The sequence below is a fragment of the Erithacus rubecula genome (assembly GCF_903797595.1).
Source record: "Erithacus rubecula genome assembly, chromosome: 1".
Classification (NCBI taxonomy): domain Eukaryota; kingdom Metazoa; phylum Chordata; class Aves; order Passeriformes; family Muscicapidae; genus Erithacus; species Erithacus rubecula.
The window spans coordinates 82,370,459-82,947,174 of record NC_136658.1 but is presented as its reverse complement, the minus strand read 5'-3'; the positions used below and the strand labels follow the sequence as shown (position 1 = coordinate 82,947,174).

The 576,716-nt window shown below is 40.6% G+C and overlaps 6 protein-coding genes and 1 long non-coding RNA gene across 17 annotated transcripts; 6 read left to right on the top strand and 1 right to left on the bottom strand.

The window, feature by feature from the left end:
* Positions 1 to 5,653: 5,653 nt before the first annotated feature.
* On the top strand, positions 5,654 to 22,938 carry CHST10 (carbohydrate sulfotransferase 10). Of its 2 annotated transcripts, none has more exons than XM_079299844.1 (6): positions 5,654 to 5,972; positions 10,701 to 10,835; positions 13,657 to 13,754; positions 16,440 to 16,674; positions 18,887 to 18,992; positions 20,854 to 22,938. In XM_079299844.1, exons 2-6 carry the CDS (start codon positions 10,736 to 10,738, stop codon positions 21,389 to 21,391), a joined length of 1,077 nt encoding a protein of 358 aa, XP_079155970.1. In that variant the 5' UTR covers positions 5,654 to 5,972; positions 10,701 to 10,735; the 3' UTR covers positions 21,392 to 22,938. The 2 variants fall into 2 exon arrangements, with proteins under 2 accessions (XP_079155970.1, XP_079155969.1); XM_079299843.1 differs by lacking the exon at positions 5,654 to 5,972 and adding an exon at positions 8,099 to 8,177.
* A 15,751-nt stretch (positions 22,939 to 38,689) lies between these two features.
* On the top strand, positions 38,690 to 40,314 carry LOC306807273. Its single transcript, XR_013775684.1, has 3 exons — positions 38,690 to 38,757; positions 39,162 to 39,340; positions 39,602 to 40,314. It is a non-coding gene; the product is annotated as an uncharacterized lncRNA (long non-coding RNA).
* Positions 40,315 to 44,859: 4,545 nt separating this feature from the next.
* Positions 44,860 to 79,709, top strand: LONRF2 (LON peptidase N-terminal domain and ring finger 2). Of its 2 annotated transcripts, XM_079299836.1 has the most exons (12): positions 44,922 to 45,900; positions 60,476 to 60,594; positions 63,492 to 63,614; positions 64,563 to 64,724; positions 65,168 to 65,393; positions 67,374 to 67,470; positions 67,824 to 67,938; positions 69,146 to 69,267; positions 70,092 to 70,250; positions 73,189 to 73,351; positions 75,330 to 75,479; positions 75,826 to 79,709. In XM_079299836.1, the coding sequence occupies exons 1-12, from the start codon at positions 45,138 to 45,140 to the stop codon at positions 75,982 to 75,984; spliced, it is 2,358 nt and encodes a 785-aa protein (XP_079155962.1). In that variant the 5' UTR covers positions 44,922 to 45,137; the 3' UTR covers positions 75,985 to 79,709. The 2 variants fall into 2 exon arrangements, 1 of the variants encoding a protein (XP_079155962.1); XR_013773546.1 differs by lacking the exon at positions 73,189 to 73,351 and having other exon boundaries at positions 44,860 to 45,900; positions 75,826 to 75,962.
* A 57,147-nt stretch (positions 79,710 to 136,856) lies between these two features.
* AFF3 (ALF transcription elongation factor 3) lies at positions 136,857 to 447,493 on the top strand. Of its 3 annotated transcripts, none has more exons than XM_079299766.1 (21): positions 136,857 to 137,148; positions 185,717 to 185,837; positions 191,069 to 191,923; positions 280,357 to 280,401; positions 319,941 to 320,027; positions 324,934 to 324,970; positions 330,581 to 330,632; positions 359,985 to 360,036; positions 374,713 to 374,753; positions 402,226 to 402,391; positions 409,390 to 410,439; positions 411,689 to 411,813; positions 415,384 to 415,585; positions 418,110 to 418,237; positions 430,966 to 431,029; positions 433,658 to 433,794; positions 435,863 to 435,934; positions 438,292 to 438,385; positions 442,266 to 442,315; positions 442,446 to 442,660; positions 443,971 to 447,493. In XM_079299766.1, the coding sequence occupies exons 1-21, from the start codon at positions 137,096 to 137,098 to the stop codon at positions 444,090 to 444,092; spliced, it is 3,768 nt and encodes a 1,255-aa protein (XP_079155892.1). In that variant the 5' UTR covers positions 136,857 to 137,095; the 3' UTR covers positions 444,093 to 447,493. The 3 variants fall into 3 exon arrangements, with proteins under 3 accessions (XP_079155892.1, XP_079155890.1, XP_079155891.1); XM_079299764.1 differs by having other exon boundaries at positions 136,953 to 137,148; positions 374,716 to 374,753; XM_079299765.1 differs by lacking the exon at positions 280,357 to 280,401 and having other exon boundaries at positions 136,953 to 137,148.
* A 23,904-nt stretch (positions 447,494 to 471,397) lies between these two features.
* REV1 (REV1 DNA directed polymerase) lies at positions 471,398 to 527,035 on the top strand. 4 transcript variants are annotated; one of them, XM_079299732.1, is made up of 23 exons: positions 471,398 to 471,683; positions 485,785 to 485,851; positions 486,610 to 486,742; positions 488,490 to 488,658; positions 494,249 to 494,398; positions 496,462 to 497,174; positions 498,965 to 499,072; positions 500,589 to 500,705; positions 505,322 to 505,445; positions 506,409 to 506,537; positions 507,188 to 507,342; positions 508,249 to 508,368; positions 509,778 to 509,998; positions 511,000 to 511,172; positions 514,563 to 514,665; positions 516,226 to 516,382; positions 516,745 to 516,947; positions 518,704 to 518,937; positions 522,489 to 522,597; positions 523,634 to 523,845; positions 524,012 to 524,171; positions 525,043 to 525,145; positions 526,613 to 527,035. In XM_079299732.1, exons 2-23 carry the CDS (start codon positions 485,795 to 485,797, stop codon positions 526,722 to 526,724), a joined length of 3,762 nt encoding a protein of 1,253 aa, XP_079155858.1. In that variant the 5' UTR covers positions 471,398 to 471,683; positions 485,785 to 485,794; the 3' UTR covers positions 526,725 to 527,035. The 4 variants fall into 4 exon arrangements, with proteins under 4 accessions (XP_079155858.1, XP_079155857.1, XP_079155859.1 ...); XM_079299731.1 differs by having other exon boundaries at positions 471,406 to 471,683; positions 505,319 to 505,445; XM_079299733.1 differs by lacking the exons at positions 471,398 to 471,683; positions 485,785 to 485,851; positions 486,610 to 486,742; ... (3 more) ...; positions 498,965 to 499,072; positions 500,589 to 500,705 and adding an exon at positions 503,622 to 503,799.
* A 2,459-nt stretch (positions 527,036 to 529,494) lies between these two features.
* Positions 529,495 to 564,506, bottom strand: EIF5B (eukaryotic translation initiation factor 5B). 3 transcript variants are annotated; one of them, XM_079299795.1, is made up of 24 exons: positions 564,369 to 564,505; positions 551,201 to 551,326; positions 551,023 to 551,110; positions 549,999 to 550,644; positions 549,308 to 549,528; positions 548,980 to 549,130; positions 547,348 to 547,443; positions 546,380 to 546,466; positions 544,889 to 544,978; positions 542,385 to 542,680; positions 541,637 to 541,744; positions 541,373 to 541,483; positions 540,459 to 540,526; positions 539,177 to 539,318; positions 537,517 to 537,648; positions 536,681 to 536,863; positions 536,409 to 536,570; positions 534,670 to 534,801; positions 533,233 to 533,364; positions 533,045 to 533,121; positions 532,781 to 532,945; positions 531,672 to 531,810; positions 530,980 to 531,141; positions 529,495 to 530,122 (listed from the first exon to the last, which is right to left on the bottom strand). In XM_079299795.1, the coding sequence occupies exons 1-24, from the start codon at positions 564,401 to 564,403 to the stop codon at positions 530,015 to 530,017; spliced, it is 3,657 nt and encodes a 1,218-aa protein (XP_079155921.1). In that variant the 5' UTR covers positions 564,404 to 564,505; the 3' UTR covers positions 529,495 to 530,014. The 3 variants fall into 3 exon arrangements, with proteins under 3 accessions (XP_079155921.1, XP_079155922.1, XP_079155923.1); XM_079299796.1 differs by lacking the exon at positions 530,980 to 531,141 and having other exon boundaries at positions 564,369 to 564,506; XM_079299797.1 differs by lacking the exons at positions 539,177 to 539,318; positions 540,459 to 540,526.
* Positions 564,507 to 566,179: 1,673 nt separating this feature from the next.
* On the top strand, positions 566,180 to 576,051 carry TXNDC9 (thioredoxin domain containing 9). Of its 2 annotated transcripts, none has more exons than XM_079299925.1 (5): positions 566,180 to 566,382; positions 567,847 to 568,063; positions 570,206 to 570,324; positions 572,209 to 572,463; positions 574,521 to 576,051. In XM_079299925.1, exons 2-5 carry the CDS (start codon positions 567,875 to 567,877, stop codon positions 574,636 to 574,638), a joined length of 681 nt encoding a protein of 226 aa, XP_079156051.1. In that variant the 5' UTR covers positions 566,180 to 566,382; positions 567,847 to 567,874; the 3' UTR covers positions 574,639 to 576,051. The 2 variants fall into 2 exon arrangements, with proteins under 2 accessions (XP_079156051.1, XP_079156050.1); XM_079299924.1 differs by having other exon boundaries at positions 566,233 to 566,497.
* The last annotated feature ends 665 nt before the right edge of the window (positions 576,052 to 576,716 follow it).

The following is a 576,716-nucleotide window of genomic DNA, read 5'->3' as shown; positions in this document are numbered from 1 at the left end:
CTGGAGATAAAACATAATGCATTTCATGGTTGATCTATCACGGTTGGTCCTGACATAAGGTTTGATGAATGACTGGTGGTCACACAATTCCAAAACATCAACTGCTCTATGGATGAGCTGAATAAATGGAGAGGGTAGTTGGCAACCATCAGTTTTACTTTGGGAGATATCAAAGATTTATATTAAATGTTGAAATCATCTTATACTCTCAAGCCTTTTCCTTGTAGTGAGGCTGAAAGCAATATCATGAAAACTTTCCAAATTTACCCTACCCCCCATATATTAAGGGCTCTTTTCGGTCATGGTTCCCATAAGTGATTAAAATACACATTTTAGAAATAGGCATTTTCAAATAGACAATCTCCCATGTGTTCTCACCTTAGTGAGAACAAGATTTTATTGTTGCAGTGCAAAACTGGCTGTGCCCTAATATCTTGGGAAACATTACGCTGAAGGAAATAAAATTTACCACAGAGAATTAAGGTAAAGTTAGGTCTTGTGGGCCTGATGTTTCTGTTTTTCAAGGGCAAGAACCTTCAACATAAATTTCAGTGACTAAAGAATTCATGTCACCTCAGGGTTGCAAATCCAAGGACCATGTTCTTCAGAGCAATCCAATTTCTCTTTCTTATTCTTCCTCCCATCCCTATTTCTGTCTACATGGTGACTGGGGAAGCTCCTTGTCCCTTTTTTTTCTTTTTAATATTGTAGCTTGTGGACATGCATGGTTCAAGGACACATGGTAACATAGTTAACAGCTCATTTTCAGAAAAGTGAAAAAAATCCCCTAAAAACACAAATAATTTTCAATCTGTGTTCCTGTTCTTTTTGGGGTTGAGGGTTTTTTTTTTTTTTCCTTTTTATTTGATTGTCTTAAATCACGGAAGCTATGGAGCAGGTTCCAGATTCTGTAGTTTCCACTGGAAAAAGTCCCACATAAGTGGCTCCAAAATGATTCTTGGATGAGGACCATGTCCCCAGAGGAGCACACACTGAGGTATGGCACAGGGGCCACAAGGTGCAGGAGGGTGCTGTGCCTTGGTCAGCAGGATGTGCTAAGGGCTGTGAAGTCCCACCTCTCACAGACGTGCCCTCCTGGGTATGGATTTAGGGAAATGCCTGTCATTTTAGGATAGCACTTTTAGACTTAAGTCTCCTAGAATTTCTGGCACAAACCCTTTTTTTCTTGCCTTCACAAGAGTGGTGCAGTTCCTAGTTAATTAATAAGCTATAAGGATATGGGAAACAAATGTTCAAATTCCTCCTGATGGATACCACATCTGCCACCTCCCAAGAGCCAGCCCTAAACAGCAAGTTATAAATTATTTGAAGTACTCAGTGTCCCTGTGAAAGTTGTTCCACTTAATGTAAAACATTCTAATCCTACATACATTCACTAGGAAATGGAACCCAGGTTCGGTGCCTGTCTCCACCTCTCTTTTTTTTAAAATCTCACATCCCCATGACCCAAGCCACCCCTCAGGCTCTCTCAGGTGTTTCTACTTACCCCAAAACTGGTCCATTTTCTAACGTGGGGATAATCAAGCAGAAGAAAACAGCTCTCCCAACCTTTGCTACAGCAGCACTACTGGTATCAGATACCAGTGCCTTCTGCTTAGCATGCTGTCCTTAGGTGTTTTTGCAATATTTTAGAGTGTAATCTCAAACATTGGTTAACAGAAGTATTGGTTCAGAGTAGCGCAGCTGCCTCCAGTCAATAATCCTTTTTGAGAAAAAATGACCAAAAAAACCCCACCTAAAAATCTGCCTTTCTTCTTTATCTGAGCCTAGAGCAGCTCTGGTGCTCTCTATCTGTGCAATGCCAATCTTGCAGCTCCTCTTGAGTCAAGGCACAGCACTGGCAGGTGCATTGGTACCTGCAGCTTGCCCACACTGGAGCCTAAGTCATAGATGCAACCACGAGCACCATACCTGCAGTGTCACAGCAACTTTGTCACCTGGAAATAGCCTAGAATAATTTGTCCCTTGGGGAAAGCAGCAGGTGAATTTAGCTGCTTGCCAGTTCGACTCTGCCAGCTGAATCCAGCTGTCTGATTTGGGCTGTGGGAAAAGGGGAGGGTTAAAAAAGGGTAGCAGGTCACTTTGCAATAGAGTAACTAGTTTTGAACACTAAGTGATTCAGTCAATTGTCTTAATTTCTCTACTTTGAAAAACACGCATAACCAGGACTTAAAAGTCAATTGTATTTCTGATTTTTATTTAAAGAATTGACTTATCTTGCTACATTGACATGATAATTTGCTGATTGGCAGCACTCATTTTATGACCCATATAATTAATTTTGAATCATTAGGTTCAATTTTAATTGACATTGATTTGATAATTAAATATAGTTCTTAGCTACTCTAGTCCAGTCCTAGCAGCACATTTGGTTCTTTGCTATTAATAAACTTCACAAATCTGTTTTCCTTTTTCAGACTACCAACTCAGACAAAATGTCTGAAGAATATAAGATAAATTAGATGGCTCAGCTAATGACCTACTTACCTCAATCTGAACTTTTTGTCTCCTTCTCAAAGGCCAATCAAATGGTGTAATGATATGCAAAGATTTAAGAATTCCAAGGCACTCATCATGAGGTAAAACTTGCTTCTAACCCAAAACAAAAAGTTAACTTAATCTTCAAATAAAGATTTGCTCTTCATTTGCTGCTTACAGATCTAATTTTAACCCTGATACAGGCAGTATGATTTTGCTGCAGATACTAGCCCTAAGTCCCCCCCAGTCCCTCCACAGACCTCAATCTTTCCTATGCAAGAGCTGTTTTTGATGTGCACTTTATGCTTAGTTAAAGTTACTTTATAAAAACAAAATAATGCAATAAACACATGCTACTTTAGATATATTTATGCTGTATTAGTAAATCCTCCATCTGTATGAGGCTGTACCTTCCTGATTTCATGGGCCTGCCCTTTTTTTATTATTATTTTATTTCCACAGTGACTCTAGAGGCCATAAAGTATTCTATGTATTCTATCTTGTATCAACCCAAATGACATTCAAATAAGCTCCCTAAAGTTCCAGACAGACAGAATCTGGTGGTGAAGATCACACCCTAATAAATGTATTACATACCAAAGGAGCCATGTCTGACCTGTAAATCTAGGCACTTGTACTCAAGAGATCTCTGGTGATCAGTCATGCCTCAGGAATGCAATCATGAAGCAGGTAGATGATTTCACTAATAATGGCACTGCACTAGGAAAAGCATGCTTTCCCGCTGATTTAAATAAGATTTATTTAAATCTTTGTGAGTACCTGATGCTGAGCAGGTGACTTGTCTTAAGGTCAGCTCTTATGGAAACAAAGTATGACTAAAAAGGGCTACCAAGACTAATCCCAGTAATTGACAGTGGATTAAAACCCAAAATAACAGCAAAAAGAAAAAAATTAACATAGCACAAGTTTAACAATATGGGCAAGCCTAGGCTTCTGCTAACAGGATGAGATTGGGAGATCAAGGAAAATGAAGGTTCTTTCAGTGTGATTAGGCTGGATGTGTTCAAATGTAAACTGCAGTATTGATGATTACTTATCTTGTCCAAGACAGAGACAAACATTTAAACATTTAAACGTTTTGGTATGCTTAAGTGCTATTTAGAATTAACTTATGCTAAGGGAAGTCAAGACAGCCTGCCACTGATGGATAACAACTTCTTAGAATTCTTGAAGGAGCCACACCTGGTCTCCTCTGACTGGCCAAGCTGCAAATGTGGATCTTTTGTAAGACCCTTCCAGGAGAAATGTCAAAACTGGAGTAAAGATACACAAGAGTTATTAGAGTATACACCCCCATTTTTTTTGTGGCATAAACATTGAACATGCTATTAAGAGGAAATTTTTAGCATTAGGCCCATGTCTTTAGAGAAAAAAATTTGGTACATCACTTCTGTTGGCTTTAGCATCATTTATCTGAGAAAGATACTCTAGGATATTCCAGAGAGAGCAGGGTGACTTTTCACCAGTTCAATTATCCTTTGCATTGCTCTGGCAATGCAAAAATCCTCTAGTATTAAAAAGAACTGAGACTCACACATTGATTTTACTGCCTATTTAAAGCACTAAACCCCACTTCAGCTTAGCATTAGTAGCAAGAATCCTGTTGGCCTGAACTAGCAACAGTATAATCCAGCAGTACAGTTGCCTATGCAACACATTCTTCAACTGCATCAGACACTTTCAGGCCCAATTACTGACAACAAAGCTTATTAACTGGGCTTAATTTGGAAAATTGGTGTCTTTTGTACTGGATTAGTTATTATATATGTCAGTAACGAAGTCCTTGAAAGGTTAAAATTCCTAGGTTAAGCCTGATAACCTGGCAGGAATTAGTTCCACAGCTGGAAATTTCTTAATAATAAATCCATGCATAGCTGCAACTGCAGTCATCACTAAAACCTGAAGAAAGGAGCAGCTTTCTAGCCTGTGCAAGACTCAGGCTGGTGACAGACACAGATTTCCAATGTGCTTTGCCAAAAAGGTAACTGTCACAATCATCATTTCTACTTCACAGGCAAAGAGGGAAGGATGCACAAGGACTTGGTGTCCCAAGGTACTGATACAAACAAACACAGAGCCAGGCAGAGCACTGAGTTTGTGACTACTGGCTTTTGGCCACTGCTCCCAGGGAGATCTGTATTTCTGCTGCCTCACTGGAGACCAGCAGTCATCAGTGTAGCACTGAACACAAGGTTGCTAACACATTTGCGTAAGCCTGTTCTACTCCACGGGCTGGTCATGGTATCTGTACCAATGACAGAAACCTTGCACTTCCTTGGTCAGGCTTCAGCACAGTGCACTACACTAGTCAAGTCTGAAAATGCATGGATCAGAGGGTCTAAATCCCTCTCTAAAAGGGAGGAGTGCACTGTAGGACTGTAATATGTCCTCAAGAGGACCTGTTTAAACAGATGTTAAAAAGAGACACATCACCAGCACCTGGCTTTGATGGAGTTTGTGGTGAATTGTTGCATTCCTGTCTGACCAAGGGCAACTTTCCTGCCTGATGGTGGGCTTCACAAAATGGAAGAAATAGTAAGAGGTCTTTGGAGAAACTTGAGGAAGAACCACATGGAAAGGGACCCTACTGATCTCTTCTAGCCCCATAACAGGAGGTTGTAGCCAGGCGAGGACCGATTTCATGTCCCAAGTAGCAGATGATGGGACTACAAGAAACAGCCTCAAGTTGCACTAAAGGACATCTAGGTCAGGGTTTTGGGAAAATTTCATGGAGACGTTGTCAAACATTGGCACAGGCTACCCAGGACAATGATGGAACCACCCTCCTGAAGCGTTCAAAAACCACAGGGATGTGACCCTCGGGGACACAGTTCAGTGGTGACCTTGGCAGCGCTGGGGGAGCAGTTGGACTCAAAGATCCTAGAGCTCTTTTCCAATATAAATTATCCTGTGACTTCCAGATGCATTTTATTTTTTAAAACACGAGCGTTAGTGGCCTACGAAAGATACTTTAACAGTTTAAAAACCCAAACGGAACAACGCAAACACAGGCACAGAAGCGCGCACACGCGAACCCAGCTGGAGCGCCGCGCTGGAGGGGAGGAAGGGAGGGAGGGAAGAGGCGGGCGAGGCAAGGAGGGGAGGGCAGAGCAGAGCGGCCCTGCCCGCCCTCTGTTCCTGCCTCTCTCCCTCCCGCCTTCGGGCGGCCGGGTGCGGCGCTGCGTCTTCCCGCAGCCCAACCGGGCCGTCCCCGCGGCGGCCTTCGCCTTCCTCCCCTCCCCGGCGGCGGGACTGGGGCCGGGGCTGGGCCTGCCGCGGCCCCGGGAGGACATGGAGGCGGCGGCGGCAGGGGCTGAGCGCGGCCGGGGAGGCGCCGCCGCCGCCCGCCGCCGGGCGGGAGGGATGCGCCGGCAGCCGGGGCCGCCCGAGCGGGCCGGCCGCGCCGCCGAGTGAGGCGGGACCCGCGCTGCGGGCAGCGGCGCCGCAGGCCGGTAAGCCGGGAAAGGGGCCGGTGAGCCGGGAAGGGGCCGGTAAGCCGGGAAAGGGGCCGGTGAGCCGGGGAGGGGCCGGGCAGGGCCACGGGGGGAGGCCTGGCGGCCGCCAGCCCCGAGAACAGGCTCCTCCGGCAGCCCGGGACGGGCGGGGAGCCAGCGGGTGCTGCGGGCATGTGGTGTCCATCTCTGCCGAGTGAGGGGAAGCCCGCCCAGCTTCGTCCTCCAGCTGCAGAACGGGAAAAGTTTATGTCTGTTCAACCAGGTCCTTGCGCCCGGAGCCGTCCCGTGCCGGTCAGAGCACGGCCCTGTCCGCTCTTCTTGGCGGGGCCGCTCTGGTCTTACGGGATGAACGGAGCACTCGTGAAGCCTGGGCGCAGGGGAGAGAGGATCCGCTGCTGTTCCCGGCTGTGAGGAGCTTGGGGAGTGGGAGCAGGTGTCAGACAGGGCAGGGCGGGCGGGAGGCGAGGCCGGGTCCCGGCGCTGCTGCCCCGGGCTCAGCGGGTCCCGCGGCCGGTACCGGCATTGATGCCCCGGGCCCGGTACCGGCAGCGATGGCCCGGGCTGGTCCCGCAGCTGGTACTGGCGGTGATGGCCCGGTCCTCGGTTCACAGCCCGCTGACAGGTGACCTGCGAGCGCAGGGAGCGCTCCGGGCCCCAGCAGGAGCTGGAAGAGCAGACACACAGGCCTGCTATGCCCTCACGGGGAAGAGAGCCTTGAGAAGGAATCAGCTGTTACCGTGTGTGTTACAACGTTTAGTGGCACCATGCACCTTGCGCCAAAGAGCGGCTGTGGTATGTTAGTCTGAAATTTTTTGAAGTATAACAAATTGGCCAGGTTTTCTTACCTGTAAGATAAAACAAAGGAAACATTGATGAAAATGGGTTAGGTTGTTCCAGTTAGCTGTTGCTTGTCCTTCCTTACTAGTTCCATTTCCAGTCACACCAGTCATCATGTGCTGATGGACAAGCAGCTGGGAATTGGAGCCTCCTGGTGTGTCACTGCCAGTGACAATGCCTGCAGGGGCTGTCCTGCCAAGGAGCCCTGTGCAAGCAGCATAAGCTGCAAAACAGACTGGGCATTGAGATTTAATGCTGCTTACATCTTTTGCACTTTGGACCATCATCCACTTGAAGACAGCAGTCTTCTATAAAGAATGAGTGTTTATTCAAGGTAGCAGGTTACTTGTGGGCCATGGATCAAACCTGCAGCTCTGTGTCTTGTTCTTTGGTTCATGTTTGTGTTGTGTGTTGGGGTGTGTTTGTGTTGGTCATCCCATATTTTCTCATGCAAAACCCTTGGTCTGGCTAATCTGAGGGTTATGTGACAGTTTGTGGTAGCCCTGAGAAGGAAGGACAGAGGAATGGGTGGGGACAGGAGTTTTGAGATCTTGGGCTCCTAAAAAGTTCAGAATTGCAATAAGAGGGAGAAAGTAACCTGAAAATCGTGTATTTCATTGTGAGAAAATGGACTAAGCCTTCAACATATTTCTTGCTTTTGTCTGCTTATGAAGAAAATCTGTGTTTTAGACAACCAGAAATAGAAAACTGTTTTGAAAGCTGAATGAGCCTTTTAGAGACAAAAAAACCAGAAGCTAGTACATGTATTTACTAGAAAATAAGTGCAGGAGAGGCAACAGAAATACATAAGGTTAGAGCTAAAATAGGAAATGCAATTGCCCTATTTGGAAACAATAGAAATATTAAAGTAGAGACAGAGAAACAACATAAACACATAATTAAAAAAAAAAATATTGTGTTAGTCATTGCTTTTAAGTGAGCATAATGGTTGAGGTACTCCTGTGTGTAACTTTGAATAGTTCTGCTTCTTGAGATCAGTGATGAGCTGCTGATACAGATGTACTTTAGGATGCTAGGAGTGAGTAATGGTGTAATAACATCATAATTACATTATGACAGAACCTCTGACAAGACTCTTGCATTCATGAGTATGTTTGCAGATTTCCTGTGCATATTAAAAGAAAAAAGAGTAAACAAAACTGTTTCATGTTTTCCTCTCAGTTTCCGTGTCTTGAAGGGTAAAAGTGGTGGTTCTCATGGATGTGGCTGCAATTCTGACTGTTCTCTAAGCCCTGTCTTTACTGTGATAACTGTAGTGCTTGTAGGTGACTGGCTGAAATGCTCTCCTGTCCCTACAGCACAGGACCTGGCAGCAGGGACCTCTCTCCACAAACTGCATTTCAGGTCAGAGCACACAGGAACTGCATTTCCCATGTGATTTAACACAATTTCTTAGAAATCCAATACATAAATTACATAAGGGAATATAGATCAATAGTCCTTACTGAATGGTGTGCATCCATCACTGTTATAGAAGTGAGCAGGCTAGCAGGGATGTAGAACAAATATACTGAGTTGGGCAGAGAGGTTTGGCCCAGACTTTTCATTATACCTCTGAAAAGCCTGTAGCTGATAGTTAGAAATTTTCCTCCTGCAGAGTGTTCTCTGCAAGTTTCTGTCAGTTTACTGCATTCAGTGTTTTAAATGTTGAATGGTTCTCATGGTTTTAGCAGAGCTACCTAAAGAGTAAAAAATGTCATTGCTGCAGTTCTGTGTCTTGAATCCGATCTGAATTTTTGTCTTCTGTGAGAGCTGGAAATGAATGCAATATCTGAAAATAAAGGGAACAAATCTCAATGCTTAAATGGAAGACAGTAGTAGACTGAAAAATGAGGGCTTTGAGACCTGGTGGTTTCAGCATGAATCTTAGGGCAGGTTTGTACTAGTACTGTGGTAGGATGGGAATAACTTTTGAACTACTTAACTGAAAAGAGGCCAGTCTGATGGAATTCCTATGATATTTGCCTTTCCTGGTCAACAGTTTTCCAGATCATGAAGAATAAACATGTTTTGGATGTTGCATGATCAGTTGTCAGCCAGGGTATTGTAGCAAAAGCCAGGAGATGACAAGCATTGTCCTAATGGAGGTCACAGCACCTGTAATTGTCCAAAAAACAGTTGATACCTAGGTGTGGTGGTTTTAGAAGTAATCAAAAATGAAAGAAGAGGGGGAAAGAAATGAACTTTCAGAAGCCAAGCTGAAAAATGCTGCACTGAGAAGATTAAAGTAGGCCTGAACACTGCTACTAGCTAATTTTTTTCCCCCTTTAACTGGAAATACTCAGTTCTTTTCCTCCTCTTACTCATTTTGTATACATCATTTGGGTCCCAAGTCTGTTTGGAACTGCTTGACTGCTTGCACAGGCTTTCAGCATATCCTGAAGATGGTTCACTGCTGTCAGCTGTGGTGAGAATTCTTCCTGGAAACATTTGCATTGCTGGAAGGCAAAAGCTAGTTGGAAAAGCAATTGGCACCTGTAGCAGTACTAGTGATGTTGCAGGTGGACAGGCTGGAACAACATCAAAATCAGGCTTACTTCTGTTACTGAAGCTTTGTGAGAATGAAGAAACTGGAATACTGGTATATGACTGAAAAACTTAATAAATACTTCCTTAGAAGTATTAACTGACATTTTTCTTTTTTTGGCATCATAACTGGGAATGAGGGCATTTATTGTATTCCTTGGCAGTTCACTTAAATGGCTATGTAGAAATTGTGATCACAAACCATGTAGATGTGACTTTCATTGAAGTTGCATGTAGCTACTTTAGGACTGACTCTGATCCTATTGGTAGCTATAGGATAGTTGTGAGGATGTCATTGTTTGAGATTTTTGTATTAGATCCTCTTTGGTTAAATGTTCAGATGTTGTGTTGCTTGTGTCCTCAAAAGGAAGCATTTGCTCTTTACAGCACCTGAGTTCAACCCCTCAGGTGTCTTATCTCTCCAGCAACAGTAGAGACAATAGTGCTGTATTTTTGTAGGTTTTGGATGTGGGTTGTTTTTTTTATTTGGAGTGGAGCTTTCATATCTGTCTGGTGTATACCCTTGTTAGTATTGCCTATCAGAAGTTGGAAATTCAGCTAAAGATACAGCTTAAAATTTTCCACTTCTCTTAGTGGTTGGGAACTTCAATCTTTTTGTATCATTGGTTTCCTTATATCTAATCTTACAGTCATAGAAAATAATTTCTTAAGATATCAGTTTCAAAAATCAGGGTAGAACTGTGTGTATTCAGTCAGTTCCTATGGGTGATTTCTTTGCTTATTAAAACTGCAGTTTGCACTGCTGCAAGGAAAGTGAAAAACATTTGGCCAGCTTAGGCTTAGTGTTCTAGCTTGGTAGCTTCCAGCCTGCAATTTCTGTAGCTGGACAGGGGAAGAGTCCATGTTATATGTCATAAGCTGCCTTGGGATAACTGAGTACACTGTTAATGTTCCATCTACCACTGAGAGCATTCTCTCTTTATTCTTCCTTCCTTTATTCTCTTTATTCTTCCTTTTTTTTCTACAATGGGCTGTCTTGCTAAGCTGAATCAAAAAATAAACTCTCCTTGAAAAACTTTGGGGTTTTTCATCTGTCTCCCCAAGCATTCAGACCAACAGTGCTATTCCCAGCACAGGCAGGAGGGGGGAATGTGTACTCAGGGGTGAAGGAGTGAAGCCTCCCATTGATAGCAGTAAGTGGTTATATTGCCTCAACCTAAGGTTAGTTAAAAATACAGCTGAAGGGACAAAAAGTAAAAAGTGAAATCTACTGCTCTGTTTTATGACATACATACATATTAAAGTCTTTTCTTTTTGGTTTTACAGTTTTTAAATTTTAACGAAAATAATTAATGTGTCAATCTTTTCTTTTTCAAACAGGAAGTGCCAGCTTTATATGGCTCACATCTGACAACATGCACCACCAGTGGCTGCTGCTAGCTGCATGCTTTTGGGTGATATTCATGTTCATGGTTGCTAGCAAGTTTATCACATTGACTTTTAAAGACCCAGATGGTAAGTTTAGCTTTAATGTTTGATGAGAAACAGAAAGTTGAATAGTGCTTCACAAAAATGCTCTTTTATATGAAAAGTGGTTCTTGGCATGTTATCACTTCTTCAGTAGGAATGAGAACAGAACAACTAAATTTCTGGAAGTGACAGTGCTGATATTCAGCTCCTTTTCTTCCTAGAAGTCTGCAAATCTGTATCACAGGAGATTTTTTTGGTGGTTAAGAACAGAAGGGATCATGTTTAGCAGTACTGTCTTGGTAGGTGTGCTTTTTCAAATACATTTAGTTTCAATATCGTGATCTACCTAGGGCAGAAGTTATGTGCAAAAACAACAAAGCACTATTACCTGTTTAAAGTCAGAAGAGACTCAGAAGGTACTGAGGAGTTCATTTCACATGATACTAGTTTCAGTCTTTTTGTCACTGATTGTCTTGTGGCTGAGGCATTATGTAAAACGTGTGGAAAGTTCTATTTCATTTGCAATGCACTTTGCCTAGCCACCTCTGGCCTGCTTCTTGCATTCATTCAGTTTTCTCCCCTGCTGTTTGACTTGTAAACAGCTTACAGGCTTTTGCTTAGCTTAAGTAGCTGAGATATTAAGATGATGAGGAATTTAAGCCATTTGATGACACTACACAGCATGTTAGTTTTGTGTCTGCTGAGGAGCTGCTCTTACAAAGCCATCCTACTGAGACTTCTGGGTGAAGGTGATGATACAACTTTGAGTCTTAGGAGAACTGTGTCTTTGCATCTTCCTAAGACATGCAAAAAATATGTAACTTTTGAAGCATTGCCACTTGTGCCATATTTTTCAATAACTTTATAATGGATAAATATAAAGATGTATGCATCTGTGTGAAGATTTATTCAGCAAGTCTTACAGAGGAGACCTGTAGACTAAACTAGCTTTCCTTGGACCCACCTGTTCTGTTCTGGTACATCTGCAAATCAGCTAATCTTACATTAGGTAGTTATATCTTCCAGTATTTCCCTCTATGCCAACTCTTGTTTTGCAGCTCAGGTATTCTTTGGGCGGTTCTTTTCATCAGAATTTGTCAGGGAAATTAAAATGTAATTTTTAAAAAATTGCTAGAACATAGCCTCTGTATTTACTTGCTGTTTGTTATCTTTGCTTTTTTTTCCTATGCTGAATCTTCCACTCCTTTTGAATGGTTCTCTGAGCAGATGATATATAAATTCTTAAGCTTATTCTGCATAAGTGTGACTATGGTTAAGTGTATATATGTGTTGTAGTGTTTGTAATAAAACTAATGAATGGAAATACTTTGAATATACCAACAGAATTTTGGAGGAAGTCCAAATAGAATGGCAAATCCTGGAGAAGCTCTTCTAGACTTAGTAAAATATGACTTGTCAGAAACTTTTCTTATTTGGATGTGTCTTCATAGCAGATAGAATAAAACCAGCAGATGCTTAGTGAATGAATGTTCTTCTGTTTAAGCCTTTTACTGATGTCTTGTGTGCTTGAGCAATAGGAACTTCTTAAGGAGCAATTTTCTGCCCATCATTTCTAGTAGCATCTACAGGCATGCTTTTACACAATGATAGTGAAAAATAGTTTAGCTGCTCTTTCACTGAATCAGATTACTTATATTTTACAGAACTCCATGAAGTAAGTCTCTGCACAGCAGTAATTACAGTTTCTGAATGCTTGAATGCTTACATTGCTTTAAGTTTTAACTTGCTTTTCCATGCATGCCCTTTGTTAAAATCCAGTGTAGGCAGAGTAGAGTACTCCCTGATGAAAAGGACATAGGCAGTGCACACATTTTCTCAACCATGAAACAGTAAGCCCCTGTGGATACAGATGAGGAAACATTCATAGAAGAATCTATATGAAGGGAAAAGTAATGCAGTATTGATGGAAAGAAATTTTCAGGGAGAAATCATGTTCTTTTTACTTTGTAGTTAGGGAAAGCTGCTTCAAATTATTTTTGATCTTTCTGCATTGTGTAGGCTAAAGCTATAATCTTATGGTTTTTGGTTTTTCTGTACCATACTAAATGCAAAACATGAAAAAGGTTCTTCCTTACATACTTTAATTTGGTCTTAAACTATTAGCTGCCCCAAAATCACTAAAAAAGAGCAAGAGTATTAGTTAAGTTTGTTGTTGTTGTGAGAATCTCTGAGGAAGGCCATTGGTCCAGTAGTAAAGGAAGAGGGGATCTTTATTTATTGTTGATTATAGGGGCTTACTTAGAGCACCACAGAAATAAAAGGGTGCCCATAATGACACTTTTCTTCTTGTACATTTAATAGTCTACAAAAGAAGAAACATTTTTACTGGTATAAGGGGAGAGAGGAACCTGATAGATTTAAGTTTTTTATTTGAACGTGCTTTGGCAAGTTCATTGAAAAATAAAAATCATCTCTGCACATGTCCATATAGCTATATAAATCATATATAACTATATATAGATATATATATATAGTTATATATAAATTATATAGTTATATAAATTGTCTATCAAGTGCTGTATTTGAATTCAGACTTTGATGTCTCTCTGCACACTTTCTAGAAAAAAGCAAAGCAAACAACCAAAAAAACCAAGTAATATATAATGGGTATGTTTCTTTGATAAAACTCAAATGAAGTTGCCTCCAAAATTCCCACAAAGTACATCCTTTAAAATATTCATAGTCTCTGTCTGTCTTGTCTAGTACCTTTCCATGTAGAAACAAATCCTAGTGTTTTGTAAGCTTAATACAGAAAGTAAAGTTTATGTGTTTTAGTTGTAAAGAAGAAATTGTTGCTTTCCCCTCCTCACCTTCTGTAATGCTGTTATCTCTCTCCCTTCTTTAGGCTATGGTGCCAAGCAAGAGCCATTGATGCTGACAGCTGTCACAAAAGTGGAGGAGGTACATGTGCCAGAGGAAAAACATTGGCCTGAGGAATTCCAGGTACATACTGTTGAGATAAGGGTTATGTGTATTAAAGAGTAAAAGAAAATAAAAGATTAAGGAAGGGCTTCCTGTTGTTAAGATGAATTGCTAGAGAGGAATTATTTATTCAGACTGTTTTATTTAGATAGAGCAGACAGAATTCATTTTAACTTCACAAAGGTGGTTTGTTATGGTAACCTGCTGTTTTGTTTCATCTGAATGATTCATCTTAATGTGTTTCCATTTCTTGGAGAAAATTGTTACAGTACTCCTTTATTAACTCAGGACAGTTGTTTTTGTTAGCCTTTTTAATATAATGGCCCAGTTTTGGATTACTTGTGTTCTGTCTTGCCATAGTGATCAGGTTTGTGGTTGTTGAGGGCAACCCTGTGTCTTCTCTATTCTCTTAGATTTCTGCCAATCTGTTTCTTTTTATCAGTGGCAATTTTTTTTCATGTTTTGTGTTCTTTGTGTTTCACATTTCAGCATTTTTCCAAAGTAGAACATGAACACAATAGTAGTCAATACCAGTTGATCTTTTAGATGCATGGTTCTGTACTTTCAGCAAATTGACAATGAAACTCTGAAAATCCTTTATACAAATGTAAATTTGAGACTGGTTGCAGAGTGGGCTTTTTTTCTTTTTTTTTTTTTCATTAGTACATAAGTTGTCTTATGTTTAAAGTATTTTTGTGATGCATCATGGAAGGTAAGCTAGCTCTATAAACGTGGCTTTTTTTGTTTTCGTTTTTCAAAACTGTGAAATTTAAGTTACCTTCAAAATACTTGAGAAAAACACTTTGTTCAGTGGAAGGCTGGCAGTTATGTATAGTGAGTTTTAATAGCTTTCTTTATTAGTATGGAAGAGGATAATAATGTTTCTGGATCTAAAGCAATTCCCTCTTGACTTCCTGACAGCATGAAATGTAGAATAACAACACTAATTTTGGTTGCATGCAGAAAGAATTGTTTGGACAGATAAAATAATCTGACAGACTTTTGAGATTACATTCTGAGCAGGGGGTATTGGAGAAAAGTAACAAACAGAAAAAGCAGAATTTTTATTTTCCTTATGGAAAAAAAGATTCCTTATGGAAGGTTGGGACAAAAAGTAAAATAATTCTTTTCTGATTAATAGCTTGGACACTGTACCTAAAATCATAGAATCACAAAATGGTTGGAGTTGGAAGGGAGCATTGAAGATCATCTAGTTCCACACCCTCTGCCATGGACAGGGACACCTTTCTTTAGCCTAGGTTGCTCAGACCCCCATCCAACCTGGCCTTGAACATTTCTGGGTGGGCCATTCACAGCTTCTCTGGGTAATATGTTCCAGTGCCTGACCACCCTCATAGGAAACAATTCTTTCCTAATGTCTAAACCTAATTTTTTTCGCTTGAAAACCATTGCCCCTTTCTTGTCACTACAGGCCCTTGTCTTTCTTAGAAACCCCTTGTGAGTATTGAAAGGCTGCAGTGTGGTTTTCCTGGAGCCTTTTCTTTGGGCTGAGCAGCCACAGCTGTCTCAGCCTGTCCTCATAAGAGAGGTGCTCCATCCCTGACCATCTTCATGGCCTCCTCTGGACCTTCCCTTAACAGGCCCATGTCTTTCCTGTGCTGGGCCCCAGGGCTGCATGCAGCACTCCAGGTGGCAGTAGAGCAGAGTACAGGGGAAGAACCACCTCCTTTGACCTGCTGGCAATAGGGTTTTTTTTTATGCAGCCCAGGGTGCAGTTGGCAAATTTCTGGGCTTCAAGTGCACACTGCCAGCACATATCCAATTTTTCACTCATCAGTATCCCCAAGTCCTTGGCAGGGTTGGTCTCAATCAGTTCATCCCCTAGTCTGTATTGATATCGGAGATTGCCATTCAAGTTAGTGGAAAGGTGAAAATTTGTCTGTAGAAATTTAAATTTACCCATCACCTCTTAATAAGAGAAGCTTCTTTTTTCTCTCACTTCACTAGTTGTGAGGCAAGAGGTGGTTGTGGTTCCTGTCTTAGTCTCAGAAAAATGAGACGTGAAACATTTTTGGGGAGAGTTATCCTGCTACTTCTTTTATTTGCTTATTGTTCATATTTGTATTCACCTGATTTTATTTCAACTTGGATAAATAGAAACACTGGATGCCCACAGGTGCTAGAAAACACCACAAGAACACTGAACTTTTATCCTAAATTTTTTCCCAGTCAGGTGGGTCACAAAATACTCTGAGTTGGAAGGGACCCACAAGGATCATAGAGTCCAACTTTTAGCCTGCACAGGACGGCCCCAAGAATCACACCATGGGTCAGCCCCATCTTCTCAAAGCTTAAAGTGTAATTTATGTTGAAATTCCTGTCCTAACACCTCAGAAGCTTTCTTACAGGTTGTTGAAACTCTGTGGGAGTTGCAGTATTTGATCAAGGCATGTTTTATCCACACAGATGAGACCCTGCTGCTATGCAGCAGACTTAAATTGTTGTATGGAAAAGCTCTTAGAGCTGATACCACCATGTAATGTCTTAAGAGTTGAATCAGTGTACAGCAGCAGCACAGGAAGCAAACTGTGGACTGTTCCTTCAGTTAATACATAGCAATGTTTTCATCATGAATCTGGGAGTCATTAGGGTGCATAGTTTGGGAATTTTTATACTTTAGAATTTGATCTGAAAACTAAAGTCTTTAACGCTTTTTTTTTTCTTTCTCCTCTGCATTTCATAAAGCCAACTGGAAAAGCTTTTTCAGGAAATCTGATCCATCAACCCCTTGTTCATATGGAAAGACTTGAGCTTCTCAGGAATGTCTGCAAAGACACTGCATTGAGAGATCTCTCTCACACCACAGTTTCCAAATTCGTCTTGGACCGAATATTTGTGTGTGACAAGCACAAGATCCTGTTTTGTCAGACGCCAAAAGTGGGCAACACTCAGTGGAAAAAAGTCTTGATTGTTTTAAATGGTATCTGCTTTTCTGTGGGTGTGTGGGTTTCTTTGAGGAGGAGGAAATGGAATTGCTCTAACTGGGGCAACTAAAATGGATTCTTTCTTCATTTCCGTACACTGATACTTAATTTCAGCTTTTCCTTTATCACAGTTGTTTCTAGTCCTTTCAAAAAACATCCTCTTAAAATGAGATATGTTCTTTCTGTAAAAATAAGTATTGTTAGTTGGCTCAAGAGTTATTTGGGTCATGACAGAGTATCCATGTGACTGTGGTAGGTAGGTTTCTTATCCTTGATGGGGGGTGCTAATTTATAAAATTTGAAAGTATGTGGCAAGTTATTTTAATTCCTAAGTAACAATGATATGAAATTTCTGGCTAAAAGCCAGTGACTTTTAACTAGGGATTTTAGCCATGAAGAAAGCCAGTTAAAACTTGGCAGCTGCTGTTGGTCTATATTGCTGAATCTTGTGTGTGTTCTATCAGTGGGCCATTGTAAGAATTAGGAAGATTCTGAGGTGCAATAGTTTGGTCACCAAAGATATGTTACAAACAATGGTGAAAGAAGGAATAAAGGGACTAGTGTGTTTGAAAAATTAGCAAATGAGTGTGTCCCTCAGCAAAACGTTTCTAGCAAGCAGTACTAACATTAAAAACTGTAATATTAATTTCATCCTTGATCTGTGGATGAAGCTAAAAATCTAGCAGAGATACACCCATACCTATGTATGTGCATGTTTCTTAGTAGCTGTGAAAGCCACACTCACAGTACTAAATATGGAACAGTATGAAGGCATTGGAAGTACCTGCTCTTACTACCATTTGAGAGATAACATGCAAAGAATGCCTCAGGATGGGCAGGGATGTATTGACTCTGCTGAGTGGAGGGTCACTCACATCTTAACAGCAGGGAGCTTTTCACTTGAGTTTCCTAATTCTGTCCTGTTGGATAATGATAGAAAATTGCTTTCACATAAACACTGGTCTCTTTTGCCTTAAGCTGCCAGTGCATTGGTATCTGTTGATGAAGGCTACTGCTGTGGTTGACCTAACTTTCTCCTCTTTGGGTAAGAGTCTGGTCTCAGAATCAGGGCTGATACTTGAGGAGGAATTTTGTGTCCAAATACCTAAGTGGTATTTAGAGTTTCAGGAGCTGTGGCAATGTGGGGAACTAACTGCTGCTGCTTGTACTATGTTCTCTGAATGAAGACAAGGTATCAGTTCCTGAGCCTGTCTAACCTGACATCTGTTGTCCACATATGATTCATGTATGGTGCCAAAAAATACAATTGAAAACCTGAAACTGATAAAATACAACCCTAGTCCTCACTTCTGCCCCACTCCAGGAAAAAAAAAAAATTGGAAAACTGAGCAGCTGAGTAGTGTATATAATTCATTGCAGTTCTGGAAACAAGAGGGCTGTAGAGGCTTTCACTTAACAGGCTTGTTTTGTAGCACCCTGTACTTGTTGCAGGTTGATATTATGAAATGCTGCTGAGTGAAAGGTTATGCCTAAAGCCCAAGGGATCACATGAGATGTTTCTCAAGGTCATAAAACCTTCCAGGATCAGGATACTAAAATGAATGGAGCAGAGTTAAGTGATGTTATTTTTCTTGTCAGCTTATGTGCTTACAGAAATGAATATCTGGAGACTTATGTTGTTAATTTTAGTGCCTTTTAATCTGTGGAGTATTCTCTGATTGGAATTTTTGTTTCAGCACAGCATACTTGTTAAAAAAAACTTTATGGATCCTGAAAGCAAAGTACTTTTGCATTGAAGCACTTCCAAAAGCAGCTCATAGCATTTATTTTTGTTGGTGGTTGAAACTCAGCCAAAAAGCTGATTCCTTCTTCTGAGATAATCCTGAAAGTCTTTCTCCATTTGTATGTGCAGGCAGAGGGAGAGAGAATGGGGACACTGACATGTGAGGAGTTACAGGCTTAGACATAATTGCTGATGAAATTTGCATAATGTTCTTTTCTGAGAATTTTGGGGCCATTTGGTCTCGGACTTTGATGTCACACACCCTAAAGAATTTTAACAGTTTTCAGCTTAGCAGTCAGAATCTCTCATAATTTAACAGTTTTAAACATAGTAACTTTAAATGGTAAAAATAAAGAAAAGAGAAAGACACAAAACTGTCAGCCAAAGGCACACATGCTTGCTTATACTCACTGGTTTTTTTTCCCTTGAATGAATCACTTTCTCTCTCGTTTTAATTTGTCTAGGAGCATTTTCTTCCATAGAAGAGATCCCAGAAAACATTGTACATGATCATGAGAAGAATGGCCTTCCACGCTTGTCCTCTTTCAGTGACTCTGAAATCAAAAAACGGTAAGTGGCCCTGCCAGTGAGTGTGGGAGGGGTTTGAGGTCAGTGGTGTTATGAGCAATCGAGGGTACATCTGAAGTCTGCATCTGAAACTAAGGCAGCAGGGTTTCTGCTCCACCACTTGTATTATGGCACTATTCTGTTATCCTCACAGATGTTGCTGTGTCTGCCTTCCTGCTGGCTTTGAAGGAGAACACCAGTGTAATTTGTAATGTAGTTAGGTGAGCCAACCAACTCCCTGGGATATAATGTTTCTGTAATTCAATGCATACCTAGTTGTTAGATAGTTCACCTTCAGAACAGAAGGTTTAATTGTACAGCCCATCCTGATGTCTCATTGTGAATCTTACTGCCTACAGGTAAGATTGTCATTGCAGTGGACTTACTTACTGGGACTGAACTGGTTAGAGTAAATTGTTAGTGCTTCTTAGTACCAGTATATTCTCCATTCAGCTGAAACACTTTGTCTTCCTGTTTAAGTACTTCTGGTTATTTTCAGAGCCAAAAAATACTCTGCAATAGAACTTCTGCATCACTTTGGCTAGATGTATTACTATGCCTGCTCTCATCTCTACTAGTGCCTATGCCATGTATAATCCCTGTAAGGGGTGGCAGCATGGAGAGGAACAGGGACATGGGATGACAGTGAACACTTGTAAGCATGTGCTTGCATGCATTCACCATTCTGAAAAGTCAGCCCTTTATACATGTGTCACACATCAGTAGAGCTCAGTGCAAGGTTTTTTGTTCCATGCAGTGGCACAAGGACTTTTATCACAGCTGTGCCTGTAGAATTGGGGTAACTAGTTTGTGTTGATATTGTGTGAAGGAAAATATTGTCACTGCATTCTTGAGAACATGGATCTGTTCTCCTCCCTGTGAGCAGCCCTGAAGAAAGGAACTGTTCACTTGAGGGTGAGCCCTAGTTAGGATATATGAAGTTGAATCCATTATTACTTGGGTTGCTGTATTCTGCTCAGCATGGAAGCTATGCTGGAGGTGTGTAACATGGGTTTGGTTAGGATCTGAAATTACCAGAGTTTTAGGTGTGGAAAGCAGGATGGTGTAGATCTGTTGATTTAGTTTGCAGACCTCTATCTAGTCCTGCCTGGCTAGGACTAAGTCAGGAGTATCTGAAATATGATTTAAGTGCTGTGCAGGCTGAAGAGTCCATCCACATCCAGTCCATCCATCCTCATTTCAGTGTGGACTGGGCTCTCAATCTCTTTTCTTAGCTATTTATTGAAATAAACTTTGTTTTAATTTATTCCTGCTACAGATAATCTGACTACAGAATATTACGTATATTACAGTATCACAGTAATACATGAAATTCTGTTGTAAATTGTGGTCTCATGTTTGTGGTGCTCTCAGCCATTATTGAAAGCTTGACAAAACATCAAAATAAAATACCATTCTTAATTTTTTTGTTTTTAAACAGAAATTTATCTAACAGACTGCCAGTGAAAAATGCAGCCTTCTGTATGCATTTAGCTGCACCAATGCACTTTCTCCCATGTCCTAAAGTATTTTGCTTTTTAAGCTTGATCACATGACATTACAAATATTTTTAACTTAGAGCTCTCAGTGTCTTTTGTCTCCTGTTTATTATGGATTGAGATAAGCTAAACTCCTCCAGTTTGAAAAAAAATGTGAAAACTTGGATAAACTATTTCTTCTCTGTCCTGTATGTAAAAACCGCTATTAAGAAGACAGAAATTGTATTTAGTCCTGGTGATTATTACATTGATGCAAGTGCTCTAAGATTCACATTTCTGTGTCTGTGGTCAGAGTTTATGTGCATTTCATAAGTATATGCCAAACACTTTGCTGAATTCTTTAATTCTTTTCTTCCTCTGTTTAGACTGAATTTATACTTCAAGTTTTTTATTGTTAGAGATCCATTTGAAAGACTTATTTCTGCGTTTAAAGACAAGTTTGTGCACAATCCTCGGTTTGAACCTTGGTACCGGCACGAAATTGCTCCCGGCATCATTCGTAAATACAGAAAGAATCGCACAGAGACCAAAGGGCTGCAGTTTGAGGATTTTGTGCGCTACCTGGGGGACCCTAATCACCGGTGGCTGGATGTGCAGTTTGGCGACCACATCATTCACTGGGTGACATACGTGGAACTCTGTGCTCCCTGTGAAATCACGTACAGTGTGATCGGACACCACGAAACGCTGGAGGACGATGCTCCGTATATCCTGAAGGCAGCTGGCATAGACCACCTGGTGTCATACCCCACAATCCCACCAGGCATAACCGTGTACAACAGAACAAAAGTGGAGCGGTACTTCTCTGGAATTAGCAAGAGAGACATAAGACGCCTCTATGCACGATTTGAAGGCGATTTTAAACTCTTTGGTTACCGTGAACCTGATTTCTTGCTTAACTGACACCTGGGATAAGATCTGAAAAAGTATCTCATGGATTAATCTAAACCTGTGTGAATACCAGCTGCAACACTGGCAGAGCTGAGAATGACCATTTGTTTCCTAGCTTTTAATGTTGCTCCACTTTTCAGTGAAATATTTGTCATATGAACAAGTAGGGGCTTAAAGTTGTTGTTTCCTTACCATGTTTTCAGTACATGACATTGCAATCTATTAGGAATTATATCTGTTATCTAAAATACAGAATTTGACTTCTCCCCTCTTCCCTTTAGGAAAAAAAGAGGGAGAACAAATGGGCTATGATCTTCCTCTCCTCTCAGACAGAGTGCCACTTTTGAAATGTTGTGAAGTATTTATAAAGATGGCAATTTCAGTGTAGGTTAACCCTGACACTTGGGTAAACATAATGATTCCTGCTCATGAGAAAGTCGTGTAGTCTCCCATGAGCTTTGTAAATGAGAGGCCAGTACAAGACTAGAAATTAATTAAATGCTTGACAAATATAACCATCTAGGTTCTGTCATGTGACTGCTACAATAGCGCTGATTTAATCCCATTCTTGTTTGTCAAAAAAATGAACCTAATTAGACAGAAGCTTTTAGAGATGTAAGAAAATGAACTGGTTCCACACCCCAGTTGTCTCTGTAATTTTGTCAAGTGTTTACTGTGTTTACTACTGATGTATTGAGCCTCATAATTCTACTTTTGTTTTTCAAGAGATTATTTAACTCCTGGCTATGTAAGTTATGTGAGAACACCAGCTGCAAGTGGAGCATAGAAGAAATATGAAGCTGTTAAGGAAAATTAATTTAAAGTATCAGTTGTATTTGTGGGAGCACATATAATAATCACAAGATGCTCTCACACAATTTAACTTGTCTTTTCTTCTAACAGTTAAGATTAATAAAGAAGTTACAAAAGCAAGATGTCATATTAAAGAGTTGCTTACTTGGATTAACAGTCCACTTTTTTCATATATTCAGCCTTGCTTAGTTCAGTACCTCAGAAGAAAGTTTATCCCCCTCTGAAAATTCATCTCCCTACTGCTGAAGGAGAGAAGGAGACAAGATGAATCTCTGATTTTTCCAGTGATTCACTGCCATGGTGTCCCAAGTGAAAAATGACTAACATTTATGTTACTGATGTGGTAAACTGGGTATTTGCCAAAAGTTTGAATGTCACCTGAATTTGTGTGCCCATTTTATGCATTAAAAAAAACAAAACTGAATTGAGTGGATGCAACCATCATATTTGATTGTACTTGTATTGTGTCTTATAAGGAGCAGTCTTTTATCTGAGTTTACCAGCAATAAAAATCAGTGTGCTGCCACTTCATCCTGCAGGCCATGGAAGAGAGATAGACCAAATATCTGAAATACAGGAATTGCTCTGTCGCAGTGAGCATGTGAGCTGTATTTTTTAAATCATAGTCCCAAAAAATTTATTTTCAGTTCAGCATAATGTTGCTGGCTAGAAATGCTAGTGACATTCAGTTCTATGGAATCTGCTTTTAAATCCAGACACTGTTATGTTTTTGATAGCTTTCTGTATTAACACAAGAAAGCATCTTGTGTAAAAGAAAAGCTGTGCCAAGCTGACGTGTGCTGCTGCCCACAAACAGGAAGCCCTGTTGTAGCTGGAAATTATTTCAGAAAGATCTCAACAGAGGGACTGAAATAAAGGAGAATCATTAACTGGGCATTGTTGGCAAGAAAATAATCCACGTTGGCAAAGTTGGAAGGTAGGATATTTTTCAGGTTGGTTTGTTTTGTTTTTTTTTAACAACAATTACAGTGCCCTAACTTGTTAGTTATTAGCCAATGATAAAAAGATGTTAACAGCTCCAGGTTTTTCTGTGGGTTTTTTTAATATGGAAACTTAGCAAAATGCACTGATAAATGCATTTTGAAGCTAATAACCTGATTTATTACCTTGCTGCCAATTTAAAATGTAACAGTGAATAATGTATTAGTACATTCAGGCCTAAAGTTTAATAAAGTAGAATTGTTTTCCTCTGAAAGTATAAGCTACTGATGACATAGAGGGCAATGTATGTTTTTCTTTTTATTGGTAAATTACTTAATGTATTGATTGCTTAAAAGTTGCCAGATGGAAAGTCCTACATAAATATTAATAATATTTTTTGATAACTTTCTCTGTATTGAGTTCTCTTAGCCATCTGTGAACAGAGCCATAGACTGACCTAGGCAGGGGTGTGTAATCCTCTCCCATTTCTGTGCTTTTCAGGCTGGAACTGGCGTGCACATTGTAATTTCTTCAATTCAAATATGAAGTTTCTCCTTTCAGTTACTGAGCTATGTTTTCTAGAAGACTGAGGTTTTATTTCCCTTACATGGCTGTAACAATGGTGCAATTTTGGCACATCTCTTGAGGAAACTTGTATACCATGGCAGTCCTTGGCAAGGTGTGGTAGGGTTCTCCTTGAACTGGTGCAGTGCAGGCAGGATGGTCAGAGTGTGCTGTGTTAGGACACCCTTGCCACGCTAGTTATGGTAAATTAAATGCTTGTGGTTTGTTTTAGCTTGGTTATACTCTGCACAAGGCTTTTACAAATGGAGTCTCAGTGGCATGCACAAACATAATTTGGCTATTCAGAAGTTATTTGCATACCACTCTAAACTGCAGATGATACTTACGTCATATTTTTGGAATTGCTGGCCCAGAATATTTTTTCTCCTTTCTTACTATTGTTACAGCTTCAGAAAACAAATTCACATTCTTACTTTGTGCATCTGTGTCTCTTTGTTGTCTTTCCTCAGCAGCTTTTGAATTCTTTTGAATTATTTTAAATTTAACCACCTTTTGCAAAGGAAAGTCAAGGGGTAGTGAGTTGAAGTAATTTTCTTGAAAACAGGAGAAAAAATACTCCTTGTACATTAGAGAGTCCACTCAGTGTTGGCTTTAGCAGAAGTATAGACAGGAAACATCTTTATCTGCTCGTATGGAGCTCCTACTTTCTAACAGACTGTCTTCCCCAGTGTCCCTGCAGTTTGGCCTCTTAGCTAACAAAGACAAAAATTAAATTAAAATGGATTCCATGGGTCTGTTATCTTCACATTCCTAATAACATTGAGCTGACTGGGTTTTTTGAGATCTTGGGAGTAAGAGGATTTGTCTTGTGAAAATGCATTCAGAATTCACTTGCTTGTGAAGCAATTTTATGGTAATGCCTATCCCCCTTCCTTTTAACTTCAGCACAGTGCATTGTGACTGCTGTGCTTTCTGATTGCTTGCCATGAAGATGTTTTTCTGTAGTTAAAAATACATGTGCATTTTTTTTTATTTTGGGAACTGTTCTGTCAAAGAAAATGTCTCAAAAATATGTATTCTTCCCAAAAAAAGCATGTTGTTTTCTGATTCATGCACAGATGCTGTCCTGTTTGTGCTGGGAGTAAGGCTCCCTGCTGCTCCATGTGTCTCCATCCTCAGATTAGGGAAGCCATCAGACAGCTCTGGCTTTTGTGCAACATCACTTTTTCCTTGAGGTGTTAATAACTTTTTTGGCTGAGAGAGCAGCCTTTGATCTTGTCTGTGCTCCAGAAAGTTTGCTGAGAAAAAGAGTGATTATATAGGGATTGCTTAAGCTTATTTTCTCAGATGAAAAAGGATGTCATGTCAGTGTATCTGCCTGTATCTGATATCTCTTAATTGACCCCCCTCTTTGATTCCCCCTTGAGAGGGGGAATGATCTTGCTGCTTAGTGGTCTTGTAGTGATTTATGCAAAGCCCCCATCCTATTTTTTGTTATAGCAACGTGAAGGGAGCTGGGAGGAGGTGTAAAGTCAACATGTGCTTATTTTAAATGTGAGGGTGCAAAGCAAAGTTGATGTGGGAGTTGATTGCTGGAGATTTATCACGTCCAATTACTTGTTACGTGTCATCTGCAGAGACTGGTGTGGATTCTTTGTGGCCTGTGCTTGAGAGGATTTATGCAAGGTAGAAAGAGGCTTGTGGGTGGTGGAAAATTCCCTTTCAGCCTAAGTTAGCTGTGCGTGTTCCTGGGCTGCTGCCACGGGGAATGTTTTAGAAGGAAATGATCCTATTAGCAGCAGAGCCTGCAGTGCTTGGGCTGGTGACCAGAGTGCCTCCCTCCTGGAGGAGGAGTGACTTTGGCTCACACTGATGTGTGCAGCCAGCTTTGGTGCTGCCTTGTATGAATCTCTATTTTTGTGCTTTTAATGCAGTTGTGTGCAGCTGAGCTGTCAGCTTGGTTTCCTGCGTGTGGCAGTAGCCTGGGGTGACTAATCTCTTTGCCACCAGAGCAAAGCAAAGGCTTTGAAAGGCCTGCAGCCTATTTTGCTGTGCAGCAGGAGACATTTCCCTTATGAAGAGAGCAGCATTAAGCCTACAGCCATGCAGCTGGTGGCAACTGGCTGGTGTAAGCAAGAAAATGGTGCCGTTTGGGGCTTCCTGCTGTAAAATCATCATTTTCCCTTTTAATCCAGGCAGGAGTGAAAGGGAACAAAGATGTGTGTTTGCTTTGAGTCACAAAAAGGAGCCATACTGTTAGAAATTCCAGACTGGCAAAGCCTGGGAAAGCAATGCTGAAAAAAGCCATGGGCAGTTTTTCTAAGGCCCCTGGAGATGCTGGATACGTTGAAGGAGAGTTGCTGAAGCTTCCTGGGAGGTGTCAGAGGAGCAAGCATATGCTCCCCATAGCTTGTGTCCATCCCTCTGTGCATGCCAGAGGAGCAGATGCTGATGGGACAGCATGCACATGGCAGGCTGAAAGTGTGAAACACCTACTGTGGGTATCAGTTTGAAATCACAGAAAGGAGGGGGAAAAAAAAAAGGTAGGAAGGAAGTAATGAAACAATAATCCTGAAGGCTGCACCCCTGGAAATGCAGTGCCCACTCTTGACTGCCAGAAACATGCCAGCTGCCCTGGATGTGTACAAATAATTTCTGAGCAGTTTGCAGGACTAAAGCAAATCTGCAGGTGGGAGGGTAAACCATGATCACAGGGCATCTGTACATGCTCTGAAAAGTGATTTGATACTGAGAAGCTAGCCAAGGCTCCCAGTTGTGCCTAAGTAAGTGGATCTCGTCTAGGAAAAATATATAGCTATAGTAGAAGCACACAAGTAAAAAAAGCTCTTGTGGGATAATTAGCTCTCTCTCAAGAACCAAGTGTTAGGCACCTGCTATGATTTAAGAAATAGGATCATTTTCTCGTGAACATCTTTTTTTCCTCTTCTCTGCAGCCTTTCTGCTTTATTCAGTTTTCTTTCCTGTATCCTGAGAGGTCTTTGGATGATACACTGCGGTAGGACACGTTCTTCTCTTGTCAGAAGGGTGGAAGAGGCTGTAGGAAATACAAAATGTTGTCCATAATTTTGAGAAAAATACAGGGAGGTTTTATGAATCATGAATGAACTTGTGGTGGCTGAAACATTAAGATTGCATGGGTTGTTTCTTAGATGTTTCGTTTGTTGGACAGAAATCCACTTAGGGAAAAATTACAGCTGTTCTGTATTTGGCATCTTTGCTCTTACATTTTGAATAACTCCCAGTAAGGTTTTACAGCAAGTAAAATTTGAAGTTTTCTATACCACAGAGTTTCACTTTGGATGCACTTATTTTGCTCTTATTCCCCTGTAAATATTTTGTAGAGTAAGAGTTGAGTCTCCTCTTACTCAGTTTCTTTGATTTGTCAGTTCTTTGCAATGCTGTAGGACTTGTACTTATGAAAAGGGGATGAGCAAGAAGCGTCAGCAAATACTCTGGAGAGATCAGGACTCCAAAGAAGACCTTTATTTGTATGCTGCTTCTATCTACAGCATCTGCTTTCCTTTCATTATCTTTTCAGTCCAGTTCTTTGGCTGTAAAACCCATTGGGGTGCATATATGGGGTTAAAGCTACAGATTTAGAAATGTGTAAGAGGAAAGGGATTAGGAACAGTGTTGCAGCAGGAAAGAAAGAAGCAGCATGAGGAAGGGGCTTCCACACTCCCTTTCACAGTTCCAAACCCTTTGCTCCATCTTGTATACTCTTGTTTGACAGCTTTTAGGGCCTTATGGGAAGCATGGTGTGTAGTGTAGCTGCATTTCTCAGAGTCTCAGTTGCATGCTTGCACACACTTGCTCATCTCTGATAGAATCAGGAAACATTCTCATAGGTGAGACCTTTGTTCCATCAAGTGTTACAGTACTGCGTAGCAAAGATGAAGCAAAGGTGTTATTTCCTCTTTCTGAGCAGTAACAGTGTGTTCCTTAATTCTCTTGACTACCAGAGAGTATAAACATGATTTCACTTTTCTGGAAGATGACCAGTGATAACAACAGTGTTTTTATCAGGTTTTAATCTTAGAACACTGTTTAAATGCATCTCTGTGTGACAGCAAGGTACTGCAGTAAATTGTAATTGGTTTTTGTGGGTTTAGAGTTGACTTAATAGATCCTTGGAAATGCCATTCTGATGGAAAACAACTTAGGAGCATTGCTTCTGTCTCCATGTAAGGATCTGTCATATGATTGCTTACCAGTCAGAGGAAAATAACTTCATTAGATAGCGGTGCTTTTTTATTGTAATCCTCTTACTTGTGGATTTGGGTCTTAAAAGACAGCATGGTAGATTTGTCTTGTGTACTCCTCTCCTGTTCTAAAGTAGCATTGGCAGAAATTTTGTAACTCTGTAACTTTGGGATCTTTTTCCTGCATCTTCAAGTTGAAACTGTTTCAATTTTAATCACTTTGCATTGGAAAGTGTGTAATTGGACTGTGGCTACTCCAAAAGGACAGTGTGAAGGATTTCATGAAGAGATACAAGCCAGCAGTGTAACATGGCTGTGAGAAAGCTACCTCCTGATTCTGCATGCATCCAGGTAAGTATTTCCAGTAGTGGCCAATAAATATGAGCATTGTGACTAAGGCCGTGGAGAGGCCTTGCCTTGAACCCATTCCTGTTCTCATCAGCTGTGACTCTGGGGAGCTGGCAAAGTTGCAGAGCTGCTGGTGTTTGAATGACCAGAACTTGTTCAGCCTAAGGAAGGAGAAGGGGTTTAATAGATGTTTAAACCTGGGACAAATGAAGTAGCAGGAGAATCTCACATCCAGAAAAGGAGGGGAGCCAGAAGACAATGCAGTCACAAAGACAAATCAATCTGAGTTGGCCAGGAGCCAGCTGAGGCTGGAAAATAGGAGGAGGTTTCCTACTCTGAGGCTGTGTGTTGTCATTTTGGTATATACAAAGGGAGCAAAATAATGACAAGGCTGCTGTGCCACTGCCTCTTCAAGCAACAGAAGCCTTGCCTTTGTAGACTTGTTTGGGTTGGAAAAGATCTTTAAGGTCATGGAGTCCAACCATTGACCTGACACTGCCAGGTCACCAGTAAACCACGTCTGAGTACCACAGCTACACAGCTTTTAGGATGGTGACTCTACTGCTTCCTTGGGCAGCCTGTTGCAGTGCTTGACAACCATTTCAGTGAAGATTTTCTTTTTCCTAAAATTGATTCTAAACCTCCTCTGTCACAACTTGAGGCCATTTTCTGTTATTCTGTCACTTGGGAGAAGAGACCACTGCCAGCTGCCTACAACCTCATTTCAGGTAGGTGTACAGAGCAAAATGGTCTCCTCTGACAGCCCCAGCTATCCTCTGGGTCCCATCTCTTCTCTCAGCCCAGTGAGCTGTGGCTGTGAGGACAGCAGAGCAGGGCTGATGCCTGAGTGGGATCTGACTGGGAGGAGAAGGATCCACAGAGGCAATGGGGCCAGTCTTGCACAGCCACATACATTCAGCTCAGTCTTCTATGCCATGGCATGAGTTATATATCTGGGGGGATGTTGCCATCTCCTGCCTTCTTCTTTAGCACTTCTTAATCACATTTGGAGATGGTGAAAAAAAATGTCAAATTTTGAAAGAAACCAAGAGTGTCAATTCCCTAACATTTTCTTTAGGGGAAAGCTTATGGCGTTTCCCCCGTCTCATGGAGTAAGTTCTTCATTTAAAGTTTTTGGGGAGAGGCTGGACAGCATGCTGCCAACTCCAGACTCCAAATCCAGATATCCCATCTCTAGCTGGCCAGACTGACTTGACTGTCAGTGTGGCAGAGTGCATACAGATGTCATTGCTCAGAAGGACCTCTGCAAGGCATCACTGCAGCAGGCTCTGCTGATCCCACTCAAACAGGTACCTGTCTCCTCTAGAAAATGAATCACGAATCTCCAATCCACCTTCTCTTTCCTATCCCTAAAGAGATTACAGAGCACTTTTCTGCAGCAGGAATCTGCCATTGTCAGACTTGAAGCTATCGCTGGGGGGCAGCACACCAAAAAAGCTTTATTGATGGCTGAGCCCTGTAAACAAAGCTTCTGCTATGAGGCAAAGTCCTGAAGGTATTTGTAACACGTTTAGAAAAGGTGAAAAGTTCCTGCAAGAGACAGAGCAAAACTAAAAGATTTATGGCTTTATTATCAGCAGATACCTGTAAAAGAGAATTGTAATCTCCAAGTTCAATCATGCAGAGTAAACTTAGCATGTAGGCTGTAGTGCTTACAGCTAGCACAGGGTACACAGAATACTGTCAAGAGCTTATTTTGAGGCATAATTTTAATTTTTACTGACACACAAATTATCAGAGATGTGTTTACAATCTGAAGCAACCTAATGCTCCAGACTGCAAGCAGCACTTTGATTTACCATCTGAAACTTTAACATATATCTGAAGGCTTTCTTTGTGAAGTGTTATTCTGAAACACACTAATTCTGCTTGGCATTTCACTTGAGCCAGAGGCACAGAAAGATCTAGTGCAGTCTGTGCTCCACCTGAGAGGGCAGAGTGTCAGGGAACCTGGACTTCCATGCAGTTATCTGAGTTTTGCTTTGTTTAACATCTGTTACTTGAGGTGAGTTTTGCATCCCCATCTTCAACTTGCAGGAGCTTACAAGCAGTTTAGGGCATTTGGCTGAGGTATTTATTTTTACAGGCTGTAGAGCTGATACTGCCAGGTGCAATTATGTTCCTAAATGCTTTCTTTATAAACCCCTGGCTCTGATTACCTCTAATTTTGCTGGCAGTATCTGAGACCTAAAGTGGTTATATGATTTCTGAGAATACCCTTAAGTAAAGTTGCATAGCTTGTGTTGTGCCTTTGATGGAAAAAAGATCTTGTGCTACACTGGTCTCTTGCAAGGGATGAAGGATTTAAAACTCAGTGAGAATGCACTCTGGTGTTTGGAATATCACCTTGCTATCTGTGGGACAGAACCACTGGGAAAATGACAAATTCTTGAAGAATGCAGGCCATGCAACCTGGTAAAATCCTAGAGCTTGATGGCTAAATCCTTTATAGAGGATATGTCCTGTCCTGAACATGGTCTTCCATCAATCACTGCTTCACATTTCAGCAGCCTACTGCAGTTTCAGGTGCTAGACCCACTGAGCCACTGGAGAGGCAAGGATAATTCAGGGGAATTCAGCCTATAGGCTTGAATAAGGAGACTGAACACTTAAGGAAGATTTTTGGAGGGAAGGATAATAGTAGTGAATTCCAACAAGGTGGGAGGTGGAATAAAAGCAAAGGACTGACTGTGCAAGAAGTCTTGCAATATAAGAACTTGGAAGGGATTCCTGAGGCTGATAGGACTTGCGTTGCTTTCCCTCTCCCTTTTTTTCTTTTGTTTTTTTTTTTTTTTTTTGAGCCAGTGTCTAGAAATTTGCATTCAGTCATTGCTGAGTTTGCAACAGGCTGGTACAGAAGACTGGGAAATACCAATATTAGAGACTTCCCCCCTGCTCTTCTCACCCACACTTCTTAGCATAGAAGTTATTCTCATTACATTGTCACATGCTGTTTTTTCCACAGAATTCATGTCTCATTCATTGTACTGGAGAAATGAGGCTCCTGGCTTGAGCAGGTCTTGAAGATGAGTAAAATGCCTGTGGTTCTTACCTCTTGCAAAAAACCAGAAGGAGAATACTGAGAGAGTGAAGAAGCATAAAGAAAAAGAATAATCTTGTAATCTTTGAGCAGTTGCCACAAAAGTTTTGCATAATGCCACTTACGTGACCAAACCATGAGTCTCACAAATGCTGTTACAGGTTCCTCATTCTTGAAGTGCAAACCTTCAGCTATGACCTGTACAAGCCATGTTTGTTCACAGTTGCAACTGAAGTCTAAAAAGGCTGGAGCCTGAATAGGATGTTTGGGTTTAGGTACCTCAGCTGACAGTCCAAAATTGATTTGTACTTTTTCTTTAGGCTGCTGTACAGTAGCTCTCCACTTACAAACCATCTCACAGGCTTACTTTTGAAGAAAGTAATTACTGGAGAGAAAAAGAAAATACAGGGAGTTTCTTAGTCTTTCTCTGGGCAGTGTCATATAAACATGCCCTGAAGGACATAACTAAGAAGAGAAAAGCAGCTCAGCCATGAAGGAGGAGAGCCAGGCACAACACAGAGACAAGTTAGGGAGCCAGGATTAGCAAGCACATTTCCCTAGAGACCAGGGTTTCTGATATTAACGTTGGCTATGAAATCATAGACTGTCCAGAGCATGCCTTTGTGGAAAGTTATGAGTGGAGGTGAAGAGCCTTTCTGTGAAATAAAGCTCTTACTGACCATTCCTTTGGTGCTGTTGTTCAAGTGTCTTGTTCATGTGGCATAAGAACTGGACTCCTCACATGAATGTGAGCACCTAACGAGTCCTGCTGAATAGAAACCCCTCAAATGTGGGTGCAGCATTCCCATTTAGCAATCCTATCTTCTGATACACTTTTTTGACCATCTGATTAACATTACTTTCTTCAACCCCTTGGCATGCAAGCAAGACACCTTGTAGAATTCCTTGCATTCCAAATCCCCTCTTTGAGGCACAAAGTTAGCTTGGCTGTACTCTTGACCTCCTTACCTTGTTTTCCACCAGCACCTTCGTACCCAGGCAATGTGATCTCCTGCTCACACGCTGTTTTCCAAGTAGCATAGCCTGGGTGTGACATGCTGGGCAGAGCACAAACAGCAATTTCACTTGTTGGGGAGTTCCTCTGGCTTGACAGCTCATGCTGTTGACTCACTGGGAGGCTTTTAACCTGGAGCACTATGACTGTGGGACCCAGTTTTAGTGGAGGGCAGTTCCCTCTGGCACACCTGAATGGCTCTGTGCGTGCACTGTGCCTTTCAAAGATACACAGTAAGTGTTTGGTGGCTGCTACACAATGCCTTGATTGAAGCCTGACACCCACATAGCAACTGGGATATTCAGTGTATGGTGGGAAAGGAAGCCACTGTTAGTAATCCCTCCACAGCTGCAGAAGCCATAAGATATTTGTGTGAAGGTAATGAAATGTATGTGCATGGAGAAAATCCTTGTACAGGGGTAATGATTATCTTATATCATTATTGCTTCTTTGGCCTATCATGAGGGATTTTGGTTGCTTTATGGTTTGGGAGGAGGCCAGGGTCAGACTTTAGAAACAGAGAATTTTTTGTTAATTAATAAAAATTATACTTGAGTTCTAAATTAAATCAGAATACCCTTAAGCTGCCCTGCTGTGAATGCTTCTACGCAGATCTTCTGGCACCAGCTCAAGCATTGTCACCACTTCTGTGCCTATTATTTGTTATTTAGGCGTGTACATGGGGATTTCTGGTGAAGACAGGGCAATATTAATGATGTTGTGCAAGCCCTGAGTGAAACATCATCCAAACATGGGCAAACAACTCCAAGAGAGACTTCTGAACTAAAATGAGTGCAGAGAAGCTTGGGAAAAGTTGTATTAGGGTTCTGTGGCCTAGACTGATTCATAGGTTGTACAGAGACTTTGTAGTCATCTTTTGTGATTTTCTATATTACACATTCATTAAACTGTACTCCTGAATGGACTCTGTTTTGACCACAGGTGCAAGTTTAGGAAATGGGAGGAGGAAGGAATCTGATGTGAATTTACAAAGGTTCATTAACGTAGAAGTCATCACAGCTCTTGGTAAAAGGTCTTAGTCTTTATTACCTTCACAGGTAATTACCTTCCATTATCATCACCATAGTTAAATGTTTACTATTCATTTCTACTCTAAACTTTCTTCAAGCTTTAAATGTTCAGACTTGGGATGCCTTAGTGTGCTGCAGCCAGGAGATTCGTTGTGATGTCTGTTCTGGCACAGATTCCAGTGGAGGATTCTGCACCTTACCAGAAGAATCATTAGAGCTAGGAAGAACTGGGACTGACTTGTAGCAGTGAGGTTTATAGCCTTGTATTCTCATGTATGTCACCACTGCAGTAACCCTCATGGAATAAGGCACTGCAGAAGCACAGTCAGCTTTTCAACTTCTTTGACCTTGTATGTCAGCCCCATGATACATAGGATCAAGAGAAATTTGCTTTAAGAATCAAATCAAGCTGACAGAGCCAGGAGTTACCAAGAGAGGCATTAGGCAATTAGGCATCATTTATTTCCTCTTGGTGTAAATCTAAACCCCTGGCATGGCATCCAGAAGACATTTAATTTGGTAGCTGCATAGCAGCAGTCTGTATCTTTCTGCAAATCACCTTCATCTATTCACACTTAACAGCACTGTTGTTTGCTCTCTTTGACCTGACAAACCAGAGATAAGAGGATTAGGTTTCCAGACACTGTGAGTCTTTTTATAAGTGACCAATTTGAATTTCAGGCTTAAGTGAGCCTGTTGACCGCCTGGTGAGATATGGCACACCTTGCAACTAATGAGCCTTGACTGTAGTTGTAATTCATCAGTGACACCTGCCTGTATTACTTTACCTGGTGAGCTGGCACTGACTCTGTGGTATGTGAAATCTGCTGACTTTGTTGAGGGATTGGGCAGGCTGCCCCACTTAGAAAACTAAAGATGCTGAAAGACACCATCTAAATAAGGTTTACAGAGGACCTAAGCCAAGCAGTCTGGAAAGAAGAGACTGCTGGAAGAGATCAGTGGTGTGTAGTCTCCTGATTATTAGTTTAATAAAGCCAGAAAATAGATGTGTGTATGTATGCAGGGAGAATTAAGGTACACTGTGTAGACTATGTACTGTGCACAGGTTGCTTGAGAGTAAGCTGGAAAAAGATTTATTCATGTAATAATCAGTAAACTAATGATCAGCTTTAGCAGTCAGCTGTGGCTATCCCTTAAAAGTACCTTGTAAGGAAGACCATTTAAAATAAACCTCCTTATAGATCTTTAAAGTAAGGACCATGTACTTCTGTGACTGAGAAACTACATGTTTTTTGTTTGTCACATGGATAGAAGAATGCTCTTTATGTATAAGCTTCACATGCATTTGAATGCCATATCTGGTTCTGAATTATTCTACTAGCAGTTCAGAGTACATTTCACTGGAAACCATAACAGCTTTCAGAGACCCCATTCTAAATATCTTGATGGAAGACATTCGTAAGGTGTTCTTACACATTCTAATCATGGCTGCTTTTATTAAAAAATATTTTGATTGAAAATGGCTACAAACTCCTTACACCTATTTTTGTAATCTTTCCATGTACAAAAAATTTTCTTGCATGCTAGCTAACACATTGCAATTGTAATTAATCACAGAAGTATTTTTCCTTTCTTGTCTTATTTCTTTCCAAATAATTAGTTTTAACTGGGGAGATGGTGATTACTACACAAGCACTCACTTTCCAGTGTTCTTTAGCTCCAGTGATTCACAAAATATCCACTTGTTTGTGATAGAGCCAATACCAACATGTTGCTTGTGCAGTTCTTTTGATAAACAAGATTGTGTTCAGATATTTCATTAAAGGGGCTGATCCTTTAAAGTTTTAATATTGGCTTCTTTAGATCTGGATCAGTCTTAAAACTAATCTGTTCTTAGCTGGATAACATCCAATGAATCTGGATGGTGTATAAAGCAACATAAAGAATATCTTTGTTGCAACTGAGACAACCTAAATGCACCTAACCTTATTTTTGGCTGGCAGCTCCTTTAAGTGATCTCATTTTCCTCAGTAATTAATGATGAATTCCATTGACATAGGTTAAAAAAAAATCTAAGCAAGCATTTTTTCTTTTCCTCCTCTACTTTTTTCCATCTTTCTAGTCCTGTGGCTGAATCCAGTCTTTTTTGCTCAAAATGTTCTCCACTTGGAACCTTGAACATTTCTTCAAGGCTAAAAGACATTTGAGAAGATATCCCAGCTTTTTGAAAGAGCCTGTTCTGTTTTATGGGCTTAGTGGATGTTTCATCCCCCTACCACAGCACTGCTGCTGTAGAAACTTAAAACTTTTTGCCTTCTTCAGCTTCTTCTTCCCTAGAGACTGAAGCCTCTCATCTCCTGCTTTCTCTTACCTTTTCTCGTGCTTCCCCTCAGTTCCTTAGCAGCCTATGTGGAAAACATCAGTTCTTGCAGCTGTCACACAACATAGTGCTGTCCTTACTGCCTGCCACCCTTCACCTCCAAACACCATCAATGTGCTACTCTAATTCTATTTTAGGTCACTCCAATATTTTTTGTGTCCTACCCAATGTATTTTTCAGTAACATCCTGTCTTGTGTGGAAACCTTGAAATCATTGCCTCCTGATTCTTTTTCTTTCAGACCTTAAGGCAGAAGAGTGCAGTCCCTAAGAGCTTTCCTCTCCCATGCCCCTCTGAGTGATGTGAGCCCCAAACACAGCTTCAGCTGTTAGCTCTGCTCTGCCCACAGCTAACTCCCCACAAACAGGATCCATGCTCCTTGGTGGGTACCTAGCCCTTGGTCACAATCATCAGTATCATTGTACTTTTGATAAATCAGACCTTAATCTTGGTTTCCTATGGTTAGATCCTAATGCTCTGGTTTTGTCTCAATGTTTTTATTCCTGCCTGCCCTGCATTTTCCAGACAAGATCTCATGTCTCTTCACACCCCTGTACTATTTTCCTGGTTTCAGCCACGCTGTTCCCATATGACTGAGTAGCCTGCTCTCCCTCCCTGGCCTCTTTTCAGACTATGCTCATTTATTAGTCAATTGTTCAAATCTCCTTCCCTTCCTGTTTGTTATTCTCTTATTTCTCCTTCAGGTTATCTTACTGCCTCACCTCCTCCTGAGAAAGAAACCCCCTCAGATTCCTCCATAACTATGGGACATGGTATCCAAAGGAGAAAAGAGAGCTGCAGATTCAGCTACCACCTGGACACTGCTCTGTGAGACTTAAAAGGAATGGGAAACAGAGCAGGAGGTGGAAGAAGAATCAAAATAAGGAATGGAAGTTAATTGAGAGCAACAGAAAAATTATGTTCAGCTTGAGAATGTGCCTGTCCCTGAAGTAGAGCCTGCTAGAAGTGCTCCTGTGTCCCCAAAAAGCTGAATTAAGAGCCAAGCTAAAATGTGTTAGCCCTACACAGCAGTTAGTTAAAATACTTTTACAAAAGCAACAAAGCTGAAAAAGGAACACTGAAGTAGTGACAGCAGCAAGATACAGGAAATGCTGGAAAAAGTAGTTCTATTGTTCAATGCAGTGTCTATTTGATGTTGAAACATGTATTTATGAATTGCAGCTCTTAATTTTTGGTCTTTAGTGGTATGTACTGTGCAAATCTGGGTAATGTATCAAGCTTAATTCACAAATGCATTTCAGAGCTAAAAGAGAATCCTTAGATTGATGTTCTATACTGATAAAGGCCATATTAAACCAAAGCAAACAAAAATACAAAGTTAACAATCAATGAGAATAGACTGAAGAATTAATTGAATTGAATTGGATGCAGTTGTTAGGCTACTGTAAACTTGCACTTTGAGTAATGAAATTGGAATAGACTGGTTATATGTAAAGAGAAACTTAAGTAATAAGATAAGACTCTTGGCTCTGAGGAAAGGTAAATATCCAATGAATTTAAAAGAACTCTATGATAATCTACAGTGTGCAGAGATATAAGTCTAATATAAGAACTTTCTGAAAGAAACAATCATAAAGCAAAGCTAGGCAAACTGCTTGAGATATTTGAGAACCAGGATTTGAAGCATATGTCCTTATTGTGATGTGTTAAGCAACTGTATAACTGTTAGTCTGAAGTGAAATATGTGAATATGTCCTTATTGTGAACAATTGTATAACTGTTAGCATGAGGTGAAATATGTGAATGTGTTGTAATGTCAATTTACCTTAATTAAATAAAAAAGGGGGAATTAGTGGGAAGCTGACTTGTAAGTACAGTGCAGAAGGCAATTTTTCCCAAATGATAACATCTGTACTGATTACCAAGAAGTGGAAACAGCCCAGTGAGGATGGGTGTTATAAAAGAGTGGGCTGCCTGGTAGAGAATTACAGTTGCAGTTGAAGATGGAGCTGTAGCTTGAGACCCAGAGTTTGCTGCAATTTGGGGTGCAGTCTGCTGGCTGTGCTGTGAGGAGGTAAGGGACATGTGGTTGTGCAAGGGACAGATTAAGAAGATGCCAGACAGGGTTAAGCAGCCAGGTAAGGGATAGCTTGGGGCTAGCCAGTCATGCAGAAGGAAGAAGGAAACTTGCAGAGAGGAGTGCAGGAGTCAGAGCTGTGTGGAGCTGCCTATGAGGAAAGGAGTCAGAGATACCTGAAAGAAGGCATGAAAAGTTTTTAATAAAAGATTGGTGTTGGTGCCAGTCATGTCTGTCTTGACAAAATTACTACACTATTTGTCTGGCTTTTTGGCTTCTGAAGCAGTCTGCTCTGCTATGGTGACCCAAAAGCAGCTTTTAATTAAAATATGAGAAACCACTATACTCTTCTTCCAATTCTTGCCTCTCTTTCCAAACAAGCAACCAAACAAATGAAAAGATAAACACTCACTGTTTAGGAGATAGAAACTTGCCTTGTCCTGTCTGCTCTTGGTTGGCAAAGAACAACAGACATTACAGTTTTACTCCCTCCAAATTTTACATCCAACCTGCCTATGGATTTTGTAGGCTGCCAGACTCCTAGTACAGGAATAGCATTGAGAGGTTTCTAGTGCTTGAGCTGATGAGAGTAATGTGGCTTAAGGTGATGGGTCCTCTATGAGGGATCCATGCTGAACCAGGAATCATCAATAGCTGCAGCAGGGACTTCCAGAGCATTCCATGAGTGGGAATGTGAAGACAGCAATTAGCAGTTTCCAGGGAAATCAAGATATGGTACTGCTCCCCACCTGTAAGAACATGATCTCTCCTCTGTCTTAACACTCAGGTCTTCACAATGTTTTTCCTATCTGACCCACATTTAATTTTGCTAGCACAGTGTCTGGGAGTTTTCATGAAAATGTGTCATAGGCTGACTCACAGTAAAGAAGCAATAAAAACAGGACAAGAAAATCTCTTTCAGAGATTTTCAGTATCTCATGTATGTATCTAACTGATGTTATTTTTTTCATGCTAGATTGCCACTGAACAATAATTTCAAAGTTGAGAAAAATTTGGAAAAGTTGGGAAACTGTGACCACAGGTAGGATGCTCAAATGCAACACCAGGATGTCCTCCAGTCCCCTAGAAAGCTCATTCCAGAGCACAGTCTCAGAGAAAATTTGCTGGCATGCAGTGTCACACCAACATTGTAAAACTATATGGGAATTGCTTATTAAATAGATTAAAAGTGCTTCATTTCAATATATAGTAACATAGTACCCAAAGAACAAGGTGGAAAAAATGCCATTTGAAAAGAGAGATGTAAGATTGTGTACTCAAAAGTCAAGTGTGACACAGATGAGAGACAACACCTGAGAACATAATGATGACCTAGCAGGACTGGGAGAGAAGCTTGAGCCCAACCTCATTTTTCTCCCTTGAGAAAAGCTTCTCCCCAACCACATTTCCAAGGCAGACCATCTCCCTGAAAAATGTTAGTTGCAGGACTGCAGAAATGGAAGTGGCCCCCAGATGCCAAGATGTCTCTTGTCCCCATGGAGGTGCCACCTGTGGTGCCCACCATCTGATGTGACCACCCTTGTGGATAGCTGGCACCAGAAGGGATTTGGGGTGCCATGAACTGCAACATGCTATCCTGCTTTTGAGAATGAGCTCAGTGCCAGGTGAGTCCCTTGCCAGGGTGTGTGTCATCTCACTGAACTCCAGGATGCCCTGGTGGTACATGAGGCAGGGTGACAGTGCTTTCCTCCCATGCAGGGTGAATGCACCTGGCTGCTGCCTTCCAGCCTTGGCCAGGTGCTGCTGCATTCAGCATCTGCAGCAGCCCAGAGGGAGTGTGAGATGTGCTTTGCTGAAGGCACAGCTCAAACAGGGATTGCAAACAAGTGTAACTTCACCCAATTTCACCATAGGTTTGTTTGCAGAATCCCCTCCCCTCAGTGGGCAAACTGACCCCAAGTGTCAGAAGTGGATGGAGATCAGTCATCATGAGGACATCCTGCTTCAGCTCTATGCCTGACAAAGGCCCTGATGGTGACAGCAACAGAGAGAAACACAGGTCTTGATATTTCTTCAGGTCTGTGAACCAGCACAGTGGAAAATATCTGTGTATTGTTCTGAAAATTCAAGCTGATATTTACCAAACAAGACCAAAAAGTTCCCTGATTCTATGCTGGGAGAAAGCAAAGCAACTGGGACTGGGCTGTCCTTTAGTTTTTTTTTTTTACTTAAGCATGAATAATACCACCTCATTAGATTACAATGTATAATGTGAGCTAATAGATAAATTGAAAAAGTTAAGACTTTCATTCTATAAAGACTGATTGTTATCATAGCTAGGGAAGGGGATTTTCTTGGCAGTGCTTATCTCAGAAGCTATTGGAAAGGAATCTGGCGGTACACTTTAATGGGCTACTTTTGCATCATAATGTTAATGTATGTTAATGATTTGTTGGACAATTATTAAGCTGTTTAATCTTCCCATCAGCCCATGCAGGATGTAGTTATAAATACCATATTTGGTATACAACACACGTGTGACTCTGGAAAGATGAGATCCATCTCCCTCTTTAGGATCGTGGAAAGAAACATGGGAATCTCCAGAAACAGTCTTGGCTCCTGCAATTCACAGCAGCTGGATTAACTTGTAAGGGGAGGACAAAGAAAAATCTTTGTTATAAATCTTTGTTTAACATCAGTAGATCTTAGCTAGCATCTTTTTCATCACTGGCACTACCCTACAACTTTCTTATGAAAATACTTCTGAAAGAAGGCTTTCTTTAAAAAAAATAGATTTACACTAATGCTATTTCAGTTGGGGAAAATTCATTAAACTGGCAAAGATTTTAGTAGTAATAATTATGCAGTGACCTTTTCTTTTGAAAGCTGGAAAGCTTGTAATAAATGAGTCAGTGATTAGGGAAGGAGAAAAGCAGCTGAGTGCTGGCTGGAAGAACTGCATTCAGCACTCTGCTGTGGGTTTTCTCTGTGCCAAAGTGTAAGGCATTTACATCAAGCCTTGGGAGGTGGTGGTGGTGCTAATTGTATAGCTCTTGTTTGCAGAGTGTTCTAGCTGAGGCTCAAACACAGTCAGCACCTCTGTCCAGCTGCAGCCCAAAGGAAGATGTAAAAAGTCATATTCTGAAATTTCATCTACTAAATCTGGACAGAGATAGTATGCTACTCTATCCCATACCAAACTCTTCTATCCCCAGTGCCTATCATGAAAGTGAGTCAAGGACTGGCATAAGGGTGAAATTGTTTCTCTTCACAGAAGAGCTCCTGCAAATCACAGCAGCTGATTTTAGCTAGCACCTTTTTCATCACTGGCCACTGAGGCCACTCTGAACTTACCTCAGTTTCTCAGCTCTCAGAGGGTGAACTATTATTCATTTTGACTCATACTCTTGTTGAAAATATAAATGTGTGCATATTTGTGAATATTCTAGTGCTGTACCCTGAATTTTATGGAAAAACACACAAGGAAATTTATAATTCTGCTACTGCAGGAAAGTATGACTAATACAAATTAAAAGGTGCAAGGGGAATTAGACAGTGACCAGGAAGAACATTTGGATGTTTGGATGCCTGTTAATTATCTTTATTCCTGTGACTAAACCAAGACAGGCATGCATTCTATAGAGAAAATAGTATGTCATTAATTAAAATCATATCAGGTTAATGCATGAAGGAGACATTAAATAAGCCTACACAGACTGAATTACACTGTATCCCAATTTTCATGTCTTTGACTTTACAACTTCTGTAATGTTCTAGCCTGGTATCTGTATGTGTGCCTGTGCATTGATTATATCCTAGTTAACTTATTCTGAAACAAAAGACTTCCTCCAAAAGAAAAATCATCAAAACAAACTGGAGTTTAATACTTCAAACTACCCTGGAACTGAAAATGTTATAGGAATTAAAAATGCCCTCCAAATATGTAAATGCTGTCACTTCAAAGTTACTTCATCTTCTCTTTTCCCCTTCAAGCTCCAAGTAAATTCTACCTTGGGGAAAACCCTGTGGAAGCTGGGTCTCAGGAAGAAGTTGAAAATTAGGCTATGAACTTAAAGAAAACCTTATGATAACTTTGAAGTGTGTAACAGTGACTCATTGGAATAAGTACCTGTAATTCTCCCCTTGGGAAGTGGATGGACTTCTACACGTTGCTTGAGAGTGCGTGATGAGGCCAGCCCTAAGGGGAAGCACAATATTAACAGGAAAAGAGTATTGCAAATGGAGAGAGCCTCTAACAGCCTTCCATGGAGTAGCCAATTTTGGGTGATAGGGCTATTTTTAAAATGATGAAGCCAGAAGCAGTTTTGCCATGCTTAGTGAGTACAAGAGGTAGTCCTTTATTTCCTGTGGTAGGCAACATTTCAATCCTATGCAGTAGTTACAGCTTTTCTTCAAACAAAAATTATAAATCAACTTGGTGTTTCTGTCAGCTTTCAGTTCCTTTATGGAAAATCCACTCTGTTTTGTGGCTGCTGCAATCAGTTGCTTGTAGTTTATCCTGCAAGAAGCCATAAACCACATGACCATGTCATGGGGCACCTGTTCCATTGGATTTCTTGGCAAGAGTCTCCATGTCACGTTTGCTGTGGTAGGCAGACTACTGATAATTTCAGTAAGAACCATGAGCTTCTTAAGTACACATTTTTAATAATTTTGCTTTTGTTTCTTTCCCCCTGGTTCTTGCTCTTTCTTAGTCTATCATTCTTTCCTGATAATTATTAATTCTTTGAGGTTGTTCAAGTGGTGAATCCACATTTTCATCGTCCCTCCAAGATCTGTAGCTCAGTGAATTCTTATGAATTTTGCAAAATGCAGTTGCATTAAAGTGGCTTTGTTGCTCAGATAAGGAAACAACAAGTACAAGTGCAGCCAGATGTACAAATGAACCATGTTCTGGAGCAAGGGGGCCTGTGAAAAAATACAGTCCCCAAAATAGGCATGGGGGAGAGGAGTGACACAGGTGTGCTCAACACAGGTGGCAAGCAATTCTGCTCTTGGGAAGCAGGGAAAAGATGGCACACTGTGCCAGTTTGAACAGCAGTGAGGTATTTTTTTTCCCTTGCAAATAGATGTCTTGGAAAAAAGTAGAGGCTGCGTGCCAAGAGGCTATTGATCACATTGCTAAATAAAGTAGTGGCCTTGCTTCACAGGAGGTTCTTCTAGAAGTGCCTGCACTGATGAAAAAAGGACTGGAGCCATCCCAGCACACCAGCCTGGCATGACACATGCACAGCAGCAAATGGGCTGTGTTGAACACCAGCCCCTGAGCCAGCACCTCCCAAATCACCACCCATCAGAAGGGACAGAGGGAGCTGAAGGGCCATCACACAGCAGTCCACAGACACGTGGGGAGAAGTGGCGTGACAGGATGGATTTGCCTGCTATCTCCTTCCGCAGGAAAGCAAGGAGGGCTGCCGGGGAGTTCCCAGCCAAAGAGCCTAATCACCAGATGAGTGGGATGGGAGCAGTCAGCAAAAATGCTGCTGCTCCTCATTGGGGTCATAGGAATGAGAGAATAATACTCTCTCATGCATGGCTCGAGCAGTGAGTCCACATTTTCATCATCTGTCCAAAATTCCCTGACTTGTCCTTGATACCACAGAATAGAATGAGCCATGATGTTTCTGTCCTCTATGTTATGTTATGTTATTCATAAATAACATCCCTAAGTGACTCAGATAAAATGGGAATGGGATGCCATCCCATCTTAGCTCTAAGTGAACATGTCAAGAAAGGGAACGATGGAATAGTAACAGGATGCCAAGGTCACCTTCTGGGCAGAAACCTTGAGCTAAGGAGGAATGGTACAATTGTTGGAGCAGTGAACCTCACTCAAAAATCAACTGTTAGGAACAGTGCAAAATGAGTAAGTCACGGAGCAACGTTGTGCAAACGTATTACTGTTCTGGAAACCAACAATACTCTACAGCCATCATCCACCTGCTTCTTTATTGATCTAGACACCCTGGAGTCGGTCTTGCTACAGTTTCTATCTATGATAAAAGGCAAGAGGAGGGTTTCAGGGGTGCAGGAGGAGCTAGGACGGCTGGGCTACCTTTGTAGTTGAGGGATATCCTCTATCTGTCATAAATGGCTTTGAGGAACGGAGAGACAAACGTCCTGTTCCTTGCTGTTAGCTGAGGTCCTTTGGTCATGCCTACTCCACCGTGAATACTGATGCTTACTTACGCCTGACTGTGCAGTGTATGACATCAAACACATACACCTAAAGAAAGTTAATACCATACTATTTAGAAAATCAATACGCTTTCATAGTATAAAGACTACTTGGTACAATAGTTAATGAATGAGATTTTCCTGATGTGGGCTGAAGCCATTAGTCAGGGGCCAGAGGCCGAGCAGGAGAGAGTCAAAGCCAAAAATACCCTCTGCTGTCCAGCTGCAGCCCAAAAAGCAGCTGGACGTGGGTATCTCCCCATTGGATTGACAGGCTTTCCGCTTCTCAGAGCGGTTTGTTTACAGCTGTGTCTAAAATAAACGTTGCCTAACTTTTTTTTTTTTTTTTTTTTTTTTTTTTTTTACCGCTCCTGTTATTCCTGCGGAGCAAGTTGGATTCCTCTCTGACTCACGCATGATTAACTAACTTCCAGCTGCATTATCTTTATTGTTGCTGCCGATGCACAAGCCAGCGCTCAGCACGACTCGTGGATCCCAAGCTGTGCCGGCGAGGCTGCCACTTACAGAAAGGATATTTTCCCTAACAGTTGTGGGGTTTGGGAAATGTCTTTTTTTTTTTTTTAATTTGTGTATTTATTTATTTAAGAGACAGCAAGTACCTGCTTCCTCGGGGACCAGAAAAACACAAACAAACAGCCGATAGCGCTGCCGGACGCAGCCGGTGCGGCGCTGCTGGCGGAGAGGCGCGGCGGCGGCGGGGCGGCACCGAGGGGGTCCCGCACAGCGGGGTCCGGCAGCCGCGGGCAGGAAGCGGTGAAGGCCGGCACCAGGAAACGGGAAGGAAGAGGCCGAGCGGGGCAGGAGCCGCACGGCGGAACCCCCCGGGCCCGCTCCCGCCGGGAGCACGTGCGGGCGCGGCGGCGCGGGGCACGTGCGGGGCGGGCACGTGCGGCACCGGCACCTGGCAGCGGCGGCCGGGCAGGGAGGGGCGGAGGGAGGGAAGAGGCGCTCCCGCCGCGCCAGCGCTGCCCCCGGGGAGGGCGGGCGGTCCGCCGGCCTCGGGCGGTTTTACCCAACCGCTCGCCCCTTACATAAGCCGGGAGCCGGTCCGCCCCCCATCCCCGCCGCCGTTCCCCCTTCCCCTTCCCGGGAGCCGCCCCCCTGCTGCAGAGATGTGACACGCCCCCTCTCCATCCCTCCCTCCCTTCCGTCGCCGTCCCCTCCCAGGAAGAAGCCGGAGTCGGCAGCGCCGCGGGCCCAGCATGGAGTAGGGCGGCCCGGGGCCGGCGGCGCCGCGCGGGCATGGAGCTGGGCCCGGGGCCCTGCGCGCTGCCGCCCGCCGCCGGGGCCGCGGCCAGGGCGGCGGCGGCGGGGGGACCCTGCGCCGAGATGCTGCAGGTGGCGGAGGAGGCCTTCCGCGGCGGCAACTTCGAGCTGGCGGCCGAGATCTACGGCTCGGAGCTGGCGGGGCTGCCGCAGCCCGAGCGGGGCCTGTGCCTCCGCCGCGCCGACGCGCTGGCCAGGGCCGGCCGCATGGCCGAGGCGCTGGACGCCTACGGCGCGGCGGCGCGGCTGGCGCGGCTGCGGCCCGAGGAGCTGCGGGAGCTGGCGGAGAGCGTCGCCCTCAGCATCCGCGACAAGGAGCTGCGCCTCCCGCCCTGGGGGAGCGGCGCGGCCGGCGGCGGCGGCGGGGCGGAGGGCGAGAGCCTGGGCGACCCGGCTTGCTGCCGGCCGCCCGAGCTGTTCGCCTGCCCGCTGTGCCGGCGGCTGCTGTGCGAGCCGGTGACCCTGCACTGCGGGCACACCCACTGCCGCCGCTGCGCCGAGCCCGGCGACTGCGGCCGCTGCCACCGCCCGCGCCGCCCCGCCGAGCCGAGCCCCGCCGCCGCCGCGCCGCCGCCGGCCGCCGGCCGCCCGCGGGTCAACGTGGTGCTGGGCAACCTGCTGCACAAGTGGTTCGGCGCCGAGAGCCGGGCGCGGCGGCTCCGCGCCGAGGGCGACGCGCTGCGGGAGCGCCAGGAGCTGCCGGCCGCCCTGGAGAAGTACAACCAGGCCCTGGAGATGGGTGAGTGGCGCCTGCGGGGAGGAGGAGGAGGAGGAGGGGGCGCGGCGGGGGCAGCGCTGCCCGCCGGCACCGGGCTGGCCCCGCAGCCGGGCGGGGAGGGGGTTTGCCGTGAATGGTGGGAGAGGGCACCTGGGGGAGGCTACGAGCGGGAATCCTGCCAGCGGGTCTCCTCACGCCCGCCCCCCGCTCCAGTGAATGGCTATTTTTGTTCCACTGGTATTTCTGTCCTTGCTCTGAAGGTGCCTGGCGTTTAGCTGTTCGCTGCCGATGACTCATTATGCAGTATTTCTAGAAAACCCGCTTTCCTATTTATGGGGAAGCCATCATTCAGTGTAGGATACGCAGTAGTGGTCGTGTTGAGCCCCGCCGCGGCTTCGCGGAAGAAATGAGTATGTGGGTCGGATTCATTCAGCTACGTGCAGCTGCACCTTCAGCAAGACAAAAGCTTTGAAAACACCTAATGAGATATCAGTAGGCGTAAAGGCTCATAAAATTGCCTTTATCTTGCATTGTGCAAAATACTTAAGATTAATCTACGTTTATCCTTGGAGAGATGGTGCGCCCGTGTTTTGAGCGTAGCCTCTTTGTTGACATTCAGGATTTCTGTGTGCAGGATGCTCTCTCTGAAGAGCTCGGCTTTAAATAAAAATGCCTGCCTTCCTTCTCTGCCAAACCGATGGCAGCCTTAGTTTATGCAGAGTAGCTTGTTTTCAGGCTCTGTGCCGAGTAGTAGGTGGCTCTGCTCTCGGTTGTAGCCGTGTAGTAGTGGATGTGTGCGTGCGTGCGCCCGGCTTGTTTGCCCTGCGAGCGGTGGGGGTGGAACAGCCGTGAGTGCGGGGAGGCGTGGAGAGCCCGAGCCGCGATCTCGGCAAATCCCCCGGGATCTGCCGCTCCGCCGCTCTCTGCGTGATGGATGTCCGGTTTAATCGAGGGGGAAGGGGGGAGAAAGCCTCCGTCGTTTTAACACTGACGAAATCCTGCGGGTAAATGTCTTTAAAAGACAAGTGTAGGGAAAACTGTGCCGCTTCTCTGTCCATGAGCTCCTTCCCTGCATTGACTAAAAATCATGTTCCTTGATCCTAGTTCTTACGTGCAGGGATAAATGGCTTTGATTTTTTTTTTTTTTTTTTTTTTTTTTTTTTTTTTTTTTTTTTTAAATTTTGCTGTGGAAGGAAACAATTTCACCGTTATGCCAGTCCTTGACTCACTTTCATTTCTTGCCACGCTTAGGAGATAGAAGAGTTTGGGATGGGATAGCATAGCATACTATCTCCTCACAGCTGATGCTGGCTGTGGAAACCATTACTTCTGCTAATTCTTCCACTTTTCCAGCTAGATGTGACAAGTTTTCAGTTCTAGATGAGTGTCCCTATAAAACTATTATGTGGTTTAGCTGTAGTAATCCCTATTAAAAGAGGGCAGGATGGAGCCCAAGAAGGAAGGTGAAGCGGAGGGAGAGGAGAGGCTTAATGTAGGTCACTGGTGGATACGGTGAGTTTTCAGTAGGCAAACCTCCAAATATTTTGGGTTCAGGGTCCTGCTGCTGGGGAAAATAGCATCTCATCAATGAAATTAATGTCTGAGGAGGTTTTTAGAGAGCCGTTTCTCACAGTGTCTGCTTCTTGCTGTGTGTGCATGAGGGTGAAAGGAGGGGGAGGACTGTGGTGTGCTGTTGGTGTTCTCACACAGCATGTGTCTTTCTCCTTCCTGTCCCTGGAGTACAATCTCCAGCCATGACTGTTGTGCATCAGGGTCTCAAGATAACTCCTTTGCAGTGTCCTTATTCCTGTTTCAGTGATTTCCCAAGGAGCCTGGGAATCTGTTCAGAAAATCCTCATCTGTCAGTGAAATTGAATTTTTTCTTTTTAAATAAACTGTAATTGGAAATAATAACAGCTATCTTGCTAGCTTTTGGAGTCCAAAAGCAATAGGTTTACATGTCCCTGTGGTGGATCCTGATTCCTGCTGATGAAGGGCAGCCCATGCCCCCAGCCCATCATCTTTTTGATGTTTTGTGTGTGATGGTGCTTTCTCACAAATTGAACTGCTGTGTATGAGACTCATGTTCTTAAATTCTTGCCACATGTTCATCAGGTACTGCTTTTCAGCATACAGGAGTTGCCTTCTTGTTTCCCAGCCAAGTATCATAGTAAATAAGGGGGGAAAAACCCCACAGCTCTTTTCTAACTGTTCAAAATTTAAGTGTTCGCATATGGGTGACTTCAATGCACAGCACAGCCCTAAGAGTCACACCTGAGAGCATTGTCCAAAAGCTTCCTGAACTCTCTCAGGCTTATGGCTATGACCATTTCCCTGGGTAGCAGGTTCCAATGCCCAGACACCTCTGGGTGAAAAATCTTCTCCTAAAATCCAACCTAAACCTCTCCAGACTCAGCTTCATGCTGTTTCCTCAGGTCCTCTCCCTGGTCACCAGAGAAAAGAGATCATCAGTGCCTGACCCTCCACTTACTTCCCCTTGTCAGGAAGTTGTGATGAGTTTCCCCTCAGTTTCCTCTACTCCCAGCTGAACACACTTCTAATGTGTGAGAAGATATATGATTTTTACCACCTCAAAATGCTTGTGTATTGCTGTTTCAAGGGCCTGAGTATCACTACAATTTCTTTGTGGCTTCTGAAGGCACATAAACACATTGATTGTACAATTGTGGTGTAAAGTTAGGTAAAATTCCAGGTTTCTTGGTAGTACACACACTTCAGTGGGATTTTTTCACTGGTTTATTTTATGGAGCACTTTCCTACTCCATTTGTTACAACTAGCTTTGTGTGATGCAATATTAAAGCAAGTTTTCCTATCAGTTTGCTCATTCTGATTGTGACCTTCTCCTTATTGACACTTCAGTTCTCAAGGTGCTTCAATTCTTGAATTACATTTCTGATGCAATCTGGAATGTCTTGTGCATATTTCAGGCATGGGAAGAGGTCTACATGCCTCCAAGTTGTCAGCTTTTTCCAGTTGAGCAGTTGTAGTCTTACAAACTCTACTCTTAAGTGAGTATGTTCATCTTTTGTCCTTAACTATCACATCTACAGCAACACTGCTGCTCCCATGTTCACTCCTGTAGTCTGCTATGGATTCAGGTGTGGTTGAGTGGGGCTTTTTATTCTTAAGAAAATCAGCTCTGCTATTTGATCTTTCCAGCTCTCTTGAGATGAGATCTCTGCTGTTTTATACAAAGTCACTGCCCTTATTTTTTTTTGCTGCTATAGACATTGTAATAGATCCTCCATTATTGTACAGTATCTAATTACCACAGCTTCAAAGCAAGCACATGTCAAGCTGCTTGAAAGAAAGCATTTGTTTCCAGATGGATCATTTTTGTGCCAAGCTTTATGCTGTTCAGCCATCATAATATCAAGTATTGTCCAAATGTTACTGTCATGGCATTACCCCAGATTTCTGAATTTCATTTGTGTGAGGATCAGAGGTGGGCTTCCTCTCTGACATCCCTTCTCTTCTAACTAGTCTTTTGATTGTCTGGACTCCTAGGTTAAATAAACTGAAATATATGTGTGCAGGATTACTTTTTTGTTTGTGGGGTTATTTTCTTTTGTTTATTTGGAGCCTTTTGGTGCAGTATGTGCTTTCTGCACCCTTTTTTTCTTTTACCTGCTGCTCTCTCTCTGATGGAGATACTCTCTGGAGAGACTGTGCTTGGGAGGAGTACAGTCATTTCCTTATTACCAGGCATAGGGATTCCTCAGGCTGTGTGCCTAAAGTTAAAGTAAGCTAGATTTTAGTGACAAATTAATGTGTTTTGAGGATGTGCTTTTGGGAGTGAGTTCTGGTGTTAATTTTTTTAAATTTTTAATTTCTCCAAAACAGTTCTAAGAGGCAGAAGCTAGCTGTTGCTTCATTGGGAAGATTGTGAATAGAGCTTTTTCCAAGTACAGCTTTTAAAGAGTTGAAGCTCTCGTTGGGATGAGGGTACATTCATTAGACATCATGCATGCAGAGCGTGAGAAGTTTGGGGTGGTCTTGGATGAATTTCTCTGTTCTCTTCTTTGTACTGAGACAGCCTGTTAACATCCTGTGCCTTTCCTGTAAATAAACCTGGAGGTATCTGCTCAGGGGTACAAAGCCCAGGGGTGTAGTTTTGTGGCATGGCTTTGTAGAGGTTTTGTTTCCTGGGCTGTGTCAGCAGTTGTAGATGCTGTGTGGTCTCTCAAGCCTGCCCACAGGGCTGTGGCTCTGCTGGGAAAGGCTGTGACCCTGCTGTGCCCACCTGAGAATGAGCTTCTTGGGGTGTGGAGGGGTGAGCCTGCCCTGGCTCCTGTGGTGGGATGGAGCAGCTGCTTGTTTGCTTGCTGTGTGCTGTGCAGCTGGGCTCCAGCCCTGGGGATGGCACACATCCTATCTGGACACTGGCATTCCAGGACACCCTGTTTCTACAGGGTGAGACATGTTGGCTGTGGTGTGTAGTTACCCACTGCTGCAAAGTTTATCAGGCCTGAGAAGATCATTGTTTCTGGAGAGCTGTAAGAGCTCAGCAAACACTCAAAGTCGTTGTGTTTATTCCTAGTGTGATGGACTCTTTCTGAGCAGAAATATGTTTGTCCTGGGGCAGGGGGAGATAGCTCTTGCATGCAGCCACTCACATTGCCTATGAATGTGATTCATGCTAACTAAATTGTAACTCTATTAGCAAAATTGTACTCGTATCAATAGAAAATAATTGTTACAAAGCAACAAAAAAAAAAAAAAAGGGAAATGGTGAGACAAAGCAGATGGAATCCTCCAGATGTTAGGTGGGAGTAGTGGAAGGATGTAGGTTTGATAAGCAGCATCTAGAAATAAAAAGTTTCGACCTTGGAATGGGCCAAATTGGGATGATTCCAGGCATGGAACTTGAATAAGGTTTTATTGTGGGAACATATGTTTAATTACATAACCCCAAGCTTAGTGCACTTGCGCTACCGCAAGGTTACCCAGCGGGCACGGTGAAGAGAAGGAGCCTTCATCAGAAATAAAACCCCAAAGGATGAGAGACCCCTGACTACTAGTGGGGCATGTGCAACACAACATAGTGGTGTAGATTTTAGGAACAAAACCTGGGAGGAGCTTGCCAGAAAATTCTGTATTGATATGTATTAGCATATAGTATATAAGTGGGATTTTTGGCTTGATTGTTTGGTATGTGAGGAAGGGTGGGCCCCTCCCCATATCTCCCATCGGTTTTGCTTATGCTTTATATTAACCTCCTTTATACTAAATTACTCACTGCCAAATTTTGTATGTACTCAAATATATGTATCTAATATACTTTGATTGTATTCATTTATATACAGTTGTTGCTATTTAAAAAATTGCTGCTAAATTTAATCTTGTTGTTTGATAAACAGAATGTCATTCATAACACCTAGGATTTTAGTTCCACCCCTAAAGGGTTCCAGAATGAGCATTTAGGAGATCAAGCTCAACTGTATCATAGAGTTTTCTAAACACAGTGGAAGACTGAGGACTTGGGAAGAAAAGGCTCCTTTGCACTTTCCATATGTCTGTGTTTGTTTCAAGTGGATGAAGGATGGTGTAGGAAAGGCCAAGGAGAGGAGGTGAGTTGGTACTGAGCCCAAAGTAGTGTCAGAGGTAGCAGTGTTTTGGGGCAAGCAAGGTAGATGCTGCTGAGTGGGTGCTGGGGGTGCTCTGTCTCCAGTCTCCAGAGTGGAGAGCTGCTCACTGACCTCTGGCCCACGGGGTGGTGGTTGTGGTGTTGCTAAAAGCAAAATGCAGAAGCTTTCCTGAGCTTTGGTGGCAAGAGGAGAATCTGCCCATCTTGGCCAGACCTTGGAGAACACTCCCCCTCATCCCAGTGAATGATCACCATTAATTGGTCTGATCTAAAAGAAAGCTTGTTGTGGTCACTCAACACTAATTACTTTTGTGTTCAAGCAATTAATGGAAATTTATCTGATGCCTTCCACATTCTCCCTTTGTAAGCATTGAATTAAAGGGGTGGGGCAGGCCAGGAGGCAGTAGAAAAAAGACACAGAGGAAGCTACAGACCTTCAGTGTGAGTTGATTGAAGAGCAACTGTTGTAGATTTTCCTGCTAGCTAAATGACAGATTGTGGGATTGCGCTCTTTCCTGGAGAGCATGGCACAGGTGAACTTCCAGCCAAGCATTCTTGGAGTCAGTCTGAGTGCTTACACGCTTCAGAGAGGTGTGGGCAAACGTTCTGCCATGCCCCAGAAACAATTTGCTTGGGCATTTTCCTTCTATGTCTGTGTATAAGTTGTTTCAGATAAAGCTGGGGAAGGATGGTCAGAATTTCTTGGTGGACTGGTGGAGCAGCCTTCAGCTGCTTTCCTACTGCACCCCTGACCAGTGATGGATTTCTCTCAGTCCTGGGTCAAGGGTCAGAACAAGCAGAGTCTCAAACTGTAATGGGAAGCTACTGAGCTCTCTTTAGAGAGAGCTGTGCTTAAATTTTTGTAGAGGTGGCTGATGCCATCGTTTGCATTTTTATTAATTCTGCCATTTTCTAACTTGTACCCTTATTAGTGGTGCACTTGCACTAAAGTCTTGTTCAAAGTAAACTGCTAGAGAGCATCCACTTGCACCTGTATGTGAATTACAACTATTAGAACACTTCAGTGGTCTCTTCTTTTGTACATATTTCTAGAAGGCTACTATTAAAAGATAAGGTAATTTGCCTTTCCCAGATAGGGTAGAAAAGATGTTGGCAAAATCTTCCTTCCTCACAGGGTCTTGGGTACACTTTCCTGTTTGCAGCAGTAAAGAAGCAAGTCTTTGATGGTGTACCAGCCATTTAGCAAAAACAACAAAAAAGCCATGGTAGACAGCTGTCATGACTCCTGCAACAGCAACTGCTTCAGTCATATTAATAATTTATCAGAAGAATATTTAATTTTGTAGCTCCTGAAGTAAGGTGACTTTAAGAGAAGAATGAGAGGTAGTGTTTCTGAAATTACCTGCTACAAAAAATAGTAGTTGCTTGCTGCTTAGAGGAGTTGTGCTAAAAAAAGGAACTGTCCCATCCATCTGTAAAATCGTGTCTTGGAATCTGCTTAAAATGTGTCTCCAAAACTCTTTCCTCTGTTCTACATGGACAGAAAAATGTGTAAAAGTAGAAGTCAAGTATACCTAGGGACTATTGCAGTAATCCCAGAGTTATTTTTAAACTTGAAATATTTTGCAGAGTTCTGCCCCTCAGTGCCTCCCCTGCCCCACCCTCCCCTCCCCCTGTTTTACTGTGAAGTAGTGCTTGAAAAATAGTAGTAAATACTTGATGTATGTCAGCACTGGAAACATGTCAAGTCATTTGGAGGAGAAGCTCATGTTACTCTTGGTTTGTACAGAGCTTGTGGTTGAGTGCTCAGGTCATGTAGTTGGATGTCTGAAGTTTTTCCCTGCTTGCAAAGGGTCTGCTGAAGGCAGAGACCAGAGCCAGGTTGGTCAGGAGGCTTATTCATCCCTGGCCAAGGGAAGGAGGCATCATGCTGTATGGTTGACAGTCTTGGTGTGGGTTTTTGTGTTTCTGTGGTTTTATTTTTTTTTTATTTTTAAAGTAATTAATATTGCTCATGTAATTTAACCCATCTTAAATGGTCCCCTCCCCCTTCATGTATGTAACCCAGATGTAATTTCCTATAAATAATTGAACTACTTCATGAATCCTTGAGAATTAACTATACCTGCTTATCAAAGTCTGAAGAATTTTTGAAGTCTTTTCAAGCAGCATACTCTTCTTTTTTTTCTTTGATAATGTATACCAAAATGTCTTTTGCTTTTGAAAGAAGACATTTATAGAACTGACTTGTGCTTCCTTATCTTAAAATTAGTAGGGTATTGCAGTACTCATTTCTTTTTTGCAAATGTAATAAATGATCAGCTCTATTTAAGGATAGGAGGAGTGAGGTATTAGTTGAGAAACAAGAGGGTCTTTCTTGCAAAAGTTAAATTTTTTTAAACAAGCTTTAAAGAAAAAGAGCTTATGAAGACCTAAAGAGTAACTTGTGAAATGTAGCTTATGTACTAATCATGCCAAAGAAGGCAACTAGGTTGTTACTGGTAAAGTAGTTTTATGATAGAAGATGTGGCTGTAAATTCATCTTACTAAACTGTGATTGCAGGAGACCTGCTTGGCTGGTCCCACCTGTCTGCAAAGTACAATGGTGTCTTTGGAGTCTCCTTGCAAGCTCAGGTTCTTTTGCACCTAGCATAGGTCCCTGTTTCTTTGGGAAGATCAGAACTTTTCCTTGGGTACTTTGGAGATCTGGTGGGGGGTTGACCCCCTGAGGTTTTTGGGTTTTTTTTCCATTTTGAATCTTGCTTGTTGTATCATACTTGAGTCCATAGATATCTTAACTTGAGGCAATTTCTTCACCTGCTGTTTGAGAGGATAATTCCATTCTGACTGAGGCTTTGGTAGGAAACCTTTCCCATTAACTAAATGCTGGGTGAATTAGCATTGGAAAATGAGTCATATTTGTGTATTTACTGCTTTTATTATACTAGTGCTGAGAGGCCATAGGTGGACTTGGGGTACATCACGTGAAGCAGCCCAACTGTCCAAAGGGTAGAGTGGGAACTGAAAATACAGGAAGGGTGTGTTATTTCATGCTATATTACCTGGAAAGACTAGCAGGCATCTAGCAGAGTGTTGAAAGATTAGGATTTGCATAGGAGGAAGCAATAATCTTTTTTATTACACTTAGCTCTGTGCTGGAGTGTTCTTGTATTCAGGACTTTTGCTGCTGCTGCAATTCACGACTTATGGGTTTGGAAATAAGGTTATCATTGACTTTGGAGTTGTGGACATGCAAACTAAATTGTGGGTTAATGTAATTGATAATACATTAATTTGTAATAATGTAATGTAATGTAATTGGCATGCTTCTGCCTCATGAGGCCAGAGCTACAGCACAAAAGCGAGGGTGCAAAGTTAGCTGCATCATCTGTAGCAGCTCCTCTGGGTAGTGTACAACTTCCTTTATGGTGTTTCTCCTTAGTAATGATGGGAATAGTGATTAGCTGTGCTTAGCAGTGATGACAGTCCAGCTTTAAATAACATATGGAGCTTCCTAGCTGAGGACTTACTGAGCCTGAAATAAAACTGCTGAGAATCTAAAGGGTTTTGTTCAGCACACTGCAAGAGCTGTGCTCTTGAACCTGGGCTTTTGAGCAGCAAGATACAGAGACCTGAGAGAAATTAGTATAAATCTTAAAATTACATCTTCCTGAAAATTGGTGGCACAGGCTCCAAGTGGAGGATGGTGATGTCCTCATCCTCACCACAGCCTATTTCAGGAGTCCCTAAGGTCATACACTGCTGTCTGCTCATGTTGGTCCCTTGGTCCCCCAGGGGAAATGGGTGTTCCATTTACCTACAGTCCTGTTCACAAGTTCCTGCCTTGTAAGTGCTGTGGTAGGGTGCTGGGTAGGCTTCTGCAGGAAGAGCCATCTTCTCTTGTGTTCTGTGTGCACTAAAAGCTCTTGCACATTTTCTCTGGGATCTCTGATTACTTCATTTTAGGAAGATGCCAGTGATGTAAATGCAAGGAGGAAAAGCCATGATATTCAGAAAAAATGGAAACTTCTTAAAGTCCAATTGTTAATCCGGTTAAGGTGGACTGATGATAGAGAAAACATGGGTTTGCTGATTCCAAGTATGTGGTCATGTTTGTTGTCCTCATTAATCAGGTTTGGGAAGCTGACCCTGGTTTTCATCTTTGCTGTGAAATGAAGTTTTATTTTAAAGTCCTGAATGTCTTTACTACTTCTGCCCAATTATTTTATCTAAACTGCACCTTTCTCTTTACTATCCCCTATTTCCCTACCAAACAACCTTGTGAATCCATTTTTTGTGGGTGGACTTGTTATGCTTACATGAAGTTGGAGGTGAAAAGCTAATTTGCTATTCAGTTAATTACTAAAACTTGCTAATTTCTCAATGAAATGAAAATATATGTTTCATATTATTTTTCAAGCTTACTAAAAGGTTTTCAATACTAATTGTTCAGAACTAAATGCATAATGTAGCAAAACAAGCCAAGTTTCTTTCTCCAGGGCAGAAATTTCTTTGAAACTGTGAGAGAAGTTTCTGCTGAAAAACTGCAGGCTGGCTCTTATAAGCAAGACTGAAAGGTGTTTGATTACACTATTTCAATTCTGCTCATGTCTTCAGGAAATATGCTTATATTGAAATAGGTGTGTATAAGATGCAATTTTCTAGGATTGTCAGATAAGGAGAGTTAGAGAGTTTTAGCAACTTTCAACTTGTTCTTTCTTTTCTGAGTTCCTGGAAGAAATCACAGTGTAGTTTATTACAGTAAAACTTCTGTCATCATCTATGGTCACTTGGGCAAATTCTCATAATTCCCCTAAATGCCTTCTAGGCACAAGGAGATTTTGGGGAGCCCTGTTCTCCTACCAGTCTCCTGAACTCAACAGAATAGTTTTTTAAAAACTTGAGTGTTTGGGCATATAGCAGAGTAATTTTGGGTGATAGCTTCTGCACAAGTAAAAGCACAAATGTGCAGATGAGCACAAACATGGTGTGAGAGGAAAATTAATGATTTTGAAGAAATCCAAGCTGACAGCCACACTCAGGGTAGGCAGTATTTGGTGGTCCAAAGGAGGGTCCAGGAGGCAAAGACCCAAACATGCCTTTGCTCTGGGCCCTGTATGGGCCAGGGTTTTGTCTGGTACAGTGGGATTATGGCTGGGGGGAAGGGAGATGCCTGGGAAGGCTTCCAGGGCTTGTGTCTTGGAGGAAGTCCCTGTGTCCCAGCTGCCCGGAGCTGCAGATCCTGGGAGCCTCAGTGCTGCATCCCCAATGCTGACAAGGACATAAATTTTACTGTGCAGCTGTAGATTCCCAAGAGGAGTTGGATTCACAAAATGCCATCTGCTGGTATTGTGGAAACAGTAAAATTTTCTATGCTTTTCTTTTTTAATTTGCCCTGAAATAGTAAATCATTTTACAAAAGAAATCTTTTTTCTCTGCTCTTTATCTCCAAAAGAGAGAAAGAGTGCATTATTTTAAAGCAAACTTTGGACTATTGTGCAGCTTTTTCTTTTAGGGTTATTTCTTTGGGTTTATTTTGTTTGGTTTTTTTAATTGCAAAAATAAACTTGACAGTTTTTATAGTGCAGAATCAAAATGTTAAGAGTTGGAAGGGACCTTAATGGTCATCCAGCCCCATGGGCTGGGGCACTTTCCACTAGACCACTGGATTGGGGTGCTCAAGGCATTGTTCAGCCATTGAACACTGGCATACTTGTATACTGGCATCCAGCAGCATTCACAAACTCTGTACATCCAAGCCCTCTCCTTCCACCTTCTGTGACTAATTATTTTCACCACATCACTTGCTGTGGCATGGAACAACTCAATATCATGGTGCTCGCAAGAAACCCAGTAGTTATTTAGGCTGCAGCTGGGTATACACTTTTTCATCCCACTTTTACATGAACTCAGAGTTGGAGTCAGTCAGCTGATACCTCAGTTCCACTGACAGAGAATGAGATTTCAGTCTATCCAGCTTTGGCCTGATGAGACAGACCCTCCTGGGACATTCCTGCTGATAGCAGGAGGCTATCAGGGAATCAGGGATGCATGGGCTGGGTGTAGAGCCAGCAAGATTTCAGGCTGAACTGCTTGCTCTGTGGGTGAGGTGAGCCTGAGTGGAGGTGGCTGGGCACCACTCTGCTAGGGCATCTAGTCTACGTGCTTCATCCCCCTATAGAAGACCTGTTACACTATGGCCTCATAAATACTGTTGTTCTTTAGCAAAGCTGTTTGATTTGTTAGCTTTTTTATCCTTTCTCTCAGTTAACTAAACATTCCTTGCCAGTTACTCATTAAAATGGGCCACACCTTATGCTTTTTGACTGAGACTTAGAATGAGAGGTACACACGTAGCTTTTTCTGGCTTGTATCCAGGTTGGTTTATTTTCTTTTCATGTTGTGGGATCCTTTGGACTGTGCTTCAGGAGGATCTTCAGCCTTTGCCACACTGTTGTGCTCTGCAATAGCTTTTTTTTTTGCTTGGAACTTTTGCAGTGAAGTCAAGTTCCTAAAAAAGAGCTGATGAACCTGTTCACTCTCTGGGTCTCTTGGGTGTGTGAACTGTTCTGAAGTGTGCTGGAAAGCATCAGTCTGGTCAAAATGTGCAGTAGTGAACAGAAGCAACAAGCTGACTTGCTTTGCCCTGTGTTTTCACACTGCATCCTTTCTCTATGGTGCCAGAAATACCCCACCCTGCACCCTGCTTTCCTGTGGAAGTGCCTAATTCTGCTTGCTACTTCTACCCTACTCAGCATACCCTGCATGGGTACCTTAGAGCAGGTACAAAGATGGAAATGCAAAGTATGAATTCCTTACCATTCAAATGTAGCTAAATTGAATAATTTCATATTTGAGCATCTGATAAAAAAAAACTGAACTTACTTGAAGATCTTAGGTTAATTGCTTTTCAGTTTTATTTAACTTGCAGTCTTTTTAAAAACTATCAGGTAGAAATGTGGATCACTGCATGCAGCAGTCTGCATGTGTAATATTTAAAAAAAATAAAAACTCACAACAAACGATGACAAAACCACAGAAACAAAAAACAGCACAGAGCCCCACCATGTGAGCTTTTGTGGAGCTCTTTAAGTGTATTCTCTAGCTGTCACTGCCTGAGAGCTGTGCAGAAGCATCAGCCCTGATATGCCATGCTGCAGTTAGTGTGTCTGGCATCTGTCCACACACCAGCCAAAAAAGGCAGCGCTCCTTGCTGCTTCTTTCCTTCTCATCCAGTGTCCTGGCACTCAAGTTTGTGTCTGTGCAGTGAACTAGTAGAGGGGAAACCGATCCTCTTAAAGCTTTCTATTTATTTGTTGCTATTGAATTAACTTCCAGTCAATTGATTCTTTGCTCTGGTTCTCGGTGCAATCACGCGAGCCTGCTGCACGAGCAGTAGCATCATCCCAAGAGAAGGGAGGGGGGTGTGATGTTGGGCCATTCCTCCTGGTAGGTCCTTGAACTTGGAGAGTGGTAGCACCTGCAGCAGTTGTGCTTGCTCTGTGCCCATGCACGTGTGTTTGTAAGTGGGCTGTGTATGGGCAGTGTCTTCTTACTGAGGGCTTACTTATTTAGGATGCTGGTGCTGAAGTGAGGTCCAAACAGTGAAGCCAAAGCAGGCTGAAGAGAGCAGGAGAAGCATGGAGACAGGAGCCCTGTGTGTGAACATGTATAAAGTCATACATGGTGGAAAAGTTTGGATGTGAAGTTTACAATTTGCAGAAACATGATACTTTCTTTTAGCACACCTTGGAGCCTTTGTAAAGTTTATTAGCAGTTCTGACAGTTTCAGCCAGCTCACATTTGGGAAAGGTTTGCTGTACTTAGCTGCCAGCAGCCAGCTTCTTGCCTTCCAGAGGCTTCTCCCAGTACATGAAAGTCAACAATGACCAAGACTAAATCTCTCATAAATCTCATCACCTGTGATGATGTAGCTGTTCTAGTGAACAAAACCAGAGCATTATTTGGGACTTAGTGTGTGTTTTGTAAGGATGCTGCCACAGCCTGCCTGCAGTGTCCTTGGCAAGCTCAGGATGTTGTGGCAGGGAGGTGGAGGATTGGTTGGACCATGGGGGATGAGGTGGTCACTAATTGCTTGAGACCTGCTGGGCAGATGGCTGCCAGTGGTGTTGTCCAGGTGTTGGTAATGGGGTTGACACAGTTCAGCACTTTATTATCAGCTTCCATCACAGGCCAGAGCATGCTGTCAGCAAGTTTGTCCCTGACACCAAACTGGGAGAGGAAGAATTGATTCATGTGCTGGAGGACAGGGCTGCCATTCAAACCAGCAACCTGGGGCATGGGCTACCCAGCCTTGCCTAGTCCTGCAGAGGAAGTACTGGGACACAGTAGCTGTGCAACAGGATGGGCTGGGATAGACAGCAGATCTGCAGAAAAGAGCTGGAGGTCCTGGTGGACTGCCTGAACACGGATCAGCCAGTGTTTCTGTGGTTCTGTGAAATTAAAATGTGTTCTAGAGACCTTAAGACAGGACAGAATAATAATGCTTGGGAAATTCATAAACCGTGTGAACTGAATGATTCATGAATTTGTGGAGGCAAGGTGTGTGGTCATGAGAGGTTTGCTTGCCCTAGGGAAGGCAAGTGGATATGAAGTGTAAAGGTTGCATGCATTTTTGTTATTTGATGGCTTCTGGGAATGTTTTAGCTGAAGTCTTGCACTGGTGATATCGTTTTCCACACTGGGGTTAGAAACACTCGTGGCTTTTTTCTTTTTGCTTCCTGAAGTGTCCTGTAAGCAAGATGGGGAAAAGAGCAGTGGTGTCCTGTTTATGGTTATGAAATATATCCTACTAGATAAAACACAGAGGTTGCTTCAGGGTGAGAAGAATATATTTTAAGTAGGAAAGAATGAAGGAATTGCCTTTTTTTTCCATTACAGGAAAATATAAATATAATGGCTGTGAAGTAGCGATTTTATTTTTTTTTTTTGTTATGGTGGCTGAATATGAGGTTACACTAATACTTCTTTTAATGAAGTTCCTTGCAACCGTTTTTGTTTTGCAGCTCCTTGCAAGTGTTCGCTCATAGCACAGCGGGCAGAGCTCTGTACGCTGATGAAGAACTATCAGCAAGCTCTTCACGACGCGGACATCCTGTGCCGGAGCAAACCCCACTGGCCCGCGGTACGCTGCTTGCCCCTCCTAGAGACCACACTGGAAACTCAGGATGGCCCTGCAGGTCCCTCTGGGATAATGTGTCCTCAGCTCTCTGGCCAATGTGTTTTTCTGAGGAGCCACCCAAACTGTGTTTCAGGATTATTTTCTTTCCTTCTTCAATCCTAAGATGTCGTATCTGTGGTGTCTACCTGTGTCATGGTGTTTCATAAAGGGTTGGGATTTTTTTTTGTAGCCAAAGGATGTGCTACAGGGAGCAATGGGCAGTTTGAAGCAAGTATCAGAAATGATATGAGGAGAGAGAAATGGAAATAGCACATGGTGCCCGTCATTACTACTGGTTGCCTGAGGCTGTACTTAGTGTCCAACAGTTCTCCTTACCTAGGATTACACCTGCAGTCAGTCTCTCTCCTATCAGTAGCAAACTGCAGCACAAGTTTGAGCAGATAAAGCCTCTGACTGCTGTCTGGAGAGACTGTAGCCTGGAGAATTGGGGAAGGATTTTAGGCAGACATTGTCTTCCTGTGGAGACTAAGGAGGTGTTGCATAAATGCCTTGGTCTCCTGCCTGAATGAGCAGGATTGTGCATCTAGTGTTCTATTCCCAGTCAGGGATGATGCAGAGCAGGCAGAGAGGTGCTGTCTGAAACACTAAGTTTAGGTAATTGTCTCTGAAAGCTGTCTGTCCTGTCACCCATTAAAATCTTTCATTCTGGAAGGCAGTTCATGATCTTTCCTTGCACCCAGTTTGCTTCTCCATCTCAGATAATTTTTCATCAAGTTGGGAATCCCATCTTGGGTGATGCTGGCTGTGTTTCTGTGCAGAGGGAGAAAAATTACTTAGGCACGTTCAGATGTTTTCTGGAACTGTCTTCTGTTTGCCTGAATCCATGGAAATGAGATGTGTGTCAGTCGTAGGCGGATAAAGGTTTCATTAATCACATCTCTGAGGAATGTTAATTGAAAATGAAATTTGTCATCATGGCATAACCAGCAGTGTCTCAGACGTGCTTCACTTGTGCTTTCATGTTTGTGAGGACATCTACCTAAGCTGTGCTGCCCCAGAATCCATGTTTTCCAGGAGTTCTGGGCATCTGCTTTGTTTTGTGTATTGCAGCATCTCATCCAGTGGCAGAGATTAGCTCAAACATTTGCTGTGTAGTTAAAGGAAACCAAACCCAACATAAAATTAAACTTAATTCTGGGAGTAGCTCCTGGATGCAAGTGTTCACCAACCTGTATCTTTTGACTTACTGATAACAGATGTAGTGGCTTGCTGAGTTACTGGTGAAACTCCTTAGTATGCTGTAGTCATTGGAGCTATAGATAAATTGGTTTCTTTTCAGTTGCTATGAAAACTGGGTTCTTGGACTCTGTAAGGCAAGAAGTTTCCAGCTGTGTTTTTATATGGAGGGTAGACAGAGGTGCCCTCCTTCCTGCTGCTCGTGATCTTTCTTGGATCCCCCCTTCAGTCTGATGTTTGTCAAGGGTATATGAAAATAGGAAAGGGAAGGTCACAGCAGCAGTCTCTGAAGTATAGGGGCCTCTAGTCCCTGGGCCTAACTCCTAGTGTTGGATCTTTAGGTATTTAGTGGACAGCCCAGCTCAGTCCTCCCTTGCAGGTCAGATAAGGACATTGCTCTTTTGGCCCTAAAGGACGATCCAAACAAGCTTGTAGGCTCTCCAGTGCAGTGCAGTAGTGCTGACAGTGATGGCAGGTGTGTAAAAGGTTACATGGAGGCTGTGCAAGCATCCAGGTAAGGAGGTCAGGGTCAGGCCTCACACTATCTCTCTTACTGCAGTGAGGAGAAGAAAAATGTATCTTGCCTGGAGAGAATCAATGTGTACTGAGACTTCTTGTACAGGTCACCAAATGATAATTGTGTTGATTAACCTGGCCTATTTACTTTTGGCACGAGCCTCCTTCTTCCAATTCCAGTGGAATGGTAAAGATCTTAACAGGTCTCAGCTTGGATGGCAGTATTGAAAGAATGAGGGAATTACCTGCTTAGGAAGATTATGGGATACTGCATCTTTCAGCATTATTATGAAGGAAGAAAAGTAAATCTGCTTATCTAGCCAGTCTTTTATGAATGAAGCTGTACTTTCAGTCCAGCCTAGAGATGTTCATGTGAGTCAGGGGTGGAGCACTCTCTCTTCTGTCTCATGAGCAAGGGGGAAATGTTTATATGCACACCTAGTTTCTTTTAATTGTAAAGGAAGTCATTTACTTGGTCAAATTAGAACTGTAGTTTGATATCTGCAGGTAAATTCAGAGGCAAGGCATTCCTCTCTTGCTATTAGTAACAAGAAAAATAGGATTTATTCCCAAGCTGGCTACCGACCTGTTTGCCACTGGGTTTGTTACTCCAGAACATGGGAGAGGTAGGGTGGGCTAAAATGCTTTGGGTCAACCATTGGTACTAAATTTGTGATGGTTTTGGACCGAATAAAACAGGTGAAAAACTATCTCTCTCCTAGTAAGACATACAGGAGAAGTGACTGCCATTTCCAGGTGCCCTGTGCCACTGCCTTTTCTGTGCAGGTGCATTGCTTTTTAAGTTTATCCTAGTATGTGAAACTGTTCTCTGGTGTATCCAAGCACAGTGGGATGTGTAGTAGAGTTTGTCCCTGGGGGGAAAAACACCCCTCCTTATTCCCAGCTCATCTTTCAGGAAATCAGCAATGCCTTTGGCAAGGGATGATGCAGCAGAGGGTTCCTGGGGAATTTTTTTTCACCAGATGGGACTGAATTTCTTTCAGTCACATATGTCAAAGAGGTTGTTGCCCCAAAAGCATCTTATTCTTCACCTGCAGAATGACTCGAACTTTCAGGTTTGTTTTCAGGTGTCTTGCAGCCACTTCAGAAATGATCTCTAGATTTGTACCTTTCCTTTGTGTGAACAGGGCCATTATGTGAAAGCAAAAGCTCTTTCTGGATTGGAAAGGACTGAGGAAGCATTGAAGGAGTTTCTTTATTGTGTTGCCTTAAATCCTGAATGGAGCTCAATGAAGAAAGAAGCCCAAAAGGTATAAAATGTATTTGCTGGCTACTTGGCCATCGTACTGCTTTTAATCTCACAGCCAAGTAAAATTCAGGTAAATTAAAAATTCAGTATTTCAGGTGACAGTAAACACCTACAGGTTAGTTTGATTCAGTAGATTCTCCAGTAAACCTTTTTAGCATTATTCTGTGTGAGGCACCTCTTGGGTTTGGTTGATGCCTCAGCCAGAAGGATTATATATTTGCAAATTCCACTGCGTAGGCTTGAGGCCACTAATTTTAGTACCCATCAGAAAGTGACTTTTATGTGGGAAGTGGCAGAGGATTGAGAAGAGGAAGCTGTGTGCTGCCCTGAACTGGAAAAATCCTGCAGTCTGTGTAGCATTTTGTTCCTTATGGGAAGTTAGACACATTAAGTGCTAACAGCCCATCATCAGGTTCTCTGTGACCATCCATACAGGCAGCTTTTTATAAAATGAGACAAGGATTTGGCAAGGTGCTTGGTGGGGACTTGTGAGAGGGGGAGCAGGCTCTACACAGCTTTAAGCTAGGGGTTAACTCTACTTGAGGATGGGGGAGATAGATGTAGAACACAAGGAATGTTTAAATACATCTCTGTTAACTGGTTTTGATGGGAAAGCATAGTCCGAAGACTTCTGGAGGCAGGGTCAAAATGGAGATGGGTAGGATCAGGAGAAGGATGCAACAAACTGCTGCCCTGGATGCTCTTGGGGAGCAGAAGCCTTTGGTAAGGGAGATGGGCAGCAGAAGAGCACCTTGGAATGTGACTGTGGTTGTGGTGGGCACTGCCATTCAGGTTTCCCATGGGCATTGGGAAATGCAGAGATGCCTTGGGTGTTGCAAGCTTCTTGGCATCTAGAAACTGTGAAGTTTTTGCATCTGTGTTCTCACAAACATAAATATCTATGTTGTAAATATTACTTTTTCTTTTTTTTTTCTCTCTAATTGACTAGATAATGTGTGAGATGTTTTTCCCAGCCTTTGAAAATGTGCATGATAGTCTAACAGCACCTTTCTCTAGTCGAACATCCCATACAAGATTGAAACCTGCATTTCTGAGTAGCATAAACACACAGTCAGCTGTGGAAGATAACTCTGTTGCTGGGTCCTCCAAGGTAAAGCATAAAGTGTTTCACATAAAAATACCAAAAATAGCACATGGATCTTTTTGATCTGTGTGACATTGTCTTTGTCTGCACCTTTGTAGGCACTTACTGGTAAGCTGTTCTTTCCATTGCTGTTAAATCTCTTACTGGGATGTACTTCCTCAGAAAAAAAAGAAAGTGAACCTTTTTCTTCAGAGAGCAATGTGGGGGGTCAGTTGTGTTTGTGTTTTTCCTACTGCAGATTTTAGTATGGCAGGGACATAATTTCTGGGGACAGGAGGTGTAGGAAGAGACATGGCCATACTTCATGCAGTTGGGAAGTGATCTTTGATACAGACTTTTCTCCATTGCTAGGCTCCTTGTGGGAACATTGATCTATTGCTGGTAAAACTAATAGGTAAAAGCAAACCAAAATTGTCTCATGCTGTATATAACTGTTCTTATTTTTTTAGGATACTATGTTCAGGTTAACAAAAACCCCGTCCCAAGAATCTGATGTATTCAGAAACACTGATTCTTCTGTTACCCACCATGTTCTGGATTTCTATTTTGATGACAACAAGAAGTCTTTGGGAGCTATTCTCTCCAGTTTACCTGGGGTTGGCTTAAAAAGAAAGCTGTCCAGTGATACAAGGGATTTGCAGAATTTGGATGTCCCCAATAAGATTCTTAAAAAAGGTTTGTGTTGTGGCTTAGAAGAGTGATTTCTCTTGCACACAATGAAAAACTGTAAACTTTTTTACTCCTCCCTTTTTATAGGGGTCAGTAAAGTATTCCCTACAGGAATTGAGATATTTTGTTTTCTGGTGTGTCTGTGTCTGCTCTAACAAGCTGCTTACCTTATTTCAGAGCAGTTTAAGTTCATTGACTGAAAACTGTATTTTTGCTTTCTCAGATGGGCCATTTCCAATGTAAGGTCTGTGTAATCCACTCACAATTTAGTCTTGATATTGGTAGTGCCATTTCCATTTTCTAGGTCTCAGCTATAGCTGAATTTCATTGTCTTTCTATATGGTTGAAAAATGAAGTAAGCCTGGAAACTAATCTTTAACCGGCATTAGAAACAGTCACATGCAACTTTACATGAAATTTTCCAAGCAAACAAAGAAACCTTTTAAAGGGTAATAAGCCCCCCACCCCCGAGTTTTCTGTTACTTGGTAGCTGTGCTTATGATTTGTGTGCTTCTCAAGCTTCTAACAAAGACCTCCAGAGTGGCTTTAGTACTCAGGGCTAAAAATGGTGAAGGCAATACTTCCCTGAGTAGTGTAATAATTGGTTAACATAGACTTTGAAAATGTTGCTGTTCTGGTGTGAATTTTTTCCCTTTAAAAAAAAAAACCAAAAAAAAAAAAACGCCCACACCTTAATGAATTTGAATTCTGCCTGAAAATGTTACAAGTCTTCAAGTACAGCTGTCTGTCTAACCTCTACAAAAGATCAATATATGGCCAGTTTCTGATCACGTTGTTGTGGAGGAAAAAACCCTCTATTTGCCTGTGAACTGCAGACTCAGTAAATAGATTGTGAAATCTGACCCACCTGTATCTCCACAGGGAAGGCCAGAGATTGTGTTTTACCCATAAGCACTAATTTCTGCTCTGTGCTGGGTCCCAGTGCCATGTTACTATTTGCAGAATTAACACAGCCAGGTCCCTGCAATTACTAAATGCTAACATATGAGATGTAGGTTAAAGATAGCACTGTTTTTCTTTGTAGGCCAAACGCCACCTATCCTGTCTGTGCTCAAGATAAACCAGATGCTGAGCATGAGTTACTCTTTAACAAAGCATCCTAGTGTTTTAACTTCACATAAAAAGCAGAGCTTTTTAATGGTCAAGAATTTGGTTAATAAAAAACATGTTGGAGGCAGCACTCATGGCTCTGTTGCAACTCATCACAAAGATGCAAATAGTAAAAGAAGTTGCAGAATTTGCTTGTGTAAATGTCAACAGAAGCTGGAGCTGATAGCTTTTGAGCCTAAATTATGCTGCTGTGAAATTTAAAGTGAGTTTAACCCAGAGATAGAAACCATCCCCAAAAATAAATCTGGGTAGAATTTTAAATGAAGTGTGTTGCCTCTGTGTTTGCAGATTGTTGAACCTAGTAAAAGCTGTGTTAGCTAATGCAGCTCCAGTAGCCTTTTAACATTTAAGCTGTCTGAAATTTGGGATTTCTACAACAACTTAGTCTAAAAAAATGTAAGCCTTTTTATATTTGTAAGAAAAATTACCCCTGCTGAGAAATCTATAATAAACAGTGATGAAATATTTTGACTGTGTGTAAACAAATTAAATTCTGGACTTAATGTACTTGAAAACATCTGGCCTGGCTGATGTGGGGGTGGTGGTGGGAAAGCAATAGCAGAATATTTTAAAAACTAGTCTAGAAAAACCCACAACACAATCATTTTTGGAGAAGCAAATAATGGATGTTCAGCTCTAAAGTGGAATCTCTGGCCACAGTCATCATCCTCTGCTCTCCAAAAGATCTCCTGCCAAAATATCTAAAAGTTAGATGGGAAGTTTGCTAGGAATGAATCTTCAGGAAAAAAAAAAGATGTGAATCAGGCTTTTTATGGAAAAGTCAACAGTGTAAAGAACATTGGAAAATGCAGTAATGATTACATCTTTACTATAATAATCTTCTTGACTATTTAGATGGAGATGTTTCACCTGAAAACACCAATGACACTTCAAGTGAAATACCAACAACTCTGGTGGATGCGTCGGACTTTGAGTGTTCCCTCTGTATGAGGTATGACTGTGTTGACCTGGCATTAACATAACTTTTTTCAGAAGAGGCTTTGTTATCTTGATGTAAGAAGAGAAACCTGCCAGAGAATGTCTAAATCATTACTCTGTTACTTTTTGCTGAACCTTGCATCTGGTGAATCTTTACAGATGTGGTTTTCTCCATTATGTATGTGGTTCTCCACTGTTTACCACTTGTGAAAATGAAAACCTTAGAATCCTTGGATAATACTGTCACCTGTGCTTTATACAAAAGCAGAAAAGAAAGAAAGAGCTAGGACTAGTCCCTCCTCTCCACACATTGGGAATTGATTTTGTTGGCAGCTTAGCTTTTCTGTTCCATGTTTTCATGTTAAGGTTGTTCTACGAACCTGTTACCACACCCTGTGGACACACCTTTTGCCTCAAATGCCTTGAGCGTTGCCTTGACCATAATCCACTTTGCCCACTCTGCAAGGAAAAGTTGTCAGAAGTAAGTATGTCCTTGCCCCAATTAACAAAACTGCACAAACGTGTTCTTCTGAAAACATCTGTGTGGAGATTTTCTGTGCTCTGCTTCTGAGCTGGATCCAAAGCAGTGTGGCCAGCAGGGTGAGGGAGGTGCTTCTCTCACTCCTCTAATTCTCTGGTGAGACCCCACCTGCAGTGTTGCATCCATCTCTGGAGTCCCTAGCACAGGGGAGCAAGTCCAGAGGAGGGCATGGACATGGTCTGGGGCTGGGGCACCTCTCCTTGGAGAGTTGTGGCTGTTCAGCCTGGTGAGGAAAAAGCTCTGGGAAGACCTGATCTCAGCCTTACAGTACTTCAAGGGGGTTTATAAAAAAGATAGGGACAGGCATTTTAATAGAGGGGAAAGGCTTTTAAAGTGAAAGAGAGTTGATTTGATGTAAGTAAGACATTTTTTTCCCATGAGGGTGATGAAACACTGGAACAGGTTTCCCAGGGAGTTTGCATATCCCTGGAAACACTAAAGGTCGTATTGGATGGAGGGCTCTGAGCAATCTGATCCATTTGAAGATGTCCCTGCTCACTGAAGGGGTTGCACTAGATGACATTTAAAGATCTCTTCCAACCCAAACCTCTGTGATTCCATGAAACTGGAGCAAGACGGTACTGACGGCATGAAGCTGTGCACAGACCTCATTTACTTGAGGATGTATTTGACATTCATTGGAATGCAAGTGTTTGTTGGTTCTTAAAGAAATGGAGGCTTCCTGTATCACATCAGGCTCATGCCTGGGGACCTCCAGCCACAGCCATGTTCATATCAAATTTCCAATTTGTGTGAAAGCTATGGTGTATGACCAAGGTGTACGCTCCTTGGCCAACACTTGCCAGCTGCAGACATGAGGAATCCCAGACACAGCACTGCTCGGCAGTAAGCTGACAGCTGTAGGTGAAAAAGATACATGTACCTTGGCAAACGTGGGGGATGGACTGCCTTTTCTTCCTGGCAGTACAACTTCTGCCAAAAAAGGGTATGAGGTTAGAGTTAAAAGGACGGTGGGATGAACCACATAGACTGAAGTGGAAGTTTTGGTACCTGCAGGCTGTAAAGGGTGAGAAATCTTTACAGTCATAACTAATGTGCACTTTGGCCTCAGGGAAGAATGGGCTGGGAGGAAGAGATGTTACTTGTCTTCTTGATACCAGACTTAAGAGTTGACTCTTCCTTGTAGTTTCTGGCAAGCAGAACTTACAAGAAGACCGTCCTTACAGAAGAGCTGATAGTCCATTACTTGCCAGAGGAATTATCTGAAAGGAAGAAAGTTTATGAGGAAGAAATGAAGGAATTGTCAAAGTAGGCTCTCTTTATACTACTGACAGCTGTTACAAAAATGTATTTTTCAATCTAAATTACTGAAGAAGATTAATTTGTTTATGAAAATGCACCAAAGGAATGAATTTGTAACACACTGCCAGATGTTTTTGTATATGTGACATGTATGTTGCAGATAAACAAGTAACAATGTGCTTGGATGGTGGAGGGGCAGAAGAATATTTTTAAAAGAAAGATAATTGCATATTCCTCTGAAACAACATAATAGTTTTAGAAGTTACAGTGGAGTTTTCTGGGAGTAGAATTCAAATTATGAATGGGTTATACTTCAGGTCAGAAGTTCAGGGATCCAGTTTTGTCAGTGACTTGTGAATATTGTGCTGTAACTCAGCTAAAAAGTAAAGCAAAACATGCAGTTAATCCCCCCAAAAATTATGTGGATTAATGGGTTTTGAAATCAAAGGGGTTTACTGAGGATTACTTGGGGATTCTCTGCCATCTTGCTTTGAACATGGCTGTTTCTCAAGTACTTTGTTACTGTGAAAAGTTGTCACCAAAATCTTGCCATGTGTATCTAAGATGTATCACTATGCATGTTTTTAGGAAACTGGCTATTTCTTGACTTTCTTCCTTTATGGAAATAGCTCAGAGTTTATTTAATGTATTAAGGAAAAGAGTCCTGAAATATTGTTTGTCTTGTAAAAATGCCAAGCCTCGAAGAGATATGCATTTACAAAGACTGACTCTCAGGAAGCTATTTGTCTGGTATTAAGGATATATGCGGAATATAGCAGCAACCAGAAAAAAAAAGGTGATTTTTTTTTTTTGTAACAATTTTCTTACAGTTTGAATAAAGATGTTCCCATCTTCGTATGTACCATGGCCTTTCCTACCATCCCTTGTCCACTCCATGTCTTTGAACCTCGTTATCGCCTAATGATAAGAAGATGCATGGAAACTGGTACCAAGCAGTTTGGCATGTGCTTAGCTGATGAATTAAAAGGGTAAGGAGATGAGCTGAGAATGTCCTGTTGTTGCACAGGCTGCTGTGAGCTAATGGAGTACTGCAGCACAGTATACTTGTCTCCCCAAACCACTATGGTTCCTTCCAGTCCTCTATGAATCAATACTAAAGTTGCTTACTTAGTTTTCAGCTTCAAATTTTCCTTTTTACACAAAGATGTACTTTTATTACTCCCCTGTTGGATAGTGGCAAGAATGCAACTCATCCTGCTACTACAGGCTCCAAAAATAGCATTTAATTGGCTGTGTGTTTGGAAAGCTTGCTGGCCTGTTTGTTCCAGTGAAAACTGTCTGAGTAAGGTTCCCCCTCTGTCTACTCAGTTAAAAAAAAATAAAACAAAACAAAAATAAGGCAAAACATCCAGACCTCCCATAGCCTTCCTGAAAGAGTGGTATCATTTTAATGAGACAAAGTATACCCTTGGCTGAGAAGTCTGTTTTGCTGCTGAGTGTTGAATTTGAATGTTTGTCTTTACTGCTGTGTTGCAATGTCTAAACTATCTGCAGTGAGTGGATTACATTGTCTTTCTATATGATCATACCTTTCATTCATTTTTGTGAATTCTGACACTGATGTGTTTCCAGCTCCCTATGCAGGGACTGACTAGATTAAAGGTCCCTTACAACACAAAACTATTCTCTGATTCTACAAAAGCCTCCAGGTTTAAGTATTTCACAGATAATGTGATTTCCATACTCATTGGAGAAGCATGAGCTGATCTTGGGAGGTCTGCCCTATGAGATGCAATAGTTGCTGACCCCAGAACTGGCAGGCTGTAGAATGGATGACAAACATGGGAATCTTTAAGAACACATTAGACAGGTATCCTCAGGAGCAGCATTTTTGTATGTGATCATCACTAGAGCTGAGAGGGGGGCAGTCATTACTGAGGTTTGGCAGCCTTTGCTTGTCCACTTCATGCTTCTTGTGGCGGGGGGGGGGGGGGGGCGGGGAAATTTTATTTTTCTCCCAGACTGGACAGTAAGGCAGCTGTAAGAATACAGGAGATGCTGCAGCTTCCAGTCAGCTGTGGCTGTGCTGCAATGCCATTTGGCATGCTGTCAGTACTGCACTCACTGGAGTTCAGGCTCCAGCAGCTGATGCTCCACAGTCCCTTTCAGGCCTATTACCAATTTTCTGAAAGTGAATACTTGTGAGAGTGAGGACAGAATTACCCTAGGACTTCAGTGATAACTCACCTTAAATCCCTGCAGGCTTGTGGAAGAGCCAAACTTATTTGGAATCAGACATAATAATACAAAGGGCCAAGGTGTTACAATCCCCAAAACACAGTAATTGATGTTAGATAACATCATGAAGTTAGATTCGGGATGGTTAGATTCCTATGTCGTGTCTGTTTTGAGTTACTAAAATAATTAAACTTTTTGAGCATGGTAACTTAAACACTGAAACACAGCAAACCTTCATCTGCAGACACCTGGCAGGCTGTTCCAGCTTCTTACACAAGTAAAGAAGTTCTTCTGTTTATTCAAAATTGCGAAATCAACTTGGGAGTACAAGAAGCAGGGAAACTTGTTTTGCCTCATCTACTGAGACATGGATACATACCTCCCTTGAAAAACACAGTGACAAAGCATGTTTAGTTCATTACCTTCCTCTGTTTTATTTCTCCATTTTAACTTATAATTGGTTAAAGAATATAAGCTCTTAATGTCAGCACATTTTATACCTGTTTCCAGGTGCTTGTCTCTCTGATTCAGGTGTCTGTCTACACAAAAGTAACTCCTCTAAGAACAAAAAAAAAATCATCACTTCTATATTAATTTCTAAATCCAGTATGAATGTCACTAAAATAATTAATTAAAAACAGTTTTTTTTGGTAGCTGTTAAAACAGTGTATAGTATAATATTGCTATAATAGACTACCAGACTTGTTGGTTTTTTTTTAATCAGTCCTACTGGTAGAGCACCAGGACTTAGCTGTGTTCAGCTCTGCTCCTCCTGCTCTTCCTGATTTTTTTCCTCTACACTGGCTGGGAGAGAGCAGTTGTTCACAGTGATGAGCTACCCCCCCCCCTCACCCCTCCCAAATCCATGATTTCTGGTGGAGCAGAAACAGGAGTCCTTCATCACTCCATTGTAAGAAATAGCCAAGCCCTAGTATAACAAGCATTTCCATGATAATGAATTTACCAGACTCTTCAGGGTATCTTGAGATGAGACTAGATACAGTGCTTTCTCCTACCTAACAGTAGGCTGAGGTGTAGACCTGCAAAAGTATTGTGGTGAAGAGTCATTGTGCAACCAGCCTCTCTAGTGAAATCACTGCACCACAAAGGTAGAGTTAAGTAAGCTTGATAAAGTAAAAGTTTGTGTGCTTGTTTCCAGGGTGTGATTAAAACCTGTGCCTACTCTAAATATAGAGTAGATATAAACGTGCTTTTGTGAAGAGGATATTTTGGGTTTGATTTGACTTTTTTTTTTTTTCTGAAGGAAACAAATGCAAGAAAATACTTATGTAGAAAGCCTTTTTCTTCTAAAGCCTGCAGTCTTCTACTTACACCTTGGAGTAGGGGGATAGCCCTCACAGCCATGCATTTGTTTCTCAGTTTCTGTACTTCTTATAGTATCTTTACCCATCTTGTTTTCTTTGCAAACCAGCAAATTTGCTACCAGCAGCTGGCAACTCCCAGCATGAAACATGCTTCATATAGTTTCCTGTCCCTTTCCAACCCTCCCACCCCACAACCCTACCCTGAAAATGCTGCTGCTCAGGTCCTCTGAGGGAAGGCAGAAAGGGTGGGGGTTGTGTGGCTTATGTGAATAAGCAGAAATGTATTGTCACCAAAGCAGAATCCTCTCTCAAATAAGAAATGGTGAATTAGGCCCAGTATTTGTCCTGATGTCTATAAACGCTTGTTGATGACTTCCACTTTTATGCCCTTCTGTCATTTCAGATTTGCAGATCATGGCTGTATATTAGAGATCAGGGACGTAAAGTTTTTTCCTGATGGACGCTCAGTTGTTGATACAGTTGGTGTCCGTCGTTTTAGGGTCTTAAGCCATGGCCAGCGAGATGGATATAACACAGCAAACATCGAGTATCTTGAAGATAAAAAGGTGATCTATGGTGCAAAGTTATTCATACCCATGTATTGCTGGATTCACTTAAATAGCCTTTCCTTGTTGCATTTCAAGCTAGCTGTGCATTATTTTTAAACCAGTATCATTACAAATACACTAAAGCTCTGTTTTAAAAACCATGGAACAAACTTTGTATCTTCTTTCTCTTTCTTCCTTTCTTCCCTTATAATTATCTCTGCCTAAAGTGTTACACTCCTTTCATGGATCTCAAAGTAGCTTCTAGGATGCTGAGGTCATGGTGTGTAGATGAGGTCAGAGTAACATTTTAAAACTGGTGCAGAATTTGAAGCCTTCTAAAAGCACATGGTCCTGTTGGTAGAGAACTGACTGTTCTCTTGCACTGAACAGACAGTTGGCACACTTCATATGTCCTCCAAGTTCTCATTTACAGAACAGGTCCTCAAATAAATGTGTGAGTCTGCTCTTAAAATGAGTTCTTAGAGACATGTAGTTAACCATGCCTTGCACAAGCATCCATTAGAGCTGACTGAGAGCAGAGAAATGCAGAGAGGGGAGTAGCTTTTAAAAACAAGTCCTCTTAGCAAACCTGCATCAAGGCAGGTGTTCATGATGGGTGTTGGCCAAAGGCTGAATTATTGGCCATGCTTTCTGGATCATCTTCAGACCATGTCTCTAAAACCTTGGTAGCTGTTAACATGAGTTTAGCAGTAATCTGCCAGTGGATGAAGTCAGTTTGGTCATACAGCTCTAATGCACTCTCAGAGTTGAAGTGAAAGTCTGTAAAGCCTTAGCAGTGTTTTTCTAACCTATGCAGGGGGGTGCAGTTGTTTGCCAGGGCACAAAAGGTTGAGCTCATGGAGGTGCCCTTGGCTGTGAAAGGCTGGAATAGGCAGTCTGCTCAGTGAGGGCTGTGCTCTCTTTAAATCCCTAGTGAAGAGTAGTGGAACTCAGGTGTACAGACATTGTTTATAGATGGCCAGAGATCCACCTCTTCATAATTACAGTGAGATTTACCTTGTCTCACGTTGGAGGCTGGTGTCTGTTCAGTGCCCTACATCCGTGATATGTCTGATGGTCAGAAATCTCAGTCCAAGGATATCTGTTTTATATGCTCTTAGATACTTACCTTAAGATGAGATTAATTGCTCTGTGTAGGACTGCTGCCCCTTGATTGTGAAAGGCATCCAGAGCAGCTAGATCAGATGTGTATCTGAGTGAATAGCATAGGTGAAATCACCTATGTGATGTACACGTTAACGGGGAAAAATCCCAAACAACCCCAAACAAAAATCCAGAATCAAAACCCCCACAAAAAAACCCCACAAATGACCAATTAGTAGTGGTTTTTGCTTATGTGGTTTGTTTTTTTTTTGGTTTTTTTTTTTTTTTTTCCGGATAGCTAATAGTAGGCCTGTGCAGCTAAAACACTCTGCTTCAATGAGGGTGTTTCTTCATGGCTATTTTTGGTATTGGGAAAGGATCACTTTCCCTGCTTCCTGCTCGGTTGTCTGCCCTCCTCCTTCTCCTTGCCTGTGCAGCCATGGCCTTAACACTTCTATAAAATAGGGCTGGTCTCTTTAGTGCTGTAGTCCCCTCCCATCTGTGCTCGGTGGCAGTAATGTTTGTTTTGTTTTGCCAGGTGATGTACCACTGTCCAGAGGTCATTCTGTGACAGGGACTCGAGATTGTGGGTTTGAGATGATAAATATGTCCCAGGACTAGAGAGTATATTCCTATAGTATGCCAGCATTTAGGAATGGATACTAGTGAGGCAGTTACTGCTCCAAGAAATACCAGACAGAACACCTAAGGGAGGGTAAAAAGACTCCAGCATCACAGGTTTGAAATATGAGACTTAGGCACAGTTGGTTTAGATAAGGAGATTTGAACAGCTGTAGTCACTGCATTATTTTGCTTCGTTTGCTCTGGAGAAGCATATGGACTCCATGATATCAAACCTGTTTTGTTCCATCTCCCTTCTTTTAACAATAAGGTTGAAGGACCAGAATATGAAGAACTTGTTCGCCTTCATGATTCAGTCTATGATCAAGCTGTTGCCTGGTTCACTTCTCTTAAAGACAATATGAAAGCGCAAATTCTCAATCATTTTGGATCTATGCCGGGAAAAGAACCAGAGCCACAGGTAATAAAACCTGCCTACTTATGCAGCCTTATTCTACACAGAATTTTAACATTAGACTGTTCTCTGACAGATTTTTGTTGTAGTTTTATACATTCTAGACTCTTATTTACCCAATTTTGGTGTGTTGGCATGAAGCATGGTAAACAATATACCTCTGTAATTTGGGAGCTGAAGAGATAAGTCTTAGTGGTGTATACAGATGAAGAGAACACCTGCAATTAAGTGTTCAGTTGTTGCTTGTTTTGTGGTGACTTCCTTAGCAAATAGAAGATGAGCAGGAATATTATGTTCTTCGTAGGGCTGGGCTGGTGAATACATAACTGCATGTTTTTCTATCCTTCTGCAGAGCAACCCCAGTGGTCCTGCCTGGTACTGGTGGCTCTTGGCAGTGTTGCCTCTGGAAAACAGAGCTCAGCTGGCTATATTGGCTATGACCTCCCTGAAAGATCGTCTAATTGCCATCAGGCGCGTGTTGATATTTGTGACTCGCAAAAGACCCAGATAACATGGACTGTGTTGTGAGTGGGCACCAAAAACATCTCATGACAGGTTGTTCTGGGGGAGGGCAAAGGGGAGGGGTTGTTTTTTGTATTTTTTTAAGATTCTTTCAAAAAGGAACAGCCCTTTCTGACTGCGTCCTGCATCCATCAATTGCATCGGTTTGTTATCTGGGTATTCACCAAACCTCGCACATTCTCCTGTTGTCCTGGTGAAAACTGAGCCTCTACAGAGCTGTGCTACATTCAGAATGTAGCTGATGGATGTGGATAATTGCTTCAGAGTACTTAGATAGACTTGATGTTTCTAGCCAAGAGAGTTAAGTACTAGAGTAGTGCCATTGGCCTGCATGTGATGTGGATTTTCACTCAGTAGGAAGAGGAAACTGGACAGTGGATTGAAGAGGTGTTTCTTAGACTTTCTTGAAGGTAGTGAACAGAAGAGGAGTTACACTGCCCAGCAGAAGTATGCACAAGGACTATAACCAACAGTACTCTCTGTTAGTGATTTGGAAGGCAGTGTGTCATACTCCCACATCTCCCTCTCTCTCTCTTCAGCAAACAACAGTCTGAGGAAAAAACAGGTTAAGCCGTTTGTAGTCAAAGCATCTGAGGATGTATATCAGAAAGAATAATAGCTACTGAATAAGCACACTATTTGGTAGCCTTAGGTAATCCCTCCTTTGTGATTTACATGTTGTAGCAAAATAGGTATATACAAAATGTTTGGAAATATGTACTTTGGTTTCTTTGAAGAGAAAACCCAAAGTAATCCTAGCCAGTCTTACTGTTAAATTCAAACCAAGCCGCTCACTAAAGTATGATAAACACTGCTGTGAAATAGTGATTTCACCCCGAGTACAAGGGAAGCATGCTGCAGTTTACTCTGAAAGCCTGCTCTATGAGTGCAGGCAGGAGGATGAAAGGTGGGGAGGTTTCCATCTCCCTCCTTCCTGCAGCATCATGCTGACCTTCCATTACGCTGGGGTGGTCTCTACTGAACGTGTTTCAAACCCGAAAGTATTGTAGTTTAGTACCAGTTGCTGTATGTGATGGAAATCAGTCCACAGTAACACCGTGAAAGGAGTCACAAACAGAACCTATAAAGGCAAGTCTCAATGCAAGCTTCAGTCAGGTGTTAACCTTCATTTGTCTCTTTGATTATTTTTTTATGTATTGTTTTGTTAATATCTAACTTTGATAGCTATTCAATTGATCGCTTCTCAGTCAAATGATCAATGTATGCTCAACTGCCAATGAAATAACTCAGTGTTAACAGTTCAATTGGCATGGTTTCCTGTAACTAGAACTGATACTACCAACAGGGAAAAAAGTTGACTTGAATCTCCATGTGCTGCAAGCATAGCAAGACCAATGTAAAGACTTGTTCATGTGCAGAAGTCTGGTAAGAAGAAATGGCTGCTTACCTAAATGGTCAAAGTGCCTGGTTTCTTTTTTAGTTCTTTTCTCCTTATTTGTCGATGAAGAGGTATTTAAACTTTTTTTTTTTCCACTTTGTACATGAATTCTGGAAGAAGACTGCATTAAAATGCAGTGATTGGGATATATTACCTGCTCTCTTTGGGTATTGTAGTTATAACCTCTGTGGTCTGGGAAACAAAAAATTCCGTTTTTTTTCCTTTTGGCAAATGGCTACCACAAATGGTTTCTGTAACATACCCTGAATGTACTGTAACTGCCTCTACCTTGAACACGCCTTTTCTATTTAAGTAGTCTGTAAGTATATTCTCTCAATTGTGAAGTGCATAACGTACAAGCAATGATGTCATAACCTCTACAGTAGCCTTCTACAAGTTCTGCTACCACCACCAAAAACTCAAAATTCAAGTTGAATGCATTTCCTCCAGGACTTGAAGATGATGAAGAGGAATTCACTGAAGTATAAAGGAATTGTTGTGTTTGTGGGGAGGAAATGTCAGAAGTCAGTAGGTCTTCAGCCGACTGTCAGCTGAGCTACTGAAGGGTGATTTCACAAACTAATTCTTGGACCAGAAGATGGACTGTGTTTGGATCTTGCAATCCTTTCTGTTCAGCTTCCTGTTCTTCTCGTTCCTTTCCATGCTGTGTATTTCTTCAAGACTCATTCATCTTGCTTGTTTGTGTGTCTGGCCTAGTTTTGAGTATTACTAGTTTAGCTGGAAGAGGATGCTGATGATACTTGTATATTGCTGGTCCCTGATCTTGTATGTGCTTAATTTTACAGATAGGAGTGCATTTAAGAAAAAAAAAATCAAGGTGCTAGTTAGTGTCTTCTTGGCTTTGCCTCAGTAAATGTTAATGTTAATATTCTTCTCTGCAAAAGTGATTTTTTCAAGATACCTACTTTTGAGGTACTTCTGACAGAAAACCCTATGAAATGAGAGGTTGTTTACTGCTGTTTTGTAATGTGTAAAGACATTCTACATGGGAAGTGACATTACTGTGTTCATGAAGGCCTGCATAGTTAACAGAGTGATTGTTATTGAAAAGAAAGCTGAACTGTAGAGGGATTTTTTTTTAGTCAAGGTTTAAAGCGGTTTGTGAATATTTCAGTGACTGATGTTTTGGACAAATGGTAACAACAAAAGGAATTGTCTGTGTATGGATGCAAATAAAAATATTAGCAGCCCAAAGCTGACATTTCTTCCAAAACATTGAATGCTGATCAAATAGCAAAGCTTTAATAAATAGATAAAATCACCACTGCCCTGTGGTACTTGCTTTTTAAGGGGAAGTACCTGTTTCATTTTTACCAAATCACCTCTGCCATAGAATATCTGCAGCATCCAGTAGTACCTCATGGGAAAAGCTGTCTCGTTGCTCTCTAGAGGAAATGTCCATGTTACACCAGTCTGTGCTTAGGTGTGTAACTTGTTGCCAAGGTACATGTGGAAGCATTGGAGCTGAGCTCCTGGAAGAGATAGACAGGATTTGTTGCCTTTCTAGCTCATTACACTTTTCTTGCTTGCTGTCCAAGCAAGGATGCTGGGATATATGATGAGTTTTTTCACTGTGGTGAATGTGGCCCTTCTTTATACATCGTAAAGAGGCCAAAAAGAAAAAAAAAATCCCTCTACCTCTACACCTGTTGTTCACCTGTAAAATTTCAAGCTACAAAATGATATATATATATATTTTAACCTTTTTTGTCTTTCAGAAGCATACTAATTGTTTGCCACTGAGGCCTTTTATCTACTGTATTTTAATATGTTCATTTGATAGTCATCAAGATCTCTTTGTACTTCTAACCTGTAGGACTTGTCATGTTTCTTACTGCTCCTTTTTCCTTGTTCTCCAGTCCACTTTTAAATTGATAAATAGAAAGCTGTACACTCTATTCCTGTTACATTTTACACTAGTGGAACTGGTATTTTGGTAGCGCCTTAATTTTGCAGTTGTGAAATGATTGTATCAACTCTTATCTGGGGCTTCTGACCAGATGTAAATGAGTATGTTTAATGTAGATAAACTTGAAACCATTTTTTACTGTTTTAAAGCTAGAAATGAAATGGAGTGTGTACATATGTATAAATATAAATTATTAATCTGCACCTTTTTGTATCTAGTAAATACGAGAGAAGTTCATGTTCTAACCACATTTGGCACTTCTTGTTGCATAAACAAAGCCAAAACTTTTTTTAAAAATTGCAGTGTTCATTTCATGTGTATTTGCAATATTCATGGGAAATGTGTTTAATTTATGTGATATTTGGAATAAACCAGGTTGAATTTATGAGAGTGTGAGTTCATGGGGAAAGCTTTATCACTGTGAGGACTAAGTGCTGGAGCTGAGGTGACTATGGTCTGAAAGAAACGAGACTGAAGAGGGGTGATATTTGATTTTCCTGACAGGAGCCCAGGGGCTGGGGATTGTCCTCATGAGGCTTTGAGAGGCAGAGGGCATCCAGAAGCAGTGGGTAGGTGTTGGGGCTCATAAGTTGCATGGCACCTGTTTCAGCCCCAGTGTGAGGAAGTGGGGGAGGCTGCTGGGGTTGTGCACAGTGGGGTTTGCTGGGCAGGCTGTGGCACTGGGTGAATGTCAGGGGTGGGTTTGAAGGAGGGTTGGAGGGCTTCAAAATAAGGGAGACTGGAGGAGTTGAGGAGCCCTCAGCAAGAGCTGGGATGGAGATAAACCTTCAGCTTTCTCAGGAGTGGGTTGGGACAAAGATGGGCTATGATCATGAAGTGGCTCTTCCTTTTGGAGCTTACTGGATTATTTTGTAGCTCTAAGCACGACCTGACTGGCTTGATAGACTAAGCTCTGAAAAATACATGGTTACAATGAAGAACAACAAATGCTTTGTTGTCTAAACCCAGTGAAATAAAATACCTTCAGGGTGCAGTGAGGGAGGCATTGTTCCAGAACAAGGCAAGTGGACATGGCAAGCACCAGTGTAACGGGGGATGGGACACTGGTCAGCAGCAAAGCTGATGATCCACATGAGTTCCTTCCAATTCAGGATATTCTCTTCTAAAACAAAGTTGTGTGAAGGCAAAAGCCAAGCCAGATTGTAGAAAGCAATTCTTCAGTTACATCTTCCTGCCAGCTAAGCTGTGGAGCAAAACTGCTGTGAAGGCATTTTTGAAAATACCAGCCTTTTTTGTTTTCCATTTGGTGTTGGATTGACTGACCTTTGTGTGTGTATTCACTGAACATCTGAGCATACAAACATCAGTCACAGGACTGCTCTTTTAGGTTGCAAGTGTGTGTGGGAGTGTCTGTAAATGCTGCTTGAGCTGCTTCAATACCCTGGACAACAGCTTTTTGAAACAACATTCCTTTCACCAAAGAAAGGAAGTTATCAAGGTTTCCTTTTTATTCCCACATCCTTGTGCTCCTTGAGAACAATAAAAGTAAAGTAACTGCATGAAGTTAGTAAATAGTTTTTTTCTCCATTATTCTGCATGTCCTTTGCTAGTAGATGGATACCAAGCCTTGGAAAGGCAGCATCTCAGACTGTGCCTGCTTCTCGAGTAATGCCATTAAGAGTGTGGAAACCTTAATGATCTGTTGTCCTGCATTGCTCTCATCAAGCCAGGAACCAAAAATAATGCTGCTTAATTCTGCCCAACAGCACTTGCTTGAAGCTGTTACCTGTTGAGTAATAGAATAAGGAAGAACAGAAGAAAATCTGAGAATATCAAGTGCAAAAAAGAATAAAAAGAAAGTGAATTCATGCCAGCACTTTCCTTAGTTCCTCTAATGACTGTGCCTGCTGCACTTGCAGCTAAAAGACAAGCATGTTTTCCATTGCATTTACATTACATGGTAGGAACAAGTTGTTTCTAAATTGAGATGAATATCACTTGCTGACAACTTTTATAGCTCTGTTCTGCCATATGTGGGGCTCTGCCTTCTCTGCTAAATTTGGGACTTAATGCATCCATGAAGAAATGTCTTCACTTGTAAATGTTTCTTACGTTTTTTCCTCATAAACATCTGCTGCTCTTTTTGTGCAACAGTTGTATTGGAGCCCTGCTCTGGGAGGACTTGGATTTTGAACATAGAAGCTTTTGTTGGGGTCAGGCTAGTTAACCTCACCACACACAAGGTTAGGGAGACAACTCTGATCCCCTTTTCCTTCCCCAGGTCTTGAATATCAAGAGGTGTAACAAAACTGTCAAGTTACATCTGCTTTTTGTCCCTTAGGTCCCTGTCACCAGAGCCTAAGCTGCATCAGGGGCTTTGCTCAAGGGTGGATTCATTCCTGATACCTTCATGCAGCTGCCTGGAGCCCTGCCCATACTTAGAGAAACACTGTGGAAGGGACACTGTTGTCTACAGGCACTCTGAGGTCAACTTTTAAAGTAATTCTGTGAAGCCTGTGTTGTAGACCCAAAGCTCATTTGCCACTGAAGACCAAGAATCAAATAGAGGTAAAGAAAACTGAAGTTACCCAGAACCAGAAATCAGTATGTAATTTCCCCCTTCTCCTGGTTCTTTCCTTGGTCTCTACTGGAAATGGAGGGCAGGAGGGCACATGAGGGAGACCACAGTAATTCCAGAGGAAAGGAGAATGCTGAGGTACCCAGCCTGCTTTGCTTAGGGTGCAGTATTTCCCACACATTTGTGGGAAAACTGTGTGGAAGATAGTAGTTACTTTAGAGCAAACTTTTATTCTCTGTTGTTATGAATCAAGACACTACCCCACACCAGGTTTACCTCAAGGTAAAGCTCATTTGCACCCAGGCAGAGTAAATCCTCCATAAGAATTGGATCACTTTCCAAGGAGTCTAATATTCTTTCTCAATATTGAATACTAGCAGATACTTGAAATGTACAAGAAATTCTTGAATGGGAAAAATGAAAAGAATCTGGCAAGATATTTCTCCCAAGTCCCTCAATTTGAGTCTTATATATATCCTGGAAAACTTTTCCAAATTTATGTATAGAATTTGAGGGAGGCTCTGAGTTTGAGCAAGTAATGTGCCATAATCACAACATTAATAAAAAAACAATCGATTCCTTCTATAATTCTGCAATATTGTGACCTCAGTACCACAGTGTATCAACACATTCCTCAGATTAATTGTGCATGAAGATACTCCATTTTTCTTCATTTTTGCATTGTTTTGTCTAGACTCAGAGCTTCTGTTATTTCTGGTATGCTTTGTGTTGTTTAGAGAGGCCCAAATCGATCACACTTTCCTAAATAAAGGAACTGTTTAAAAAAATGTGCCTCCCACTCTTCACACACTGAAGTGTTTTGTTTGCTGTGTAGACAGTTACAAGGTTGTGTTCAGAATTGTATCTGAATCACGAGCTTCTCCTTTCACAGAGGTACCTCCATACCAGATGGTGCTTTCAAGAATGTGATTTTCTTGTTTACTTTGCAGCAATTGACTCTGCCTGAGTGCTGGCTTTGGCCGGTTCTTTTCCAATATTTTCAGTATGTGCTGATTCTACAGTGCAGAGACTTCTTCATTTTATTGTTGAGAATAGAAGAGGTAATTCCCCTTGGAGAGTGAGTACTAAAGCATCAGTAAGAGTTGATGCTCTTCCAGTTGTAAGACAGCCTGGGTTTACATCCTTTTTTTAGCAGCAATATCTGTTCCCCTTTAGACAGCTGCTGACTGCAGTTTGCCTTTTACTCAGCACCCTGCTGGAAAATCTCTTGGCACAGAGGAGTTAAATATTTCTGAGCTCTTGCTTGAGTCATCTGTCCCCGGGTGGGGAGTGGGTTTGCTTGCAAGCACGTATTGGTTTGGAGCTGGTCCTGGGACAGGAGCGCAGGGCTCACGTCCTCGTGCTCTGCCTGGCAGGAACCAAGGCACAGGACTGCAAATCAAACCCCCAGCGAGCACAGGGGGCTCAGGATCAGCCAGTGGCACTCTCACTGTGCCTCCACTCATGCCAGGTGGAAGAAGGAACACAGGAAAGCAGGGATGTTTTTGGCTCTGCCTCTGTTCATAAGCTGCGTGTGAGATTGTTCTCTGGCACAGGCACTGCTTGGCACAGATGAGATGTGTGTGTCTGCAGTGGGAAATCCTCTTTCCCACCCAAAATATGCAGCTTCACACAAACTACCTGTTGGGAATGGTTCCTGAGTTCTACAAATTGGAGGAGCTGGGGAGCAAGAGGGTGTAACATTATCTGGGAAATACTAATACTTCATGTCTCAGCCTAAAGCTGAACAGACTTCCTAAGCCAGATGTGATGTCTGTGTGTTTCAGAGCCCTCAGTACATCTCACACCTTTATTTTTGATGGCACTGTTTTGAACCCACAGACTTTTTTGGCGAGGATGTCCACAGGTTAACTGGATTGTGTGTGAAGGACTGCTTTTCATTTTCGACTAGGATCTTACTAGCTTCCCTTTGCACCCCCTGGCTCTTGCATTGGAGGATTGGAGGTAAACAATAGGGACTTGGTCTCTGGGGGGTTCAGGTGGTGAGAATGGGCTTGTGAAGGCAGATTTTTTTTGAAGAATCCATGGGCAAGTGGCCTTAACATCTCATAATTTCTTCTAATAGAGGAAATTAAGGAGCACCAACAGGAGGTATCAGGAGCTGAACAAGGAAAGGGTTTGTTCCCTCAATCCAGTTATCTCTGTCTTCTTCTTTTTTTTTTTTTTCCACTTCTGCTGCTCTTCTAGGGCTTCATCTGACCAGAGAGTCCAGGCTTAGTCTCTCCCTAAGATCCCTTCTGTAATTTCTCAAGACCAGCCTTCACTGGCATAAGCCTGAATTGCTCAGCAGTATCAAGAGAATAGTCCTATGAGGGGCAGCTGAGGGGGCTGATGCTGTTTAGCCTGGAGAAAGGGAGGCTCAGAGGAGCCTCTTCAGCTCTACTCTCTCTCTGCAACTACTTGAAAAGAACTTGTGGTGAGGTGGGGGTTGGCATCTTCTCACGAGTAATAAGCAATAGCACAAGACAAAACAGCCTCAGTTTTACATCAAGGGAGGTTTATATTTGGAAAGATTTCTTCACCAAAAGAGTTGGCAAGCATTGAAACAGGCTGCTCAGGGAAGTGGTAGAGCTGCCATCCCTGGAGGTATTTGAAAGATCAGCAGATGTGGTACTTGGGGACATGGTTTAGTGGTAAACTTGGCAGTGTGGGATAAGAGTTAGACATGCTGACCCTAGGGGTAACCTCCAGCCTAAAAGATTCTATTATTCTATGGTTCATCAAATGCTTTCCTTCTGAAATCTTCTAAGTCTAGCAGTTCTTTTCTGAGTTTTCCTGTTCTTCTTTGACTAGACCTTTTCTGTCTTTTTTTTTTCCCCTGTACTGGGATACAAAGGAGCTCAAGAGTACAAAGGGGAGCAGGGGGAGCCTGAAAAGAAGCCAGAACTTGGGTGTTTTTGCAAAACCACCTAATTGACATCCCAGCCTGAGTCACTGCACTCCATCAGTCACTCCAGCCCCTCCTGGATGATGCAGGAGCCATGGAGTTGTGTGTAGCTGTTGTTATGGTGTGCTGGTTTTGGCTGGGATAGAGTTGGTTTTCTTTGCAGTGGCTCATTTGGGGCTGAGTTTTGTGTTATTGCTGGAAAGAGCATTGAAAACACAGATGTTTTAACTGTTACTGAGCTGTGCTTACACAGCCAAGTGTAAGCTCTTCTGCTCCCCACCCCACCAATGAACAGGCTGGGGGACACAAGGGGCTGGAAAGGGACACAGCCAGGACAGCTGACCCCAACTGGCCAAAGGGATTTCCTGCACCCTATGGGCTCAGGATATAAAGCTGTGGGAAGAAGCAGAAAGGGGGAAGTTCAGAGTGATGACATTTGTCTTCCCAAGTCACCATTATGTGTGATGGGGCCCTGCTTTTCTGGAGCTGACTGAACACCTGCTTGTCTGTGGGAAGGGGTGAATGAATTCCTTCCTTCACTTTGCTCATGTGCATGGCTTTTGCTTTACCTATTGACCTGTCTTTATCTGAACCCACAAGTTTTCCCATTTACCCTCCTGATCCCCACCCCATCCCACCAGGGAGAAGGCAGTGAGTGGCTGTGTGGTGCTTCATTGCTCTCTGGGGTTGAGCCACGTTTTACAGCATGCACACAAAACCTTTATTTTGGTTACCACTGGTTACCCAGCTCCCCTCATTGCATAACACCTGACAGGAGCACCAGGTGACTTGTCACCCTATCTCCTCTCACCTCTGCTCACCTCTTGGCTCTTGCTCAGGCAAAAAGGCAGTGCCTGTGCTGCCCTGAGCCAGCCCACGGGCTGCACCCTGGCCCTTACCTGGAGCCACTTCCAGGCACCACAGAGAAGGGCCCTACAGAAATCCTCTGTGCCATGCTGCCCCTCCAACTCTGGTCTTGACAATGACTTTATGCCTTCAGGCTGTACAGATACAAGAATTTTTTTTCTAGGCACATTTGTGCAGGTAGTTATTGCTTGTATGTTCTGCACCCCTCTGGGAGTTTTGCACTTCAGGAAAATTATCTTCACTCCTGGGAGCCAGGAGTTCCCTGCAAGTTCCCAGAAGGATCTTAGGAAGAGCCTTGTGAACCTGCCTGCATCTCAGCATCCTGCTCACAGAAACTTGGTTCCTGATTGCTTCTGGAAAGAAGTACTGAGACTCCTTCTAATGCCTCATTTGTCTTGCTACATTTTTAGCTAGAAAACCCTTCCTGGGCTCAAGGCTGTGCCTCTGTTGTCAGCCACACCAACACAGGATGACTGAAACCAGCTACCTCTCCCAGGAGCTGCTGGGAGGTAATTGCATTATCCTGGCCCTGCAGACTGCTGGGTCTGAACCATGACAACCACTGACAGTGTTATGTTGCAAACATTACTTATTCTTGTGGTTAAAATATACCCAGAGCATGTAAAACATGAAGTAATCCTTCCCATCTTTATAGAGGGCTCCAAGTGCTGCTGCCAGCTGGGACAGCAACAGTGGGACTCTGTAAGGTCTCATGGCTGGAGCAACAGTCCTTCCCTCCACAAAATTTTAAGCTGCTTGGTGATTTCAGCAAGATTTTCCAGCGAGAGAGAAGCCTCAGTTCTTGTAGGTTTAGTGAAAAGTGGCCACACAGAGGACAGAGACACTAATTCCAACTCCTGCTCCTGCTAAGGAAAAAACCTGCATTTTTAGAGATTACTGGTCAAGCAGAAGAAACTATATTGAGACAGTAAGATGGGTGATTCTGAGAGCCCTGGGAATGATTTGTTTCAGTATTAATCTGCTGTGTCTCCTTCCCTCAGTGCATGACTAATCCTGCAGCACGCTGCAAGGGTCTGGTCTGGCTGTTGCTCTGCTCCAGTGTGACCAGAGTTTGGCCTCTGGACTTGTGACTAGTTCAGGATTGCTTCTGTTTCTGTAGGTTTCCAGGCAGGAACCTGGTGATCCAGGATGCCATTGTACCCCTCCTGCCCCCTCACCCAGACTACCATGGGCTTGTCCTTTTGCTGTGCTGTGGGACAGGAGGTGCTCCCCTGACTGATGTGTGTTACCTGGGGTGCAGTGCCCCAGTGCTGGCTCTGTGCTGGCTCTGGTGGGGCACTTCAGCCCAGGAATCACAGGGATGCTGTGCTCAGCTTCAGCGAGAGCCCCAGTCTCAGACACTGCCCAGGAGGACAACTACATGACTGTAAATGGCCATGCACCACTTCAGAGAAAGGTAATCAAACATCTGAAGGCCAGAGACCTGGAGTAATGGCCGGAGAGCTCCATCAGAAGCCGTGGGGATGGTGCCACTGCCTAGGTGAAATGCTGACCCCTGGCTGTGCTGCTGCCATCTGCTGTTTCTGAAACTTGAGAAAGAGGTTTTGAGACCTATGCAAATTTGGAAATCATATTAAGTGATGAATCTTAAGAAGTAATTACAGAAAAAGAAAAACAAGCCAAATGAACAGTGTTTTTTTTTCCCTTCCTCCCCCATGTGAAATGGTAATGGAATATGGTTTCCTGGTGTGATGCTTTAAGTACAGTGTGTCCCAGTTTCACAGTGCTCAGTACAATGTGTACAAAAAATAATAGGAGTATCTTGTGGTTAGGCTGTTTATCAACTGTCTGCTTTACTAAGTATATATTTCTATAAAAGTGGTGTTTTCACAATGAATTAACTATATTAGTAAAGAAAATTTAAAAATTGTTACCAATAAATTAAATCTCACAGGATCCTGAAAAGAAGCTGCAGGGGACAATCACTGTCAAGAAGGTAATCTTCTGGGGGGACTTTTCCTTGCCTTTCTAAATTATGACCTAGTTTGAGGGGGTTTTTGGGGGGGGGGGGAGGGGTGGGGGAGGAGGGGATGATGTTATTTGTTTCAATAAATGGTTCCTGGATAAAGAAAGAAACTACAGTGTTACTTTGCAAAACTTGCTGTGTCTCCTATCCTTTGCTGTAAGTCCTCTGAATAAAGAGATTATTTTGTAAAGCTGGCATCACTCAGCCACCATTCTGTGCTAGTACCTGCAAGTGACAGCATGTTCCTAAAGTCCATTAACAAGCCCTGGTTAACATCTCTAATGACTTCTCATTCCAGCCAAGTGTGTGCTCCTTTTTATTTGCTCTTCATGGAACAGCTTGTTTTCTTACATAAATCTAAGTTTTTCCTATGTGTCTTCAATGATGTATATGGAAGGAGTGTTTATTGTTGCTTTTGCTACACGTCATTCTGGCTGTGGTCCTTTCAGGCTCCTCACATGGTGGTGGGACTTTCATCCTTCCCCTACAGCAGACACCAACTGGTCAAAGCAAAGACTCCAAAAGCATCTAGGCTCAGTTGTTGGTGTATGCTCTGCAGATTTCCTCTTCCATGTCCTCCAGCCCAACTGGAACTGTGCAGAATAATCCTAACTTTCTTCTCCTTTTGCTGGCATCTCCTTTTGCTGGCAGGAGCAGGATAGCTTCATCCTCTTTTCTGGGGGTCAAAGTAACCCATCTCTTCATTAGATAATCTTTCAAGTTCCTGTGTCCTTAATATACATGCCTAGAAATGCACACTGTATTATATTCCAGTATTTCCCCACTTGGATGGGACACATCCCTCTCAAGACTGAATCTTCCCCTTAATGGATCCCAGTGCCATTGATGGATTGTCATAAGCTCACTCTTTCTTTCTCTTTTCAGCATTTCCAGGTTTCCCTTCCTATCTTCCAGATAATTTTTGTTGCTACCTCCAAAATGTATTTTTGCATTATTGAGTTTAATTTTCATTCAGTTCGATCCTGTGGATGTTCAGGCACATTATCCTTTTCCTCCTCTGTGCCAATGTCTTTCAGCTTTCTAAAATCCTTCCATGGTTATGTAAACCTCAGGCATTGCTGAACAGGAAGCATTTCTCCCAAGACTAGTCCTTGAGAAAAAAACACTAGGTATTTTTTCACCATCTCCAGTCACATAATTCCTTTTTAATTTGAGGCATGGATCACCTCTCCTATGAGGAAAGGCTGAGGGAGTTGGGTTTGTTCAACCTGGAAAAGAAAAGAGTGACCTTTGGGGTGACCAAATTGCATCTTTCCAGTATCTGAAGGACCCTACAAGAGAGCTGGAGTGGGACTTTTTACAAGGGCATGCAGTGACAGGACAAGGGGGAATGGCTTCAAACTGACAGAGGGTGCATTCAGATTAGACATTCAGAAGAAATTCCTTCCTGCAAGGGTGGAGAGACACTGAAGCAGGTGGCCCAGAGAAGTGTTCCCCAGGCTGGATGGGATTCTGAGCAACCTGGTCTAGAGGGATGTGTTCCTGCCCACAGCAGGAGGTGGAACTAGATGATCTTTTTTGTGTCCAAAATCAAAAGAAAATTTGTTAGCCCAGGTGAAGTTACTACTGACTGGTTTTGCTCAAACAGATATAATATCTTTAATTAGAAATACCAAAATCTGTCCATGACTTCTGGTTACAGTAGCACACATGATTAGTAAACCTCAAGCCCATCCATTTATTTTTTAAACCAACTCTCTTCCTGTTCAGTATATTTTCCTTTCTAACTCAAAACACTGACATCAAGGATCTAGTAATAAACTTGGCCAAGGGAAAAATTGCTTCTTTTTTAATTGTTACAAATGCATTAGAAATGCCAAAAAAACCCCCCAGATCCAAAACCACGTACAGGTTAAAATAACTTGAATTAGAAACTATTTTAGAAATATCCACAAGAGGTCACTGTTACCATTAGCAATGGCTAAACAAAACTTCACACTTGAGAGCCGAGCATTCTTTCTCCCTTGGGGGAAACATAAGGTTGCTCAGAATAAATATTCCCCCAATAATATCTCTCATCTACCTTACAAAACAAAACCATTGACGTAACAGTTCATTATTCCTAAATTAGTCCTAAGAACCCTCGATTTTAAAGAAACAAAAACTATTCAACATTTTCCTTGTCAGAATGACCTTTGCAAATCAAGACATTTTAATTGGAAGGATTTACAGGGATGTGCACATGGTTTGATTTATGGTTTCCCAGGGTACTACAGCAGAAAATATAAATAAATAAGCCTCAAAATTTTGTCTTTCTTAGGGTGGTGGAGGATAGCAATCTTCCTTGGGAGACACAGCAGAGAAAGGCTGGAGTCTTATCTTAAAAGACATGCAGACTGAGGAAAATGTGTGAAAATGCTAGCAGAAATTAAAAACATCCATCTTTTAATCTTACAATGTAAAATCCATAAATTTCTTTAGGTTATGTGAAATAATAACCTGAAACACTGGCAGTTAAATTTGGTGCTAAATAAAAGGGGCAGTTTTGAACTGGGACCTCCAAAATGCCAAATTTTCAATCCCATAGAAATACAGGGGCTGCCTGTAAATTCCACCATGCCAAACACAAGGGGAGAGCAGGATGCACGTTATTTGAACATTCTCCTTTTTCAACAAAATTGCTTTCTGTTACCTTGAAAGGATCACTGAAAGGCATCATATTTGAATGATTACTATGCAGACAAAGGTGCCTTTCCTTTCTAGGTCCTCATATGAAATGGAAAAAGAAAGTAGGGAGGTCACCATAATGTGCTATAGACAGTAATTCATGGCAGCAGCGTTGCCTACTTAGTGTGATTGCTCCAAAGTGTTCTGCTGTCCAATGGAGGCAGTCATTCCTCACAGAAACAGCAGTCTGCTTCCTCAGAGGGAAACAAACAGGATGGAAAGGGCAGGGGGATATTACTTTAGGACAGATGCAGATCAAATGAAGCAGTGCTTTGACTCAGGCCTTCTGCCTAAATGACAGTGTAACTGCTGTGTTAATGGAAACCCTGGAGCTGGAATGAATATGGGCCTTTCTTTGGGCAGGCAGTCACTGGACCAGAGTAATTCTATACTGTGATTGAAGCACAGATAACAAGAGACAAAAATAGACTTTGCTTTTTTTTCAGTGTCAATTTTGAGCCTGCTTAAGTAAAATCATCCATTCTGCTCCTTGTTGCTCCTTAACCTCTGGGCAAGTTGGTCCAAGAGCATTTCTAGTAACACCTCTCCTGACCTTCTCAACCTGAGAAAATTTTCTATAATAACTGTTTCATCATGTCCCAATAGTTGCTTAGGAGTAGTTCTCAGTAGGTCATGCTAAATGAAAGTCACTGCATTTCCAGAGGGCAGTGATTATTAATGGGAAATGATATTTTTCAGGAAAGCAAAGCCACCTGGTGAGCTATTCTAGAGTATCTTTTGCTGTTTTGAAATAGCTATGCTGGTCTAAAAAGGCCAGAGGATTACCAGATAACCTGGTGTTCACACACACCCACGCCCTGCAGCTGGCTGGGTGTGTGCAGCTGTGCACCTCTCTACACAATTATGTGGATATATTTCATGGCCAGGCACTGAGAAGTCTCAGTGGTGTGTGACCCTTCTTGATCACAAAAGATGTGTTCTGTATGCAAGGGGAAATACTGGACAAATGTTGTAGTCTTTCATATCACAGAATCATAGAATTGGATGATAAGATTGGAAAAGACCTTCATGTTCATCAAATCAAACCGTAGCCCTTGCACCACCACATTCATGACTAAGCCATGTCCCTGAGTGCCATATCCACATGGGTTTTGAATGCTTCCAGAGATGATGATTCCACCACTTCCCTAGGCAGTCCATTCCAATGCCTGGCAACCATTTTGGTGAATAAATTTTTCCAAATATTCAATGTAAAACTTGACTGGCAGAACCTGAGGTTGCTTCCTCTTCCCCTGTTGCTTGTTACTTGGGAGAGGAGGTGAACCCCCACCCCAACACAAACTCTTTTCAGGTGATTGTAGAGAGTCTCCCCTGAGCCTCCTTTCCTCCAGGCTAAGCACCCCCAGCTTCCTCAGCGGCTCCTCACAGGACTTGGGCTTCACACCCTTCACCAGCTCCATTGCCCCTCTCTGGACGTGCTCCAGCCTCTCAATGTTCCTCCTGAACTGAGGGGCTCAGAACTGAGCACAGGATTTGAGGTGTGCCCTCACCAGTGCTGAGTGCAGGGGACAATCCCTGCCCTGCTCCTGCTGCCCACACTATTGCTGGTACAGGTCAGGTCACCATTGGCCTTCTTGGCACCTGGGCACACCCTGGCTCATGTTCAGCAGCAGCTGACAAATGCCTTCAGGTCTTTGTCTCCTGGGCAGCTTTCCAGCCATTCTGCCACCCAGCCTATAGTGCTTCCCAAGTTGTTGTGACCCAAATGCAGGACCTGGCAATATATGATCATCTCATGGCTAGAACTGGACCCTCTTAGCCTGGGATACAACACAGCCATGGCAGAGGGAGAAAACTAAATAGGTTGTTACCAGGCACTGCATTAAATATACCAAAATAATTCTCAGACAAGCTCTTTTCATATGATGGTGTCAAATAATTCAGGCAAAATCAATTGCATTATTGTTATTTCTCAACCCATGATGATTTGGCCCTTGGCTATAAAACATAAGTGATTGAGGTGGACAACTTCAGTTTGTCCTCAAGTATCTTAAAATATTTAAACCTCCCTTTGGACAAAGATCATTGGTACATCAGACTTTTTCCTTCCCATAAAGCACTATTACTAACTGTGTCTACCACTGTAATTACTTGACAGTGGCATGAATTGTGGCTGGTTTGTGGGCTTGCCCATGAACCACTTTTGCAGCTGATGGCAAGCACAGCAGCATCTGAGCCCAGGCATTGAAGAGGTAAATCCTGTGAGTGAGACAGAAGCAGGAATGGCAGCACAGCATAGAGCTGGAAACCCTTTTGTGGTGGTTTTCCTGTGGGAAGTGAAAAACATTCTTTGGAAACACAATTAAGTGAAAGGCAAATGCTAAAATTGGTGCTTTGAAAAATGAATGTAGATCTTTCTAGGCCATCTGTTTCCTAAATCTGGGAGGCAATCCAGTCTGGAAGCGCGTTCCTAAACACCTTTCATGATCAGCAAGGGGTTTCTCCCATCCAAAGCTGAAATTCTTTCCAGGAGTAGGTGCCCTGTAGTGTGCCTGAGATAATCATATTACCTTAGATGATAACTAAAGAACAGGAACTTGCCTTTTTTTTTTTCTGATTCAGCTATAGTTACTGTAAGGAAGGGTAATCTGTGGGGTGCACTCAGATATACCTTGTCATTGAAATCCACATCTGTGACACAGTTTGATTCACTCTCACTGAATATTAGAAAGGCAACATTCATGATAGTGATCAATACATGTGCTGCATGTAACAATGGCAGTTCAGGTAATTAGGAAGGATGCCTAGAATGAAGCTGGCATCTGAAACCTGCAGGTTTCCCTTCAGAGAAAGGCATAAAGGAGTAAAGCAGGAGGAATTAGCACATTTGGCTTTCAAGCCCTGTGGAAAAATTCTCTTTGCCAGTGGCAGAGGCTCTATCAATCAGAGGAGGAAAAGGATGCTGCCTTTGAACCTCTTTGCTTTCTTACCTCATAGAGCTTTGGATCATATCAAATGAGGGACGTTGGCAAGGATGTGTGTGCACACACAACAACAGCAGGTAAGGGCATTGTAGCCACCAGAAAGAAAGGTTTCTTCATCCAGACCTTGTAATCCTTGGGCAGAGCTTTATTTAGATGTTTCTAATTACCACAGTATGTTTAAATAGATACCCAGAGTAATCAGCAGGGAGCAACAGCTCTCCTCACTGCCTGGCAGGGCTGATGATGACAAGGGTCATGTAATGGCTTAATATGATGCCACTTAATATCCTACTTAAGCAGTGTAATTATGGGGTTTATTTGATAGATCAAAAAGGTTTATCTCCTGCAGAAGGCATGATATTGCCAGATGCAGGTGCTGCTGCATTGTAAGATTCATTTTTTTATTCTATATAGTTTTTACAGCCTTGTCCAGTTGGGTGATTTTCATTTCCTAAATCCAACACAGTCTCTCTCTTCAGTCTATCTCAGTGGTGCCCCTGTATAAATAAGCCACTTTTCTCTAGTAGTTGGCAGCTCTCATTGCAAATATTTTCTGCCAGCTGCTCTTGGAAGATTTCTTTATTTTAGCTTTTCACCACAAAATGGAGAACTCAGACACTCATCCCATGTTTTAACATAGTATGCCTCAAAGGAAGTGATTCAGTCTTTGTATACAGTCCTGGTCGACAGCAAAGTTTTCATGCAGAAACATAAAAAAGAGATTTATGTAACTAATATAACACTGAAAACAAACAAGCCCTCCAACCAAGTTCAAAGCACCAGGTTAACGTGTACCTTCTAAATAAATATGGTGCTTTCAAGTTCGTCTAGACCTCATGATCTAAATCTTGAGATGCTCAAAAGAACTGAGGGTGGGGGGGAGACTGTGCTGAAATTTCAGAGCCACTGGGGGTTTTCTGTAGGAATTCACAAATGGTGAGCTCTTGCCACATCTTCTGAAGGACTGTAACAGGAGAGGAGGGTGCCTGGCACTGAGGGCAAGGCCCTCTGGGGAAGTGTACCCCCATCAGTGCAACACTGGATCCTGCAAAAAAACACTGAAACAAATGATGTGACACCTGGGAGGGAGCAGGGAAGGAGTAGCTGCCAATGCAGGCTTGTCAAGCCAGCCTTATTTCTCTGTGTGACAGGGTGACAGATCTCACTGGCAGAAGCAAATGCGTGTCTGGTCACGGCGTCTCCCGCAGAGCGCTCCCAGGCAGGAGCAGCCACTGTGTGGTCTAGACAGATCTGCTGCGTGGTGGGCACAGAACAGCCTGGAAAACATTACTCAGAGAGCCACAGATTAACTCATTATCAGAATGGGAGTTTTGATCAAGAAGGGCTCAGTGGGAGGCTGCTGTGCCCTGTGATTGCTCAGTCTTGGGCAGTGCAGCCAGCGGTGCTGATGATGGACTCAGGAATGAGACTGGAGCATTTACAGACAGCAAGGAGTGAGCACCTCAGTGGGCTGGGGCAGGCTCCAAAAGGCTTGATGTACTTAAGATATGCCCTTGTAAAAAAAAGAAAAGTAAAGAAATTGCAATTTAATGCAATTTAAAAGGAAAATGTCCAAAGTCCAAATGCCAGAGAGGGATCAGCTCTGCAAATAAACAAATCCATTAAAAAATTTAATACTCTAATGATTTGGTTGTTGAAAGTGAGTCTACTGTGTCATGTTATAGTAGAAAAGATAAATCTCATGTTCCTACATGTACATAAGAATATGTAAAACAATATTTTAGCTCTGTTAAGCTCGGGCATGGTCTCAGCTGCAAGGCTATGTCAGGTTTGTGGAACTGCACTTGACAAAAGGTTTCCCAAGAGGAAACAATGCAGAAGAGAGCCCTGGAAAAGGCAGAGCCAAGAAAGCAGGATCTGTTTCCCAGGTCTGAAAGACATGGGTTTGATTTAGCATGAGGAGAGAAAGACATGGGTTTGATTTAGCATGAGGAGAGACAGCTAATCTGCCCTTCATGCCTGTCCTGGAGGAGACAACAGAACCAATGTCACAGCAAAGATGGTAAGGTCAGACCTTATACAAGCCTCCCTTGCTGAGGCAGGAGACATTGTCAGGCCTCATTACCAGTGGCTGAAGGAGAGCTGAGACAGGAGCTCTGAGCAGCAGCCCCCATGCAGCAGACACAGTGTCTGAGGGTGGTGGTGGGTGACCCTTCAAGGGGGACAGTCAGCTCTGCTGGGTGACCCAGCTGCTGCCAGCACATGCACATCCACAATTTCACTGAGACTGGTGGTCAAGGTGGTCACCCTTCTTCCAGCTCTTAAACTCTACTTGCTCCCTTTGCTAAATGATAAGAAAAATAATGGAAAATGCTGCTGAAAGGCATAAAGTTGTTCTTGGAACCCAGGCAGTATATACAAGTGACCTTGTGCTGCCTGCCTGGCATGTGCCTATATATGAATGCTTTGCCTTGAGGTCAGTGTGACAAAAACCTGTGTTTGGGTCAGCACACATCTTCATATTTCTGTTGGATTTATCTGCATGTTACTCAAATGGCACAGTTACAACGAGGCTTTATTTTACAAATGCTATTTATTGAAAGTATTGAGTCTTCTGGAGAAACCAGTGAGTTGTGGGCTGCATGAAATCTCATGGTTTGAAATTCTCGAAGATATGTAGGTATCTTGTGGTGAGCTGAAGTGCAGGGCACTAACATCTAACCTTTCTTTAAATAGGGAGTCTCTTGCTTTGCTTCCTGTCCTCCATCTAGTACAAGGGCATGGCACAGTCACCAGACATCTTAGGCTTTAAAAGAAAATTAAACGAAATGGAAATTAAAATGAAAATCAATGAAAAGAGCCTGCTACAATTCTTACACAAGAAGAAACAGCTTTTTGTCCCTGGGGAGAACACAGGTTTGTGACTAACTAAGGGGAAGGACATCCTGCTCTGCCTGCCAGCTTTTGAAAGCTGTATCATGCCCTCTCAGCTGGCACAGCCAAGGAACTGGCTCTCTTCACGTCCACGGGGAATTAGGGCTGGCTGAAGGAACGTAGGAAATCTGAAGTGATTCAGACAAGCATGACTCAGCCACCCTGTCACAGTAAGTTTATAATGCTGAGGAAGAAATTCACTCTTGAACATATTTTAATTGACACACCAGATAATATACACTGAAAGAATATCTTTCAAAATAAAAGATGACAGACTTTCAACATCTGGTCTACTTCCCTCCAACTATACTAGCAGATGCAAACTGTTATGAATTCCATTAGCAAATATCCTTTGTTTCCTTTTTCTAAGTATATGAATGCAGATGTATATATTTTTATTACAGCTATTATAATATATCTTAATTTTATATATTCATGCTTGAATTCTGGATTTAAGCAAAAACTGCTCATGGTGCACAAAATCCTGCTTGTCAGAATGGCGAGCAGTTTTGTTAATTGCTTATGTGAGGCTAAGATTTTGCTCAATGAGATTATTCATGTCTCAGGATTTTCCAGAAGCAGTATAAACTGTGAGTCTGAAGCTGAAATTGTGTTTATAGGCACCATAATTGCACCAGAAAAATTTTGGCTTTTTTTTTTTTGTTGTTGTTGAGCTTGTTTGCATTTTTTCTTCTGGAGCTGATTGAATAAGGACTGCTTATGAGCCCTTATTTTGGCTGTGTCGTGGTGACCAGAGAATGGCAGAGTGGAAGAGCTGTGCCAGGTCACTCACTGCACCCTGGCCCCTGATCCCTCAGGGAGGTTTAGCAGGGATCCAAGAGGAGCTCCCAAGGCAAGGCACTCACGGCAAGGAAAAAAATCTGTCAAATTGCTGGTTCAGATTTTAAATTTAATTTTAATTTCTATTTTTTTTCCTGCCTGCAGGAGCTCTTCACAAAGAAGATTCCCAGCTTTGGCTGCCCTTAGACCTGTCAGCTCTCTGTTCTGGTGCACACCACCTAACCTCTGTCAGTCCCAAAAGCTGACTTAGCACAGACCTGACATTTCTGGCTCATTTTCACATGGGTAGTTCAGCTGGTAAATTTGGGGGTAGCAACTACCAGCAAAGCTGTAGGGCAAGTAGCTGAGGCTGCTGACCATAGCCACTGGAGCAGAACCAGCTGGGACAGGATGTGTCCTGTGCCCCACTGCCCACTACAGCCAGGGTTAAAATCCCTGCTTTTATTGACCACACAGAATTGTTTTGGTAGGGCATTGCTCAAAGTGTCCAGCACAGCATCTTCCCAGACAAAGTGTGCTAATGGAATGGGAGGGGGAAGCCAGCCCCTGAAACAGCAGTAGGCTGTCAGCAGACACATCCTTGTGCTCATTCATCCAGCATCAGCCTCACCAAATATCTGAGTTACAAAGCAAGCTTTGAACCCAGCCTGGGAGGTAAAAATTGAAGGAGATGAGAAATTTGCATCTTCTTGTGCATTCAGTCAAAACTGCTCCTGCAAAAACACATAAAAGCCCCTAACCATTATGGATTTGTATATGTAGATTTAGTTCTTCAGCTGCTTTACAGGAAGACAGAGAAACCTGTCAGCAGAAGCACTGTCACTATGTTCCATTACCATGTATTTATTTACATGACTACCAGAGACCAGCCACTTAAATAAATCATTGTTAGGGAAGTGGTCTACTTAAAGAATGTGTAGACCATTCACCCATAAAACACTAATTATCACAGCAGCACCTCTCCAATGAATCACTGGTAATGAGACACCATTATGGAAAGTATCAATTTTCAGTGCAACTCAGCCACACTGTATATGGTCAAGTAATTGTACTGAAGTGCCTAACAAATAAAACTTTTCCATGCAAATACATTGCACTCTAAGCAAAATCATTTTCCAGGAGAGCTTAGCAGGTTTTTTGTTATTTGTATTAAGAGCAAATAACTCCTTGGTCCATGTGTTGCTTGTTGGTCTTAGAAAACCTGGATAGGTGATAACTTACAACAAAAGGAAATCTGTCAAAACCTGTCATCCTCAGGTATGAGGTCACATTTGTGCTTCCTACCAGGAGGGAAGAAGATTTACAAGGTCTTTAAACAGAATCTCAGAATCACAGAATCACAGAACCAAGAATCACAGGATGGGAAAGGTTGGAAGGGACCACAGTGGGACATGTGGTCCAACCTCCCTGCTCAAGCAGGGTCATCCCACAGCCCATGGCACAGGATTGCCTCAAATGATTCTTGAATATCTTCAGTGATGGCAAACTACACAACCTCTCTGGGCATTCTGTGGCACACAATAAAGAAGTTCTTCCTCATGTAATGTGATTTCATTACTTGGACATGCAATTGAAAATATGCTCTGTTTGATATTTCTGTCCAATTCTGGTAGCATCTACAGGCAGTGTATCTTTGTCATGAAGCAGACAAAAAAGGTTTTTCAGGTTTCCTGAATGTCTTCATAAGATTCCCCCAGGAACATATTTCCATACACTGAGGGGCAGAAGAGGCAGTTTCATACAGGTGTAAAATAGGGCAGGGCTTTGGTTCCTGGAAAAAGGAATAAAATCTGACTTCTCTGTAAAGTAGATATTTACCTCAGATGTTCTGTGAGTCAAGAGTCCCTTCTCTGAAGCAGGTGCTCTACATCTCTGCCCTGACAGCCCACATTACAGAGAATCAGGCCATTGCCAGAGCTCATCGTGACCTTCAGGCTCTTTTTAATGGAAGGAGATGCTGCAAAGTGTCCAGAGCAGCCAGAAGGAAATCTGCACAGTAACGTGCCTACCTGTCCTCCTTTGGAAGGAAAGCAGGGAGAGCACGAGTCGTGCCTGCACAGGGCTCAGGGGGTGGCAGCCTCAGGCAGTGACAAGCTCTCAGAGCAGGTGCCTTGGCAGGGTACAGGTAACCTCCACCACTGCTGGCAGAGCTGCCCAGGCCGTGCAAGGGGAAAGGCAGTGCTTGTGTAAAGCCAGGGAGCTTTTAGACTGTGTGAGGCCCCCGTGTCAGGATGCCCAAAGCTGGACAAAGACTGGTCTGCCAACAGGTTCCAAAGACTGGCTTCCTCCTGAGTACATCAGTGAGACAAAGCAGGTCCAGGCTGATAATCATGGTCAGCACTTACCATGAGGGCTCTAAACAAGAGAACAAACCATGGTTTTCTCATTCTTGATCTATGTGCACACTGGAGGCCTACTCTAAAAGCTATTCAATGATGAGAGCATGGCATCAGTCAATAGAAGGGATGAAATGCTTCCTCCTGCCTGCTCCAGCTGCAGTGCCCAGTTTAACCTTGGATGCACTCTTGCAGTATGGATGTGGGCTTCTCCTGCATCCTCTGAGGATCACAGCTGCACACTCACACGCATCACAGTTCTGTATGTTTCACTTATATAGACATATTGCCCTAAAAAAATCAATTTTCCAGGTTGGTCCCTGTGGGCTGTCACTAGCTAGACAATTTTGCTCATTTTTTGCATTTCCAGGAGCATCTCCTAGTGTCCATGGGATGCATTTACATAGCCATGCACTGCTTATATCTTACAATATCTACATGAAGTAGGTTATTTTGGAGGTTTGCCCTTGTGAGGGATTCACTGCTGCCTGGGATGTGGTTGGGAACAAGACAGCAGAGCATTTACATTCTTCTCTTTCCTTAAACAGATGTCTGTTCCTGACTCTCTTGTGTGAACTCAAATCTCCCAGCTCAGGTGTTCACTGCTAAGCATCTTTTTGTTTTCTTCTCTGACGTGACTGTGCCAAGGATCCACATGCATCATATGAGGATAGGTGTTTAGAATTTTCCATTTGGAATGGGCACTCAGTGGGCATGCTGCCTGCTTCATGCCAGAGCAGTGTAGATGTTATGGGGCCTGATTTATTACAGATTCATTTATCATGGATCCAAGCAGCAGGCATGAGGCTGGAGTGGTGGGTGCTTGTTCTCCTGTGCATGGGACTCTGTGGCTGCAGGAAAAGCAGACCCACAACTCTTGCCCAGGTCCTGTTTTCAGATGCTGCCCTTATTGTCTGCTTAATTGCTCCTGCCAATGTGTAATCCAAAACCACTGGTAGGAGCTCTGGTTTTGGCAGGAGAGGAGCTTCCTCTGATCCATGAAAGACTCCTGGCTGTTGACTCCACGCATCAGGTTTCTCCCTGCAGAAAGCTCAAGGCAGCAGGGGATGTGCACTTTGTGGGTTGGGATTTTTTGAACCTTCATTTCTCAAATATCTGCCCCTTGTCAAGCTTGGATCTGGTCCAGGGAACAAGACTTACCCCCACATTCTTAAAAAACGTTGTGTTTCTCTTTTTTGAATTATACACCCAAGTGAGCTATAAACAGAGAGTAACTGCCATCCACAAGAACAAAGGGTTTGCTAAGCAGTGATAAATAATAAATTGCCCGGGAAAAATGCGTCCTGTACCTTGGGTTTTATTTTGCTTTGGCTTAGCACAATTTCCACAAAATTTTTGCAATCATGCTGCCATTATCTTTTCATGATGGAGGCCCTAGGAACTTGTCCAGCCCACAGTGAGAGCCCTTTATGTACCTACTAATGTGTGGTTCACAGACAGACAGAGGAGGATGCTGATCTGAATAGCAATCAGATGCCAGCGTACACCGCCTCTCTGCAAGAACTGTGGACATTAATAATGTCTCTGGGGAGTGGCTGCAGCTGTAATAAAGAAAAGATATCTGCAGTGTTTGCACAGCTCTCTTCATTCATCCTGATATGTAGTGAAGTGTGATAATAAGGACTTTACAAAATCTGACTGTCACTCTTGGGGGGAGATTCATCATGGGGAGAAAAAGACAGAAGAAACATTTGTTTCTGCTAAGCATAGTTGAAACAGAGATATTCTTAGAAGTGAGTCTCTTCTATTTTGTGATTTTTGGTTTTTGGTTTCTTTTGGGAAGGCTGGTTATTTTTTGTACATAAAACAAAGGGCACAACACAGTAATTTCTGAGTATAACCCAAGAGGTTTTTATTTGGAGCTCTGACTCTGGAAAAATGTCACATCACAGGCCTGCACAAACATTTTAATTCTCCATCCACAGCAACAGTTGTGATTAAAGCAGTTCAGAAAAAAATAGTTGTTTTTCCTCTGAAAGTCCAGATACAACAACAGATCAGTTTACTGGTGAAAAACCAAAATTGGCTATCTGGTAGGCTTGAAAATATTGTAGACCAGTTCCTGTGAATGCAGCATGTCCTGAATCAGACCCTTTGTGCTTCCTCCAAGACATCAGGAGCTAAGTGTGAGTCAGTGTACACAGGATCAGCATGGGGGATTTGCACTGACTTGCACTTCCAGAGCTGCTCACCTTCACAGAGCAAAGCAATGCCTCAGGTGCCTTCCTGGGAATCCCAGGGCCTGAACTTGGATGCAGTCCCAGTGTTTCCCTCCCTGGGAAGCACCAGCAGATGCCCATGAGTCAGCTCAGAGCCAGGCTCCCTGTCTCAGAGTTCAATCACACCTCATCAGAGCTAAGAAACACAAGGGGCTAAGAAACACGAGGCACAGCAAGACTGACTTTGCATTATGTTTACAGTCTAACATTTTTCTTTTGGTAGCTTTAACTTAACATTTCACTTGTAATGTTGCAGCAGCATACAGTCATCTCCTTGCTCCAAAAATGAGGGAGAATTCAGAAACACCAAAAGTGTTGTGCCATCTTAGTGACTCACATCTCTGCTTGCACAGCAGGTCAGTCTGAGCCTCAGCAGAGAGGAGGAGGCACCTCACTGCAGTTGCTGTCAAATGAGACAGAGATTACAAGGGACCTCAAGGGGTTTGGAGCACAGTTTAAGGTGCTTCAACCCTGGTTTCAGTGAAAAATCACATTTCTACCAGCAATATCACTGGGAACCCTTAAGAGCCTGGAGCAACTCTGTGTTCTGTGCCACAGGAGTGGTTATGGTGACAGTAAAATCCAAGATGAGAAAGTACCTGTGGATGACAGAAGTGCCACCTAGATTAAATGCAAGAAAACTTACATAAATACAAATGTAAACAGGCACAGTGTCAAAAAATAGAAAATTTGATGTCTCATAGCAGTGTTGCCAGGTATTTTTACAAGCTTCTGGCTAATTGAGCTCTAAAAAAAAATCTCAGTTGCTGGAGTCATTTGATTGTGGAAGGATCTCATCTTCCACTTCAAATACCAGTTGGACTGCTAATCCTTTTGGCTGAGTATAAATACCCTGAAATCATGACTTAGGGACTCAGAAACTGAGACAAATAAAAAGAGCTCCACATTTATTAACTTTGAGACACTTTTGACTCCTAATTCAACTGACACTTTAAAGACCCACATTGCATTTTGTGAAGGCTTCAATTTTAGCTCATCTGAGCATCTTACACATGCTCAGTGTAAAATATTTCTCCACATAGCAAGTATATAACAGGCATTAAGGGTAGGAGTAATCCCACATGCATGTATTAATGCATTCCTATATTTTCTGAAGATATCAGGAATGTGAATGTCAAAAGGAAAGTCCCTAAATATAAAGATGTCAGTGGTTTCTTCTTGGGCTTGGTTGGTTGTTGTTTTTTTTTTTTAAGTTTATGACAAGCTAAAATGTAGTGCTGGGCACATCCTCAGCACAAGTTCCCACTCTGCCTTTATGCTGCCTCAGGGGAAGTTTGGAGCAAGAAGAGCCTCACAAAACCACTCTGAGACAAAAACTGATGCTCTCTCAAAACTGGGAGTGGCTCCACTGGCCAATGTTCCTGTCTGGATGGCAGCAGCACCCCACCACAAATGCTTTTCTTCACTGTCAATGGGTAATTCAGGGGAAAACCTGATCCCCTGTCTGCTGGCTCATGTTTGAGTTGGTTCCAGCCCCCAGTTATCCAGGCTTGGCTTAGCTCAGAAAGTGTGTCAGAAGCACTTCAACAGCAGCACCATTGGCAGTGAGAATTAATGAAAAGTGAGATACCAACCCATCCACCTGTGTTTCACATTTCCCATCTCTGGAGACAGTAACTGCTCCAGTGGCACGAAAGGCCTTGCAGGATGTATGGCAGAATGGTTGGAGTTTGATTACACTTATTTTTTTAGTAGGTGGAAGGGGACAATGAGAGGTTTCAGAGTCCCCCTAGTTCCACTTAAACCCAGTCAGATCACGGTGTCTGACTCCAACTAAATGTACCTGTGCCTGTGCAGGTCAGACAGTCACCTTTATGCTTCCACAGCAGAGCAGGCATCTGTCAATCCTCCAATATGTGCTTCAGGCCTGGCTTATATATGTCTAAGTGATTAATTAATCTCTGTGCAGCAACTGGAAAATGTAAAGTGCTACATATAAGATAAGTATTACTATTACCAAATCTGTATTCGACGAGTGTGACTTGACATAAAGTGGCAGGTTTTATCTTACTCATTGCCTCTATCTGAGAGAGGCCATGGACAGCACATTTCTGGGGGATAATTTATGGCACAGGCAGAGTGGGGAGGGTGCTGCGGGGAGCACAATCCCTGATGGGGTTTCACACATTGCTCCACTACCTGTGACTCAGGGGCCCAGGCACAGGGCATCAGATGGGCTCCCCTGGGGAATCTGGGCTATAAATCAGCTGTGGCATATGGCAGCAGAGCCCCCAGCCGGGAGGAGGGTGTGCAGAGCGAGGCTCTAATGGCAGAGGCGTGACTGCACAGCCTGGCACGGGGCTGGAGGGTGTGGGACAGCCTGGAAGGACATGGACAGCAGCTGACAGCCTGGCTGAGGCTGTGCTCAGCCCTCCCCACCTGGGCATTTCCTACAGAGCTCATTGGCTGCGTGGAGGCAGCAAGTGGGGTCAGGAAGGCAACCCAGCTGGTAAATACATATATGAACTTCTGTCTGGTGCACTTGTGGGGAGCCCAGTGCCCTGGGGAGTTGATTCTGGCTATTCCCTATGGGCCCTATGGTAACATAAATATTTAATATTAATGATGATAATAATAGTAAAGAGCTTTGAAAATGGAGAACCCTGTAGGCAGTTATTTTTATTAATAGTATAGGCTATTTGTGACTTAATGGCTGCCAAATACTTTCAATTGATTCGAGTCTGTGAAGACAACCTGAGCACATGATGGAGTCTAGCAGCTTAGTGTCTCACTTAATTTCTTTGAATTTGGTCTTCATTCAAGAAAAGTATGTGCTAGTGTTGCTGGCTTGATTTTTTTCTGACCTTTCAGGCCTGTTGATATCTTTTTGCAAAATAATGAAGGAACCAATCCTGATGCTTGTGCATGGAGAAACTACTCACCTGAGCACCTCTGCCTTTGGCCCTTGACCTGGCTGGCTCAGTCTCTGTGGCCACAGCCTCACAGCATGCACATGTTTGATGTAATGTGTGCTGGAGGGTGTAAATCCACCTGGTGAGTGGCTCCAACCTCACTCTCTTAGTAAGTCAGGTGATACAAAACTCTGCTTGGGATCAAGATCCCTCCAGTCTTTTGTTCCAGCCTTCATCCTAGAATTCCCTCTGGTCATTTCTGATTTCCCAAAGTTGTATAGGAACTGCCTCACTTTTAAAGAGGTTTAAGTTAAAAAATGACAAATACAGCCACTGTCAGGTAATGTGTCATGGCTTAAGGAAAAGAGAAAGGTCATAAGCAAACCTCAGACACAAAATATGTGGTTTCCTTGAAAAACCTCAAATACATCAGGAGAAATTTTTCTTCTTGTGCCAAACAAGGTTTCTGGACAAGTTCCCAAGCATCACTTTCTTATGGATCTCCTGCAAAGTCCCCAACCCTGCACTTAAAAAATTTAGCTGGCCTTTGAATTTGCAGGAGAAACAAAATTAAAGTAGCTGTAAGGAGAAGGTTTTTTTTTTAAAAAAAATTCTTGTTGAAAGCTACCAAGGATGTGAGGAAGTCCTTGCAAAAATGCAGTGAGGACAGAGAGAGTGCCAAATGGAGGCAAATGCAGGGGAAGCGTGAGGAAGAAACAAATCTGGGCTGCCAGCATCAAACTGGTATGCTACTTCTCACCATATTCCAACTTCTTTCCCTCGTATTAGCTTGTTTGGCTATCATCCTAGTTTTCAGCAGCAATCCCACACAAGCAGGCAAAGCTGGCTATACCAGGGAAAACTGTAAAGCAATTTTATGCAATCTAAAGTTAGCTGATGCACCAAAAAGCACGTGGTGGACATAGTTACCTGGAATCACTCTAGGACCTTCTGTGAAGACCACAGAAAATATGCTTAGTTTAACCTGGTGGAGGTCAAAACAAAACTGGTACCTTAAGCAGAATCAATTATCTGATTCTGCAAGATTTTGTACACAATCCTGAAGTTCATGACAGGATTTATACAAAACTCACTGACTGCATTTAGTTTTAGGTGAAACTTGTGCTATAAGTCTCTCATTCTCTTGGGAGATGTGGCTTCAAGTTTCTCAGCCACTGAGGTGGACTGTTGTCCCCAGGAGGAGATATGCTTGGCCAGGACACTTCTTTAGCAGGAGATGGGGTAAGGCAAAATGGAAATCAAGAATAGAAGCCTGAATGAAGAAGGGGTGGAGAAATTTGGGCAACTTATTTTGTTGGACGTCTGTTTTCAACTTTGGTGGCAAAATTCCAGTTTTGATCCCTTTCCCCTCCTATCTCCAACAGGTCCATTGTCCAGTGCTTGGATCAGGAGAGGTGATGGGCTGAGGGAGGTCACAGGGGTTTGCTGTCCTTGGCAGCCTCTTGCCTGTGCCCATGCCTGCAGCTCATTGCTGCCAGCACTGTCTCCTGGGATGGGGCAGGGGGAAAATGCTAAACTGCCTGCAAGCAGCTTACTTGTTCCACAGCCCTGCAACTTTGCATCTCTTCAGATGCTGCTCAGGTGTGCACACAGGGTGAAATTTTTTGCTGTCTCAGCATCCCAGATGTTTGGCCTGTGGGGTTTTTATTATTATTATTTCAGAAAGTTATTTTTCCACTTCTTATTTCATTGTTTTATAGCCAGTCTCTGCGAGTACATCACTAGCTCTCCATTTGCAATGGACTGTGGGTGCTGTAGAGTTATTTGATTGAGTATCAAACCACTCAATACAAAATTATTGAGCAGTCTTGTTATTGAAATAACCCTTTGGTGTCTCTTACATCCCAATTCTGGACCTCTTCCATTTATTTCTGTATAGTCCTGCATTTGGAAGTAATTTGGATCTTGGAACAGCAACCTGAAATTATTGGCTAGCCCTGTGTATAATGTAATGAGTGCTAGACATTTATAAGCTTAGCAAGTTTGTCAAGAGAATATCAGCTTCCGCTCCTCACCCTATTACCAAAGGTGTTCTGGCTGACCCTGCAGTTGCCCCAGAGTTTTAGTCATCTAGAAGTTTTGGCTTGAAAATCAATACAAGTTTCAATGATGTTCATATATTTTCAGCCATAGCAGAAAGCAGTGGTCTCTGCATCCATCTGATCCTGGAAGCAATGTTGTCTAATAACTGAGAGAGCAGACAGCAGCTGGGCTGTCTTGGGCATGCTCTGCTGAAATGGATTTTGAGACCTTGAATAAAGCACTCAGTTTTTGTGCTTCTTTTGTGGTCTGTAAATTGTGTGTGGGTGGGTGTGGGGTGTGTGAAGAGGATGGAGGAAGGAAGCAGGGAGAAAAATTACTTCTTGAAAAATTTCATTATTTTGCACAAAACTCTATGTAGAGTGTATTTGCATGCACAGCAAATAGATGCTGCTATAATAGACATTTGAAAGAGGGTCTGTCTAAAGGTGGAGCTTTGCACCACTCTTGGAGATTTTTCTGATGGTAGATGAGAGAGGCCAGAAACTGTTGTAGTACCTGCTGAATAGACATGCACAAATTCTTATTAGAAAGTTAAGAGAAGTTATGCCATGTGCTCAAATTCCCACTGAGGACCATGTAGCTGAAGGATTCAAGCAAGACATCTTGCTTTAGCTGAGCTGCCTCCGGTGATTTAGTGTGTATATGTTACTTGGACACCACTTATTAAAAAAAAAAAAAAAGAAAAGTAAACAAATGCATGAAAAATATGATAACTGGTTCACTTCTCTAGTGTGGTCTATTCAAACTAAACAGATGTGCCTCATTTTCCAGAGAAATCATTGCTCCTCATTTTCTCAGTTTGAAAGGTACTTTGAACATAGAGCCAAGCCACTTGATGCAGAAATGTTATCAGTGAAACAGACTGGACAGTGTTTTGTTACAATTCTCTAAACAAGCAGCAGTCATTGACCTGCAAGTACAACAACTACAGCCTCAGTAAGGTTTTGCAGCAGTGGATAAACTGCTGGGCTCTGTTTCATTTCTGGACAGATGATGGCATTGCAGCCCTGCTGTATTCTGCAAACCCAGCCAAGGCACTCCCAGAGCGAGATCTTGATTTGATTGTGCTATGCACGCTTTAGCAGCTTAAGATTTTGCCTTTTGCTTTTCATGTCTTCAGTGAAACAGATGAATGCTATAATAGCAGTACTTTCTAAAAGGAAGACATGAAATTCCTACATTTATAATAAAAAAGTGTTACCAACCTCATTGTAATTCAGACTTGAACTGTTCACCCTGTGCACGTCCAGAAACTCATTCTCTAATACTAGATGCAATGATCTCTGGAGGGAAGTTTTCCATCTGTTTCCTTATGATGTTAAGCTGTTAGTGCTGTTCATTATTTATTACATCTACTGGAGTATGTTAGCTATGATTTTCTTCTTGTCTGGTACTAAGGATTTGACTCGGTTAGTGTTAAAAAAAAAGCAAGCCCCAAGGATTTGCATATTAAACATTGATATTTAGTGTATTTGGGGGGGTGAGGGGGGAATATAGGGGGCTGTAATTGCTCCCAAGCTGCTTTTGTGCTAGCAGATAATTTATATTTAATTCATCAATACAGAGCTAAATTAACCACTTTAAATGGCGATAAATATAGATGTGCTATATATAGGTGGAATCTGCCACCCATACTCATGTTGAGGAACGTTATCTCTGCTTGACTTCAGCAGGACTACTGCAGGGTAAGATGCTTCTGATTATGAGCCAGGCAGGCAGAGTCAGGCCCATCATAAATACGTATGAGTATATATTTCACCTATATGAATGAACTTGAGAGAGTGGGATTTATAAAATATGAGCCCGCAGTTACCAATGTGCACATTAAGCAAAAGCTCACAGGAATATGGTCTGTTCTCTGTATTTTCACATCTTCTATTACGAGAAGGTGTGGCAGACTTTGGTTATTATGTTGTTCTATGCAGAATAAATGATACATAATAAGTTATTCTCTATTTGGGGTGAGGCATGGTTCAGCCTGATTCCTCATTTTTTTTTTTCATAGAAATTATTGCATATTTCTGCAGGTAGATTTCTCATTGAGTTTATCGTATTTTGTCACTGGTTCCATTAAATCCTAACAACAGTTTAGGTGTCCCAACATAGCCAGAAGGAATAGTGTTTGTGTTATTTATTATTTGTATCTTTAAATTCAGTGTTTTGCTCACAGAAATATCTTTGAAGATGTACAGAAATTAGATCAGTATCTTATTACACTGTAATTAAAGTTCAGGCTGTGAAACACTATCTAAATCAATCATTGAGGTTACTCTTAGCAATACTGGGGGGTTTTTTTTGGAATAAATGTATGTTTCCAAACTGCATAATGGGAAGTTTTTGCATACCATTCTCACATGTAGTGTCTTTTGATGTGATGGAGAATTGTAGATGAACTGAAATGTTCACTTTCCTGTCATGTAGCTGGTTCTTTATCATAATATAGATGTTATTAAGATAAAATCTGTCTCTCCATATTGTAGTATTATAAAACTCAGAATTAGAAATGCTTTATCATTTCTGAAGAACAAAGACTATCACTACAGTAAGCAATATGAAAGTCACTCTACCTTTATCAGGGGGGAGCATGAAGAAAAGCACCAATATTTGCAAAGCATAAGTTAATTCTTGTCAGACTTAATGAAGGATGTTTGCAATTACCAGGCAGAATAATCACCAAATGATAAAACAAATAAGCTTTCCTAGTGGTTTTTTTTTAAGTGGGAGCAGAAAACACCTACCTAGGAACAAGATTGCTTGATTATGCATCTGCTCTTTGGACTGCCAAGTCAGATTTTTATGTGGAGTAGATCAACTCTGCTTTGGCATGCCAGTGGAGCTATGCTGACCAACACCTCCTAGGGTGTATCTATAAGGTACTAAGTTGGTAAATATAAAGGTCCTATCAAGGTGTTCTGAGCTCTGGAAAAAATCTTGGATTTGCACCCATTGAAGATCACTTGTAGAATATCAAACCCATCAGAGCAACTGGAGAGAAAGTTTGCATGCAGTCATTGATAGATTGCAGTCTATCTTCTCTCAGTGACATCACCCAGCATTTTGTTTTTTTTAAAAGGCCCGGAAAAGTGTGGTTGATCACCATGCAGCCATAAGGCTTTCCTGTAGTCCTCAAAGCATCTCCCCTGATCTGGAGATCATCTTTGTAACATGTCTCTTACAGAGACCAGCTCCCCTCCCCACTTTCCAGACAGTTTTAAATGGAAGTTGTGCTGCTAAGTGAGCACTGTTGGTATTCCTCCTCACACATGTTATGGCCTTACTGCACTGTCATTCTGCAAGTAGCATGTTTGATGCACTGAGCCAGCTGGTTGTGCAGTTGTCTTGTTCAGGCATCCTTCTACCTATTTTGTCTCTAAGGTGGACACATTCTTTACTCCTGTCTGGCTATTACCACACCCTTTCAAGAGTTGACAGAGCACCAGTAGATGCTCTGAGGTTGTGTTTCTCCAGGCTGTCAGGGACTCTATCAATGCACAGTCACATGTGGTTATCTGGGCAATGCTCACAGGTGGTTCAGACATTCCCAAAGTCAAGGCACTCAGGAAACAGCAATATTCATATAATTTCAATCATGGCCAGTTTCTGGATGCCTTACAAAAAATCCTTTGTTTCAAAGGTAATCAGGTTCTAGTTTAAATTTTTTTTTTTTCAGTTTTGTTTTCTTTATATTTAGACAGCCAGTTAAATAGACAAATGTGAATGTTCTAAAATAATTAGAATAGCACAGATTTTACAGTATGGTTTGTAAGTTTCTCTTTTTTTCACAGAAGTTGAACCTCACTGAGTTTACCTGAAAACCTTATAGAATATTTTAAGTCAGGAAATGATGTGTAAAAGTGTGGAGTTTGCTTCCCTACTGCTAACACATTTATAAACTAACCTATGGCAATTGCTGCATGTTGTCCTGTATTAAAATGGATATGAAGCAATGCATACTAACCAGAAATCAAATAATTTTGATATTGGTTTGGAGGGATTTTTAACTATCGATATAGTTTTAAATCCCCTTTTTTACAGTTGGTTCTTCAGTATTTATAGTTGTTCAAAAACATTAGCTCCCAGAGTCATGGACTCTTATAAAAACCCACATGACAGTCAGAGAAAGAGAGAGGGAGAGAGAAAGAACAAGAGAGAGAATCCTAGCACTTACTATTTCAGGTGTAAGTTGAATGTATAATTCCAAAAGTTTCCAAACAAGTAGATGAAGTCCTTAATAGAGTCAAATCAAAATATGAGATTTTTGACTCTTAGAGCTTGCAATGCTGCAGGATATATCACTAGGGGACTACACCATTAGATTATTGGGGGACATACCATTTGGGATCAGGCCAGGGTGTAGCAAAAGCACATTCTGCTTAGCCAGCCTGCTCTCTTATGACCAGGTGACCCACCCAGTGGATGAGGGAAAGGCTGTGGATGGTGTCTACCCAGACTGCAGCAAAGCATTGACACTGTTCTGGAGAAGCTGGCCCATGGCCTGGACAGGTGTTCTCTATGCTGTGTTAAAAACTGGCTGGATGGCTGGGTTCAGAGCACAGGGGTGAATGGTGTTACATCCAGGGGGCATCTGGGGTTCCACTAGTGGGGTTCCCAAGGCTCATTATGGACAGTCCTGTTTAATATCTTTATTGATGATTTTGATGGTGGGAACAGCTCCACCCTCAGAGAGTTCACAAATGACAGTAAACTGGGCAGGACTGCTGCTCTCCTGAAGGACAGGAGCGCTCTGCTGAGGGATCTGGACAGGCTGGATCCATGGGCTGAGCCAGTTGTGTGAGGCTCAGTAAGGCAAAGTGATGGGTCTTGGTCTTGGGTCACAGCAACCCCAGGCAGTGCTGCAGGCTGGGGCAGAGTGTCTGAAAGCTGCCCAGTGCAAAAGGATCTGGGGTGCTGGTGGCAGCAGCTGAACATGAGCCAGGGTGTGCCCAGGTGGCCAAGAAGGACAATGGTGACCTGGCCTGTACCAGCAATAGTGTGGCCAGCAGGAGCAGGGCAGGGATTGTCCCCTGCACTTGGCACAGGTGAGGGCACACCTCAAATCCTGTGCTCAGTTCTGGTCTACTCACTACAAGAAAAACACTGAGAGGCTGAAGAGTGTCCAGAGAAGGACAGTGGAGCTGGGGAAGGGTCTGGAGCACAAGTCCTGTGAGGAGTGGATGAGGGAGATGGGGGTGTTTAGCCTGGAGAAAAGGAGGCTCAGATGGGACCTTATTGCTGTCTACAACCACCTGAAAGGAGGCTGTGGCCAGGTGGGGGTTGGTCTCTTCTCCCAGGCATTTATATTTCTTCAAAAAAGCATCTGGGAAGACACAGAAATGAAAAGCCTGAAAATTGAACCCCCCCAACCCACTCTTTTCTCCTTCTATCTTCTGGGCAGAGAGCATGGCAGAGCACAAACACCAGTTCTGATCAGGAACAAAGGTCTGATAATTCACAAAATTATGTGAGAAGCCTGAATGACCTCTGTGAGTACTCCAGAGCCTCCCAGAAAAGTACATTCTGAGAACTAATAGTAGTGGATTTGTCAACTATATATTCGTGCATATATGAAAAGATTTATTTATTTTATCCTGTTAAATAGGCTTTTAGTAGGTGGATTGCACAATCATAACAGTAATACTCTGAAACCACAACTAACATGGCACTTACATTCTAAATCCTTATTTTCAGTCACAACTTTCTGAGAAGAGTAGCTTTCACATTGATTTATCATTCTCCACCTGGGACCAGACACAATCATTTTGTCAACGAAAGGGAAGTTTTATTAACATCCATCCAGCCACTTAGCCAATTTGGAGTTGTCTGACTCAGAAAAAGCCTTTTCTTTTTTTTTTTTTCCACTTTTAAATCCAGCACATAAATTCTGAAGGCTGAGATAACTCCAGACTTCTTTGTTTTAAAAAAGCCACCAGCAAACTCAAACCAATTTCACCCTGGCTGGAGCAGAGTCTTCATCTGCCCCCTTTCTGAAGAAGAAATAACAAACTCAAAAATAACATAATAGCACTGTGTGTGTGTTCATCCTCACACATCTGTGTGTGTGCACATGGGAGTGAATGCATGGACCAATTCCAAAACCAAACTGCCACAGGCAAAATCTTCAACATGGGTCCCAGGTATTGAAAGGGTCAAAAACACATGCCAGTCTTTAATCTTATCCTCTAAACTGCCCACACACAGAAAGTGATTAAGTGTGTGCTAAACTGGAGTCCTGATAACTTAAAAGAAAGGAGATATTAATTATGGGGCTTGACAAATCTCCTTAGCTTTTTGACTGTTACCTGCACAGTGGTTGATAAAATGTTCAAGCTAATGGTATAAAGAAGTCAAATAATGATATTGCAGACTTAGAGGTTTATCCTGGGATTAATAAATTGCAGGAGTCCACAGTGAGTTGTGTTTGAAGGGATAGCAGCTGGATCCTTGAAAACAGATGGCCTTCCTTGTCAAAGTAGTCTTGATCTTGTCTAATCTTAAAAGCTAAGCAGGTTTGGGTCAGAAAGATCCACCAGAGAATATCTGATGCTCTAGGTTGTTACTGGTATAGCAGGAATTGCTGCTCATAATTTAATAAGAAATTTAATGATAATTTTACAAAAATAAATAAATAAATGCAAAAATTATAGCTTGATTTTATGGTTTTTGTATTATTCTCACTAGCATATTGCTAGAAATTTTCTGTGTTCTCAGCATGATAGGAATTTAATACAAGCTTCTTTTGCCTTAATATATGATGCTTCATTCAAATGGGAAAAGATTACCAGCCTGTTGCTGCGACTTGCACCATGAGCTTGACAAAAGATTTTTAATGAAATAGAGCAAACTGAAAATTTCTGAAAACCCTAGATCCCCTGTATTTACAGCATTGTTTCATGAGCATTTTCAGCTGCAACTTGGTTAGTTGGGTTTTAATTGCATTAAATATGATTTTTTTGCAGATTTTCCTAAAAATTGGTGCTGTTACCAAACTGCATGACCTCAGGGTACTACAGCATGACATTTCAATCTCTATCACTTGACTTCTGTGCATACAACAGTCCAGTTTGAAGTTACCTGTTGGCACCCTTGACAGAGCTGGGTGTGTCCCAGGAGACTGCAAGGCTCTGCAAAGCCCATTTTGTGCATGCCAAGGAAGCTGACAGGAGGGCAGGTTCCACCTCTGGCTCCCAAACCACTCCTGGGAGGAGTCTGCTGCCAGACAAAACGACACACTCTTCTTTAGGAACACAGCTGAATTTAGTGATTCAACTTCTGTGGAACAAATTCCCAGCTTACCACCTTGTGTTAGTTTCTGTGGGAAAGCAGCAGGCACTGAGCTGATGCTGCTTGATTTTCTAAAAGCTGGGATCAGTAAAGATTTTGCCTTTGGCTTTGGTGAGAGCAGCACAAAGCCCTGGGGCAACTGGGGAGCATTTATAGGTGACCACTGAAGCTGGCAAACACTGGTATTCAAGACTGATCAGATTAATTAGTCTGTCAGCATGGAAGGATCTGGTTTATAGCCACTTGACTATTTGTTATGGGGCTCTTTCTCTGAGCACTGTTAACCAAATATAAATGCTTGAAAATTGCACTATTCATGAATCAAGTGAACATGGAGAGAGTAATTGTCACCTTCTTAAAATGCAACGATTCAAAATGCTTCATATAAGCATCTAGGATTAGGAAAATGCTGTTCTTTTCTGGTAATTTGTTTTATATTGTACTGTATGATAGTCAGTGTGGTAAAGACCTATATCAATTATAGCATTTCATTACACAGTAGCACAAAACATAATGTTGTATAATAGTTTGCTTGCTCGAGAATAGGCAACTCTATCTCAGACAGTAAAACCCCCCTCAGAAACCCACAGTTAAATTACATCAAACATCTCATACTGTTGCAATCAAAAAGAGCATTTTTATAAAATCCAATTGAGCAAAATTAATTATTTCTACATAAGCCAGGTTTCAACAACAGAAAATTTTACAGCCGAGCTAAAATTTTGTGAGTGATTATTTTATGCATGTCATAGAATTTCTGATGACAAAAGGAAACCATTATCTTATAGTAGCTTCATACTGAACTCTTAAAAAAGACAGGCTTACAAGCAAGGATATTATACAAGTATTTGTATAAATGCAATTCCAGTCCTCCCAAATGCATAAGTGCAGAGAGGTGCTCATGCACAGCACACAACTATGTGTGATTGCTTTCCCATTGACTGCAGTGTGCCTCGTAACCCATTTGCCCCACAACATCAGTTTGAAAGTTTTCTAGGAATTGTGAGGCTCTGTAGATGGTGATGGCATTATTCTAGCTACTAGTCACTTGCAAGACCTCATACTTGACTTGCATGTACCTTTATTTTTGTATTTTTCTTGCTGTACCAGAGGCAGGTTTTGCTAAACATTGGTGTTCTTAAATATCATTGGATCCTGCTGCCTGAGGTAACATGGATTAATTTTGTATTTTGATATGATGAGATAAATGGGCAAACAATAAACTAGTAAAAACATGAAATACTCTCTAAGACAGAATACCTTAAAAGTATAGCTCATCTAGGTTTCCTTTATAGAAATGTTTTCACAAGTTTTAGAAAAACTACTAGATAAGAAAAATGAGTAAAGAAAACTGCACATTTAATGACATGGAAAAGTCATTACTGGAATATCAAAAGTATTCCTCAAAAATAAATATTTAGTGACTTTTTGAATTTTCATCCTTATGGCAATACTCAGTAATATGGGCCAGCTACAGTTATGACTAGGTACTAAATTTTCATCTGATTACATGGCCAATTTATAAAGAAAATGTTTAATAACAACATGTTAATGTCTTCTCTGTTGTAAAATATGACAACAGTCTTTGCAGGAGCCACAAGAAAAATCAAACCATAGCTGTGTGTTTTGCCTCAAAGCAGAAAGGCAGGTGACCCTGCTGCTTCTGAGAAGAGCCCTGGCTGCAGCACTTTGCATTTCTACAGTGCTCTTCACATCACAGTTTCAAGGGGGAAGTAAAAAAGAACTGCTTAATGTATCCTCCCATCGGGGGCTAAGTCTTGTTGTCCCTATTTATGCTTGAAGAAATTTTTGACAGCTTTTTGGGAAGATTAAACTCCTTTGTTTTTGGGGAACCAGCCCCTATGTTCCGAGGCATCGACTCCACCCCTTTCTACTCACGGGAAATGGCAAGTTAAGCACTTCTAAAATTTTGTTTTCATGAACAAAGATAAAACTAAGGAAAATTCCTCTCTAGTCAATTGCTAGAAACAACAAGTAGTGAAAAGAAATACACTGAATCCCCCATTTTAAATTAATTTTTGAGACTTTCTATCCAGTGCATCTTTAGTTCACTTTGGAGACTGGTGGAGAAGGATTTCAGAAAGTATTCCAGACATTTATTGGTCCATAAACTTTTTTTATGAGACCAGAACAAGTCCCAGCTCACTGAGGCAGCAGTGTCAAGTCTTATCAGAAGGACAAAGATGAGGAGAGGGTGAAAGGGAGGGGGAAATGAGAAGTCTGAGTGAGCAGGTAAGTTTATCAGCCTGAGCTGAGCTACCCAGAGGCTGCTACGAGCACTGTGTGCTACAGCATCAACTGCATTTGCTGCTTCCCCAAAGGCAGACCTTGATATATTTGTTTGTGTATTGGTGAAGAAGTCAAATATTAAAATTGACACACTGTAAGAGGGTTTTCTCAACTGTACTGAATAAAAGGGAAAAAAATCCCCCAAAGGTCTGTCAGGTTGAATAAACCACTAGGATAAAGGGAGCAAAGTGATAAAGACTGAGATCCAAGCTACAGAAACAAGCATGAAAACACTTTATTTTAATTTTTTTTTTTTTTTTTTTTTTTTTTAAGTAAATGGGGTGTTGGGTCAGTCAGCTAGTGTGTCTGAACTATGCTTTTGGATGAATGTGAGATCTTACAAAAATAGATTCCCTGGTGGGAAAACAGGAAAGAGCTGTTGCACTTTCTAATGCAAAACAACTTTGAATAGTAACACCAGTATTGGCATTTTTATTTGAACATAGTTCACTGCAGGGGCTTTTCCTTTTCTAAAAATAATTGATGTAAAATAGTATAATAAATGTTTTGAAAATCAGATCTGCACTTAAATAAGGATATTCCAAAATGTATGCAGCATTGGAAAAACATGCCTGAATTTGAATAATCATCTTATCAAATAGAATCTTGCTATTGTTTACTTACTTTAGAAGGGGAAACATATTTACATATAAATGTATATATATAGATATAGATATTTTAATTTGTCATTTATGCAACAAATCATCTGATATATATACATATATATACATACCATTTAAAAATGAAAAATATAAGAATTGTATTCTGCAATTTCACAAGAATTGTAACTGTCAAGATAAACTTCCAGGAATATCAGTGGAAAAGATGATTTCAATGGGAGAAAGTCAGTGCAATTTCCAAAAACCCAAAAAGTCCAAACCAAACAACAAACCCAAACCCTGAATACTTCAGAATCTTGCAAAATTTATAAGATTATTTTTCTTTAATGTTCATGGAATCATACTGTAGCTCTTTGAGATGTAAATTTGGCCTGATGACCCCTTCTCTGGTTAATTATCACTGGCTTCACTATGCTGCTTTAAGATTATAATTGGCTCAATTTCTACAATGAACTATTTTTTAAATTATTTGACTTCAAAAAAACTCTCAGTATATAGTATTGTTTTTCTTTGCTAAAGAGATTAATAAATTTAGGAATGTGTTCCAATGAAACATTTAAGTGAATTCACACCCTAGAATAGTTGAAGGGCCCCATGGGCTTCTCCTGTCGAGGTTATATTCATCACTCTGATATTTAAATGCCAAACAAATTTATTTCATCATTTTGCTTTCCCTTTCCATTCTTCCTACCCACCTTCCTCTCCTTCCCCTTGCACATAGAATGATAGAATCACTGAGGTTGGAAAAGACACCTAAGAGCACGTTCATAGTACTGTGTCTGTTCACAGTCTGCAGAACTGTCTATTAGCCAGCACAAAATCCAACACATTTGTAGATGATATTTTGGAGCCATGGCTTGGTTGGCTAGAGCTTCCTGTGCTTTAGCAGAGGCAGTCTCAACCAGTAGTGCATTTTGTTTGAAAAGCAGCTGAATTCATGTGGTAATCTTAGTGGAGACACTGCAGGTGTAGGTGTCCCATGCAAGGAATGTCCCAGGGAGAGTTGCTGCCTTTTACTGCACGTCTCAGATGTGGCTGGGGAAAGTGGCCAAGCTTCCAGTCTCTCTCAAGGCCCTTCTGCCCACCTTCGTCAGTGACAGCTCCCTGATCAACTGAGGGAAATCATTTTCTCTGTGAGCCCTGCATTAGTAGGATTTGAGGCTGTTCTGGTACCTCTGAACTCTGCCACTGAGATCTGGGCCAGGAGGGGTTTCAAATGCCTGCAATACTTTGAGCTGAGGTTAAGATGAGCCAGTTCTGTGACAGGACAGCCTCCTCTAAGCTTAGTTTTCCTTGTGGTACTCAAAGAAGCAGCAATAAAGAAGGAGATTTGACACATAATGTATCTCCAAAGGTGTTGAGGCACCTTTATATGATACTGCTTTCATAGTGTTCCCTGGAGCTATTATTGGTTCCACCTACACTAATTCACTCTCACAGAGCCTGACTCAGAAAAGAGTTAGTGCTTGTTTCATCTGACAATATCCTAAAAATTAACAAAAATGAGTGAAAAATAGCTGAAGGGGTTATTTTTTGATGTCTACTTTCAATAGGAAAAGGAAATTCCACTGTTTTTTTTTTCTTTTAACTACATATGGTGTTTTGTCAGGTGCAACTCTCAAACCTGTTCATTGAAAAAAAGGGTATATTTTTAAAAAAGAATACTGCAGCATCTGTGCACAAAATCTGCAGAGTGAAACAACCACATGCAGCAGTCTGTATTTGGTCTTGAAAGAAAGGTCCTCGTTAAAATGTCAGTAGGGTCATATTAAAAGAACCAATTGAAGGACTGGGTCAAGTTAAGGTATTTGGGCACCCACAAAATAGAACAGTACTCTAAAAGCTCAAAAAAGACTGTTGAAGCTTAACAACCAGCAAGATGTTGTGTAGGTGTGTTTGTGAAAGAGAGAAGCATGCAAGAAGGTGTCCAAGGAAGATGCTTGCCTGGAACTGGAAGCAGATTTAAAACCATGTGGGGCTGACAGACTCAGCAGGATCTCAGTAATCTTAATAAGCCTGGAAAAATACTTGCCTTGCTTATCAGGCCAAATTGACCCCCATTAACTCTTGGTTTCTCCTTGTGTACACTTACAGGATCTAAGTTTTTCACCCTCACTTCACTGTTAGGATGGAGACAGGGTTTATGACACTAAAAATTCTCAGCAGCAAGTACAGCACACTTCTTTTCTCTGGCTGCACAGCGTGGCCACAGCCTGGCTGCCTATCCACAATGGCTAAAGATAGATTATGTCTGCTGCAGCAAAATCAAATAAGGATCAAAGCAGTTTATTGGTTTATTAACAGCACCTAATTAACCAGCAATGAGTGAACAATCTTTAGGGATCAATAGCAGCACAACAACAGATAAACCACAGCACTAGACTCTCCCACATATGACATAGCCTTTACAGGACCTCAAACACACCAGCAGCACCTTTGAAACCAAGCCTATTGCTACATTAAGGCCACACAGATCTGCTTTTCCACTTGATTTGCTTTTAGCTCATGAAGGTGAATCAGTTTATGGAAGAGTTATAACCTTGTGCTAAGTCAATCCAGAATTATGAAGTTAATGCAGAGATGCTTAGAAGCGAACATTTTGGGTTGAATCTGGATATGGAAGCAAAATTTTTAGCACTGTGATCAGTTCTTCCTGAGAGAGAACTACAGTCCTGACCTGTAATTCCTCTGCCCACTTTCAGCCCATTCAAAATGTAGTGTGAGAAGCCAGCAAGGGTTGCTTTGTCAGAGAAGCTGGTACAGAAACTCCTTTTGCTATTTTTGGTTTCCATTGCAAGAGCAACCTTTCAAAGATACTGACCTGTAAAATTCCAAGTCCATGCCACTGGCAATTTTTCGGGGGCAAGGAATTTTTGTAGGGTTGGAGGTAGGATTTCTCTGGAAGTGACTTCTGCAGAGCAAAGGGTCAAGGGATGCAAACAGTATGGGGAAATTTTGATTGCATTTTCTTTCATCTTTTCCCCAAGAATACCACATGTAATTGAATGACACATCTTAATTTCTTTCAGTATTGGTGTTAAAACTCTTTACCCTTGCTTTTTGCAGTCACTTTCTTCTAGTGATGATGAATGTTGTACAAATAGCAAAAGCATAATAAATTGGTTCTTAATTTCCTTCTAGCTGATCTTGGATTTGGCTGGTGGCTATAAGTGAAGCAAATGTACTAGAAAATAAATGGTAGGTTTTGATTGTCATAGCCAAACAATCATTATAAGTGTTAATCACCAAAAGTGAATTCCAGTGTATACTTAACTGCACACCTGTCTGACATCTGGAAAATTGAACTAATCCATTTTCTGAAAGGAACTCCAACTTGGAAATCACATTTGCGTTTGGCAGTGTTACGCCTGCTATTGTTACAAATAGCCCTGAAGAAGATTAGAATGGAAGGAAATAAAGGCAATCTCTTTGTTTTGCAGGTTGTGTATTTTGTGGTTTTGACAGCACCGTGAGGGAGTGATTTGCTTTGTTTATCAGCACAGAGCTCACATGCAGCACCAAGAGTGCTCCTGCCCCAGGGTCTGCCAAGGAAGAGTTACACAGCAGAGATTTTAGGAAGGCAAAGCTGCAGGAGGATGGGCACCAGGGCTGGGGAGTTTGGGATGGAGGAGGGAACCCCATTGTTAGGTGTGTTTCTCCACCCCTTACAACTGCCCTGGTGAAAGCAGAGCAAACAAGGGAAGGTTTCATGCTGTGCCTTCCAAAAGTATTGAAAACTCCTTTGGAAGATTTACCAGATTAAAATAGCCAATTTGTTAGTGACACTGTTTCAAAATCTTCAGAATCATCAGGTGAGTTTGTTTCTCATGTGCAAAAAGGGGAGAACTACATCTCATACATCACCCACAGCTGCTCAGGACTCCTTAAGCCCACCAGAATCTAAAGACAGGTTTTGATAGCAAACCATAAAAGTGAGTGTCCAAGAATCAATGTACCAAAGATCAAATGAGCACATTTATCCTAATATAAATTAATTTTATATCAGCTACCTTTTAGTTTTTATAGCTTTTAATTAATCTACCTGTAAATAAAAGAGAATACCTTCTGAGAGTGACAGTTATTATACCATAATTTTATATTTTCTTCCTTAAAAATACAAAGAATCTTATTGGAAAATATATTTCTTCCATATGTCTTAGTTGTTTTGTCATAATAGCAATACCTAAAAAAAATAAAATTACACATTACAGAAAATGAATCAGGCAACTGATTTTAATTTTGGATTTTTTTAGTCCTCTCATAATGTGTGATTGAAAGTTTGTGAGGTGCTCAGTGTGGTTTATAAAACCCTGTCAAGCTTGTAACTTTGGCAAAGAAAGACTTCTTAATACACAGTTTTTAATGTGAAATTACCATATTCTCTCTTAGCAAGAGAGGTCTTTTTCAGCAGCTAAAATTAACTGTTGAAAAACGTTGGAAATGTGCATGGTAATGAGTTCATTCCTGTCAAAATGAAATCATTAATATTAATTTTTATCCTCCTCTGAGTGACTCCTGCACCATTTTTCAAGTTAGGAAAGAAGTTAGAAATTTTGCAAGACCATTTCCAGCAATACATTGGTAGCAGGTCTCCCACCATCATCTAAAGACTATTTTAATGTCTTGACTCCATCTTTGAAAACTTCTTATTTCACTGTTTACTTCTCCTCTGATTATTTACATGTTTACATATATAACTGTAAGACTGTTGACTTATAAAACACATAGGATGTGCAGACCTTGAGATTGCCATAAGATGGTCTTCCAAAAGGTTTTGGGGTGGTTTTTTCTTTAGCAGCTAAGTAGAGCATTACATCTCAGTTCAGACTGTTCCCAAAGGACCTGTTTTCACCAAAGTCAATGGAAAAATTCCCATTGATTTCAGCATGGCTGGATGAAGTCCAAAGTTCAGACACTTACGAGAGGTCTCTGAGTACAGTAAAAAAAAGGATTCACAGGCTCTTGATTCTTTGGAAGATTTGAGTAGGTATTTAATCTATGCTGCTTTTATTACACTTAAGCATAAAACTAAAATTCTAGTTTAGCATAAAACTAAAAATAAAATAAACATAAGCATGAGCTTAGATGTCTTTTAAAGAAAAGTTCAATTTATTTTTAAAAACCTCATGCCATATTACAGCTGTGCTTACCAAGCAGGCAGGTGACATGGAGTCTCAGTGACAATAGTTTTTAACAATAAAAAGGTTTCATTTCTGTGTTAAAATTACAATTTTCACTCCACAGTACATCATAAAACTTTTAAAAGATGGCACTAACAGCAGAATCTTTTCAATTTAAAGACGTCCTGGTATTTTTAGCTGGATGTACCTTGTTGGCTTTTGTTTTAATTTGGGGGGAAGGGGAAGTGATCAACTTTTATCCTCGTTTAATGCCAACTAAATATTCCTTAGCTACTGAAGTGACTTAATGACATGAGTATGTGGTCTTATCAAAGTCCCATTATTGTTCTGACAGTATCTCATTTGTATGCAAATCCACTTGCATGCAACTTATTCTTTGGCAAGCGGTGCTAGCAAGGCAGCGAGCGTCGTTTTAATTATGTGCATGTCTGTGCACAGTATATTTGTTACTGCACAGGAACATTATGCTGCTGTAACAGCTACAGCACCTTATATCAGGCTCATGAAGGATGCTGCAGACCATCCTGCAGCCTTTATTGTGAGTGATAGACATGCTCTGTCAGTCTCTGTCACCCAAGGGTAATCGCAATACATAAGGCAACCTTTTAGATAAAATATTAATGGGGCACTTTTTTTTTCTGTAGTCCTATCTTTTTCATAATGATGCCCACTGGATATCTGTTCAATTGGTGCCTTGCCTTCTCTTATTTTGCAAATTCTCTACAATTAAGAAAAATTAATCCTGTTAGACACAAATCAAGAGGGAGAGCCCTGTGCACTTGTATGGTAGAGAACAGATTCTGCTTAGCAGATTTGGTTAGTGCCAGAGGATGACTGGTGTCAGTAGATGTACAGAGGGGAGAGGGATGGGGTGTACATGTATACCTGAGAGGGGGTATCAACCCAAAAATCAGGGGAATCTGCCAGGTGATTTACAGGGCCCCTTTCTGACACCCCTGAGAAGGGCACCCTGGGAGATCTGGCCCTTCACCCTGTTCCTGCAACCTCTGGAAACACCATCCAGAGGAAGGTGGGGTGGGACACTCTCAGTCCTCAAGGCCTTATGGACAAATCCATCCTCCTCTGCACTTATCTGGCTTGCAAGATAAAGCTAACTCTGCATTGTGCCATGGAGCCAGCTCCTTTACTTGTGATACAATCCATACTAGGGGAATGCTCTAGGGGATGAATATCATCATGTTTGGAAAGATGACTTCAGAACTGCATGATTCTAGAAAAAAAGGACAGTATCAGTGTCCCAGCTTTGAGCTAGCAGAGTTTTATCATGAATTTTTGGAGGGAAAAAAGTGAATCTATCAGGAAAAGCATAATGATGCAAAATCAGTCAGCAGAAGCACAGAGACACAGAGAAAGTGCAACGTCCTCCTCTGAATGTAGCCTTAGCTTATATGGTTAAATGAAGGTGGATGTGATGGTACAACACATCTATGTGTGGTGCTGTGGTTTGATCTGTTTAGGAAGACAGGGCTGGAGGAGCTGTCTAGGTCATTATCTGCAGTGCTCTGCAATTGCATACACCCCTGTATATGTTTATGTACATCCCTGTGCACGGGAAGCTTAAAATCTGCACACCTGCAATGTAACCTGCATTTAGAGAAACATTTTCTGTCTGCTAGGAAAGAGATGCTCTACTCGAACCAGACAACAAAACTTCTGCATTTACTAATAAACCCGACAAACTGATTTATGGCTGTTTTCCTTGCTGTGATTTGTTGACAGATTGTTCTTTATGCAAAAATTACCAAGGTTTAAATCTGTATCATATGGCCTCTAATTCAACTGACAATATGTTACCAATTAAATTCCGCTTAAGCTATCATCAACTAGCAAACCACAGACTGTGTTAAAGAGAATGACAGTCAGATAGCCAGTAAAATAATTTGTGTCATTATTCTGAAGGCTGGCCTATAAAGGAGGGACATTAAGTAACTATATGAAAGATAAAAAGATTTTTTTTTGTAGTGAAAATGCTGCTTTTTTTTTTAAATTTAATGCATCTCCTGTTGGAGAAAAAGAGATAAGATTCCTGTCCTTGGCATCCCATGCTGTTCTCTCATGCAGAAGGAGAGTCACAGCAGGGTCAGTGGTTAGTGGGAGGAGTATTAATGCAACTTTACTACTTGCCCTTTAATTTGATCTTCATTTACTCTTTGGCTGAATTCTGGCCCTTGCTCTCCAATATTGTTGCCATCATTTTAGGAAGTGAATGTATTTACTACCAGCAAAAGTGTAGAATCTTGTGGCAAAAAAGAAGGTGTTCCTAAATGAGTTTAATTTCCTCAAGCAAATTTCTCCTTCACCAAGGTGAAAAAAGGACTCAGCACACAGAATGACTTTGAACATCATAAAGAAGAATACAGGTCCTCCCTCTCAATACTGATTTTGGCAGCACATGGAACTGGGTAGGTCACTGATAATCTTCCTTTGCAAATTCACTTAGGCAACCTTACCTGTGAAAGACATTTTAAATGTTGCTGTGAGATAAAAGCTGCTGCACATTAAAGTCTGTGGGAGCTAAAAAACAAAACCAAGCCAAAAGTGCTTTTCTGAGCAGCCATTAGCTGGATTTGTTCCAGGAGAGGTGAGAACTTCCTGAGAGCCAGAGCTGTGCAGGGATGAGGTTCGCTTGGGTGTGGAGGTGCCTGATTTGCTTTCTTGGCTTAAACACCATAGTGCCAAAACCCAGGGTTTAAACACTATGGTGGGAGCTTGTCTGTAAATGCTGCACTGTACAGAGCTTCCTGCTGTGAGTATTATCTACCTCCTTATCTCAGCTTTAATGTTGCAGTTGAGTATTAAGTGTATGTGTGCTCCAGAGAATGAGTAGTAATCTTTGTTTAGAAAATAGAGCCTATCACTATTAACCCTAGTGAATTGAAATTTTACTCCTTTCCCCACTATATCACATTGCAGTCATTATTTGCTTAAGAGCTTTTTAATGGTTTGCTGTCTTTACTGATGACTGCAGTGTCCTAGGCAGGGACTAGGATTTGGGGACTGTGATTTTGGGATCTCATTGTAAGGTATCTCTAATGAATGCTGAACTCCCATCCATTTCTGTATGTTGCAATATAATAACATGAGCCAAAAAACCCCACTGAGAAGCAACTAAAATCATAACACTTTAAAAAATAAAAACATCCCTCTTACTGAAGATTACAATGTAAATCAGGCATCTATTATTTCTGTGTCAGTATAATAATTTAAAAAGAATTTACACATGATAAGAGGCATCCTCTAAGGATGACAAATTAGGTATAATAAAACAGTTAGAAAAGAACATAAATAAGCAGGCATTTGGGGCAAATCCTCTTCTTCTCTGCAGTCATACAAATAAACAGTCTTGAGAATATACTTCTCTGCTTACAAAATGATAACCAGTCCCCAAAGCTCTTACAGATCTCATCAAGCTCCTTGTCCCAGCTGTCCTCCACAGAAAGGAAGGAGGGGAGAAGCAAAGTCTTTGGTCCTTGCCTTGCATCATGATTTAGTGGTCACAAATATAAAGATTACACTGCTATCTCACACCTCTCCATCGTGGACAGCTGTGCCTGCTCTAAGGTAGCTGAGATAGAAAGATCCAGGGCAGAGCAGGCCGCCCCTCTAGCCAGCACACCAATATAATGGTTACACATAAAACTAGATCTAGGTATCTGTAATGCCCCGTGCATATCAGTGAGGTCTTCACCAGCTCTTGTCCGTACAAGAAATGCAGGAATATTCTGGTGTAAACTTAATTGAACTGCTTAATGTGTGCCCTTACATGTCCTTCATTCTATCAGCATTGTCAGGATGTAATGGTTTTTCCTGGTTTTTTTTATTTCACCTGGGCATCTATGTGTGGTGCTGGAGAAAAAGGCAGCCCTGCAACAGCAGGGGAACCTCTTGCTGATAGCTCTGCTATGGTGCATTTGTCAGTGTTTTCTGCTGCTCTGCCATCTCGTTTGGATTTTTTCTGGCTTATTTTATAGCTTGCCCTGCAGACCATGTGGGCATGCAGAAAAAGATAGTCGTGAGGGATGTCACACCAGGACACTCTTCTCCATTTGCTCTTTGAGAAGATGACACTGCAGAAGCCCTGAGGTCTCTGCAGCTGTACTTTACCAAGTCTGGCAGACTGCATGCTGCCTCCAGATTTCTGCATCTGAACTGCTGGGTGTGCAGGAGTAAGATCCAGCACCCTACTGTTCAGATTCCTTCCCACCCTCCAATTTCCCCTCCTGCAGAGAAGCTCCACCTCATTTATAGCAGAGGAAAGAGGAAAAGTGGCCTCGCTTCAGTGCAGAGTATTTTATTATAACAAGAGGACAGGATGGAGAAGTCACAGACCATTTCCTCCAAAGAGCTGGGTGATCATGAGCAGCTGACGTAAGTCACAGTAGACTTTGCTGTAAATCAGCAGATCCTGGCCCTGGGATTATCCTTGATGGTCCTTCTGCTGACCTCTCCCAGCACAGCATAGGCCAGGCACAGCTCTGCACTCGGGCTCTGGGGAGGAATATGTGTTTTGTACTGCTGCTGCAGTGGGATATATGTCCCCAGTGGGAGCCTCCCTCCTTGGCTGCTGCACTCCCTGCAAGGGAGACTGCCATGGTTCTTCCTACTTCCTTCCATCTCTTTCACCAAGCAGATGGAAGAGCATAGCTTTTAACAAGCTGGGTTTGTAGTGGTCAGTATTATAATTCAATTTTAACATTTGGGAATACAAGACTGCCACCCCACGTCTCACTGTGATTATGGAGTAACAATATAAATTAGCAAAACTTCATTAATATCTTGCCGTCTTCCATTGTAGCTTTTTTTACTCCTTGCTTGATTTTTCAGATGAAACTAGATTTGTTCAGAGGCTGTCTGATAGTGAATGCATGTTTAAGTTAGCTGTAATGAAGAGCAGGCTGCATGACACTTTGCAAGATTTCCATTCCAGCTCTACCAGCAAACAACAGAGATAACTGCTGCCTCCCAGATTTCCATTCTCTGCTTCTTTCTGGGCCTGGTCCAACTTGTACTCAAGCTAGTTCAGAAATTTTCACTGATTTTCATGGACTTTGGTCTCATCCCTTTTAAGAAAAATAAGTCAATTTGTACCAGAAAGGCACACTTACCTGGTGGTATCTAAGATGCATGTGGACATAGGAAGGATATAGGGAAAAAAGACTGCACCATGGAACAGTGGCACCATCTAGTCCCCAGCTGCTGTGTTTGACACATTTCCTAATTTCTGCAGTGATTTAGCATTAGAGGGGGTCCAGCTCATTGAAGCAAATTTATATGCAGGAGCACTATTTTAATCTTAGACTTAAAATAATTTTAATTAGTAATAGCTTCCTTTTCCAGTCTGTCAACATACCTCCACCTCTTGGCTCTTTAAGAAATAAGGTAAATATAGAAATAAAAGTATTAAATTATAACCAGGCAACAAGAACAAGAAAAAAATCAGAACTGTCAAACCTAGAAATGTGAAAAATGACCTAGATTTTCCAATTCCGACCTGTCTCCTCAACACAACTCTACCTGGTTCCATCTTATTTAAGACTTGCTAATTTGACTAAATATTGAAATGAAATAATGAAAATACTATAATAGACCACCTCATCCTTTATTCTTTCAGTCACTCAGGTGCCAGGTTTCTTTCTCAACCTCCAACTGCTAACAAATATCACCTTTGTGACTTTGCCTGCGGTGTTTATCCTGCTGCTACTATAATTTTGCTTCCTCTTTGCAGGAGACAGCTGCTCTACACGGGTAACTCTTCTGCAGCACGGTGAGGCATTATTGAAAAGCTTATTGCTGATGCTAATGGAGCTGGTCTAGCTGCTGACACAGAACATATGGCTTTACTGGATTTCAGTTCCAAAGTGCTGACCCCCTCTTTCAGGAGGAAGGAGCATGGTGATCTGGAGGACGTGGCTCAGCCACCTTCTCACTGTAGGAGACTGAGAGATGTATGGGCTATTTCACCCCCCTTGGTTTGGAAGGGAAAGTTAGCATGCCTAGGCTTCCCTCACCCAATTTAAAGAAAAAAACCAAAAATGTTGCATTCAGAAACCATCATGCTGGTATCAGTAGGGTTAAAAGTTCTCTAGCAGTGTGCTTTTTGGAGGTTTGGATTTCTTTTTTTTATATTACTCAGATTAAAAAAAAAATAAAGATAAGGCATGCGTTTTTCTTTTTCTTAGGCTGTACTCATTTAATGGTTAAACTTAAAGGGGGATACTAGAAGCATCCTGAATACAGTTTAAAGGAGTTTAAAACTCCAAATGCTTATAGCTTATGAAAAAAGTGTCTTAAACCAAATGGTCTCAGTGGGGTGATGCATGGGCAAAATGTAAAATGATGCATAATGAAATAAAGTAATTTTATTTGCAAACCTGTTTGAAAGGCTGGTACAGAACGTAACAATCAAGCAGAAGCAGTCTGGCATTTCTCTTGGTGTACTTTTGCAGAATTATGTGACCCAAGAAAGAAAACATTAAGATGTTCTGATTTCACCCTATAGGACAGAGAAATACACTTTGGTTAATGCTTACCATAATTCTATCTACTTGGCTCAGACAGTTATATTTTTATGAATCTTACGTTACTTTCTGTCACCCTCTAGGCAACAATATAGAGTTATTACAGTATAAAGGAAAATGCTTCCTGTTGAGCTTATACTTGAACAAGTCTTAACCAAGTGGAAGCTCTTAATAAAAGGGTAAATATACTAAGGAATAAACAGGTAGAGTGAATAAAAAAGGAATGTAGGCTTTATGGATGCTCAGGTTGATGGCATAGACCAGCAAAACACAGAAAACTCCAAGGTAAAGCCAACGTGCTATAAGCTACATCGGAAATCTGAGGGGGTTAGAATTTTGTTAAGTGAATTTAGTGCTCATTAAGGGATTTGCGGTGTCAGCATTATAAAGCAAAGTCCTCTCTCGCCCTCAGAATTGGAACAGCACAGTGCAGCAATATTAATTCCACGGCCGTTCCCTTCTTGGCCTTGCCAATAGAATTATTACCCAGGGACCCAATTGTTCGGCGCAGCCTCGCGAGGAGCCGAGCTGAGATCGCCGGCTCCTTTAATGTGGCAGACAGATTGCAGCGCACTGTGCCATGCCGGGCCCCCAACACTGACAGCTTCTGCCTTTCGCTTAAAGGAAAATATTGTGAATTACTCTTGTTGTTTTCTGTGTCTCCCTGAAATACCCACACAAATTGTTTCCTTCTGCTTTATGTCTCTCACCATTTCCTCCTTTGTTCTCAGCCCAGCTATTTTGACTAGAAGTTTATTTTGCGCAGCATAGGAAATAGAGATCCACAAATACTAACCAGACATAGGAAAAAATACCAGTGTGTAGGTTTGGAAATCAGTTGTGTGGAGCAGAGATCTACTGGTGCAGAAAACACTGATGAGGTTGAAAACACTGTACTTACTCTCTCTGGTGGGTTTTTTGTGGTTTGTTTGATTTTTTTGGTTTTTTTTTTCTCTTAGCAGAAAGTCAGCTAGATACAGTTTTCATTCAATGGAAACTCCTCATAATGAGTATACATTTATATTGCAAACCCTGTGGCCCCATGTGGCTTTTTAAAACCAAATATAAGGCCCTCTTCAGCATTACCTTATCCCTTCGTCCAGACACCATTCAGAGCTACAGCTGATTTTCTAAATTACATCATAATGTAAGTAGATTTATTTTTCCTTTTCTGCAGATATAGTTTAATTTCCTTTTCCGATTTGCATGGGTGCACACTCATAAATTTTAAATATATTTAACCTCTTTTCAAAGAATCCTTTTAATTTCTCTAAGGTCCATGACCTTTAACTTTGATACACAACATTTTGTACATTAAGAACCCACAAAGACATCCAGAAATAATGCTTTAAACACCTTACTGCCTTTCCAAAGGTCCTCTTTTTCCCTCATGAAACAAAGCATTCCCCTGTACGATGCTCCTGGTAACCCAGAAACAAGGGCTTCAGCTGAAAGGCATCTGCTGGCATCATGTTGATCAAAGAGTTCATCAGGTATCTAATTAATGAGGGAAGATTGGATGGGCCACCCTGGACCCAAACAGGAATCTTGTAAACCCAGGAACTGACCAGCACCTCTGGCTGCTGGAGGGAGGCAGAGAACACATTTCCACATGGCAGTGATAGGTTGACGTGCACTCATGGCAAGTCCTTAATCACCTCCTGAGATGTTACTAGTGATGAAAGGATCCCACCTTAAACTGGGGGGTTTTCTATCTGCTATTTCTGAACAGTCACCTTGTCACCCAGGCAGACCATCACCACTGTCATCTCTTGTTCCTCACCATCAGATGTCCCTTTCTAAGAGTACTTTCCCTGGAAGTCCAGATCCACACCTGCCAGGTGATGAAGCTGGGCTGTTTCCTTGACTCTAATAAACCTTTGCTGTGAAAAGCAAGGAGCAGGAAGCAAAGGACCTGCCCCCAAAGCTAAGCACCTTTGCTTAGTTTTGGAGAAGAGTAAGCAGCAACCTCCAAGCCCAGTTTGGGTGACCTGTCTAGGACAGCAAGAAGGGACAGCCTGTTTCAGATGCCAGAGAAGATGATCAGGGTACCATAACCAGCCAGCACGGGAATGTCATACTGGCTGTAACTCCATTCCCAAATCATGCTTCATAGAAGGTCCTGGCTGCTGGTACATAACCTCAGCTCACAGCAGCACCTGAGATCCCCAGAAAGAACAAACAAATCTCTGGGATTATTCAGTGAGGATCACCTGCCTCCTCCTTGTTTTCGTTTCCAAATGCAATTATTCCAAATATATCTGTGTGTGCACACACACACACACACACACATGTATTTTTTATGTCACTGTAATCTTTCTCAGATTTCTCAGTACTGGCACTGCTCAGGGCTTGCCTGTGAGGTGCAGGCAGTGGAACAAGCACAGCCTCTGGCACAGTGTGGAGGCAGGCAGGGACTGTGCTGTGCACCACTGCCTTTTGTCTCCAGCTTGTCTCTGTTCAACGAAGGCTGCCAGGCAGCAACCTCGGTCACACAGAGGTTTTCTTCAGGGAGCCACTGCTCCAAGAGATACTCTGCAAAAATGCAGCCTTAAACTGGTGCAGTCACTGAGAATTGTAATTATGGCATTTATTAAAGCCGTTTAGAAGACACGAATATAAGACAAAAGGAAATAGGTAGTAATCGCTTAGCAGGATCTGACACCACTCACAAATTCAGAAATCTTTGGAGGAAAGATGAGGGATAGGTTAATAACCTTTCTCTTTTGGGTGCAAGGGGCATTGTGTGCTGCCAGCAGCGGTGACCAGCTTGAGTGTCCACCCGCTGATCCCTTGGCCACTTTGTGAGATGGCCCCTGCCATCTGTTGGGGGTGGCTGGCTGGCATGTGTAATTGGGAGCTGTCACTGGGGACACCCTCTTTGCTGCCCCCTGCCCCCTGTGCCTGACCCCAACCTGCAGAGCCCTGGAAGGGCTCTGGCTTGGAGGGTGGTGTGTACCTGCCGTGCTCATTGCCAGCAGGTCGTGCCCTCCCCATCACCACAAAGCCACCATCCAGCAAAAGGGCTTTGTTTGACCTGGACCCCAGGGAAAGCACTGGGCTCAGTCCTTTTGTTTCCAGGTTAAAAACTTGACCTTCTCCTCCCCTGAGCCTGAAACAGCCCTCACAGCACTTCTGTTCAGCAATTACATTTTCTTTTTAAATCTTTCTTTGGGGCTCAGGTGACAAAAAGACTTTGATAATATAAATAGGTTTCCAAACCTTTTGTGTGGGTAAAAATCTGTAGGAAAGAGAAAAACAAGAGGGAAAAAAATCTGTGTCTCTCTAATTGGCATAATTCCATCAGCCCTGGTTTATAATTTAAGATGGATCAATTCTGCAGCTGACATGATAGATGTTGTCATCAATACTTGGAAACAGCAATTTATATTTCTTTGTTTAGGGACACAGCCATCCACCTACATCCATGGGAGTATTATGTGTGAATCAAGAGCAATATGTGGCCAGTAGACTAAGACTTGAGTTAGACTTCCAGCCATGCACCTTATTAAAATAATAAATATTTTCATTATCCAGAGAATCCATTATAGTTCTCTGTTTTAGCTATTGTTAACTAATAATTTGGATTAATTGCCAAGTTAAATTGTTAAAAATTAAATCCATACATTTTGCTTCTTTAAAAGAGTGATAGCTTGCATCCATTTGTGTATTATGCATGTTAAGTGGGAGAGTGATGAAATATGTTGTGTTAACTTAACTTTGACAGCATCTGTATCCGTGCCATATTACACTCTGGTCTTATCAAATCTCAGAAGCTACACTATATAAATAGACTGTGATGATATTTACAGGAGAGAAATATTTCACAATATTTTGGCATCTTTTGTAGTGACTAGAGTAGAGCCACCTAACTAATACAATACACAGTAATGCAATAAAGGGGTGTGTAAGAGCACAGAATCAAGGAGCACTTACACCTGCTGAGTCAGTTAAGGTTAGGTATATTTTAGTGATCAGGCATAAACACAAGTTTCATCCTAAGGAATTTCAAAGCAGATTGCAGGTTTAAATAGATAGGGAAACACAATTCAGAGTTCATTTCTCTCTCTGCTGAAGCAACGCCAGCCATTGTGCTGGAACTTACCACTGATTTAATGAAACATTATCTGGTTGAAGACATATAGATACAGGGAGAAAGTAAAGCTATTTAGAGAGAAAAATCATGTCCAAATGTACATTTTATTATATTAAGAGTATTAAACTATGGACTGTGCAACTGCTCAAACTGCAAGTTACTGAGCTCAGTATGGGAAGAATAGTGACACTGGATAGGCTGTGGATATGCAGGTGGCTGGACTAGATAATCCAGTGGGTTTGCCTTTGTCATAAACAATGAGGTTATGAAAACCCTCTACTACACTGAGAACTCTTTACACTTAAGCATATAAGTACCTGCAGTAGAACACTGTATTTGAATTTAAATAGCAAACCTATTATAAAGTATACTCATTAGATCATTAAATTGCTTTAGAGACCCCTGGAAAAATAAAACACATCCTAAAGCACTGAGGGACTGATTCTGCAAAACTGGCTCTAATTTAAGATTCCTTGCCCCTGTGGACCTGGTGCCCAGCAGAAATAGAATGGTGAGATGCTAAAGCAAGACTAAATAATGCTTCTTGGCTTTTCATCTCATGGAAGAGATTGGAATCTAGGCATTATGTAAACACTCACTGAGGAGCTACATGTGTCCTGTCACAGCCTGTAGGCTCAGAGCAGTTACCAAAGCTGCCCTGGGAGCACTGCCTTGCAGTAAGAGGTGGAAGTGCATCCCACACCAAGAAACCTGTGACTGTGCTTGGTGCCCCTCCCTGCTAAGCAATGCAGCAGTCTGCCCTCTGAATTGGGCTGTTGGGACAAGAGCAGGCATGGGTTTACTGAAGAGATATGGTGAGGTGTAACAGCCTCCACTTTGTCCCTGAAACCACAAGATGTGACATGCACTGTCTAATTCTGGACCACACTGCACATACATGGCTGTGAGGCTGCCCCAGCAGCCACTGAAATTCACAGGCAAAGAAGAGCTTCTGCCTGTGTCCCACCACTCTGCATTGGTGTGTCACAAGTGGGGCAAGATGTAGAAATTCTTGTTCTTGAGACAAGCCATGCTAATGCAAAAGCAATTTCTACACTGGCCACCTCCAGAATTCCTGTTCTTCGAAAGCATTCAGCTAAGGTCTTGTGAATTTGCTGGGAATTATTTTCTTGCTGGGTACATGTTTTAAAGGTAGGTCATACCAAAGAGATACTATGGTGGTATTTTCCGTACAGGATGTTGACTAAGAATGTAGTATTTCTCACCTCCCCCTTATTTTATGTTACATTAAAATTATCTTTACTCTTCCTCAGGCAGTTGCTATGCCACACACTTAAGACAGAGTCTGAGAAGAGGGAAATGTCAACTTTTAAGTTGATGTTCAGCTTTCCTGTTACAGACAATCTTTATGTAAGGGATTTGAATTACATATTGTTCCTAGGCCTTCAGCTCTTCTTACAAAGTCTGCTTGACTGGGCACAGTTGCTTGCTTATCTTAATGAAGAGCTGTTAACAGAGGAAAAGAGCACAATGAAGGGGCAAGTAATGTCTGTATATGAATCATGAAAAATACATGTATAATGAGCAGGATTAGATAGCACATGGCATATTTTTATTTATATAATGCCATGCTTTCATAAAAAGGCAGGTTTCTTTCCCTACAGGAGTTAAAAATATGTTGACAAGTCACACAGCAAGGGATGACAGGGGATTGCTGGTGGCTGCAGGAAAGCTGTGGGTTGCAGCAGGCAGTGGGGAAGGACTTTCTTCAGTCACCATCCTGAAGTTCTTTTAAACAGTCTGTGTCAATTTACTGTATGTTATGGTTTCGATCATGGAACCCACTGGGGATGGATGGGACACTTCTAAGTAAGAAAGCAGCAGGAGAGTTTTTACTGTTCAGTGGCTGGAAGAAGGGAAGGATTTGAATGAATAAGACATGGAGCACAGAGGATGCTCCAGCCACAGGGACCAGCCAGTGTTACACTGAGGAGCCAGCAGAAGAGCCCAGCCAGGCACATCACAGAGGAAGCAAAATTAGGGGTGGAAGGTTAACCTGTGGGTGAGGTCTCACAGTTTCAAAAATGCTACCAGGGTCAGAGGAAACATTGAGCACCTGGCTGATAGCCAAAGCAGTTGGGATTTTGAATTGACATTAATTTCACTGCAATTAGTCTTGATGTTTTCTGCTCTGCGTGAGAAGAGAATCACGGCAATGATGGGAAAGAAAAGAATACCATGATAATGATACACATTCAAGAAATGTAAAAGAAAAATAATAATTTTTTTGTGTTAAAACATATTAAAAACATAAACCATACTGCCTATCATTATGTATTACTCTTTTGAATTTAATTCACTCAGGGCTGTTCACGCTGTTTGTTTATATTTTCTATTGATCTCAGTTTGGATGATGAATTTAGCCTATGGAATTTTGCTTCCAAGTTTCCACACTTTAGCTATCACTTCTGAGCACTGCAGTCCACCTTGCTCTTTACAGAATGACCTGGGGTAAATTCCAGCACTGGTGTAAAGGGGTCCCACTTCTACTGATTTAGTCCATAAAGGCAGCCTAAGCCTGCCCTGCTGTATGTACCATTTCAGAGGTGATTTAAGCACTTCTGCAAATCACTGTTTAAGCTGGGTCTCAGGGAAAGAATCGGGGTCATGCTGCAATGGGGGTTGCACAACCTCCCTTAAAATAAGAAGAGTGAGGCAGCACCGGCTGTGGCTTGCAAAGGTCAACATAAATATGCTGCCCTTCACTCCTTCACATATAAGTAATGTATTTGTTGAGAATGTTACCTGCTTTCCAGGCTCAGCCTTCTGTCCTGGCAAGTTTTTCCCCAGCTGACAGAAAACCTGTTTTCAGGTGTGTTTATGTGTCCATAAATACTGTACCAAGCCTGGAATCTGAATTGGTATGACTTTTTTTCATTTCCATCTTCATTTACTCTGGTTAGGCAGGAGGGCACCTTCCCAGCCGGGACACATCCTTCTCCATCCCCTGAGGAGACAAGTGTTCCAGGAGCCGGCTCCCGTGTACCAGTCCAGGCTGAAGATGTGCCATATCCAGAGGGTCGGGGGACTTCTGGCAGTAGGAGGCAGCACCACCTTGGCTGTGCAAAGGAACAGAAGCAGCTGTGGAGTGGCTTGGGACTTGCAGATGACTTGCTGAAAGTGGCGTGCAGACTGTAAGGGGCTTTCAGACCTTTCCCTTGGAGTGTGCCTACACTGCAGCCAAAGCTGCGGTCGCAGCCTGTGCAAGGTTACCAGCCCTAAATTAAATCAAGCTAACTCAGGACAATGAATATCATACAGTCACAAAAGCAGATGAGAAGCCTGCATAAATACTTGAGCCTGAGCACTGCTCTGGGCTGCCGGGGTATCATGCACGTCAGGGTGCTCTAGGCAGCTGCCAGCTGGGTTGGCTCAGTCCCCAAGAGCTGGGATCTCCCAGCGTGGGATCGCTCTGCAGATATTCGCGTTGGTGCTGTTGCATGAATAGTCCCCTCTTTTCGTCACGGATTTTGCACATTTCTTCTCCCTGTCTGCGATGACATGGCACTTCTCTGGCAGCTACTCACTGCTTAGCTGAAAAGCCCAGTATTCTGGAAAGTATTTAATGTGTGTTAACCTCTCTTAATGTGATTCAGCAACTACAAATCAGAAGCGCCTGCCTCCCCTGGCCAGCCAGGTATCACAGCCGGTGCCTCACACAGGCTGGATGGCAGTGCAAGGCGTCTTACTCGCTTTGGGTGGCAAGTGCTGATGATTGGTACTGTTATTTCTAACCGGAGATCACTCGTTTTCAAAGGCTTCGTGCAATCCAGGGACCTTGAATTGGCTGTGGAGGTCTAGGTGGACCTGTGTGGACATGAAGACTTGCACAGGTGCAGTTTATTACACACCTAAGGAGGAATTTGTGCAAAAAGGCCTTAACCCAGCCCAACCCCTGGACTGCGGAGAGAGCCCCTGGGAGCCCCGGGCTGCTGGCTCCAGCACAGAGACCCCACAGTAAATGTCACGGTTTCTCCCCAGTGTTTCTCTGCCAAACATCGTGGTGCTTACCACGAGTGAGGTGCTGGTGAGCCCGGGTACCGTGGCCCATCCCAGGGTACCTGGCCAGAAGGAGGAGGAGGAGGAAAGGGAAGAGTAGGAGGAAGAGGGGGGCAAAACCCACCCCAAACCCAACTTCGGCGGGCCCAACCCGCAGCGGGGTGCAAGTTGTCAGCGAGTGCCCCCCCCGCGGCTGCGCCCCCCCGCGCCGGGAGGCGCTGCGCGGACTCGGCCGCGGGCGCTGCGTGCGCGGGGCGGGCGGCGCCGCCTCGGCCGCGCTGCCGGCGGCGGGCGGGAGGCAGAGCGAGGGAGGAGGCAGAGCGGGGGAGCGGGGCGGGAGCGGAGCGCGGCGGCGGCCGAGCCGAGCCCAGCCGCGCCGCGCCGCTCGCACACGAGCGGTGGCACCGTCCGCTTTCTATTGCGGGCAGGGTGCTTGCTTCTTTCCTCGGGGGAGGCGGGAGGAAGGTGGCCGGGGGTCCGTCCCCTCCCGCGCGTGTGCGGAGGGCGGCCGGCTGCCGGCGGCGCCGGGGGTGCTCCGCGCCCTCGCCCTGCCCGCGGTGCAGTTACGATGCGCCCCGGACGCCGTGCGGCTGCAGCGCGGCGGCGCTGACATCGCTCACCATGGACAGCTTCGACTTAGCTCTCCTTCAGGAGTGGGACCTGGACTCTCTGTGGTGAGTGGTGCTTCCCCCAGGCGCGGGGACACAGGGGCTGCGGGGGATGTGCGGTGACTGGAGGGGGTGCGATAACTGGGGGATGTGCAGTAATTTGGAGTGGGTGTGCACTTACCTGGAGAGGTGCGGTAAATTTGGGGTGCAGTAAGGGGGGTGCATTGGCCCAAGGGTACAATAACTGGGGCAGCGGGTGCATAAGCAGAGGGTGCAGCCCAGAGAGGTGTCTCCTCTGCCACTTGCTCTCGCAGCGTTGCTGGCTCGGCAGTGGCAGAGGAACGGGTGCCCCCCTCCCCTGACCGCCAGGGTGGATCCGGGAGGTGAGTGTGGTGTTTGGCTGGAGGGGTCACCTGCACTCGTCCCTTACCCCAATAACACCTTGCGCTCACCCACCTCTGGTACCTCGGGTTGGACTCATCCCCCATCCCTCCTGCACGCCCCTTTCACTCCCACCCCCACCTTCGCTCCGCAACTCCCTCCCGGGCCGTCTTTATTGCGCCCCCTCCATCGCATGCCCTTGACCTCCCCCTGCGCACCCCCGTCCCTGCCCGCCCCGGCGGCGGGTGCGGGGCTGCCAGGGAGGAGGGGAAACAATTTCTAGAAATGTCATTAGCGGCTGGAGGTGGGAAGCGCTGCCCTCCCCCCTGCACCACCCTCCCCGAGCTGCTGTCTCTGCCAAGTCCCGGAGTTTGCTGCGGGAGTCACGCTGCCCCCGGGCGGCGCCGCTCTCCGCCTCCGGCCCCGGGGCGGCGGGCCCCCTTCGGGTCCAGCTGGGTCCGCGGGGTGGGGAGCAAGCTCGGCTCCCCGCCAGAACCCCCCGGTGTGCGGGGAGTGCTCCCGGGCCGCGCGGGGCGATGCCGCGATGGGAGCCCGCGGTGGGACGCGATCCCGGTCCCCCCGGTGGGATGCGAGTGCGGAGCCGCGGAGCCCCGGCTCGCAGCCCCCGGCTCGCAGCCCACGGCGGGGTGCACTCCATCTCGGGGTGCGCTCCATCGGGGATGCGCCCCATCGCGGGGTGCGCTCCATCGCGGGGTGCGCCCCATCGCGGGGTGCGCTCCATCGCGGGGCGTGCTCCACCACGGGTTGCGCTCCATCGGGGGTGCGTTCCATCGGGGATGCGCTCCATCGCGGGGTGCGCTCCATCGGGGATGCGCTCCATCGGGGGTGCGCTCCATCGGGGGTGCGCCCCATCGCGGGGTGCGCTCCATCGGGGGTGCGCTCCATCGCGGGGTGCGCCCCATCGCGGGTGCGCTCCGCGGAGCATCGGCGGCACTGCGCGCCCGCCCGCCGGGGATGGAGTGGGGGAGCTGAGCTTACTTTTGCCTGGAATGAGTTACGGTGCGCGTTTTGTTTTAAACCGTGTGAGGTGATCCATGGCTTCCGTCAGTAGGGAGCGCGTTCGGCAGCGCCGGTTCATCCCCTCGGTGGCAGGTGTAGCAGAGGAAGCTGGACCAGCGCGTCCCGTCAGTTGAGCCGCTTCTCACAAAAGACCTCTGGGTGATGAGAACAGCTTGTGCTGCATAATGTGGGTGCTTATAAATGCATACATTGATAACATCGAGCCCAATAAAACTTTTACATTGCTGTGGGAACTCTAAAGAGCACGTATAACACAAAATTAGTTATTACCCCATAAAAGTTTTTAATTATAGTGTTTCTGCCTGTGACACAAGTTAAGGTTATGTCCTCGTTTCAATTATAAATACCAATATTCAGTTTATGTCCAAACCATAACATTTATCTCTGGCCTGATTTTAAGTTTACAGTCCATATGCACAGTTTTACAATTAAATTGCGTTTTTTCTATTAAACAAGAGTGGGAGAAATAATACTTGTACACATTTGAATGCTTTTCCCTTTCTCCTTGAATGATGACAAACTTTGGGCCAATTTTCTTTTTCAGCAAAAGTGGGATGTCCATTACTCTGTTCTCTGAGCATCTATTTGAGTTAACAATGATTTGAAAAACTAACAATGTAACTCTGGGACACTAGGGGTCTAGGCTGTGTCTGGCTGTTCCTTCTCCTCAAAACCTTTTTAGCACACTTCTGTTGTGGAGCCACTTTCAAATGACTGTGGTTGCCGTAAGACCCCTGTATGGGTCCAGAAAGACATCAACTGTTTTCCAGCTAAATTACCTTTTTAAAAATATCTGTATTTGCGTTACTTGCAATCTTGTGGTTTCATAGCTCTTGTTATTTTTTTTCCTCCATGTCTGTTGCAGTTTAGAAGGTGAGTTCATCAGAAGGTCTCCAAAAAGCACATTAAAAGTCATTGCATAGTGGCAGGCCTGCATTCATTCCTAAACTTTCACCCCTTTGTAGGGGTTGAGCTCCACAAATGCCCAGCAGTGCCTAGTGAGGGGAGCAAGGGGGTTGCTGTTGTGTTTCCAAGTCTTTTTGGGGCACGAGGTTTTGCCACCAGCTTTAGCTTGGTGTATCAGATCATGGGCTGAAAGTTTATCATGAAGCAGCTGTTTGATAAATGGTTCAGAATAGTCAGTTTTGAAAAGTCATACAAACAGTATAAATAAAAGCTTGCTTTGGCTTAATGAAAGCTTCCAAAGCCTATTGTGAAAGGTCAGCAGTGCCTTGGGGCCCTGGGTCATCCTCCTGTTTGCAGGCAGGGTGGCTGTTGCATGCTGCCCTGCTGCTGTCCTGCCTGCTCCCCAGGGGACAAGTGATGGACATTCTCAAGAAACCTGGTGTGAATTCTGTACTAAACTGACCAAAACAAAGCTGGGAGGCTAATGGTCAGCTATGAAGACTTATGAGAATGCCTTCAAAGATGTGCAGTTGTTGCCAAAAAGGGAAATAAAGTACACCACAAAGATAGGAAGTACTTCATGGCAAAGAGCAACACTTAAAGAGACTTAATTTTCTTTGCAGCAAGAATAAATGTTGTCCTTTATTCTTTTGAATGTAGCCATAATGGCAATTTGTGCACTTAATTTATGACTGAAAATCCACTTTTTGAAGTATTTGGTGAACATTTTGCTTAGAAATGCAGTAATTAAATATTAATGTGCTGTTCTAAAGTGTTTTGGTTTTTTTATTTTTTTTATTTGAGATGTTCTTGGAAAATCAAAAGGGGTTTCCAGATGAACAGGGGCATGCTGATCAATTCTCATCGATTGTTGCTATTATACTATTAATGAATTTTCTTTCCAATTAATACATGCTTTGTCTTTTGCTTTGCTGTAACACAGAAGATGTAATCATATATCATATAGTGACTATAAGACAGTATTTAGCTAGTAAACTGCAATGGTAGAATATTGTAAGCTATTTTCTGCTAAACACTAGTTTTTCCAGGTTGTAATGATGCCAATAACACTTCTGCTTTCCAGAAAACTACTCTAATGCAAATACTGAAAGCTGAGCACGAACTCAAATAGGAATTTTAAGAAAACATACCAATATGTGGCATAAACAAGACTTGTGCCCATTTGGTAAGCTTTTTCTGGAACGTTTTAGAATGATCAGCCCAGCTTAACTCAAGGTGATGTTACTGCTGGCCAACAGAGTTATCCTGAGCACAGGACACTGATGACTTCAAACCACAGCCCTGACTCTTGTTTTTCTTTCTGTATGCATTTATGTGCTTCATGTGTAGTTCTACTTGTCTAGACTCAAGGATGTGGATTCTCCAGTTTGTTACAGGTTTGCATTTGTTTACACTGGACAAAAAGAGATGGAAAATCTCAGTTGGAGGTGTTTTATATGCCTGGTGTACATCAGTAAACATACTATATGTGATGGAAAGCAAATTAACAGACCAAGGGACCTAATCAGAGTGCCTGGACTAGTTCTGCATTACAGGCATTTGTTCTGTTATTTGCTTTATTTAACAAATCAAGATCAAAATTCAGCCAGGTCCTTAACTCTGTGCTTAGGTTTAGGCATAGCAGTAGCCCCAGTGAAGACCAGTCAGTAAAGGCTGTCCTCATATGCTGATGTAAGATATATGCATAGGCAGGGTTGTTCCTCATTCATTAAAAACAATTAGCAGATTTATTAAAGCCCTTACTGTGTTGTACCAAACAAGAAAATAATTTTGAATGTAAGATGTTTTTTTTAGCCACAAACAAAACCGTGTTTGTTTAGGTAAAAGAAGCCAAGTATGTAATTGGTTTATTTGGAAGTTACCTGATACTTCTGTGCATTTTGAGTTAACATCAGTTTTGTAAGGGCTGGATAGTCCTGTAAAAAATGTATAGCTGTATAGCTTCCAAGCTAAGATCAATATCAAATGCCACAGTATAAGATGGCCCAGTGTGTTTTACAGACCTTGTACTGAATTATTAGTTCATTTGCTATCTTTGGGTCTGTTCCCGCTCCATTTGAAGTCAATGAGAGTTTTGTTTGGAAGTTGATATTAACAAAAAGTGGTCAGACATCCAGCAGTCTTATAAATGAACCTTTTGTAACTTCTTGATTCCAGGTTGCCTGGCTTTCAGTCTCTACATTTTATATTTGTGTAAGGCAAGATATTTTTTCTTATATTGCATGGTGTTTACTGGGGACAGTTTTAGAAAGGTAATTCTAGACATATTTCTTCAGTCAAAGTAGAAGATCACAGTGTTTATTTTCAGATAACAGTAAGCAGCTACTTTGGGGTGAGAGGGGTCACTCTTTCAGTATGGTAACAGGCTGACCAGTATGGACCAGCTTGACCTTTTCACAGAAAATGCTCAGCAATAACACCTCCCTCTCACAAAAACAAAAACAAACAAACAAATAAACATTAAGTTAGTGCCTTACATCTCCTTTACAGTTCTACTCCAGCCTGTGTGTTTGACTTTGCCCCTTCTTTCTTTCTTTCTTTTAGCTCTTACTCCTTTTCAACCATCTTTGTCTCATCTTTGTCTCTTTTTTCTCTCTGTGTGGTGTTTCCTATTCTCCCTTCCTCCCAGTGTCAACTCACAGTTACCACCTGTCCCTCATTGAGATCCCATCTAAAAATTTGCTCTTTCTGTGATGATTATAAGTTGTGAGCAAACAATAGACAAGTAATAACTATGGATTGTTTCCTTCTCCTGTTTTCACAGCATGTTCCCTCTTCTTGATGCCTGTTTTTTAGGCTGGAAGCCCTTTGGGTCAGGAGCTGCTTTCATTGTTTGAGCTTTTTTTTCCTTAGAGCACTGAACAAATTGTATGCGCTAAAACACGATAAATAAAGAGAAGAGCAAGCTTTTCATGGTCAAAATACTTTATAAACATCAGCTGAATAATAATATTTTAAAAACACGTCTGTTGTGCTGTGTGAGTGCTCATTTGCTGGATGTAATATACCACATCCTCCTCATTTCAGTCTCCACTGAGTCCAGAGGCTCTGCCAGTTTACATCTGATGAGAATCTGGACTATTATCTCTAATTGATAGTACTTACTACTTTTTTTTCTTTTTTTTAAAGAATAATTAGTTTTTAAGCTTGTGATTTGTTTTTGTCTAATAAGTAAAATTCTGTTACAGCAGTAGGACAATGGATGTGCTTTCCTCTGTCTCCCTGAGGACTGTTTGAGTACCCATGCCCAATTGTGTGATGCAAGAGATGAACGCCCTTTGGGCTTTCATTCTGACACTCAGACCTGTAGATTTGTCCTCCTCTGGGAATCTATTCATCAGAAGTTGAGGCAAAACCCTTACTAGGTTATTGGAGAAGGGTTCAGAAAAAGGCATGAAATGCATGCAGCATTTCCCATTCTTTGTTAATAATTTGAGGAAAATACCAGATTTCTTAAAATTAGTGGACAAGAAATAAAACAAGGCATTAAAAAAAAAAATCAGCATTCCAAAAATGCTGGCTGTGGGAACATCTTGTCATCCATATATTAGCAATAATTTCATACTCAACTTCATGACACTGTCATTAAAGGAAGCACCTGTTTAATTACTGGTGTTACTAATTTCATATGACAAATTAATCCATTTGCTTCATATTTATAACAAGGAAATGAAAAAGCATGACTAAAAAGAGAGATATCTGACAGTCTGGTTATAACTTTTTTAACAATAGGAGTAATAGAGTAAAATCTGTAGAAATGAAGAAAACCTGACATTCCATACAGCTAGAAATCAGGGAGGTTAAGTTCTGTGTGACATGTGTCATCTGACAGACTAATTCCAGGGGAAAACCACAAGTTGTTTGGGAAAAACTGGAAGTAGGAAAAGGGAAAACTGCAATCAAACTTTGTTGGTTTTGAACAGAGCTAGCTCTTTGTAAATCCTGCCCTGCTGGGGAGTGGGAATTCCCATTTTGGTGCTGATGCTGCTGGGGACTGGTTTTGCTGTCTGACTGCTCCCAGGGAACCCACTGGTCCCTGCTCTGGCCAAATCCATTGGATTCACATAATTACCAGTAGGGCTGTTCTTCTGTCTCTTATAAACCAATATTAAGACACTGGTTATACTTGCTGGTTCTGCCTAAGGCCCCAGGAGACCAAATAATAGATATCTATAGTTGAATACTCAGGTAATACTCTACATAATTTCTGAATAATTTGTGGGTAACTATAAATTTATACTTAGGAGAAAGAATGAATGAACTGTAGTGACAGTTAAATGAACATAATGACAATTATTAATATTCTGTGCTAAACATTTTCTGTATCTTTTCAAAGGTAAAAATGCATAACTTGTGTTCCTCTCTTACATCTTTATAGCTTAACTTTCCTAGTACCTTAAGCAAACAAAAAGTAGTGTTAGTGACTTAAGAAGACTGCATTTTATCCTCTTAGGAAGATTTAAACCTGAATGCATGTACCAAGGACCTGGATACAAATGTATCTTGGGAAATATGACAGTAGGAATGCAATTTAAACTTAGCCTCAGAGACCCTTTATGTATTTCTTAAAAAATAAATTAGTTCCAATGCAGCAGTGGTGGTCTCAGTAGGCAGGAAACACTTAAAATTATGCAGAAGGGACCAGAAATCTTTGCTAAGAAGCTTTTTGTTGCTATGTTTTGTTTCTCAATAAAGATGATCCACAACTGTAAGTACTTAAAACTAAAAACAAGAGGGTTGTATCTGACAAAGCTGCACAACCTCTTAATGTAACCCAGTCTTTCTGTGTGGTTGTTTGCACATATTTTGGACCAGAGAAAGAGTCCTTTGTGGCTCAGCCTGGTTTGACTACATGGCTGGAGTGTACAAATAGAGGATGAAGGTGGTGTCTTCTTACACTGAGTATGTTTTGATTGCTTTGAGCTGTGGTCACTTCTTACTGCACATATAAATTTTGAAATCTGTTAGGGAAAAACTCCTGGCTTCCCTGGTTCATGCATTGCCATGATGGTGCAGTCTAGATGCCAGGTATTATGATGACCTGTGGTGATAAGAAAAATGCAAATATCACAGACAGATGGATCAGAAGGAAAAAGGTTTGATGCAGCATGCATTTGCAGAGTGCAGATTCAAAAGCCATCCCAGCAGTGGTCTCTCCAACCATGCATCTTCCTGTTTCTGTCCTTACCTTCTTTGTTTTGGTGACTGTGAGGGTTTTGGGGAGCCTGTTCTCATGCATTGGTGTTGGCAGATGTCCTAAACCTCCTCTGGGGGGATGTTAGCTTTTTTTGTGATGATGCTAAATGGTGTCTACATCCTAGTGATGCACCAAGAGAAAATTGATTCCTTCTGTCATTGACTGCTTTTGATTGATGAAAAGGGTTCATCTCTTAGGTCTGTCAATTTTTGGAGAGAATGTTGTAACTTTAATGTTTTTGTGCTCCTTTTGCCTTAGAACAGCAAGTGCAGTAGAGGGTTTGTACCTTAGCCTAGGAAAAAAATAACAGACTGAGTTGACAAAGACTCTGGAGAAGATAATTACATTGATATGCATCCACTAGAAGACACTTTTCTGACATAGGGAGGGAACTTGTCATGTCATCAACTGTTTTTAAAGGACAAAGTAACAATAAAAGTTAAGCATGCATTTGTTCATTTGTGTTTGGCAAAGAGAGTGTAGCATTTTCTCCAGGATGATGACCTTGAATTAATGAAATGTCACCAGTTGAAAGAGTAAATTAATGTCACAATGTGCTTTATTTGTGGTTAGGCCTGAAGACTGCCAGGAATTTCTTCATACAAAAGGTGTTTGTGCACTAGTCTGTTTACCAAGGCTCCCCACAAGGAAACCACCATGATCCTGACTGATCTGAATTTGTGTCACCACATTGCCTTGCCTGTTTGTGTAGACCAGCATGTTTGCAGCTTGTGGAGCTCAGCCTTTCAGAGTGTGTCATAGAATTACAGAATGGCCTGTATGGGGAGGTACATTAAAGATCACTTAGTGCCAAACCCCCTGCCAGGGAGGGACAGGGACAGGAAGGCAGGGACACCTTCCACTAGACCAGGATGCCCCATCCAACCTGGCCTTGAACACTTCCAGGACAGGGCATCCACAGCTTCTCTGGGCAACCTGTGCCAGTGTCTCAGCAGTGTCTTTACCTCAGAGTAAAGAATCTTTTCCTAATATCTAATCTAAACCCATCCTCTTTCTGTTTGAAGCTGTTCCTCCTTGTCCTATCACTACATGCCTTTGTAATAAGACTCTTCCCCAGCTTTCCTGTCAGCCCTCTTTTGGTCCTGGGAGGTGCTAAAAAGTCTTGCCCTAAACTTCTCGTTTGCTTTTTCTAAGGAGTGAATCCCATTCAGAACCCAGCCACTCTCTGGCAATAAATGGGCAAGGATTTTAGTTTGGTTTGGTTGTGCTTTTTGTTAACTCCCACTGGCTATGAAAATCTGTTCCAAATCCATAACATGGGTAGCAGAAATGTACATATTCCCAGTACCTGTGGTAATGTGTACCTGATAATGTATCCCTGGCCATTTAGTACAGATGATTCTGCAACATCTGAGGTCAAATGGTGTTGAGATAACCCCAACAAAGGAAAGCACAGATAAGTGCTTTTGCTGCCAGAGCTGAACTGCCTTTTGTAGATCCAAGCAAACTGTCTCTTTGTGGTGCTCTTCAAGGCTTCACACTTCACAAGACCTTGCCAACTTGGGTGCATGGCTGTGTGAACATGATTACATAGCAAGTGGTACAAATGCAACCCTTTTTTTTGTTGTTGTTCTTAGAAGTATATAAGTAGCAGTATCTTGAACTAATTACAGCTGATGTAAAGCACATTTAAGGAAACCCATTAGCAAAGAATTAGAACTAGAGCAGATTAGCTATTCTTTAATGGCCTTGACTGTAGATCTTTTGATGCCTTGGTAGCTTTTCTAACACTCATTGCTCATCTGTCTTTATTCAGTGACTGAGAAGCTTCTTTCAAGTCACAGTCTGGTTCTGATGTGAAAAAAATGCTGTTTTCTGCTGAAAAATTTATTACCTGGAAAAGTAAATTCTGTGGAGTTCTGTACTGTTTTTGTTGTTGAGATTTAAAGCATTTTGCTGCTCAATGTGTCTGTATAATAGAATGAACAATCCCTAATTCGCTTCCTTGGAGTTATTAATTATTTACTTTCTTGAAATACAGATCCTAGACAATTTTACATGACTTCCCTTTGTACAGACTTTCTTGTCTCTCTCTTTATTTTTGTGTGCTTTGCAAATGCCTATAAATTCATTTTCACTTAAAGGGGAAATAAGTAATTTAGATGATTGCAGCTGTTTCATAATTAATTAATTTCAATTTAAAATAATCAAGTAGTGCCCATCCATTGTTCTGTGTGCTTTTCTGAGGCATTAAGATTCACAATATCAAAATAAGTTCCAGATGGAAGTGCATACTTGATAATCAGAGAAAAAATAACTGGTTTTGTCAAAAACCTTAAGAGTTCTGCCCTGATCTAAACAGAAATTATTTTGCTTAAGCATATTTTTCAGGTTTTAAGCCATTGCTTTAGGAATTGCTTGAAATTCCCAATTTTAAAAGTTTTATAGGATAATAAACAGAACTACAGAGTAAGAGGAATAGTGATGTATGGCTATATATTAATTTGTTTTTCCAAATACTCCTGGCATCTGGTAAAATGTAACAAGTAACAAGGCTTAGCACATTTCCCCAATTTTGGTACTCTTTTATGATAAAGAGAAATAGTTGCAATGATAAATCATCTCTTTGCTAATAATCAATAAATAACACATTCTCCTGATAAAAACAAAAGGTAAAATGAAATAAAAATTTTGAGCAGAAGGAAAAATAGTTGAAATGGTGCACTAAGAAAGTCAGTATGTTCTTACACTTTAATAAATGCTAGGGTTAATGGAAGGACTTTTAATGTGACAGTTTGCAATAAGAATAAAAAATCTTTCTTGAACATGAAAGACTCTTATGTAAGAGGTTTACATTATGTAAATGTTAGTGTTATTGGCAATAGCCCATTATAAAGGAAAACTTCAAATCCAGAATAGCATTTGCAAATAATGGGATAGATGCAGCAATCTCTAGTCCTCACTTGGACAACTTTCTCTTTGAAGTCAATGGAAGTTTTGCCTGAATAAGGTGGAAGGAATTAGCCCATTCATTATTATCTGAATTACATCAAGAGCTGACTGCTAAACAATAAAATCATGATTCATAACATAACGGCTTCACTTAATTCTTTTGTAGTCTTAATATATCTCATTATATGGTACTTCTGTTCTTTCCTCTCTGTGCAGTATTCAAATTAATAACAACCACCTTTACATAACTGATGGTTCGACATGTTTTGCTGCCTTAGCAAGATCAAAGGATTTTATATACCCTTTTTGGATAGATATCAAGAATGGGGTGATCAATCTCTTCAGTAACCATTAAGCACATTGTAAATATCTCAAGGTACCCAATTAGACACAAGTGGTTTGCCAGATGCTGAGAGCATCACCAGTTGTCAGAAGATCCCCAAATCTGTGGGACAGTCCAGAATTTATTAGGGATTAGTGGAGGTTCGAGTTGTCACGCCGCTGATTTGTGGTCATTCAGCTGTGCCCTGCCATAGGCAGCCTTCATGATATGTGGAGATAAGTTCAAGTGACAATACTTTGTCTTGCCCCCCAGGCACCTTTGGGTGGGAAGAAGGCAGGGAGGGATGGATGGACACTGGTGTTTAGTTCCTCTCTTGTGACCAGAGAGGAATGTGAGTTATAGTAAGTGAAATAGCAAAATTGGGAGGGCGTAAGAGAAGCAGACTGAAGACAACAGCCCAAGAAAAGGGACCCCTAAAAAGGTTTATTGCAAAGCTGGAGTTAACCCATTAACCCCTCACCAGGAAGCCATCTGCAGCCTTCAGGGTTTAAGAATTCTTTTTATCTAGAAATGTAATTGACACAAGATGTGTAACAGCTGCGAGATGTCAGGTTTGTCAAAGTAACTAGAAAAATTAGTTCTATGACACACACAGAGCAAAGTAATGTATAGCTAAAAAAAGAAGAGGAATAAATTATCATAAGGGTTAAAAAGAGGAAGAAAAATAGTCAAATAATGAAAGTTGCAGGCAGTTCTGGAGCACTGATGATTAAACTACAACAAAGGTTTCAAAGAAGAGTCAACATCCTAACTATGCACTCCAGTAGAAATAATAGTGGAACTCCTCATGTGTCCATTATAACCATACTTCACAGAGGGGCTGGAATGGTCAGTGTTCTGCACTGACCCCAGAGTAGGGTGGCTGCTGGGTTATTTTACACATCTGCCTGCTGCTGTTGTTATTCAGGTGCTTTACCATTGCACTTTGCACCTGCATAGAGACACAGATTTGCTGTAATAAGAGCTGTTGAGACTTGGGACAAAAAGCCCGTCACAGTACCAGAAGCTTTGTAGACAAAGTGAAAAACAGAGGAAAATTAAGGATAAAAGGCAAAACTGGTCAGAAGGAAGAGACTGGAGTATTTTAATAATCCGAATAAACAGCAGTTGCAGCAAACCACCAGCCTGACAGCGTTGCCAAATCTGTGAGTGTGAGCATGATGGGAAAACTGAGAACTTTCTTTTTAAGAACCTCAGAAGGAACAATGAAATGATTTTGGGCATGTTTATGAGGACTCCTCCCTCATAAACATAAAAAGTATGAGTGGCAGCACAGGAATACCCTGAGGGGATTAGTTGGAAACTTGGAGAGCCTTAATGGCTGAAGAGAAGACTAGAAAGCCTTATTGTAATAACTTTAGTAATGACTTTTCATAATGATGGCGACAGGCCACAAAGGGCCTTCATGGTGAAGAAACTGGGAGCCAGTGAAGAGCTGTGAAGAAAAGGGGCTCATAGTCAAAGCACCCAGCCTGGGAAATGCTGTTTGCTGTGGCATCTCAGCTGGAGCTGGCCCTCATCTGTGAAATCCAGTCCTGCAAACTAAGGCAGTTGTAGCAGCAGAAAAATGCCCTTGCCCAAAGAAGTCAGTGGATGGCTCTTAGTAACATTTTATAGTTCAGAGCTCCCATAATCCCAATGTGTTAAAGTTCTGATACTGAAATACTGATAATTGTCAGGTGTTCTGTAAGGCACTTCAGCACCTCATCAGACTAGATGTGGCATCAATGGGAACTAATTAAATATACCTATTACGGTACTACTATGTACTACTACAGTACTACTGACCTGGATGCCAGTCAGATATACCTGATTCCCACTTTCTGGAATTACTTGAAAATGTACCTCTTATTGAAAGCCTTAAAGAAAATGGAATCCTGATTTTTTTTTAACAAATGTGTAGCTGGAGTGTTTTCCTTTGCTCAACTCACATTCACGTGCCAAAGCAACTAATAAAATTTCAGGCTTGCTTATGCTGTGATTTGGATGGTGGAAGAAAAGTCCTCTAATAAAGCTGCAGTCATCATAAGTCATTAGGTGCTAATGCATCTGCTGTGTGGTAGAGAAGCAGGCTGGCTCTGATGGAACTCTGGTAGTTCACCCTCATCCGCTCACAGCTGTCTCTGGAGGACTGGGAAGTATAAACAAGTTTTCTAACAAGGCAGACTAAGAGTGTGCTAAAGGAGCTGCATTTACTTTATCCCAGAAGTCTGTCTCTGTCTGCAGACAAGCACGGAACCAAAGCGAACGCAGAAGTTTGAGAATGGTTCCTGCATTTCCTCCTAGGTAGTCTCAGGAGAATAGGTGATTGTGTGTGCTCACAGATGTCCTGGATACGTGCAGTAAATCCAACATTTTCTGAACATGCTGCTGGCCTTGCTGCACCTGGTAATAAACCCTGGCAATAAATCAGGTGATCTGCACATGCATAATAAATCCGATGCACCTGAGTGCCGGCATACAGGATGGACATGCTGTGCACAAACTGGCTGTTTTCCAGGTCTTCTGGATGTCAGGTTTCCACTGTGACTGGCTTGCCTGGGAGTTCTGGCAAAACTGCTGACATTCTCTTTTTATTTCAGCGTTTCCAGGGCACGTCCAGGGGGAGGGGGACATATGGGGGTACTAAAGCTTGAGCATCGTTTTTCATTGTGCCTGTACTCATTCAAGCCACAATGCAAGCCTGAAAATATAAACAACCCCATGCCTGTAAAGGTACTCTTTCTGTCAACTTAGGCATTTTTAAAAAATAATACCCCAATTTCTTACAAGTTCAAATCTATTCTCCAATTTCTTTATATTGAGATTTTGTATGTATCAGGTGACTGTTCTTACTTAGCTTCAAGGCATCAGCATCCTGAGTACCCTCTCAGTATCCATCAAAAGATTTATTTTTGTACGAGAACTTTAAGAGCTGTCAGTGTGTGAGGACCTTCCTGAGGGCCATGGAGGTCAGAGCATCTCAAACAAGGAGAGATTGGAGCCTGTAGTTGTACACTATGATTGTGTATTGTTCTGTCACCTTGAAGAAGGTTCAAAAGTGGTAAACTTCAAGCCACAGATGGGAGACGGGTTGCTCCCTGTCCTGTAGGCCAACTGACTTGGCACAAAATACCTTAATGTGCTAGAAAATCATAAAATTCATCCCCACTTCTGCATTCATTTGGGAAATGAGGGGAAGGACCTCAGTGCTATGAGAGCAGGTGACTGATTTTGTAAAAATGAAATCATCTTGTTTTTTATGTTTTCTAGTAAATGAGCCTTCTTACCCAACATGATATGGGCTGCATAGAAATGAAGCAGGGGACTTTACTGGACTGTATGTCACTGTGCTGTGTTTAAATCAGGAATATATTCAGGGCAAAGATGCTAGCTAGATTTCAGTAAACCAGAAAGCATGTAAAATACTACTAGACCCTATTGAGTTACAGTATTGTGTCTCCTTCAGACTTTGTCATGGTAGTTTTCTGTGCGAATTTAGGACACTGCCTTTAAGCTAATTAGAAATTCTGGGCAAAGTTGGAGGGAATTTGTGTTTTTCTTCATCTGGATGACATGCTTATCAAGTCAGCTACCTCCAGTCTGATACAGTAGGCTGCCAACAGACTTGTCACAGCTTATGAAGAGGGTTGTGGTGGAGAAAGAAAGTATAATGAAAACCACATCCACCAATTAAACACCTACATTTCCTTTTAGACTCCAAACAATGGACGTCTTTCCTTTTGCAAAAAAGATTTCTCAAATCAAAGCAGTCCATAGAAGAAATATAAATTAGGAAGGAAGCTCTGAGTAGATCTTTAATGAGTGTCTGGCACAATGGCACAGTAAGGTGTGACACATTCATGAATATGATGTAATTGAAAAGATTTAGGTTTGCAAAGGTTTGCTCAGCAATCAGGAAAAATTAATGCAGCCGAATATGGGACATGTTCAGGTCAAGTTTTTGGTACCTGTAATACCAGGAAAAGAGTGCATTTGATGCTTTTATTAGTCTGTGATACGTAGTTTAACACTAGAAAAATAGCATTGGTTATATTTTTACTCAAGTGAACAGAAACTGACCTTCTTACAATAATGACAAGACATAGAGGAGGATCTTTGAAAATAACTGTGGACTAGTTAAGCAGAGGATGAGGGAGAGCCTGGATATGACATATTCAGCAATACTGTCGATAGAGAGGTAGGAGCAGGAGCTTGGGGAGCTATTTTCTCTGAAGAAAATCTCTGGTATAAAAAAATTTACTGCAAGGACCCAGAAGAGCAGAACGGATACTTCAGGGCAAGGGTGTAAAAATTAACACTCAATTATCATACAGTTGATATCGACCAGATGAGCTGAAAGATTCTGCAGAAGTATCCTGGGTGATGATAAAAATAAATTGCACGATTATTATTAACAGTGAGTTTGCATTTACCTGAAGTAATGCTTTGTGATACTTGGCACCAGTTGCATTGAGCATCACATCTGTAGATCTGTAAACAGTTCCATTGTGTTCATAGAGAAAAACATCTGTGTTGGTCAGATTTGTCCATGGTTGTTTTTCATCATGAGAAAAGAGTGACTGTTTTGGGCTCAGCATCATGCAGGTACATCTGTGGTGCTTCTAGAACAAATCTATAGGGCTGCATTGTGCTACATGTGAAAGCTCTCCTCTGGTCTCTGTTAGCTTGAGGATCTCTGCCTTGCTGTGCTGTGTACCTGTGCCCAAAGCTTCCCAGAGGGTGTGAGCCAGGTGAACCCTATCCTTGTGGGCATGAGTTCTTTAGAGGCTTAAAAAGAGAGAGGTGAGCCAGGCTTATTTGTGAGACTGTGTTTCCTAAGCATGTCAGCAGATTGCTCATTGTACAGAACTTCATACAGTGATGCATCTAAACCTGCAGGCTGTAATCTAAGGTATGTGATCATTGAGAAATTCAGTCAGTTCAGGCAAGAGACATTGCTTATGGGGAGTACAGGCTGAGGGAGCACAGAAGAACCTTAGGTCTTCATTGGAAATCAAAACAAGGCAGTTCTGGAAGGTCAAAGTACAGGAGTAATCCACAAAGGGTGCTTGTTAGCAGGCTGGAGACATACCTAGATTGGAAGCTGAATCCACTAAAGTGCTAGTGGCTTATGTATCCAAACCACTGAAAATCACTTTGATTTTATTTGTCATTTAATGTGCCTAGCAATTGCAGCATCAGCCAGAAATTTCTCTGGCTTATTTGGAGAATGGATTTTGATTTGTTCACTGAACCAGGCAGTGCAAGTTTATGTAAGGAGATTAATTTAGCTGATGATGTGCCACCAAAGCAGACCCTTACTTGAGTTTTACCACTTTTAGGGAAGGTGACACAGTGGTTTGTGCGCACAGTTTTGGCAGAATTAATATAGCAAACCCCATGACCCAGAAACTGGGCACTCAAGATGATGCTTTCTGGCAGAAGCACTTTTAGACTTAGCTCCAGTTTTGCTACTACACATCCTAGAAGCGATTTGGGGATTAGCAGACTCGTTAGCCCAGTACTTAAAGGCCAGGAGAAGTCCAAGATACGCTGTGGCCACACGCTGTCTGTGCTGCTTGCATGTCACATGCCATGTGTCTTTGGGATAATGCCACCCAGGGAAGTCAGCACTCCCCTTTTCTAGCTGAATGGTCCCTCCGCTTTACTCCTGGCCCCATGATCCCTCCATTCCCAGATAGCCTCCAGAGAGTGTGGTGAAGGGCTTTGAAGGTCATCCAGAACTAGCCTTTGACCTGTAAGTAGTTCATGTTCCTTGAGACTGGGTCTCTGGATGTGAAACTTCTGCTGGAGAGATACTTGGATCTGGGCTTCCCATTTTCTTATGCTGCTGCTTTAACCACTGTAATGTTAGCAAAACAGTGTGCTTACCTTGTCCTTTGGTCTTCTTTTCAAAGAGAGTTATGCCCCCCTTGTCTGACCTAAATACCCAAGAGGGCACAAAGGTGACACTCAAGCTGTGAGTTCTGCTTCCACTGGGAAGTCTAATCACAGCAAAGCCTGAAAGTTCTCTTTGATATTTTCCTTTAGCTAAGGTTTGGTTCCCAGTGTAGCCTCTGGGTGTTAAGAGCTGGCTTTTTGATGCTGGCTTCTCCCCATTTTCCCTATGGGGAGCTTGGGCACCCAGTGCAGCACACTGAGGTCCATTTTGAGAGTTGGGTGCCAGACTCTGCACACAGCTGTGCAGCTCATCCTTGTACACAAGTATTTTGGAAGAAGGTTTAGATTTTAATGTCATTACATTTATTAAGTTTATTGTTATCCCACCAGATTAACTGAAGCCAGCTGCTTCTCTCTAGCAAGAGGTGGTAAATGTTATTTCAGAGGAGACAGGAACATTTGTCCTATCTTTCAATTTTTCAGAGAAAACATGTTTGCCTGGAAAATATATCCAGTTTTTTGTTAATGCCAAGATGGTCTAAAAAGACAAAAGATAATTCTAATCTAATCTATTTAGAGCATTTCTGGAGAGCCCATTACTGGTGTCTGAGTGACAAATGAAGGTCTGGATTGCACCTGCCAGGTATGTGCCTGGGGAAAAGGCATGTGCAGTACATAAGGGTAAAGGCATGTGTGTCCTCATGCTCTCATGCAGGATTTATCCTCTATCCAGCATTTTATGGTGAGATGTGTAATAATTCCCAGTGGACAGCAGGTCAGATTTCTAAAAGAATATCAGTAACTATGGCCTTACCTGTATGTGAGCAAGCAAAATACATGAGGATTTAAACTGAGTAGCCTGCTCTGCAGTCTACAGGATGCAGGCATTGATATGTGGAAAATTGCACACATATGAGCAGTTACTTAACTGAATTTGCTTGTATAGATTTAAAATACAGCTAATGTAATGCCTGTACCAAATTCAGGGAGTTTCTTTTAAGAGTGAGAAGTACTACTGTAAGGTAGAACAGTCAAAATGATCAGCTTCTATCCAAATTTTGAAGATAGCCTCTACCTCTAATTGGCAACTTCTCTCATGCTCAGCCTGGTGCAGACACAAACACAATGCACAGATTTCAGCATTGGCAGTAGCAGATAATTTTCCTGAAGATAGAAAATGGGACAAATAAGCATCCTGTTCTGTCCCTGTCAGCAGGAACATTTCTGTCTGTTCCTGCTGCAGTTGCTCACTCCTTAGGGCCACTGACACCACTCAACACCGAGCAAACAGTGGGAGATTTCACACCTAAGGCTTCAGCTGTGCCTTTGCAACACTTCTGGGCTGTCTTACAGAAGTCACTGGCTGGTCCAGCATTCTGCTTCCTGTCTCTGTCTTTTACACGAGCTGCAATGACCACAGGGGACTGGGACCAGGCCTGGGACTGGGTTGTGCTGGTCAGGCATGGCCATAGGAGAAAGGATGATGCTGTGCACAGGAATGTGGCAGTGGGAAATGAGGGTTGCTTGAGGCCAGGCCACCACATAAGTGGCTCTGAGAGGCTGGCAGTCTGCCCTCCTTAAGGGAGATGCTGACAGCTTCTCACAGCAAATGAACTCAGCTCCTCTCCTGCTGTCCCTGACCACGCAGTAATGTCATGGTAGCAGAAAGGGGTTTATTCAGGGGAACGAGAAAGAGAAAAGGCTCCCCTTCAGGATGCTGGCAAGTATCACTTGTCTGACAACCAGAGAAAATGCGGGAGTTAAGGGGACTTCAGATTTCACACCTCATCTCTATTCCCTTCAGGCTTGAGAGGGGGAGAGGATGCTGCCTGCAGAAGGTTGGTTGCTTCTCGTGTCCCTCAGCTATTTGGTTCCACAAAAATGAGTTTCATGAGGATGATGGGAGCTCAGTGGAGGATCCTGCCCATTGCTGCTGTGCTGCAGTGGGGCCCTTGCCTCCCACCCCCAATATTCAGTATTTTCTCATCAGTGAGAAGCAGGTAGGGAGCTGGACAGCAGCAGAGCTTTGTGTCAGAGGGCTTCTTAGTTGGAGCAGTCCTTTTTTGCTGCTTGTGTCTGGCCTCTCCAAGTGCAAAGAAACAGGGAATCTGGCTGTTAGCATGTATCCTCCCTAGACCCCAGCCTGCATTCAGGGATGTGGGTTATTTCTGGAACTGGGTACAGTGCAACATGTATACATTAGCAAAATCAAGTCCTTATGCTGTTCAGGAAAATTTGGCTCTGAACTGAATAGCTAAAAAAGCTATCTGTCTGAGCTGCTTAGAATACTGCACAGCTTCTGCCAGCTGAATAAAACCAATAGCATTTCTATGAACAGAAAGCTTTTGACAACAACCTTTGAATTATGAGTGGCAAGAACCATTCTCTTCATTTTTAACTTCTAAGCCATGATGTATAGCATAGCCCTCATTTGAGGATAAGAGGTTACTATCTTATTGACTTGGCTTTAAATTGCATTTCATTGTATTAAAGAACATCTGTCTTTTCTTTTTTTCTTTTTTCTTCTTTTTTTTTCATTGAGTGAGATATACTATAATATATGAAGTATTTGACTTTCATGTAGCTGTAAGGCTAGACTTCCAAAAACATTCAGCCCCAAAACTAAGATGGTATTTAGTGGAAAACATCCCAGAAAATTATGATTTTACAATTACCTTATTGGTAGTTTGATTTTAATATAGTTTTGCTGATAGCTACCTTTCTACTTAAGGATTGTAAATTAATTAGACATACTGCTTCATCTACTCAGGAGGCAGGAGAAGAGCTGAGCTAATAGCTAGGGGAGTGCTGTACCAATTTGAGACTGAGGCTAAAATGACATGATAGAGGGAGAGGTTAGTCCTCTCCCAAGGTTGTCACTCCTGGTCACATTTTAATGTGAATTTATTGGATTGAAAGAGGTTAAAGAGGTAATTCTGAAAAGAAGAGAGAAATTTCTAACATAAAATGGAACTCATCAATAGTCCTGGTGTCTGTGGGGAGTTGTCAGATTCCATAATATTAACCATGTAATTAACAGGATATATAAAGTGATGAGCTTTCAAATAATTTATATTTCAGATGCCTTTCGATGTGCTAATAATACCTTTCTTTTTTTTCATTCAGTCTCTTGAAACCACTGCATTCCTTTTTTCCCTCTCATCTGTATAAAACCATTCGCATCTATCAGAGAGTTCTAACTAGTGCTTGTTCCCAAGGGTGACTTAATGGACACAGTATAGATAAATCCACATGACAAATCCACTTTACAATATGGCACAGCTGGCATTCCCTGCTCAAGTTCAGCTCACAAATAAACTTGCAGGGAGCTGCATTGATGCAGAGAGCAGGGCAGTGCCTGTTGCCTCACTCTGTCCTGGAAATGACCTCTCACAGGCGTGGTGGTGACACACCAAGTTTTGCATCTCCCTTTCAGACAAATTGGGGTGCAAGGGGTTGTGTGCACTGTACTTTGCAAGAGGTTGTGTGCTTTTGTTGGCATTTTTGTTGCTCTTCAAAACCTCATTTTTGTTTTCAGTGATTGGGTTTTGAATACCAGCTGACAGTTGCTAGGAGTCAGTAGTTATTCCTATTATTATTACTATTATTACTATTATTGCTACTACTGCTACTTCTAGTAGCAGTAGTAGTAATAATCATCTGGATAGGAGAAGAAAAAGCTTCCCTGAGCAGTGGCATTACCAAAACTACACCATAGTTTTGTGTCTTGTAATGCAGGAACCCCATTGTATAAACTCTTTGCCAGTGATGGCATCTTGCCTCGTGCTCCTCTCTGGTGACCTGGGGGGGAAACAGGTCTGGGGCAGTTTCAGAGCTGTGCTTGGACTCAGCAGGGCTCATTAGCTGATGGACAACTGGCTGCCATCAGCTGGCACAGATATAGACCAAATTATTAGCACTGTGTAAACTGCTGCTGATTTCTGTAGGACTTTTTGGAAATGTCTGCGATATTTTGCTGAAATCAACTAGCAGGTTCAAAATAATAGCTGTGGAAGAGGGACTAGGTGGCAGGGAGACACCACAGTCTAGATCCTTTGCTTTCCAAGGAAACCTTGTTGACCATGCTGTGCATGTTCAATTTGGGAAACAAACACGGGTTTGGGGGGAAAAAAAAAGAATTCCTTCTTGTTTCAAAACCATATATATTTATTGTTAGACGGAGGACAAAAAGTGCAGGTTGAATATCTGGTACAGAGCCCAAAAGACATAGTTGCAGGTAATTTCCTTATGGGGTAATGTAGGTCTTTCAGGAAAGATGGTGTGGGAGGCAGCTGGAGTCTGTGAAGGGCAGTCCCTGTCTCTGTGCTGGACCTAGGGCAGCAGCTTGAACCAGAAGAATCCTGTTCTCTGGTATTTACTGCTAAAATGATAAAAGCTGCAGAAAGCTGCAGGGAAAAGAAGGGTGAAACCTGGACCTGAGACTAACACAGGCCACATTTCCCAATGCTTATTGAGCAGCACAGTGGGAGCTGGAGTCTGCACCCTCAAACCCTGCAGGCCTGAGTGTCACATCCCAGGCTTGTAAGGTGACTGGGCTGCTGGGCAGTCTAATGATTGCCTTTTGCTCTGACTGAAAGTGAAAGTGCCTGGTCTACTTGCAGGATGTGGGCCTGAACACAGACCCATGTAAGAACATATGTGCATACAGAGTAGCTGAAGGGTGTCAAGCTAGTTTTCCCTGCTATGTATAAGCAACATATGGGAAAAATTCCATTTCCATACTCACTTATACCAGAAACATTTTTCTTTTGTATCCATAATACTTATAACTGATCAGCATAATTTAATGGCATTCTGGACATATTCTAGTGACTGTGTGTGTTTCTGTCAAGTGTTGGTAAAGAGCAATATTGTATACTAACATTAGAAGTGTATCAGAAAATGAAGCATTTTCTTTTGCTATGCCCTAGCCATACTATTGTGAAAGTTCACTCACACAACCACTTCCAGCAACTGAACAATAAACATTTCCAGTCACCCTGTGAGTTCATTTTACAGTAATTTAAAACTGCCCATTACAACCCATAACTGTGGTGCTGGAAACCAGTACAGCAGTTATAGAGTCCTGGCATACAACTTCTTATGGAAAGAAGTGGTTTTATCACAGCTGTGAACATGCAAGTGACCCAAGGCATAAAATTACTGCTCAAAAAGAAAGAGATCTTATCTCCAGAAAATGCTCAGATATCTACTTATGACAATTACAACAATGATGATTTCACATCTGTTAGGCAGACAGTTTTAATCTGCAAAAGGTTAAGTATTTGACAGTTACTTGTTCTTACATACAGATTAGCTGCTTGAAGGTTTAACCTTTAGATGTACTTAAGCAACTACTCTTTAAAATTTATTGTGTAAAACCACCCAAATAAACACTGTCTTATCACTTGTAACTCAGAAATACAGTATGTTCCTTAGGTTCAGGATATTTTCACCTTCATTGTTACCAAATTGCTTAGCTGGTTTTGTTTCTTCCTTTGTGCCTGAAAATATTTACAAGCAATGCTGCTTTAATTTGAACAGGCACTGCTGCATAATTAAAGGATAAAAGAGGGATTCTGGGATTAAATGTGTGGAATCAGTTATTTTGACTCGGTAAAGAAGGCTGCTGAAGAACATGATTATTCCTTCACATTGAATTGTCCTGAAAAGCTGGGTAGAGGGAGAGGGAAAGAGGGAATGAATCTTCATGTGGCCTTTGCACTTACCTAGGAGTAGAGGCAGAGGAATTATTTATGTAGTAGCAGACAGATTTCCAGATTTCTGTAGGCTTTTATTGATATTTCCTAAGCATCATAAAACATGGGATATTTTAAACCTCTTACAAGGAGACGAATTAAATTTAAAATTATCATATGGATCTCAGATTTCCTTTTTCTTTTCATTTACACAGCTACAGTGAGCCAGTGGGAAGGGCTTTCTCATTCACAGTAACAAAGCTTCCCAGATCTCATTTTTTCTTGAATAGGTGTATCAGACTATCAGTGCCCATATGGGTTGGGTGAGCATTCCATATGGGCAGCAGCTACAGTGGGCATCTGCTCATGGAGTGGGAGGAAGCCCCAGCACACACACTGGGCGGCAGATGTGTTCCTCCTCTCCTCTCCTCTCCTCTCCTCTCCTCTCCTCTCCTCTCCTCTCCTCTCCTCTCCTCTCCTCTCCTCTCCTCTCCTCTCCTCTCCTCTCCTTCCTCTCTCCTCTCCTCTCCTCATCTCTCCCTCTTCCTCTCCTCTCCTCGTCCCTCTCCCTCTCCTCTCCTCTCTCCTCTCCTCTCCGCTCCTCTCCTCTCCTCTCCTCTCCTCTCCTCCCTCTCTCCTCCTCCCTCCCTCTCCTCTCCTTCCTCTCCTCTCCTCTCTACACTTCTCCTCTCCTCCCGCCCTCCTCCATCCTCACCTCCTCTCCTCCTCACTCTTCCTCGTCCTCTGCTCCCTCTCCTCTCTCCTCGCCTCTCCGCTCCCCGCTCTCTCCTCTCCTCTCCTCTCCCTCTCCTCTCCCCCTCCTCTCCTCTCATCCTTCCTCTCCTCTCCTCTCTCTCCTCTCCTCTCCTCTCCGCGCCGCGCCCTCCCTCGCACTCCTCTCCGACTCCTCTCCTCTCCTCTCCCTCCTCTCCTCTCCTCTCCTCTCCTCCTCTCTCTCATCCTCTCCTCTCCTCTCCTCTCCTCTCCTCTCCTCTCCTCTCCTCTCCTCTCCTCTCCTCTCCTCTGGAACTGGAGGAAGTGGGGCTTTTTTTGTGTTTGCAGTGGCATTAACCATGGTGTTTTTATGCCCCACTTACCTTGCATTGTTGTAAATGGGGCTGCAGTAGCTCTGCCAGCCCTGTAATACTATGGACCATTTCAAACCCATTAAAGACTAATGGATAACTAGTGACAGAAAGTGTGCTGTGTGCCAATTAGAATATTTAAACTGTGCAATAAAAAGGAGTTAATAAAATCACCTTAGAAGTTGAAAATATGGTTGAAAGTAATGTGCTGTTTTTTCTTCAGATGTTTGAACAGTAAGGATGTTTTTGAAAGAAAATGTATGTGTCGTTTTTTAAAGGCCAAGGAACATGAGAAATTTGTCTTCTTTCCCTATTTTCTGTATTTTTTAATGTATATTTAGTAACCTAGAGTTTTTTCCCCTCCACATCGTACTGAACTCTTTCAAAACTGATAGCTGGTAGATTCATGTACTTAACCATAGGTTTCATTCCATATATAGAGCAAGGACTTCACTGAAGATACAGAATGCCAGTGGCATGAATATTTAATAATTGCAGTTTCAAAGTTTTTTCATCCCTTCTCTCTCTGGGATTGCCAAACCCATCTGTCTGGCCTCTAAACCTGTTTACAGGTATCTAAATTTAAAAATAAAAAAGCCCCTAAGTTGCAATTTCAGAATTTTGCAGTGAACATGGGGCATGCTCACCTTATTTGTGAACTGCAGAATAAATAGAGCAGGGTTTTTTTGGTTGGGTTTTTTTTTTTCATTTTGTGTTTCTGGTGATGTGCAGTATGTTATATTTAAATTCACTTAATGGGGAGTTACAGGTCAGACACACAATGATATAAATCGATAGAGCTACAATGACTTCCATGGAATTAGACCAGTTGGCTGATGGTAGCTATGGCTGTGGCCATCAGAAATCATGAAATTCCTATATTAGCTGTAGCTGTCATGTGTGGAAGCTATTATTTAGGTTAATAGAATTAATTAAAATAAATATTTATGTTTAAAGCAAAACAGTTTATGTTCTAATAAGATAACAGACACATTTTACGCATCCTTTTCTTTGCTGGATTTTCTTCCCTTCTGATAATGATCTTTCAATCTCTGTTCCATAAATATGCATGTCATGTTCAGGTTTCTATTCAATGCATGTATGAGTAAGTGCCACTGAATTTGATTAACTTCATTAACGATAAATAATGAAGAACACTATTTTAACTATTTTAGGACAAACAGTCACCTGGATAATGTTACTTGCTTGAGTAACCTTCTTTATCCTAATGGGATTGCACACAAGGGTAAAGTTACTCAGATATGTATGTGTAGGTTCAGTCTTTTATTATGTAGCAACCTTTAGAGCTTTTACTATCTGGCAAGCAATCATTTATATCCTTTTTAAAAAATATTTATGGCTTCCTTGACTAATTGCTTCTTACATGACTTAGAGCCTTTTGCATTGGTATCATTTGTTAAAACACATCCAGAAGCAGGCAGAGCAGAATCATTTTTCAACTTTTTAGTGTCATTTTTATAGACAAATAACACTTGTAAATGATGGATAATAGCCAGCAGAATGCTGTGTTGTATAAAATGAGCATGAGTTATATTTGCTGGGAGATAGAAGGTTAACTTGGCTATGAACTAATTGAGGAGCCTCATGGTAAATGCAAAGTGGTGCGTGCACACTATAAACAAGACTTGAACTAGCTAAAAGGAGGATTGAGGTTAATTCAGTATTTCATTTATTTTTTTGCACACTAGCTGGTATTTTCTTAAAGCAAATAAGCTTCAAAAGCCATATTGAGTCCTAACGAGCTTGTAAAAAGTCCAGAAGGAGAGACACAGACAGCATGTTTGAAAAGATGAGACGTTAACCTGTCAGAGTATTGGGCTGGGTCTTGTGCTCCTTCAAGTCCAGTGCAGGCATGGTCACTTCCATTTGCAGTTTTGACTTGAACATTTGTTTCTCGTCTCATAAAATCCTGCTTACTTGGCCAGTATTTGAAAAAGTCATTACATTTTTTTGTGTTCTGCAGTTCGTAGTTTACACTCACGCTGTATTTTATGGCAGAATTCAAAATAACTGCCTTTTCTTTACCCGAGAAATATGTGCAGTTGCATATTACAAATGTGTGCAACTGAATAACTTTTTTATAGGAGAGTACTTGACAGATGCTAGTTAACGTCAAGGGATACAAATGCTCACTGCCAAGTGACAGCAGGATATACAAATCAACCTGGTACCAAATTTTTTTTTGCTGCATAAACATCACAAGGCTGTGACCTAAATGGACCCTGTGCAAATGTTCAACTTGATGCACAGGAGGAGTTGCAGTGATTTAAATGGAATTATTCAAGTATTTTAGATGTGTGTGCTTATGTACTCACAAAATGGGGGCTGCATGAATTAAAATCAGAGTTTGAGCTTTCGGGTTCTGTAGAGCCCTGTGTAAATGTTCTTCCACTCACCCTGAAATTCCAAATAGGATCACTTTATTTTGTATTAGAGGGGCTGGATCCAATTTGTCAGAGCTACCTGACACTTTTGGGGGCATTGCTGCAGAGCAGATGAGGTCAGCCTTTCGTCTGTTCACTGATCAGATACTCTTCAGTTGCTTTGGGTTTTTTTTGCACCTCGTTTCTGGCAGGCTGTGTGCCTGCCTGACTGCATTGGCTTCTTAGGCTGTGAGAACTGAGAGAGCTGTAGACCATGTAAACTGTTCTGGTGGTCTGTCTCAGGGGTGGTCAGCATCTCCTCCCTGATACCATCAGATCCAACACGCCTCCAGCATGGCCAAAACAAAGGCATTGTTCTTGCTGGGCACCCGTGCCAGCCCCTGTGCAGCTCAGCTTTCCTGCTCTGAGCACAGAGGGGTGAGGATCATTGTGTGATGGGGTCAGCCCTGTGCCCACTGCCTGGTGGGACACCAGGGTAGAGTCCTCCTGCTCCCACCCTGGCTGCAGGCAGGCACCACTTCTATAAACTCAGCCATCACAAGCCTTTCCTCAGGGACTCCAAGTGTGCTCTGAAGCCCAGCTCAAACAGGGAGTCTGGGATGACCTTTTTAATTTGTGTTCCCAGAGGTTTTTCCAGTACTTTAGAAGGGCTAGTTTGCCCTTGTGGGTCATTGTAAATACTTAACATTGTATTTACTCATCCTGTCTTTAATTTTTGCAATGGTTTCAATTTGACTTTTAAATAAATATTTAGGGTGGGGACAGAAATTAAACAGTTGAACTCTTGCCAGCATCCCTTTTTTTGTCCTTTTTCAAAGGCACTCATGAGACTCAGATGTAAAACTCTGGATAATATCCTTCCAGTTATGGCATCTGGCTTCTTGGCAGTCTCTTTGAGAAGTTGGCAGGCTTGGTGTTGCCTTTAAATCCAAAACTAGCTCTCTTGTAATTTTTAAAAGATGCTTTCTCCTTCTGCTTGTCATTTTTGCTTGCTTTACCTTTGATTCAGATGAATTCTTGCTTTATTAATCAGTTCATTCTACCATGCTTGCCCAGTTTTCCATCTAGCCGGAATCTCATGGTAAAAAGAGATTTTTAAAATGGTTTTAAGAGGGGTTCATATATTTGTTTTAAAGGGACCTCCATCTGTGTGCAAGAATCTGGTTTTGCATTTTTGGGTGGGGTGGCAGGTTGAGTGAATCAGGAATAAAGGTAATCTTAACCCTACTGGACTGGGTAGCCAAAATGCTGTGTTTGAGCAGCTTCTTTATTGCTACAGCAGCACTCAGGTCCATGTTTCTGAAGTGCTAGCTCTTTAGAAGGCAATTTAACAGCTTTAGTAAAAAAGAGTTTGTGTAGGGAACATTTGAATTCAGTCACTTTTCAGATATTCTCTCCTACCTTTTTTTTTCCTTGCAATTTCCTTTGGTTTTCAGGATGCATGTGAAACCTGAGTATATCTTTCAGTCTCTTGTACCTTCCAGTTTGCTGTGTTTTTCCCCACGTTGTATGTAAGGTGCAGCTGCCTGTGTGTGAGTGGATGTGTGTGTGAGCATGAGTGGGAAGCAGCACTGCCTCAAGGTAGCTGGCAGTTCTGCAGAGGGGAGCTTGCTTGGGCACACACTGCTGCTCCCTGCATTGCAAATAGTCAAGAAATTGATTTCTTTGTTTTAGTTAGTGTCACAGTGCTGCTCCATGATACTCCAGGTGGATAGCTTCAGCCCAGTCTCAGAGAGAAGGGCACTGAGTCTGTGATGCTTCTTTGTCACTCAGGGATAAATATTCCATGCTGAAGTCAGTACTAATTGAAGCCTTTTTCACAACAGCCACAGGAGTGGGCACCAGACAGGCTCCATGGGAAGCAGCCTTGCCTTTTAGATAGTGTCAGATCACAGGCATGGCTTAATGCTTATCCATCAGAGGATGGGTGCCTTCTCCCTGTGCTCCCCATGTCTGGGACATCATGTTAAAATAGTGTTGCTTTCTACTAGGAGTGATAAAGAACATATGACTTGTGTTGTGTGCTGTCTGACTGCTCTGGTAGGTTTCCACTGGATGCAGTATCTTTGGATCATCCTCTTTTGGAGAAGGCTGAAATGCCTCACTGTTTGTTTGAGGGGCAGGAGGAGAAGGACAGGAGGAGTGTAAATGCTGTGTTCTGCACCAGCAAGGCAGAGTCCCCTTGGCTGGCCAGGCAGAGCTGAGGCTGCTGTGCTCCTTCACACTCAGTGGGCTTAATGCTGGTGGATGTGGGCTAAAAGTAATCAAAAAGCTCTGAGGTGCCTCAGCATTGAAGAAAATACCAGGTTTCTCTATTTTGTTGTTGTTGTTGTTGTTGTTGTTTTGGTTTGGTATTTTCTGTGTCAGAATAGGCTGTGGTGGAGCAAAAAGAATTAGATCAAACTGAATACTTGGTCAGAAAAGCATGTATCATTGCTTTTGGTCAATTGTTGAAAATAACCCCTTTTGGGGGTTGGAGGGTGAATTCTGAACAAGCGTAAAAAGAGCCAGCCTATGGTTACAAGAATGCATATGTCACTAGAAAAATATGAGAGTAAATCAATATATTTCTTTTATAAACTCATATTCTTCTGAAGTATGCTCAACATAACAACTACAGGCCTCTTTTTAAAAGGTGTGCACCTGCTTTGCATGTATATATCCTAAACCTTTAGAACTCAATTCATTACAGCTGTTTGTACCATAGAAATACATGTATTTCTGACTTCAATGAAATAGCACTTTCACCTTCATTTCAGCTTTAATTGCTCGTGCCAGAAGTTGCTTGTGTACTGGCTTAATTTTGTTACAAAACACAGATTTCTCAATTTTAATTACGAAATTTAAAATAAAAACACCAATTAGAAATTTTTACTCATTACATTAATTTTCAATACCCATTTATTTGTTGGACTAGGTTTGTTATCCTACACTTCATTATTAAAGACAGTTAGCTATTAGAAATTTCCAGTGCACTTTGTATAACCTCCTGTCCCCGTGCCCCCTATGTAAATAAAAGAGAAGATGCTATTAGTGTAAGGTCAGAGATGGGGTGCATTGAGTCAGCCTTTGCTACCAGTGACCACACAGGATGGATAAAGGTGACACCAGAGCAGAGCAGGCACTAAATGCTTGGAGTAAGCTTGTATGTATTAGTGTGTTAAACCCCTGCATGAAGATGCTTGGTGTATCCTCAAAGGGATCTTACATCAGTGCAGTTGATCCCTGCTCCCCTTGGAGGAAGGATAAGCTGCCATAATATATGTGCATCTGGCTGGGAACTGACTTCATTCCCTCACTTGATTTGCGTTGACTTTCCTGAGAACCCCTGTGAAGATGAATCTTCAATTGCAGCAGTATCTCTCTCCTCTTAACCTACAAAATAATTGCCTCAGCTGAGATATGTCTCTGTTAGCTTTTTTAAAATGCTGACTTTTTAATAGCAGCTTTTTCTGAATTACATCAGGCTTTCTATTTAGGCACTGTTTTCTTTTCAGTGGCAGTGGGTTAGGAGAAGGGAGGTCTGTGATCTTTGGCCACATAAGATAATGGCTTAATTCTTATTAGAAGTTTAGATTTTCATCATTTTTTTATGCCTTGTATGTTAAAGAGAAATTTAACTATAAAAAAATTCCCTTTGTGAGAGAGGTATCAAATGAAACATGATGATCTAGATTTGTGCATTGATCATTATAGGTAGCACTGCTGATAGGCAGAATTGTTGCCTCGTTCCACAGGCAACCACTGCCCCTGTTTGGGGAGTTGTAGCCCTGTTGAAGCCACTTTGACAGCACAATTATATCTGCAGTTTTATTTTTCAGAGTGCTGAATTTTGTTGTAAGTTCTGAAATAATGTTATTTGAAAGCAACAGTATGTCATACTACCTGCCAATATAATTTGCATAGAATAGGAGCAGCAGCTATCAATTAGAAACATAATTCCTTTTTTGATCCTCACTTCAAGTTTAAAACATAATGTTAGGAATGAGCTTCAGGGAGGTAATTTGTAAAGAATTTTTGTGACTATCTTCCTTTTTAATCTGTGTAAGTAGATAGATAATGCAACTTTCACTGGAAAAGCTCAAAGAATCATATTTGTAAAGGATAAAGACATTAACTTTTTGTTCCCAAGAAGTTTAAATTGCACTCGATTTGCAAATTTATAAAGCACTTTGTAATACATAAGACTAACTCCAGGTATCAGTGGATGAATATCTATAGTAGTTTCACAGTGTTGGATATCTGAATGAGCTGAGGGCTTATCTTCCATTGATCCTGAGTTTATGAATGCTAAGGATGGTTCACCATGCCAGTGGTCTAAGATCTTTGATTAAAGCAGTTGTGCTTGTTGTTTGAACAGAATGTCATTCTGGTAATCTGCAATTACTGAACACACATTAGCAAAAATCAGAGAAAGCAGTGAGGTCACATAGAAAGTGATACCCAGTCTCCATATGTATTTATTAGTGTCACATGTGAAATTTATGGGACAAAGTAGTGCTGGAAGAATTTGCTGTCTCTCCAAGCAATACTCATTTGAGGAATTGCCTATGATAAATGGGTTTGGCTAATTGAATCATACACTTTCATAGTGTGCTACATATAAAAGTAGACTAGGAAATAAATATAATTAAAGTAAACATGCCCTTCTAATTAGTAATTGTTTCTGCTGTTTTAAGCAAATTTCAGTGGCACAAAGTAGCTGTTCCAGTGCAAACCTAATAATGAAGGCTGTAATAATAGGTGTAAATTAACACAATGGAAAACATTTACAGTGTAACATTCTAAATTAAAAATGACATTAACAAGCCCGATTTTTAAAAAGCTGTATAATTAACATTTATTCAACCCCTGACAAATTAGTGCAATACAAATACTAGATGATTTTATTTATAGCTTATAACATTTTTTCATTTTATTTTTGTTGAGCAGTAAATGGAGAAAATGTGATTCATTTTTTTTCCGAGAACATGTCATATAAGGGCACTGTCAAAGGAAAGGCAAAGGAAAAGAGAAAGCAAAGATATTTACCCAAAGGCATTTTTTTGGTAAGTGATGTGCAGGAATTGTTTGAATACTTAATATTACCCAGTCAGTGTTCTTGGTTATGTATGCTCAGAAATAAAATGTTGCAAATGGTTTAAGTTTGGAGAAATGCAAGTACAAACAGAATAATATCTACTGTGCAATAAAATACTTCTATTCCCCCAAGTGCATCTTCAAAAAAACATAACATACTGCTAAGTGCTCAGCATTGATGTCTGTCTCTGCAAGAAAATATCACCAACAGTATTTTCTTTTTATGATGGACGTAATAGAATGCCATGAATAGGCAAGAAAAAATACCCAAACTAGTTAAAAAAAGAAGGCTTTACTTCAGTTTGTGACAAAACATGCCATATTTTTTACGTTATATAAAAAATTGAATCAGACCCCAAAATAGAGTATAATATATCTGCACCATACAGACAACCTCTTCTCTTCTTTATTTTTTTGCTAAACTTGTAAGAGTAGAAAAATAGTTTTCTGGCAGGATTAGGGGCATTTGTAATATTTTTTCACCTTGCCTATCATTAGAAAAGCATCATTGTTTAATTTAATTTCTTTTACAATGTCTTCTTGGTATGTCATAAATTACAACACATGGTAGGCAAATTCAAATATCATGACTTCTGATTCCCAAAGTGAATTTGTTAGACTGTATTTACTCACAGTTACAAATCCTGAGAGAAAGGGAAAGTGTAGTTCTTGTAGTGTACATTGAACTTAAGCTCTGGGGCTTAGCTTGCTAGCCATGATTTTCTACCCCATTTTGTGGATGTTCCCAAAGCCCATACTGATGAGAATCTTCCTGAGCTGGTTCTGGTGCTTAGTGTTTGGCTTTACATGTGTACTATTGGGCATATTTAAGATGTCAGGGATTTGTGTTTGGTCACAAAATCAACTTGCTTGTCCCTTGCCTTTCCTGTTTTTATAAAATGGGATTCAGATCTTTTGTGCACCAGAGTTCTAGGAATGAAAAACAAATTTCTGATAGCAAATACAAGCTGCCCTGAGTAGAACCCCTTCTGGAATTTTTAGTGTCAGAGATAATTTTAAGTTCTTCATAACCAAGATATTTTCAAAAACCTCTTGCTTGTTTTTTGCATGTCGCCTCTTGCATGCCTTGCATGTCTCTGTGACAGCTGAGCATGGTTGATTTGGAGGTGGTTGAAAAGATGTTCCTACTCTCACATCTTATAGATCAGTTTCTGAATTCAGCTACTGAAAAAAGGAAAATGTCTCTGTCCTTTAACCCATATATTTAAAAAAAAAAAAAAAGTATAAATTATTAAAAAAAAAAAAATTATTCGTATGCTGAGCTGCATAGAACCTTTATTCCACCCCCTGGCTCTAAGGCAGGAGAAGTGCCCTAGGCCAGCCTGACAGATGAGAATCTAACCTTTATAGTGCCTATGAGTCCCTCAGGATTGTGGAGTAGCCACATAGGGACTTCTGTAGGTCCTTACTCCAGAAATAATCTTTTTGATGTGTGTTTCTCCCAGAAGAGTGTCTTCATTGCTTGGGAGAACAAGTCTTACTTTGGTAAATGATAACAGGTATTTATGAAGGAGAAGCATCCCTGCAATAAATGTCAGAGGGCAGTTTTGCTCATCTGGGAGGAAGATAGGATGTTGTGTTGTTCAGTGGATAAAGATTTCCCACTCTTGTTTATTTTGTGTATTAAACCTGTCTAAGAAGGAACAATCTTAACAATAACTGTCTGCTGGTGAGGACAGGGTTGTGAGAACTGAGATAAAGAAGCCAAGGAGGCTGTGGAGTTGATAGCCAGCCTCTTCCAGCCCTTCCTTTAAAGTTAGATAGCATTTCTGAAATCATATCTAAATCTCCTCTTCTGCAAATTAAGTTGCATGACTTAACAGACAGAGAGCACAATTCATCATTGTCTGCTCTGCAACAAGTTTTTATAGGTGGGTAGATCATTATCATGTGTCTCCCAGTCTTCTCTTTTCTAAACCAGACAAGCTCAATTTGTCCTTTTTCATACCTCACTCCTTTATCCATCTGTCTCTTTTCTGGGCTACATCATGTCTTTCCTACAGCAGAGGTCCTCAGCCAGTGTGTGATTTTCTCAGTGGCCAGTTTTGGGTGAATCACAGAATCACAGAATGGGTGAGTTTGGAAGGGACCACAATGGGTCATCTGGTCTGGCCTCCCTGCTCAACCAGGGGTCACCCTAGGGCAAATTGCACATGAAGTTTGTTATCTTAGCTTTAAATATTACCTTCAGCTTGATACTCAGGTCTTCCCAACTATTAAATTATTTTTAATTTAGTGGAACACACCAGGAACAGCAAAATATTCTCTAGAACTATGTAAAAAGCTCTGAAATTTTTATGGAGTTACTAAGATACTGTCTTGGTTCACAGCAAAATAGATCCATATGTATTGCAGTTATTTAATAGTTTTTTCAAGAAACAGTCCCAAATATAAACTTGAACAAATTCATTGAGCTTATTTTCTTCTGCTTGTATTAAAAAACACCCAAATGGATTATCCTAAGATTTTTGTTTTCCATAACTAGAAGAAAGTAATTCTCTGCCATTCCCTTTGTCACTGAGAAACTGTCAGCATTGCTGCTCAGGAAATTTTAAGGAAGGCTAAATGTAGTAGCAGTTTCCTGCTTAACATGGTATGTTAGCAACAAAATATTCTCTTGTTAATAACAGCTTCTGTTTATTTTTTGCACTGGGATATTCCAGTTACCAAGTGTGAATTTTACCAAGTGAAAAATCAAGTTCACTGGTGATGGTCTAGTTTTGTGCTCTCTCTCACCCTCACCTCTGTCATTTTTTCCTCACTGTGGGCCCATCCATTAGGGTTAGGAAGGAACATCAAGCAGGTCCCTCATCTTTCTGTTCACTGCTGCTCCAGGTTTCTGCAAGCAAGTGACACTTTGGAATTCTGCCACTGTTCACTTGTCTTACAGCCCACTCCAGGAACTGGCTTTTAGAGGGGAAAAATTTGTTCTATTAGGTCTACCAGAGTCACTCTATCAGTGTCTTTAAAATGTTAAAGCACCTTCCACGAAGTTCAAATGTTATTCTTTCAAAAGATTTTGGGTATCTACTGAGGGGGTTTTGAATGTCATCACTTTTAAGTCTAGACATCCTGAGAGCATGTGGGCAGCTAAACCCAAACTGTGTGATTACCCTTATTGTAAGTGCTGGATTTTTAGCGTGGTGAACATGAGTTAGAGTGAACTGAAACTGGTTAGGGATCAGGGCAAAGCTTGCCTTGTTTTCAGAATCCTTTCTATTTCAGTCCTGTCCCATCCCCAGAGAATTGTGGGATCCTGGGTAATAATCTGCCAATACAAAGAGGGAGGATGGGTTCCTCCTGTGTGGAATGTTTTTTTTTAACACTGCAGATCTCCTGTCTTCAGCATCAGCATTTTGTTGGCTTTTCTGAAATGGAAAGTCAGGAGAATTTCCTTCAGCCTTGTTTCCTGGTTGTATTTAATTCCTTTTGGTTATATTCTGTTATCCTAGTGAAACAGGACAAGAATTAAATTCTTGCCCTTTTTTAATGCACCACCTGTCAAAAAATTATTTCAGTCTTTCTAAGCTGTTCCCATGAAACCAGCTTCAGTGGGGCTTACTGACAGGTCACACAAATTTGATATTCTTGAGCACTGTAGTGAGAGAAAGACAAACTGAAGTCAAATGTTTTGAAACATTTAAAAAATTGTAGACAAAATTACCTGAAGATTTCTAAGCTTCCTAACACAATACAAGGGAATCTTTGCTATAGAAGATTCAAATAGAAATGTTATAGACCTCTCCCAGATACATGTTTTTAGAATAATACGTACAATTTAAATCCTTCCTCATGTTTTTGCAGCTACATATAGAATTTAGATACCTCTTAGCACTTTCAAAATGAAACACTGAATAATTTTGCACCTTATATTATACAGGTAAATAATATCCTTATAATTTACTGCGACACAAATATACATTTATGAACTCAGGCTTTGAGTAGAGTATGCAGTAAAAATAAAACATTGCTGTTCTTGCTAAAGCTAAAATTTGCTGAGAAAAAGTAGTCAGGGCAAAGCAGCTGTTAGAGAGTGAGGGATCCAACTTCATCAGGTCACTGGCTTCCCTGCTTTGGGCTGGAACCAGGCTGATTCCCCCAGCAGACAGCATCTGCCTCTGGCACCATCCCTGGGCATCTCTGGCTTCTGCATCTATCACAACAATTGAAGCTGCTGGGTGATTTTTTGTCATTTTTATGTCATTTCCTTCAGATTGGGAAATATTTAGATGCATTTTAACCTACTTGAAAGTGAGGCACTTGAACAGTCACGCTATTCCTGCAAGTTAAAATATAGATTTTTTTGCACTTATATTTTGTTTAGCCTTTTGTATTTCTGACATATTTTAGCTTTGGTTTGGATTTGTGGAATGGCCATTCTGCTTAAGCAGAAGTAGAGTGTTAAGGGAGGCACAAACTGAAATTTTGATTCAAATGCTGGGGTTTTTTTCTATAATGAGAGATAAAATACCTCATTTCCCATTTCATGTCACTTCAGGGAGAAGGACATGGATGCTTCTCTGTGCAGCTCTGAAGGTGAGCATGAGTTATGTGATACAGTCATCTTTGTAGTCAGAATGCATTGGAACTAGCCTGCGTAAGATTTTTATTACACCAGTCCCAGAGCATAAAAGTTTTAACTTTTTCATCATTTTAACATGTATGCATCTTTATTCATGCATGGACGTAAATTATTCTTTTATTCATGGGTATGCTGGTTTTGACTAACTTCTCTTCCTAATTTTGATTGCACAGCCCTTGGGGCTAGTGTGTCAAAATATGACAGAACAAGCAGGATATAATGAATAAGATACTAAAAAAGTCACATGGTATTTGTGGCAGGCAGTTTTCTTAGACAGGTTCCAAGAATATGTGGTGATACTATTATTTGGTGAGGCATAAACCTCAGGTCCAGTTTACATTGTCCATTTTCACAGGAATGAACCAGGAAGGAATTTGCATTTTTTTTAGTTTAAATGTATACAATGTCTTCTAGAGAAGTCAGTTAGCTTTATGACACAGTGCAATATGTTTGGCTACTACTAGTGTCTTGTGAGAGGAGAGTGAAACATCCTCTATGTAAGTTTTTTTTTTACTGTTTATAACTTAAAGTTATATATAAGCTACAACCTTCTTAGGTTCTTGAACCCAGATTTATTACAGTGGTCCTTTCAGTTCTGTGAAAGCAAGCTGCCCACATAGGTTCTAGAGAGATAGATTTAGGTATAAATTTATATGTAGCTATCTTTGTAAATAAATATAGGTACCTCATTCCACTTTCTCTTGAAATGTTTTCAGTTGTGCAGAATGAAGATGGAATTTCATAATTCCCCATAATTAGATTTTATGCTTACAGACACTGATACAAGCAAGCGATTGCTAAAAAAAAAATCATGGTTTCTTCTGATAGTTCATATAAGTAAAAGTACAGATTTTAGTGGATTTATTATGTGGGTATTTACAGAGGTTGATTTTTTAAAAATCTCTATGATTAGCATAGGGTTTAATTTCTTTGGTTGCTTTGTCTGCATGTGCAGTTATTAACACCATCCAAAAACATAAACCAAATTTATTTTTATCATGCAGATATGCTAGCACAGATCTGTTTAAAATTTAGTTCAACTTTACCTGTATGGAGTGATGGTTTCTCTGCAATATATAAAATGCTGTAATAAGATCTGCATTTATCTATAAAATCTGAAGGAAAGATAAATTAAAACAAGGCGTCTCAAAACATATTGGCTCTGTTTTTACAGAAAGGAAACTCAGTGCCTGTCCGCTGAAGATCCTAAGAAGTGATTTTCTGTGAATGCATAAAATCAGATGACTTATGCACTGACTTGTTAATAACTTTTTTTTTTCCACAATGGGGCTGTTGTGTGGTTTCCATAATGCTGTAAATCATGATTAAACACATAAAAAAGATTGTCGCTCAAGATCCATTTTAAGCCAAGTGAAACATAATGCAGTATAAAATTTACATCATTTTCTTGATTAACCCTGATGAACCTTCAGTCATTATCCATTGTGGTAAAAGTAAATTGGAAATGTTGCTTTGTTAATAAAACATGTATAGACATTTTCATGAGTCATAGATTTGATGGTTATTAACAGCTGACACATTCATAATGAAATACTGTGCTTTGGCTTTCCATGAAAGTATAATACTGTGTAAGGCTGCAATCCTGTGTGCTGTAGTTCAGGACCATGCTTTGCTATGCTTTAGACATCAGATAATTTTGAATGTTGGTCTAAAACTGGAATATAAATACAGGAAAGGGTTTTCAGAATCTGTACATTGAGATGCTGAATTTGTGTATCTTTCACTCCTGTTTCATAGGGATTCTTAGCAGCACCAAAATAATTTAGCAACTTAAAGCTACTCATCTTTGTCATCCTGTGAAGTATTACTGCTTTTGCTTGTATGTCAAGAATGTTTCCTAATACACACTCTGCTACCTCTGTATTGGCGAAGTGCTCTTAGATCTGGCTTAATGATTTAAACTAGTTTTGAAGTGGGAAGGGGATACAATCAGGCTCGGTGGAGATGGGCCTCGAGCAGCATGCCAGCGTTGGTGTGGAATGAATAGCGCAGCTGGAGTGCAGCTGCAGCAGTGCAGCAGTGTGGGGAGCAAACCCAGGAGCTGGAAGCCATCTGCACCAGGAAAACCAGGACACAGTCACTGTCACAGAGGGGTGCTGGGATGGCTCGCATCACTGGGGTGCTGCCACAAGCATTTCAGAAGGGACAGGCAGGGAAGGAGAGGTGGTGGGGTAGCTCTGTACATTTGGGAGTGTTTTGCCTGTAGGGAACTCAAGAGCAGTGATGATAAGGTTGAGTGCCTGTGGGTGAGAAAAGGGGGAAGGCTAACAAGGCAGACATCCTGGTGGGAGCCTGTTACACCCAACCAGGATGAAAAGGCAGATGAAAGCTTCTATGAGTGGCTGGTTGACATGTCATGACCTCTACCCTCTGTTCTTGTGGGAGACTTTAACTTGCAGGATGTCTGCTGGAAACACAACACAGCAGAGAGGAGGCAGTCCAGGAGGTTCCTGGGGTGTGTGGAAGGTAACTTCTGACACAGCTGGTAAGCAACTACCAGGGCAGTGCCCCTCTGCACTGCTACTGTGAGATGGGCTGGTGGGAGATGTGCTGATCAGAGGCCATCTTGCATAGTAATCACAAAATTATATTGTTTGCAAATCTTGGTGAAGTAAGGAAGGTGGCCAACAAAACCTCTGCCCTGGACTTTCTGAGGACAGACTTCAGCCAGTTCAGGACACTGTTCATAGAGTCCCTTGGGAAACAGCCCTTAAAAACAAAGGAAGGCTGGGCATATGCTGACAAAAATCTTAAAAGGCACAGAAGCAGGCCATCCCAATGTGCTGAAAGACAGGCTGGCAGGGAAGAAAAATGGCCTGGATGAATAGGCAACTTCTGCTGGAGCTCAGGGAAAGAATGAGAGTATGACCTTTGGAAGAAGGGGCAGGCAACTCAAAAGGAGTACAAGGATGTCTTTAGGTCATGTAGAGAGAAAATTAGAAAGGCGAAAGCTCAGCTAGGATTCAGTCTGACCACCACTGTGAAAGATAATAAAACATGTTTTTTTTAAATACATTAACAAAATAAAAGAGGGCTGAGAAAACTCTCTGTCCTTTACTGGGAACACTATAACCACAGATGAGGAAAAGGCTGAGGTACTGTTGCACAGGGCTTAGTCTTGGGACCAGCCTGGTTTAGTATCTTAGGCAGTCTGGGCAAGAGGATTGAATACACCCTCAGTCAGTTGCAAACAATCCCAAGTTGGAAGGAGTGTTGAGGGAGGGAGAGCAGGAGGGCTCTGCAGAGAGATCTGGACATGATGGATCAATGGGCTGAGACCAGTTGTATGAGATTCACTAAAGCAAAGTGCCAGGTCCTACCCTTGGGTCACAACAACCCCAGGCAGTGCTACAGGCTGGGGCAGAGTGTCTGGAAAACTGCTCAGTGGTAAAGGACCTGGAAGTGCTGGCTGACAGTGGCTGAACATGAGCCAGGGTGTGCCCAGGTGGGCAAGAAGGCCAATGGCATCCAGGCCTGTATCAGCAATAGTGTGGCCAGCAGGAGCAGGGCAGGGATTGTCCCCTGTACTCAGCACTGGTGAGGGCACACCTTGAATGCTGTGTCCAGTTCTGGGTCACTTACTGTAAGAACACTGAGATGCTGAAGCATGTCCAGAGAAGGGCAATGGAACAGAAGTCCTGTGAAGAAGTAAGCTGAGGGTGTTTAGCCTGGGGAAAAGGAGGGTCAGAAGTGACCTTATCACTCTGTACAACCATAAGAAAGTGGCTGTATCCAAGCAGGGATGGGGCTCTTCTCCCAGACAAGTAGGAACAAAAGGAACCCCCCTCAGACTGTCAGGGGAGGTTCAGGTTGGACCATCAGGAATAATTTTTTTCATTGAAAGGATGGTTAAGCATTAGAAAGGGATGTCCAGAGAGGTGAAAATCAGAGCACCAAATTCAAACGTTCAGGAAATGATTGGATGTGGCACTAAGTGGTGTGATTTGGTTGGCATGGTGGTATTTGGTCAAAGCTTGGACTTGATCTTGAAGGTCTTTTCCAGCCTTAGTGATTCTGTGATTCTCTAATTCTATGAGTCTAATCTTTGCTTTTGCTATTTTAAGTCAGGTCATACCAGGGTGAATTGATTGGTAAAATTTTTCTACCAGTTGCAGAGCTTTCAATTTGTGCATGCCATGTGAAGTATACCTTGGAGTATTAGCAGTCCTGTAAATAGCTGTGGGTAGATGGATCACTGTACAGAGCCCCCTGGAAGGAACAGGCTACTTAAGTAGCCTAAAAAAAAAACATGAGCAAGGAGGGATTTTTTTTTTCTCTAAAAGACCTAGAGGCAAAATCTATTTTTCACAATTTTTAGGGCACTTTTTAATTTATTTAGATCTTATAAAGTTTCAGGAAACTTTTGAACTTTTATTAGGTTAATTTTTATGAGTTTTAATTTTTTTTTATTACTGAAACTAACACTGAAAAGCTTTATTGACTGAAATCCAGTTTTCAGCAAACATATCAAAAGGAAGTTCAACAAACATTTTAAATAAAGTATTAAACACTTACTGCAAAATGTCAAATAGATTTTTTAAAAGGCCAGAATTTTTTCATTACATTTTAAAAGTTCAGAGCATCCCTAGAAATCAGGCAATGATAAGAGTAAATTCAGTTCATTGCACTATTCAGTCTGACCAGGACTGTATGAATAATTTACCTATGTGTGCACATTCTCTACAGATATGAGTCAATAAGTAAATAAGTAAAAAGCTATAATTTTTGACTAATTATGATTGTAAGGAGCCTAAGGAAGAAATGCTGGTTTGAGTCCAGAGGAAACTATGAAGCTGATCAGAGGGCTGGAGCACCTCTGCTGTGAGGACAGTCTGGGAGAGTTGGGGTTGGTCAGCCTGGAGAAGAGAACGTTCCTGGAGACCTCTTGGCACCAGTCAGGAGCTAAAGGATATCCTTAGGAGATATTCTTCCTATGGGTCCTACTTATAGGACACAAGGAGGAATGGCTTCAAACTGTCAGAGGGTGGCTTTAGGTTAGAAATAAGGTAGAAATTCTTCACTATGAGGTGGACAAGACAGTGGAACAGAATTGTGGCAGTCTCTGGAAGTGTTCAAGGCCAGGTTGAATAGGGTTTTGAGCAACCTCCTCTAAGTGGAAGGTGTCCCTGCCTAGGTCACAGGGCTTGGAACTATATGATCTTAAAAGTCCCTTTCAACCCATACCTTTCTGGGATTCTGTGGTGATATGGGCTGTTGTATTTTTAAGTACAACATAAAAGTAACATTTAAAAATTCAATAAAAGGGTGTCATTGTGGTTTGTCAGGTTTGTGCTCTTCATTCTTAATTTTTTTTATTTAATCTCCACCCGGGAAATATTGATGAGGATACAAAAGGAATACTTTGTCATATCTACAGTATCTGTTTCTTGGCAGCCAAGATTTTCACTCCATTTCTGGAGGTTTTAAATTTAATTTTGAATTGTGAAAAAAAAGCATCTCATTCCAGGTGTAAGATTATTAGCAGTGGTGAATTTTACACTTGTGAATATGCTTTCAAATAATATATTTTTAGAGCAGTGCAAAATTAAAGCTGTTGTAATGTTTTGTTTCTAGCTTGGCTCAGTGTTGTTTTAAGATCTTCATCCATCTTAGGCACTTTTGGTAGCAGATTTGGGGTTGTAAAAGAAAATAAGGTATTGAAAATAGGATTACCTATTAGTACAGAGTGGTGAATTTTTGAATATCCATGTGTAATATAAGTATGGACTGGTAAATTTTTATCCTATGATGAAATTATTTTTCCTGAAACTAAAAATAAATTTGAATTATGTCTCAATTTCTCTCCTTGAGCAAAACTTCACAGAAGGAAGAAAATGTGCATGTTTTATCTGTAGTGAGGCTGGGAGAGGTGCTCTTATAAAAGCAGGTGTTAAACTAAATAGATTTTTTAAATATTCCTCTACTATGATGCTGTGACTTAACAACCTAGGTCCCAGTTTTAACTGCAATCCTAGGTTTTTTCAGTGTTTTGATACATATTTTAATGGTTTTGAAAGCAAAATCAGTGAGATACTCCAAGTCAGAAATACAGTTTAATAGGGAAAAAGAGAAAAATAAAATACATGCAATAGTACCAAAGAAAAACCACTGACAGAGTCAGAATACAACCTGACACTCTGCTAGTTAGGGTGGTGGTAGCATCCAGGTGAAGTGGTCTTGTCAAAGTAGTGATTATGTAGAAAGGTCTGGTAGCTCTTGTCCTCTGGAAACCAGTGGGTAAGGGCTGCCTTGGTATTCCAAATATCACTTTTTATCTAGGTAGGAAATGTTTGGCTCCTCCCCCTCGCTGGAGCATCTCCCAATGGGATGATGTAATTTTATCAGTCACACAGTGGGACTCAATGGCCCATTAACAGAAAATATCTTCCTGGAGGAAGGGTGGGTCCTGGGAAAGATAAAGAACATTGCCCCATCTGGTTTAACAGATGGCCCATTAGCAGAGGATATCTCCCACTGAGATAAGGATCATTGCCCCACCTGGTTTCAGCAGATGGTGATAGAATACATAGTTTTGGGCATATCTTTACATTGTTACCTAGGACACTTATTTCAAATTCAGTCAAGTTGCATGTGAAACACTTATATTTTGTAATGTTAGGTATGAGTGCCTGTAAGGTAATAACTGCACCCACAATTAGCCTTTCCTTGATTCCTTTAGGTTGCCCAGTGTTAACCCTCAGAAGACCTGACCTGATGCTGATTTTGCAGATACGATATGTTTATATTCATTTGTTTGGTGGATGTGATATATCTGCCTCTGAAAGTACAGCTCCCTGTTTTGGTCTTGGAATTTCCAGGCAGATAATTAAAGTAATCTCACACCTTCCAGCCTGCATCTGCCACTGTGGAGTGGCTGCCCCAGCTCAGCTCCCCCTGATCATATTCATGTTTGGTCGGCAGTGTTTCATGGCTAATACAAATCATAAACAGGCTGTAAAAGCTGAAGCGTCAATGAAGCCTAGCTTTAAAATTGCTGGAAGCTAAAGTTTTAAAACTGATACTGCAAAGTGAAAAATGAAATTTAACCAGGCACTTTGGTGAAGGAAAAATAATTTATTGGATGTAAGATGAAAAGCTGTGAGAGTAAACATCAATCTCATCTTAGACACATGTCATTGATTGATGTTTGCTCTGTGCTGCTGCCTGGAGGTAAACTCTTTGAAATAGCAAAATAGGTACTTTATCTGTCTGTGGATAGGAGCACAGTTTGTTAAGTTACTGCTTTTTTGAGACCCTGCTACATCTTTATGTTCAATCAAAGTGAAAACAGTAAATCAGAGTAATTGCTTTACCCCATGGCATTCCTGTTTGTAAATGGGAAAAAATACTGTAAAATCCTCGAATTAACTTCTGCTGTTTAGGATAGATAAAAAGTCTAAAAATAGCCAGTTGTAACCTAGGAAGGTATTTTATTGATTGTGCTACTTGTTCATCAAAGGCAACCCCTTTGTTATAATTTAACTGATAGTTCAAATACCATTAGAGAAAATATTTAATGCTCAAAAATTTAAGATTGCTATATCTTGGAATTCCCTATACCCTGTTAGCAATGAGTTTCCAAACAGATACCGTTTATGCTTATCTGGAAATGGAACTGGCACTTAAAACATGAACATGGACAGTGACATAGAAAACACTGCTGTGTTAAGCACAGCAATTCAGCAAGCAAGAATTGCAGCCTCGATTGTTGAAATTAAATCATTGGAGTTAAGACTATTTTCTAAAAATGTTTGGGGCTGTTGCCTTTACAGGGTCTTAGTTGACTCATCCTTTTGAGTTTTAAAATATGGCAGAAATATAGGAATGATGGTACATTAAAATTCAGAATCCAGTTTCCATTCCATTGCGTTTCATAATCACTGTCCTGCATCAGTATTGGACTGCTTTTTTATGGTGTTGAGTTTTTCCTTTGACTTACTCTATTTAACTACTTTGGCATAAATGTAGTAATTCAGGGGAGAATTAGGCCATTAAATATTTAAGAAAATGTCCTAACTTCAGCCTGAAATTCAGTATATTGATTTGTGTGCCAGATTAAAATTTGTGTGGAAATGTTGAGAATAATCAGTATACCATTTTAAAATTTATTTTCTTGAAATATTGCCTGTTTTCCATGGCTTTGAAGCAGTCCTAACTTTGTTCATAATTCAAAAATGACCGTGTGCTAAAATTTAATTTCAGAGATATATGTTTCCTTGCAGAAAACTTGTTCATGGGTCTAGGTTTATTCTTGAAATGCACATATCTTGTAGTCACTTAGGGTATGAGTTGTGTTTTTGAGGTGGGTTTTTTTTTGTTTGTTTGGAACATGATCAGCACTATACTGATCTGGACTGCACCTGGCAGCTTTGGGATGGTGCCAGGAGCAGGTGTTGTAGTCTGATGATGTTTTGATGGAGCTTTTAATTTCATGATGGAAGAAGAAGGGTCACTTTAAGAACAAATGGGGAGGTTGACAAAATCTGGGAAAGAAGCTCAGCCCTGGGAACTAGGTCTTTCCTAGCAAAGAACTGCCAGGAACCCCCATTTTCCAGTTTAAGAAATAGCTGCCTGTTAGCATGAAGCATCAGCTCTGCTTTTGTAATTAATATGTCTAGACTTCAGGTTCTGAATGTTTTGTGCTAAGTGCCACAGGTAGCTGCCAAGGTGAAGGAGATCAGCCTCCTGGGTAAACATTAACTGCAAACAAACAAGCTACTCCTGCTAAATTTATATTGCAATATTTATGTGCATGGGGAGGTAGAAGGAAGATGAGTGTGTATGTGGGTGTTGCAAAGCCCTCACAATTCAGAGAATAATGAACTAAGTCTTTGGACTGGAAAATTATATTGGAAGGTCTGGAAAGGTAAAGGCAAGATTGCAGGGTGCTGCAAATGGTAAATTCAGAAACTGTGGCCAGGTCTCTGCATATACATGTGGTAGCACCTTCCTCTGTCATGCTGGTACAGCTGGCTGGGTCACAGCCCCTTTCCTCTTCTAAAAAATAAGCTGATGCCAAGAAAGGGGAGTACCAGAAATCTCACCCTCAATTTACCCACCTGTGTCTGTAACAGCCTGAAAGATGCCAGCTGTTAGGAGGATGGTGATCATGTAACAGAATAACAGCACCCTTCCAGAATCTCCCCTTCGTGATGCAGCAATTTTGTGGTTTCTGAAAAGGTCAAGCAGCATCGTTAATGCACACCATGTAATTCCTCTGTGAAGGTGCAGTGTTCGTTTGTGGAAAAGGACATCTTCCTCTGAATGCAAATTTGGGTCTTCCCAAACTGAGAATATGTTGGTTCACTGTCACCACCTCGTTCATCATGGAGATTAGTTCTTTTCATTTGGGTTGCTCCAAAAAGTGATATCTGAGGCAGGCAAAGCAAGTCAAGAATAGTGTGCTTTTTTTTCCTTAAAAAAAACCAAAAACAAACAAACAGAAAATAGGAAAGAAAAGGAGATTTTTCAGCACTTAAAACTCTAGGCTATTTATATGATTTCTTTCAGCCTAGCCTGAGACAACATAACTCTTTGGACTTTGTAGGAGATTAAATCCAGCCCCAGGTTTTCAGGTAAAATTATTGCTCTGCTCCTAGGCTGTCCCCTGAGCCATCTCTGTCTATTTCTAATTAAGGACTAAAGGAAACTGTTCCTTCTGATGGCAGGAGCAGCATGAGGAAAGCTGTGAGTGTTTCTGGGGGGAGGCTGGTGCCATCCCACCCTCCCATCAGGAAGCAGCACGCCTGGGCTCTCCTCTGCAGGCTGGGCTCACAGGGAGCCACACTCACCCTGAGCATGGCCAGAGCCTGGGGAGCATCCAGGTAATCTGCCAAAACCTATCACAGCAGATCAAAATTCATTAAACATGTTTAGTGATCCACTGTAAATCTTACCTGGCAAATACCTGGGAGTGAAATTATTCCACATATCCTGGAAGAAGCAGAGAAGGTAGGGGTGCTGTGATGGGGGTGGTGGTGTGCTGAAAGCTCTTTGGGCCTGAGACACACTGGCACTTAGGCACAATTCATTGGTATATCCAGTATTGTGTCTTGGCAGATCTTAGGGATGAGATAAATCAAAAAAGCAATGTGCCAAATTTGAGGTAATTTAATTTCTATAATACAACCTTTATTCATATATAACTTCTGCAAGTGTTTGACTTGTTGCTCATATTCTGGTTCATGTCCTTTAAGCATGAATTTGAAACAGATGCAACATTTTAAAAATAACAGTATACCATTTAAAAACTGTTAAAATTCAACCTTTTGGAATTTGACCTCTATGAAACAAATATAAATGACACTGACTTTTGAGAGGTAAGTGTTTGCATGTTCCTTGGTTCCAAGTCTTACAAAACTGAGCATGCATACTACACATATATATGCATATATCACTCACATATGTACACATGCCCCAGTGAGGGAAAAGTCATGAGGTTTTCATGAGCTTGTTTTTCATGGCTTAGCTATTGAAACAAGACACACATTAAAAGGTACCTCTGGGATTGTTTTAAATTGCAAATTTAAAAAATATAAAGAAGAAATCTATTAAAAAGAATCATTTTCCATTAACTGAAATGTTTGCAATAAAGACAATTATAACAGTTGGCAGTATTCTCCTTGAACCAAAACAAATAAATACATTTGGTGACATACGTTCAAGGAAATGTGATTGCTGCAATGTTCATGCAAATCAGGAGCAGCTCCACAAATGCTAGACATTTTGCCATCTGGTATTACCAAAGGAACACAACTCTCAACTTGTAGCTCTTCCTAACTTACTGCTTATGGATGGTGTATTAGGCATTGTCACACGGTTCTGAGATTTGCATAATCATTCTGAATTACTGCAGGTTGTGCGTTGCATTGCCAGCAGTGAACTCATTTGAGAAGGGAGTTCAGAGACCTGATGACTTGGATGTCTTCATCAAATATATCTCCAATACATGTCCAATAAAGTGATAAAACTGTTCTTCCAGTTTAGGAGTATCACACCAGTGAATTTTAAAATTTGCATGAGGCCTAGTGAAGAATGTTGCACTGGTTTACTTCCTGGAAATTAGGTAGAGACCAGTATTATAATTAATCTCAGGGTAGCTGCCCATCTCTGTTTGGCTGCAGGCTAGAGTACAAATGCAAAGCATCTCAAAGAGTCAAGAGATTCTGGATGGGGACACATAGCTGAGGGTGAAGTTATAACGTGATCTCATAAAACTCCAGAAAAACCCAACCTAACAACAATTACCAAGTGTGGCAGAAAATTTGGTTAAGACACAGGTGGTTGTTGATTGACTCAGTGATAGGAGTAGGCTCGATGGCACAATGTAGTAACTCAGACCTCTGCTTTCACACCAGTCAATGACAACTGCTCTGCCTCTGGTCTCAGCAGCATGGGCAGCATATGCAGCAGGTGATCTCACTCCAGAAACCCATGGGGAGCCCTTCACCATCCCCTTCTTTCTGGAGGAAGGCATTTTCCATGCCAAAACTCCATCCCTACGGTTGCCTTCTCATTACGCTGCTTTTCAAGGAGAGGGTGTTGGTGTGAATAACATGCATTGCTCATGAAAAATATGGGATAAAAGCCAGCCCCAAACCCTCAACCACCTGTAAGTGGTTGTAAACAAGGTGGTGTTTGGATGCTGTTTCCAACCTGCTGTACTGAACCCCTGTGTTTGAGAGCTGTGCTTGTCCCCTGGTGTCTGCCCTCAGACTACTCTGCATTCCAGTTTGAGTTAGAAGCATCAACAGGCAAACAAAAGATTTTCTGTTCATTTAGTGACTGCTGAGGCATTGTTTTAAAATACTAATAGCATCTAACGTATCCTGTGTATTTTCAGCTCTCTCAAGTCTCGAATTAGATAGCTGTTGGCCTTTTGACTGCCTTGCCTGAGGCATACTAGGTAACATCACGTGGGTAGCCAATGCAACATATGTTTTGCTAACTGGGAAGCTGGTTAGCAAGACAACGTTTATCTTATTAACACATGGTGCACTTCCATGACATTAATATATATTCCTACTTTGCAGATTTACTGTGCCAGAAGAAAAACATTAGCTTAGCTAAGCAAAATAGGAATCAGCATACTTGTCACATTGTCCTGAAATAACATGTTGACTTTGTTAGACGTGTTGACTTCCTTTGTGAGGAGAGTAAAACATAATCAACTGAAATGTGTAAACCTGGAAGGTGTTGTTCTGTAGAAATTCAGAATAAAGATTCTCTGGTTTATGTTGTCATGTACTAAACTAGAATTCTGAAAATAAAAAAGGCAATTTTTATTCTCAATGTCTGTATTGGAGCCAAAATTGGTTAATTTCTTAAAATTAATGCTGTTGTGTAATGCAGTCATTTTATTTTCTCTCCAGCTTCACTCTATTAGACATACATACACTGTTGTGCCACTATTCATTTATTCATGTTCTGTGGTTGTGGTAGTGTCAAATCCATCAGAAAGAGGAATTGTTTCAGTAGTAGTTTCACGACTTGGCTGATTAGCAGAGATCAGAAGAAGCAACCTAACTGTGGAAACCACTACAGCATATAGTTTTAACAGCTCTTTAGGGAGCTAGTTAATGAAAGAATCACTACAGAAACACATCCATGTGAAAAAAAAAGGAGCATTTTCATACAACACTCAGAGGATATGTTGTAAGTGGAACATGTTCATAATTTCTATTTACTCACAGCTGTAATTACCAACTGCCTTAAGAGAACTTCTAGTCTTTGTCAAAGTTGCTTAGATATTTCCTTTATCACGTTTCAAGCAGAGAAGTTCTGAACAGACTAGATCCTACCATGTGATTTCTTTTTCTTATTTTTCTGTAAGAATTTAATTGTCTATTCTCTGTGTGAAGGAAACACCAGCATTCCCAGAGACCTGGACCTCCCCAGCCTACTTGAACTGGTGTTCATCTGATTCATGTTTGTGCTTATTTTTGCCATCTGTCTGCGAAACAGAGTTCTTAACTTTTAAATGCATGCTGGTTTGCATGTTGCCCTCTAATTTTTAACTCTATAAATATTTCTCTTTTTTTTTCACTCTTATCTCCAGTGTGTATGAGCCAGACAGAAACGTGCTGCGAAGGAAAGAATGGGAGAGGAGAAATCAGGAGGCCCAGCAGGACAATGGCACATTTAACACGAGCTATTCCCTCTTCAGTGAACCATACAAGGTAGATGCTTCCCAGCTGGGCAAATCTGTGTTTATTTATTTATCCCACAGTACAAAAATGTAGCCTGCAGAAGGCATTGTCCAGGTTTCATCACCCTCCCACGAGTGCTAGCTTCCCAAAGTTCATGGAGAGCATGCATGATTCACTCAGCATCAGGTTTTATCCATATTTATATTTATGCATGTATATAAAGCTTATTCTGGTGTTTAGCAGCACACAAGAGTGAAATAAACTAGAAATATCCCAGCAATATTTGAGATGGAATTAAAACTAGGAGGTGAAGGTGAAGGTGTCCTGTTTTTGCAATACTTAGAAGAAAACAATTGTGTAAGACTAATGTGTGAAGGTCAAGCAATACTGTAAACATTGTGCCCTGGCCAAGGTTAATGCACTGAAATACCTTTTCCCTACAAGAATTACCAAGATAATAAGAAAATTTGTCTGCTATACATTTTTTAACTCCACCAAAAGCAGAAGTAGCTTAGGCGACTCAACTCCCTATGTTGTTCCTCCTGCTAAAGCAGTTTGATGAGGCACAACTGTCTCTCATCAGTTCCTGTTAGAAGGTCAAGTAGGGCCTTCTACACTCTGCAGAAGCTTGAAAATGGTGACCAGGACCAGAGAGCAGTGTCCCATGGGGGCTGCTCCTCTCCCTCAGTTTAACCAATGACTTCCTGTACATATCAAACCATCATCATCAATTTTCTGCTGTGCCTTTCCAGAAATATCCAAGTTACTGTAACAGCTACCACATTGTGCAGCCTTTACCTCCATGCAGCATCAGCTGCCCTTGTTGCTTAGGGTGCTTTAGTGCCTCTTTCCAGGAGACCTATTGGGGACCTGGCACCTGGCTTCTGCTTTGACTTCCATGCTTGTGTTTTAATTCTTGTGCTCCAGGGTCAGCTTTTAGCTTGCTCTTCTTCCAAATTGTTGTTTGTATTTAGTCCCCAATAAAAAAGAAAGATCTGCTACTTTCAAACCTTGTCCCTTGAAGGAACACAGCTCTGTCTGCTGTGAAGCTGACCTCTAGCTGCCCAGATTTCAGATTCATTACAAAGGCATTTAGAAACCATATCAAATGTCTTGAACTCCTCAGTGACCTACTTGAAAATGTCTACCGTGAGACCAGTCAAGGGCTAATCCATGGAAGAAAGCCTGGAAAGCATAAGTCAGCTGTGTCTTGATATTTCTGGAGGGCTGTGCTGCAGTGAAGACTTAATGATTTTCCATTTGGTCCAGTCAAATAGACCACACACATAAAGGACCTGGCCTTTTTCAGGGTCCCCAAGTAGTATTTTGTCTGTAGCACCTCAAGTGGGTAATACTGAAGCTCAAATCACTTATAAAAGTGTTATCACTTAGATAATTACTTCTGTGCCAATGTACCAACTGTCATGAGTGATGTGCCATGGACACACCAGTAGTTTCTGAGTTAGGATGTCAGAAGACACCTCTGTGCAACCACAGTATAATTCCATCAGCTTTAGTAGGAGTGGATGAAAAATCATTGCTGTATCTAGAAGCAGAGAGGATACTGAGTGGATAATCCTATGAGGCAGCCAGAATAATGGCTCCATCCCTGCTTCTTACCTTCAACCACTGTGTCCCTATTTTGAACAAAGTGCAAAGAGGTGCTGCAGAAACACATCCTACAGTTTGTCAAGGAAACGTGGGGAAAGGCAAAGCCCAGGGCTGTAATTTGACTCACAGCTGTGTTGGTGTGGCAGAGTTGCTTGGGGTGATCAGTCATTCTGATAGTATTGGACATCAAAACTTTTATCAGTGGCATACTCTGAATGTCATGGGTACACTGGCAATGGACCACTGGGCTCTCTGAACTCAGCCAAGCATTTGTGAGCCTTCAGTGTGGGGGGAAAGAGCTGTGGCTTGGGCATTTTGATCTTACTGTAGAGAGAGCCTAATTGCAAAAGAGGAAACCTTTCTGCAAAAGCAAAACTGAAGCCCACTCTACTCCCTTTAAAGATCATGCTCACCTTTTAGGGGTTTCCAGAGGGGAATGAAGTTATAGCAGGCATTCACTGCAAGCTCTGTTTAAATTCAGTATTCCTCTGCACAGCTTGAGAAACATGGGCTAAAGCCAATGGATATGCCATTCAGAAGACCATATCTGAAAATCAAAGGCAGACTGGAAATCTCTTAAATCTTATGTCCTCTCTCACCTTGACATATATCACTACTACTGTAACACTGAATTTCCTCAAAAATCCTGGCTCTTCAGGTTGCCCCTTATCCTTTTCAAAGTATCCATAGCAACCCTTTATGAAGGATTACAGGAAATCCAGTATCTTTTACATAAAATCTCTTTTACAGGGGAGTGAAAAAGTAGGAAATTAGTTTTGGATATTTTCTGGACAGAAAACCTTGCCCCATTAACTATGTAAGTATTTTTAGTGAAGAAAAAAATTCTGATGGCTTTCCATGCAGCCATCAGGTTTATTTTTAGAAGTGTTATATGTTGCCATCTTCAAATGCTTGGATTTGTCTTGCTTTGCAGAAGAATATCAGAGCACTGTAAGCTAGACATGTTTGCACAGAATGCTTTTCCTACTTAGGAATTTTGTGACCATGTTTTCCCTGTGGGAATGCTTAAATAAGGCCAGCAATATTTCAGAGAAGATAATAGGACAAACTAAAGCTCATAACAAGTTACCTCAGATCCCATCGTGTTCCCTAGAGGATGTAGGTGAACTCTCCTGTATGAGATCAGCTCAACACAAAATCTCACCTGAAGCTGTCCCCAGCACATCTCGAAGGAATAAATAGCACAGCCCAGTTGTCAGCATATGCCATGATACCAGTTTGTTGCAGTTATTCTTGGTTATCTGGAATCTCTCAATACAAAATGTCTATGTCTGACCTTCACATCACATCCATGTAGAAGACAATCTGATGGCTTCTCTGAGCTATTGATAGTCTACAGATAACCTGCAATTAGGCTTTTGTTTCCTTTCCATCCACAGAGCAGCCATCAGAAAAAAACAGAGCTTTAGGGAAGTTTGACTTCTTAGGTGCAAACCTTGCACACAGATTTGTTTATGCTCATTGGGCCAGAGGCAGACAGGTGGAGAGCTGTCCTCACAAGATGTCCACACTGTGGGAGATTTGTGGGTGCCAGGGGCCCCATTTCATTTGGTGGTCATTGTTGCCATGCTCCTGGCAGGGAAAAAATCTCATGTACACTCTGGCTGAATAATAGTGAGTACAGGCCCAAGAGCAGATTTCCTGCCACAGGGTGAAGCTGAAAAAATACTTCTCTACAAGGTATCCACACAAGGTGGAGAATCCAGTGAAGCACAAAGAGATGCAGTGAGTAAACGGAAAATTTTCTATGTGTCCTGGAACACAATTCTGCTGGTCAAGCAGATGCCCAAGTGTAGAAGGTATTTCATTGACTTCAGGAGACATCTGAGTGTATCTCCAAGCTTCTTTATTTTCAAATGTCTGTGATATTTCCCACATCATTAGCCTCATTAATAGTTTCCTCTTCTTTAACGTTGATGTGATTTCTGTTAAGTGAAAGAACAACCTTTTTTAAAGTGGCTTCCTATCTGTGTGTCAATGCTTCAAATTTTTTTCCATAGCAGGTTATTATCTTTGTGACAGTAATAGCCTCATGTGCAGAGGGAAGATCTGCAGTGGTTGAGCCTTGAGACATCTTGAGCCACTCCAAGTTTCCAATGCAATGTTTTAGATGTGAGACTTTAATGTTCTTCCCCTCCTACCTCTCCTTCATTATATATTTGTGATGTATATATATATATATTAGTTCTGTTAGCATAGTAACAAAAACCTATCAGCTAGGTATAATGCATTTTACAGGTACAAGGTAGTGTCCTTGAAATTTGAGGGGAAAAGTTTGAAGCAAAACAGGATTGCTTCTTCTGTTAGATATAATAATGCCTCCACTGTGACCTCTAAAATTTTGCATGTGGCTCACAGCACTTATTTATTGTGCATTTTTGCCTGGGTTCAAGTTTTCTGCTAGGAAACCCTAAAGGGATAGATTCCCAATTGAGGACTTTCTCTTGAAAACCTTCCCTTACATACCCCAGTTTTCCAGAGTAAGTGATGTGGTTGCTGCATCATTCGTGTTTTAAAATGTAACTTTAAGAGGATCTTCTCCACTTCCTTTACTCCCTTCTTTTTCCTTCTTTCTGTTTTCCTATAAAACAGAGAGTCTTGCGATGAAAGCTTGGCCTTCTGAAACCAATAGGAGTTTTCCCATTCAGAATCCATGTCTGGAAGAGAGAAAGGAGAGCTCCACTGCCTCATTACTGTCTTCCTCTGAAAACATAAAGCAAAAGACATCACACGTCTGAATCTTGGCAGGGTTCAAAAAATCTCTGCTGTAAAAATGCTAATGATACACCCTTTTACTTACAGCGGCTTTTTAAAGCAAGAATTTTCAATCTTTTCCAGTATGTTTTATTTGCTTGTTTTATTTCTTTGTGAAGCTTCTGCCTTTTCAGTCAGGAAGTAAATGGATCATTTTTAAGACAATAATTAATCTTAAAGGGGAGGAAGGGTGGCTGTATTCCCCTGCTATGCACAGCAAGCACTGAGAAATGTGAAGAATTTGGCAAGGGTTCTGTTCACCTTTTTTTTTTTAACAAGAGCAGAGTGCCCTGGAATGAGCACCCTGTCAGAGCATTTTCAAAGAAGGGACATAATCTGTACTTTTCCCATTTCCCACAAGCTGTTTTCAAGTCACCTCAGAGCATTTGGCTGGCTTAGACTGACAAATTCATTCAGTGCTTCTATGGGATGTTGTGTGACTTCCCAGATGGTTATGAAAACTTAGGCAGGCAGAGGAAGAAATTTGGAATGCAATGTTTTCATTCATGACTGAAGGAGAGCTTGCATTGGGCTACAGGAAAAGTTTTATCATGGTCAGATTTAATCCAAACCATTCTGTGCAGTTGCAATAATAAATTTTCCAGTTTCCAGGTAATATACTTTAACTACAGCATGATATCAGTGATAGATTTCTTTTTTTATATACTCTAAGGCCCTTTATAGCTTTTCCAGTTCTGAGTAGATTTAAGATGTTGACAAGTGTCTTCAGAGACAATAAGGATTTTCGATTTCATCCCTCAACGCTGCTGCTGAATAAGGCAGTCTTACTTCAGTAAGGATTTCAGCAGAAGCGCGCAGGGAATTTTGTTTTTCTTATGTTGACTGTAGCAGAACACTCAATTTTTGTTTTGCAGACTAACAAGGGGGATGAGCTTTCCAATCGCATCCAGAACACGTTGGGCAACTATGATGAAATGAAAGACTTGTTAACGGACCGGTCCAACCAGAGCCATCTCGTTGGGGTCCCGAAACCTGGCGTTCCTCAGACATCCCTCCCCAAGGCTGATGAACATCTCATTGCAGACTCGAGACCACCACCTCCTGCTCCTATTTCCAGCACCACTTCTGCCACACCAGCATCCCTAGCTGCCCAGCAGAGCAAAAGTACCACGATGGGCTGGCAGAAGGCTGGGCACAATGCCACCTCAGATGGCCAGCAGAGAGCGGGCAAGCACGGACACCGATCGCTGGAGTCGCACAAGGGTGACTTCAAACTGGCCAGCCAAAAATCCGGTTTGGAGAAACTAAAACGCTATGCATCCAGTCCCACCTCCTCCTCTTCTTCCTCCTCTTCCTCCTCCTCCTCCACCTCTTCTTCCTCCTCCTCCTCTTCCTCCTCCAATAGTGCCCAGCAAAGCTCGCTGCGAGCCACATTAGGAGACAATATCAGTAGAGTCCAGCAGCCAGCGAAGCTCAGTTGTAGCTCAGAAGGAGGAACTCAAGTCCAAGAGAGGCCAGCAAAGCATGGTGGGGGGCACTGTGTCCAAAACTTCCCACCCTCTCTTGCTTCAAAGCCCAGTCTGGGTCAGCAGAAGCCAACAGCTTATGTAAGGCCAATGGATGGTCTAGACCAGGCTCCTGATGAGTCTCCAAAGCTGAAGTTACCAGCAGAGACGACCAAGTCCTACCGGGGAGTGCCTTCCAGCAAGCCTGATTCGGCTAGGACCAAGTCAAAGATCACCAAGTTCAGCATTCCTAAGCAAGAAGAAGTAAGTGTTTTAATATTTTTCATTGCATACCCCCCACAGATGGATGGATGGATGGATGGATGGATGGATGGATGGATGGATGGATGGATGGATGGATGGATGGATGATGTCTTACTGCACCTGCCTTTTTACATATTTTTAACATATTGATTTACATGTTGGATTTCTGGGTAACACTGATATAGAATATTGCAACTGGCAGCCTATTTAAAGATATCTCAACAGCAAAATGCTCGTTGTCTTCAGGATCAAAACACTTCCTACAACGGCACATTTTCTAGTAGTATATATTATTTCACTGACTCTTTCCTGAGCACTCATCTGTAAAGCCTGGATGGTTTGTTTTCTAGGCAGGTGTATTGCTTCTTACTGTTCATATTTCATTGATTTCTTTCTCTTTGGCAAAGATTAAATGAAGTGCATATGACCAGAAATAGTTCTGCCATCCTCAATGTCAAAGCACTTTCACAATCTAAATAAATTACTTACACAATATGAAATCTGTGGAATAGATGAGAATACAGCAATGAGACTCTGCTTTTAGTTAATAGTATCTGTTTGTATTTCAAGCCAATTTCTGAGAAGACTGAGGTTTCCTTCTTAAAGAATTTCCATCTGTAGAAACCTGGTGTAGTGGGTTGACCCAATACACCCGGCTATGCTACAAGTATGAGAATGTGTCTGAAAAAGCTTTTAGACAACATTTATTTATCAGCAATAGATACAAAATATGACTGCTTGAACTTACTGTATATTCATTTATTTCACATTCCTTTTATGCCAGGAGGACACTTTGCTTTACCACTTTGACCATGATTGTCTGTTTTTTTACTATTTGGTCTTTTTTGATGGGAAGGAAGTGATTAGTTTTGGCAGAATAAAGGGTGATTTTTTTTCTTCAAAGGTGTGTTCAAAGGCCTGTATGCCAATACAAAATTGTCACATCATCTTGTGCAAATTGATAGATCTCCCATGATTTCAACAATTTATAGTATTTATAGGACTACAGGACTCTATTTGAATCAGTGTGATTTTCTCAGAGAAGAGGCAGTGATTGTTTACTCTTTTTTGACAGCTTGTCTTTCAATGTTTTAAGTCTTAAAATCTTGTTTCTTGCATTGTTAAAGGAGAAGGAAAATCTAATTTTTGGTGGAGTTCTCTGGCCTCTTAATGCCTGCTTTTCAGAAATGGAGTCGATTCTTGTATTCCCCTTGGGTTTGGTTTGGGAAAGAAATCTCTCTGGAAGCAATTATTTCTGTGATTTTTCTCTAAGTGAAAGTTCCATCAGTTCCAAACAACATGTAGGTGATAGGTTGTTCCTGAAAAGGGGTTGTTTTAGGCTCTTAAGCCAGATCTTATAGGCAAATTTAGCATTCACAAACTGCTGTAATTGTGCAGATAGATCAGGTAACAGCAGATAGTAATATCCATTTAGCTCTTATTACCTCTTTCAGACTTGTGCTTCTATCTGCAAATGGGAAGTGTTGTTAGAATTAAAGATGCCTGTGGCAATTATCTGGCTCTTTCAAATTTACCCCCTTTACATGTATGCAATACTCTAAGGACTAGTATGGAAAGGAGTTCTGATAGGCAATCATTTGTTTGTCTGAAATGGAGGATTTACCATTTGCATTCCAAATTTGTCTACCTCCAGAAAGAAAGATTTAATTTGTTGTATATAACCCAGGCTGCTGCATAAGTTTATACTGCAGTTTCTAGATGAGGGGACATAGCTGAGATCACTTTAAATTAACTTGTTTAGATACTAATGGCAATGTTGACTGTAGTAGGAGAGAGCAGACTGCAGGTTACTAAAATATTCACCAATTTCTCACAGATTTTATGTGATGCAGTATTAATGAAACAGTGCTTGATAACAGAATATAAACAAACAGAATATAAAAAAAAGATTATTATGAATAATTATGGACAAATTTCTAAGAAGAAAAATAATACGTACTATAGGTGTTGGGGTTTGAAACTGTAGCTAATGAAAGACAATGTTTAGATCTGAAAAATCAATGAAAGACAATGGACTAGCTATTTTTCATTTATCCTGATATTTTCTTTGTTCTAACTTTTTCCATCCCAAGTGACACAAGCTGTAACCCACTGGTATTGCTAGAGGGAGAAAAATTGACCAAGACTGAAAGTTTTTATTCAGTGTTGCCTAATCCACCCGCCCTTTTATTTTCAGTTGGACCTCTTTTAATTTCAAAATGTTTTTCCATTCCTATTATTTGTATCATAATTCTTCTAGTAGACTGGTGTAAGAATTCCCATCCTTTTTTAAAATTTCTGCTATTAAACTCATAAATTTTCTCCTTTACATCAAATGTTTGCCATCCCCTCTTAGGGCCAGAGGTTTTAAGCTGCCTGCAGCACGAAAGCTGCCATGTGAATGTTTGCAGGCAAAATGATGCCTCTGTTGCTCAGTGAGGCTAAAGGTGTTGGCCAGGACAGACCTAGGATCCCCAGTGGCTGTGGGAAGAGTAGAGATGTCACACAGGATGACTGTGAGGAAAGCAGGCTGACAAGCAGGCTGCAGCAGTGCCTGGAAGCTACATGGAAGCAGAAAATGAGAGTGGCAGAAAGCTGCTCAGGAGCAGCCAGGAAGGAGGAGAGGGGCAGAGGGCTTGGGGTAGGGCACCTGAAGTGCTGGTAGTGAAATGAAGCTCTGTGTCTGCTGAAACAAAAGGTGTGGCTGAGATGGGCTAGGGAGGGCAGTCACTGCTCTAGGGCTGGTGTAGGCAGCACTGGGACATTCCTGGCTCCTGGCCAGCTTGCTGCCCACCAAAACCCCCAGGTCCTTCACTGAAGAGCTCATGTCCAGCCAGCTAGCACCCAGCCTGTATTGGTGCTGAGGTTATCCCTCCCCTTCCTCAGGAGCTGGTATTTCCCCTTGCCAGAGTTTTATCACTTTATCTAGTCCCAGTTCTGGGGCTCCCAACCCAAGAAGGATGTGGACCTGCTGGAGCAAGAGGAGGGACACTGAGCTGGTCAGGGGCCTGGGGCAGCTCTGCTGTGAAGACAGGCTGGGAGAGGTGGGATTGTTCAGCCTGGAGAAGGGAAGGCACCACACCTAAAGGGAGCCTGCAAGAAAGCTGGGGAGGGACTTGTTACAGGAGCAAGGAGTGATAGGACATGAGGTGATGACTTGAAGCTGGAAGAGGGTAGGTTTATATTAGACATGAGAAAGGAATTATTTACTCAGGGTGGTGAAACACTAGGAAGGGCTGCCCAGAGAAGCTGCGGATGCCCCATCTCTGGAAGTGTTCATAGTCTGGTTGGATGGGGCTTTGAGCAGTGTGTTCTAGTGGAAAGTGTCCCCTGCCCATGGTACTGGGGTTGAAGTTAGATTATCTTTAACATTCCTTCAAACCCAAACCATTCTGATACCTGCACACTTCCACTTGTGTTTACCAGTTTGAAAGAACCATCAGTGGAAAAATAAACACGTAATGAAACAAAGTTAAGCTTCCCTGTAAGGACTGGAGAATGAGAGGCAGAGTCACACAAAGTGTGTGTGTGTGTGTCATCAGCAGGACACAAAACCCTCTTCTCTACATCCCATGAGGTCTTCAGAGAAATGGGACACAGAGTTGGCTGCAGTACAATTATTATTCACTGGAAATAAGATCTCTTGAATACAAATTATAGACCATTACTTTTCAATACATGAAAAAGGTTGATTTTTAATGCAGTTCAATAACTCATTTTATATTTTTAATCAGTTTTGGAAAGCCTTCAATACCCTGACACAGACTGGGGCTTATAAATTTCTTTAATTGTTTTAATGAGAATAATTTGGATAGACCTGTGTGTAGAAAGGTAGCATTTACTCATTTGGGAATTTAATCTTTAGTAGCCAGGTTCATCAGTGTTAATTAGAATCCATACCCAACCTCCTGGTTGTTCCAAAATTATCATACTGCTCTGTAGAAATGATAGCTCATCATCTCAAGTCCTGGAATTTCACATTTTGAACTACTTCGAAATTATATTGCTGTAGGTAAAAACCCACTTTATTGGGTAAATGGAAGAAAAATTTGATACCAGGATATAGAGGAAAAGAGGCAGGGAAATCAAGTGTCTCTCTTTTCTAAAATGCTTTTGAGTGAAACAATAAGAAAAACCCAGGGTGGCAAATCATATTCTTTATATCCAAGTTCTGTTTTTGAATTTCATCTCATAGGCTGCATGCTGCTTTTTTATTACATTGAAGAAGCCTTATCTATTGTCCTTTGCTTACTTTTCTTAAGGGTTATGGAGCAAAGAAATAAAGGTTGTATTCAAGAATGACTATGAGTCTAATGGTAAAAAGGAAGATTTGGTTTTGTTAAATTTGGAAGCGCAGTTATGTGAAATGTAGGTAAGGTCATCATGAGGACATATTCTTTGTTATTCACTTCATGGAGTACTTACACAACTTCTGCAGCAGAAGCAATGCACTATAGATTAAAGGTTGAATTTGGGGTTGCTTTTCTTGTCTTGGTTTGGTTGGGTTTTATATTTTTTTGTTTGTTTTGGGTTTTTTGTTTTTTGTTTTTTTTTTTTTTATTTTTGCCCTGATCTTAATCAGGCAAATTCCTGTTTGCCTGGGTAGGATACTGTCTTCAGTCATTCTCCTTTGAGTGGCTATATATAGCTATCAGCATCTGGCACACATGCTAGCAAGTGTCCTTTGAATCTGCAATCTTTTTTTGCTATCAGCTCTATCCCCACATATTAATGGAAAGCAAAACCACCCCACAACTCCTTCCTCTCTCTGAAAAAACTTCGCAATTTGTCCTCAGTGTTGGTAATTTGATCAAAATCAGTCTCCTTGAAGAAGATTCGTGTATAATAAGCAGTTCCATGCCAGTTTAAAATTGTTCATGTGCCACTACATTTCATTTGAGAACAGAAGGTCCAGTGAAAACTAAATAGAGAAGATAGCTATTATCAGTTCATGCTTCCTCTGGAAATACCACATTTCTGGATCTGTGGAACAGTATCTCATGAGGAAGGAAAAGGGTTTAGAGGAGATCTGAGTGCTTTTCCCCAGAGACACACCACCACATCCCCCTGGCTGCAGTGGAGCCTGGTGAAGTGTTAACAGGACTAAGAGTAGAATTTAAGTTCTTCTTCTCTACTTCCCAGGGTGTTCAACTCTGGCCCAGAAAGGCAGAAATGAAAATAAAAGCACAGTCAAAGATGCTTTTAGATGAAAAGGGAGGGAGAGATTGAATGCATTAGCGAAAGGGTCCAGACTCCTTCCGGCACCATTTCAGGATGTGCCCAAAGAGGCTGGAGACATGAACACAGAATTAAGTGTGTTGATACTCCTCTGCCATTTATTGACTTCACTGAAGAATTGCAGTGCTTGAGAAGCTGGTTAGCAGTCACAGCACTTGAGTACTTGTAAGTCTGAGCCGGTTGTAGATGTTTTCTTTCCCAGATGTTCATGCTGCATTTACAAGAAGACACAGATCAATTCATCCCTGTAATGGTAGCACTGACCTTCCCCACAAATAAAGAATGTTTTCCCACGTTAAACAGGAAGAACTGCACAACAAGTGCAGTGTGGTGCAGAGATCCCTGCTCGTGGTGAGTTATTCAGGACCTTCAAGTGTGTCTGTGGGAGGGCTGTGTGTTACTGCCTGTATTTATGTAGCAGAGTTCAACAGAGTAGGACTGTGAAGAAAGAGTGTACTAAATACACTGGTATTGGAAATGCTCTTAACAAACACACTGGAGACCACAATGTGAAGGGTTGGGGTTTTTTGGTATAATTTTCAAATTGTGACACAAGCCTTTGCCTTTCTCACATTCTGCAGTCTCAAAGGCACATAACAACTGTGTGTGAGGGCAGCTTCAGTGAACACAGTGGGCCTAATCTCTCTGGTTATTCTTCCATGACAGCTCTTGTAGAATGGAAATGCTTTTTAGACACCTTTACTTGTAGAGCTCCCTACTTTTAATATTTTTACCCTCAGTGAAACAAGTTTCTCTTTTGAATTAATTGTCAATATTTTTTTTGTTCTGTGACAGCACTAGCTAAACTTACCTATAGGTTTTTGAAAATAAAGAATTTAATAAAATGACAGCCTCTAAAGTTTTCTGTATGGATTGATTACCGTATGGTATGTGCTGTGTGTTTGTTGCTATGGTGAATCACTTGTTCCTCATTGTTTTCATTGGTAGGATGACTATGATCAGAGAAAAATATCTTGAAATTAGATGTAAACTTACGATTTTCAAGGATATTCTTTAATGTTTGCACCTGGTTTTTTTTTTTGCAAGTCTTCCCTGAGGTTGTTTTTTTCTAATTACTGAAAACACGCTTGAGCAATTCCTTCGTGTCTCTCCCGAAGTCAGATCCTCCCTTTGATAAAACTGGTCTTTCCATCTTTTCAAAAGTGTAAAAATAGCCACTTTTGGAGTAAGGAAAACTCAGTGGATGTAAGAATATTATTAATTGTGAGAAACTTGCCTTGCCTTCTAGTTTTTAACCCCCCCGAGTGGATGGCTTGGTTTATGAATCAGCTCTGGAGCTGATACAAGAGTGCATACATAAAAATGTCCACAGCCCTGTTTAATTGCTTCTTTAGTTCCCTGCGGTAAGCACTGAAGTTATTGATGAAGGAAATAAGATTTCTGGAATTACAAACCCCACATTTTAATTGCACATTTTGTCTGATTTTTTAAAATCCATTGTAGTGCTTATGATGATAACTGCATGTAATAAAAGTCCTGCTGACCAGAAACAAAGTAGTCTAATAGATGTTCTTTGTAAAATGTGCCTGAGAAGATACCCGGTGTTGCTATCACTTTTCCACCTTTGGCCCCATTAGCATGGATTGCTCCCAGGCCTGTAAGGAATTCAGCAGATGAAAAAAGCAACTTTCTGGATGGGGTTACAGCTGCTGTGTGCTGCAGCATGGTGCTCCCACCAACACAAGAAACTGTCCCCCACGTGAAGTTTTGGCTGAGCATCTTCTCCCCATCTTAAACAAAGGGAGGGTCGAGGTGCAGAGAGAGAGCAAGGGTGGGCTTGCTGTGGAGTTCAGATTACCAGTGAAATACTTAGAGGGACTCTATTTCCCAGACCTCTCGTTGCACAACACTCGAGCCTTGTGTCAGTGTGCAGCCAGGTGAGGAGTCCAAGCCCTTCTGCTTCTGCTGAGTACTTATATTAATACCAGCCCACATTCTCTTTTCCAGTAATTAATGCAGGGCAAGGCATTTCTGTCTACTCTTCATTTCACAGCAATTTATAAGGGATCATGCAGGATGCAAAAGGTGGTTTAGAATATTTTAAATTAAAAGTATCCATTAAAATTATTTAACTTCTTTGTTCTGTAGTTTCCCAGTCTTTCATGAATCAGAATGACATGAAAGTGCTACCACTGAACATACTCACAGGGGTCAGGTATGACTGATGAGCAAGAGAATGAAAGAAAAATACAGTGAGCTTCACAGATCACTGTTAATTCCAGCTAAATAAATAATGTATATGTGCTGCTTGATGTATAAGGTTAAAGAGGTCAGATCTCCAGCAACTGTCAATTCATCCAGCCAGGCCAGAAGCGTTAAATTCTTTATTATTGGTCACATATTCACATAACAACAAATGAAGACAAATATACTTTTAGACATCTGCATGTTACATACTTCATTCACACTGTTGTAAAGTTTTCGTTTCTGTAGCACTTCTGAATATGGAAGATTTATCCCTGTGGTATCACAAAATAGCTTCCTAGAAAAGTAATTAACAGGAGGGTGTTTTTTTTTCAAGTTCAGAAAAGATATATAATGTAGGCATCTGATTTCCTGTCACTCTTGGTTAACTTTGTATGAAAATGGATAGCTTCCAAATTAAAGCAGGCACCGGACTGTCTGGAGAAAAATGCATCTGCAAAGAAATGTGTACATTATATATTCATGTTGTTCCAAATATCTTAATTATATTTTATATATAACAGTCACATGTTCTGGAATATGGTGCTTTTTTTTATTTCATGGGTCAAAATCAGCATGCCAGAAAGGCTGAGGTAGCTCCTTACATGGTTTAGGATGAGTATTTCTTTCTGATATTCCCTCATACATTTCCCACTTTCTTCCCTTCCCACCAGCATGTTTCTCTGAGAAATGGAGGCATGATCTGAAATCACTTTGCACCACATTTTATTCAGAGGATAAATGTACAAAAATAATTCAAGCCACTGAGCCACAAGGTCAGGAATACTGAGAACCAGCATTTTCTCTCAGAACCAAAAATTGCTATTCATACTGCCCTGCATTTACTGCAAATGGCTGTAAGGGAAACTTGTATAGCTAGAAAGAAAGGAAAAACCAAGAACATTTCTTGTTAACTCTTATCACTGACAGATATTTAAGGAGAGATGGGATGGAAGACTCTCTGCTTTTTAACTTCTTTGAAGTGAGACATTGAAGGTGTTTTTTGTCTTGCACATGCCAGAGGTTATTAGTATTCAAATACCAGCATCATAATCTATTGCTAATCAAATCTTGATTTATTTAAAGGTTGTACAACTGCAGTCAAATACAGAGGCAGGTACAACTTCATGTGACTGTTGGAACTTTGGGATCTGAAGTAGAAAAGGGGAAGACAGCTGTGAGATTATTGATCACAAATATGATCAAACCAAGCATTAATACAAAGTGTATAAAATGACCATGTTTTGGCAGTTCTGCAATATTTTCCAAGAAGCCTTTTCTTATTTTAATTATAATCTCAGGGACATCTGATATAAGAAAGCATATTATCAGAGACATCTGATACAGTAAAACATATGAGCTGGGTAATTTCTGATTTCATGGAAGTAGCAGCCTATAGCAGAAGTACACTGTGTAGAAACAAGGCATGGGATAAAGGACCAAGTGCAGTGGGAGAAGGACAGTTGGGAAAATGCCATTAGGAGATAATGATTTGTTTTCCTTACACCAAATCATTAATGCTTAGCATGCAGGAAGAGTTAAAAATATATAGATTGAGAGGACATAAAAATGAAGCAGGGTCCATGAAAGTGAAGGAATCAGAGAAAAGAGTTATGTGGGAAACTAAAAAAAAAATGAAATTATGCTTTGGGAAACTCACTGAAAAGGAGTTAGTCATGGTCTAAATTTCTGTCCTCATGGGAGGATCAAGTGCAGTGTGAGACAGTTTGAAAAATACTGTAAGCATCAACGATAATTTATAATAAAGTCTGCATGCAAGATCTTTCAGTAGCTTGGAGATGGCTGAGCAGGGCCCAAAAATTTATTGTTTTTCTGTAGTGTTCCCACGAGGAAGCCTTAGGACAGCCTTCCTTCCCATGCAGTTTCTGCTCTCAGGTAGGAATGGACCTATGTCCAGACTACACCCCTGAAAAAGAATCAAACTTGTCCTCTCCCATGAAAAGAAAAATTTGGACTGCCTTCACTGATGTACCATCACTGTATTGGGAGGAAAATGTTCTACCTGTTTTGCCCCCATAAGGAGAACTCCAAAAGGCACAAATCTGGGCTTGTGGGTACACGTAGCTTCTGTGGGAGGTGGAAGAGGCAAAACCCCATGCTCAAACAGTGTGTAAATATCTGTCAACAGCCTCTGCACGGAGCTGACATCTGAAACACAGCAGGTCCTTTTTTCCCACCACCCCTACTCATAGGGAATATAGCTTTTGATAATACCCAGCTGCATTCTTATCAATAAGCAAAAATGTCTGTGTTTTTTACTACTGTAATCTATTGCATTCAGGAGTTTCAAAGCTCTTTATAAGCATTAATAACATCTCTGAAAATAGTATTTTGAATCTGGTTACAAAAGGGATTAGCTGAGGTGAAGGCAGATGGGGACACCTTCTGTGATGGTGCTGCTGCCAGAACAGCCCTGCTTCCCTTGGCACCACTTGCTGATGGTCCCAGTGGAGGGATCAGATGGAGAATTATGTGGGAGGCTTGTAGAGGACAGCATGGCACACCTGGATCCTGCACCTTACTCCATTCCCAGACCAAGGCTGGACAGAGTTGTGGCTGGTCACAGAGTGAGCAGAGCCAGGATGAGCTGGAGTCAAAGCTGAGTGCAAAAGTGCAAAGACTGAACCCCCAGTTCTGTGTTCTGCTGTCTGTGTCACAGCTGACCCCACACAGAGTGACACATGAAACTCTTCCATAACTTCACGCTGGAGATGGAAGATAACACAGAAATATAACTAAAGGCTCCTTACTAAACTCAAATTAATGTTTCTCACTGTATTTCCTCCTGTCATTTAGGTCACTTGAGGCAGAGACAGTTCCTGAGTGATTATATCACTTATGGTTTACCACTTCCATCTGAGTTATTCACTGCACATCCTCCACTAGAAATTAACAAGAGTTTTGCCGTTGCATTCAGTGGCAGCAAGACCAGGGTTTGACAGGGAAGAATATTTCTTTTCTACATTGTATGAACTTCCTTTGGTCAAGAAGATACTGCTTGAGGGAAGACCATCTTTTGTCTTCAATCTTCCTTTGCTTTGTTCCAGAAGTGCAGATGTAACACTTGTGGTTGTTTTTTGACATCGTTATTACTTTGAAGAAAGTCAGCAATAATAATACAGAATAAAAATTGGGGCAGAAGCCAGCATTTGAACTCAGAAACCCTATGCTGCATTAATCTATTAATTTCAGGTCATGTCTTTAGAGCATCAAAGGAGCTCCTTGACCAGTCTGAGGTGCTTGAGTAATTTTTTTTCTCTCATGTAATTAAAGTTTCTAGCTCTCTGTTCAGAATCAGTTTCCTCACCAACTGTTCAGTGAATAAATCTACATGAGTGATTTCCTGACAGTTGTACATTAGGAATTATGGCATATCTCTGCTCATAACTTACAGAACTATCTCAATACAGGGAAGAGACCATAAAACATGCCGAATGGGGATTTCTCAGATATGCTAATTGCTGCTATATAAAGAGCACGGGATGAAGAGCTGCCACAGAGGAAGTTCAGCTTAAAAGTACCTGCCACAAATCTTTGAAGGTCCACAGAGAAGCAAATCCTTCTGCTGTCACTTCTTGGCAGGCTGTGCTGAGCAAAGCCTTTGTACCTGAGTGAGCCTGGGCAGGGAGGGCTGTGCTCCCTGCAGCCAGGGCAGTGGCCAGACAGGAGCTGGGACAGGGCTCTGCCTCTCTGGGAGCTGCTGCAGCATCTGGGATTGGCACAGTACCAGAAGAGGAAGCATTCCCCACCTTCTTGGATTCTTAGGTGGGGCGCCCAGGCAAGGTTTTTTGTTCTAAAATACACCCAAATGCAGGCATAATTAATTTCTCTTGAAATGGACTGGATCACATTTCTCACTCCCATCTTAAGAGCTTGGCTCTCGAAATAAAGCTGCTGTTTTCTTCATATTGAATTTTTGTGTATTCAGAGCAAGGGCTAAACTAACTAATGGATATCCACTGCCCATTCTGAGAAGCTTAGGTTTGTCATTCAGTGACAGGAAGATGCTGTCCATGTGAAAAACTTACCCTTTTATTTTTCTAATTTATAGGAAGTTGACATCCATGCCAAACTTTGCAAATGAATTCCTTATCTGTAGAGTACCACAAAAGAATTCACAGCATGGAGGGGAAGATACAGTTCAGCAAATCTGCTGTAGCCAGGTGTGAGTTACACTCCTGTAGCTTTTCTATATGATGCATTTTATGCATTGACTACAGGTAGGTATTTTTGTACTCAGTGGAGTGGGGCTGGATCACTGAACTCATTTTAGGTAGGCCATTAAGCATCATTGTTTAATACTGATTTCTGGCCATTGCATTTAAACCTTTTGCCTCAGTTTGACCTAGTAGACAAATATCAAGTTTGCTGTGCCCCAGCAACTAACTGCAGGTCTGCTGCTTCTACTGATACACCTATGCACCTTTTTTTTTTGTTTTGTAAACAAGTTTTCTGTACTGAAATCCTACTGAAGATCATAATTAATATGGAGAGATGAAACCACATAGCTATTATTTAATGATCTTAGCATAGACTGCTTTTAAAGTAAGTCAGCTAGACAAATCAAACAGTATAGAAATGGAATCTGCCTTTGTAGGCCCTGTGGGAAACTGAGCTAATGAACTGAGGAATCAGTTTCTAGACAGGAAAGAATGTCTGCTTAATTTAAAGAAATAAGTTCAACTATTTGCCTCCTTACTCTAAAATCATGGTTTTGGGCATGATCACACAATAAGAAAAAAAGTAACTTTGAGTGCAGCCTTGTGTGTTTTGAAACACCAGGCGAAATACAATTAACTTTAAAATGGTAAATTGTAATGCTAAAAAAAATTCATCTGCCTTCCGGGTGTGACTGTCTTTTTAATTTGATGATGTCACCCTGTGAGCCATTAAAGCATTATCAATGAGCAGGCTGTGCTTTTTCTAATGATTACTGTGGAGTTGAAAAAGACTCTATAATGTTCCTGCAGTTTGTTCATCATTTTTGTTTGATAATTGTCCTGAAAATCAATGACAGCTACTGAGTACAGAAATTTGATTGAACCAAGTATAAATATAGGCAGCAATTTAGACTGTTCTTACTCAATAGGAAAATGTCTTTGGCTAATAAGTGGATTCCTATCTAAATTCATGAGTTCTTTTATGACATTTTGGGTTAAGCCTGAAATAGATTAATCTTTTTCTGATAAAGTTGCATAAGCTGTGATTTCTCTGGTGACCACATTTAATTGGATATTAAATAAAGTGCTTATCTTTACACCAACAGGTTTTATAGGCTGGATTTCACAGATTAAATAACAAGTAATAGGCACACACAGAATTTTTCTGATTAAACTGTGATATGCTCAGATTAAAAATTAGACTGTCCTGATTCAGGTAGGCTTTTGAGGTGCATAATTACAGCTGAGGGTTAAATACACAGAATAGAGGGAAACTGCAGGATGGTGCAAATAGCTGTGAGAACAGGTCAGCTCTGTATATTCTTCTTTTCCAGCTTATTTTTCAGCAAATTTTCAGCAGGGTGATTTTCTGTTGGGTTTGACAAGAAGCTTGAATTCTTGATAATGTTTTTGAAAAACCCGAGGTTGGGATTCATTATGCAAGGTGCTGTACAAGCACACAGCAAGAAGTATCCTGTGATAGAGCCTATCAGCCCTGGAAAGGCAGAGGAAAGGTTAACAGAAGCCTGGAAAGTAAATTAACCTATCACACCTGAAGAAAGGAGATAGCGACAGGGCTGAGAGAAGTACCCAAACAGAAAAAACACAGGTGGTGTTTGGGAGGAGGAAGTCTTGACAGGGTGAGCAAAGACCACACCAGGGAGGAAGAGTGAGGAAAGGAGGGGATGGAGAAGGTGAAGCTCAAAGCACAGCCTGGCTGTTACAGGAGGCATTTTTCTGATGCTCCACTTGCTGGAGAAGGCAGACTGACAAGAGAGCTCCAGAGGAGCAGAAGACAGTTAGGACTCACTGAATTTCCTTTAATGATAAAGAAGGACACTCTTTGGAGCTGAAAGGACACTTCTGTCCCAGAAAAGTGCAGGACATTGAAGGAATTTGGCTGGATGGCTGGGGTGCATGTGTGGGATCAGTGGAAAGGAATAGAGCAGCTGTGCAGAATGAGACAGGAGGGGAACCACCAGTGTGAGCCGGAGGCCTTACATGGGGAGGAAATAAATGAAGTTTACATTTGCATTGAGTAGGCTGTGCTAAGCCAAATGATGTGGAGCTCATGCTAATTACAATTTTTTCCTCCCTGGTATGGCATATTGTGAATGTGAAAAGAAGCTGATGCCTCCCTATGTAACCAAGTCTACTTTTGACTTTCTGTGCATGGAGCTGGCAGCCCTCTGATGGTGTTTTGTTGATTTTGTTCTCATATGTGGATGAGAATTGCATTAGCACTAAGCAGCACTAAGCTCAGGAGTTTGGACAACCCTCTCCTGATGGATTTATTTTGACTCTCAAAAGATCAGACAGAAAGAATGGCTGTGTGAGTTTGTTGGGTGTTTTTTCCCCTAAATAAAACTGACCCATTGCACACAGCATGTAACTGTTCCCGAGCTAATGTCAGACTAGCAGATGGTTATTTCTCACTGGAGGTGGGTTATTTCTCACAGCACCTGGCAGTGCTACAGGTGGCATTGCTGCCCAGGCTCTGGTGGCACCAAGCCACTGGCATTGCTGGGCTGAGCTCAAGGCAGAAGGTGTTAAACATCCCAACTGTGCTGCTGAAAGATAAAAATGCAAAGTAGTTCCACCAAGTAATGGGGACAAGCATAATGACCTTGTGCTGTATTTCAGTCTGGGGTCACTGGGCCCTGTCTTTTTGCATAGTTGAAATAGCTGTTGTCCAGATGATAAAGATGTTGATAATTATCTTTTCCTTCCTCCAGAGACCACACAAAGCTAAGCCTTTTTCTTTCACTTTCACCTAATTTTCTTTTATTTTGGCTTGTAATGACTTTTGACATTGGCATGTGGAGGTTTTCTGGAGGAATTCCTTTGCCTACTTGTCATTTGGTAATGCAAAGCATTTTGTTAAGAATTTTTTATTTGAAGCCACATTTTATAAGACCTTTCAGGATGGTGTTTTATTTTCTGTCTCTCACAGAAGTCAGCTAGTAAATTAGCATCCATTATTTCCCCCTAGGCATCAGAAAAAAAAAGTTAAATTACTTAAAGTTTTTCTCTGACTTGTTTCATTTCCAGTAAAACTAGTCTTTCCAATGAAACATCAGGAAAGGGATGACAAGCTTCAGAGCTTGTGTTGGTTTTGGAGGCCAAGAGCTGGTTGAAGGGCTGCATCAGCCCACAGACACACAGGCTGGTTTCTGTGGAGAGGACAGGATGCATCTCAGTGCCCACCTGGGAATCCCCAGGGATGTCTGAAACCTCTGTTAGCAAGCAAGTGGCATGTTCCCTGTGCAGTTTGAGGCAGTGATAAACCATGATGTGACCAGCTTGGAGACTTGTGACTTCTTAGCAGAGCTGTATCTGTTTTTAAACCTTGAGCACCTAAGTTAGCAAGTGGTGTATCCTTAGAATGGTTTGTAAGGGGGCTGTTTGTGTGTAGATCTCATTTCTCCCCTAATAAGTTGGGAAGACTTAAAATAACCTGTGGAATAGTTCAGGGGGAAGCAGGTCTGTGCAGAAGTCTCTGCTCTGTCAAGGTGTCAGTGCTGATATTGAGAATGCAGTGTCTACATCAACACAAAAGATAGGCATGTTTCATTTGTATGTAACAGGAACCAAGACCTCTACAGGTATAAACTGGTCTCATGCCACCAACACTGGACATTTAGCTCTTTACTCGCTGGTCTCTTACTGGATGCAGGTTCCCAGTGTCCATGCACCCTAACAGTAGTTTAATTGCTGGTTTAACAGAGGGTCTTTGTAAAATTCGTGTATACAAATAGAGTGTTTCTAAATTGCCAACACAACAGCAGAAGCTTAAGTGCAATTTTTATTCCAATAAAGATGTGATGAAATTATGCCTAATGGTCTGCAAACTGCACTTTTATATGCACTTGCAGTGCTCCCATTGACTTCAACTGCTGTTGTCAAGGTATTTCAGTACTACTGAGCTAAGGATCATTACCCTGTGCTATTATAATACATTAAACTAATGCTACCATTTTTCCATTATAACAACAATACCTGGAGACTGAAGGCTACCTCCGACCCAATAACTTGCAATCAAATATTTGTTTCAGATTTCAAAATGCATATAAATTATGAGGCTTGATGAAAATGTTCAGATTAGACTAGCCCATACCTCCACCCTGATCTTTAGTTCTTTGCACGCAGACAAAGTAAGCTTGGCACTGATGAACAGTGCTGACATATTTTAAGAACATGAGGATTTTAGTTTGAAAGTCTAGTAAAATTACATTTGATCTAATCTTTCACTGACTTTCATGCAAACAGTGTTGAAATGATACATCTATACTGTGCATATCCCAAATCTCAAAGCTTGTGTCCTTCAAAAACAAAGCAATTCCCAGGCTGCTGTTGATGCAGTGTGCATTAGGGAGTACTTACACCAGTGTCCTGGAGCTAATCTCAGTTGTCTGATTTCTGAGATTAAAACCAACCCACCTTTTTCTTTTTTTTTTTTTTTCTGAGTCCTGTTTGCTCTAGTGCAACAAAAAATATTATACATAAGTGCAAGGGAGAGATAGCTTTGCAGAGATTACTCTACTGGTTCCTAAGAAATTAATAATTTTAAATACATAAAGGAAAACAAATTCACTAATTATATTGCCTTTGCTACACTTGCTGATTGCTTGCTACTTCTTTTCTCTTTTTTAACTGTATACAATAGCAAAGCAATAAAGAAAAGAACTACAAAATTCTTGAAGAGCTGACTGATACTACCTTTATGATAAAATGAACCACACACTAGATAAAAAAAGCCATGACCCTGAGTTCCCTTGGAAACCTCTGCAGACTCATCTTAAAAATGTACACACATCTGCCAGACAAACAGGAATGAAGATTTGATAACCAAAACAGAATCCAGATGTGCACAAAAACAGCCTTCTTGCTGATACTTTTATGTCACTTGCACTGCACACCTAGAGCTAAGAGGTACACAAAAACATAGATGATTCATATTGCAGGTTCTTCTGATACTGTTTTCTCCCTAAAATACAGTCTTTTAATGTATGTTATTATATGTTGCTTGCCATTACAATGGAAACACCCTTAACCTTATCTAAATTTTCTTTACCCTTTTCCTTTTAAGAACCTGCTTTTAAGAGATATTCTTCAAGATGAAAATACTGTTATGAAAGAACAAATAATAAAGTTATGCACAGATCTGGAAAACTGTGTTTTTCAAGACATCAGGCCAACAAATTTCATTGCAAAAGTATTTCATGGTTCAAACTCAGGGCTTATTCTAATATGCCTAAGAATTTTCTTTATGGAACAGATTCAGCCTTGATTGCAAAAGTTCTAATTAGCCTCTTTTTTTCTATGCATGCAAACTTGCAGATACAGAATCATCTGCTTGTGCATCTTATTTTCAGTGACAGTTTATCAATGTGTAAGGTCTAGTATTGGCATTATAGATGTCTTCCAACATAACACTACCTGTACAGTGTGGAACCTCTCATCTCCGTTGCTGAAGGGACAAGTAAAACAAAAAAAAAAAAAAAAAAAGATTGGCTGGTGCCAATGTAGTCCTGTGCCAGAGGGCTCAATTGCAGTGCTGGTTAGGTTCAAGAGACCACAGTTTCTGGTACTGTTAACTTCTTCTGGTTATCTCCCACTGCGTGTGAAAAGCATGGCCAGCTTTCTGTATTTCCATGAAGAGCAATAGAAAGTGCTCATCTTATGTCACTGGGGCTGCACAAATCATCCCATCTGTGCTGCCACACTGGGTGAGAGTGGTAGAGGCAGCTGGAAGGTTAAATGGAGTTTCTTGTATTATCTGTATCTTGTATTATCTTCCTCCAAAACACAGACAAGCTGTGGAAGAAAAGCATGTACATATTAGCACCACTTTGCTCTCCTGGCTTTGTAGCCCCCACCATTTTTAATGGAGATTTCATTTGAATTCTTTATGCACTGGTTTGCTGTTAGAATCTTGCCATTTCCATTTGTAGATAATTATGTACTTCTGTGAAATAGCATTCATGATGCTGTTTCATGAATGTTTTGCCTTTACTTATGAATTATTTGCCTTATAATGGTGTCCACTGTCTAGAAACTGGTTCTCAAGCAATAACCCTTTTTTGTAAGCATGCAGAGATATGCAGGAGCACTTTACAAGTCCCAACCTCTCCACTTAAATGTGAGTATCACTAAAATGTGCACATTTTAAATCTAGGCTCCTGCAGTACTCAGCAAATCAGCTTCTGAAATGAGTATCAGAAGAGGAGGACTGAAGACATACCAGTTTGAGTACCTACAGTAAGAGCTGTATTCAGGCTTCCTTGATCAGACATGCATCTGTCTGAAAAAAAACTGTGTTCCAGCTTAATCATCTAGTTCTGCACAATACTTGAAATAAACAAATTAATTCTACAGAGGGATTTAAATTTAACAAATGTATTCACTGGGGAAAGCATAGTGGCATGACTGAACGGCTTAAAATATATCTAAGGCAAAAATGTTCTTCAAATTATCACATCTGCAGATTTGCTCTTTAAACAATCTATAGACCTTGATAATCACTTTTTTTTCTTTAATTATCACAGATTTACAGACAAGAAACAATTCCAAAAAACTGCTGTGACATTTTGCATAGAACTACTGAGGTTGTTGAGCTATGCAATAGTCATAGCTAGGAAAGATGGGACTTCGGAGGGAGGAGAAGACAATCTAGAGAGTCATTGCAGCCTCTGATGGACATGCTACAGTTGTGGGGTTCAGTCACTGTTACATTAATAATCCCACCCTGCTTTCACAGGGTGTGATCCTGTACCATTTTTACTTAGAGAGGGCTGCATTTCTTCTCCACTTAATGATTCTAGGTGACCTTTTAAAATGTGTGGATAAATGAAGGGGCAATAAATTTTGTGCTTGTCATGGTTTAAAGAAGTAATTCTTATATTTTCCCCTTTTTTAATCTTGCTTTTAAAGCATGTCATTTACAAATAAAAGTGCCCAAGGACAGTTCAGAAAACAATTCAAAATTGTATCTTATTGGACATAATAAAAAATTCTGGTATTGGATTGCATGACTGAAATGTGGACTTATTAGGTATTAGTGTTGCATTATATCTCATATACTGATTGAATGAGTTTGATGAGCAAAGACAGAGGATTATTATGCAAACTACCCCCATTGTTTCATATTAAAAAGTGAATATTTAAGAGCTGAAAAAGCAAATTTGTTTCAGTTACATGGCACACATTTTTCAGTATGCAAATGTGCCACATCTGTGTATTTGTTTTGCTGCAGATACAACCAGCAAGAGTTTAGTGATGAAATCTGTTCTTAATTATGATAGCAGCTGTTGGAGCAGTAGCCATTTTTTTCCTCCTGATGTGAAGTTGCCTGATTTACTCATTTTTGTCTGCATTTGTCAGGGCTGCCAGTGCAGAGAGAGAAGTCTTTGTGAGGGGTTGCAATTTGTTTTCTGTGCGAGAGCCAGTGAAAATTGACTAAATCTGCGCAGCAGGGTAGTTTTATCTTTTCTTTCCCTGCATTGCAAGCTGTCGTACCTCTGCTCCAGCACAAGAGGCCTATAAAACTACCAAAGAAATGAGGGAGCTGTTAAGTGTTCCAGCAAGTATCTTAAGCAGCAGTTTGTGTAAACGAACGATGCCTTAATGAAGAAGGAAGAAAGAAGTGTGACATCATAGCTGTGGGACAGATGGCATTAATATAATGAATTGATAAACACTTCGGAAGCTTCTTTTTCCTTCCTCAGTTATTTCATTTCCATATATGAGCATGAAGTTTGTAAATGCCAGACAGTGCAATACTCTATTTCCTCAATGTTTTGATAATAGCAAGGAAGAGTGGGAAGGTTATAAAAGGATGATAAAATCCTCCTTTCTGAATACACAATCTCTTACAGTAATTTGTTAACGAGGCAATGCTGTTGCAAATCAAGACAGAAAACGACCAAGAATGCTTCATAGCATAATGAAAAATTGGCCAAAAATTGCAGTGCAAATGAAAACAGAATAAAGAGAAGACATAAGTTATTGATACTAAAACTTCTGTGCTAAAAGCCTACTGAATGAAACATTTATCGTCTCCCTACAATCATAGACTAATCGTCTGTTTCACACTGGATTGTTTCCACACCAATATTTTATGCTTTGGTTTTTTTTTTTTTTTTTGATCTAAGCAACACTAAATTTAAACAGATTTCAGCCCTGCTTCTTTTTCAGTTAACTTTTTGATGCCTTATCCTGTATCACTGAAACCAGTGAAAACTTGGCCCCAGAATGTAGTGAGAGCCTGTATAGTTCTTGAAAGAATATGCAAAATTTGCTGTTCTTTATTGAGTGAAGCAATCTGCTTTTGCTTCCACAAACAGAAAAGGGTTCAACAGATTGTGTAACTCTTCACTTAAGATAAGGATTCTCACTTTATTTTCTGCAATTCAACTCTTCCTCTTTCGCTTTTGACCTTTAAGTGTTGCATTTAACTGAAAGAAACATAATATCTCAAGAAAATGAGAGAATGCAGGTAAACTATAGCTTACTTATAAACAAAGGATATCTCAAAGTTAAGCTATCTGAAATAGTAAATCTGTAACTATGGAATGGTCCTCAGTAGAAGAATATTCTTGTTTGTCATGGACACAGTCATAATAAGAATTCATCGTCAAAATAAGAATATGGGGATAGGCAGGATAGGAGAGTCACCAGGACTTTTGTCCACAAGTTTTTTACTTAAAAAAGAACATAGAAGGAGAAAGAGGGTTATCCAGTGGATTCCAGTAATGGAATGGTATAAACACACAGAAGGTAGGCAGGAGCACTTTATCCAGTGATGGGTGAAGCATACTGCCCATGGGCAGGGCTTACCTTGGGTACCACTGCCTGTCTGCTGCCATGGCAGCTGCCTTAGTGGGGAATGACAGCAGGGCTTCAGCACTGCAATGAATAGCATCTCCTACCATTTACAAACTCCTGGTTTGCTTTATTTTTCTGATCTTTCAAGATGCCTGGGCGTGGCCAATTTTACCCTTTTGAGCTGCATCCATTGTTCCCATTTGCCCATGTATTATAATGCAGCCTTGAACCTCTGCAGTTGCCCATATTTTTCTTTAAGCTTGACTTTCTTCAGGAAGATACTTCGTCTCCTGTGAAGAAGCCCAGGCATTATTGCTGCTGGAATATAAAAAAAGATTTTTTGGACTTCTTGTCTATATCACATGCATGTTTCCATGTCATGTGTTTATTTTCTTGAGAAGTATAGCTGTGAGGACAGCAAGAGTAACTGGAGAAGTGAGGAAGATCTGGATTTTTCACTGAAGTTACAATTAAAATTTAACTTCTCTGACTATTATTCTGATAATTTCTTGTCTTCTGGGTGGACCTACCATTAGATATTTCTAATAGAGAACTGAACTAGTGACTCGAGGCTCTAACTGCACTCAGAAATAAATAGGCTATTTTTAGGTGCAATTAATCTGACCTTCCCAAATATCCCTTTAGAATAAAATCAATCCTTAAAAGCATGTAACCCTCTCCATCAGCCAGCAAGGGAATGTGGAGCAGTTAGCTTACATGCAGATGTCTACAGTTAGTCAAATAAATCCCTCACTCTCTGTGTTTGTTTTGTGTTGCTGCTGTGCCAAGCATGTTGCATACCTAAATAATTACTGTAGTTTTGAACAGTAGTCACTGAGTCTGTAGCTGTGAATTGCATAATATTCACTTAGTGGGTTTTTTCTTCTCAAAAAGCCCCATTTACAAGAGGTTATAGGTTTTAGCAAGGTGTCTTAGCACTTTAGTATCGTGATTACAGTAATAAATATACAGGAATGTTGCTCTGTAGCATTATGTCACTGAAATTTGCTGACACAGTAAATTGTAAATGGGTTAGAGTGATTTATGGCTTATGACTTCAGCATATGTTACAGAGGGTACTTTAATAGAAGAGGGGTGTATGATACTAATTACCCTGTGAAATCACACTTTAATAATACTTCAAGTAATCACACTTCAAAGTGACACAATTTTCTTAAAAGGCATCTTCTCAGGAATGCTGCCTGTTCCACCTTCTTATGTCTGTTCCTTATTATGTAAGAAAATTTACTTTTGTGTTGGCAAATAATTTTAAATCCATTCCCTATAAAAACAAAGATCTGATACTGCATTTGAATCCGTGCATGGCATTTCAAAGCACTTGAACCAGCAAAATCTGTGCTCCTTCTAGATGACTTGATGTGAAAATAGAGGAGATATGGTCTTCCCACTGAGGCAGAGAAAAGATTTAAAGATGTATTATAGATGTCACCTCCTGCTGTTGGGTAACTTATGGTCTGTCAGCCAAGATAAGGGAAAAAGATGCCCTACACTCAAAACCTCAAAACTTGAATGGTTAAGAAATGTGCTCTGTCAGGAATTTGGAGAGGAAACCATGCCCAGCCATTGCTGATCTGAGGAGCAGCTTTGCAGCAGTTCCCCAGGGCTAGGAAGGAAAAGGTGAGACATTTGATGCACTTCTGCCTCTCCACCCTACCAACCCATTCTTGAAATTAAAACACATTTGAGGATGAAGCAGACAGCCCTGCTTCCTGATGGAGATCCACCCAGAAATACCTGAGGATTCAGCTCCAGCATCCCTCTCCATGGGGCATGTGCTTGCTCTTACAGTGCTAGTTATCTTGTAAGCATCATTGCCTCTGCAAGATGTTTGTAGGGATTTATTTTTCCTTGGATGACATGAGTTTTTTCCTCCCAGATGATTCACACAACTGACTTCTGGAATTACAGTTCAAAAAATAATAGCTTATAGGCAAGTGCATAATGCATAAAATCTATATCAGTGTAGCTTAGAAATTCAGAGTACCAGGTTTGCTCTCTTTCTGGCAAAAGCACAAATCTTTATTCTGTAGATAAAGACAAAAGGAGAAATCCTGACTCCGTTGAAGGGAAAGGTAAATTTCTCATGAGCCTCCATGTTTTTTTTTTTTTTGTTTTTTTGGTTTTTTTTTTTTTTTTTGTTTGTTTAGTTTTGTTTCTTTTTTTTTTTTTTTAAAGTTTGGCATATTATTGATACAGCTAGGCTAATTTTCTGTTTCTGATTCTTCAAAGCAGTTGGTGGAGAGACAAATTACTGCTTTACTGGAGAAAATGTTAAAAAAATAGAAATGTTGGCATAATTAGTTCCAAAATTTCAAAGTCAAATTTTCAGATTTTTAATGTGAAAGAACTCCCTCATTTAAAAATTTTCCTTAGTTTTTTACTCTTTCAAGGGATAAAATTATCATAATATCACAACATCTGGATTCAAATCAAATAAATTGTTTTTAGGGATGTAGTGTAGTTAATTTAGTATTCCTTCTTTCCTTTTTGAAGGAAAAAACAAGCCAAAAATATTCAGCTCAAATAAGAACAGTTTTTCTTACAATTTTCACTTCAGCTACCAACCCAGAAAATCCATTATTTTCACATTTTTAATTCATGGTAAAGTCTTAGGAGCTATTTTCGCCTGTCACTTGATGGGCGTATTGCATAAAATACCTTAAATATTTATGAGTGTATCAAACTCTATGACACAAGTAGCTTGACTATCAGATTTGTTTTCTGAAGTAAACTTTACAGATATAACTCTGTATAATGAAGAAAGTCTTGCTTAAACTGATGTAAGAAACATCTAATTATAAAACACACAGTTTAAAATAGAAGTGGGGGAACCCAGAACGTATTTTTTGTCCTTCTGTCTTGGGTCACTGTTGACTGAACTATACAAAATGTTTAATTCATGGCCAAGAATATATTATTTTTAGTAGCTTTTCCTGCTGGAGCACAGCTCTCTGTGACTTAATTGGAAATTTAATTTAATTTACATCGAAAAGTTTTTTCATTTGTGAAGTATTCCCATCAGAAATCTACGATATGCTGCAGAATTAAACTCTGTATCATTGTTAAACCCTTAATTGACTATTTCCCATCAATGTGTTGAATTTTGCATTGTGTGTGTTTGATGACACATTGTCTTCTTCAATGCATCGATTTTTTTCCTAAAAGAAAAAGTGACAATAAAAATAATAAAATTTACAGGGAAGTTGTAAAGTGACTAATTTACTGATAATTTGCTGATAAAGCACTGAGGTAAACCCACAAGAGTGGTGTTTTAGATGAAGAACAAGGACAGACTAGCAGGGAAGATTAAAACAAACAAAAAGCAGCTACTGCATCTCTGGCTGGCCCCAGTGTGACCTGGGTGGTCACTTCTGTCCTCACTGGGGCTGGGCTGCAGGCACAGGGGGTGCTCTGGTGTTGGAGTTCCATGCCAGCTCCTGCTGGGGAGAGCTGGGTTTGCTCATGGGGTCTGCACATCACTGTCCATGAGGCTGCAGAAAAGGCTGTGCTGGATCCACATCCATACTGGCAGCACAGTTTTCACATTTGAAGGCCAAGCCAATTTGTTTCAAAATTGGAAAACTAAATACTCATCTATAGGCATTGACCTGATGATCTTCTGTTGAAGCCTTGGAACCAAAACCTGCCAGCCCCCACATACTTTGATGGTCTAATTTTTAAATTTCCTGACTCAGACTTTAAAAATAATGATCCTTGAAATCATTTTCCTAAGCATGATGCACAGAAAAAAAAAAAAAAAAAAGGAAAGGTGAGAAGTAGGTGGATGAATATAAACTATATATGGCCTTATTTTTATTTATTATAAGGTCCCTTTATCTTCCTTTTTATCTCCATTATGAAGAAGCCCTAAAATTAGTGTAGAAATTGCAATTGAAAACCCATTACCCTCACTGTAAAGCAATTCACTGTCAGGATGAAGGAGAAGAGGCATGGTTTGATGATAAAGAGAATCAGGCCCATTATTCCCAAGAAATCCAGTTTGCTTGAGTGAGAGAAGGGGAACTTCTAGGTTATTTCAGTAGTTATTTTATTCAGTAAAGAATAAATGAAGGAGACTCTGTACCACTGGCAAATTTGATCTATAATGCCTCATGCACAAATCAGATTTTTCAAATGAACCTTGATGGCTGCAGAGAAGTGTAAGAGAGACTGACAGGCACTACTTGGTTTGGAGAAAATAAGTTTTTGTTCTGCAGCTGATTGACTTGCTCACCTCTTCTTAGAGATGAGAAATGTATTTTACAAGTGGGTTTGTGGACACCACTCCCTACACTTAAGTAAGGTTTTTTTACTGTGTGTATTAGACATTCAATATTTGTATGTGGATATCCATGCACTTTGGGAAATACTGTATTCTGTGTGCTCTCTAAACCACTTTCACTGTAGTTTCCTCAAGTTAGGAGCTCTCACTGTTGCCAATAAAACTGCTCACCATGTTTACCAGTGTTTCAAGGGCTTTCTCCCTGTTCAGAAACCAGTAATAAATTATATTTACTCACTTTTGTTCATGGCTTAAAGATGGCTTAAGGGATTTAACTGAAACAACTTATCAGATAAGGCCAAATGTGAACCATACTAGCCAAAAGGGTAAATATTTTGAAAAGCTGTAAGCTGACAAGAGGGAGAAATTATTATAGAGACAGTTGTGATTAGATGCAAGTAGATGACCCTTATGAAATCAGGTGGTAAAAATTTAGTTTTCTTCCCCCATTCATGGCATACTGAGGTAAATTAATGGAATTTTTATTTTACCTATTGTTGGTATGCTAGCACCTATTAAAATATATAATCTTTGTATACAGTAACCTAATCCAATGCTGATTATAACACTAATATGTCATATTTCTGTTATAATGCTCTTCTTGCTTTGGAAGTAATGGCATGTAGGTCCAGAGACAGGTATGCCTTTCTGAGTTGTCTAATCTTCAGTTCATTTTAATTCCATAAGGAGTGTTAATACAATTGGTTGGTGAACATAGAAAGGGGAACTTGTGTTAATAGTCTGTAGATCAGTCTCTTGATCTCCCAGGAGGATTTTATCTTCTAGCTACAGTAGTATGATGAGGTATATGAATGGGTTTTGTTTTAATTAATGTTTTAGGCTTCTCATTTCAGAGAGTGTGGATGGAGATTGTGTGATCATATTGCACCACTGAGTCAGAACTGTTGAATAACACACTTATTTCTCTGCTTGGAAAGATTTAATAATGAGTTCACAGATGGTAAACTAAAATTATTTTAGAAAGTCAGGTACCAATTAATTTCTCAGCATTGGTTAGGGCAAACTGAAGAATAATCAGGTAACAATTTTGAAGTCCTCCAGTAAATTGCTTCTTTACTCCAAGGCACTGCATTCTGATATCTAACAGGTTTAGATTTTTTTTCCTAAAGAAAGACTAGCCTTATAGACAGGAACCCAACTGGTATAAAACAGTAAGTTTGACTAACTGTGTCTCTCTCTCACTGCAATACAAAAACACCCTCTTATCTCAAATCACTGCTAAGGTTCTTTCCTTTTGGAATAATATTCAAACATAATGCAGAAACAGTGACTTGTGGAATTAATGAATGTTTCTGCTGGTTTGGGTGTCTCTTGTGTTCTGATTACAGGACTTGACGTGAAGCTCTTATTAGGAATGTGTCTCATTAATGAACTGCTTCCAGAAGGGAAGAATCCTCAGCAGACATTTCCTGCCATTCAGCAGATCACAACACAAGGTCCTTGCCACAGCCATTTGAAAAGGAAATGGAACCAAGCAGCCTAATTAAAATAATATCTGTTGAAACTCTATGTGCCACCAAAGACCCATACATGAAGTAATCATTTTCTGTAAAAGGTTTCAAAGAAAAGCAAAGAAAGAAACACAATATTTATTTGTAATTAATAACATGTAAGTCCAGCCTCATCAAAACTGCCTTTAGAGAAAAAGATTGAAAGAGTATCTGTTTTTGCAAATATATTTTTTGCAAAATATATTACCACATGTAGTGTTCTCAAAAATATTGAATGATAAAAAAATGTCAAAGGCTATCTAGCAACTTTGACAAGATTGAAACCTGTGAATATACACATAAAAAAGGCCTAATAAAAAAAAAAAGTTGATAAAATTGACCCTTCTCTGAGCAGAGTTGTGAGAAGGTTTTTTAAATATAATTTCAAACCTGTTTTAATCCCCCTGCAAAAGTACATGAAACTTGTGCTGGATTCAGGCAAGGGTAGAATCATCTAGTCTGAATTAGCAGCATTAGCAGCACTTCAGCAGAGAGAGGAGGGAAATGATCCTTTCAGAGCTTGTTTTAAGAAAGCTTCAACTCAGTGAATAAGTAGCTTCTGTTATTAGGGCATCTATAAAAATCCCTCCTTTATCTATGTTAGCATTCAGTTAATACTAATGTAGAGATAAGCTGCAGAACAGTGGAGAGGGCTTACTTTGGAGAGTTGTTCATGCAGCTGATGACAAAAGATGATAGAAGTTCTGCCAGGCATGAGCACGGGTGCAGGATGCTGAGAGGAGCAGGTTTAACTTCACCAGGCAATCAATATGTGGCATCTGAAGGTCAAAGGAACTTGAGGGCATTCAAAAATATATGAGCTATGTCAAGAAACTTGAGGGGGTTGCAAACTGTACATCTTTCTTCTGGTCATTTTCTGGGCAGACAGATAGCTGAGGTGATTTTTTCACAGGATGTTTAAGGGTGTATTTGTGTAATGATGGTATGGCAATCATTACCATTTCTGAATAATGATGCAGGTGTACTGATGCTTTGTGACAAAGCAATTGCAGGTGTTTTTTGACTTCTTACATGGCAGTAAATGTTGTGTTAATTACAATTGATGAGATCAGCTTGGCCTTTTAAGGCATGGTATCTAAAGTCCACAGGCAGAAGTAAATCAGGAGCTGTCAAGTCATTCCTCAACAAAAGTCCTCATCTCAAGGCAGACTCTTTTTACCTGGTTAATGCACCAAATGTGTATCTGGTTGAAAACAGGCTAGGTGAAACCACAAATTTCCAGTTTGTAGAAAGTTTTGAAGATTGAACAATTTTTTGTGCTTTCATTCAGGGTCCCATTCAATGTACATATTGTATTGGCATACCCTGGCTCCTCCAACTGAGATAGAGGCAGCTCCCAAAAGTCTCTGGCCCATCTGGAGGCCCAGCAGTGATTGCCCCCAGCATCACCCATCCAGCATCATCGTTCCCCATTGGGAGAGTTTTCAGGGAATTACATGGGCTAGTAAGAAACTAGTCCAGCTTGAAGTGGGCTGGGGACCCCCACCTGGGAGATGAGTGTCTGAGGTTCACAGTTTTCTTCAAAAACAGCTGTGAGACAGACTGCAGCACTCTGAAAGCAGGGTCTCTTTTCAGATAGTCCTGCAGCTGTAGCTGAAGCTCAAAATGTACATTATTAATTCAAGTTGCCTTGTTCCAGCTGGTGTGTATAAAACTGGCTCCATAGTTATTATCAAATATGGATGTACTTCTAACAGCTTCCTCTTAGTGAACCAATGTAATCTGAAACATGCTTATGTCTGTGTCAGATACCTGTGGTTGAAATAGATAATTTCACCAGAAGTCCTGATGCATGTTAGTTCAAGAAGTGTTTTCCAAAAACACTACATTTTATCAAAGACCCAAAGACTCATCAATACCCTTCAGAACCATCTGTTTCATTTCCTGATCACCTTTTCCACAGTACAGTGTGGTTTCTGTCCAGTTCCTTTTTTCACTTCCTTTCTTCATGAAATGTAGACAATTCCCATGTATCAGCCATTTGCTTGGCTTACAAAGGCAAGTGTTTTGGAGGATCATTATCTGTAAAGTTCAGTGCCAGGAAAAGGAAAAGTGTTATTTGCGTATGTACAGTATATGTTATACATGGTTATTATTTAAGGTAAACCTGTAAAAGAGTAATGTAAATACATGGTAAGAATTTTAAAAGGTTCAGCACTGGCCTCAATTCCCACTGACTCAAGTGTGAGCAGAGAGAGGTTGAACTCAGTAAGAGTGTTCTTGAAAATCTCACCCATGGTGGTATTGGGTTTGTTTTCTTTTTTTTTTTTTTTTTTTTTTTTTAGAAAAAAGCTAGTTTGGAGATGGGAAAACAATGAGCATGTTCTGGTCTCTGTCAAATGATGTTTGCTGTCACGGAGAGCAAAGAAAGTAGCAGAAATGGAGTACATTTAAAGGATGCTACAAATACACCTTCCTCCCCATCAGGGCTTTGATAAATAGCATGTGCTCTGCTGTGTTTCTCTTGCAGGGCATCCAGAAGCAGCAGACTGACACACACACACTCCTTTTGTTTATATGACAAACCTTCCGTTTGGAAAAACTGATGAATGAAGGTGCCACATGTACTGCAGTGCAGGAGATCTCATTTCTCCTCAGGCTGGGAAGCACGAATTGCTCTGAAATCCCGTAATTGTGTGTGTTTGTGTGTGTTTTTGTGTGTGTGTGCATGCAAACAGGCGACTGCTGCCTGCACAGGCTGTGCCCACCTGGCAGCTGTGCTGAGAGTGCAGCTCAGGCCATTGCCAGGGCTGCCTGCTAACACTCCTGAAATGAGGCAGTGGGGATGCATTTCCCTGGCCTTGCCTCCCCCTGCTGCAGTCTCACTTTGCCACTGCCCACCCATTCCCTGCCAGAGCCATCCTCCCAGCTTTGCCAGGCACCACCTGCTCTGGGTAGTGTAAGGGTTTCTCTGTAGCTGATGTGGTACAGGTGAAAGGATAGACCCCTTCTGGGCTTGAATTCCTGTTCCTCCTTTGTGCCATCCCACAATGATGTGTTGGGTGATTCTGACCCTGAACTGCAGCCTGCACGTGGCTCCCTGGTGGGAATATATCCCATGGCACTCCAAGGCAGTGCAACCCCAGAGGAGTTGCTCCACCACAGCCAGGTAGAGGCCTGGCTCTCTCAGTGTATTACCTGGTGTGGTGGTGTATGCCTGGTGGCCCAGAGAGGCAGGGAGGTTGATAGCACCATCACAGCTTAAGGAGCATAGCACTGGGCTCCTCATTTCATTTAGCAAAGCTCTGGCTCCAACTTTGGCACATGGTGTCTTAAAAGCGCTGCCTGAATATTCTGTCATGTCGTCTCACCACATAACAAACTAAACCTTTCTGGCCAAAGGATGTGATGCTTTCTGAAAATGCTGGTCCTTCATCTGGCAAGCATGCCCAGCAGTTCATGCTTCCCTCTGATAACTGTGCCAGGGTCTCTCCTCCTCACAGATCCTCTCCATGATTATCTTATTTATCATGCCATCTCTTCAACTACCCATAAACAGCTTGTTTCAGAGGCTCAGAGTGATTGCCTGGCAGCTTTCTCCCAGGTCCACATCTCTGTTTCATACAGAGAACATGCATATGAAACAGTTTGTTTTTTGCATCTCAGGAGACCCCTTCATTTCCCACATAACCCTTTGTGTTTCTCTGGTGCAGTGGTTCCAGCAGTTCCTCCTCACAGTCCCCTTGGAGCAGTGTCAGAGCCCTCCATGATGATGCTTCTGAATAAGACAAAACTGTCTGCATTTTCTGTTTTGCAGTCTTGTATTTTAGTGCCTTCACTGTCTGGTGTTTTCTCTTGAAGAGGTCTATGTCACGCTGTATGCATGACTGTGGTAAAATCCTCCAGCCTTAATCCTGTTTTCTGTTAATACCTGTGTAACCACACAGCACATGTACAGATGTTTTTCCTTTATTTCTCTTTATGTGTACCTCTTGCTTCAGGTGCAATAGGAGGTGGTTGAGCTTTTTAACTGGGAATGATCACAAGGTATTGCCTATAGAAGTTTTGCATGCTGACCCTGTAAACCATCTCAGCAATATTTGAGAGGATGTGTACCAGGCAGTTTCTTCCTACAATGCACGTACTCTGCCACAGATCAGAAAGGCAGTGGGTTTTGTATTTCAGGTGTCCCTCAACATTGGCTTTATGTTGTCCATGCTGAGTGGAACAAGCTATTCTGGTCAATCCATGTCTAACAGGATGAGGCTCCTCCTGGGCAGCAAGCTCAAGGCACTCACTGCCTGCTGGATGCACACTGCCGTATATCCCACCTGGGCCTTTCTCTCCACACTGCTGGGAAGAGTTTAAGCTCATGGTAAAGGAATGAGTGGTTTTCATATTTTCTACTTGAAAATGCTTCAGTCTTGGCCCTAGCTTGCATCTCTGTGTGCTTGGCCTCACAGCATCCAGCCAGATTCGAGCCATCTATCTGCAGCCTGCTCATCTTTTGCTACCAGAAGTTGTCTCTGTCACCCACACCAAGTGTTTCTCTCTCTATCCAGCCTCCACATCACATCCTACCCGACCCTGCACATCTGTGGGGGCCAGCTACAAATGTATAAATCACCTGCAGTGGCTGCAACCTCCTGAACCCTCTGGGAAATCCTCGGAATGGGGAATGGACTCCACCTCTTGTAGCAAAGGAGGAGGAGTCCTGAGCTTGGAACTGGCCAGCAGTAATGAGAGAAGCACAATCAGAGTTGAAATGACATCATCTGGCTGCTTATGGCTGTACCATTATTGAAATTTCTTGTTTTGTTTTGTTTTCTTCAAGTGGTTGCTTATACCACAGGAAGGTTGAACTAGATTACATCCAGTGGTCCCTTCCAGCTTTAACCATCCTTGATTTTTTATTACCTGCCACCTCACCCCTCGTTTGTCTTCCTGCCTTCAGTCTTTAGGAGTCTCAAACACAAGCAGCATCTGCTTTTTGTTTGGAAAGTTCCTGGTGTTTTGGAAATGCTCTTGAAGTAAACAAATGAAGACAGTGGTGATGGCCATGTAATGTAGACAACTTGTGAAGAAAAATTAGAGATTCCCCCAAAGGAAGTCTGGGTCAAATTTGGCTCTTCTTACATCCATACAAGATGAGAGAGTGGAATCTGCTTGGATTTCTGGGAAGGCAGAAATCTGATTTTTCTGGGCTCAGATGTAGATTGGAAGGGAAAGCAAGAGAATTCTGCTCCTGATTATGCTGTAAATCAAATTAACTTTACACGTCTGCTACATCTTTCAAGTTTAGTGTTCTCTGAATTACTGCCTTCATGTTTACACTGTTAAAAGTCTAATGCATTAGTAAGCAGCAATCACCACAGCTTTGCTCCACATTAGGGAAAAAAAACCCACTCTCTTTACCAAGAAGGACTGTCAGGGATTACTGCATGTGCACGTCCTGACAAACCAAACAGCCTCCAGGGTGCTTATCTCTGCTGCTGCTCACTTCATGTTTTATCCATTAAATGAACATGATGATGGTATTTTTTCCTATTTCTTGACATCACTTTTAGCATGCTAGCAAAATTTAACATGCAGTTATCTTGGCTCAGTATAAGTAGTAATGCCATATAAATTAGTTTTGAAGAAATAATTTTCTTGTTAATCATGGATTTAAAAATCTCCCTTGTTCATTGTATGTGTTTTGAAGGAAAAGACCTAGGTTCAGCAGGTTCAAATTTGGCAAGATTAAGATAGATATATGAAGCTTTTGTCATATCACAGGGATTTTATTATTGCCCTGTTTTTGTGGAAAGTATATACATTTTTAAATTATTTCAATAATACAGTTAGGTTTATCACATAGAGAAGTCAACTGCTAATACAGCACTACTGTGATCTATAGCTGTTGTTAACAGGTCTTTCCAAAAGAAGAGGAATTGTTTGAGGAAATAGGTTTATTGTAAATGTGTTGGGATTACACTCAATAATGGAGTTGATGTTCCCTGGGAAAAAGCTTTTCCCTTTTTCTCTGTTGTGTGTCAGTCCTTATTTGCATTTTTAAAACATTTTCATTGCACTCTGTGGAGTTTCCTCACTTCTTCTTTTAAGAATTTAACATAGCTGAAAGTGATATTCGTCTCCAGTTTCTCTGGGAAAAGAATAACATCTGCTGCTGAGAAGACAGAGAATTTCTGATTGTTGGGTTTTTCCACAGAACTAATTACAAAATTGTGTATTGCCTGGCATGATAGTCTTTGAGCTGTGGCCTCAGTTGGTTATGGCAGGATGAGAGGGTGTACACGCCTGCCAGATGGGATTTGTATTATCAGGAACATTCTGGTTTTGACAGGGCTGTCCTAGTGTCCCTGCTCTCCTTCCTCGCTATTGTACGGACTGCTCTATTCTTCAAACACTGGCTCATCTCTTGTGCTTCTGATGTAGAACACACATCAGGCACAGCAAGAATTTCCTAGATCCTGTGGTGGATTTCCCCTGGAAATGATTTTTCTTGCTGCCTTTATCATCAGTAAATCTTGGCAGCCCGACAGCACAATCCATTGCCACTCACATCTCGTTTTGTGTGAAAGTTACCCTGAACCTAACAGGAGCATTTGATCCTTTTCAAACTGCAGGCTGTCTTTGGTGAGGTCCTGCTTTTCCAATACTGTGCTGCAGCTTCAAACAATTGTTTTGCCCTTGTCATCACTGTCATCATCCATTGTTCTTTATTTCCCAATTGTACTTAATCTCCTGTATCTAGATCCAGTCTTGCATGTAAATAAAAGCAGAAAAATTTTCTTCACTTAGTTGTGCATGATGGTGTTTAATAAAAACATAAGTTGTGTGGTAGATAAACATTAAGGACGATACAGGTGTGCATTTAATCTGAGAATCATTTATTTAATGTAAAAAGGCTACAATTTCTCCCTGACCACAGCATTCTGTAAAAGCAGACCTTTACTCAAAACTTATCTGTATCCCAGAGAAGAAAGAAACCAATTCAGAAAAAAAATCACTTTATTTTGTGGTGTCTTTGTACATGTGGATATTATAAAAAGACGATGCCCATAGGTAGGGCTGGTTTTACTGGGTTCCATGCTCTAACCCTGGTGCATTTTTGTAGGTCAGTGAGAGTGCTCTCATTTCTCCTGTTAGTGTCCATGCCCCTGTGGCGTGGAACACCCTTGTATTTTTGGTGTGAAATAAAAAGATCCCCATACTTTGGGGAGCAGAGTGGGCTTGTTGTGTCACCCAGAGCTTATTTCTTCTCCATCCACAAGTCCATGCTGTGAACACCCACCAGTTCACATGCAGTAAGGGCAAACTGTGCTCCCATGTAGGTACCCTGAAGGTCAGATATGACACAGGAATGATCCCTGCTACCCCAGCTAGTCTGGAACAGGAGGCAGAATTCCCCACAAGACTTCACTAGTGGTCAACCAATGGCCCAGGAATTGCAACTGCCACCAAATAATTTTTAAGGTAAAAGGATAGTACATTCAGGAGGAGTGTTCTGCTTTAAATCAAGGTGAACTACATGAGCTCAAGTCATCTAACATTAGATTTTTCATTCTGAGTTTCATAATTTTCAGACCTGTTTTGATTTATCACTCTGTCTTCTCTCTATCAACAACAAAAACAGTTCAGTTACTGCAGCTTCATAATTCACAGCCTTGATTTGCTTTTAATACAGGATTTGGAGATGGAGATGTAAAAAAATATTTTAAAATTAAGAACTAAAGCCTCAGTTTGAATTAAACCATGTCAGTCCAGATTGAAGTAATTGAGGATTGGCTCCATAGGCCAGTTCATATTTGTTCTTGAGTTTGATTAGTTGGCAGAAGACAATAAAAAAGCCTAGTCCATATCCAGTAGGAAAGAAAGCTAAGGAAAAAAATGTTTTAAAATATTTTTCAATGAAATATAATCGGATTATGCATAACATTGTATTTTTTTCTTCAGAATTCTTCGATTCATTCATTATTTTTAGACTGAAAGAGCCAAATCCTGAAAAACACTTTAGCTATTATATAGGAATTGCTCGAATGTTTTAGCAGAAACTTTGCAAGCAGTTTGAGCAGCAGCGCTGAGACAATAAAGCTTGCTTGGAATTTCAGATCATTAATCAGGGTTCTTTATACAGAAATGTTGCTTGAATTGGCACAGTCCCACACATTGATGGAAAAGAACTGCAGAATGAAGAAGTCCTTTTATTTAAAAGCAAAAAATAACACTGCAGAAGCATGACTAGCAATATTATACTAAAAATAGTTGCTTTCTTTGGCTTTTTAGCTGATTAATTGTTATGTAAGAGAAATATTTATAGCACAGGAGCAGCTCAACCTGCTGCATGCCCAGAAAGCATAGCATGACATGCAAAATTTGGGAAAAATAGCTGAAAAAAAAAAGGTTTGTCTTTCCTTTCAGTCTAATGGTATGTTATGATATATAATTTGATTTGATGATTTTATATGATTTAGCACTGGGACCAAGAGACAACAAAATTGAGGATCAATTTAGCCCCTTTAGTTGGTTCTTGGGGTGGCAAATTTTCCTTGAATGAAAAAATTTCCCACAAGCAGAACTGGTCAGTAGGTTTAAGTTTGATTGGTGGATTGTAGTAAATTGAACGTAGCAATGTTAATGTCTCATAGTAATGACAGTTTTTCAGATGGCAGTGTCATTCCTTCACAACTTCAAGTGACTTTACCTTGCTATGTTTAGTATTTTTCTTGAAGAACAAGTGAAGGTGCCATCTGCCAAATATGTTTCATGTCATGGCATCTCCACCAACTCTCAATGATACATTACATCTGTCTTAAGAATTTAACTTCATTTTTGTCATTTTATGTAATACTGCCAAGGTTTTCTCAAAGCCACTAACTTACCAATCTGTTGCCAATGCACTAGAAGTAGAGAAGGAGTAGAGCCTAAGAATTATGTGAAATGTATTCTTTTTTCCTCTTTCTAAAATTTTCAGCACTTCTCATTTCCTTGATTAAGGATAGGCTCATGAAAATCGACTCTGCATTTTGTGTTTCAGCTCTTTTGTTCTTTAAATACTAGAACAAAACTTTTCCAAGTAATAGAATGTATGAGATTAAATAAGAGGTGAGAAATGATGAGCCAAATAACAAGTAAATTTTGGCTAGAGCCAAAGCAAAGGAGGAGAGAAGGTGACACAGAAGGAAAGAATAAGGACTCCCGGGGTGAGAGCACATAGGAGTGCTGTCTGCAGTGTGTTGTTGTCACTTCTCTTTGAAAAACAGTCATGCACTCTTCATCATCATTGCCCCTTCTGATTATGCCCTGCCATTAGCACTGCTCCTCATGCTAAAAGACTGTAAATGCTCAACTTTCATTTTCTTGAAGGCAAACTAAGAGAACATGCTGTCCACAAGGGAGTGCAATACTGATCCTGCCCCTTAAAAATTAAAATAAAAAGCATAAAACTGTTTTTTTTCCGGTGCAGCTACATTAGTGTCCTAGTTTGGATCAGGAGCTGTATCTGAAGTCAATCTCTTGGTCATCATCACTTACCAGATTTTGGTTCAGCTTGCAGAGCAGTGTGCAAACTGGGTTCCTTTCAGGTGAAAGTAGCCCAAAAATTTATTCCAGAAGCACACCTGACAAACTAATGAGCACTCTAAGGAGCAGACTAAGTGCTAGTCTGCAGTAAGACACACAGGAATTCAAATTCAGCACAAGCTGTTTCAGACTACTGCTCTACTTTGTCCCCACTAGTCAGTGAAATACTCTTTATACAGGTTCCCATTCACTGGTACCTTGGTTCTGTGACCAGCCTGTCTCTCCCCCAGTTCTGCTGCACTTAGGCTAGTTCTTCCCTTGCCTGTTAAAATCAGCAAAGCATAAGGGAGTGAGTGAAGTGACAGAGCTTCATCCCAGCTGAAGATCTCAACTCTCCTGCTTTCATCTGTCAGCTCTGTCTCTCTCATGCACAAAAGATGAATAGAAAGAAAAGCTGATGGAAGAAGTAGGACTTGTTGGGACATACACAGCAGCATTTTTGTGACAGATCCATCCAGTTTTATTTCAAATCTACTTCAAGCAGCATTGCACCTTTGGATTGATTTTTAAATGGTAAAGTTTATTCCTTATTAATAACAAGACTTATAGTAGACAGTTTTGGACCAAATCTGTCCAGTGCTCACATGTTTAAATAGTCACAAAGAATTTTAACAGTTGCCTATAAATTAAATTGCTTCATAGCAATTACTATACAGAATAGTATATGTTTTTTATTACCCTCAGGTCCCTTTTTAATAGGAGTGCTGTGCTTTGTACAAGTCAATTATTTTTGATAGTTACAGTAATTAATGTTTAATTATATTTTATTAGTCTCATTTTGTTCAACTATCTTGGAACCAATCCAAGCATTTCTAAATGCTATACTTTGTGTGTGCATGTGTGCACACATCTGCATACTCTTCTTATGTTGATAAATGCAACCTCTGAGTGCATTATTCTCACAGAGGGGGAAATATGAGACTCATCTCAGAAGACTACAGAAACAAATGTGCTGTCCTCTTTCCCATGGCTATCAATGATATCCCTCATGCTCATCTCACAACTGCAAGACAATCTCCCAATTTTCTCTTACACAGATATATTTCTGATGTCTCCTGATAGATGTTTCTCATGAGTTAGAACTGTATTTTCAATGGCTTTCACTGTGCACGTGTTTGAGTGACTTTTTTTCCTCTTCATTTATTTTCATTTTTTCTTTTTCGTTCACTTTCTGCCTTTTTCCTCTTTTATTTCTCTTTTCCCTAGGAATGACTTTTGCTACTATTTCTGAATCCTTTTTGTGCCTTTTTCTCTTTTTTTTTCTGTAACGTTTTTCTCTTTCCTTTACTGTCTTTCTTCCCCACTTTAAAGGGAGTAGAAAACTTCTGTCTTCCTCTGAAACCTTTTCCCAACTCTCACATTATACCAGGTGCATAGCCTATCTCAGAAGTAAAACAGCTCTAGCATTTAATATTTTGTTTCACTTTATCTGTTTGGGTTGGTGATTCTTTCCTCCTCTTTTTCCTCAATTTTGTCACTCTCTCCCCTCCCTCCTCAATAAGCAAATTGTGTTTACTTTGTCCTTTCAAAAATACATACTTTTTAATTTTGACTTTTCATTGAATCTTTGTGCACTTCCCATGTTTGTCAATTTGCCTGCGAAATGACAATAGAATGACAAAACTGATAATAATTTACTGGAATTCTTTTTCTCTTGAGAGAATATACCACCATTTGAATTGCAGTGACCAAGCATTTTTTCCCAGCCAGTTTAGGAGCTTGTGACCTTAAGGCTCCACAGAAAATCTGTTGATTACACACACATTGCTGTCTGCTGTCTTTCTTGTTTGGCTTTTTCTGGCTCCATGTTTGACCTTTCTCCATCAGTGCAGCAGCTGTGACTAGTTTTGTTCTGAGTGCTGTTTGTGTTATGGGAGTATCCAAAGGCCTTAATCATTCCTGGAGCCTCATAACCTGGGTGTCTTACATTCCTAGAAAGGCAAATTCCTTCAGCTGGAAGATCTACTGCTTAAATGGCTGCAATGAGAGTTTTGCTGTGTGCAGTTTTCAGAGCTAACCTTTCTAGCATATTTGCCCAGAACACATTGCAGTAAAAGGCAGCTGCTTATTACTTCTAGAGGCTGTCATTCCACTGACAGGTGTTTCCTGTTCCCTTCAGTGATGACTGAGTTCAGCATAGTGAATTTTGCACATAAATCAGGGATCAGAGTCACCAATGAAGTGTGGGAAGGGGCCTGAGTTGTCTCACTCATTAATTCCTTTTTATTGATATAACTATGGTAAACTAGTGTTGATATGTCAGATTTTGGGGACAGATATTTTGCATGTTGAAGGAGAGCCAGTGTTTAGAAGCCGTCTTTGCTTGCTGCTTCCTTCCACTTTGCTGTGAGTATTGCAATGCAGTGTGCTCTTTAGTAGAGTCCTTCTCACACTGGTTTAATAATCCTCACTGGGCATGAATTGTGGAAAACATACTGGAAGTAAAAGAAAAGGTTGAATACTGAACACATGTTAAAGAACATTTCAGAATTGCTGAAAGAAAAACTGTGTAGATAGTGCAATGGAAACTGAGGAAAATGATCTCTTCTGAGAGGCAAGAAAGAGATAAAGAAAAAAAAAATCCCACATTATAAAAAATATATATATGCATTGACAAATGCCACAAAAAGGCAAAGTTCTAAAAAAGAGATCACACCTCAGAAAGACATCAGGAGAAGGAATTGCATATGGAGACTCCATGACTCACTGAGTGCTTCTAGAGGTGGACAGAGTGGGGTCCTGCTGTCCTACAGATACTGCAGCAGAATTATGCTACAGGTTTACTTTGAGACTTCTTAAAGATTTCTGAGTTGGAGTGACCTTGCCTCCCTCCGGGCAGAATGCTTTTGCTAATACTCATCAGATCAGACCAGATATTTTCTCGGTTTATAAAAATTCAGATCCTTCCCAAATAAATCAGAGTGGGGCCTTGAGTGAGTACCTAACTATTCATGTACTTGAAAGAATTACAGTTTTTTCCTACTCTGCCCTAAGGAACCCATCCAAAGCCACTTAATCGAACCCGATGTGTTCCTATTAAAAGCTTGAGCAAATCAGCATTTTCCACTGCTGATCATGAGAAGTTTACCAGGTGGCTCTAACTGTCCAATCTAAGTGCCAAATGCCAATAACTATTTGTAGGGGGACTGAAAGTGAGCACTGCTCATTCATCCTTAACCCTTTGCCTGAACAAAGACTGCAGAAGGTAAAAACAGCTTTGGCAGAGGCACTGCTTGTCCCTCCTGCCAAAACCAGCCCCGATGGCAGCCTGCTCAGAGATATTCACCACCTCACAAGGATGTGAAGTACCCGAGGGAGTTCTTCAGTCACATAACACTGTTCAGGAATTACTCAGCCGACTGAAATGGCCCCGCTCCTCACTCCACTGCAGTAATGCTCACGGGCGTGACATTAAACAAACTCTTACCATGCATCTAATTAAATGGGGCCTGAGCACTGCATCCCTCTGTGTTTTAACAGTGTGGTTTCTTGTGGCTAACTCATATCAAGCCAGTGATGGCTGGTTTGTAATGAGATTACAAGATCTGATAATAGCTCTCCAGTTATTATCTCTGTGCCAAGACATTTGTAGCTGTAAAAGGTATTATGAATAGGAGACTGGAGGGTGTGCTCCTAAGCCTCTAACTAGTAGATGGGAAACAACTTTACAAGTTGAGCAGATTTACTACTTCCCCCAAAGAAATGCCTGTCTTCCAGAGCTGAGAAAGACAAATTGCTGGAGAATGCCCAGATGTGATTGTGTGCAGCCACTTTTGCTCCTGTCAGCTCCAGTCCCAGGCATCTGCTTGCAGGCTTGGACCCAAGCAGCATCAATCAGATGAGCTGAAACAGTGAAAGAAGAAACACCCATTCTGAAAAATATGTGGGAATTTTGTTTCCCAGTAGAAGACTCAAAAAAAAAAAAAAAAAAAAAAGAGACTGGAAAGTTTTCAGTGTGGTTGGCACTACCCTAAGTATGCACAGGCAAATTCAAAGAGATCATTAATTCAAAGAGATAGCACTTAAAAACAGTGAAAATACCAAGCACTGTGCAAACTATTTCTTAATCTTAGTAATAAATGTAGACTGTAAAATATTAACAAAGATAATGACTAGCAGATTAGAATTTATTATGCAAGACTTCTTCACCATAACCAAGAGGGATTCATTAGAAATAGATTACAATGTACAGCAATAATAACAGACAATTATTGAACATAATAAATCTGTGTAAAGAGAGAGATGAGTTAATGCCTGTCTTTTCTATTAGATGAAGAAAAGATTCATCTGATCATGTAAACTCAAGTCACAGTGTTCTAACTGTCCTCAGATTTTCCAGTGAGAACAAACAGGTCTATGTGACAGAAGAAAGGCATGAATATGCAAAAATGAATTCAAGGAAATGTTGTAGAAAGAGACATAAGCTCAAAATGCCCCACTCATTTTTAATTTTTAGGTTGTTTTTTTTTTTTTCATAGTTAAGTGTAGCCTTATATAACAACCACAGATAAATTGATTGGATAAGGATAATATAAGTGACACTAGTAAATAGTGCATTAATATTTTTATCAGAAGCAACATATGCTATTTGTTAGTATTCTACATTTTTCTTTCTTAGTTCAATTACGTTGTAAGAAAGGAGGATGTGTGATGTTTTTAACTTTAATTAATATTCAGGGAGCATTGTGGCATTATATGTCTAACACTCAAATTTTGATGTTATTTTAAGTGTTTTATTAGAAAAATTATTCCAGTGGGAACTTGTTTTATAGTGCTTCAAATTGTCAAATGTTGTTATCTGTGGCAAGCTTTCCACAATTCCACCTGCAGAAAACATCTGCTTTGTACATTTTCCAAATAGCAAACAGTTTTTTCCTAGGTTCTGTTGTCTTTATTCTGGTTTTCCTCTTGCCTTTCAGTCCTTGGCTAAGCTATCCACAAGAGAGCTAATCTCTGAATGATCCAGTGATCATGTTAGGCCATTTTTTAAAATCTGAACAGACAGTCTTTTCTGTTGGGCATACTCATGAATTTCATGGATCTTAGACTCAGTTGTACTTTACATCCAGCTCCTGGGTTACAAACAGGTGGGCACTTGTCTGTGTCTTCTGCTGCAAAGAGCAGAACCTGTTCCACTGGCTAGTGACAAATAGCACTGTTCTTGTTATTGCTGTTATTACTGACAATAATTACGGTAATAAACGTCTCATCAAGAGTTACTTATTTAGACAAATGTGCTTCCTTCTCCTTTTTCACTAAATATGTACTCTGATTATTTTTTTTTAAGAAGTTAAATGCTTTCATTTTAATGAAGCAGTCCAGAGCAGCTGGCAGATAATCATTGTTCTTCAGTATGATTGACCTTAAGCAGGATGGAGCATTCATAAATTTAAGATTAAAAAATCATGACTCTGAAAACAAGGTTCTTGATGCTATCCTGCTATCCTAAATCTAAATTTCTGATCTCTGTTGAAATATACAAGTAAGAGCTGATAAGGCTAATAAATCATTCTCTTATTTGAACCCAGCTCCATTTGAAATAGAAATTTGTTGCTTATAAAGTATACCTCTTGGCTCTCATTAAATCCTTATAGAAGTGATATGCTACACTTGAAAATCATAGACTGGAAAATAAATACATTCAGGCTGCATTGCTGGGCCAGTACTCTGTATCCCAGTGGTAAATTTAGCCTATTAATGGCTAATGCTTTAAAGAAACACAAAAGCCCTAAGGCTACACTTGTATTGCATTGTAGCTGCATAGTAGCTGCGAATGGTAAAGCCTTTGAACTTGTGAAGTAGCACATTGTCCTTGATCATCTGTAACTGAATCTAGACCAACTTTTAACACGGTTTGGCTAATTGCTCCTGCCTGAAAATGCCTGGTATCTTTTATAAAATAGCTTTGTTCTCCACTTAATTGCCCAAATAAAAGAGACATTCTCATCAGGTCAGGCAGCAATGTTAGGCATCGGATGCTGGGGATCTGATTGTGAGCAGATGTCCATGCTCTTCTCCTTTGAGCTGACTTCAGGAAGCCTCACAGAGTCCCTCTCCCCCCCTGCTCTCACCATTCCTTCCCCACCTTTGCAGTGAGCAAAGACCCTCAGTACTGGACCTGTCTTTCTGACTTTCTTGCCTCTCTCCTTCCCTTACCTTCCTCCTACCCTTCCAATGCAGTCTTCATCCAAGCTCCTTGAGATGGGAAAATGATCTCTCACTGAGGTTAGAGAAGAGAATTTGCAGCTAGAGAGATTATAAGAACACTGTTTTCTTCCTTCCTATCCTTGCCCCTCCCCTGCTAACAGAGCACAGGGCTCTGGGGTTTTGCCAGGCTGTCCTGAGCAGCTCCATGCAAAGGGAGAAGACAAAATCCTCTCCTGGCCTTCCTTTTATCCTGAGTCCAATGGACACAGACACACTAGAGGAGAGTATTTTCCTGCCATTCTGATGGTCTACATGAAGCACACAGTGCCAGCAGATACCACCATACCTGGCTCAGTGGTGCCAAGAGCATCCATCAGTACTCCTGGCTCAGATCTGGGCTTGAAGGACCAAATGTTTTAGCCTCGCAGTTAGCTGACACTTGTAGTATGCAGCAGTCAGAGCAGCAGCAACACAGAACCTGGTACAAGTATGTTCTGATATTTTATCCCTGTTTCTGTACTTTTTACATGGCATAACTACATTGAAATCCTAATAAGCAGGAGGGTATGGGATGAGGCAGCCCCTCATTTCCAGAGCTGCCTCACAGGGCATACTTGCCCCCTTGTGTGTCATGAGTGGCTGCATCTCAGCAGTGTAATCACAAAATCACAGTTCCTGTGAATTAACACTTCAACATGAAAAGTTTGAGCTGTGTCACTGTGAAAAGAAGCAGCTCTAGTGACGTGCAATGAGTCACCTTGGAGTGGCTGGCAGCTGACTGAAGGGCACAGAATGCTTCTTGGGACAGTAGTTGCCCAAGGAGTTGTTTTCCCCAATCTCTTATATGAGGCAGGAGCTAAAACAGGGTGTTCTGTGCACTTGTCAAATTGCAGGAAGGGTATCAGTCAATCTGACCTTTATCATTTTTTGAAGACAAGCAAGTACAGTCAAGAAGAGTTGCTCTCCCACTGGGATCTGCTTGGGCAGACAGCAGGCACAGGGTCCTTGAAAACCTCACACCTCTTGTTCTGAGTGTGGAAGCTGTGGGGTTGGCTTAGATCTTTCACTGCCTGGTTTTGGTCTTGTTGCTGATTGCTGTATTTACATGTGGTTTATGAGACTAAATTGTTGGTGATGTTGCACTGTGCATTCAAACTACAACAATACCTTTCTTTTAATTTAGGTACTGCTTGCTTTCTATTTATCTCAGGATGTACAAATCTACAGTGTAATTTGTTCACAGCTAAGGCTACACTTACCCAGTTTGAGAGCTGAGAAACTGAAGCTGCAGATTGCTGTCAGAAGATACGGACCACTATTTTAAATATTCATTTTACAAAGCTGTTTTATTTTACACACCCAGTGTTACATGGGAAAGTGATCAGAAGAACACTATGAGATAATACAGTATAAATTCAACTTGAAAAGCTTGCCTTTCACTAGTTACTATCATTTCACCACCTTGTTCTAGGTTCTTTTCCAAGATTTAATAGTTTAGATTATGCCATTTTATTCAGACATGTACAGCAGCAGCTTATTGAAGATTTCTGTGTCTATGATGTCTGCAGTCTCAAGATGAAGAACTGGACAGTGAAAATTATGCACAAATTTAAGTTAATTTAAATCTATTAATTAGCTTTAAAAGAGCAAATAATAAATATTCATAATGATATAATATAAATAGAATCCCCAAAGGACTGAGCTTATATCCTGGATAAGTGACTTGCAAATTTGCCTTTAAAGCAAGGAGGGGGAAAGGAAACAAAGCTGTTTTTTAGTTATAAGTTAACAAGAAGAAGCAAGGTAAGCCAGCAAATATAGATAGCAGCACATGGTTCTGCTCTTTTCCAGATTTGTTTGAACTGATTAGGGAACAGAGTGAAACCTATTTTACACCTCAGAAAATGTGAACAAATGGGTTTTGAGAGCTGTAAAATTAAATATCAACAATTCCTTCTCACGCTCAAGCAGTAGCATCAGGCTTGAGAATAAACATAATTATAAGAATTAATGAAATTAGTTAGAGGACACACCATTGTGCAGAATATTTTCACTGAGCAGGAATATTCTCAGCTGGTATAAATCAGTATGGCTCCACTGACGTCAAAAGCTCTGCAGCAATCTGCACTGGCTGGGGAAGCAGTCTTCTGTGGCTAAGAGTGTTTTTACCCAGGCCAGACCTGCTGCTTTAAGGGTTTTAGAAAAAAACAGAAAAATGCCTCATGGTCTTGTGACAATTGCTCGTTGCTGTCGGAGAAAATATTGTGCTCAGTGTGCATAGGCACAGGCTGCTGGAACAGAAAGACACCTTCATTTGGGAGAATTATATCTGAGCACTTTGGACATTATTCAGTTTTACTGGTCTGTATTTACTTTAACTGGGTTTATTTATTTTCTTTCCATACAAGAATTTACTGCATACACATAATACTTCCTCTCTTCTTTATGATTGGATTTGCTTTATCAACTTATCTCACTTAAATTTGTTTTGGTTATAACTGAGCTGTTACTTTTTACATATAAACATTGAAATGTAGGAATTGCCATTCTGGGAAAGTCCAGCTGTCCCTCCAGTCCAGCATCCTGCTTCTGGGCTCAAGGCAAGGCACTGAGGGTCAAAACAACCTGCAGATGGGGAGCACTGCTTCCTTAGTCTTGAGCTTTCTGGGTGCTTTGTATGCTGGAATGTGAGGCTTTTTACTTCTCACTAAGAAAACTGTGTTTGCCAACTAAGGTAACAGAATGTGTTCTCATTACCTGTATAAAGATCCAGCCCCTTTGTAATCCTGCTATGCTCCAGGCTTTTCTCATTACTTTGTGACAGTGAATGCCACAGTTTAATTATGTTTCACCTAAAAAAAAATTAAATCTGTCTTCAGTGTCATTAGCTGTTCTCTTATGTTGGCTTTGCAAGAAAATTCAAATGGCGGCATCCAGTTGACTTCTGCAGGAATAATCTGTGACCCACTCTTCTCTCAGCTAAGCCATTCAAGTCTTTTCCATCTGTGTCCATCTGGAAGTCCACCCATGCCTTTTAGCATTTTTACCAGTTTTATGCCAGCTCCTCTTTTCACTCTTTCCTCATTTGTCCCTATCCTAACTGTAAGGCACTTGTATCCCTTAAGGCTCAGGACTTCACAATCCTGATCCCCCAGTGATCAGAGAGGTTTCTGGAGCATATTGATGCCTCCTTTCTGCCTACATATATATTTTCCTACTAGAAGTTCAAGTCACTGGGTGGTGCTTAAAAATCTAAGCAAAGGGTGTTACACAGCTGGGCATTTTCTCCAGTTAAGACACGATTGTGGGGACCTCAGAGCTGAGTTGTTCTCACACACCCAGGGGTTAGACAGCACAAACTAAACTTTGCATTTCAAGGCAGGTCATTAGTTTCAAGCAAATAAACCTCATCTCTTCTAACTGAGGGGATGGAAGGTGTGAGAGATAAAGGATCTCACTAGATGTGACCTGTGCCTGATGAGGTGTATCCTCCTACCTGAAATGGAGCAAAACTGCTTGTAGATTTGTGCTGTCATCTTGTTGTCTTCCCAGCATGGTGACTTTGTCCAAGGTGTATTTACCAGAGTACAGAGTACTCAAAAGTGCAGAGATTAGAGTGAGTAAGCTAATTCATACAACACATTCCATATGACACATATTACCCAGATGTGAAAATATTGCCATTATGATGAAATCAGCTTTAAAGCAGAACAAAAGAAATTTAAAAATCTGTAAGATTTCATAGGCAAAATAAAAACCATAAAATGACTTGCAGCAATTGGGGGAAGAAACCACAAATCACTATGCAAAATAAAAGATAAGTGTGTGGCAGAATCACAGCCCTTTAGCCCATCTGGTATTTATGCACATTGTTTTTATTTGTAGGCATGCAAAAGTGAATAAAAGTAAATATTTCCTCCTTTTTGACAAAAGAAGAAAAAATAATGTTTTAGTATTGCCTTAAATTTAGAAACAACTTTTCATCATGAGGGATCCCTGACTGACAGGGGAATTGAAATGCAATATTCAAAATGCATCCTTCAAAATGCTATACTTCATATTTCTGGAAGCATTGTTCATTTATTTGAAACAAGAGCTTCTTAAAACTCTGCCTGTCTATTCTATGGTCAATATAAGTTTAACATTTTTGGAGCTCAACAGATAAAATACCCAGTTGAAGCAGATTGCTCTTTTAGTCCCAGTAATTAAACTGAAGCCCAGAAAAAATGCCTTTGCCTAAGCTAATGGCATCTATTGGTGTGTCCTTGTGTAAAGACTTTCCTGTTTTGCAGAGGACAGGGCAGTTGCACAACATTTTTTGCTATATTTGCAGCAGAGATTTTTCAAAATTATGACTCAATTATGCATCTTCTCTCAGTGTCCCTTGCCATCTCTAGCATGTAGTCCTCTTCCCCTGAAGGTAATGCTGACCACAGTTTTGAAAAGGAGAGTATTCTTGAGTGCCAGGTAGGGTGCCAAAGAAGGGCCTTCATACCCACACCCTAGCAGAGTTGATGCTGGTGAAGATATTTATGAGGATTATGGCTAATGTCACTTGACAGGTGCAAAGGACTCTTCCTTGAGCAGTGACAATGGCTGCTGAATCATTAGGTCTCTGTTAGGGATGTAGGTTCTTTTTGTACAAGAAATAGTCCCTTGCTGAGCACAATTTTTCAGCTCATTTTCTTACTCTGCCATGAGCCCTGAAATCTAGTGGTATTTAGCAGTGTTTCAGCAAAAAGTGGTTTTGGGAGTGCCTCTCTTCTTTCCTGTTTTCTCTTTATTTTTCAATACTGTCAGCTCTCTCCTCTGAATTGCCAACCTGTGCTTTATGAGCATCTCAAGTTTTGTTTTAGCCAGTATTAACACAGACAGGCTGTCAGCAGTCTCATTGTGTAAATACTCCATTGCTTCCCTGAGGGAGCCATCGTGCTTTGAGCTACTTAGCACTTGGTCTGCTGGAGGAGAGGCTGCAGGGAGGTTGGTGTCCCTGAGGAACAAGGTTCAACAAAACCCCACAGCTTGTGTTGTCTTCCTTTTTCCCCTCCTGCCTTAATGAATGCAGAGTGCTTTTGTTGATGGTTGTGAAATGGATCCCTCCTATAAAAAAGCATCAGTTTCCATCACTGGTGGCCATAAGGCTGAGTTTGACTGGGAGAAGGAGAACCAAAGAAAGAGTGTTCTGAATAGTGGCCCTTAGTTTGCATGTCAGCAGTGTGCAGCATCATCAGCCTTATTGTGCCTTCTCAGCATCTCCCCCAGTTTAGCAGCAAAGCAGAAGCAGCTGTCGAGATTACCAACAAAATACATGGAAAAGGCAAGCTGAAGAGATAAACACATGCAGACCATGCTGCTGGAGAGGAGCAGCACATCCACAGTAGGTAGGAGCAGCCTGGCACTGCATTTTGTGTCACTCTGCTGTGCAAGCTCTCCATTGCCTGCAGCAAATGAACTCTCAAAGCCATAGTAGTGGGGAAAGTGACAGGATTAATTAAAGAGCTGCAACAGCAAGGCAGTAGTGGAAGCACAGAAATGCTCATAGGGTATCAGAAGGGACATCCAGTAAGGCTGCAGCCAGCATTTGAGGACAAAAATATTTAGGACCTCTATAGCATTTTGGTCATAAGGTTTCACATGGGAAGCCCTATTGACATATCAGTCTCCTGATATAGTTCAGGTGAATCCTTCCATCTGGGTGCTGTCAAAAGGAAATCAAGCACTGACTCTGAGATCATCACATGTGATATGTGATCCTTGGGAACTACATCAGTGACCACTAGTAAGACAGAAGTCTTTGGGACAAATGCTGGAATATTCCTTAAGTGCTTCAGAAAGAGCAGGGTTGATTAAAACTATTTGATTTCCACTACCAGATAACAAATTTTGTCAGAGGGTTCTCTATGCATGTCTAGTTTAAAAAAGATGCATTCCATCTCACTTCCAAAAAATCATGTAAGTGAATACATAAATATATGTGCATATGTATGTTAGTAAATATGTCTCTCATATGGGCATGAGTAGATATATGGAATCATAGAATGGTTTGGATTAGAAGGGACCATTAAAGATCATCTAGTCCAGTCCAGACAGAGACATCTTTTATTAGACTGGGCTGTTTGAATCTCTATCCAGCCTGGCCTTGAACACTTCCAGTGATGGAATATCTTCAGCCTGTCTGGGCAACCTGTTCCAGTGTCCCACCACCCTTGCAGGAAAAACTCTCTTCCTTATATCCAGTCAAAACCTACCATCTTTCAGCTGAAAACCATTACTCCTTGTCCTGTCACTACAGGACCTGATAAAAAGTCCTTTCCCATCATTCATAAAGTCTCCTTTATATATTGAAAGACACATGAGGCCTTCCTGAGCCTCCTTTACTGGCAGAACAGCCTCAACTTTTCCAGCCCATCTTCATAGGAGAGCTGCTCCAGCCCTCTGACCATCTTCATGGCTCTCTGAACTCCATCAGGTCCATCTCCTTCCTATGCTGGGGACCCAGAGCTGGATGCAGTTCTCCAATTAGGATCTCACCACAGTGCACAGGACTGCTGGCCACACTGCTTCTGATGAAGCTCAGGATACACAGTTGGCCTTCTGTGCTGCAAGTGCACGTTGCCAGCTCATATCTCATTTTTGTCTTTCTCCTCAGGGCTGTTCTCAATCCATATTCATTTGTGTGTACATAGGATATCTCATGGAAAGCAAGAAAATGTGTTGCTGTCTCTTCTTTTGATCCTTTCCTATAATCCATTGATTAACTGTTTGTTGGAAGGAAAAACAGAAACTGGAATTCTTCACTGGATGAGTGCCATGACCACCAAGCCACTCAATTATTTTCTCATCATTAAATACAGGCTTTGTTGTACTGCATGTCTTGTCATGACAACTTTGCTGAATAAGCACCTAATTTTACACTAGACATTGTGTGATAACAAGAAATTGTCATCACCTAAAAAAACATATTGAATATTTTTGAGGATTTAGTTAATGTTAGTATCTCTGTGTCAGTCTATCCAGTCTATGTTTGGATGTCCTGTTCAGTCCCAAAAATAATTGTTCCCCTTCTACCATACCCATAGCATCAATTCACAGAGCTGAATTTGGGATTTCACAACAGTTAGGTAGATGATTTTTCTGAAAATACAAAAAAAAAAAAAAAAAAAAAAGGCGGGGGGGAGGTGGGGAAGCAGAAGAAAGCAAAGTCCAGCATTCAGGGAGCTGCATTAGAAGTGTCTCACTGCCAGACACTTCTCTGGGGGAGGTCAAGCATCACTGAGTGTGCTGGGATCTACTCAGAGCTGAGCACATAAATATCAAATCCATGGAGGCTTATGTTGAGATGGCATCAACCTCCAGGAAGACACGCTTTGGCTTTATACAAGAGAATCCTGTGCATGTGGGTGCCTGTGAGTATGATCTCAATAATTTTAAAATATGCATAAGAACTTAAAATTATTTTTTTGATTGTCAGAGACACCAGTGTTAACTCCTGCAGTGATAAGCCCACCTCTCTGGAGTGTCTCAATCCCTTCTCTTATCCCACTCCTATATAATTTATAATGCTCCCAGGCTACTTTTAGTCAGTTGCTGGAGTGAATTGGAGGAAATCAGTTATAATAACTGAATTAATTGATTTGTTTTGCATAAAACTCAGAAGGTTCAGTTCCACTGTCATCAGTCAGCAGCAGCAGGAAATAAGAAAAGGGGGCAGAGGGCCTTGAGTAAGTTACATGTGCATTCTTTCAGTTCTAAAACCAAAGAAAAATACATTAAAATGTACAAGAATTAGCTGAAAGTGAAACTACAAGGGGTGGCTTTTTTTCATTAAAATGAAAACCAAGAGCAATTGTTTCTAATGGAACAAAGCAGCCAACTAAAACCCAAAGTTAAAATGCTGCTGTAGAACATACCTGTGCTGAAAGCAAAGGCCCTGTCAAATTAAACTGATTAAATGGGATGAGGAAGAGATGGCACAGGTTCCTCTACCTAAAAGCATTTAAGGGACATTATGACTGCAAGCCTGCAGGATACTTCAGAGAGGACTGAGAAGGGTTTTCCACTCTTTCCTTTGACATTGTTCTACTTTCCCCTTGCAAACTGGTGCCTGGCATGGAGAATAGAACCCAGGCATTCTCTACCACGAATGAATTCTCCATAAAGCAAGGAGTTACTTACTAGCTCACTTTCTTATTGAGTATTCAGTGGGAAAAAAAAAAAAAAAAAAAAAAAAAAGTGGAACAGCTTTAGCAGGAAGAAATTGCATATGTCCCATCCTCACTTTGCTGAGTGGGAGTTCAGCCTGGCTGTTACTGGGACCAGGATGGATCTAAATGTAGCACTCTGGTCTTCCCAGGGAGCATCTAGTGAGCACGCGACGTGCACAGCAGGGCCAGGCTCACTCCCTTACTGCTGTGGGACATATTCCATTTTTGCACCCTACTTAAACATGCAGTGAACCAGAGAGAGAAAGTGTGATGACCCAGGCTCAAATCCCTGCCTGCAGTCAATCAAGTTGCTGAGTATATTTGCTGGTTCTCATACATACTGTGTGCTAAAAGTGGGGCTAATGGTAAGCAGACTGCTGTCAATGTAAATGTAAACCTGATTTTCTTTTCACCTTAAACAATGTAATAAGTTTATAAGCAGTTCTTTGAAGGCCAACATTGAAATTTGAAGTTCAGTCAAATATTTCTACACTAAAATTTTGAATCTCGTATTGAGAATGTGATCCAGGCCTCCTAGGACTTCACAGGTAAATTGCTGAATTTTCATGCAGGAACAGCATGAATAGCCATAAGCTCTTGTGCAATATGGTCCAAGCATGATGTTCCTGCCAAGAAGCTGCAGAAAGCAAGTACAGGTTTTTATTCTTAGAAAGAAAAATTGTGCTTTTTCAGGTGATGAAATTTATTACACCTCCATTTCTATTGCTCTTCACCAACCTCCAGATCTAAACAAAGCAGTAATTCAGAGGTTCCATCCAACACTGTGACCTTGACCTGTGGTCCTATAGGCAAGCCACAAAACTGATCAGGAATTTCAACCACTACTGTCAGGATTTTACAATGCAATAGGGAAATCATTATCTAAATCTGGTATTGTATTCACTCCAGTACTAGCAGTAGGGTTTTGCTATATTCAGTCTGGAGCTGGAGTGATGACATTATTTTTTAGGGTGGTCACACGTGTTATTTTTAAATTCTTGATAGTTGCTAAATTCTATTTTAGAGAGAGTTATCTTTCATTCCTGTCTTTAAATATTTTATGCAGTTATTTCAAAGTTTTAAGGGTCAACAGTTGAGTGTCAGCCCTCAAAATCATTCCAGGTCACTGTGTATTCATAACACTTTTAGTTGAAAAATACATCAATGAACATACTGCAGATGTACCTGGAGACCATTTACCATGACCAGGAGAGTCACCAGTGCTCACTGGAGCAGAAATTAGAAAGAAATCATACCAACAGCAAGGCCAACATAGAGGACATATTTAGAAGAGAGTTTGAGGCTTCTTTTCCCATTTGAAAGTGATGCATGAGTAGAGATCCCTCTTCTAATCAAGTAACTATGATATTTTAAAACACTGTGACATCTGAGATTTGAAAGCAGTTCAGAATCCCTGTGTGATACTGAAGACAATAAATGAGTCACTTTGACATTGTCATTAAAAGATTTTAGGGGAAGGCTGTATGGGTTATGAAGTTGTTCTCGTGAGTTTTTTGGTTCACTGCTACATATCTTCTTGGGAAGAGGTGAAACTGAAAAGTTGAGCTGGAAATCTGATCCTCTAAGTCCTGTTCGTTCTGCTGGTAAATACTGACTTCTCCCCCACCAATAAACTAGCATGAAAAACACAATTGAAAAGTAAAAATTGTGTTTCTTAGGTGAAGACACCACTGATAGAGACAGATGCTGTTCTATTTCCTGCATTCATTTTCATTCTCATATTTTGAGGATTATTCCTTAAATAATTTAAAGATGCAAACATATGGAAAAACAGGGTTTTTTCTTTCTTAATGATAAATTAAGGCCTGACTCCAGTAGAATTATTGTATTTTTTCTTAGAAATACTGAAGAAATCTGCTGGATGGAAGCATTTACTAAATGCCTGGAAAACAATCTCATTTGCAAAAAATGTAGGTACTTGAGTATTTATGGTTCTTCCTCTCCAAGAAGGTTGTGGGACATTCTGGAGGTGCTCTGTCCAGGGCAAGGAGAAACTTCTTTCTGCATCTGTCAGTGGTTGGAGTGTCAGCAGGGTTGATGCTCTGCTGGCTCCCACCAGCCATCCTCTTTTACACATGGTCGCCTCCATGCACCAGCAAGGTGCCCCAGCCTCTCTCTGCTGAGTTTCCTGACAACTCTGTGGGGTAGTTTCCAGACAGCTGTGAACCAGTTTGACATCAGCCACTTGTATTCAGTTATATTAAGAATTACAGAATCACAGAATCATGGAATGGTTTGGGTTGGAAGGGTCTTTAAAGATCATCTCGTGCCAACCCTCCTGCCATGGGCAGGGACACTTCCCACCAGGTCAAGTTGCTCAAAGCCCCATCCAACCTCACTTTGTTATGCATTAAGAATATTTGTGTGCCTGTGTCTATGAGATGTATAGGGTTTTCATTTGAAAATGTGGAAATTGTGGAAATTTACATCAGAATAAATAAATGCAGTCCACAGAAATAAGAAAAATAAAATGTACAGCTGAACTCTTCTCAAGCTGTCAGCATCTGTTGATGAGCTCACTTGACCAAGGGTATCTTCTATGTGCTAAAAGAGGCAAAGGATTTTAAATGGTAAAATTGTAAACAAAGAATGCTTTATATGGTAAATGCGAAGTAGAATAAATTTTTTAAAATAATAGGAGAGAAGTACCAGATTGAACAAGCAGTAAATTATTTATTCCCTTTGGACAACTAAACTACTCTGAAAGAGAAAAGCTTTTATAAGAATTGATTGTGTACTAGCACATTATGACTGGAGCAATACCACACCATACTAGTTCTTCAGGGTTTTTATTTCTGTAATATTTTTATGTAATAGCCAAAACAATAAATAAACCCCAGAAATTTCTTTGTACTCTTTGTGTGGTGGGATAATGCAGCACCCTTGTCAGGCAAGAAACTACACAGTCTGTCATTTATTCTTATTATTGGCTAATATAGTATCTGATGTGGGGATGTTAGTTCATGAGAAATCTAGACAGGAAATAACACGAAAGGCTGTTAATCCCCATTTAGAAGAATAACAGTGTCATGAGAAATACGAGGATGCTGTTCCATTAGGGGTGTTAAATGATGGGGAATGCACCATCCGAAGAAGCTCTCACTAACATCCTTTCTCTCTGCAGGTTTCTGTGAAAGTGCATTTATGACCCTTTGCCCGGCATTTGTCATCATGAACATAACCTCTGGAAGGTTTCCCTAGTTAGCTCCTCTCTCCCCCCTTGCTAGCAGCTGGCCTGGGTCACAGTGCAGCTGGTCCTCAGCACTGCAGGCAGGTGGACATGGGAGATGTGTGTGTGCACACAGCCAGTGCAAACACCGAGAGGATCACAGCCCCCTGCTGCAGGGAGAGCACAGCCACTGCATGGAGGAGCAAATGTCACCTTCTGCTTGGTTTTGTCACTGACTGCTCAGGAAGAGCTCCTGCATTTGAGACCAGCAGTTTAAATGTCACCGTTTGATCATTAATTGCTGTGCAGGCGCTAACCCTAAATCAAAATCTATAAAATGACAGCCATAAACTTTGAAATACAGATTTTACTGCTGACCTCTTGGTGATATCATGGCCAATTTAAATTGTTAAGGTGTGCTCACCGTACTCCTTGGAACCTGAAGTTCAGTTCTATTTCCAATGCATAATTTTCAAATGCTACTGCCCTGAATACTATATACTATATAGAGACTGAAAATGTCTGTAACCTCAGTATAATTAAGGAAAGTAGTTAAAATAGGACACTGGAAAGCAGAGCAATGTATCACTATGAGCCCCTTTGTTCAGAAAGTACTATTTCAAACAATACATTTTAAAAAGCATTTATACAAAATGACCTGTAATTTTTTAGAGATTGGTCAAATTTGTATTTTCAATCTATCACATTTTAGATTCATTCTGCTATCTTATATATCTAAAACTTCACTTCTTGATGGATCCTGATTGTTCTATAATTCTATATACATACCAATTTCTAACAGTTTAAAACTCCAGCCTGTTATAAACTTTTGCCTCATTAGATAGTGCCTGAAAAACATCAACTCTACATTGTTAAAACAAAAAGTTATTTATCATATTTTTAACAGGATCATTAAGTTAAATATCTGAAAATCTTCTGAAGAAACTGGTATTTTTTTTTTTGCTGTGGAAAGACAGGGTTGTGACTTTGTTAATTATTTGCAGTAATCCAAATTATGAAATGACATTTATGAACTGTATTTGGCATAATCTGTAAAATTTTAGCTTAAGGTAGAACTACTGATTTGCACTTTGGCTGGCAAATATTTTTTATTGGTCATAGTGGTTCCCACCCCAAGAATTTAATAATGCCACGTTTTTGGGTTAAGTTAATAAATGGGAAGTTAAATTTTATAGACTAATTACTTCCACTTATCAAGGTTCACTTCTCTAGAAGAAGGAGAACACGGCATTTTTGTATATTGCACTTTCCATTTCTAATAACTGTTACCTTACAGCATGTTTTGTCAAGGTAGTAGCAGTATATTACATCTAGGTAGCACAATGCATGGAGAGTCCTATGGGTCAGGAGCAGTGTCCAGAAGTCCTACCAAAGCTGGCCATGTGCAAATCCTACAAACAGGGTTCCAAGAAGGTGAGCAAATTAATTTACTCCAAATTCCCTTGCTGAGCCAGGCAAACTCCTGCAAGGCAGAGCCATCTGAGGTGCTGCCTGTTACTCTCCTTCCCCTTCACTCCTCCTTCAGCAGCAGGTCAGCAGTGAGAGCACTCACCTGGGAAAGAAGAAGCCCATTTTCAGTCTCTCCTTAGTCTGGCAGGTTTTCAGTCCATTTGTCTGTCTGCTAGATGCTCTCAGCTTCTGCCAGCTCTACCACTCCTTCCCTAAGGGCAGATGGCTCTGCATCTGTCCCCGCTGGTTTTTTGTTTCTCTGTAATAGTGGCTCTTCAGACTGCTGGCACTGGTGTTCCTTAACCTTAGCAAAGCCATCCTTGCCATGGAGATCCTGGCTGAAAGGAAGCACCATTCTCCTGAAGATCATGTGCTTTGTGGTACCAGCCCTTAGTTTGTCACTGGGAGGTTCCTCATGTGAGAGCAGCAGGCAGAGAACAGCAGGCTGGGAAGCTCATTGCAGGACTTCACCTAGGGGCAGGGGGTGAGCATGACTCCAGAGTCTGAATAAAAAGGTGTCTGAGCCACTTCAGTGCAATGCTGGTGCCCCCACAGGGTGATAACTAAATCCAATTACAGACCCCGCCAGTATTTTCCCAACTGGGGAACATCCCTTTTCCCCAGGGCAAGGAGCATGGAAATACTTGTGACTGTGGTGGGAGGAAGAGGGGGAGCATAGCAGCCCAATTTTGTTCATCTTGGCACATCCAGTGGTAAAAAGGATGCAGTGTGTGCAGGGACAGGGAACTTCAAGGTGCAGAAAGCTCCCTCTAAATATCCCAGTCTCCCATGTGGACTGAGGTGCCTGTAGCACAGTGAACTGGGTCTAAGTGACAAATTGCTCTTTGTGGGTTGTTGATGGTTTGGGATCTCTTTGTTTTTAATATGGAGATCTTCTTGGATCATTTAGTTGTGTCATTTCCATTTGTATATTATAATTTGTCCAGTTACTGTGCTTTGTTTTGGTCTATTACACTTTGTTAAGTTATGCATTTTTATGATTTTATGTCCTACTGCTAGTAGGCTTAATGGTATGCTCAAAAAATCATCATATAATTGGACTTAAACTTAATTTTTTTTGTTGTTTGTGTACTTCACAGTAATGAGTCTGTTTATGTATAGTCAAATGAAGGCTAGAAAGAAAATAAAATCCAAGTACTTGTTACTTTACAAAAGGGGGAAAAAGAGCCCCAGCCTAAACAGCAGATTTACCTACCTGAGTAAAATAAAGGCATGCTTAGTGCCTAAAACATCTAATGTGAAGGCTATAAAATCATCTTTATCAAGGGCACATGAAGGAGGCTGAAATTTTGCATCTAATCTGAACCTCCACAAATCCTTCAGAAGTGGCTGGTTTGTAATATAAAATTAATTAGCCATGATATAGGGGAGAAACAAGATGGACTGGAAACAGCTGCAAAGAGTTAGGAATATGTCATGTAGCCTGGATGGAATTATTCAGGCGTTTCAGTCAGGTAGGAGGGAGGGTATTCAGGGAGATGAAGCCTGGCAGAGGTTACAGAGGGCAGGGGAGTCAGGGGAGAAGGTGCTTGCACCACAGATGTGTGACCACAATGGCAGGATGGGTTGTGCAGCTGGCAGGACCCACTCCTCTTGGTAAAGGGTTTGCTGTCCTTCTCACCAGCTACTGATTCACTTGTGTGTCTCATTGTCCATTATATGACAGACTACAAGAAGAGCCAGATGTCCAAATTTGTAAATTGTTTAACATCTGAGCCTGAGTGTCTCCCATGCAGGTGTCCATTTCAAGGCCCTTGGGAAATAAAATGTACCTCAGGGTGCCAGACCCTATTTACTCTAGCATAATTGATATAAGAAAAGACACACAGCAGCTGTGTCAGCTATGACCCATGCTGAACTCCCAGGGCATTGCCTCCTGCCTCTCAGCCCTCCACAGTCTGGGTGGGGTATGCACCAATAGGCAATACAGCACCCAGGACCACTGGTCACACATGGTTCAGAAGGAAAGTTACACTTTTGAAAGGGGATAATAGGAGTTTTATGGGCCTGGCCATATTTGTGCTATTTAATTTGTTTGGCAAAAGTTTGTGCAGATAATCTATCTAAAGTGCACATCTCATGATGGAATAGAATCTTTTATGTCCATAATGCATGACCATTATATTACAGTAACAGGCAGGACAAGGAAAAACAAATGGGAAGATAAGAGATTAGTATAGTCTTTAAAAAATGTCTGTTATTATTCAAAACTCTATAACTGTCATTGCTGAAGACAAACTGTATTATAAAAGCACAGTATAATATTACCTGAATTATGGAATCATGGCTTCTAGAGGCATAAATACCATCGTTTTGGCATTTCTGCTATGGTGTCAGTACATAGTTCTGCTTGTTCCATAGAATGTGGAAAAGCTAAATTAAAATTTCCTGACAACTTCTGATTCAGCAATTTCTACAATAAGTAGAGGTTATATCTACCAGAAAGCCTGTTTGTAATATGAAAAAAAAAAAAATATTCCTGTCATCTCTGCCCATCTTCTAAACAGACCAGAACACATAGAGGAGAGGCAGAATCCCTCAGCTCCACAACAATACAGGGTGTCAGTTTGAATGTTGGCACCTGCAGACAGATCTCTGGAAAGCAGCAGATTTACAAGTGGCACATATAGACCCAGTGTCAGGTCAGGAACCTGCATGGCTGATGAGGGGGACAGCTTGCAGCTTACAAAGAGTTTGGGCACAGATGCTCTAGAAAAGACAGATAGACTGTGATATTCAGGAAATCTTTGGAGCCTTTTTTACATAGAGATGCTTTGCATTTGTTGGCCAAAGCAAACTTCTGCTAATTGCTTCCTCCCTCTCATGAAAAGCTGAATCTCTAAGGGTACCAGTAAACTTCCTTTTTAACTGATACTTTAATATTATCTTGTGTACCAGCAGCCATTTTTTTAAACTCTGGTTATTCACAGTATTTATTTAATATACGGGTACCTTGCAATGCCATGTGGATTTCCTGGGTTTTGGATTAACAATGACAGTAAGTTGGTAAGCCATCTTGTCCTACATGGTGCTAGGGATTGATTTTTCTCAATAACTTTTGAAGTTATTGCCCAAATCTTTCCACACAAAGAACCAAGTCATTCCCCCTTTTCCACATGGTTTGTAAAGATGGGATCCAACTGATCAGATTTCCCTGCTGACATCTGAGCTAATTGTCTAGACTGTCCTTGCTGTCACAGGAGAGGAAGGGGCCTCATCGGTCTCAGTTCACTCAGGGCAGACATTAGGAGCAGAGCAGATGAGTGACACATTCTCATTGCACGTTTCTCTCTGGTGGTTCGTGTGAATCAAGATGATGGGAGTGTGGATGTTTCAATGTAAGTGAGTCTTTACCACCTGTGAGTGACATCTGCAGGGGGAGGATGATCCCCCTTTAGCAAGGATTGCAGGTATAAGGGACCTTACTGAACAAAACAGGTTTTGATGAATAATTTCCTGCTATATTTCTTATAAACCCTTTGTTTCCAGAAGAAGCATGCATTTCAGAATGATTCTTGCATGCTGGGCTTCTTTTGAACTGGTTTGGGTTTTGAGGAGGGAGGTGTTTTGCTTTTCTTCTTGTTCTTCCCTTGAAATGCTTAACTGGTTTGTTCAGCCAGAGTTTCTTGTGTGTCTGTTGCATAAATGTTCATGTGCAAAGCACAGTAATCCTTGAAGTCATGGCACTGACTTTCATAGCTTTTTAGACCCATTAGGAGATTCCTAGAATCAGCTTGGGACCAGGAAGGAATAGTGCTGTGAATATTCACGTTTTAGTGCAAGATGTCATTCAGAGGAGGAACATCTGCTGCTTCCTTAATGTGCTGTTTCTTCCAGGAAACCAAATCAGTAACAGTTAAGTTTTATCTTGAATTTGTGCTGATAGTGTGATTCTTTGGATGAGAAGGGGAGAGTTTATCTAAATAGCCAGGAGCAGTGAAGAGCTCTTCAGTTTCTGGAGGTATTATTAAAAAGTTAAGCAGCCTTTACATTGCTGCTAACTAAAAGAAAACCAGCACAAACCATGTCAAAGAAAGTGTCAAAGTGTCACCTCTGGGTGGCCAGATGAGTGGATCAAGGAACAGATTTCATCCTTGCTAAATAGCTCAGACACTTGCCATGGGTTTTGCAGTCTGTGTATACAAGAGCAAAATTCTGCCTTTTGCTGTCCTGCTGGTAAGCAGGGCCAGATCCTTAATGACCTACTTTTTATTATTTCGTAAAACAATATCTATTATTCAGCAGGCTTCCCAATTAATTGATTTTCTGCTATTTGGGATATAAGAATTCAAGCTGATAACATAGATGGTGTACATAATGGCAACACAGGCAGATAATGCTAGAAAGGAAGATTCAGAGATTTTTGGTTTTTAACTGAGGCAGCGAAGTGTGTTCATTTGTTCATTAGAAGTGCTTTTAAATTGGCTTAACCATGTGTTCATTTAGCTCTTCATAATATTTAATAGTGGCAGGAGTGAAGCCTCCCAGAGAACAATTCCCTTACACTTCCAAACATGATGTTAAACAGGTCTGCTTTAATATTCTTTCACTGCATAAAGCAAATGTATAATACAAACTCATTTATCAAATGAAAGGAATACAAACACTGAAATACAATTACTTTTCTGATGGCAGTTGAACAGGTGCTATATTGTAATGTATGATAAAATAGCAAACAGATTCATTATGATAATTGCTCACCATTACAATAAAGGTAACCTTCCTTAGGATCTGATCCTTCAAGCATTTGTATACCTGCCTAACTTTGCAGATGACTTCAAAGCAACTGGTCCCAAGGGCATGTTTTCAGGATTGAGAATTTAATGCCTGGACTCTTAAATAATACATCACCTAAAGTGTAAGAAAGTGGATGAGTTAATTATTTAGCTTGTTTTTTCCTGTCAAAAACAGTTGCCAGCAAGTAGAACAGGTAGGTAAGAAGAGTCACAACCTCTAGAGATTTTTGAATACAGAGCAAAGCAGAAAGCATTATGTTGCCATTTGCATGCATTCCTAGAAGTAACAGAGGAAGTCAGCTCACAAATCAGAAATTGTGAATGAATTCAGCAGATTTGTCAAACAACATGATTTAAAAATAACTGATGGGTATAGCATGTGTCAAAACAAGCCAGGCAAGGCAGCTTCACTGCCCGTGCTCCTTCTTCTGTGGGAGTCAGCAGAGACTCGTGCCAGCCTTGCTGGGGAGGCAAGTTTGCCTCCCCTTGCTGGGAGAGGGCAATGTCCCTGGAGCCTGCCTGCACCCTCACCCCACCCCACCACCCCTCAGCCACTGTCCCAGAGCTCTGCCCAGCAGTGGCCCTCTTGTCCCCTTGCCAGCAGAATTTCTGGTCTTTTTAAGCCAATCCCCTCCCCTGTCCTGTTTTGGCTCAGAAACATTCTGCTTCTTCAAAGCTTTGCAACAACAACGACTTGACAATCTGTTGGTGTTAAGCCAGGTTTATATCAAAGCACAGCAGTGAAGTAATATCACATATAGTGGCTGTGGGGCTGATTTTTCCTTTTGGAGGTGTGGTTGATTTGCTGTCTTCCCCAAACATATGTAAGATCTTCACAGAACAGCATTACAGGAGGGAAAGAGTTTTATTGTTGTCCAGTTCATGAGCCAAAACAGCATACCAGGCCAGAGGAGGCATACTCTGTGTCATACAAACCAGTGGGAAGTAAAAACAATAAGGAAACAAAGAAATTGATACTAAAATATATTTACACTGAATATATACTCCGATATCTGAAAAATATTTGTATATCATACAGGAATATTGTTGCTGGAGCATGGGAATTATTATATCTCTACTGTTTCTTTCTGGTTACTGTTGGAAAATTAATGGTTTTCTGGAGCAAATAAATCACCACTTGGCAGCTGTTACTGGCAGGACAGAAACTAAAACACACATATGCTGTGCACAATATTTGTCTCCTTTTCTTTCTTATGAGTGTGAATGAGATAAAGTACTGGTAGGTGTTTCCATCCAGCATTAAGGTGCTCTTAGTTAATCTCTAAACAGGATGAATACATCAAGATTGGCTGGAGTTGGTTTGCTTTAGTGCCCAGCTCTGGTTCATGCAGCAAGTTGAATTCATATGCACTTGGCCAGATTGAGACACATGAACAGTTTTCTTGAAGCATGTTTCACCCAGAAGGGTCTGCATGAGTGCCTGGGATGGACCCTAAAGCTGGCAGATCCTCATAATTGAAATGAAAAGCATCACCTTCCCCTCCTGAATTCTCAGTCTGGATTCATTTGTTGTCTGGTGGTCATCTCTGCTCAGCAAGGGAGGGTCACCTGTGTGCAGGTGAGGTTTGCCACTTGGTAGCCAAAAGCAGCAGCTGCTTTCTTTGGCTTTCATTAAGGCTCTGTCAGTGTTAAAGCCTACCCAGGAAGTTAGGATTTGTAGCCTCTCTTACCAAAGAGAAATAAAACATAAGAGTTATCTGGTGAACAGCTCCCTGGGTTTTCTGTTGGGTCTCTGAGATGAGTGGCACATGTCCCTTGGCTCTAGGTGAGCTATGTGGGGGTATGTAGCCCTGATGTCCTCAGAAGAAACTGGGATGTCAGCTCTCCTTGGCCTGAGCTCCCATGGCATGCCTACACAGGACTGCAGGATGTGTAGGGGCTGCCTTCCTTTGACCTTAGGCAGCAGGGCTGGAAGGACTCAAGAAGGCCATGGAAACTGTCTTGCAAGGCTGAGCTACAGTGGCACTCCTCAAATATCAGTTGAGATGTCAAATCAAAGTTTTTTTCATGCAGATTAAAAACATGGCACTGGACTATGTCAGTGTATTTCTTTCAATGTAAGTTTACATACCTAAACCAAAAGAAAACCTGGTTGTTTATTAAGTTCTGTCAGCTTTTGTTAACTCTCTTTTCTTCATGCCCTTCAGTTCCCTTGCATTAACCACCTAACACAATCCTTTTTTCTTTTATTTAGCTAGCTGTGCTTTTGTAGTCCTTCAGACTTTGAAAAGCCTCTGTGTCTAACCTCTTTCTTTAGTAAGAAAGTACCTTTGCCACTTACAGACTTCTGCAGCCATTCATGGTGAAGTTTTCATAAAGTTCCCTTTCCTTGTTCCTCTGTCTCCCTGTTGTCCCAGTGTGTCCCCTGGAGCTGCAGTACCTTAGATAAGGAGCCCTTGGAATGCTTGCTCTTCAAGGGAGAGCAGGGCACTGCCTTGGAGTTTTACAGAATCAGTATTCTGCCTGAGGTGAAATCAAGCCCTTTACTTTCCTGAGCAGCCCTGTGCTTCCTGACTGCCAGAAGGGTGGTAGCCTCTTCAGCTCCTCTTCCATGGGCTTCTTACAAGCCCGCTGAGAAATCATAAACCTGGATTTTAAGGAAACAAACCACATGGAGAGATTTGTTCCAGTGTCGTCACTTCATTTAACCTCATGTAACCATTTAAAACTGCTAAAAGTTTTAAACCATCACTATGTCCCTGTTTTCTTGGTTTTTGGTGGTTTTTTTGGGGACTTTGGTGGGTTTTTGGTGAGTTGTAGTTTTGTTTGGTTTTAAATTGTTTGTTTGGCTTGGTTTCTTGGTGGGAGTTTTTTGGTTTGACTTTTTTTCTGGTTTGAGATTTTTTTGTTGTCTGTTTTTGTTTTGCTTTGGGTTTTTTTGTTTTGTTTTGTTTTCTTTTTCTTTTTTTTGTTTGGTTTAGTTTGGTTTTGGAGATTTTGGGGTTTTCTTTTAATTTGATGACTACAGGAAAGGCAGCTTCATTTGTTGAACAGCTACCTACTGCTCTTTCACTTTGGTGAATTTAGGATGTCTTTCTTATCACTGTTACTCTGCATAGGATTCATTTCCCTTCACTTGCAGTGTTTAAAATTTGTGTGTCCAAGACTACTTTGGACTCCACTCCTTTTATAGTCAGAAGACCAAAACAGGTGTCTCCAAAAGGTGAATCATCAGGTCTTTCTTAGGCAAAGGCCTTGGCAGAGGAGCTGCTTGCAGAAAGTGTCTGATTCTTCCCACAGACTTTGAGCAGAGTGAAGAGTGACTAGCCATGACCAGATGTCTAGTTTCTAAAAATTTTAATTTAGATGGATAGCATCCACCTATTACCTAGGTACCATATAAAAAAGTGCTACACCTTCTCTGTCATTTTATCTCAATGCCACTGCATTTTTCTTTTTCTTAGCATGTATAGCTTTGCAGAAGTAGACTCAGTTTCTCAGAGACAGCAGTTCCTTATGTCTCACACAAATCTCTTACTTGTCCTAGTAGTCTCTTACCACCTTAAATTCACATCATAATCACAATGTAGTAGGCTCTGCATGACTTTTGCACTGTAATTTTTATAGTATCCTTATGACTTCTTGAAGTAGCTATTATCCTTCTTGCAATTAAAGCTGCATAAAGTCACTTCAGAGCATTCTCATTACTTATCAACTTGAATATATTGGCTGTTACCACATTTTTTAAAGCAGAATCCATCAGTACAACTGTGATTCAGATCCATTGCAAATAGAAAAATAGGTTCTTCTCCCTTTTCCTATCATGTATTTCCTATCTTGTGGTATATTCTACTTTATGCACAGTAACACTCATCCTGATTCACCAAGCCACATCCAGAATTGCAAACAAGGCACTGTGCATCGATGGTGGAAAGTCATATTTTGTTCTTGTTAATACTCAAAGCAGAATAAATATAATCTTGATTTTTCAGCTCAATGCCAGCAGTCTAAATATGTTCCCATTGTTCTCAGAATCTTCATATGGATAGTATTTCTTCATGATAACATTTATTTATCAAAGTTTATGCTGCTTTGACTTCTTATAAAATAACAGCAAAGATAAATGAATCGATTGACCCCAAGAGCAGTTTATTTATCCCTTTAGTCACACTTCAGTGGTAAAATCAATATTCTTCTGAAATATCTGATATTACAGTGGTTCCAGTAAATACTGACATTCCTGAGCTATGTGAAGGGAGAACAAAAATTTATTATCAACTTAGATTTTTAGTACCTTTATTGATTTTTCTGGGGATGCTTGAATTTTTATTTATCTGTTGCTAAGTAAGTGGCCTTTGTTTCAAAAAAAAACCCAAACTTGCAAAGCAAAACCAAAAATCCTTAGTTTAAATGCTGTAAAAAGCAAAAAGGGAAAAAACTACAGATCTAACAGTCAGTGACAACAGTCTTTGTAGAAGAGTGTATCTGGCTTTAAATGATGCATAGCACATCACTGTGTGTTCTTTTTTGTGCCATCTCTGCATTTGAAAGAGCTAATGTAATTTTTTTACACTGATACTGTTGACATCCACTTTGTGTGATAGCTAAGATGTTTCTGAGTCATGCATTGCTGCCAATTATTTTGATACAAGGGTGAAAGACATGAGTGACCTGAAAGAAAATAAAATAGTACACAACAGGTTATGTATTTCATCCAATAAACAGATCTAATTCTTGTAAGCATTAACAGGATTTATGCACATGTATGGAACAAAATTTTCTCTCTCTTACCCTGGAGGCTTTTAAAATATAAAAACTGGATGAAAAAGGTAAGATTTGAGGGAGTTCCTGAGGGCAATGTGGAGTTTCCAGTCTGGGGAATCTCACTGAAACAGTGTTTGGACAATATAGCAGAGAACAACTAATTTTCTTAGTTGTGCTAAACTGAGAGGAACCCACTTGTATCAGAATTTGGAAGAGAGGTTAAACTAAACCAGTTTGGGGCAGACATGGCTGGGAAAGTCTAAATTTAGCAGTCACCAGGAAGGGCAGGTTCATCCTAGGTGGACACGAGGGGACAAGAGGAGACCATCAGGGGTCTGTAGCAGCCTTGCCATTCCATACTTATGTGCTCTGAGTTGTGGAATAATTATCCCAAGATTTGTCAAAGCTGGACTAACAGACACTACACTGCTTGGAAGATTCTGTGTGATTCTGCTTCAGGGCATAAGGTGGGTAAGTGGATAAAGATGAGAAGTGGAAAAATCAAGGTATGAATCAGCTTTCCCACTGTTTTGTGGGAACATCCTGGCCAAATGCTGAATATTTCCAATGTTACTCCCCTGGGCAGAAAGAATTGAAATGTGTGTAGAGGCGGTGCCTGCATCTGTATGTTTATACAAAAGAGCAAAGCTCCTTAGGGAAGTTATCTTGGAAGAAGGATGACCTTTCCAGTAGCAGAATATTTGAGACCTGAAAAAAATTTGTAGAAACTGGCAGAAAAGCAAGGCATAGTTTGAAAAGTTGCTATTTCCTTCCAGTTCCTTTTCTTGCTGGGATAAATGTGCTCATTTCTGAGCTGCCTTGATGTCCTTGAAGCCACATCTAGATTTGAATCTTGAACATTCTTCACTAAAATTCACCAAAAAAAAACAGCAGTGAGTGCTTTAACTTGATTTGTCACTCCTCCAGCTGTCACCCTGTTCAATCCTTACCTCAAACAAGTCTGTCCTGCTTTCCATTGGCATTGCTCAGAAACACAATCTGCCACCAGTGAGAACTAATGGGATCTGTTTATGGTTCCTGGATGGAAGTGTAGTTTTCTCCAATACTCCTATTAAGAGCAAAAATGAAAAGGCTCAGAGGTCCTGTACATATTTGGGGTGTAGGCCAAAAGGTGTGGAACCCAGAACAAGCTCTGGCCAGGTATTGTGGTGAGTTTCAGTATAGTAGAGGTCTTCTGGGAATAAAATTATCTCCAAGGGCTTTTCACTGTTTCCTGGTACTGAAGTGTTCAACAAATCCATCTAACATTAAAAAAAACCCCAACATTTTCTATGGATTTTCTCAATCCTTTCTAGCTACATCCCTTGATAATCATTAAATTAGCCAGGGACAACTATCTTACTGAACATTTCCTCCTCTTTTAGACCTGCCAAATGATTAATTCTCTCCACAGAAAGAGAATTCCATAGCTTTATTTAATCTGTGAAGCCAGAAAATCACTTCCCTTCAAAAGACAGTATAATTAAAATACATTTTCAGAATTTGTGTGAAAGCCAGAAAAGTTTTAAGTAAAAGTTCTGATCCAGGTGAAAACTAAAATTACTGTGTAAACTTAGACATTGTATAAACTTCATGTAGATGGCAAGTTAATCATGACCTTCACTTCTTTGCATAGTCAAGGGTATATAGTATTGAAATAAACAAAACAAAACAAAAACCAACTAAACAAACAAACAAAAACCAATCAACCAACCAAACAAAAAAAACAAAAAAAAAAAAAAACCAAACCAAAAAAGGAAACAAAACCACCAGCCTTTTTTAAACTGTAAAGCTAAAAGAGAACTGACTTACTGAAGAGAGATTTGGGAGTAGATAATTTTCCAGAAGTTTCACAAACATTGGGACAGTGATTGTAATGTCCTGGAGCTATAAATAAAGACATATAAGGCCAGCCTGCAAGTATTTTTATGCTGAATGTAATATTGAGAAAAAAACTTGCCAGAGAACAAAAGAGAGAAAATACACTGAAAAATGTTCAGGATGGATGTTACATGATGGAGATTTTCTCTCCAAATGTTGCAGTACTCTTTCTCAGAGGCCTTTCCTGCTGTGTTGCTCCTCTAAAGAACTGTTAGGTTCTGTCTTACTTGCTGGTATCTCTGCTGTCATAAATCTGCTGAGAATCAGGTATATTTTGAAATTTTTAAATAAAGTGCCACCAGAAATTACTGCATACATTGCAGATCCATAGTAAATTTTCTGACAGGAGCATTTCTCACAGTTACTCTTAAGTCTCATTTCACAAAATTCATGCCTATAGACTGAGTATTGATTGCTTAATTCCCCAAAACAAAAGAAAAATCTATTTATCAATGGATTCAAAATTGGCTGAAATTTTGAAACATGGTACTATTTATAAATGAATGGATTTCTCCACTTCCAGTTAAAATCACAATGTCTGACCAAGCAGAACCACATCATAATTAGTAACTGTAAGACTACTGGGTTTTACTTCTAAATAGCCCTGGTGACAAAATGATTCTGACACAGGCTGATTGAAGAATGTTCCCCCTGCAGTTTAGTGTGTCAGGTGCTGAAAGGTTGTACTAGACCAAGTTGTTATGTATGCAATTCTCTGTTAAATACAGCAAATAAAAGGATGTTAACAGATGTATGGGGAGAGAGGCTTAGAAGTCTCTGCATGCTTTTCATTTCTACCCCACTCCCCCTGTGGCAAGTGCCAGCATATGTGTTTGGAGCACCAGCAAGGGTTCCTGCCATATGCCAGCCCATTTCAGTGGTTTTGCTGGATGTGTTTGCATGTGTATTCATATGCATATATGCATACAGGTGCAAATGACATAAGGTCAGTGCTCAGTGCCAGATACTGAAAGCAGTGAGTGTGGAGGAGGGGGAGAATCATAACTTTGACTGCTTTGAACTCAAATTAAATGTGAAAATGAGTAGTTACTTGAAATGGATTTGTCAAAATAGCCAAAGGGGGTTTTGACCTCATCACTCGTTTATGAATGGCTTATGGACAGCTAAATCCCTGGGCTTCTTGAAAATCCTGAATCTAAAGGATATTTTTTAGAGCTAGCAACAAGACTCAGTGCCACTGACATACTTCTGAGAAATTGGCATCATGAACCTTCAATCTGATTAGTTACACAGGTACTTGTGAAATTGCTTTATACCAAAGCCTTAAAAAAAAAATTACAGGATATATTCCAGCACTCAGAGAAATCATCACTGCAAGAAATACATGGTGCCAACGGGAAAAAACAAGTCAATATCCCCCTGCCTTCATATCTAGCCAATCTGCCTATCCAAGTGTTTTCTGTAAATTTAGTATAAATTTAAAAGGTTTAAGGGCATGCAGTTGTATCATCATTTTTAAGGCAGCCAAATTAATTCTTTCATGCTGTGCTTGAACTTAATGGAGATTGACTGTCCTGTTTTCCTATTGTAATGATGTGTACCAACTCGAAAATGAAGATGTTGGAGGATAAAAAATAGTGCTGTGACTGCTATTGATTAGCTGTCTTGTTTGCTTCATTGTTCAGACTCTGTTGGCCTCTTGGGCAGAAGGACACCCAAGTATAACATCCCTGACATTTTCCTGAAAAGATGCATGCCTTAAAAGTGACAGCCTTACTTAAAAAATACAGTTTTGATGTATAAATGCAGTAGTTTTACCTGAAAGGATTCTGATGGATTAGAGCAGACAAAGAGAAAAATTTCTGAAACATACCTCAGGTCAGCTTTGTATTGAGAATAGATTTAATAGCAAGTGTCTTACATGATTATGACACTTCTAGTGTCTCTGCATTTCTGTGTATGTGAGAATGAACAAGAAAAGTGGAGTTTATCTTCAAAGACAGAGTGATTAGATTATTCTGACTAATGTGCTCAAGTTTCATTAAAGGCTTTGAGTGGTCATGAATTCCAGAAGACTTGACTGTGAGCTGAAGAAGAAAAGTGGCCCTTGAACTGGCACATAATTTTATCAAAAATACTGCCTGTGTTTTTAAAAGTCTCTGTAGATTGTTTTCTGCAGCTTTCAGGCACTGGGCTATTTGATACCATTTTTTTTACTCTCTTGCCTGTTTTTCATGCAAAAATTCAGTACAAGAGTCACGTAATTAAATTTGTAAAAACAATCATTCTTAATTGCATACATATGAATTCAATGTCACATGAGTGTGCATATTCAGATATGGCTCTTGCTTATACAGAAAAACAACTCATAATTTACTTAACTCTCTGTCAAGGTATTTAAAGGAGTCAAGTACACTAAGTGATTTCATGCATCACCTTTAATGAAATGCATGAACATATGAGCACGACTGTAGGACTGGGTTGCAGCCAAGGTTAGAAATGTCTCTGCTTTTATCAGTGTTGTGTTATAAAGGGCCAGATTCTGCCATGTGTACTGTCATGTCTGGGAGAAAATGGATTTTCCCAGTGAATGACCTGCCACTCAACAGGGGTGGAGACATTAGAGACTCAGTTTGCTAATGGCTCTGTGGCAAAACTATGCTTTTTATTAAATAGTGTAACTACTTTGCAAAAACCTGGGTAACCAGGCAGAAAGTGGAAATGAGCCAGGAAAAAAGAAAAATAGGTTTCTGATGTGCTTTTGCTGGAGGCATTGCAGCATCAATCTGACTTTTCCTCTCATCCTGTGCACCTGAGAGCAAGCCAGGGTGCTGCTGCTCTTTGATTCATGCTTTCTGAGGGTCCTGCCTTCACAGAGCACACCTAGCCCTGCCAGTCTCTTGGCTTGGTGTGTCTCATCTCCTGGTTCATGGCAAAGTATTTTCATTCTGCTCTTGCAAACCCCCCTCACAAAGACCACTGCAACCTCAGCCCATTTTTACCTACCAGATCAAAGTTACATTTCTTCTTTTCCCCCTCAAAGCCACTGAGAGGTGTGTTCCTGTCTCTTTTTCCTCACTCATCCCCAATGAGCTGAATTCCTTGCTCCAATGGGAACACCTGTCACCGTGGACAGTGGAGCTCTGATAAATGACCCTCAAAGTCACACTTCTTTCCTTATTCGGGATCTCCAGGAAATTCTTCCAGCCTGCAGCATCCACTGAGATGTTTATTTATTAAAAGTAAACTCTAGACAGATGGACAAATCCAAACCAGTCCCCAGTCCACTCAGTCCTCTTGGTATGTTTTGTTCCTCTCTGTGCATGGTGTTCCTTGAGTCCATTTTAATGGCAAAATATTCTGAGGACAGAAGCTGCTTCTTGCCTTCTGCCTACTTATCTGTTTTGAACAAAATTATTTGAAAATTAAGTCCTCAAAACTGAGCTGGTCCTCAGAACTGAGGAGCAGCTTAATTTTGGCTATGCCAATCTTAATGACAATCTTAATTTTCTTCCCATGCACTGTGATTTGATGTTTCATTATATGGTCATGAGCTATTTCTCAAATAATACAGCTCTTTTTTTTTTTTTTTTTTTTTGGCTGGACTAAGAATCATTAGACACATATTTGCAGATTCTTACCATTACATATGTGCATTCATACAATTACTCAAAATACAGAGAACCTTCAATAAAGTGTAGATACTGTGAAAATGGCATGTATAGACAGAAAGCATATTCAAATTATTTCAAGGCATATATTATCAGGTGTAATTTATCACTGAATTAACTACAGGCATGTTAGTTGAAGGAGGATCCATGTTTTTAATTCTGTGAGTACTCATTTCAAAACATACGAGTATAGGATGGAAAAGTGAGGACAGTACAATGTCAACTGTAGTAAAGAAAAAAAGGGTCACCTGACATAGTCAATGCTCATTTGCATCCTTCAGCAGTCTCCAAATGAATGCTGATTAAAATGAAAAGAAAAAAGAAAGAAAAGAAAAGAGGAAAGAAAAGAAAAGAAAAGAAAAGAAAAGAAAAGAAAGAAAAGAAAAGAAAAGAAAAGAAAAGAAAAGAAAAGAAAAGAAAAGAAAAGAAAAGAAAAGAAAAAAAAAGAAAAGAAAAAAAAGAAAAGAAAAGAAAAGAAAAGAAAAGAAAAGAAAAGAAAAGAAAAGAAAAGAAAAGAAAAGAAAAGAAAAGAAAAGAAAGCTATTACATCCTGTTCTTTTCTAACTCTACCATTAAAACTGTGGTATTGTGGATGAGTTTTAAAATAGTGAATCTACAGTATTCTTATAATGCCATAATGGAATGTGCTGTTTTCTGGCTGATAGAGAGTCAGAGTAAAGAGTTTTTATTTTCTCTTTTCTGGCTTCTTGGGTGTATTGAAGTCTAACAGGAAGATTTCTCTGGAGTCTCTGTAGCTTTGTGCTTCAGTTTTAGACAGCTGGCTGGAAAAACTTTAATTTGATGCAGTATATAGAATCCAAGGATCAGAATCTTGACTACAGCATAAAAAATAGGTATTAGGAGGCACTTAAATACATCAGTGAAAAGAGTAGCTAGTAAAAATACAGGTGTATCATATATGCACAAGGCTGTGAAGAGTAGGCTTTTCATCTAGTAGGTGCTCCTGAGTTTGGAGATGAGTTGAGCAAAGTATAAACTCAGCTAGCTGCTGCATCAGGCGACTCTTCGCGACATGTTGAGTGTGTTTGAAGTATCTTCAAATATATTTTCAGCTTCAGCAGCTTATTCTGCAGGCATAAAGTCTTTACTTAATTTGTAAATTACTGTCTTCATTTATAAATTTCTATACTGTATGCGTTTATTTTAATCAATCACTGCAGTTGTGAATGCAAGTCTGATTTCTGAATCAGCACTCAAAGATAAATGATAGATGGTTTATTAAGCTCTCTCAGCTAGGGTTCATGATGCTTAATTTTCTTAAGTGATAATATTTCATGCTGTAATGATGATCTTTTTTTATTCTTCTTTCTGCTCAGTGGAATTTAGCCTAATTACATGTATGGTCTCTTTAACAGTTGCAGTAAGGAGCCTTTGCTGAACTTTCATAAATCACTATTTTAACTTTTTCAGAAGAAACCCTTCTAAAGGTCACCTGTCATCAAAGATATTCTAGCTAGAAGTTGTAACACTTCACCCTGTCTCTAAGCTCTCTTAACTCAATTACACAGATGCATCACTCCTCTCTCTTTGGGTTTGCAATAAAAGCAGAATTGGTGCAGGGCCATTTTTTGGATGTACTCATGTACATGCACTCACCTCATTCCCAGCTGGGTGGTTTCATTGTAACCTGTCGAATCTCGCTCCAGCATTTCGACCTCATAAAACCATAATGTCACTGAATGCTGAGATTTGATGCAATTTATTCTGAAGATTGTGGGTTTTAAATCTTACATATGCAGTTTAATAACAGCATTCTTGTCATCGGGCAAACTTTGCTCTCTATATTAATATTTTCATCTGCATTTAGTGCACAGAGAAACACTCAAATTAAGCTGATTTTCAGGAGCATTAGAGGAAGAGAAAGAGAAGGGAAGAGGCAGAGAACAAGCTAACTGAAGACTGATCATAACAAAACCAGGCATGCTTTTGCTGTGCTTTTTTCCATCCCTGTTATATTTTTGTTTGGATTGGCTCCAGAGAATCCCTGTTCCTTGTCGCTCTTGTTGTTGTGTGTGTGCTCATGCATAAATTCAGGTCAAGTATGAAACCTCTTTTCTGCATTCCTGGTAAGAATGTCTAATGTCCTTATCAACAGATAACAAGAAATCTGAACTAATTTAGCTCGTGACCCTGGATTATTTTCTTCTTTTCTGCCATTGGCAAAAATACAGGCTTTGCTTAGTTGCTAATGTATTTGGTTCAGTAAATTAGAGCTGCTTGAAATTTCTACTAATCCTTTTCCATTGAGAGTTTCCCTTTACTAAGTGACACTGAATAAAGCAAAAACCACATGCACACACAGGTTTCTGAGATTTTTTGGATCAAATATAATTTAAGGAGCAACATTTTAAAATGAAGTGCTGTGGTTTTGTTTTTCTTTTTTTAGTTGGTTGGTTGTTTTTGTTTTTGTTTTTTTTGTGGGGGTTTTTTGTTTGTTTTTTTTGTTTTGTTTTAATTACTGTACCAAAAGCAGCAATGAATAAACAGTGTTTACTGAAAATATGCTTTGCTTGAACTTGGTCATTAAAGCATACAAGGGCTGAGGGGTTATTTTGCAATGAAAGAATGGACCAATATGTAAGGATAAAAGTAGAAAAAAGGTTTAACACACAGCACAAAGATGTTTTTGAATGAATCAGTCTTTTCTATTTAATTTACATTTTGAGGGCTCATTAGGATGATGAATGACACTGCTGGAGAATAAAACATACTTCCTGAACAAAAGAAAATCTCTGTAGCCTAATAACATTTTATGCCAGCACTTACATTTGTCAGAAGTGGATGCTATTTATCCCTATGATTATTTAAAAATCATTTTTATTGTCCTTTGTGCTGTGTCCTCTTCAGGGAATTTTAATTCAGAGTTTGACACCTACTTATTAACTTCCATGAAGTATGGAGTACAAAGGCTTATACTATATAAATGATTCTAACCAGCCATGTTTATATTGCCTGGAGCTGTATACAAATTATCTGAGTTTGGATTCATTTCTCTTAGAAATGGAAAAAAAAAAAATTGAGTTGTGTAACCTTTACCACCTCAGCAAAGTAACTATGATTTGAGCATGGCTTACCTGGGCTTACCAGGATATGGCAGTGAGTCAAAAGAGCAAGAGGAGAAATTTGTGGCATTAATGCCAAGAATTAGGAATTCTATGAGTTGAGAACACTCTATTTCATGTCTTCTCCTTCCTCCTCTGGAAGGTTGAAGGTGAAATAGGAGTGTTAATGTTTGAAACTTCAAGCTCATTCACTCCTTAATGAGTCAGTAATTACTTGCTGTCTTGTCTTCTTCAGTGTTTATACATGCCTATACTCTGGAGTTAAAGGTATGCAAACACCAGAAAACAGACTATCTCTGGAAAAATGTCAAAATATTTTGGTAAATTATACACTATTATAATAATTGTATTTTTATGGTTTATCCTAGAAGACGCATTGCTTTTGTATCAAATATTAGATTTTAGACCCTTATTGAGCTCAAGCAATCCTTTTACCTACATTTCCTCTTCCACTCTCTCTGCAGTAGATGTGCTCAGCAGCAGTGATATCTGGCCTTTGGAGTGAAACAAGACAAAGATTTTGTCTGCTTTGCTGAGGGAATGCACATGTTACTCAGTTAACTTATTGTTGAGAGCATTTAAAACAAGATGACATACAGACTTTTTTGGTTATTATGATAGGATGTGGGAAGGCTTGATCTTATTTTTTTCCCCTTTCCAAAACCATCCTTCATGCCTTTCAAGAACTCCAGCTGACACTAAAGAAGTTACCAGTGTGCAAGGAAAAGTATAATTCTACATCATTTCATATTGATTTTTGAGGTGGTGCTAATCATCTGGAATATTAGATCCCAAATTTAGCTATAATTTTTATTTCTGAAGAAACTGCTTGTCAGCCACCAATATATTCCATAGATTTTCCTGTTTCATACTTTGTGGAAAAAAAAAAAATTATGGGACTATTTTGTAACACCATGTGCAGACATTACATGACTTTGTGCAGGTATGGGTCAGCAGACAGAAACATTTGGCTGCTTTTCATCCCCAAATGTGGTAGAGGTATTTCTGGGCATCACGGGAAGACTGCTGCTTGAAGAGCTCCTGTGGAGTGCTTTCAAAACTCCTTCCCTTGGCTGGACCCAGCTGCAGGGAGTGGAAGCCCTGGGAATGCTGCTCCAGCACACACTGTGGCTTTAGGTCTCATTTTGTGAAGGACTGAGCCTGAGAAAGCTTGATGTCTGCAGGTGGGCAGGCCTTGTGGCTTTTTTTCAGGATACTCACTGCAGATTTTTAAGAGTGCGTGTGCTTGTGTGTGTATTGGAGTTTGTTAAGACTTCTCTTGTTTCACTTGGTAGTGTAATCTTCATAGGGAGTTCCATTCTGCCTAGCTAAAATGCTTCCAACCCTTTATGCTGCACAATGTACTCTTTGTTATCATTCCTAAAAATACATAGTGTTGCCCATATAGATGCATAGCCATATTCTTAATTTCAAGTTGTATGTATCAATACATACCTAGATTGTGAAGTGCTATATAAGTCTTCATGGTAATGTGCATGCATGCAAAATGCAGATTACTGCAGTCTATTTTCAGTCAAGACATCTGTTTAACATTTTTGTTGGTGACATGGACAGTGGGATTGAGTGTACTCTCAGCAAGTTTGCTGACACCACCAAGCTGTGTGCTGGCAGCAATGCTGGAGGGAAGGAATGTCATCCAAAAAGACCTTGACAGGCTTGAGAGGTGGGTCTGTGCAAACTGGGGTCAGGGCAACCCCAAGCACAACTACAAGTAGAGGATGAATGGGCTGACAGCAGCCCTGAGGAGAAGGACTTGGGGATGTTGGTTGGCAAGAAGTTCAACATGACCTGGCAATGTGAGCTTGCAGCCCAGAAAGCCAATTGTATCCTGGGCTGCATCCAAAGCAGCATGGCCAGCAGGGCAAGGGAGGGAATTCTGCTCCTCCCCTCCCCTCTGGTGAGACCCCTCCTGCACCTCTGCACCCAGCTCTGGGATCCCCAGCACAGGGAGAACATGGACCTGTTGGAGCTAGTCCACGATGATCAGAGGGCTGGCTGTGATCCTGTGGTTTAATCTTTTCATTCTGATCCAATAGCAGGATACACCACTTTCAAAAGTCTCATCTTTGGTGTGGGTAGGTTTGGTTGAGCTCTGAACCCTAATTAGCAATGGTTGGCTTTGGGTGGGTGCACACAGCAGTCTCTGCCTTGGTCTGTCCTTGTACAGGCTGAAGGGTCTGATGCACAGGTGGGCACAGATGAAGAGCTTCTTTTTCTGCTGTAAAGGTCCATCAGCTATGTATGCAAATTGCCAAAATCAGTCCTAGTTTATTTTAATATGCTAGACTGTAAACTGTAGCAATTCAGCAGCTGCTATGCAAGCAGAAACCTCTGAGAGAGTATTGGTACAGAGAGATAAGAATGGAAATGTAAGCTTGGCTTCTGTCTCATTTTTGCTGGGTTTTTTTTCTTCTTTAGCTTAGAGGTACAGTTACTCTGGGTAGCAAATGAACTGATATCACACCTTTTCAAAAGCAGTGGTTTGATTTTGCAATTATTTTCTAGGAATGAGCAATCCTATGGTATCTTGAATTTATATATAGGTGCTCTCAACAAGGCAGCTGGGGCAGTGGGTGGGGGGAACTGTCCTACAGAGCCCGAGACCCTCGTGGGTGGTCTGTGCAGATGGGCTGCTGTGTCTGTACAGTCCCATGGATAAAGTGATACAGGTAGTCACCCCATAATTGTTGACTGATTTCCCAACTGCACGTATTTAAAATTCCCTGGTTTTTCTAGCATAAATGTATATAAAATTTACCTTAGGCAGGAGCTGCTCTTTAGTGGGGATTTTCCCAGTAGCCCCCTAAGGCAGAGGCAGCAGTGACCAGCCAGTCTGCCAGGTCTGTGCCTTCCCCTGCACAGAAACAGTTAAAAGTCTTTGCCTGCAACCCTTGTTAGAGTATCTTGTTTCATAGCTGTATTTCTCCAGGAGAAAAAGAACCATGAAAAAGAGAGGGCTTTGCCAAGAACATTGTATTCTGTTCTTCACAAAATACCTGTTGCTGCAAAAATGTGCAGGACAATTCATATTTTGGAGTGGCTTCCCAATCTTCTACCTGCCCTAATATATAACTGGGCTACAAGGGACTTGGAGTGACATCTGCACATAAAACATTCTGAAAATGCTACTGGGATTGTGGCTGGGGAAGAGGAGCCAGAAAGCTTAAGGAAGCCTTTAGAATATATGTAGCCTTTTGCATCTTCATTTTTCTCTGGTGTTATTGCCTGATGTCCTTGTGTGGCAATGTGGGCACACAAACAAAAATCAGGACCCAAGTATAGTTTTGCCTTTCCCTCCTCTCCAAGAAGAACCAGGACCTGGAACTCCAAACCCTTCAACAAATAGTTAAATCTCAGAAGAATGAGCCACTCATCATTCCCTTTATAAACAAACAAATAAATAAAAGATACAAGGATCTGATCTGTTTAATACACACTCTGAAAAAAACAGTGCAGACTAAACATAGTAATCTGATGATTACAAATTATTCAGTCCTATAAACAAAGCATGACAATTGATGACAATGTGTTATCATATATCATAAATGCAGAGCATCCTCTCTCACCCATAACAAATAATTTGGAGTATTTCAAACCCATAACAAATATATTTAATGTAGTTCACTGTAAAACAATGTGTGTTTCTCTGTTTCTAATGCTCTATTCAAAAGCCAGCCAAGAGCTTTTTGTGTTTTATTCATTATATTCATTTATGCTGCCAATTCTATTTACTATTCCAGTATTCTGATTTGAAAAATCAAAATTTAATGTATTTCCAGCAACACTTAATGCATGTGTGTCTTCACATTATAGGAGATGGTTTATAAAAGAAATTATGAGACCATAATATAATTCCTGCGTTTCAGATAGGTTTTTATCTTGCTGGTTAAAGTATTGATCACAACCCTTACCTTCTATTGGTGGCTTTTTGTGTGAGGCAAATCATCTGCCATTGTTACCAATGCTGAAAATCTCCATGAGTAACCTATGATAGGTTTATTACATAGGAAGCTTTGATCCTCAGGAGTCGACTAAGATATTCAAAGTTCTTATAAAGGTGTCTTAGAGACAGTGATACAAATTCAGATGTCTGCTGTCAAACGACTCCTATTCAGCAAACCCCTATGAGCCACCTTTGAAAGTGAAACAGCAAGATGACACCATTCATAGCTTGGCTTCTGGAGAGGTCTTTGTGCTCCCCTGCCTTTTGGTACCTGACAACTCCTTCCAGGCCCTATCAAAGTTGCATAACAGAATTTGTAAAAAGCTACACAGAAGGGTTTAATGTGTTGAGAACAAATAACTTCTTTGTTGATATCCACTGCCAGATCAAAGTGACTGAGGGTAATAGGCCCAGGACTGCATTACCTTCAGTTACACTGGGGAACAAAAGAATAAAATGAAACAGCAAAAGGCAGTGAGAACAATAAAAAAGGGAAAATACTAACAAGTTTAAAGGATTCAATGCCCTGAAACATGAATAAAATCTACAGAAATAAATTCATCAAGATCACATAACAAAAGGGAAGCATGTGGTGTCTCAGCTCAAAGGCTTTCCAACTGCACTCCTGTTTTCTGTATGTGTTGTTATAATTCAGGATGCCACAAGACCTGCCATTTTCAACAGGGACAGAGAGCTGGCTCTGCTGCTCAAATATGCATATTTGTTGTACTTGACCTAGATGGAAATGTCTGTAAGCAGTATTAGAGATTTTCTCTCCATTTAGCTTCCATTTAAAATGAAATGGGACTACACTGAAGATTTCTTTCTCCAGAGACCAAATAACCTGTTTTTAAGTGGAGGATTGTCAAAAATAAATAAATAAATAAATAAATAAGTAGAAATCCAAAAGGCTTTTTGAGGCTTTACAGTGAAATTTTTGGAAATCAACCCAAACCAAACCTAAAGGCAACATAATCTTTCTGTGAAAACACAAACCCCTTTAAGAGATGGTGGTCCATTAGCTGCCTGGGATATCTCAATACCAGCAGGTGGGAAATGTGTGCTTACTGGAAGGACAAGCATAATTTTCCAGACAGAAAATCTGGAAAAGCTGAGGCCAGTTTTTCTTTCTGCTTTATTTTTGTATTTCACTGTTACTTGTAACAGTGACAGCAGAAAGAAAATCAGAAAGCATTGTGACTTTTGGATGCAAAAAGTGGGTGCAGATCCACTTTAAAAGTGGATACCTTGAGAGAAGATGAAAAGAGAAAGCCAAAAGAAAAAGAACTAGGATCAAAAGCAAACCTTTTGTCCTCCAATACCAAAAGACCAGTGGGGCTTCCATCAAAAAATGTTTGGGAAGTATCTGAAACAACTATTTGGGAACTATCTGCAACCCTTCCCCAAACCTGTGACATCATTTATTCTCCTGCTTCTGTTCTTTGTGATTGCTCAAAAAGTATGGTGCTGTCATGGAGCCCACAAAAAAGCAGGGACTAGTGCTGGAAACCTCCCTGGGATGGATGTTTCTACTGGTGTGGAGATATCTTCACTCTGGAGGTAAGGGAGCCTAGGATAGCACCATAGGATAGCTAGGCTCCTGCCTAGCTCCCAAAAAAAAAGGACTGATATGGGCCTGCAGAAAATCAGTGGTAAAAAAAAAGAAATTCAGTGGGATTTGGGAAAGAGATGACAGGAAAAATAAGGAAGGTTTTTATCTATTCTGTAACTTTATAGATTTGCTGAATTTATTGATTCCCAGATTAAGGCTACTGTTAATAAGATTTGACACTTGTTTGGTTAGTTTGGGCATTTCCAGGAAACTTTTGCAGTTTTTTTGTGTGGCATGTACATACATACATGCATGTGCATGTATACCTTGGTAAATATACTTACATCTCAATGCATACATGGTGTTGTGTACATTCCTAACTGGAAGAAACTTACATCTGTGAGCTCTGAGACATCCAGCCCTGACATTTTAGTTGAAATTCTATGTGTCCTATTAACTGCAATACATTTAGAAAGTACTGGTTTCAGTAGTTTTGCAGTGAAAGTGTTCCCATCAGTCTGTCAGTGACCATAGTATGGCTGGATTTTTCTTTTGACTTTCAGGAAAGCTGAAAGCACAATAAAACTCTGCCAAGGTTTTCACTGCAGCTTGAAGAATTGTGCTATTTATCAGCCTCTGTGTGGATTTTAAGAGAATCACCTGAACTGACCAGAGGCCTCAGTAGATTGATTTAAAGATGCAGATGCATACCATTGTTTTTCTTCATTGATGATGCTTTGGATTTTCAATAGCCAATTATAACCCTCTTGGGAAAAAGGTTTCTAGGTCATAATTGCCATGACCAGAACATGTTTTTTGTTTTCTTGGCAGTGAGACTGAGCTACCATTATCAAAGCCATGTAAGGCTCTCTTCCTTACCATTATCAAAGCCATGTAAGGCTCTCTTCCTTACCATTATCAAAGCCATGTAAGGCTCTCTTCCTTACACATAATAGATTATTTTTTTCAAACTCAGTTCTGATCCAGGTATTCTGTGAAGCAGATGTGTTCTGTGCAAGTGAGGGAAAGCAGTGTGATGTTAAGTGTTCCAAATCACAATCTAGACAGGAAAGGAAATATTCATCACCTGTGCCCAGGGAAGGTAGAAGAATGGTCTGTATATGCAAATGGGTTATTTGACTCTGCTGGCTTTATCACCAAATGTTCACTGGTCAGACCACTGGTCAGTCAAGGGTTCTTGATGCTGTTGCCCTCACAGTAGCAGTTATAGTGAAAGGCTGAGATTTATTTTCCTGGGGAGGAGATGTTGTCAAAGGCAAAACTGTCAGATGTTTGGTGACATCCTTAGACTAGCAAAAGCTGTTACCAGAATATCTCTGGTCTCCAGATCATGGGGGTTTTTTACCTGTTGAGTTTAGATCAGTCTCAGTCTCTAAAACTGAGAAGGCTGCTTCCAGCATTAAGGATTAGTGAGAGGTTGTTTCTCCCTAGGAAAGTTTTTTCATCTCTCTGTGTTACAGGAAATAATCCAGTGTTACCTTCTGGAGTTACAGGCTGCTGCTCAGTGTTTTGGGCTTCTGGCTGCTGCTTGAAGATCCTGTAATCCTCTTTTAGCCCTCTGTGAAAGCCTTTGGTCTTACCCTTTGAAGGAGGTACTGGGTAGAGTAACATCTTTGTTACCCATCATTACAGAAAATACCCTTGTGTCCTTTGTCCTGTCCTCAGCTTTGTTAACAGGATGGTCCTGCAGATTTTGGTAGCATCTCAGTGTTAATATATTTCCTTTAGACATTGTAGCGATGTCATCTGGATGATGGATTTTATTAACATTGAATTTCCTGTGCAAGGTTTCATTTCTTATTGCCTCCACCACTGCACAAAGGGTAGATTTTTTTTCTCCCATGCAGTTTTTCCTAAATGGATGTAAACAGGCTTTAAGGAACACCTGGTAAATGTTACTCTTTCCATCATCACTTACGTACAGGGGCATTCTTCCATTCAGTGCCTTTCATGGGAAAGATTTCTCCAGAGCTGTGCACTGTAAAACCTCTGTCTGTAAGAGGTTTAACCCTTTCTGCACAGCAGTTTGTAATCACATAACCTTTAGCTCAGTGGGAATGAATACCAATTATCATTTATAAACAGTTCCTCTCATTATGCGCCTATTTATGGCATCTTTTATAGCTTGCTAATTACAAGCACACAAAACAGAAATGTTTGGAGTTAAATAATGTAAACAGGGATGTAATTGATTTTCATGTTGAATAGTTTTTATTGATTTATCGTTAATTAACACTTTTAAAGGATCTCTTGGCAAAGTAATCCGTTTAATTTATTCAGTGTTTTACTAACTGATGCTAAATTTATGTTAAAATCCACAAAAATATCAACAGTTCCATAATACCTGTTTTTCCAACTGTTGCTGTTATACAGATGTTATGTATTCTCCCCAAACAAACATGGAGAATGTATTAAATGCAATCAATCAGGCTCAGTCCAGGTCCCAGCTGACAAATGTCCACAGCACTAAAAACATCACATTCCAGGTGACACTAATTGGCCATCTGTGCAGGACAGGTATGTCATGGTGACAAGAGCTGATCTCTTCAGTCTCAGGGCAGGGTCCATGGGTGGGCTGCTGAAGGACTGACGAGGAAAGAAGCCATGACTCGACTAAAAGAACTTTTGTGCTGCAAAACCAAAGGACTCTGGTGTCCATAATGGGAACTACCTGACAAATACACCACTGTGTCAAGCAGCAGTCACTTGATATGTTTTAGGCATGCATATAGTGCTGCAGAAAATTGTACATGACTGAGACTTTTCCAGAGGTCCCCAATGGCTTTTCCCAGTTTTTCAGTGGAAAGTAGGGACTGTGGAGTCTATTCAGGGAGGTTTTGACAGCATTTTTGTATATGTTACCTTCCTCTCCTGCTGACTTTCCTGAAAGCATAGGTGACCTACTCAGCACATCCCCAGGATCAAGCATCTAGTAAGAAGTGAAATTGCAAGGTGCAACCTCTATTATCAACAGCCCATTATATTTTTCAAATGGGCAGTAAGAGAGTGTAATCACATCAGGCCCTGTTTTTTCATTAGTGAAGAAAAACATTAATATACTGTGACATGGTATTGATTTGATGCAATCAATCTTTCCCAATAACAATAAAACCTTTATATTTTATTAATAGAACAATGCAGTTCATCTCCATTACAGCTCCACTTTATTGTTCTGGGTCATGGTGCATTTCTGGCATGTTTGGAATTTTATTTTTATTAATATAATGTAAAAGCCTGTAAAATCACTCCACTGATCTGTCAGTAGGTTTAATTTGAGGCTCCCAAGCATCTTTTACGAGATGAAATGTTACCGGTGCAGCTCCAGCCATTGATTGTTCAATGACCCTTAGGGGTGGAGAGAGTGGGGAGTGTTAAGAAGGGTTCCTGACCCTTAATTGCCTTGAATTTTTTTTTTTTCTTTTTCTTTGTGGTATGGACACTGAGACTTGGACTCAGACCATCTCATCAGCTTGATGACCTCTCAACACATGGCCAGACCCAGCCCTTCCAAAATCCTCCAACTGGGTTGTAGCAGTCTAAGTTCTGCTGGAGCTCCCAGCAGCCATCCAGATGGCAGCCCCCTTCAGCATCATTTCACTTTCTGGCCCTGGCTTTTCAACATTTACTTCAGGCCAGGCACTGCATGGACAGGAGGTGTCTCAAGGTTTGTGACAGGCCATGGCCACATATTGGAGGAGTTACACTCTGACAAAATTTCCTTGCTCTTTTCATAATTCCCTTGCTCTTTCCAGAATTTCCTTGCTCTTTTAAAAACAATATGGTGAATGGCTTTACTTACATATCCACAGTACATCCATCTTCACCTAGACCCAGATCTGCATATAAGACCAGCACAGCCTAAGGCTTGTGGTGCTCTGGGTTATAGCTCTATGAACTCCTCTCTAGTCTTTCTTCTGGAGGGTCTTGCTCTCCAAAAACTGCTGTTCTGCCTCAGTTGTGGGGGAGCACACAGTGTGAGGACACTGCTCTGGGAGTGTTATTCATTGACAGCAAAGTGGAATCTTGATTCTCTTTCCTAGTGTGCATGGTGGGTCTGTTGGATCATTTGGCACTTCTCTCTATCTACAGATATTTTTTATTCATCTCCTTTGATTAGCCAGAACATATTCCTGGTTCTAAGACAAGACTAGGGTGTCATGATATTCTAGTTGCAGTGAGGCCCCCAATTAGTACAGATAGTTTCATTAAAGCTAAGCTGGATGACTTTCATCACTTGCTCTTTTTTTTATTCTTTTTTAAAGCTACTCCTCTTCCCTTTTGAACCAACAACAGTGTTGCAAGATCTCTTGGTAGGAAAAATAATCCCCATAAAAATATGATGGCTCCATTTCAAAAGAGATGGGTTTATTAAAGGTAACAGTTTATTAACAGGGTCTGTGAAATAGATGGATTTAATGACTTTAATTAGTGCAACACTTTCTGACACAGACCTTGAGGAGAATTTAGCTCCTCATTCTCATCTCCCTCCTGCACTTCTGTGTCTAAAGAAGTGTCAGAAATTCCTCATAGTAAAAGTGAAACAGCTCCTACTCACAGCGATGCAAAGCACAGGAGAAAACTACTGTATCCACAGACCATGGCCACTGGCACTCCAATTAGTGGTAAGGCATAGCATGAGTGCAAAGTAAAGCTTTCAAATATCAGGAACAGAAAGTCAAGCTTCCTGAGCTGTCTCTTTATATCTCTTCCCTTGGTGTAACCTTACACAGCTCAGCCCTGCTTGCCTGCTTCCTCAGGGAGAGATTAGGAGCCTTCACAGGAGGCACAGGCATTATTATAATGCCATCCAGTGAATTGAGGGTGACTACAGTGTGCCATGGCTCCCTGAAGTCTGTCCCTCTAAAGGCAGGTGGAAACATTGCTGGTAGGACTCACATCACTCATCAAGATCAAAATGCCATCATTGTTAGACAGGAAAAAAAGCACCATTTTAATTCTGTTCTGTTTTTTCCTACTCAGTCCTTTTTCTATGGAATGTCCCAGTGTCTGCATCTATGTTGATTTTGATCAAACCCATTTCCATTCTTGGTTGAAGAAGATGTTTCCTTAAAGTAAAAAATGCCCAAATTTGGAGAGAAACATTTGGTATTTTGGTTTAATACCTTCTTGATTTAAGCCATATCTTCTTATTCTGTGATGACAGATTCTATTTCTTAAAATTTGTCATTGAAGTATTTTGACCTGATCAAATTTTGATTTCTCAACTGAATTGAAGAATGGTTTGTAAAATTTAATTGTTAAGGTAATGATGGAACGCAATTGCATTTTGGATGGAAGCATAGCTAAAGAGATAAAATCAACCAGTAGGTAGCCTGCCCCCAGGTCCTCATTCAGAATGAAAACATTTCAAAAAGTGGGTATTTCCTGAGGGGCAAAAAGGTAAGTTTTTAGCTAGGTTGAGGTCTAGTCTTTTGACCAGCCCATCTTTCCTGATGTTCAAAGTCCTGCCTTTCTCTCCAAGAGCTGTGTGGTTCAGCACAACCACTCCATAAAGAGCATTTTGGAGGATGCAGCACATGTAAGGAAGTCTTTGTAAGTTAAGCCTGAATGTCCAAAAACACCTTCCTGGGCATCTGCAAATGACACCTCCCCAAAATTCCTTTCCACAGCCTGGCTATATTTCTACAGAAATCCCAGAAGTCACATCTCTGATCTCAGGCACGAAACCCTGTGAAATTCCAGCAAATTCCACAACTTGAACGTGTTAAGATCTCTTTAGAGAAATGATTGAAGGGAAGCTTTGAGAGTAATGGTTCTCCTGAACCCAACAGGCAGAAGCCACACTTATGGATAAGTAAAAAAGATAAGGAGTATCTTTTATAAGGACTTCTTCATACTGGATATTCCTTTCTAGCAAATGGATTGTGTAGAAAATGTATATATATGCATGTGGATGTGCATGTGTGTGTTGCCTGGCAAAGAAGCATTTCTAATATGCTTTGAGATTAAGGTCCACCAGTGTGGGGTTCTTTTCCCCCTTCTTTCCTGTTTTGTTTCATTGTGGATTTAGGCTATTGCCTGCCAGCATTCAGTGTCTGAAGCTTCCTTCAGGCCCCAGTGTAACTCCTGCAGCCCCACAGTGAGCAGAGCTGTGCTGTACCTGTGCACTGTGGGGCAGATGTGGGGTGGCCATTGTCATGCTGATGGCTGGAGGTGACACAAGCAGCCTGGCTCCCACTGAGAGGAAGAGGATGACTATGTACCTCAGGCTTCTGGAGATCATAGTGGTGACTAATTGATACTGGAGACAAAATCTGATAACTTCTGGACACTTTGTAAAAACATCTAGCACAGTCCAAATAATGGCAGCACCAAAAGCTCTCATCATAAAAATCTTTTGGGCTAAAATGGAAATAGGTCCTTGCAGAAGATTTTTCTTTCTTTCCAAAATAAAGATTTGAAAAGAGGGAGAAGTATCACAAGATAGGCAATTCCTTTCAGAGAGGTTTCTTTATATGTGAAAAAAAAGTAACGCTCAGAAATAAAATTTGTACAGAGGTAGCTTTTTTTGAAATGACATCCCTTTTCCCAAGAATTCCATGTCGCCTTGAGTCAGCCTGGTTTCTTAGGGTTCTCTGTGCTTTGCATGGTAATTAGCTGCTGGTGTTATCAGCACACCACGCTCCCGGCTATTTCTGCAGCAGCAGCAGCATTATCCTGGGCGGCAGCTCTCGCAGCCCTGCAGATGTTCTGCAGCCTCTGCTGCCTGAATGACTGATGGACTCAGCAGCCAGGGAACAGGCTGAGCCCCTGACAGCCCCCCAGGACTTGCCAGGATTTCGTTGATGGTCCACTGGAGGTTCAGTGAGGCAAGTTTGTTATGACAGAACGCAAAACAGAAAGGGAGACGAACGAGACGGGTTCATCGGTGTCACAACAAACACAGGGAGCAGCTCCCCAGCTTAGCTTGCAGCAGCACCCTCAAAGTCTTCATTTGGTTTTGATTTTAACTGACATTAAAATAATGCCAAGGTTTAGTGCACAAATGTCCTGTGGCTGCTGAGAGGGTGGAGGGATGCTGTGCAGAGCCTGCCAGCAGAGCCGACATCAGCCTTGCTGCGTCACACAGCCGGCACCGACGCAGCGCTGCTCGCATGGGAAACTCACCCAAGCACAGAGCCTGGCAAGGGCTCCGTGCTGCTCCTTCCCTGCAGCTACTGCAATCCTTCTTTCCACTCAGATCTCAAGAAACAGCTTCCAGCTTTTATATTCCTTTTTTTTCCAAGTTGAACTATGGCCACAAAGTTGGATTTGCTTTGCCACATTCCATGGCAGCGCACGTTCCCGTGTGACATCAGTAGAGATGTATTGGATGGATGTTCTAGGAAGTTTGATATCAACAGTAATGTTAAGACCTTTGTAAGTATTCAAGGCAAAAATAAACTAAGAAATTTATATTTGGCACTCAAAAGATGTAAATCAAAGAGGAAAATGTAGAAATTAAGGGTTTTCCCTCCAAATATTATATCAATTTTACATGTCTTTGGTTTTTTGTTTCCATCTTATTTTTCACCCTTTCGAAGGCTGCATGATGATATTAAGACAGAGAATTACTTCCTGTTCAGAGAGATGATGGGCCAGAAAGAAAAGCTAAAGTTTTAGTTCTGGGGTAATAGAAAGTAAAATTTCTTGCTGATGAGTATTTGCAGATTTATTTCATTACACTTCTAGGAGAGTTATTTAATTTTTTAACAGATGCTTGTTCCTAATCCTAGTCTGAAACAGCCTGTTGCCAAAATCACATTCAGTATTTTTATCCTCACAGAGAGAGATCATCATTTTATCATATGTTCAATGTATTTTATACAGCATAAGATCATATGGTCATCTCATCCCTTCTTCTGTAAGATGGCAATAGACTAGAAGAGACAAAGATGGCAGTGAATTTGTTGCTCTGTAAAGAAGGCATTCACAATGAAGGCTTTACCCTCTCCAGTGCTAGTGGGATAACAAGTGAACAAACTGGGGCTTGGGGAAGGAAAGGGAATAAATAGATGGAAGCCCACAGAGAAGAGAGAAATAGCAATTATCTAATATTAATTTTAAAATTATTAAATATACAGAGATTTTTGTTTCTCTCCATCTTGCTAGGTTCACTGGCAACATGAATACATGCTGCTGTGACAGGAATATCACACATGGTGCTGTGCAGCTCCTCAGGGGCAGGGCTGAGGTTGGAGCATGGCTATCTGCTCAGGGCAGCAGCTTCTCTTCTGCATCCATAGATCAGACATGAGTAATTCTCCAAAGTCTGACTTCACCATATGTTTAGTACCTTTGCCCTTGAAATCAGTGTAATTTGTAGTGAACTGTAAAGCTGATGGACTGTGTTTCACCAAGAAGAGTTAATGTGACTCATTTGTTCAATAATCAAGGGCCATATTCAGCAAAGATTTAGCAGGAGTGCAGACAATAGAGCACTTATGACTTTCTATGAGTTGGCATGAAACAAGAGCCACAAAAAATTAGAATACATAAATTGCTTTTTTGTGTATGCATGTCTGTTGTTCTCCTGACCTTGGTTACAGCTGGTGGGCTTTAGGCAGCTGAAGATCCAGACCTCCTCAGTCCCTCAGCTCCAGCTGGGGAGTGGTGGTAAAGGTTTCCAGGACTAGCACAAATTGGTCAGTGCAATCATTTGGCTTTAGTAGGCAGAGGTACCCATTTCAGAAAATGCTTCATTATTTTTTGGGTGCACAAACACAGATGTGGTAGAGAAGTCTGATTTCCAGATGAGAAAAGCTCAGCAGTCTGGAAAAATTAATTGCTTTGATGTATCTCTAGGTGCATACCTGAAAATTCAGAGCATCCAGGGGGTTTTTTGAAAACAAGAGAAGACCTGAAAATTCAGAGCAGCCAGGGGGTTTTTTGAAAACAAGAGAAGACCAAGCTCACCTGTCTGCTAGTTCAAGTACAGTAATTACCAGATGTATTTTTTTCTGCCCCCTTTCACACACTGGAACACCTCAAGCCCCAGTCCCCTGCTTCCTGAGTTAGTTCTGTTCTGCAAAATGAAGAAAGCCTCATTTGGGGGGATTATCAAGAAGTATAGTGTAGTGAAGGAAATCCCCAGACAGTTTGCTGGATGCAGCAGCCACCTGTATCTTGAGGAGCGTTGTAGGAGATGGGCACCCTCTCGGCATCAGTACCTCCATCCAAGTGTGTCCTCTCTCCCCAGTTGTGCTGGGCAGCCAGAGCCAGATGTGGGCAGAGGGCAGGCAGGAGGGAGGGGGGTATGAGTTTCATGCTGCCTTATCCTTGCTGGCAGTTTGGGTCCCAGTGAGCACCCAGGCTGAGCACATAGGTGAGGCACTGTCTGCATGGTTTCTGGGGGGAGAACCCTGCCAAATCTCTGATTTCCCCTGCACAGAGTAGCTCTGGAGTGAGTCATGCTGCTTGGGAGAGTGGAATTCTTCTCTGCCCTCAGTCCCACAATGCATGGGTGGGCTTGGAGTGAGCATTTTGGGAAATCACAGCTGCTCAGGACTTCTGTGCCCATGCTCAGCGTTGCTGCCTGTGTTGCAGCCTCTGCAGCTCTGCCTCTACCCTATAGATCCTCAGGCTCTGCACATGTCACTGCAGAGCTGTGCTGCACAAAGGATGTGGAGAGATGCTATTTATTTAATATAAATAAATGCACATTGCATCCATGTACATGCCAAAACTTCTTTGCTTCTGCTTCCTCATGTGCAAGAGAGCCAAAACTGCAGGAAAAGCACAGAGAAGTGGTGTGAAAAAAATCCATTGAATTTACAGAAATATGTAAACACTGTAAATATTGCATCTTCCTGTGGTGCTGATGGGGAATAATTTGAGAATTTTAAGCAGTGCAACTTTTCAGATGCTGGAAAGGCTTGGCCTCATTTTGAAACTGTAATAGAGGTCGGAAAATATTTCATGTGACAACCATGTCCTCAGACCTATTTGTTATTTCTTTTTAAAACATAAACAAACTGTCTTCTCATTTTGTTTACAGGACAGTGGAACAGGAGATAACAGCTGCATTGAAGAAATATTGCGGGTAGGAATCCTGAAAAATCCTGTTTTTCCAACCCTATTTTGTTTGCTCTGAAAAGACAGCAGAATAACAAGAATATTGCAATTACTGCTGTTAAAATTTTCCTCCTTTAGATTGTTGTCTTTCTAAGGAAAAAGTAGGCAAAATTATTTCCTCATAAAAAAGAATTGAAAAATCTGTGGGAACAACCTTTCAAAGCCTGTACATTTCACTGCTACTTTATGCCTGTACAGCTGACCTTCATGCATGGAGAAGCAGATAATGGGATAAATTATAAACTGAAATGTACAATGATGTTTCAGGTTTACAAACCATGCAAAGTGCATGTTTCCATTAATCATGACTGTCAAAAATCTTAATTTTGAAGAGAGGTCTAGAGAGGTCATTTTCCACCTGGATTTAATTATGTAATAACATTATTTTCATTATGTCCATTATATAATGACAATGGGCAAAATCTGTACTTATTTCCATATTTCATTATTATTTATTTCATCTTAGTAATTTCTAGTTTATTTTCATGGAGCAAATTAATACACATCCGGACAGATCTTGGCTTGAATCAACTTGGATATTGATTATTTTCTGTGGAAGAAAAATTTATAAACAATGAAACTTTTCCATAATATTTTAACTCATGTTGTTATTTTGATTTTTTTTCAAAAATGATAATTCAATAATTCACAATGCTTAAAAATCTGATGTAATAGTGATTGAAACAAAAAGCAAGGTAGATGGAATGATAAAACCTTTCTGTTACTGCATGTGCTTCTACCTCTTCGATATTTCACCACCCAAATATTTCTGATAATTTATAAACTAGAGGGTTATAAATATTTGGTTTGGAGGTTAGCAATGCATTAAGCCTGTTGTTCCTAAAGGCATTTCTCTATTCTCCCTCAATATGTTAAATGCAGCTTTTAATTCTTAAACTTGACAAAGAATTTATCGAAGGGTGATGATGATGTATTGCTTATGACTTCACTGGAAGAGTTTTTACTTAGCTAACATTTACAAAGTAGGCTTTGTTAGGACTTAGGTGCATATTCAACAAGCCTAAGCCGCAGTCTCTGCTGGTTTGTTACAAATTAGTGGCAGATGTCATGAATTTGTGATGTGATGTGACACATAGACACCCCTTTTCATGCAAGACTTTTAAAATAAACAGTCAGGGAAACTGGTCTTCCTCCTTTAATTTCTGTAGTTTGGCTCATGCAATTAAGCAAAAATGTAGAAGAGGCACAATTCCTTCCACACAGAGGAAGATGGGTATGTAAGAGACCCCATCTGAGAAGAGAAATGTGCTGTACAACTGAAGATAGTAAGGTGCATCTCCAAAACAATGAACACAGCTGCTGCTCTCTTTTTTTCCTTTGGAATGTTCCTCAGGAAATACTGTTGTCAAGCTTCATGATGGGTAACCTCACCAATTTGCCCATCTTCCATGTCTGCAAACCTGGGCATCACTTTCTATTCTGGACTCCCCTTGTGTGTCTGTGTCTAAGACTATACCTAAATATTCCAGGCTGGGCTGTTACCCAATAGTATTTCTGACTGAAGCTCTTTATTCTCAAGAGTGTAAGTCTTTGGTCCAAAATTCTTTTCTAGTTTTTGACAAATGCAATGTTGCCCACCTCCATTCATGCTACTGCACAGATAATTTTCCTAGCTTGACATCTTGCCCAGGGACATTTGTCTTCACATCTCACCACTGTCATCTCCTTCTCCATCACATCAAGTACTGCTATTTGTCTCTGATTTTAAGGCCTCCAGTACATGCTAACATATTAAATCCCACTTTAGCTTAGCTGGTGGTGTCAAAATGTTGCCAAGTTTTATATAAATTAATTTCTCCAATGCTTCCCATCAGATCTGGGAAGAGCCTTGAAAACTTTCCCTGTCAGCTCCATAGCTACCTCCCAATCTTAAGGGGCTCATTTTTTCCCAAGGAGGGTGGAAAACCAGTGGTGAAGTCAGGGCTCTACCACTGTTTCTCATGCTTGAGCATTTTTTTTTGTCCCAATTGTTTCTTGTAGTACTCTGTCAGGTCAGATATATCCATCTGCTCTCTTTTGTACCGAAAAGTGCATTTTCTGTGTCAAGGAACTGCTGTGTGTTACAAAAGCAGTGCTTAGGTACTCCTGTAACACAAATCCAAATCTGCAGTGGTTGTTGTCGCTGATAATTACTGAAAACAGCAACAGTAATAATGTGCCTTTGCTGCTCCCTGTGTAATTTACTGTCATCTAGACATTTCCATCCCTCTTCATGACCTCCTTTTTGTCCTGAGCAGATCCATGAAGTTCTAACACAGATTTTCTACTTTTCTGAAACAGACTGTTTATAAGGAATGCCATTTCCATGTTTTTGTTGGAGGTGCTATTCACATAATAAAACCAAAGTTTTGCTTCTTTTCAAACAGAAAATATGAAGTTGCTATACAGGTGCCCAAAGGCAGACAGAGAAATGCCACAGCAGCTGCAATACTTTTTTCCCCTCAGAAAAGATGGCTGGTCTGCTGGAATGTGTTTATTTTGGGAAGGGCCTTTCCTAATGTGTGGAGTATCAGCAAAAGGAAGAAGATGCTTAAAATTCATCCTTTTAAGGAATATTTCATCCTATATACATGGCATGTCCATGTTTCCTCAGTCAGGACTGAGGGCAGTAGTAAGTGTGCCCCAGGTCTGCTCCATCTGCTCCCTGTGTTCCCTTCCCCAACAGGTGACAAGATGCAGGTTTGTGCACAGATCCTGGTTCCAGGATTTGGCCATGGTCAGAGCTAAAAAATCAATTTAAGTGTGGCTTTAAAATCACCAAATCTGTTGTTGCACTAACTGTGACAAGATTTTATAGTTTTTTTTTGCCATCTGCTACAACACAGGTTGCCACAGCCCAAGTCTAACCTTTTTTGATGTTGTTTTACCAAATGTATCAAAGCTCTATAGACTTTGTAAACTGACAGATCCTTCTGCACAAAACTGCAGCTCCAGAGAATGCCCTCAAGTACTGATACACAGAACCTCTTCCAGTCCTGAAGGAGGCTGATTAACAAGACAGTAACCCTGTCGAGATTGGAGCTCTTGTGAGGTCTCCTGCAGAGTTTACAATCACTGCAGGAATCCTGAACCTCATCTAACCCCATGCACTAATTTGTAGCAGCTTCTTCAAAGTGTACTGACTTCTCTGTCCAGCTGCAGGCACACACTTGGAGGATAGAGAAACTTCTAAGAGCCTTCAATGTAAATAACTCCAGTAAGACCAAGTTACAGATTTAATGTGAAAGCATGAGAGAAAAGCCACATTTCTTGCTAGTAAATTTAAAAGGCAATTCCTTGTAAGCTTTGCATTGTTCATGGAGGACATGATAGAAAAACTTTGAAGTGGAAAATAAGTCAAGGCTACACAAATACCCTTTGTTCGACCATGCATGGAGCAGTTGCTGTGTGAGTTCCTGAGACATTGCCAAAGCCAACCTATTCACTTCCTTGCTAAAACACAGGCTGGCTAAGCAAGATTACTAAAGCTCTGGGGTCCCCAGCATAGGAACCTGTTGGAGCAAGTCCAGAGGAGGCCACCAAGTTGATTAGAGGGAAGGAGCACCTCTCCTGTGAGTAAAGGCTGAGACAACTGGAATTGTTCAGCCTGGAAAAGAGATGTCTTAGGGATAACCTAATTACAGCCTTCCAGTACTTAAAGGAAGCCTACAGGAGGGAGCTGGACTTTCCATGAGAGCATGTAGTGACAGGACAAGGGGGAATGCATTCAAACTAAAAGATATTAGAATTAGATCAGATACTGGGAAGAAATCCTTTACTCTGAGAGTAGGGAGGCACTGGAACAGGTTGCCCAGAGAAGCTGTGGATGCCCCATCCCTGGAGGTGTTCAAGGCCAGGTTGGATGGGGCCCTGAGCAACCTGGTCTCGTGGAAGGTGTCCCTGCCCTTGGAAGGAGGGTTGGAACCAGATCTGGAACCCCTTCTGACCCAAATGAGTCTAGGATGAGTCTGTGATTCTATGATAGTAATTCTGGCTGATTTCTGACTTTAATAGTGTGTGGAGCTGTGTATTTTGTTATGACTGGTGGGGTTTAAAGTAAACATTTATTTTACTGTAGTACCTTCAAAGATCAGCAGCAGCAAGAGTCCTGCCTCTCCACTAAGCTAACTGTTGCAGCCAATACAGGATGCACTCTGAGAATATTTGCTATGGATTAAAGAAGAAGGGAGTGTGTTGAGTGCAGGCAGTTCTTGATTTGTAAGGTAAGTGGAGATTGATCTGGCTATTCTTACAGTCTTAGCTGTGATTTCCTAGAGCTGTGGTAGCTTTGTTGGAAGGAAACCCACAGTCAAGCTGAGCTTTGATTATTGAAGAGGTTCCATGTGAATTCCCTGGATTTTTTTGTGTTGACATGAGTGGTGTCATTGAACTGGGAGGCATAGTTTGAGTGTTTGGCCTGCAAACAGTGTTTGGCTGCAGAATGTGGAGACAGCAGGAAGCTGGAGGAGCAACAGGAATGCAGAGAAAGGGCTGGAGAAAAACAGAGCACAGCCAGTTAACACAGAAAAAGGCACTTTGAAATGGCATGGAGCAGTGGGGAGACAGGCTGGGGTCTGCAGTAGAGGACAGATAGTTTCTTTCAGAGGAGATAGAAAAAGCCATTGGGAGGCAGTGAAAGGACATGGACTCCAGCTGTGAACATCCACCCCAGTGAAGGACAGCTCTCCTTGGTGCCATGAACCTCCTGTGCAGGAGGGATAAGCACCCACAGATGGCCTTGAAATAGGTTGTGACTCCTCCTGGCCACAGGACGTCCACTTATGAAAATGACATTTTAAGTGTGATGGTTTGATAAGTGATTTACTTGACTCTCTCTACCCCATGAATCTAATCAGTGTATAAAGCACTGCACTTCTTATTTGAGCAACATAAAAAACCAAAAAGGAATGTAAACAGAATCTAATTCTGCATTTTTCCCCTTCCCCACTTGGGATCCCTTGGCTCATTAGCAGTCTCACTAATTCTTTAGCAGAAAGCATTAAGGATCGACCCATCAAATATTCAGTGCCTTTTTTCAAACCTGAACAGCCATATGTGCCATGAGATCAGCTGCACTCCATCAGCTGATTGAATTAAAACAAGAGCAGAGGTAAATTAGAAACTGTCTGCACAAGACAAATCCTGTGAAAACATGAAATTCTACCAAACACACTGTCACTGTGAATAAGCATCACAGTCAGTGGAGCACGTGTCAATACTTAGAGGGGAGAAAAATCAGTTTCTTAGAGGTAGGTTGTTAGTTCAGCAACTGTGAACTACTGCCTTGTAAATGTTAATGACTGGAAGATCCCACTGGCTGCAGTTAAGCTCCTGGTGGAGTTGGACACATGAAAAATTACAGAACACAGATATGGTAATCAGCAGTATATTTCTAAACACTCCTGTTGCTTTCTAAAGCAGAGGGAAAACCCCACAGGTGGAGTGGGACCCACTTTGCTGCACAGCACTCATGCAGTAGCTGCCTCTGCACTAGCAGAACATTTCTTTGCAGTCTCACTGCTGGAAATAAACTGCTGGGCAACATCAAGAGGGAGGTGAGAAGGCCAGCCTCAGACCAGCACCACTGAGGAGAAATTCAGGTTTGCTGTTGTGACTGAACCTGGTGGGAATCTCCTGGAAAAGCTTCCAGAGGAACTCACCAACTCCAGGCAAGAGAGAGATGGTGGAGGAGAGAGAAGTGTGGAGACTTACAAGCAGCCCCAGTTTGCAAATACTTGATTAGTCTCCTTGAATACAGAAGAACTCCAAAGTGTCAGAATCATGTTAAATAATGTATCAGATGCATAAAATATAAATTTTTTTCCATTGCAATCTTTAAGAACTTCCACAGCATGGCTTTGCTTTTAGTATCCTAAATTTTAGAATAATTAAAGCATTATTTTGGCTGATGTTTACTGCTCATTGAATTCAGTATTATTATTTTTTTCTTTCTTACTCAAATAAATAACAAAAGCCATACATACCCAGGAGTGTTTGGAAACTCTAGCATTTCACTCAAGGCACTAAATCCCAGAAACATTAAGGCACATTTTGAGTTATTCAATCCAACCTGCAGTGCTCACCTACAAACATTGCCCTTCTGACCACATGTGCACCCATCTTTCCAGTACCTTTCCTGAGCAGTCACTGTGCCTTGTCAGCTTTCCTCCAGCCAGCCTGGGGACTGCTGGTGGTGTGGACAACAGCACCACAGAGATTCTGCAAGCTCTGCCTGGAGCTTGTCCAGCTTCTCAGTGAGAATTAGCAGTCCATACGCTGCCTTGGGCTGTGAGAGCAGAATTAGCAGCAGTACCAGAGCTAAAGATACTTTGTCCACATAAGCTGCAGTGATTAGAGAGAGTCATACCTGTGTACTTCAACATCCCCTTGACTCCTCACACCATGAAATTTCAGGACACAGCCTCTATGTGGTGCTTTGGAATATCTCTGTGTATCTGCTTATGCCAGGGTCTTTCTCCATCCAAAAGGCTGGAAGGAGGTTGGTTACTTTTCATACATTTTTTCCCTTTTTGTGCTTTCTCAGGTCATCAGAGTCCCTCTCCAGGTGATCTCTTACTTACTGTTAGCTCATCTGAATAGAACCTGCTCTTGGTTTGGCCACCATGCATGGCACATCCATTTTATAGTCCACACTGTGGTTTTCAACTGTCAATAAACCTTCACAGCCAGCATTGTAAACCTAGACATGTAAATATTGCTTTCCTGATCCTTAACAGATAGAGTCTGAGGTAAAGAACATCATGTAAAATGCATAAAATGCTACACTAACAGTGGTAATGTCAACCAACCATAAATTAGCTTCACATCAGCTGTTCTCCTGAATTCTCTTGGATTTTTGCTGCTTCCACTGTTTTTATTGAAAATACTCAAAGGAGTCTGAGGTTTGAAATATGCTGTATATTTAAAACTTGAACATAGTAAATCTTGATATCAGTTAATAAATACCACCTTAAAAGGACAAAAACTATAAATGTTTTAGTGGAAATAGGAGATCAAGCTAGGAACTCTTATGTGGGACTGTTACCTAGAACTAACACCACTCAAAGGTAATCTCATTTTCAGTCTTCAGGTTCCAGTGCAGGATGTGAAGACACACTCTGCCATTAGCCACTCATGTGCTGGGACACTGACATTTTCAAATACACCAAAACCTGGTCTTTTTTGGACTGAATGGGGTGCTATAGATAAAAGAGACCCATATTCCTTTTGGAGCTCAAGTAGCAAATGCTTTGTGTTAGGAGAAGTCAGGTCAGTAAAAAAATGAAACACTACAGTGCTAATTTGGTGGAATTAATTTTAAAAATTGCTGTTTTGTAGCAACTGTATGTACACCCTGTTATTTGACAAAGCAAGAGAGAATACAGAATGAATTATCCAGCCTCTTTGCTATACAAAGACAATACAGTAAAATACTTATTAATTTTTCCCTCTGTTTAGAGAGTTTCACAAAGCTGGGGGAAAAAGCACAATCACCATCGTGTTCCAATACAGAGAAATGATTCCTTGTTATTAAGGGCAAAGGAACAGATAGATCCTCATTTTGTATAGCCCTGCCACAGCTCCTCTGAGACCAACAAAATTAATACCCAAATAATACCAGAAAGGATCTGTATTATCAGTCCTAACAAAAGAAGAATAAAATTTGGGCAATAGCAGGTATCTGCACTGCTGGGAGCCTGGGGCTTGAGCCTTCAGCTGCGGTCTTTAGAGGAAAACTGACTTTGTACCCCCTTGTAAGGCTGGCACAAAACAAATTGAAACTGCAGGGAGGTGTGACTTGAGATGACAGAGCTCTTCAGTAAACCCTATGGGGACAGTGGTTTCCTCCTTGATTAAACAGGCATTAAAGAGCTGACCAGAGACTGTAACTAAATGCTGCTGTCTGTGTGTCCAAAGCAGCAATCCCATTTCTTTGCCAGGTTTCCAGGTTTGGCTGCAGGGTGATGGGGGAGAGGCAGAGCCCACACTGGGTGTGTTCTGGGCTGCAGGCTGCACTGGTGGCTGCAGAGCCAGGCAGTCACTGCCCCACAGTCCCTGGTGCCTGCAGACACTGCCCTGGTTTGCCCTGGGAGCTGCAGGTGCAGAACCTACTGCCATCCCCACCTGGAGCTGTCTCAAAACCTGCTTTCCTTTGAGGTGTGGGTTTCAGTGGCTGACACTGCACAAATAATTTGGCCAGGCACCTTGTCCTGTCTCCTACACTAGTATTTTCAGTAGACATTCTCTTGTATCTAGGAAATTCCTCTGATTTTCCACAACTGGAGATGATCAGCAGGAACTCTCCCACCACTGTCACATTTTGGTCTGACCCAGGATGCATGAGCTCTCTGTTTGTGTCTGAGAGAGGCAGCTTTCCTCATTTGGAAGCTGAGACAAATGCTCTTTTGTTAATCTTATTTAATCATATTTAGCAGCAACACGTGAGTTAGCAGTCAGCTTCTCTTGGCAGAAAGACTTTAAGGAAATTGTAGGAGAAAAGAGGAGTCTAATAAAAGGAAATTAAATCACTTTCAAGAATATGCTATTGCAATGTCTGTACTAATAAGTAAAATGGACTAATAAGTGTTCTCTTTGCCCGAGGCTAATCAGCATTGTGTGGCTTGTGCCCAAAAAGCTAAGCTCTCCTACAGCCATGCAGCAGAGTGCCTTCACCCATGTGCCTGTGGGAGAGACCCCAGGCATGCAGGGCTTTTCTTTGCAAGAGCTGCTCCCAGTCAAAACAACGCTGCTGTCAGTGGTTCAATGATATCAGTGGCTGTGGTGTGATCCCCTCCCTGTGCTAGGAGGGATGCAGTCTAATTTTCTGTGGATTCTTCCTGCCTTCTGCAAAAACTCAAAAATTTTGGACAATATGGTACTAGCCACACTGAAAAAAAAAAAAAAAAAAAAAAAAAAAGTGGTTGAAATACTCTAACATTTTAAATTCTATATATTTTGGCATGTTTCTGCCATAGTAGCTCTCTGTCTTTGGGACATACTGGGTTGGGTTTTTCTTTGAAAATGTGGAAGGCAAAATTTGGTTTTGAAGGAAATACAAGAACATAGACAGGAAGTTGTCTGCAAGGGATACTGACCAAATACCAATCAAGTTTTGACTAACCAAAATGCCATAGTATCTGTTCTTTATGATTAGTGCTAAATGCCATTTACTCTATGGGGTGCATTGTGTCATTCTCAAGTTATTTAGGATTTAGTAACTTAGAAAGTAACTTGCTATCATGTGGGCTTCAAAAGTGAGATACTTGGAAATTAAGCAGTTATTTAATGCACAAATTTTTAATATTTTCTGAAATGATAGGCCTCTGAGTGAGTTGTCCAAACAGTCCCACTGTACAGATTATAATGAAGATGGTGATAAAACATCACATTTCTGGAGTTTCTAAAAATCTAATTATTTCCAACAGAATTAATTTAATTAAAAAATTTTTTTTTGCAATAATATTGACTACACTTAAAGTCATCCAGACATAAAAGGGCTTGCATGCAAGCTTCTGTTAAAAACCAGGCAATATTATAAAGAAATTGAAAGCCTGTCATTTCACCCTTGGAGGGGAAAAAAATGTTATTCAGAGTAATGACAATAGCTTGGTAGGAGAGAAAGTGGGCTTCACACAGTAAAAAGTTTCTCTCCAGCTGTGTGGGTTTTCCACAGGATTTTTTTTCATTAATATTATCAAGTTATTTGTTATTTACTCATGAATGCTGAATAAATACTGAACAACTCCAAGACATTATTAATTTTTCTCGTATTGCATGTATGCATATGTAATGCTTCATTGTAGCCCTGCATTTTCAGAGTATTCCAGTGTAAATGAAAAGAGCCCAATTTTAAAAATTGCAGACCCTGATCCAACCTTTGTTGACTTCAGATCCTGATTTTGAATTGAGCACCAAAAGAGAAAATCATGCCTATTAAAATGAGTAAACATTTTCTTCATTTATCTGGGTGGCTTTTTTTCTTATTTTTTTTTTGCTCAAAATGCCAACCCTTAAAAACTTAATGAGTATTAATGAAAAGCTGGAATAATTTAGCATGGACAAAAAGAGGGTAGTTTTCCTTAGACATTTTGTTAATATGAACTGAATCCTAAAAGGTCTGTTCTCCTTGTGGTTAGTCAGAATAATTCTCTTTATAGGTGATAGGTACCAGGTATATATGCATCAATAGCAGAATAGACTGCTAAATATAGTTGCTGCTGCAGCAGCTGGTTCTCTCTGGTGTTCATCAGATGAGAAAGCTGGAAGCTGCAGCAGCCTCACAGCATAAGAAGGACAATGCTTGAAGAAAATTCTTCCTGGGAACAGACATGAGCTTGATTTTTCACTTCAGCCACTTCAGGCTTTTTCCAAGCACATGGGCAATGTTAATTCTGCTGTCTGAGGGTCTGCCCACAAGGACAGCCAGCACACAGGCTTGCCTTAGCCTAAGGAGGCTACCCAAATTTGCTGTGTGCATCACTTTGTCCAGGCTCTGTGGCCACTGCAGGTTCTGCAGGCTTTCCAAAAAAATAGGTGCTTGGGACTTTTTCCCATTAGATTGAGAAGCTGTGTGTATCTCTAGACAAAGCAATAAAAGATCTGCACACTTTTCCTTTCCTAAATTTTCTCATCATTTTTCACTGTCACTCCTCAGCTGCCTTGCATCTGAAGATGACATTTCCACCCTGTCTTCCAGGCTCAGCCTGGCTTTCCCTCTCTCTCCCCTCCCAGGCAGCAGCATCTTTCATCCTCCCTGGTGTCTCTCTGCTCAGAAAGCTGCCTCCAGGCTCTCTTCTCCTAAACAAGCTGCCTTTGTCTCTTGGCCCTTGGAGTCTCACAGGAGTCACTTAGGCTCTGTGATTTTTTTTTAAGACCCAGGATTAGTATCTGATATCTTTTTTCACTTGTCTAGGATTTTCCACTATCCACATCTAGACCCTCTGAAGAGGCAGGGAAAAAAAACATGTCCCTTAACCTTTTATTTTCCGTAGGTAAAATCTACTCAGGTGCTGATAATCTTTAGCTATCAACCTTCTCATGCACAGGCATTAACTTCTTTTCCTTGTCTTCTTAGCATACAGAGTGTAAAGCATTACATAGTAAAAAACAGCCATAAGGAATTCATAAATTATACATAGGCAGATTCCCCAAATCATCAAACATTCCCTTCTGTTAAAGATGTTCCCTATCAGTTATTTTTTTCTGTGCTGTATGTACTTTTTCATATCTTGTCATCTAAGCTTTCATGGATTTTTTTCTTCTTTCTTGTTTTTCTTGTTTGTTTGTTTTGGAGTTTTTTTGGTTTTATTTTTGGTGGGAGTTATTTGTTTATTTTGGTTTGGTTTTGGTTTTGCTTCTGTAATTTCAGTGAGTTCAGATTTAAAACAAGGAGTCTGTTTTTTCCCCCCTGTCTCTCCATCTCTGCCAGCAGAAACCATGCAGATTGGGTGAACAAGTGAAGGGATTTCTCAGCTTAAATAGACACAGACCTGGCGTGTTAGGTTTTGGTATCCTTTCTCACATGCTTCACTGGGCAAAGGATAATTCAAAAGCCATGCCAGCTAAATAGTGTGAGTGCTAGTAAGCTCAGCACATGCAGAAATGGGTTGATCCATGATTGCATCTTGTTCTGCTGTTCAAGTGCCTGTATTTTGGACAAGAGCCATTGAATTAATACACAGAGTACACCATAGGAAATATTAAGAATTTAGGGCCAGCAAGAAGTACTTAGTTGTGGTGAAACCATAATTATATGATCTATTGCAGCGTGTCCTCAATTTTTCCCCAAAAGATGCCACTCTTCCTAAATTTTTAAGGCCATATTTCAAATCATATCTTACATGTACAAACTTAGGTGTCTTTAAAATACAAACCAAAGCATTGTTGGCTTGGCAGATGCATTTTTATGAAGCTCATATCCCAAAATAAAAGCACTTTAAGAATCCTGCAACTTTAAGTGTGTTAAAGTAGATTAAAATGGAGCATTTTTTGAGATGAAGATAAGGAGAATCAAGTGCTGAAACCAACAGAGGTAAAAGGGAAAATACATCTGATCATAAATACATCCACCTCAGCCATTCCTCTCCATCTCACCTCCACTCATCTCTCCACTGCTCTGTTGCTGTTTCTGTATCCAGATGGGACTCAGCACTGACAGATGAACACTTGGTGTTGGTTCTGAGCGGGAGGGATTTGAGCAAGAACCTCAAATCTAAGATGTGAGATGTTATAAAGCTCTGCAGAATGAGCTGCTTGGTGCAGGAGAGCACTGTTGGTTCAGCTGGCTCCATCTAACCTGGTGGTGGCCAAGGAGTTCTGATCTCACAGGTCCAGCTGGGTCCTGCCTGTACAGCAGGGCAACAGACCTGCATAAATCAGTCCTCATAACTTTCCTGCTCCCCAGTTTCAGCCCCAAATTCCCTGGATGTGTAGGCTGAAGGGAGTCCCAGTGTAGCTCAGCTGGGTTATGGATCTAAGCAGTGGGAGGACAAGGAGCATGGAAAGCAAATTACAGCTCTGCAGGTGAATTCAGACTAAGCCAGAAGGAAATTATTCTGTTCCTGTACTATCCAATGTTTATGTCATTTATCTCAAAATAGAATTAAGGTGTGAGAAAGCCTACAAAATGCACAACTGCATTTCTCTGTAAAATTACAGGGTTTCTTCTTTTTGGAATAATGACTGTAAATTCCTTGGTATCATGGAGACTACTTAAGGTCACATTTACCAAAGCATATTTAAAGGAAGTTCAGACCTTTTGTGTCTGACACATTCTGATTATCTGTCTGGAGGCAAGGCTCGTCATTTTGATATGTAATGAATAAAATGCACAAGTGGAAGGAATGAGGATAATGAATTTGCAGGATAGTTTTACTAATTATCTTGTTGCTGATCATAAAGCTAAAGCTCTGCAAGTCAATCCTACCACAGCTATTAATATGCAATGCCTAAAGCTGTTCTTGTAACATTTATTACACATCTCTCTGGCTCTGCACAAGTTAATAGTTTACTATTACATTTGTAGAAGTGAGTTTAGTGGCATGTTCATTGTTCTAAGCATAACGTGGAGAATTACACAGGTTACCAAAGTCGAAAGTAAATGAAGACATATAAAATAAGATTTTCTTTTACTGTGTGAATATTACATGATGAGTTGAGATGGAATTTATCTCACCTTGTTATTATCTGAAGATAGCCATCTAATCTAAGTTAGGAATTTAATCTCCCTACATAGTCAGAGGAGAGAGGATGAGACAAATTATCCTCTGAAGATGCCTTTCTCCTCACTGACTACACAGGGATCTCAGTCTCTTTGCTTTTTTTTTTTTTTTTTTTTTTTTTTTAATAAAGCTAAAATGGGTTAAAGTTTGTTGTTGAGCACAGGTGAATATTTTCAACAATGAAAAGAGCCAGAAACAAGTAATAGGGCAACGAGGTTGTGATTGACCCACCAACTATTTGGATGGCAATGTTTAAAAGTTAGTTGGAGGACATAAACATAGAGTCAATCCACAGTGATGATATTCCTTTGGGAACAAATCAAGAACATGGAAAACTGTCTATCAAAGTGAGAGACACAAGCTCAGGAGCCATAATGGGATTCTCAGCTTTGACTTTAGGAATAGGAACCAATGAGTGAGGGTGAAAAATTACTGCCCTAAAAATACATGCAAGAAAGACAAAAGCAAACAAAATAGCAGAGAACTGAAAAGTGGAAGGAATTAAGTGGATCCTGGCACCTATTTCTTCTGCCCCCAGAGGAGCAGAAGGAGCTCAATCTCCTCCCTCCCCAGAGCCATGCAGAATTGTCTCACTCCCTGTATAATCGACCACAAATCTCCTGAACTATTCCTGTGACTGTCACTGCTTTGCTTTCCCCTGCATGAAAGTTTAGATATTGCCCATTATTTCTCTCATGTAAAAAAGTCCAATGTTCAATTCATTATAATGCAAAAGGGAATCAAAAGAGAAAATCTGTAGGCATTAGAAATGCAGAATTCTGTAGGGTGACTCTATGGAATGGGAGTGCTTTGGGAAAGTGGCATGGTAGATATTAACCCTGTGACCTCAGGGTTCTGTGTCATTCTCTCTGGGCTCTGTAGGCACCTTGTCTCTGCCTCACTCAGTATTTGTTTAAGCAGACTGCGGTCATTGGCACTGCCCATGTGATGGAGAGCATTGTAATGGGTATACAATTTTTTCTCAGAAAAAAATACAAATCCTCCCAAAAAATGTATTCAGACTACTCCAGCAAAAGCTAAGACACCATAAAGATTTTGATAACTAAATCCATTTGGTGTTTTATCTCTCACCTCAAATCATTTCCTTCTGATATTAGACAAAACTACAGCACAATAAAAACCAATAATGATCCAGCACTTGGCTTAATAAAAGAGTCTTTTGAACTGCTATAACAACATAGAAAAGAGGTCATCTATTTCAGCATAGATCTTAAAGTTAGCTGGAAATACTTGTAATATTAACAGAAGAATCAAAGCTGCTTCTCTGCCAACCATGCCACAAATAATCCTGCAAGTAAGGACTTTAGAAGCCCCACAGGACTCTGCTTTAATAAGCAAGTCATCTCAAAGCACTGTTACACACAGCCATGGGGTACAAAATAACCCAGGCCAGAAATGATCTGGCTGGGGAGAGACAATGGAAAGCAACAGGTTCTCTCCAGATAACAGGATAAAAAGCTAGACAGTTTTGGAAAATAAATATTTTTCATGTTGGTCTTTTATTTTCTATTTCATGTCTTGCTTGGGCTTTTCTCTCCCATGAAAGTTCATCAGAAACATTAAAAGAATAAATGGAGTGCTATTTGCAGGTTTTGGTTTTGTTGTTTTATGAAATGGAGAGCATACTGTGCTATAAATAAAAACTTGTAAGCAAATTAAAACCTGCCTAACAGGAGATTAAGATGGTCTGAAGTCACTGACTCAGATCATAAACAGTGCCGCTGTTAGCTGAAACTATTAATCACTGTGGGACGAAATAAAAGAGGAAATTTGTTAAAAAATAAGCAGGGGCAGGATGCTAACTCCAGGGGCATGCTGTTTGGCTCGTTAATAATGTATAACGAAGCGTGTGCCAGATCAAAAGCAAATCACATGCAGCTGGCAGAAAATGAAATGGCATTAGGCAAAGTATTTGTCTAGCTATGAGGCTATTTAAGAAACTGCTGTCTATTAATGTGATGTTGATTAAAGCTTTTCAAATTAAGCTTTTCAAATTAATTTTTGCTCATAGAAACCCCATCAATAAAACATGGTATATGCCTTTTATATATATGCATGCACGCATATGGGGATACCCATATGTATGCATTATATATTATAAACACTGCAAATATTTAGTCACAACTTTGCAAAATTACCAGGAGTGAGCAACTAATTAAATCATCCTCACATTCTTATTGTAATTGATACTCTGTGTGTCTGTACTGAATAATTGTTATTTGTCTGTGTTACCGGGCTATTTTTGATACGATAGACTTAGACAGAAATCTATAGCAGAGGGAAAAAAGGAGTATGTTGTCACATCCCTGTTCCTCACGTTACACTGTTGGTTTCAGAAATCTGGGAGGGATACACCTGTCTGATGATCATCTTTGGATGTGTTGGCTGGGAGAGGGGTCAGGAAGCTGAGGTGCAGTGCTTACACAGACAGGTGCTTTTCCACCAGCATTCTGTTTTTAAGATACTGATGCAGCCATCAGTGGCTGAGGTTAGGCTCGTGCAGGAGGCCAGAGAAGTGCTTCTGCATCTGGGAAGTGCTTCTGCATCTGGGTGCTTTGTGGACCTGTTTTCAATCCAGTGAAAGCCTGAAGCACTAGGACTGGCCATGGTCTGACCTGTAGGCTGGAAACGTGACCCTTGGTCGTGCCTATTGGGCCGGCTTGGGCTTTTCTACTTTGCCAGAGGTCCAGATTCAACAGGAGGGAGGGGCAGCGTTTCCTCCCAAAAGTCAGCATGGCCAGAAGGTGTCCTGAGAAGCAGGAGCCCCTTGAGGCTGGCTGGAGCTGGCCAAGCCTGCAGCGGCTGGTGCGAGTCGCGGAGCGCCAACCAGCCCCTCGCCATCCACATCTCCACCCCAGGCACTGCTGTGACAGGCAGTGCTGCTCTGTGCTGCTGCACCATGGTGCCACATGGGTGTCAGAGGCCTTGTGCTTGTCCCCTTGCAGCAGAACCCATCCCCTGCCCCATGTGTGGGCAATCACAGCTCCCACTGTCTGGCACCCCGCGCCCTCTGCGATCACCGGCAGCGCTGTCACCGCTGGCTGAAAACACGGCACGGTCACCAAAACAAGAGAGCACTTCAGGGAAACCCAGACCTTTTATGTCTGCCACTTATTTCCTGATTATCTTCCTGGAGGTCAGGCCCTTCGTTTTGACACTTAATGAATAAAATGCCCACGTTGCAGGAAATGGGATAATGAATTGTGAAAAGACATAATCAGCAATGACTAAATAATTAAGGGAATTGAAATGTAGAGTCATGTGGGAATGTATTAATAATAACATGATTTTTCCATATGCTAAAAAACTCTGTCTGTTTTTAGAAAATCAGTCATCACACATGCTCTGTGGAAAAAAAAAATTAACGTAGACTAATATGAACTGTAATTAGATGTTCTGCTTTTAAACAGCTGAATAAAAGATGAAATCATATAGAAAGTATATTTAGATACAAGCCAGAAAGTAAACTGATTATTATTCATAGTGCTGTTAATAGGAGCTGTAATTTATGCATCTAGTGGGAATCATGTTAGGCAATTAGGAAAGGGAGTCACACTTGACTTCCCTTTATGCATTTACATATTTATATATTTTTCTATATCTTGCCAATGTCTCCATCTATCCAGTTACCTTTAATCCACAAAACTGCTTAGAATAAGACCTTTCACACTAAAATTCTCTGTTGGAGCTCAAAAGTTGGCCTTCACTTAGATTAAAGGAAACCACACAAGCTTATCTTTGATCTTATTTGTCCCCTGACACTGGACTTTTGCAGATCCTCAGTACTACGTGAAGAATGTGACTTTTATATTTTTCTCCACATTTCACCTCCCAAGGCTCGCAGCAGAAATTATCCTGGCAGTAGATCAGGATTATGCCTGCTTGTGCTCTACTCTGCCTATGCTACCCTCTCCCTGCTTGCCCAGGACCCAGGCTCTCAATTGCTTGGTCCCTGTAGTCTGCACCTAACAAATCCTGGAATCCTGTAATTCACCACACTCCCAGCACTGAAATCCCTGTGATCTGGGTTTTGCCTCTTGTTGGCATTGCTGAGTTCATAGAATATACAATCCATTATGAATATTTAATGCTTTCAGAAGTTCAGTGCAAGGATGCATTGTGCTTACCTTGTACAATAACATGGTTAATGTTTTCCTCTGAAGGTGTCCTGGTATCTAGTCACATGCTAATGCAGACTTGCAGCAATCCCATAAAATATGGGTCAGCTGGAGGGTCACATCCCTAGATATGTTTGAACAGATGGGTGGGCTGAGGTACAGAGAGCTGTTGTGGTTTGCTCAAGGTAAAAAAGCAAGTGGCAGAGCAAAGATTAAAATTCAAGGCATTAGATCAGCAAAGGATTAAGTGCCATGTTAATCTGCTTCATTTACAGACATATATAACATGTATCTCAATTAATCTGCAGATTTGGAAATATTCCAGTGTTTGGAAATACTCAGTTCATAACTTTCAAAAAAAAAAAAAAAAAGAGGCAAGGAGACATGACAGGGTCTGGGAAGGGACAGCAAGGGACGCCAGGGTGGTGTGGAGCAGTGGACCTTCTCCCACAGGAGATGTGCTGCCACTGGGCTGCAGGGCAGTTTCACAAGTAGCCTGTCCCTATGAGGATGCAGGAACAATGCAAGGTGATAACCTGAGCTGAGTCCCCACTCACAGCAGATAAGAAAATCTCTTTTTTTCCTCTCTGTGTAATGCTGAACTGAGCCAAACTAGCCCATAAGGCTGACACTGGCTGCTAGCAGACATGTCTGAGATGAGTCCTTGATGAGCCTTGTAATACACTGCCAGTCCTAAACTTTAGGTTATTGTGCTCTGATTTTATTTGCTGTGTTTTCCTAAGGCTGTTCTTCTCATCACTTTGCTGTGTGTGATGCTGCAGAAGGAGGGTGAGTCCCCCCAAGGCACAGGGCACTTCCCCACTCTCTCTGTTCCCCCACAAGCCCTCCTAGAGATGAGGACCTGGTGTTTTGGCATGGCCCTCTGGCTGCAGGGCTTGCGTTTTGGCTGTGGACCATCTTTTGTAATTGGGCTGGCAGGGCTGCCTCTGCTTCTGCTTGGGGCTGGGGCTGCCAGTGCCAGCTGCTCCCCCTCCAGCTGGGCTGCAGATTGCCCCACCAGCACCCAGCACCTCACCTGCTGGCAGTCCCCTCTTTCACCCTGTCCTGTGCAGCCCTCTTCACAGAACTGCTTTTAGCAGACATTATGCAGTCACAACCCACTCTTTGGCACACCCTGACACCCTCCTGCCTCTCCCATTCCAGAGCCAGGAAGCAGGAGGTACTCTATGAGCAAGATCATGTTAAGCTACAAGCCACAGACGGAAAAAAAAAGCAATAAATGCATTGCCATGCACTCCAATAATGCTATTTTTTTTATCAGACAGAAGGTGATTTTAATTTGCCCCCCATAAATGCATCTCTCTCCCAGGCATTGCAGGGTCTGGCTCATTGCATTTGTTCTCCCTCGAAGTGTGATATCTTGGGATGGATCCTGCAGGCTTAAAATAGAAATGTTCCTGCTTGCTGCTGCTGATGTATCATTGGGTAATCATTAAATAAATTCAGTGTTTTACTGCATTAACAAAAACACATGATTGTTTAACAGAGTATATTACAGAAGATGGAGGCTTTAATGGTCTCTATGGATTTTTAGTTTGTAAGAGTACATTATGAAGCTGTCTTGGTAGGGTGCTGTTTTCATATGTGAAAGAAGTTACTGGCGTTATACATCATTTTTATATCTTGTTGCTAGGCAACATATCATAGTGCAGTTATTGCAAAGGTGTCTGCTTCCTCGTTAAAAATCTTCATGTTGCTCCTTAATTCTGCAAAATTAGCCCTGTTCTTGATCCTATCCTGCTTCCCTGGATATCTTTTGATCGAGGTTTCATCCATTAAGTTTTGGAGAAATATGACAGATTTTTTATTACCTGAATTTGGGGTTGAAGCCTAGAGCATTTGCATTAGTGCTAATCTTTAGTTTCCACCTTCATTGCAATTTGTTTTCATGCAGGGAGCCATGGGTTTCCATTCACTTGGGATTCAAAATCTGAGAAGTAATGTGAGTGGTGGTGTATTTAAGATATGTCCTATGACAGTTAGGGTTAAAAAAGCAGTAACAACAAAATATAGGGACTATCTAGGGTGTTCTGGGAAACTTATAAAATTCCCTTTCAAGCTCATTTTTTCTGCTCTTCAACTCAATCTTCAGCTCTTGCTTCAGCATAGTGTTGTTGCAAACTCCTAGTATATTAGCATTTTCAAATCTAGGGACAGTCTTGCCTCCACTTGGGTTAGGTTGTGCAAGATTTGAGGCTTTACAGGACTGAGCTGACTTCATCACCTCACTTCATTCTCACCTGCAGAAGGCAAATCTATTTCAGAAAAACGCAGTTGGTAATAACAGGCAGTATCACTCACAAATATCTTCCACACAACAAAATAACATTTTTTGTTTTTCTGAGTGCCAGCATTTATTCCCTTCATTACCACTTCTCCCAGTCTTCCCTGGCTTGGAGAGCTGTCTGCTAGGGCTGTATGTGCTCCCCAGGCACAGGGGTGGCTCTGGCACGTGTACCCCCAGACACTTCTGCAGGCTCACGTGGATCCATGGCACATGAAGGGGCTGCCAGCACCAGGCAAGGGGGAACTGGGGGCTTCTGCAGCCCTCAGCATGCAGAAAATGGCTCTTTATTATCCTCATACCTTTGTTAGTAGGGTATTATAATTCTTTTCATTAACCAAACTTAATGCACTGGCAGTTAGTATACCTACTGTTCATTTTGGGGCAAATGGTACTATTATAATATCTGGTTTTAATTAAGCTGTTCTGGGTAAAAGCTGGCATGCTAAGAGCTCTTTTAAATGCTGTTCCTTGGTACACACCCACACAACAACAACCAGTAAGTCAATGGGATTTTGTCTAACATATCCCTTGGAAGATATAATTTGAGATGTGGTATCAGGCCAGTTATTTCTAAAGGCATGTGCACCAAGGGCGGGGAGGAGTGAAAGAAACATGAAAGAACTTCATTCTCTTTCTCCTTTTAAGCTGTAGAAGATTTAAAAATAGATATGACTTACGCTCTAAAGTCTACTTTTTTTAAGGAAAAATGTGCAAATAATTAATTTATAATAGGACTAATTTCACAATTCTGTGAAATTTTAATGGATAAAATTGCAAATGAAAGAAAAGAAATTGCAAAGGCCAAAATGTTTAACTTCATGATAAATCAATGTACTTAACTAAAAAATACCTGAAAATAATTTTGACATTGTTTTAAAGCTGCTAGTTACCTCTTCACTCTGCAATAATTGTGTACCTGCAGATTTCACCCCAGAAACACACTGGACTATTTCTAAATAACTACATTGCTCCATTTGCACCCTACCTACTTCCCTGTAACTTGCAAGAAAAGGGATAGAGTGAACTCACACTACTTTTCCATTGCTTCTGGCCACACAATTTACATTTAATATTTGGGGCCCTGGATGGTACAACACCTTTAACTCTGTTCCCCCAACATAGCTAGTGAAAACATTAGCACTCTTTTCCCACTAACAATTCCTCTGCTCTGCACTCCTGGCTGATCCTGCTAGAAGTTAGTGATGAACATCTAACCTGACCAGCTTGGTCTAATTCTTTTCCTCCACTATCTCCCATCAGTTTGGGGAGGCATTGTTAAAATGCATGCAACTCACTGTAGTCCAGGAAGCATTGTCAGTGTCCAGAGGAACCTTCCTTCCATTTCAGAAAATAAAGGAGTTTGGAGAATCAGCATCACTTTTAGTATCTGTTTATCCATAAAGTCACATTTTGCTTGGGCAGTTTTACCAGTTGATCTCTTGAAACTGTTCTGGTCCATGTAGAAATCCCTGCAAAAGCGATTGCATCCCCTCATGACTGCTGAACTCAGTCATCACTCAGAATCACCTTAACTGGATGATTGCTTCATAGGAAATTGATTGATTCATAGGAAATTTCTAACATAGGTAGCTGACTTGGCTCAGACAATCCATTGTCTTTTCTCTGTAAAAAACATAGAAAAGAATTCTGTCTTAACCATATTCAGATTCAAGAATTAACCAAGACAGTGCTACAGGGAAACAAGAGTACACTTGTGAGCACTGAAAAAGCTGTTGCTTCTCACTCAACAACTCCAGAACAAAACAAGTGGTGAGACTCCAACTCACACACCACATCATGTCCCATACCCATGTTACATTATTTCACAGGTTTATAAAAAACCTAGCTCTGGTTTCCAGTGGCACTGGAGTTCTGTGGGTACCCATTGCTTCAGATAGTCTATCCTTGCTGATCAGCAAGCCAGATGTGAACAGGACTGCCTCTTCCACCCACAGCAGTACCTCCCACCATGTTCACATGCAGGCTGTCAGCTCAGGGGAAGTGACATTCTCCTTCTTGGGCTCAGTGGCAGACATGAAACTGCACACTGCCCTGTTTAGGGACACACTGCCCCTGAACACACTCCAGGACTGTGCAGGTGATGGCAGGCATCCTTGCCCTCTGCCATTACACTCGTGAAACACTTCATCTGGGGCCTGGGAAACAAGGGGGGGTTTCTGTATTATTGTCAAGTAGGCAATTTTATTTCTGGCTGCCACCAACTGGCATGGTCTGTAAAATGCCCTACCCCAGCAACTCAGCTTTTCAGGGCTCTATAGGCATTTGTGGATTAAAAAATGGCTGTGACCGGGAAGAGGCATGTTACCAATTTCTATTTGCTATGCACTTCATTAAAAAATCCTTGATATTTTACTTCAGTAAATTCTCTACTTCCTCACTGACTCTCTAGATGCCTGTAATTCTTAGAACACTCAAATGAACAGGATCAAGACAATTTTGTTTGTCCAGTGTGATGAATCTGCCAGCCCTGTCTGTTGCCTTTTTGTGAATCTTAGTCTTCCAGGACCAGAGCCAAATTTGACACCTGGTGCCAGCCAACACCTGATAGTCCCAAGTTTTTTGGCCAGTGCTCTTTAAAACGTATTAGTGCCAGAATCCTCTACAAAGCTGATTGTAAGAATTATCTGGACTGGTTTGCTTCACAGCAGCTCTCTGTGAAGAGTCTTTCTTAGCCATGATACATCTTTCTTGTTGGAGCCCAGCAGCAGCATGTCACCATCTCATGTCACCATAAGTGGTCTTGCCATTTTCATTTCAGTCCAAGTTACCAGGGGAAAAAATATAAACCAAAACAGAAGGAATGCTGAACCAATCGTCTCCAACCATGGGACAATTTTTCTGACATCTACTTTCCAGTATTTTCAAACATGCATGTCTTGGCCCTTGCTGGTCTTCCCCCAGTTTAGTTGCTGTCTCCTAGTTAGCATACTGAGGTGAATGATGCCTTTGATAAGCCCACTTGTTAAATGTGCTCTGGCACTTCTAGGGAAAAAAAGAACAAATATGCCTAGTAGCACTTGGACTTTAAAAATACTGTTACACAAACTTAGTGTGCTAAAGTCTATTTGGTAGGCAAAATTAAGTAATTGTTTCCATGTTTTGCTTCCTTTGTCTGCATCCATCTTGTATTTCATCTCGTATTTGGACTGCCAGTGTTGTAGGTCAGGAACTGCTCTTTCAGTGTCTCTGTGGGGCACTTTGCTTGAATGGATCCAGACCAGGAGTCAAAAAAATAACTACATTCACAATTATCATGCAGATTCACAATCCAAGTAGATTGTTTGCCGGTGCCTTGTGTTTCTAACTGGAAGGGACCCTTTCTCTTAGCATTTCAATATGGTTAACAATAGCCTGAAAGAACCCTTTCATGGAGAATGGGGGAGAGATCCAGAATATGATGGTTCATCCCTCTACTGCTTCATCCTTTGAAGGACAAAGTTCAGCCTAATCTGAAATTATCTCCTAAATTCAAAAGATTTGGAGAAGTCACAAATCTTGGGTTCCTTTGCCAGTAATTGTGTATCTGTAGCTTTACTTGTCATGAGGCATTGCTCCCAAAGGCACCTCCACCTTAAGTCAGCCATTCCATCTTCAGGCTCTTACTATGTCTTATGAAGGTGCAGAAGTGAATCTGTTAAACTTGCATTTCTGGAGGGAAAAAATTATAATCCCTTCACTATCCTGTAGCAGTCATTCTTCTGACAGCTTTCAATAAAGTCCTGACACAATGTAAGTTCAGCACTGGAAATGTGTTTAGCTTATGTCATGACCTGCAGATAGTTTTGGAGACTTCTGCAGATTTCAAATCCATCTCCAGCTCCATCAGTTCAGCCTTCTACTTGTTTCCTTCCCAAAATCTCATTGCACTCTTAAAAAAATACAGTGCTGATATGTCATTTAACATGTATAGTGTTGACACTTTTAAGTGATCCCCCAAAATTGCTCAGATGTCCAGTCTGAAAGGGTTAGAAATTAATTCATTCCTATGCAGACTTGTCCAGGTAGATTCTGCACTGTGTTGCTATTTCCCATGAGTATCCTCCAGAGGATGCTCTTCAGGCTTTGGGACCCCTTTTGTCTCCATTTGCTGAGGCATCTCTTCAACTCCCCACTTCCAGCTGGAAAATCAGGGTGCTAACTTGTCCCCCTGTTGCTCTTTGGGTAAGATTTCTCCTCCTGCATCTCTATTTAAAAAGCAGCTCTTCATTACCAAGAATTCTCAGTCTCTGTGGACCAGCACTTGGAAGAGAGGAGCAGCTTTCTCAGCACTAACTCTGGTTTTCCATGAAAGATTTTCCACACAAGCTCAATGACCCCTGTCCCCTCACTGCTGTTGCTGCTGACTTGGAGCCCAGTGCTCTGACAGACCTCACTGATAAGGTATCAAGTGGCAAAAGCCCTCCCTATCAGAACCTTGCTCTGGAAGGGGGCTGTGTAGTGGTGGGGCACCTGGGGCCAGCTCAGTCTTGTCCCTGTAGAGGAAGCCAGTGACTCCTGCCCTGGAAACTTGCCCCTAGAGAAAAAGATCTGTAAAAGTCGTTCTTCAAAAACCATAGTTTATGTCAGGTAAGTTACCTTTTTTCCCCCCTCAGTCTCTAATTAGACATCCCAATTATGCAGTTTAATCTAATTAAAGTAATGATGTAATTATACAATAATTGATACATAATCGGCATGCAAAAACCTGTGTAAGTATTATTTAACCAAGAAAGCAAATTTTCTATGAACCTTTTCAGTCTCTTAAAAGTATATCATTTTAGCAACCAGCTTGAGGAATGGATTTTGCCTACTGAAGCATTTATAAATCCTTACTGCCACTAGTAAAATTACTTTTTCTTACTATTTATGGGCATCCATTGACTTCAGTGGGAGTTGTCTCTGAGCACCCAAAGACAGAAGTAAAGCTTAGAGCCTCCAAAAGACTCACCACAATTATCTCATCCAAAGATGGCAAAGTGCTATGAAGTCATTTCAGGAATGCCTAATACTGGATTGCATGCTGCTAGAGATGATAAAATAATAAAATAAATCTTATTGTAGATTGCAAGAGAAGACAGCTCTATGGTACCTGTACTGGTACTTTCTCAATAAACCTTACCACTTAAGATAATTTTTTTTAATTAACTGCAAATTGCTTTCTCATTATCCAAAATAAATGTGCAAAATGTGCATATTACATATGCACCACACTTGCAGATGTATAAACTAAACCTTAGCTGTGTATCACCTAAGGTCTGATGCACCAAAATGAGAGTGTGAGCAGGGATGCAGGAGTCCTGGCACTAATGGGATGAGCAAGAGCCTGGCTTTCTTGACTCATTTTTCTGAAACAGATAAACTGAGAAGCATGTGTTTCATTGTATGAGGATGTTAGCTGTATCTGCAATAGCCAAAGATCCATGTTCTGAAATGGCATCAGACACCTGGGGCCTTGTCTGATAAAAAATGGGATTTCTTCTCATCCCTGGAAAATACTTTCTTTAGTCTTCTCCTCATCCCCTTTCTGTTGAGCAGTGAACTGTGCACTCCATAGGGCTTTTCCCCACCCTTGATGTGGCTGAATATCAACAATATTTTACCCTTGTTTTGGGAAGCACTGTGGAATCAAACATGTCTACATTTATATAATACTCTATAAGTAATCCAGCATGTCTGGATGTGTGAAGAAATGAGAATGACCTGTCCCTTTCTTTGTCTCTGTTGCATAACTCATGCTTTAAACTAGTGTGTTGTATTGAGAGATGTTAAAAAGTGAGTTTATTTAAAATACCCCAGTATCTATGTCAGTAGAACTGTTTACAAGCAGGAAAATTTCACAGGAAAATGTGAATGTTCCCTGACAAGCAGTCACTTCAGCTTTTGTTGTTGTTGTCGTTTTTTGCACGATTTGCTGCTAAGGTTCTAGTTTTAAATGTTATTACCCATGTGTGTGGAAGTATAATTTTGATGTGATCCATATTCTCTTTAATACCAAAATTGCTGAGAAAAGTCTTTTAAATTTGGGTTCAATTCAAATATGATGGGTTTACTGTCATTTTTTAATTGTCAGTATTCATATTGCTGGTATAAGTGTTTAATCCTTCTCATGATAGACACTGAAAGTACATTTTTAAAAAGCCTACAAATGAACAATTGTTCATTCCTGGTGATACAAATTCAGTTCTACATATGAAGTCACTGTGAGCCTGCATATACAGCCCACAGTTTCCAAGCTTAAGAAGTCACCGGTGACCCTCTGGTCACTGCTAGGGTTCACATAGGGAGAAGTTTTGTCTTCCAATATTATTTTTTTTTTCCACCTACTTGGTGGTTTCAAACTGAATGTGAGAGGACAGACTTGACTGGGCACTGTATAAAGAAAGTTTCCAGTGCATATTGAGTCCTAGTTCTTTGACCTAAAGGATGCAGTTCTTTCAAAGATAGGGAAAAAGCCTTTCCCATGCCTTTCTTGAGTGAAATTCTCTTGTTGATGGCCTACAGGTCCATCAGAGAAGACTGCCCAGGGAAGTGGTTGAGTCCCCATCCCTGGGGAACTTTGAGAGGTGTGTAGATATGGCACTTGGGGACCTGTTTTATTGGTGGACTTGGCAGTGCTGGATTAATAGTTGGACTTGATGATCTCAGAGTATTATTTACTCAGAGGTCTTTTCCAACCTAAACAATTTGGTGATTTATTAACAGACATCTGGACGTGGGAAGAAAGCAAGGTAAATGCAGTGAGAAGGTGTGAAAAAATTCAGCAGGCATACTACTGCACAACCCCCCCCCCCCCAGACTGCATGTTTATATTCCATGGAAAAAAAATCAGCATAAAAACCTAATGCCCAATTATTTCAGAGCTCTGCTTACTTCTGCTGCTAACAGAAGTCTCATCAGTGTAGATAACAGGCAACATCATGGTGCTAATTTTTCACCAGTCCTTATTTTTTGTAGCAGCAAACTCACCCATATTTGTCATAGGAACTTGCTTCTGAATTTGCCAACAGTGTGGTGATTCTGATAGGCCAGGGGCTGCTGTCTTTGGTCAAGATACAATAACTACCAAAGTACAGCTGATCTCTTATTGCTGAGCATGATTTAAAGGCAAATCTTTGAAAGAAATATAACTGCCTGAATTACTACTCTTTTATATGTTTTTAAATGAGAATGTAAAGGCCAAGGGCATTTTTTCCTATTTAATACTATTAAATCCATCATTAAATCTCTCACTGAGCACTGGGTGAATTTAATGGTGCCCTCAAGTGCCGATGCTGATGCTTGACTGTGTTAATATTGTTGTATATACAGATACAATAAATAACACTTAGCTAAGGTAGTGTTAGCAACCTTATTGGGTATATCAATACAAATAGCTGCACTAATGAGATTAAGCATCAGAAACCAACAGCAATGTGAATTGAGGCACTGAGGCTAAAATATGGATAGGGATTCAACACATTGAACCTATCAATAAAACTGAACAGATTCTACTAAAATCTTTACTGCTAGTTGGCATTAAAGGATTAATTTGAAAGTACAGTTTTTATCTTTTCTCATCTCACTTTATCACATTCTCTGTCTTAAAACTCTTATCTTTCTGGTGCACAAGTATTATGAGTGCTTCCATTTGCTGAACAGTCTGCAAAACCCTTGGCAGGTCATGCTGCTTTGCCTTGCTGTAACACAAGTTCCCTTTGGTTGATGTAATTCAGCACTGGGAATGAGCTGGGTTTGTACCAATGGTATTTTTAATGTCTGGTATTCTGAACATGGAGTTACACTAGTTGAGTCACCTTACATCACTGTCTCTTCTCTCCACATACATCCTTTGGATGCAGTTGCCTTGCCCATGCAGATTATTTTAAGCCACCTTAATTGCAGTATCCTCAAATGTTCATCATTACAGTGTTCTTTTACCAGTGAAGAAATCTCCAGCTGATTCCATTGCATTTAGAGGGTATTTCTAATTTATGATTTTACTGCTAGTAGGGAAAAAAACTTTAAGTTGTGGTCTTTCTTCTGATGTATGCTAAAGCTTTAAAGGATATAAAAACAAACTGCTTTGTTTTACTAAGAAACTCTTTCAAAGTGAAAAAGTACTGACCTAAAGGACTAATATTAATCAACAGGGGTGAAAACCTTGCTCGGGCAGAGAAGTCACTGAAGGTTTAAGTGGATATTAATTGCTACATAGATATTATCTGAAACTTCTCATTTCAATGAGTTGCAGTTTGATGCTTCTTATAAAGAGAAATCAAAAGAAATTAATGTTTGCTGCCATGAAACTACCTTTTGTGACTTAGTATTTTAAATTTCCAGTTCTAAGGCAGTTATTTTGGATTCCCTGCACTCTAAAACATAGGTAGCATAATTAAACAGTGGTAATGATATGCCTAGTTTCCTTTTTCTTTGTATTACTTTAATTTTTCCACATGATTTCTATGAGGTTAAAAAAAAAGGAAACATATACATCCTCATTTTTAAATGTCAGCAAAGGAATGTTAATTATATTGTAAAGTGGATAAGTAAATCATGTAGTTAAGAGCTCAAAAATAAACAAGCATTTGTAACCATCTTATTTCCTTGCATACCTCTATCATAATGTAGCCTATAATTTCATAATCACCTACTGTTTGCTGGCAAACATACTGAGGAATTTTTAGAGAGTCATAAAAGCTTTTGCTAGCATCATTTTTCATATCATTCTAGCTGTAAAACCAAGCTGTCTTTGTGGTGAGTCTGGTACAGCATTGGCAGAGAATACCTAGAAATGGTGAGGCAGTGTGACATGCTGTTCCACACAGGTTTTCTGTACCCCATACAGGGCCTTCAGTAGTTCCAGTTAAACAGTTTAAAACTGTTTCAAAGATATATTTATTTTGCTTTTTAATAATTTAATGTGATTTTAAGCAATTTAGATAAGTCTCAATGTATTTCGTTTTAGTTAAAGTGGTTTAAAAATCATTGCCTTTTTTAAAAATGGATGCAAATCTCTTATGCAGACAATGTCTAAAATAAAGCATAAGATACTGGTGTTAATCTGCTTTTTAATGAAATGAATGGTGTAATGGATGAAGCTAGAGCATGCTTTCAGAGTAGATTTAAGTCTTGCATGTGTGTTTTCATACCTTCTGCTATTTTTCCATCTGGAATCACAGATTGGCATTGTTACCCTCGGTGCCATTTATGTCGAGACAAGGGTTTTCTTAGGGGACTTTCTGAATCAAGAGTCAACCTTAACTCCAATTTTATGAGTTGTAACTCATAATAATATTATGGTACTTACAGAGATTAGGGGGTGCTGAGGTGCCTAATTCAGATTTGCAGACTACCTTGCAAATGAAAGCCAGTGTGTATAACAAGCACGAAATACAGTTTCAGGGCTTAAAACAGACAGACTTAAGACAATAATAGCTTTGAGAAACACACTTAATATAAGCACTAGACAAATGTAAATTGCACAGCTACAGAATGGTCTCCCTCACTGCTCCATGGCTGTGTTTGCAGCTAGAGAGAAGCACACACACAAAATGAGCTTTAACAAGAAATGCCAGATTGCCCAGGGACATGTGAGGCAAAGGGGCTCTGCCTGCCTCTGACAGCATGGCAAAGGCCACCCTGTGTGTAGCAGGGAGAAATGGCAAGTGCTGCTTGGTGCCCATGGCACTGGCTCCTGAGAGCAGGAGGGTGAGCAGAGATCCCAGCCAGGTGGGATCCCTGCTTGTGTTCACTGATTTCTCTACACAACACTGATTTCTGTACTCCAGCCCTCTCCACTCTTCTAGAGATGGTCCAGATCTGAGATCCACTGATGTGCCCCTGCTGTCTTTCTGCTGACCACAACACGTGTTGGGAAAATGCCTCCATTGTGTCTATCCCCACACTCAAATCCCCAAGCTTCATTGTGGTGCATCAGGAAATCAATGAAATCAAAAGCAACAGAGGACAACTATGGACCATAGGTTACTGATACATAAGAAAATAAGAAACATCTGTTTCTGTGTTTCCTAAAGCACATGGGGCATCCCTTTCTCACAGTCACTCCTCTTGTTGACAGTACCTAACATTCATTTGTGAATACAAATGGTTCACGTGTTTTCTTGACTTATGAAGTATGTATTGACAACCATAAATGCAGAGGATTTTGATGGACTGAAAAATAAACAAGAAAATCCCACTTAGCTACATTTTAGGTGTGAGTCTGAATGGTGTATCTTATCACCTAGAATGACTAGTGCTCTGACCTGTGTGACAAGCCAGATAACTTCAGCCACTCTCCCATCTTGAACCTATTATCTTGTATTTGGCTGAAGCATACAATTCAGACAAACATCCTTTATCTTATGACTTGAAGGTATGAAGATATCCATTTCCATAGCACTGCACCCCCACAGTGAACCACCAGTTCATGAGAAGTTGTTCTTTTTTATCCTACCTTCACCTTGCCTTTTTGTTCTTCTATCCATTGGCTCACAATACAAGAAGTATGTGCATTGCAACCCTAATGGCATTAGTGATTTTTGTCTTTTTCTATTATTGTGAATTGGCAACAGTTTCCACTGATTTTTTAAGTCATCTCTTGAGAATCCTATTGAAGGTGTTGAGTAGAGGTTCTGCTTTTCCTTAGGACACTTGACAGATATCTATGAATAGATTTTCTAGAAGTAATGTTATAGGGGGTTTTCCCCCATGAAGATGCTTACACAAATCAAGCATAGTGACTCTTAGGTTCAGTAATAGAGCTGATTTCATCTGTGATCTTTTCTGTTTTTCTTTTTTTATTGTTTTTACTTCCTCAGAATTCCCAGCATTTCCAAAAAAATATGTATAAGGAAACAAGCTATTACAGCATTGGCATAACCAGCTCTGTTGTGCTACTATATTTAAATGTACTGAGAGCACTCTTTGGGCAAGAGTATGAGACATGGGATGCTTGTTTTTAGTTTCTTGTCCTTTGATGATCCCTAACTCTTTTCTAGGTCCAGTGTCCCAGTATGGTACTCTTAATTTCTGGACACGAACCTATGTTCAACTTTGTACACCTCTGTACTCTTAGCTGAACTAGTGTCAGTTGGCTTCAGACATCACATTGTGCCATTGTGCTACTTCTAGAATACAAACCAGCAAGATTTAACATCTTTCTGTCAATTCAGATCTAGGAGGCACATGATGTAACCTTGAGAACAGATGGCTGAATTCACATACACTGAAGCACACAGTGCTACACTGATTTCTTAATCTCATTCAGAATAAATGACTTGTATATGAACAGATTCCCTAAGTTGTCAGAGCATCATAAACAAAATTGTTTGCTAATTGCAGTCAGCCACATCCATGCAAGGTTGTCCAGGAAGGATTTACAGGCTGCTTTGCCTTGCAGAACCTCTTTGTTTTATGGCAGGGAAAAGGGAGGGAGAGTCTCTGCCTTGATGCTCAGCTCTTCAATCCAAAGCTCCAGCCTGGTGTAATTTTCACCTGCAAATTGAACATATTTAATTTAATTGCATTAAGAAACCACAAGTGCAAAACCTCTCAAAACTGTACTTTATAGAGCTACATTTGATAGTGTTTTAACTTCTAATACTTTAATTCTGACCTTTTTCTTTTTATGGATTTTTCTTACCCTCTCTATCATCTTTTCAAACTGACCAAGTTTGTTGCAGGAGCACAGAACAGAAGCTTCCTTGCTTCTTATTATGGTTGGCAGCCTTCACAGGTATGTTGGTCAAAAGGCAAAAGCACTTTAACCCAGAGTACAAGGTATTTACTTCATGTAGAGTCTGCCCATAACTTGTGCACAGAGCACACAGGCATCACTGTGTTACCCCTAAGCTCCTGAAGGTTGACATGCACAATCAGTTGGCTGAACAAGCTGAGCTAAAAATTCCTGTTCATACCCACTGGTGAATCTCTACTGTGGATGCACAAAAGAGCTCTTTGAGTGAGCCCCCAGGTTTCCAGGAACCAAGTACATCTTTATGGTACCCCCAGTCCTCTTAAAATGGCTTCAGGGGTATGAAATTGGAACTAAGAACAAATTAGACCAAACCAATGACCTGTTATTTCATCTTCTGACCAGGGAATGATCCAGATCCATTAATGTACCTATCACAAAGCTTCCAGCCTCCTACTACATAAGAAAATGGAAAAAAACTATCTAGTTTAAAAAAAACCCCTAGATCTTTTTCCCCACAAAATTTGCTTCAATGACCTCACCGTATTTAGCAGTGCATTTTTGTCTGAATTAAAGGAGTGTTTATATTAGAACATTGCATGCATTTGTGGAAAAGATATTTCAGTATTGATAAATATTTACCGTGGTGGTATTTCTGTCTTCTCCAAACCACAGATGTTTTCCTTACTAAATGTGTCTGGTTTTCAGCTTTGAGCATTTTTTTCTCTGCTTTTTTGTCTCTATTAGTACAATCATCCATCAAAACAAGAGTAAGACCCTGACCAATGTCCTGGTATTTTTTTTTTCCAATAGCCTTTGTTTTAACTTCTTGAAATGTTTCCAGAGCAATCCTGAGGCCACTACCATTGCCTAAGAATTAACATGCTTGTTATGGTCTCTGAAAATGTCAGCTATATGCACTTTTTCATTATTATCTGAAATCATGCAGAGATCTGGACCTTGAAATATCCTAGGTCTTTTCTGTTCCTCTTTTTCCTCCCCCCACTCCCAAGAGGCAGCTATTCATCTTCATTAGCCACTTCTGTTAGCTTGCTGCCAACTGAGACTAGAAAACTAGCTGCATCAGTCTTGCATGGCAATTCAGGAATTAGAATCCATAGTCCTTGGGTGCAGGAGGTTAATGCACTAATAAAGATTGTACCTTGATTAACCACATCATCTCAGCTTGCCCAAGCAAGGTGGGTTTTCAGACAGTTTGTTGTATCATATGGCTCAGTGCATTCATCTAGAAACATAGCTTCTTAGCTAGGAAGAGATATTCATCTTTGTGACTAAAGGAGAAATTCTATCCTTTTTTTTTCTTGTTTCAGTGAAGAATGTTTTGTTTTTTTTTTTAATTAAGGAGATAATGTAAATGCTGTTCTGTGATTTCCCTGCAAAAAACCACCTTCCTTTCCTAATAAGGAGGGGGAGGGAGCTTTATCCTAAACTCTGATGAGAGAGTATGACATGGTTTATAAGCTAATTAACATGTTTTTTAGAATGAAACCATATTTCTTTTAGGTATCCATAACTTCTTCTAGACTTACAGGCTCATTTATTCCCTCCCAAAATGAATAAAAATTTGCAAGCCTTGATGTTAAAGAATTATAATCATACAAATGAAGGACCTAAATAAGTCAGTTTGATAAGTAAGCAGCTGTAGCCTTCTTTTACATTTATCTGACCTAGATTGCTGAACCTTGACTAAGTGGTGCAGGTTATTTCAGGATGGTTCCACTAAAGCAGAGATAACATATTCCAAACAGAAACTTATTGCACTGGCATTTCTGATTTGCTGTGGGGTGAATTGATCCACAGATCACGTTGCAAATGCTCATGATTTGGAATGGCTTAGTTCTGTAGATACCAAATATCTGGAGATTTAATGCTGGACACATTCTTCAGTGCTGCAGTCTGCAAAATCTCATACCTTCTCCCTTTTCATGGGCCTAATAGATCTTCTTTCCTTTCCTTCTTCCCAGCTCACAGGCATGCTCATGTGCACACACAGACACACACAGACACACAGACACACACAGACTCACAAGCCCTGTTTCTATCAAGCAGTTTCTGCTCATGACCATCTGTGCACGTCTGAAAAACCAAGCACAGCAAAAATGACACAGTCACAAGCTACACAAATACCTTTATTTCTTTGTTCAGAACAACAAAAAAAATATATTCCTTGGCAAGCACTTGCCCCTGGATTGTCATGTATCTTTGGACATAATACTAGTGAAGCCTAATGAAAGGAATTTGTATTGCAGAAAGCAACGGAGCATTTGGAGTGTCTTGGGACTGGTGCCAAAGGGGAAATGTGGTAGAATGTGTTTGCAGCAGATTGCTATGAAAAAAAGTGACTCCTTGAAATCATTTTAGCAAGAGTAGGGGAGACAGAAGAGCTGCTGACTGAGGTTCAGTGCTGAACTGGCACCCAGCTCAGTGTCCTTACTGCAGTTTCAGCACCATGATAGGGAGCTCACTGCAGTTCCCTTATTTCATCCTGCAGTTAGGGGTGAAACCATGTGTGCCACTCAGCTCAAGTTCAGAAAGCTCTTTGCATCACACATGACAAATATTAACTACAAATTAAAACCCACCCAAATCAGTGGAGAGAAAGTAAGTAAAAAGGAAAACAACAGAAGCTGGAAAATTACAAGGTATTTTGTCAGGGGGTGAAGGTTCTGAATAACATGTTATCAAAAGGATAATGACGAATAAGAGATGCTCAAATGGAAAGAAAGAAATTATCTATTGCTCAGAGGAAACTATGGGGCTGATGAGGAAGTAGAAAAATAGTTCTAAGTATGGATAAGTGACATCATAAAGAAACAAGACAAAACAGTTTCATCTTTGCATTTTATAGGTTCAAATTGGGGGTTTGTGTTAGAAAAGTTGCAGCAACAACAGATACTAGAGAAACCAATGTTGAAAAAAAGAAAATTGGCTTTTCACATGATAGGAACCTTACCACAGTGAAATACAGTCAACACAGTCTCCAAAAGTTTCAGTGTCTGACTCTTTGCTTTGGGTATTTGACACTAAAATCACAGCCATGTTGTCAGCTAGTGGCAAGGTAGCTTCATTGAATTGAAAGGAATATTTGCTAACTGATAGCAGTTAAAAAGAGAGACTTTTTAACTCTTAAAAAAAAAAGAAGAAAAAGAAAAGAAAAAAATAACAATGTGAGGATAGAAGAGCAACTAGACTAGAGGTTTTAAAACTGTGTCTTGCAGTCACTTGCTAAAGGGTCTTGGAAATCTCTGCATTAGCTTTGCATGGCCTTGACTTCCAGCTGGATAAATATACCTAATGCTTCCCTAAAATCTGTATTTCAGTGTAAGTAACGACAAAAACAGATCCTCTCCAGCCCCCTGAGCCAACCAGCAAGAGTATTTGCAAAAGAAAATTGTGTGTCACAAATCTGCTATAATTCCTGTGACATGTCAGTAGAGCAGTGGATGAAGTTGAGTCAGCTAAAATAACTTTCAAAAGGTGTTTGACAGGGCCCTTTATGAGGTGCCACAAATATTTCTTAAATCATCCTGTGTAGGGAGACAAAATATTATGAATCAAAAATCAGCTAGGTGAGCACAAGCAGAGAGGAGGATTAAGCAGTCAGTTTTCTTAATGACCCAATGATAAGTTCTGGGTTTGGCACTGAGTAAACAGCAAGACTATACATGTGATAAGGCTTCTAGATGATACCCATCTCCCTACTTGTTATTAATTACAATTTTTCTGAATCAGTTCAGCCATTCCTAGTATCATGTGCCATACAGCAAGACTGATGACACTAGATTAAATAGCATTGCCTTAAATCTAGAGTGAATACTATTATTTACCTCTGCATGGTACTTTTCCTGAAAAATTATCTACAAGCTAGGGTTAAAAGCTCCAAACAAAACACTGCCAAGCAGTCATTAATCCCAAAGATATGTCTGGCTGCTTAATTGTTGCTGCAGAAACTGAAATTGGAGCAAGAATATGCAATACTATGGATTTCTTTATTTGTAGGTTTTCCCTTCAGTGAGAAGAAAAGGCAAGTTGGCATGTAGAGTTAGACTAACTAGGCTTGGACCTTTATAGCTTGTAAAACTGGACATTTATGTATGACTGCTGAAAAGTGATTTACTAGAGGTAGAGACAAGTAGAGTTGCAGAGTTACAGTGTGCATGTGAATGAGATGTGGCATCACTACCAGCACCACAAAGATGCCAGTGCAAAACCAACATTGCTGCAACTCTCACAAGGAGAAATGTGTGTTAGAAAACAAAGAGAGGCTCTCTGAGCTGCTCCTTGGACTCCAGTGCATCTGGCTGCAGGAGGAGGAGGGCAGTCATTGTCATCTCAAACAAGCTGTCCTCCAGTTGGGCAGGACATGTCATTATCCACATATGATTTTCAAGCAGCCTGGTCAGGGCTTCCTTCTTTGGTCTAGAAGTCTTTGTTTTCCCCACTTCTGGACCCCAAATGTCTTCTCAGTACTTTCTTTAGTAGACATTGCTCAGGGCTTTAGGATTAAGTTAATCAACTTTCAAGAGAAGTATAAAATGGTTTTAAATTGGACCATTATCTTGTAGTGGCTGGAACATTTTATGATGCCAAGTGTTTCTGACTTATTTTACATTTGATTTATGCTAAAAAAGACCCTGCTTTTTTTCTCTTTCCAATTTCGAAAACCTTTTATGTCAATCAATGTTCTAACACCAATTTGAAGGTGCTAAGGCTCTTAAATACATTTAAATTTTCATCAGTTCTTTTCCAACAGTTTTCAGTCCAGTGTGTGCTTTATGCCAGTACTGCCTACTCCAAACCCCAGAGACAGGCAAGAGAGAAGAGAAGAGAAGAGAAGAGAAGAGAAGAGAAGAGAAGAGAAGAGAAGAGAAGAGAAGAGAAGAGAAGAGAAGAGAAGAGAAGAGAAGAGAAGAGAAGAGAAGAGAAGAGAAGAGAAGAGAAGAGAAGAGAAGAGAAGAGAAGAGAAGAGAAGAGAAGAGAAGAGAAGAGAAGAGAAGAGAAGAGAAGAGAAGAAGATGTGCATGAAAGTTCATTTTGCAATAAAAGTTTGGTCCTTTCTGTTTAGTTAGTTAAATAGTTGCTATTTAGGCTTGCATTTTCAGACATTTCACACCATGTACCAAAAAAATCTCAATATAATCATATGTCCCTACTAATGTTTTGAATCTGTCTCAAATATCTTCAGATAGAGTCTAAAATCTTGAGACTTGGCACACTTGCACATATTCTGGATTTGTTTCTGCTTGATCTTGCAAAGTGTTGACATTTTCTGGACACCTAAATCCTTTCTCCTGATTTTTGAGGCTCTGTTCTTGGCAGCCAGAAGGAGACTCTGCACATAGTTTAATGTTTCTGTTTTCAAAAATGTTATATTACATTTAAATCCTACCACTCATCAGTGCTGACAGCCTGTAGTTTGGGACACTTTTCATGGTGGCTTTCTGATTATTTTTTCCTAATTTTATTTGATTTTATAATTTCAAAGGGTAGAGATAAATAAATAATATAATCACAACTGAATGTATTATTCTAGTAAATTCACATTCAGATAATGGCAATTATTAACTCTGGCAGATATCAGTGGTCTTACTAAATCTTTGTGTCAAAAGGGTTACATAAAATTTAAATTATGTAGAAAGCTGTATTATATACCACAACTGAAAGTAAAAAAAGGAGAAGCTAGTTGGGAAAAAAATACTACTAGGGCTATTTTTCATTGAAGTGTGGATGAGAAATAATGTTGGAGAAAAGAAGAAATGAAAGATTTTGACATGTCAAAAAAAAAGGTCACCCTTATTTTTAATCAACCCTTTGGTCCTTTCCCTGGATGAAGGCATCATTGTCAGGCTGGGGCAGGCAAGGTGGGAGGAAAGAGTTCTGCTGCTGTAACAGATTGGATTGTGCTGGCACAGAGCAGCTCCTCAGGAGACGTGTCCCTGCAGGTGACAGTGGGGTCACCATTGTGTAACCTGGAAAACTGCTTCTTGAGCAAATGGCAATCACAAGCACCAAAGAGAATATTTCACAAGCAGAACAACTTCAGGTCAAAGCCTCCAGATGTTCCCAGTCTGGCTGCCCCCATTCTTCAATTGACAGAGATAACATAAAGCACTGCCCTTATGAAGAAAGGGACACTTAGTCAATCCCATGTGTCCCTTTGGGCTCAGCACCTCAACTTGTAGGGAAAACCACTTTGGCTGGAAACAGGGTTTTAGCAGTGGAAACACCTCTAGTCTATGTATGCAACATCACACTTCCCACAAAATAAATGGTCCTCTGGCAATTTTTTTTTCCTTGCTGAAGAGAGAAAAGCAGGTGTGAAAGTGGTATTTTTTTAGATAATAGACTTAGGGTTAAATATCCACATTGCTAATCTCCTTTTTGCCAATTTATAGTCCTGCACCTTTACCATTGGAATATTTCTTAATACATAATTCCTTAATCTTTTGCAAACAGTAGCACATGTGCAAGATACTTATAGCAAATAGCAATCTGATTGCCTGTGTTTTTTGCTGCCTGAGTTTTAAGAAGTTACTGTATATTAAAAATTGCTATATACTGTTATTGCTGGCACTTATCAGATAAAGAAGTCATAAGATGAACGATCTGCCTCAAAGAAGTGAAAAGCAAAGCAATTCTGATACTGAAACTGCAAACCAGATGATGCTCTGATTAGAGGCACGCACATAGATTACAGAAGTATAATAAATCATGTAACTTTTTAGCCTCAAATAAAATAAAATAATGCAATTTTTATTAGGAAATAAACTGTTTATCAAGAATGCTTTAAAGGTGACATTTATTGCTAATAAACTGTGTGGAAAGGGCTGGTCCTTTCATTGGCAGAGCAGCCAGAGACTTTCCACTATGTAAAAAATGCAGCAGCTCAGTCCATGCTGGGTCACGAAGCAGTTCTGTCAGCACTAATGAAGGATGGGCAAGAGACTCACACACACTTTTTTTCAAACAAGAACATTTCTTTTCTCTTTAAAAAGGAATGAGTCATGGAAATATAACTCCAGTATTATTTTGGGAGATTGTGGATCTCTGCGTGACTCCTTGGAATATCACTGAGAAACAATTCCCCAGTCAGTTAATGGGAGCAAAACCCAGCAAAGCATCTGCCAGGCAGACTCTTGATAGTATCAGTAATCCCCCTGCTTAGGCAAGACATTATTTGCTCTTCAGTTCTTCTAAGGTATGGGCCAGCTTTCAGGGTTGTCATGCTTGGCACTATTTCTTATACTAATTCTTCTAAGTTACTGTGTACCAAATACTGTGGCTGTTGGTGCTGAACATATCAAAAAAACATGCCCATCCCTTATGATCCTGCACCAGAGGGGAACAAACTTCTTGTCTGAAGTGTTTCATTTCTTTGCCCCCAAAAGCAGCCTTGCTTTGGAGACCAGTTCATTCAGAATTGAATCACAGCAGTATTGAGCATGTGCCTACCTGCTACCTGAAGCTGTGTAAAGGATGTCTGCATAAAAGCCAGGTCAAGCTACATCTGTCTCTTAGGTGTGAAAAAAAATGGCCCTCAAGATACAACAGGGAGGAGAAAAATGTGGAGTGCAGCATCTCATTTTGGGCTTGCCACATATCTGTGTACTGCAAGGCATAAATATGTTGGAGTTAGAAGCTTATTAAACTCAAATTTACTCCTTACTCAGTGATAAAGGCAATTTTAGGAATTAACTTTTAGCAAGTGGAAAGCATCTACCATTCTGACTTTGTCTGTAAAATCAGTTTTGTCATTAGTCCATGGTGTGTACCCCATTACTTGGTCATGAATTGAAATTTCCCTTCCTGTCTATAAAAAAATGCTCTTCTGTTGGTCTCACCAGCCCAAATACATTGTGTGATTAAAATGTATTTGCAGATTGTCAGAAAAATCAAACTTTTTGCACTTAAGATGCATTATCTGTTCAGGAAAATGAGACTGTGCTTAGGAACTGCTTTCGAGGGTCTGTAAAAATCATTGTAGCTTCATGTTTTGTCTATATGATATGAAAACTGGGCATTTCCTGAAAGTTGCAGTAACTTAAATATTCCACTACCCAGGTACTCTTTCTGCTGATATGCTATCATTGTCTCCTTTTCTAGTGACTTTCTAAATGCAGTTTGCTGAACAATATTGTTTTTCAGGAGATGACCCATTCATGGCCTCCACCACTGTCAGCTATTCACACACCAGGAAAGGCAGAGCAAAGCAAGTTTCCCTTCCCAAACAAGGTAAGACATTCAGCATCATGCAAAAACATTCCTCCTGCACCTCACAATATGTCCTACACAATTTGGCCACCAGCCTGGCTTCTCTTTGTAGACAGGCAGTCAGCCCAGTGCTGTGATGGCCAGAGGGGCCACAGAAGCATTTGTCACAGAAACATTTGATCCCCCAAGAGACCAAAGCCACTAGTCCTGCCTGTGCTCCCTTAAGACCAGCCCCACTATTGGATATGTATCCAAGGGAGGAAGCAGTGCAGCGTGGTAAAGCTCATCAGCATAAGCTTGGGGAAACCACATTATTTATACATGGTAAGTCAGGAGGGAATGAAATCAGCTATCTTGTGCAAGAGCCAATAAATTTCACATTGTATCACCATATACTGTGTGGATGTCACAAGCATATTTCATGCAGCATTCAAGACTTGAAAGATGGTATTGATGCTGTTTATAGTCTTTCTCCTGTTAAAGCAAGCTCGTTTGGCAACTTTTAAGTCCATTCTGCAAAATTCAGTTCAGGGAATAATTATAACTACAAAGCCAAGAACACTTCATTTGCCTACAGAAAAACAGCTTTTCTGTGGATGAGACTGTCATGATTTTGAAGTATCAGGGGTGTAAACCAGGATATCTGTGGCATGTTATGAAAGAAAAAGAAGGAAATAACTCACTCTTTGCTTGTTGAAGACAGACAAATGACTGAAGATGGTAGGTGAGCCAGAGGCTTGTTAAGTTAGAGTAAGTCCTGAAGGAGAGGTGGATCAGCAGGTGCAAGCAGGTGAAGTTCCTGGTGGGGATGACAAAGTGAAGTGTTGCTTGCAGTGCTGCAGTGTCTGCCACAATTATGGGTTTGCTGGCACGTGTGCAGATGTGCAGGGACAAGGCATGCACCTGTCACTGGACCTGTGTGGCCACCCTGAATCCACTTCCTCACAACTAAATGTATTGTGATAAACACAGGAATAGGAGAACCACAGAGCAGCGAGCAAAGATACCTGAATTATGGTTGATATTGACTTTCTCATCTTCTCTCTGCCTGTTCATCCATCTCTCTGGGAAATTTTCTATTATTTTGAATTGCAGAGCCATTTCAGAGATCTACCATTCATTTTTAAAGATCTTTTTCAAGGTGGTTTCCTTTTCTCTTGCCAAAATAGAATTTCCATTTTTTTAAGCTTTAGGATGGACTAGATTTCATCTAGTAATATATGAACATAATTTTGTACATCACAGCTGTATTGTGGCCTGGGTGGTCTGCCAGAAATTAGAGTGCTTTGTGTGAGATGAGAAAGAAGTACCTTAAAAAACTCACCAGAGTCCTGGAACAATCCTGTATTACTTGCCATAGATTATGTTAATTTTGGACACCACTTCTATTTTAAAATATTTTAGAATAATTAAAAGTTATTCTGTGGCTTAATCTGGTCATCTGTACAGTCACAGAATTTAGAAAGCATCTCCTTTTCAGGCTCCAAAATGCAAAAAATGGTTTCCTGATTTTTCAAACATGTTTTTCAAACCTTCATAAGCTAGCTGTTGCTTTTCACAAAGAATGGTGTAAAATCTTTTTTGGACCTCATAGGGAATGTCTCCATAGCTCTTAGAAAGCTTTCCCACAGGTAAACTATGTAGCTTCCCTACTTTTTAAAACCTGAGGGCTACATCAAATTTTTGTGGATCACACATTATTCAGATAAATAGGTCTGTCAGTTAAGTAGTGACTAAGGCAAATAAAGAGACTGAAAGGTCAGAATCAGGGCAACAGCTTAATTTCTTATTTCCAAGTCATGCACAGTAACATGAATTCCTTTTCAGTCTCAATGGCAATGTTGAGACATCAGTTCAATTCATTTGCAAAGACTCTTCCAGCAAGAGAAGCAAGTAGGCTCCACTCACTTTTAACAGAAGACAGTTCCCAAACATAAAAATACTCATTATTTTGGGAATGGGGAAAAGAGAAGCTTGTAGGACTCCTGCCCTGCTACAAGGATGCAAATCATAATTACTTTTCTGTCTGTAAAAACTGAGTGTCAGCATCATCATTTCACATTCATGCCACACTGCTTTTAACCTGCAATTCAAGTAATTAGTGATCTGACAGCTTGAAACTTGAAATTTATTAATTAGGCTATTAAAGTTGCAAAGGCCACAGCAACTATAGCTGGAGTGGTTTTGGAATCATTCTAGTAATAAAAGCTAAATATCTGAGATTTATATATCACAAATAAAACTGCACATTTGAAACTGCACATGTGGATGTATCAGTCAATATAACTAAATGCTCATTTGATGGGGGGGGGATTGATGTGCATATGCTGTCCTTCTGTATGGAATCAGGCCTCATTAACAAGGGAGGTCTGCACTGGTTCACCAGAATGGGAGGAGAGTCTGGATTGACACAGGTTTGACACACGTGGCAGTGCCCAGTAGATTTCCAAGTGCTGCACTGCTGGAGGAGCATCACCACAGACCTGTCCTTTATGTAATGGAGGGCAAAAAGTTCTATTCCATCCTTAACTTTGAATTTTCCTTCTCTCTGGAATTAATTTGTACTCTTGAATTTACTAGGAAGGGGCAATGACAGTCTCTTTATTTCTTGTTTTTCAAAGCTTAAGGATAATTGATTGAATGTGTGATGTGACAGGCTGTGTGTGCTTTCCTTTCTCTGCCACACTTTGTTATATGCAAACGATCAGGCATTTCTTGATTTTAATTTTATTAAAAGCATCTTAATAAATAAACTTTGAATGAATAATTAAATTTGTAAATAAGAGCTCACTTGATGCTTGTGTGGATGAGCTTTCATGTTCAAGCACTAATTCTCTTGTGCAGGAAAATATGCTGTTATTCTGCTGCCTGCTTTGCTCTCTTTCTTAATTTTTTCTGTGATTTATTGTCTTTATAGTTTGATCAGGTGTTTGATTTCTGGTTATGTATATGTGATATTATGGGATCAGCCATAATTTTGTTATTTGGGAATTAATTTAACCACTCCAGGAGATCTGGTTTCTTGTCACAAAGCTATTGGGTAGTTATTCTCAGAAGATGCTAAGTTATTATAATGATGTTGCTCTTTACAAGCACAATTGATTTTCTTTCTCTTTTCTTGTTGATTTTAACAAGCTGGAGGAAATGCTGGACAATAATCTCCAGAAATGAAGGCTTCACCTTTTTTTAAAGTTACATTCTTTTTTTCCTCCATCCGTGGGAATATTCTATATTTCTCCATGAGATATTTTTACTACCCTTTGACAGAGGCAAGATACTGTGCCCAGCAGTTAAAGGGAAGGGTGCATTCTTCCTGAGGTTAATGAAAGGGTAAAAGAGTGAGCAAGATCCTTGTTTAGAAGTTTCAAATGCTTTTACAAATGCAATGATATTTCCCTCAAAATGATTGCATTTCCCTGAACTTCTCCAGGTACATAAATTCTCTGTTTTGGAAACTGACCACATTCTAAAAGCCTACTTTTATTGAGAGTGTGGTTGGCTACAAGAATAGCATTTAAATTCAAGTGTACATACCACTACATCACTGCTGCAAGCTGATCTTGACTTTTTAAGATTACATTCAGTGGCTAGAAAAAAACAGGCTTTAATCTCTCTTCATCAGAAACATTCACAAAAAGCTGATGCAATTTGTCAAAACTACACAATTTCAAATTACTGAGAAATTATTCTTGGCATGTGAAACATGGTACAGATCTTCTCATATTGCAGTAGGAGGTAGAAACTCTTGGGGCTTGCCCAAAAATGTGACATCTCACATTACAGGTATGTATGATGGAAGGGAGTTGCTGATGTGATTATGGTATTAAAATTACAGATCCAAGCCATGCAGTCTGGACAGACCAAAATGTGTAGATCCAGGATTCTGATCAGCTGAGCCCTCAAGATGCCAGGGCCTGCTGTCCAACCTCTGTTTAGAGGGCCCAAGAAGCTCCTGGGTCCCCAATCCCCTGGGGAATTCTCCTGAGTGACTCAGCAGCACAGTCTCAGCCCAGCCAAGTCACAGCATCCTCAGCTCTCTGGGACCCGCAGTTCCTCTCTCCTTGAGCTGTGCTTGGCTCATCCCTCTGCCTCTGTAGACCAGGAATCTGGTCCAGCTCCCAGTTCCTCATGGAAAATGACCACATGTGTTCCTGTGGGTGCCTCTCTGAGCACTCTTAACTGCAGCTGTAGCTGCAGCAGGGACATGAGGAGGGATTCCTCTGTGTGTCTGGGTTATTCAGAAGCAGAGTTACATCCTGCTGCCATCTGTGGCAAAGTATTTTTTTCCCCTTTATTTAATTATCTTTTTATTATGGTTTATATTTGTACTTATAGGCTTTTAAAAATATTTTTTATGAATGCAAACAAATTCTATGAGTAAAACACAGTGAGCTTACATTTGCACTTGATGGGAAAGTGGTCTGATTTATTGCACCACATTCACAGATATTGCTGTTGTCATACAAGGTCGACCTTGTAATCTCAGGGATCCAGAACTAGTCTGTATTTTCATTCTCTGATGCTGTCAATGTCAACATGAGAAAAGAAAAGAGACCAGCTGTGCTACTACCTCAGGAATCCAATGGTCCATGAAACAATATTGGCCTTCCCTCTGTCTTCTCATCTGAACCTGTGGAAGATAATAGACGAGTTTTGGCTGATCAATACATGAATAGTGAGCAGGAGAGTCATAATAGCTATACAAGGAATTGCACCATTAAAGGGCTGTTGTGAAATAAATTTACAAGCCTAAGAATTAATGGATTTTCCAAAAAATATTGGACTTACTCTTGTAAATGAAAATTACTTTGAAACCAAATGAACAAACATCAGTGCTGTTTGTACTGTTAATGTCCAAGTAAGTATTGCAGCAAAGAAAAAAGCTGAAAAATTAATACACCTTCTTTTTTTTCTGTTATTACTGTAGGAGCCACAACAGGGATCTACAGGACACAGCAATACAAGTAAGTACCAACACATTTTCTGGCTTCATTGGGTGGAAGGGTAGACAATGACTTTGAAGAAGAGAGTGATGAAGTAAGGGATCAGTGGCAGACTGGGGCAGCACAGAGCCTCAGCAGGCAGTGCTCAGCTGTGGACAAATACAGAGAACGGAACAGAAGAGTCACCATCAAAATGTCAGCTCTTTTGGTGGCCTGGGAAGAACAAAAAGTTTCATTTCACTATGGTTGTTCCATTATGTAAATGAGAAAGACTGAAAGAGCAAAGAGAGTTTTTTTTTGGAAAGCCAGAAAAGAGCTGACCTACTTGCACAATCAGATCCAGACTGCCAGAAAATTGTTATCATTTATCTTTCATAGGCAATGGTATATTTTATGGCTATTGCACAGTAATAAGCTACATAAACCTTGCCAAACTAACACTGGATAGTCAGAGACCCTTTGGCCATGGGTCTTTTTGGCTAGCAGTGTGGGTAGGGGAGTGATGGGTGCTTGTTTGGCTCCTGCTCAGGGCTTTCCACTGGACTCCAGCTTACAAATCATGGTAGCACTTTTTACAGATCAGTAGCACTTTAATTACATTTAGCTATGGTGAGAAACTTAGCATCTGTATTGAACAGAAGATGGAATTGTTCTGCAAAACAATATATTAATACTCTACCTCTGATGGTTGTTGATGTTGTCTTGCATATTAAAAATACATGATTCTATCCTGCTTTCCACATAAAATCATCACAACCAAAAGAATTATTTTGCTGGCTTCCTGACCTGTCAGCCAACACAGAGCCCTGTTTGCAAATTGCAGGGCTGTGACTGAAGGTGAAAAATGCCCTGAGCTCGTAGCTAGGGCTTTGAAAGGGCTGGTCACCCACTGTGTAAGGGAAAAGATATCCAGAGAGGCAAGACTGGGAGATGTAGGCTTTTCAAATAGTCTGGCTCTTCACTGGGGAAAGGTCAGCATGAGGAAGACAATGTTGTGACAAAACATGCAGTGGTGTCACTTAATTGCTGGCATTGGTTTGATACTGCTGCAAGGACCAGCACTAAGGAAATAATGAAAGGAAAAGGGTATGAGGTTCTGTCAGAAAATAATGAATACAGTAATGAGAGGAAGAAGCACAAAAGAACCATAATAGAGAGGGCTATGCAAACACAGGCAGAGGCACAAGCATGACAAACACACAGGCTGAGCTGAGGGCTTTGCAGTGACATCAGGGGCCACAGTGTTTGGCCAGCTTTGGTCCTAGCAGAGTATTTCCTTCTTCCAATACTTGAATAAAATAGGTCATTCTGCAGATTTAATGAAAGCTGCATTCCTGTGTATTACAAAATTGATCCTATAACCTTGCAACTTTTCCCTGCTTCTTATTCCTGTGGTCTCTGACCCCACTTCCTATTCCCCCATCCCTCCCACACTCCAACACCTCCAGTTTCTCCTCTCCTCATTCATCCTGCTCAGCAAAATCTGCAGCTGGGCAGAAGCTACACTTGGTACTGCCTAGCTGATGGCAACCAAAGAACAGCTGAACCCATGCAGAAATATTTTCTTCATTGGTGGCAGAGATTAAGGTCACTGTTGGATGCCCAGACACTTTTTCTAACATTTCAGAGAGAGTCTGACTACCTCTGAGAGCTGGATCCATGAGAAGTCCTGTTGAGATGCTGGAATAAGATACCAGAAAAAACATAGTTAGATTGAGGCATGGACTTTACCAGTTCTGTATGTCAAACTCAAAGGAAATTTGGGAAAAAATTACTCAGATATGTGTGGGTTGACCCTGACTGCACACTGTGTGCTCACCAAAGCTGGTCTATTACTCTCTTGGACACAGGAGAGAAAATACAATGAAGGGATCAGTTATGGAGATAAAAACAGGGAGACACCACCAGTTACTGTCATAAGCAAAACAGACTCAACATGAGAAAATAAATTTAACTTATTACCAATCAAATCAGAGTAGGACAATGAGAAATAAAATTAGATGTTAAAAGCACCTTCTCCTCACCCATCTCTGGGCTCAACCTCACTCCCAAATTCTCTACCTGCTCCCTACCAGCAGGGCAGGGGACCAAGGAATGAGGGCTGCAATCAGGTAATTGCACCTTGCCACTGGCACTCCTCAGGGAAGGAACTGCTCAAACTCTTCCCTGTTCTGTTGTGGGGTCCCTCCCACAGGAGACAGCCCTTGAAGAACTTCCCACAGGCTTTGGTTCTTCACAAACTGCTCCAGCATGGGTCCCACACAGGGTCACAGGTCCTGCCAGCAAACCTGCTCCAGTGTGGGCTCCTCTCTCCATGGGTGCCCAGGTCCTGCCTGGAAATAACAGCAAATTACTCTGTGAGAAAGAACTCTAATGGTCAATGTATTGTGTTACCAAATGCACATCTTCAGAGTCCCAATTAGCTGGTTTTTCCCATTGCACCCTGACTTCTTTGGAGTGGCTCTTGAGCCTGTCATTTGCAATGGTTTTACTGCAGCTGCCAACATTGTCTTTCTCATGGATAGCATTTGCATTTCTGTCATCCTTCCCCCACAAGGAAATCAAAGCATTTAAAAAGTCATAATGGCTGAAATTATACTACTCCATCACAATAAATATAATTTCTCTCTATTACCCAGAAAGGGAAACTTAATCTGGTTGAGTGATTCACCAAAATTCCAACTAAGAGGAGACAACTCCTTTTCTGGCCACCCACTATTCAACAGTGAAAATCCTACAAAAGTTCATCTGAAATTTATTTTGAAATTTGAGAAATCTGGATGCATCTTCTGCTTGTATCTAAAAAGGTTAGGAAAGAAGTTGCATGAGATGAGTCAGAAACTAGCAAAGACTTCCCAGTTCTGTGGCTAAAGATCTGTGGACTGTTTCCACTGTGTGTTTTCTGCATACACCCACTGACACAGACACACTCCTGTTTCAGGAGACATACAGAGTGCTTAGCATCTGAAACAAAGGATGCTAACAGCAGTCCCATAGCAAGGTGGATAGCATGTTCTTTGTTAATTCTAAAAAGTCTAAGAAAAACAAAGGCTGGCACAAAGTTGCCCATAAGAAGGAGGCAAAACTAGAGAAGATTTAGCAGTTCAGCAAATGCCAGCCTCCCACAATGGTATCTATATGCATTTGACAGGTTAAATGAAAAAATCAAAAGCAAATCTAACTTTGGCCAAGAGTGAGTGTAAAAAAACCAAGTTATTGTAAGATACCTTTGCATACCCTTATCCAAAAAAAATTATCAGTACCATATCTGTGACATTCAAATATGCTTAAGCTATACACATTTGTAAAATTTCTAAGATTCAGTCAGGTGAGAATGAAGTTGGTAAGAACTTTGATAAAGCTTTAATGGCCAGATTTTCTACTCTGATAGGCTGGACTGATGCATTTCTACCATCTGTACAGGCTTGGTCCTTCCTCACCACACAGAACTATGTTAAGTGACAATTAGCATAAAAGCAGCTACAAATGCTTACAGTAGGGTAATCCATTAATATCCAGTTTGGCTAAATCACAGACATTCTGTTTCCTCACAGTATGGGTGCTGTTTCCCTTGCTGCATTAACATACATTGCTGAAAGTAGAACTGATGTGAACTCTGCTGGCAAAGCACTCAGGAATCCATATTCCCTCTCAGACTCAGACAAACCAGTGTTCATGGCAATAATTCATCACTTAGAAAAGACCCACGTTACAAATAGAAAATCTTTGAATATATGCCAACTGTTACTGTTGGTTTCTTGTTCCAAATTACCATAATGCAGATGAGCTCCAGGGCTCCAGGCTGTGGAAGGCTGACAAACATATATTGGAGCAGCAGCTTCCTAGCCAGCAAGTTCACCATCTGGATGTGCTTTCTGAGGTCTCTGCTGAAAGTGAAGGGTGACCTAGAGATTATGGAGTGGATGTATTCCATCCTGTGTGGGTGCCCTGCTCATGCCTCAATTTTAGGTGGCTTTAGCTGTCCTCTTACAGTGAATGCTGAGCTTCCCTAGAGGTTCATGAAGGCATTGGTGGTTTTGAAGTCATCCAGAGCTTCCCCCACCCTGTTCAGTAAACTTTAGGCACCTCAGCTGGGTAAGCACAAACCCTACCAGAGGGGAGGGTGAGATTTAAAAGCACTGTGTCAAGGTGTTTGCAATACTCAGAACTCCCACTGCAAGACAGCTCCTGCCAGAAGGCCATTGCCTAGAGTGTCCTTCAGGTTTCTTCTGTATAGCAGTGGAAGAGCACTGGTAGCAGAATCCTGCCTCTTCTGAAGGAAACAGAAAGTTTTCCAGAGGTGCCCTTACAGCTGCTGCTCTGTGGAAACTGAGGGTGAGGTCTTTGTCAGCAGCAAATGAATGATGTGTAATGCTCATGTGCATGGACTAGGTCAGCACTGATCCAAAACCCACTCAACTCAATGTGCAGCACACCAGGCAACACCAAAACAGCCTGGCCAAAACAAGAATTTCTCACTTTTTTTTCAGAAGAAATAGGTGGATTTTGGCTTAACACATCTCATTAAAAGGTAGTGGAGAAAAACATCCATCAGTAAACCAGTCACATTCAACCTCTGCACCTCCTTGTCTGCTAGGGAGCATAAACTCGTGTGTAGACAGCTGTTAGCATCCAGTGACACACAAGAGGAGCAGCATCTGCACCCTCACTAGGCCCAGAATTCAAGTTCAGGGGGATTCGAGTGGAGTAGAAGAACCTCTAAATACATGGTCGAGATACACAGAAATCTTACACTGGAGTTCAGCTCTCTCAGGTTACTCAGAGAACATTAATTACAGCAAACATCAGCCTTACTGTTTTTTGGCAGGGGGTAGAAAGGAGGGAGAAGGACTGTGCTTGACTCAGCAGAAGCAGTACCACCCCACCTGCCTCCCACTGTCTCTGCTATGTCACTAAGCTGTGCTGGGCAGACACATAATTTTGAACCCAAGATGGGGACCATCACAAGCATAGCAGGACCCATATGAGTCTCCAGGAAATGTGAAGGGGCATCCCTTGGGCCTCTGGTGGTTATCAAGCATTTGGGTACTTGACTTCTCCTGGCATTGAGTGCCTAAGCCAACATAGCAAAGAGTGTTGCCCCAGCCCCCACTCACTAAAGCTAAAGATGAAATCCTTAATGTGTCAAAATGAATGTGAACCAAAATATCCATTGGCAGATCTGTGCCCTGATCCCTGCCTTACTGTCTCCTGCTGATGCTGTTTTGCTTTGTATGAAATAATTACTGTTCCTGGAGCAGGGTTTTGGAGCAAGTGTATGTTGTATGGAGTGCACTCTCAACAGCAGAGCTGTAGGGCCCTGGAGAAATCCTTTCAATTGCTCCAGGGTCTGCTGTGCCTGGTAAAGCCTGTGTCCTCTAAGCACCTCCTCTTGTGGAGTTTCTCTGCCTGGCATTTCCTGAGCACGTGTCAGTGACAAGCAGAGTCAAGTCAGGAGTGACCCCTGGTTGCAAATGCTCCAGCAGTGCCCCTGCAGCCCTGTGCTTGCCTCCACAGCTGTCTGTGTGTGTGCAGGAGTGGTCAGTGTTTGCAGTGAATAAAGCACTGATGTGCCACAGCAGTTTCCATACTGACCCGTTTCTGATGTCATTTTCTTCTTCTCTTTTAAAGGGAAAAGTGATGTAGAGCCAAAGACCCCCGAGAAAAGCGCCACCCACACGTCGTAAGTCACATTTGTGTTTAAGATTGGAGAAGGCAGCTGTGTTTTTATCAGATTTGTTGGGCAAAATAGAATTTGTTTGTTTTCATTAAGATAAAGCTCTTTCACTCATGCTTTTCGTGAAACTGCTTTTCAGATAATGACTAAACATTAATTATTCCTAGAACTTCTGCATGCTAGTAAGTCAGCAATCTTTGCAAGTGAAATGACTCCATATCACACTGAATAGATAAGAGATTATTTTTGTGGGTGTGCAGGGCTGGCCCTTAGAACCTTACTTCAACATTACCTTAATGCTGCTGGAGTTTGTCACACTTGCTAAAAAACATCATGTCACATATGCCTTTGATGTAGTGATGCAATTTTAAAAGACTGCAGTCTGCAGCTTCACCTCTGAATTACTTGAAATCCAATTACAGTTATCTCTGGTTTCTCACGATTTTGTTGATGTTTTTGAATTAACGAAAGAAGTCAAGAAATAGATAGGAACAGGCACTTGTAATATATCAGTGTTCACCTTCACTTTAGTGCAACAATAGAAGCTTTTACCATTTTTTACTCTATACAAAAGACTGAATTGTTTTGCCAACATAGACCAGTCTATGAAACAGATGGTCTGCAAGTTAAAAAAAAAAATCTAAATAGCATCAGTCTTCCAAACTAAGCGAGATAAGTGAATTCTTTTAATAACTACCAGGCATGAGCATTATGAATTTCTGCAAAACCATTCACCTTTTTAATCCCATTTGAAAGAGGGAAGCTCTTGTAACAGTCAGTCATGTGAGTTTTTAGAGTGCATGTGGCCCATAATTTATGTTTTCTGATTCCTGTTATTTAAATTCAGAGCATTATATCATGTAAATCTCACAAGGTGTCACCATTTGTTACATGGCCAAAAGTAGTCACAGAAGGAGGTACAATAACAGTGATTTATTGTGGGACATTTTGATTTCTGCTGCAAATACGCATTAAAAATCTTCTGGAAATTAATCTGGAAAAAGATTTGACACGGTGTAAGAAATGGCTTGTCCTGCAGATTGTGTTGTGGAATGTAATTATAGTATGCAAGCACATTTAGGCAAACTTATTAAATGAATTAAGCATTAGCAACCTTATGCCTTCTGATAGTATGATTGCTGGGAACGTTTAATAGAATGGTTTCAATAATTATAATTTTTAAAAATAATATTGCAATAAAGACCAAAAGAAGAAGGGTTTTAATGCCATCTGGAGGTATTTTGGTGAAGTGAACACATTTATTTTTACTGATATTTAGCAATATGTAAAACATAAGCCATCCTCCACAGTGTTTTTTTCTAGTTAGCATTTTATTGGTGAGGAATGTTCTTTTCTTCTCCACCATTGGATTAAAATCCTGCAGGATTTCTGAACCACAATAGTGGTATCTCTGAACCCAAAATATGGGTTCAGAGGTACACCCCAATATGGTTATGGGTTGGATTTGAGACTATATACTGGGTAATACAGTGTGTCAGAATCTGGTTAGTTGTGAAAGGTTTCTTGCCTGATAAGAGATCTTGGTACCTTCTGAAACTGTGCTGTCTACTAGATACAGCATATTTATAAATCTTTTCTCTAAATTGTTACTATATTCCACAGCACCCTTTGGTATCCAAAACAATTTTTAGAGGCAGAAACAACTGGTTACTGTTGATAAATGACTGCATTCAGGAACCAGAGACCCCTCTAGTTAGAGAAATTCCATGGAAATGTAGGCAGGAGATGAAAGTGGAGATGAGAAGAAGGGGACCAACAAGTGCTATGTCAGAAGAGAAGAAAGTGGGAGAGATACAGCAAATAAGTTGGAAAATGAATCACTAACATCAAGTTTTTGGAAAGAGGTACAAAACTGAGAACAATAGAAGAGAAATCAGATATCAAAAACTGAAGACGTCATCAAACTAGAAATGTACATGATACTCAATAGAGGGCTGGATCTGTGAATGTTAGTGGAGGGAAGTAACTCATGCTGGTCTGTAGGCTCACACCAATGCCCCAGTTCTCTTTATGCTGCCCTGATGTTGGCATTTCCTGGGTTTCTTTTTTCCACCATCTTCTAGGAGAGTTTTTTATCCCTGTTATCTCAGGCAGTCACGAATACAGAATTCCTCTGCTCCTTTGTGTCCATAGCAGCTCACACCTGTGCACACAATTCCCAGCAGGAGAACCTGCAGTGCACACCTGCACATGGATGTGTGAGCCTGTGTGCCTGCTCTGCCTGCAGATGGATATTCTCTCCCTGATGCATGTGGAGAAGACTATGCCTGGGCAAGAGCTCCAGCAGTGCCCAGCTGGGAGCCTCGGGGTGTGGAAGGGGCATTACTGCTGCCAGGGCCTCTGTGGGTATAAAGGCTGTGCCCTCTTGCAAGGTGTCACTCCCTCAGAGTGTCAAAGGAGCCCAGTTGGCATCTCCTGGCAGGGGTGCTAAAAAGGAGCAACACTGATGTAGGAGAGAGATGGCACGTTCAGGCCTGACAAGGAGAAACTGTGGATGCACCTCACTGTGAATCAGTGTTTCCCTGTGAAAATGGAACAAACAGCAACAAAAAAAAAATACAAACACAAAGTCGTGTTTGCCTAGAGGAAAACTACCGAAAAGATGGGGAGGATTAAATTAATGGTTTTTTCTTGAAAATGTCTTTTTTATTTTCCTCAGGCATGTTACAATCCTCACACTCGAGCCAAGCTTATATGATCCAGTGGCAGTTAATTCCTCCCTGGTGCAGATATACTACCTCCATCCAAACATTATTTATGCAGCTTCAAAGGACAGGTTGATTACCCTCCTGAATCAGGCAGTGAGGAGTTTGTCAACCAAGCATCAACATGACATCTCCCCTCAAAATAACCCTCATGCCTTGCCCACTGGGCTCCAGGTCCTCAAAAACAAACACACCTCTGAGACCTGGAGCCCCAGGACCAGAGGGGCTATCTGTAACCTCCAAAAATAAGAAACTGAGAGTGCAGGATGCACAGTGCTCTGTTCAGAGGCTTTGGTTGCAGGAATCATTTGGAACAGCATTATGCATAGTGGCTTTTCCTGTATGTCTGACTCCCTAGATAGACTCATTACGACATAGCACTCCACTGATAACAATATTAAACATTTTAAAAAATAGCAGGCATTAGATGATGTATATTAATTGGTGCAGCATCCTAATGAGGCAGATGAATAAGGGCAGTTATTGCAATGCTGTGGATAACAGAGATGGATTTAGGAGAATAAGACTGATGCAGAAGCAGGAAGGAAATCTAAGCAGAGCTGTATCGTTTTGCACAGTGTTCCTATGGCTTTCACTGCCTTGGCATTCACAGTAATCACCTGAGCTGGCACTGAAGAATTGCAATAAAAGGTGCAAACAATACAAAAGTGTTAAGCTGTCTAGAGTCTTCCCCAGTTGATTCATGTTCCTTGTAATTGAATGCTTTTAAAGCCATGAGCATTCTGTATTTGAAGGGGTTTTGTTGTCATTGTACTAAATATATATAGCTCTCTATGGGTCATATGGTTTTACCTTTGCTGAGCATTTCCAAACCTTTAGGACCAATCAGAAATATCTAGTGATGTTTTGTTCTTTAGGTTTCGTGATCAGAGGATCAGTTTTCAAGGGTCTGAAACTTTCCCAAATTTGTTAAAAACATCTAATTTTTATTAAAATCCTTATTCCCCCCGGTTTTACCATCAGAGTCTGAAGGACTGCAATAAGACATGGGTATGGATGAAGGAAAAGTGGTCTTTGGTTCTTTAATATTTGCAGTTACAGGATTTTAGTCTTTCTTTGGCAAATCCGCATGTCCTTTCAGTAAGCCTCAGATTGTTGCAATAAAAGCTTTTAATTTTTTTAAGCTTCTATGCAAGGCAAAGTGATTCCAACCACTGCACATGTTTCAGAGAACCTTGCAGGGTCACAAAAACCCCTCTCTGAGCTGGAGGTCTGGGATCTTCCACCTTCCCACGTGCAAAATGTGACAATAATTTTAAAATGGCACAAATACACAAAGTGCTCAGCGTGACTCCCGCTCTTGGAATGACTTTCGATGTAGTGTCTGTTGTGATGTTCTTCAGCACCTTTGTGTTTGTAAATGATTTCCAGTTCAGACTATCCAAGGTTAATCATGCCTGACTGTGATTCACTGCTATGCATTTACCTCGGCGTTTCTAGTGCACTTACTTAATGATATCAGGGCTAGCAACTAGATACCTCAGTGCTGTCTCTTTATTAACCCTCCCACAATTGTTTTCATGCTGAGCTGCTCCAGATTTTTCCCTCCCTTTTTACAAGAGAATTAACAAAGATTGAGGGAGGCTTTGATAATTTATGGCAGTTGTGCAGGTTTTGTCCTTTGCTAATACTCTCTGAGAATCACAGCCATCACAGTGTGTGTGTGTGTGTGTGTGTGTGTGTATGTGTGTTGGCTTGTTTGCTTTTGCCAGGCAGAAATAGATGTTGGCTCTGTTCCTTCCCTGTGCTGATCCCCAGCATCATGTGCAGAATGGTTTGCTCAGGGGGATCTTCATTAACAGCACTAAAGTCAGCAGATTCTTTGCAGAAATTAGTACTACAGTTTCTTGCCCACCCAGCACCTGCTCATCATTCTCACCACACTGCTTCTCCTTTAGGAAGGAAGCATTGTGTTGGACCAACATCACTTGTAGCTTGATGTGACACATTTGTACTGGCACGAGCTTTGCATGTTGGTTCTTTCTTTCTCTCTTCTGTCTTGCCCCTGGTATCTTCAGAGTGGCTTGCACATAGTTCAGCCAAAACAGCCAGATTCAACAGCCAGAATGCTGGCTTCCCCTTCTGCAATGGGAAGACAGGCAGAGGGGTTGTTAGAGTTACAAGGTGCCTGCAGAGAACAGAGAGAACCAGTCCCAAATACAGGCAATCAGTTTGAGCAGCTCTTGACCTTAAGTGTCTCAGGCAACTGCAACCTGGTGGGACACTGGGAGTTGGAAGAGTAGCCCTAATCCCACCTCATTTCACTGAAAGCCCTGGTGCAAGTTATTTTAAGTTAACCTTGGGCTTTTCCCTAGCTAAAATAATTAGACCACCGTGAAAACTCTATCATTAATATTTGTACAAAGTGTTGAAAAATGTCATCTCCTGTAAAAAAATAAGCTGAGGATTACTCACCCAGAACAGTAAAGGAAATGGGTAGTAGTTTAAGTTTTCAAAGACAGACTTGGGTATTAAATGGTAAATGGTAAATGGTAAATGTCCTGAGGAGTGCCACATGTAGGGAGAAAGGGAGAGCAGAAGCTGCTGCCCTTCCCAGGTTCCTGCAGACCTGGTGATCAGTGGCAGCTCCTACCCCATCATCATTCTCCCATCCTCTCCCCAGAGTTTCAGTCCTGGGACAGGGGTCACACAGTTTAAATTAGAAGGATTTGGCTTTAGTCTTGCTGAACTGGAGGGAGAGATGGCAAATAGAGAAGGGACAAAGTGTACAAGCTGCAGAGGAAAAAACCCTCCAGCGGTACATCTTCAATATCCTTCTCTTTGTTTGCCAAAAGGACCATGATGGATCAAGTTAATTGAACCAGAAAATAGCTAACAGATGGGCCTGGAGGACAATGGAAGGGGTGAAATCCATGCTAGTTCCAAAAGGAAGCTGTTTCCAAAACAAAGGGTCTGCACAAACTTTTATGGGATATAATCCATTTTTTAGCTTTCAGATTAAGATACTGGGGCAATTTCCTAATCTCTCACAACTCATCTTGTGGGCGTTTTAGATGGCAAGGACATCTGCAGCAGACACATGAGCCAGTGATTTGGTGAAAACTCTTTTAGTAACTCCATGGGCTCTATCCAGGACTGTCCTGGATTATATCAGTCTGCTCATGAGCCATAGATGACCCTGCTCTGCTGAGAAGAACAATTTCCAAAGGATGGTAGCCAATATGAAATAGCACCCTTTATGATAATATTTTAATTTTTTTGTTTCCAAAAACTTCAATATGTCAATGTGATGTTTCTGAGAGAAGTCTTGCACTCCATGAAAAAAAAAAAAAAAAAAGAAAAAGAAATAAAAAAAAAAAAAAAGAAAAAAAAAAAGAAAACAACCCCTTACTATGATGAATGAAGGCAGTGTTTTTCAGAGTGATGGAGGTCTTTAAAACTGCAGAAGTGAAAGTCTGGTGTTTATCCATGAACTAAGTCTCTGGCAGAAGAAGAAGGCTGGCTTCATTGCACTATTCCACCTGTTTACTCGAGCCCCAGCCTGCAGAGCTAACCCCTAACACTGCCAGATTCTCACTCTGCTCAGCCAGTTCAGCAAGGGCAGCTAAAATTTTAAAACCCCCTCCTCAGCTCTCAAATTTCCATGAAAAAGTTCCTCTTTTCTGCCCTCTCCCCTGAAATATTACCCTTAGCCCATGTACAGAGTTTCTCTGTGTGTTAAATATATAGGCTGCTAAAAATGTAATTCTACCATAACTTCCCACTCCCAAAAACAAAGTGATTTCACCTGTGAGATGGATCAGAGTCACTTTGGTATTGTCACAATGCTGATGTTAACCTTTCCTGCCAATTCCTAACTTTTTCTGAGCACAGATTTTTTGAGTTTACAGAGCACAATGCTGCTGACAGTTCACCAAAAAAACCCTATTGTAAGTTGATACCAAGAGGTTTATTTTCTTCAAATGCTGTGAAGACATTTCTTGGAAGACATTTGCTCACACACATCTTGATTAAATCTGTCTTTAAGGTCTACAAAGTAAAGGAGAAAGAATAAATTTGTATTATTGGTCATTTTCTTGCCCTGTGAAAAATATAGACACATAGTAGTCAAAGTTGATACAAGTAAAAATAATCTTTAAATAGCACCTAAAGTCATAAAAATATCTCAAAAACATGATCTCCCTGAAAGATGAGTTGGAGCTGATTTGTTTGGTTTAGAAAGAAAACATATGGAAACCCAATCTAACCTTAATTGCAGCTGTGGTTTTCCTGGGACAAAATTGAGCTTCTGTTGATTTCGATTTGGTCAGATCAAAAATAGCATTATCTGAGATGTCAACAAAAATGGGGATAGGTGAATGCTAAATAAAAGTACTACTGAGATCTTGGGAAGTTTTATTTGACTTAGATGGAGTGAGATAGGGCTTTCACTGTCCTATTTCTAAATGCTGTCCCTCTCTTTTTACCAGATATAACCAATAGCTTGCATTAACCACCCTTATGGCTCAATGCAGAGTTTTATTTATAAAGCATCCTTGATGCAGGCCTTCTTGTGTAGCACCTTCACCTTTACTTTCTACCTGTACTCGGCTCTGTAGGGAAAATAATTAGTTGCAGGAAGCTGCTCTCATTTAGATGCCACCCTTGGCTCAAAGCTGAAGGGAAAAGTGGTTTTATGCAAGAGAAACCTTCACTCCAAAACAGAAGCTTTTGTCCCATTGAAAAACTTACTGTAATGCCAGGCCTTATTCCTAATTTTATACCAAGTTAAAAAATGCTTCTGTATCACCAGCGTTCATTGAGTGCCATTTAGAATAAAGCTGACCAACTTAACCGGATAAAATATCATCATGCTTGAGGAAATGTTTTCCTGTATTACACTGAGAGCATATTATTTCTCTCTTAGGCACTGTTTTTCTTGGACTTTGTCATTTATAAGCGACTAATTAGGAATTTTGTGTGCATTATGTATTAGCTCGGAATACAGCGGTTAGAGAGGGGTTGCCAGGAAAATCAGGAGATGCCAGTACCTGGGAAGAAGAGTGTTTCATTGGAAATGCCTCCAAGAAGGCAAACACCTTCGACCCCACTCTGTATTTTTTCTCTGAAGGAAGAGATAAATGGAGGCTCTGCGTCTCGCGCGTCGGAGTCGCGGTGTGCATGGTGGTGGTTTTTGCTGGGCTGAAATTCCTGGTTGCCAGGGTAACATATTTTGGAAATTCTCTACCCTGGGCGAAAGCTGCTGCAACTTGAAACCTGCTGTGGCTGATGCTTGGTGGGGGCACCAGCACTGCTGGGTGTGGGGGGCTGCTGGCTTTGCCCAGGGGTTTGGGGCAGGGAAACACAACAGAATGGGGCCAAAACAAGAGGAGAGTGACTGGGAGCGTCTGGTTCCTCCAGGATGTCATAACCTGATTCTTTTCTCCACACCATGTCAGCCAAAAGATGGGGGGGTGACCTCATCTCAGGGCTGGATTGCTGGGTGATGGGCAGAGGAGAGGTGTGTGTGCCTGGAAGGTGGGGAGAGGCAGAGGGTGAGAGGGGAGGAAAGAGAGATACAGGGTTCTGGCTGCCTGCCAAAAAAAATAACTAACATTTTGCAAAAGAGAAATCCTAAGACTGAGGTCATAGTATGGAAAAAGTCTGTTTCACAGACTCTTGAGCCTGAATACAGGCCAAGTTTTTTAGGGTTTTTTTTTTTTTCCTCCTAAATGCAGGCATCCTATTAACATTTGAACGCTAAAGCTCGTCCAGGAATGGAAAGATTTTGGAATCTGAAGTGCCTTAGTTTTATACTTTATTGGTACACAGATAAAATTTTTTAGTAACAAGAAAGTGAGATTCTGAATGAGAAGCTCCCTCATTTTGCTGTTAGCTTATTTTATGACTATGAAGAACAAATTAAAAGGATCTAAAGAAGTGCCTGTTTCTCCCACAGAGTGACCAACTCGAAAAAAAAAAAAGAGACATTTCAAGCTTGGTGGACAATTTTTTATTTGCCATGCAAAATACCAAAAGATACTGAAACCTGAAAATATGATGAATTTTCCTGTGTGGAAAAGTCTGACTGTTCAGCCATGAATAGCTACAATTTTTTTTAAATCTTTATAGTGGCAGGCTGGCAGTTTCATGACAAATTACTTTTCAGACCTAACAAAACAAATTATTGAAGTTCTTCTGCCTTAATCTTTGGATTTGGATTAAAAGTCAGAGTGTGGATATTTTTTAACTGGGGAAAAAATAACCTTTTGGATTTGTTAGGATGTTATTGCAAGCAAGTTTTCTGGTCTTTGATTTGCTAAGCTACAACTGGAGTCTGCCTTCCTCAGGGTAAGAATATTTCCACATTATCATTTCACCTGTGGTATTTTAAGAGGGAAAATATTATATCTCAGCATGTATCTTGGCTCTGTGCATTCTGTTCTTTGTTTAGCATGCAGACAAGCTTCATCTCCCAAAAGAGATGTGGAATATATTTATCGGCAATTTTAGAATTGATGATAGATTTGACAAGCAAGCAGGGTGACACACTGAAGCTATCAAAGCTGGAAATGAATCAGGACAAAGGTTTGGATGAGCTATATTGTTCCTGAATTCAAAAGTATTATACTTACTGATCATTCCAAAATCAGGGCGACTGTACCACTGACTTACAAAGATAAAAGCTAAGTTTTTCAAAAGAAAAAAAAAACAAAAAAACAAAAATCAACCACATGGTTTGATTGGCCCACAGACCTTTTATGGCAAAATAGTGCAATTACAGCTAGCATTTCTGCATGCTGATTTTTATTAGTTTTGTAAGATATTTTGTCAGGATTCATTTGTGCTGATTCCCCCTTTCATGGCATAAACTGTAAGCAATTGTCAGTAGAGAAAAGTAGTCTCTTGACATATTTCTTCAGAGACACACTCCAGGAGGTGTGATAGATCAGGTGTACTAAATTAAAATAGAACTGATCTGTTACCTGAAAAATATGTGACCTTACTGTATTTTAATTGTATTAGAATTTAGTGCAATTATGGGTAAAAATCCTGTATATTCACCACCAGCTTTCCTACTACTAAAGCTAAGCAGACAAATCAGGACAAATAATATCTTAAAAGTATTTTATAGCATGATGTAGAGAAAGAATGAGCAAATTAACCTTTTGTACCTGGCTTGATGACCAATTTTTGTGGCATTTAAATGGGCACAGAGGGGACCTTCTGTTCTGGAGTCCCCCAGGGAGATGAGGCAGGCATCCAGATGTGTGACCTGTCTTGATGTAGTTTTGATGGAGGCCAAATACAGCAAAGAGCAAGGAAAAGGTCTGGGGCTGAGAACCACAGAAGATCACAGGACATACCCTCAAAAACAATTTGTCATTACTCTGGTCTATACTGGCTTTAACTGTTGGTCTTAAGGTCCCTGCTCACATAAAATCCACGTTTTCTTTTTAACATACAAAAATGTGATGTGAGACACAAACTTTAATACTTGTAATAACAGTAAGCAACTCCTATGAAAGAAACAACAGTCTTTTTCCACAAACTGTTAAAAAAAAGGGGGGGTTTTCCTCTGTCACATGGGAAGATTTTGATCTCATAAATAATTATAGACAAGCGTGATGCCTTTTAGCAGGGTTTCCAAGAACCAAGAACTCCTGTGATTACCTAGATTTGGGCTTGTTCTGTGCTGCCCATCTGCAGTTAAAAAGCATTTCCCTGAGAGTAGCAGGCTTTACTGTGAGCAGCCTCAGTAAACCAGGATGACTTGCATGTGCAGAAAAAGAGCTTGCTACGAAGTGACTGCACATGGAAAGATTAGGGGGAAAAAAAGGAGGAAACTGTGTTTGCCAGAGTTTATCTGACTGAGTTTGAGGAAACTGAGCTTGTCCATATCCTTCTCAGGTGCCGTCAGCGCACTGAGCATCGTGTCCCGCAGCACAGCCATCCCAGCACAGCCATCCCAGCACAGCCATCCCAGCAGGGTAATCCCAGCACAGCCATCCCAGCACAGCCATCCCAGCAGGGTAATCCCAGCACAGCTATCCCAGCACAGTAATCCCAGCACAACCATCTCAGCACAGCCATCCCAGCAGGACAATCCCAACACAGCTCCACTGAAGGAGCATCCAGCTCCCAGGCCAGGAAACGCACAGCCAGCTCCGGAAGGGTGTCCTGTCCTCTCCTGGAGAGTTTTACTCTTGTAGCTTTGTATTCAAGAGAAAGCAATCTCTCCCTGAGCCTTTTGCATGTGTTTCATTACAGTCTAGGAGTGGCTGGCTGATGCCACTCTTGAGGAGCCCCATAGCAGCATCCTGTGACTGATACTGAGTAGGCAGGAGTCAGGGACAAAATTGCCAGCTCTGAAGCCTGGGAGACAGTGGAATAAAGAGAGAAGGGGGAAGATCAGAGGTATGGTAGCAGAAGACTTGTCATTCATTACTGTATGTAACACATAAGGCTAAACAAACATAAAGACATAATACATAAACAATGAGAACTAGGCAGAAAGCTTGATGCTAAAGGTAAGATTTGTAGAAGGACCTATAATAATGATATTATTCCAAATTTGTATGTATTTCCCTCTGACAAAAAAAGTAGGTGGATTACTTAATAGCCCTCATCTCCAGGCCTTGTGAAAAGATTATATAAAGCAACAGCCCTCCTTTTAAAATTATTTTGATTTATCTTTATCTAACATAGATGGCCAAATATCTCTTTAGCATGATCCCATTTGCCTCAATGGCATTGCAGGGCTATGAATTCAGTATGAGAACTCTTTCTGTGCACTGAAGAGCATAAAAGCCTGGGTGCCTAGCTGCAAAGCAAATACCTCCTGCTCAAGCCGCTTATGTTTTTCTACTTGAGAGAAATTAAAATCTCATCTTATTTCTTTCCATACTCTTGTTATCCAGTCAGATTTTTATTCAAATAAATCCCTGGTTCTTTTCAAAGAATGTCTTCTGTTTGTGCTGCATTAGCTTTAAAGACTCACCAAGAACAGCAGGGTCCAGGCTGACACTCTCCCATCACAGAAGGAACTGTATGAATCTTATCCTACAATTCTGCAGCTCAGTTAATTAAGTATTTGATGTCCTAAGAAGCTGCTGCCTCCCAAAGCCAAGGAGAGGAAGCTTCCAGACCCCATTTCCATCCTTGGCCACCAGTGACGTTCAGAGACTTTCCACCCATCACACCATGTTGCTCAACTCTTCCCACAGCTCTTGCTGAAATTAAGCAGCGTGAAAAATTAACCCCACTGTTGTTGTAATGCAGCTGGGCAATGTGTGGCCTCTTTTGCTGCTGCAGAATATGTGTTTGATGCTTTGGTTGTGTGGCTCTGTGAATGGGGAAGAGGGGATCCCAGCAGAGCAAACCTGGGGTCAGCCCCACAGCCCTACCCACTCTCCAGGTGCCCTTGGGCACCTTAGGCTCAATGCAGACTGTGATTGCTGATTTCTCTCCCCCTGCCTTGTTACTTGCTGTCCAGCCTCTGCCATCCACCACTTCTACTTTTTTTTTTCTGCATTTTCTTCCTTGCTGCAACCTCTCTTGTTTTCCTACCGTCACATTCCTGGTTTTGTTGAGATTTATCACCTGCAGCCTCATTTCTTGTTCCTTTTTACTTGTGTAGGCCCTCCCATTTTCTGCTTCTGCTTTACAAAACAGGTCTCTGTGTCTGCTGAAAAACAGAATAAAGAGTAACAAGGGATACAAAAAATACATTAGCTCAGGTATCTGGATTAATGCATATCATCATTTGCCTCCTTTTTCACTTGATTTTCCATCATATCACCTCTGTTTAATGGTAAAGACTAATTTTCAACTCCTTTGTGAGGTGCCCAGGTATTGCCCCAATCTTTCTTTAGGGCACATAGTTTTTCATCACTTCTCTTTTAAGAATCACAAAAGAAAAAAGAAAATAAAAAGAGAGAGAGAGATTAATATGGAGAAAAGTTTTACTTAGCTACAAAATGTTTTCCTTTTATAACTTTAGGCATGATTGACAGATAGGTTTATTTTATCAAATTGCTTTATCTGACAGTGTATTATTTAATGAGGGAGTTATCTTTTTTGATTGCATAGAAAATGTGGAAGCATCTGAGAATTTCTGATGTGCTATTTACTTATCCATTATGTTGGGAATCAGTGTAATTTCAATGTCAGCAATGGAATTAATAACCATAACTATTATCTGTCACAGAATGATCTATTTGGGGATTTTCTCAGCAAACCAGGATATATCCCCATCCTTACACCACAGAAGGAAGTTTTAAAAAACAAGTCAAATTTGAACATGTTTTTGTTTTGATTATCCCTTCCAGGCTAATGGTAAAGGCACATATTTTCAGGCTTTAATTCAGCATGGAGTCACTGATATGAAATCCTTTAGCAGCATAAATTATCCCTATTTTTTCCCACCGTTTATTTCACTCAGTTTCTCAAAAACTTTCTGTCAAGGATGGCTCCCCATTGGAGTGCACTCTCACCTCCTTAAGGAAAAAAAAAAAAAAAAACCACCAAAAAATTAAAACAAAACAAAACAAAAATCCCTGACAGTCTAGTTTCCAGAGATAATGAAAAAATTCCCTTTTTGGCAGTAGTGTGAATTTGGGCTGACTTTGTTCTGTTTTAGGTGTTGTACTTCACTGTGTGAGGGCAGGGGAGTGCCTGAGCAGACAAATGGAATTACAGGAGCAAGGCAGACACAACCCAAATCTGATTATACTCTCTTTAGGCTATGTGCAGCCTCACAAAAGTAAATAACTAATAAATGAATAAAATCTTTCAACTGATACATTTGATAAGTACCAACACTTTTTATATGACTCCAAAGTAAGGGCAGTAACTGTTAAATTAATTGCTTTTTAAATAAAACACATAAGAGAAATTTTTAAATCCTTCATTGTTCCTAAAAGTGTTTTAGTGCCTCATTAATTCTTGATTAGCCTGGTTGTTAAGAGGCCATTATTGTGTGGTAATAAGGTGTAGGAAATTACCTCTAGGACTGTAGTCATGTCACACAGACCTGCTATAGTTAGCACCTCATCAGGAGCCCAGACCAAGTGCCCACCGTGTAAATCAGGGGTGCCCTGCCTGTGCTGGGGCTCATGATGTTGGTCTTGTGGGATGGAATGTTAGCTGACACCAGGTGAGTCCTCTGGACTGAGGAGTCCTGACAAAATATAATCCTCTCAGCAGCCTCCTGTCCTTCTAGGGTTTGCCAGTGTTGCCTGTGGCAGAACAGGAAAACTGCTATAAAACAGTGGAATAAAATTATTTTGCAGTTACACTCATTTAAGTAATTTAAAATATGCCTGAAGCTAGTGCAGATGAAAGTTCACTATTTGCTGTATGACTTGTTAGGTAGAGTCAGAGGAGATTTGGTGCCTGTCCAGGAGAATATCCCCAAACTAATAACCTGTTCAGGTCATTAGTATTTCTTTTGAACATAACCCCCCTCAAAACCTGCTACAAACATTGGTAAAGCTAATTGTTATTACCCTTTTACAAATAGGAAAATGAGCCTTGGGGGATATTTTATTGTGATTTGATGCAACATTAATCAGCATTCTACAGAAAAATAATATTTCTATGTCCAAGTCTGTGTCTATTTATTTTTCAGTATGTATAGTTATTTTTTTCCCTAAATCTCTTCAAGGTTGGTGATCTAAAGCTCACAGTATACAGCTCCAATTCATTACCTGGGGGATAATGTGATACAGCAGCATCACCATCTTTGAGGAGCACTGAAGATGCTCCCAGCTAAAACCACAAAGTGAATTCTTGCTAGTACATTCCTCTTCATTCCTTCCTTGAGTTCTATCTTTGCACAGCAGATGAAGCACAGTGCTCAGAGGAGGGAGAGCAGCTCAGGGCCAGCATGGCCACAGTGCCCAGGAGTGATGCCCTGCAGGGTGTGCCAGTGCCTGCTCCCTGCCCTCTTCCTGCTCTTGGGTGTCAGAGGGCACTCACACCTTGGGAGTGGTGTTGGAGCAAAGATGCAGGAGGCTAATATTGTGCCTGAACCCCCAAAATGGGGCTGTGACCTGGGTTTCAGTCCCAAATATCCATTTCTGTGGTTAAATAGGTAGACACTCATTTCTGTGTGCTTTCACCCAGGTCTTTGACATTTTAAAGCCCCTGTATGGTTTCTTGGGGCATGTGTGACAGCTCTGAGTGCCATCCCAGAACTCCTGGGGGACTGACCCTGAGCCACAAGCAGCTGGAGAAGGGCACCTCCTGTGTTTCCATTTAACCCTTTGTCAGCCTCAGAGTTGGGGATGTGGGACAAAGTCTCCACACTTGGTGTTCCAGCTGCATGCCCCGGGACCTGTGCATGGGTGGGTGCTGCAGGCTGTGGGCACCACTCCCCCTCATTCCCCCACCCCAGAGCACCCCAGAGGCCATGGCCATCATTCCAAGCCCATTTTCCCCCAGCCCTTCTCACTGTGAGGAAGGACACCCCTGAGTATGAGCACAGCCATCCCCTGACAGACAGACAGGGACCATCACCCCAGCTGCAGGGACATCCCACACACAGCCCCAGTGCTCCCAGGCAGGGCTGCAGAAGGCATCTGTCTGCTGCTCCCTTATACATCTGCTGACATGTATTTTTAATACCTCGTGATACTAAAAATTAGCAGCCCATTGTCATAGCTATTTCAAGGATGGGGGAAAACTCCACCAAAAAAAGAGTATTTAAAGGTCACTTCTGAGTGCAGTTTCAGACCTCACAAAAACTAAAGGAAGAAGCAATTACATCCCAAACCAAAGACTTCTAAGAGTTAATAACTGCATGAGTGTAGCTGTAAAGAACGTCAAGAGTTAACAGTCCCAGTGTGATAAAAGTTTATTTAATCCTACTCTAAACAAGCAGTATAGCAAATCCTTGTTAGGAATTAATGATCTCTCACATGTAGCTTAAAACAATCAAATTTTGATTTAAAATACCAAAATAGGTCAAATGTTATGGGTTTTTCTGGAAGAAATTGAAATCATCCGGTCCAATTTTCTTTTTTATTTGCAGCATTTTAGAGATGAATAAATGCATTCTTTACACAAAACCCACTTGCTCTGTCTCAGGTAGAAGTGTCTGTTTGCCAGAGAATTAGAGGCTCTTGAGTGTTGACATATTCTGCTCTGGTAGCTCTGCTGTGCCCTGATAGAGGAGATACTGTTATATGGAGAAAGATGCAGTTTCAGCACCTCTTCACCTTCCCACCTTGTCTTTGGCTTTCTTTCACTTAAAATTTCCTCTTAGTGCAGGCTCCAAAGATGAAGTAGGGAGGGAACAGCATAAGATGTTGAGTCACAGGTACATCTGAGGCAGTGCCTGTCATCCCAACAGGATCTGGAGTTTCCTCCCCAGCTCTGAAGCTGACTGAACAGTGTATGTGACTTTGTTTAAAATCAGTCAATCTCCTTGCCTCTATTTCCTCTTTCTGATTGAATGAGAATTATCATGGGTTTGCTTATTTTTTATTTCATAGGGTGCTGGGAAATGTACCTACACAAAATCCTCTCACTAGAAAACAGTGCAAAGGATGGAGCCCAGTAGCAAATTGGTCTTGATAGGATGGATCCTACTTCATTCCAGTTAATGATCCTGGTAATGAGGAGAGTAACTCCTCATGCTTTGGTGTTCAGCCAGATGGAAGAGTGAGAGAAAGTATTGATAAGAGAATTCTGACAGACCTTTTTTTACTCCCTGTTTTTCTTAGGCACTCCTTTAAATTGCAAATAAACCTGAAGCATTCGAGACATTTATAAAAAGATGTAATGAGGGCTGGTTGCTGCATTTTTGGAACAGGAAAAACCTTTCTGTCATGCACTGAAAAATACACAATGATTTCTTTAGACTAATAAATACTCTGCTGGAGATAGTCTAAGGGTTTGTAGAACTTATGGAAAGTAATTTACATATTTCAAAGCTCTTTATTGTCAGTCTCCTACATTTTGCCTATTTTATTTCGTATTTTTATCAGCCATCTCTGCTGTCATCAGCACTAAAAATCTTTAAGTACCTGATATAATGTGTACATCTGAAGTTTTTTCTCTTATCAGTAAAAATCATTTGCCTTGAAGGTAATATAGTGAGCTAAATTAATTGCTGATGAAACTGGTTTTACAAGAGTCACACTGATGATAACAGCTACCCAATACATTTAGTTCAGGAGATCTAGTTTTGCATTAACAATGTTGCTACTAAATTGAATTCTTCCAAATTCAAGTGTCATTCCTTGTATATGACTTTTTTAATATGTATTGCACAATATATACACCATATTTGATCACAAATTATTTGCAGTTGTACTAAATTCATGTATGATTATCTGTAGGGTTTATTCTTACTTAAATATCAAACAGATAATTATCCACAGCTCTGTCAATATTAAATCCTGCATATTTTTTTTCCAAATCCAAAAATACTTCTGAAATAACAGTGATTGCTTTGATAGGTCTCAAGCTGACATCCAGTATTAGCAAGTTAAGTGATACAGTCATTTTTTCAAAGGTGGAGGCCATAGGTAGATCCTGTTGAGCCTACAGGATTCTTTTCCTGGGAACTCAATGTCAGATAATCATAAATATGAAACATAGAAACCAAACAACCAGCTATATAATGGAGTAGATTTGAGCAGGTGGTCTTTATTCCTATCTTAGTAAAACAAACAAACAAAACTAAAAAGCCAGCACCACAACTCCTTCCATTTCAACCATGTAGCAGTCTGAGAATCCATCTCCTGTAGGCTCACAGCACTGCTAAGGATGTTTGGGTATATTAATGTCAGTCTGACAACTGATGGCAGAAAAAAGGTAATTCACTGAAAGTTACAATTAACTGCCAATAACAGGGGAAAAAATAAAAGAAGCCAGTAAGTATTGTGGACCCATATGAAACTCAAAAGGAATCTAGGTTTAGAACTTTGCAAATGGAATTAAATTAACTTCTGAATCAGCATGGGTAGTTGATATTTTGTTTAATACATTAAAATTACGTGGAGTAACTGAAAATAAAAATAGTTTTGTTCATTTTCTCTGCAAAATTAAAAATAACTGCATTCAGGGCTAATAACTCATTTAGGTTACCTTATTCCTGAAAGTGCTTAGGCAGCCTTGTTACAGTACTAGATACAAGCATATTTCAAAGTAATGCTTTTGAAAGAAGGAAACAAAAGCCCAGCATTTTACAAATATTGAAATTTCTAATTTTATGTAGAATTTAAACTTCTTTAATTATTTAGGGAAAAGCATTGCTCAAATCTAGCAATTGCCAAGCATTTTGGTTTGTCCTCACACTATTCTTGATGGTTAAACTATGTTAGAAAATTCCCCTGAGCTCTAAATCCCTCACACAAGACTCTAGTTAGTCTTGACCATGCTTAAGTCTTTGTGAAAAATTATTGTTGACATTTTTCTCAAGATGATTCAACATTTCCAAAGATTTAGGATGGCAGAAAGCATTATCAGACACCATTTAGACTTCCAAATGATTATTTTTTATGAGATGATTGTGGTAGTTTGGAGCTGAGTGCTAGAAGTTGGCAATCAGAATACAATTGTGTCTAATTCATTTTTATCGCTATTCCTGTTAGTTAAAAAAGGATATTTCTGTGCAAGTGACATTACAATCCTGAAATGGGATTTTGACTGATTTTTTCTTAGAAACTGCCAGCATGGTACTGCCAGCATGCCAGGCTGGTGTCCAGAAGAAAATTTAGGAGCAGTGATAAAAGGAAAGGAGAAAATAGAAGCCCTTCTTGCAAACAAGGGTTTGTAATAGATATTCTGACATGATATGAATGATGAGAGATGGAAAATTCATAAGGTTGTGTGGAAGTGCAACACACACTCTGAGCATAGAAGACTGACCTATAACTCATAAGATAGTGTGTTTGGAGTGAGTTATGAGAGTTGTTCCCTAGTGTATATTTAAAAAGAGACATTAGAAAGGAGATATAGTATGGTTTACTGTTTGAGAGCTACATTCATAATTTTTTCCAAAGAGTGTTTTTAAGAAAAAATACTTCTATTTTCTTTTTTTTTTTAAATACACATATATTGGAGTGCAGGTGGTGTATTTCTGCTCAGCATGTGCATCTGAATGCTGAGAATAAAACTCTTCTCTTCTGAAGAGCTGCTGATTTTTTTGCTGTTGCTATGTGCAGAGGAGATTATTTCTAAGAAAGAGGAATAGCCAATTTTGCATCCTAGAAGGGGTTATCTCAACGTGAAACAAGTGGGCTAGAAGCACTTGATGATATCAGACCCCAGGGCAGTTGTGCCAGGCAGCCCCTGGAAAACCCCACCACACCTGGAGCTGCTCAGTGCAGTTTGAATTGATGGGACCCTACATGAGAAACCATCCCTTCACTGCTGCTCCATGGGAAGCAAAGGAATTATCTGACCACTGCAGGCTGCACGAGTGTTTTCTTCCCCCAGCAGCAAAGTTCCTGGCCATGAACTTGCCCCAGGTGCCAGTGCCAGCCTCCACCTTCCCTGTCCCTGCACAGCTTGTGCCCCATGTGCTGGGGTTCCCTTAGCAGCCCCTTCCCTCCCTCCCTCCCTCCTTCAGTCTACCCTCCAGCAAACCTGAGAATTCCTGTGTTTTGGTGGGACTGCTGTCAGTTCAGAGATGCCTGACTTGTTGGGATTATCTTTTCCCCAACATATCAAAAGCAGGGAGGAGTAAAGAGAATACTATCACTGATGCACCATCTCCTAATAGGTTAAGCTTGGTAAGCTGAGTAGCCCTGTTGGAAACAGCCTGGCCATGGATGTAGCTTCAGGAGCAGTGCATTCCCTCTCTCTGAGCCCAGCATGCAGGGTGCAGGTCTAGTAAGGAGCAGAAACCCATTTGCCCCATGGGGCAGAATCTGCCTGGTGTTGGGCAGAGAGCTTTGCTTTCCTTTTACAGTCTGCCTCAGAAGGAAAAAAAGCATTTTTTCTTGTGCCTCTCTTGGCTGAAAATGAAAGGCTCTGAGAAATCTGCTCGTGGGAGACATTTCAGCCCATTCCCACAGAAATTTGAGGGCTGGAAATTTTGACAAAAGTCACAATGGCCCCTGCATATTTAATGCACAAAACTCCCTACGGCTCACTCCTCAGCATCGAGTGATAGCACATCACCTTGGCCATATGTGAGCTTTCAGGTCTTTCTTCCTCTTGTTTCTTTCTTTTTTCCTTCCTCTTGCCACACATTGAAATAGTTATTTGACAATTTATTCTAACATTGTATTATTCCAACAATAGTGGAATGTAATAGTGTGTAATTAGGAGCCAGAATATAACTGTGGTATGAAGATGATTTTCGCAGCAAGATTTCTTTAAATTAAAATTTCATTACTTGAAAAGTGTCATGCTTTTGCCCTTTCCAGTGTGTGAACAGTGTCCACGAATGAAAGGGATGACCCTCAGGGATGATAGCATGATTTTCAGTCTCCAGCTGGAGATTCCACTATGGCACTGCTCTTTCATACTATGTGAACCTATAAGGGCACAATATATTTTAAAGTCTCTGTAAAGTGTTGATTTTACAGTGAAACTCCTTCCACTTTTTGGAGTGTGGGGTTGTTTAGGGAGCTGTCTGTGTAGCATCTGGAGTTGGAAGAATTCTGTTGCACTACAACCTGTCAATTTTCTATAGATTATCCATCCTCACAGCCCATATCTTTAAATAAAATGGTATGCTTCCTTTCACAGTAGCCAACTGGATTCTTGTCTGTTTATTTGGTTGCTTTAATCATTTTTTCTCCATCTAGTCAAATAAACCACTAAATTCAATGTGTATGCTATGGAACTTCATCCAAAACTATACTGTCTCCTTCCTGACAAGGCTGACAGAGAGTATAATCACTTGTATTGTCCAGAGTACTGTTTACATAAAGGAGCAATAAATACCTGTTGAAATTTTTACTGGAGGCCTCCCAGATGGATGGTTCATTTATTATTACAGACAGGGTTTCATTTACTTAGTTATTAAAAAAAGCAGGCCGCTACAGCCCATTTATAACTATATTAAAACTAAATGAAGCTATAAGTATTGCAGACGGGACTGAGTAAAATACATTTAGTGACTTTCCAGGAAATGGCTAGGCAAAGTATTTGAAAGGAAATGCTGAAAGCTTTGGGGGTCCTGGTGTGTCTTTCACAGATGTGCTTCTACTGGCAGGAGCTGCAGAGGGAATGGAGGAGGTATAGTTCCCATATGTTCCTGTGCCATTTATATATTCTGCAATGGCCTCTCTGTATCAGCCAGTCAGCCATGCACCTCTGGGAATTGTTCCTTTCCTCCTCTAGCCTTTCTTGACATAGAAAGCTCCAACTCATGATGTCAAATAAATTTCTTCTTTATCCCAGAGACAAAATATCAACTGAATATCAACTCCAGTTACAAGAAGGGATGAAGATGCTCCATCAGCATCAATCTGTAAAGGAAAAGCAGGTTGATCAGGTGGATTCCATAGGTCTTAGTTTGGAAGGTATCACCAGAGCACAGACAGTTGTGAAAGCAAAATGAAGATTGTAGATGGTCTTTGTGGCACTTTTCTAGCACTGATGACTTTTCACCTGACAGTCTCACCCCTCCTTTAAATTGGGCAGTGGATGGGAAGCACATGGTTACCTGTGAACCAGACCATGATTTTATTATGTCCAAGCTAGACAAATAAAGGACAGTCCCAATAAGGAAAGGCAGATGTCCCAAAGCTTAAGAAATTATTGACCATAAACTGATGGGGTAAAAAAGCCTGGAAACAAGTCTGCTTGAAATTTTTTAAGCAGAGTTTGTTAGGTTAGCAAAAGGCTGCATTTCCACAATCAAGGCAAAAATCTGCTTTACTGAAAGCTAGTTCAGCTTCAGTGGTCAAGTAAAAGTAATAATTAGAAAGAAAAAGCAATGTGGGCAATAGCCATGAAATTTAAAATATATGTTGTATGAATACATACACATGAAACATAACAGCCTAAAAAGAAAATGTAAAATACTGAGTATGGATAAAAGGAATGGATGATGCTAGAGGGAAGATCAAGGACAATGAGAATATGGGGCTTCTTAAGGTACATGAAAAACAACAATAATAAAGAAATTCTAGCAATAGCCCCTCATTAGCTGGAAGTATTAAAGCTGTAATAATGTTAGAGTCAATAAATATTTTTTTACATGAGAAAAAGCAGATTTGCCTATTAGACAGGAAGCTGAACAGTGTCTAGAGACAATAAGTTATTTAAAATCAGCTGCCCTAGAGAGAAGTATCCATACAACTCAGATGTTTCATGTCACCATACAGACACCAGCTGGAAGACCACTGGCTAGCAAAATCTGAGGGTCATTTGTGATGTACCTTGAAATGTGGGGTAAACCTGCCCCTCATGATGACTCCAGCATACAGACAGATGATTGTACTGCTGGGGATTGGGCAGCAAGAGATCATTTGTAAGGAAATAATCACTGAGTACAAAATCAGATGCTGCACATTCAGCAGGGAGGCTTGGCAGTGGCAGCTCTGTCTCAGACACATTAAATTCCCCAAGATTTCTGCCACAAAGGCTGATACATGGGCAGTACTGCAGTTCATGCACTCTTAGTCCATTTCTTATTTGAAATGAGTATTTTTTTAGGTGGTAGCATCAGCAATGGCTCAGAAATCAGAGGGAGAATGTTAGTAAATAACTGCTAATCACACCTAGAGAAGCTTCGGGTGTGCATGGGCAGGGGGGCAAAAAAACAGATTAGAAAATTGCAAGCAGCACATTCAAAACTTTTATTTCTCAAATGTGTTTCTTCCTGTCACACAGAGCATGATTAGCCATGAAACCCTGGCAAGTCCTCAGACTGATTGGAATACTCAGGCACAAGCTGCCAATACGTCGCTCATCACTTTTCCTTTTTTCTGGGTGTTATTGCATTTTTAGGTGGCTTCCTTGCTCAGGGAGTGGTGTCACAGGGGTTTTTTGCCTTGCTTTCCTGAATTTCTCTCACTTTTATGGAGATACTCTGGGTTCTTCTGCCCAAACATCATTCTCAGGCAGTGCTATGGTCTGTGGGACACTTTCTCATCACCCTGCAAAGGAGTTAAAAAATTCTGGGTATGATTAAATTGTATTTGTTGTCCCTTTCTTTATAGAGTAAAAACATCACCAGGGCAAACACAGTCTCTCACAGGGGCAGCTGCTGCAGAAGAAACCTTATTTCAGCTTCTGCTCATAGGAGAGAGTGATGGCTGTATCCCTTGGAGAGGACTGCCTTGCATTTCTAATGAGACCATCAGTGTAATGGGAATTCAGCAGAATATTTAGCTGGTTTAAATGGTTTTGAGAAGCAGTGCAGACCAGCCTAGATGGATTCAAGCCAAGGACAGAAAACTTTTCCTTCAGAGTATCTATTTTTTATTGGAATTGCTAATTCTATTTCTATGGACTGAGTCCGTTTTTCAAGCATTTAAATTCTGCACTCTGGAATTAAATCTCACATTGATATATAGGCTTCATTCCAGCATTAAGTACATTAATATTTCACCAGCCTGATTTTACTGGCTTTCTCCCTCTGTTTTTAATTAGATTTGATGGTATTCTATATAATCATGTTTTCCTGCATGTTTCTGTGTAGTAGAATTTGCACAAACTGTTTGTTAGGGGGATTTTTACAGCTTAAACATCATATATCCAGAGTGAATTTTAGATGCTTCAAGCAGTGCTTGCAGGGGTCTTACAAGCCTGCTGAAAGCTCTGTTATAGCACTTATGAAATATCCTCTTGATCTGGTTGTTTACCTTAATCCATAAGCTTTTGACTTTATTTTGTATAAAACAGAAATAAATACTACACTTTTCAGATAATATAAATGCATGAGCTTTTCCAAAGTGGAACATTTGCATCAGTTATAGCACTAGAATGAAAAATAATTTCAGCAATCAGAATCTAATTAATTAAAAATTACTACTGTATAAAACCAGCCACTCCTATTTTTAGGGTTAGTAAACAAAACTATTTGAAATACCTGTTTTGGCTGTAGGTAAGCAGTGAATATAACTGCCCATCTGTTATGTGCAAGTAACCAAGGTTATACCAACAACACAACATTCATTTCCCTTTTTCTCTTTCTCTCTCTCTCTCTTTTTTTTTTTTTTTTTAAGAAAGGAAACATATTCATCTGTTTCTTATGAATTCTCTGTACTTCTTACCAGGCATATTTTTTCTAGCATTTCTCTTTTAGAAAGCAATGGAAGACAGCCAGAAACTGAAGGTACATTTGTCTTATTGGAGCTCAAGTCTTATTATGTACGTGAGCACTCGTAGCTGAAACAATCCCAGTAACATAAGGGCACAGTCTGGGTAGGAACATCATATTCCCACCTGGCATTCTCTCTCATTTTGCTGGGGACAAGAGTTAAAGGTCTTACATGGTGCTGTGCCTCTGGGAAGGTTTTGTTTTGCTTTTTTATAATGTGAAGAAATATTTTTTTCTCCTATATCAGTGTATCAGTTGTGACTTTAAACATCTGGGGTCAGTCTGAAAGTCTTCTAGCACACTGCTACTTAGAGTATATATTTTCTTTCTGGGTTTCTTGTAATTTCAAAACTAATGTCCAGTTCTTGAAAGGTCAGTATGCATTTATGGGAAAGAAAATAAAATACCAATAAGATACACTGAAAAATAAGACGATTTTCCAAGAGTATTCAGAATGAAACATTGTGGTAACCTAAACTTGAATGAGCACTAAGTTATTTGATTTTGGTATTTCATTACAACTCTTTGCTTAGTGGGGTTCCTCTTCAGCTAAAATCAAAGTATTTTTCCACTACTGAAGTTCCTTTCCTACATAATAATCAGAAATAATAGAATTCCATAATAAACACAGTATTCTGACTAAGATGCTGCCTAGAATTAAACTGGAACAATATACTTGATCAGATTAACACATTCAGGAGATATTACAGATTGCAAAGACAGCAATTTGTGAGTTTATTTGAATTACAATTGCAGTATACATGTGTTTGTGCCCTAGGCTCACAAACCATTGGCATGTGAGCCTGGGGCACTAATACATGTATATTGCAATGATTGTTAATGATTGAATTATTAACAATATTTCTCCTTTCTCTTCTTGATTTTTTTTTTAACTGGTCATTATAATTATCAACATTGTCATGAACAAAGACCATATCTTGTATAGTAGCGTAGACCACCAGAAGAACTTAGAGTTTTGTCCCACATTTGTGTAACCTCTGTTGAGGTGCCAAAAGGGAACCTCTACAATTGCAAAGAAAAAAAAAAAAAACCACAGAGGAATTTTTGGAGAGTTTTATGCCTCAGTAAGTAATTTGCTGGGGGAAGGAAAGAAGACATTAGGCCAAGGAATGTGAAATTTATCAGAGGTTAAAGTGAAATACAAGGTGTGCTGCCTGCTGCTTCTTTCATGTGCACCAGCAGATGTGAGGGATAATTCCAGGTTTCAGGCATGTCTTCACTGTGGAAGAAAATAGATATCCTTTTAAGTAGGGCTGTGCTGGAAGCACCTCAGACTGGCTCCATACGTCAAAAGTGACAACAGATTCTCGGCTGGCTCCTGAGGACAACCTTCTCCTGCTGCATTGACATCTCCTTTCCTTCTCAAAAGGAAAATCTTCCAGCTCTGTCAGAAGTCTTTGACATAAGGCCTGGCTCTACCCACACACTTGAAACTTGTTGTTACTTGGATGTTAATTCCCAGAGGGAAAAGTAGGTATCTTTCTGCTTCTCCCTGGACTCTGGCCGGGGCTGAAGATGACACTTGCTTGGTACTCAGATTTCCTGCAGTGATAAATCAGGGAAAATAACAGACAAGCAAAACAGCAAAGTTGCAAGTCTCAACTATTGCATTTGAGCAAGGTGGTTCCCTGTCAGCCTGTGATGACCTCCCATCCCAAATCCCTGTAATTTCCATCAGCAGCAACTCCAGACCATGCTGGGATGAGCAGGAGTCCCACAGGTCTCTGCAGTGCACCACATGGCCCCACCCCAGGGCCCCTCTGAGCCAATGCAGTGAGTAACCCTCAGATTAAAACAGGTCAGGTTTTCTAATAAGCTGTGTAGGAGGTTTGGACCCACAGTCACACTGACACTGGCAGATGTTGTGTATCAATGCCCTCTAGACCACTTTGTGTTTTCTTCTTCTGTGAGTAAGCCTGCACAGCCCCTCCTTTCCCCTGTAAGTGAATGGCCCATCACCCCAGGCTGCAACCCCTGGGTTAGTGGAGAATGAAACCAGCTGGCTCGCTGAGGCATTTCTCAATATCCCAAAACCATCCTCATTTCCTTCCATTATGTCTCTACCTGTCACATTCTTTGTAGGGAAAGGAACAAATGCACTAATTAAAGTGCGGTGAGCACTCCCGCCTGACCCCACCCCTCACTGCCTCCACGACCTCACAGAGATTTCACTAGAACACATAATTAGGTTCTGCAAAGTGACTTCCTGACTGCATGTGCTCTTTTCAAGTGCAGAAGCCCTAAGTGTTGCTGTGTGTTGTTTCAGAGATGCATTGAGTACCACTTCATTTTTCTGGCTTTTGTTTGCAAGGTTATATTTACTTACCTCTTTAGCAGTGCCCAATACATCAAAGCCAGGTTAATTTTAAAAAATCTGAAAGCCCATGGATGATGTCACTTACTGGCTTGAATTTTGAATGTTTTGAAAAAAGTAAAAGCTGCAATTGCACTTGAGCTTGTCTGTACTTGTCTCTCCATCTTTATACTAAGTTTGCCAAAACGTGTAAAGAAATCCCATCCTGAACAAGGGATATTTTAAACATGGTCTGAAGTGCTCTGCTAACACAGGGTGTAGCAAAGCTCACTCTGTGCTGAATCTGTGTCAAAGTGCTTTTGAAATAAATTACAATTCAATGTAACACCCCTTGTAAGCTTAAAGTATTTTTCTTCTGTTCTCACTCTCTTCAAGTGGGGTCTACTGGTGCAGTTGTGGAATTTTTCTTTCAACCACCATTGTTTTCATTATGGAAATGAGCTCTTAAGGACAAACTTTCCTCAAAAGCATCCAAACTCAGAATTGATATGCCTTACTTAAGACACTGCAAAATGGAATCCCTGTAACATAAACATCCCCTCCTCACCCGAGGTGTGCACAGCCTGGGCTGTGAGAGCTGCCCTGGTGCCCAAGGAGCCTCTGTCCCCATGCCAGCTTCAGCTTCACCTGCCAGGTGACAGTGTCTGCCAGGTCCTGCTCTGGCTGTGGCTTTGTAGATGAGGTCTGACTGCCCCACCTGGGAGTGAAAGCTGTGTGGGAGCCAGCAGGTTATACCTGCACAGCTCTGCTTTACAAGGCAGACCTGTACACTGGCAACCTGATACATCCTTGTGACAAATTCTTGGATCAGGCTGGCCAGGTCCCTCTCTAGGGGAGAAAAAAGCAAGCCAGCAAGGATTTTATGGTGACCTGGTTTTTTTCCTATCCCCAGTGTAAGGAGCATGTTTTTAGTCTGATGGTAGTTCCAAAAGGGGCCACGAGCCCCAGGCAGGCAGTGCTTTTCTTGGAAAGCAGAGCTTCTGAAATGAAAAACAGACAGGGAAAATAAAGACAGGCTAAGATGTACAAGCAAGGAGAATTTGAAGGACCAGTGCTGTGGTTTGTTGTTCCTTTTGTGTGGATGGTATTAGGTTGTAGTCCTTGTCTCACACTTCCACACAACCCAGAGGCTTCAAAATATCCTAGTTGCTTCTAATGACAATCTCCCAGAACACTTTTTTATGTTAGTACAAAAATCTAGGACACAAATAAATACACAGAGGTATCTAGAATATTTCATTACATGCTTATTTAACTGCCACATCACTAGCAGAAATTAATACAGTCAAGAGAGAGCAGGCAGTGACACCCTGGGAGTTCTTTTCACACAAGCATACCCCTTTCTGGTTAAATCGCTATCAGTGCAGATTTCATCACATAGGTGATGACCTGAGCTTTCTATTTTCATGTACTGTTTTCTCAGGGATGGCCTAAACAGATCTAATTAAAAGAATGAGCAATTTCAAGGTTGTTTGGATCCCTGTAAGTGACGGGATCCAAGGCCAGGATGGATCTTGTGGTGTTTACAGGAAGTTTTGCCTCTCTCTCATGGTTTAGCTCCTAGGAGCTGTATCCTGTGTTATCACACCTGTCCTGTTTGCCCATTTCTCAACAGGGCTTGCTAGCTGGGTCAGTGCCTGCATTGATACAGCCAGCAAAGGTTTTGCTGATTTGGGATATGGCAGAGAGAGCTTTTTCCTGACATTGGACATATTTTGAGATCAAACATAGGCAAGTCCTGCTGGGAGATTATCAAGTCCCTCCATCTCAATGAGAGTCCTGTATATTTGAGGTGTCTGCATTGCCAAGAGATTTTGCTGAGTTTGATACGTTGATTTTACAGAGGAGAAATGTTGGCACAAGGAGAAGAAAATGTGAGGAAAAAAACAAGAGGAGAATCTTTAAGAGATGAACTAGCAAGAATTTCTGCTGTGACCCCCAGTCCTGTTCTCACACACCTACATTCCCTGAAAGGTGCCATGGGGAAATGGGGCAGCAGCTGTGACAGCAGCAACAGGCAGGGACTGTGGAACAGCCAGGAGCTGAGCAGAGCGTGGTGAGGCTCTTTGGAGGCACAGCACACCAGGCAGCCCTTGTAAGAGTCAAGCTTTTCAGGCACACTCTTGGAAGATCTAGGCACAAGTACAAGGAGGTGGTTTGAAATTACTACATATGTCTTCTTGCAATACTTGCACTCCGGGGACCACCCACGTCACAGGATGTGTTTGAATTGCTCACCGAGCTTTCTTCTGGAGCTGAGATGAAATTACAGATTCTTTTTTTCCCAGGGTGCAAGAAAAATTAGCAACTTTCTGAATTATTGCTATTATTAAAGAGGCACTTTTTAAAAATAGGTTCTATTCTCTAAGACTTTTCAAGCACTGGGGGAAATCTTCAACTCCTTTAACTGCTGGTTACTTAATCTTAGATTGTAAAAAAAAAAAATTATGAAGGTAAAACCAGATTTTTCTCCTTTGTGAGCCAGTTTAAGCAAGTTGAGGAAAGGATATGGGAAGGAAGGATGAAATCCTGATTAGAAAATATGCATTATTTCTATATTTATATGTCAGTGAAATCTTGTGGATACTCTTGTGCACTGAAACAATATGTTTTAGTTTTAATTGCTTCAGTCAATGTCAATTTTACATCAAACATGCAATAAAGTAAAAGTGGCCTTTGGGAAACATCACTGAACCTTATTTTGTGCTGCAGTATTGCCAGTGTAAATATCTACTTCTGTTTTGTAAGCTCAAATCCAAATGGACAAAAAATTTCCTCTCACCAAGGCTACTGACCTGTCAGCATCAAAAATATTATTTTCAGCATGTAAAAATTTTTAGTTGGTGATTGTAATAACAAAAAACTTTACAAAATCCATTATCCCTCTAAACATTTTCTTTCAGGCAGCAATAGTAGGAAATCAATTTAAAAATTAGCTGACAGCAACTGGATAAGATACAAAGTGTCACAGCTACTAAGTTACTGGGATAAAATATATTTTCTTTCTATTTACATTATTAAATATTTACAGTAGCTCTGTGAAAATATTCAATCTAAAGCATTTTGATAAGTTATAATTTATTCTGCTTGCTTTCCAGCATGCTAGAAGATGACCTCAAGTTAAGCAGTGATGAAGAGGAGAATGACCAGGTAAGAACCAGACAAGTAACGTGTCACTTGAAGCATGTTTCATGTCGAGACTGAGCTACTGCAAATATTTTGCTAATGCTTTTTCTAAACATACATAAAGGTTATCAAAATACATGGCAGTACTGTAACTGGAATAACAGATGTTGCTGCTCAGAGCCAGGCTGCGTGTGCTAACTGCTGGATTGGTGGGGAACAGGCTGCAGAGCTCTTGATTTATTACCTTGATGCGACCCAGAAGGTTTTTCTGTCAGCTTCCTTCTGATTTGAATTTGTTTTGTTTTAAAGAGTGGCCAAGGAGGGGAGAAACAGGAATTCTGGATTAAGGGTTCAGGCCAGCTTTGCAATCCTGAGCTGGCCCTGGGGATTAGCTGCTGGGCTGTTTATCTCTTACCTGCCTCCAGCATCCCCCCAGCCCTGGCCTCTCCTCTGAGCGTTTTTGGTCCTGACTCTGCATGGCACATGCTTGCTGAGAAAGCTGAAGAGAACTGAAAAAAGCCTTGGCTGTGCATTTGATTCACTCTGTAACACAGTGATTATGTTTGTGTTTTAAACACCCTGAACTACCTGACTGGCAGCAGATACACCATCCAATGTTTTCCATGTGTCAGAGGAGCTGGGTTTTGTTGGCTGTAGGAGGTGTCTCCCAGTTTTTCCTTAAAATATTGCTGTGTTTTGTCTAAATGATTAAGGACTCAGTCGGGCTGGCGCTTAACTTTCCCATGACCAGCTGAGTGCCTCGTTGCCAAGCAGTGCTGTGCTGTGTTCTCTCCTTCTCAGCATCCTGGTGTGGATAGTTTGGTTGGGAATGAGAGGCCAAGATCCCCTTCCCTTCCTTCTTTCCCTAAAATGCACAACCTATTCCTTCACCAGAGTATATGAATACTGCTCCTGGTTGCATCTCACAGATATAATGTGGTTTTCTGTCCTGGTTTTGGCTAGGATACAGTCAGTTTTTTTTTCCTAGTAGCTGGTACAGTGCTGTAGTTAGATTCAGTTTGAGAACAGTGTTGATAACTCCCTGATGTCTGTTGTTGCTGATCTTACCCCGAGTCAAGGACTTTTCAGTGTCTCCTGCTCCATCAACAAGCAGGTGCACCAAAAGCTGGGTGGACCCATGGCCAGGACAGCTGCCCCAAACTGGCCAAAGGGATTTCCCTTCCACAGAACATCACTTCCAGTACATAAACTGGGGGGAGTTGGCTAGGAGGCACCAATCACTGCTTGGGAGTGGGCTGGGCATCAGTCAGTGGATGCTGGGCAATTGCATTTTGCACCACTTTTTTGTAATTTATTTCACTCTTTTTGTTGCCTCCCTTTTCATTGCAATTATTATTCTTATAATATTAGTATTTTATTATTATTTATTACTGCTCTTATATGAACTCACAAACTTTTTTTTTCCTGCCTCTCCTCCCATCCCACTGGGGCAGGGAGAATGAGCAAGTAGCTGCATGCTACTGTTGCTGGCTGGGGCTAAACCATGTGAGCTTCAAATATGATTATTTCAGTCATGAGTAACTGGAGTATCTAGATGGGTAGGCTGGATGGTATCTAGACTTTTGAAATCCAGGAACTTGGACAAGTAATTCTAGGTTCATAGCATAGGCATTAAGCTCTTCCAGGATTTTCTTTAACTTGTGTTATTAGATGTCTCTATTTACAGTGTATTGCAAACAGCAGGTAAATCAAAACTTTTTAATATTTATACTAAAACATTTCATCTATTTTGAGCAAAGCTTCTCAGTGTTAAGAAGATTCAGCACATAGATTCTATTATTTGCATATTTATACAATCTCTTTTTGTTTAACATATTTCATCCTGAAACCCTTCACATTTAATTACTCTTCCTGCTTGTCTAGATAGTTTAAAATAGAGCTCACAGACAGCATAGGACAAATTAAAGTGAGGGATAGAAGGAGTGTCTAAAGTGTAACAAAACCAGACCAAGGTGCCATGATGTGCAGCCAGGAGCTGGGTGACAGGGGAGGCACAAGCTGCTGGCCAGGAGAGATGTCCTTCAGGCAGGGAGACAGGATCCTGAGGGATGGATGGATGTCAGAGTGAAACAGGCTCGGAGAGCCAGAGAGAAAAAATTCTGGTTTGCTTCATATCAAACAGAAAAGGAGATGTGAAAATGTTTATTGTGCATAAAGAACATGAGTAGATTTAGGCAGATTGTGGAAAACTCCTGCTGATGGGGCCGGCACACATGGCCCTCTGGTTTAGCACTATGACTTGTAATTATTAGCATCTTCAGTGTGCTTGTGTGCTCTGCCAGGTCTCTGCCCAGCCACCAGGGCTCCAAGGTGCAGCTGCTGCAGGCTGGGTCCTTCACCTCAGTGCTCAGCAAGCTCTGCAGAGCCAGGGCAGAGCTCACCACCCACGTGGCAAAGAGCAGGGCTGACATCCATGACTCCCTTCCAGTCATCACAGGCCTAGCATGAACAGCCTTTGGAAACTACTCAGTTACTTGGTCCCCTTTCCTAGTCACATTTTTTTCCTAACTTGACTCTACAGACAAAAATGTCCCAGAGGCAGAGGCTGGCTCCTGCTGTATGAAATGCTTTGTAGAACTTCAGCTGAGACCTGCAGGTTTACTTAATGAATAATCCTAAATAAATATACTTGCTGGAAAAAACAAAACACTACCTTTCCATCCACCTTGCAGGAAATAGACACAAAAAAAAAGAGTAAGACAGACTCTCTCTTCCAATATCTGCTCAGATGGACTTGTGTTTAAATGTGTCAAAAGAACTCATTTCCTTTTACTTCCTAACTCAGAGGCTCTTTAATCTCCTATCTCCTGAGCTCAGGAACAGGAAAGAAAAAAAATCAGAGATGAATGGATAGGAGCAGTACATGAGAGATTCCCAGATATTCCTCATGTAATAAATTAACCTTTGAGCAATCAGACTCATTCAAGTAGTCCAGGTGCTCCTGTGCTCCCAGGGCTGGTGTTTGGAGTGCTGTGACCAACCAAGGAATGTGAGCCATGGATGAGGGAAGCCAAGTGCAAGACAGAGGCATGATTAAAAGCTTTGAGGCTGCAGTGGGCAGAGCATTCCCAAACCTTCCCTCAACAGCAGCAATTAAGTCAGTGAGATTCACAGAGCCAGGAGAAGCCAAAGAGGCTGGGTTTGAGCTGAGTACGTGTGTGCTCACGGTAATTATATTAGCCACACATATTAGTCTCGTAATTTTAATTACATAAATGTATTTTTCCTCTTTAATGAGCATAGTTTATCCATTTAAACTGATCGTTTCAATTTTACAGGCAGTGATCATAGGATCTAATATGCAGAGAGAAAATTTCCTGTTGGCATATTTTACACCACACAGATTGAAGAAAATATACTTTTTAATCCTCAATCAATATCTGAAGAGCATGCAATTAGCAGATACCAAGGTAGTTAACATAAATCTGCAAGTTAAAGAGCCAATTCATTCTGATTTATAACACATAGAGTAATAATTTCATCATCATCTCTCCCAGAAAGCATCTGAAGCTTTGTAGCATGAAGATGTCAAAATTGTACTTAAGATTGTTCAGAGTACTGAATTTTAGTGGTTATTGCCTTTTGATTCTTTGAAGTGTGGCATAGCACATGAAACAATCCCCATTATAATATCCTGCTCTTCTCCGTAGAGGTCACTGGATAACTTAAATCAGTCTTGGGTGAAATATTAAAAGGAGATTGTCAATTGTAATATGAACAATTCTCTTTCCCCCCCCCTCCCCCCACTTGTCCTTTTACAACATGAACATTTTGAAATACAAAAGAATTCCTTTAAGAGGAGAAAGATCCCTGGCATCATTTGTGCAATACATGTCAATCAATAGCCAAATAAATTAACTGACTGGTAGGCATACATGGAATAATAATCTAACATATTTTTGCAACCCAAGTCTGCTTCCTCATATGCATTTTTTTTGCACAGGATCAGGTTGGTTGCCGCTGAAGTTTTGTGGCTGTGAAAATTTATTACCCACAGAGTCAATCTGCATTCTGGCTGCCAAGTCTGAATAAATAGAGTCATTGTGCTTGTCTGGAATATGTAACCAAAGTTCATCGAGTCAGCTTGACTTTCACATCCCACGAGATTCATAAAAGCCAACACCCTGGTATGTGCTCTTGATTCCTGCCAAAATTTTGTAAAATTGTATAAACAGAAGTTGAAGAAGCAATCAGAACACACTCCCAGGGACATGGCTCTGCACTCTAACCCTGGCTGATCTCGAAAGGGAAGACACAAGATTTTTCTTTTCAAACAAAAAATAGTAAGACTACTCTCCTGTGGTGGCAGGTAACTGCAGGGGCTTAAGATTCCCCCCTTGCAGAGTGCACAAGGAGGCAGCAATCAATCCTCTCAGGTTCCTTAATTTTGCTCATGTGTCCTGCACTGAAGGAGGAGATCAGGCAGCATTTGCCTACAAGTGGCCACCCTCCCCAAGAGAGGACAAGGACAGACTGGCCCTGCAGGGTGTGAGCGGTGTAAGCGAAACCAGCCCCTCCGCAGGCGAGCCAAGACAAACAGAAAGCCTTGTCATTTCACAGGAGAGCTCGGGGGAAGAGCAGCCTCAGAGAGTTCACAGCTTTAGCACAGGAAAATAAGTCTTGTCAGCCTGGTCTGGCTCACCACCCAAGCCCCGTAGGGTGATGAAAGCCCACTCAGCCTGGCACCTTCCTGAGCATCTTGGGGTTGCCTCCCACCCATCCAGCCTAGGGACAGTCAGGGTGGGCTGCTGGCCCTGGGGGACTTGTCCATGCTTCAGCATCATCCTGGTCATGGTCAAGCCATAAAAACTGATGCTGATTCAAGTTACACTTATAGCTCCTGTGGGAACACACATGCCTACATTTTGTTCCCATCATGTATGCGTGGAGGGTTACCAGGGCACATTGCTGGAAATGCATCTTTCTGGTGGGACTGTCTGTAGCACAGGCATTTAGGACAAGCCAAATCTGTCACAATACTGCAACAGGACAAAAGTCCATCTATGTGCTTGATGGCAATTGGTGTGGGACTTCCACTTGTGGATATGGAGTGACAGTCAACAAAAAGAGGAAAATCATGCTGAAATGAAGAGTCAGACATCTGCCTTCTTCCAGAACAAATAAGTTTGTAGAGTCTTTGTAAACTATACTTACACGTATGAAATGTATTGTTTCAGCTAATTTGAAGCCATCTGTAATGAATTCTGAAACTACTTGATAGAGGAGCAAAGCTTTCTTTCTGTAAGACCTCTTAGGAGAGCACTTTCTAAAGTGGAACATTAACTGAGCAGAGCACGAAGGCAGGAAGAGTTTTATAAGGGAAATTGCAACCCAATCACTGCATAGCCCTGTTCATTATTAGAACCATTTTTAGATAGTGCTGATTGTGTTCACATATGCCATGTCCCAATATTTTAACCACATAATGTTATTTTAGTGTGCTCCCTTTTATTCACCTCTTCATCAGTGCAGTACTTGATGCTTGATCAGAAAGGAAAATGAGTGAAAAAGGAGATGAGAACACTCAGGTCTGGAGAAAAAGCACAGAGCCTGCATCATTTTGCAAATGACTTTCTCTCAACAACAACAACAAAAAAGCCTTGATAAACTTGGAGGAAAATATCTTTGTGATGAGAAGTTTCTCACTCCACTGAGCACAGAAAATTTATTTCACAAAGTCTGGCTACATGCGAGTCTGACTGCAACCAAAACCACACAAATCAGAGATAAGCAAAAGTGGAAAAACTAAGTTTTGGGTAAAGGAAAGGCTGGAACCTCAGGTGTTTTTTTAACTTAATCCAAGTGCTCTGTTCAGCCCCCTGTCACTATGTGTGTTTTCAGACTGAAGGAATAGGCACTGTAACAGCCTTACTTAAATTGGGTAAGTCCATTATTTCCTGTCTATTAGAGAAGCAATTCTTTTGGTATCCAACTTAACTGGAATCCAGAGTAAGATTTAAGGCAGCTGAGCCAAGGGGTTTTTTTGTGGTTTGCCAGCTCTGATTTTAAAATCTCCATGACATCTAAATTTGCACTTCCACAAGGCATGACAAGAAGACAGAGATTGCCTCACTGAAACTGTCAGATGAAACAAAATAAGAGCTCGGTCTTGTCCTGCCAAACTTGGCTCACATCACTGCCTATCTTACAAAATCAGATTCTATGGCTGGCAGGCAGGATCAGGTTCTAAATTTGAATGCCACAACCATACTTGACAGTGGAAAAAGTTAGATCTGCTTGTATCTTGGACATGCACAAAACTGGGGACATTTGAACATGGCACTTTGGTCTGCATACTCCTCAGATGCAAAACTCAAAAATAGACAGGAAGTTAAGTTTAAAGTGTAAGGGCATCTTGTCTCTTCATGTGGATGCTGTGACCAAGCTAAGTTTTAGCTTGGTAAATCTCAAAAGCCTGCCCTTCTCCACTCATATCACTTTTTTCCAAGACTAATTCTGTATCTGACGTAACATTCTTAACCCCATCTTCTTGAAATATTTCATTAGAACTTTTTTTCCCCTTGTGAAGTAGAATTCCTGTATGAACATCTGTTTTGACTGGCGTGGGAACGTATCCTACTGCAATCAATTCAGCAGTGTTGGCTAACTTGAGGCATAAAGAAGGATTAGATCCAACATTTCCAGGCTGGATTTTGCTTTTCCCTGTCTCTCATAAGCCTTCCAGCCTGTGCACTTTCCCTCCTGCTGCAGAGAGCTCTTGCTGAGGCCAGACATTGTGCCTGAGTCTGGGTTTTGCTCAAGCCTGGCCACCAAGCTCTGCTTGCCTTCAGGTAAATGCATTCCAGCAAATAACCAGCAAAGAATAAATAACCACAAGGAATCAGTGCTGTTTGTAACATCACAGCTATTAAAAGCTGTAAGAGGAGAATGAAACCGTTTGTGTCTCTCTCACACATGTACACACACATACACACACACAAACACAGTCTCACAGCCTCTCTAGGAGCTGCCTGTTGCTCCCTGCAAGGCTGAAGGTCCAGTCACTTTTGTCCCCTTGGCCACTGAGCTCGGGCAGGGGTGATGTCAGCATGAGGAACTGGGTGAAGGAGATGTGGTGCACAGCAGAAATAGAGAGAGGCAGCTGAGGCATGTCAGAAAACAAAATGAACACAAAAGGCGAAAGGGATTAGGGGAAAAAAAATAATGAAGAAAATAAATTGGCAGGAGAAGGGCATTATAAATGGAGTAGAAGCTATATTAGAACATGATGAGAAATAAGTAAAAAGATTCAGAAGCCAATCCATCAAAACTACTGTTAAAGAAAAAGAGACTGAGGAATCATTACTACAATTTCTCCTGTACCTAGGATGAAAACTGAAGTCAGTGAGAGTTTAACCACTGGTTTCAATTAGCCTAGGGTGTTACCCCATCTTCTTTTTAATTTCCTTGCACAATCCAAGCAGATCCTTGGGTAGTAGCAAATGCATCACAGTTGATTGACACAGCACATCCCTGGGAGGTGTTACTACTGTTTGGGGAATTTAGGCTTGTCTTTCCCCTATTTTCACATGTATGGACTTCTCAAAAAAAAAAAAAAAAAAAATCTACCTTAATTCCTGAGCTTTCAGATTTCCCAATAAATCTTTTAAAGCCTGTGGCACAACACTGACAATTCTTTTCTGCAATAGCCTAAGTGCAAGCAGCACTTCAACCAAGTTACTTTTTCCTGGATAAGGAGACTACTTCTTTGGAGACAGAGGAGGCTTTCCAAGATGACTGCTGTTTTGTTTGCATGACTGAGACTTTCCTAACAATTAGCCATTTTATTAATGGTTAATGTAAAATAACAAGGATTTTTCTTCTACTCATCTCCACTGAAAACAATTAAAGTTAGCTCATCTGTGTTGAAACCTTGGATGTGTTTTTGGGGCCAGACTGCAGGAAAAATCTGAGCAGATGCAGGACAGAAGACTCAGCATTTACAGATCTATAAAATTCTCTGTATGGTTAATACCCATGCTGATTATACAGCAATTTGGAGATCCAAATCACTTTACAAGTATTAACTGCTTAATACAATGCCCCTGAGAGGTATTTAGGTAGAGCTAAGCAAGAATTATTATCTCTGTAGAACTGACAGGAGGCTGTGACTGAGATGTGGCTTGTTTGAAGCCACACAGCAAGTCAGCTGCAAAGTCAGGATTAGCTCTTGGGTCTTTCACTGCCAGGTGCCATGTTCAAGGCACTGGGCTGTGTTACCCCTGAAGATTAATAAGGATTAATGGGCAAAGCAGAGGAGAAAGAACAATGTATGCCAAGAATATAATAATAAAACTCCAGGGTGAAAAATTAATGCTGAGGTGTTGAAAGGCCTCAGAGAAATCATGAAATCCAGAAGGACTTTTACAGTTTCCTAAAAGATGTGGCTCTGATGATAACCAACTCCAAAATGGGAAGAAAGTGAGACCCTTTTAAGCCTTACAGTCTGTAAATCTTAAATAAATATGAACCAGACAGTGAAAATCACATTCATACATTTATATTGCAAATTTACAGAGAAACACTCAAGCTGCAGTTTACAAGTGATTTTCAATCCCTCAGAAATCCACACTGGAAAGCAATCCTCAAACAAAGCCCCTAGGAACAGTGAGGAGTACAAAATAATACAGTGAGAGAGGGCATGTTGGGAATCACTTAGGATAAACTGTCTGACCTGATCTCCCCAGCTGGGCAACTTCTTGTGGCCACAAGACACTCATGGGCATTTAATCAGGGCATGTCTGTGGGTGTGAGAGGTTTCCACTCCCTCTGTTTTCAGCCCTGATGAGCACCTCTGCACTCCTCAAGTGTTGGAGCCCTGGTCACTGAGAATTTTAGACTTTCTGTGCTGACAGGCACTGACCCCCAGGAGAACACTGCATTTGACCTGAGGCCATGGAGAAGGCTGCCAAAATTGAATGATAGAACTGGGATTATGGGCATGTAGTTTGAATAGCAGGGTGTAATATCACATGGTGGAAAACTCAGAGTTTAAGGTTTTAGAATATAGTAATATATATATATAGCAAGATGGAGGTTTTAGAGCAGAGGATGGTCCTTCTTCTTCACCTTCTTCTTCCTGGGTGTAAGTGATATTGTCTGATTGGGTAAAAAACTCCATGGGTGGTTGGTTATTGGGTTAAAAGTAAAAATAACATAGGTGGCCTTTGATAATTGGGCAGTTTACCCTTAAAAGGCCTTGCAGAGAGAGATAGGGCTTCATTTTTAGTTTGTTAGCTTGAGGTGCTGTAGAACTCACAGTTTGTGAGACTGTAATATAGATAAGAACTAATAAACATCTGAGTCTGAACAAGAAATACCATCTCACTCATTTAATCCCGACCCTGGCAAAAAGAAGATAAGCCATGACACTCAAAGAGAACAGCAAAGAACTGGAGAGGCTTTCAAGACATGGGGAAAAGGTGCTTAACACACTGGGAGAACATGCCTTGGAGTGAAAGATACCCACCTGATGCACTGAGGTTGTCTAGGGCAGGGCTGCTGGCTGGATGCATTGATCACAGTCTATAAATAAACACCTGTGCAGGGAGAGGAGCTGGAGCTGCAGGGCAGCTCTGTCTCACAGGCACTGGTCTAACTTCCAGCACAACAAGGTGTTTATAGACTCATCTTAACATGGAAGGCGGAAAACTCTGCATGTGGTTGGACTGAGGTGGGCTCTCAATAAGAGAATTATCCAGAAGTTTTTGTTCTGGGTCCACAACAGCACCCAGGTTTGAAGCATTAAAAAAATCCACTCTGTGGAGTCCTATCACCCACATTTCAGCATGCAGTCAGGTTGTGCCCTTCAGCATGCATTCAGGTTGTGCCCTTCACAAAAATTTCTTCCTGGCTTCACTAGCTTAAGAATAAACTGCATTTAAGCTGAAAACAAACAAAACCTTCGGAAACGAAAACAGAATCAACATGGAAGACGTGTGAAGAGTGAAATGTGAAAGAAGACAGATATAAAAGTGTTTTTCCTGGTTTGGTTCCCAAATGGCAGTATATAGTAATGACATCTTTCCTTAACCCTGGCTTGGAAAAAGTGTGTCTACAGCTCATTAACTGCAGTCCAATACAGGGTGACATCCAGCACTCTGGGTGGTTGCTAATATGAGAGCTGCTGACTTAGAGCATAAATGGCTCACTGCACAGTTCCAGGGCAGCCCCTACCACCCAAGGAAGACAAACAAGATGCTCTGGAAGCTGCGCAATTTACTCATGCACAGGCAGGGTGTATTGCTTTGTGTCACCAAAGAAAGGGTTCAAATTCTCACCACAGGTACACCTGTGCCATCTCAGGGAAGGCTGTGCTGTAGCTCCTGTAACTCCATACAATCTCTGTAACTGAGCTCTCTCACAAAAACAGCAGTTAATACACAGGACAGGCAAGATGGAAAGCAAAATGCCTGGATCTGCCAACAGCCAATTTATTGGCTTTTATTTGCCAAAGGTTGCTGTGGGTGAGGTATAGGAAAATGCATCTACAGTCAGCCCGCAGCACCTCCAAGACAGTCTTCCAAGCCCAGCAGAACATACTTCAGTAGTTTTCATTTGTTTCTCATCCAAAAATGCCTGTGAGCCCAGCAGTTTATGAAGCAATCCTTTTGCAGCAAATTTTTAAAAGAGGGATTTCTGGGGAGCACTCTTAACACTCCTGTATCTCCATCTCAATAGCTGTATTCAACCCGTTCTGCTCACTGCTCAGTCCCAATTACAATGAGCTAGCTCACTGCTCAGTCCCAATTACAATAAAAGTATTTAATTTCCTCTCTGATTTCCCTTCAACAACAGATTGCAACTTGTCACACTTCAAGCTAATTTTGGTAGCTCATTTAACACACACTGAAACCTGAATATGTTCCCAAGCTCTGGCTCATTGCAATAAAGGATGGAGAAAGGAGATGAAATCTCTGGAGATTGAAAACCCAACCATGATTACTGCTGGCTGAAAACTTGTTTTGTCCCAGTAGTCTTGGGGTACAGCTAGAATCTTCCATGAATGATTAATAGACTACGGGCAGATCAATAAAACTCTGCTCTGAATGTATCTGAACCAACTCAGCCAGGGATCAAAGAAGTTGAACTAGCCACTGTCCTGTAATTTGCAGTTCTTGATGTAGTGAAATAGCATAATTCATACTCATTTACTGTGGCTGGTTTCTCTAGCTCCAGTACCTGAGACACCTGAGCGATTGGTTTTTTCCCCTTCCCTGTTTCCTACTCAGCATTTAAGTTACTATGTGGTGAGTTGGTCTCTAGTATCTGTGTTCATATTGAAGACAATCTTCCTCCATTTAGTAACCCCACTGATTCCAAGAAATGAAAATTCAGGATTATGTTCATTCCTAGTGAACACATTCTACCACTTATCAGGAGTATATTAAGCTTCCCATAAAGCACTTTTTAGTGCTAAGTCTTGAAGATATTTAAATTCTGTCAGCAATATCAAAATTATTTCTTTTCTCCAATTTCTATAACCAGCATAGTAACTTACTTCCAGGAATAATAAAGGCTGTAGAACATATTCTCCGCTTTCTTGATGGATGATGAGTTGGCCTCAGTAAAGTTGCTAACGATGTAAAATAAAATGCAAATTAAATAGCACAATCAAAACGTAGCTATTAAAAAAATAGTCATGCAGGCATTATATGATACTAAGTACCACCCCTTTGCTTACATTGTTAGATAGGTAATTCCAGCATACAAGAAACTTAATAAATCACAAAAAACTGTTTCTATAGCTGTGAGTTCCTTGAACTATGGGTCATAACTCTCCATGGGGATTCCTGAAGGAGTTTGAATGGGATCACAAACTGCTAGCAAGAAGTGAGGGCAGATATTTCCCCCTAAATGGAGCAGCCCAGTCCTGTGGCAAGGAGGGGAACAGGAGAGCAGACTGTAATTAGTGGCTGCAAGTATTTATACTTGCTAGGGAACTGCTAACTACCTTTAATTACAACAGCTCACTTTCTCCAGGAGAGGGGAGCAATACAGGATAGAATTAAAATTGCTGGATAGTTGCTAACTGCCTTTCATTGCAGGCAATAGATCTGTTTCTCCAGGGAGGAAGAATAAACTTGTGACTGGATCTTATTCCCCCATCATTTAGAAATGGGGCCATTACCAACTCAGGGGGTCACACAAATATGCAATCCAACACAGTTGTATTTCCAACTGTGTAAGAAAGAAATCAATAGTCTCATTTAGAAAATGTGTGACCACTAGGCAAAGACTGAGGTGCCCCATGCAATCTGTATTGCACCTCAGTGAGGAGGGATGTTTATTAAAGGACTTAAAATGAGAGGGTAATTGAAAAAGTAGAATGATCTCACTGAAACACACTTGTACATTTATTTCTGTGTCCCTGCCTGTCATCTGAACCCACTTTCTTGTCCAGAAGGGATCACCTTTTCAAAGCTTTCAACAAGTGGATGCATCAAGATGGAAACTGAAGACTGGCACTTGAGGCTGCAGTTCCACACAGTCTCCTGACTCAGCACAAAAAATGGGTCAAGACAAGGGATCTCTCCTCTTCATTCTTGAGGGCAGCTCTCCTCAAGCTTGAAAGAGAAATTATCCAACACTTCTTCCTCTCAAAATTAGGGATTTTAGGAGAATACAACAGTGATATGAACCCCACATCCCATATTAGGGGCAGCACTGCCACGTAGTGGCTGTGTGAGACCAAAAGACTGGCCCTGGCTGATGTGGGGAGGAAAAGAAGAGGTGACCTGAATGGTGTCCACACAGCTTGGCCTTGGAAAATGGCTCAGATAGTGAGAGAAGCTCCCGAGCTTTGCAAAGATGCAACATAGCACAGGTTTCAGCATTGAAGCTGGGCAGCTTGAAATTCAGAATGGCCATAGCCTCCTGCTAGTGGGAGTGATTAGGCATGGGAGCAGAGGAGCTTGCATTGGCCCTGGGTGTTAAAAAGAGTTTATGCTGTAAGTCATTCTTAAACCAAAGTTTTGGTTCTCCTCTGAACTTGAGCTTGCAACAGTGTGTGGTATGACATTGTCCTACCAAACCCCTTCCAGAGGAGAGAGGAAAAATGATGCCAGCCCAGAGGACTGAAGAGTGGCTGCACTTTTTAAAGCCTGTAGCCAGTGGCATGGGTAGTTTTGTATCCAAAGGGCATGGAAATAGGATGGCCTACTGGAAACAGTAAAAAATACCAGACTTGCCATATTATTTTTCTAACACTAAAAACAATGTGTCCATGCTATGGGGAAACTCCCACTGAGCTGCTGGGACCTTCCAAGCCCTTCCCACAGGTTCTCTGCCCACTGCAGAAAGTCAACACTGAGGAAAAACCCTCCTGTGAACCATGCCACTGTGTCCTCTGACAATCTGGTGGTTGGTACACATCAAACTGCATCTCCCCAGGAACCCAGCAGGCACAAATTATTCCAGAAAAGTCCAAAGAGCAGAAATTCTGCTTCCAGAATCAAGTGAAAACTCTTCCCACTCCTGTCAGATCTTCAGTGATCCATTAAGGGCATCTTTTCACACCTTTCTAAGAAATACAATATAACTGCAGGCACAAGTCAGGTTTTCTCAAGTTTTTCTTTGCAATTTGTCAACAGTTTTTTTGCCAGGCTAGGAGGTTACATCCATACTCTCTGGTGCTGAGCAGCATACCAGTAAGTCATCCAGCTTTTTTTGAAAATAGGGATGCAGCCCCCAGCAGGCTGATAAGCCAGGAAGAGGAGTCTCAAAACATATTTGCTGGTAACTGCAATGAGAAAGTAAACTTTCATTTCCTTGCCCATTGACTCTATGTAGTGCTTAGTTCTGTGTCCCTTCTGTGCCATGTGAGGCACAGCCTGGACAGGTGCAGCTGGGGATAGGACACTCTAGGCATGGCCAAGTGGAATGAATTTTCAGAAGGCAGGTTTTCAAAATATTATGGATTCCATCTTTGCTTAGCAGCTGGTTACTGTGCCAAAGCCATGAATCACACCACTTGAAATGATTGAAGGAGGGGGGAAAAATAATAATAGTAAAGTGGCAAACTAGCTCAGGGATAAGCTTGGGAGTCCTGTTAAACTTGAGAGGCTACAATTTCTATTCCCAGACCTAGTGGCTAGCATAAGAACAAGAACCATGTTTCCCCACCCCATCCAAAGAGTTGTACTAGGCAAAAACTGAAGAGCAAAGGTCAGTCCTGTCCTGTGTAGGCAAACGTTGTGAGCAGATTAACATGGCGGCGTTCATGAAAAGTCTGCAGCAGCTCTGGCAAGCTTTGCAGAATTTATAATTCATGGCAAAGGAACCAAATATGTGATGTTTGTTTCTGTGGAAGAATGGGAGGAGACTAATGGTAAAGGAGAAGGAGTGGGAGTGTGGAAGTGGGGAGAGGGGAAAGCAGAAAACTGAGCCCTGGCAAGTTTTCAGGGCCCTACAGAAAAAAATTGTCTAAATAGAGTAGTTCAGACCTCAAATACTGTGCGGTGCTTTGACAATCTTCTGGGTTTTGGCATTTTAAACAAAGTGTTCTTACATTTACTAGACTGGAATGTCCATTTGACTATAGACTCTCTGCTACTTTGCTTGTACTTTAACATTTTGGACATGTGACAAAAATGTGTGCAACGCATTTTTTAAAGTGTTGATTGTGCTCGTAATTTTCAAGTCAGAATATAAAATAAACATCTCTGCCCTTTCTTCCAGCAGGCAGCACAGAGATCTGCTCTCCGCGTTCTATCTGACAGGTACATTTTGTCATTTTTATGAACTATAAATTGCTTTATGAAACGTTGAGCCCTATTTATTGTGGCATATAACTCATAATCGGATTTTGTCCCCAAAGTATCTGTGAACTGGGATGTTAAACATTTTGCATGCTTGGATTTGTCATGCATGTGTAGAGTTTATTACTGCAAAAATCACAGTCTTGTTGTATTTCATACAGAATATGCAGAATCCCTTGTTGTGATACCAAAAGAGAGATAAGAAACTTACTGGAGAAGGCATGAATGATGCAGTAAATTCTGAGCTTTAGAGTTTGCTGAGATCTATCTGAGCTCATTTCTCAGCAATAAGTACTTCATTTATTCTGAGATGCTCTCTTTCGACTTTTTCCAAATCCTTTCCCTGGGAATTACTCTTTCTTTGATGAGATTCTCTGTTTTATGCACAAAAACAATGCCCTTTTTTACCCCTTAAGTTTTAAGGAGTTGGTATTTTGGAGGAATTTAATTAATTTTTTCACTTCTTCTGGAACTGCAGCAGTGCTCCAGGCAGATAAGCAGGGGACTAAATCCTTAGTGTTCAGGTTTTACTCAGCTCTTTTTCCAGCAAAAAAATCCATTAACTTCAATGGGAAACTTGCCTGAGTGAGGAATTCAGGATTTGGGCCATAGTAAATGTTATAGTTGGGCTGTGGGTCTGCACAGGTATTTACCTCAAATGACTTTTATGAAAGAGGATTGACTGAAATATAAGGTAGCTTTCTAAGACAGTCCTGATTTCTTTTCCAGTTTTGGGAAAGGGGGTAGGGAAGGGGGAGGAGACACTGTACATTTTAGTGCCTGTGAAAAAGAACTAGCAGATTTACATTTTTCCACAAATGAGGTACTGTGTCATGCAGGCTGACACAGAGTAAATTTCCCCATGTCTTGTTGGCAGCCCCCTCTGCTCTGTCTGGCCCCCAGCCCCCCGCCTCCCTGGGAATAAGCAGTAATTGACTCTGGAAGCCAGCTCAGGCCAGGATTTCTCCAGAGCAGAGCCTGTCACTTAGGCTGAATTATATGTTGTGCATGGATGAATAACATTTCTCTCTGCTTGGAGGGTAAGACCGCCAAAATTATTGACCTTCCCTCCCCGAGTTTACAAACACCGTTTTGTTTAGAATTTTTTGCCCCGCTTTAGACGAAAAAAAAAAATTCTGAGTAAAATGTATAGGATGTGGGTGAAATTGCTGGCATGGTTATAGGGCTCAGAAGTATTTGCTGTAAGTGTAATGAATGCAAAAAGAAAGTGGAGTTGGAGTCAGCATTATGCCCCTCTCCCTGGAGGTGTGCAAGCTCACCCCCAAGGCAAAGCAGATTTTGCTCTTGGTGGGGACAATACTGTGACCAAAGGAAACATGGGGATTTTTTTCACAGCATGCTACCCCTAGGCTGAATGTGGAACATTCCTGCAGGAGAGGCCCTGGAGGTAATTAACAAGCACCAAACCCCGAGGTTTAATTTCTTTCTCCCTTGGAAAGAAATGTGACAGTGATGGATAGACGTTCCCTACCTTGTCAAAGGTGGTGAGGTAGCTGGGTGCAGGCTGCCTTCATCCACAGAGCAGAAGGGCCTCAGTATTAATAACCATCACACCTCAGATTTAGGATTTATGATCAAATATTTCTCTGTCTGTCCCTAAAAGCGTGCTCAGAGTCTACAGCTTTCCAACCTGCTCTGCAAAAATCTGGCTGCCAGGGTACCCTTCTTGCCCTGCTTCTGGAGGGGTTGCTGGGAAGGCTGGGGGTGCATCCTGGATGTTTGCCTCCCTGCCACCCATGACCTCACTGCAGCAAGCAGTGAGAGGGCAGGGGGCCAAAATCCCACACTGTGACACCAGTTTCTGTCTCTTCTTGGCTAGAGAGAGGATGCCTGTGATACTGCTGCTCATTAGTTGTGTCTCAGTAGTAACTCAGAACTCCCAGTCACACACCAGCACTTCCCAGCAACAAGGGACATGGCAGCTACTATAAAGCTTTCAGTAATTTTTCTCTTTTTTGAAAAAATTATTCTCCGGAAGTTCCTGTTGTTCTTGTGTTCAGGTTCTATGAAAGAGGTAACAGTTAGCTAAACTAAAATATGAGGGAGGATAAAAACCTAAACTGACAAAAAAAGAGAGAGTTTTTAAACCTAGCCATTGATTTCTGTAGTGTATCACACTCAGTCTTGTTTTCAGAATGACACAGTAACCCCCAGCAGATTTATGTGCAAACACAAAGATTAGTGACCCAGAAGCTTGACTGAAACAGCTTTTCTGCTTCCAGAAGACAGGTTGCTCTGCACATGCACTGACTATATTGTCAGCAAAGATGCACTGGCCCCATTAGCTTTTCATTCTGTCATGAAAAGCCCTCGGTGTTTATTCAGCACAGCTTGGTTTTAATTTTATTGTGCTCTTCAGTAAAGTAGTCAAACTATACAGATTACCCACTTTCTGGGACAGAGAAGAGCAAGAACTTAACTCATATACCTTAATGGTATAGTGCTGGCATATTTTCAATTGTCTGACTTTCATATCCACTGCCTGAATAGCTTTCAAGTGAAGAAAAACGCCTGTAACTAAAATATTCATTGTGTTCTGTTGTTATTTAACAGTAAGCAGTGTGGTTAAGCCAGGTCTTAAACCTGCTTAATCCCACTGAGCTAAATAGATTTTATTATTGACTCCCATGGTTCCAGAACTCTGACCTTAAGGCTGAAGTTAAAAGCTAATTTTTTTTGCAGTCTGTTCCACTAACCCAGAAGCACTTGCTTGCTGGATACATTTGCAATGGAGAATGTCCAGCTGTAAATTACAGCTGTTTGCAATCCTACCCAAACACAACACTCATTATTATTCTTTTGTTCTTTCCAGGCTGAAAAGCCCACCATGAGGGAGACCATACAGTACCTAAGCCACACATTAAATTTACTCACAGCTCATATTCATGTGCAAGATAAGATTTTCCATGAAGTAAAGATTTACAGTGGTCCTAGGGCACTTTTACTCCCCTGGCTGCTTTTAATTCTCCATGCTGGACTGTAAGCCAAGTGGGTCTGCTGAAGAGTTTTGAACACTTAGAGGAAAGTGTCGTACCACTGCTGAATTTCCTCTCTGGTCGTAACAAGGGAAAGACAGGTCCTTTGCTGAGTGTTTGGGTGGTACTTGGGAGATGTGCTGGCTTCACAGCCACGATCTGCTCTCCTTTCTGTCTGCTTACACTGGAGGAGGCAGGCAAACCCACCAGCTGTGCCCATACAGACCTCAGTGCAGGCATGTAAGGTGCAGGCAGAGCTGAGCCCACTCATCTCAGCAGCCATATGGCTCTGCTGGCAGACCTGTCATTCCCAGCTGATAAGCTCTTTAATAGTCCAGCTCAATAGCTTGCTCTCAGCTCCTGGGTGATACAAATGTGTTGTCCAGGCCTGGACTGTGAAGCATGGGCTATGATAAACCTTTTAGATTTACCACCTCTTGCTGTTGACAGGGTAGGTGTCTCAGCACTATCATCCATTTGGCAGTGGAGACAAGCCTCATTTCTGATGGCTGGTGAGCTACACAGCCTGTCTTGACCTTCAGTCTGAGCAGGAGGGACAGTGCTTTCCACTTCATGAACCACCTCTCATCAGTCCCTGTCTGATCATTAGGACACCAAAATGCAGGCTGTACCAGACATGAGCTGGTTTACCCTAGTGGGACTAGCCAGTAGCACACAAAATCCACAGTATTTTCCCCCTTTTTGGGCAGCTGAGAAGCAGCAGAGTCTCACATCTGTGGGGAGAGACATTTGGAAGCAGAGGTGTTGCTGCACTGCCTCTCATGGCTGCATGCATGCATTTAGCACTCAGGTGCAAGAAAAATCAAAAAGGTTGACCTTGGACAGCGCAGTCCCTTGCCCTGATACTGTGAACAGAATTGATGATTAGTCCAGTGGGATGTGTAGCACAGTTCTTCCTCAGACAAAGGCATATCAAGATACACTACTTGTGTTAGGAGGCCTGGGGAGGCACTGCCTGTAAAATACTAAAGCAACAATAAGAGGCAATTTAGATTTTTTAATGGATCACTTAAGGCAGGCAAGGCAGCTGTCCAAGCAGCCTTAAAACTTTTTGTGGAAGGAGACAAAGTTTTCTTGTTCTCAGATATCTGCTTGAACTGTGATTATGCAAAGCTGTTAAACTTGTGATACCCTAAAGTAAAGAGTCCTGTGACAGCTAGCAAAAATACTCATGTGCTTCATGTCACTCACATACTAAATGTTTGTGTTGGACTGATGTTTTCGATGACATCACCTTTCACACCATGAGAGTTCCCCACTTGGGAATCTCCATGGTCTGCTCATCAGTGAGTGACTCAGCGAGCTGCTGGCCAGAAAAGCTTCATGGGGCAGCATGGTGCAATCAGTGACAGCCAAGGGGAAGCCTTGGCTTGGGACAGCTGGTCTGGGACCCGGCAGAGAGTGATGGAACTGAGATCACAGGCTCCACAGAAGCTAAAAGGTTGGCTGGAGAAAGGGTGTGTACTCACAGTGCTCACTGCCACAGAGGCAGACATGCAGCTCAGTGTTAGCACATGGCTTAAACTTGCTGGATTATCTTTGAGAGGAAAAAGAGAATACCTCTGAGAGGGAGTATATAGATTTATTATTTATGTCTTACATGAAAGCTTGGCTGTTTGGACATGCTGGTGTCTCACACTTGCACCCTCCCTGGCCCCTGCCCCAATACAGGGTAGCAAAGGGCAGCTGCTCCTTGGAATGCTCTGGAGTTTCTCAGTCCTGCTAGTTACAGAATGTGAAATTGGAAGTGTAATGATAGATATGGCATATAGGATAGTTTTCCAGTATTGGAGAATGCTGTGAATTAGTGAAAAGGGGCTTTAGAAGAAGAGCCTGTGTAGATATCTCATAATGAAAAGGATTAAGTATCTCTGTAAAACTGGGACTCCTTCTATTTAATTTGTGAGAAAGACCTGTAGCACTCACCTTTTTGCTGCTGGATATTTTCTCATACCTTGACTATTGTTGGTTTTTATTTAGAATTGTTCTATCAGAGCATGAAAGATGTGATGTGGATGTATTGTTGTGTGAGAAGGTGAAGGAGAGCTGTTCCAGGAAAAATGTAACTTTGAGCCCTACTAAATCCTGGAATTCCTTTGACATTTAAAGACAGAAAAAGTGAAGATTTTTTTTGTTCTTCAAGGAAGTGATAGTGTTTTGCTATCATGACAGCCAAACATTTCCCACCTGCCTATGGGCAACATCATGCATTTGCTCCCCAAAGATATCTGGGGGAAGTCAATCAGTTCTAGTTCCCAGAAACATCTGCATTTTGAAAAATATCTATCTGCTATAAGAAAGGTCTGACTAATAACTTCTTGCATATTTTCTTTGACTTCCTTGGTCTTTTAAGAAACAGTGTGAGGATAATTACAACATGAATGTGGAAGGTAAAAACGCGAGCCGTAGGTCTATGGTCTTTCATATATGTTAGTATATATGTTAGTAAGAAGAAAATATATATATTAGTAAGGAGAAAACAGGTCCCATTGCTGGCTGGCAGCATGAAGAATATGCAAAGTGCTATTGGGAAGAAGAGTGGATATGTGTGCAGCATATGAAGTGCCTCAGCATATGATTAACCTCACTGGGTGTGTAGTAAATAGTAGATAGCTGTGATCAAAAAAGTATTCATGTGATTTATCAAACTGAGCAACTGTGCATTTTGCAGTGAAGCAGGAGGTCAATCCTGAAATCTAGGGCAAGTAGAGCAATAGGAAATTGCAGGGACTAAGAAGTTAATCATACTGTTGGACTGCTTCCATCTGGTTTTGAAAGACGGAGTCAGTGCAGTGCTAGCGAGGACGCTTCACGCCAACAGATCAGGAATTAATTTTTTCAGCAAATCTTCAGCTATCATTTGTGGTAACACAGGCTTATAAAAATGTAATTTAATTTCTTTGGAATAAATCAAACAGGACAAGAAGTGTGAGAGTGTTTTTTTTAATGTGTGTATCTGAGGCAAAAAATAAGAAGTGTGAGAGTAGGAGAACAGCAACAATCCAAGAGGAAACAAACATTAACAATATAAAACCTGGAAGGCATATATGGCCATCCGGTTAAATTGTGCACATAATTTTTTTTGAAAAATCAGTTCCCAGTTGGGAAACTTCTGCATTTTTATGAACCTTGGAGGCATAATCTTGTCTAACCTGTGTGTCCATCTTCATAAATGTGGATCAAAGGAGCACTGACCTAATGTTTTGTGGAACTGATGGTCTGGACACCACTTACATATATCATGACTGCACAGCTACAGGGAGCAAGTTTGTTAATTAATTCTGTTTTCCTTATTATTGATACTACTTATTATATTTCAATGAGATTTGAACATCTGAGCAATAAAAGTCCACATAGGCAATGAACCTGTTGTAAAACAAACAGGATTTTAACCCTGATAGTAATTCTGGTAGCTAAAACTTGATTTCTTCAAAGAAGTAGGAGGACAGCTGATAACATTATGCCTTTCGTACTTCAGCAGTGGGATAAGAGAACAGAGAGCCTTACACTAGGAGTAACGTGTCGTGCTATTTTTAGTGCTATGCTGCAAAAAGTGAAATGTTATAAATACATTTGTATCTACTTCCTGGCAGTCTGATGAAAGAGAGCTCAGGTTTACACAGCACCAAAAGCAGGAAACCGGCGGCCACTCTGCTCACACAAATCACCACTTTCATTGCCACTTTATTTTAAGAAAAGGTGAAAATTCATAGCAAGCAGCAGCACCTCAGCTGGTCCAGTTACATGACACGAGTACTTTTGACCGCTGTGTGCTGTGAATTGCACCCTCTCTGTAGCCTGGGGAGTCTCCAGGGCAGGTGCAGCAATGCAGAGCAGAAATCTGAGTTCCCTTTGAGTGAGGCAGCAGTCCATGCAGCAGATGGAAGGAGATCCCCCTTCAAGCTTTAATCGTTCAGTAATCAGCCAGGCACAACAGGCCTTTCTGGCATCAGCTCCGTGGATGATGACATGCTCACTCCAGTCGGTTTTTCCTGCCTTCCAGCAAAAATGGTTTAGAAATCTCAGCTGAATTTCTGGGTTTGCCTTTGTCGCTGGTAAGGCTATCTGCCTTCTGTCTTCTGTATTTTTCAATTTCACATTCAAGAGCATTTTCTCCTTGCTTTTGTTCTGACCCAGGCAACAACAGAGAGACTGGCTTGTTCAGGGGAGAACAGTCTGATTCTGCAGGAGGTCAGTCCCATGAAAAAGATATTCTTGTGCCCAGGATGGGCAAGGGATTCCTCAGAACAGTGTCTTCATGAGGCCCCAGTGGGGACAACACAAAGTCTCTGCTTTGGCTGGCCCTTTGTTCTCTGAAGGGTGAAGAGGATACTACACAGATGCAGAACTGTGTCCAGTTTCTCTGCAGGCAAAAAAATAGGATGAGTTAGTACAAAGAATGAGGTACCCTGTGATTGCTCCATTGGGATGAGTTGTGGCTGATCAGACCTGAAATGCTCCTGCAAGGAGTCCATTGTTGTGATCTGAGATACTTTGCTCCCCCAAGCTGTCCCATCCAGATGTCTCCTCCATTCTTTCATGACTCCCTCAATTTGATGTAAGTTGCAGGAAAATTTTTATCCTTTCCTCTTTCTTGGAAAAGTATTGGGTTTATTCTGCCATTGAGGAATAGTGCATACTATTCTAGGTTTCTTGCATTTCAGTGAAAGGAAATGTGTGATCTTTGAACAGCCTGGGTTTTCTCCCAAAGAAAAACTGGAGCATTTGTGAAATTAAACAAAGCTCTTATGGTAGAACAGCTTTTTACTATTCAGCTATTTCACATATGCTGCTGGGAAGGTACAGCAGCAGTCCAGCAGGGCACTACTGGCTCCCCCAACACCCTCACTGGCTATCTGATGAGCAGGGAAAGTATTCAGGCTCTGGAACCATTGAAGCTTTTTTGATATAAACTGAGATCCCAAAATCTCAAATGGCTCATTTTCTAAAGTTACAAGGTTTTGTTGGTTTGTTTTTTTTTCTCACTCAACATTTCCAGGGAGTCTGTCTGGTGACATTTTCTTTACAAATTATCAGACCAAACACATTCTGCTTTATTTTTCATTATTATTGCTTTCTTTTGAGGTTCTGTTTCATGGCTAAATTCAAAATTGGAGGGCTTTGTTCCAAACTGGAATGGCATGAAATTTCAAATTCCTTCTCCAAATGGAAGACCTTCCTTTTCTCAAGGACTGTATTTATAGTAGGCTGCCCTTTTTGCAGTCAGAGAAGGGCCAGATCATATCATGACTGTTTGCTCTAATGTGTTTTTAACTTAGAAGTAAAAATAAGCCTGGATTGAAACTGGGTGTAAAAAAGTCTTAAGTTCAGACACTACATTTTTCTAACCTGAAAATTTTATACTTTTGAAAGGCAGAAATAAATAGAAATTACAAAAATTAAATTAGGTATTTTTCCACAGGGTATGATTTAAACATGACGCATGCTATCTTTAATATGATCTGCAATCTTCCATCATTTTAGCCAAAAAGAAAATTGTTTATTTTAAAGATAGGCATTTTATATCTAACAAAATTTACTTTGCATAGCAGTGTATCTTCTGTGTTAGATTGCTATCAAGATTTTTAAGAGTTTTTTCATTCTTGACTCAGGCACAAAACTCTTTTTTCATGCTGAGGCACTGCCTCTCACCCACACATTCACACAGAAGAGAATAGGCCCTTCTCTGTTGAAATTTAGCAGCCAAATAATTCACAAATAGCTCTCACTTATTGCTTACTGGCACAATCAAATATAACTGCTCTAAATGAACAGTTTGTCAAATAAAACAAAACAAAACAAAACCAAAAAAAAACCCCAAAAAATAAATAAACCCCACCCAGGGAGCGAGGTTAAAGAATCCTATTATTCTGGTTTAACAGATAATATTCCTCCTTCCTTCCTTCCTTCCTTCCTTCCTTCCTTCCTTGGGAAAGGAGGAAAACCAGACCTGCAGCCTTTCCATATGTGGTCTCAGATCTCCATGATTTTGACCATTTCCTGAGGGGACCTTGTCTCAGAGCTTGTGTGTCTGCCCATCATGGACCCTTGCTGTGTTTCCCCTTTCCCCATTCCTCAAAACCCCCCCTGACCCCTCTGGGGTGTCTGGAACCCCCTGAGCCCCATCTCCTGCCAGTCTCCTCCAGCTGCCCCAGTCTCAGAGCAGCAGCAGCAGCCAAGCCCCTCTGGTTTGCAGTGTCATGAGTGAAGCCCAGGGGAGGGCACCCAAGCATCACCCACTGCTGAAAGGGTGATGTGGATCCCATCATTGGAAGGAGACAGTGGAGAAACAGCTGTAGTGAGGGCCAGCCCTGTTTTGCAGCCCCAGGGACAGCAGCATCCTCCTTGGGCTGAGACAGGGTGGGGCACCATGCCATCAGCTGGGCATGGGGGGCTCTGCCTGCACCTTGAGCCTTTGCACTCAACTCCCCATCACTCTTCCCTGCTAATAATGCCCTCAAATACTGATTTCCTGATTACTGAAGTGAAAGCCACTTCTTTTAAGGTCATGATGTCCCTTTTTCTAAAACTTAATAAGCTTGATACTGACCATGTGGAGTTAGAGTGGGTTTGTAAATATTTGTATCTTCAGTATTATTTCTTTGATAGCAAACACTAAGACAATAATTCCCACATTAAAAGGGCTCTTGGGAAGGATTTAGAAACTCTGGCCAGGCAAAAATAGTTGCCTGAAGGAAGAGGAAAAACCTTGGAGAATTACCAGACCCTTTTTTTAAATTTTGAGACAAATGGACTTTTCAAACTTTGCCCTGAAAAGAGATCTGGTCATGACCTACTATAAATCTCGTATGGCCATTTAAAACCTCACAGTCTCTGGTTAAACAGCGTTGCACCAGACAAAACCTCCAGGGCATGGGGACATTGCTGCGGTTTTTCCCTTTCAAGCTTGTATATTGTCCCCATAACATATTGCCAATGTTCACAGGACCAAATGAGACTGTGGCCTTTCTTTAATGTACTCAGAGCTCTTGTGTCGAGAGCCTGTGAGGTCAACAGGAAAACATGGAATGAAATCTCAGCTGAATATCAGTCTTTCCCAGGCTTCCTGGCAATTTCCAACTTCTCACTCTTTTGTTTTCACTTAATAAGATAGAGCTTGTCCTGCACTCAATTAAAAAAAAAAAAAAAAAAAAAGTGGAAGAGCTGAGACTCAGAAAATGAGCAGTTTTACAAAAGCCTGGCAGATTCCCAGTCTGCTGAACCTAATAAGAAGCGCACTCATTTTTCCAGTTTGAAACTTTTTGGTGCAAACACCCTTAGTACAAATACCTCCCACAGGACTTGTGGGAAGAGAACCAGTATATAGAAGAATAAGAGTGCTGGTTTTCCAACATGAAAGCTGTAGCCTACATTTTTGAAATAATGATGTTGGAAAGTGGAGCTCTGAGAACCTAATTTTGGGCTTTTCCAGCTGTCAGATCACCCTTCCTCCTTCTTCTGTTAGAGGGACTCACAGCACAGCACCTCTCTCTGTTAAAGCTGAAGAGGAAAGCAACAACTGCAAAGTCATTTGTGCAAACCTAGAGAAGAGTCTGAGTAGACAGCAAAACCTAAACACTCCTCTGAGATTATCACCGTCTAATGGATAGAGATGTACTGGTTCAGATGTACCTCTGTTTCAACTTCTCTTTTTACACCATTTTCTGTATTAGCATATTATTGGTGCAACCAAATATTAACTTCAGGTTGCTGACGTTTTATGAGTATTAAATAAATATAAATCTGTATAATGTTTCCTAAATTATTGTAAGGGATTTAATGTTGATGGAAAGCAGCAGGTTGACACCTGATTATCCAGGAATTTTTCCCTTGTGTTGCAAGTATATCTGCCCCCTCATGGAGCTTTGAATTGTCCCCATGCATATTCTTTACATGTGCAGACAAAGGGCACTGTTGAAGCAGATGAGTGCCTCAGCATTTGATGTCAGCTGCTAATTGAGCCACCACATTATTTTCTAAGAAATGCATTGTATTATTTTCTTCCATTTTCTTCTGCCTTTGTAAGGTCTTACAGATTGGTTAGACTGGGAATTATGACAGAGTTGCCCTACCCAAATTATTAGGTTTGTTTTTATGACCAAAATCTGGTATCACTATGGAGCAGCAGTAAAGTGTGGGTCTGGTTTGAATTGTTTGTATGTCAGTTATTTACCACACCAGCCTCTTAAATATATCTCAACAAACTATGAAAACACTCTCTGATTAACTGAGGGAACGTATGGCAAAATAATTCTCACTGCCCCAAATGGAGAAGACATATTCCAGTGATGATTTTTCCAAGATTATTTTCTCTGTTAAGAAATTCTTCACTACTTTTTATTAAGGCCATACCATACCTGAAAGAATAGATTTTCTGATATTGTTTTCAGATTGTCATAGCCTGCAGTTTGATCAAGTCAAGGCTCAGCTTCTGTGAATGTTTGGGGTGTTCAAATACACTTTCTACACTTGTGCTGAAAAGAATAATGATCCCCAAAAATTGCACTGCTTTTTTTTCAGAAGTGACATCAATTCACATGGCCACAATGATTCTAAAATTACCAACATGTGTCCAAAGCTAAAATATGTCAGGGGTTTGCTTAGTTAGGAAGTGATTGCCTCAGATTTGTCTTGCATCTGATGAAAAGCTTGTTAAAGGCAATAGTGCAACCCTGAGATTTTCTTTGTTTAATTTCCTACTGAGTTATATTTTAATATCTTCGCTTTAATGTTGATATGATCTTGTCAGGGTTAGAGTTATTTATTTGGTTGCAGGACCACATGCATGGGAATGATGTTATTTAAATTACATACATCTTCAGTTGCCATGACTCATGTTGCAATTGAAATGAATAAGCCACACCTGTATACTAAAAATAAGCAAAAAAATGCAAAACACATCACCATGTTAGCAGAACCTCAACTTGCTGATTAATGGTGGACAGCAGTCATCAAATCAAAGTCATAATCAGGACCTGGACCAGTGAATCAGAGCTCTGAGTTCTCAAACAGACCCGTTCAAGGAAGAAGGTAAACAGCTTTACATTGTAAGATTGACATGAGATGGAGCTACATCCACTTAGTTTCACATGAGGAAAAGTTTCAGCTAAGCTCCTCACAAACATTTAAGTCAGCATGAAGCACTGAGTACAGTATTCTTCAGCCGTTGCCAGTGGTGCATGGAGGACTGGTGCTGTTATGGTTCAGTCCAGAGAAGTCCATTCATCAGAGCAAACTTATCAGCAATGCAGAGTTCAGAATTTCCTTCTCATGTCATAGAGTTGTCATGTATTACTATTATTATTCTGCTTTTGTTCTCTCCTGGCCATCAAACTCAAGTCAGAGGCCACTCTGAAAATCACATGCTCTTGCAGCTTTTAAATTATTGATGTAACATTTATGAAAATACTTCTTGCATAATTATTAGGTAATGACTATGAATAACGTTTGGAATAATTCACCAGCAGAAAATGATGGATCTAAGAATCTGGCATTTGCTGCTAGATCTGCAAGAAATTAATATGCACCTTTTCACTTTTTTGCTTTTTTGGCCAAACAGCTATGCATCCATGCATGTGGGATCCTTCCCTTAAAGTAAAATAAAGTGTTCAGCCTCATCCTTTCTTCCTAAGGATCTTTATTTCACATGGTTGCTGGCTGCCAGCACAACACAGCAGAAGCTTTGGCCAGGATAATGACAGGCTTTAAAACTGATGTCTCCTGCTTGGTGATCCCAAGAGGTTGCAATGCTTCTCACAGATCCAACCTTTTTCTCTCTTACTTCACCACACAGATGGAGCCTGGTTTCCTGGATGTGGTCAGTACAGCCTGGTGTGTCTGGTTGTAGATCACTGCTGAATGTACCCTTGGCCTTGCAGGCAGGAACAACAGGCTGAGGTGTGACACACCAGTCTCCTGCATGGTGTGTGTTCCAGTGACCTTTTCCTGCAGGAAAAGCACTTAAAACCTGCACTCAGCAGGTGCCACCTCCTCAGGACAAGCTAATAACCTCATCAGCACATAGTGTCTCCATGCTTTTCTAATAATAATCATGTCTTTACCCTAAGTTAGGAAGCTAATATGAATCAGTTCACAGCTTGCCCTGATGGCTTTTAATCTAAGACCACAGCTGGCCTTTGTGCTTTTCATCAGATGAATTCTAATAATCATTAAACAAAGTTTTCTCAGTTCTGCTTCAAATCTGGCCCAACTTATCTTGTAGATCCTGTGCAACTCTGGTAAAATCCTGCCATCCAGTAGAATCAGTGATGGCAACATGAATAATTAGTTGCTGTGTTTGTACAGCATCGGACTTGTAGTTATTTTCCAGTTGTCTATACTGCTTTTCTTTGTATCTAGTCTAACTCTGGAGAGTACAGAGAGGTCTGCAAAGTTTTAGTCCATGAGATCATCCCAGTAATTTCTTACTGCAGGCACTGTCTGTCTAACTTTAGTTCCCCATGTTAAATAATTGGGATATTGTTTCTTTAAAACCCTTGACAACAAAAATCAAAACAACCATAAATAATCCACAGACATATGGAACTGTTTTAGGAAAGAAAGCAAATTGCTGATACTCCTTAAAAATGGAAATCTACCAAGGAAACCCCAGCAGCCTCTTTGACAGTCTGCTCTAAAACTTTTCATTTGCTTTGATGTTGTTATTAATTTATGCTCCTCAGAGGCTTTTAGATGAAGGAAATCATCTGTTTTAATAATGTGAAACCTTCTTCTGGCTACTCGAGATGGGAATTCCTGCCCTGTTTCCTGTGCCTCTCTGTCATGGCCAAAAGGGGAAGGAGGGCTTAAAAATTGCAGAGCTGTTAGTGATCAGAGCTGTGGCATCACCTACTGTTTCAAAATGCCTACCCAAATTTTACTTACCTCTCACTTCTAAAGAACATGGTAAGGAAACCTGTCTTTTTAAGCTTATTCTCCACCATGGTGTTATTTGACTGTATTCGTAATTCATAACGATAGGTTATGTGGTAACAAGTATAGGACAAAAGCAATAATTGAAGTAGTCCCTTTAATTCAAAATTATTTTAATTACTAGTGATACCTGTCTTGTTTTTCCTCATTTCTGTGCTAAGTCTCTTCATGATTCAAAAATTGCCACTAGGCTATCACCTCTGGTAATTGCCATTCTCTGAGCTGAGTGAACAAAGGAAAAATTAAACTGGAGTGTGTCAGGCAAGCAGAATAGGAAATATATGTTCCTGCAGGAAAGCTACTCTCCTCCTAATTACCCTGCAATTGCCAGGTTCAAAATGTAATTTATGAGCAGCATAGATAGAATGGCCACACTAGTCCATTATTTCATGATGATCTTTTCTACTCCTGATTTCAGAAAGAAGGGATTTTGCAGCTGTCAGTGCATTGGTATTGTCAGCAGCTGCTCTGGGCAGTGATGCTAGACAACCACACTTGAGAGATACTCCCAAAAAATGCAAAGCAGTCTCCTAACAGCACAGTTTTGTAGAAGAGAGGTGCTGTAAAGTACAGCTCAATAAATAAAACATAATCTGATGGGCTGCCTCAGACACTGCTGGTCACATTCAGATCCAGATCCAGAAATGTTTGAAGGAGAAGGAAATTTTCTAGCCTGTGGCTGCTGCTGTTCCATGTTCCACTTACTGTAAAATACACCAAATGCAGCAAATGAACCTCATAAACACCTCCTGAGTCCATTTTACTCTGGCAAGCATGGGGTAGCCTGCAAAAAGATGGAGTAGAGAGTGAAGCTGTGACCATGTGATAGGCAGCTGTCATGTTTCAGCTGTAGATTTGGTGCCCGAGGCCAAGTCTACATTTCAGTAAAGCTGGGGCACTGACTTAGTAGCCATCTGAGTGAGCTTTAGACATGAAACAGGGGGACACTCATGGCCATATGGAGCTCAGGAACCACTCAGTGCCCATGTGGTTATCACATTATCACATTAGTTAGCACCATGGTTTGTGGTACTTGAGCTAGCCCCAACAGGGTCACAGGGTGACTGAGGCTGGAAGGCGTCTCTGGGGATCATCCAGTCCAACCCCCACTCAGAGCAGCATCAGCTAAAACAGTTGCTCAGAGCCAAAGTTGGTATCTCCCAGGGTGGAGACTCCACAACCTCTCTGTGTAACCTCTTCAAGAGTTTGACCATCCTGACAGCAAAAGAAAAATTTTTTGTTATATGTAAATGGAAATTCCTGTGTTTCGATTTTTGTTCTTTGCTTCTTGTCACTGGGCACCACTGAGAAGAGCCTGGCTCTGTCTTCTTTACTTCCTCCTGTTCAGGCATTTGTCTGTCCAAGTCATCTCAGCCTCTTCATCTGAAAGAAGTTCTAATCTCTTAATCATCTTCATGGCACTTTGCTGGTCTCTATGTCTCTTCTTTATTGCAGAGCCCAGATCTGGATCCAGGGAGAGGCCAGGGGAAAGCAAAAAAGTAAAAGAGGAAAGGCTAAGTTCAAAGGCAAAAGGGAAAACTGTCTTGCTGGATGTGACATGCAAACCTCTGAGTCAACTGACTGAGAGTTCATTGCCTCCCAGCTGTACACAGAGTCTATCAATATTGTTCTTTGTTGCAATCTAAGTCCATCAGGAATCTTGCCCCTTCCCTGAGAAAGCATTAGATTATATTGCTTGGGAGTATCAGTCCTAAATATTCCCTTTCAGTTTCCTGCAGAGAATGTTGAACGGAGTGCTCTTAAGAATGGGAGATGCCTGCTCTGATTCGTTCTTCCAAGGTTTTGTTTTTACTTTGCCCCTGAGGAATTGGCCATTTTTAATGACTTTTATGATTAATAAAACTGTCTGAAGGCCTGCTGGGGTCTTCAAGCTAGTAGTTATCAACAAAGTCATCTAGCTTTCTCCCCTAGTGCCTAAGATAATGGCAAAGACCCAACACTTGAACTTTCTCCCCAAGCTGCACTTTGGGTTGTGTTGGGGGGTAAAAAAAAAAAAAACCCAAGAGTTACTTTCACATTGCACTGACTATGGAAAATCATACACTCCTGGAAATCTGTGTCTCATCTCAGCAAAGCTCTTGTGCAGACTCTCCAACTTTCCCCCAGCTGTTTCCCAGCTGCAGGCAGGTGATGTGATACCCTTTTAAAGAAGCACTGAATATATATCCTCACAGCTGGGCAGTGAACTCCCAGCAGCAGCACATGTTGACTCCTACACCTTTAACAGTCTCCATGCTGGATCACAGTGCTGAACACACAGTCCTGCTCTGAAGAGGATCACCACTTGGCACAGCACATCCTAGACCATGCAGGAGCTCAGGCAGGCAGAGGCATTTTTGAGGCACTGCAGTAGGACCTTTTTTGCCAGAAAGGGACTATTGGCCTGGGGGCAGAGAAAGGAAAAAGACAGCAACAGCTTGTAGTGTGACTGGGAGGGGAAGGAGCAAGAGCTAGCAATATTCCTCCCTGTCCTGTGCCCTCTCCCCACTGTCATGTGTGCATTTCCTTTCTGTCCCACTGGGAAAGGCAGGGAGAGCAAAAGATGCATTGAAGAATAGGCAAAGGCATCTCCACATGCTTTAGTGATACTGTAAATTCACAGGAAACCTACAAAGATGCAGGGTGGTTAATGAACAGCAAAACATGTGAGATGTGGATTGAAAGGTATATTGGAAGATATATGTTTAACTACATCACGACACAGCATGGTGTAAGACCAATTTTTTTTTTTTTTTCATTAAAATGTCATACAGATCTAGTGTTTTTTGTAGTAGTTGGTAGCACATTTCACAGAAATAAAGGATTGATAACATCCTGCAGGAGGTTGCAGCTGGGGAACCACTGAGTTCAGACACATTGGTACCACATTCTAGATTAATAAAGCAAATAAAATTATATTTACTTTGAAATTTATTTCTGCCTCCCCTCATCATCTGTGTGTGCCTGAATAAACCTCAAGTTTACTTTCCATGGATAACATCTAACAAAAAGATGCAATTCACATTTAATTTTTTTCTTTTGAATTGTAAAGGGCAATTTATATAACTCTTCATAACATTTATATATTTGTGCATATCATACTTCTTCATAGTCTTTCACAGACCACATTACACCTGAGGAAGGCACAGCAAAGGTTACTTGCAGACACCACTGCTCTCTGCTTCAAAATCCTTCATCAATTACCTGCAGCTGTGTTTGCTGGGTCAGATCCTGACACCCCCACTAGACAGACCATCCCTGCTCTTTAGGAGCACTTGTGGGTACTTTTATCCAAGTTGTAAAGTATAATAGCACTGAATCAGAATAAGGTGTCAAGAATCTGAGCCTGGTCAGAATGGGAGAAGGTTTTTTGCCAGTGGCCCAGAGTCCTGAAAACCTAAGACTGCATCACAAGCAAATACTCAACAGCTAAAAGTTAATTTTAAACATTCTTTATTTCCAGCTAACTTGTCAATAATTGGTAAACAGCATATCCTAGGCAATTATTTCTAAAAAAAATTAAAGTATTTTTGGATGACAATGGAAAACAGGCTGTGCCTACAACAGAAAGGAGAACAGAAGAACCTTTCACAAGTTTTCAAATAATGTCAAACTAATTAGCTCTAAGCATCTTCTCTGCTATAATTCTGGGCTTTATTAACTGTTCTGCTTGCCATTCCTGTGCCTGCCTAATGTCTTCTGTAGAACAACTATGCATTTTTTTTCAGGCATTTGTCATTTTTTGAAACATATAAAAGAGAGCACTTGGATTCAAATAGCAGATCATCTAAATGCTGTTCTGCATAGGGAGTGATATATGCTGACAAGGACTAGAAGTCAAATTTTCTTTTTATGGTTCTTTATGGTGAGCAAACCTACTTAAAACAAGCTTCTTCTCAAGGCAGCATATTGATTAGAGCTGACGGGCCAAAAAGACCTTTGGGAGACAACAGAATATGGCTTGAGTCAAAGAGTAACACTAAAGCTGGCAGCAGCAGCATTAAGAGTCAGTAAAACCTGAGAGAGTTTGTCTCATGCCGAAATTTATTGCACCCATTTGGACAGCCATTATGGTAGTTAGTAATTTTATCTGCACAAGTTCATCTGTATTTGGACTCTCAGAGCTTAGTGAGAGGTCTTGCAAGGCAGAACTGTACCCAGGGCTCTGCTGACTGAGGCAAATGACTGCTGTGCTGAGATGAGGTATGACAGTGTCTGAAGACTACAAAAGGCTGTTTGTTTTGATGGCCAGCCACAAAATTAACAGTAATTCTGAAATAAGGTGATGGCAGACTAGTGCAGATGAGGATTTTCTAGTCTGCACTGCTGTGGTTTTCTTCTGAGGGTTGATGAAGCTGTCACTCACAAGCAAAAATTGCTGCTCTCTTGGATAGAAGTACATTTACACTTCACATTTTAGGAAATAAAAGAGGCAAAAAGAGCAACACCCTGTCTAATATCCAGTGAAAGTGTATCAAAATCTCCTGATGAGATGTATTGAAAACTGTGGGTTAAAGTCATTAAAGGAGCATTGCTCCTTTGCCTAGTTTCTGCAACTACCATTGCAGCGAAAGTGCCATTACCATTACCAGTTCCTTATCTTCACTGATGATTGGTTCCAGTGCTTAATTACCTTTATTTTTCTAGAATGTCTCTTAGCAAGTTGAAGCCAACCAGGCTGCTGGGATCACCTTCAAAATGTTAGGATCTGTTCCTGAGACAGATATAATTGTTCCTGGTACTGATACAATTGAATCTGACAGGATCAGCTTTTGATAGTGTTTAATGAAATAGTGAAATACTGAGTTGGGAGTGGATATAGGTCTTCATACTGGATAACAACACCTTAAGACAAGTGGAGAGAGATGACTGAACCTTGAAAAGAAAATTATGAAGAGGAATCTGAACCAAACCTCCCTGGCTTTCCATACAGATTACAATGCACAAGATGCTGGACATACCAAGCACACAGTTTAAGCAATCCTTAGGATCTTCTTTCTAAGTCCATCAAGAGAGGTAGGAATCTCCAGAGGGCACAAATTGGCCTTGACCAGACAATAGAGGGATCTCAAATGGAAAGTTCCTAACATGGCCAACATAGTGAAAAAAATAGAAAAATTAGAAGTTCTGGGGTACATACAAAGGAAAACACAAAAAACCATTGCCCTTGGTCTCAGGGGGAAATCAAAAGCAGTGCTCTATGACTGAATCTTCTCAATGACTTCATCCAGTTCCAATCTATTTCTGGCCCACCCTCCTCCCCCTCAAAAAACATCTCTATAGAGATGGCTTCCTGATTTCACAGGAGAGGCAGAAGGGTGCTGTTCATGGACTATTCTCAAAGCTGTTCATCATTTTTCAGGCCATTGGTGTGAGACCATGTTCCAAGGACACACAGACTATGCCTGTCATTTTTTCTTTTCAAGTCACTGTACTTTGAGTCATTAAGAGACTAATTCATCTACCAAGGTAAAAAGACTCTATCAGTCCTCTTCTACTAAAGAGTTAACTTGCCCAGACCAGAGATTCTCTCCACTCATATTCAGCTGATGCAAGGTCAATGACAAACACACCAAGGAAGTCAGAGTTGCTTTATTTTTCTTGTGAGCAGGTCAAATAAAACACTGCTGATGCTCCATTTATCTGGAGCGACAAGCAAACACTTGGCAGCAGTGGAAAGCAGACACTGGAATCTGGCACCAGGCTCCCAGTACAGCTGTCAGCCTGCTGACTAATCACTTCACCCCCACATAAATGCTGCTCCAGGTCTACTGGACCTTTTCATCTCAGATACCCTGGTACATGCTCCTCTTGATAGACTGATTTATACAGAGGTGTCACTATTAACTGTTATGTAGCATTTTATTATAAGAGGGTTTTTTTTTACTCAAAGTGGGTTTTTTTCTAGTGGCTTTCTCTCTTCTACCATATTCCTTCACAGTGGAGCTGTGATTTGCCTGCCTACAGTATCAACTAGACCTTAAGTAGATGGCCCTTGCCAGAATGGATTTTCTTCAGGGTTGGTTTTTTTTTATGTGTGTGTGCATGAGCTTCATAGCTTGTTCTTTTAAATAGCCTTTCCTATCAATTTTTCTTTAGTGACTATTCTGACAAGCTGCAATTGCACCGTGCATGCCTGACTCTCTTCAGAGAGATCTGGTTTGCCTTCAGTTTGCATTATCAGATGATACTTGTAGTCTTGTCAGCACAAACTATTTAAGAAGCTCCCAGTGAAAGTGGTAAAATATAGGTGGGGCCTATGAACTCTGTTCTTGGCAGCTGTACTTTATTAGCTGTGCTGTGCAAAGGTGGTGCAGCTAAGGTAATGCAGTGCTTTCACAGAAGTGTTATATATTGTGACAAGCCGAACAACCTCCAGGACTCTCACTCATCATGACTCCCATTTCATACCTCATCCATTACAGGAATGAGGTATGAAAACATTTCTCTGTTTCCTAAAGATATTAACAAACTCCTGGGAAATCGTTTACCTGGAGAAAGGAAAGTGTTGAGCCTCATTTTTTTTGCATTTAGGCTGAAACAGCAGGCCATGGCAAGGCTAACTGTCTTTTCCTGTTAGTGAACCATAGGTTTTTGCAATTGATAACTGGAAAGAATTCAGACATTTAATTGGTGTAATGCTTATAGTTAGCAAAGGTACAAAAGGTACAAAACCATAAATCACTTACATACTGACTTTAGAGAATGGATATCCAAGTACTATTTAAAGAATAATGAAGGACATCTCCTAACACACTGACAGTGGGAAGTTTAGTAATACCTATGTATGGGATGGTGGCTGGAACCCTGGAAGAGTGATTTCTTTTGGACATTCAGACACAATGGGGCAGACCTAAAACTAGAGCAGAGCCTTTTTATCATTGAAGCATAGAGTCATGGAAAGGCTTGGGTTAGAATGGACCCTGAATATCAGGGGAGTTGGAACTAGATAATCTTTAAGGTGCATTCCAACCCAAGTCTTTCTATGACTTTGTGGTTGTACTCATCTTTGAATGTTAAATATACAAGCAGTCTTTGTACTGGTATTCTAAACCATGGTGGTATCTGGCTGCTGTCTGTGCATGTTCTAGAGTTTATGGTATCATTTCCCTTTTCTCAGCATGATTTTGTCCTGAAAGAAATGGATGAGGTACACCTCCATTCCATAGGCTGTCCTTATGGTGCTATTTCTTGGCATTCTACAGTTGCCTCAGAAGATATCCCCATATGTTCTGTTGCAATACTGGTATGGCCTGGTCTTCAAGTCCTTATAATTCCCATGCTTCAGAGGTCTTTGCTGGAAGAGAATTTGAGAAATACACAGGGGCAGCAGCAAGAAGTGGGCATTTTCATGGCTTCTGTGATCCATTCACAATTATTGAGACAGGAATTCCCTACTGTGTGCATGAGAGACAAGAAATATCTTCAGTGCCAGGCAGCAGAGATATTTATACAGATCTTGGCACAATGTTCTCAGTCTGTGCTTTGAGGAAGCACCATGTGGAATTTGCTTCTTGCAGTAAAGGGATAAAGAGCTTTCTGTAAAAGACCTTTGATGGGTTGTAGGTTTGCTCTGAGGGAAGAAGGAAATGGTGTTTCAGATACTTTAATCTAGAATCAAAATAGAGGCTCTGCCAACAGAGCTCCTTTAACCCATGGAGTATGTTTTCATTACTGAATTTGAAATACTGTTTCAGAGTCTTGGTCAGATTTACTGTTGGATTAAAATCACTGTAGCCTAATTGAAGTCAATGGAGCTGTGACAGTTTATACCAGCTAAGGCACTGGTGTCTGTTTCAGAGTATTGTTTTCCCACAATTGGCCTAGATCTTCTAGACAGTGATAGACTTTTTTCTGGGTATCATAAATACTCCCAAGTATCCATACAGCCTTTCATAGGATTTTCTCAAATGTTTGTGGCATAGAAATTTGGATAACCTTCTCCACACTTACCTCTCCATGTTGACAATATGATCCCTAACAATGTCACTTGTTTATTCAAATAACCTCTTCTCACTAGTTGTTGCATTTCTCTCTCCTCTGGGAAGTCACAGCCATTTAGCAGCTGCACACTAGAATGAGATTTAGAAGAAAAATAGTTTAGATGATCACAGCTGTTCAGATGACACAGGATAATAGGGCCCTATCTCCAGACACAGAAGCAAATACAGCAGATAATGTCTGATGGTGTAAGACCTTTTTGGTAAGAAATCTTTGGATGCAATTCTTGTAAAGTGAAATTACACAGACCAACTGGACTCTAAAATATGATGCATTTTCCCCCTGCTCAGCACTGGTGAGGCCAACCTCAAGTACTGTATTCAGTTTTGGGTACCTCACTACAAGAAGGACACTGAGGTGCTGGAGCATGTCCAGCAAAGGGCAACAATGCTAGTGAAAGTTCTGGGACATAAGTCCCTGAGGAGCAGCTGAGGAAACTGGGCTTGTTTACACTGAAGAAAAGAAGGCTTAGGGTACCCCTTATTGCTGTCTACAACTACCTTAAATGAGGATGTGGTGAGGTGGGTGTCAGCCTTGTCCTCCATGGAACTAGTGATAGGACAAGAGGAAATGGCCTCAAATTGTGCCAAGAGATGTTCAGGTAGGGTATTCAGAAAAATTGTTCACTGAAAGAATGGTAAAGGGAAGTGATGGAGTCACCATACCTAAAGTGTTCAAAAAATGAATAGATATGGCACTTTGTGATATGATTTAGTGGGCCTGGTGGTATTTGGTCAAAGGCTGGACTTGATGATCTTGGAGGTCTTTTCCAACCTTAATGATACTGTGATTCTGTTAGCATTTGTTTAGCCTTCGTTGTGGCTGGAAAAGTATTTGAGAGGCTCACTCTGATATGTTCCTTCGGCCGAGTCATTTCTCCAAGGCCTGATTCTCCCTTGTGTTGCATTCCTGATAATCATTCATGCCTATGTAAAGTAGGTATAAAGTGCCTTCATATTGTAACACAGTGAAGAACTGGGATCACAAATTCTTCAGCACCAGAGGGATTTTTCTCTTAATATAGTCACTGAATGCTTGCAGTTTGGTAAAGAACTACATCATTGTGTCTTTATCCATACTACATCCAGATCCCATGTCTTTGGGCCTGAATTCCTGCAATGCAGCATATGCCTAGCCTGGGAAATTCTTGTGGCCAGTGCTGAGTGCCATAATTTATTACCATGGGAAGTAGTGCAGCTGTAAGCAGCAGCTTAATATGAAGCATAGAGCAGGACTCAGATCCTGTGATTAACCTGAAGAGGTCTCCTGAGGGCCACCAAAATAATCTAATTTCGGAATCTGTCTCCACTGACTGAACAACCAACTCTGCCACCTTCCTGCATAACTCAAATCACCTTGGTGCCATGGCCATGCAGATTGATGGGGCTAACAACTGGCCCCACACAGTAATCTCCAGGCCTTGTCCAGGGATTGAGATATCTCCACCTCCCAACTTAGATCACAAGTTAGTAAGAGTGGTGAAGAAGTATTAATATCCCCAAATCACTGGGTTTCTGAACCTGCACATATGAGAAAAATTGAGGCTACAAGGAATCTAGCAGTTCTTCTAAGAGGGGTCAGTTGTCCACTAGACAGAGCAGGAAAACAGGTTGTTGGAGACTTGCATGGCCATTAGGTGCACAGGTCCCCTGTAGCCAGGGTGGTGGGAGATCAGAAACTTCAGATGGTGTGCTGGTTTTTAAATGGTCTTATTATTGAACTTCTGGCAAATTTACAAGGTATTTACTCTCTCTCTTAAGTCAGAGAGTGCATGTTCTGGTTAAGAGCTTTAAAGTGGTTCTCGCCCAAATTGTTGTTTAATTCCTTAAAATAAAAATATAAATTCTATGATGCGGTCATTAATTCCAGGGCATAAACCAGGGCATAAACCAGTAGCAAAATATGCACAAATCTTATGTGTCACTATTAAAATGTAAATTGGTCTAACTGCATGATCTTGCTTACATCCTTCAGACAGAGCAGTCCAAAATAAAAGTTACTAATTTTTTAAAAAAGGTTGTATTTTAATAAGAGTGCAGTAAGACAGATGTAACTGTTATTACCCTGGTCAGTATAACATAATGAAAATCCTTATAAGAATATGCTATATTTCAAAATTTAAAAACTAGAAGGGGCACAGGAGACTTCAGCAATATCAGCATAAATAGGAAAATATTGTAATGTTTAATTTTTGTAGTATATTGGCTACCATTAGAACAGCAAGCATTGATTTCCAGATGTTTGTGAAGAGTCCAACAGTTATATTTTATATTGAGGGCTGAAGTAACAATTTCTATTCAGCAGCCTAGAAAAACATTTCATGTCACAACAGGAAAGAAATATTACTATGGGTTTTTCCCCCCTCATCCCCTATATAGCAATTTCTGAATACTTCAGTCAATGACAAATAAAAATGATGGGTTGAAAATTAAAACCACAGTTACTAAGGGCAGGACATAAATGTGCAGATGTTTTGTGATGCTCAAGAACTTTTCAGTCACAATGCTGTTGTGGAGAGGACTAGAAATCCATCAGTCAGACACTGTCAAAGGCACTCCCTAAGCTACACTGTTGGAAAAGGCAGTTAACTTTTCAAATTCTTTCCACATTCTCTTAAGAAAAAAAAATCAAAACCACAAAACCTGTTCATAATGGTTTGTATATAGTTCTTGCTATTTTATTAGCAAGGGATTAACTGCAATCGGTTAATATAAGTGAGTAACTTAGATCTAGAGTTCACTGGGCAACCTGAGTGAGTGCAAAGCTGAATTGTCCTGAAGCTGTTTACAAAATACCAATTTTCCTTCTCCAAGAAGGAAAATTTTTTTACAAGCTTACCAGCTGTTTCTGTCACCTCTGTGCCTTAAGTTACACAAATGGCTGCCTGAAAATCTTGTCTTTAAAGCACCTACAAAAAATTTGACAAAACCCCAAGTTTTTAAAGGCCCTCCTTGTAACTGGTGCATGTAATGCCTGTGCACAAAGACAGACCTCTTGCCACCCAGGAGCTGGCAGACACTTCTGTGACCATGCATGTAGCACCAAGCCATCCTGACCAAGCACAAGCTTTTACTGCCACCCCTCACTCTACCATCTAGTAGTTAAAAGGATGGAAATAAAGATCAAAAAATATAAATGAATGTGAACTCCTCCCTCTCCTGTTTATTTTACTTGCTTTTAGTTAGTAAGGTGAGAACACAGGTGAGATTTTTTCTGCTGCGTGGCCCCACTGTGCTTTGCAGGATGCAGAAAGCTCTCCAACAATGTCATGATTCCCCAAGCAACCAAAAACTCTCTGGAGCAAGAAAGCCACAGGCAGCTGTGCCACTTCCTAGCAAAAAGCAGTGGGGATGCTGCAAGTAAATGCAATGTGGAGGGAGTACTGGCTTGTGCAAGACAGGTGGTCCAGAGGGGAAAGGCTGGCATATGTTAGGGGAGGAGGGGAGAGGGCCAGAAAGTGTGCAGCCATGGGGAATTTTGGACTTGAAACTGCATCTCTGTTGGGGCCTGGCCCCTTTTCAAAGCCTCAGGAATTGCCTGTCATATGTGGCTTGTGCAAGGTGTCAGGTATCAGTTTTCCATAATGAAAAGTACCATTAGCATGCATAGACAATTCATTAGGTGAAACATAGCAGAACTGTAATTAATTATTAGATATTATTTCTCACCAAATGCATCTCCAAGATCACATTGCATTAGCCACAATATTTGACTGATGGAGCATAAACAAGGGTAATGATAAACACCGGGGAATGGAGTTGGGAAGAGATGGTTATCAGGGTGCCAGAGTGTTTCATGTGGGGTTTATTTAACAGTCTCATTAATGATCTGGAAAAGGAAGTGAATAACCATTTAATTAAGTTTGCATTTGATACTAAATCAGAAGTTGCTGCAGACACCTCTGAGGGCAGTGAAATAAATCTAAAGGAGCTAGAAGCTTACAAGGTAAAAGAGGAAAATGAGATCTGGTATGAAGAAAAAAAGCAAGCTAATCTCTCTGGTAGCAAATAATCATGTAGCTATCAGTAGAGGAATTCTGAAGAAAGCAGTGTTGAAAGAGAGGTAGGGATGTTAATGGACTATACATTCCCTCACAGCTCGGATATATGTTTACAGAAGCAACACATCAAGGAGCAGGAAGGTAATAGCCCTTCACTGCAGGGCTGTAGTGAGAAGCCATCTATAATACTGCACTCTGTGTTGGGCACCCTGTTATCAGAGAGATATAGACAAATTGGAATGAGTTCAGAAAAGAGCCATAAAAATGATCCCATATCCCTGGAGATAATGACTTATGAAGAAAGATCAGAAGAAGTGTATGTGTAAGGCCTTGTCTGAAAGATGACTGAAGAAGGACAGGAAAACAATCTGCAAAAATGTGAGAGCAAAAAGGGAGGAGGATAATTCATCATAGTAACTATTAGTAATACGATGAAATAATAAGTAACAACTGTAAATTTTAAAAGGGCAACTTCAGGTTGAATGTAGGGAGAAATTTCTGACAGTGGAATTTGGGTTAGTTTAAAGACAAGTTTCCCAGGGGTAAAAGTAAAAGCTGCATTTAAGTCATTTAAAATCAAATTGGACAACTCACTAGAAAATGCACCCTGCTATAGGGAACAATATTGCATTGCCTAGGGAATAAACTGGATGACTTAATATGATATTTCACACTCGGTCTTTATGACTGTGATATTTTTAATATGCATGGTCAACTATTTCAGGAAAATACACATTTCTTCTGCTGTCAGGCCTGCTAATACAAACACTTGCATGCAAACATAACTTTAAAGAAGGCAAGTAGCTCTGCTGACAGCACTGCACTGCTGACATGCAAAAACACAAGCCTGAGCTCTTCAAGTTTTTTCAGCCTGAGTTTTAGATCTTGAATTGTCAATATCAAGATGGTAACCACATCATTTATGGGTAGGTTAAGAAGTGTGCAGAATGGAAGATGGGGGTTGGAAAGCTCCAGTGAAGATGTATCATTATTGTTATTTTTATGGTTATTGCTATTACTACTTATGACTAGTAGTGTGGGGTCCAACTCCATTTCTTAATTGTTCACCTTTTCAGTCTCCTGCTTCCACCTCTGGGCTGAGTGTTCATTAGACAGCATAAAACTGCTTCCTATACCGCTTTTTAACACGTGGTATTTTAAATATATCCTAAAATATCTGTGGAATGGGAGAAGAGACAAGGTGAAGTGAAAACTTGACTCTCCCCCAGACGAAAAAGATGGCAAAGGCTATGGATTTGAATGGATATGAGAGTAACCCTCTATTTTCCTCCAGTTATAGCAAAGTAATGTTGAAGTCGCTTCACTCTTCATTAGCAGCAGAGACGAGCTCGCAGGCATTCAGAGAGTACACTCTGTAAAACAGCACGGTTCTCGTGTGTGGGGTTTGTATATTTATGTTCCTGTTCTCTTCTCTTCCCTCCCCTGTCCCCGCACCCCCGTGCGCTGTGTGTGGGGCTGGCAGCCTGCTGGTGCCGCAGCCCAGCGCCCGAGCCCCGGGACTCTCCAGCAAGGGGTCGAGCAGCAGCAGCTCCAGTGAATCCGAGACCAGCTCAGAGTCTGACTCCGAGAGCGAAAGCAGCTCCAGCGAGAGTGACGGCAGCAAGCCCTCGCATTACTCCAGCCCGGAGGTAAGGGCTTCTCTCTTCAGGATTTAGGGTGGCACTCTGCTGCTACACCCACTCACACCTTTTCCCAGCCAAGCCAAAACAAGGAGGCTGTGAGTTGATGCATGAATAAAAAAGAAAGCAGAGAAAGTCCCAAGGATCCTCCTCCTGGCACGCTGTGAAATGTAAGTGGTGGAGGATCTTGGAGCAGATTGAAGCATTTGAAACAAAAATGAAGAAAGAAATAATCCTGTTACATTTTCTGCAAATTGGCCACGAGTGGAGCACCTTGCAAGGCTCACAGCTTGCTTGAAGTTTTATGCAATTCTGCCTCCATAGCAATGGCTTGCTTAGTGTCTAAGTCCTGATGTGGGCTCCGAGCACTGCAAGGCAACTAAAGGCTTCTCTACCTAGGGAAGCTATTATAAAATCAGTTTGAGGGTGGATTTTTGAAAGAAACCAGTTGTTCACTCACACACTTCCCTTGCCTCACTCTCTAAGTGAATTATTCTCTGTTACTGCTGCCTTTATGTGATTTCTTTCAATTCACCTCCAAAATGGACTAAACTGAATCACAGTGCAAAACACTGAGCCCAAACTAGTCATCTGGAAAGCTAGCATCGAAAATTTCCACATGTAGACAAGACCTAGCCAAACTACAATTAAGCTGCCAGTGCTGTGACACCTTCTGCTTTCACCTCTGCAGAAAGCTCAACAGACACAACAAAGCTGCTTTTTCTGCTCTGCTTTTCTACCAGGATTGACATTTTTACATGTTTTGGTCAATACACACGTTTAGAATTAAACTATGAACTCCACAGCCACATCACACACATAAATATATGTAAAAATATTCAAAAATCTAGTGGCAAGATTGTAAATACACATGAAATACAGCCTGTGTATTTTCCTACTCCACATAAACCATCCAGTCACTAGAATCTTCCCCCTAAAACTATGTCTCACCTATTCTCTCACCCTAAAAAAAAAATTATGCTGAAAAGACAGCAAACCTTTCCTCATATTTTCCTTGGTTATTTGGAGCCATGTTTCAAATTGAGCAAAATGCAGTACTCACAAAAACATCCTTAATATATTTTTTTTCAGGTTCTGTCACTTTTTTCCTTGTTTAATACTTACCTTCTGTTTTTCCTTCACAGTACTTTCAGACCCATTTCCAGTTAATTTTCGTCTTGCTTTGTCCACTTCCTACATCTCTCTCTCTTCTTTCTAGTCTCTCTTGTTGCTCTTCCTGCAGTATCCCGTGTCTTATTTCCCAGTCTGAGCTTTCTCATCTGACCTGTTAAGACTTTGTTCTCTGTCTGTGTAATTCCCTGCTGGAATTAGTGCAAAGATCTCATGCTTGGTCTCTCCTCTCCCTGTGAGGTATCAAAAGGTGGAAGAAAAGGGGCAAAGAGAAGAAAGAAAGGGGAAGGAGATATGAGATGAATGGAGGAGAGGCACAGGAGGGAAGGAGTGCTTGCTATCTAGGCAGATACCCATGTTGCTTGGACCCAAGAGCAGCAATTCCTCAGAGAATGCACAAAGCTAATTAACTGAGGCAGGTCGTGGATTTTATGAAGTCCAGCAGAGAACTAAGTCTTGGAAACATGGAGGAAGTGCCTTCTCTTAAGCATTTTACACATGTCCTCTTGAGATCTGTAGAACTACTTTTGTACAGAGCCTGAGCTATCAGTGATCATTGTCACGAAACAGCTGCCCCACTCCAACAGATTGCTTGTCTCTTTGCATTATATTTGTGTGGTTTGCCTTCTAGGACATGCTGTATGAAACATGTCTGCACAAAAATGTAAGTGACTCAAAAATGTGATGGCTGCAGTGATTTTCATAGGCAATTTTCAACCCTTGATGGGATATGGGAGACAGCACACAGAGATAGGGTATGGGTGTCCCAGGGAAGTAAAATACCTGTGTTTTCCCCAAGGGTAAATGCTTTCCCAGGCCTATCATATGACTGATGGCACCAGTTCAAACATGCTCAAGTGATGTCTCTGACTGGAAGTCCTTTTAGCTTTGCATAAATGCTTTAACTTACATTTATGTACCCAGTGAAGCCATCTTTCTTAAGTCTATGCCAGTTTCTTACACAGCAAATAGAAAGAGAAAAGTCCTTGGAAGCTCCCTATAGGGAGGCCATGTCCACCTAAGTTTAAGTAGTGGACTCAATTCTAGATTTAGTTTTAAAACTAATGTAATCTATTGGACAAGGCAAAAAAAGTAAATACATCTTGGTTTTTGATTTAGCATTAACTGGTGCTTTCAGGTTCAATGAAATTGAGTTGTGCAGCACAACACTGTGCAGGTGCTCCAAATTTAAAGGTTGGGAGGAATTTAATGTAGAAATCTGCAAACCATTACTATGCTTTCATTCTTTTTTCCCCTCCATAATCTGAAATATTATATGCATGTACTCAAAGATTTTTATTTCTGGGACAGTGTATCTGCATTTGAGGTTATATAACAATTCAAGTGCTCTTTCGTGTCTTCTCTAATTTTTTCCTCATCTCATTTTGAGATTTTAAAGTTGTCCTCAGGTGCCTAAATGCAGTAGCCTTGAGTGTAAAAGCAGCTCATTGTAAAGCATACATATAAAGTAGATTAGATGAATTGCACCCTAAAAGTGTCTGTTTCTTTCCATTGACTATTTAGAGCCAGTAGTGACTAGCTCAGCTGTCTTCACTTTATGTCTGCAGTAAACTAAGAATAATGGCTGAGCTAGAACAGGAGACAACATTCAGACTGGTTTCAGTGGTGTGGACAAATTAAGGTGCCTCAGACATTAATGGGAGTAGTTAAAGTTTTGTGGACTGCCAAACCTAAAATTATGAACAGGGAACTGAGACTTCTATCTTCTGTTTCTTTGCTGAAGTCACAAATTCTTTGAATGACCTTAATTAATGTCGTAAGTAAGGAATCTGGAAAACAATGACGTCTTACCCTTTTTCAGATGGTTGAAAAAAATTTGGGTGTCAAGTATATAGAAAAAGCTACATTTCTAAAGCTAAAAATTTCGTTTGTTCTTTGTTCCATTGAATTATCCTGCGAGCCTTCACTAAAGCTGTCTTTGGTTAGACAATCATGAATTCCTACTATGAGGGAGGACAAGGGTGAGGAATGGGCAGGAAGGAAGCAGAGAAGCTATCCCATGGGACAAAGGATCACTGGCCTTCTCAACAGTAAAGAAAGATGCCCCTTTCTGAGCCCCACCAGCCCCACATACCAGATGCAATGGCCTTTACAGGTTTTGCTGTTGTGACTAGTTCACAACCGTTGGTTTCTTCCTCCTTTTTAAGGAGTCACATATATGAAAGAAAATGGAATTTTACCACTAGACCAACTGTAGATGCTATTGTTACCTTTGAAAATAGGATTCATGGGTTTTAGCTGTCCTGTTACTGACAAAGACTGCAAACTACACTCTCCCTTCCTTCCAGAAAACTCTTTGTGCCAAGAATCACCTCTTACAGTACATATGTGCTGTGCCTAACACATGGGAATGCCCGGTTCTAATTTCTTAAAGCATTAGCAGCAGTATTAATAGAAGCAATGAAGTAATAGTAATAATAATAATCATCATCATCTTCTTCATCATTTGTCTGTGCCTTAAACATAACGAGAAAGCATCACATATGTATGGAGATTGCCCTGAGTGAAGTATTTGATAGCAGAGCAACACAAGCAAGTTACCACAAGGGTAAATTAGTACATGGATTTACAATAGGCAGAGTAGCTTGCAGGGATGCATCTTAGCCATGCCTTAGGTCTCTCTTCATAATAACAACCATAGAGTGACCCCATTACACTAGCATTGTTTAACAGCCCTTTACCCTAGAAACTGTTTCTGGATAACATTTTGACAAGTTTCTTTTTGGATGCATGCCATTCATGCCTCTGGTTGCACTTGCAGCCTTGGAGAGATCTGAGATATATAGGCATGCTGTGTGGGAGTCATCCCACCTAAATTTGCACACTTCTGTAGATACTTACATCTGCTCACCACCTCAGCCTCCCCTTTACAGTCTGTGGAGAGAAAAAGACGTTTTTAGGGCCCAGCTCATCTGGCCTATTTCATATGACTATTTCAAGAGGGAATTTTTCACACCCTAGAAGAGTAGTCCACTGACTGGAGAAGGAACTTGTTGACTAGCTAAGATATAGGTGTCAATGTTGTACAGATGAATCCACCCACAATATTTAAGGAAATGTATCACATCCTCCTGTTTCTTCATGAAGCCTGGCACATGTGCCTGTCTGTGGTACGTTGATCCCTGAAAGTATCTTTGTTCTGTTAAGTTTCCTGGTTTGAGTTTTCATGCCAAACCTATATTTAATTGCAAGTCAGCTGATCACAGACTGTTATTCCTATTACTGGTGCCCATCTGGACAGCACTGGCTTTACCCCAGTTGAAAACTGCCCAGTTCTCTAAAAGGCCCTGGGGGCAGCATATTTCCATGACACCAAAACCAACGGGCCAAGAGCATTTTGGTATCAGAATACTCTGGATATGCATTCACAGGTATTTCTATCCTTACATGCTGCTGAAAAACTTCCAATTCAGGCAAATCAGCTTTTCTTCCATAGAATGGTGTGTGGAACAGAAATTAGCGATTTTTTTTTCCTCCCACAAATAATTACAATTAAGGATGTATAATGGATGGGCAGAAATTCTCAGGTGAATTTTCCCAGTCCATCTTTTTACCAGTCCTGCTATCTATTCTTGGCTGTCATGATTTTTTCTCTTGCAAGTAACCTTCTTTTTTAATATGAATTCAAGGTACAGTAATTTTCAGTTAGAACAATCAATTGAATAAATTACTTCCAAAAATGAACGAATTGGCATCACTTATGTAGACTGACAATCTCAAATATTCCAAAATGGTATCAGGGGCCAAAATTAGTGAGAAAGATTTTAAAATTCTGATTATTTAAATTTGGATTCTTTAAATTTATCTGATGGGCTGCAGACATTTTACTTTTATTAGATGTATCTTAAAAGATTTTTTTAGCAGACAGATCTTAGGGGTTTTTTTCAGAAGCCACAAAGATTTGAATTTTTATTTAGTTAAACCTCAGAAGTGCACCTGAAACTCCTGACAAAGCCAGTAATGCTGGTAACACTGTTGATCCTTTTTATTAAACTTCATAGTTGGCAGATACATTGGTAGGACTATAGGTATTATGTCTAAAGACAGACATACTGCTCTGGGAAAGTCCTGCACTGCCAGGTTATACCACTGTAGAATGTAATCACATTTTTCTCCTGTTTTATTGTGATTCCTTGAAATCCATAAGCCACCATTTTCAAGAATTGAAAGATACATAGAGAGGCAGAATGGGATGTAACAGATGAATTTGAAGTTTTTTTGAACTTACAAGCAGCACTCACTCTGACCTATGCTTATAGGCAGAGGTGTATTCTTCCCCATGTGCTTCCGATGTATTTCCTTTTCTGAAATAAATCTGAAGAGTGAAAAGACTTCCATGTATAGTGAAACTTTTATTATATATCTAGTAAATTCATTATGTGCACAGTGAATGGCACCAAACAAATCTATCTGTATTTTCAACAGCAATAAAAAAAAATGCTGTTCATTTTTAGATAAAGAGTTAAGGGTTGTAAAAATACAGCTTCGTCCAAGAGAAATATTGACCATCCATTTTCAAGATTTACAGCTCAGGAAAGAAATTCCTCATGTCAGGTATTAGGGAGCGTGCTTTAAAAAACACAAATGTAAGCCAGTCCTGCAAACTTCCCATAGGTCTGAGCTAGCTCAGTAACAAGTAAATTAGACACTTTTGCTAGAAGGAATATCTTTATCATATGAATTCCAATATCTAATTTTTTTGCTTGTTTTATGAGCCTTTGCTCCATGTAGAGTGCATACAATCCTCAGTGGGTGATTCTGAAGGCGCCCTTGGCTGTACAGGAAACCTGTGTTGCCCTCAGGCATCTCCTTTACATAAGAAGTAAGATACTCTTTTAAGTTAGAGACTGTGGATATTCTCTCTTGAGCAAGCTTTCTTCCAGAGCACTGATGGTTTTCATGTTTGACTCATGACGCAGTTTTTGACTGTTCACATGCAATAGCCTAGTGAACTCAATATTGGTTCCATCTGAGGAAATCAGGAAATTTTTCACTTTGGCTTTTGTGGGGTTAGGTTATGGCTATAGCCATCTACTCCATCACGTATTTCTTTTGGGGGTTTTTGCCTTTCCTCTTCATTTTATTTTACATTCAAATTACGGATTGCAAGAAGTGCTAGAAAACAGTCACATATTGTTCTGAAATAACATTGTTTCAGCTCTAGTTACATTTGAAATCATGATTACCCCACTTCTTCCCTGTCCAAACACCATTATGTTTTAGATGTGCTCTTATAACTTGATAGTGTTTGGACAGACATTAAAAGAAAAGCTAACAGCCACACAATACTCACAAAATGAACCCCTGACAGCACCATCACACAACAAATGTTTGTGGATTGCAATGTCCACACTACAGGCAGATTACATGAAGTGCCTGGTTAGCCCTCCAAGTCCCCGACATGCCACTTTGGATGTTCTTTAAATTCTTTCTGTATATACTGCAGTGGCCCAGGACACAAAATACACATCTCTAGCTTTCCTGAGAGCTATCCTTCCCTAGCCTCAGCTGCACCTCTGCCTTGTTTTCATCCCTTCCTATCCCCATTGCATTTTTCTCTATTTGGAAGTTTGAAAGCATTTCCCAGTAGAACAAATGGCAGTAGTGCTGTTGTGAATCACCCTTGGAAATGATGCACCTTCTCCTTCATTTCCAAACCCCATTCTGAAACCGAAATCATCCCCGCTTGCAAGGCATGGGGCCGGTCCTGCCACGCAGAGCCAGTGCCAGGGGCTGCCGGGGGCTGGGGCGGCTCTGGGGCCGAAGGAGAATCTCTGGTGCACGGAGGGACCCCCGCCGTGGGGCGGCAGGGTCTCTCTCGGCACTAAGCTCGTTGCCGTCTGTTTCCCTTTCAGCCTGAGCCGCCCTCGTCCAACAAGTGGCAGCTGGACAAGTGGCTGAACAAAGTCACCCCTCACAAGGCACCCATCCTAAGCCACCACGATGGCCCGGCGCTGGAATCCCATCCGTACTACGGCCGCGCGAAGGTAGAGCGGCAGGAAGGACCGAAGGCCCCGGCTGACGGCCCGGCCGAGCACCGCACTGAGGAGAACCGCACCGCCAACGCCGCCGCCAACGCCGCCGCCGCCGCGGGGGACGGGCCGCGGCCCAGGACCGCCAACAAAGCGCCAGGCAGCAAGGGCAGCCGGCAGAAATCACCGCTCGCCGCCGACGGCGGGCCGCCGAGGCGGGCAGCAGGGAAGAAGGCACCGCGGCGAGCCGAGAGGAACCCCGCCGCAGACGGGCCGCCCTGCCCCAGCGCAGAGGAGCCCCCCCGGAGCCACGGCTGCCCTGACAGCGCCGCTGGCGAGGCGCCCAGGGCCCGGCCCGGCGGCGGCGGCTGCAGAGCGGGGCATCGCCGGGAGCCCCGCTCGGCCGCAGCTGGCGAGAAGCGCCGGGCCCGAGGGCCGAGCAAAACGGCCCCCAAATCCAAGGAGTTCATCGAGACCGAGTCTTCATCCTCATCGTCCTCCTCCGACTCAGGCTCTGAGTCGGAGCGGGAGGAGCGCCCGCTGCCCAAGGCGCCAGCGGCAGCCGGGCCCGAGCCGCGGGGTGCCAAGGACGCGGGGACCGGCACCGCCAGCAAACCCCACGGCGGCTGCAGTGCCTTTGGCTCTATTAATGCCAGGACTAGTAGTGAAATAGCAAAGGAGCTGGAGGAACAGTTTTACACCCTGGTTCCTTTCGGTAGGAATGAGCTCCTGTCTCCTCTGAAAGACAGTGATGAGGTAAAGTCGCTGTGGGTCAACATTGACTTGGCTCTTTTGTCCAGGATTCCAGAGCGTTTGCCCGAAGAACCGCTGGCCATGAGCGCCGGAGCAAACCAGGCGGCCAGCTTCCCGCAGGGTAGTAGTGCTGAACCCCCCGCAGAGAAGGGTTTACCGAAATCTAGAAGGAAACGCAAGGTGAGCAGCTGGGAAACCGATCAGAGGGGGTAGGGGAGCCTCCAGCGATGGGAGGCTAACACCGCTTGCACCCACGTCCAGTGCTCGATGGCAGCATCTTCTCATCTTCTCTGGCCTTTCAGAGCTGGGATTTGCCCCTGCTTTCCGCGTAGGGACTGGCCAAACCCCAGGGGAAATGCCATCCCTGGAGGTGATGGAATTCCTGGCCGCGAGGGATCACAGCTCCTTGGATACAGCGTTGACTGCTGGCGTGTGCCTTTGCGTGCTTTAGTGAAGGCATTGCCTTTATAGAAGCATAATTTTCTCTCCTGAGGCTTCTCTCAAAACCTGAGCATTTGGAAATGATGCTCAGGTCAGCAAAGGGACAACTGTCTGCTGTCTTGTCATAGTCTATGCAGTATTACTGTGTGTGTGGTTAAAGAAGAGGCAGCATCTTTTTTCCCTTCTGACTGTCAGCAAGAGGCAAACCCTTCAGTCGCAGCCCTGGCTTTGTGAGGGATGCATTCACAGACACCTGGGACCTGACGGGTTCTGGATCCTGGCTCCCTCACACCCTGGTGGCCCCATTTTCCCTTGGGGCTATAGATATAGGAGTTGGACCATAGTCCATTAGCTGCCCCTTGTTCAGCAGCACTGTCACAGTGCTTGGGTGAGCACAACCCTCTGCTCACATCACCCTTCTGTGCCCTACTTCTCCCACTCACTTTCTGGTGCCAGGGGAAAAGCTCCTTCCACTCCATGGCCAAAGCTGTCCACCAAGCAGGCTTTCTGGTCTGTTTGTACCAGTCTGACCCCAAAAGTCATTCTGAACTGGGATCACCATCTGCTCAATTTCTGGACAGTTTTGCTGTGGGACCAGTCATCTGTTGTCCTCTAAGCTACAGTATGTGTGCAGGTGGATCTGTCTATTTTTGAGGACCATTTATTTAAAGCAGTCTTTGGTATTGCTTTATATTTCTTTATTTTTTCGTTCTTTTTTTATTAGTATCTGAAAGGTGGCAACCCAGGTTCAAGTGGGGAACTGGTAGAAATAAAGTTTTATATAGTATCCCTTTTTTTACATGCTGCCTCTTTAGATTTTGTTTTTTAAGACATGGACCAATCATCTCTGATTCCTGTTAGGTATATACTCAAAGTATCATTATTTGTAACAAAATGACAGAAAATACTGGTCCCTGACTGGTTGAAATATTTTTGGATCCCTAGTAAATCCAAACCATAAAAAATTGTTGCTTTTCTCTTCACTCAGTGTGAGAATGAGGAAGAGTGCAGAGACATCAAGAAGACTCACTTAGAGCGAGAGAGTTCTTCACGATTAGCTGCCTCTGCCCAAAGCATCACAACAGCAAATCACTGCAATATAAATGAAAATAGGTAAGCTTTTTCCTTCTTAGTTACCACTGAATCATACAACTTGTTGCAATTTATTGCCAGGTGTTATTTTTCCCTTTAGAAGGATTTATTTTTTAATGATCACATTTTATGTTGAAAAATTAACCTCTGCAGTCTCTGTTCTTCTGGTTTAATGGTGAAATTAGTAGCTCTTGATATATTCATGTACTTGCATTTTTGTCCTGTTGCACAAAGAAGTTGTGAGCTCAAGTGTGAGCTGATGGAACAAGTAATTATAGCTAGAGCAGTGTGATTGTCCAAGGCATATTCCCTAACACTGTGTTGTAGGGAGTAATTCACATTTACAACCACCTTATAGCCCTTTCTTTACTTTGACTTTTTTTACTTTCTTTACTTACAAGTTTCAAGCTTTAAGTTTGGCTGTATAAATAGAATTATGTATCAGCTCTATGGAAAAGATTGAAAACAAAATTAATAACAATGCCTGCAATACTCAGCTCCAGAACATATTTGGGAATCGGTGTTTTTGATATTATAAGCATTCCTTTCTGTGTAATTAGTAAGTATTCTAGGACAAAGAACTTAAGACTTTTTAAAAGTGAGATTTTTTTCGAAGGCATGAAACAAAAGATGAATATTTAGCATTCACTGGCATGGTTTATGCACACAGAGCACTATCAATGTCAGAGCAATCACACTTGAGTTTCTCTGGGGACTTCCAGCAGTCAAACTTAGACATGCACGTTTTCAGAGTTCAGCTGCATGCTGCTTGGTACATGCTGGTTATCAGTATTTATTTTTATCATTGTTATTATTTTTCTGGTAGTATCAGGGTACTTCTTGGGGTGAAACTATTACAAAATAAGAAAATATTTTTATTTATTGTAGTATGCTTTTTTATTGTACATATCTTTGATGCAATTGAGAAATCCTTGTCATTATTACTGGAAAAAAGCATGAAGAAAACTGATAGATATATATATATATAGTGTTTATTCAAAAATACACATTCAATTTCTTTGTTCTGATATGTCACATACATTTCATAAAGTGAAAACTATGCCCAGAACAGTTCCTTTCTTGTGGGTAGTTGCATGCAGACATGCTGTTCCTGTTACCTCAGTGTCATATGCTTTATGTTGCATTATTTTTCAGAGAGTAGCAAGGCTGTCATAGCTTGCTGTGTCACAGGGTTAATTCTGTGCTTCCTGGAAGCAAGACAAGAATTTGTTTTTTTCTTGACATTATATTCAGTACTTCCAGTAACAACTGTGTATTAGAGATACAAAGAATTTCTGAAATGTGCAGTTGCCTCATAATTCCTACAGTTGCCTCCTGGTTTGCTCTGCTTCCAAGATGTTTCTGTAGTTTGTGCCACAGTGTAGGACATGATATCAAATGCTGATATTCCCACAGCTGAGGAAGGGCTCCTGAGGCTGTAGGTAACCCAGCAGTGCAGATATCAGAACCTCCTGGTCCTCTTGCAACCAGCTCATGCTGGCACATCCTCTCTTGAGTTTTACCACCATAGAGGCCTCTGAGGTTCTTCTGTAAATATACTCAAGTAACTTGTTTGAAACCAAAACTCTTTCTTTTCCCTTTTCATTTTCCTTTTCATTGTCTTTTCCTTCTTCTTTACCTTTTCCTTTCTCTTTTCCTTCTTTTATTTTTCTTCTTTTCCTTCTATTTCTTCTTTTTTTTTTTTTCTCCTTTCTCTTTTACTTATCCTTTTTCTATTTTATCTTTCTTTTGCTCTGGCTTTTACCTTATTTTTTGGGGGGGTGTTTTTTTTTTTCCAGAGTAGTATTATTCATCTCCCAGTAAAGCCACCCAGACAGTTTTGGCAGCACAGCTGAGGGCTGGTAGCAATGAGAGGAGCAAAACCACCTTCAGCCATAAGCATTTTCTATTGTGGAATTACAGTCTGAGATGCAGACTGAGATCCTGTCTGACAAGAAAGGCTGCAGGCTCAGAGATATCCCGAATCTCTTGCACCTATATCAGCTGCACAGTCTGCCCATTCCCAGCAGATCACAGCTCTGACAGTGCTCTGCTACAAGTTGTCCTGCATGGCCTCTCAGTACAAGATGTGCTGCTGCTCTTTGGCTGCTCACACTGTGTTTAGGTGGGCCCTACTCAGTGTCCAAAGGCCGTGTAGGAGGTATGCAGCACAAGCAGAAATTTCAGCTACTCCTCACAAGTGTAGGGCTGAGCTTTTGAGGGTTGAGTATACTTCCAAAGAGGCATGGCTTCCCTTGGATGCTTTGACAGTGATTATAAACATGGGTAGCTAAGGCATGGGTTTATGTTTGGAAAGAGGAAAAGAAATGGCAGCATCAGCCTGCATGTTCAACATAGTTCTAAAGATCTTTCTTAGAGGGAGAAGAAGGGCACAGATGTCTGTCTGTCACACTCTGAGTCTTGCTTTTGTAAACACCATTGGTCATTAAAGCAAAACAGGTGACATAGTGTTTTAGAAGTACTATGCCAGTGAAACAGTAAAGGTTCTGAATTACGATTCATGGCTTCTTTTACAGCTGCTTTTTAAAGACTTGCCAGATAAATGGACAAATGTATGATAAGAGCACATTTAATTAGCTCTGTTCCCTGAAATTATGTGCAGAAATGAAGTACAGTTTTTACTGTATTCTTTTTTTGTGATTCCATTAAGTGTATATTGTCTGATACAGTAACTATAAAGAAGTGAGAATTGTCCATAAAAAGTAATAGGCTGAATAAAGGGGAATGTGACAGGGAAAGGTATATTGTTAAAATTGTCTTTCTGACCTTAATCACAGTTTTAGTCTTAATGCCAACTATCTTCTTTAAAAAACTGGAATTTTTTGTGTGTTACTTTAAGATTTTCAGTTGAATATTTTCTTCAATTAAGTGCATCTGCAGTTTATTTCTGGGCATATTTGTATGGTCTTTCTGACTTCTCATCCAAAACTTCTCCCAAATAAACGAAAGCTGAAAATACTGTGTTACAGCTTTCTGCTTTAGAAGATAGAGCAGCTCACATTTCTCTGTGTCTACTGTTTGCATATGTTTCCTTTTGTCTGCATTATCAGCCTATCTTTCTTTGTCTTCAAAATCTGTATTAGATTAGTATAAACACTGCTACCAAAGGATGGGCACTGAGCACAAAGACGAGCCAGTCATCTTTAAACACATTTCCTGTTTTAGTTCACATATGGTTTTATTGCCATGGCTTATAAATTGTCACCTGTAATGGTGAAATAGGGCTCCATAACCTGAACTTACACTTCAGAGCCTAATCTTCATCTCCAGCTATCCCTTAAGAAATGGTGAGCAAGTAGCCATTTATCTCTGTATTTTTTTTTTTCAAGTACTCTGATACAGACTTTATATTAACTGCAGAATGACAATTTGCCTTGAAGGGAAAGAGAAGAAACATGATACAAATTTGTAAATGAGCTCTTGGTGCCAATCCTGTAAGCTCATTTCCAGATACCAATAGACTTTATCCTGCCAGCAGGTTTTAAATTCTAAGTTTTGGTTATATATAAAACATTTACCTTTCTCAAAGCCAGCTTTGTGACACTCCATTACTGTAATTTCCATTTCCAGCTTGGCAATACCAATAAATAAAAATGAGAAAATGCTTCGGTCACCCGTCTCTCCCCTCTCTGATGCATCAAAACACAAATATTCCAACGATGATTTAACTTCCTCCAGCAGACCTAATGGCAGCAGTCTATTACCTTCAATCTCCTCCAGCAAAAAACATAAGGGTGAAATCCAGTCACAGCCACATCCTGGAGACTTCAATGTAAGTGTATGCTGTTGTTCACCATATAAAGCTTAGCAGAATATTTTCCACTTTGTCTTGCAGTCTGTGATACTTTTGCAGAATGCTATGCAAAAAAAAAAAATGCTGTAATAATGAATGTTATTTTGTAAGTTCAGTTTTTCTGGTTTGGAGTTTAGCAAGGCATAGAAGAAAGGAAAGAGGGCAGGCTGTAAAACAAGCAAATAGCAAAGGCTACATAAGCAAAAGGTAAAAGCTAATGGCCCAAAACAAATGACTGTAGGCCTCCAGAGCATTGCCTGGGCATGATGCAAGTCCCCTACGTTCATGGTGCATGAGGTCCCTACTCTGTAAGAGCTGACTCAGCCACTGCCTAACCATGAGTGTGCCTGCAGACAAATTCTTCTACCTGTCTTAGAACAAACTTCTTCAGATTCTACTTATACCAGTGACACCTTAGCACCAGCCTCACAACTCAGTTCCATCAGAGTTGTATTTATATCCTTACCAGAGAGTCTTGCTCATATTAAGTGTGCCCAGAGCACTCTTCCAGATAAGGCTGTACTACAGCACTGCATTGTGGCCTCTGCCTTCAGAACACAGAGAGAGAGGAGTAGAAGCTGCCCCCATTTCTGCATGAGTTCTGTGGTTAGGATGCTGGAGTGAAGAGCCTGTTAGCTCTTTTGATTGAAGGAATTTCTATCTCTCTCTCATCTCTTCTTTCATACCCTACCCTCCAGCCTACAGGACACTGAGAGTAGATGATCAAGGGCAGACTACTGTCCCCTCTTCCCTGTGATACTGTTCTGCTTTGTGTGAAATACCTAGAGGAAACAATCTGGATACCATCATCTTGATGTTCACTGCTGTAGCATCTGGAGAAGCTGTTAAGACACTCTGCTGCCCATGCACCTCTCCTTGCTACAAAAGCTATTCATGTTTTTTATTCTGTATCTATTTGCTGTGTTTGTTGTTTGATGTACAAGAGGCTTCAAAAACCTAAGTATTAGTGCCTAAGCAACTAGGAAAAGAAGCTACCTGTATTGTAGCAGTGATCTCTTCCAGCAATTTTTGCTGTGGGGATAAGTGGCCCCCCTCTATCTGTTAAGCATATATGTTTATACTTTTTTCTCTTTTTTTTTTGAAAGCAAAGGACAAAGTAGTAAATATAATCTTCATTTTGGACACATTTTCAAAACCAGGTTAACATAAATTGTGTTTTCCAAGAATATCTCATAGATGCTTTTGGTAAATTATAAAAAAAAAAAATTACATAAAATATTCCAGTTAAAAGGCCTTTAACATTGTAGTTATTAATTTATTTTTCATTAATTAAATGTAAAGTTTCAAACATTTTAACTTCCAAAATATAAATTTAGAAGTTTATAACCCATTCAGAATTATAATTATGAGTCTTCGCTGGGCATCTTGAAAATAATTTAAACTCCTTCACAGGCAAATGTGCTGGAAATCAAAAGTAAAAGGTGATTGCTTTATGATCCACACCCTTAGCAAATGCATTTCACTGAGATTTTCTGCATAGCCTAGCAATGCACCATTTGGTCAACATTTAAGAACCTTTGCAATAAAATTCTTATGTATCTGGTTATTCATCTGAAAACTTTAGCCTGATGAACTGGATGTGCCATATAGAAGATGAGAGCTCATGAACTATAAATGTTACACTTAGCTTTGTTTTATCCCATTTTCCCATCTGGCACTCTTCTAGCAAGCCCAAGTGGTCCTTCAAATATCTGTGAGAAACTGCAAGCAAAGCTTGCCCACAGTGGGAATTCATCCATTTGAGCTTTTTTCCCCATGTCTCTGGTGCCTTTCTGCCTTTCACCTGACAATGGAACAGCATTTTTGGCTGTGGTTATTAACTAAAAACCACCTGGGGCTCTCTGTTTTGCTCCATACCATTGCACAGTAGCAATGGTGGGATGCACAGTGGGATGAAGGTGCTCAGCAGGCCCCATGAAGAACAGGACTGCAGCTGAGGGAGTGCATAAGACCCTGCCAAAAGACATGTGTTTCCACTGCAGCACAGAGAAGTGATCTTTCAAGCTTATCAGGGGAGCTCTGGAGCACAAAGAAACCTGGGCTACAAATTCATACAACACAGGCACATCACCAGTGTAGTGTGAAACAAGTCAAATGTGAGCCATGCTCTCCTAAGCAAGGTACAATGCTTGGATGGAAGCTGAAGGCAAGAGGTATAACTCAATCTTCTAAATGACAACAGATCTATTCTTTAATAATTTCACTTGCTATGTTTCAGAGTACTTTGGTAGCTACTAATAGTTTAGCTTAGTTTCTGCTGTATATCACATTGAAACTCAAACCCTTTACAAGTGCTCTGAGCAATATCTGTGAATTTGTGGCCTTCAGTGTCAGGACACTTACACACACTCCCTGCTGAAATAGCAGGAAAATTACCTTCCAATTTATAACACAATGCAAAGACTCTCTGGTTTTTGTTACTTGGGGCTTTTTTAAGTTACTAGCCAATTCCTAAATGTCTTGTCTACTGTTTGTTATCTAGAAATCAATTCACATCAATTCAGAAAATGTTCTTCTCTGCAATAAGCCACAGTTCCAAACAGAGCCCTGGTCACCTCTGTCCACCACACCCAGGGATTGCAGAAGAACAAAGCTTGTCTTCGATGATATGTGAGTACATACCCTTTAAAAATAAATAAAACAATGGCATTTAAAGAGAGAAAAATACAATTTGTCCAACAGGAACTGAGACATTTTTATAAGTATTAAAGTAATACTTACTGTACATTGAGAAATTAATGAGAAATGCTATCTAAAACCATAATTTTTCACCATAAACTAAATTTCTAACCACAGAATTGTAGAATGTATAGAATCATGGAGTCATAGAATGGTTTGAGTTTAAAGTACCTTAGAGAACACTGAGTGCCAATTCCACTCCATGGGAAGGGCTGCCACCCACTAGACCGATTATTCAAAGCTCCACTCAACCTGTCCTGGAACACTTACAGGTATGGGTAACTCCACAAATTATCTGTTCCCATACTTCAGAGTAAAAAATTTCCTCCTAACATCTAGTCTAAACCTATCATCTTTCAGTTTTGAATCACTCCCACTTGTTCTGTCACTGCAAACCTTTGTCAAAAGTCCATGATCATCCAGGAGCAGTGAGAACTGGCTGTTGCCTAAAAGACAGGGAGCCAAGAGCCAGGATGCAGAATGCAGCTGTCAGGGATCAGTCCCACAACACCCAAGCAAGGTGAGCAGGGCAAGCCTGAGTTGGAGTCATCCCTGCATCCCTGAGCCTTGACAGCTGCTGCTGTTGTGGCTATTTCAGCTAAAGGTAGGGGCAGCAGGAAAACAGCAATGGTTTTAGCATGAGCATCTGGAGAGACACCTGGCACTGCACACTTCCACTTTGTTCACACATCCTTTGCTCTCTCCTCTTAAAATAATTTAAGCTTGTAATTTGTCTTTATTTTTGGTAAATTAAAAAAGCTAGTTTGTCTCCAAAGTAATTTAGGACATAGTATTATTTAGTGAATATAATGGTGAAACTGAAGATTGAAATCCCAGTATCTAGAAAATCCAGATTCTTTTTTACTGGTAATGTTATGGCCTGCAAATACTGATATTTGTTTCTGGGTAGTGTATAAGAGGCTCTGTTCAAGGTATGCCTCAAACTGCCTGAAGCTTTGAGCTGCATGACCTTGACATATTTTTTGTATTTCCAGACTTTCACCCATGACATCTCAAACTCCTTTATACCAAAGGATAACCCTGGTTTCCTTAGGAACTGCTTTCTACCCAAACTGGGATTTTAATTTTTTTGTTTGTTTGTTTGTTTTTGTTGTTGTTATGCTTGTTCACACTATCTGGTCTCAAGCACCCTCTCATAAAAAGAAACCATGTTTCCTACTATAAGGTATAAATAATTCCTGTAGACTTCAAAAGGATACTACTGGTTTATTTGTCAAGAAAAGAGAACTGGTGAGATTAATTTTTGTGTACATTCATGGCAGTCATAAGCAGATGCAAGCTGAATAAAGGTAATCAGTTTTTCCACCTCTTTTGAAGAAAAGTCTCCTGTGTATATATCTTTATTCATCCTCTTTCTCCACCTCCCTCCATGTTTTTCACTTTTCTGGCACACTTATTCAACAATCTCTATTGAAGAAACATGAAACTGTTTATAAGTACTACCTAACTCTTCATGTCTCTTAAAATACTCTATCATCTATAATTTACTTGCAACTGCTCAATTTTTTCTGCAGTTTAAACACGTACATACAAGGCAGAAAGCTGTCAGAATGTCTGATAAAAGTCAAAATTGTAGGATGTGCTTATCTCAGGATTAGAAAAAAAAGTAGTCAGAAACAGTTACAACGAAACTATTGTGTCTTCATCTGATTTTCCTTCAAGCTGCTGACAAAAAAAAAGGGGGACTGGTTTGTTTTGTTTTTCCCCTAGGATATAGTCATAGGAAATCTGCTTTGGTCACCATCTCTATCATCTGAGAGGCTTTTATCACCAGCTCTCTCCATTAGTGTTACAAGTGATTCCTCTGGCAAGCATCTCCAATAAAACTGTTTCATCTTTTCAGAGAGAGATGCAATTAAACTGTTCATGTGTAGTGCCTTCCATGTAGAATATCCCCAAGCAACTTGTAGACCACTAAAAAAAGTTTAAAAAGGCAGAAAAGATAAAACACAAAATCAAATATATCCTAATTTGGCCTTAAAAACCAGAAACAGTTAATGCCTGTTGTGCTAACTACAGGAGGGAGATTGTCAAGTACTACAGCTGTTATCCACAACTTGTAGCTGGGATACACCACCAGAATACCAGCTACACTGGATCTTCATTCTGAAATTCCTGTGCAGAGGATTCACTGAAATGTAGCAGATTAGACTGGCTGCAAATGTTAAATGTCAACAAATTTGACTCACATGTTAGAAGGATCAAATTAAACATGGCAGCCAGTGCCTTTCAAATTTGTATAGCACCACAGCAGAGGATTTGAAGAAATGCAATGCAGTAGGTCTAAATTATGTAGTAATCCTAATGGCAGCATTTGTCCTAAATGATGCCTATGAAGTATTTCATCTCATAATCCATGAAGTTCTGAATTACTGTAATCCAGCCATGGCTTTAAAGTCTTAATTTTAATCAGACTCTAAAGTTTTAAAGACACTAAATCCCTTATATTTGATTTAAAACAACAACTAATTTTTCTGACCAGTCAGTGTCTCTTTACTATATTCTCAATTTATTTTCTCCAGATCATTGACAACAGCTGTCACTAGCAATAAATTGGAACACAAGTAGGTCAGTAAAAAGTATATCTTGCTTGGCAGAGTGCTGTATACTCATACACTGCAGTATAACAGTAAATATAGCTAACAGTCTTCAAAAAACAGAAAAAATTCTGCTTCCCCTCATTTGCTGACAAAGCTAGGTATACTTTGAGGTACCCAGCATGCCACATGTGTCAATGACATCAATGCTGTTTCCAGTAGTAATTTTTAGTAAGATTTCCTGATTTTTGGTGATTTCTGACTCCATGAAGAGAATATTTTCAAGGCTACATAATAATGCTTCAAGCCATATTGAGTCCTTCTGTGATTTCACTGAATAACAGAATTCCCTATAACTGCATTTAGGAACAAAGTCTGTTGTCCTTGAATGCTAGGCGTAGACATCCTGTGGGTGCCCAAGGGCACCTCCTCAAAATACTGCTTGTGTGGTATGAAAAAATAGCAGAGTGCACCCAGATTCCCAGCTTTCCTTATGCTAAATCAGAACATGCTCATTGGGATTATTTTTTTAGTTGAATTTTGAGTTGTAATTTCAAACACGATGTGTGGTTTTTCTTCACTTGCATTATTTTTTTTTTGCTTGCCTTATAGGAGCAAGATAATACATCTTCTACAGCATTTTTCTTTAAGTTCATATTTTGTTGAATATCTCTTCCACCTTTATGGGTTTAGGTGCTGCAGACACCCATTAGCTATACATTGTCCAAGGGACATATTCCACAGTGAGATAGAATTCCCGTGTTTGTTTGCCAAACCCATAAAATATTCACCTGTAAAGGTGTTACACATAGAGCTTATGAAAATAACTTCCCAGCGCATCTCCTTGTTTTGACTTGAACCCCAAGTGTCTCATTTTTAGTCTTCTCTTCCTTTTCTCCTCAGAGTGCAAAGGAAAAGGTGCTCTTAGGTTGTGACTCATACTTCTGGAAGTGATCTTACTTGAATTGTTCAAAATGCCTCAAGGATTCCTGGAGTATTTACAGGTACTTTAGTAGAGTTGAGTATGTCCTGAGGAGCACAGTTCAGGAATAGAGAGTGGCTCCTCTTTCTTTTCATCAGCAATACAGAAAATAACTAGTTAGACCAACATCTACGACACTGAGTTCCTCACAAATTCATATTCTTACTGTGGACTGCTCCCAGTTTCTTGGCTTTAGGGGATTTCAAGATTTTTGGGGATTTTCTCTCAGTCTTCCTCTTCTTACCTTCTTTCTCATGGCACTGAATTTCCCACATGTAAGCTGACCATGAGAAAATAACATTAGACATGTCAGACACTGCCTCCCATGGTTAGATAATTTAGCTGCCTTCTCTCTGCAAGACCTTTAAAGGAACCCTTTATGAGGGCTTGCTTTGGTGGGAAACAGATGCTTCATCAGCTCTAGCAGGAGGTTTTCACAGGGTATAGAATTTTTAGCCACTATTCCCTGTCATCAAAGGAAAGCCAGAGATTTGGACCTCTTTTGAACTTAGCTACATCCATGCCCCTCCTCTGCTCCTGTAAGCAAGTGGTTAAGCAGGCTTATGTTTATATGATTAAACTCATGTCTTTACTCCCCAAAACAAAGAGCATTCACTGTCTCCTGAGAATAGTCCCTGTCTTGTGCTGTCCCCAAACTGTGCCCAGGCATTGTCTCAGACTGAGCTCAAAACTATGCCAGGGAGAATATTAGCAATTACACTGCATGGATAATCAAATGATAAATCTGGTATTCTTGCCTTCCTTATTTCACTTGCACATGCATAGCCAAGGAATGACTGGTTCTATTGATGGACTCAGGTCTGAAATAGTCCCTGAATAATATTTTGCCACTTAGGAAAGACAATTTGTTTGTACCAACTAATTTTAATGTATCTTTTTCTTACTCTGTAGATTGACTAGAAAATATCTTCAGTTCACAGTAAATATAACAATAAGCAAGACAAGGGTCTTCTAATCAGGTTCAGCAAACACTTTCCCAGGTTCCAGAAGAGAACTGAATTTTACAGATGGGAGAGAACACTCTCTCCCAGTCTTTCCTCACCTCTGCATGGTGAGCCATGAGCAGATGCCTGCAGTGAGTAATGAGAATCCTCCAAACCTGCAGCTCTTTGAGTAGTCTAGGTCTCACACTAATGTGAGGAAGTCTCATCTAACTCCCTTTTGTTTTTGCTGTTCTGCCACATCTCTGGTTCTTGACAGGGCTTGTTTTCCTTGGGTTTTGTTTCTCTACTAATATCTGCAAGTTCATTGCTCTGTGACTGGGGGTTTGTCTGCTTGTGCTGGATCACAGAATGGTGTGGGTTTTCATTGCCCTCAATGCCAGGATTCACAGATGGGATGTGGAAAAGATAGTCTAATGCCTCTATCTGAGGCTTAATTCCCAAGACAGCTTTGTTGCCCTTGCGGCAGTGGAAAATAACGTTACATACATTTGAAGAATGTGCTTCAAGTCCATTTTTAACAACATACTTACCCAGAAGTTTCCCTTTTAGATGAGAAGGGTCACTGCAATTGCCCTAGGGTGCAAAGGCTGTGATTCCTCAAGGATGTACTCGAATTCTCCTGATCGTTCCTTCAACATATAAAGGATATTTTCATCTTTCAGTGATGACAAACCACACTGGCAAATAATCTCTTTAGAGAATCCCAGGTAGACCATTCAAACATATTTTTAGCCTGGGAATACCCTGTTCACTTTGAGAACAAACAAGTCATGGAGCTGGAGAGGGGCTCTGATAATTTAATTCACATGAGGAACATCAATTCCCAAAATCGCTATCAGATGTCTTCCTGATCTTTAGTGTCTGGTTATGATTTCTTTCAAATCCTGTGATTACTGAAGTGTCTTAGGCTCCACAAGACAGGATCCCTGGATAGGTTCTTTGTTTCAGGATCACTTGCTTCTTTCAGCATAAGTACACCATTCACTGACTCAGGCTTCACACATACTCTCTCCCAACAGTTTCACCCACACCTTGCCTTCTCCCTTATCAGAGCTGGAAACATCAGAGCTGGCTGCCAGGTAGACCCTCTCCCAGAAAGGGGCTTTCTGCCTTTGCTTTTCAGATGCTTCTTGAAAATTCAAGGGGAGTTCAATTCTGTGGCATTTTAAAACAAAATAGATCTGGACTGCTGTGATCCCCTGGTCTCTGTGCGACTGATTTATAAAGGCTGACATGAGCTTCATTCAGAACATCTATGTAACATATATGGAAAGAGCAAAACTGTACTTCATCTGCAAGCACACAGTGTTTTCTGCCTCTGCTTTTAAAACAGGAACTCGAGTCCCTGTTGTGAATACTTGTTTCATTCCTCTCTTCACTTGTACACTTTGTCCTTGTGTGTTTTAGTCTAGATACTGATTTCACATGAATATCTCTAAGTCATGAATCTGAGTCCTGGTACACAGGAATTTGTAATAGATTTTGATTCTTTCTCATGTTCTTCTGTGTTTCATTACACTGACATGGTTAGTATGGGGGATTTTGCATTTTTGCCAAAATAGAAGTCCCTCTTATTTTTATACTTCTCCATTTCATTTACATTAGAGGCCAGGCTTTAATTTTGTCTGCTATTTTTTGCACCACCCTCTCTTAAGTATCTATACTATTCATCTATTAATCTTGTCTAAGCTGTTGACCTTGTTATACTAAACTCAACAAGATAGTAGTTGTATAGTTGTGTGATTAGGTAAATTTTTATCACATTTGGCCCAACTCCAATCAGATCCTTTGTTCCTATCTTTCTGAAATACCTATAGTACTATCATTTAAATGGCTCAATATGTATCTCCTGGCCTTCTCCACTTGCATGCTCCTCTGCTGAACTTCCAGGCCTGCTGGATCTGCCAGAGTGAGGATATGACTTCAGTAGAGCTGGGTACCCACTTTGGCAGTGCCACAGGCTCTCCCCCAGCCTGTGTGCCACTATGTGTGCCATGCCTCAGACACAGCAGTGCCATGTCCCACAAAACAGCATTTATTTGAAGTGGTGGAATGGGCAGGAGGCTGTGATCCATTAGGGGAGAGCACTATTTCATACAGTAACACCTGCTGAGCTCTATCATTCACTCCAAAGATGAACACCCTTATCTACAACTCAGCATGTCAGACAAGCCCCTGACACATCCTGTGATGACACAGCAAATAGGCTGTGTACACCTGCCTTTCACATTATGTGGTTTTCCTGCTCTTACAGGATTTTCTTCTCCTCCTGGACTGAAGGTTCAGGACATACTGGCCCAGCTTCAAAACTGGTCATGAGTTCACCCTGGCTAACCAATTACTTCTGATTTGCCTCTAGCTCTCATATTTTAAAGTTGCTCATTTTGCTATTCTCCTCCTTTCCAACACATTAATTTCTTTAGGTTTTAGATTACTGAAGTTGTGAAACTGGTCCTATATTTAGAATTATGATTTAAGTTGCTTTTACTACATGCAGTTGTTGTACACTGAGGGAGCACTAGCTTGTTTTTTTACAACACTTCAGCAGTATTATCTCTGAAGGGTATTAAAATATGCACTTGGCTACATTTATGATGTTTAATTGAACTTTTATTAGGTTTTTTTAATGTACCCTCATAAAGCACCATACAACAGTACGAAATAATGTACAAGTGGTATATTATGTAAATGAAGCAGAAAATGCTATGGTTTACTATTTAGTTCATATAAAATATAAAAATTAGGTGAAAAATGTGGTTTTGAATGCAGCATGATTAAAATTGTATATTGGAGTCTTAGCTACACCATACTCTGTAAATACCAGTGGTTGCTCTGAGTTCCAAGGAGATTATTTTGCAGTAGATGCTGATAAATTGCTGTACAAAGTAAGGCTTTTATTGATTCACTTTGTTTGATTCTCTTCTCTTTTTTTATTGCATGAGTTTACATTTTTGCAATTACCCGCTAAACTGGAGTAAATTAAATTCAGAGGAGGCAGCATAAAACAAAGGTGGCAGAGATGCACTGTAATGGCATGGAGCTAAATAGGATGAGTGAAACACACAGGCATTCACCTGGGTAGTGGCAACACCATTCTTAGGAGCTCAACAGCCTGGAAATTCTGAAAGGCTGCTTCTGGCACAGGAGTAATTACAATGCCCGCAGCCATCCCACCTCACGCTGGGATCCCGCGCAACATAACAAGCCATGGAAATGCTGTCCTTCCCGCTGCTTTTCGACAAGCTCCCAGGGAAAGCGCTGCCAAGGCGAGGGAGAGAAATTCTGGACAGTAGCGGATTGTTTGATAAATTTCATCCTGGATTCAGCCACAGCCGTGCTACTGAGGCTGCCCTTGTCAAAGTCATAAATGGTTTGAATGCCGCCGCTGAAAAGGAAGCCTGGCCTTGTTTGTACTATCAGATCTAGCCGTGGGGGGGTTGTTCTGTAAAAGGCTGGGTTCTGTTGCAGTGCCTAGGTGACTGCCTAGTGTTGACTGAGAATGTGTTGAAATCGTTCCAGCAGTACTTGATTGCTTTCCCCGATCAACAGAGTAGGGTAAATCTCCTCGAGAGCAGCCAGTTTCACATAATGACACTTGATCCCAGGGAGAATTCACCAGCGGCCTGACTTAGTTGGCTCTAATGCTTTACGCTCTTTCTCTTGCCATTCAGAGAGATATATGAGATGCAGTGGAACAGTGTATTAGAACTCCTTTTTGGCTTTGTTGAAGAGAACTATATTTCTAAAAGTACCAACAATCAGATATTCAGAAACAAAAGATGTTCTTGTGCAGTTTAATAGAGATAAAACATTTGTTTCTACTTGTTAGTTTGAAGTCAGACTTCTTTTTAATTTTTTTTTTTAACAAGAGGTCTGAATTCTGTTTGAAAATCTGGAGTGAAAGTGATGATGCCAGAAGATTCAAACAGTTGTAACTAATTTAAGAGAAGAATCTGACCCAATTGTCTGAAAACCAGAAATCACTGAATAAGTTTCCTTGTGACTTCAGTTTACATTAATGACTAGTAAACATAAAGAGTCTCCAGTGCTGCTTCTGCTATTCACAGGCACTCCAGTTCAACCAGTAGCCTAATACCTAGAATTTTTTTTTATTCTTTTGATTCTCTGGCTGTGGCAAGGATGTGATCTGCAGGGAGATCAAATCAACATTTTTTTTTCTGTTCTCTCATTTCTCAGGCTATAGCAAGGCTGTGATCTGCAGGGGGATTGCAAAGCTGAGACCAAAGACCTGAAAAGGGTTTTAGCCACAGACCTTTTTGAATCTCATCAGTGGGAAAACACATTTGCTTCTCCTCAAGATGCCTCTCATCAATAACATACAGGATCTGAAATTAGCATCCAGTGAGATTACCTGTAAAGTCTCCACTCTGAGATTAAATAACTAAACTAAATAGGTCTAAAGTTTTTATAGGTCTATGGTTCTGTAGTTATTAAATAGTAACTAAATAGGTCAAGTTGCAGAGGAGGTTTGAATGGACCTTCAGGTTTTTAGCAGAGATGGGTTCTCAGTCATTCTACCCTCAGAGTCTGTAAAATGAGAATATGATTAACAAACTTCATGGATAAAAAATGTGCAGTATTCAAAAGAGCTATCCAGAATAATTAATTTATGCATCAGTTCTCTCATGTGTCTGCATATGTGCATGAGCTCAGGCAACCTCTTATCTTCAAGGAGCCCATAAAAGAGGGTGTTTCTCTTATTTTTTTACTTCACTACATAATAATTTAAACTAGAATACTGAATTTAAAAAGACAGATTATGTTCATGTGCAGTGGGAACCTGAACAAAACTGAACTGAAACCTTCAACTCTCATAAAAAACTCCAGTAAATAATTAAGTTTAAGCACCCCTTTTTGTTATGAAAATGATACAAAAGCATACATTGAATCTATTGGACATTTCACCTTCCCATTTTCACCTAACATGCACATTAGTTATCTGAATAGAAAGGTCATTAACATGTAGCAATAAATTGAAGAATAGTATTTCATAGGTGGCATAAAGACATCAGAATTTGACTTGGCATGTTTATTAAAATTACTGAACAAGTTCTGTTTAAGAAGCTAATAAAAATGATACCCTATCCATTTTTTCCCAATGCATCTTAATTTCTGTTAGGCATGCCCTGATTTTTAAATCAATCTTGTATTTTTCCTATGGAAATACCTAAACATTCACATGGAGAATATATTTATGCTTTGCTTGAAAATGGCATTTTAATAGCTTCTTTTTTTTATATTAGATTTTGGAAGCATCTTAGTACAAACCAATGACTTCAGTTTCTGTGTTGTGCTTAACCATCCTGTAGCAGGGCCCTCAATGAAGTCTTCTTGGTTCAGGAATGTTCATGTCTCCTGCTAATACCTTCATTACTAATCATAACTCAGGAGAATAAATCCTGCTGCAAGTTGAAAACCATTTTACAATTAATGTATAAATAAGTCGACCATAATTACATCGTGTTATCTCACTTTGTTTTTACAGCCTCCTACCATGCTTCAGACAAGAAAATTAGACATATAGTGCTGTGTGATATATAGGAGGGAATGTTGGAGAGGATGTATTTTAACAACCTGAGTTTGACAGGCTCATGTAAAAGTTCATCACTTTCAGCATTTCAGAGAGATGAGACTTGGTTTGTTGATTTGTTCTACTTGGCTTTGCTTTTTGGGTCTTCATAGTAAATCATCTTCCATAGGTCATTGCACAAGACAGAGAGAGACAGAATTTAATATTTTTTAAATAATTCTTTCAGTGTTTCTGAAAATATTGCTATTTTTCTGGATCAAGCTAACACTATTTCAATGTATTATATTTTGTAATTGACCAAGACCAGTTTCACATGGTTCTTCTTATTAAGAATGTCTTCTGGGGCATAGGAAGTATTTGCATTGGCAGTAGGTTATGAGATATTGGGACACAAACCTGTCTAGTCTCCTTTCTGACCTAACAGGTAGAGTAAGCTGGGGTGAAATTTCACTCTGTGGGAGAATAATATTTTAAAGAAAGTTGGAACAAATGAGCTGCTTTTCATATCAACATAGTTTTTAGGAGAGAAATCATTCTAAATTAGCCATACTTTGAATTTAATTTCTATCCAGTTATATTTAGCTTTTCTTCTAATTAAAATAAGGATGCAGTTAAATGTCTTTAAAACTGTGTGCAAATAAGTAGAAAGAAACAGTCTGAATAAATCCATTGTTCAAATAGCATTATATTCTTGGCTGTATGGCTGCCCTCTTCTGTCATGAGGTTCCCCCATGCTCCCACTTCCCTCACTTATGGAGCTGAGCATGTTCTTACTGCTGTCAGCATGGATGTTTGATTCATCCATCCCACTTCAGTTTTTAGATCTGCATCTTCTCTGACTGACACAAAACATGTTGTTGCATACATGTGCTCAGAAATCCCAATTTCAATTTAAAAATATTAATATGAATATGAATTTTTTGGGCTGTGGTAGTCTCAAGGCCTGTTCTGCCTCTCACCTCACACCTCCAGAAGAGAGGCTGGAGTTGCACAAGGAATTGGGGGGCAGCACAGCTGGGACAGCTGTCCCTTGCTGACCACACTGTGTGGTGTCATGCTCAGCATATAAAGTTGAGAGAAGGAAGAAGGGGTGAATATTTGGAGTGATGGCATTTGTCTGCCCAAGTCACTGTTAATCACACTGAAACCTTGTTTTCCATGCAATGGCTAAACACCCACTTGCCCATGGGAAGCAATGGATGAATTCCTTGTTCAACTTCACTTTATCTGTTAGTCTGTCTATCTAATTGTGCAAATTTTCTTGTTTTAGCTCTTCTGAGCTTTTACTCTCCTGATTCTCTCCCCCATCCCATGGGAGGGAATTGAGTAAGTGTCTATTGGAGTTAACATACAACAGATTTCTGAGTAGCAATAATAACATATCATTACAATGCCAAGCTCTTAAAAGCATTATTAGTAAAAACATCAGAATTCATATTCAAAATATGCAGGAATAAATCATATTCTTGAGATGAGGACAAAGGAATGACACTCTAACCAACACCAAGAAAACTGTTTTGCAAGTCAAAACTTCCCTCTCTGAGAGAGACAAGGATGTAGTAACCACAGTATAAGGTGAGAAGAACCAGGACACATTTTAGCTGAGTAGAGAAAGAAGGTCACCTCCCACGTAGATGAGACAGGAAGAATCTGCAGGGTCAGGAAATGTGAAGAATTTTATGAGAGGCAATGACTGAAGATGCAAGATTATGGTCTGAAATGACATGGCAAATGGCTGTTCTCCACAGTGACTTATAAAGGTGCCATAGAGGGAGCTTGTGGGAGGAGATGAAGAAATTAGCTTTATCCATGAGGAACTCACTGACACAGTGACAAGGAGACATCAGTTTCCAGTTGGAATGAGAATGGATAAATCTGATTACAAACACACTTGTGAATTTCAGGACAGAAACAAAAGTTGAATTTGTGCCCTGCAGTCAGGTCAGGTAGGTTAAGTAAGGGATGGAATCTCCCAGATGTATTTGAGAAGAAATCAATGGAGAAATTGGCATGAGGAGTGCCAGTGGAATTGCAGCAGGTGGCCCAGCACTGAGTCAGAGATGAACTCCAGGAAGCAAAAGTAAACAGCACTCAGCATGCTTACAGATAAGAGGGACAAGAGCAAGATGTAGCTGTGGAGGCAAGCAGGTTCAATGTGTGTTTTCAAAGTGGAGAGATTAAACACACACTTGTTTTGAGAGGAGGGAGAAGCCAAGGCAAATAACAATGTACATAGAGGAATAGAAAAAGAAGTAAGCAAGCACCAGGGAGAGGAGAAGACAGAATATCTTGTTTTGCTTAACACGTGTATATTTTGCAGATCAGAACTGCACTAATTTGGGAAGCAGTTTATATAATCCATAAAAATGCATTTTATTAGCCTTTCTTTACTTGAATCACTGACTTCTAAAGAATGAGAACAGCCATAAATGCTATTGTCTCCACAGGCAGCAATTTGAAAATAGAAGATGCATGGTTACACGATAAGTGTATTTTCTTCATAAAAAATGTTTGCAAATCAAGTTTAAAATAAGGGAAAAATAACCTTAAAATATTCTGCACTTCAGAAAATAATAAAATGTCTTCTTATTTTCCCCTGGTAGACCACGCAATGCAGATTACTTTATGCAGGAAGCTAAACGGAAGAAGCATAAAGCAGATGCAATGGTGAGAACATTTTCTTTCCAGTTACATTACTTCAAATAATTTTTGTAATGCAGTTTCTTCATCAGTGCAGTATTGCTGGGGTAATTATAAAATCTATTATAAGGATGGCTAGGCTTGTTAAATTAAGAAATGTTTATATAATCAAATGTTCATAGCCCAATAAACTATGACTTAACAAATAATGACTTACTGAGATAAAGGCCTGGATAAATAAAACTTTCCATTTATCCCTTTGCTTTAATTAGTAACTATAGTAATGGAGGCTGTGTAAAGGATCCACATACCTATCTTCTCAGTTTAACTAGCTGGCTAGGTCCTATAATTGCATCTCCAAATTTGGTCAGGTAGCTGAGGTATTTGTACTCTTTTTTTAAAGAGCTTTGGCTTTTCCATGCCAAAAGAATCCTGGCTTCATGGCAGATGTTTCCCAACATAATCAGAAGCACCCAGGGAATCTTTGTAATCCTGGAAGAACACCTAGCACAAAGTATTGCTGCAACAAACAGATTCTTAACCCTGGATTTGACCTGTCTAAAAATGTAGCCAGTAAGAAATAGGAGAATCTAAGGTGATACAGAGCAGTAAAGAAATGCTTGTCTTTCCAAACAAATGGATGCAACAAAGTGTGCAGTGCTGCAGCAGAGCTCTGCTTAGCTGTCCCTCAGTTCTCTCCAAGGCTGTGTGTGTCCAGCACCACAGATATGCCAGCACAACATGAGGTCTTTGGGATGGCAATATGTGGAGTGGGACCCTGCATTAGCATGGCTGCATTGCAGGTGTGGGTAGCTGCATTCCTGCCTTGCTCTGTCAGACAGACACTTTGCCATCATACCATCAGGAAAGAAGAAAGGTGTCTCAGAGCCTCTGTTTCTTCACCTCCTTTTTTCTTAGCTGTGCAGAATGTGGAAAGGCCAAGAAAGCAGAAGCAGGTCCTTAATTTAGAACACTAACACAGAGTTTTACACTCTACCTGAGTTTATTAGCACAAATTTCTATGGTTTATTCAGTTCCATATTACTCTAAAGTGAGTCTTAAAATCAGAAAATATTGTGGAGAAGTACAAATGGTGCATTTTAGTGTGTTGCTTTAAACAGAATGGAAAGGATCACTTAATATGCAAAGGAAATTCTTAGCCTGGAGAGAATGTTTTTATGGTTGACTCTCAGAAAGAGGAGTTGAAAGCATTATTCTCTGCTGTGCCACAAGTTTGCTGCATGAAAGTCACCTAGGCACAGTTTAAATAGCTTTCTATCAGAATCAGTTGGTTGAAATATCCTCCACATTCAGCTTCCCTACACAGTGGACCAGCACCTTGCTTACACCATGTGAATAGCCCTTTGCAGATGCTTTCTCTCTGTCCCTGGCTGTGTAGGCATCCTGCAGAAAATGCCATATTGCCAAAGTGCCTCCAGGCACTTTGAATCACCTTGCAGGGCTCGACACCTCCTACTTTGGCACTGCACTACCTGACACAGGCACTTAGAGTGAGCAGCTTGAAAATTACTCTAAGTCTCTCTGCTCCTCAGTCCCCCATCTGTGAAATTGGGATAATAGCACTTCCACCTGCACTAGAGCATCAGGGGGAGAAATATAATAAAAAGTTTGTGAAGTTCTGTGGTATGATCGCAGTGGGAGTCATATAAGAACCTAAAATAGATTGAAGCTACTGTGCCATTCCAAAGCTACTATTTAAAATCTTTATCCCTTGGAAAAGAATAAGGTCCATTAACCTTTCACTGTGTGCATCAGATTTCCACCAAATGCATCCAGTCCATTAATGGGCTTTATGTACCGCAGGAGTTCTGACTGAAGGAGAGAGTAGTCAGGACAGAGAGGTATTAGTATGATTCATCTCTCTCTTCACATCAAAAATGAAATTCTGAGGGCAGATAAGTGGCATGTCAGTATACACATATGAACATTAGATGCATATTTGCATATACACTGTATATGCATGTAAGTGCACAAATGCACACATGAAGTCGAGGTACCAAAAATAGGAGAAAAATCGGGGCAAGGAAGGAGAATGGCAAAGATGCTGAGGGAGCAGAGTAGGTCCTGAAAGAGGGGATGGATATAGAAAGCAAATTCCTGACAAGAGGAGAACAATGCTGAACATGGTAGGGATAAAGAAGACAGGGGAACAGAGATGAGGCTTTGTATAAGAGTTAGTAGTCAAAGTATTTAATTCTCTTCTCCTAGTTCACAATATTCATTACCATTCTCTGTTGAGTGATAAAAAACTACACTTGCAAAGATGTGTGAAACCCTTTTTAATGAAAGATGAAAGCTGGAACAAAAGGCAGCATGAGTTTGTGTAATTTCCAGCACTGGAAGAGCTTTGACAAACACTGTTGGGAATGTCCTAGGCAGAACTGACCCTTCTTCGGGTACAAGAGTGTGGAACAAATAATATCTCAGAGCCTTTTCTAGCTCTATTTTCTGTATCTTACGGTTTTCACTGATGAACAGGGTTTGGCAGGTATTAGCTTTTTCACAGGAAAAATTGTGAACCTGAAGATATATCAACTTGTGTCAAGTTTACAATATTTGTTGAGAAAATCCCATCAAATGTAACGACATCTTGATGATTACACTACATCTCTGTGTCCTTATTTTTCTCTCTAGGTGGAGAAGTTTGGAAAGGCACTGAATTATGCAGAAGCAGCACTATCATTTATTGAGTGTGGAAATGCAATGGAACAAGGCCCAATGGAATCTAAATCCCCTTATACCATGTATTCAGAAACAGTTGAACTCATCAGGTAGGAGAGGAAGGAGATCACCCCAGGGATTACTCTGTGCAAACATGCTCATCTGCATTATCACCTATTTTTGTACATGCAGTAAAAGGGTAGCAGTGAACTCTTTACAAGGGCCTGGTTAGTAATATGTATATGTGTATGTATTATCTGTGACTTATTTGGAAATTAGGTCAAGAAACTGTGAAGAATGAAAAAAAATTGAAAGAAACAAACAAAAACAGAAACAAAAAATCCCTAAGGTTTTCCTATTACTTGAGTTGCGAATTACTTCAAGAGTTTCATGATGTAAGTTCTGAGCTACTCAGTGAAGGAAACCAGTAATCCATTAAAACAAAACATTCTCATGGAGTGGTAACTTGAAAGATATTGCAACATTTAAGATTGCTGTTTTAAAGATTACCTGAAAGAAGATGTGAACAGTGATAGAAAAATGGACAAAGTCCATTTGATGTGTGTGCTCCTAATGTAGCCAGTGGAGTCAGGAGCACAGCTCACCGCAGAGCTACCCCACCTTTAGTCACCTTCACAGCTCCTCAAACATGGCAGTCTGGAATTCAGTGCCATCCACAGTCCCTCTGCAGAAAGTGTGTCTCTTAAGTCCTTTCTCCATTATAGTTGGTATTAAAATTAACATTATTGGCAGTGTCATTGGTAGAGAAAACAAAGGTCAAAATCATTGCAGCAGCTGAGGGACTCTGCTAGAGAGCGACCCCAGACACATTAGTGGAGAAATCTGCACTGACAGTGACCATGGCATCATTCCTCAGGACAATCAACCAGGCAGTTGTCAGGATTAAGCTCATAGAAAGTAACACATTTTCATTTTTAATCATATTCATAATAAATCAGAGCTCCTAAAACAAAAGCAGTCTTTTGGATTTCGTGTTGATATAGAATGAAGATTTTTCTTGCATGTTAATAATTCCACTGGCATTTTATTCCACTTAGGGCTGTCTTTTTATGCATTTCAGTGGATTGAGGCAGCTTACTAACTGGAAAATTATTGAACAAAATTAAATATTTTTTTTTTTCTGTAAAAGAATAATACATTCCATCTCTGCAATTTTTTCCTTTTTTTTTTTTTATCTCTGTAATTCCTCCCTTCTTTTTTTTTTTTTTTTTTTTTTTGTTCCCAAAGGCAAAAAGCTCTTTCGTTGTTTGCTCTGTCTTTTCTCATTGTAGTAAATATATGGTCCCAACTCTGGAAATGAATTTTGCTTGCAGATCCATAGCTTTCAATAGTGTGTATAGCTGTGGCCGTGTTGTAATGTGAATTGCTGTTGATCTCACTGCAACTCAGCAAAATAAGTGGTTTGCTAGATATGCCTGTAGAAATAAAATGTTCATTCTGAGTCTTTGCACAGATATCAGAGTTTGAAAGTAAAGGTAAGAAAAAATCTCAAGCAGCTAATTATGGGGAACAGGTATTTTTCTGGAAGTGAGCCCAGAAGTGCTGTGTGTTGTTCTAACCTTGTCTGTTGTTCAGGTATTCAGCTGAAAGCTGAGTTTCCAGAAATCAATTTGTGATTGCATAGCACATACTGTCTTGAAACACCAGTGCTACCTCTGTGGATCTTTAATATTTATAGAGTTTGAATGTAATGTCATGTGAGCAAAAATAGCTCTGAGCCACATGTTCCCCCTCTGCCGTGCTGTGCTCGGAGGCGCAAATCTGGGTAGACACGCTCAGAGCTGGCAGGGTGAGGTCAGCACCAGCTTCCAGGCAGGCTGTGTGCCTTCAAACACTCCAAACCCCTTCCTGCATGAACTCTGTAACTGGGTCTCTGCAGCAGCAGAGGTTATTTTGGTAGGACAGTGTCACCTCGCCAGCTAGGCTCCCCTCTGGACTGACGGATGATCCAGGGAGTTCATGGCTGTTTAGAGAGTGCAGGGATGCTAATGGCAAAACACCTCTGAAACACAACCAGGAAAAACACGTGTATGTCTGGTAACTTGAACAAATATGTATAAAGGGGCAGATCAAACGACATTGCTCAGCATAGCTCTCTGATCAATAATATAAAGCTATTTCAGTTAACTCACATAGGCTTTTTTCTTCTTGCTTAAGGTATGCAGTGAGACTAAAAACCCACTCAGGCCCCAACGCCACGCCAGAAGACAAACAGCTGGCAGCATTATGGTTAGTAGATCAAGCTTTCCTCAAAAGACTTATTTTCTGCAGTGAGACAGTTCTTGAAAATCAGATGTTGGATGCAGCCAGATAGAATTATGTTCTCTATTGAAATTAAGAGAATACTTTGTTCTCTGGGAAGGTCTGGCCCTTGTATCACTGAACCAAGTCTGCATTCTGTCTCTGTAAATAAGCAATTCATACTTATTTATTGACTGTGACAGGTTGGCTATGGAACGTCAGTGTAATTAATTTTTAAATGCCTGATGGTTTGTTGTTTTTATGAGTTATGTACTTTTGTACCAACAGCTCGGTAAGTTCTTTTGTGGCTGACATTTTAGGCTCAATAATCATAAATTATATTTCTATTATATGAAGGGCAATATGGTGATGGAGATAATTAAGCCTCTTGGATTATCTATTAAATTGAGATTTCTAAATAGATATGTTAGCACCTTAGATTCTATAGGATGGTTTCTGATTGCTAGTAAAATACTAGAATGTTATTAAAATCAATTTTTAATTTAATATTTTGTAGTTAATATATAAAATACCTATTACATGGTTACTGAGTCTCAGTAAGTGGACATTTACAATCAGCAAGTGTGTTCTTAACATCTATTAACCATCTGTTAAAAATCCAAATTAAATGCATCTTTAGCCTCCATAAAGAAGTAGTCCTAATTAATCATTTGTATAAAAAGGAACAAAATATTCAGAGATGCTTTTTTTTTTTTTTAATGCCCTTTCTCTGTCACTGGTTTTCCGTGCCATCGGGAGGCCCACAGAATGCATTAATGGCAATTGCTTTAAAAACGCTTAGGTGGGAAAATGACGAAAGAACGGTTAAAAAAGGACATATAAAGCCATATTACAAAGGCTTGCTGAGAGCTGCCGGAGCGCTTGGGTGCGTGCGGAAGCACATCCAAATTCAGGGAGCCGCTGCATCTGTTCCAGCAGGAGAGAAAGGTCAGCGCGAGGGAAAGCAGACGGAGCCTTCTCTGGGCGATGAATGGCAATCTTAACTCACCGTCTGCCAGCCAGCAGATGAGCTGACACCATTTGCATACGCGCTGTACCTGTGAAGGTGACAGAGGGAGAGCGATGGTGGCGGCTGCGCGGCCGCCGCATCCCGCGGCTGCTCCCGGCGCCCGGCGGGCGCGCTGCCAGCGCCCGCTCCCGGCCGCTTCTCCCGGGGAGACACTGTCCTCCAGCGGCCGCGCCCGGCATTTCACCGCCCGGCTCGGCACTGCCTGCCGCTGGCCTTCTGCACGCACTGTTTGCTCCTGGCCGCGGGGAGGTGGGGAGCGCTCTGCACTTCCAAACTCCAGGCACATCCTGGTGCTCCGCGTTGGCTCCAAATCTAAATATTGCTTTTACAAACAAGGCCTCTGCTGCAAAGGAAAAGCACAACATACAGGGTTTTTGCTTTGAAAGCAGCGTTGCTGGGGGGCACTTTCACAGTTGCCCCAGTTTTCACACTTTTTCAATCCAAAAACTTTGCTGGGAAGAGGTGGTGGTGAGTCTCAATTCAGAAAAGAGACTGGTACACCTAAAGCCACTAGCAAAGACAAGTGTATGTGTCCTGAATACTTACTGTTGTGGTACATAACTGTAGTCAATAGCCATTACTCTAATTTAATTATATAGCTTTAAAGGTGTGTGGCACTGCAAACTAAGGAGGAGCACAGAGACAGGCAGTAACAGTACAGCACATTTTCAGCCCACTGCTGGTTTCCTCTGGGGACCAGAGCAAGTGTCTGCGAGTAACCTCCAGGCTCCAACACAATCTCTGTTTTGGTTTCCTACAGAGAAGTTTGTCCACTGAAATCTGTGCCAGATCCAAGGTTTCCCTTTATCCCAGCCATCTCTAGCTGCTGGAAGAGATCACTGAGTGTATACAAAATGTACCCACTATAACTCAAGTTCACTATATAGGCTCCAGGCTATTGCAATAATGTCCTAAGATAAGATATCTCAAAAAGCTGTTTATGCATTTGCAAGAATAAATACAAAAAAAATATGCATGTGCTGAGTTCCAGGATGTCTCTTTTCAAGGGAGAGGCTTTTGGTCAAGTGTGCAGGCTTCAAGCCAGAATGAAAGCCTGGGAGCTCAGACCCTTCTGAGTATATTTTGTTTAGTACCTCACTGGTAGCATTTGTCAGCATGACCTGCCCTGGCTGTATTACCTAGCTCTGCTCATGAATCTATGGCAAGGTGTGAAGTACTGCCAACAAATGGTGATAAAAATTGTAAGCAAGGTGCTGTCAGCCTTCCACTCTGTATTAGTTTGAGGATTTAAGATATTCAGTGGAATTTCTGTTCAGGAGTAACCCTTTACTTTCTGCTCTTCCTTACATTCCAGTTACCGCTGCCTGGCCCTTCTGTACTGGAGGATGTTCCGACTCAAGAGAGACCACGCAGTCAAGTATTCAAAAGCACTTATTGAGTATTTCAAGGTGCATTATTTATAGCATGTTTTTAGATCAATGTATCTTTACAGGAGATACAGCATCTTACTAGAGCAGTAGCTGTCCTGGGATTACTTTTTCGCCTGTGAAGTCAGTGGTGTTTTATCATAGGCTCCTATGGCAACATCTGAGCTCTAGTTGGTTCAGTTATCTTCACAAGGGTCCCTCTTTTAAAAATACACACTGTGACTCTTCAATCATAAAGGATATTATCAAAGGATAATAAATGTGTTGTACTAACAAACAGGTATTTTCAGATTATTCTTGGTCAGTTGTCTGGTGCTATCCAGCTCTGTTGTGAATAGGTTTTGCAGATTTTTCTGTAAGATTCCCCTTTTGGGATTACACTTACCATGAGTTGAAGGCTTTGATCTAGGTCAGTCCTCAGATGCAGGCCTACCACTCAGCAGCATCAGTAGGTAGGACAGTGCAGTGGGACATCCTACCCAGAGAACTGTCCAACAGCCCACACTGAGTTCAGCAGGAGTTGTACAGAAGCACTGAGGGCAGGCAGACACCTGCCACATACTTGACATGGCACTCTTGGCTTTCCCTTCCTGCTTTGCTTCACCTGCTACTGCTTCGGTTTTTCACTTCTGACAAATCCAAGCACTGTTTATTTTGAGGAAGACTGGAAGCCTCTCAAAGTATTTTAATATGTTCACGGGACCTGAACAGACATTTGTCTTTGGACACAGGGCTCATTTGTTGGGTTTTTTTTGTGGACAGAAGAACCTTGAAATGAAAAACATCCATCCTTTGACATTTTGTTAATAAAAAAATTCAAATACAAGCATGAATGCTTATGACCAAATTCTGAACACACGAAGACAGAGAAGGGAATTGACAGATCTGTTATTGTCAAATGGAAATTGAAGTCGATGTAATTGCTTCAAAAATTTAGCAGTATATAATTCAACATGTTATGTTTCTCTAACAATTACTTGATTTCAGGGGAAAGAAATATATGCCTATTGCAGTACTTTATTTTTCTTGACCAGATCAGAGAATAGTTGTATTAAGAACAGCTCTCAGACATGTAAAATGTCTCCTGATAGCAGACAGAGACTGTTTCACAGCAAACACAGAATGGACTTACACTCTATTGTAGCCAAGAAGAGTTTGGTTTTTTGCAGAGCTCCTGCTGACATAATGATAGCATAGCTTCACATTAGAAAGTATTCTCACCTTTAAAAGCAAAAATGGAAAATACATCCATTTGCTAGAATTTTCACTGGAAAACAAGCCAATTCTCCACTCCTTTTATATTGGTATCTAAAAGCTTTCAAAACCAACTGACATAAAATGCTGACTGCATTAAGAACTTCCTCATATATTATCAATCAGAGAAAGATTTTGAACCTTGTCACACATTTGCAGGGAAAATTAGACAAACTTTCCTTTTAGAAAAGAAAAAATATTATTTAAATCTCTTTTAGTTGTTTTATTTCCATTATTTAAAAAAAAAAAATGCAGCAGAGAATTAAAAAGAATGCACAGATATTCCGGGGCCAGGCACATATGAGAGCATAAAGAAATCAGGAGAATGGGTTGCAGTAGGGAAAGTGGGATAAGAGATGGTCCCTTACAACATTATACTCTATAGAATCCTTATCCCCACCTTTTTTGAGGTGAGAGGAAGCTGAAGCAATATCTCTAAAACATGATAAAAATAGGTGTGTGAGAAGTACAGTAAGGCAGAGGTTGGTTGCATTTACAGTGGAAGTGTCCTTGACTCCAATTTTCAAATTTTCCTGCTTACAGCTCTGTAAGTAAACAACAGGTACTCAGTTTCCATTACACTAGAAAGATGAAGACAAGTAGTTCTGAGAGAGATCAGAAAAGAAAGGGGTGGAAAGCATCTATTCTGTAGCAGGATCAAATGCTGAGGATTCTCGGGTTGGTTCTGTGTAAGATGGTAAATGAGAAATTTTCCTTTTTTATCTTTTCACACTTTAGCTTTTCCTGTCAAAAGGGGGGGGGGGAAAGGAAGGAAAAAACAACTTCTTATGGAAGAACCCCTTGTGGGACACTCCAAAGCTTATTTTTCATCTCATGTACCTGGGACACAGAGGACTCAGTGTCAAAATGCAGGAAGAATGACAGGGTACACACAGCACTGGTACAATCACTGCTAAAATACAGCCAGTGCTGAGGTGAACATAAAAGATGTGGAAATGTAAGAGTCATATGACATATTAAAACTGAGAAAACAAACTTTTTCAAAGAGAGGCTTAGGAGATGTGTCCAGTTTAGTGCTGAATGAGTTAGAGATCATTGTGTACATAGAAACAGAGCTGATAATTTGCAGATTACATCTGGTTTTGTTGGCTTTGGACCAACAAAATCCAAAAGCTAGCACTGAAGTTAGGAAGATTCAATGTTGAAACTGAAACAGCATTTGTATTTCTAATTGTGGGGCTGCTAAACATAGAACAGAACACAGAAGAACAAGGAGGATAAACAGTGTCTAAGTATTTCTATATAGCTACCTGTCCTTTTTAGAAGGAAAAAAATAAGATAAATTTCAAGAGCAATTTATCTTCTTTTAGAAGAGCCACGATTGGTAGGAAACAGACATTGCAGATTGTGTGCACTGCAGGATTACTCCTGGCCTTGAAATCCATGAACATCTGAAGCCCTTTGATTACCATTTTCCTTCCTAAGCCATAAGAGACCAAGAGGTTTCATACTGCTGGTACTGCTTATAACTCCTGCAGTTTACAACCCCTGCAGCCTTGCATTTAAAACAGTACCCATAAACAGATCTCAAGCTGCAGGACTTTGGTCTCACATGGATGTCAAGAAGAGAGAGCTGTTCTCCAGCACACAATTACCTGCAGGTTCAGCTTCAGAGGAGAGCACAAGGAAGTTACTCCCCTCTGAAGAATCAGACATTGCTGAATGTGAGACTGGATGGGATGGACTAGAAAAGCTTGGTTTCTTAGACTTTTTTCTCACAGGCCTAGGACTAAATCAGTGACTTAGGAGAGGGGTGGAGTCTTTCCACAGGTCAAATGGTCAGGAACCAGTGACTGAATTCCCTCCAGCTCTTGGAGTTTTAACTACTTAAATAATTTTAGCTATCCTGTCTCCATTACTGCTGACACCTGAATTTCTCCTGCTCTGTAAATACAGTGTTTGTACAAGTTAGTCTCTCCTCAAGCAATGAAATTCTTTAGTCTAAGCACAGTATACCAGAGAGTCTTAATGACTCCAGGTATACAAGAGACCACACTAAATGATCATATGGCCCCTTCTGGGGTTCTCTGGGGAATCCTTCAGCTGTGAAAACCACCAATTTACATGTGCAGTCTCTCTGACCTTGTGAATGCTGCCATGTTTGGACCAAGGGGAACAGCTCTACAAGGAGCAATCATGAGCAAGATTTTTGAGCCTAGTGGTTAAAACACCCAGCTGAGCTGCAGATTCTCAGATTCATATCCCTGTGGATGACAAGCTGAGCAGATTTGCACCGTCTTGCAGGTCCTAGGGGAATGACATTTGTCATTGGGGGCAGGAGAGTGGGAGGAAATCTTTCTGATTTTCTTCATCACAAGAAGTTCCAGCCTAAACTTTGCAAAGAGTCCTGCAGCACTTTTTTTTTTCTGAATTCCCAGGATTTATGTGAAAAGTTTCTATTTCACCTAATGTTTTTCTAATCAGCCCCTATGCCAGGGTGTTTAAAAGACTATGTTTCAAGTCTGTTCTGCAGCACTGCTTCATTATAACATCAAACTAGTCTGACTGGGTTTATTGCATCCTGAGATGCAATTGTATCACTTTATTTACATTTCTGCACTTTAATGTTTTCAATCTGTAGTCTTATATAAATCATATGGATTGTGAATTATTTTTCCTTTTCCAGAATTCCTCAAAAGCTGCCCAAAACCCATCTCCTTGGGGTGCCAGTGGAAAGTAAGTTGCACAGAAACTTATATCAGATTGACAGTTAGAAGCCATATATTTTTATCTGTGGTGTGTTCTGATAGTCTTGTGGTTTTAATCCCAACACCTTTTAAATAACTGTATTAACACTGGTTTCTAGGAGCACGGGAACTCCATCACCTATGTCCCCTAGCCCTTCTCCAGTCAGTTCTGTAGGATCCCAGGGGAGCACGGGGGCTCCTTCCCCATCTCCTATCATCAGCATCCCGCAGCGCATTCATCAGATGGCTGCCAACCACGTCAGCATCACCAACAGCATCCTGCACAGCTATGACTACTGGGAGATGGCTGACAACCTGGCCAAGGAAAACAGAGGTGAGCCAGGCAAGGCAACAGGCTTTTCTAGAAGACTGTCACATGATTTGGATCAGGAAAATAACTATTTTGATATGAAACCTGTCTGCTCCTAGTCTATTCCAAAACAGCCCAAAAAGACACTTTTGATAGCTGTCTTGCTCAGAAGAGTTAAGCCAGGACTTGTGACAGACAGGTCACAGACTTGGCTGTGAGTAGCACTTACTGCCATCTGTGCATTCTAGAGAGGAGGGTTTTTGGGAGGTAAGCTTCCTGCCCCCAAAGTCATGGAGATGCATGGGATGTGTTTAGCCAGACCATGTCAAAAAACAGAAGCACACCTCCTTTCTGAAGAAGGAATGAGCAGCCCCTAGCCCTCCCCTATCCATAGCAGACACAGATTGGAACAAGGTGCCTGCAGCAAATTTCTCTCAGGTGAACTGGTTTCCATGAGCAAATGCTTCAGCATCTAAATTGATGGTGAAGTATTCCTTGGTTTCAGGCTAATTTGTGTATTTAAGGCAGGGACATGGGCAAGATATCAGTCAAAACAAGATTACCTAAATAAAGGTATGTAGATACGAGTTGGGGGGCTTATCTCCCATTGCAGTTGATGGAGCTTTGTTCAATACAAACAACTGTTTGGTCCACTCTGAAAGTGAAACAGGGATACAATTCACTGAGGTATCCTTACCTAAATTGCCACTCCAGAACTCTCCTGCACATCCTGTGTGAGATCTGCCAGTCCAGGCTGCAAGTATCTCTTGAGAGCATCTCAGATGGGCACTACATGCCTCTGGGTAGACAACTGAATTGTCCCTATCCAATGCACAGAGGCTGGAACTGGCTGATCTTTAAGATCCCTTCCAACCCAAACCATTCTGTGATTCTAAATCCTGACTGGCTAGTTAGCCAAATTATTCTTTAGGCTGGGTTGGCCATGTCGTACAGGCCTCCATTTCTCTGTCATTGTAGCTTAAATATCTAGTATATCACAAATGTGTCATTGGACACTTGTGTGTGGACTTTTTTATCTACTTGTCCTCAATCTCAGAATAAATCTTGCCCAAGTCTGTTTGCTTTAATGGAAATTAATGAAAAGCAAAGCTGAAGAACTCACTGCTTTGTTCTTTAAAAAGAAAATTGTTGTGCATCAGCCTGTAACATCATGAACCACGGGGTTTTAAAATTAATCTCAGCAGCACTAAACTTTCATTCCCATGGAACGTTCAGCCTGACTCAATTTGCAAGAGAATAAAATCTGTTAAAGGGTGAAAAGTGGCAAGTAAAGATTCACCCTTCTGATGCTGAATCTTTTTTTCTCCCTTCAGATTTTTTTAATGATTTGGACGCATTGATGGGACCTATCACCTTGCACAGCAGTATGGAGCATTTGGTTCAATACACTCAACAAGGACTTCACTGGGTGCGGAATAGCGCTCACTTGTCATAATGACTGTGTGCCATTCACATGGACAGTATCCCTTTCATGGATAATTCAGTTATTCTGGACACTGTGCTACAGAAATTGTCAGCTACAGCATTGATCCAAACAAAGGTGAATATTTCTTCAATATTGAGCAAAATTCTTCTGAGTGCAGACATGCATTTGTGCAGAGGTACAATATACAGTAGTGTCTCTTCAGAATGAATTGTTCTGTATCACTCTCCAAACATTTTCATACACTAGAAATACTATAAAGAACTGATCTTAATGCACAAACATACCCTTTCTATTCTTGTACTGAAAAACTCAGAAACCAAAATCTTATGGGTTGATTGAACCAAGTGCAATAAGCACAGATCCCTATTCAGGAAAGCTCTTAACTTTAAGCTTATCCAGAAATCCTGATGACTTCAGCAGAGCTGAAGCACATACACAAGGGCTTTCCTGAACTGGAATGAGGGCAAATCATAGATGTGGAGAATTTTTACTGCGAGCATGGACACGTCACAGAAGTTTCCATATTGATGTGCCATCTCCCTGTTTCTTCTCCACTGGAGCACAGAGAGGAGTTGTGTAGTCCACATTAAGTTGGAGAAAGACAGCATTCCTTCATGTGCAATAAGTTTCAACAAATTGCATGCATTTCTTTATCTCCTGTTTTTTTAAATAACTTTATGTCTCGTTCGGCTTCTTACCAACAGTGCAACTTGCAGTATCAAGCGAAAGGAAGGCCTCAAAACAGATATGCTGATAGCAAGAACTTAAAAGAGATGGTGGGAAACTGCATTCTGTTACTGACAGTAAATAGATAGGGAAAAATATGGCAAACAGCAATCCACTTAGGAAGGAAAATGCGTTCATTTTGGCTGCACACACAGAGAGGCAGATATTTATAACAGTTGTTGGCTTTGCATGGGAAGGCTTCATCCCACAGATTTTGACTTTCATATCTTTTACATCTAGCAGAAGCTTGCAACATTTTCTTCCAGGCTGTATGGGAGCATTACATGCAATTTCCTTTATCTGGGAAGCTGAGTTTGCTGCTCATCAGGCTAAGAACTGTTTCCTATCATAATCCTCTCACTCTTCATGCATAATCCTTAACTAGGCTTTAACGCTTCTTGATTTATGGGATGTTTTCAGTTCCTGTTGACAGGCTGTGTTTTTCATGCCAGAAGAATTAATCCCACAATAATTGGAGTTTAATTTGGGTCAGATGAGGTCAAGGCCAGTTCATATCAACTGTGCTTGCACTCAGTACATTTTTGTTCACTTTCAGTGGTTTTCACATATTTAGGGGTTTTTTTTCTATATTAGAAATATTTTTTTTTTGCAATCAGATTTGCTGCCTTTACTCAAAAATCAACAGCTCTAGTGACTTTCAATGAACTGTTCTTGTCTGAGGCATTAGTTGAACCCTTTTACTGTTATTTTCTAATCTAATTTGCTTACATATTAAGAAAATGTGAGTACACAAAATACACTTTCAATAGAAGATACAAGTAGAAGTAGCCACTCATACAAATGGTTGATTAATTGGTCCTTGCTGCCTTTTTTTTTTCCATCCCCCGTTTTTGAAGAGCTGCATTTTGAAGAAAAGATACCAAACAATACGGCACAATTTCTCAGTCAAATGTCTTTAGTAGCACAGACTCCATGTACCCCGTGGTAAGGAGTGGGCTTATGAGCACACTGAGCCCCACAAAGCTGTGTTTTTCTGCCGAGGCTGCTCACCATAACTCCAGCTATTGCTCGGACTCAGAGCATTCACTGTGTTCTCTGAAGCAGCCACCAAGGAACTGCTCAGCCCCAAGCCATCCTGGGCCAATAGTTGTGTGCCCATCGGTGCTCAGATACTTCCCCCCCACAAGAGAATCCCTGTGGTCACCTCTTAGCAAGGACTTGAGTGTTACAATGTGGCTGGCTTTAGGAGAGAACATGTACTTGCCTTTAAATGACAAAATAGGTGACCTCTGAGTCCTGCCGTCACCCTTAGCCCTGGCTGTCACCCACCCCAGAAGGAACACAATTTGTTTTGTCACAAGTATCATGGAGAACTTGATTGGTGCCTTTCTGTTGATCACTTGCCTGGTCCTCAGCTGTGGAAGTCTGTCAGGATTTGCTAGACTAGTAGCAATGGATTCTGTCAGCTGCTCCAATGCCATCCGCAGGTACTGCGGGATTTCTCCTCAGATCAGGAAAGTGAAACTCCAGCTAGATTAGCTTCTGTTTTCTTTAACCGTGCCTATGATGTTTATCTTCAGATAAGTTTGGGGGTTTGGGAGCCCTTTCTGATACTTAATGTTGAGAAATTTTAGAAGTAACATATATTTCTTGCCTTAAATGAAGTTTAGTTTTATTGCACATGTGGCATTTGAGTTTCAAATATGGAACTTTGAAGCATGTTTATTTTACTAAGATTGGGATATTTTTCTTAATCATGATGAACTCTTTGTATGGATATAATATGTCAAGAAACTTCAAAGAAATGCAAGAATTAATTCTGTCCTATTGTAACATTTCCAAATACTAAGCAACTCTGTAGATGATTGTCCTTTCCTGTACATTGCTCTTATATTATTTCAGCTAAAATACTTATTGCTTCCATGGAAATCTTACTGGTTTTTAGTTTTTGTGCTGACATCATCTGTGTTGTCTGATGAGCACACTGAGCCTTAATTTTTGGTGGTGCAACAGGATGAGTGGATTAGAAGGTTTGGCCTTCTCTCCATAGGGTTTCTTGCAGCTATACTACTTTAATGAGGTTATTTAGAATACTCTTTTGTGAAGGCTTTTTGCTGTATAGGGTTGCTGCTGATTGGATGACTGAATGTGGCATGGTGACAACAAATGCTTAATTTCATCTTCTTAGGGCCTGGTCTGCAAAAGTGCATGTGACTTTAGGTCTGGTGCAGTTAAGCTTATGCACCACTTTAACAACCTGAATAGTCTTAGGCATATCACACTGTGAGTCAAAGATGCTCTGTGTGTTTTGGATGGGACCAGATGAGATTGTCCCTCTTTGTAGTTCCATGAAAGACACTTGACTTATTTTAATCTGCTGTGAAAGTCCAGGAACATGCAGGCTTCTTTAGCTATAGCAATATTCAGGTTCAAGTTTGAAAAAGTAAGAAGTCATTCTGTACAAATCCAGAAGGATTATGCCTAGAGGAAGAGGCTTGCTTACAAACAGAGGCTTCTGAATCAGTAAGAGTTGATACAGCAATGGAATGGATTCAAAGGAACTGTATATTGCAAGATGGACTTGACAAACCCAGAATGGCCCATAGGATCCTCACAGACAGCAAGATCATACAGAGCCCTTGGCCTTAATCCTTTATAGTATGGCATGGTGGCATGAGTATCAGGTAAGAAAAAAGCATATGCAGAGGTTGAAGTGTGGTCAAAAGCCAATATAGTCCTTCATGGCAGGGGCAGGATACCCAGACCCCTTGTTTGCTGATTTCTTTTGTCCAAATAAGAGAGCTCCACAGAGCTCCAAAGGAAGAGATTATAGTGCACAGAAGACCTTAGGTAAAGAGGTTAAGAGGATCAAGCCCCAAGTGTAGATACAAACACATATGTATATACTGTAAATCTAAATAATAATAAAAGTCACTCAGCATGAAGGATATTACTAGTGCCTACCATTGATCATCAAGTACTCATCACTGAGCAGCCATATCACCTCAGAAGTGCAGTAGCTGTTGTCAAATAATTTCTATAGTTAATTAATTTATATGAAATGCACCTTTGGGACTGTGCCATAGTATCTCTTTTGTAATACAAATGTTCAACCATTTTTCATGGCTACTGATTCAAATCTGAAATGTCAGGATATCCTTTCTTCCCTGGATGAAGACATACACTTAGACCTGGCTAATCTGTACTTAGTTTATCTACCCAAGAGACTTTAGTAGTCACCAGCCTTAACACATGTACAGTATGTGCTATTCACTGACTAAGTTGTAGGTTTTAATCCAAATGAAATTGGAATTTGCAAAATGACTTGGATTAATGGCATCTGCCTAGATATCCCACAGATGTGACATTAAATGATTCATGATTTTAAGTGGAAGGTTTGAATTTTATGTAAATAACAGTGGATGAATTCCTTGATCTTTTTACAAGATGATTTTTTGAAAATGAAAAGATTGTCAAAGCAATAGTTTTTTTATTTCTCCTAAATTTTGGGCAGGTCATGGGTTCATGGTAAAAGCTATATTAAGAACATCTGCAATATGCCTTGTCTTTACATAATCCTCTTAATGCTTAATATGTCAGAAAGAAATATTTCTTTTTCACAGTGATGGCAACATTTCCCTCCCCCATTCAGGGAGAATCCTCAAACTAAAGAATAAAATCTCCTGGCACAATAAAATTACAAACAATGCCTGAACTATAGACTTCTTCTACAGAAGTCTGTCTGGAAAAGAGCTAACATGCCTCTCATTTTGTTATCGTTTTATTATCATTTACAATCACATATTTGACCTCACTGTGTTTGAAACTAAAGAATGAGTCTAGTTTTCATGTCTTAAAAATGCCTGGTTGGTCTGATTAGTGTCATAATTATAACTGTTACATTAGGTTATGTGCTGTGCACCAAGGGCTGGGAAGGCATGCAAGCATAGATAAATTTATCAGAATGCATTCAGAAAAGCATTTGGATGATCTTATGTATAGTATGTCTCAAAAAATGTGGAACTATGTCTCTCAGCCAATATTGTTAGCATGAAAATTTAGCTGCTTTACTGTCTCTCACTAAGCTGCTCTTTGCCTTCAAAAAGGCCAAGCCTCAATTTCCAGCATCACTGGCCTCCATGCTGTAATTGCTCTTAAGGTTAATTAACAAGTTGGGAAAGTCACTTTAGGTCCTGTTTGTGCTAACCTGACTGAAGCTACAGAGAGAAAAAGTACTAAGATTTAGAGCATCCACTGGTCGTTCAAAACACTATGGTTTTCCTCAGTGAGATGGGTGAGATCCAGCTGAGGCTATTTCTTGAAGTAATTCCTCTGCCTCCACTTGCTGTCTAGCCCTGTTGCTCTTGGTAGCCCACAAGTATGCCTGATTTCCAGGGGTGTTTCCTACCTTGGCAGCCCAAGCTACCTTTCCAAAGGGGTGCTGGAACATGGGGCAAGTAACTCACAGGTTGCATAAAAGGCCTGGCTTTTGCTCCCAAAACCAGCAACACTTCACTCCTTCAGTTTTGCAATTTGTGTAGCTTGAGTTTCACACACTGCAGCTTGAAGTCCAGCCATATCCCTGCTGCCCTCAAAGAATTGCAGAAAGTCCAAGGAAAACAACAAAATTAGGGGAGGAAGGGTATTTCCTCTCTCCCATGGCACTGAGTCATTTTTGGGAGCAAATGCAGTGAACAGCATGAATGATAAGGCACTGGGGTCTCATGTTTCTCATATGTACTAACACAGGGATACTTAACATTTATCTGCCTCATAGGGCTTTATGAGAATTAATTAATGTTTGCAAATCACTTTGTATCCTCAGAAGGAAAGTGCTGTTGAAGAGCTATGGAAAAAACTAAGTACACTGGATGAATTTCACCCCTGAGTCCAGAGCTACAAGACCCACAAAATCCTTAAATGCTATATAAGCTCTTGGTGTAAGCACCAGAGTGTATAAAACTTGTGCTTAGCACTGAGGGGTGTCACAGCCTAGGTGAAATTGCCATTCCCAGACTATCTATGACTTTGATCCTGGCAGAGAGCAAGCATCACAACAGTACATAATGGGAGAAACAGCATAGATTGACAAAGTGCTGCATGGATGCTAAGAATTTCAAATATTTTTATGTCTTTCAGTCACTTTATATTTCTACAAAAGAAACTTGTACTAAGTATGTTCCTCTAAACAGCCTCGGAAGTGTTCAAATAGTTTATTAATCCAAATCCAGCTTCACATCGAATCAATGGCAATTTTATTCTAGAATGGTGCATTGCAGAGAACTAGTTGCTTAACAAGACATCTTTTTAAAAAGTCTCTTGTGACAAAATATGTGTCTGATTTTGATGCACGTTACCAGTAACCAAAGTGGGAAGTCAGAGATAAATTGGGAACAGTGTTCAGGGAGTGACCTTCCCAAATCACACCATTGTTAGCCATTATCCCCAGGGCAAACTTCCAGCTCTGTTCTGGAAGAACATTGCCCCTAGACTTTGTCAATAAAGCACTTCACTCACGACTGAACACCAGTCAAACCAACAAAATGTTTCTAACGTGGTTCATGTTATTTAGTCAATACAAATCAATCCTTTCTTAGAAACAGTTATCCTTTTCTCTTCCACTTGGCATTCTTACATATGGAATTCTCACCCTGTCAACAGACATGAAAGCAAACATTTCCTGCAAGAACAAGCTAGACATAGATAATATTTACCAAAGGACAGGCCCTTATTCTTTTTTCTCACTTCCATTTTGGAATACACCTCTGTTTAAAAAAGCATATTTTCCTTTGCAGTCTAGTTTGATCATAGAAGGGTTTGGGTTGGAAGGGACCTTGAAGATTATTTAGTTCCAATCCCACTGCATTGAGCAGAGTCACCTTTCTCTAGACCAGGTTGTTCAAAGTCTCATCCAGTCTGCCCTTAAACACTTCCAGGGATGGGGCATCCACAGTTTCTCAGGGCAGCCTGTTCCTGTTTCATGACACTCACAGTAAAGAATTTCTTCCTTAGATCTAATCTAAATTTACCCTCTTCCAGTTGAAAACTGTTTCTCCTTGTTCTGTCACTACAGGCCCTAGTAAAGTCTTTCTCCATCTTTCTTATAAATCCCCTTTTTGTACAGAAAGACTACAGTAAGATCTCCCCCGTACCTGCTCTTCTCCAGTTTTGTGAGCTCTCCTCTGCAGGGAAAGGCAAATGGGATGGATCTGTAACCTGGGGACCAAAAGCCCTCAGTGCTGGTGCCTCAAATACCTTGTGTGAAACAGCAGTGCAGCTGGAGGGGTGCCAGCACCATTTCCTGGCCCAGTGCCTTGGCCTGACTGTGCTACCAACCCACTTGAGTAAGCTTTGCCAATTCATGACCCTGCAGCAGAACCAGCAGGAGCTGGTGGTCTCACCTGTACAATGATCTTCTTTAGGCCATGGAGGATACAGTCAGCCTTGTAACAATTCAGTGGGGTTAAATAGGAAAAGAAGGTGGAATGACGGAGAGAAAAATTCTGATTTAAACACAGAAGCTGGAAATCACCTCATCTTGTACTGAAGTACACTAAGTACTGAAACACAGTCTAAAATAAGTGCAATGAACCTCATCCTAGAAATGCTTGTTTATCTCCACTGGCTGAAAAAAACGGGGTTTAGGTAACTAGCTCAGATACAGAGGTGCTATAAATCCCACCCCAGGTTTATAGTCATACCTGTTGCTGGTAGGAATGTTTGGTGAAATTGGTAAATATCTCAGGAGGCACTGAGGCAGGATGGGGCTGAGACCATGTTGGGAAGGAGCACATATGCAGGAAAATAGGTATGTGGTAAATACATTTATTTCTCAGATGTTTCAAGCATATGTTTCAAACTTGGACCACCTCTTGACCACTCTATAATTTACTCGGCCTAAATCCAAAGTAGATTTGTGAGAACTGAATGCGCACCTTTTTCTATTAAGATTACTGAAATACCATAAAATACATTTTACAGTTTACTAAACATTTGCAGGCACTTTTTCCTTATGTTGCCTGGAAGTAGAGCTGGCCTCCTTTAAACAAGGAGAACATTTTTCTGTAGATGACAAAAGAGATGAGATTGGCTGTGAGCCTAAGTGAGGCCAATATTACGCTTTTTATGGAAATTCAACAGCATTTTTCAATTCATTATGTGAAAATGGGAGTTTTATCCAGCCTGTAGGCCACACAGGGACATCTAAAGCTTGTGGTCTGCCAGCAGACCAGTAGTCCCACAGCAGCTCCTAGGCTGGCTTCCCTTGCTGTTGGTGGAGGCAGAACGAGCAGTGCTGTGTTGGGAGCTCCAGTCAAGGTGGGCTTGCAGTGCCATTGTCTCTTTCCATGGATGGCAACAGGAGGGGCAGGAGCCAAAGCAGAGGAACCAGGCAGTGTGAGAATTGCTCTCTGGGCAGTAATCCCTGGTCCTCCTCTGCAGGGGCATTGCTCTGTGCTAACCGTGGCAGATGGAGATGAAAGCCAGAGTAACAAATCATGGCTGCACACACATGCTGCTTTTGGCAACTCCCTGCCTTCCTGGGCATTATTTATGGGAACTGGACTGTGGTGGTGTCTGCTGGCCAGTGCCATGTTGCAGTAGGCATCCTACAGAGACTCTATGTGGGGCTGCCACCATGCAGAAGTCAAAGCCAAACCACACTGTGGATGGGTGAGAGAAACAACTGTGTGGGTAAGACAGTACAGGGTGTCAAAGTAAGAGGAGGCTTACATTTATCATTACTTCTCCTGCCAGTGGCTTCCCTCCCCATTTCCTATGCTGCACGTAGCACCAGTGGCTGGAAAGGCAGCGTGGCAATCCCAGAGTGGGATCAGCTGTTGACTGGCAGTGTAGACAGCACACGACAAGGTACTGGCATTGATTGCATTGTGACTCTTCCCCATCACCCCTTTCACACAGTGAACTCCTGAGCAAGGCTCCCTGGCCAGGTGAGGTATGCAGAGACCAGTTTATAACTAGAATTATTTTTGTAACAAACCACAGAGGTTCATTTCCATATTTCATTTATAGCAACAAAAGTCAGCGGATTTTTTGTAAAATTACTCAAGTTGAGATGGCTTTGTTTGCAGCTCGTAAAATAACGCTCATGTTGCTCTCTGAGGATGTGCTACCCAAGACCTCTCCCACCCTGCTACAGCAGTTTATCTTTCTGCTGACCATAATCCCACAATGTGTCCCCATACAGCAGGCAATATTGTTTATACAGGTTAATAAACGGAGTATTCTGTACAGTAATTTATGCTGTAAAGTATGTACATATATCACAGTAGCAGCCACAAATGCTTTAAACTGCCTTATTTATTAGATTGGTTAGCATTTCCCCCCTTGCTCCAGAATACTTTAAATTATTTTTATCTTTTGCATTAGGTATTTTTTTAGTTGCTGCATTTTGACCCAATTATTGAAAAAAACGTTTTTACAATAAATAAATATCTAAATTTTAAGTAGAAATAGAAAATTCACTGCCCATCCAACTAATACAGCTCTGATTATGATTACAAATAAATATGGTATACTCTTATCTGTGTATCATAGTATATGCCAGAAATCATATTCCACTTGTGATCAGTACAAACAAGAGCTTTAGTAACTTTCACCTATTTCATTATTCCATTGTGAGACAAAAATTTAATAAACTACATAATGTAAAATGTCCCCTGTGAGAGCCCTGGTCTTATTCCTCAGGCAAAACTCACATTGGCTTCAGTGGGAGATTTACCTAAGTACAACATAGGGACATTACAAAAATAAATATATGGCATTTAAACAGTACTTGTGCTTGTAGTCAGTCCTTTCCTCTTTAGTGAGAAATATAGGGTAAATGCTACACCTGTGATTTTCCTCTGTCTCACTCCTTCCCTTCTGCTATCCTAGTAAAAATTTGGGATTTAAAACCAATTGTATTTGTTCCATTCACTCAAGAAAAATGCAAGTAATTTGGGGATCAGTTCCAAGCCAAACTAGAAAACAAAAGAAAATGTTGCTTTTGTTTATTTTCATGTTAAATTATGTTACACAATTAAACAGGATAATGCATACAAAGGCAATTAAATTACTAATTACTTGTTCTACTGTTTGGAGATTTTGCTATGTCCACAGTTCATGTAAAACTCATGTAGCACAGTTTCTGGGATGGTGAAAAATCCTACTGTAATGTAACAGAATGAGCCTTAAGGATTTGTAAGAATAAGCACTTTTATATTAAAAAGCAAATATTAATTCATCAGTAATATTACTTTTTTAATGTGACAATAAACCATGAAATCAACATCCTTCTGTCTCAATTGTGCCTCATCTGTCTCTTTCTTAAACATTTTTCCAAGGGAAGCAGTTGCCTGGTTTTGTGTCACAGCTTTTGAATCCCATCACAGTCACCTGTGTTCCTGCCTAAGCCACCTACCTTCATCCACACATCCTTTGTGGGTGAGCTCATGAAAGCTTTGTCCAAGGAAGGAGGAAAGGCTCTTTCATTACAGCAGATCTCAGTAGCAGGGCACCACTTTTGACTGGGGTGTCTGGCAGAAAAAAAGATGTGAAAAGAGGCAGCTCTCTGGGAAAAGGAGGGGAGTCATTGCTGCATTTTAGTGAGGCACCGGATGAGCACATCACCAATCTGTATTTTTGTTTATGCAGATGTAGGAAACAAGCCTCTGTACTTAAGACCAGCAATGCCTGTAAGTAGTGCCAGAGCCAGCCACCATGTCAGAAGTTGCAGAGCAGCAGTTCACAATTTACAGCCACTATTATAATAAAACCACAAGAAATGCAAGTCACTTTCCAGCCTGCCTTCCCCTGTCCTCACACACACATACAATGTTTGCCAACAACTGTTGGTAAATGTTTCCCAATTCCTATGGCTTCTTCCCACACAAGATTGCCATCTCTTAGGAGTACTTATTCCATACTTAGGCCAAAACCTAAATGCTGCTGTTTTAACACGGCCGTTTTGCAAGTGGTGGAATCTTGTGGCTCTTTTCTGCTTGATCAATACCTGTGGAGTCAGGGGCTGGACATTTTCCTGCTTCTTACTGGGTAAGACATACTTTTCCAGGCAGCATCTGACAGCCAGGGCAGGTACTGGTGGGACATCTCCCGTGCAGCACAGAAAAAACAACCAGACAATGCTCTGCACTTTGATAAGTCACCACCATACACAAACCTGTGCATTCAATGGGATGTAATCATGACAAGCTGAAGCACATAAATGGAGAGCTTTGGTCCTGAGCATGGAGAATGGATTTCAGGAAGTGAATATGACTCATGATTGGCTGACACATGGGATTGCTGCTCCTGATCACTGCTGCTGGGACTGGGAAACAGGCAAAGGATGGTCTCCCCAGGCACTGCCTGCAGCATGAAGGATGGCAGATCAGTTCCCCGGGCACTGACTGCAGCAGCTGAGGATTTGATGAACCACACACAGAGGGATAGTTCCACATAGGTGTGTTTCCATGCCCACCAAGGCTCAGAGTGAGCCCATTGCTATTTCCCACACCAGTCCTGCACACCAGACACATGTTCATTAACTTCTGCCAGTTAATGGAGCCCCTTGTCTTAGCATTGCTTCTTCCTCTGAACACCTCAGCATTTGGCTGGTAATCCTGTAAAATATTCAGAATATGCAGAATTTTACTTCCTGACTTGTTCCTCTTAAACTTCCTCTTCTCAGTGTAATTCAAGGTCAGGAAAGAAATTAGACACTGCTGAGCTAAAGACCTGGAGGGCCCATTACAATGATCTAGTCTCACTTCCCAGGAAAACACAGGCCATAACATTTCATCAAGGGATTTCTTTATGAAAGGCTAATAACTTGATGAAGAGAAGCCTAACCTTTTATTAAGGCACCCAATCTTGATTTAAAGACAAGAGCAATGAAGAATTTACCACAGCTCTTCAACTATTTTTTGCTAAAAATCCTGCCTCAGTGCTTCGCTTTGAATGGTATAAAAGCCAAGTGCAAAGTCATGCAGAAAAAAACAAACAAACAAACAAACAAACAAAACCACCTCAAAACTTGAAGATGGAATATGTGTTCTGAAAGGAGAAAAAACGGGAAAGTTTGCATTTTTGGGGAGTTTCTGATCCTAATTTGAGAAATGTATGCATAGACAGTAGTATTTGCTACTCTGAAATAAATTCATCTGTAATCTTGTTCACTGAACATGCAAACCACAAGACAAAACCCAAAAGGAAACATTGCAACAAGTCCTGCTGAAATGCAGGTCCTGTCATATTTCCACACTTGCATCAAGCTCACATTCATAATAACATAATTCTTACATTTTCTTTAATTTAAAAATAAGAACCAGCAGCACATCTCAGTGTTCCTAAAAACGAAAGCCAGGCTACTCAACTGCCTGGATAGAGATTATTAGCTTGAAATCTCCTGTCCTATGAGGAATTACAAATCAGTAGAGATGTACTGTTACAACTCCTGACAAGTGTGAATTCAAACTGATTTGATATTCTGTAGTCATTTTTCAAACACCAGTGTTACAAATCATCTGTAAGAAGCTAAGGTTACATATGTCAAGAACTGTGACTTGAGAGCACATATGCCTACATGCAGTTTAAAATATTGACACAGTCCTATAGGTTCAGATCTTTGTTTTTCTTTTCTTCCTGCTCCCTAGGAAAAAAATGTATTAGTTACACAGTACTGTAGACTGCTTGTGATTTACAAATCTTTGCAGATAACCAGGAGAATGGACACTAAGCACAAAGAGTACAGCCATTTTGGAAAGCCACTAAGGAAAGGATACTCACCTTTAAAAGATTCCCTGAGGGATATTCCCCAGCCCTTTCACTGCTGTCATACTTCTCCAAAAGTACTAAATGCAAGCTTTTGCAGCCAGGTCTACTTAATGGTTTAGGCATTGTTAGAATGCCCATTTCAGGTTCCTGGGATCTGGATGACTTGGATGAACCTTCACTTGAGGGAAGAGCTCCTGGATCCAGCAGTAGACAGCAGTGCCTAAGCAGGGCAATAATCTCCAGTCCCTTCTAGACCCTCAGCCTGTGATCCAGGCCCCAAACAAGACCTTCCATCCAGCTGGATTAAGAAAAGTACATTCCTACAGGTGTTCTTCAGGGTACCAAGCAAACCTCTTAGGAAACGAGTAAGCCAGACAATAGTTCCAGGTTGGGGGCTTTTGTTTGTTCTGGGTTTTCTTTGCAGGCCAATACAGCAGGTTTTTTGTTACAACCTGAAAGCAAGCCTTAAACAAGCCCTCTCTCATGAAGAGACCCTACTCTGAGCTGCCCTTTGGGATCAAGTACTTATTTGTAATACTGGTGTTTGAAAAACGAGCACAGAAAATCAAATCAGAAACTCACACTCCCAAGACAGGCTCTGCAGTCCCAACCACAGCCAACTAAACCCTCTGCCAAGGGACTGGGACCTGCTCCACCACAGCATATGTGATTCATCTTTATGTCATTCTTCCATGTCAAATACTAGCAGCAGCAGAAAAAAATTAACTAGGTTTAATGGTCCTTTAATGTGATTAACAGAGTAGTACTTAGTGGCATCCTAAACTCACTGATGAACCAGAAAAAAAAAATGAAAAAGGAAGCTAAGAGTGATAAAAGTTCTTTAAATTTCAAGGATACAAAATATAAATGAGGTGTCATCTGCTTCTGCAAGTGAAGGCAACCTGGTTAATCAGCATTCAGTGAATTGGTTTTATAGCTCTCTTCATGATGCAGAATGGACTAAAAGCTTAAAAATAGGTTTAGATAATGAGGCAGACATAACTTGTTCTTGTTTCATCAGAACATAAACTTTGATCAGAGAGCAATTGAATTATCTAGGCTTAGGTCCTCTTACTAGCTTGAGCTAATAGTTTCTAATCAAAACAAGGTATTCTTTGCTGTGTATGAAGTTATTTGAACTAAAACACTGCAAGAGTCGAGAATTTAAGCTTAAACACTGTAAATGAGGTATACATGAAAATTTATTTTGTATTGGTTGCTTTAAATCAGGCTCACAAAAATCATCATCATCATCCAGATAAAGCCACAAGAAGATGATAAAACTGTCCTGTGTTTTCAAGCATATGACAGGGGTAAATTGCTACCCACTTCATATACTTTCATAAAGCCATGCAAAGCATGAATAGGAGCTTTGAGATGATGGAAGGTAGCTGGAACCCTGAAAGTAATCCAAAATTCTCTTTTGATTATACGTTTATTAAGCATGCTTTCTGAAAATTTTACACTAAAGAAACAGAAGTGACCCAACTGGGTTTGCTTCTTCAGTTCAGCTGTTCTATTCACCTTTCCATTTGCCTTACCACTGCCAATTTAAAACATGTGGGTCAGGCACAACTGGCTCATAATGAAGAGATGACATTTGGATTACATTGCATTTATTAAAGTATTATTGAAGTAAGAAAAAGATTGCACTAACAGGTGGCTTCCTAATTTTAAGTAGTGTTGCAAATTGTCCACCATCCTAGTTGCCCTCTCTAAAATAACCTGGACAGATCCTAATTCCACTACAGCTCCTTTTTGAACAAGATCACAGAAAAAAAAAAAAGCTTTGTGGATTTCAGCACAAAGTATGCCAACCTCAGCAGTGAATCACATCAGCAGCATTTTCCCAGATAATATTCTTCAGATTTCTCCTGAACATCATTCAGTCAACTTCCAATTCACTCACAACTTTCTACCTGTGAGAACTTATTCATTTTCAAATGTATGTATTAATATGAAAGACACCTTGGTTTATCTAGCCAACACAGCAAAACAGCACTGTAGTATGAAGTAGGCTCAAAAAAAAAGAAACACTTGAAAGTCCATTCATTTTCTGCTTCCAGAATGTTTGGAGTTTTAGTTGTAGAAGGCATATCTGTGCAACCAGGGCCCCCATATAAAAACCATGGCCTACAAGAGCTGCACAGAAGAGGCACCTTCAACTCCAGAACTCTAAGAAAGCTTTATGCACTGTCATAACAGGACAGGAAAATAATCTATTTAACTGAGATGCATTTTAGTGCCTGGCTCCCCTGACAGCCCTGGAGGTCACTGTCTAATGCTGCATGAATCATCTTTGACTTTCCAAGGAGCAACTCCCACAAGCAAAGAAAGCACAGCCAGAAAATGAGTGCCTCAATACCAGAGCATTTAGCACATGAAATCATATCTAAGGTGAAGTAGTGGTGGCTCTTTTTACATGGAAGACACAAATTTGCTTTGACTGAGCAACAATTCCATGTAGCAGCACCACAACACCAACCTGGGCTGAGTGGGTTGGAAGGGATCGACCTCCTGCTAAATATCAAGGGGAGGTCCACCTTCATTGTGCTGCTTGTGATCTCAGATCTAGGTACATCCTACAAGCATAGCATGGAATTCCAGATGACCCTGCCTTACTACCCTTCACTGCATCTTCTTGGATGTACTGCCAGAAAACAAGACTTTTAGGATGTTCTGAATGACTACAAAGATGCAATAATAGGAAATATTGTAGATTGGCATGGAAAAGCTCTTACTGTGGAGACAGCATGGACAGTGTGGGCAATGCATGTCAAATCTACTAATATATGAAAAGGAAGTCACAAATAGCTTAAGGATGACGAAACTAGAGACAGAAAAGGCAAATATTGAAAAGGCTTTTTCAATTGAGGGTTAGACCTTTCTTCTTGAAATGGTAGAAAAAAAGGATTTAGGAAGGGCAGATAAGGTCAGGTTACTGGATAATGCAGCTCTCCTGGGTGGCAAGGTATCTGCCAAATGAAATGAAATGAGACAGCGTGAATGTTAGAGATGCCAGAGAGGAGCTGGTTACAGTAATTAAGGTCTGAGGTGCTGAGCTCAGCACCAACTGCCTAAAAAACAGTACAGACAGCTCAACCAAGACATCTGACCAGGGTACAGCTGCAGCCCACATAGCTAACAAGATATTCAGCTACTGAATATTCAGCCAGCACTGAATTCTCCTCTGTCCATGCCCCTCCCCAAACTCTAGAAGATCCTGCACAGACAAATGGAGGTCAGAGAGTGAGAATGAGAATGAATGAGCTGGGGTCAGAAAGTGTAACGGTAGAGGCAGAGACTATCACCAGAAGAGATTGAAAGGAATAAGATTTGTTTATCTCAGAAAAGAGGCAGATAGGAAGGCACACAGTAAGATATAATACCAAATACTCTAGAGAAGAAATATTACATTTTTCTCTAACTTGCTGCATAGCAGAAGAATAAAGGAACATTCAATGAAATGAAGAACTCATGCATTCAAAACTGATCAAATGAAATTCTCTTTCACATAATGCGTAATTGGACAGTGGAAGATATCACCACAGGAAGCACTGAGGTCAAGAACTGTGCAGGATTCAAAGAAGGATTGGATGGCTATATGGATCACAGGAATATCCAGTCAGAACAATTATGCTAAACTTTGGAAAAGGCAAAAAGACAGGCTATCAGAATTTAAGCCACTACCTGACAACGGGAGAATTAAAATTAGGTTTCTGTAAGGGCAGATTATTTCACATCTTTCTCAGAGGTCCTTCTGTCTTCTTTGCAAGAAGCTGATGCTGTTCTCTTTAGGCCAGAACATCAGTCTGCATGAACTACACAATTTCTATTTTCCCACTTCCACATAAGCTTTAGAGGCACTGAATAGCTTTGTGTGGCTGCAATAATGTCAGCAAATTCAAACCCTCTGCTTTTCACTAGTGATACAGCCATGGCACCACCTGCAGTTAATCAGTACAAGGTGTTTTTATCTCAATTTCTTTTATCATAGTGTGGCTACAGCTGTGGAGCTGCAGCCTTGTAGACATGGAGCAACAACAATTGCTTCCTCCCTCACCTCACCTCAGAGACAAGCTCAGTTTTGTCAGCTCCTTACTGCTGTCTTGCCTTCCCTCTTACACGAGAGGCAAAACTTGATCAGGACCTAAACTTAATCCAGTAGTAAGCCCTCTGTTGGGAGGCTTGTGCAAATGGACCTCCAATTTCCAGACAATATACCCTGAATATTGTCTTCTCTGGCCATAGTGCTATATGGAAGGAGCCCAGGCTTCCTGTCAATGCAGTTAATCTGTATGCTCTAAACCACATCTAGCAGCCTCAGTACCTCAGGGCTAAGCAGGATATACAGGTTCTATCCAATTCCTGCTGCAGTGGCTACACTTCTGTATTTGCAGCACAGCACATGTCAGTAAATTTACTTTGAGTGCCTTTCTAATGCCTGTCCAATCATGCATTATTTTTCTTGGCATAGATAGTTTCCTAGACAGGCATAGCCACCTGAAACCTATTTAATTGCATTTTTAGTGCTTACATTCCCTTTTGCAGGTATACCTGCTTCCAGTTTTCCCCTCCTTCCCTAGCCTGGTCAACTACCTGTTGAGCTCAAATTCAGGCTGTTACTTTTCCAACTTTTTGCAAGTAGCAGCCCAACAATCTCTATCTTAACTAGACCTGAAAGAAGATGGGGCAACATTTACCTTCCCCCTACCATTTTCTCCTCTTTGAATGTGGTTTGGGGGAACCCACATGGCTTGTGTGCAAAGGCTGTTCATTCTATAAGCAGGCAGATAGGTACAGCTTAGGTACAGCACAAACAGAATCCAAACACAAACAAACCCTGAAATCCTGAGAAGGAATTCTTCCCTTATATGATTTTCCTACTTTTATCAGTGTCTTTATTTGTCCTCCTGCTTGTTCCACAGCACCTCCATGTACTATAATTGTGCATCATTCCCTTGACTGAGTTATGTGTTCCTGAAGCTGTATTTCACCATAGCCAACTCTGTGGAGACAGAAGGTAACTGTTTTTTTTCTTGTGCAGCAGTTTGTGAAGTTTTTGCTCTCTGCTCAGTACCACTTCCTTAATTTTTATAATCTTGTAATTCTACAAGTATTTTCTGGTAACTGCACTGATCATTACTGTAATTTTAAAATCTCTTTAAGGTCTCTTTGACCCCTCAGAATGAGCCTCTTAACTTTGCCTCAGAACTGAAATCATTGAAACCATTAGGAGTTTAGTTGCTTTACAATGCACCTTTCTCCAAACATAACCTTCCTGAGACAGTGACCCATGCTCCATGCAGTAGTCTGGGGCCTAATAACCATCTTCTGGAGGACTGTATTGCCTCTTTGGTGGTGCATTATAGCTCACTGTTCCATCGGTCTAGTGTCTTGTTTGCCTTTTTTATTGCAGCTGTGCACTGAAGTGACGTTTCCTATGCGCTTTTTTTTCCACAGTAACCCCTTTCTCTCTCTGATCAGTGTGTTGAATGTAACACCCATTCCCTACATTTGCTCTTTGTTCCCAGACTAATTACTTTTTATTTTCTACACCAAGCAGCATTTGCCATCTGCTGGCTCATCAACTAAATGATCCAAATCCCTTTTGAATCCGCTTGCATTGTTCCTTATCGCTTCTCTGTTCTTCCATTTTACCATCCAACCAGTGGAGATTTCATGTACACAGTGCTCAGCTGGGGCACAGTAACAGAGAAATGGGAAACCACAGGATCTTCTCACACCTAGGGCAGAGCATCCTGCCTGGATTTGCCACTTGCTGCAATCATATAGAAAAGAGGGGTTAGCTTTGGCAAAAATTAGGCTCACGTATGCTTCAGCCTGCTTGAGATAAAGGATGGCTTTAAGCCCAGGCCCTGTGGAGGAGGACAGTGCAAGGCAGTCTCTTACACCAGGGATCCTAACATGGGATGCAGAGACCTCATCTGGTGTGACCACACCAAGATACAGCACTTACTCCACTGCCCACCTCACAGCTCCCATAAAGTGTCCTGGAAGAGGAGGCACGTTCCACATCTCTTCACACCACATCCCATTTATGTGTGCGTGGGTGTCTGCACATGTGTGCACATGGGGAAAGGGGAAAAGGAAAGATGAACATGGAAACAAGATGAGATGGCACTCATATAGAAACCAGCACCATTATAACGCTACGGGCAACAAAATCAATTTCTTCTCAGCCCAACAGGGCAATTTCTGAAAATCCAGCACAAAGACCTAACTGTGGGTGAGCCAGTTGTGGCCTTATGGTACCTGAAGGGAGAACACAAAAACATAGAGACTATTTGCAAATGCATGTAGGGACAGAACAAAGGGGAATGACTTCAAACTGAAAGAGAGTAGGTTTAGATCAGATACTAGGACTAAATTCTTTACTGTGGGGGTGGTGAGGCACTGGGACAGATTGTCCAGAGAAGCTGTAGATGTCCCATGCCTGGAAGTGCTCAAGATGAGGGACTGAGAACCTGGTCTAGTGGAAGATGTTCCTGCCAATGGCAAAGGGGCTGGCACTAGATGGTCTTTAAGGTCCCTTCCAACCCAGGCCATTCTGTGATGATTTTATGAACTTGTTCGGAAATCCCTCAGGAAATGTCAAGTGTGTGGAAGGCCAGATGTATGTGTAAGAAACAGGGGTCAGCTGGGGATACACACATTTTTCCAGGCTCTGAGAACCAGAATGGTGTGGGCTAAGCACTGATGCTTTTAAAACAGGGTTTATGGTCAGGCTTATCCTGTGCTGAAGCATGTGCCACATGGCATTCCCTTGGAAACCCTTTTCCATCTCAGCAATAGGAAGCCTGATTTGCAGGTCTATTGCCTTTGCCTTATTTACTGGTCCCATTTATAGTGTTTTACATGGTGATTTGGGTTCAGACTGCAATATATAGATAAATCTTTAATAAGCTATGAATGTCACAGGAAATAATTTGTGCTATGCCTTTCTCAGACAGGCAATCAGCATAACCAGCCAAACTAACTTGTCCTTGGCTGTGATTGGAGATATTACTTTTTATCCCAAATTTTTCATGTTTAAAATCAGCTGAAGTTCTAGATGCTTGGCATTAAAAAAAACAAACCTAACTTTAATTAAGCATGGAAAAATTAGCATTTACTTCTTACTACACTCACATCCTCTGTTCTGCTACAACAGTGCAGTAGGAAAAAGGAGTTTTGCTAATTTGGGGCATTCTTTATTAATACATAAATCAGAGGAATTCATCACAGTCATGAGTGGAAATATTTTTCATAGTCTTCCTTTCAGTCTTATTTTATCTAATAAAATGATGAAGCTCCAAGCTAAATTTCACTTAGTTTCATGTCTGAAGAGTTAGCATTCTGAGAGAACAGTGACAGCCAATATTCAGCATTTTTAAACAGCAAAACTGCTGCAAGCTGGTTTAGACCTGTTCCTGTACATCCCAGCTATACGATTTGTGCTGCACATGGCATCACAGAACTGCCTGGAACTCAGGAGTGTGGCTGGACCATGCATCTCTAGTATTATTTGATTCACTGGAACTTCTCAAAACCTTCTCTGTCATATATTTAGACCCCACCTGGCACCTCAGTCTTGGTTTCCCTTCTGGCAAATTTGCATACAATGAAAGTAGGACAGGAATCTTGCAAAAAGGGAAGGATTCCAATGTTCCCTCAATGACAGTATGATTTGCTCTATGTCATAATATGAAGCAATTGAAATTCTCTCCAAAAACAGTGCAGAGGCCTCTGTCTATATGCAACACAACAAAACAAAAAAACCCCAAACTGGTATTGACCAGTCTCCTCCTCTGGCTCACAAACATCTTCTGGATATTTTCATACCTCTAGCCTCAGCACAGATTTTTTTTTTTCCCTACTACTTTCTACTACTAGAACAACTAGCATAGTTGTAACACTTATGCCATTTCATCCTTGCTGACATGCTGTCCTCTTTTTTCCCATTTTACTATCCATGTTCTACTTGTTTATCCCTTCCTTTAGTGTTGTGGCAATTCTGACTCTCTCTGGGACTCCACACTGGGCTGACAGCCAGCATAGGCCAGATCCATTCAAGAGGCTGTTTTCTCAGGAGCTGTCAGTTTTCCTGTACCTCAGAACAGCCAAAGGATAAAGTGTTAAGAAGACTGTGATGCATGACAGAGAAGTGAGAAGAATATGAAAGACTGACTTTGTGACTAACATTCATCTTAGCTAATATCAAACAATCCAAAGCACAGACATTTACATATGAGCTAGTCACCCTTGAGTCTGTGTAGTCAGGTACATTCAAGGCTTGCTCAGCTGTAGGTATCTAAATTAGGAGAAATTAATTAAATCCTTCACTTTAGGTTCAAATTGCATCTTCTGAATCAGCATTCACTAAACCACTACATCCACTTTGCTGATGCCAATAGTATTTTTCAGTATTTACATTCCTAGAGATACCACAAGACATAACATGAAAAATTATGCCAGAGAACAGCTCTGTCTTCCAAAGTACCTCAGGATCCTTTCTGCCTGTTAACTGCAAGTTGCAATAGAATCTGTAATTTGTTTGGCATTCACTGTTATTCAGGAACCCTGAGAGACAGAACAAATACACAGACTAATTTCTACCATGGAGAAACTGAGCTGTCCTATGGCTTTAGAGAGAAAGAATCCCAGCAAAAATTCCTTGCCCTCTGTGCAGAGAGAAGAGAAAATGTAAGCCTGTTTGAATGTTGTCAATGGCATCCATTAAGTCTCAGATCACAACACCAGCCAAAACCAAAAAAAATAACCTTGGCGGGAAGTTAAAGATACGGACTTTCATATAACTGAGAACTCAAATGATTCTGAGGAGAAGGAAAACACTGGTTCCAAGCAGAAAAAGGGAAAAAAACTGGAAGTAACTGGCCCCATAAGAGAAGAATTCTTCCACCTCCTTAACACAGACTACCTATAGTTCACAGCAGAAAAGAACATTTCAGAGAGTAAGAACTCTCCTCCTATGCAACTTGCAAACAGACCAGAGAGGCCTTGCAAAGTCCTGCAGCCAGCAGGGAGTCCATCTGCTGGGTGACTGTCAGGAGAGATCCATGTCTCTGAATATGGAGAAACAGGGCAGTTAGGTGAGAAATACAGCTTTAGGCTTCTTTATATTATTCTGATCCAATATGCCTACCCAGGGTTTTGTTGCTGGTTTGAGGTTTCTTCCAGTTGCCTAACAGGGATTTTATTGTTTTGAATAGACTGCCCTGTGTTGTAGCAAGAACTGTTTTAGGCAGAACCCTGTACGAATGAACATCTGTGTCCAACAATGCTCCAAGCTCAGCTGGCAACAATCAAGAAACTATAAGAACCACAGCAAAAGAGATCAAGGAGTCCATTTCAACTTCTCTTTGAAACAGAGAGACAAAACTTGTAATCAGTGAGCATAAGCCTAGGAAGACTATGAAAATAAAAGGTAAACTGAATAAAGAAACACATTATACATGCATAGTATACTCTTACTTAATATCTTGAGTATTGAGCCACAGTTTCAGATTCATTAAAATGGGGCTTCAGATGGAAATCAAATCATGCATATTTGCTCTTCACACAAGCAATTTTGCATGGAGGGAACTGCTGAAATAGAGATACCAGAGCACCACTGATGATGCAGAAATCCTTGCAGATGTGCAATTTTCATCTAAAATAAATTCTACTGCAGTGTCCTAAACTGCTTCAGCACAAAATTAGCCAAAATAAGACTTATATTTGTATATTCTTCCCAGTTGCAAGGGCAGATGCAGTCCTGACGTATGACTGGGGGAGGATTCTTCACCATTCAGCTGTGCCCACAGGATCTGCACCGGCAAAGAGAGTTGCACCCACCAGAGGAACACAGAGCCGACAGATCTTTAGACTCTTCAGTAAATCAACACTTTGTGTAAAAATAGGCCTGATGCATTGCTCCATTCTGGACACTAATGCACCATCCCAAAATGACTACTGGGGGGTAAAGAAGGTTCATAAAATAAAGCCATGAGAACAGGCCCACGTGCCAGCATGTTTTACTCTTCTTAGCTGGGCAGTTTGAAGACATGAGACAAATATCTGTTGGTGACACCTTTCCCTCCAACCATTGGTCCTGTGATCTACAGCAGTAACACAACAACCATATTGCTCCATCATTAGCAAAATGCCTGAAACTCACATTGGCTCTGATTCCTTCCAACAGCCTTTCCAATTTTTCTTAATTGCTTTGCTTCCCACCATGTTTTATCTAGGTCTTTATTCTTGTTCTTGCCTTGAGAATGCCTTCTGTGCAGAGCCTCACAGCCACTCCCCCTAATACCAGGCCCAAACATAGAACTGCTGCTCTCTGCAAGTTTTGATTTTATGTTATTATATCCTTTCAGAAATGCTCTTAGTTACATGATATTTTTTTTTCTTTTTTGGAGGGGGCCAGATTGTTTGCAAGTGTAGATTACCCTGTAGAGGTTTGGTGGGATTTTGTTATTTGTTTGGGCTTTTTTTCTGTGATGTTTAAAAATACCAGAGGAACAGGGATTTCTATCCCTGGCTAGAAATCTTCCTTAGGTTCTTTCACTCTTGAAAGAGCGAGAGCAGCTCTGCTTAGTAGAACTAATTAATCATAATTGTAATAAAACATATATTCCACTTCAAAATATCTGACTGCATTGTGGTTTAGGAGCTAACAAAAACAGGTATCACAATTAAAAAGTAGATGTGGGCAGTGATATGGAATATATTAATGCTACAACCAAACGCTGCAGATGAGATTTTACAACAGCAGTTTCACTGTTACCATGAAACAATAGTGCTCGGTCAGGAAACTACTGCAATAATCCTGCAGCTTCTACATGTCAATACTTAGAGCATTACTACAGCAGGCTGTGTTCCTATGGCATTGCAGGAGTTGTGAAATGGGTCTCTGTCGTTCCTAATTACCTCGGCCCTGCGAGAGGTGTGCGGGCGGGGCGGGGCGGGGCGGGGCTGCGGGATTCTCCGGAGGGCGGCCCCGGGGCGGAGAGGGCTGGGCCGTGTCTGCAATGCAGCACCTCCGCCCCGGGCGGACAGGCAGCCTGTCTCTGCCGCCGGGACACGGCCACCTGGCACACGGCACCCGGTGCCACTCCCGCCCGGGGCTGCGGTGGCCGTGCCGCTCCCCGCTCCCCGCTCCCGGCCGGCCGCCGCAGGAGGTGGTGTGTGTCACATGCTTGCGCGGAGAGCGGCGCCGCGCTGGCGGCCGCAGCCGTGCTGGGTGCGCTGGGATAAGACGCGTCTGCACTGAAACTGCCTTCTGTGGCTTGGGCGGGGACAAACACCTGAACGAATTACCAGGCTGAACCTGTTGGTATGAAAGGGTCCAGAGATGGAGATGAATTCAGTGTCCCCTATTCTCATCCCTGTGCTGCCCGAATATAAATCACCTCTGAATTTGCTGCTGAGAACTGAGCCCGAGTTGAACCCACTCAGCGTGAATTTGACACAGGTGATCCTTACAAGAGCTCCTGAACCAAGAGTGAGAAGTAAGGCCGTTTCTACCATATGACAAGGAAAAAGTCCACTGCAGCTATTCTCAATTGGTTATTTGTCTGTCAGGACTGCTGCTTACAGCAGCTGCAGGCCGGTGACTGCCATGGTAAAGTTACAAAGCAGTAACTGGTTGTCAGTTTCACCTTAGGGACCCTCTCTGGAAATGCATGAAGGTGGCAAAGACACCTGCTATACAATCAGCTTGGCTCTGGTAGAGCCAAGCAATTGGAAGTACTCTGCCCTTTAAGCATAACTACCTGCAGACCACCAAAACAGCAAGCAATGGCAAAGCCCAAGTTTTCTTCTTCCTCTGGAATATCAGAAGATTGGTACTCTGTTGGTGCTGTGTAGCTGACAGCCCAACATTGCCCTGGGAACACGTGAGACTAGAAAGTATGCACAGAAATATCAGCATGGGGCTTTACGTGCCCTTTCTGGCAATGTGAGACCCAGAGATGTCACGACAGAAGCCTTCAGAGGCCATAGCAGCCATAGTCACTGCTTGGTCGTGCCTCCTGTATTAGCTGCAAGTAGCATGACCCTCAGCCTCTCGAGTTTCACCTGGAAATGCCTTTGTGCTGAAGTTACTGAAGTTACATCAGACATACTTTTTGTATTGATTTTGACTCAGAAAGTGAGATTTGTAGGTAATGGCTGCTCAACAGTAACACCTCATGGAGATGCCCCAGCTAAAGCCTCAGTCCCACTGAACACGCAGCGCCTCTCTCCTCATCCTGAGATTTGATTCCAAACTGAATGAAGACAGCAAGAATGTTTTTACTGATGTCAGCAAGCTTCACCTTGTAAATATTTACCAATGGCTAAGCAATAAACCTGGTTCCCAATCTGGCTACTATAACCCAAGATGTTTCTCTGTCAGTTCAGGAGCTTGCTGGTGAAGATGAGTTTCAGAGTGTGGGCGTTAAAAGACAGAAGATAACTTACTGCAGTTATTTTTTTGGCCGTTTTCCTAGACTTCCCCATTTTTATCCTCTTTTTAACATTAATTCTGTTTTCTGTTTCTTCCTTAACTAATATTGCCTGTTTTAAATAACTGTATCTATTCTTTGCTGAAAGTATTGAATGGCTATTTTAGGTTTTTTCACTGCTAACTTCTACCCCAGCTATATTTCACAAAACAAAATAGCTGTCCCCACATGCCTCTCTAAATAATTGTTGGTTCCTCTTATAATTTGCTTATATGTCAGCTTCTATTTAAAAATAAAATACAATCATTGACTAACCATTTTAAAGCTGTTCTTGCTAACTTAAATTAATCCCTATTCCACTTGTCTTTCTGCCTTTCTGCTCCACAACTGCCCCCTAGAGAAATAGCTCTGTAAGAAAAAAATAATGCACATATCCAGCCATGCAATACTTTTAACAGTTAGTTTACTCCAGACTGGCAAGGACTGGAATTGGTTGAATCATTTCTTGGCAAAACTTGGAAAATGTTGGCCCAGTGAAATGGGTATATTCTAGATAACATATATTTTTTAAACAGTATTTTTCAGAACTTTTTTTTTTTTTTTTCAGGTAATATGCTTGTTGCTAAAAATTAGACTGACCACAATGTCTCCAAAATTTGACTTAAAGCTGATCAAAACTCTAGTTGCCTCCCTTTGGGAGGAAACACCCACATTGTGAAGACGAGTTTCATTAAAATACTGAGCGGAAGTCAAATATTTGGGTGTTTCTCAGGAAGGTGCTAAGACTTGTGCTGTAAATATTTCTCAAAATGAAATGCAGCAACCACTCTGGCCAGAAGAGCCAGAGAGACACAGCCCTGAACTCAAGTTTACCTTATCCTACATGGATCTCTTGAGCAGTGTGTAACTAGATATGGGTGAAAGGCTGGACATTCATCAGGCAAAATAGAGGAAAAAAAATATTTGAATTGTAACATTTTTCATAGAACAGGACAACTGTGGTAATGCAGATGGAGAAAAGAAGGTTTTACATAAGCCCTTGCTCTACAGTGACAGACATCTTCATGCCTGGAACTAAATCCATATGGGTCTGAGTCTGGTGTGGAGTTTTGCCTAGTATGCATGGGGACTCCTAGCAGATCTGTTTATGTGGAGACAGTTGTAGGACTGGGGCTTGTAGACTGGGTCCTACTAGTTGTAGGACTATTTATATAACAAATTGTATTTAACAGCATTAGAATAAGTGAATAGTAATTTTTTATGTAAATTACATGAAGTAGTACAGTTAACAAGACTGGTGTTTCTTAGTATTTGTCATATTCTCCCCACATTCTTGTACAGCTATTACACCTGCTTTCCTACACAAGAATCTCCACATACCCTATGTTTTCCTGCACAATTGGCTTCCTGTTTTTCTGAGCCTCCCCGTGGATACATTCAGAGTATCCCCAGTGTACTGAATGAAAGGAGGTTGTAGCCAGGTGGGGATCCACTCTCTTCTCCCAGGCAACAGGACAAGCTGTGCCAGGGTAGGTCTGGGTTGGACATCAGGGGGAATTTCTTCATGGAAAGAATTGTTAAATATCGGAATGGGCTGCCCGGGGAGCTGGTGGAGTCACCATTCCTAGAGGTGTTCAAGAAATAACCAGATGTGGCAAATAGTGCTGTGGTTTAGTTGACAAGGTGGTAACTGGCTAAAGGTTGCACTTGACAATCTTGGAAGTCTTTGCCAAACTAAAGCATTCTGTGATTCTGCGATTAAAAATGCATAATCACATGGGAGGAGCCAGTGGTGTTACTCCTGTGTCCAGCACCCGGGAGGAACAAGCAGGCCCTAATTGTGGAAGAAATCCCCTTTAGAGTGAGGGTGGCGAGGCTGAACCTGGCTCTGCTCCGGTCCATCCACTGATGAACCCAGGCCGGTGAGGGCCCGGGCTGCGCGGTGACCCCGCTGCCGGCTCCCCGGCCGGAAGATGGATGGTCAATCACCGCCCCAGCCGCACTCGGGCCTTCCCGCCGCTTCCTGGCTGCAGGGCGGCCCCCGGGCGCGGATCCCCGGGCTGTGCTGGGCCCGGCAGTGCCCGGTGCCGGCCTCCGCTCCCGTCCCGGCACCGGGCCTGCGGCGCGCCCCTCGGGCCGCCAGGGGGCGCCGCCGCCCCGCGCCCGCCGCAGCCCGCGCTCGCGCCGCTCTCGCCCCGCCCCTCCCCGCCGTCACGTGCCCCCGCCGCCGCCGCCGCCGGGCGATTCTCTCCCTGCGGGCGCGCCGCTAGGGGGCGCCGCGGCCCAGGGGCCCTGCCCGGCCGGCGCGCGCCGTTTGTTGACCGCGCGGCGGCGGCGGGTTGGTGGCGCGAGACTCTCCCGTGACGCGCTCGCGGGAAGGGAAGGGGAGGGAGGGGAGGGGGGGTGGAGGAGGGGCCGTGCCGGGGACACCGAGCGAGGAGCGGGGAGAGGAGGGGAGGGAGGGACGGAGAGAGAGAGCGGCCGGCGCTGGGGAGGAGGAGGAAGAAGGCGGGCAGGAGGCGGCGGTTGCGTGCGTCCGTCCGTCGGTCCGTGCCGGAGGGGGAGCCGCGATGTGAAGCCCCCCACACACACAACACGCCCGCACACACGCACACACACGGCCCCGCAGGGCAGGAGGCAGCGGCGGCGCCCTCGGGAATGTGTGTCTGGGACGCGGCGGAAGGTGAGCGGTGGCGGAGCGGCGCCTTCCCCCCTACGGCACGGCGGCCCCCATGGCGGGAGGGACGCGCTGCGGGTGGCTCGGGGACGGGGAGAAGGAAGGCAGGGAGGAAGGGAGGGGAGCGGGAGGCAGGCGCGGGGCCCGCAGCCGCTGCCCTGCCTCAGAGCCCCTCCCTGGGCCCGCGGCCTGGGCCTTCCCCGTTCCGTTCCCGGCGCGGGAACGGGGGAAGGGAGAGGGGAGCGGCGCGGCGTTATGTAACCGGCGCGGGGCCTGGGCTGCCCGCGCGCGGGAGGGCGGAGGGGACACGGGGACAGACCCCGTGCGCGCCCGCGAGGCGCCGCGGGAGCGCGCCAGGTGTGCGCGCCCCCGGGTCACCCGCCCCTCGCCGCACCTGTGCGTCTGTCTGTCTGTCTGTCTGTGCGTCTGTAGCTGTGTCTGTCACATGGGGCCTGCGCTGCAGACACAACACGCGTCCCCCGGGCAGAGCCGGGGCCAGCGAGGCTGTGGCACAGCTTTCTGCCGGCGCTGAGGGGTCACTGCAGGGAAATAGGCTGGAGGGGAGGAGAGGGGAAGCCCGAGCCCTGGCGCGGCCGTGCCCTCTGGAACGCTCCCCCGCTCCAGCAGCGTGTATCGTGTCTGCGGCTTCCCACGGTGTTTGTCACAAGTTGCATTTGCTGAGCAATAGTGCTGGGTATAACCGGTGTGCTGAAGGAGGAGGGAGGGAGGACTTGTGCTTGATGAGTAAGCCCGTGCTTACCAACACAGGAGCAGATGTATTCACATCTTGACCCCCGATTACCCATCTGATTTTGATCATTTTTGCTATACAGTCACCATTGACTTGACCTGTGATACTGTGCTAAAAGCACCTGATGAGAAATGAGCTGTAATGGCATGTTAACCTTAAGAAGGAAGAGGAATATAGTAACACCAGCACGTTTGGTTTTTTGGTAGAAAGTCTTGTGTGTTGTGTGTTGTAATAATCCATTATTTCTGATGCTTTAAAATTAACATCACAGTCTTCAGAATGACAGAGCTGTGAATACTCTCTGCTTGTGTTAATAACTGTCTTAATGAAAAGATGAGTTGATGTTTGCTATGCATCCTGATCTCAAACCCAGGTCCTACCTCAAATTTTACACCGTAATCCGAAGAAGCAAAACCAGAGGACTGTAATTTTATGATCTGAATTCTTTATTCATTTAGATGTGATTGTTGCTCAAATAGAACTGGTTTGAACAGTTACCTAATAACCATTAGTTGCAAGAAGTTACAGCTAAAATTTGTTTCTGGAATAGTCCTGTGTTATTAAGCTTTATGACATTTAACACAAATGCAATCCAAGATCAGGCAGAAATCCAAATCTGACAAATTCCTTGCCATCTTGCCTTAAGCATGTAGTTATTTCCTATCCCCACCATATTGGTCTTTCATTCAGCCCATTTTTTTCTGCTGGATAATGTACCAAATCCCTGTTATTAAATAATCCCAAGCTGTCACACTGGAGGTCACTAGTAGGACAGTATTAGTAGGGGCACAGTGCAGACACCTATCTTGTGACTCACTGATGTTTAACTACTTGAAGAGAGATGGATTTAAAAGCGAAGCACTAATAGGAAAAATTCATTAGTATATTTCAAGCCTCAATTGTAAAGTGGTTTGTGCATTTTTTTCTGTGTACAATGTGTGCTTTTTCAGTACATTATTTATAATGGGCCCTTCAAACCTAGCACCAGTCCATCTTTCTGAATAGTACTTACACTCTGGTACAGCCTGTTCTGGTGCAGTGATAGTGTGTTGTAACAGAGTGCCAATTTTAATTAGTTGTTTCTGATCCCTTGACCCACATGACTTCTTGAAAGAATTTTTATGGCGAATTTTCAATCTTTCTACCATCTCTTTAATTTACTAGAGAGATTTTAAAAAAAGAAGTAAGAATTAAATCTGGTTTTGAGTAGATATAAAAATATTATTATGGTTACACAGACTTTTTTCTTTTTTTTAATAATCCAGGACAAGCAAGAAAAAAATAACTTGCTTGACCTTGCCCTGTGCTTTCCCCATTTAATTTGTTAGCTATTGTTTATTTCATAGAGAATGGAGTCTTTTTAATTCAACATTTTTCTCCTTTAATTAGAGGGGTATATAATTATCACTAAGATCTCTGTCAGCTCTTAGGAGGTCTGGTGTGTATATATAACAAGGGAGCTAAATATCCAAATATTGAAACACTTCTTCAAGAATACAATGTAGATTAATTTGATGATAGTGCCAGGTGTTTACCTAAGCATAGGAAAATGAGAAAAAAATTGGAAGCAAAACATAAATGAGAGTGGCCATGAAGTTACAAAAAGAGTTGGAAGCAAATCTTAAGTGCATGCAAAAAATCGTGAGGAGTTCTTAGACATGTGTCATACAGTATACTTGTGGAAGTGTCTTTGTCTAACAGATAGAGATTTGTAGTGCTGTGCCCCAAGAGCAGCTTTTTACTCTGTTGTGGAAACCAGACAGCATTTTAATTGGACACACAAATGTTTTTAGAGAAAGGTGCCTGCCGTGTCTGTGATCCCCTCATTCTATATTTCATGTGGAATATCTGGTGCTTATGAGACAGAAGTCAGAATTAGGAAAGGCTTCTTTCTCAGTGTTCAGCAGAAGAAAGGTGAATGTGCAGAACAGTCCTTAATTCCGGGCTGTAATGATAAGTTCCATCCTGTGGCTTTTATTTCAAAATCGACTTAAGGACTGCTGCTGTTGTAGCTAAGGAATCCGTGACCATTAATTTCCCGTAGGAGATACTTTTAGTTTGGTACACCCATAGCAAGGATTGAATATTCCATATTCATTGCTTTAAATGTCTAGGCAGACTGCTGTCTCTAAATTTCAGTGGCAGCTTTTGAGTAAAGCAACTCCTTTCCTATGTCAAAGTTTCAGGTTTCCCAGTTGGTATTCTGCCTATTTGGTACTGATGAAGCAGGTGCCTTGAAAATCAGTTACTTGCAGAAGTAAAGCTTAGCCATGCTGTAGTCAACTCTTCTGTTGGTTTTGCTTTACATTCCCACCTTGCCTTAAATACTTTACCCAAGTCTCAGTGTAATGGTTCTTGGTCGTAACCTCCTTATTTGGTTTGCCTCAATTAATGCACATCTCTTCACTGTCTTGATTTATGAAAGTAAGAACCCCAGAAAAGAGAAAGGTGATTTCTCTTAGAAGGAGACACGGCTTAGGTGCCTTACAGTCATTCTCACAAATGGATTGTGAAGTGGATTGGTTTGAATGCCAAAGCAAGAAAGCAGTGCAGAAGCTGTGCAGAGTAGAGTCAAGAACTACTGTAAGGTTTTTCTGTGTTAACATAGAGACTGGCAGTCTTCTAGCAGGCTGAGGTTTGTGGTGTATTTTGGCAGAATCCTGGGGGCTGTCAGGTTCTGTTTGTAAGTGAATATCCAAAGTAAAATAAAGTTATATCCACCACTTAGATCAGGTGTTTGTTCAGGGCACAGTGAGTTAGCATCTTGAACAAATGGTTGTACTCCACTTAGGTAATTTTGGAAACCTAGGTGCTGTTGGTTTTTAAAGGAAGTAATGGAATTGCTATTAATTCTTACAAACAGGAAAGCCCCTGACCCCATGGCATGTAAGGTAAATGATTAGTATAGTTTCGTGGAACTGAATGCAACTAGTTGAAGTAAAGAACTAAAATAATCTGTATTGAAACGATACTGTTCCTCATTTCTGAATCTGCTGCTTGTTTTCAGGAAACATTAGCACACTGGGTTCTAATACTGCCTTTTCAGTCACAATTCCTTGATTTGCATGCTGTAATTGCATTATTTGGTAAGCAGTTTCAAGGATCCTCTTAATAAACCAATAGTAGGGGAGAGGTAAGGTTGTAATGACTTTTTACTGTAATTTCTGGCTGATTTGAAGTTTTAAGTGTTGCCCCTTCCTATAACTTGGATATTGATTTTTAACCTGAGTTTTACAAGTGTAGTGTTTGCTTGGGATAGGCCATTCTTGCTCTGAAGCCATTTTGTATTGATCTGTGTCCACTAAGTACCAGTGTAACATTACTGGTTTTATGTCAGAGGTGCTTAAAATACCAACTTAGAATCAGTACAGGCCAAGAATACAATTCAGATTTAAATTAAATGATCTTGAAGAATTTGAGCATTTTTGTTTTGTCTCAAGATCCTGGAACAGTACTTTTCCTGGAAAATACAGAAACACTGTGCACTTCTTATTTTTCTCTGAATCTAGGAGGAAACTTGATACTGTGTTGGGTCATATCAGAAGTTGGTTTTTGTAAATAATAAACAAACACACCAAAATACTTTGCTTTTGTGTTGTGAGCTTCTGTAATTTCTTAACTTAAAAAAACAGAATATGTTTTTATTCCATTTATCTGTTCAACAGATATGGACTTTTGGCATCCTTGGTATTCAGTGTCAGATAATCTTCAAATAAAACTAGGCTATAGATGAAAAAATATTTCCATTTCTTTTGATCTCTCCACTTGCTAGTTTCATCTGTTTCTTCCTAGTCTTGTTGGTCTGAGTTGATGAAAAAAAGTAATATCCGTGGACTAAAGAAAGATGTAGAAAACTTGAGTAGAAACTTGAAACTTCAAGGCTAAGCATAGAAGCTTTAAGGTGTGAAGGCTTTACTTCAAAAAAGATTTTGCAGCTTTGAGAGTTTCAAAGGCAATGTCAGAAAATCATTTGGGAACTTGACTATGCAGTGTCAGTTGAAATTAAGTAATGTCATTCATAAGCTGCTATGAACAGAAAATCTACCTGTTTGAATACCGAATCTGTAGTTATCAATGCTTTTGCTGGTAAAGTTGTTGAGTTCTTAGAGTTCTGCTGCCCACAGGTTAGTAGAGTCCTCCTTAGTATGTGACATCATCTACCATTTGAAAAGTGGATGCCTTCTCTCATTTTCCCTGAAAAACCTTGTAGGATCAACACTTACTCAGTGATAACATTGGATTGACAATAACACACAACTGCCTTGGTCATGTCTCCTGAAAAAGCCCCAACATCATAATAAAATCATCATGGAATAGTCAGGGTTGCAAAGAACTTAAAGGTCATCTCGCTCTAGGACAGCTCTAGCTGTCGTGGGCAGGGACACCTTCCATTAGGCCAGGTTGCTTAGAGCTTTATCCAGCCTGGTCTTGAAGACTTGCAGGGATGGGGCACCCACAGCTTCTGCAGGCAACTTGTTCCAGTGCCTGACCACCCTCACAGGAGAGAACTTCTTTCTAATATCTGATATAAACCTGTCAGCTTGAAGCCATTCCCTCTTGTTCTGTCCCTACACGCTCTTCTAAATAGTCTCTCTCCCTTTTTCTTGTATTCTCCCTTCACATACTGGAAGGCCACAGTTAGGTCACCCTGAAACCTTCCAGGCTGAATAATCTGAATTTTCTCAGCCTGTCCTCATAGCAGAGGTGCTCCATCCCTCTGATCATCTTGGTGGCCCACCTTTGGACCTATTCCAGCAGGCCTGTGTGCCCTGGGGACCCCAGAGCTGGGTGCAGCACTCCTGGTGGGGTCTCAGCAGAGTCACCCTGCTGCCCACCCTGCTTTGGATGCAGCCCAGGACACGTTTGGCTCTCTGGGTTGTGAGTGCACATTGCCACATCATGTCCAGCCTCTCACCCACCAGCACCCCCAAGTCCCTAAGGCTGGTCTCCACCTGCTCATTCCACAGCCTGTGTTGATTCCAGGGGTTGCCCCCACCCTGGTGCAGCACCTTGTGCTTGGCCTTGATAAACCACATGTACCTCTCACTATACTGATTATAGCTCTGACTCAGATCAGGGATTTGTTTCTCTGCCATTCACTACTGCCAAATTGGTCAGTCTGGGTAGTGAGCACTCACCTTGGTCAGCAGCAAAGATCAGTTTGTTGTGTGTACACATACATACAGTTATCTACACACACAAATACCTAAATTCTATCTTCTGAAGAATTTCACCCATCTCCTGGGTGGAAATATGGGGAAGCTGGAAATAGTATATGTCAGGTTTTCACAAGCTCAGTTCTTCTGAATTTCATGTTAATAAATTCAGAGCATCTGCAGATTCCTTGCTTTGATCACCTCATGAAAATTTTACAGTTATTTTTGAGTAATTATACCTGCACTTACCCACTTTTTCTGCCTTGTGAAGTTTTCCTTTGGCTTTACGAGGATGTTTCAGTTGTGCCTGGAAAGCCCTAAATCATTCAGCAGCAGTAACTCTTCTCATTATTCAGGAGTGGGGATCATGGGTTTACTTATGTTGCCGACTGACTTCTTGTTCTGTGCCTTAGCATTAGGATGTTTGATGAAGACAGGAGTTGTAGCATTGTCATACTGAGTGCACAAACAAAAAACATTCTAAACAAGTTCTGTTGGTTTATTAGGTAGAAAACTAACATCCCAGTCTTCATTTTCAAAGAAAAAAAGAGGCCTAATTCTTGCTTCTCAAAATCTATAGGTGGCTAAACAGAGGGAATTGAAGGAAGACTACACAGCTCATAAGGTCATCTTGTTTATTGTTTTGGATACTTGAGTCCAAGAGAGCATTTTGTTTTGATGATTTACAATCCGTTCACTGTATTGCTATTTAGAGCCCTGTTTTCACAAAGTATGCTTCTTATTCTGATTCTACTTAATGTTTTTTATTCTGGATTCTAAGCACTTAGAAGCTGGCATAAAGATTATGAATGTGCCAAGTCCTCTTGGGGTTTAAGCCCCAGAAGAATTTAAGCACAGTAAAGAAATAATTAAGGCAGTTGATGAAGTTTAGGGAAATTTATCATTGTATTGTGGCATTAAGTACTCTTGTGTGAAAGGAGTGATATTTGAACTAAAAAGTGAATTGAGCTACGTGGTTACATATAGCAATGAACATTTGTGAAGAAAAGCTACTCATCACTGAAGAACTCTAGAGGGGCTGAGGAGGTCATGACTTTACCAAAAAATGCAGAAATTTTGAAACTGAAAGCCAGTCTTCTGTAAGCAGGAGATAAAACCAAGATAAACCACTACTTGTGACAAGCTCTAAGTGGACTTCAGCTGCTGCTATGTGTTATTCCTAGAGGGGAATGGACAGTTGGTTTCAAGTTAAATGTGTCTTGCTATTTTTCAAAGAATTAAGCATCTCAAATGCTATGTATAAAAGCAAAAATGATATATTGAAAACAGTTCAGAGCTGGTGTGGATTGTGTGGTGATCCTGGTTTCTGGATCATGCTCATGCTTCCGCAAGTTGTGACAATTAAAATAATTGTCTGCCCCAGACTCCCAAATTAGTAGTGAAAAGATATAAAGACTTTTGTCTTGTACAGCTCTGGTATAAACAGTTATCTGCTCTACAACTGCTTTTTGTGTTACTGTGATGTTTAGCCAGCAAAAGAAATCCATGTATCTTTGTTGTTACTTGTGTGTGAAGTATTAAGTGCATGATTGCAAATAAAACTGATCTGAAATAAGGACCATTTTGAGTTGCAAAAATAGTCAGTTTGGAAACTGGATTAGTTTAGCAAAGTGTTCTCTTTCTGGGGGACTGATTGAACTGGAAGTTCTCAGAGTATCATTTCTTTGCTGCCAAGCTCAAATGAAATTATGCACACAACATAGTTCTAGAGTAGTTATCTGCTCATGAGGAGTTGATTCTGGAGGACTTGGGGGTTTTTCCATGTTCTTTGTGAGTTGTATGGTTCTTTGCCTTCCTAGCAAATGCCATGGATGCTCATGTTTTAGACAAATGGTATTTCTAAATTTCTCATTCTGTTTTTTCTAATATTTAAATTGCCCAAAATTTTTGTTTTTTCCTAATTTACACTCTTATCTTTACTTACAGGACATGGAGGTGGTGTTAGGTATTTTTGGGGATAGCTATTGTTACAAGTCTCATTCAGCTAATTTAATTTCTCTTGATTTAAATAGCTATTGTTACAAGTCTCATTCAGCTAATTTAATTTCTCTTGATTTAAAATATCATCAAAGATTGAACTGCAAAATAGAACTTGATGGTTGACCCTGTAACAGCAGGTGCTTGTTGTTAGGAGCGCTTATCCTCTGGGGATAGTTGGCATAAGATGTGGAGCTTACCTTCTATGTAGAAGGTAAGGTAGCCTATCTCTCTGTTTTATTGCTGGGGGAGAAACATAAGCAGCAGTACTTGATGAAGAGTAGCCAGCTCATTGGAACTTTGTATCTACATTTACACTGCTGTTAGTTATAGTCGTGACCTTAAAGTTGATTTCTAGAAATTGCCAAGATAATTTTAAGATCCCATCCATTCCTCTTTTTTTGCATGTCTGCTTTGGCTTTATCTGATGCTTTTCTAAGTGACTTCATATTGCTAAACTTGTGGAAAGCTGAACAACCATAAAATTATGTCAATTTTCTGAGCTGAATTGCACATAGTACCAGTGTGAATATAGGGGTCATCTGAGCTTGGAAGCACTATAGAGGTTTGGAAGAAGGGGTAAAGCCTGTTAGGCCAGCAGAGGCTGAAGAGTAGAATCATCCCTTTTGGTAGCAGTCAGCCAACAAGTTGACTCAAACATCTTATGAAACTTCACTCTGAAACTTTATTTCCCACCTAGAATAAAATTCAGTTGCTTTGTAATGTATTCATTAGTAATTTTAATATGTAATAGTAGTGCTAGACCTGAATTGTCTGAAATCACAGATGTTTAAGCATATAGTATATTTAAAAAAGCTTTTGGGGTTTTTTTTTTGTTTCTGCTGGATTCTGGACTTCTCAATATGTGGTAGGAGACAGTTTCCTACCCTGTAGCAGCATTTCTTTACCAGAAGACTTAGCCAAGAACAGGACTCTCTTGTGCTTAGAAATGTATAAACACGTAAGATAGTTCTTTGCTCTTGGCAAAGCTTGAAGACTAGTGCTAAGCAGAGTGGTGAGTTTGATGTGGGAGCTGGAATGTAGGGGCATGAAATTCAAACAAGCCACAAAATACCCACTTGATGGAAAAAGCTTCTAAGCCCTGCTGAGCTGGAATGGATTCAATCTAGAGTTCAAGGAGAAGATTCTGATACTCATTAGCAGTGAGACACCCATATTTCCACTGAAGTTACACACCTTCTATACAGGCTTGTGGCGTGTGAATACGTTAAATAAATTTCTTTTGCATTAGAGGACAATGACAGCATGTCTACTCTAGTCAGAAATGCAGACTAGCTGTTACAGTGTGTTATACTTCCATACAGCTTTCAGTTACCTAAAATTGGATTATCTGGATGGAACATTACTTGTATGATGTATTTAGATACAACTTTGGCATGATTATTTGTTGAGTCACAGTGCAGCCTCATTTTGTCCTTGGAAATAGCTCATACGCTTTCTTGTAGGGCAGAGCCATAAAGTTTATATTCTGCCAGATTCAAATTGGCTACTTGAAGAGGTAGCAAAAATACTTCTGCACTGTATATATATAGGCTTGGCAAAGAGACTGCTGAAATGTATAACAGAAGCAGGGACTAGTAGTGCACTGGAATTAAAAAGTTTGTGACAATCCGTGTTCACTTACAGAGTAATCGAGATCTGCATTCTGTGCTCCCAACTATTTTTTTCCCCCTAATACCTGTGGTTTTGGTCTTGGTTGGTCCCTTAACCATGTTATCCTAACTGCCCAGGATAATGGAAAGTCACTGTCTTAGAATCACGCCATCCTGAATTTAAAATATTTTAAAGAAATAACTTTCTTTAGTGTGTACTACGGATAAGACTAAAACAAATATTAGTGTCAACATTCAAATCTACATTCCTTTCTCTGTAAGTCTTGTATGCACACAGACATGTTAATAGAATTTATAGAATGTACACTTAACATTTTATTCCATTACCTGATCTGTGAACTTTGATTTACAGTCTTTAGTAACAGGATTAAGTAGTTAAGGATTGGGAAGTATAATGCTAGACCTGTGAAGCAGGATGCCAAGGGATGTTGCATATCTTTGGCTATGTTAACTATTTCTGAGCCACTAGTGATGTACAAAGCATCAAAACTCATTTCTCTTTTAGCTTCAATATAATCCAGTAGAAATTTGAAGTTTAGCCAGCCCTATTTTGCAGAATGATAAGATTTTGCCTTTTATGCTAATTTTGACCCCTGGAGTTTTTAACTTCGCTTTTTTGCTTGAAGAGTTATTTTTCTTGAGCTGACAAACAGGAATGTATTCTTAGGTGTACTGTTTATATCTTTACAGGCTTTTGTGGCCTTTCAGAGTTTGTCAGGGTTATTTTTTTTTAATTGCAGAAGATTTTGTTATGTTCACAGATTTGGAATGTGAGCGTTTGAATTTTACTTGAAAAGCTTTTCTCTTGGCAGAGGGTCACTGTAGCTTGTCCTTCAGGCTCTAGAAATAAAACAAAAAAACTAGCAGCTGTGGTGGTTTGCTGAGTCTCTGTGAATTGGTGCAAATAGAATAAACAGTTTAGAAACAAATACTTTAAGAAAGAGCTACAAGAAAGATGAATTGTTGTCTGAAATTGGCTTGTTTGTGATGGCTGTATGAAGTCCTCAGTCTTGATTTCTACCCATCCACACCTCATCTACTTCCACTTTCATGGATTCTTGACTGTTTCTCTTACTCATCCCTTTATCATGATTCCTATAGGGGGAGCGCCATACTGTCTTACTATTCTTATTTCATGAACCAGTGAGCATGTTTCAAATCTTGCTTAACTTTTCCTCTGGTTTAATGTATCTTGTGCAAGATACTTCTCATGCTCATTTGTTCCTTAGGTTTCAGCAAGGCAGCTGTAAGAGGTTACCTTCATTTTCAAGGAAAAATTCACACTATAAGAGCAAGTCTTTAGCAGAGAGTTTTCTTTGTAGTCCACATACCTTAGTTCATCATTCAGTTCCTGGAACTATAAAGGGTCTAGTCTCTCATGTTTTCATACCAGCATTAAGAAAATAATCTGTGACCCTGAAGACTTGAGCCAGAGGCATCTAGTAATCACTGAAGTACAATGTTCCTAACCTGTTTGTTTAGAATTTAAGTGGACTGGCTTGAGTGGACTGAGTCAAAAATTGCATCTGCTCAGGAAATGGTAAATCACTATCAGATGTTTTAAGTAGGCATTACAACCTAGTTTCTCTAGTTTTGCAGGCTCTAGGAAGACAACTCTGAGCAGTTACGTCATGTTTTTAGCACCTTGACCTAAGTAATTTTGTTTGATTTCAAGTTTTAATCAAACTAGGCATGTAATAATGATTCTAATTGGCTTCACTTTCAGACTAGAGATCTTTCTTACTCACCTTCCAATGTCCTGAATGAAAATGAAATGAAAGCTCACTCTTATGGAGGCAGTTCTTCAGTTTATCGGGCATTAGATATTTTATTTAAAGCAGGAGGGGGGTCAGAGTTAAGACCTGTCAAATTCAGTCTTCTCAGTGATTGGATTCGTGGTGATTTAAAGCATGCATTTTATACAGTCTTCATTTTTTTCAGAGCAAAAGTTTATATTTGTATGAGGTTTTCTATTTGATAGTCTTAGAATCAGAACAGCCCAGATGGGAAGTGACCTCAAAAGAGTGTCTAGTCCAGCCTTTCATGGATGGGGAAGCCTGGTTGTGGTTATCTGGCACCCTGTCCAACTGCAACATGAATATCTCCAGAGATGAGGATTCGGCCAAGTCCCTGCATCACAGTTGTTGATTGTTCTCACTCTAAAAAATATTTTTCCTCTGTCAAGATGAAACTTCCTGGTGCAGATTTTTTCTATTGCCTCTCATGCTCTCCATGTGGCTCCTTATGAAGAGAGAACCTCTGGCATTTTTGTAGCCACCCTTTAAGATTTTGTCATCACTTATTAAGAGGGAGAAAGAATAATCATTAGTTAAAATTCTGGTTTCTCTTATGAGCTCATACACTGGTATCTGTAGTATCTAAAAAAACTAGATGACATTTTCATGATTGGTTTTTCTTTACAATTTTTTGTTTTTCCAAGAATCTCTTAGCCAGGAGTGATAGATGTGAATTACATTTTGCTTCAGCTGATGGAAAAATACAAATTTTCCATATGAAAGAAGTTTTTAAGCTATTTTCACTATATGCTGTCCTCTTCAGGAAAAAAGTAAATTTTGTATCTTATGTGGTCATCTAGCTCATCTCCTCTCTTTCTCCTCAGTGCTTCTTTTAAGAGTTCTATTATATCTATTAGATGTAATCCAGATGTCTAAAAACTAATTTCAGAAGGCCTGATGTCTTGGAAATAGGTCTCTGGGTAAGAAATGCAGGTACCTAGAGGGAAAATACAGCAATCTGAGAAGAGGTTGCTTTGTTTTGGAAGTTGATGTGGAGGTCATCTCCTTGACATATAATTGATCTTCATAATTGGGCATGCAACAATGTGCATGTCATTGTGTATGAAGTTACAAACAACTGTTAGCATAGAACCAAGTACATCATGATCTTTCTGTGTTTGTGGAGGTCCTGAAACATAAAACAGATGTTTACCTTTTCAAAATACCTGCTACCTGCTTTGACTATAATTCTGTGGTTGCCTAATTTGGCATGTAGTCCATGAAGATGATAGTACTTTGAAAATTGCTGCTGGAGCTGTGTCTTAGAGCTGTCAAACCTGCCTGCAATCCAAGGTGGTTTAACTGGATATCAGACTATGCCTGCTTGGTCCTCTAGGAGAAAAGGGAATTAAGAGACAAAAGCTAGAACTCACTTCCAGTTTTGTTCATAAGAAATTGAATGTTAGTAAATGAGGCAGTCTCCAAAACCGCAGTAGAAGGCCTGGATAGGAAAATGACCAGAATGTGTTGTCATCTCTATCCACAACTGTATGTGCTTTCTGGCAAGCTGGAGACTTAGTGAAGCTTCTGTGTTCCAGTTACTGGACAATGCTGTGGATAGTCCAGAGACTCAAAAGCAGGCAAGAATGGAAAGAAAAATGGTTGACTTCCTTCTGTATGTTTACTGTAGTTTTGCATGGTTTTTAGTGAAGATAAAGGAATAGAAATTAAATATTTAATGAAATAAAAGACATAAGACAATCACCTTTTTTTAGTTTCAGAGTCTTTCCCTCATCCTCTAAGAGCTGATAGACCCAAAAGACTATTTTCTTTTTATTTAGAAAACTGTTTTGGTTGGAAAGTGAGAGGTGTAATAGCAGGGAGGGACCTCATGATCTTACTACATCATTAATCAATATTCTAAAATCAGTGTTACAACAGCTGTAGTAAATATGAATCACTTGGGTGCAGTGAACAGTTGGCCAGAGTCCAAGCATTGCTTTTTCTATCCAGGAGTTCTGTTCTAGTTAACTAACAGCTCATCTGGGGACACGGCTATGTGCAGCTCATGGTCCAGGGATAACTGTCTTGTATAAAGGAAATCTGCAATTTGGCTGGTTGAGTTTGTTTATTTTTTTAATTATTTATTAAGCAATGCAAACTAAAAGCCCCAAAGAATCAAATCATAAACCTAACTGTAGTCCATACTAGGTCACTTAAACAGCTGACTTTTCTTTGCCCATAAGACCACCTTCGGTTTTTTGCTTTGATGTGATATATTGCATTACAGCAACAAATGCTTGGATGTTTTATAATCAGCTGTAAATCCACTGGTGAAATGAATCCATTCTAATACCAGAAGATGGTTGCCTGCATCACACCATGTCTATGGTATCAGATAGGAAATAAAAAACTGTTCATGACCTGGACAATATTTTGCATGGATGTTAGCAGTTGTATTTAAGAACCTTATATTAATTCTTTTTTTTAATATGAGATGTATGATGAACAGAAAGAATTTAATGCATTATAATGGACAGTGAACATTGTGAGGAGTTTTCTATGTTCAGGGTGAATAAAGCAAAATATGCATGCGTGGTTTTTTTGATATGTAGCAGCAACCACAGTATGCATTACTATAAAACTGAGGAATCAGTGTTTTATGTGATTTTGCATTTCTAGATTGGCTGTGACACTCAAATACTTCACTAAAGTTGATTGAAAAATCTAATCTTCATGATAATTTGTAAATGGCCTCTAGTGCCATCATTGAAATGCCAGTGATGGTAGTGCTGAACATTTAATTGATCAGGCATTGTTCTTCCTCTGCAGGAGCTTCAGTATGAGGCGGGGTGGATGGCGGAAACGAGCTGCCGAAGGCGATGGATGGGGAATATGGGTATGTTCAAACCCTAGTGGCTTTTTCTTAAAGAAGTAAATGGTGCTTTAAGTTAAAAAGGGATTACAGTTTTCTTGTAGTGCTGAAAGGACACTATAAATTAAACCCTTTTGCTTTACTTGGAAACATATAATTAAGTTTGAAAGAAATTTTTTGATTTCCAGGTTTTCAACTCTGTGTTCACATTAATCACTAGATTTCATTATTAATAAGTGCAGAACCTTGGAAAACTTTAGATCACTATTTTAAAAATAAACTAAGTAATTTGAAAACTATGGTTGTCTCCACCACATTCTGTAGTTGGACAAACAGTAGCTGAGGCACCTAGTTTACATAAGTGTTTAGATTAGTACTGTCCTGTGTATACTTCAGAGCTGAAAATACATGGAACCACATTGTTTTGTCAGGCAATGAGCCACCAATTTAACACCCAAATTTGCATCATCCCATTTTTCCTCATTCTTTCTTTCTATTCTGTAAGAATTTTCATATATTTAGAATCTTTAAGAAAAAGATTGAGTATGAAATAAATCCTGCCATCTTGGTAACAAGATGCAGTTATTTTGTAGATATGAATTTATAGTGGAGCATTTGCTATTTTTCATTTGAAAAAAAAATGTCTTATGTGTGTCAACCAAATTCAGTTTGGAGGAATGTTGCTTGCCTTTCCAGTCTTACACTTGACCAGTTTCTGTATATAAACATTAGGAAATAAGACTGGCATGATTGCTTGTGTTCTGTTTTAATTTCAAAACCAGGGTGGGTACATGTCAGCAAAAGTTAAGAAATTAGAGGATCAGTTCCGGTCAGATTCAGCCATACAACAACAGAGGGATGGAAACTCATCAAGTATCTTCAGCGGAGTCGCCATCTATGTCAATGGCTTGACAGGTGAACCTTTATTTTTATTTTTTTTTTAAGAATCTGTATTGTGTTGTTCTCATGTTTGCCATGCTGAGTAGAGATAAATGTAAAACACATGAATTTGCAGCTAATACACGACAATTACGGTATATGTTTTGTATCTTCTATTGTTTTTCATGATTAAAGTTTTCAATAAAAATCAGATTTACACTCTGAATATAAATATTGCTTTACTATATAATTTATGTAACATAACTTGTAGAAATAGGAGTAAATCCATGTTTCTATGGTCTTATTATTTGAAATGAAGCCTTTTAATTTCCTCCATCCTTCTACAGTTATTAAGGTTTTAAGTTTTCAGATTAGTAATGGTTAGATTGTATTGTACAGATTGCCTAAAATTTGCATTTGGGAGAATATGTTAAAGTTTTCTTGCTCAGAGTGGCATAATGTGTGAAACAGAACCTATTGATAGTGGAAGGAGGAACAAGAGAAGAGGTAAGACATTTATGTATTGTAGGGACCATCTGTGATGGTGCCTGTTAGCTGGTGTAAGGTTTTTAATCTACCATGCTTATGTTCATACTTCTTACTTCTGTAAAGCAGCTTAATAACCTTTTGGAAACTCCCTGGAAGCCTTTTTGAGGGATCTCTGCCAGGAATGTTATGATTATTATGTAACTGATGTATAGAGCTTCTATAAGATAGATTAATGCTGGTTTAAGCACAGGGCTCAAACGGATTGAAAGAGGTTAAGGTGGATATGTTAAACTATTAATACATTTGGATTCGTTGTTTAATGCAGGCAGTTTCTTTAGTGGAAATCCAGCATCTGTGTATTCTTCAAGCAGCTAGTCCCTAAAAAGAGTTCTAGAGGATGGTTGTCCAAATGGCTGGAGTAGGAAAGGTAACACTTGGAGAAAGTGTGTGCTATTTTTAGTTAAAAGTTAGAGGAATAATGAAGTGTTAGATATATTTTGAGAATTGACAGAAAGGAATTATAACTGTATCCTTTAAAACTTTTCTCCTCATTCTTGTATTGTTCAGCTAATTTATTTTTTTTAGTAGCTTGTGCTAGATTAACTCTTCAAACATTGTGCCAGTGTTGACTGAAATCTTTTGGTGCCAATGTGACACCATTACATACATTTTCCAAAGCTAATACTTTTCTTTTTTTTTTTCCCCACCTCTGCTTGCAAAATAAGTACTCTTTTTAAAGTGATTGAGGAGATCAGAGAAGTTGTTAGTTTTTGAGGTATTCTTTGCTCCCCATAAGAACTCAAGAATAACCTGGTAAGGTGGGAGTGAGTTAACTGCTTCAATACATCAGAAATTGCATAGTAGGACTTCTCTGCTGTTGCTAAACCCTTTTGATATTAATTACTTCCTGTTGCTTCTGTCTATAAACTATTCAGAACTCTGGTGAAAACATAATCTAATTTTGTGTTATATTGATGTAAAGCATTTTTTTATATAGTTTAGCATTACATCTGCTTGAGTCTTTTTCCTGCCTTCTGCCATACATATTGTGGGAAGCTCCTCTGTTGCAAGTAGAATGTTTGCATTTTGAATTAGTGTTTTCAAAAACAATTTTCTGCATTTCTTGAAAAATGTTTTTCTGATGTGTTCTCTGAAGAACTTTTAAGTTTTTTTCCAGAGTAAAGTAATGGTTTGCACTCTATCTGACCATGGCATCATATTTATCAATTGAAGTTGTTTCTTGCACTGTATTTGCTGGTGCTAAACGGGAATATTTCTGGTTTTAATTTTATAGATCCTTCAGCTGATGAATTAAGACGGCTGATGATGTTACATGGAGGTCAATACCATGTGTACTATTCCAGATCAAAAACAACTCACATTATTGCCACCAATCTTCCAAATGCCAAAATAAAAGAATTGAAAGAAGAAAAAGTAGTTCGGCCGGAGTGGATTGTGGAAAGGTAATTTTAGGCCTACTGCATTTGGAGATTTCCCCTTTTGGGGAAAAATAAAACCCCAAGAAAAATCTGGGGAGAAAAAAGAATTTAAGATTGCATTTTGAGATTATTGTCTAACATAAAATAAGTAAGTTGTATAACAGCTAAGTAGAAATACCACTGTTATATTGAAGGTTTGCTTATTAGGTTCCTTAAGAAGCTTCACCATGAACATTCAGAAAGTCTCAAACGTATTAGGAAACTGAACATTATCCTGTTAATTCCATTTAATATCTAGCCAATTGGCCAGACTTCATCTCAGGATATTAAATAACTACTATGTGATTGTTTTAACTCTCCTGTCTTGTATTGCATAAGTTTCATGTAATCTGTATGTAAAGAATGAGGTCAATGGAGAAGTGTTCTCATAAAATGGAAGTATTCCATCTAAACATTTATTGTGTTGTGACTCTGTAAGAAAATAATAAAAACTAAAGGGAAAAAAAAGTCCACATTTTATTTACAAAAAGTTTATGTTCTTTGGTTTCTCCATGCACTGGAATGTATAGAATCTACTGAAGTTGCCCTTGATGAAGACAATAGCCAAGCTCAGAGCAGATAATGTGGCTTGCATCTCTCTTCTTCATCTGAGAAACCCATAGGAAATAGAAAAGGAATATGTTCTAGAAATTATCCTGCCAGTGTCATGCCATTCTTAAATAGTCTCTTTCCTAGATGACCAGCAGAAGCAGGCATGGAACTGTTCTGCAATGCATGTGTGAAATCTTATTTTCAGTTTGCTGATTTTCAGTCCTTTGTATTCTGCTGTTTCATATCATGTATCTTTATGGTCAATTTTTAAACTCTAGTTAGACATTTTCAGTTACTCAGTTTGAAAAAGACTTCAGATAGATTTTTATTTTTTCCCAACAGTTTTAGGCCCTCACCCCTGTGTTTAAGGACTTGGAAAACTAATGGCAGGTGTGGTTTTATATGGAAGATGTGACTGGTCTTCATTGGTGCCAATAGAGCTTGCTATGATTTTGACCAGGTTGGAAAGATCAATTTGTATGCATTAAGTAGAGACTTGATAGAACCTAATACGTGAAATGTCTTATTTTTTATTCTGGTGTCTTGTGTTCAGGTTCTGCATCTTGGTTCTGGAAGGTTATATTGTAGAATAAGTCAGAAGAACCAAGTATAAAGAAATAAATGAGTTTGAGCACAAGGAAATGGGGGAATTCATTGTCAGCAGAACAGGGTTCATACCAGAATCTAGAATAGAAGCTAATTTCACAACCACCTCTTTTTTTTCCCCTTCTTCTTAACAGTATTTAAGAATACTCAGTGATTAAATAATCCTTCTCTGTAAATGGAATACCAAATAACATTCTCAGTAGAGAAGTTGGTGAAAATCATTGTAGTGGATGTAGAGTTTCCAATTTCATAGAATTGTAAGGGACCATAAAGATCATCTAGTTCCAACCTCCTTGCCATGGACTAGGTTACCTTCCAGTAGACATTGGCTGCGGTTGCTAAAAGCCTCATCCATTCTGGGATGGGGCATCCACAGCTTCTCTGAGCAGTCTATTCCAGTGCCTCACCATCCTCACAGTAAAGACTTGCTTTCTAATGCCTGATCAAAACCTACCCTCTGTCAGCTTCAAGCTATTCCTGCTAATCTTGTCACTACACACTCTTGTAAAAAGTACTTTTGCAGTTCTCTTGTAATCTATGGGTTTGCAAATTATTCAGTTTGGTTAAGAATCTGCCCTAAAATGTTGCTGTCACAAACTGCTGGTAAAACAGCAGTGTTGTTAGGTCTTTGGTCTTGTCACCTGAAGTTGCAAAATGAAGAAGTCATTTGTCTGTGGAGCTTTAATTTGTTTTTTATATGCATATATTATGATTTAGTCCTTAATAATGTGATCCCATGCCATCTTTTTTCACTTTGGCACCTGCAACATTCTCTGCACAGAAAAGATTGTGTTCAAGTTGCAGACTGCTAATACACAGTGACTTGACTTCTCCTTTTTGTCTCCCTTTCCTTACTTATTGCATGTGACTTGAATTCTCTGCTGGCAATGAAATGAATAATTAATTCCTGTCTTTTATTGGTGTTTATCACTATAGCATCTGTCTGCTTTCCAAAGATTAATGAGTGTAACGGAGCACCAGTACAATGGCTATCATTTAATTAAATGTTTTTGAGAGCCACCTAAAGGACCTTAAGGTAAAACACCAGAAATGCTCATAATTTGGAATATGCTCTGGAAACTACATAAGATTCTGGAATTACTTGCACAAGCATAGTAGGGCATATGTAGAACTTCATTGCTGCTCTAAGAGTTTTGCATATTCCGAACTACGGTCTCTTATAAACCTGTTATTAAATGGAAACAGCTTTAGAATTTTGATTTCATTAGCATCCCATATAGATCTTCTGTAACAGCAGCTTCAAAATCCAGTTTTGCAGGCTAATAGTGTGATTGCTGTAGTGACAAAATCAATTCTTTCTGCATGCCCTGTATTGTGTGTTTTTGCTACCTCTTCATGTTTACAAGAATGGGAGAGGATTACAGGCACACCTCCTTCCTAAGTCAGTACTCCTGTATTTGAAAAATACACCACACCATTATGCAGCATGGAAAGGTTGTTGTTCAGTGAAAGCTAAATTCAGGTGATCTGAAAGCTTGACTTCCAAATTTGAATATTCTTTTAACATTCTTTGACAATTATAATCACTTCTCAGAGACTGAGGATAACTAACATGAGATATCAGTATTTGTGCATTCCTTATTTTGATTTTCAAATTAGGTGAATATTTTTCCTAAAGAACTGTATTAATCCAACAGAAATATGAAGAAAATAGTTTAAAATAATTTAAAAAATTATTCTGATATGACACCTAGTTTTCTGATGAGGATTTCAAATGCAAAAGAGAGGAGTAGATACCATTTGCTATGACTGCAGTAGTGCTTTTGACAGAGTCTCCTGTTGCATTATTGAAGACAGATTGGGGAGATGCAAATTGGATAGTGGGCTGCTGACTGAGGGATGTCAGTACTGGACCAACTGCCTTGGTCACCATAGTGGGCAGCAGTGCAGAGTCAAACTAGCAAGTAGCCACAAGGAGCATTTCTGAAGGGTTCATACTGGGGCAGATGCAGTTTAATATCTTCACTAACAATGTGGACATTGGTGATACAGTGGAAAGTAGCTTCAGCAAGAGTGTGGATGATTTAGAAGGGAACAGTTGATACACTGGAGAACAGGGCTGCCCTTTGGAGAGCATCAACAGACTGTAGGAATGGGATGGCAAAAACTTGATGAAATTCAAAAAAATGAAATGCAGAGTCCTGAACACAAGACAGAATTAGTTCCATGCAGCCAGGCAGACTAGGGACTCACTGGCTGGGATACACTGTTGTAATCCACCAGGACCCCTCAAGTCTTACCCTAAAAGATAACCATGAAGCAGCAGCTGTGCCCTTATGGAGATAAAGGCTAACAGCATGCTGGTTGCATTAGCAAGACCACAGTCCAGATTAAGGCAAGTTATTCTTCCACTTTGTTCAATACTTCTGGAGTTAAATCTGGAGTTGTGTGACAGATTTTGGGCTTTTCAGTAAGACAAGTACTGACAACTGCAGAGTTCAGTTCATAGGAGTGCCACCAATATGAGCATATGATATGCAACAAGAGACTGAGGAAGCTGGTTCTGTTCTGCTTGGAGAAAAGACTAGGATGGGGTTGAATTGTAGTCTTTCATTGCCTGTATGGAGGTTATGAAGGGCATGCAGTCAGATTTTTATTCAAGATGTGCAAGAGGCAATAGCAACAAGTTGCAGGAAAGAAAAGTTCAACTATCAGAAAAGGGTTTTTTCACAATTAAAAGAGAGTAAGCAGTAAAGCAGATGCCTAGAGAGGTTTGTGGAATTTCTGCCTTTGGAGACACTCAAAATTTGGGTGGATTTTTAGTCCTGGGCAACCTGATATGACTTTAAAGATAACACTTTCATCAGTGTTTGGACTATAGACCTCCAGTGATCCTTTCCAACCTAATTTTTTTTAGTTTTTTGAATTCTGTGACACATGGAAGGTGAAATGGGTAAAGATGTTGAATGACGTATCTAAACTAGGATTCCTATTGCTGCATCTTAATGAAGTTTGGAGAAAAACAACTGTTTGTTGATGTAGTAATGTGGCTACTCCAGTAGCTAATACCTTGACATCACAAATGAGTTCTTAAATAAATGTGTGTTTGTTTAATCATCTTGAAATTGTAGCAATTACTCTGAAATATTACCAGGTGATTCTGTACCTACACATGGTCTTTTGAGAAACAGTCAAATCAAGCATTGTTAAGAACTCAGTTGCTGTATTACCACTTTATGTACAAGAAAGCTTTGGAACTCTCCCAGGTGTATTTTTAACTCTGTTTGGCAATGTTTAATGCAAATTATGTTTCCTTTATGAATGATACATATATTCATGTATCAAACAGTATTTAATTGATATCTTTTTGGGGCTGTTTTGCTGTCTCATTTCTTTAGAAACTTTAACATGTATATGCATATGCTTAACTAGTTTTAATTTATCTAATTGGGAAATGTGATCTCTTGTCTCTCTAATTGCAGCCAGAAAGCTCCCAAGGGCTTTTTGTTCTACTGTCCAGCTCCCTTGACAGTAGTACAGATTCAAGCAAGAGAAAGCATTCAGGTGCTGAAGAGAAGAAAAACACTGAGCTAAATTATCTTTAAAATCTGACTCCTAAAACTAAATCTAGTACTAATTTGCTTTGATATGGGAGAGGTTCCTCTGCTGGAAGATGTCCCAGCATCTCTGAGCCCATGTTCCATATGAAGAATTGTACACAAAGAAGAGGTGAAGTGTAGGCTTGGAAGGCTGTTATCTCTGCTGCAAACAACAGTTGTTGGGTGGAGAGATTAAATCATCTTGTGGTGTGTTTTTGAGACTGTTTCTCTTCCAAGTGTCTGGCTTCCCTAAGGAATTTAGCAGTTACTCAAGTATAACTGCAGTTTCAGTGGAAGAAGAAAAAGAAGGAGATAGACTGGAACACAATAGGAATAACTGGAATGATTGCTGTAGATATTTATGGAAGGTCTTTTTGGAAATGATTCTTCGGTTTAGCTTGCCTCAGTGAATTTTTTACAAGAAAGTGTAATTAGCCTTGTGAAGTGGAAAAAGTAGTTAATTTTTAACAATGAACCACATCCTAGCTGGCCTCTTTCAAATTCTACCCTAATTTGTTCCATGTTAAAGAGCTCAGTCAGCATTGTTCAGGTAGAATAACCTGGGCCACTAACCAAAGGGTTTTTTTTGACTGTTTTGTTTAAATTAAATATTTGGGCTTTGTGTGTGTCAGTTGCAAAGAGACATGGATGTAGACAACTGACCAACACATGTTTGCAAATGCCTTTTGTTGCACTTGTCATCGCACCACAAATTACTTCTCAGTTCAATCTAGTTAAGTGAGAATGAGATTGTGGAATGCACTGCAGGTTCATAAAAGGGAAAATTTTTTCGCATAGAAGGTTGGGATTTTTTTAAATTTCTTAAGCAGTAACCTATTTTTTCTTTTTTTTTTCAGCATTAAAGCTGGACGTCTCCTTTCGCACATTCCGTATCAGCTTTACACCAAGCAGTCAAGTGTTCAGAAAGGTCTCAATTTTAAAAGCATATGCAAATCTGAAGATGCTGTGCCAGGTCCAAGCAATATAGCTAAAGATCTCAACAGGGTGTAAGTGTTTCTGATTTTGTAATGCAGATGCTCATCATTCACCTATAATGAGTTTACATTTGTAAATAGTTCATTTCAGCTTTGTAAGAGGCAAGCTCTGAGGTGCTGAAATTTAAAAGTAAGGTATAACTGTATAAATAGTTGAGGAAAGAACTCAGTTACCTTGGCTCCTAACTTTGTCTCTAGTCTTTGGACCACAGTTTGTTTGATAATATGACCTAGGAGTCCTAGGATGTAATATATCTGTATGGAAGCAACAGGCATGCATTGAAGGATTCTGATTGATGACACTGAAAAGTTGGTCTTTACTTCAAAAATAAAAAGCTGGTGACTACTTTTGCTAAAGATGCCTAGGAATGAATATAAATGCGTACTAGTTGTTAATCTCTTTCTTTAGCCTCTTAAAAAGAAAAGAAAGTCACAGCATACATTATATATGCTAACACCAAGGTTTAAGTCATGCTTGAGAGAGAGGATGGATTAAAAAACGAAATTACAGTATTAAAAAAGTATCCTAAGAGACCTAAGACCTTGAGAGGAGACTTGAAGAGAAGGTACCAGTGAAACTTTTTAACTGGCAGAGGAATTGGAATTTGGAAAGAAACATTCCACTTGAACTCTTCTATAGTTTTTTTTTAAAAATATGAAGATTCCTGCATCTTTTTCAGAAATACACATTTGTTCTTTATAGGCAAGAATAATAACATTATGAAATTTTTTTAGGTTGGAAAAGATATGTGAATGTCATCTGGTTCAACACTACTGCTCAAACAGGGCCAAGGATACTGTGCAAGATAATATACTTTCTGATTTGTACTGATGATCTGAGTTTTTCACAGTCTGCTGATTTTTTTACAATCCAGTCATGTATAATGCTGAGGAGACTTCACCACATAAGTGGGATTTGTCTACATTTAGGAAAATAAAGCCAGTCTCACAAAATTCATGTCTTAAGCAGTATTTCATACCCGTATTTTGAACAATGAGTGGTACAATCACCATCACCTCCTACTATTGCATTGTTAATGACTTTTGAAATGAGTAGAATATTCAGACTTCCTGAAATAATCGATGTGGTCTGAAAAATATGACTTTAAAAGCCTGCCTATTCACTAAGCATATACCACTGAATATACCATTTTCAATCACATAACTCTGCAAAAATACTATATTTACTGTAATTGATGTTTTGGTAATCTTAACCAAATTGTTTCCCACTTAATGGGCTTCAGTAGCCACTGGTTTCAGTAGCATACTGAATAGTTAATTTTTCCCCACCTTTATTTGTGTACTTAAATTGTTACCTTTGGGAGTGATGGTTGGGTTTGTTGGGTTTTTTCCAGCAGATCAAGAGTGTGTAGAATTCTTGAAGACTTTGGTTTTCATTTCCAGAGTTAATTTTTTGAGTGAAAGTTTTGTCTTTGTGCTAATGCACTTATGGCAGAATACTTTTGTTTATATGCTTAAAAACTGAAAATTAGTCTGTTTGTGGTTTTTGCCAAAGTTAAGTATACATTTGATTTTTAGAGCTTAAACAGATTTTTCATTAAGAAACAAATAAAATTAATCAAACATTAATCTAAAATAATTTCCAAAAAGATAGTTCTCTGTGTATGCTTTTGCTTGTTTATAACTAGTTAAGGACAATCACATCTCTTGATACAAGGACAACTCCTTCTTATGGTTTGCATATTCCTGCAACATTCATGCTGTGCATAGCAGTTCTTTTAACAAATAAATAATTATTGTCATTCAGTTGGAGACTGCCTCCCTGATTAAAGGGCTTGGAATAGCTTTCCTAATGTGAGCATGGTCATTCTCATGTAAACTCCTAGTTAATAATACATGAAATCTGTAAAATCTTTATATTTTGTGCTATTGAGAGGATGTGGCTCAGAATTTGAGATAATTGTCTTGGGAATGTAACTGAAGTATATATTGACAACAAGTAGGAAGAAAAAGCTTGAAATTATATGTAAATGCACCTTTATGTATAAAAGATTCTACTTTTTATTTTAGATTTATTTTTAAAAGTTGGTATTTAATTATTGTATCTGTTTCAGAAATCATATTAAAAAGTATGAAATGGAAAATGAAATCACACCCAATGGAGTAAGCAGCTGGAATGAAGAAGAGGAAGAAGAAAGTGACGATTTTGGATTTACGGAGCTGGAGGAGATTGTTCCCATACGGAAACAAAATGGGATTCAGTCTCATAAAGACAGCACTGCCCTTTTTAATGGACACACACACACTTCTACCAGTGCCTTAAAGATGCAGGATTGCTTGGTGCCCTCCAGCAACGGTGTTGCAAGCAGGTTGTCTCCAGGCCCTGTGCAGGAGGAGGGGAAGACTGACAAAGGCATGGTTGACTTTAGAGACTGCACAATGCAGCAGTTGCAGCAAAGCAACAAAAATACAGACTTTTTGTGGAGTCCACACAGGACTATGAGTAACTCATCCTCATCTTCATTTTTGCACAGTAATGCTAAAATAAATGGTGCTCACCACTCAACTGTTCAGGGGCCTTCAAGCACAAAAAGCACTTCTGTACCTGCTCCTAGCAAGGCAGCTTCCTTACCTGTGTCCAAACCTTCAGAATGTAGTTTTATTTCTGACTTTTATTCGCATTCAAGACTGCATCATATATCAACGTGGAAGTGTGAATTGACAGAGTTTGTCAACAGTCTGCAGAGAAAAAACAGCGGTGTCTTTCCAGGAAGGGAAAAATTTAAAAAATGGAAAACAGGCAGGTCTGCTCTTAAAACTGACACAGGTAGATACTTGTTTAAGAAGGTTTATGTTAAGAAGATGCCTTATATCTTCGTACATTAAATATCCAGATGAGACTACATAGTTTAGCATTGAGTATTCATATTTTAGTCAAACTATCTGGAAAAACTTGATGACTTTGGTGCAGTGAACACTAATGGATGAAACTACTTTTGGCTATGTTTGGGGTTTTTTAACTTTAAATGTTACTTAATGTGATACTCTGGTCTATATTCAATTCTTCCTTGTAGAAATAGTATTTCTGACTTGACCAAGACACATTAATTGATAAGGGAGAAAAATACTATGTATATCTAAATACACAAATCTGTAGTTGCTGTGTGAAAATCTGCAGGGGAAAAAAGGTGAAGAAAAGAATCCTTACTGTTCAGCATGAGCATTTAAAAGATGAGTAACATTTGGACATGAGTTAAAATCTAAATTTTTTTCTTAGTAAGAGTTTTGTATAGCTCTGAGTGTTAAAGTGGGTAGTAGTGTCATAAGAGAGTTTTGAACCTGGCTTGGAGAGAAATATTTTATGGCATTGCATCAAGAGCCAAAGTGAAAAAAATGTAGAATTCATTAGAGTCAAAGTGTTACAGATAAAATATTTTGCACCTTTAGAATCTCTTGTTTACAGTCTTATTAAATTAAAAGGTTAGTTCTGTACCATTAAAGAGATTCTGACTCCTGTGCTGTAAAATTATTCACTTGTAATCATATGAAAATATGCTTGAGAAATTGCCACATCAGAAAACTGTTAGATAATAAACTCACTGATTCTCTGTTTGTGTTAGGTCACCCCAGTTATCAAACATGTTAGCTTATAAACTACCTAATGTGTATTTCTTTAAATCAAAATATGGTATAAGCTAATATATTTTTATCTTCTCTTTGATTTGGCCTAGAGTATTCAAATAGTTAATACTTGTGATTCAGTTGAAAAGTAGCAGCTCCTTAACTTGATCTCTTGATTTGTAAATACACCCATTATAAAACTGTCCTTATTTTTTAAAGAATGAGTTCAAAATGTAAATGATTAAAACCAAGAAGATATTATTCTGATCACTCAGTAATAACTCAGATGTTAAGTAGAACAGTTCACTTGATGTATTGAAGCATTTTTTCTTTGTTATATTTTATGCATTGTTCAAGTTAATTTTTTTGTTAGATATTGTCACCTTTGGCAGGTCAGCAACATAGACATGCAGACTTGAACTTGTAGAAAGCATTTCTAGTGTTTTAGGCATGTACATTTTTCAGTGAGGAGTAACCTTGCTCATCTTTGCTGAATGTTTGCATGTGTCTGAATACAGCAATGACAAAATCCAGTTGCATGGGACTTTCAAAACTAATTGTGGTCTGTTTCGTGAAGAGTTATGGTAGCTTGTAGTGCAGCTAAACTTACATTTTTATCTTTTGAAGCAGTCTTCAGGTTGATGAACAAAGGGAGTAAAATTCTCTTCCTGATTCAGTGTTAACATGGCAAAATTAAGATCCCATGCAAACAACATGCATTCATCTCCTTGGATTTGGGGAACTTGTTAGGGTAGAAGGTGTTAATTATAAGAAAATAAAAAATAGAAACTCTTAATTTAATTCATTGTTTAGGCTCTTTGTCTACTGCTTATGTTTACCTTTCTCAGTGTAAATATCTTCTTGGTGAGAGGAAAGAAAAATATTTATTGTTTAGAGGTGGTAAAAACTTGGTAATAGACCTTAATGACTACTGTGAGTAGTACCAAAATGTATAAATTAGGGTTCAAGTTTTCTATTGGTGTATCTTCATACTAGGTAATGTGTCTGTTGCGAGCTCAGCCAAGCCACAGAGCTGTATAATGCACGTGGATATGGATTGCTTCTTTGTGTCTGTGGCTATCCGAAATAGACCAGATCTCAAAGGTCAGTATTTAAGTCCCTGTGTTACAGTTTACTCGGTTAAGCCTTTAAAAAACCAAACTTGCACAATTCTAAAATTAATTTGGTGTATTAATTTTTTTTTTTTTTGCATCTTCAATAGTTAGACCATACAACTTTCATGTTCTTGTTTATTTTCTCACAATCCAAAAGCAAATGGAAAAGAGAACTGGAATTCTTGCTGACTCCTTTCAGTATCTAAAGAAAGAAGAGAGAAGTAAAATCCGTAGTAACTATTCTCTGTGACATTGTACATAAACTAACTCAGATTTTAATCTACCATATTAGAAATTGGAAATCGAATTTCAGTTGTACTAAAAGTGGGGTTTGGGCTCTGTCTATTAAAAAAAAAAGAAAATAAAAGAAAATGGGATATCCTAATAATCTTCCTGAAGTAGTTTAAGAAGATTTGTCTGACTAGAAGAGTGGAAAGGTCAAGGTTGAGAATTACATGTCTCTGCCTCATGCATATTTTTCAAGAAAAATTTGCTGATTCTTTCCTTTCCTCCCTAAGCTCTTACACATGAGATATTAAAAGACATGGAAGATTCAGGAACAACTCAGTTGGCATTTAGAAGTCTGTGTTTTGTGATCATCCTGAAGACATAGGAGAGTTAGTGCAGCACCTTAGCAAACTTTGATGGATTTGTTTTCTACAAGTGTACCATTCAGAAGTGGAGATCCTAGTTCGGTGCAAACACTGAACTTCAGGGGTGCACAAATTTGAAAACTTGTTGTGGTGACCATTTCACACTCCCAGCTATCACAGACCTTGGGAAAAGAGTAAGCTGTATATGTGGTTCCATTGCTCTCTCCTACCTAAAGGCAGGAGCAGCTGTATCAAAAATTCTCCTTCTATGTTTGGTTCTTTAAAACTTGATTTCCTGCCAAGTTTCAGATTCCGTTGCTGGAGCATAAAGAATGTAGAACTTTTCTGTGAATACTTTATCTGTTCCACGGAAGTACGCCAGAACTTTCAGTGCATAAATTAACTTCATTTGGAAGCACCATGGAGGTGTTGATACTACAGAAAAGTCAAAAGTTTACTAAAAGTTTTGGTTTGCACAGTTAAACTAAGTGGAACTAAGTGTTTTGGCATGTGTATATTTTTCTGATGTACTTAAGCTAGTAAACATGTTGAAGTATTTAAAATCAGTCCAGTGTTTGCTGTATCTTAAACTAGAGAATCATTAGGTCATTGGTGAAATTTCACAGCTTCCAATTATTTTTGTTATTAAAGACAAGCTAGTATTGGCTGTATTTTCACTCTTGAGAAGCTTTTCTTCTTTGCATGTGACTGCAATTAAGACGGATTTGTTATCACGATTCCAAGGCCCTTTCATAGCTGTTCCTTCTTTAGTGTCTTGAGAGCACCTAAGCTTGAAAAAAACTACAAAAAGTAAATTAAAAATCCTTATGATCATATCCTAATTATGCTGTTATTAAAATGTAAGCTATTGTAGGTATTGACCTGTAAGTATATGCATTTTTTTCTCTACAGGAAAGCCAGTAGCTGTTACTAGTAACAGAGGTACAGGAAAGGCACTGCTGCGCCCTGGTGCAAACCCCCAGCTTGAACAGCAATATTACCAGAGAAAGCTATTGAATGGCAAAGCAGGTACAGATAAGTCTGTCTGTATGTATGTTTTTAACTGTTGTTATAGAAGAGTTTTTCCTTTAAGTTATTCATAGAGTGTTTCATGGAAAAATTTATTTCTTCCACGTGGGGCATTTCAGAAAAGAAATAGCTGGTTCTCTTTGGCCTCAGTAATACCAGGCCAGTGTGGCTTCTTGTTAGTTAGATTTGCTCAGCATGGGTAAATAATTTTAGAGTAATTTTAGATTAACTTACTTTCTTGATGTTGTGTGTAAGATAGAATGCTAAATAGTTACTTAAAATGAAAAATAAATACAGGTTGTCCAGGATCACTTTTTTTCTCAGGAAGTCAAGTATAGAGAAGGTGCAAAATAAATTTTAAAAGTCTGCTATAGGGGCTTTTTACTATAAAAGTAGTCACAACAGTACATGGCCAGTGAGAAACTGATTGTTTGAAGTTGGCTTTTGAGTTGCATGTGTAGGATATCTGTGACAATGAGTGAATTTGGGTGATCAGTAGAGCATTTTAGGTCTCTGGAAAGTCTGTAATTTTCACGAATTCTGCTTCTTCAATACTTTGCTTTCTGAAAACCAGGGTGTCTGTTGTAGTTTGAGAATTCCTTACTTGCCTGCAGTAGTTTAGAAATTTGTTACTTTGTGTGTCCTCAAGTACTAGTGTACTAATATAAACCAAAGTTTTATTAATAGGTTTTATTATACTGCCTGAATTTCATTTAGTATGAGAAAATGTATTGCTAAACATTGGCAACTTAAGTGTCCAGTAACAGTCTATCTAGAAGTCTAGTTCTTACCACAAAGTTGGTAAAAAGTGCATATACAAAGTGTAGCTGCTATTTAAGTTTCATTTAGGCTTGGAAGTTGAGTTTCTCTTTTGCCCTTTTGTATACACAGTTTTTATCAAACTTGTGGTACTAAGTACTGTTGTTATAAAGTTTACACCTCAGTGTTTTATTTTGGTGAGACAAGATGGGACAAAGACAGGTTGTTCTTCCATGGTTGTTTATGAAACATGAGTACTTTGGAAATTGGCAGGTTGTTGGGGCTTTTTGAAGACATTTAGAAGCAAGGTATTACTGGAACTGATGCCATTTTATTTGTCTTTTTTTGCTGTAGTTTAAGAGCACTTCAAAACTGAGGTAGAATATGTTTGTGGTACCCACTAGCCTTTAAGCTTTTAAGGACTTTCAGTATGCTCCAGACAAAGATAGCTGTGGTCTTTATGGAGTTGCATTTTCTGTAGTAGAGTTATGTATGAAATATTTATTGGTAGTTCAGTATAAACAGTGACTTGCTAACTTTTATTAGGGCCTTGAACTGGATAAGGGTGTGACTTTATACAGTTGAGTGGTTTGGAGAGTTAGATAGTTGAATTGCAGTTTAGCTGATACCTAGCATGTTCTTTTGATTCACAAATTCAGTAGTATCTCTTCTACTGTATTTATTGCTTAAGTGTACAGCAGCTTTCAACCTCATTGTATAACAAGCTCAGTTTCTTACTGTGGCAGCTTTTTCTGGATATCACACATTCATTTCTTTAACTTCAGCATCCAGTGTCAACTGGTTGCATGCAGGCAAACAGTTAGCTCTTTCTTTCTTGATACTCAGGCTGATGGTGCAGCCTATTGTTTTGATGAAAGGATTTTTTTCCAAACACTCTTTTTACAGTCTCTGTTTCATTAGCTACAGTTCATAATATTTTTGAGTCTCTGTTTATTTTATCTCCATGTACACTCATTTTACCAATTAAAAAAAAAAACCCCGAACCTGTTGTTTCTGCTTGTGTTTTCTCTGAAGTACATGGTTTGTCTTCCTTTTGGTATAGAAATTACAGTTAGTTGTGGTCTTAGATGTAAAGGTGGAATGGCTGATTAGGCTTCTCAGACATCACAGTATCTTAGAAAATGACATACTTCACAGCATGTGTTTAATTGTGCCGTGCCAGAGGGAAATACAGGTGCAGTAGGCACAAGCATTAGATGCAAAAATGCTTTTTCTAAAATGTCAAAAATACAGAATCATAAATTAAGTTGTTACAACAAACACAGTGGGGATGTGTTATATAAATGAAATAGAAAGGTAGTTGGGAGAAGCTTAGAACATGAGCAGACTTTAACATCCATACTTCAATATGGAACCCATTTCAGTTTTTGGTGCTTCATACTTTCCAGGCTGTCCTCTGACATTGCCTTCTCCAGATCTTGCTTATTTGAAAAAAGGTTCCATATTACAAACCAACCAAAACCATGGGAACAGAGCACTTCACTCCCTCAAAAGAACCCCCAACAAAAATGCAACGAGAAAAACACTCCAAACACAAAACCCCAAACCCTTATGAATCACTTTTGACCAAATACTGAATTCTGCTGCTTCAGCTACTTCTTTTTTTTTATTACTGTTACTTCTTTAGTGGTACTGGTTCCTGACTTTGATCTGCATTGCTAGACAAATACCTAGTGTCAGTAGAATCTTCAATCTTGTGTGAAGTACTTTCCTTTTCTTGTATTAATTCATCTAAAAATGCATAACTTTTAAATTTAAAAACTTGATACCGTTCTCACCCTAAATCCCCAAATTCAAGATAAGCTTTCTAGATAGTAAAAATTACTTCTCTACATACATGCCGTCTTTAACATTCATGTTCTAAAGATAAAAGATTAACATATGTCAATCAGGATTCATAGTTTGGGGTCTCTTCCATGGCCAGGATGCCCAAGATGTGAATGTTTTCTAGACTTCCTTTCCCTCAACCCTAGAATCTCCCTTTTCATTCTAAAGAGCAGCAGATTTTAACCATCATGTTAGTCACAGATTTATTCTCAGCGATTTCTTTTTCACAGACTTGGGTCCTGGCCTCTGATTTCTCCATCCGTTGCTCCACATTCACCATGTGCCTGTCTAGTTTCCCAGCTTTTGATGAGAGGTTCTCTACCTTGCCTTCCATTGAGGACAATGTGTTCTGCATTGCCCTGAATTTCACATGAAGTGACTCCATCAGCTCATGGGGGGATCTGCTCTGCTGCGATGTGGAAAAAGTCGACGAATCCAGTGAAGATAGACAAGATGACAGCATCATCTCAGGCCAGGGCACAGGAAGGCATGGACTAAAGAAGTTGTTCTTGTCATTCTTATCTTTATTTGGGGCATAATTTTGCTCTAATTTTCAATTGCAGACATCTTAGGTAACTTACTGAGCTCATCATAAACTAAAAAAATTAAGAAATTAAGAAGTGCACAAAGTTAGCAGAAATTCTGAATAAAAGCAGTTTTTCACATGAGTTAGGCTCTACCCCAGTATCTCCACTCACTCATTACACCACTTTCTCTGGTTTGATAGCTACTCATATCTGCACATAGCACTAGGTTTCCTTCTAGTCAGGTTGTTGGTGTGTCAGTGGTTGGTATTGTGGAATGTAATTAGGCATTGTGGCACTCTGCACTAAACTCCTATTTATTATATTGCAAAGGTGTGTAGTATTAAATAGACTACAGTAATGAAAAAGAACTGCATGGCTGATTTCATTTTAAATAAATAGAAGGATTTTATCTATGAGATACCTCATTGTTTTGATTCTGGTGGGAGTTTGGGCAGGCACAGCAGTTTTTGCATCTAGTGAATTTTCAAGCTGATCCATATTTAGTGTATAGCAAGTATTTCAAGGTTTACATACTGTAAAAACCCAGATAGAGCTAGAAAATCTTTTGCTTGTTTCAATTATTCAATGTGATGGAATTCTATCTAGTACCTAGTACCCAGTAGGCCTGGAGGATTCTTTAAAATCTGTATAAGAACATTTAGTAAAGATTTATAGAATTAGGAAGGTCTATCTCATTTTAAGTCTGAGGTGGTGATATTTATAATTGTATCATTTTGATCCAAGATGAGTTTGTGGTGATACTTGAAAGAAATGGACATATCCTAATAAGGGAATTATTAGTAAATAAAAGCAGAAGTGTTTTCAGTTCATATCCCATAGGAGTGATAAAGAAAATATAAGTTTCTAGCTAGTTTTTTTTGTTTAAATTAATTGGCATTCTCGTTTTCACTTTGTAAAAATCACTTGGTGGTATCTAGACTATTAGAAAAATAGTTTTAAGTATGATATGAAGTGGATTTACATTCTCTATGAAATTTCAGTGTTGTGATATTGGGGGTGCATTTAGTAAGAAGGAACATATCTAAGTGTCATCTTGTTTAGTTAAGCTGTTGTTAAATAATTCTTGCTGTCTTTGTTGGTGTGATGTGGTTGTAACAGTTAGCCACGTGTGTTTGATCATTTTTATGGGCAGTAAAGCTAAGATCATTCTTATTTTAGGGTATGGTATATGTAAAGACCAATGAGCTGCTTTCCAATAATTTTGGGGGAAATAGAAGCACCATTTTTCTACTAATATTGTTCTCAGTAGTATGTACAGACCTATCCAGAGAGACATTAATGGTGAAGGGATCTGTTTTTTTTCTGGACTACAATAACAAATCAATGTAGTATTAAGAGCTTCTTAATAAGATAACAGTATAGAAATTGTATAAAATAAAATCCGTAAATTTTATTTTATTTGCACTCATACTGTTGAACTCTTAGGAAGAATAACATAGGCAATTTTTTTATTTTATGCAGAAATTAAAGTACCTGATCAGTTGGACTCATCAGTCTGGGAGCATCCGGATTCCACCCATATAAATGGAGCTGATCTCACTGTTCTGTCCATGGCTGAAATAGCTTCTTGTAGTTATGAAGCCAGGTAGGTAAAAATTAGCCAGTATTTTGCTTGAAAATTCCATACAAATAGGCATAGGGTGTCCAAAAATAGAGGTTATTAGTGTCTTTATCTAGAGAATTTTCTGTTCAAAAGTTGTAATTATATAGGTTGTTAAAATTTAAAAGAGGCTCTTCCATTTGCATGCTGCTGCTTGATAGATGCTGCTCAGTAGCTCTCAACCCACCCTACATATAAATTGAAATAAAGCCTGTGAAGAAAAACCTTGTGCCTTTCACTATGATACTGTTGATTTCATGTTGTTGTCATGTCTTTGTATCAAAGTTGCAGTATTTCATAGAATTAAGGACACATTCTGAAGGTATAATTTCAAACCAGTAGTGTGACTATTAAACTTAAAAACATTTTTTACAGAGACTTTGCTGATCATCTCCAATGATCTAACTTACAAATGTTTAGAATACGAAAATACTTGAATAAATATAAGCACAGTGTTTGAAATACAGGGGGTTTTCCCTGATGGAAATAATACTCCAGAAATTATTTCTTCGTTAATTCTTTCTTAGGCTTGCTAGGATAGGCAGGTTTCTGTTGGTATCTAGTTTTTGTATCTTGTAAAAGACTTTATTTATTAACAGGAGCCTAATTATGTAAGCTTGCACCTTGGAATACAAGATCTTGCAATCTTGATCACTGTAGTGTGTGTGGTTTTAATTTGAAACAGAAGATACCAAGTGAGCTTTCTGGAATCTTTGTCTTTAGTGTTTTCCTAAAGGCAGATTTCTCATGCTCCATAGCTTAATAATACACAGCTAACTCAAATACTCTTTTGCAGTTATTTTTTTTTAAACCAATTAAATGTCTACCTGTTCCAATTCCTATTCCTATTTTTTGGGAAAAGACAAATAATTAAGTTGAAAATACTCCCTATTTGCAGAAAATTTTGCACTGTTTTTACTTGGGATTTATTTTACTGTTTAATTTTAGACAAGTTGGCATAAAGAATGGAATGTTTTTTGGCCAAGCAAAAAAGTTGTGTCCAAATCTTCAAGCAGTTTCATATGATTTTGATGCATACAAAGAAGTTGCACGGACAGTGTATGAAATCCTAGCAAGGTAATGTGCTATTTGTTTGCATGACCTTTGTGGTATGGTTATCAAGCATATTTTCTTTGCCACTATGGAATGCTATATTTGTTTTGTATTTTCATCTCCCACTCTTCAGCTTCAGTGAAGCTATTCCTGTTTGAGGTCTTCCTTTATACTATTTTTTGTTACTTTGAGTACCACGTTTCTGTGCATTCTTTTATCCTGAAGCCAAATCCTATAAGCAATCATCATCTGACTTTCAAATGAGTCACTGTTAAATTTTTTACTGATTTGCATAGGGCAAAGCAGATCCCTGCTTAGAAAGGAGATCCTTCCAAGAGGTGATTTTTGAGTAATTTAAGGAAGAGTTATTAGATTAACATCTATTAGAAACTACTTTCTGGTTTCAAATGAACTTGAGATAAAACTGGATATTTGTTATTGTCAATGGAAAATAAATATTCAACTCCTTTTCCAGCTGTTCCTTTAAGATGCATGTAGAAATTAGTAATACTATTATAATCTGCTGTTTTAGCATTTTTAATGTCTAAGTGTTGTGTGATACAAAATAGGCAGGGAAGTGCCACCACAAAAGGAAGACTTTATTTGCTACATATTTGTTTTAACAGATGGTGAGCTGTTGCTGGTGTTTCACCTCCTTTACTTTGTGTTGATAGCTATACTCATAACATTGAAGCAGTCAGTTGTGATGAAGCACTAGTAGATATCACCGACATCCTCACAGAGACCAGACTGACTCCTGATGAATTTGCAAACATTATCCGCACTGAAATCAAAGACCAAACTAAATGCACAGCCTCTGTTGGGATGGGTAAGTAACTTCATTTCTCTTTACAAGCAGTGACTGCTTTTGCTAATGTATCAGAGCTATGCAAGTTTGCTAAAACTCCTAAGTGTTTGTGGAATATGTTGCCATTTACATTAAATTAGCATGGTAAAAATGCAGAAAATTTTCATAACTGGGAAGTTTTAAGGAAAAAGGTACAAAATTTTCATATCATAGATCACAGGATATTCTGAGTTCAAGGGACATGCAAGGATCATCAAGTCCAACTCTTAAGTCAGTGACCTATCCAGCTATCACTTTGCCTTTATCTGAGCACTAGGCTAAAATTCCACTCTTGCATTCATTTTTATGAAATGCTACTGTATTTTTCCAGTAAATATGAAAAGGAGTGCAGATTGTGTTCCTTAGTAGAGATAACAGTAAGAGTTTACAGGGTGACATGATTTTGCATAGTTTTTAGAAGATAGTGAGTATAAAGATTTGCACCGTTTGTCGTAGCTATTGTATATGAAATCACACATCCGAAAATACTTCCTTGATTTGTTTCTTCTTGGCTCATTCCTTTCTCCTTTCTTTTTGTTCCAAATTAATACTAGAGTTGAGTGTATAGTGTATAGTGTGTAGTTGAGTGTATTGAACATACTCTACTGAGTGTATATAAATATGTGAAATCCACTTGTGAGACAAGCTGAAATTCCTGACTCTAAGCAGAATTCTTACAGTTTCACTGCTGTTACTGCAGATAGTGATGGCTGGTAATTTGAAAGTAGACACTGTAACAGATATGAATATATTTCATTAAATTCTTGGTACAATTTAAAGAATTTGACTTTACTTTCTGCATTTTTTCCTTGAGTGTTAAACAGGGGCATTCTACTTGAGGATTTACAGAAGTGACCACAGACATGCTCTGATTTGTTGTTTTTCTAGGTTCCAATATTCTGCTGGCCAGAATGGCAACTCGTAAAGCAAAACCAGATGGGCAGTATCACTTAAAACCTGAAGAAGTGGATGATTTTATCAGAGGGCAACTTGTTACCAGTCTTCCAGGTACTTCTATCTTCTGGAGGGCATTTTGCATCCTAAACCAGTTTCAGCTACAAATTTGCTTTCTAGATCAAACAGGATTAGCTGCTGTTCCCTGTTTATGATCTACAATGTGATAGACAGTAAAGACATATGGCATCCACCTGTATGAAAACTGGCTTTGTTATGTTTTTTATTGGTCCAGGAGAGTATTTGAAAGCTTTATAGCATAAAGCATTTCCTGGCATGTAACTATATTGTTACTCAGTACACATACATAGTATAATGTGACACTGGCATGGAGCAAGAATTGCTGAGTAAGCACTCATTTATGCTTTTAGTGATCTGCTGAACTCAGCCTGCATGTATACACATGTATTTAGTGTTAAATATAAAAAATAGTATCTTTATCTGCTGAAGATTAAAAAAGGAGGGAAGGGCAGTGAAGAACAGGTAGCCATAGACACATAAATAGAGGAGTGCTAGAAATGGCATCTATCGATAGGTGCAGGTTTGCCAGAAATTCTCTTTATTTAACCCTTAGTGGTCAAACACTATTTACAGCACAATTGTACTGTAATTTCTCTTTGGCATAACTTACAGGAGATATTTTTTCTCCAGAATATTACTCATATAGTACTGTGCTTTGACTAGAACATTATGAAGTTTTCAGAATTCACTTGCATGTTCAGAGTGAAAACATTTTAATGTTTGTGTTAATAATACCACAACAGAGAAACAGGTTATCAAAAATAGAATCTGATTACCTAAGATTTCTATTTTTTGCTGACTTTGGTAGTGTGAACTCATGAGATTAATATTTTCTGAAAGTAGCAAGCCACCTCTCCAAAACCCAGAAATATACTTCAGTTTATCACACTTACATATGTGTTGTTGCCATGGATACCTACAATTTCCAGTGCTTGGTAATTCAAGGCACAAGTGATGCAGGTGTGCTATCACTTCTACCTGAAATGCCATTTTTCTATCTAGGAAGCAGTGCAACAATGGTCAAGATATTTGTTAGTTGCCATTTAGATTACAGCACTTGTACATGAGGGAAAAAGATATTACATGTTGGACACTCATTTTGGACTGAGTTGTTGGGGGGATTCAGAGTGATACGATCTGTAACAGGCAGTACCTAAGACAATTTCCAAGTAGGATTTGTACATATTTTACCCAAAAATAAACAAACATGCTGTAGTGTGACATCTTAAACTAAATAAGTGGAACAGGTTAATGGTACACCGATAATGAAAGAAAAAATTTTCCATTCAAACCATGTTTTATGCAGCAGAATTTATTTTGTATATATTTAATTGTTAATTTTATATGACATAACATAGGTTTCAAAATAAAAAATTTATGTCATCAGAACTTAGCTGGCTTTGAATTGATAAGGTTAACAGAACTAATTGCTTTGTCGTTAGGAGTTGGCAGGACAATGGAATCTAAGCTGGCTTCTTTGGGAATTAAAACCTGTGGAGATCTGCAGTGTGCTTCAATGTCAAAACTACAAAAAGAATTTGGTCCAAAAACAGGACAAATGCTCTACAGGTTTTGTCGTGGTTTGGATGACCGACCTGTTCGTACAGAAAAAGAAAGAAAATCTGTTTCAGCAGAAATCAACTATGGAATAAGGTTTACACAGGTAAATTAAACTTGCTTCCTTTTTGTGGTAGCTTCTTTCAGATGTAGAAGAATCTTCTCATATTCTGATTATTTTCACTTACACTTAGATCTGTTAGAGCACCATCTTAGCCACTGAATAGAATTGAGGAAAATGAAGATGTAGGAGACCAAATGATAAAATGGGAGGAGAGACTGCAAAAATATTGGACTGAAAAGAAGCTTACACAAAATTAGTTGGTTATTCTGCATTGGTTATACAAGTCTGGTACAGAAAAAGAGAACTGCAGTAGGTTGGTCAGCACCGAGCATTCTCTTTCTGTTAAATGGTGATTATTTGAAGATGCCAGTGCCTGAAACTGTCACCAGCTGCTCCCATACAGCATTTTTAGACTTTTTACAAATACTTATTGTTTGGTGGGGGGGGGGGGGGAAGTATTAGTAACAAAATTGTATTTCAAAAGTAACTCAGCCCGTTTTTGAGATCTTGAGTATTTATAAAAATGATAGGAATAAAGGAGTTTGAGGAGACCTAATGGTGTTGTGTAGTCCAGACCTTTGTTCAAAGTAGAGGAAGCTAATAAAGTTACTGGCTTTAACTAATAACACTCAGACTGCATAAAGCTCAGCACTGTATCCAGTCTGGCATTGGAAATCTCCAAGAAGGAAGACTGCAAATTTCCCTGAGCAACATGTTCCACTGCTTGACTTTCCTCATGGTGAAAAACATTTTAAGTCCTATGCCCTTCATTTTCTAGCTTTTTGCTTAGACTTGTGATTTGTCTTGAAGTTTCTAAATACATTTTTTAAAGGCTTCCTCCAGCATTAGGACAGGAATCTACTATCTTACCTAAATTAAGTGACCTGCAGTGAAAACAAACCACTTGAAATTAAATGAGACAATTTCTTGTGAGTCAGCTTGCTCTTTTCAGTTCATACAATCTGGATTGTATTAACCCTTAATGATTTACCTTCAGTATTTGAAAACTAGTAATTATCTAAACATTTGTTTTTCCCCTTCAGCCTAAGGAAGCAGAAGCTTTCCTTCTGAGCCTCTCAGAAGAAATCCAGCGTAGACTTGAAGCTGCTGGTATGAAGGGCAAACGATTGACCCTTAAAATTATGGTGAGAAAGGCTGGAGCACCAGTAGAGCCTGCAAAATATGGAGGTCATGGAATCTGTGACAATATTGCCAGGTAAGTACTAGGCATGAGCACACTTCTGCAGAATCTAAAATTTATGGGAAGACAAGATAGAAATTTCAAAGTGCTTGCTACTTCTTTGTATATGAATAAAACTTGAACCAAAAAAAGTAGAATATTACTATCAAAACTCCTCTGTGTTGGGGTTTAACATTTGTGGTGTTCTGGTTTTCAGTAATACTTATATGCTTATATATTGTTGATGTACCTTTCTCTAGCTTGCTCAGTATTGGAGATGTGGGTTTTCTTTGAGTGTTTGAAGAAAACATTTATATCCTGCACTGTGACACACATGAAGCAGCATTGATTTCTCTCAGTAGCCAGCCAAGTTGAAAGGTTCTGGTGCTGCATAGTGTTCTCTCTCCCTGAGATGTGTGGTATTGGGTACTTTCCTTTTTCTTGAGAGGCTTTCTGCTGTTTCTTAATAGATCTCATAATGGTTGTGACAGTTGGAGTCAGTTCACAAAGGAAATTGTGCTTTGTTGAGAAAGATGTCTGATAGTAGTCCTCCAAGTCTGGAGTGCAGGGGAGCTATGGCAGTATTTGCAGAATGACTTGCTGCAGAGACTGAGAGGCCACTTCAAGTTCTGAGGATGAAGCTGCCATCAGACACCTTGGACTGGAGTCATTCATCTTAGTACAGACAAGTTTGTTAGCGTTGAGTCTTGTCTTTCCTGTTGTTTTACCAATAAATCTGCAGATATATTTTTTGGTCCAAGAAGAGAGAAGTGGAGCTTAGAAAGTTGAATCTCAAAATCACTGTGCCCTGTATTTCAGCTGTTCAAGAAGGCAATCCCTTCAGGTCTCTTGATCTTCACAGTTATATTTCTTCATGTGGGTGTAAGTTACTCATCAGAAGTGCCATTGCTTTCTTGTGTAGCCTTATCAGTGTAATGAAGTTTCATTCTACTGGGTTCCCCATAGCACATATCATCCAGGTGCTCCCTGTAGTGGCTGCCCATCCCTGAAGAAAAGGGATAACCCAATTATTGTGCCTGGGTAGTCAGTTGATAGGTCACTGTCAAAGGACCTTCAGTTTCCATAAGCAGTGCTGTTACTCCTGTTCGTTGTTCTTCGTTCCTTATTGATAAACTGGATGATGTTACCAACTATTTTTTAATCTGAATTTTATTTATATATTTGCATACTAAAAGCACAGGAATATAATCTAGGCATAGAGTATCATATGCTGTTTCATACAAGATTGTCACAGAACCTTCTACATACACATATATTCTTCAGGCATGCACTTCTTTATCAAAGCAGTTGTTCTTCAGAGCAGGATGACCCTGGCTTTTGACAGACAATTGGTCTTTCTACTTTCCCTTCCATCTCACGTGTTTGTAACAGACTAATCCCTCCTGAACTGGAGAGTCATTTGATGGGTGTTCTGGTAACAGAAAAGGTGGTGGAGTTCACAGATCACAGAACATGATGAGTTGGAAGGGACCCCCAGGGATCATCAAGGCCAGGTGCTGGCCCTGCATAGCACCATCCACGTGCCCAGGAGTTCTTCCAGTGGGTTAGAGTTCAGTAGTAAGACTCACATGCATAGAGCCTGTCATGCTTGTGATATTATTACATAGAATTCAACTGTAATAAAAACTGAAATGACAAAATTCATGTTTCACTGCAAGAAGCTCATCACTTTCTAGAATTGGTTTATATACCGAGAAGAAAATCCATCAGTCTATACTTTTGTCTTCTGGCTATCATGAATTCATTGAGCTGAAGATTTATTCTTAGCATCCTAAGAACATATCTTTAGTATTGAGTGTCTATTGAGATAGAGCTTTATTTCTCCTTTAACTGTTGTCAGAGTGCTTTTCATGAACATATCAGTGCTTTGGACCCCTTTCCTGTGGTCAGGCATGCTAAAGTAAACATGCCCTGAAATTTCCCTAATTCCTTTCAGTAAGGTCAGGGGCACTCAAGAATGCAAAATTGTTCACACAGTGCTAAAGCAGTTCAGATGCCAGGATTTTGTTTGGTGGTGTCTCTGTTTCTGCTTCTGGCTTTCCAGTGAGCTTGTCAGCCCCAGTCAATCCAGGCAGGTGCTGTATTTCTGTCTTTGTTAGAACATTTCTGTTCAGCCCAGTGAAAGGCCTTTTAGCAGTGGAAGGGTAAACTCCAAAAATTGCATCCAAACAAATGGGTTAGAATCTCAGTGTGGTGTTCCCTCAAGTGGCCAGTTTCTCTCTTCAGTTTAAGATTTCTCTGTAGCTATAACTCATGATTAATTTCTTGCCCCCTTACCTCACAGGTCAGTGAGATTTGCTGTACTTTCATATCCTACAGGTCAAGATGATAATCATAGTACTGCAAAAGATTCAGACTTGCAGACACACTTAAAACCAAATTCGGATTTTGAGATTAAATGATCTTTTTACTGCATGTGTGAAATCAGTCCTGGTAGTTCAGCATAGACCTTTTTTAAATATTTTTCTGGAATGTTGTGTGCCTTTAGGCTCGTGGTGAAACTGATCCCTCTTTCCTTAAAAACACTAACATGTAAAGCTTAAGGAGGTCTTTGTGTTGTTCATAGTCTGACAGTTTTTGTTTTCATATTGGCAGAACTAGACCTTTCCAGAGATCACGTGGCTGTTCATGGTGGTTTCTGACAGATTCAGAAGCAGAATACACTACCAAAATGTTTAATTAGTTGTCAGGGTGGCACCCTGGAAAAACACCAAACTTGATCTTGTTGATAGAGCCCACTCTATCAGAGCTAGAACTGCATCAGTTATTTCAGTGAGACTTCACATCATTCACATAATTTGATGAGCCACTTGAAATATTGTCCTTACTGATGTCAAAGGTTAGACCATTAGAGAATCCAGAGCTACCAAGCACTGCTGCTGTCCTGCAGATCTCTCAAGTGGTAATCTGTAAAACTCACAGCCAGGTTGTTTTGTGAGACTTGTTGCAAAAAATTGCCGTATCTTAAGATAATTTAGAATGTTGTTTAAAGTTACTTGCCATTAATTTGAATTCCTTGTTGCTTGTAATCCACATGCACATGCCTGTATCTGCTTCTCCTCTTGAGTTCCATTTGAAACTCTTGCTGTAGACATTTGACAGTTGACAACTGAAATAATACTGAGCAAACTCTGTGAACCAAGCTTGATGAAAGACAAAAATACAGGAGTGTGTTTCTGTGCAAACTGTAAACTTCTTGTGAAACTTTTTGTCTGGTTTCAATAGACTACGTGTATGTATGTGTGTATGTATATATATATATACACACAATAAATTTGACCTTTTATTGTGTGGGCTGTGCACTGAGAATGTTCAGTTAGTAAGTATTCTGCTTTTTTTACTTTTTCTGTAGATCATACTTTTAGATCAACAGTTTCCTTTTTAACCATACTCAATTTTTTTCAGGACTGTGACTTTAGACCATGCAACAGACAGTGCAAAAGTAATTGGGAAGGAAACTCTGAACATGTTTCACACAATGAAACTGAACATATCTGATATGCGAGGGGTGAGTTAATGGGAGAACAAATTCATTCTCCTTGTCAGCCTGTTTTATTGTCTTTTGTGGATTTTCAGTTCCCTATGGTAGATGATAAACTAACTTAAGCAAAAGTGTAGGTAATGCAAAGCTTAGAAGATTTGTGTATGCAATTGTATTGTTTTGTAACCTATGGAAAAACATGGTTACAAGTCCATAAATGTAAAAAAATTATTTTTTTTGTGGTACAAATTAATGCACAACTTAAAACAGCTTGAGATAATGAATTAAGACTGTATCTTCTACACAGTTCTATCAGCACGTGTAAATTTTATTTTGTCTTAATATTTTTTGTAAACTTTTGCCATACATTAGTTATTTAACTAATACAAACTAATATGTAACTGTTTGTAATGCCAATCCAAGACAGAGATGAAAGGAGCTTTTGTTCTAGACTGCAAGTCTTAGAGCAAGAAAAGTTACCAGCTCATGTTTTGGTCTTTGTTTGAAGGTAATTTTCTGTGTCTTTTGATGCATGGTTTATTTTAGAACTCCTGCTCATCTCAGTGGTTTTGGCATAGCAATGTGACTGCACAATTCTGCTATTTTGACATCAGCCATTTGTTACAATAGAACACATGATTTTTTTTAACAAACCTGTATTAATTCATCATGTGGATATAGAAGTAGGGTTTTTATTCACAGTGTTGCCTTGCAAAGTCAGCTCTCTGGCTTGGAGTTGAGGAAGTATTTAATTTAAATGTCATATCCCATTATTGCAACTAAGAAGATGTTAATAAACAAAAATCCTTACTATATAATTATAGAAGAAAACTTGGTGGAAATACATGCAGTAGCTCCTTTGTGCTTTCTGAGTCCCTTATACAACTTTTTCTCACTGTCAGGGTTTTTTCTTTAAAATTGCCAATAAACTCATACAGTGCACCAGTGCAGTCTTAATCAGACACACTTTCTGAATCCCTGCTGATTTGGTATGTAAAAGTTAAATGAAAAACTAGGATGTCTTGAAAAATGAGGGATCACCTTATCTAAAAAAAGACTACTTCTACCAAAGTACTTCCATCCATTTAGACTTTGCAAAAACAGTGTTTACAAGTGAAACAATAGTATTTTTCTCATTTGTAGACTGAAGTGATGGATTAAGTATAGATTGTCCTTGGGGAAAAGCATTAATGGATAGCTAGATTTAGTACTAAAGACATTCTTGTATTTGTTTTTATGTATTTGTGTATTTGTTAGTGCCTAAGAAATTTCATTAAAAAAGACATTGCTTCATGATCCTGTTGACAAAACTTTTTTATATCAGAGAACTTAAGATGGTAGTACCTTTGTAATTTCTCAGTTGTTGGATTATGGTGGGTAATCCTGGGATTTGTTTGGGATATAAAATATAAGTTATAAGTGACCATTTATGTGTATATCAATATATTTTATTTGTCCTCCCCCCCACCCACAACAGGCAACCAATTCCAAAGAAGGCAATATTATCATGATATAATTACAGATTTTAAAATTTATTTTATTTATTTCAAACTTCATTAAATGAAGGCATTTATGTTTTGGATTTAGGTTGGAATTCAGGTACAGCAGCTAGTTCCCATCAGTAAAACAACTTCAGCTCTCTCAACAGTACAATCTGGACATTTACCTGGTGGATCACATTCAGTTATTGATCTTTTTCATGTTCAGAAAGCAAAAAAGCACTCAGAAGAAGAGCACAAGGAAGGTCAGTAAGCTTTGTGCTTGGCATGTGTAATAATTGTCAGTTCTGAAGGACCTTAGCATAGATCACCTTTTGGAATACTTATTCAATATTATACCAGTATAAGTTATACAACATAAAATTTCTGAGAGTGGGGTTTGCTGCTGCAAATGAAAATGCTACTAATAATACTTAGTATAGGATTAGTCCAATTTTTTTTTTTGTTTTAGTTAATAGTAACTAAATACTTTGAAATAAAAAGTGTTATGATTGTGGTATATATTGTGTAAACTCGTCAAATATTGCTAGAAATTACCTCTTACTGTGTCTTGAATCTTCAGAGTATTTTTAACTATTAGTTGATCACTCTGTTTCCAATTGTATAGTATTTGTGGCTGCTATGGACCTTGAAATATCTTCTGATTCAAGAACTTGCACATTTCTTCCATCTCGTGGTACCAATGCCACACCTGGTCTCAATTCTAATGCCAACAACACCGAGTCTGCTGTCAAGTGCAATGGTGTGCATTCTCCTATCAGTGTCAAATCCAGGCTCAATTTGAGTATTGAGGTTCCTTCTGCTTCCCAGGTAAACCTGAGAATGTGAAACATCTGCAGCATATTGCAATAACTTGGGATTGTCTATCTTAAATAAAAAGAGTTCTAGTAAAGTACAGTGCACAGTAAGCAACTGTTATTGATGCAAAAATATTTTGCCCTAATAAAATAATTCATGTTGAAGTTAGGATGCACACTTAACATTTGTACAGGATACCACTGTTTAAATGAGAGGAGGACAATCTTTAAGTAAAATATTTCTATGGGATTTGGAGGGGGTTTTTAGGTGTGTTTTAACAAAGGGACAGCCTTCATTATTTTCATCCCACATGCTGTTCAAGTAGACTCTGCTAGAAGGGTCTGCTATGAAATAGCTGCATAGAATTCTGCAGGTATTTTAGGTATAAGCAGATTTACTTCTCTTGTGTAAAAGTGTAATTTAAATCTGTAAATGCATTTCTGGTGTTTTTTTAGCATCTTTCTCAAATGTTTATCTATTTTAAAGAAGCAAATTATGCTTTTGGAAGGAAACTCGTTCCTATAATGTAATATCCAAGCCAGCTCAGGATCTGAAAGTAAATTGACTGAACAGTGCAAAGCTCTGTAGACTCAGATGCTGCCATAGGAGGAATATGTATAAACAAGTGGAAAATGCACTAGCTGTTCAGTAGAGTGCCTGAAACTTTGGTAGCCATGTGGCACAATGCCTTTCTTTCTGCTTTTCACCATATTAAAATGTAATAAAAAATTATATGTAATAAAAGATTCACAGCTGGGAAGGAGTGGTGAGAGTTAATGCCACACTGCTGTTTGTATACTGTACTAGGAAAATAACAGCAAGATATTTTACACTCAGAATTCCCAGGAAATTATTATGGAGTTACATGTGTAGCAAATTTGGAATGAGTGAATGCAAACAGAACATGGAAGAGTAACTGAAGTGATTAGCAATACAGACAGCTCTCATCAAAACTTCTGTTACCAAGCCAAGTAGATTTTCATGGATATTTGTGGTTCTTCTCTGTAAATCCAGAATCTGGTCATAAGCTCCAAATTTTCTTCTTAAAGGTAAAAGATAAACTATTCTAACACAGCTGTGTTGTCTTATTCAGCAGAATTTAGAGGCAAACATTGGCATTTCTCTACCTAGTTCTGTTCAAATTTGTGAGAGAAATGATGCTGTACATCTGCTTGTCAGTTGTATTCATTCACTTTCAGTCTCTTGTGCAGCTGCCATTGTACACAGCAGCTTCTGGACACTGAGGGGTCACCTCAGCTGTTTCAAGTGGATAATTGATAATAAGTAAAAGCTTGTTTCATCATCTGACTCTGGCAAGTCTGGCAGTATGCAAACATACATAATGCCAGTAAAGTAAATCAGTAACATGCACCCTAGAACTGCATAAAGTAAGAAATTAATTGCTTACAGCTTTGTGCCAGACACCAATTTAGTATTTGTATCAACCTGTTGCTTGTGTAATTTGATCTCTGAATTTGGGTTTCTTTATCATTAGGTAGCTGTAGAGGAAACCCTATATATGGTTTTTGGTAATAAGACTGATCATTGTGAAAAGATAAAACTGAGCATTCATATTTACTGAGCTGCTTTGTCTTAAATGATATTTTACTGCTTCTGAGTAACTCTCAGGTTCCTAAGGATGTTTGCACACACATGGTAATATGTAGTGAGTTTTGTAAAATTCAGGAACTGTGTAACTAATGTTTTGACTAAAATAGCTCCCTTACCTATTCCTTAGAAAAACCTAAAAGCTTTTGTGTACTTGTAGCTAGATAAGTCTGTGCTAGAAGCTCTGCCACCTGATCTCCGAGAGCAAGTAGAGCAGATGTGCACCATTCAGCAAGGAGAGAGTTATGGAGAGAGCAAAAAAGAGCCAATAAATGGATGTAACACTGCACTGCTGTCACAGCCAGTTGGAACAGTGCTTTTACAAATACCAGAGCTCCAAGAACCAAATACCAATATGGGAATCAATGTAATAGCCTTGCCAGCTTTCTCACAGGTAGGATGTTTGCATGGTATCAATAAACAATTACTTTTCATCTGTAGGAAGTTAGAAGCTCTTTCTTGAGACAGCATTAACTGGAATTTGTGACTTCCCACAATCATTCATGGTCCTTTAATGTCTTTTAAAAGTCTGCTTTTGAATGTTACATTATCTGTCAGAAACATAGTATGGTAATATTTATGGAGGATTATAGTCATCAGTCTGCCTATGTATTTGCTGTTGTTAATGTAAAACCCCCTGATACATGGTTTGCTTTGCAATCCAGTCTGTAAATAGTTTTTTTTCTGCATTGCAGCTGAGTTACACAGAACCATAAGTCTGAAGCAGTCCTAAAATCTGCTTAGCTAAGTCACAGGAGACTCTTTATAAGTGTGTGTTGTGATGGGGTAAAGCCAACCTCTGCTAACTTCTTCTGTCTATGTGGTTGTTTGTATCCCATTCCTTAGAGAAGGGCAGTCGTGGCTGAAGGTTGTGCATATCTCCATAGTTTTTAAATGGGCTCATACACAGCATGACCAGGATGAGAAAAGGAAAAAGATGATTGTCGAAATAGGGACCTGAAAGGGCAGTAGGGAACAGTAAGGATGCTTCTAATGTTACTCTGCTCTTTGATCCAAGAAGGTGCTGATAAATGGAATGTAAAAATTAAAATTAAAAAAAAATATAAAAATCAAAGCTTGGGTTGCCTAGAGATATACTATCTTGCATTGCATCATTTAAAATAGAGCTTTTTTTTTATTTTTCTGTTTCTTTGCACCTTTGCTGTTCTCAAATGAAGTAATATCACCTAATCACATTTATAGAGATTTGTTGCAGTTTCTAATGCATAATGTTTCTTAACTGACAAAAAATCCAGAGAAAATAATGTAGAAATTCCACTAAATAGTTAATGCATAATTGTTATTTTAAAAAATGTGTAGTCTATTATTTTACTAAAATTTTCTCACCTTGATTCTAGTTCATTGGTTCAGAAAAAGTTGTGCCAGTTTTTATTCCTGAACTGCAAAGTTTGGTTTCCCCTATCGATTACTGTGCAAATAATATCTTAGTTCTCTCTGCCCCAGCTGTTTTAAATTTGTAGTTACATCTGTCTTTAAGCAAGATGTTTCTTAAATTAGGCTGTGCTCTGAAGTACACCCCTCCACCCTTGGCTTGCCACTCAGTGCTGTTTTTCAGGGTAAATGGTAACTACATAAGGCTTTCTATCAAAATTCCTTTAAACTTGTTTATGTTTTATCTGTCTAATAAGTAGATAATTGAAAATTGATTGCTTTTTTAAACAGCATTCCTTTTTGAAGTTTTCTTAAAAGGACCTAGTTTGCACTAGTTTTTTGCACTGTTTTTTCTGTCTCTATCTACTAATGTATTTTCTGACCCACTTCCTTGATCCAAAAATGCAACTTAGTAGAGCAGCCTTTTTGTTTGAAGATGTAGTTCAAAAAGAATTGAGTACTTCCTGTTTATTTGTCAAGGATATCCATTCTATCCATTTGAGAGTGCCTTATGCTCATACTCCAAATTTTCTCCTGAAAGCCATTCAGCTTTATCTGTTGGTAAAAAGAGGACTAATATTTACAAATTTCATTTTCTGAGTTAGGTTTAAAGTTAATACCTCGAATAGTATGGTTAAAAAGCTTCCTGTAGGCTTGGTGGGGGGAAAAAAGAGCTAAACCCAGCTCAGTAATACAGAATAATAATCTTGCAGAAGTGTAGGATGCAAAAGTAAAGATCACAGATGCCTGGAAATGAATCACATTTATAATAATAGTATTTATTAGTGGTGGCAAGTTTTCATCTCATCCTTACAATGTCTTCACGTGGTACAGATGATTCCTAAGGAAATTGATAGAAGCACATCAGAAATACTGATAGTTGTATGCTGAGATCATCCATTACTTTGTAAAACAAGATTCTCCATAATGTGAAAGCTTTCACATACCTGTATCACAGTGTTAGGACATTGTACAAACCTGAAACTCCAGTTATTTTTGAGAATTCATGTGAATTCAACTGATGGCTCCTCTAGTTGAGTTTTTCCATGTTACACTCTGAGAGCAGTGATGGGGGAATAACAAAAATGTGTCCAGTTAATGTACTGCATTATTTCTGCATTAATTGTGGTATATACAAACAACAGTGTCAGTTCAGAGCATTCCAAATCCCTGACTCTCAAATGCTTTTCCAGAGAACACTTATTTTTTTAAGAAGTTTTATTAAGTAAAATTTGTATTTAAAAAGATAACTTACACACATGATGTAATTGCCTACATTCCACTATAGTGCTTTGTTCTTTGTTCAGTGTATAAGGTAATTGAGGTCAGAGCTGATCCTGTTTCCTCCTTCAATTAGTGCATATTCTGTGTGTTGAAAAATTTGTGTTGACTCATGGAGTTGTGAAAAAGGAACAAACTTGTGCTGAATTGATGAATTTTAACCTGTAAGAGCACGTTCATGTTTATATTGGTGTTAGACATCATGTGTGTGAATAGCACACTGTACCTTCCTGTCACAGCATGCATGTTTTGTATGCTATGACATACTGAAATCTCTATTGAAAATAAGAGAAATTTCAGTACCTTTTCAGATTGATATGTAATAAATACAGTATCTCAGATAATGATAAAAGTTACATTGTGCTCTCAGAATAGTAATTTTAGTTTTGACTAATTTTTTTGTTGTTTGTGCTCCTCTCTGAATTTTACTAGTGAAATGAAGGGCACTCTCCCACTGGCAGATTTAATCCACTAAATTATAGATTTGCTTTTTTGAATTAGATTTTGGAGATTATGAGCTGAAAACACTGTCCAGGTGTGATTGGAAACTCCCAAGTACAAGATGAATCTGTCACTGAGATTCCACTTCAGACACACAATGAGAAAAAAATAATTGATAATACAATAAGTTTTATTTTGTCCATATGAGTGTGTCTGGCAATTGGCATCAAATTATTTCCTGTCTAGAATCCAGGTTCCTGGGACAGTTGCAAGGGATTGTGCTTTTATCAGTCAAGCAAATGGTGGACAACTGTGGGAGAAAGAGATTAAACCCTTTTGTGCTAGTTCAAAATATGACATAGCTGGACTTGGCTTTTCCTGTCCTTAAAGAACTGAGACCATTTCCAAGAATGTTCTGAGTTATATAGCAGCTTGCAGGAAATAGAAGTATCAAAAGAAAAGCAGGAACAAAAGCCTGGTGAACACAATGTCTGTGTTTTGAAATTTGAAGGGAATGCTCTGTTGGCTAGGCTAAGCCCTGCTCTTAATGTGGCAGTACTGGGTATCAGTAGGTGAATAAAGATAGTTAGTGCATTATATGCTCATAATAGTAGTTTTAATAAATAGAGTAATATTAAATGTACATTTTGTTGTTTTTACAAACTAAAATGTACAAAGAAAATGTACAATGTGTTTTATAGTGTTTCACTTATATCTCCTTTATTTTTGCTTGGCATAAAATGTAACATTTCTTGTGTGAGTGACCTAGAAGGAAGCAAATGGTTCTGCTCACTGCTAAAATAATCAAACGAATCTTCTATTACTGTTCAGGTGGACCCCGAGGTTTTTGCTGCACTACCTGCTGAGCTGCAAGCAGAGCTGAAAGATGCATATGATCAAAGGCAGAAGCAATTAGAGCAGCAGCCTGTTAACACTTTAGGTGAGAATGTGTAGTTGTGCAGAAGTCTTCTGTATAGGAGTTGTTTGCTCTCCAAACAGCTCTGCAACCTTAAGTAATGAACTGGAAAATATAACCAAAGTTTTCTGAGGATGCTGTGTTTGGTTGAATTTCTGTATTTATTTTTGACAGACTGTTAGTTATAACCAGCTGTGGTTTCAGTTTGCAAACAGGTGCCCAGCTTTACTCAAATGGGTAATTAATTCAATTCATGGGGACTGTGGCACTAAACTTACCCACATCCATATGTTTGCCTAATGTAATCCAAACTTGATGTGTCTTTTGATTTAAAGTATTGCACCTTCTTAAGTTAATTAAACTCTCTTCAGGGAGCATTCTCATGGTTCCCTGAAATCCACAGCATTGGCAGGGCTTTGGGGCAGCTAGAGAAAGATATACTACATCTCACTGTATGTCTGATAGTCAGATGGGTTTACTCTGAGCTGATCATCCAGGTCTCCTTTTTGTAATCAGTAGAAAAAAATAAGCCTAATTCCCTGTGAACATGCTTTGTCATAAAGATAGGTTGTAAATGTTATTGGCTTGATTGCCAGTTAAACACTGCATTGTAATTATAATCACACCCTGATTTCATAGTCAGTGGACTAATGCAGCTGTGTTAGAATGATGGAATGAGAGTGATTTCCTTCATAAACTGTGATAAAAGCATTGTGGGGGCCTTACACTGCAGGCTTTGCTGATAACACTGATGGGACAGTGCTCTGACTGAGGTGAGGCAATTTGTCCAATAGATTCAGATTTCACTAGCTGCTTATATTCAAGTACTGAAATGCTCCCATTAAAAAGCTTATGAATAGCTGAGTATCCTCTGCATACACTGGAAGTCTAACAGTGCTTTTCAAATACTTAAAACCTTGCCAGGATCTGGAATGGTGTCTGTGTTAAAGTTGCTTTATCTAGGCTGTGATCATTAGACGTTTGTGGTAGAGTCCCCCTTTCAGTGGAAAAGTATTAAATTTTAAAGGTATCAACCACTAACTATTCCTGTGGTTTTCAGTGTCAAAAAATCCTTCCCTACACCTGAAGCATACAACTATAAAAAACAAGAAAAAAATACGGAAAAAAAATCCAGCCAGTCCTGTGAAAAAGATTCAGAGTCCTTTGAAAAACAAACTTCTTGGTAGTCCTGCAAAAAACATGCCAGCTACATCTGGGAGCCCACAGAAGCTGATAGATGGCTTCTTGAAACAAGAAGGAACAGCTGCTCAGGTACTTTTAACATGAACAGCTTTTGGTAAGGCTGTGTCTGCTTCTTTAGACTGAGTTCATGTGCTATTTTTCTTTACTGGATTCTTCACTGACACTTTTCTCTGTATGTATATGATGTTCCCATATTTGTCAGACTGAGCATTATCCACTTCTGTGTTTGGAGCAGGCAGAAGCAGTTCCCTCAACTTCAGGTTCTTCAGGCCCATCAGCTGTGCAGAGGGAGCAGCAGCCGGGCTTGTTGAGGCCGCAAGCGCCAAACCTCGCCGGGGCTGTGGAATTCAACGACGTGAAGACACTATTGAAAGAGTGGATCACAACTATCTCAGGTGAGGGATGCCACACTGGGGTGATCTTGCATTGCATCACAAGGAAAACTGCTTTGAGTAGGCTTTTTGTAATTCCTTTCTCCTTCACTCTTCATTTTGCTGCTTCTTTTTCAGTCTTTCTTGAAGTCTTGGCAGTTTTGGAAGAACTTGATTCTTTCTACTAGTTGCTGCTCTGTGGCTTTGCCAGCTCCTGTGTCTTGCTTAACATCATGAAAATTAACATGCTCTCTATTCAAGCCATGTGTCTGGCCATTGTCCTGTGCCTCAATGTTACTTGTGTCTGAGGTTTACTGTATTTTTCCAATATATTGCAACCACTAAGATGAAAGCTCTTGAAAAGGAATTCATTTTTTTCTATTAAGATCTCATCTTAGAGGCAAAGGACTGCAGAGCTTGGGTTTTTGTCAAAATAAATGACAAAGAAATGGAAAGAACCCTAGATAAAGAAAACTGCAACTGTGACACTCTAGCTAAATTGTGATTTGAATTAGGTCAAACGAATAACAACTCCTTAAAACCTTGGGAAATTTGACCTTCCTACGTTATTATTTTCCTAAGAGTTTGAAAACAGCCGTTGCATTCTAAATCCCAGACTCTTTTCCTTTTGGTTACTGCTAGCTTTGCTGTCAGTTGTTCTTACTGAAAAAAAAAAAAAAAAGAGGTCTACAAGGCAGGGTATTTCAGGACTCTGCAGTCCTGTTATGTGCACAGCTTCTGATATCAGAATGGTGTGTGAGAATACAGAAATTGTCGGGTTGGCCTGTAATATGCTGACACTGCAGAATTTATTTCTTTTGTATTCCCATTATTCTGTGATTACATTCTAAGCTACTTAGAGAAAAGATCTCATTTTTTTTTTTTTTTATTACAGATCCTATGGAAGAAGACATTCTACAGGTTGTGAAATATTGTACTGATCTAATAGAAGAAAAAGACTTGGAAAAGCTAGATCTGGTTGTTAAGTACATGAAAAGGTAACTTAATTGCTAGTATTTGTGAACTTTAGACTATTTTGTTAGTATTTATACACTAGATGCTGCATTGTGAACCCATTAACCCATTAGACATTCCACCAATGAGTGTTTTTTAGCTTAAAAAGTGGTGTGAGAGAAGGAGTTGAAATGTTAAAATAGATAATTTGTGAAAAATTAAGAGTAATATTTAGTAGTATTTCATAGAATCACAGAATGTTTTGGGTTGAAGGGGATCCTAAATATCACCCAGGTCCAACTCCCCTGCCATGGGCAGGGACTCGTTCTACTAGAGCAAGTTGCTCAGAGCTCCATCCAGCCTGGCCTTGATCACTTCCAGGGATGAGGAATCTGCAGCTTCTCTGGCCAACAATTTCTAGACAAAGATTGTAGTTTTCATCAGCATTGTCCCTTTCCTTCATCCTGTTTGTGTTCATTTTTCATGGCATCTTAGACCTGATTTCATTCTCTTGCTGTATCCAGATTCTGTCTCACCCCCAGCATTTAAATCTGTTCCTGTTACTTTGTTACTGTGTTCCTGTTACTCTTCCTGTTTAGGAGTTTTTAATCCATTTATGACTTGCTTACTAACTAAAGCTTAATTGTGGGACTCAGCTTTTCTAGGTTTTAGATTTGCAAAATATGTTTCACAAAATGAATCAACACTGAAAAGACTACAGAAGTGTAGAAAGTTCACTTGGCTTTAATATTATGGGATATCCTTAGGCCTTAGAAAATGCAAAATACACAATGCAATGAACTGTTTTATGAAATCTGTATAGTAAATTCTTCATAAAACTCTTCAGAATTGTCAGAATGCCCCATTCCTAGTCCCTGTGTGTTGGATCTGCAGTGTGTCTCTCCAGAGGGTTCACACTTAGCCATGTGATTCTGATTTTACACCCTTTGGAGCTCTGAGTGCAGGAACCTCTGCTCTCCTGCAATGCAGGGATCTGGAAGGGAGACAGTGTGCAGAGCTGCTTTGTTTTCTTTGGGCAGTTCCTTCATTTGATTTTTGTAGCTGCTGATCATAAGAGTAACATCATGGGAGGAGCTCGTAATTCTCTCTGGATTTGGGTTTTAGCAATAAATACAAAAAATTAACTATATAAAAAATAATATAGTGTCCCAAACCCTGTTACTTTAATGTGTAGATTGCACTTGGCATTCATTGGAAATAGAGAAATAGAAGGTCACCCACCACTTAATTCACAGGCTCACACCACTGCCAGATGCCAGCACTGACAAGCTGCTGTGACACTGCTCACACCAGGAATTCATTCCACTAAGTAAGGCTTGGTGTGTTCAGGTAGAGAGGGAGGACTTTGCCAGGACTGAATGAAAATTCCAAAATTGCATTCATGGGAAACTGTTGTGATCTTGTTTTCCATTGTGAAGATCAAAAATGATTGTAAAAAAGACTGGTTCTGTAATGGTAATTTTCAATCTCTTCTTCCTTTTCTCCTTCAGGTTAATGCAGTCATCTGTGGAATCAGTTTGGAATATGGCATTTGACTTCATTCTTGACAATGTTCAGGTAGTTTTACAACAAACTTATGGAAGCACATTAAAAGTTATCTGAACTTGTAGTAAAGAGCTTGATGAAAGCCTGGAGCTTTCTGCTAGCTGTGCCATAAGTGCTTGTGAGGTATTTGCAAAGTGCATGATAGTAATGCCCTAAGTTTTTATAATTTCAAATTTCTTTTTAAACAACGAAGTGTTTTGTACATTTCTTTTCAGAAAGTGCCAAATTTGTCAGTATTGCATGTAAATAATTGTGTTAAAATTCTTTTATTGTAGCATAGAATCTATTTACAAAATGTTTGTTTATAAAGTTTTATGGATTTTTACAGTGAAGTGTTTACAGTTGTTTAATAAAGAACTGTATGTATATTTTTGTACTGATTCCATTTTTGTGTTGCTTTAGTTTGAATATAGTGAACCCCTTTTCCTAAAGCTGCACCTGTGATTCATTTCACAAAGTTTCTCTTTTGCACAGTGGCACTTCCTCAACACGTGGAGGAGGCTGTTGTACAGACACCTGGCCACTTTTTGTTTCTTCTCCACTAACTTTATTACAGATTTTAAGCTGAGGGAAGAATAGTTGATTTTCAGTTTCATCCTTCAAAGATTGGAGCCAGGGTGGCCCAGCTGCTCCTGAAGCACACAGGATGGCAGCTGGAGCCTGGGTGCTGTCTGACCTTGGGTGTCCATCACCTCTCATGTGCTTCTGGAGGAAGGCAAGTCACCCCAAAGTAGCAGCGTAAAGGAGGGGCGAGTGGCCAACACGGAGCAGTGGTCCAGCCTGTGGAATGCATTTCCTTCAGGCAGCAAAACAAAACAGGCTACAGGGAGTAGTAGAGGCAAAACAAAGCATCCCATGGCTGTGTCCCTGCTTGGGGGGTTGCTTGGATCCCTGCACTTCATATTTTGGGCAAGTCTGACTTTTGCAGGTGTGCACCAGCCTCGTACAGTTGTACTTGGCCCAGTACATTGAACTAGGCTGTTCAGGGACCTGGAGAGGATGGAGAACACTTGACAAAAACCAAGTTGGTTAGAAAAAATCTTTTCTGAAGAAATGATGGGGGGAGATAAGAATTATCCCACATAATCCTGTGCCTAGAACCTGAGAGCAGGAATGCAAGCTGGAGCTAACCCTGGAGCAGTATTTGCACCACTAGCTTAAATGGAAGCAGGTTGCCTAGCACAGGGCAGGAGCTGCTGCACTGAGAGCAGCTGCAGCTGCCATAGAGCTGGGGCAGAGAACGCTGTGTGGTCACATCCCTGTCTGCAGCACAGCTTACAGCAGTGCCAGCAGCGTTTTAGCTTCAGGTTGTAACTTGGGCTTCCTCCTACCAGACTCTTTTCAGTTTCCATTAGTTTCTACTTTGGGTCTTTTGGAACCCCTTCAGTTCCTGTTTTTGAAGCTGCATTTTTCTCTTTGCCTTGTTTTAGAAAAACCAGCACATCAACTGCTCACATCAAGGCAGGTAGTGCTGAGACTCAAGCAGGTATTTTACCAGTGAGGTTTCAGGTACAGCCCTGGTTTTGGAAATAGTGCTCAGACAGAGGTAAAATGGGCATATTTAAAAGGATTCAGCATTAATTAACTGTCAGGCTATTCTAAGTTCCACAACAGGAGCCTGCCAAAGGAGCCTATGTGTTTCCTGCAGTTTTTACCTATGGGAAGAACACCCTTAAGCGTTTGAGGATACAAAGAATACGTGGACCACAATCTCTGATATCTGTGTTCTTAAGAACTTTTTATTAGTGTAGTTTCCATGATTGCATAGTTTGCAAAAGAAAATTTTAACAATTAAATGCAGTCTCCTCCCTCTGATCATTCACCCACAGATGGGAAGTTGCACCACACACCAACCATAGTGAAAAGGTCCTTTTCAATGGCAAGTTTAAAGTCTGACAAAAAATCCAGAAAGTTAAATTCCATTTGCAAAGGAGGTGAGTTATTAAGTGTTCCTTTGTAATGGAGTCCACATAAGTCTCAATCATAACATTCAGATTTTTCCAACAAAAAAAAGTAATCCAAGTGACAGAAGAAATCTGATCAAACTGCATGTTTCATGTTAAACTCTTGTAAGTATCTTAAATGCTAAAAATCTCAGCTGCATAAACAATCCTCAATTTTGTTTCAGCTTGTGCTTTTGAAGAGTGTTTGTTTTGCTCCTGTCACCGTGAGCTGTGAGTTACTCAGAGACAGCATCAGCAGGAAGACATCATGCTGTTATCCCAGGCAGGGAGGCAGAGGGGAAGGGGAGGATAGGAAAACGCTGGGATTACAGCCTGACTCCTGCTCATCACAACCATCCACGCTGGAGCTGGTTCAGTCCCATGCTGTCAGGTGACTCCACAGTGATGCAGCATCCAAAGTCACAGCTCCTGGGTTGGCAGCTGTTTGCAGGTGCTCACTGCCCTGAGCAGCAGCTGGAGAAGAGATGCCAGCTCTGACCTCCTCCGGGAACTGTGCCGTGCTAAACACCTGGCCTGTCCCTCCTGTGGCTGACATCACCACTTGAGCACACAGGAAGTGCATTCAGAGGAGGGAACACCTTTGCTGGAGGCCTTTTGCCAAGCAGAGGGAGGCAAGAGGGCCCCTGCCTGGCCTTTCCACATTTGCCACAGCCCATGATTTGATTACTGAAGCAAACTGTTAAACAAATGGTCTGCTATGTCCATCTCCTTTATTTGTGGCTCTGCATTATAATGATTACAGGTTGACTTCCATGAACTGTACAAGCAGTAGAAGGTGGGCAGCTATGCTTTACAACATTGTTTCACACAAAGCGAATACAGAGATCTCCAATTGCCTAATTTTTCTATTAAAAAAAAAAAAAAAAAAGCAAAACTCTATAGGCACAAAGCAGAAGAATGTTGGAAAAGAAAGTCAAGGAAAGAGGTATGCATAAATAAAGAAGTATTTCTTACATCAAAAATGTCCCGAGAATCACAAAGGCTGCAGAAGCTTGTTTAATCAAATACTGCAGTACTGCTCTCGTCAGTATAAAAGTGAAAGAGCTTTAGTTCTGTAATAAAAATTCAATTTATTTTGGAGAGAAGGAGGGAAAAAGGGTAGAAGGAAGGTGTAAGAGAGGGAAGGGCAAACTTTAAAACAGCAGCCAGTATTAGGAGGGGTAGTAGGAGAAGTGAACAGGCACATTGGAACCATGGGAACATGTAAATTGACCACTGTCAAACCAGTGTAAATTTCTTGGTTTCTCATGGAAAACATTTTATCCACATATTTTCCTCCCAAACATATATCCAACACTGTCTTCAATATAGGACTTTGTTGGTAACTTTTTTATAACAGGAAGAGTGCATTTATTCCTGCTTCCCCATTGCTGTAAAAGTTATTTAGATGATTTCAAACACTTTCTTCAGTTCTACTATAAGCTGCCAGTCAGACTTCTGCATCTCATCCCTGAACCAGTCCTTCAGAGCATCGATGGACTGACGGCTGATCTGTAACACACGAGACAAACCCATCAGAAACACACAGGAATTAAAGGCAGCTTTCAGCACACTGGGAACAGTTACTCTGAAGAAAGGGCAGTCTGCACACCAGGTAAACTCATTCTAAGCCCCACTTTGCTACTGCTCAGCTGAATGACCCATCCTATTTGTTTCCCTTGATTTCTCATCTCACCATGTCCCTTATCTGGTCTAGAGGGGCTGCAGCTGGACAGACCATCCCATCCCTTATGCAGTAAGGCAAGAACTGGAGAGGTCTCTTATTTCCAGCAGAGCCTAACAGACCAGCTACCCCAGCCCCTAGGCCCTATCCCTGGCCCTACTCACCCTTCATTTGTGGGCACATGCCCCTGGCACGTGTGTGGCAGGAGGTGTCCTGTGACATGGTGACTAAAGCAGCTGGGCAGGTGGAGAGCTGTGGCTTTATTTCCAACAGCAGAAGGTGAAGCAAGGGATCATCTCCTCATTCAAGCCCAGTGCCCCACAATCAGAGCAACTGGAGGATTGCTATTTATTGTGCAATTTCAAGCACAGGTTGTGGTGCCCTGTGGGACTGCTGAGCTTTGTGCACAAACAGTTGGTAAAGAAGGAATGTGGCATTTTGCCCTCTCAGGTGCTCTGAGCTGCAACAGCTACAGCACCTTCTTCCTTGGGCCTCTGCAGGGGCACCACTACAGACCTCAAACCACAACAGCTCCAGAGACCTCAGCTGCACATGCCACACACGCACCCTCCCCAGTGAATGTCAATCCTAACAGAAGGCTCCTCCCCTGTTTTTGCTACATTTCCACTTCTAGCAAGCTGCCAGTCTGTCCTAAGCCCTCTCCACAAATACAGATTGCTCTTACCTTGCTGACGAGGATATCTGTTGCTTCAAAATGTCGTCCATACATTTTAGGTGATTCCCCAGGAATAGGTTCTATTTTAACACATACTTCTTGGCCTTTCTTTGCAACATCCACTGGTTTGTGGTTTATTTCAATACTTGTAACTATTCCAATTTCAACAAACTGTAATACAATGAAGCAGCTGTAACACATTCACCAAACCTCTGTGCACACACCCTTCTCTGAACTCCTGTCTGTAGGTAGATTTGCTGCAGGAAGTGCAGCACTGGCAGAGCTGCTGCCTCAGCACAAGCAAGCAAAACCTACAGCACAGCAAGTGCTCCATCCTCAAAAGGGCAGAGACACCAACCTCCCACAGCTCATCCGGGATACCAACTGGCTATCCCCTAAAATGTCAAGAGATGGTTCTCCCCTTTGTTAGCTACCAGGTATGACAATTTTGGCCCTTACTCAGTATCACAGCACAGAACTGGCAGGTGCCCTCCAGCCACATTTCTGTGCTCTGCTCCAGGGCTCAACTCTTCTGGCAGAGAGCAGTGAGATACGTGAGCACCAGAAGAAAGACTTGATCTGCAAGTCTGACCCTCATCTCCTACCAGCAATCTGAGGAAAGGCATGCAAGCACTCCATGGTGCATCATCCCAGGAACTACCAGCTGGATCAAACATGCAGTGGAAAAGGCCCTTACTTACATTCTTGCTAGGTACACACATGGGAGTCCCCTGCTTCACCTGGCCGGCCTCCACCACGACACCCATCACTATTGGGTCACGAGAGTTGAAAATGAACTGAGGGAGTATTTTCAACTTGCATGGAAATACTGCTATATGCCTGGAAGATGACGAGAAAAGAAACTTTGAAAGATACACTGAACAGTGGATGTAACATTAACAGTTTTGCCTTCTCCCACACTTCTTGGGCATTCATTCTAGTAGTGTTACTTGAAGAAAAAAAATCAAGCAGCAAAAAAAAAAAAAATCTCTTCCAATCTTGCTAATTCTAGTCCATACCTGATCTTAAAGAAGTACAGGGAGCAATAATCATGCATGCATGGCATGGATTTTAATTTGACAGGCTTGAGCACTCAACTTAGACCAAGACCAAAGGAGTAGTAATTTTACAGTGCAATTACAGCCTCATAAGAACAGAGGAATAAAAATATTGCTGCCTGAACTCCAGAATTTAAAGATTTTTTTTTCCCAAGTAAAGAAACAAATTTAAAAGCTGAACTAAAACTCAAGTTGAGTTCAATATGAAATTAATTACATTTTCCTTTATTTTGACTGTCCTTATTCTACTGAAGACCATCCATAACACACAATTCCAAAAATTAATTCTGGGTCCCTGTAAATCCCTAAGTGATTACATATTCATGTTAGTGCAGTCAGAATTAAGCCCTCTACACTGGAATCACATGAATATGAAACAAGAGAATCCAAATCCTTTTAGTTTTGTTTTTTTAACTCTGCAAGACTAACCCATCTGTCCCAGTCTAGGAAGAGAGGCCAAGTATAGAAAGAAACCTTAATAAAAACACTCCATATTACACAACAGTTGTAGCTGACTCTTGCATCTGCTGCATGGCTTACACAGCTCTCACCCTTTAATCTAAACAATTAGACTGGAGCACTGAATTCTTGAAACTATCAATTTATTATCTTACCACCTTCCTGCTCTCCCTCCCTTTTCATCAGAACTACATGCTAAGTAAATAAGGAAACAAGTAGTAAAATACAGCTTCATTTATACTAAGACAGACATTTATTTGGGAAGCATCCAGAATACGATTGCTCATACTTACTTGAATTCCTCTTGTTTCTGTTTTTTGTAGTCTTGTCTATATTTTGTGAAGGCATCAAATAAGTGATAAATGATTTCAGCGCTGAAAATGCGAACTCCTAAGCTGTCAGCCATCTCCTGCGCGTCACGCTCGATCCTCACGTCGAAGGCCAGGATGACGGCGTACCTGCAGGGAGCAGCCAGCCCAACAGTTCAGCAGGCACTGCACAAACCAGCGCCTGCAGCACCACTCACACTCAGCAACATGCAAAGCAAAGCTACTCACTGGGGGTCATGCTCCAACATAACTGATGCCTTCATAACATCTTTTTTATGGACAGGACCTATATTAATTCCTGAATACTGTTGAAGAAAGCCACAAAAATCAAGTCACTGATCTTTCTAAGCCAAAAGGAAACATTTACTGACTAAACACAGGATCAATGGCATCAGATAAACCACAGTAGTACTTACTGGCACTTCTGATGTTTTAAGAAATTCAAGTAATGCCTCTAAAGAGCCTAAGGTAGAAGCCTGGACATAAACACCTTTTTCTTCTAATTTGATTGCATTCAGTGTTTGCTTCAGTTCATGTATTAGTTCATCCTTTAGAAAAAAAACAAAACCAAAACAAAACAGGAGAGAAAAAAGCAGATTTTAGTTCTCTTGTTATTTATGCCTTGGGGTACAAAATCTACAAAATCTTCCTGTTCGTGAGCTGCTGAAAACATGTGACAGCCATGATGATAGGTCCCAAGTGACAGAGCTGCAGTGTAAATCATACAGAACCTGTGAGACACTGACTGTTCCTACATTAGAAAAGCCTGAGCTGAACTAGACCTGAAAATTTTGCAGGAAGGTAACGTAAAACTGAGCAGGTGCCCACATTCAGAGCTGGTAACATTTCTCTGCAGACTACACATAACTTTCCCCAGCACTGCAAGTTTCTGCTGGCAAGGCTGAGCAAACACATGACCCACATTGTGTGGCAGTGCCTTTGGCTGCCTGAGGATAATGACAAAAGCTGACACCTAAAACCACGAGCTGGAAAGGATCCTGAACACTCTTTAGGCCTGGGTACAAAACAGGATACAAGAGCAGCAAAGCCAATTCGTTGATTTTAGAGAAATAAAAAAACCACATTTTTTCAGAGCCTGTGCCTTCTAACCTCAAACTCTTAAGTCTCTTCCTCTGGCAGATGAATGGGTTTCACCATTGACTTGTAGCCATTGTGTATCTACTACCAGTAGTACACTTTATGTAAATACTTGTATGGACCCAGCAACAAGGTCTGTGTTTGGACATCCCAAAAGTTTAACCTCCCTTCAAAGCCACAAACAAGAAGACAGAAGACTACAGGAAGACTATGATTAAAGCCAAATTAGCAACACTTTCTAAACTAACTTCCTGCCTTTGGAGAACACGGAGCAGTTTTGGGTTTAGGATAGCTACATCCTTTCCTCTACCATTTTTAACATGTAAGTTACAGAGAAATTTATTGCAAAAGTCTTAAATTAGCTTTGCAATTAGGAGAGTGTGCATTAGTAGATATGTACCACTAGTAGATATGTACCTAATATAATTTGATTAGAATATATCTATAAATTATTACAAATATGAAATCAGTAATTAACAAGAGTCAAATTATGCCACAATACTTGTTTTCAAACCTTATTCCAGCAGCAGAGACACCCCAGCAAAATATCAGGGAAAAAATAATAGTCAAGATACTAAAAATATCACACCACCAAAGCTTCACATGGGAACAAGGCTAAAATATGTTACTGGAACAGTTTTTAAAACAACCAAGAAACCCAGTTATTTGCAAACTGAGCTCTCAGCATTTGAGTTTCATCACCAGAGAGCTCATGTTATTCTCAGTGTGTTGTACTTCAACATCAGCCACCTCACCTTCAGGACTGGGACTTCATCCTCTTTATGAGCTACAAGCAATGGCAAACCAGCCAAGGTTTTTTCCAAATCCTTCCCAAGAATCTTCACGCCTTGAGCAGCAACAACCTCTTTGTGCTTTTCATACTGGTTCTGAAAAAGAGAATATACACCTTAGCAAAGAGTTCTGTGCTGGTACACAGCAACACAACACAGTGCTGAGCAGCTGAAGAACACAGCAGGGAGCAGTGAAATGCAGCAGCTCCCAACTTTCATCAGTGATTGCCTCTGCACCTTTCAGTCCTACTGCTCCTCTCCCTTCATATACCCCTTGCACCCCTGCAAAGGTGGGCAGGGCATGGGGAAATCTTCTACAAGCAGAGAAGGTGGACAAAAAGTAACATATACTAGAAAAGAGCAAGCAGCAAGAGGCAGCTATTCACTAAAAAAAACCCCACTAATTCAGCCCCATTGGCAGGTGATGGGAAGATGCCAATCCATAGCTTAATAAAAACACTAAAGCTTAGCTAAAGCACAGCCCAAGCCTCTATGCAGGAAGAGCTGTCTCACTCTCCCACTAGAGGCCACTCAGCCTTTTCATCTGCATAATTCCATGTTCAATTTCCCAGGTTCTCTCCCCATCCAGGGGAACCTCAAAGATCTCACAGTCAGGGTATGGCTTTAAGACATAACAAAAACAGTTATTTCTGAAGATCTTTCAAATGATGTTGGAAGGATTTTCTGGTTTGTTTCTTAATTTCTCTTATTTATATGTCCCATCCTTTTCTCAAAACTGCAAGGCAGCTTCCTTCCTCAATAGCACTTTGTTCCTGCAAACCTCTATGCTTTAGCTCTCCACCCCAAAAATGTGAGTCTTATTTCAAGGACAATTTCACATGAACAAGCTGAATAAAAATGCATCCTCACTGCCTGCCTCAAAAAAGCCCAACAGCTACCCTATGTCCACTTCCCCAGCTCAAGGTTCCCAAACCTGAAAGGCCTGTCCTATTACATTCACCTAGGCTATTTATATGGTTTTCTTTGCCTTTAAAAAAGTCTGTGCAGACATTTATTCCTTCCTTTTTTAACAGGAAACATCAAAGCAGCACTTTTCATCATCCTTGAATTGCATGCATGAATCTTAATATATGTATTAATTTATTTACAGCCTTTTGATTCCTCCTCATTTCATGGAAAGCCATGCAGAAAAGATCTCAAATTCAGGGCCTCTCCTCAGGCTAATAAGACTAGGACAGCAAAACCTACACAATGCTTGAAAACACCAAGAGGCTGCACATTCTGCAGAGGTTCTGGTCACTGCCACTCACCAACCAGCCCTAGAAAATTACATGTTCATTTTTCTCAAATGTAAGTGTGTATGATCTTTTACTAAAAAAACACTTCTACTAATAATGTAACTTTAACTCAGAAGTCACTGTACCAGTACACTCCAGTTTCCATTTGAGTATCTCCTCTCACACATAGCCACATACTTGAATCCCTTATTAAACCATACACATCCTAATCCTCACTGCAAGGCTATTCCTTGATTGTGCTCTTTGCCACTGCTGTGACAACACACACCCCCACAAGAACATACAAGCACATTTTCACAAGAAACACCAGATGTGTCCTGCATTCCCCCTGAAGCCCCCTTTAGATACCATTAATATAACCATATTCTACTACATTCTCTTTTAACAAAGCTTGATTTATTTTTTTCTGGTTCTAAATATCAGTACAGTAACCAGCTGCCATACCTTAACTCGTAGCTCCTTCATAGGAGGAGGCAGCAGCAGACCTCTAATCTGAGTTACAATAGGACCTTCCACCCCAGGAACAATAATGGTGTCTCCTTCTCTCAGACGTCCATTAATTAGAATAACATCTATGGTAGTGCCCATGCCTGGCAGTGCTTTAACCTGAATGAAAGGGGAAAGAAGTTACTTCCTATTTAAGCACTTTAAGCACACATTTTTTTAGGGAAGGGAGAAATTTCTACATTAATTTCAAGAAAGAGTTGCTGTATTACCTCCATGACTTGAGCTCTCAGCTCCTGACACTCAGCCAGTCTCTTGGTCAGCATGGTTTGTGTGAGCTCAACGAGAAGAGCTATCAGACTTCCCATGCCATCCCCTGTGTGAGCAGAGGTAGGTACAAGAGAAACAAAAGTGCGGGGATCCTTATTCTCATAAAACAAGGCAGCGTTCAAGCCCTGGAATCAGGATTAACAGTTACATAGGGAAAAGCACATATACACATGAGTATTGACAGTAACATTCAAACCCAGTCAAATACCACTGCATTTTTTAAACCCCAATTTAAAGAGCCAACACTGTTACTGACAGCATGCTAAGGAACACAAAGCCTCAATCCACACTTAGAAGCAGTGTGGGATAATTCCACAGAGCTAATTACCCCTTCTAGCTTATAGACAGCATTGTATGTCTCCAACAGAGGAAGTTCCCAGAACTGATGTGATTCATACCCAGCCAAGAGAAAAAGAAACAGATGGGATTCTCTCAGGCTTTTCCCAAAGAGAAAGAACAGCGAGAGAAAACTTCATCTGCTATTCATGACTCCATTGAACATGCACAGCAATTAGCTATTTTTTTTCCAAACCAGCAGTAAGGATGGAGCAGTTAGAAGTATGTAAAATACAAAAACAATGAAGTTTGGTTTATGAGAGGTTAACACCAATGTGTCAGAAGAGATGAAACAGTTTTCTTGATATTCCCAAGTTGTTTTGGGGAAAGGGGAATAAACAAGAAACAAAAATCACCCACTAACATAAAACAGATCATATCACTCACCCACTCCCCATTTACTATCAATTTTAAGCAAAGAACCTTGAATATTCCAACCTACCTGTTTTGCAAATTCCACTATGATAGCTTTTGCACGTTCTTCAAATTCATCTTTTGTATTTTTTTTCTGCTTCTTTAAGGTGACAGCTACATCTGTATCTGGACTTTTTTTCCAGTCATATAACCTATCAATCTTGAAAATACAGCATTATGTCATCTTATGCAGCTTACTAAAGGGTGTCTTTATGCTGATGCCACATCTTTAGTGATAAGTACTTTATCAACCAACTTAGCCAGCCATCTATCTGCTCCAGTTATCAAATTAAAGCATTTTTATTTGCTTTAGCTGCTATATTTAGCTCTGTTTATATCAGGCAGTATGACATGATAGCAGTATTACTTCAGATTTTAAGAATCCATAGAATAATAATAATTTTTATATGGAATAAGTTTATATGCATAAATTACAGCAAAGTTAAAATAAAACATTCAGAAGAGACTTGTTTATAGACCCACAAATGCACAAAAAAACCCCAAAACCACAGAGGTGTTTGTGGTTTTTCCTGAAAAGAGGCTACACTAGAGTTTCACAAAGAACTTTTAAAATTTAGTGGTAAGTATAGACCCTTTCCCATGTTGCTACAGAAAGGGACCAGAGTGGGGTTGTTCATAAGACAACTGTATTTCAGAAACACTTCCCTAAGACAGATGCCAAAGCAGGACAGACTTAGCCCAAAAATCTATTTGCTGTACAAATTAAAACTACATCTTAAGAAAATGGATTATAACCTAGTCAAATAATACAACTACAACTTAAAATGGAAGAGCTCTTAGGTATTTAATTTCAGGCTCACTGTATGCCTTCATTGGCAATGAATGACATTTGGGTCTGACCAAGAGAGAACTCTCTGCTACTCTGCCATAAGGCCTCTCCATCCAAGAGGTTGTTTGTGTTCTTTCAAAAAGTAGCTGGTTTTGGCAATGAGGTAACAGCCTCCTCAGTTTCAACCACCTTAAATCTTATTGCTCCTTTCATTTTTTGAAGTATATTACAATTTTTACACTGCTCACAGATAGCCTTCTGACAGCTCTCTGTCAGCATATCAGATGGTTTCCAAAGTCATTGGACATGAATAATTTCCATATATAGAAAATATAATTCCTCGAGTCATCACAAACAGGCAGCGTAATTTCTCATGCACAGGATTTCTAAAAACAGGGCTGAAAATAACTGGCTAATTTTCCATCTAATATTGTAAAGCCCAAAACACTTCCCACCAGTGATCAGCATTACTACTCCATGGCCTAAAGTCAGCTTGTCTTCAAGTCAAACTGACCACCATCAGTGACTAAAATAAAGTATGACTCGTCAACATGAAGCTTGTGTTGGAATTTTATCAGAAAATGCACACAAATCTATAGAAGTAGAGACAAGGGAAAAAAAACAACCCACAATTGAAGTGTAACTTCCAGAAGTTACAAAAGGCAACAAAATTTGCCAGTAAGGACTGGTAAAGAAGAACCGATTGTTCTGCAAAGCTCCTGTAGAGCCATTGTGGTATCAAGGATATAAAAAAAATGCAACACACAGGACCCAAAAACCACCCCTTCAGATTTTACACAAAACAATACCAGTCCTAGGAAGAAAACAGACAATTGTCAAATGCCAAATGCACTATTAGGGTGGAGAAATACACTATTAAGATAAAAATCTATCCTACCTTGTTGAGAGCTACTATAAAGGGACATTTCTTTGATTTCAACAGATTTATTGATTCAATTGTCTGTGGTTCCAAACCATGCATGATGTCAACTACAAGTATAGCAATATCACAAAGTGAGCTTCCTCTATTTCTTAGATTGCTGTAACATTAAAAGACCAAAAACAAAAACAAAAAAAACAAAAAAAAAAAAAAAAAAAAAAAAAAAAATAAGTCATTTAGCAACAGAACCTTTATAAAAACACCAAGTACAATGTCAAACTTACGCTGACAAACAAAAAGCTAGAGCTTATCAGTTATTTCCCCTCCAAAATATAAACCATTCAAATTACACTTTGTCATTTTCATTTAAAATACATTAAAGAATGTGTAAGCAAAGCTAAACCTATTATTCTCCTGAAAGTTTTCATATTATTATATATTTTTAAAATGTAACATCTGATCATTTTCTGAGCAACAACTGAGAGTTAAAGTGAAATGCAGGAGTATAAAATCCGAACAAGACTTTATCATGATTTTATAGAACACAATGTAAAGAGACTATCACATCTTTGTTGCCAAACAAAACCTGGCTAGAAAATGGAGAGCTGCAAGAGGTACCATGCCAAGACACTGATCCAAACACTATCAAGTGCCCCACAACACAGCATTTTATTAAAAAAAATGTCACATCAAAGTCATAATTCTTCTTTCAAGATTTCACCCAAGATGCCACCTCAGTGAGTTCAGTTATGCATGTCATGTTTTACCCTTAAAAGCTGATTTAGTGGCTTGCCTGCATGTTACTGGTGCTCCCAGAATGGATTTGATCTCTGCCAAGACTCAGAGGACTTGTGTAATTAGTAACTTCCAGTCTTACAAACTCCCTTACCTTAACTGGAATACTATAAATGAGAGACTAGGACAAAAGTTTTAATTTTTCATAGCAGAGTACTACGGTCACCTGAAATCCTCACCTTTTTTCCTCCAGCTAGCTTCCTGCTTCCATCTTTCCTCTTACACTAACTAGTTATTTACATGCTTTTTCAGATATTCATGGCTCAATTGGCACGAAGACAGAAAATTAATCAGCCATAAAAGGCCAGCAATTAACCAGATATAAAAAGCACCTGCAAATGAAGCAAATCCACTTAATTCCTCTACTTTAAGTTGGTTTTGTTGGACTTTTTTTCAGAGAGAACTTAAACAACAAATTAAGCAAAGACCTCACACTTTGCTAAAAATATCTCCAGATGCTTTTCCCATCAGTTCTGAGAAGTAGAACATTGCGAGAAAAAGTTACCTGAAAGACTCATGTCCTGGAGTGTCGATTATCAGCATGCCTGGAATTTTTATGTTCTCTCTGTCAAACTAACATTTCAAAATATTAGCCATCTTGTAGAGATTACACAAGGAAAGAACAAAAAAAAGCTGGCAACATTACTGACAGTCTGCACTTCATAAATCCAGATACATATTTTAAGGCCAGCACCCTCTATAAACCACATCAGCCAATAGACATTTCATCACTAAAAAAATGATGTAGCACATTCCTCCAGGTACCAACTGGCCACAAGCTAAGCTAAAATCTGTAAGGCAAAGCAACCTACAGAAGAAAAAAAACATTTCAATGATGTGAGATGTGCAATCCTTGTCTTGATGATTTTCTCCTCTCCCTTAAGTTTACATCTTTACAAAGTTGAGTAAAATCTTGGAAAAAGCCATTGCTACACCAAAGCTTTTCAGACAGCTGCTTCTGCAAGCAAAATAGGATATAGTATCCAAAACAAATACAGAACAGTTACTATTTCTGTAACACCATAAAATTTATCACTCAGGAATGGGCCAAATTTCAGCACATACAGCAGAGGGTAGGTTTTAACAGAAAATATACTAATGAGATTTCAAGATTCTCAATTTACAATCAAAATACTGACAAGTAAGCAGTCTGTGTACATATGTGCACTGTCCAGAACAGAGTAAACAGTATTTGCATATTTTTCTGAAGAAACAGCAATGTATTAACTGAAATCAAATGTATGAAAAATAAGACAGCCTCCTCTTTGCTGAGGGAATGACAGAAATTAAAAATCAATTGACCCCAAAATCAGAGAGGGGGCAAAGTACATCTGCCCATGTCAGGAAATCTCACAAGGCCATTTATTAGTCTACATTTCATATTTTTTAAGATGCAATTGTTGAAGTGCTGTTACTTACATTTTTCACCATCTTGGTTTGTTCATTAATAGCTTCAAGAGGAACATTAGTTGCACCAATCTGCTGAGTGATACCACCAGCTTCACTGTCCTGCACGTGAGTGTGGCGGAGCTAAGACAGAAAAAGACCAGAAATACTTACATGAAAGAGACTAAAGTTATGTCTCTGCACACTCTTAATTCTTTCTGTCTTCAACCAAAAAAAAAAAAAAAAAAATGCATATAAGAGAGGGACGAGACAGTGCATTCACACTCCACACCTTACCTTATCTAAAATTTTGGTCTTGCCTGTGTCTACATGTCCCAGGACACAGATAACTGGTGCTCTGAGCTTTTCAGTGTTCATATTTTTGCTGTTTTCAGCTCGTCGCTTCTATGTAAAAGACACAAAAATTGGTGAGTATAAACCAAAAACCACTCACCTCTTCACTTGATTACATACAAACACAGAGTTTGCTGTGGCACTTACATTTTCAAGGCAATTTAAGGTCTGTCACCCCTCATTTGGGATATCAAAAAAATTTTGACTAACAGTTACACTTTTGTTTGGTTGGTTCTTTTTATACAGTCTAGTAGGTTAAGCTCTTATATCTGCTAACAGTAGCTTGGCTGATGGTGCGTTCTGAACAAGCACCTTGGGTGAGGAAACCAAGAACATTAGCAGCCATGAAAGTGCTGAACAGTTCAGACACATCTTTTAAAACTTGAAAAAAAAAAAAAAAAAAAAAACAATCCCAAAAAAACTTATCTGTAAAGAATAAAAGCCTCCTTTTCCAGGAGGAATATACAGGTGGAGGAGAACAACACTGAAGTTGCCATCTTTGAGGTCAACTTACCTGAAAACAAATACTTTATCTTCAGACAAAACCAAGCATTTTTTTTCTTAATTAACACAATTTCTGAACCCGCTTATATATTAGCTGACACAACCACCAATTTGACAAATTTGACAAAATTAACTAAAGCTTAATCTGTTTGTTATAGAACACAAGAATCCCAGGGTATCTCAATACCTCAATTCTCCGTTCAGCTTTGTCATAAGCACGCTCCTCCTTAGTGCGGTCATCATCAGAGTCATACTCAGAATCAGAGCTAATTTCCTTGCTAGGCTTTTTTTCCATAGATTGTTTTCCAATAGCTTGGGCGTCTGGCTCTCTCTCATCTGAAGTCTTTTCATCTTCATCTTCACTGCCTTCACTATCTTCAGATTCTTCACTCTCCTCTTCCTCTTCCTCCTCTTCATCTTCCTCCTCCTCTTCCTCATCCACTTCATTTTGTTCTTTGACTTCTATATGGACAGGTTTGCTCTCTGATTAAAAAAAAAAAAAGTGAAGTAAAAAATTCTAAGTTCACACTTCTGGGGGAGATGGCACCAAAAAGCAAGAGAGACTACTAGAGAAGAATGAGGACTGAGAGCAGGTTCTACAGTAAGTGATTGTCAAGGTAATTTTTCAACTTCCAACATTAAAAAAAAATAATAAAAAAAAAAAAAAAAAAAGTGTTTCATGTTCAGAGTTGCTGGCTTATGTTTCAAATCCAGTAGCAAAGCAAGTCTAGGGTGGGGTGAAGACTGATATTATCAGCACATCTATGTTTAACATTATTTCCAGTCAGACATTCTTTGAAGTCATGTGCACTTCATAAAGGAATAATGCACCAATAACTTTTTAATAAAGCCAAAATACTCCAAATCATTACTATATGGATTCTGTACACTACTGATCAGCAAGGTGTATTTCAGCAGACATGACATTCAAAACAAATGGTCTCTTTTACCATATTTAAAAAAAAAAAAATCTCATCTTCAAGTTTTCTTAGATGGTTCAGAGAAGATTAATATTTGTCATAGGACTTCTTCAATAAACAAAGAATCATCAAAAAGTAATTTTCTCTCTTTGAAAGCTTCTCATTTATAATCACCTGTAAAATCGTAAGAGGCAAGCTGATGATCACTTTAAAAGCATGAATCCTCCTCCTTCTTACAACACTGCTGGCAGACTCACAGCTCTTAGAGATTAGTTATATTTCCTTGCTACATTCATAGTCCATCACTTTAGTAATACACTAAATCTAATTCCTAGGAAGGCTTTTTTTCTGGATCCCATCAGCAGAACCTTCAAATCCAAGAAGTAAGAAGCGCTATGTCCTCTCCAGGACAGTAGTGCCAGACTAAAACAAAGACTCAAGAAAGTGAGCAGCCCTTAGAACTCAAAGGCACCCGAGGAACACACCTGTGCTGGAATGAAATCTATTCTGCTGTATATATCTGTGTATTAGTTACACTTAAAAACACAGGTGTCAGAAGTATAAGCAAGGAAAAAGTACTTGATGAATAATAGTCTTTAAGCTTAAGAAACAAATAGAGACATTATGGAAGAACTAAGTCCAGTAACCAAATCCTGTTCAGGACTGCTCTCAGAAATACCACTTTTCACTGGAAGAAAATATCTGAGAAGTTATCCCTGCACTGTTGCATAGCCTTAAGTTCTCAACATTGCTGCTCATACAGTCAGAATATGGCCTTTGGTATATGTGTACAGGTATATATATAGATATAGATGTTCTGGCAATTCTTTCCTTTCTTCCAAACCTGTCTCTCAAAGAAGCGTATCATAGAACTACAGGATGGTTTGGGCTGAATGGACTTCAGAGATCATTGAGTTACAGCCCCACCATCAAGGGCAGGGGCACCTTCCACTAGATCAGGTTACTGAAAGCCCCATCCAGCCTGGCCTTGAACACTTCCAGGGATGGGGATCCACTGTTTCTCTGGGCAGCCTGCTAATGTGCCTCACAACGCTCACAGTAAAGCTCTTCCTAATATCAAAACTAAACCTACTCTCAGTTTGAATCAATTTCCCCCTGTCCTGTCCTTACATGCTCTTGGTAACTAGTTTCTCTCCATCTTTCCTATAGGTTCCCTTTAGGTATTGGAAGGCTGCCAATAGGTCACCCAAAGACCTCTCTATTGAAGGCTAAACAGTCCAATTTCTTTCAGCCTCTCCTTGTAGAGGAGACCTTACTATAATACATATGCACACAACCTTCACACCATTTCATTTCTCCACTTCCTGAAAACTTCTCACAGGGGTACTCTCTGAGATGCAGCCAGATTCATGTAATAAAAATACTACAGCTTTGAAAGGATTACTAGATGAATACAATTACCAGGTAAAAGATTTTCCTAAACTCATAGAGATGGTTTAAGCACATATTAGAGAAAACTATTCTTACTCCCATAAAAAAGAACAAAAAAATTACAACCCATTTATTTTAGATGGTAACTGCACATAACAGTATTTCCAAAGGGTTGCCTTAAGCAGTATTTGTGTGGCTTCTGAAAGCTTTGCTTTTGAGAAGAGGTTCTTGTATGTATTTAATATCATATTTACCTCCCAGTTTATCTAACTGAGCAGAAGAAAAATCTAAGCAAAATATTGTTTTCTACAGAAACAGAAAACTTAGCCCAAAGCCTCTTAAGCAGAAAATAACATACATTTGGTATTTACATGCCCACCTTTCTCTCCATCTTCATCACTAACCATGGCTTCCCAGTCATCCAGACCTGCATCTTCTGTTTCATCTTCTTCTTCCTTTTCTTCTGAAACTAAGAAACCCAACACAGAAGTTAAAAAAAAAGTCAGTCCAGTAACCTATAACATTTTAGACATCCCTTCTTTTGACATGCTGACAACTGCAACTTACAAGTTGGCTGGTACCATAATTCTACTGAATTTTCACCACATAAAAAGAATATGCTGCATGCTTAAAAAAATAATCTCCAATTCTCCCCACAAAAATCATGTAGTGCTATCTTTACCTAGATAAACTTTTGTGGAAGACACAGAAAACCTACTCATTTAGCTCCCATCTGCATATCATGCCAGTGCCTGCATAATGCCTGCCACAAAACTTGCACTGCAGTCATGATCCCTGCAAGGAGTTGCCCAATTAACAGTCACCATGTGTATTCTTGTTTCTCTGCCACTTTGTTACAAGTTACAGTACAATTTTAACCAGTTAGAATTTATAAATTGTTTGTAAAAAGAACACCAGGTGCCTTAACATAATTATACCATGGACTCCAGAAGCATTAAACATTCATTCAGCAGAAATACAGTACGATTTATGAAAAGACTGCAGCTCTTAGTAAGAGACAAATGGAAAAATGCAAACGTACAACCCTCTTCAAAAGAGGCACTATACAATATATATTTGCTGCAGCACCTGTGTCATAAATCTCAGCTCTCTGAAATGAAGATTAAGTTCCACACTGCTAGAATATTAGCTAGGAACTAATGTTCTGTCAGTGAGCCCTTCTCTTAAGACAACAGAATGGGATAAGTCAATCAGGACACAAGTCAAGCTAGAATCACAGGACATATTCAGCTTTGTTTTCAAAAATTGCACATTTTGTCAGTATTTGTCCAACTTAAGAATAAGAATAAAAATTGAAACAGGCTCCTTGCTGAGGAAGAAGTCCAGTACAGTATGATTCTGACAAAGCAAGTACTGCGTGTAGGCAAAGATGAGGGCAACAATATGATCAGCAAACTTGCTGATAACTCAGTTTCACAAGCTAACACATATCCTCTGCATTCAGCACTTGTGAAAGCAAAACATCTGGAATAAAGACTACAACCACTGTGAATATTGCACCATCAATTCTAGAAGCAGTGTATTTCCTCCCTACCTCCACCTGTTAACAAAACAGACTTTTAAAAGCAAGTGAAAATTCAAGGGAGTGAATAAGACACTGAATGTGCACATTTGAAATAACAAAGTCAATTTAACACTGAAGTTCACCCAGAATAAGGGACCTTTACATACTCTGAAGCTTCATGGCCTTTTACTCCATAGAATTTCATCAGTTCCTCCCTTAAGAAAGGGAAAAAAAAAGCAACTACCTCAAGAAAGGATGGACATTCAGCCCCATCCAGCAAGGTATGATAACTATCATGCAGCACTGACACACAAGTGTTTGAAATGTATTAGCATTTCCACCAACCTGGATCTACAGGAAGAGGAGCCTCTTCTTTCACTGGTGTTTCCAGTTCTGCAGCATCTTCTGCTGGGGAAGTTACCTCCACACTTTCTGAAATTGCAAGACACACAGTTGGTTGCTACATACTTTCCAAGTGCCTCACACATACAGCTGCATTCCAGCTGATGTGGAAGGCATTTGGCTTTCTAATCAGTTGAATAGCTTTATAGGATAGGTCAGTTATTGAAATTAAAAACTTCTCACTTTATTTAAAAGACAAGAGAAAATGAAGTAATAGCCAACTATCCACACTTTCCCTACTGTTCCACTACAAATGAAAACTAAAAAAAAAATTACTGATAGAATTCAGATAAGCACCACTTTCAATTCTTCACACACACTCCATAAATGATAAGCAGGCACACAACCGACGTCAAATTAAAAATAAAAAGTAAAAAAAAGAAGAAAAAATAGCTAAGTAAGAAATACATCTGAGATTTTTAAACTAGTCTTGAGAAGAGCCACAGTAATCCCCTCTGAGGGAAGTAATGAACCACAAAAGTAAAAAACTGACACATTTGATCTACATCTAACCAGTACAATAAATCCTAAGGCTTCAAAAATTCAAGCTCTTTGAATTGCTCTGAACAACTTCCACCCAGGAGCTGAAAACTGGTTTTATATACAAAAAAACAAATAAACCAATTGTCTCCAATTTAAAAGTACTAAAACTAGGATCAATGTCTTTTTAGGCTGGGACAAATTCAGACTAAATTGTAAGTCATTATTACTTAAACTACTTTGTATTTGATCTACATATGCACACAACGCATTCAACATCACATCTAAAAGGCTTTTACACCCTGTACATCTCCAACATTTAGAAAATCTAAACCCTGAAATGCAATTAGCTCAAGATCAGCTGATTTATTTCAAAAATACTTCCGGGAAATGTGACTGATCAATTAGGTATCCCTATACACAAACTACACCTTCTTTATTTTCTGGCTGCTGCTGCTTCTTTCTCTTTTTGTCTTCATATATTGGCCTCTTCTTTGGCACAGAGTCTTTGGATGGCACTTCAACACCTGCAAAACAAACAAAAAATTGTTAAAAAGAAAATCTAGGTAATTTATCAATATAAACTTTGGTTTAAATGAGAACACGTTTTCCAAAATTGGAAGATGGAGGAAGAAAGAGTAGAAAGTAGGTTCAATGCATCTTTTATCTTTTTTAAAAGTCTGAATTCAAAAGCTAGAAAACTTGACTAAAGTATAGTTCTTCAGATACTCCTGACTGCTCTCAAAAAGAAGCCAGATAACTAGGGGAAGGGGATGGCAATGAAACAAAAAATAAGCAAATCCAATTGGATTCTACAACTGCAGGTTTGAAGTGATCACAAATCTGCATAAAACATCATGAACACATATGTCAGGATTAACAATTTAAGGTGTGCTATGCAAAAACTCACTTAAGACCTGTCTGCCAATGGTCCTAGTTTCAGACAATTTGGAGTAGTTGACAGGCAGAACTCCTCTTAAATGCTTAAGGTTGTTCAGCAGATAACATTTTCCCTTTTGCTGTATGTGGGGAAGTTTCTGGTTTCTTATTTGTGTTGTTTGTTTGGGTTTTGGTTTTTTTCATTTTACAATACTGATGGTTTCAGGTATTAAAATAATGCTGGGTTGAATTCACCAGTTTCATCTTTGCCTCGCCAGGAAGAAGGTGCTGTAATATATGAAAGGATTCCCTCAAAACCATAAGTTTCTTGTAAAGAAAAAAACTGAATTACTGCTGCACATTCGAATTTTTTTTGCAGATACTGAATGATCTGCATTGCAGATTTCACACAAATCTAGTTGTAGGGGCACAAAATTAGAAAGATTCTAATAGTTCAGCATCAACCCAGAGGAAATAGCCTTTGTGTATGTTTAAGAGCTCCAAACATTTTACTAGGTACAAAGATTCCGACATTTATACATCCACCTACCAGTGAAGTGCACAAATACACTCAGCACTCACAAATTAGTCACAAACCAGTTACCAAGAACAATTTAGAACATTTACTTACAACATATTGGACAATTTTACTCCATTCCAGCAGAGGCAGATTATATTTCACAGAAAAGCAGGAAATCTCTTAAATATTGCTGGCAAATCCCAGAGAAAAACATATCTTCTCCATGGACTTCCCTCATTGTTTTTGAAGCAAAACAGCGCACTTGCCTAACTGAACATATGAATTAAATCAACAAGATCCAGACCTTCAGCACAGCCCATATGCTTTTCCTGGCCTTTAGACTATACCAATTCTTTAAGTGCCTTTTCCTAAATTCCACAACTAACATCTTTAAACTGCCAGTAAACTGTATTAAAAACTTGGATATTTGAAATGCAAGATTGAAAAAAAAAACAGGCACTGAAACCTACTTAAAAAATAAAGGGGAAGGGAGGGCACACACTGCCTTCATTGATAACAGAGCAGCTTTACATGGAATCACTCAGAACTTGCCCTCCTAGCTCCACATAGGAAAAAAAAATAAACAGAGAAATAACGGATATAAATTTTGGTTGGGTTTTTTGGTTCAGTTTGGTTTTAAGTATTATTACACTTTACTGCTCACCCTGAGCTTGGAGTAGTTTAAGAGTAGCCTCCGCTCTGGCTCTGGCTTCTCGCTGAGCTTTTGTTAAAAGCTTTCCCTCCTTCTTCAAACGCTCCTTCCTCTCTTTTTCCTTCTGTTTCTTTCTTTCTTTCCTCTCTTGCTCTAATCGTTCCTAGAAAAAGATAAATAAACATGCAGAAGCTCTAAAGCATGCTTTACACAAAAGCTGCCCAAGTATATTCTGTTCATGAGAAACATATTAAGGATTAATTCACCAACTGCACCAACAAGCAGACAGACTGAGGTTACTCTCTCCCTTATTTTACCCTCAGAGTAAGATATACGGTACCTCCTCTTTGCGTTTTGCTTCAAGTTCCTCCAGTCGTCTTATGCGTTCTTCCTCCTCTTTTTTTGCCCTTTCCTCCTCCTCTTTCATTTTAGCCAAGGCCTCTTGCATGGCTTTAACTGTGGCTTTACTGGGACCCTTCTTCTTCTCTTTCTCTTTTTCTTCTTTCTCACCTTTCTTTTTTTTCTTGTCCTTTTTCTTTTTGTCCCCCTCATTATCATCAGCTACAGAAAGAAGAGGCATACTTTCAAAGACGCCAGGAATTTCAAACATATCTTAAGTAAAATTTATGTTTCAAATATGATAAGTAACATCAAATAAGAAATATTTTCACTGACTTCTACATAAACATTTCATAATGAAAACAATAAAACTCACTTAAGTCATGGCCTGAAGTCTTAAAGTATCAGAATAACAGAGAAGTGAAAAAGTACTCCTGCAATACAGAACTGTAATCATATACTATAATGAAAATTCACCATCTGGCTTATTTTCCCATGTACCTGAACAAACTAGAGGCCAGAAAACAGCCACCTGCGAGCCAATGCAGAGAGGCAGAAAAGCTACTAAATTTCTACTAAATTGTATTCACAATTCAAATAAACAAACAAACTATCCTCACTGCCTGTCACGTTTCTTGACTTTATAAAAACTACAGTATATAAATTACCCTTTTCAAAACCATGTTACAAACCTTCTGTTCCTGCAGCAGTCTCTCCTTTCTCGCCAGGGATTGCTGTAGCTTCAGAAGAAGCCTTCTCTTCAGCTTTTTTTAGAGATTCCTTTGGCTTTGCTGGTTCTTTACCGCCTTCTAATTCCTCCTTCTCTTTCTGCTTCCTCAATTTGGCTTTTTCTTCTTCACGTTTTTTTCTTTCACGTTCTTTTTTTTCTGCCTTCTTCTGAGCCACTGTTTTTACTTTGAATGAAGGTTCTTCTTCATCATCCCCACTCTCTGCAGCAGGAGCAGACTTTGGCTTTTGGTTTTTCTTTTGTCCTTTTCTGGATTGGGAAACCCCATCTGATTCATCACCACTCTCGCCTGTAGACACTCCTCCCCCACGCTCTTTGCTTTTCTTAATGTTAGTTTCATCTTCTTCTGACAAATCACGTTTCTTATTTGATTTCTGAGTTTTCCCTTTGCTCTTCTTAAGATGTGTCTCATGATCGTCATCATCACTGCCAGAAAGCATGTCTTGTTTGGCCTTCTGAGTTTTTTTAGATTTTTTATCTTTATCTTCCTCTTCTTCACTGTCATAGTCATTTTCCAGATTGGCTTTTTTACTCTTTCCTTTTCTTTTTTTATCTTGTTTTGATAAGCTTTCTTCATTGTCATTTTCAATCTGGTAATTAAACAATTCAATGATCAGCCATGAAAAATTACTTGCTGTCATAAGCTGAGAAGCAGCATTGAGATACATCAAGTAAAACCTCTCTTATTGAGCACAAAGTTTGAAAGCAGTAACTTTTCTCGCTGAATGTACCATACTTCAGCCCACAATTAAGATTTATTCTGAGCAATTATCAGCATGAAGACACAGCTTTTCTCATGATTGACTTTATTATGAAAATATGATCACATATAATTAAAAGAACATGCTAGCTGCACGTTTCACATAGGATCCCCAACTACACTGCAACACTGGAAGTTCTCTGGGACAGAAGCATCTCATATTTTAACAATTTCCTATTAAAAAGCTCACCCCCCTCTCAGTGTTCACCTTTCCTGTAGAAGGTTGTTCTCTGTCAACTTTCCCTCCTTGCGCCTCTATTGACAGTTCCTCCAGCTCCTTCAGGATATCATCTTCACTACAATAAGAAAGAAGTTAGGGAACTTAAGTAACTGAGTTTTTGGATAATGGAATAAGACCAGGCAGGTGGAAAAAACTCCAGACTTACTCAAAATCTTGTTTCTTCTTCTCTTTTTTCTTTTTGCCTTTGGCTTTCTGAGGCTCTTGATCCTTTGCAGCTCCTGCACCTTCTATCTCAGCAGCAAGGGCATCAATATCAATATCATCTTTTGCACTAAAATAAAGAAGAAAAGCAGGGTTATCACTTATTTCAAATGTGAAGTTTACATAAGTAGAAGCTATCTGAAAAAAAAACTTCAAAATGCAAAATCAATTACAAAACATATACAATGAAGGAAAAAAATGATACCTGTTTAACAAACGATTATGCACTGTTACCTTATTCCACTCAGTAGGAAGGGAAGGAAAAAACCATCACATGTGTGGTCTGCTTGAAGGGAGGTGAAAAAATAAAACATTCAGTTCTTGCAACCCAAACCTTAAAAGTTCAGCTGTGCAATTTGATGTAACTGCTTGGAAGAATGCAATTAGACTGACTTTGGTCCTCCAAAGGATAAGTTGTTTGGCCCTTCAAATCACATGTGTCATTGACAGAAAAGCAGCCACCACATTCATAGTGTAAAAATGGAGCAAAAATTCACAACCAGGGGATCCTACTAAAAGATATTTATCTGATCCTTCCAACATCCTTTAGCAAACAAAAGAAATACCATATTTTTATTTAGCAAGTAAGTGAATGTTCTTTACAGCTTCCAACTCATAATAACAGTTGCCTCTGCTTTGTCAAACTAAAAATTTTATTATCTTTCAAGAAAAGAAGTCACACAGATGAAAAGAGTTAATCCCCCAAGCCAGACCTTAAAGTAGATCATAAAAAGTACCAATGTAGTTGGCAAGCAATCATTTGTACCACTTGCCTTAGTATTACCTCTCTGAGGCCTAAAGAAAGCCAAAAATAAGTTTTTGTCCAGACATTTTTACCACCTAATCACACTCACAGTACAATTTTAAGAAAGTACACTTACTTATTACATGCTTCACATGCTGACTTATTCCAGAGCTTCAGTACTCAGATCAAAACTGGTCTGATGCTACTTTTATCACAACTTGCTGTTTCAAAATCCATTTAATCAACAAGCTGTTAATATTTCATTTAACTGCCTCACATAACTGGGCAGAAAACTGTTGTTTCACAATTTCACTCTAATTTTTTAGCATCTATTCAGGATAAATCAGCCAAAGGCTGACTCACCAAATACCCAAAACTATATCCAGAAAATAAGGGAAAAAAATTTGTTCCAAATTCAGGACTTTCAAGATATGAGCAAATTCTCAACTATCAGAGCTTCAGTCATGCCAATTCATAAATCCAGAAGTTGAATCTTAGTAAAGAAAACCAAGTATTTAATTATTCAGCTACAGATTCTAAAAATCAGTAAGTCTGAGTTGCAGCTCTCTGCAAAAAGGAAAGGGCTGGATTCTTTTGCAAGTGAATGCTGACATTAACAAACATTTTATCCTACATACATGGGAATATGCAAGTCACCAAAAACTGTCTACATATGACAACAGCACAACTAAGCAACAAAGTATGTAATTTCTTTAAAGGCTAAGATTGATCACTTGTATTTTTAAGATGTTATCTTTTCTTCTGGGTAGACTGAACAAACCAAATAAAAAGCACAACAAAGTACCTCACAACACAGTACCTGTATTTCCAGAGATATTTTTAGCCAAGAGAAGAAAAAACACGCCCAAAATATACCGAGTAACACTCCCTCATGTGCTGACTAGATTTGTAGTACATTTGTCAAAAGAAATGTATCCCTCAAATAGTTAATGCAAGATCTTCAAAGTAATCCTCATCTCTCTCAAGAAAAAATGTACAATTTGGCCATTCTCACCCTAAGATAATTTGACATCTCAGCAATTAAAGTGCCGTTTTCATAAGCAGTTAGACTGGCTATATATCAGAGGTAACAACTGAAATAGAAATGCCACTCACTTCTCTACCAAGAATTGAAGCCCTAATGTTAGGCTAACTATGTTATATCCAGGCCTACACAAAGACCTTCAAACTTGTTTTTGTATTGATTGCTGAATATCATGTTTATTAAGCACACTTGCTTACATCCTTTTCCTCTAGGAGTTAATGGAGGAGACTGAGTCATATCCAAGCTTGAAGTAGTTTGAAAACACCAAAATACATGCTCTACTACTACTTCTTCCAAGGCTGTACTGCTGCCCTTACTACAGGATGCTAACCATGTGATTGTTCAGATACTAAAGCACCAGGCCTTTAAACAGCTCATATTTTACATGGATATTATCAAGGCTGTCTTTTCACAATGCAGTTTAGCAGAAAATTATATTCAAACACAAAACACAGGTTTTTTGCTAAAAGCAAGTATGTCTGTGGTATCTAATGTTTTCCAAGGTACAGGCTTTAAGAGGGCAAGGTTTTACTTGCTGTTAAATCAACTCATTTCAACTGAACTTTAAAAACTTCTTTAGGAAAAATAAAATCTCAAACACTGAAAAAACTATTTGACAGACATTAAATTTTAACACCCACCAAAAATAGTTTAGTAATAATAATAATAATAATAAAAATAATAACAATGAAGATTGTCCAGCTGTCACAATAGTGGCATCAATAAAAAAGCCTTTCCAAACTTGGCTTTCACTGTTTAGTTTCTGAAAAAAATGAAACAAACAAAAAAAAACAAAAAAACAAAAAAAAAACCAAAGAAAAAAACCACACAAACAAAAACAAAACAATCCCAAACAAACAAACCAAACAAAAAAACCTCTATACTTTCCATTACACTTTCATTCACTAAGAAGTGACAGAGCAAGCTTCAAATATTTGAGCCTTAATGAAGTAAGAAGTAAAAATTAAGCTTGCATGCAATTATATATACAGCTATAATTCGTAAGAACCGATAAGCAAGAATATCGCTGGAAAGCCGAGGAATTCAAACACTGGCTTCCATCACTGTAAGTTTATTCTCATACTGATCTTGTATTTCCTTACCTTTTAAAATTCTAATAATATTCCACTAGGATTTCATAAGAAAGTTTAAAAGAAAATTAAGAAGGTGGTTCCTCCACTCCTGGGAGATTATTATTCCTTTTTATAAGAAACGCACTATACTTAGATACATAACACATATCACATTTTCTATGGGCATTCATAGATACACCATTGGAATATTTTCTTGTAAAGGTTTTTAAGCAGTCCCTCAACACACATTTCAGAAACCCAAACATTCTTTCAGGAACCTCCTTCTCCAAGATCTCCATTCAGCCTTTACTAGGGTCCAACCCTAAGAGGACCTGATACAGGAACCTGAAAAGACCAGAATACTCATGTGGTTTAAATTTTGACCTCAAACTGCTTTTGCATGAAACTTCATAAACAGATTTCACAGCCTTACTACCTTAGACCACTCAAGCTCATAATACTTTGCAATAAAAAAAACCCTCACATTACCCAAACACAAGAGGCTCAAGGAGATCTGGAAAGCAAAATGCTGGGTTACTTCCCTAATTTTCCATTGTCTTTTTTTCACAGGCAAAGCTTAAGCCACCTCTATAATTCACCTACTTTGATTCCAGCCTTTATTTTTGCTACAAGATATAAAAAGAATTTTGATATTGCTAAAGCAGCACTTCGGTGCATTAAATTGCAGCAGGAATTAGGTGCGTGTACTTCATTCAACCCTAAACAAGCAGTTTTCAAAAAAATGGCTGCAGACATTTTTCCACAGAGATCTGTGCCTAAGATAGGGCAAAACTCTGCAGTGGGAAAGGACAAGTCATGTTAATTAAAGGAGAGTACAGTAATCAATAACGTGTACATAGAGATCACTACATTTCATATATCAAACAAAATGTTTTTTCTTTAGAATGACATCACTGATCAAAAAGAAAATGTGCTCAACATTTTCCATACACAATTTCACTGCCTTTTGCCGTTTAAGCAGGATTACAGTAAGGTAAATCTTTAAAACAGCATATAAAAACATTTACATACTTTATACTGAAAAAATATTTACCTTAATGCCCTAGAAATTACATTAAGAACTCAGCTTTTTCCCAGAAGAGTGTCAGTACAAGTTGTCTTCACAGACTAATGAAAACCTGTATTACGTGGGAGAAGCCACTTAAGGATACATTCCTGAATATTCACTGGGTCACAAGTTAAATGCTGTGCTAACACACATTCTGTACCAAGCCAGGATCCATATACCCAGATCATCCCAAGTAAGCCCAAGTAAGTGTTTGGAGATTTTTAAGACAGACACGGGCAACAGAAGAACTCAGTAACATCTCTCACACAAAGCATGAAATCAGGCTAGTAACAAAAAATCGATACTCAAAACACAACCTAAGCTGCTTATGTTACATGTTAAGCAAAAATGTTCAACAACACATAAAGCTACAATTCCAAGTCCTGTCTGTAAGAGAAAATAAGAAATTTCTTTCAGTGTGAAGATTAAAACAGCTAGGAAATAAAAGAGCTGTCACCTACCACTGCTCAGTCAGATGTACAAAGACATCCAGGAGCTCTGCTATTTATAAGATCCCACACAGTTGCAAGCTATTGAGTCAGAAAAGGGGAAAAAAAAAATCTTGTGACTGACAGATGCACAGTCTGTAGAAAAAAAACCAAAAAACTCAGCATGCTGAGTTCCTCTTGTTGTTCCAGCAAGGAAACAGTATTGAAGACTAGAAATAGAGTTTAAAAACAAATAAACCAACCCTTCAGCTAATACATCACATCTGCCAAAAAACACTAAAAACACCTTAAGGTGTTTGGCTTATTTTATTTGAGGGGGTGTTTGTTGTTTTTAAACATGAGAAAAAAAGCACATTTTTGGATCAAATTATTTTTCTGATGCAATGGCCTGCAACAGCCGGAACATAGAAATTCTCTTTGGAAGCCATCTGGATACCAGAGTTGACCCTAACATAAACTCTGATTCACAGATGCTGGAATTCATGTTAATCCTAGTTTTCACATCCTAGGGTTTACTCAAGTTTTTTGACAGGCATGCTTTCCCATTTTGCTTTAAAAAAAGCCTCACACAGTGAAGCTCACAGTTTGTAACACTTGTTCACAATTAGCAAGATTTATTTTTAAATTCTTATGTTCTTATTTCTTTCAGTCTTACATATTACAGGTGTTCACCAGTACACTACTCACTGGAACAGAAACTGCCATGCTCCAAATCAAGATTTAAGCTTAAAATTCTCAAATAACAAAAGGTATCAATGATCCCAAATAAAGTACATCAGAACAGTTACAAGTATACTTTAACTATTTATCACTTCTCTCTTCAAAGGAAAGTTAAAAACTTACTTCAAGTACTGACTTAATTAATATATTCATCATTAAGGGATTTTTATAGAGTGAACCTGTCATACTAAGGACAGATACTGTCTACAATATAATCTCTGTAACAGACAAATCTAGGAAATTTGAAAGACTTCCTCATCACTGCCCAGGAAAACAAAGCCAAATGCAGGAAAACAGTACTACAGCTATTGAAATAAGAGTTAATAAGCTTTTACCATTTTTCTTTGCTCATTGAACTTCTACAGCTAAAATGCATAATTGCCCTTTCTTGCCAAACAAGCTCCTCCAGTTTTCCTTGCCGGTTCTAGTGACGGGAAAGCCAACTGACCAAGAGCACTTCACACTCAATGTCAATAACAGACAAGCTCCTTATACTAGCAATACTAGCAAGACCACCAGCAAACGTGCATGTTTTCCTCCTATGCTTTCTTAAGACCACACACAATTAGGACTTACAGTACATTTATTACAGTACCTACAGTACATATCCCCAAAGACAGAGGAAAAACTTCATTATAAAAAGGCACCGTGCAGCTGCACATGACAGAGACGGCATCCTGAGCAGGCAGCAGTGAGATAAAGAGCAAAGGAAAACTACTAATCCATTCATGAACTGAAAGAGTAGAGCAATAGGATTATACACAGAAGTTGAGTTGCCCTCATTCATATCAATTTGATTCTACTGAAATTAGGTAAATGAAACTGCAGAAATTAAATGGAAGAATTCAGCTTAAAATGAGACCTAACTACTTAAAATTATCCCTAACTACTGGAAATCCAACTTCCAGCTTTGCAAATGAAGTCAACAGGCTAACACTGTCCTGCTGAAACCAAAACTAAAGTGTACACACAGATTAAAAAATTACAAGCACTTTTTGATCCATTGCACTGAGCAACACAAACATGATTACTTATGCTTGCCTTCATCTTACAGTTAACATGCTAATTCAAATTATGTTAAAAATCTTTCAGTTAGGATTGGTTTTCAGCTGTCCCTGTTAAGGTGAAGTTGAAAGGTAAGAAAACATTGTACAATTAAAAGCAGACTAAAACAAACTAAACTTTCATGTGCAAGGGGCAGAAGAGTCAGCAAGTTGACACAGCAAGAAAGTTGCATCACTGTTGTGAACTCACTGCCCACATTCCTGCATAATCAGAAAACTCTTTTTTGCTGAGGCAACCTTGGAGATAATTCATCAGCTACATGACACCAGCTCTTCCAACCTTCTTCAAAGGAATACCACTGTCATTAAGTAATTTTCTTTGGTTAAGAAAAAAAGTCTTTGACCTTCAAAAAGACTGAAGAGAAGCTGAACTATTTCCATGTGTTTGGTTTTGCAGTCATTTTGGAACAAGTAAAACTAATACCTCTAGACAGATCTTTATCACTGTTTCCCTAGAGCACCTTACCCATCCTCCATGTATGTGAGCAGTAAGCCCAGTAGCAAGATGCATTTCTAAATACAAGATTATCCAAAACCAGCAAGTTACCAATGCTGAATTACATACTTGTAGTTGTTTTTACCTGTAGTATTAAGACTGTATGTAAGACAGAATGTCAAGTTCTTCTAGAGCAACTGGTTTAAACTGTGCCAAATCATAAGCCACTTTGGAAGTAATAATTTAATTGTTCAAAACCCCACATCATCAACTTGTTCTTTAAGTGGGTTATGAAATGAAAAATGCAGGCATCTGCTGGCTCAGCAAGACTATTCAAAACATGAAAACAAAGCCCTGGTCTTTTTCTCCTTTTGGCCTATCAAAGTACATCAACACCATAAGCTTATTTTTTTGGTTTTGTTTTTTCTTCCACTGAAAACACTTGACATACATATGACTGAGGCAGTTTGAAATTCAGGAAAGAATGAACTGTGCTCCTTTCTCAGCCCAAAAAATGGAGTGCCCACATAAGCACTAGCAATGCAACCCACCACTGCTGCTGAGAGTGCTTTAAGAATAAAAATAAGATTACAGCAACAGAAACAGGGCACCCTCCTCTTGCCTTTTCCTCAAAATAGGGTGCAGGGGAGGGAAGAATTTACCTCCTTGCTCATTCTCAGCCACACTTTCCCCTCTTGCCAGCTCAGGCAATCCTGTGGCCACAAGTCCTTTTGGTCTGCCTTTCTGGGCAGCAGATGAAAACACACCTGATTTGTACTGTGGGCCCATAAGCACTGAGTGCACTGCAATGGAAGCAGGTACAGCTGGCAGCTGGGGACAGCAAGAGTAACACCACAGCGTTTGAAATGTCCAGCAGCTCAACTGAACAGAGTTTTACATAGAACTATACCTTTGTGATTTTTCACACATGAAGGAAGCTGGTGAAGCTACCTAATTACAAGAGAGCAAGGAAGTAAAATCTGACTAAAAGGGTAATTGCTTTTCATTCAGGCTCTCAAGACAATGATTCCATCATTAATATTAAAGAGTCATGCCTTCTCTTTCAAGTTTGGCTGGGGAAAAAGAGCACCATAACTAGCAGCTAAGCAAAATATTCCGAAAAAAAAAAAAGATTGAGAACTACAGTTTTAACCCAAACAGTTTTCAGAAAAATATGAAGTCTCCTTTATATAACCCAAATTTAAAAAAAGAAAAAAAAAAAAGAAAAAGAAAAAACCACCAAACCAAATTAACAATCAACCAAAAAAAAAAAAAGAAGAAGAAAAAAAAATAATTAATGGGAAAAATAGCACACACCACAATCCCACAACCCAAAATTCTCATTTAAACAAAGATATACCAAAACTTCAAGATTAAAAGCATCTGTTGTGGCTAGGATATGGCAACATGGCTCTCTGGAATAAAGCAGCTCTTCAAGGTTCAGTTTATGTGTTTACATCTCAGGAGAAAAGATGACTAGAAGCATGGGATGTGAAACACTAAGCAAAAAATTAGCATTCAGTCTTCCCTGAACAAGTACTTTCGGGTTTGTTTTTTTTTTTTTTAAGAAAAGTGCAAAGACAACAGAAATTACCATCAAGTTCATGTTTCACAACTTCCATATCCTACACACCTCACTGTATAAGATCAAAATATATCACAACAACAATTTAAAACAACTTCAGAACTATACATTGCCTGTAATCCTAAAGATCAAATTATGCCCACCTACATTAGCTATAATTAAAACTAATACTTCACCTTACAGCATGTATTTAAAGAAACACATTTCAGGCTACCAGAAATCTTCAGAGAAGTGAAACAACAGATTCTGCAATTCCTAATGGCTTCCAATGTACTATTTTCATACTTTTCATAAGCAGTAGTTACACGAGATTTAGATGCCACCATGAAAATAATGAAAAGAATAAAGATTTCCACAAAAAAAAACCCTGCTTTTTACAATCTCTCCAGTGTAGTGCAGTGGTTTTTTGTTTATGCTGCCCTTACCACAGATACTTCATGACCCTTATACACTTTTTACAATAGTGCTTTGCTTTAAAATAAAATCAAGCAAATATATATATGAAATATAAAAGTATATAGGAAATGCCTGTGTTAAAAACTATAGGTTTGGGGAAAACAGAAATATACATTTGCAAAGAACAGGACAACAAATTTCTGTAATGACAAATTTATTTTGCATTATTTTACTCCATCTTTCAGTACAAAATCTTTCATCTTCCCAATGAGATTGGAAAAACAGGGATTTCAAGGGTTTATCAGCTATTCTCCTTGATGAAGCTTCAGAAAGCTTTGCTTGTGGAAATATTTTGAGAAGCAGACAACTTACAATGACACTCTGGTGTACAGAATGTTTCCAAACTATCCTCTAGCCTTCACAGAACTTTCCTACACAATATTGAGAAGATCTTACTTAACACACTAATAGAAAAGGAGCCAAACATACTAACTAGTAGACAATACCAGACAAAAAGCAATACACAGCATCAGTAAGAGCACTGTAAGTCTTGTTTTAGCAGCAGTGTTCACTCTTGGCTGCAGAATCACAGCTAGCACCTGTAATTTCTAAAGTAATAAGCATGAATGATCAGAGTGGAATGCCTAGGCAACAGGTCACATTATTAAAGGGCAGAAGAATAAACACAGCTAAATACTGCCTACTGGAAGCTAAGGAAACCTATTAAGAGAAAAAGAAGGTGACTTAAAGCTGAGATGAGGAAAAAAAATATGAAAAGCTAACACCTTCAAAAGGAAAGATCCATATTCTAGGCAAGGAATAATTTGTTACACAGAGTACATAGCACACTCACTAGGAAGTCTACAGCAGCAATTTGAGGCTCAGATTCATAACAGCCTTTCTCCACACACATTAAAAAAAAATTCCTAACAAAATTCCAAAGACAGTAGGATAGAACCTTGACATACCTTCTGCCATTACAACCATATCAAAGAACCAAAGCATAACACTCCTCCCAAAAGGAGCTAGACTATACAGAGTACCTGCTCATTAGGAAAGCTTGAAAACTCAACATCTCGTATTTTCATTGACATATTTGCTATGACATTTCATTTGAAAATGAGTGATCACCACAAACAGAAAAACTCCAAAGAGGAAACAATTAAAGCAGTTCCCTATGGCTTAGAAGCTAAAGACATTCTCCACCTTTACAAAGAACAAACATACCTAACACACTACAAAGTGACCACATATCTGACCACTCTAAATAAATTTTGTTGGCAGATGCACAGCAATCAAGCATCAAGAGTCACTAACAGAGCTCCAGAAGGGCATAACAGAGGTGCTAGTATAGTATGAACAGATTTGTAGTGTTCAGGTTGCAATCTGTATTCGTAACAGGCCACAGTCTTGCATTTTTCATTTTTTTCCTGCTCATCACAGCTATCATCTCACTCAGGGTCTTGTTATAGAAAGAGGGTATAAGTACATAGGGACAAAATTCATTCTCAGCCTCATTTCTCAGCACACATCAATATCTGTTGGTATGACTGCCATCCTAATCAGCAGAAATAGGGGAAGAGGAAACTCTACTTCAGAAGTCAAAGCTATGGGGCTGAGGGGAGAAAAGCAGAGCAAAGATTACTTGTACCTTACATAATTTGTCCCAGGGTGTCAAGCAGAAAATCTCCTTGCTGCCACCACATCAATTCTCAAACAAATATTCACAGCATAAACATAACCACCTGCATCTTCCCACATGCTCCCTCTGCACTACAAGTTGTGCCCATGAGCTGCCACATACTTTAGGAGCTGCAGCCAAAAAGGGTATAAGGGATTGTTCCTGTAATATAACAGCTGGGGGAAAAAAAGAGAGGAAAAGGAGGGAATAAATAGCACAGCAGTATATGGCACAGAACTGAAGATGCAGCAAGCAAATCCAACTGGAAGCCTTTGACCACACAGTGCCATTCCTCTCTCACTTTACCAGAAATAGAGGGGAGACTGATGGGAGATTTTGGAACTTCAGATTCAAGCCACAGATGCAAACACAGAGTGCACCCTTTCTCTCAGGGGAACTTGATACTCACAAGGATGCCACTTAGAACCAAGACTACCAGAAAATGAAAGTTACCTCTGCAGGCAACACCTGTTCCAAAACATCACTGGTCTTCCAGGTTCATCCTCACTTCCATCCCTCAAACCCCCTGCTATAAAACAGACAGTGTAACCATCCTGTCCTCTTTTCTCAAACACATTCTCGGTTATATTCTGCTTCCACATCATCCCTCTCCCTACCATACAACTGTGTAGCCCTGTGACTGTACTGTCACTGCTGGGAGCAATTCCTAAGCTCAGTACTGCATTTGTAAGACCCTAAACTAAACCCAGGAACTAAAGCCTGTCAAGGCTTACTTTGGCTGAACTTCTGACCTGCCTGCAACTGTTCCTTGATTTAGCTGTGACAGCAATTTCTCTAATTAATCAGATGCCTATGCCTAATTGGTTCTACTTTTGTTTACTTGACATGCTGCAACTGTAGTTTCATATAGAATCAGTGACAAACAGTCACAGCACAGAATGAGATATTCACAAGTCCACAACAATAATGTAGTGTAGAGAAATACAGGCCTGGTATGGGAGCTGTGGCCTTGAGAAGAGAAGATACAAGACACAGCAAGGCACAGGGATATGGGATAAACAGAGATGGCTTCTACAGACTCACTTCTACTGACACAGGATGCCCCACAACTTGAGAGACGCTGGCTAAAAGAAATCCAGACCTAAAGAAAATTGGTTTTAGGGGGAACAAACAAGAAATAAATAGTATTTAACACAGTATCTTTCTCTTATTTGGAGCTAACCAATGGAGGTAGCCAACCACAAAGCTTCATGGAATAACCAGTGATGAGCAAAGTTACATTAATAAGCATACAAAAACGATCTCAAGTGGATCCTAGAGTGAGGAAGATGAAAACCACAACCATGAGCAATCACACGCACCCAGTGAAGGACACCTGATGCTGACAGCTCTCTGCAGCAGCTCACCACCACCACCAGGATGAAACCACTGACCTTAGGACTAGGCAACAGGGAGCACCACTACTGTAACTGCACTATTGTCCTTTCTTTTTTGCAACGTTGAGATCTGATGTAATAATAATGAGGCTCTCAAGATTTCAACTATTTTAACAAGAAATTCTTGACCTTTTCTTTAAGGTATGCTTCCATGTTTAAACACAAATGACGTTTTGTGTGTAGCACACCAGGGAGGCCCGTGCTCAGTAATTCACACAGAGAAATATGTGCAGAGATATGCAGAGAGAACAAAGTATCCAGCAGGCACCAACACTCCAAGTGCTTCCTGCACACCAAACACTACCCATGAAACAGCCCCAAGAAACAGTTTCAGTACCCAAAGGTTTTTCCACACATATGGCATCTACCACACTGCGTACAAAGACAGGCACTAGGTCTTCCTTCCTTTAGAGCACAAATATCCAACCCTTCTCTCTTCTTTCTCAAGTCACATTCAACTCATCTCATCAGAGCTGCTTCCAAGACATTCCTGTGAAATACAGCCCGTGAAACAAGTTGATAATGACAGTAAAAAGCAACACACATGGCATGGCAAAAGATGAGGAAAAAAACTCACGAAGAAAACGCTCATTACCCAGAAAGGACCGGCAAAACTGAAATAGTTTATACCTTGACCTGATAGAGTAACAGCCTTAAGTAAGCATCAATACATGCCTAAGTAATAAATTCTCAGAGATTGAAGAGTATTTTGTGACACAGCTGTCATGGGGAGAAATTCCAGAGAAACACTTAATGGCTCAAGGGAAAAATGCTGTAGTTACTAGTTCTTACACGTTTCAAGACATCAGTGTTCATTTAACTACCTGTCACTATTAAAAACTAAAAATACTCTTTAAACCGATTGTTTCTTTGAATTATTACTTTATAGTGACAAGTAAAAATACATTCTCTCCTACTAGTGTAGGAGACACAATGTCATTTGGTCAGCATTCCATATGGTTAATACAGCTGCCTTTATAGGAAACTCTTTCACACAAAAAAGTTCACAGATAGGGCATTGTATACGACTATATGAATATAACGACAGAGGCGACTCTCTTATTGTCCAACCACTAAAATACCCACCATCTGCATTTATTAAGCAAGCACAAGAAACATGCAGATATCAGTGTTAAAGAACGATCTATAGCACTAACTCGCAGCAAGAGATAAAAAATAATTAAGAAACCCACATTTGAATCACTTCAATTGCACTAAGCAGCTATTTTTCAGCTGGAAATCGATCCGCCTGTCCCTTCACGGCCAAACACACGCACGGCCGGGCCGAGCCGGGCCTGACGCGCCCCGCCTGCGATGAGGCCGCGAGTCCCGGCCGGGCCCGGCGCCTGACTCAGCGCCGTGTGGGCCGTGTCACGCCGCCGCGGGCGGCCCGGTGCGGGGGTCCCTGCGGGGGGACGGGGGAGTGGGAAGGGGCTTTCCTGTCTCTCTCACCTCTCCTCGCTGCGGTTCTTCTGCTTCTTGCCCATGGCGGCGGCACCGGCGCGCGCGACCCCTCACCGCTGACCGCGCGCCGCCCCGCGCGCCGCCCCGCGCATATGGCACCGCCGCGCGCCGCGCACGCGCCTGCCCCGCCCCCGGCCCCGCCCCGCCCGCGCCGCCGTTCTCCGCGCGCCGGCGCCTCCTGCCGGCCGGAGGGGGAACGGGCCCAGAGACCCACCGGCTTCGTGAAACCGGCTTTGTTCGCCTCCGTTTGGACGTCGGACAGCCCCCGGAAAATATCTAAGCGACGCCCTGAATATTGTAGCTACCCTCCTGGTCCTCAGGCAGCCCCGGGAAATATCTAAATGATGTCCCCAGTCTGCAGTTTGCCCCCCAGCCCTCCTGCCTTGCCAAGGGCCCCAGGACTTCCTGTCAGGATTGTGACCCGTTTGGCCATGAAACCTGACTGATAGGCAAAATAAACACGTTTGTAAAGGTTTATCTGGAGGCAAATGGGACACCTAAGCCAAAGCGGAGGAATGGAGAGACTAAGGGGAAAGTTTTTATGGAGCAGGGCAGCAGTGCAGTGACCAGAAAGCAATTTTGGTTGGGACATGGCCAGGACATCTCCCCCCGCCCTTCACTGGGCTCTGCTGGTCCGTTATGCCCAGCACCTCCCGCCTGCCTTGTATGCGAAGTGCAACCAGAACTGTTCCACCTACCCTGAGGTGACTGGCCTTCTTCCTAACGGGGGGGCCCTAGGAGGCAGCACTGGGTTCATAGCAATGACCTCCAGGAATGGGAGACGTTTAAAGTATGGTAACTCCTTCCCCTTTGCCAGATTTTCTCAAGGTACAAAGTTTTCCCTCCCACTCCTCTCCAAGGAGCCCAGGGAGAGCACGCTCACGGGAAAGCCCTGCGGGGCAGCGGGAGGGGACCGACGTTCAGAGACACGGCGTGTCCGGAGCAAAGCAAGATGGAGCAGAAATAACAACGCTCACAGGCAGCACGGACATCGTTTCATGTATTTATTTAATAGGCTTTGAGAACTGCACGTGTTGTTGTTGTTGTCATCACCCTGCCGCGGTAACTCCTTCGGCCGACAGAGCAAGGCTCGCTGTTCTCCACACCTTTCAGCCTCAGGATCACCACCTCCACACAGCTTCGCTCCCTAGCACCCTGACTTCTGACTGCCCTCTGCCTTTATACAGCTGCAGCTCCTTATCAGTGCGTCCCACCCAGGCTCCCAGCCGACTACAGATAAGATAAGGCCGAGTTTATCTTCCCACCGCGCCTTCTCCGTCAGCGCATTTCGGTACCGGGGAGCAAGATTTCCAAGAAAGAAGAAAGCAGAACACGTGTGTTGGGAATTTTTTTATTAGTTTGCTTTAAAAAAAAACCCCACGCTTTAATATCCCGTTACTTATATCAGCGGATCTTCCACCGCACTCACCGCAAGAAGCAAGGAGACGGCGAAACGCAGCTACTGCGGCACAGCCCGGTTCTCGGCGAGCCCGCCGGGGCGGCACAGCCCCCGCAGTGGGACTCACCTCACGCCATCGCTCCGGGGCCCGGCCCCGAGCAGGAATCCCCCAGAGAGCGGCTGCCGCCGGAGCGCATACGCGACTGGAAAGTGAGTAGGAAGCAGGGGGCGTGCCGAGCCCCGCCCCTCGCAGGCGCGGTGGGAGAGGGAATCGCAGCGCCGCGGCAGGCGGGCACGGCTCGGGGCGGAGCTGCGGCGGCGCGGAGGGTGGGGCAGCCACCTCGGGCGGGCTCCGAGCCGGCGGCTCTCGCCCGCAGGTGTGGCCTACGCACGCGCGCCAGCGGGGCGCGCTCCCGGGCGCGCGGCCGAGTCAGCGCGTCGGGGGTAGTTCCGCGGGTGCGCGCGCAGCCTCCCGCAGGGGCGCGCGTCCGTTTTCCCGGCCAATCAGCGAGCCGGGGGCAGTTCCACGCGCGCGCGGTCCGCCCCGCGCTAACTCTCGCGGTAGCGGCGGAGGGGCGCGGCCGGCGCGCGAGGAAGCGGAGGGTGAGTGGCGGGTGCCGGGACCGGGAGCGGCCGCGAGCGGCGACACCACCAGCACCGCGCCCGGGGCAGGGCGGGCGGGGCGGCGCCGCGCCCCGGAAAGCTCATCCTGAGCCGGGTGGGTGGATTGTCTGTGGCGTTGTGTGTAGTGACTCCGCGGAGAGAGGCAGGCGGCGCCTGCGCAGTGCCCCCGCCGTGTGCCGCCCCCCGGTCCGGGACCCCCGCGCCCCTTCCCGGCCGAGCGGCGGAACCGCGTCCGAGGCTCCCGGCTCTGCGGGAAAGGCCTCTTGGCGCGCGGGGTTCCGCGATTTGGGAGCCGGGAGACAGCTGGGCAGCTCGGATTGCAGTGGGGCTGGCGGGGGTTGGGGCGGCAGAGCGAGTGTGGCGGTGACACGTGTGGCAGCGGGCCCGGCGCTGCCGCTGGCCCGATCTGGGTGCCTTCCCCGTCATTAGTCACGATGCTTCTCTGGCCTGTGCGTGCAAGGTGTTCACAGAGCTCTAAGCGACGCTGGCAGTTCGCCTGCTTTGAAACGCAGCCAAGAGTACCCTGGAACCCAGATTCAGCACTGTCAGATCCGTGGTCAGCAGGTTGAGAGTATGAGTAGGGTGACTGTGCACTGTCACTGTTCAAACTGTCAGTCACTACACTGATAATATTCTGCAGTGTAAGTTTATTGGGGATAGCAGTCGATTGTGTAGTCACAACTGTTCATGCACTCTGGTTTTGTGTGCTTTGTTGTGTTTGAGCAGAGAGAACTTTACAGAAAATTATTTTTGTTGTGTTTCTTCTCACAGCAATTAGGTAGTGGCTTTTAAATCCTCTTGCTGGCTGCCATAGGGTGCTGTTTGCAATAGCAATTTTCTGGAACTAATTAAAGCAGTCTATTGGCCTAGAGCATTTGCTGTTGAGCACCTTGTCTTTCTTGTAGCTGAGCAGTGTTAACTCTGATTTAAATATGTTAATGTGCCTGAGGAGCTTAAAGTAATTGCATTTAAACTACTGGCACAAACTTACATACTGAGCATTGCTTAGACTTGTTCTGAGGCATCTTATACCTCCTCCCAGCAGCTTGGACTTTCCAACTGAATCTTCTTGTTTCAGAATATTTGTTAAAGTAGGTACATCTGGCTCAGGATGAGCATCCTTTTGGAACTGATGAATTTTTATTCTTTATGTTAACAAGCAGTTTTAGGTTCCTGTGCACTTTCAGTAGCTGCCTTTGTGGCTGAAATAATGGGACTTCATTTGTATATTTGCCATCTGTGTTCATCATGAAAATATTCCAAAGTGGGTTGCAGTTAAGAAAAGAACTATCTGCTAACTACTCCTGTCTTCAAATAGAACAACACTTTATTTTTCTATAGTTTTCTTTATTTTTCTATAGCTTGAACTGCAAGCAAAGAGAGATCAGAGTTTTAATTAAGTGTTTGTGTAAATGTTAATTCCTTGTATCACTGTTTCCACAGCTCTGAAGAGACCACTTTCCAGCTAAAGATGGCTGCTGATACCCCTGTTGATATCCTTCAAAAAGTTCTGGAGAATGAAATACTTCAGTCAGCCAAGGTTGTGGAAGAACATCTGGATGCTGAAATACAGAAGCTGGACCAAATGGATGAAGATGAATTGGAACACCTTAAACAGAGGAGGCTTGAGGCCCTAAGAAAGAGCCAGCAGCAGAAACAAGTAATTTCTGTAGTGTAGACTCTTGATGTGTGGAGTGTAACAGACCTTTTGGAAACCCTTGGGAAATTGTATATGTGAACTAAGTGATTTGGGATTGTTTGTTTGGTTTTGTGAATTTTTCCCTCTTTCTCTCCTTTCTCTGCTTATTAATTTTAAATTATCCAGGAAAGTAAGTGTCTGTCCACGTGTGCATGCTTTGTGTTTTTTAACAGGAGGAAAGAAGCACCTCTGTGATTGTTACAATAAGGATAGGAAAAGGAGTCTCATACAGAGATTTGAGTGTGTCTGTGTTCACTGAACATTGCTGTCTGGAAGCATAAGTCCTGTAGGCAGCCTAACCACAAGGGTTTAGGCTCCTTTTGAAGTGTCTTTCTTCTGAAGCTTCTGGACTGTTACTTACAGCATGTGATATGTGCCCTCCTGTTAAGGTATTTTGTAGAAGGATGAGACAGGACTTTTCCTTGTTCCTAGGCTGGAATAATTTGTTGCACTCCTCCTAAGCCAACGTTGTCTTGGTATGACTGCTCATTTCCTCTTACAGGAAGGGATCTCTCTTGGGACCTGACACCTCATGTCAAATGAGGTGGTCTTTATGCTCCCTCAGAGCTCTTTTTGAACAATAGTTTACACTAATTTTGGTAATGTGGTGTGAGACCTGAATTATAAGTAGGGAAGCTGTAGATTTCTCAGCCTGTTCCATCTGAGCTAACCTAAAAAAGAAATTGATTGTGGTGGGGGAGAAATGACTTGGCTAAAAGGACATGCCTGGCTGATGGAGTCCTTAAAAGCAGATGCCAGGCATTGCAGTGGGAGTGCAGTGATTGTCATGGCTGGGATGCTGGAGGAGAGGCAGTGCCAGCAGCTTTGGTTCTGTAAACACAGAAATAGGGAAAGTGGCACACTACTCGCTTGTCTTCAGCAGTTCAGTTTATATTTGATTCTAATGTTTTCCTTTTTCAGTTTGATGTCCTTGGATGTGAACATGTGATAGATGTCATGCAAAAACTTTTTCATGTCATTTGGTCTTAAGTCACTGTTCTCACACACTTTCAAATGCAAATGTGAGGTAGGATACTGCTCAGTAAAAGGAGTGTGCTGTCACTATTCCAGAATAAATCTCTGGAGAGGGGAATTAATGCATAATCACTGTTGAGGGATCAGTGAGTTCTTGATTTGCATCATGATGACTTCTTCATATGCTCATACTTCCATGAATTTTTAATGTACATAGTATTCAGGAGATTGTTCTATCCTGATTTAGTTTACAGGATATCTTTGGTTTGCTTGGAAACCTTTTTCTTTCACCTTTGTAAGACAAAACTGCAAGATTAAGAGTAGTGATTTATCTTAAATTTTTCCCTCTTTGGAAAATGAAGAGTTTTTGTCAAATTTTATCATACTGCACTACTTCTAATAATTTAGATTAGTCTTTATTTGTTTAAAAACACTGCAATTAACTTTTAGTAATGTAGAGGCTGTGGGGTTTTTCTTAAGTGTGTTTGCCCAAAATGTGGAAGATCAGCTCTTTGGAAACTATATCTGCACACTCGATCAGACAGTTTTTGAAGTTACCTCTAAATTTTAGCTTGTGGCACTCTGTTTCTCCATCAGAGTTATGACTAATGGTGCACATGTGTTTTCTGAATTATTTTCTGTGATCCTGGTTCATGTTAAGATTCCTTCAGTGTATATTTGATAGGAAAATATAATTTATTGCAGATGAGTTAGTAGGCTTTTTTCCTCACTGTTTTTTTTCATAGAGTAAAAAATTAAATTTATTTAATTCATGTAATTACTTGACTATATTTAAGATGGGTTCGAGTGTACAAAAAACTTTCAAATGCCAAGAGTTTTTGTTGTATTCTTTGAACTAGTCTTGTCTTACTGAGAGGCTGCATTGCAGAATTTTATGTAGTTCTGTACAAGATTTGTATTTCCAAAGAAGGGAGATGGCCTTACCTGTGTATTTTCAAAATAAAACTAAAGGGGAGGAAGTAATTTGTTTCTCCACTGCTGTATGAAATGGGTTTTCACTGCAGGCCCCTCTTCCAAAATGGGTATTTTCTAAAAGCTGTAGAGTTTGCACAACAGGATAGACTAACAACCTCTTTACTAATTATTTGCTTTTATGTTTTCCAAAAGGAGTGGCTTTCAAAAGGACATGGAGAATATAGAGAAATCCCAAGCGAGAGAGACTTTTTCCAAGAAGTCAAAGAAAGTAAAAATGTGGTTTGCCATTTCTATAGAGATACAACATTCAGGTATAGTAAATAAGCTGTGCTGAAGAAACCTTTTGTTTAAAGATGTCTATAAAAAATAGATATTTTTTTGTTCTTTCAAATCCCACTCATGAACAGGTGTTTTTAGATGTATTCATATTGCTTCATTATAAATCTCAGTCACTTTTCAAGACATTTGATTTTTTTAAATGTATTTTTCTACTACAGTTAGTCTGAACATGATTTGACAGCAGTTAATGCTCTGCTACATTGATTAGGACATAGATGTATAATCCCTTTGACAATATTTGAAAGAGTGCTGTGTTTCATGATTGATTTAGTTTAAGGCAGCCAGGTCTGTAAATGTAGACCATACAAGAGCAGCATTTCAAAAAGATGCTTTTGGTTATTCCAGACAGAGATATTCTGTGTGGTTCTGACAAACAGGAAAAAAAATACAACCACAATCTTGTCTATGCATCTTGAGAATATAACCTTTTACTTTGAAAGGATCAGTTGCAACTGCTTTCCCGTTGTTCCTGTGCCTTTGTGATTCTGTCACTTTTTTTAGAGTGTGAGACATCTAAATCTGAGAATATGTGCTGACTCAGAATAGGAACCCAAACTAAGATGTCCCACTTGCTTGGAAGAATTTCAGAAGTTCTGGATGGTAGGCTGTTCCTCACTGGGTCTCTCTCAATGTGTTCTGTTAAAGTGCAGTTGCAAAGTATTGAAGGAGAAGCCAGTTGTCCTGGTTTTGGTTCTTTGGGGGTTTTTTCCCCCCCAAAGGTGTTATGTTCTCCCTAGCTTATAGAGTATAAACTGAAACAGCCTCCATGTGAGAAATTGAAAGAGGTCAAGGCTGGATTTTGCAGTGAGATATCTGTGTCCTACATTTCCTAAGTGTTTAAAACAGTTCTGTTTGGCTAGTTTTTACTCAAGAGGGTGAAAGGCTGTCACTGTAAATAAAGTAAAGGTTTAGGTTCTTGTTTCTTGAATCAGCAAAGTCTGTAAGCTCAGACAGGGAAAGGAACTTTTGAGAAAGTGCTATGTCAAGTGTGTCATGCTGGTAAACCAGTTGAAGCTCATGTGTTGGGTTTACCAACCACAGTATCAAGTTGCTTTCATCTTTGCCAGTCCAGCTTTTTGATCTGTTCAGCTCTTCTCTTGAGTTTAAGGACAGTCACATCACAGAGGTGACTGTCACATCACAGAGTTCATGCAACTAAGCCAAACTGCTTAGAGAAGATCATCCAGAAAGCTGAGATTGAAGGTGACATGTCCACAAATCTCTGTGATCTGACAACTATTTTGAGCAGTCTGTGTCACTGTCCCATAGGTGAGAAACAGTAATTGTATACTCAGTCCTATTCCATGGCAACAGAGAAGTGAAGTATTTTTGCCTTCAGCACTACTGTGCAAAGCAGCCTGTGCAAATCATTTTTTTTTTTTTTTGCTTACACTGAGTTACTCCATCTCAGCTGTGTGAAGGTAGTGACTGCAAAAATCCAAAACACTGTAACAGGTTGAGAGTACTTTTTTGAAGAAATCTTTTACAGAGAAATTTTTCCAGTTGACAGTCAGTGCAACTAGAGCTGGAACAACAGAATGTCATCAGTAAGTGCAGGCCTCAAGAAATGAGAGCAAGGTTTCCAGGTGTATGGAAAGTAATTAGGAAGAAATTAGAGACAGGGATGGTATAATTGTACAGTAGAGATGCTCCAGGCTGTTCCACTATTAGTCATTAAATCCAGCTACCTCTGAAACATAGTTTCTCTTGAAACTAAATACTCAATTATGGTCATGTCTAAGTATTAACATGCTAGAACTAGCTCTATACTGTTCTTTTTAAACATTCTCTCAAATGCATATCCTTCAGCTTATTCATTCCAACACTTCATATATTTTGGGTTAATTTTTCCACAGGTGCCAAATAATGGACAAACATTTGACTGTATTGGCAAAAAAGCACATTGAGACAAAATTCTTGAAATTAAATGCTGAAAAATCTCCTTTCTTGTGCGAGAGACTGCGCATCAAAGTAATTCCCACTCTAGCACTAATAAAAGATGGAAAAACACAAGACTACGTCGTGGGCTTTACTGACCTTGGTAACACTGATGACTTCACCACAGAAACCTTAGAATGGAGATTAGGCTGTGCAGATGTAATTAATTACAGGTAATTAAATGTTTTGTGATTCTTTTATTTTCAGATAAAGTACAAAGAGAATGAGCTTGCAGACAGGAGAATCTGAAAGGTTGTAACTTCAGTGTGTTGTACACTAAAAAGGACATGTAGAAGTTTAATCTAGTTATTTAATCTGATTCATCAAGGGAAGGAGGAGAATCTCTTTGGCAAAGTATTGAGACATACAATGAGTGTTGAGTTGTCCTTTTTGTAGAGTAATAAAAATAAACCCAGTTCTTGTCATGAGGTGTATGGAGTAGCAGTGATGCTCTGATATTGCTTCAGAGTCGTGCATCTAATGTAATCCTATAGCATCTATAGATGCTTCATGTCACACTTGCAATGCAGTAAAGTCTGAGCATTTTTAATCCACATCAGAGAAAACTCAGTCATCCTTAAACTTCATCTAAGTCAGTATTACATACATGTATATACTTTTTTCTTCAACAAACAGTACTAAAAATGGAAAATAATTTGAATAAGTGTAAATAAATTGAATAACAGTACAATTTAATCATCATAAATACCTTGTTAATGACTACAGCACAAAAGGCAGTAGAACATATGTGTCACCTCAATAGCCTAACTTTACAGGAGAATTATTTACTAAAATTCTGCTTTCCAGTGTGGCTCAAATGTCATCTCTCTTTTTAGGTTAATTTTGCTCCATTGCTTTGAATATATTTAGTGCTTTTTAAATTTTAAATTTCATTAACTGAATTTATTTAAATGTCTAATGAGTTAAAATTTTGGCAAGAAGTATTGTATCTTAAAGCCAAAGGAATTACTACTCAGTTTGGCTTAGTAGCTGTTGAACTTTGGGTGAAATGATTGAAATTTATTTTAAAACAGCTGGTATTTTCCAGTTCAGTAAAAGTAAGTATGCAGAGACTGCTTGGGTGCATATTCTAACAGCAACAGCCTTTTATGGGAAAAATCCTTCACTGGAGTAGTATCACGCACCACTGAATTTGCTAAACATTGATACATTGGCTTATGACATAATTTTAATACTACTTGATCTGCTGGCACTGTGTATTTGTTCTTAGCTCCTCATGGAGTGGAGCAATTTTGTTCTTCATTCATTTTGGCAGACCCTGCCTTTGCAACACAAGCCACATTTCCATGCTGTTCTGAAAGTAACATCCCACTCTGGAGTTCCTGAAAAGGGCATAGGCCTCCTCAGAGCTTAGAAATAGTTCTTTTCCTTCAACCTGTGGGATAGCAGATGGTAAAAGGGGAAGAAACTGTTCAGGTCAGATTATTTTCCCAAAATCAGATTCAGGTGGTATGTTGATGTATGTAATTAAATCACAATGAGTGAACTGTATATTTATGATTAATATCAGCAAAATAGTGTTAAAATTTTGAAAAAAGAACTACAGATTTGTAAGCATCCCTTTATAGCTAATTCCAGAAGGTTGTAATTGTTGTAATTGGTCACTCACTCACTGACTCTTGGATGCAAACCCCTCACACGTCACCTGAACAAAAACAGGGCACACCCTTTTGTGAGCACACAGAGGGGATTCCCCTCCTTGTGCAAGCTTACTGGAAGAGAAGCAGGTGCTCCAGCTTTATGTGAAAACCAGTTCCTCAACAGGGAACACAGGTCCATTCCCATGGATGCACATACTGGTGAGAGAACCCCTGCAGGATCATGGGGGCACTGGGAGGTGCAAGTTCCCCCACAGTCCTGTAGAAGATGTGCAGTCCTGTGTGGAAACTGCTCTGCCTGGCCTAGGCAGAGACAGCACAAGGTGACTTCTGGCAAACCTCAGTTTTGACTCTAGAATATGACTCCCAAGACCTCGTTAACTTCTTTTATACTGCTGGCTCCTCACCTGTTTTGAAAAGTCTCTCTGAAATTCCCTGGTTAGAGTTTAATCTGACAGATAGTTGTCTTTAGCATGATCAGCATTGTAGGCATTGTGTTCTCTTAGAATATGTTTTTCTGGAAGAACACATTCTAATTAGGTCATTAGAGATAATGCTTACTGTCTGTATGAATATGGCTTTAATCAACTTGTCTTACCTTTTTTCTGTAGCGGAAACTTGATGGATCCACCTTTTCAAAGTCAAAAGAAATACGGAACAAGCTTTACAAAGCTGGACAAGAAGACCATCAGAGGAAAGATATATGATTCAGATTCTGATGATGACTAGAAGAGCCACTAATTATATTTGTAAATCATCTTTTGTTTATGCGTAGTACATTTCTAAGAATGTTTTTTATAAAGCTTACTGCTTTTCATTACATCTGCACATAATTCTCATTTTTCTATACAGTTTTATACAACTGAGTCACAACAGAAAAAAGCTTAAGTATTTTTTTTCCTCTTTTGGAAGTCATTTGTAATTTGAAAATCTTAGTCCTTCTAACTAAGTGACATGGCAAATGATGAACTTAAGCCCTTTGTCTTAAGTATAAGCTTATGAAATGTTTTGAAGTAACTTAGAAACAGCTGTATGAAGTCAGACCAAAGGTCCCTCTGGCCCAGGATCTGGTCTCAGTGGCTAAAAGGAGGTGCACAAGGAAGAATGAAAACGGGGTCCAGACAGCAATGCTTCCCCACAATCTAAGCAATCTGTGGCTTGGGGAACACCATACCTGAGAGCATTTGCTGCTTAAAATAATGGAAGAAAAATTTCTTTAAATCCTCATAGTATCCAGGTGTCCACATCATATGGCAAGGAGGCTACAGTTAAACTGTGCTGTGTGAGGAGCTACTTCCTATTGTTTTCATTGAATCTGACAAGGGTTTTTTTTTCTGTTTTTCTTCATTAAAGAAGGTAACAGGCATTTTTTTAAAAAAAAGATTGTTCTCTATCAGTTCCTCTTCCAGTTGTCTTTTTTGAATTTATTATTATTTATATTATCAGTAAAGCACCACAAAATTATTAGTAAAGAAATTGTGCATTTTAACAAATAATTGTTTCTCTTATGGTGCCATATCATGCCATTGACTAAATTAACTGCATTGCACTCTAAGTTGTAAAAGCAGTCATAACTTCTGTGAGTTCTGAAATAAGAGAAATGCCTTTTTACCATCTACGAATGCTGCATGTCAGAGCTGATACAGCAGGTAATAGCACATAGCAACAAGCATATTGAAAACAGCCTTGCTCATGGGTTTGTATCATTCTGTGGTTGTGAAATGTGTGGATTTTATAGCAGATGCTTTGTACAAGAGATTAGAATAGAGAAAAGTATTTGGGAGAAACCTTGATTGTTAAGTTTAGATATAGTGCTGCATACTGTGTACTGTTCTTCAGTTATGGACAGAATTTTTAAGAGATCTTCCTTGGATACAATGTAAAATTCTTGGCTAGGTGAACAGTTGATGATTTTTTTTTCATTTTCAAAGAAATTGCTTGCTTTGTGCTGAAGGACCCTTTTGAGGTGGTACCTTGAATCCAGTTGGTCCAAAAAGCAGTGAAGTGGGTCTAGCCAGTCTTGCTGCCTTGTAATAGAGAACACTTGTGATTGGGCCAGCCCAGCAATATATCTCTTTAAGTTTAAAAAATTATATTTTATTTCTGTTCATGTACATTGAAATAAAATTATTTTCATTCTAATGTTGACTACTGCATCCTTTCAAAGAAGGAGATCTAGATGCTGTGGATTAATTTGTCTATTAATAAAGTCCATCAGAAAGTGTTTTATGAGCCATTTCTAGATTTCTAATAGGCAATACACCGTTTTGTCTTAACATACAGGATCACTTTGAGAACACAATCAGCTTAAGAATTACACAGCTGCCTGTTGTTCTAGGAGATGCATAAAGGAGATGTGCTTCACATTGATCCCCTTTTTAATGCTCTTTCAATGCAGTAGAAAGTGCTCCGTTTTTCTGCATCCAGTTGCACAAAATTCAGGAAACCAATGTTCCAGCAGTATTTTTACAAATGTCTGAGCAGGACTCATCACTGAGCCCTAATTGTGTTGAATAAGCTGTGGAAATACAAAATCACCCCTAATGTGTGCATGCTGTGTGGGAATGTGTGGGCTCGTCAGGATTCCAGCACGGTGCGTTGTTGGAGGTGACTTAGTTCTACACGTGAACAGCCTCGTTACAAACTCGGTGCAAATCCTGCTTGGAGTCTGTGGTTTCATGTCACTTTAAGCTGATGATCTTTTTTCTAGGTTAATCTTCCTTCATCCTTCCTGGGACCTCTTCCTTCATCAGGCTTGTAATGTGACCACACATACTCTAGTGCTGATACAAGGAGTTTGCAGGAAT

What these genes read in the sequence shown, in the direction of transcription:
- CHST10 (XM_079299844.1), top strand. Translation starts at nt 10,736, where the DNA reads ATGCACCACCAGTGGCTGCTGCTAGCTGCATGCTTTTGGGTGATATTC. An exon ending in ATTGGCCTGAGGAATTCCAG is followed by an intron (nt 13,755 to 16,439) that starts GTACATACTGTT and finishes CATTTCATAAAG; the next exon opens with CCAACTGGAAAAGCTTTTTC. An exon ending in GACTCTGAAATCAAAAAACG is followed by an intron (nt 18,993 to 20,853) that starts GTAAGTGGCCCT and finishes TCCTCTGTTTAG; the next exon opens with ACTGAATTTATACTTCAAGT.
- LONRF2 (XM_079299836.1), top strand. Translation starts at nt 45,138, where the DNA reads ATGGAGCTGGGCCCGGGGCCCTGCGCGCTGCCGCCCGCCGCCGGGGCC. An exon ending in TTAGCTGATGAATTAAAAGG is followed by an intron (nt 70,251 to 73,188) that starts GTAAGGAGATGA and finishes CTGTCATTTCAG; the next exon opens with ATTTGCAGATCATGGCTGTA. An exon ending in GAAAAGAACCAGAGCCACAG is followed by an intron (nt 75,480 to 75,825) that starts GTAATAAAACCT and finishes ATCCTTCTGCAG; the next exon opens with AGCAACCCCAGTGGTCCTGC.
- AFF3 (XM_079299766.1), top strand. Translation starts at nt 137,096, where the DNA reads ATGGACAGCTTCGACTTAGCTCTCCTTCAGGAGTGGGACCTGGACTCT. An exon ending in GCATTCCTAAGCAAGAAGAA is followed by an intron (nt 191,924 to 280,356) that starts GTAAGTGTTTTA and finishes TTTTGTTTACAG; the next exon opens with GACAGTGGAACAGGAGATAA. An exon ending in CCTTGGGGTGCCAGTGGAAA is followed by an intron (nt 442,316 to 442,445) that starts GTAAGTTGCACA and finishes ACTGGTTTCTAG; the next exon opens with GAGCACGGGAACTCCATCAC.
- REV1 (XM_079299731.1), top strand. Translation starts at nt 485,795, where the DNA reads ATGAGGCGGGGTGGATGGCGGAAACGAGCTGCCGAAGGCGATGGATGG. An exon ending in CCGGAGTGGATTGTGGAAAG is followed by an intron (nt 488,659 to 494,248) that starts GTAATTTTAGGC and finishes TTTTTTTTTCAG; the next exon opens with CATTAAAGCTGGACGTCTCC. An exon ending in GCAGCCTGTTAACACTTTAG is followed by an intron (nt 522,598 to 523,633) that starts GTGAGAATGTGT and finishes TGTGGTTTTCAG; the next exon opens with TGTCAAAAAATCCTTCCCTA.
- EIF5B (XM_079299795.1), bottom strand. Translation starts at nt 564,403, where the DNA reads ATGGGCAAGAAGCAGAAGAACCGCAGCGAGGAGAG. An exon ending in AAACCAAGATGGTGAAAAAT is followed by an intron (nt 540,527 to 541,372) that starts GTAAGTAACAGC and finishes TTGAAATGTTAG; the next exon opens with TTTGACAGAGAGAACATAAA. An exon ending in TGTGTGTACCTAGCAAGAAT is followed by an intron (nt 531,142 to 531,671) that starts GTAAGTAAGGGC and finishes ATTGTATTACAG; the next exon opens with TTTGTTGAAATTGGAATAGT.
- TXNDC9 (XM_079299925.1), top strand. Translation starts at nt 567,875, where the DNA reads ATGGCTGCTGATACCCCTGTTGATATCCTTCAAAAAGTTCTGGAGAAT. An exon ending in AGAGCCAGCAGCAGAAACAA is followed by an intron (nt 568,064 to 570,205) that starts GTAATTTCTGTA and finishes GTTTTCCAAAAG; the next exon opens with GAGTGGCTTTCAAAAGGACA. An exon ending in GCAGATGTAATTAATTACAG is followed by an intron (nt 572,464 to 574,520) that starts GTAATTAAATGT and finishes TTTTTTCTGTAG; the next exon opens with CGGAAACTTGATGGATCCAC.